The sequence below is a fragment of the Lepidochelys kempii genome, chromosome 2, assembly GCF_965140285.1.
Source record: "Lepidochelys kempii isolate rLepKem1 chromosome 2, rLepKem1.hap1, whole genome shotgun sequence".
NCBI classification, from domain to species: Eukaryota; Metazoa; Chordata; order Testudines; family Cheloniidae; genus Lepidochelys; species Lepidochelys kempii.
The window spans coordinates 1882511-2445281 of NC_136381.1; the positions used below are offsets into that span (position 1 = coordinate 1882511).

At 54.4% G+C, this 562771-nt stretch overlaps 10 protein-coding genes and 1 long non-coding RNA gene across 26 annotated transcripts in view; 6 read left to right on the forward strand and 5 right to left on the reverse strand.

Annotated features, from left to right (window-relative positions):
* Positions 1–28373: 28373 nt before the first annotated feature.
* On the forward strand, positions 28374–32895 carry HGH1 (HGH1 cochaperone). The gene is made up of 6 exons (XM_073329836.2): positions 28374–29422; positions 29758–29858; positions 30281–30379; positions 30635–30726; positions 31147–31269; positions 31559–32895. The coding sequence occupies exons 1-6, from the start codon at positions 28893–28895 to the stop codon at positions 31736–31738; spliced, it is 1125 nt and encodes a 374-aa protein (XP_073185937.2). The 5' UTR covers positions 28374–28892; the 3' UTR covers positions 31739–32895.
* Positions 32896–33813: 918 nt separating this feature from the next.
* LOC140907957 (testis-specific serine/threonine-protein kinase 5) lies at positions 33814–43082 on the reverse strand. Its single transcript, XM_073335045.1, has 8 exons — positions 42879–43082; positions 41275–41382; positions 39908–40110; positions 39005–39060; positions 36378–36510; positions 35805–35920; positions 35202–35381; positions 33814–34277 (listed from the first exon to the last, which is right to left on the reverse strand). The coding sequence occupies exons 1-8, from the start codon at positions 43080–43082 to the stop codon at positions 33814–33816; spliced, it is 1464 nt and encodes a 487-aa protein (XP_073191146.1).
* A 9863-nt stretch (positions 43083–52945) lies between these two features.
* Positions 52946–164556, forward strand: MROH1 (maestro heat like repeat family member 1). 7 transcript variants are annotated; one of them, XM_073329839.2, is made up of 43 exons: positions 52946–53029; positions 59038–59480; positions 72221–72366; positions 72842–72973; positions 74497–74659; positions 78586–78684; positions 83649–83800; positions 84544–84684; positions 85817–85909; positions 91064–91142; positions 93095–93208; positions 94318–94391; positions 95189–95308; positions 102218–102328; positions 105801–105945; positions 106085–106125; positions 106850–106991; positions 108041–108093; positions 108994–109101; positions 110318–110437; positions 111754–111876; positions 113770–113916; positions 114095–114121; positions 116580–116702; positions 117171–117250; positions 117785–117920; positions 119185–119280; positions 119901–120005; positions 121210–121345; positions 122669–122781; positions 125416–125568; positions 127143–127297; positions 128260–128425; positions 129280–129476; positions 141014–141151; positions 142948–143062; positions 146656–146802; positions 149617–149805; positions 152424–152579; positions 152829–152963; positions 154499–154601; positions 157110–157175; positions 163500–164556. In XM_073329839.2, exons 2-43 carry the CDS (start codon positions 59459–59461, stop codon positions 163583–163585), a joined length of 4947 nt encoding a protein of 1648 aa, XP_073185940.1. In that variant the 5' UTR covers positions 52946–53029; positions 59038–59458; the 3' UTR covers positions 163586–164556. The 7 variants fall into 7 exon arrangements, with proteins under 7 accessions (XP_073185940.1, XP_073185939.1, XP_073185944.1 ...); XM_073329838.2 differs by lacking the exons at positions 157110–157175; positions 163500–164556 and adding exons at positions 54532–54603; positions 156929–157103; XM_073329843.2 differs by lacking the exon at positions 114095–114121.
* Positions 164557–171172: 6616 nt separating this feature from the next.
* On the reverse strand, positions 171173–274929 carry BOP1 (BOP1 ribosomal biogenesis factor). 2 transcript variants are annotated; one of them, XM_073329845.1, is made up of 16 exons: positions 274787–274929; positions 271127–271318; positions 252772–252897; positions 181788–181942; positions 180801–180918; positions 180292–180393; positions 179978–180190; positions 178980–179141; positions 178521–178601; positions 176855–176924; positions 175547–175679; positions 174661–174841; positions 173266–173554; positions 172721–172805; positions 171827–171934; positions 171173–171555 (listed from the first exon to the last, which is right to left on the reverse strand). In XM_073329845.1, exons 1-16 carry the CDS (start codon positions 274919–274921, stop codon positions 171402–171404), a joined length of 2304 nt encoding a protein of 767 aa, XP_073185946.1. In that variant the 5' UTR covers positions 274922–274929; the 3' UTR covers positions 171173–171401. The 2 variants fall into 2 exon arrangements, with proteins under 2 accessions (XP_073185946.1, XP_073185947.1); XM_073329846.2 differs by lacking the exon at positions 274787–274929 and adding an exon at positions 274445–274703.
* On the forward strand, positions 195511–206334 carry SCX (scleraxis bHLH transcription factor). The gene is made up of 2 exons (XM_073329322.2): positions 195511–196302; positions 205681–206334. The coding sequence occupies exons 1-2, from the start codon at positions 195781–195783 to the stop codon at positions 205717–205719; spliced, it is 561 nt and encodes a 186-aa protein (XP_073185423.1). The 5' UTR covers positions 195511–195780; the 3' UTR covers positions 205720–206334.
* A 217-nt stretch (positions 274930–275146) lies between the features above and the next one.
* Positions 275147–369974, forward strand: HSF1 (heat shock transcription factor 1). 3 transcript variants are annotated; one of them, XM_078851386.1, is made up of 14 exons: positions 275149–275329; positions 289055–289163; positions 303290–303426; positions 307599–307723; positions 341311–341386; positions 341820–341881; positions 343142–343238; positions 347849–347985; positions 350494–350718; positions 356696–356782; positions 364408–364513; positions 364658–364723; positions 367159–367228; positions 368239–369974. In XM_078851386.1, exons 1-14 carry the CDS (start codon positions 275198–275200, stop codon positions 368442–368444), a joined length of 1635 nt encoding a protein of 544 aa, XP_078707512.1. In that variant the 5' UTR covers positions 275149–275197; the 3' UTR covers positions 368445–369974. The 3 variants fall into 3 exon arrangements, with proteins under 3 accessions (XP_078707513.1, XP_078707512.1, XP_078707514.1); XM_078851388.1 differs by lacking the exon at positions 275149–275329 and adding an exon at positions 302368–302423 and having other exon boundaries at positions 289074–289163; XM_078851387.1 differs by lacking the exon at positions 356696–356782 and having other exon boundaries at positions 275147–275329.
* Positions 369975–383507: 13533 nt separating this feature from the next.
* On the reverse strand, positions 383508–391234 carry LOC144930188 (uncharacterized). Its single transcript, XM_078851389.1, has 7 exons — positions 391128–391234; positions 389122–389177; positions 388324–388374; positions 386028–386174; positions 385656–385700; positions 385108–385152; positions 383508–384704 (listed from the first exon to the last, which is right to left on the reverse strand). The coding sequence occupies exons 1-6, from the start codon at positions 391142–391144 to the stop codon at positions 385109–385111; spliced, it is 360 nt and encodes a 119-aa protein (XP_078707515.1). The 5' UTR covers positions 391145–391234; the 3' UTR covers positions 383508–384704; position 385108.
* A 27867-nt stretch (positions 391235–419101) lies between these two features.
* LOC140906251 (uncharacterized) lies at positions 419102–424954 on the reverse strand. The gene is made up of 2 exons (XR_012157051.1): positions 424922–424954; positions 419102–419665 (listed from the first exon to the last, which is right to left on the reverse strand). It is a non-coding gene; the product is annotated as an uncharacterized LOC140906251 (long non-coding RNA).
* A 59-nt stretch (positions 424955–425013) lies between these two features.
* On the forward strand, positions 425014–491106 carry LOC140906250 (casein kinase II subunit alpha). 6 transcript variants are annotated; one of them, XM_073329850.2, is made up of 14 exons: positions 425015–425199; positions 428713–428968; positions 460937–461072; positions 466103–466214; positions 467437–467538; positions 469318–469368; positions 473473–473532; positions 480707–480790; positions 483558–483668; positions 484386–484487; positions 486751–486851; positions 489116–489264; positions 490206–490295; positions 490568–491106. In XM_073329850.2, the coding sequence occupies exons 3-14, from the start codon at positions 460972–460974 to the stop codon at positions 490681–490683; spliced, it is 1179 nt and encodes a 392-aa protein (XP_073185951.1). In that variant the 5' UTR covers positions 425015–425199; positions 428713–428968; positions 460937–460971; the 3' UTR covers positions 490684–491106. The 6 variants fall into 6 exon arrangements, with proteins under 6 accessions (XP_073185957.1, XP_073185951.1, XP_073185956.1 ...); XM_073329852.2 differs by lacking the exon at positions 425015–425199 and adding an exon at positions 426799–427210; XM_073329851.2 differs by lacking the exon at positions 425015–425199 and adding an exon at positions 428207–428404.
* A 6958-nt stretch (positions 491107–498064) lies between these two features.
* On the reverse strand, positions 498065–525046 carry DGAT1 (diacylglycerol O-acyltransferase 1). The gene is made up of 17 exons (XM_073329857.2): positions 524804–525046; positions 515079–515166; positions 510676–510716; positions 508546–508631; positions 507205–507257; positions 506045–506150; positions 505593–505712; positions 505115–505189; positions 504468–504571; positions 503749–503787; positions 503157–503198; positions 502548–502592; positions 502164–502276; positions 500850–500915; positions 500453–500540; positions 499878–499940; positions 498065–499469 (listed from the first exon to the last, which is right to left on the reverse strand). The coding sequence occupies exons 1-17, from the start codon at positions 524977–524979 to the stop codon at positions 499323–499325; spliced, it is 1452 nt and encodes a 483-aa protein (XP_073185958.1). The 5' UTR covers positions 524980–525046; the 3' UTR covers positions 498065–499322.
* A 20162-nt stretch (positions 525047–545208) lies between these two features.
* Positions 545209–562771, forward strand: part of LOC140906253 (TBC1 domain family member 20) — a 26300-nt gene continuing 8737 nt past the window's right edge. The window contains exons 1-5 of one of the 2 annotated variants that reach the window (XM_073329859.2): positions 545216–545305; positions 550182–550327; positions 554150–554338; positions 556074–556154; positions 557800–557986. In XM_073329859.2, the coding sequence (XP_073185960.1) occupies positions 554203–554338; positions 556074–556154; positions 557800–557986 (404 nt within the window). In that variant the 5' untranslated portion in view covers positions 545216–545305; positions 550182–550327; positions 554150–554202. Of the gene's footprint in view, positions 545306–550181; positions 550328–554149; positions 554339–556073; positions 556155–557799; positions 557987–562771 lie in introns of both variants that reach the window. The other variant, XM_073329858.2, reaches the window with a different exon arrangement.

The following is a 562771-nucleotide window of genomic DNA, read 5'->3' on the forward strand; positions in this document are numbered from 1 at the left end:
CCTGCTCAAAGCAGGACCAATCCCCAGCGAAATCATCCCAGCCAGGGCTTTGCCAAGCCTGACCGTAAAAATATGTAAGGAAGGAGATTCCACCACCTCCCTAGGTAACCCGTTCCAGTGCTTCACCACCCTCTTAGTGAAAAAGTTTTTCCTAATATCCAACCTAAATCTCCCCCACTGCAACTTGAGACCATTACTCCTTGTTCTGTCATCTGCTACCACTGAGAACAGTCTAGAGCCATCCTCTTTGGAACCCCCTTTCAGGTAGTTGAAAGCAGCTATCAAATCCCCCCTCATTCTTCTCTTCCGCAGACTAAACATCCCCAGTTCCCTCAGCCTCTCCTCATAACTCCTGTGTTCCAGTCCCCTAATCATTTTTGTTGCCCTCCGCTGGACTCTTTCCAATTTTTCCACATCCTTCTTGTAGTGTGGGGCCCAAAACTGGACACAGTACTCCAGATGAGGCCTCACCAATGTCAAACAGAGGGGAACGATCACGTCCCTCGATCTGCTGGCAGTGCCCCTACTTATACATCCCAAAATGCCATTGGCCTTCTTGGCAACAAGGGCACACTGCTGACTCCTATCCAGCTTCTCGTCCACTGTCACCCCTAGGTCCTTTTCTGCAGAACTGCTGCTGAGTCATTCGGTCCCTAGTCTGTAGCGGTGCATTGGATTCTTCTGTCTTAAGTGCAGGACTCTGCACTTGTCCTTGTTGAACCTCCATCAGATTTCTTTTGGCCCAATCCTCTCATTTGTCTAGGTCCCTCTGTATCCTATCCCTCCCCTCCAGCGTATCTACCTCTCCTCCCAGTTTAGTGTCCTCTGCAAACTTGCTGAGGGTGCAATCCACACCATCCTCCAGATCATTTATGAAGATATTGAACAAAACCTGCCCGAGGACCGACCCTTGGGGCACTCCACTTGATACTGGCTGCCAACTAGACATGGAGCCATTGATCACTACCCATTGAGCCCTACAATCTAGCCAACTTTCTATCCACCTTATAGTCCATTCATCCAGCCCATACTTCTTTAACTTGCTGGCAAGAATACTGTGGGAGACCGTGTCAAAAGCTTTGCTAAAGTCAAGGAACAACACGTCCACTGCTTTCCCCTCATCCACAGAGCCAGTTATCTCGTCATAGAAGGCAATTAGATTAGTCAGGCATGACTTGCCCTTGGTGAATCCATGCTGACTGTTCCTGATCACTTTCCTTTCCTCAAAGTGCTTCAGAATTGATTCCTTGAGGACCTGTGCTCCATAATTTTTCCAGGGACTGAGGTGAGGCTGGCTGGCCTGTAGTTCCCAGGATCCTCCTACATCCCTTTTTAAAAGATGGGCACTACATTAGCCTTTTTCCAGTTGTCTGGGACTTCCCCGGATCGCCATGAGTTTTCAAAGATAATAGCCAATGGCTCTGCAATCACATCCGCCAACTCCTTTAGCACCCTGGGATGCAGCGCATCCGGCCCCATGGACTTGTGCACGTCCAGCTTTTCTAAATAGTCCCGAACCACTTCTTTCTCCACAGCGGGCTGGTCACCTCCTCCCCATGCTGTGCTGCCCAGTGCAGCAGTCTGGGAGCTGACCTTGTTCGTGAAGACAGAGGCAAAAAAGCATTGAGTACATTAGCTTTTTCCACATCCTCTGTCACTAGGTTGCCTCCCTCATTCAGTAAGGGGCCCACACTTTCCTTGGCTTTCTTCTTGTTGCTAACATACCTGAAGAAACCCTTCTTGTTACTCTTAACATCTCTTGCTAGCTGCAGCTCCAGGTGTGATTTGTCCTTCCTGATTTCACTCCTGCTTCCCCGAGCAATATTTTTATACTCTTCCCTGGTCATTTGTCCAGTCTTCCACTTCTTGAAGCTGCTTTTTTGTGTTCAAGATCAGCAAGGATTTCACTGTTAAGCCAAGCTGGTCGCCTGCCATATTTACTATACTTTCTACACATCGGGATGGTTTGTCCCTGTAATCTCAGTAAGGATTCTTTAAAATACAGCCAGCTCTCCTGGACTCCTTTCCCCCTCATGTTATTCTCCCAGGGGATCCTGCCCATCAGTTCCCGGAGGGAGTCAAAGTCTGCTTTTCTGAAGTCCAGGATCTGTACTCTGCTGCTCTCCTTTCTTCCCTGTGTCAGGATCCTGAACTCGACCATCTCATGGTCACTGCCTCCCAGATTCCCATCCACTTTTGCTTCCCCCACTAATTCTTCCCGGTTTGTGAGCAGCAGGTCAAGAAGAGTTCTGCCCCTAGTTGCTTCCTCCAGCACTTGCACCAGGAAATTGTCCCCTACACATGCAGATGACCTGGCTGGCAGCAGGGAGGAGCGGCTAGGCTCAGGATACCTGCCTGCCTGTAACCAGACCCCTGGGGCTGGGTGTGAGAGAGAGATGCTCCCTGCCCCCCTGCACACCGGAGAGGGGGCTTACGCTGGCTCTGAAGCTGTAAGGAGAGCAGCGAGCTCGCTGCCTACCCCACTGGGACAGCAAGGGCAGCGCTGAGCAAGGGGGGAGATAAGACCCCAGCTGAATGGGGGGACCCACAGGCAGGGCATGACGGCTGCCAACCAGGTTTGCCTGGTCCAGAGGCGCTGCTGGAAAGTCATCCCACAGCAGGGAGGGAGCGACCAGGGACAGGGCTCAGTGGGACTGTGACCCCAGGCCCAGCCCACGAGAGGGAGCAGTCCCACTCCCTCCCCCAGCAGCTGAATTGCAGACCGAGCCGCAGAAGGATCCCTCCTTGGAGGAGCTGAGAGGACTTGCTGGCCACAGCGCTGCAAACCCCTTGGGGAAGGTTGCAGGGACAGATCCCTGTGGGAGAAGGGGTTCCTGTACTGGGAAGGGGCTCCCCCAGGGGAAGTAGAACTGTGGGGGATCAGGAGGCAGCTGGGGTTGCCCCAGAAGTACCCCCGCAGGCTGTCGTACCTGGCCCACGATGTCCCCCTCTCGGGACACCAGGGGATCCAGGCCCCAGGCAGTGGCTGCTGCAGAACCGTGACTGGCCCGGAGCCTGGGACGCGGCCCAGTGGCACGGCAGGTCCTGCGACCCCGGACAGCGGGTGGGGAAGGCTGGGATAAGGGTGAAGCTCCCTTGAGACCCCTGCCCATCACAGACGAACCTTTCCAGAAGGGGGCTATGGACATAGTGGGGCCCCTCAGCAAGGCGACCCGGTCGGGGAACAAATACGTCCTGGGGGTGGTGGATCTCACCACCCGTTACCCAGGGGCGGGGGCTCTGTCCTCCACCGAGGCAGACACCAGGGCAGACGCGCTGCTGACCATCTTCAGCAGAGCGGGGTCCTTACAGACCAGGGGTCCAATGTCCTGTCAGCCCGGCTCCAGGGCTGGTGGGAGAAATGGGGGGGTCTGGCCCACCTGGGCCTCTACAGGTGACCCTCCATCCCACGGGCTGGTGGAGAGAGTCTATGGGGCCCTGGGGATGGTGCTGAGGATTTTTATGAATCAGCATCCGCAGGACGGGGACAGGCACCTGCCCCACTTGTGGTATGGGGACATGCCCCAGGAATCCACCGGGTTCTTCCCTTTGAGCTGCTGTGTGGGAGGAGAGTGAGGGGACCCCTGGACCTGGTAAGGGACGGTTGGGAGGTGAAGGGGGGAGACCCCCAGGTGGATCTCTTCCCTGAGGTGGGAGCCAGTCCTCCCATCAGGTGTCCCCCCTTCAGAGTCACTGGGAAAACAGCCCAGAGCCTGCAGAGAGAGGTCAAGGACATGCTGGCTTTAGAGATGATCCAGCCATTCAACAGCCCGCAAGCCTCACCCGTGGGGTGGGTCCCCAAGGAAGACGGGTCGATCTGGTTCTGTGGGGACTATTGAAAGCTTAAAGCCATCACCATGTCTGATGCCTACCCCAGGCCTAGGCCTGGTAAGATACTAGACAAGCTGAGGGGGTGGAGAACTTGGCCCTGGCGTACATTGATGATACCTGTGTCTCTAGCCAGACCTGGGAGGAACACGTGTCCCAGGTGAAGAGGGGGCTGGGTTGCCTGAAGCAGGCCGGACTGACAGTAAAAGCTGGAAGGTGTAAGGTGGGGATGGCAGAGGTGTCATACCTGGGTCACAAGGTGGGGAGTGGCTGCCCAAGCCTAGAGCTGGCCAAGGTCAAGATGAGGGCTCTTAACCAAGAGAGCCCGAATTGCAGCCCTCCAGGCTGGAGCGCTGGGAGAAGACCCGATCTCAGTTTGAATCCCAAGGGTATTTGGGTGGCAAAAGGGCACAGGCCCCATAAGCCTTCCCACATGTGGCCTGTAAGTGCCATCGAGCACACCCAACCTAAGGGAGGACGTGAAACAGGAAGAGTGTAAAACTGGAAGGGCCTGGTGTAACTCCCACCAAGGAGTTGCTGGGGCATCCATGGGAACGTTGGTGGGTTCAAACTTCCCCAGGTCACCAGCTAAAGTGACCCTGCTCAGTTTGGTCTCGAAGGGGAGAGAGATGTGACAAAGTGGAGCTGTTCTTAATGTGTCCTCTGAATACGGTAGGGGTGCCTGCATTTCTTAAGTCTCTAGGGGGTGGGATAAGGGGGTGTAATTGTTGCAGAGCAAAGGGCCAGGATACATAAATGGCCGACACTCTGTCTCCTGGGGCCAGGCAGGTGTCTCAGCACCCAGCACCCCTGTGCCCGCCCTAGGCTGGAAGGGTTGGCAGGCATCAGCGGCGAGCGAAACCTCCCCAAATCTTTTCCTGCGGAGAGCTTAGTGACACTCCCAGGAGTGTGTACGTGTGTGTGTGCGTGCGTCTGCCACACGTGAGTCTGTGCTTATACATGTGCATCTGTGTGCGGGTGTGTCTGCGTGCACACGCGTCTGCCTGTACGTGTGGGTGTGTCTGCGTGTGCACATGGGTGTGGGTGTGTTTCTGCCTGCGTACGTGTGGGTGTGTGTGTCTCTTTTTACGAATTACACCTGGTAGGACACGCACACCAGGGCTGCGAATTACACCTGGGAGGACACGCACAGTTCGAATCTAGGCTGAGGCACAGAAACAAAGTCCACAACTGCAGAGTTCCCAAAAAAACACCAAGTTTATTACGCTCTCGAGCGTGGTGCCCCCCTGCTAGCCAGGAGAGGACCCCGAATACAGATTATACAAAGGTTATAGACCTCTTAGCAAAGCATGTTGCCCTCGTGCATCGGAAACCTTAGCCAATAAACAAACCCTTGTCTTATCTACCACCTATTCCTGCTTGGTGCATTCCTCGTGCTAAACCAGTATGTTAATGACACAGCATGGTCCTAAAGCCATGCATCAGTAACTTTTATTATCAGGATGGGAGGCCTCACATCAAAGGCCAGGAGACAGGGAGTTAGAGACTGACAAAGAACAGAAACTGGGAGTCAAGGCAGGCTGGAGACAAGGAGGAGGATTTTCACAGGGATTCAGTATCTAAGGATCACTCCTCCTGGTGTATGATGTGCTGGCATTTACACAACGGTGGGCCCCAAACCAAAATGGAGTCACATGTGCTAACTTTTCCTTAACACTCTGTGGGGGGGGGACTGGCTGGATGACAGCCGACTGTGCGAGGTTGTGCTGAATGGTGGGGGGGGCTGCATGGCAGCAGCAAGTCCCTTGTGGGAGGTCCGTGGGGGGCAGGGGGCCTGTTTATTTCAGCCTCTGGGTGAGTGAAACCAGCAAAGGCCCAGCTCCAGCTCCTCCCTCCCCTGGCTGCAGTGGGGCGGACACCGGCCCCAGTCGCGGTGACCCTGCCTAGGTGGCCCCCACGCTCTGCCAGGTCTTCTCCGATCAAGGGGAGGGGGGGCAGTTCCCAGGCAGACAAACAGATAGGGGACGGGAGCTGCCAGGGCAGACAGACAGACGGCCATTGGGGGTGCAGCTGCCAGGGCAGACAGACGGACAGACAGGCGTGGGGGGGGGCTACCAGGGCAGACAGACAGATGGGTGTTGGTGGGGCGGCTGCCAGGGCAGACAGACAGGCATGGGGGGGGGGGGGGCTGCCAGGGCAGACAGATGGGCGTTGGGCGGGACTGCCAGGGCAGACAGACAGACAGGCATTGGGGGGGCGGCTGCTAGGGCAGGCAGACAGATGGGTGTCGGGGGGGGGAGTGGCTGCCAGGGCAGACAGACAGACAGGCATTGGGGGTGCAGCTGCCAGGGCAGGCAGACAGACAGATGGGCATGGGGGGCCTGCTACGGCAGACAGACAGATGGGCGTTGGGGGGGGGTGGCTGCCAGGACAGAAAGACTGATTGGTGTTGGTGGGGCGGCTGCCAGGGCAGACAGACAGATGGGCATGGGGGGGGCTGCCAGGGCAGACAGACAGATGGGCGTTGGGGGTGCAGCTGCCAGGGCAGGCAGACAGACAGATGGGCATGGGGGGGGCTGCCAGGGCAGACAGACAGATGGGCGTCGGGGGGGTGGCTGCCAGGGCAGAGAGACAGACGGGCGTGGGGGGGCTGCCAGGGCAGATAGACAGATGGGCATGGGGGGGGTGGCTGCCAGGGCAGAGAGACAGACAGACGGGCGTGGGGGGGCTGCCAGGGCAGATGGGCGTTGGGTGTGGCCTGCATGGAAGCAGGCGCAGGAGGACTTTGGCGGCAGCCTGGCACAGGGAGGTTCGGCTAATGCAGTGTTTGCCCGGGGGCAGAAAGGGGCGCTGGGACCGGGGGGGCCTGCGGTGGAGACAGCTCAGCTGTACAGGGACCTGACCGACCGAAACTGGTGTCAGATAGCGCCACTGGGTGAGCAATGGGACGGGGGGCACTGGGGGGCAGAGCTGTGGGGGGCAGGGGAAGGGCGGGGGGCAGGGGAGGGGCTGGGATAACACAGATGGGGGTGACCGGGCCAGCTCAGCTGCAGGGAAGCTCTGTGTGGGGCAGCAGCCTCTGGGGGCTGCAAGGCGGGGGGCTGGCGGGATGGAAAGGGCTGGATCTTGGAGGTACTGAGGGAAGCAGCAGCCGGAGTGTGAGACCAGCGAGAGGAGGAGTCCACGAAACCCCTGATTCTGGGCTGGGGGAAACCAGACCCCCCGACAGGTGCATGGCCCCCGAACCCCCCAATCCCAGCAGGGCTCCCTGAGTCCTGGCTGCCGAGGCTGAGAAAACCCCGCTAGGTCCAGCTGCTGCCCATGCGGGCCGGGCTGGATTGTGTCATACCCACACAGCCTGGCATGGCGGTACCGGTGCCCAGGTGCCCACAGGCTGGCATGAGATCCCGCCCGGGCAGCGTTTCCCTGCCAGGGGCCAGGCTCTAGGGGGCATGTGCCCATCCCTAGCGAACACTCCAGGGAGCCACACGGCACTGGGGTCAGGAGGACCACCCCACATCTGCCCCTGAGCCCCTTGCTCCCAGCTCCCCCTGCCCTCAACTGCCCCAGGGCCTCCTGCCTGCCTCCGTCCTCGATTCCCCAGCCCCCGGGGCCACCCACCCGCCTCCGTCCCTGATTCCCCAGCCCCCGGGGCCACCCACCCGCCTCCGTCCCCGATTCCCAGCCCCCGGGGCCACCCACCCGCCTCCGTCCCCGATTCCCAGCCCCCGGGGCCACCCACCCGCCTCCGTCCTCGATTCCCCAGCCCCCGGGGCCACCCACCCGCCTCCGTCCCTGATTCCCCAGCCCCCGGGGCCACCCACCCGCCTCCGTCCCCGATTCCCAGCCCCTGGGGGCCACCCACCCGCCTCCGTCCCTGATTCCCCAGCCCCCGGGGCCACCCACCCGCCTCCGTCCTCGATTCCCAAGCACCCTGGGGCCACCCACCCGCCTCCGTCCTCGATTCCCTAGCCCCCTGGGGCCACCCACCCGCCTCCGTCCCCGATTCCCAGCCCCTGGGGGCCACCCACCCGCCTCCGTCCCTGATTCCCCAGCCCCCGGGGCCACCCACCCGCCTCCGTCCTCGATTCCCTAGCCCCCGGGGGCCACCCACCCGCCTCCATCCCCGATTCCCCAGCCCCCGGGGCCACCCACCCACCTCCGTCCCCGATTCCCAGCCCCTGGGGGCCACCCACCCGCCTCCGTCCCCGATTCCCCAGCTCCCGGGGCCACCCACCCGCCTCCGTCCCTGATTCCCCAGCCCCCGGGGCCACCCACCCACCTCCGTCCCCAAGCCACCAGCCCCCAGGGCCACCCACCCGCCTCCATCCCCAATTCCCAGCCCCTGGGGGCCACCCCCCCGCCTCCGTCCCCGAGCCACCAGCCCCTGGGGCCACCCACCCGCCTCCGTCCCCGATTCCCAGCCCCTGGGGGCCACCCCCCCGCCTCCATCCCTGAGCCACCAGCCCCCGGGGCCACCCACCCGCCTCCATCCCTGATTCCCCAGCCCCCAGGGCCACCCACCCGCCTCCGTCCCCGATTCCCAGCCCCTGGGGGCCACCCACCCGCCTCCGTCCCCGAGCCACCAGCCCCTGGGGTCCACCCACCCGCCTCAGTCCACGATTCCCAGCCCCTGGGGGCCACCCACCCGCCTCCGTCCCCGAGCCACCAGCCCCTGGGGGCCACCCACCCGCCTCCGTCCCGGATTCCCCAGCCCCTGGGGGCCACCCACCCGCCTCCGTCCCCGAGCCACCAGCCCCTGGGGTCCACCCACCCGCCTCAGTCCACGATTCCCAGCCCCTGGGGCCACCCACCCGCCTCAGTCCACGATTCCCAGCCCCTGGGGGCCACCCACCCGCCTCCGTCCCCGAGCCACCAGCCCCTGGGGCCACCCACCCGCCTCCGTCCCCGAGCCACCAGCCCCTGGGGGCCCCCCACCCGCCTCCGTCCACGATTCCCAGCCCCTGGGGACCACCCACCCGCCTCCGTCCCCGAGCCACCAGCCCCTGGGGTCCACCCACCCGCCTCCGTCCCTGATTCCCCAGCCCCCGGGGCCACCCACCCGCCTCCGTCCCCGAGCCACCAGCCCCCAGGGCCACCCACCCGCCTCCATCCCCAATTCCCAGCCCCTGGGGGCCACCCCCCCGCCTCCGTCCCCGAGCCACCAGCCCCCAGGGCCACCCACCCGCCTCCATCCCCAATTCCCAGCCCCTGGGGCCACCCACCCGCCTCCGTCCCCGAGCCACCAGCCCCTGGGGGCCACCCACCCGCCTCCGTCCACGATTCCCAGCCCCTGGGGACCACCCACCCGCCTCCGTCCCCGAGCCACCAGCCCCTGGGGTCCACCCACCCGCCTCCGTCCCTGATTCCCCAGCCCCCGGGGCCACCCACCCGCCTCCGTCCCCGAGCCACCAGCCCCCAGGGCCACCCACCCGCCTCCATCCCCAATTCCCAGCCCCTGGGGGCCACCCCCCCGCCTCCGTCCCCGAGCCACCAGCCCCTGGGGCCACCCACCCGCCTCCGTCCCCGATTCCCAGCCCCTGGGGGCCACCCCCCCGCCTCCATCCCTGAGCCACCAGCCCCCGGGGCCACCCACCCGCCTCCATCCCTGATTCCCCAGCCCCCAGGGCCACCCACCCGCCTCCGTCCCCGATTCCCAGCCCCTGGGGGCCACCCACCCGCCTCCGTCCCCGAGCCACCAGCCCCTGGGGTCCACCCACCCGCCTCAGTCCACGATTCCCAGCCCCTGGGGGCCACCCACCCGCCTCCGTCCCCGAGCCACCAGCCCCTGGGGGCCACCCACCCGCCTCCGTCCCGGATTCCCCAGCCCCTGGGGGCCACCCACCCGCCTCCGTCCCCGAGCCACCAGCCCCTGGGGTCCACCCACCCGCCTCAGTCCACGATTCCCAGCCCCTGGGGCCACCCACCCGCCTCAGTCCACGATTCCCAGCCCCTGGGGGCCACCCACCCGCCTCCGTCCCCGAGCCACCAGCCCCTGGGGCCACCCACCCGCCTCCGTCCCCGAGCCACCAGCCCCTGGGGGCCACCCACCCGCCTCCGTCCACGATTCCCAGCCCCTGGGGACCACCCACCCGCCTCCGTCCCCGAGCCACCAGCCCCTGGGGTCCACCCACCCGCCTCCGTCCACGATTCCCAGCCCCTGGGGGCCACCCACCCGCCTCCGTCCCCGATTCCCCAGCCCCTGGGGGCCACCCACCCGCCTCTGTCCCCAAGCCACCAGCCCCTGGGGCCACCCACCCGCCTCCGTCCATGATTCCCAGCCCCTGGGGGCCACCCCCCCGCCTCCATCCCCGAGCCACCAGCTCCCGGGGCCACCCACCCACCTCCGTCCCTGAGCCACCAGCTCCTGGGGCCACCCACCTGCCTCTGTCCCCGAGCCACCAGCCCCCAGGGCCACCCACCCGCCTCCATCCCCAACTCTCCAGCTCCCGGGGCCACCCACCCGCCTCCGTCCCTGAGGCACCAGCCCCCGGGGCCACCCACCCGCCTCCGTCCCCGAGCCACCAGCCCCTGGGGTCCACCCACCCGCCTCAGTCCACGATTCCCAGCCCCTGGGGGCCACCCACCCGCCTCCATCCCCGATTCCCTAGCTCCCGGGGCCACCCACCTGCCTCTGTCCCCGAGCCACCAGCCCCCAGGGCCACCCACCCGCCTCCATCTCCAATTCTCCAGCTCCTGGGGCCACCCACCCGCCTCCGTCCCCGAGCCACCAGCCACAGGGGCCACCCACCCGCTTCTGCCCCCAATTCCCCAGCCCCCGGGACCACCCACCCGCCTCCATTCCCCAGCCCCCGATGCTACCTGTCTGCATCCACCCTCTCCCAGCCCCCAGTGTCACCTGCCCTCATCCACACCCCCCACCCCGCAGCTTGTGCCGTCTGCCCACCTCCCACCCCAGTGCACCCGCCGGCATCTGTGCCTGAGCCCCCCTGCCGGTTTCTGTGCTTTTACAGCCACATTTCCCACTCTGTCCCCCTGCCCCGTTGTGTCTCCGGGACGGAGGGTCCGTCCCGTTAGCAGCCTGAGCCTTCGAGCTTAGCACCCCTCTGCTCACCTGGCACAGGTCTCATCCTGCCCCTGCCCCTGCTACCTCCCCTGGTGCTGAGCTGTGGGCAGCCGGGGCCGGCGCTGAGCCGGACGGGGTCATGTCCAGGGCACTGAGGCTGTGGGCAGCCGGGGCCGGTGCTGAGCCAGGCAGGGTCCCTTGTACTAAGAGACCATTCGAAGCCCTAGGTCCCGCCCAGGTGCTGTCTCTGGCTGCTCTGCCCAGCGACTTAAGTGTCTGAGCAGAGAAATGGAAACTTATATTTCCTGCCCTGGTGCCCTCTGGGTCCTAATACAGGTCACCATCCGGCCCTGGGCTTGGCGGCGTGAGCGAGGGTCTAGCCTTGCTGGGTTGGGCGTCTGCGCCAGGCCAGCCGGTCCCCCCATGCCCAGCTGGGAGGAGCTGGTATGGATTGGTCAGGAACCAAAGGCGATGGCCTGGCGAGGGGCAGGGGCCGCCCATGCCCCGCTCCCTCCAGCGAGCAGGGGCAGCAGGGCACTGCCCTGGAGCTGGGGGGTGAGCGACACGGGCGGGGTGGGGACCATTTGCTGACCCATGTCGGGGGCATTTTATTTTGTAGGCACTGATGGTTTGGGCCTGGCTCCCTCGCGGGCCCAGCCCTGGCCTCCCGTCGGGCTGAGGAAACTGGTGGCACCAGGCGCTTGAGTGGACGTGTTGCCGAGTCGGCGATGCCCCTGCGGTATTTCCTGAGCCGGCGTCGCGGGATGTGGTATTTGGGACCTGTTTGCTCATAGTCAGCTACATTGGGACTGCTTAGATTTAAATCCATGAAAAAAATAGAACTCGCTGTAATTCAAACCCTGGGCCCGCAAGCCCTGGGGGCGGTGGTCCAGCACACGTGGATGCCGGGGCCCGGTTGGCGGGGGCGAGGGGCCATGCTGTGTCCGGGTCTCTCCCAAGGGTGCTGGGCTGTCCACCGGCTTCCCGGTGCAGGGCCTGAGTTGCTGCCTCTTCCCCCTGGGGGGCTCCATGTCTGTGTCCCAGGCCGAACGGCCTGGTTCGGGGCCCTCGACCGGTGAATGCCGAGGAGAACGGGTGGGGAACGGGTTCTGCGGGTGCATGTGGGGGCGACCGGGCCCCTCACTGTTCTGCTCCCCTCTCTCCTTTCGATGGCCTTGCGACCAGCAGAGGAGCCCTGGCTTGGACTCCCTGTGGGGACCCTGTGGCCCGTGGCCCCAGACCTGTGCACGCTGCACAGCTCACTGCTCTGTGCTGCCCGGCAGCAGGCCTGGGGGACCCTGGGGATCTCCGTTAACCCCGCCTTCCCCTGCAATACGGCCATCTTGTGCCTCCGCGAGCCCCAGGGCTGGCTCTGAGATTTCCTTCCTGGCACTAAGAGCCAAATTCTTCCCCAGCTCGTTCTGTTGGGAGTTGCAGACACGTGTCTCACAGCCACATTTGGCCTTAAGTCTCTTAGCGCAAGAGTCGCCGTTCTTCCCACAGCTGGCCATTGCTGCTGACTATCTGTAGATGACTATTCAAAAATACATTACAGCCTCATTGGCTTGCAGTGCCCTTTCCCGAACCCCCGGTGGCTCTCCCCAGTTCATAACGGCACTGAGGGCTGTGGAGGGGGTGGACTTGTTATTGTTTGCGCTTGATCGGGGCTTTTAGTGGAGATTCTGTTCCCACTTGCTGAGCGGGCTGCTCGGTGAGCGGTGGCGTGTAGTGCTGGACTGGTGTCCACTTTCCGGGGAAGTCAGGGGATCAGCTCAGTTTTGCTCTATAGCTCAGAGTGCTTTACAGACACTACAATTTTCAACCCCTCCTGTAGCTGAGAAGCCCATTTTACAGATGGGATTACTGAAGCAGTGATACTGTACATTTCTAGTCTTTTAAAAGAAAATCATTCCAGTTTTTGACAGAGCAGAATCTTTGGAATTTGTTAAGATTTTTTCACGTCTTCTGCAAGGGTATTTCTGCTTTGTTGGAAAAGAGACGATGAAGGGGGGTATGATAGAGGTCTATAAAATCACGAGTGGTGTGGAGAAAGTGAATAGGGAAAAGTTATTTACTTGTCCCCATAACACAAGAACTAGGGGCCACCAAGTGAAATTAATGGGCAGCAGGTTTAAAAGAAATAAAAGGAAGTTCTTCTTCACTCAGCACACAGTCAACCTGTGGGACTCCTTGCCTGAGGAGGTTGTGAAGGCGAGGACTATAACAGGGTTTAAAAGAGAACTGGATAAATTCATGGAGGTTAAGTCCATTAATGACTATTAGCCAGGATGGGGAAGGAATGGTGTCCCTAGTCTCTGTTTATCAGAGGGTGGAGGTGGATGGCAGGAGAGAGATCACTCGATCATCACCCGTTAGGTTCACTCCCTCTGGGGCACCTCGCATTGGCCACTGTCGGTAGACGGACACTGGGCTGGCTGGACCTTTGGTCTGACCCAGTCTGGCCGTTCTTATATCCATAATGGTCTCCCCAGCAAGGTAGAAATGAATGTACAGGAGCGGTAGACACTGACAGCACTGTGACACAAAGTACAGTCCAACGCATAAAACAAACTGAAAAAGAAAAACAGACACTTTTTTTCCTGTCTGTCAGTTGTAGACCTCTTAGGTGTAACAACCAACTGTGCAGGGTTGTCTCTGTCGACGTGCAGGGCCGCACTACGAGTCATTGAATTGAAACTGAGAGAGCAAGTCAGCAATCGAAACTGAGAGACCTGGTGCCCTGCACTTTGTGATCATCAGTAGATGTACTGGTATGTTGTGTATATTTGGGGAAGCGGCCAGACATACCTCCTAGTGTGTACCATATCCCTGGGTTAGCGCAGATGTACTTCCTTTCCCAATGGAGCGTGGAACAAGAAGCAATTGACTAGCTGGAATATTTGGCCTGGGGGCTGTCATATAAAACTGTGATTTGGCTGAGGGAAACAATAGCCAGCCTGTTAAACACATTTGTCACCAGAGGGAGAGACTCTTCAAATTTCCTAACAAATTTATCGCAAAGGAGGGAGTTGTCCTCTCCTCCATATGAATGCGACGGCTCTTTCTAGCTCTCCTCCACTATGTTAGTGATCACAGTGTGGGTAGAATCATAGAATCAGGGAAGTGTAGGACTGGCAGGGACTCGAGAGGTCGTCTAGACCAGTTCCCTGCACTCGTGGCAGGACTAAGTATTCTCTAGCCCATCCCTGACAGGGGTTTGTCCAACCTGCCCTTAAACACCCCCAAGGACGGAGACTCCACAACCTCCCTGGGCAATTTATTCCAGTGCTTATCCACCCTGACAGTTAGGAAGTTTTTCCTAAAGTCCAACCTAAACTTCCCTCGCTGCAATTTTAAGCCCATTGCTTCTTGTCCAATCCTCCGAGGTTAAAGGAAAACAATTTTTCTCCCTCCTCGTAACAACCTTTTATGTACTTGAAAACTGTTATGTCCCCTCTCAGTCTTCTCTTCTCCAGACTAAACAAGCCCAGTGTTTTCAATCTTCCCCCATAGCTCATATTTTCTAGACCTTTCGTCAATTTTGTTGCTTTTTTCTGGACTCTCTTAAATTTCTCCACATCTTTCTTGAAATGTGGCACCCAGAACTGGACATAATACTCCAGTTGAGGCCTAATCAGCACAGAGTAGAGTGGAAGAATTACTTCTTGTGTCTTGTTTACAACACTCCTACTAATAGAGACCAGAATGATGTTTGCTTTTTTTGCAACATTGTTACACTGTTGACTCATATTTATTTAGCCTGTGATCCATATGACCGCCAGATCCCTTTCCACAGTACTCCTTCCTAGGCAGTCATTTCCCATTTTGTATGTGTGCAACTGATTGTTCCTTCCTAAGTGAAGTACTTTGCATTTGTCCTTATTGAATTTCATCCTATTTACTTCAGACCATTTCTCCAGTCTGTCCAGATATTTTGAATTTTAATACTGTCCTCCAAAGCACTTGCAACCCCTCCCAGCTTGGTATCATCTGCAAGCTTTATAAGTGTACTCTCTATGCCATTATCTAAATCATTGATGAAGATATTGAACAGAACCGGACCCAGAACCGATCCCTGCGGGAGCCCACTTGTTAGGCCCTTCCAGCATGACTGTGAACCACTGATAACTACTCTCTGGGAATGGTTTTCCAACCAGTTATGCACCCACCTTATAGTAGCTCCATCTAGGTTGCATTTCCCTAGTTTGTTTACAGGGATTACATACTTTATGTAATCCCTGTAATACATACATACAGTGATTTTAAAAGGTCGTGTAACAAAAGGACAGTAACAAAAGCTTTACTAAAGTCAAGATATACCACATCTACCACTTCCCCCCTATCCACAAGGCTTGTTACCCTGTCACAGAAAGCTATCAGCTTGGTTTGACACAATTTGTTCTTGACAAATCCATGCTGACTGTTTCTTATCACCTTATTATCTTCTAGGTGTTCGCACATTGATTGCTTAATTATTTGCTCCATTATCTTTCCGGGCACAGAAGTTAAGCTGACTGGTCTGTAATTCCCTGGGTTGTCCTTATTCCCCTTTTTATAGATGGGCACCATATTTGCTCTTTTCCTATCTTCCGGAACATCTCCCATCTTCCAGGACTTTTTGAAGATAATTGCTAATGGCTCAGATATCTCCTCAGTCAGATCCTTGAGTATTCTCAGATGTATTTCATCAGGCCCTGGTGACTTGCAGACATCTAACTTGTCTAAGTAATTTTTAATTTGATTTTAGCAATATGTCCACTTTAGGGAACTGTAGAGATACAGTGGACAGGGCTCAACGGGTTAGCTATTAGCTATCATATACAAATTTTTGACTGAGTATGGGATTGCTGCAGCCCTTCATTCTACTTCTTTTTGGTGGAGGAGTGGTTTCAGCTGAATATTAAATGTGTTGTGATCTTCGTATACATGCAGTATTCGAGAGTTTGGAGGAAGGGAAGGGGAAAGGATCATGCTTTTTACAAGAAAGCCTTTGGAGCGTTGGGTTAACATTTGTCACTGATTCCTGTGCTTCTGAGCCACTCAGAGCCAGGCGGAAAGGAAGTAGAGACTGTAACTATGCTGCCTCTGGCGGGACACAACTGAGAGTATCAATTCAGGACAAATTGCTTAGAGCGGGGCAGTCACAGCCCAAGGCTGGGTTTCCTTTACTATTAAGGCAAACCAAACCAGCCAAACAGAGAGGACTTCGGTCTCACCCCACTGGCTAACCACAAGTCATACAAGCAATTCCCTTAGACACTCCAGTTTCCCAGTATCATCACCAGCACCGCTCCTTATGGGGGCGAATGGTTGTGAAAACCAATACCCCAGTAAAAGAACAAAGGTTCCCTCGATCCCAAAGGACCAAGCCCCAGACCCAGGTCAATATACAAATCAGATCTTACCCACAAATCACGCTGTTGCCAATCCTTTCGAATCTAAAATCTAAAGGAAAGGAGGACTTGTGGCACCTTAGAGACTAACAAATTTATTTGAGCATAAGCTTTCGTGAGCTACAGCTCTAAAGGTTTACTCATAAAAAGAAAGAAATATAGATGAGAGCTAAAACTGGTTAAATGGAATCAATTACATACAGCAATGGCCAAGTTCTTGGTTCAGGCTTGCAGCAGTGACAGAATAAACTGCAGGTTCAAATCAAGTCTCTGGAGAACATCCACATCTGGGATGGGTCATTCAGTCCTTTGTTCAGAGCTTCAGTTTGTAGCAAAGTCCTCCAGAGGTAAGAAGCAGGACTGAAGACAAAATGGAGATGATGCAGCTGCCTTTTATAGTCTCTTGCCATGTGGCCTGGGCTCCCTTTGTTCCAATCACAAGCCACCCATCCCATGGCCTGGAAAAACCTCAGAGTTCTGTCCACAGGCATGTCCCTGCCTGCCTGGCTGAGTCCCCAGGGGTGTCTGCCTTCTCTCAATGGGTCACTTGTGTAGCTGATGGTCCTCAATGGGCCATCAAGCAGGCTAGGCAGAGCTGATGCCACGTTGTCTGGGATTGCATAGCACAAGTTTGGACCAAACTGTATAGCACAAGTTTAAAATACAGACAGTCTAGAGCCAATACTTATAACTTTAAATACAAAAATGATGCATGCAAACAGATAGCATAATCATAACCTTGTCATAGACATCTTACTTAACCTCCTTTGTACAAAATTTGGTGCCACTATATGACCTTGGTTGCAATAATCTATACAGTCACAGTTCATGTCAACAACATCACAGAGACACAGCTGCACACAATACATGGGAAGTAGGTTTAAAGCATTTTCAGGTTTGGTATCTGCCAACTTCATTCATCCTGTTTTGTCCGAACCATCTGCCAACCCTCAAATGGGATACAAGTACCAGTGTCGGGGGGTTGGTTTGACATGCGATTGTCATCTTACAGAGTAAGACTTTTTTATTCAGAACATTTAAAACCCTGGTTTGTATTAATGCATATTGAACTATGAACTTATTTAACTAATAAATCTTTGTTCCAATTGTTTAATGCTCTTCCCTCTTCAAGTAATGGCTGACAAAGCTCCCAATCCATCTGTATCCTAAAAGGAGACCTCCAGCAAAAACAGAGGTAAAATCTGATATTTCGCAATTAAAACACAAACTCCTGCTGGGGGCCTGTAGCTGTTTTAAAAAAAAAATCAAATCTGTGCTAGGTATCTAGTGAAATCTCCTGTTTGTTCTTCCATGTACGGACCACAGTGTTCATAACAAAAGTTTGTTTAAATAAACAGCTTGGGTTACTTTGGGGCTAGTGTTTAAGTGACTTTGTCCAGATTTCTCCTTCATTAAAATAGCCCACCCCCTCATGGGGGCCCCCGAGGCAGGCAAATGCCTTTACCTCAGCCTAGACTTGTTGCTCCCCAGATTTCTCTGCCCCTAGAGGGACGGAGCAGGGAGCTTCCCGTGGGATGGTCTGTGGCTCTTGGTCCAGCTCTAGTCCTGTCTATAATTTGTCTAAGGGAGGGCCCCAGGGTACAGGGCCCGTCTCCGCAACAGTGGAATAAAGTGAACAGACTCGGTGTGCAGCTTGGCATTTACCAGCAGCTCCTGCCGCCGTGTTAGCACTGCGGGAGGAGCCCTAACCTGGCCACTGCCGGACTTGGTGGGGTGACATTCCTCCCTGAACTGGCTCTCGGGTCGGGCTGGCTTTGGGGGTGTCATAAATATAAAGGGAAGGGTAAACCCCTTTGAAATCCCTCCTGGCCAGGGGAAAGCTCCTCTCACCTGTAAAGGGTTAAGAAGCTAAAGGTAACCTCGCTGGCACCTGACCAAAATGACCAATGAGGAGACAAGATACTTTCAAAAGCTGGGAGGAGGGAGAGAAACAAAGGGTCTGTGTCTGTCTGTATGCTGGGTCTTTGCCGGGGATAGACCAGGAATGGAGTCTTAGAACTTTTAGTAAGTAATCTAGCTAGGTATGTGTTAGATTATGATTTCTTTAAATGGCTGAGAAAAGAATTGTGCTGAATAGAATAACTATTTCTGTCTGTGTATCTTTTTTGTAACTTAAGGTTTTGCCTAGAGGGGTTCTCTATGTTTTTGAATCTAATTACCCTGTAAGATATCTACCATCCTGATTTTACAGGGGGGATTTCTTTATTTCTATTTACTTCTATTTTTTATTAAAAGTCTTCTTGTAAAAAACTGAATGCTTTTTCATTGTTCTCAGATCCAAGGGTTTGGGTCTGTGGTCACCTATGCAAATTGGTGAGGCTTTTTATCCAACATTTCCCAGGAAAGGGGGGGTGCAAGTGTTGGGAGGATTGTTCATTGTTCTTAAGATCCAAGGGTCTGGGTCTGTAGTCACCTAGGCAAATTGGTGAGGCTTTTTACCAAACCTTGTCCAGGAAGTGGGGTGCAAGGTTTTGGGAAGTATTTTGGGGGGAAGGACGTGTCCAAACAGCTCTTCCCCAGTAACCAGTATTAGTTTGGTGGTGGTAGCGGCCAGTCCAAGGACAACGGGTGGAATATTTGTACCTTGGGGAAGTTTTGACCTAAGCTGGTAAAGATAAGCTTAGGAGGTTTTTCATGCAGGTCCCCACATCTGTACCCTAGAGTTCAGAGTGGGGGAGGAACCTTGACATGGTGGCATAGTGGTGGGATTAACCTGAAATCATTTTGAGATCCAGTTGAGATTTTTTGAACTAGAAATACAGATTTTAAAAAGGAAATTTTTTTTTCCTTTGGAAAGGAAGTCCAGAAAGCAGCTGAAACTGAAAGCAGCTTGGTTTTTCTCTGCTTTGTGGCCAAGCAGAGACAAAAGGGGATTATCTTTGTGAATTGCAGGTTTTCTTTGCCTGGAGGCAGGGTACTTAACTCCTGCAGGGAAATTCACAGTCTTCCAACCCAGAGTTTTGGTTTTTTTTCTTTTCTTCCTAAAAGTAAATAGGGGGTGTGTGTTCTACCCATTTGCCTGGAGACAAAAGTGGCAGGGATTTTTTTTTAGGATTTTGATTTTTTTGTTTTACAAGGAGCACAGGTTTGAAAAGGATTTTTTTTTTCCTTTGGGCTGCTGGTAAGCAGGTTTCCAAGTAGTTGGAGGTTTTTTGCTTTGATTTGGGCCCAGAGCAGAGACAAGGGAATTGTCTTTTTCTGTAGGCTGACAATCACTATCAGAGAATAGGTATTCTATTCCAGCACAGCAAAATTTTACAGCCAAGTTTTGTTTATTTCTAAACCTTGGGTGTAAAGTTAGTTAAAAACAGAGAGGTTAGAATGACAAAATCCACGGCTCGCCAAAAGCTGGAATTAGCCAGATTTCAGGCTGCGGAAAAACAAAGGGAACATGAAAGACAGATAGAACTCATGCGGCTGAAAATGGAAGCAAGGGACAAAGAAATGGAAGCAAGGGCCAAAGAACTGGAGGAGAAGGAAAAAGAGAGGAAGCATGTGGAGGAGATGGAGAAGATAAAGGCTCAGCGGAATATCCCAACAAACCCTAGCAATCCTTCTCCAAGTACCACTTCCCATCCCAGAAAGTTCCCCACCTACAAGGCAGGTGATGATACTGAGGCCTTCTTAGAAAACTTCGAAAGGGCCTGCCTTGGGTACAACATCTCTACTGACCAATACATGGTAGAGCTGAGGCCGCAGCTCAGTGGACCCTTAGCTGAGGTGGCAGCTGAAATGCCTAAAGAACACATGAACAAGTATGAACTGTTTAAATCCAAGGCGAGAGTCAGAATGGGGATAACACCCGAGCAGTCTCGTCGGAGGTTCAGAGCCCTAAGGTGGAAACCAGACATGTCATTTACCCGACATGCCTACCACATTGGGATGCCTGGATATCAGGAGCAAGTGTTGACTCTCCAGTAAATTTGCCCTTCCTAATGCAAATGGAACAATTCTTAGAGGGTGTTCCTGAGGAAATAGAAAGATACATCCTAGATGGGAAACCCAAAACTGTAATTGAGGCAGGAGAGATTGGAGCCAGATGGGTGGAGGTGGCAGAGAAGAAGAAAACTGGTCGCAGTTGGAGCGGAGACCAGAAGGGACCACCCCAGACCACACCCTATTACCGGGGGCCGCCCAAAGCCCCACCTATCTCCCAAAGAACTCTCCAGACCCCTTATCGTCCCACCACCCCGTTCTCCAGCAACCCTCCTCGCCCCAGTGACCCGTCAGCTGGACAATGTTTTAAATGTAACGAGCTGGGGCATGTAAAGGCCAACTGCCCCAAGAACCCCAACAGATTACAGTTCATTGCACCGGAATCACACCAGAGGTCCACAGGCCCAGATACCTCCCAGATACCCTTGGAGCGGAGGGAAACTGTGAGTGTGGGCGGGAAGAAGGTCACCGCGTGGAGGGACACCGGAGCACAAGTGTCAGCTATCCATGCTTCCTTAGTGGACCCCAATTTAATCAACCCAGAGATCCAAGTGACGATTCAACCCTTCAAGTCCAACTCTTTCAATTTGCCTACAGCCAAGTTGCCTGTCCAGTACAAGGGCTGGTCAGGAATGTGGACTTTTGCAGTCTATGATGATTATCCCATCCCCATGCTGTTGGGGGAAGACTTGGCCAATCATGTGAAGCAGGCCAAGAGGGTGGGAATGGTCACCCGCAGCCAGGCTAAACAAGCCGTGAGGCCTAGCTCTGTTCCGGAAACTTCTATCAGGACCTGGTCAGAGGTGATGGACCTGGACCCCAGGCCAATGTCTGCAACAGCAGTAGTGGATCCAGTCCCAGAGACCCAGATGGAACCAGTCCCAGAACCGGAACCAGCCGAACAACCAACACCAGACCCCGTGTCAGCACTGAATCCAGTACTTGCAACCTCAACACCAGAGGGCCCCACCGAACCTGAACTGGCAGCAGCCGATAACCCTACACAAGAGGCTCAGCCGGAGCCTGAATCCCAACATAGTGCACCAGCGGAGAGCGGTTCACAGTCAACAGAAACAGCTCCATCCCCTATATCGCTTCCAGAGGGACCAAGCCTAGGTCCACAATCCCATGAGGAACTGATGTCTCCAGCATCAAGGGAACAGTTCCAGACCGAACAGGAAGCGGATGAAAGCCTCCAGAGAGCTTGGACGGCGGCACGGAGCAACCCACCGCCTCTCAGCTCTTCTAATCGATCCAGGTTTGTTATAGAAAGAGGACTTTTATACAAGGAAACTCTTTCTGGGGGACACCAGGAAGACTGGCATCCTCAGAGACAGTTGGTAGTTCCAACTAAATACCAGGCCAAGCTCTTGAGCTTAGCCCATGATCACCTTAGTGGCCATGCTGGGGTGAACAGGACCAAAGACCGTTTGGGGGGGTCATTCCACTGGGAGGGAATGGGCAAGGATGTTTCTACCTATGTCCAGTCTTGTGAGGTGTGCCAAAGAGTGGGAAAACCCCAAGACCAGGTCAAAGCCCCTCTACAACCACTCCCCATCATTGAAGTTCCATTTCAGCGAGTAGCTGTGGATATTCTGGGTCCTTTTCCGAAAAAGACACCCAGAGGAAAGCAGTACATACTGACTTTCATGGATTTTGCCACCCGATGGCCGGAAGCAGTAGCTCTAAGCAACACCAGGGCTAAAAGTGTGTGCCAGGCACGAGCAGACATTTTTGCCAGGGTAGGTTGGCCCTCCGACATCCTCACAGATGCAGGGACTAATTTCCTGGCAGGAACTATGAAAAACCTTTGGGAAGCTCATGGGGTAAATCACTTGGTTGCCACTCCTTACCATCATCAAACAAATGGCATGGTGGAGAAATTTAATGGAACTTTGGGGGCCATGATACGTAAATTCGTAAATGAGCACTCCAATGATTGGGACCTAGTATTGCAGCAGTTGCTCTTTGCCTACAGAGCTGTACCACATCCCAGTTTAGGGTTTTCCCCATTTGAACTTGTATATGGCCGTGAGATTAAGGGGCCATTGCAGTTGGTGAAGCAGCAATGGGAGGGATTTACACCTTCTCCAGGAACTAACATTCTGGACTTTGTAACCAACCTACAAAACACCCTCCGAACCTCTTTAGCCCTTGCTAGAGAAAACTTACAGGATGCTTAAAAAGAGCAAAAAGCCTGGTATGATAAACATGCCAGAGAGCGTTCCTTCAAAGTAGGGGACCAGGTCATGGTCTTAAAGGCGCTCCAGGCCCATAAAATGGAAGCATCGTGGGAAGGGCCATTCATGGTCCAGGAGCGCCTGGGAGCTGTTAATTATCTCATAGCATTCCCCACCTCCAACCGAAAGCCTAAGGTGTACCATATTAATTCTCTAAAGCCCTTTTATTCCAGAGAATTAAAGGTTTGTCAGTTTACAGCCCAGGGAGGAGACGACGCTGAGTGGCCTGAAGGTGTCTATTACGAAGGGAAATGTGCTGGTGGTGTGGAAGAGGTGAACCTCTCCATGACCCTTGGGCGTATGCAGCGACAGCAGATCCAGGAGCTGTGCACTAGCTACGCGCCAACGTTCTCAGCCACCCCAGGACTGACTGAACGGGCATACCACTCCATTGACACAGGTAATGCTCACCCAATTAGGGTCCAACCTTACCGGGTGTCTCCTCAAGCTAAAACTGCCATAGAACGGGAGATCCAGGATATGTTACAGATGGGTGTAATCCGCCCCTCTGAAAGTGCATGGGCATCTCCAGTGGTTCTAGTTCCCAAACCAGATGGGGAAATACGTTTTTGCATGGACTACCGTAAGCTAAATGCTGTAACTCGCCCAGACAACTATCCAATGCCACGCACAGATGAACTATTAGAGAAACTGGGACGGGCCCAGTTCATCTCTACCTTGGACTTAACCAAGGGGTACTGGCAGGTACCGCTAGATGAATCTGCCAAGGAAAGGTCAGCCTTCATCACGCATCTCGGGCTGTATGAATTTAATGTGCACCCTTTCGGGCTGCGAAATGCACCCGCCACTTTCCAAAGACTTGTAGATGGTCTCCTAGCGGGATTAGGAGAATATGCAGTCGCCTACCTTGACGACGTGGCCATATTTTCGGATTCCTGGGCAGACCACCTGGAACATCTACAAAAAGTCCTTGAGCGCATAAGGGAGGCAGGACTAACTGTTAAGGCTAAGAAGTGTCAAATAGGCCTAAACAGAGTGACTTACCTTGGACACCAGGTGGGTCAAGGAACTATCAGCCCCCTACAGGCCAAAGTGGATGCTATCCAAGAGTGGCCTGTCCCAAAGTCAAAGAAACAGGTTCAATCCTTCTTAGGCTTGGCCGGTTATTACAGACGATTTGTACCGCACTACAGCCAAATCGCTGCCCCACTGACAGATCTAACCAAAAAGAAACAGCCAAATGCCGTTCAGTGGACCGAAAAGTGTCAGAAGGCCTTTAACAAGCTTAAAGCGACACTCATGTCTGACCCTGTACTAAGGGCCCCAGACTTTGACAAACCGTTCCTAGTAACCACAGATGCGTCCGAGCGTGGTGTGGGAGCAGTTTTAATGCAGAAAGGACCTGATCAAGAATTCCACCCTGTAGTGTTTCTCAGCAAAAAACTGTCTGAGAGGGAAAGCAACTGGTCAGTCACTGAAAAAGAATGTTACGCCATTGTCTATGCTCTGGAAAAGCTACGCCCATATGTTTGGGGACAGCGTTTCCAACTGCAAACCGACCATGCTGCACTGAAGTGGCCTCACACTGTCAAGGAAACTAACAAAAAACTTCTTCGGTGGAGTTTAGCTCTCCAAGATTTTGATTTCGACATCCAACACATCTCAGGAGCTTCTAACAAAGTGGCTGATGCACTCTCCTGTGAAAGTTTCCCAGAATCAACTGGTTAAAATCGTCCTTGAGATGTGGAAAATATTGTTAGTCTTTATGTACTTGGTAGTATATTTAGAGATGCATGTGTCTTATTAACTCTGTTTTTCCTAGAGCTCCAGGAAGAAATCCCAGCCAGTGTTTCACCCTAGCTGAGATTTGGGGGGCGTGTCATAAATATAAAGGGAAGGGTAAACCCCTTTGAAATCCCTCCTGGCCAGGGGAAAGCTCCTCTCACCTGTAAAGGGTTAAGAAGCTAAAGGTAACCTCGCTGGCACCTGACCAAAATGACCAATGAGGAGACAAGATACTTTCAAAAGCTGGGAGGAGGGAGAGAAAGAAAGGGTCTGTGTCTGTCTGTATGCTAGGTTTCAGAGTAACAGCCGTGTTAGTCTGTATTCGCAAAAAGAAAAGGAGTACTTGTGGCACCTTAGAGACTAACCAATTTATTCGAGCATAAGCTTTCGTGAGCTACAGCTCACTTCATCAGATGCATATCGTGGAAACTGCAGCAGACTTTATATACACACAGAGAATATGAACCAATACCTCCTCCCACCCCACTGTCCTGCTGGTAATAGCTTATCTAAAGTGATCATCAGGTGGGCCATTTCCAGCACAAATCCAGGTTTTCTCACCCTCCACCCCCTCACACAAATTCACTCTCCTGCTGGTGATAGCCCATCCAAAGTGACAACTCTTTACACAATGTGCATGACAATCAAGTTGGGCTATTTCCTGCACAAATCCAGGTTTTCTCACATCCCCCCCACCCCCATACACACACAAACTCACTCTCCTGCTGGTAATAGCTCATCCAAACTGACCACTCTCCAAGTTTAAATCCAAGTTAAACCAGAACATCTGGGGGGGGGGGGTAGGAAAAAACAAGAGGAAACAGGCTACCTTGCATAATGACTTAGCCACTCCAAGTCTCTATTTAAGCCTAAATTAATAGTATCCAATTTGCAAATGAATTCCAATTCAGCAGTTTCTTGCTGGAGCCTGGCTGGGTCTTTGCCGGGGATAGACCAGGAATGGAGTCTTAGAACTTTTAGTAAGTAATCTAGCTAGGTATGTGTTAGATTATGATTTCTTTAAATGGCTGAGAAAAGAATTGTGCTGAATAGAATAACTATTTCTGTCTGTGTATCTTTTTTGTAACTTAAGGTTTTGCCTAGAGGGGTTCTCTATGTTTTTGAATCTAATTACCCTGTAAGATATCTACCATCCTGATTTTACAGGGGGGATTTCTTTATTTCTATTTTTTATTAAAAGTCTTCTTGTAAAAAAATGAATGCTTTTTCATTGTTCTCAGATCCAAGGGTCTGGGTCTGTAGTCACCTAGGCAAATTGGTGAGGCTTTTTACCAAACCTTGTCCAGGAAGTGGGGTGCAAGGTTTTGGGAAGTATTTTGGGGGGAAGGACGCGTCCAAACAGCTCTTCCCCAGTAACCAGTATTAGTTTGGTGGTGGTAGCGGCCAGTCCAAGGACAACGGGTGGAATATTTGTACCTTGGGGAAGTTTTGACCTAAGCTGGTAAAGATAAGCTTAGGAGGTTTTTCATGCAGGTCCCCACATCTGTACCCTAGAGTTCAGAGTGGTGGAGGAACCTTGACAGGAGGTGAGGCTTTTCCCATGTACTTCCCTTGTTTTGAAAACAAGAGGGACAATGAAAGTCGAGGCAGCAGCTGTGGAGGTGTAGGGCCGTGGTGCTGGGCACTGCACAAAGGCAGGACTGCAGGGAACTCGGTGGCTGGGTGAGACGTGCTGCAGAGCAGAACTGGGCTCTGTCCCTGCCCTGGTGGGCTGCAGTTCGGTTTTTGCTCCCGCTGGCATCAGCCATTAACTACTGTGGACTCAACCCCCTGATTTCACAGCAGGCTGGGGAATGTGGCGGAGCTGGCCTGCAGCAGTAGCTCTGACAGGACTGAGCTGCCCGGCTCATCCCCGGGGCCAGGGGGTTTGCTGCTGTTTGCACGGCAGTAGTACCTAGAAGCCACAACCCAGACCAGGGCCCCGCTGTGCACAGACACCAGGAGAGTCCGTCCCTGCCCCAGAGTGCTCACAGCCTGAGACAAGAGAGACATGGGACAGGAGGGGAAACTGAGGCATGGGCATGGCACGCCCGGGGCAGCCTGCAGGACAGGGGCAGAGTCTGGAAGAAGGGGCAGCGTGGTGCCCTCACAGGGCGCTGCCTCACAGCAGGTCACAGCCAGCCCTTCCCTGGTTGCACTGACCTAGCCGCTGCCAGCAGGTGCTGTGGAGCAAGGCAGCCTCAGGCCCCAAGCCTGCTGGGCCCCCTGAGCCCCCCACAGCCCTGCCCCGTCTCTGCAGTGCCCGAGTCGGCGCCCCCCGGCCCAGCTCAGCCGCAGGGGTCTCCCGGGAGAGGGTCTGTGTGGAGCACGGGCTCGGACCAGGGCACTAGGACCCCGCGGACGCCGGCCGGGGAGGGAACAAGCGGGCGCTAGAACCCCGCGGGCGCCGGCTGGGCGGTGCTAGGGCGGGCACTAGGACCCCGCGGGCGCCGGCCCGATCGCTCCGTTGCCTGAAATCGAAACCGATCGCTAGGAGCCCGGCCGGAGGCGGGGCTCTGAGGGGGCGTGGGCGGGGCCTCCGGCTTGGCATGCGCAGAAGCATCCCCGTGTGACTACAACCCCCAGAATCCCCTCCGCCGCGATGCCGTCCGAGGCGCCGCTGATTGGGCCCCAGCCTCCGGGTACTCGCCTCTTGCCCGCCCCCTTGGGTCACCGCAGCCAGCGATTGGCCAGAGAGCGCGTCAGTCCGGCGAGCAGCGGAGCGGACCCCCCGTGCCCGGAGAAGGCCCACGCGGCGGCGGCGGCGGCGGCGGCGGCAGGCAAGGGGGGGGGGCGGCAGGCCCTCGTCTCGGCTCGGCTCGGCTCGGCTCGGCTCGGCCCGGCCCGGCCCGGCCCGGCCCGGCCCCGGGCCCGGCCCTCGCGCTGGCCTCTGGGTGACGCGCAGCGGGGCCGCGAGCCAGGACTCCTGGGTCCCGGGGGGGCCGGGCCCTTGCAGGTGCCGCTTGGGGGGGGGGGGCTTTCCTGCCCCCCCCCACCCCGAGCCCTCCCCGCCCCCCCGCTCTGGCGCAGGGGCGCCCCCAGGGGGCTCTGCCCCGCCCCGCGCAGGCGGCTCAAAGCGCGGGCAGCCTATTCAGGAGGGAGCGGGGTTTCCGCCAGCCAGCGGGACCCGGGGGCAGGAAAAACCCCCCCCGAGCCCCGCCCCGGCCCGGCCGCCCCGAGCCCCGCCCCGAGCCCCGGCCCGGCCGCCCCGAGCCCCGCCCCGAGCCCCGGCCCGGCCCCCCCGGCCCCGGCCGCCCCGAGCCCCAGCCCCGGCCCGGCCCCCCCGGCCCCGGCCGCCCCGAGCCCCAGCCCCGGCCCGGCCCCCCCGGCCCCGGCCGCCCCGAGCCCCAGCCCCGGCCCGGCCCCCCCGGCCGCCCCGAGCCCCGGCCCCGGCCCCGGCCGCCCCGAGCCCCGGCCCCGGCCGCCCCGAGCCCCGAGCCCCGGCCCCGGCCCCCCCGAGCCCCGAGCCCCGGCCCCGGCCCCGGCCGCCCCGAGCCCCGGCCCCGGCCCCGGCCGCCCCGAGCCCCGAGCCCCGGCCCCGGCCCCGGCCCCGGCCCCGGCCCCGGCCCCGGCCCCGGCCCCGGCCCCGGCCGCCCCGAGCCCCGAGCCCCGGCCCCGGCCCCGGCCGCCCCGAGCCCCGGCCCCGGCCCCGGCCGCCCCGAGCCCCGGCCCCGGCCCCCCCGAGCCCCGAGCCCCGGCCCCGGCCCCCCCGAGCCCCGAGCCCCGGCCCCGGCCCCCCCGAGCCCCGAGCCCCGAGCCCCGGCCCCCCCGAGCCCCGGCCCCGGCCCCCCCGAGCCCCGGCCCCGGCCCCCCCGAGCCCCGGCCCCGGCCCCCCCGAGCCCCGAGCCCCGGCCCCGGCCCCCCCGAGCCCCGAGCCCCGGCCCCGGCCCCCCCGAGCCCCGGCCCCGGCCCCCCCGAGCCCCGGCCCCGGCCCCCCCGAGCCCCGAGCCCCGGCCCCCCCGAGCCCCGAGCCCCGGCCCCCCCGAGCCCCGAGCCCCGGCCCCCCCGAGCCCCGGCCCCGGCCCCCCCGAGCCCCGAGCCCCGGCCCCGGCCCCCCCGAGCCCCGGCCGCCCCGAGCCCCGGCCCCGGCCCCGGCCGCCCCGAGCCCCGGCCCCGGCCCCGGCCGCCCCGAGCCCCGGCCCCGGCCCCGGCCGCCCCGAGCCCCGGCCCCGGCCCCGGCCGCCCCGAGCCCCGGCCCCGGCCCGGCCGCCCCGAGCCCCGGCCCCGGCCCGGCCGCCCCGAGCCCCGGCCCCGGCCCGGCCGCCCCGAGCCCCAGCCCGGCCGCTGCTCTGCCTCCAGCTCCCTGGGCTGCGCTTCTGGCCCCTCTGGCCGGCCCGGCTCTGCTCCCAGCACGGATCCGCTGCCTGGGCTGGTTCTCTCTGGCTAGCCCCGCTCTGCTCCCCAGCCCAGCTCAGGCTCCTGCTCCCTCCTTCCCTGGCTTGCTCTGCTGTGGTCCAGGCAATTTCAGCTCACAGGGAAGATGGGGACCCCCTGACCCCCTCCTCAGCCTGCCCGCCCTGTCAGTCAGGCTGACCTGAAGCTTTGGCCTCTCCCCGTTGTTCCTGGGGGCTGTCAGTCTCAGGGTCCTGATTTCCCATCCACCCTTCCCCTTTCCTCTGGCCCTGGGAGCTAGCAACCAAAACCCCCACTGAGTGTTAATGAGGGGCCCACGGTCTCCTTACACCCACCTGACAGGTCCCTCTGTCTGCAGGGTGGTGCCTCCAGGCCTCCTGCCCCAGCATGGACGAGGGGCAGGCCAGAGAGCTGCTGGGGTTCCTCCACCTGGACACCCGGCCTGATATAAAGGGCCAGGCCACAGGCTACATCCTGGGGCTGACGGGCAGCGTGGAGGGGCGGATGCTGCTGGCGGGCAGGCCGGATTTCCTGGAGGCTCTGCTGCTGCTGACGGGCGACCGCTCCTTGGCCGTGGTGAAGGACAGTTACCACTCGCTCATCAACCTGTCTGTGGCTGCGGCCACCCACGGGGCCCTGGCCAAGGGGCTGCCAGCGCTGCTGCATCGCCTGCTGGACCCGGGCTACGCCTTCGCCGACCAGGTCTGCACCCTCCTCTCCAACCTGTCCCGGGAGGAGGCCACCTGCCGCCAGGTTTTCCGGGCCGTGCAGGAGGAGGGGCTGGGGCTGGCCCAGGTCCTGGAGGCGTTCTGCACCGAAGGCTACAACAAGAAGGCAGCCCTGCACTACCTGGGCCCCCTGCTCTCCAATCTGAGTCAGCTGCCGGAGACCCGGGAGTTCCTGCTGGACAGATCCAGGTAGGTGCTGGCCTGCGAGCTGGGAACGTGGTGGTGGGCGGGAGAATCGTGGGGTCAGGGCTGCCCCAGGTCGGACTGTTAGTCCATTGGTGTAATGGAGACAAGGTTGGAGGGAGGTCGTGTCTTCTGCTGGCGAGAAGCTCTGGGTAGCTCGAAAGCGGGGCTCTCTCCCCAGCAGAAGCTGGCCCAGTTGAAGATATTCCCTCCCCCACCTCGTCTCTCTAATGTCCTGGGACTGAGGTGGCTACCGCAGCTCTGCAGTGCCCCAGGGCATGCATGCGCCAGGGCCCAGCGTGTGCCGGCCCATCTCTGACAAGAGCCCCTCCTCTGCCCAGGTGCGTGGTGCAGCGGCTGCTGCCCTACACGCAGTACGAGGCCTCCGCCATCCGCCGAGGGGGGGTGATTGGGACGCTCAGGAACTGCTGCTTCGAGTACAGTAAGTGTTTTACATTTGGGGGAGCACTTAGTGTCCCTCGCTCCTGGGATCCTGCTGGCTTCGTTGCCTCGGCCGAGCCCTGAGGGGACTTCTTGGTATCAGCTGGTTCCTGAACCAGCCTGTGCCCTAGAGTTCAGGGCTCTGCCCCACCATGTGGACCTCTGGCTTCAGTGCCCAGGCCTGGCCTCTGGCTCCCCAGCACAAACAGGCCCCAGTCATGGTTTGCCTGTCCCTTCCCTCCCCAGAGGAACTGGCGGGGTGTTTTGTGCTTTTGCTCACCAGCGCCCCCGTGTGGCCCATGAAGTTTCCTGTCTGGCTCTTGCCAGGCAGTCTGGTGGGTTCACTGTAGAGCCCCCCTGTTACTCCCCACCTCCTGGTGATTTCTTCCCCCTCTTCTAATCCCAACCTGTGTCTGTTCCCAGAATACCATGAGTGGCTACTAGGCGCTGAGGTGGACCTGCTCCCCTTTCTCCTGCTGCCGTTGGCGGGCCCTGAGGAATTCCCTGAAGCGGAAATGGAAAGTGAGGAGGGGGGATGCTGGGAGGGGGGCTCTGGGGACTACTATTTGGGCGGGGGGTCTAGCAGTGGCAGAGTTGTGCAGCCAGGAACAAAGAATTTCGTTGTTTTCTGCTCTCATTTCCCCTCTGCTGTGGGGTGGTAAAGTGACTGGGGGGGGGGGGGGGGGTTGCTGCAATTTTCTGGCAGGAGCCTGTAGATCCGTGTGCCCTGTTAAATCCCCTGTCCTGTTCTAACGCCCCTGCCTGGCTCTGCCCCAGGGCTGCCCGTGGACCTGCAGTACCTGCCGCAGGACAAGCAGCGGGAGAAGGACCCCGACATCCGGAAGATGCTGCTGGAGGCAGTCTTGCTGGTGGGTCCCTCCCTGTGTCGCTGTAGAACACTGGGGGAGGGGAGCACGGGGCGGGGGGACAAGAGGCTGGGGCAGAGAGGGTTGCTTTGCAGATGCCCCCTTTCCTGCAGCAGGGCCCCCCACACCCCCTCCCACCTGCTGCTGCCCCCTATCTGTGCAACCCTCCCTGCTCTGAGGATCCCCAGCCTCACTTACACTGGAGGGTTAGGACCCCTGCTCTTGCAGGGCAGCAGCCGACCACTCTCTGATGGGGCTAGGAAGAGGCTTCCCCACAACTGCCCACTACAGGGTGGGCCTGGCCTCCCTCTGAAACAGCTGGGGCTGGCCTGGCCTATGCTGCTCCTCCTGTGCTGCCCACGCTGGCTGTGGCTGGGTCTGATCCGTGGCCTGGCCCCTCCCCCTGGCTTGCTTCCCACGCAGCTCACAGCCACCAAGGCCGGCCGGCAGCTGGTGAAGGAGAAGGGCACCTACCTGGTCGTGCGGGAGCTCCACCAGTGGGAGACGGAGCCCGATGTCCTGGCTGCCTGCGAGAAGCTGATCCAGGTAGGGGCAGAGGCCCATCGTGTCCATGTGGCTCAGCATCTGGAGGGCAGGGGGCTTGGGCAAATGGGTCCCACCCAGGTTGGGGTCTTTGGGGGCTCCCCCTCTATTAAACTCCAGGGTGGGGTCCGGTCTCTGCCGGGCAAATGCAGACAAGCAGGGGCTCGATGCTGCTGCCTGGTGGTGCAGTCATACTGCACAGTGAGTTCTGCCCGGCGGAGAGGGGGGTCAGTGTGGGTAGGGAGCAGTGGCTTGTTTCCCCTCTGAAGCCCTGATGCTGTGCCCTGGGCAGGTGCTGATTGGGGATGAGCCTGAGGCCGGAATGGAGAACCTGCTGGAGGTGAAGATCCCCGAGGACGTGGAGGAGCAACTGCAGCGCCTGGATCGGGAGGAGGAGCGGCAGCAAAGGCAGCAGGAGATGCAGAGTGAGGGGCCTGGGGCGCAGATGGGCTCCCAGGGGCTGTCGAGGTGACTTGCTGACCTGGTTGCCCTGCCCCGGCAGCAGGGGCCGCTCGGACTCTGCCCAGCTGAGGGCTGCGACCTGCCAGCTGTCGTGGGAGCCACGCCCAGCCGGACCAAACGGACCCGGATGCAGCCACCCTTGCGAGCCCTGTAGAGACGGCAGCTCCCAGCTCAGCCTGGTGGCTCTGGAGCAGCAAGAGGGGACTGGGACTGGGAGCTCCTTCCCTTGAGGTTTCTTGCTTCGCTCCAGCCCACATCAGTTGCCACTGCCTGACCCAGGCAAGATGAATCGGGGGGGTCTCAGCCAGGCTCGGGAGGGCCAGGGCTCCCCCTTGCACAGTGCAGCAATGCTGGCAAAGAGGGGCTGCTCGGCAGGGCAGGGCTGGGGCTCAGTGGGAGGTGGTGGTGCGCACACAAAGTGATGCTGCTCCCCGGCTGTGGGGCTGCCCCCTGCCATCAGCGTGGCTCAGAGGAATGGTGGCGGGCGGCTGCCTGGGCTGTGGCCTGAGATTCTCGCCTGCACCCAGCTTTGTGCCAGCCCCCCATCCTGAACGGGCAGGTGCACATGCTGAGCGGTGTCCACACAGCCTCTGGGAGGCTGCTTCCAGCCCTGCCTGGGCACGGGCTGTGTCTCTAGCGAGGGGGAGATGGACGCTGAGCCCACGGAACAGCATTTAATTCCAGATGAGGGGAGGATGGGGAGGCAGAGCCAGGCGCTGGGAGGCAGGAGCTGGACAGTGGCTTTGGGCTGGGTCCTGTTCTTAGCTGTTAAATATACTTGAGAGGCCGGACACCCTAACTGCCCCACGTGTGTTGTCTCCTGCCTGAAAGACCCTGGTGTGACGCAGCAGGGCGGGGGGAGTGTTGACCTGGGAATGTGGCAGGGGAGTTTCGCTGGGGATGGGAGACCTGAGAGCCTGTCACCTGAGCCAGGAGGGGGAGGTAACACCTCTGCCCGGGAAACTGGACAAAGGCTGCAGGAGAGAGCCTGCTTGGGGGTGGGGGTGGTTTGGTTTCAGTTTGGTGCTGGGTGGTGGAATGCGGGGAACCCCAGGGCTGGGGTCTAAGCTCCCTGCCCCACAGAAGGACTTGACTGGGGGGTCCTGGTTGTACCCACAAGCTCTGTTTTGGACTGTGTTCCTATTGTCCAATAAACCTTCCGTTTTACTGGGTGGCTGAGAGTCGCAGTGAATCCCAGGAAGAGGGGGCAGGCCCCGGACTCCCCTGCACTCCGTGACACCTAGCACAGCGGCTCTGTGTCCCCCAGCGTCCGGGCATGGCCCTGGGGCCTGCAGCCAGCTGGCTGGAAGTCAGCGCTGCCTTGAGCCTGCCCCTGAGGTTGGGGGGGCTGTAAAGGGGACATGAACCACCCCATCTCGCTCCAGCCTCAAGTGGAGCTTGGGGGGGTATGGAGGGGTGGGCCCCGGCTCAGTGGTCTGGCCTGTGAATGGGAGGAGCTGCAGGACTCTCCAGCCCCCCATAAGACTGGCGAGGCCTAGTGCGTCACTGCTTCTGTCTCGGTGCTGGCAGGGCCCACGCCTCCCTCTGGGGCCGCCTCCCTCTGCCCCAGCAGGGTGTTTTCCTCGGCACCACCTTCACGGCAGCAGGTCCCCCGGAGTCCCGTTCCAGGGTGCCCATCACCAAGGGGTCCAGGCCCTGTGGCTGGGTTCCTCTCCCCAAGTTCTCACCCCTCTGCTCTGTGTATATGGCCTGAGCTGCTCCCTGCGCAGACTGTGCCGAGGGTGCCAGCCTGTGGCTCCCGGAGAGGGACCGGTGGGGAGGGTGGCTGGAGAAGAAAGGCCCCGGTGGGGATGGGAGGAGAGAGGCTGTGTGTAGCCATGGCTGGGAGAGGCAGGGGCGCATAGAGGAACGAGGAGTCAGGCCTGTGGGACACGGGTCTGGGGCAAGCTGGGACCCGGCTGCTGCCGAGTACGGGGCCTAGAGGGAGCCCAGAGGGGGACAGCTGAGAGCCCGCGACTGAATAACATTTAATAGTGCGTGCTGCACCCGTCCCTACGGGCTTTGTTTCTGTCAGGGTAGGGCCAAGCGGTGGCGGCTCTGGTCTGGCCCTGGGCGAGGCCCCCTCTAGTTGGTGATGGGCTCTGACGGGGGCTTCCGGATCATGGACATGGAGTGGAGGGAGATGACTGGCTTGGAGGAGCTGCTGCCCACCGCTGCTGCCACAGCGGGGCTCTTCTCGCCCAGCCGCCGGCTGGCTACGTAGGCGCTGGCCGAGGTGGCTGAGCCGGGCTTGCGGAAGTTGGGGAGGTGGTGGAAGGGCCGGAGGCTGGAGAGCAGGCAGGGCCGGTACAGGGAGAATCGGGGAGGGCGCTCAGCCTGGCACGGCGACGGCAGCTGAAGGAGGCAGCCGGCAGAGATCAGCTCGGGGGCCTTGGCTTCCATCTCGGCTCGGCCAGGGAAGGAGTCCTGAGCAGAGGAGGCGCGAGGGCCTGCTGGGGCTTTGGTTCCCTTGGCGGCTCCCTCGGGAAGCTTGGCCGAGCTCTCCAGGTCTGGCAGCAAAGAGACAGAGACGGAGCCTCCGCTCTCACCTGCAAAGGAAGTGGCAGGGATAGAGGGGCTGGTGCCATGTTCCCCCGGACGTGGGGCTATGTCCTGTGGGGTGCCCAAGGGAGGGATGGGGCCTGGTGCTGTGTTTCCCTGGCCGTGGGGCTATGTCCTGTGGAGGGCCACTGTCACATTCCCCAGGCTACCGGGCAAGGTCCTGCAGGGTGCAGAGGGGCAGGGGGCCGGTGTCACATTCCCCAGGCTACCGGGCAAGGTCCTGCGGGGTGCAGAGGGGCAGGGGGCTGGTGTCACGTTCCCCCAGCTGCCAGGCGAGGTCCTGCGGGGTGCCCAAGGGGAGGGATAGGGGGCTGGTGCCATGTTCCCCTGGCTGCTAGGTGAGGTCCGGTGGGGTGGGGTGCGGAGGGGAGGGGAAGGGGGCTGGTGTCACATTTCCCCAGCTGTGGGGCTATGTTCAGTGGGGTGCCCGGGGAGGACTGGGGGCTGGTGCTGTGTTCCCCCAGCCGTGGGGTGCCCAGGGGAGGGGCTGATGCCATGTTTCCCCAGCTGGGGGGCAAGGTCCTGCAGGGTACCCAAGGGAGGGGGGCCAGGGCCATGTTCCCCCAGCGGTGGGGTGAGGTCCTGCGGGGTTCCCAGGGAAAGGGTGACCGGGGTACTCCTGGTGCTTCTAGCTGAGGGGCTGTTCAGGGGGGCAGCTCTTTTCTTTGGGGCAGGGACACCGCTGGGCAGCAGTGCTCAGTTCAGATGTGGGGCTGGGGTGCTGCTGGCTCCTGGAGGTGGGGGCTGAGCCCCCAAGGGGAGCTACTCCTGGCCTGGGGCTCCTTGGCTCGTCCCAGAGCCAGACCTGGCACGGGCGAGGCCACTCCCTGCTGTGCTCAGCCCAGCGCTCCCCCCGGGCCCTCAGCTGTGGGGTGCCCTGAAGGCAGAGCTGGGGCTGGGCGCGCACGTACCTTGGGCGGACGGCTTCTCCAGGGCTGGGCCGAGCTCCGGGGGCCTGCCTGTGGCGTTCAGCGCCTGGTGGAAGATGGCCGAGGTGGCGGGCAGCATCCAGCAGTGCGTGGCCACCTGCCGCAAGCCCAGCCGGGCCCCAGGCTTCAGCTGCAGCAGGCCTTGGATCAGGTTCTGGCACTCTGGCAGCAAAGAGAGGGGCTGAAGACTGACGGCCGGACCTGCCCCGCGGCTTGGCAGGGCGGCCTCCCAGCCGGCGTGGGGCAGGATCACTGGTGCCCTCTGCAGAGTGCTGGGCTCCGTGGGCCCTCAGCCAACCCCGCGCGCGCTGGCTGGCTTTTCCCTCCCTGCTCTCCAGGCCGGTGGGGCTGGAGTCGGCCTGGGGCAGGGCTTGCGGGGGGCGGCCCTCGCTCCTCAGTGCAAAGCAGGCGCCGTGGGGCAAAGGGGGGCTCGGCCCGTTCCTTGCCCCGGCTCTGGCTGATTCTCCACAAAGCCTGACGCTTGGCCGCCACGCTGCTCTCGTCCCCTTCCCCGCCCGGCTGCTCGGGGACCCCGCGCGGGGGCAGCAGGGCTTGCGGCTCTCCGGGGGCAGGCGCGGGGGTTACCTGGGGAGACGGGCTGCCGGAAGCAGAGGCCCTGTTTTATCATGTGGATCATCTTGTGAGGCTGGCGCTCTTTGAAGGGCAGCTTCCCGGTCACCATGGCGTACAGGATCACACCGCTGCGGGAGGAGGCTGGGGGTCAGGACACCAGGCCCAGCCTCCCCAGGGACAGAGCGTGGGCTGCATGGCCCACGGCAGCTCCCAGCAGCCGGTCCTCACGGGGCAGCCTGCGCTGCCCTCCCCGTAGCGTACCGGTGAGCGTGGCTTGGGCCCGTCTGCGCCCATCCGCAGAGAACAGCAGCTGGCACGGCCCTGGCTACGGAGCCTTCCAGCAGCTCCCCCGGTTCAGACCCCAGGGTGTTGGCCAGCGGGGCCCCTGGTGCTCTCACCCCCCTGCGGGCAGCCCCCTCGTCCCCCACTACACAGTGCTAACGGACCCCACGGTGCAGCCGGCTCCACCCCGCCCCTCCCTCGTGGTACTCGCAGTGCCAGGAAGTGACTGACTCCTCTCCCTGCTCCCTCCAGGCCGGAGTTCCCGCAGGCCATGTCCCTCCCCGCAGGGGACGTGGCGCTCACAGGCTCCACAGGTCAGCCAGCTCTCCGTTGTACTTCTTGCTCATGAGGATTTCGGGGGCCGTGTAGGCCACAGAGCCGCAGAACGTGCTCATCAGGGAATTCTTCAAGGAGTAGCGGTTGGCAAACCCAAAATCTGTAATGCAACGACCCACCGGTGAGATGCCTGCTCAGTGCTCCGTGGCATGGCCCCTGGAGCGATGGGGGCTGTATGGGAACCGAGGGGGCCGTGGCATTCCTCTCTCTCCACCGTCCGCCAACCGCCCAGGCCAGCAGTCTGACCCCGCAGTCCAGGGCTCTCACACAGCTCTGCCCATGTCCAGCCTGGGCTGTCCAGGCTTGGGGCTCTGGGGGAAGTGGCTGATTCACATTAGCCAGTGTGGTAGGAGGTGTAGGGATCAGGCCCCCAAACTCAGTTTCGGCAGTGACCTAATGGCTGATTTGAATCCAGCCGAAGGACAATAAGCCTTCCCCCCACCCCCGGCCTTCCACCCCCCCCTTTCTTAGGCCCAGATCCTCAAAGGTATTTAGGCCCCTAACTTGCATTGAGAAAAGGAGGACTTGTGGCACCTTAGAGACTAACCAATTTATTTGAGCATGAGCTTTCGTGAGCTACAGCTCACTTCATCGGATGCATAAAGTGGATCTTCTGCAGTTTCCACAGTATACATCCGATGAAGTGAGCTGCAGCTCACGAAAGCTCATGCTCAGATAAATTGGTTAGTCTCTAAGGTGCCACAAGTACTCCTTTTCTTTTTGCGAACACAGACTAACACGGCTGTTACTCTGAAACCTAACTTGCATTGATTTCAGAGTCACCCGGTAAAGCTGCACCCAGAGGAGCAGGTGACTCGAGGGATTGCTCCTGGGCACCAGAGCCTTTCACCTCTCGGTACCTGTCTGGAACCCAGCCCAGACTGGCAGTGAGGAAAAGGCCCTGCTGTCTGATGGCCGCTCAGTGGCCCAGGTGGAATGAGTTCAGTCCCGTTCCCAGTGGCACATCACAGAACCATGACTGCAGCTGTTGCCAGCGTGCACCCTCAGAGGTGGTCTTGGAGGGGAGTCCAGGAGCTGACTGGGCCTGGAGCCTGGATTCCCCTTGAGGGAGACCATGCCTTACAGTCCAATGGAGCCATGAAACTGCCAGGTGAGCGGGGGAGGCACATGAGTGTAGGAAACAGAGCCTTCCCCAGAGATGGACCTAGACTCTGGACCTCCCTGCCAAAGAAACACAAGACCCGGGGCCATGCCGCCCCAGGGCAAAATGCACTGATGTGGCCGCTTCTCTGCACTAAATGCTGATACTGCATTGACGCAGGTAGGGCCGGTTCCCAGTGGACCCCACAGCTCAGGGGGTTACTCAAGCTGGGGGTTACTTGGCTGAGTCTTTGTGGGGTGGGGGCTGATGGGCCATGTGACCATTAAATGAACATTAAAGGGAGGCTGTCAATGGTCACTGAACAACTTGTGTTTCACACCCCCAAATGCCAGGTCGCACACCTAGGAAGAAAGAACGTAGGTCACACTTGTGGGATGGGGGCTGTGTCCTGGAAGGCAGTGGCAGTGAATAGGACTTAGGGGACCCAGTCCCAGTCCAATGCTGTATCTGAGAGAGGGAACGTGGTCCTCGGATGGCTGAGCAGGAGAAGGGGGACTGGGAGCAGGGAGGGGAGTTGCCTCTGCGGACAGCATGAGTGAGCCCATCCCTGGACGCTCACTTGAACACAGACTTTGACAAATGGGGAAGGGTTTGGAGAAGAGCTACAAGGATGAGTCGAGGGCTGGAAAACCGGCCTTAGAGTGAGAGCATGAAGGAGCTCAGTCTAGCGAGTTCATCCCCGAGACGGTTAGGAGGTGACTTGAGTACAGCCTGTGGGTTTCTATGAGCGGAAGAGATGTCTGAGAGCAGACATCTCTTTAATCTCACAGACAGAGGCAGGCCACGGTTTAATGGCTAGAAGATGAAGCGACACATTCAGACTAGAAATGAGGTGCACCGTGATGATATTAACCATTGGATCATGGTGGGTTTGCCATTACTTAGTTAGACTCGGAAGATTGCTCTAGCTCCCACAGAAGCTATAGGCTGGATTCGGGGATCACGAGGGGAGGGTCTCTTGCCTTTGTTACACAAAGCTAGATGATCTGAGGGGCCTTTTTGCCTGTGAAACCTGAAATCTAATTGGTTAAGACCCTGAGTTCAAAGCAGTCTGAGGTTCCCCGCAGTCCCCAGCTGATTTCTGTGGCTTTGCCACAAGGTCCTAGTTCTTCCCTGTTTGTCTCTCCCTGTTGTGGTGGGAGAGTGGCTGACTCAACACGAAGAGTGATGCTGGCTCTGCTCTGAGAGCTGGCAAATGCACAAAGGAGACACGCTGAACGGAGGGAGAAAGAGCCGGGTGAAACCTCGGCAGGGAGGAGCTGAATGGAAGCTGGCTTCCCGTTTGGAGCTGGGCTCCGCCCGGTGTCACAAGCAAAGTCACCGCAGGCAAAAGTAACCTAAATGCAATGGCTCCTCTTCCCTTGCGCCCAGGCTGAGCTTCCCAGCATGGAGCGCTGAGCGGCTCCCGCACCCCTAGCCAGGGCTGGCTGAAGGGAAACAATTCCTGCCGCTGGGAATGGGCCGCACTCACCTGTCAGCTTAATGAAGCCTCGCTCATCCAGCAGGATATTCTCACATTTCAGGTCTCTGCAGGGAACACAAAGCAGGAGCAGCGGGGTCACTGGGATCCCCTGTCCCACGCACACCTCCACACATGTATATCCCTGGCAATAGGCTGCTGGGGCCAGGTACCAGCCATGCTAAGCGTGCACAGCAGGAAGGCGGCTCTATCAGCCCTGATCCTGCGGCCAGCGGGGGATTCAATGGCCCTAACCATACTGTAGAGCAGCCTAAGGGCTGAACTAAGTTACACTGGCTGCAGTGGTCCCAGAGGGGCTGCTTCACCGGGTGAAGCACTGCGGGCTCCAGGCCTGCCCCCTCTTGCGCTTGGTCTGGCCCCCCACTCCCAGTGTGCCCCCCATGCTGGGAGGGGGCATATGGTGTGAAACTGACCATGGCAGCTTCACACCTGCCGAGGCTCCCCTGGGCGGGGGCAGGCAGGGACCTGGTGGGGCCGTGAGCTGGCCAGGGCCCCTGCCCAGCAGCTCTTACAGTCTCTGGGTTTTTAAAGATGTTCGTGCTGGAGTGGCGATGGCAGCCCCAGCCCCAGCCTTGGGACAGTAACGCTGAGCCTGACAAGGCTGGGGCTCAGGAGCTAGCCCGCCCTCGACCCTGGGGCACCAGCTGGATGGAGCTCTGCAGGTCTTCCCCCCCTCCCCACCCCACAGCACACCAGCCATATGGGACAGGGCGTGTCCAGAGGCCGGCGCAGGGGGGTGAGCGCTGGGACTCCTGGGTTCTCCAGATGCGGGCGGGTGGTGATGAACACCAGGCGTTGCCCGGTCAAGCTGCTGCCGCAGCCTTTGGCAGGGCCCCTGCGGGTTTGGGCTCCCCGTGCTGGAGTGATGGCACGGGCCCCAGCAGCCCCTCCCACCTGTGCACGATGCCCACGTTGTGGCAGTGCGCCACGGCGCTGACGATCTGGCGGAAGAGCCTTCGCACCTCCTCCTCCTCCAGCCCGGGGCACTCCCTGCGGTCAGAGGCGGCGTTGATGTGCTCCAGCAGGTCGCCCCGGGAGGCCAGCTCCAGCACTAGGTAGGTGCGCCTGCTGGTCCGGTACATCTCGTAGAGCTGGATCTGCCGAGGCCCCAGGGCAATGAGAGACGCGCCCGTTCCTGGACAGAGAGCCCCTCCAGTGGCGTGGGGCAGCGTCTCTCGGGGGCACCAATGGCCCCAGGGCAATGAGAGACGCGCCCGTTCCTGGACAGAGAGCCCCTCCAGCGGCGTGGGGCAGCGTCTCTCCGGGGCACCAATGGCCCCAGGGCAATGAGAGACGCGCCCGTTCCTGGACAGAGAGCCCCTCCAGCGGCGTGGGGCAGCGTCTCTCTGGGGCACCAATGGCCCCAGGGCAATGAGAGACGCGCCCGTTCCTGGACAGAGAGCCCCTCCTCCAGCGGCGTGGGGCAGCGTCTCTCCGGGGGCACCAATGGCCCCAGGGCAATGAGAGACGCGCCCGTTCCTGGACAGAGAGCCCCTCCTCCAGCGGCGTGGGGCAGCGTCTCTCCGGGGGCACCAATGGCCCCAGGGCAATGAGAGACGCGCCCGTTCCTGGACAGAGAGCCCCTCCAGCGGCGTGGGGCAGCGTCTCTCCGGGGCACCAATGTCCCCAGGCCAACGTGATGGCCGAGGTGGACGGGACCAGATTCCCTGGAGGCCAGACAATCCCAGTCCCGTCCAGAGGGGTTGCTGTCAGCCCAGGACAGGAGGCTGGGTCGGGGAAGGGCACCCGGGTCTCCAGCAGGGCAGCATACGGCCCTGGCTCCTAGGCAGCCAGGCAGGCTTGCTTAGCGACAGCCCAGGCCTCGGAACCAGACCCAGGTCTCCTGCAAGGAGCTGGGAGGCGCGAGGCCCCAGGGTACCCGTGGAGGAAGCATTGCCTGGGCTGGTGCTTTAAGGGCGGCCCCAAAACCTTAGAGGAGCTGGGAGAAGACGAGACGCAGTGGCTGAGCCCCTAGGCTGAGATTTCCAAGCCTGACAAGGGGGTTAGGAGACACAGCTCTACAATTTATTCCCCTAGGAACGGTGTGTCTAACCCCCCTAATCTGTGCTGGGCTTTGCCTGCTTGAGACTCAGAATCGCTGCAATCTCTGCAGGCTGCCCCTCCGAAGGAAAGCCCATGAGCATCCCTGGAGTGTGGCCTTCGCCCAGTGCAGTTTGGGTGCCCTATTGACACCGCTCTGGTAGGCACAACAAAAGGCCGAGGTAGCCAGGGTGGGGAAGGGGGAAGCAGCTGGGACTCACCACATTGATGTGCTTGTAGGTTGCATTAAGGGAGTAGATTTCTCTCGGGAGGAATTTTCTGGAATATTCCAAGGGGGCTTTGGCTGTGGATATGATCTTTATGGCCACCTGAGAGAGGAGAGGGCGGCTGCTGAGCTGCACGCAGGAGACTGGGAAGCTCCTGTTAGTTTTGCTGACGTTGAGCCCTCCTGGCCCTTGGAGAGAGAGCGGCTCCTTCTGTGCCAGTCCAGTGTTGGCCTGAAGGAGACGCTGGCGGGCCCAGCAGAGGAGCAGGCTGGAGGGAGGCCAGGTGGGGAAAGGACTGGTGGGGGTGATCAGATGTATGGCACCGTGTGGAGTGAAATATCGTCCGCCTGAGCCAGCAGGGGCAGGCGAGTCTGGGAAACCCAAGTGAAGGTGGGGCAGGGGGCTGTTTGGGTGTCGCTTGGGCACATCACTTGGGAATGAGTGTCTATGTGCATCCTCTGCCCATCTGAGTTCTTCACTGGCCTTGTAGGAAGCTCAGCACCCCCCAGAAACCCTCAGTAGCTGCCAGGGCCCGTCTGTCACCCGCCTGCTTTACCCAACCCGTGAGGAGAGACAGGGCAAGAACCAATCAACCCAGAAAGGCGGGGGTTAAGTCTAAAGAAACCAGAAATGGGGCCAGGTTATAGAGGATCCCTGAAAGCAGCCAGAAGTGGCTGTTCTTTACTGTTCTGGGTCTGACCCAGCAGCCCTAGTCACGGACCGGGACCCCAGTGCGCTAGGTGCTGGCTGGGGGCAAACAGCAGAAAAGGCTTGGGAGATAAAGGCAAATCATTAGCAGCCTAGAAAACCCTCAGGTGAATCTGAGCAAACGAGTGGGACAAAGTGGGAATTCAGAAATACAACTACAGCCAGAGACATGGCCGGGGAACAACAGCGAACCCCACCACGAGTGCTTAGTAACAATCCCACTGACAACATTCTGCACAGAAAGAGAACAACCCATCCAGGGTAAAATCCTGACCAGGGAGCATGAGGCTCGCCAACACCACCCCCCACCAGCACGGCCAGCGCAGCAAGGGACAGGGCTTGGGACAGGACGTGGGACTCGGCCCAGCTCAGAGAGCTGATATGTGGGGCTGGGATTTGCCCAGGGCATCCAGGGGACGCAGTCTCCCAGCTGCCATTCCAGGCACCAGACTCCCTTTGGCTCCTTTGAGCCTAAGAAACAGACAGAACTATCTGGACACATGCCAGCCACCACCCAGCCGGCTTGGTGTGTAAGTTATAGCCCCAGCTTCCCAGGGGCTGGCCCCCTGCATGCCCCTGCCAATAGCCCACCCTCCAGGAGCACAGCACTCCTTGCTATCCAGGACCCGGGATTCTCCTGGGCAACCAGACGGGCTGGTCACATCCCATGGATCAGTGCCTAGGAGGGCTAGGATGAGAGCCCCCAAACTCACTGCACCTCTGAGCTGAGAGCAGGACTGGAGAGGTGCCTTATCCTGCAGAGCCCCCAGGGGTGTTGTACCCTCAGTGACTGAGCTCCTTTTCCCGCTGGTTCGCTGGCGTCTCCCCTTAGGCTTTCCCAGCCAAGGAGTCTGAGTGAGACTTGTGCCTCCAGGCCCTGCTGTCCTCACCATGGAGTGCCGCTTGCTCCGAAGGTCTGCAGCCAGCTTGTAGTTCTGTCTTAGCTTCTCTTGCGTGGCGTAGCCCAGGTAGACTTTGGAGAAGGCCCCAGAGCCAATCTTCCTGGAGGAGAGGAGGTAGCCATTCTCCTTGCTCTCCCGCACCTGTTCCATGAAAGTCTTCCTGTCGGCCTCTCGCTTAGCGCAGCTTTTCATGGCGCCCAATGGGCATTCTTGGCTCCACCCAGGCTCGCGAAAGAAAGGGCAGCAGAGCGATCCTGCTGGAGTGGGTGTGGGGACGGTGATTGCACTGGGGCTGGAGGGAATGCCACAGGAACCAGAGTCCAAATATGACCATTAGCTCCCCATGAGGGTGAAGGACACAGGAGAAACTCAAAGCACTGGGTTCTTCTAGCTCGTTGCCCTCCCCATCTTTCAATTTGGGCCCCGAGGGCTCGGTGGTGCAGGGCAAGGCCACGGGCTCCTCGCTGCTGTCTAGAGGGAGATGTTTCCACAGAGATGGGAGAAGGATGAGTGTTCTGGAGGCAGCATTCTAGAACTGACGTGTAACAAGCTGTTTTAGAACGCTGCCTGGGCTCCAGAGCATCGTGTCCCTTCTAGAGCAATCATCCCTCCCTGGGTGGGTCTGGAGATGGCCAGGAATCCCTCCCCTATGGAAATGCAGCCACCTCGGCGCTGGAGCACTGCAGCCAGGTGGGTGATTGGCACAGCTGGGGAGGGGAAGGGATATTTTGGCCAAGAACTCCGGAATGAATCCCAGGGGATTTTTAATAGCCACATAGAGCCCTCACCTCAGAGAGTTCACACAGGAATGCGCATGGAACTGAATGTATCTGCGACCAGGGAGTTTAAGGCAAACCTGATGCTTAACCACTTGTTGCCGGCACCCAGTGCCAGAGGCGAGCAACAGCAGGGGGTTTGTTGCCCAGTATGCGTTACTTAATAATTACAACGGGGTGGAGAAGCAGAAAAGTTTATTTGAAGCTTTAAAGAAGGTACAGGGAGATTAGAGTGGCCATGCCCAGTGTCCCCAACACACTCATCACTCAGTGAGAAGCGTCTGGAAGGAGTACAGGGCTCGGACCCAGGGTACCCCTTAGCTGGAGCAAAGGACAACTAGTAGAGTTCATTACTTCTTTTTCTGGCTCTCTTATAGACTTGATCTGTGGCCTTGGGCAAGTCCCTGCCTCCATTTCTGCCTCAAATTCCCCATCTGCACAGTGGGAGTGATGATTCTGACCAGCCTGCTGTGAGGCAGCAGGGAGGGGGGAGTGTTGACCTGGGAATGTGGCAGGGGAGTTTCACTGGGGATGAGAGACCTGAGAGCCTGTAACCTGAGCCAGGATGGGGAGGGAGAGGTAACACCTCTGCCCGGGAAACTGGACAAAGGCTGCAGGAGAGAGCCTGCTGGGGGGGGTGGTTTGGTTTCAGTTTGGTGCTGGGTGGTGGAACGCAGGGAACCCCAGGGCTGGGGTCTAAGCTCCCTGCCCCCCAGAAGGACTTGACTGAGGCGTCCTGGTTGTACCCACAAGCTCTGTTTTAGACTGTGTTCCTGTTGTCCAATAAACCTTCTGTGTTACTGGGTGGCTGAGAGTCACAGTGAATCCCAGGAAGAGGGGTGCAGGCCCCGGACTCCCCCACACTCCATGACACCTGCATCACAGGACTGTGAGAATTACTGCGTTTGCAAAGTGCTTGGGCTGGATTTCCACCAGTGACCAGAAGGTGGAGGGCTCTGGGCTTCCACGTCATCGAGAAACCTTAAATACTTTGCTCCTGTGGCCTACGAGCCTATTGCATAGGAGTTGACCATAACCCTAAATAACACAATGGGAACTGGATGAGCAAATGAACTAACTGGCTACATCCAAGGGCTAGTTCTGAAATAACTCGGGCGCAAGCTTCAGGGATGTATTCCCAAGTAGCCTGTGGACATATACGGGAGGGAACTGAGGATATACTGTTGCACAAATGCCAACAAAGTGGCCCCCCCCAGGGAGTTTGCACTCTGGAAGACAAACAAAAAGGCAAAAAGCACTTGGAAACCTGGAAGAAGGAATCAGATCTATTTATTTTGTCCCCTTTTCAACCTAAGTGGCTACTCAACGTTCAGGGCCCCAGGCCGGGATGTTCCAGTTGGAAGTAGAAATTGGTGAAGTCTGGTATTTTCTTCAATGCAGTCTTGTTTCTTAACAAGGAATATGCAAAGTTCTGCTTCTCTGAATGCAGAAGGAAGCAAGAACAAAAGGAGCAGTTTCTCCCTAGCTTTTTCCAAGGTCACGCTGTGCTCACAGTCTGCTGCTCAGCATTCTTGCTTTCTGCCTCTCCCCCATTCTTGCCTGGTCTCCATTTCTGTGTGTTCACTCATGCACACACCTGGTCAAAATCAGGCGTGACGGACGCGCCCTAAAAGTGCGAGGGCCACTGGCGCTCAAACCTTGGCCCCGCCCCCCACATTGCCCTTGCCCCCCAACCCTCTGCCCCCGTGCCGCCCCTTTAGAGTGACCAGATGTCCCGATTTTATAGGGAAGTCCCGATATTTGGGGCTTTTTCTTATATAGGCTCCTATTACCCCCCACCCTGTCCCGATTTTTCATACTTGCTGTCTGGTTACCCTACACCCCTTCCCCCTGAGCCCCTGCCCTCGCATTGCCCCTTCCCCCAAAACCCCGTCCCCCCTCGCTTCTCTGTGCCCCACATCACTTGTCCTTATGGTCGGTAAAAAGTGATGGGACCATCGCCCCCTGGCCCCCCCGTCCCAGCGCCCCTGGTCACACTACCCAGTGGAGTCCCCTGTCCGCATGGTGCTATTTTCTGGACAGACTCAAAAAGGCCCTGTGTTAGGTGTGGCCCTGTGATGATGTGACGCAGCAGGGAGGGGGGAGTGTTGACCTGGGAATGTGCCCTGGGGATGGGAGACCTGAGAGCCTGTCACCTGAGCCAGGAGGGGGACGGGGAGGTGACACCTCTGCCCAGGAATGTGAACAGAGGCTGAGAAGGGAGCCTGCTGCGGGGGTTTAGTTTCAGTTTGGGGCAGGGTGGAGGAACACAGGGAACCCCAGGGCTGGGGTCTAAGCTCCCTGCTCCCCCAGAAGGACTTGACTGAGGGGTCCTGGTTGTACCCACAAGCTCTGTTTTGGACTGTGTTCCTGTTGTCCAATAAACCTTCTGTTTTACTGGCTGGCTGAGAGTCTCAGTGAATCCCAGGAAGAGGGGTGCAGGGCCTGGACTCCCCCACGCTCCAGGACAGGCCCCTTAACTCTCTCTCCCAACTCTTTGAAATGAAGGGCATATTCACACATCCGTTTGAATGAGGCTTTAACTCAGCCCTTAACAAGGTTTTACCCAGCTCCTGCAGCCTCCATCACCCTTGTTACATTTTCAGACAAGCCTCTTTGTGCTTTCTCCTGTGCTGCCCCTCATACTTGGGAGGAGCACCCCATAAACATCTGCAAAAGTACCTCATTATCCTACCTCAACCCCCCCAAAAACTCCCCTTTGCTGCGGAGCTTACAGGAAGCTGGAGGCTGGCTTGGCTGCTGGTGTGCTCAGATCACTGCCTGCCCGGCTGACAATGTCGGCTCAGGGTTTCCTCGTGCTCCCCCCCAGGTCGCTCTGTACTCAACTGTTGTCTCTTGTCTTATCCTTCCATGTAAGCTCTTTTGGGCAGGGACTGTCCTTTTGTTCTATATTTGTAAACCATCGTGCACAGTGGGGGTCTGGTCCATACCTGGGGCTCCTAGGTGCTATGGGAATACAAATCCTAGGCATTCATCATCATACTAGCTATCATCTTCTTATCGGGGTCACCCTGCATTTTGGAGCCTTGCAGAGGACGTGGATCTTTGCCCTTCTCAGAAGAATGCGTCCGTTAACCTCCCAACAGTGGGGCAGACGATAACGTGACCGGTGTTCCTCCATCTCCAGTGTGGGTCTGGAGCCTATTTGTGGGGAGAGGGGAAGTCTCCTCTGTGCAGCGAGGGGAAGGCTGTCTAGGTTTCTCCAGCAGGTGGCACAGATGCATTTCTCTCACCTATTTGTAACGAGGCTTCTGTGCATCCCCGGTTTATTGCAGTATTTCCCAGCCCTGTCGCTCCTGCGGTGCTGGACCAGGCAGGATGACCAATGCAGTTGGGATTTCTCTCTTCTTCCTCCCATCCTCCCGCTCAGGAGTTGCTCAAGACCCAAACAAACTGATGGCAAGAAATGGGAGCTAGCAAAGGAGCATCTTCTTGCAGCTGGTGAGTTCGAGCTGTCCCTTACCTCCATCCTCTGTCCCAATACACAGCGAAGCCAAGCCGCTGTTCTCTATGCTGCAGGGCTGGCCAGGAAGCGGTCAGCAGGAACCGATTTAGTTGGGATAGCAAAGTTCACCAAGAGTCAGTGATGGGGAAACCGGAACACAACATTACATGTAATCTGCAGGTTACTAGCCAGTAATGCCCCGTCAGGATGGAGCCCACTGCTTAATGCACCCCGTGTTCCGTTCAGCCGCTTGTCCGTCTGGAGGCTCACAGGCGGCACTGGTGCCGTCTCTCCCTTTCTCTCACAGCACTGAAGGCCTGGCCGTGCACATGCAGTCAGGGAGCGTGCTCACAGGGAGCTGGCTGCTGCGAAGGGGACAGCGAGTGTTAGGAGCATCTCAGCGAGGGGCTGCGGGTGCTCTGGTGGGTGGAATCTGGGTGGACACCACATGTCACGGCCAAGATTTTGAAGTGACTTGGGGGATCCAAATTGAGATTCCTTAAAAGGGCCTGATTTTCAGAGAGAGGGTGCTCAGCGCTGTATAAAACCAGGCCTTGAGTTGGGCACCCAAACCCCGAGGCACAGATAATCGATCTTCGCCGGTACCTGGGTTAGACTGACCTCCACACCACATCTGACGTGCGACTCAGTCAGCCTGGCATAGTGAGAAAGGCAGATGGGAGAGGCAGTCTGGGACGCAGCAGGGGAACATGCTGATGTAGAGCGGGGAGGAAATGGGAAGTTTGATTTACATTGGGCTGGCAGGGAAGTGATAGGGAAGAAGGAGAGATTTGGGGCCAGCAGCCCTAGGGAGAACTTGCTACTGCTAGATGAATAAATTATATTTCTCCTAAGCGGGTTTAGATTCTCCTGGATACCGGAAACTGCTTCCTTCTCCGTTCTAGCCCTCTAACATGGGTGGCGTGGCAGCGCTTCCCACAGGTGGCTTTGGATCGCTGTGGAGGCTTTGCGCGTCTGGTGCTATCAGCCTCGTCTACTAACGGGCACAGCAACGAATGACTTTGTGGTGTTATGCCAGGGCCAGCCCTAGGCCCAGACAACTGCCCGGTGCCCAGTGCTCTGAAGGCACCTGCAGAGCTGCATGGACGCTGTGACTCGGGGTCCAGCCTAATTTCCCTTCTCCAGGATCTGGGAGAAGATTCCCCCTTCAAGCAGCTGGACAGGATGGAGAGGAGAATGGCTTCACTGGGCAACTCAGGGCACTGCCTCAAACAGCCAGGCCAGCCTGTATCCCTGAACACATAGGGCTCCAGGCTGTTGACTGCTGGGACAGCCATCCTCCTGGCACCTGTGATACGGGGCAGAGGCTTTCATGTGCAAAGCCAGATGCTGGAGACACAGTCACACCAGTTTATTTATTAATGTATGGAGTGATGATCTCATAACACCAGAATAACCCTTTGCCTTGCCACAGCACTTGCCATCCACGGAGCGCAGTCTGCCTCACTAATGTTAACCAGGGCAGCCTCCTAGTTCGCCGTGTGGGAGGCCATATTCCACAGCGGCAGAGGGCGGGGGACAGAGGGGAAAGTGACTGGCTTGGGGCTGAGCTGGGAACTCAGGTCTCCTGACTCCCAGTCCTGTGGCTTAACCACAGGGTCAACCTCCCTCAAGAGGACATGTTCTTTCCCTTAACCAGTGACCCAACCTCCCAGGTCGTTCTCTGAGGGCTGCATGGCTCCCACTGGCTCAGTGCCCTTCGTAGCAGATCTTTCTCACCTCCCAGTCACCACCCTGCTTTGCAGAGCTCGCTCACTCGCAAGCAAACCTCAAGATGACAAATGAATCATAGAATCATAGAATATCAGGGTTGGAAGGGACCCCAGAAGGTCATCTAGTCCAACCCCCTGCTCGAAGCAGGACCAATTCCCAGTTAAATCATCCCAGCCAGGGCTTTGTCAAGCCTGACCTTAAAAACCTCTAAGGAAGGAGATTCTACCACCTCCCTAGGTAACGCATTCCAGTGTTTCACCACCCTCTTAGTGAAAAAGTTTTTCCTAATATCCAATCTAAACCTCCCCCACTGCAACTTGAGACCATTACTCCTCGTTCTGTCATCTGCTACCATTGAGAACAGTCTAGAGCCATCCTCTTTGGAACCCCCTTTCAGGTAGTTGAAAGCAGCTATCAAATCCCCCCTCATTCTTCTCTTCTGCAGGCTAAACAATCCCAGCTCCCTCAGCCTCTCCTCATAACTCATGTGTTCCAGTCCCCTAATCATTTTTGTTGCCCTTCGCTGGACTCTCTCCAATTTATCCACATCCTTCTTGAAGTGTGGGGCCCAAAACTGGACACAGTACTCCAGATGAGGCCTCACCAATGTCGAATAGAGGGGAACGATCACGTCCCTCGATCTGCTCGCTATGCCCCTACTTATACATCCCAAAATGCCATTGGCCTTCTTGGCAACAAGGGCACACTGCTGACTCATATCCAGCTTCTTGTCCACTGTCACCCCTAGGTCCTTTTCCGCAGAACTGCTGCCTAGCCATTCGGTCCCTAGTCTGTAGCGGTGCATTGGATTCTTCCATCCTAAGTGCAGGACCCTGCACTTATCCTTATTGAACCTCATCAGATTTCTTTTGGCCCAATCCTCCAATTTGTCTAGGTCCTTCTGTATCCTATCCCTCCCCTCCAGCGTATCTACCACTCCTCCCAGTTTAGTATCATCCGCAAATTTGCTGAGAGTGCAATCCACACCATCCTCCAGATCATTTATGAAGATATTGAACAAAACCGGCCCCAGGACCAACCCCTGGGGCACTCCACTTGACACCGGCTGCCAACTAGACATGGAGCCATTGATCACTACCCGTTGAGCCCGACAATCTAGCCAGCTTTCTATCCACCTTATAGTGCATTCATCCAGCCCATACTTCCTTAACTTGCTGACAAGAATACTGTGATGAACAGACACTGCTCTTTGAAAAGGAGATTTGATCTTTAAATATTCCCCATTTGACCCTTATTAAAGCTGCTACAGTACACACCGGTGATGGGCCAGACTCCTGCAGCTGGGACACCACAGTGTGCTGGGCTGGTACTGTAGAACATGGTGCAGCTCTCAGAGGTTGCTGGCCTGGCCTAAGTGGCAGAGTCCAGCACTGTGACCTACGAATGCTTGAGCTTTAGTTCTGGCTCTAGGCTTGGGCAAGTCATTTCCCCTTTCTGTGCCTCAGTTTGCTGCTCTGTGTAATGGGGCTGATGACACTTACAGACCTGCCCCTTTGAGGCTATGCTAGGAGGGTTGCTTGTCAGTTTAATGGCTGGCAATGAGCTCTGTGGTTGTGAAGGACTGGCCAGGAAGAGCTGACTGTATACTTTTTACAGAGATACTTTTTCTTCAGACTCCCATTTATTAGGAATGGCAAATTAAGCTACACCAAACAACATCCACCTTTCCCATTGGGCTCCCGCCACAGCACTGCCCTCCCTTCCCCCAGGGAGCGCTGTCTCCCCCACAGCCAGCGTGCCCCAGCTGGCTCCCCTTAAAAGCAGACTCTGCAGCCAGCCCAGCTGCTAAATCAGTTCCTGCAGGTGGAGCCTGTGGAAGAAGCAGTGCTGGGGGAAAGGTAAGCATGCAGTCCCTTTGCTGCAGGGTGTTGAGGGCCTGTGGGGTTGCCAGCAGGAAGACTTAAGGGGTGATTAGAGGATGCAATCCCCAATGTGGGGGCTTGGAGCCCTGGTGGGGATTATCCCTCTGGAGCCTTTTTCCAAGGGTCCTGCCTTCCTCCTCCTGCTAATACTCAAGGGTAGCAAACAGCCTTAGCGCTTTCTGTTCCCCTGAGACCTTTACAGGCCTTGGCTACGTGGGCTGGAACCTCCCTATCACACACATCTGTGGCCCCCCCTCTCAGAAGCGTATGGCGTTATCTGTATAATGCCTTTCTTCCCCCCTCCCCACAAATGGGGAAAATCCCCAAAAGAATACATGGCATCCCTCATGCCTGAATTCCCCCTTCCTGCTCTCCCTGAGCGCAGGGCTATCTCCTTTCCCCAGTGCCCCTTTGGAACAGCGCCCACAGCCCTGCAAAGCTGGCGTGTCTTTGAGCCCATGGCATGCTGTGATGAGGCAGGACCTTGCTGCGTAATGGCTGAGATCCTCGCCCATGTGCCATCCAGCTTGTGTCCGCCTGGCTTTGGCGATTGATCGGGGGCTTCCTGGGCTGGTCTCGCTGCCCCTCGTGCCGTGCTATGGGTAAGATGGTGGCTGTGGGGACCAGGGCCATTCAGGCCAGGCTGTGGCAAGGCTGGATTCCAGGCAGCAGCAGCCGGACTCCGTGAGGCGGAGGTGTTAGATTAGCTGCTGGTAATGCTCCGTGGGAAAGAAAACTCCTGCCATGTTCGCTGGGGACTGCTGCGCTGAGCCCTGTGCTGGTGGGTGTGGGGGGAAGGAGATGTGTGTCTCGGGGTGAAGGGTGGCCTTGCCTGCTCTGACTGGGCACCAGGCTTCCCTCTGAGCGTGGCTGGGAGGTGAGGGCAGGGGAAGAGGGGCACAGAGGCCGGGGGGCCCAGGCGCAGTGCCTGTCGAGCAGCCCCAGCCTCCACGCGTGTTCGGCGGCGTGACAGACGTGCGCCGTCCAGGGCGTGACGTGGCTCTACCGAGCTGCACTGCTGGGGGGGGGCGTCCGCTGTGGGTGGAGCCGCCGGTGCGAGCCCTGTTCCCCCCGGGGCTGGGTGTGGGGGGCACCTTCTTGGGGTGTCTCCCCCAGAGCATAGTGGGCTGGGTGGGGAGAGAGCCCCAGTGTGGGGGAGGGGGTCTCCTGCAGGGGTTTGAGAGGTGGGGGTCTCTTGCGGGGAGAGAGGCCCCCTGCATGGGAGGGGTGTGTGTGTGTGTGGGGGGGGGTCTCTTGTGGGGGGTGGGGAGAGAGCCCCCCTGCATGGGAGGGGTGTGTGTGGGGGTCTCTTGTGGGGGGTGGGGAGAGAGGCCCCCTGCATGGGAGGGGGTGTGTGTGTGTGGGGGGGTCTCTTGTGGGGGGTGGGGAGAGAGGCCCCCTGGATGGGAGGGGTGTGTGTGTGTGTGTGGGTCTCTTGTGGGGGGTGGGGAGAGAGGCCCCCTGGATGGGAGGGGTGTGTGTGTGTGTGGGGGGGGTCTCTTGTGGGGGGTGGGGAGAGAGGCCCCCTGCATGGGAGGGGTGTGTGTGTGTGTGTGTGTGGGGGGGGTCTCTTGTGGGGGGTGGGGAGAGAGGCCCCCTGCATGGGAGGGGTGTGTGTGTGTGTGGGGGTCTCTTGTGGGGGGTGGGGAGAGAGGCCCCCTGGATGGGAGGGGTGTGTGTGTGGGTCTCTTGTGGGGGGTGGGGAGAGAGGCCCCCTGCATGGGAGGGGTGTGTGTGTGTGGGGGGGTCTCTTGTGGGGGGTGGGGAGAGAGGCCCCCTGCATGGGAGGGGGTGTGTGTGTGTGTGTGGGGGGGTCTCTTGTGGGGGGTGGGGAGAGAGGCCCCCTGCATGGGAGGGGGTGTGTGTGTGTGTGGGGGGGGGGTCTCTTGTGGGGGGTGGGGAGAGAGGCCCCCTGCATGGGAGGTGGGAGGGGGTCTCTTGCGGGGGGGGCAGGGCTGCCACACCAGATGGGGGAGGGGCGTCTCGGGGGAGGGGCCTGACGCTGCCACGCCCCGAGAGGGTGGGGCTCCCCTCCCCCGCGGGTGTGACCAGACCCCGCCCTCGGTCAGTCGCGGGGGGGCGGGGCTGCTCTCAGCTCAGGCGCATGCGCATGACAGTGTTTGGGTGCCTCGGTACCAACGGCCGGCCGAACTGGCGGGGTCACGTGAGGGGGCGGGCGGGGCGAGGAGTCCCCGCCCCTCGCGCAGGTGGGGGCGGGGCCAGGCTGTCCCGGAAGCAGCCGGAGCAGCAGCGTCCGGGCCGCCGAGCGGGAGGGGGCAGGTACGGCCGCCGCCGGGGTGCGGGCGGGGGCGCCGCGCGGCCGGGCTCCTTCGCCCAGTGCGGCCGCGGCTGCGTGGGGCCCCGCGACCCGTCAGGGGCGGGATGGAACCCAGGCGTCCGGGCTCCCAGCGGCCCCCCCCCCTCCCGCTCTACCCACTAGACCCCACTCCCCTCCCAGAGCCGGGGATGGAACCCAGGCGTCCGGGCTCCCAGCGGCCCCCCCCCCTCCCGCTCTACCCACTAGTCCCCACTCCCCTCCCAGAGCCGGGGATGGAACCCAGGCGTCCGGGCTCCCAGCGGCCCCCCCCGCTCTACCCACTAGTCCCCACTCCCCTCCCAGAGCCAGGGATGGAACCCAGGCGTCCGGGCTCCCAGCGGCCCCCCCCGCTCTACCCACTAGTCCCCACTCCCCTCCCAGAGCCGGGGATGGAACCCAGGCGTCCGGGCTCCCAGCGGCCCCCCTGCTCTACCCACTAGTCCCCACTCCCCTCCCAGAACCGGGGAGAAAACCCAGGCGTCCGGGCTCCCAGCGGCCCCCCCCGCTCTACCCACTAGTCCCCACTCCCCTCCCAGAGCCGGGGATGGAAACCAGGCGTCCGGGCTCCCAGCGGCCCCCCTGCTCTACCCACTAGACCCCACTCCCCTCCCAGAACCGGGGAGAAAACCCAGGCGTCCGGGCTCCCAGCGGCCCCCCCCGCTCTACCCACTAGTCCCCACTCCCCTCCCAGAGCCGGGGATGGAACCCAGGCGTCCGGGCTCCCAGCGGCCCCCCTGCTCTACCCACTAGACCCCACTCCTCTCCCAGAACCGGGGAGAAAACCCAGGCGTCCGGGCTCCCAGCGGCCCCCCCCGCTCTACCCACTAGTCCCCACTCCCCTCCCAGAACCGGGGATGGAACCCAGGCGTCCGGGCTCCCAGCGGCCCCCCTGCTCTACCCACTAGTCCCCACTCCCCTCCCAGAACCGGGGATGGAACCCAGGTGTCCGGGCTCCCAGCAGCCCCCCTGCTCTACCCACTAGACCCCACTCCCCTCCCAGAACCGGGGAGAAAACCCAGGCGTCCGGGCTCCCAGCGGCCCCCCCCGCTCTACCCACTAGACCCCACTCCCCTCCCAGAGCTGGAGAGAGAACCCAGGCGTCCGGGCTCCCAGCGCCCCCCTGTTCTACCCACTAGACCCCATGCCCCTCCCAGAACCGGGGAGAGAACCCAGGCGTCCGGGCTCCCAGCGCCCCCCTGTTCTACCCACTAGACCCCATGCCCCTCCCAGAGCTGGAGAGAGAACCCAGATGTCCAGGCTTCCTGCTGCCTTCCTTGGTCCAGCAGCCTGTGACCTGCTGTCTCCTCCCGGCCCTGGGGAGCAGTGCCAGGCTCACTTGTCATCACTAAGCATCCTGGCTCTGGGATGGGGCTTTTGGGAATGTCCCCAGCACTTCAGCTCCTGGGCTGTGGTCCTAGTTTGGGGTCTGGGGCTTTTGCCTCAGAGAAATGGCGATGTGTTGCAGGACTGGGCTAGAGAGAACCTGGATCGGTTCACACACGTGCACCGAACAGGGAGCAAGAGCAAAACTTACGGGGTATGTGTGGGGGGGGAATTCTGTGCTGGATGTTTGTGGCTTCTGTCTTGCAGGGCTTTCCTCACCCACAGGCTGTCCTTAAAGCTCTGCTTCAGCAGGGCAGCAGCACATCCCATGGGCTGGGCTCCTTTCATGGCAGTTTGGGTGCCTGATTGTTCCTAGCTCAGTGACCCCCTTATGGGACTGCTGAGTGCTTTATGCAATCTCCACCTTACAGGAAACTGGCCACTGGATGTACTTGCTTGCTGTGGGAAGGCTGACCGGGAATGATCTTCCTTTGCCGTTCTGTAGCTTATCGCTGTTGTTAATGGGGTCATTAGCCAGTTGCATCTTTAAAAAATGCTGATTCATGATAGGAAACAGTTTTCATAAGTAGCTTATCCTGAAATAAATCCTCAGGAGATCACCTCTCCATACCACGCTGCTGCTGGTGAATGCTTATTGCTGCTCCTGTGAATGGCATTGTAGCTGTCTGTAGGAGTAGCTTCCCTAGTTAACATCTGTCTACTCCCAGCTATGTGGCTTACTCGCACTGTAAGCTCTTCAGTGCTGGGTCAGGGTCTGCATCTGTTCGGGCCTGTGTTAGTGAATGCCACTCCAGTCAGGTGGCTGTAAGGACTGGCCTCTGACAGTCTGGCTGATAGCTAGATGGGAAGGCTGGTTTAGCCTCAGTTATTTGTACTGAACCGGTTACTTGTCCTATGGCTAGCTGCGTTGCATGCAACTTTGGAAATGACAAAGCTTCTCTGGGTCCATGCTGCTAGTCTAGTTCTTGTTTGCGTGCACTTCAGGAGGCGTTGGGAGCACTGGTCTGTTTCCTCTCTCACCTGCATCTCTGTCACCTGTGGATCTGCAGTTTTCTCTTGATACAGAACTGAAATCCCAGGATCAGAGATGTTTCAGAGTAACAGCCGTGTTAGTCTGTATTCGCAAAAAGAAAAGGAGTACTTGTGGCACCTTAGAGACTAACCAATTTATTTGAGCATGAGCTTTCGTGAGCTACAGCTCACTTCATCGGATGCATACCGTGGAAACTGCAGCAGACTTTATATATACACACAGAGATCATGAAACAATACCTCCTCCCACCCCACTGTCCTGCTGGTAATAGCTTATCTAAAGTGATCATCAAGTTGGGCCATTTCCAGCACAAATCCAGGTTCTCTCACCCTCCACCCCCCCACACACAAACTCACTCTCCTGCTGGTAATAGCCCATCCAAAGTGACAGCTCTCTATACAATGTGCATGATAATCAAGGTGGGCCATTTCCTGCACAAATCCAGGTTTTCTCAGCAGGATAGTGAGTTTGTGTGTGTGTGTTTTTTGGAGGGGGGTGAGAGAACCTGGATTTGTGCAGGAAATGGACCACCTTGATTATCATGCACATTGTGTAGAGAGCTGTCACTTTGGATGGGCTATTACCAGCAGGAGAGTGAGTTTGTGTGTGTGTGGGGGGGGGGGGGGGTGGAGGGTGAGAACCTGGATTTGTGCTGGAAATGGCCCAACTTGAAGATCACTTTAGATAAGCTATTACCAGCAGGACAGTGGGGTGGGAGGAGGTATTGTTTCATGATCTCTGTGTGTATATAAAGTCTGCTGCAGTTTCCACGGTATGCATCCGATGAAGTGAGCTGTAGCTCATGAAAGCTCATGCTCAAATAAATTCCTTAGTCTCTAAGGATCAGAGATGTAGCTTTGTCCAGCTGTCTGAGCCTTGTAACTATGCACTGCTGCCCTCTGGCTTGCAGGTTGGCCAGACCCAATCTGGTGCACTGAGTTTCCAAGGGTTTAACAACATGGCTTCATGCTGGGCTGGACTTTCTCTGTTAATGTTACATTTTTCTTAAGGCTTGATGGCTCTTGCATGAGTACCAGCTTTTTGCTGTATCAGGAGTATCTGGATTCATCCCTGCTGCAGGGACTCTGCAGTATTGTGCTCCCTTTAGACCCATTCCTCTGCCTTCACCAGCATGGGTCGCAGTGGCCAGATTCCTACCTCCTGAGCAGTGTCTAGTCTGATGACACTCAGGAAACAGGTGAATGAGTGCTGGCTACAGCTCCGGTACTCTGCTTAGTGGGGTGCATTGTTACTAGAGGCAGATGGAGGAGCCTCTCTCGTTAATTAGTTGGTTAGTGAACTGAGCAGAGGGCCAGGTGCTCCAGCTCTGCCACAGGCTTGCTGTGATAACTTGGGGCAAGTCACTGCCCCTCTTGGCCACATCTTAAAACAGGCCTAATAATTGGGGACTCTAAGGACTAATAGGTCATGTGTAAACCAAACGCAAAGGCCCTTGTATGATTTGATTCATCTGATGATGTGACCCGTTAACGGATGTAAAACACCCACTTGTGGGGAGTAGGTGTTTGCTAGATGTTTCGAAATGCCAAAATAGATTAAAAAAAAGAGTACTTGTGGCACCTTAGAGACTAACCAATTTATTTGAGCATGAGCTTTTGTGAGCTACAGCTCACTTCATCGGATGCATACTGTGGAAAGTGTAGAAGATCTTTTTATACACACAACGCATGAAAAAATACCTCCCCCCCACCCCACTCTCCTGCTGGTAATAGCTTATCTAAAGTGATCACTCTCCTTACAATGTGTATGATCAAGGTGGGCCATTTCCAGCACAAATCCAGGGTTTAACAAGAATGTCTGGGGAGGGGGGGTAGGAAAAAACAAGGGGAAATAGGTTACCTTGCATAATGACTTAGCCACTCCAAGTCTCTATTCAAGCCTAAGTTAATTGTATCCAATTTGCAAATGAATTCCAGTTCAACAGTTTCTCGCTGGAGTCTGGATTTGAATTTTTTTGTTGTAATATCGCAACTTTCATGTCGGTGATTGCGTGACCAGAGAGATTGAAGTGTTCTCTGACTGGTTTATGAATGTTATAATTCTTGACATCTGATTTGTGTCCATTTATTCTTTTACGTAGAGACTGTCCAGTTTGACCAATGTACATGGCAGAGGGGCATTGCTGGCACATGATGCCATGTACATTGGTCAAACTGGACAGTCTCTACGTAAAAGAATAAATGGACACAAATCAGATGTCAAGAATTATAACATTCATAAACCAGTCGGAGAACACTTCAATCTCTCTGGTCACGCGATTACAGTACTCCTTTTTCTTTTTGCGAATACAGACTAACACGGCTGTTACTCTGAAACCTGTCAAAATAGATAAGTTGCCCTAGGCAGTAAGATAGTGAATGTTAAACTTCCACTTCCTAAACACAAGTGAGATTGTGGTCACTCCCTTGTGCTGCTGTTTCCTTCTTGACCAGATTATCTGCATTGAGATGAGTATCACTATACAGAGGTGGGGAGAAGAATCAATTCTTTAACATGTGCTGGGGTAGGAGAGAAGCTGAGTGTTCTGCTCACTAGAGGTAAACCTGGTCAGACAAACTTGGTGGTGGTAGAGAAATAGCAAGCCAATGGCTGAGGGAACTGGGGTTATTTAGTCTGCAAAAGAGAAGAGTGAGGGGGGGATTTGATAGCAGCCTTCAACTACCTGAAGGGGGGTTCCAAAGCAGATGGAGCTCGGCTGTTCTCAGTGGTGGCAGATGACAGAACCAGGAGCAATGGTCTCAAGTTGCAGTGGGGGAGGTCTAGGTTGGGTATTCGGAAACACTATTTCACTAGGAGGGTGGTGAAGCACTGGAATGCGTTACCTTCGAGGTTTTTAAGGCCCTGCTTGACAAAGCCCTGTCTCGGATGATTTAGTTGGGGTTGGTCCTGCTTTGAGCAGGGGATTGGACTAGATGACCTCCTGAGGTCTTTCCAACTCTGATGTTCTATGATTCTGTGTTTTAGAAACTCTTAACCGTTCCTTAATGGTTAAGGAGGCTTCAGAGTGAGCGTGACTGGTGTTCTGTTCTGACCCAGTTGAAGAGAAGGGATCAAAGCTACAATATGTATTTTTAGAAACAATCAATGTGTGCTGTGGCACCTACATGTATATATACACCCTGCTACTTTGTACAAAGGCAAGCCTGGACTTTGATTCTCCACATTTATGTATCTTAAACTTGTTTTAAGCCCTGCTGTTGCCACTTGCTGTATACAAGCAGGGCAAAGCGGTTCTATTTAAAGGCAGAGATCCGGAAAACTTCCCCTGAACAGGGGCCTCTGGACTGCTGATATCTGTCGCTTCCATCCTCATGGTCCCTTCAGAGGCAGGTCACTTAAATGAGTACAGCCTAGGCCTTTCTGAAGTAGTCATGCTTTCTGCAGCCATACTGGCTGATAGTATGATAGTGGACAGGCTTGTTATCGCTGGCCAAAAAAGAAATGCGGGGACTCTGGAAATCAAGGCATAGAAGCAGTTGCTGGATGGGAACACACAGTACTGAATGTTATAGGTAAATAAATGTATGTCAAGTCTGTTGTAAGTCATGTTGTGAAATGTCTCTGTCTTTGCAGGCCTAGAAGAAGGAAGCTGTAGGGAACAGTACTTCACATGCTCTCCCTCCGGCCTCGCCCTCTCAAGGCTTTTCATTTGGAACTATGATGGCATTGGAGAGTGCATTGATTACCCACCATCAGGAAACTGCCAGAGGTTCAGAAACCTGGAGAGATCAGGCAGCTGGAGATTGTTAGCTGCCCACAAGAAACTGAAGAGACTGTCTTATTTCCCTGTGACTGGACTAGTATCCTATGCTTCACGGTGTGAAACGCTCCTGACTTACAAACCTCTAGTCCAAGAGACTCTTAAAAGAGAAACTGATCTCTAGAGGAGCAAAGACAGACCGTAAAAATAGGTTCCCCAGGAGCTTCCCTGTTTGAGAAGGAGCAAGAAGTTTCAAATTACTCTCTGTGGGCAGGAAAGCTCAAAACGAGGAGCATGACGGAGTTGCGGGTGAAAAGTAAGTGCCGGGTTACTCCCGCTGCTCTGCTTTGTGGAAGTCAGGCTAAGAAACCTGGATTGAATTGGGTAGATACTTACACCAAAATGGGCACTTCCAATGAGGGTATTGTACAGTTCAGGTGACACGCTCCCTGTTAGCTGGCAGGACTCCTTGTTTGTGTCACTGACCGTGACTATCTTCTGAGAGGGGAGGGGAAATTCATCTTTTCAGGGACTTGTAGTAAAGGGACATAGAGTAATGGAGAGAAGCAAAGGCAATTCCAATGATGTTGAGTTGTTCTGAGCTCTGCTAGTGTGAACACCTTAGCGAGGAAGAGCAAGGCTGAATAACACATCGCCAGTTTGCTCAAATATCTCGCTGCATCTAAAATCAGATAATTAGGCAGCTGCATGCACCCTGTGTAGGAGGTAATAGCTATATTCCAGGCTGTCAAACACTGGTGTTGATTTTGTTTAGCTCAAGGTATGGCTCTCTTGCTTGGGAATCTGAGGCTGTTCTGAAGTGTAACTCCTGTCCTTACTATATACTGGTCCTCTTTCATTCCCCCATGCTCAGACTGTCCCCCTTGCTCCAAGAACTGCTACCGGGATACGTGGCAGCCACCCTGCTGAGGGCTGTTTCGTGGTCCGCTCCCCTATAGTAAAAAGAAAAGGAGTACTTGTGGCACCTTAGAGACTAACCAATTTATTGGAGCATAAGCTTTCGTGAGCTACAGCTCACTTCATCGGATCCCCTATAGTAACCTCTCACTCTTCCAGAGCCAGGAGATCCATGGCACTTCCTTTAGCTTTTAAATCAGAGCTAATGTTCCAGGTGCAGATGGTATTGAGCATCTCAATACCAGACTGCAACAGTGGGGAAAGATTACAAAGGAGAGAGGGGTGTGGGGTCTCTGGTGGTGGAGGGGAGGCTCAGAGTAAGGAGCAGCAGCAGAGGAAATCAGCCCAGCTCTTTGTGGACAATGAGTATGAGCAGGGTAGCAAAAGAATGGCTGGACCCACAACTATAATTGGCCCATAGGTGGACTGGCCAAGACCATCCACTGCAGTACAGTTGAAATCAAGTTGCTAACTACAGTGGGTATCCAGAGCCCCCTGCTCGTGGTGGCAGCTGTCTGGCTGCAGAATGACTGACTCTTGTTGTGACACCAGCATTAATTTTGTGCTCTTATGTTTTTTCACCTTGAATCATTTCCCTCCCTTCCCTCCTCTGGCTTCCTACTGTAAGCCCTATAAACTAAGATCTCATCTAGCCTGTCCCTTGGAGGTCAGGGCAGGATTGTTCCTTGTAGTAGGAGTCTGTACCTTGTCCAGTCTTGTTTTAAATGGCCCATCTGATGGCCCTTCCACCACTTCCCTAGGGAGACTATTCCACAGTCTAATCTGCATGTCAGGAAGCAGTTCCAAATGGGACTAAACTTGACTGTCTGGGCTCCCTTGAGAGCCCATTGGCACTGTATCATCATTGTCTGTGGTCTCGCGAGTGACTTGCAAGAGATATAATAGCATCAAACTGTAATATATTGCTCATGGCTCTAAGTTAATTTTTTGATAGCCTCTGGAGAAGTGTGTACACCTGGCAGGGCTGAGTGGAGGTGGCAAGTCTCCTTTGCACTTAACTCTTCTATTTAGAAATGAATCTTTGGCCTTCTCTATATTGCAAACTGCACCAATTTAACCAAAATCAGTTATTGAATGTCTGAAATTGTGAGCACATTTTTTTAGGTGGATGCAAACATGGCTTGGTTTGATCGACTGAAGTCCGTGGAGAAGTGACTTGCTGATTTACGTAAACTCTGATATTTGTGCAGTTTAAAAAAAAAAACAGTTTAAGACTTCTCTTGTGGAAAAAAGAACAGGAAGACTTGTAGCACCTTAGACTAACAAATTTGGAAAATTACAAGTTAGAAAAAGTGCAACTTGTAATATAACCAAGTCCTTACCTGCTCCTTTCGAAATCCTGATCTCCACCTGGAATGTTTCTAACAGCATAATGTACCATTATGTTAATAGCCACTCATGTGGGTTATTCACAACAGGTCTGTCTTGTTGGGTGCATGTTGCTTTGATCCAGCAGTAGACAAGTGCCTGCTGCCGGCATGCTAGAACCAGGAGGTATAAAGCTGTCGGATGTGGGGGAATAACTGCTTTGACTTGCATTGGGATCTGACTTGCATTGGGATCTGCATATTTTCAACAGTCCTTGTTCTTGGGATGCACAAACAAACATTCCTTAGGCTCTTTTCAGATAGTAGGAACACAGTCCTCTCTAATACTTGTGTTAAGGAGGTTATCCCTGCAGTGGCTTTCAGGGAGTCTCATTTATTTCAGTGCCTTTTGTCTTTTAGGGACTCCCATGTATTTCCTTGCCTTTACACAAGGCATAATAAGCCTGTCCCTGATGGCCCTACCTGGCTTCACCCTGGGTGTAAATGGGGTATGACTCCCATGTGCTCTCTGGCTGACATTCCTGTCCTGAGAATCCTGTCCTAACCTCAAGGAACACAGTCTAAGAGGGGAGGAGCCAGAGGACTAATTCCCCTCTGAAGAAGAAAATGTGATCCTGACAATTGGCTAGTGACTCTAGACAAACATGTGGAAATAGAATCTTTCAGCATCAAAAAGAGGAAGCCAAGAGTTGTGGTAGATGGCAACTCTCCTTTAAATGATTCAACATTGCCATTTACCTGTGCGCACAGCTGCTCCTGCTACAGATTCTGACTACAGCCAGAGTGACTGCTTCACAACATCAAATAAAAATCTTTAGCATTATAAGCACACATGCTGTGCTCTTTAATTATATACAACATGGGTGTCTGATGGGAGTGCAGGATAATGAAAGGTCTAGAATTAAAGCAGTTGATAAAGATCTAGAGCTCCTGGAACATTCAAGCTGGCTTGGACTGAAAATTTCTGTAGGACCATAAGAGTGTTACAGTAAACAGCAGTATATTGAGTTAATGAGGTCTGGCTCTGTTTAACTTGACAGCCTTGTTGGCTATCACAGAATAATAGGACTGGAAGGGACCTTGAGAGGAGACAAATGATTCCTAAAATTGAGTGACTGAAGACTGAGCTGTTACAATCACCTGAGAAGGGGGGAAAGCAACATGCACATTCCTACCTCTTTCTCAGCTCTCAAAGTGAGGGGACATGTGTTCCCTCTGCCTCATGGCAATAGATGGAGTGGGGCATCTGATCTGCTTCAGTGGGACATAGACACGGGCTGTAGCAAAGCTCAGGGAGAGGGCTGTATGCTTGCTGTGATTATGCAATACAATGTGCTAACAATAAAATCCAGTAATATGGAGCTGCATAGACAATCTGCAAACTTGTCCACAAAAGTGGTTAAAGGAGAGCTGGTGCCTAAAACCAATTTAAAAGCCTCCTGGCAAAGGTCCTCACAAGAAGCATCAAAGAAATGAAAAGGAGTACTTGTGGCACCTTAGAGACTAACCAATTTATTTGAGCATGAGCTTTCGTGAGCTACAGCTCACTTCATCAGATGTTTACCGTGGAAACTGCAGCAGACTTTATATACACACAGAAATCATGAAACAATACCTCCTCCCACCCCACTGTCCTGCTGGTAATAGCTTATCTAAAGTGATCAACAGGTGGGCCATTTCCAGCACAAATCCAGGTTTTCTCACCCTCCACCCCCCCACACAAATTCACTCTCCTGCTGGTGCTAGCCCATCCAAAGTGACAACTCTTTACACAATCAAGTCGGGCTATTTCCTGCATAGATCAAGGTTTTCTCACATCCCCCCCACCCCCATACACACACAAACTCACTCTCCTGCTGGTAATAGCTCATCTAAACTGACCATTCTCCAGGTTTAAATCCAAGTTAAACCAGAACATCTGGGGGGGGGGGGGGGGTAGGAAAAAACAAGAGGAAACAGGCTACCTTGCATAATGACTTAGCCACTCCCAGTCTCTATTTAAGCCTAAATTAATAGTATCCAATTTGCAAATGAATTCCAATTCAGCAGTTTCTCGCTGGAGTCTGGATTTGAAGTTTTTTTGTTTTAAGATAGCGACCTTCATGTCTGTGATTGCGTGACCAGAGAGATTGAAGTGTTCTCCGACTGGTTTATGAATGTTATAATTCTTGACATCTGATTTGTGTCCATTTATTCTTTTACGTAGAGACTGTCCAGTTTGACCAATGTACATGGCAGAGGGGCATTGCTGGCACATGATGGCATAGATCACATTGGTGGATGTGCAGGTGAACAAGCCTCTGATAGTGTGGCTGATGTTATTAGGCCCTGTGATGGTGTCCCCTGAATAGATATGTGGGCACAATTGGCAACGGGCTTTGTTGCAAGGATAAGTTCCTGGGTTAGTGGTTCTGTTGTGTGGTATGTGGTTGTTGGTGAGTATTTGCTTCAGGTTGCGGGGCTGTCTGTAGGCAAGGACTGGCCTGTCTCCCAAGACTTGTGAGAGTGTTGGGTCATCCTTTAGGATAGGTTGTAGATCCTTAATAATGCGTTGGAGGGGTTTTAGTTGGGGGCTGAAGGTGACGGCTAGTGGCGTTCTGTTATTTTCTTTGTTAGGCCTGTCCTGTAGTAGGTAACTTCTGGGAACTCTTCAACATTCCACACAAAGATGGACTACAAGCCGTCAAGAACACTATCCCCGATAATGTCACGGCTAACCTGGTGGCTGAACTTTGTGACTTTGTCCTTACCCATAACTATTTCACATTTGGGGACAATGTATACCTTCAGATCAGCGGCACTGCTATGGGTACCCGCATGGCCCCACAGTATGCCAACATTTTTATGGCTGATTTAGAACAACGCTTCCTCAGCTCTCGTCCCCTAAAGCCCCTACTCTACTTGCGCTATATTGATGACATCTTCATCATCTGGACCCATGGAAAAGAAGCCCTTGAGGAATTCCACCATGATTTCAACAATTTCCATCCCACCACCAACCTCAGCCTGGTCCAGTCCACACAAGAGATCCACTTCCTGGACACTACAGTGCTAATAAACAATGGCCACATAAACACCACCCTATACCGTAAACCTACTGACCGCTATTCCTACCTGCATGCCTCCAGCTTTCACCCTGACCACACCACACGATCCATCGTCTACAGCCAAGCTCTGCGATACAACCGCATTTGCTCCAACCCCTCAGACAGAGACAAACACCTACAAGATCTCTGTCAAGCTTTCTTACAACTACAATACCCACCTGCAGAAGTAAAGAAACAGATTGATAGAGCCAGAAGAGTTCCCAGAAGTTACCTACTACAGGACAGGCCTAACAAAGAAAATAACAGAACGCCACTAGCCGTCACCTTCAGCCCCCAACTAAAACCCCTCCAACGCATTATTAAGGATCTACAACCTATCCTAAAGGATGACCCAACACTCTCACAAGTCTTGGGAGACAGGCCAGTCCTTGCCTACAGACAGCCCCGCAACCTGAAGCAAATACTCACCAACAACCACATACCACACAACAGAACCACTAACCCAGGAACTTATCCTTGCAACAAAGCCCGTTGCCAACTGTGCCCACATATCTATTCAGGGGACACCATCATAGGGCCTAATCACATCAGCCACACTATCAGAGGCTCGTTCACCTGCACATCCACCAATGTGATCTATGCCATCATGTGCCAGCAATGCCCCTCTGCCATGTACATTGGTCAAACTGGACAGTCTCTACGTAAAAGAATAAATGGACACAAATCAGATGTCAAGAATTATAACATTCATAAACCAGTCGGAGAACACTTCAATCTCTCTGGTCACGCAATCACAGACATGAAGGTCGCTATCTTAAAACAAAAAAACTTCAAATCCAGACTCCAGCGAGAAACTGCTGAATTGGAATTCATTTGCAAATTGGATACTATTAATTTAGGCTTAAATAGAGACTGGGAGTGGCTAAGTCATTATGCAAGGTAGCCTGTTTCCTCTTGTTTTTTCCTACCCCCCCCCCCCCCAGATGTTCTGGTTTAACTTGGATTTAAACCTGGAGAATGGTCAGTTTAGATGAGCTATTACCAGCAGGAGAGTGAGTTTGTGTGTGTATGGGGGTGGGGGGGATGTGAGAAAACCTTGATCTATGCAGGAAATAGCCCGACTTGATTATGTAAAGAGTTGTCACTTTGGATGGGCTAGCACCAGCAGGAGAGTGAATTTGTGTGGGGGGGTGGAGGGTGAGAAAACCTGGATTTGTGCTGGAAATGGCCCACCTGTTGATCACTTTAGATAAGCTATTACCAGCAGGACAGTGGGGTGGGAGGAGGTATTGTTTCATGATTTCTGTGTGTATATAAAGTCTGCTGCAGTTTCCACGGTAAACATCTGATGAAGTGAGCTGTAGCTCACGAAAGCTCATGCTCAAATAAATTGGTTAGTCTCTAAGGTGCCACAAGTACTCCTTTTCTTTTTGCGAATACAGACTAACACGGCTGTTCCTCTGAAACCTGTCAAAGAAATGAAGTCATTGTGCGGTGAGCGTTTAAGTGCTGATGTGGACTAGAAACTGGCCAAGACACAGAGAGGCTGGATCACCTGCTTGGTTACTTCTCCCACAAACATGGTTGTACTTTACCCATCTGTAAGACTGTATGAGAGTGAAATTCCCTGACATTGGTCATAAAGCCACCACCATATCCTCTTCAATCACACACACCTCTGCTCTGGTGCCAGTAAATCACCCCATCTGAGCTTGGCTGGGCTGGTGGCCACCTATGATTAGTTTGGGGAGCAGATCTGTCTGCACTGTTACCTTGTTACCCCTCTGCCGCACATGTCTCTCTCGCCTGTTGCATCTTATCACCACACGAGCTGCTGAAGTCTCCAGCCCAGGCACGGTCTGCTTCATGCTTGCAAAATGCTGAGTACGGTGGGGCGCTGATCCCTGGCTAGGGCCATGTAGGCCCTGCATTGCTAGATGCAGTGCTGCAGATAAATGGCAGGAGTCTAACAGTCCACCCCTGGGTGTTTAGTATTGAGCAGGATACAGGAGTGGACCATGAGGTAGTGTAAACCTGTAGATGTTGTTGGTTATGGTGGTTAATTAATTAGGTCTAGAGAAACTTGAGGGAGTTGGCAAGGCACATTCTTGGACGGCAAGGGTAGCTCACTACTGGAACACCTTGCCAAGGGGAGTGGTAGATCGTCAGGCTCTTGACACTTTCAATTACAGATTGGCTGTTTTGCTCTAAAACAGGGGTGGGCAAACTTTTTGGCCTGAGGGCCACATCAGGGTGTGAAACTGTATGGAGGGCCAGGTAGGGAAGGCTGTGCCCCCCAAACAGCCTGGCCTCTGCTCCCTATTTGCCCCCTCCCACTTCCTGTCCACTGACTGTCCCCCTCTGAACACCTGACTCATACAACTCCCCCTGCTCCTTGTCCCCTGACTGCCCCAACCTATCCACACCCCTGCCCCCTAACAGGCCCCCCAGGACTCCCACACCCTATCCAATCCCCCCCACCACCCAGAACCTCCACCCCATCCAACTGCCCCCGGGGACCCCCTACCCGACCCCCCCCCCCCCCCCACTGTGCATGCGTGCCGCTCCCTGCCCCCAACTGTGCTGCTCAGAGCGGCAGGAGCTCGCAGCCCCGCTGCCTGCGCGGGAGGGGGAACAGTGGGGGAGGGGCAGGGGGCGAGCCTCCCGGGCCAGGAGCTCGGGCAGGACAGTCCTACGGGCTGGATGTGACCTGCAGGCCGTAGTTTGCTCACCTCTGCTCTAAAAGATATTCTAGTCTAGCTCAACCAGAAACCATGGGCTTGATAGAAGAATTACTGGGTGGAGTTTGATGGCCTCTTAAGTAGGATACTAGAGTCCAGTGGATCTCAAACTCTGAGTCAGGACCCCAGGGTGAGTCTCAACCCCAGGGTGGGGTCACCAGGGCTGTCATTAGACTTACTGGGGCCCAGGGCGTTGGCCCTTGATGGTGGGGCTCAGGTTACAGGCCCCTGGGCTCAGCCTGAAGCCCTTGAGCTTTGGCCTCCCCACCCAAGGCACTGGAGCTCGAGCGGGCTCAGGCTTCAGTCCCCCCTCCTGGGATCATGTAGTAGTTTGTGTTGTAAAAAGCGGATCGTGGTGCAATGAAGTTTGAGAACCCCTGGACTAGATGATCACGATAGTCCCTTCTGGTCTTAATCTGTGACCCAAATCTAGGCAAGAGGGGCGCCCAGGGGCAGATAGAATTCAGTGTTAATAGAGGGAAGGCAATGCATGCTGGGAGGAATACTCTGGACGAGTAGTACACACTGCTGGGTTCGACCAGAACAATTTCCACTCTGGAGAAAGAGCGGCCTGCCCTAGTGGCTGTCCACTAGGCACAAGGCCAGCAAGATAGTGTGCCTAGTTAGAGAGTCTGACAGCCAGGATGGTGGCATTTTTCCAAATCTGGTAGCTACCGGTTTGCTCCTGTTTGCTACCGGTTTGTATCTCACTAACCCAGCGTCCTTGGCCCACCTGCGCAGAGCCATCTAAGTCAAACTATAGGATGTCCTCCCTTCCCAGCCCTTGCTGCTTGTGCCCCACTCCCAAGTCCTCAGGGCCTGGATTGCCCTCCTGCTGTGCAGCCCCAGCGCCGCTGGAATGTGCTGTTGGGCTACAGAGAAGACGGACGGTGGTTTCGTCCTCAACTGAGGGTAGAGCAAAAACGCCTCTGCTGGCTCCAAGCAGAAGGGCCTGGAGTTCCGACCTGCACCTTCTGCTGGGCGGCACAAAGAGCCTCCCTAGACTCCCTGTTGTCCTGGTGTATTTTGAGCACCTCTTTTCAGGTATCTGAGAAGATGCCTATGGGCTACCTCAGAACAGGCTTCGTATGGCTGATTCAATGTTTAAAACAGCGTGGGCAGTAGGGAATGTTACCTGGTTCTCTGCAGTGAGCAAACCTTGTGTGGTTTCTGTTATCCTAGTCTAGCCCTATCTGATTCACACTGATTTGCTCTGGGAGCAGGATCCAGATAATCTGCTTTATGTTCTTGCGTGCTAAACTTGGCAAAGCTTCTATATGCAAAATTGAGTACGGGGCAGACTTGCTAATCTGGAGACAGTTGGTGCAAGACCAAGAAGCTAGAAAAATGCCTCCTTTTTAGAAACCAGGGGAAATGTAGGTAATAGAGACTGAGTCAAGGCAAAATGCCTCATGTTTGAGCTCTCTGAGAGGCAAGCAAGAGAAGCTGACTGTCAAGGTTGGACCTGGCCAGCTGATGGGTATTAAATATCTGAGTCTGAGCTTCAGTGAGTCCTATTTTGTACCTCTGTGTGAATTGCACTCTGGACAGTGCTTAAAGAGAACTACATAATAGACCCCCATGTAACTGTAAACGGAGCTTTGAGTGGGTGAGTTTCTAGTGGGGTTCCCCAGGGATCAGTTCTTGGCCCAAGGCTACTTAACTTCTTTTCATCAGTGACCTGGAAGAAAACAATCGTCACTGGTAAAGATTGCTGATATGGCGCACATTGTGGGAGTGGTAAATGAAGAAGCCAGGTCACTGATACAACCTGATGTGGGTCGTTTGGTAAGCTGGGCACAAGCAAACAATATGCATTTGAATATGGCTAAATGTAACCACCTAGGAACAGAGATTGCAGGCCATGCTTACAGGATGGGGTGTTCTGTCCTGGGAAGCAGTGACTCTGAAAAGGATTTGGTGCGGATGGTAGGCAGAAGGACCTAGACCAATTGGAAGATTGGGCCAAAAGGAATCTGATGAGGTTCAATAAGGATAAGTGCAGGGTCCTGCACTTAGGACGGAAGAACCCAATGCACAGCTACAGACTAGGGACCGAATGGCTAGGCAGCAGTTCTGCAGAAAAGGACCTAGGGGTGACAGTGGACGAGAAGCTGGATATGAGTCAGCAGTGTGCCCTTGTTGCCAAGAAGGCCAATGGCATTTTGGGATGTATAAGTAGGGGCATAGCGAGCAGATCGAGGGACGTGATCGTTCCCCTCTATTCGACATTGGTGAGGCCTCATCTGGAGTACTGTGTCCAGTTTTGGGCCCCAGACTTCAAGAAGGATGTGGATAAATTGGAGAGAGTCCAGCGAAGGGCAACAAAAATGATTAGGGGACTGGAACACATGAGTTATGAGGAGAGGCTGAGGGAGCTGGGATTGTTTAGCCTGCAGAAGAGAAGAATGAGGGGGGATTTGATAGCTGCTTTCAACTACCTGAAAGGGGGTTCCAAAGAGGATGGCTCTAGACTGTTCTCAATGGTAGCAGATGACAGAACGAGGAGTAATGGTCTCAAGTTGCAGTGGGGGAGGTTTAGATTGGATATTAGGAAAAACTTTTTCACTAAGAGGGTGGTGAAACACTGGAATGCGTTACCTAGGGAGGTGGTAGAATCTCCTTCCTTAGAGGTTTTTAAGGTCAGGCTTGACAAAGCCCTGGCTGGGATGATTTAACTGGGAATTGGTCCTGCTTTGAGCAGGGGGTTGGACTAGATGACCTTCTGGGGTCCCTTCCAACCCTGATATTCTGTGATTCTATGATTCTAATCAGTTTAACTTGAGTTCCCATTGTGATGCTATGGCCAGAAGGACTAACGCAATCTTGGGATGGACAAACAGGGGAATCTCAGGTAGGAGTAGAGGTTATTTTACTGTGTATTTGGCACTGTTGTGATCACTCCTGGAGTACTGTGTCCAGTTCTGGCATCAACAATTCAAGAAGGATGTTGATAAACTGGAGAGGGCTCAGAGAAGAGTCATGAGAATAAGCTTTGTAAAAATGTTCAAAAGTGCTAGATTGACTCCTATGAGTCTATTTAGCTTAAAGAAGAGCAGGTTAAGGGTGATGTGTTCAGTCTGTAAATACCTGCATGGGGAACAAATATTTGATATTCTAGCAGAGAAAGGTCTAACGCAATCCAATGACTAGAAGTTGAAGCTAGACAAATTAGTCTGGATTTTTAACAATGAGAGTAATTAACCATAGAACTTCTTCTGTAATCTTCCGTTCTGCCCACCCTGGTGTCTACAGATTTAATTCCATAGACATTCCTATCGACTGGCTCTAAAGGTTAGCAGCCATCCTTCCTGGTCTGTGACTGAGCTGCTGGCTTCATGCAGGATGCTTGCAGGGAGGCTGCTGCTGTACATCTGATCTTATTAACATCACTGACCTTTCAAAGCCTTTGCCAATGAATAATCTTTGGATTAATTCAGTTTGATGAGAAATACACTGCTTCTCCTCAAACTACAGTTAACCTCTTTGGTGTTGAACGTCTGCATGCTTCTGGTGCTGCGTGCCATTGCTGGGGGAATGCTGGTCACAAGCCATAAAGGTAGTAACAAGTGTACCTGCTTGGCTGAAGTAGGAATCTCTAGCTGGTGCCCTCTCCCTGAGCCCAATCTTCAGACCATCCTTGAGATGGGGCCTGAGGAGCCCTAATGGGACCTTCTGCAGTAAATAACTCTTTATAAAATGCCCTCTAGGTGGTGGATTTCTGCTCTCCAAAGCAGGGTGCTGCAGCCTACCTTTCAGCTCCTGAACTGGCTTTTTGGGCATGTTGGTCCCAGGTCTGTTGCCCCTGCAGCTATGGATGTCCTTCCATTCTTGCCAGCTGCCAGAGCATTGACTTGGACTCCTTGCACTTCCAGACAGGGCTAATCAAAGGGGATATCAGCAGGTTAAGAAGACTTGGGCATCACAGAAGTTTAGGGACAGAAAAGTCCTCCTTGATCCCCTCAGCTCATCCCTTGAGAGCCAGTGTAGGTTTCTTTCCTGAGAGCTTCTTGTGCAGCCTGATTCTAAGCTCCTCCAGTGCTACAGATGGCTCAACCCTTACAGCCTTGGGAGCTAAAGCTAAGCAGCCTGATAGTGAAGTCCATATTGAGAAGGGGATTCTCTGACGGATTTTGCAGCGGGAACTCACAAATGGTATCTGAAAACTGGAGAGGGTTCTGAGAAGGGCTATGGAACCTGTTTTGCAAAGAGACTTGGTGTTTGATCCATTAAGGCTCTGTCTACACTGAGGGCTGCATGTGGAAGACGGCCAGTGCATGTGTTGCCACATGCCTTGGTGAAAGGCAGAGGCTGCCTAAAAATAGGAGCGTAGGTGTGGGAGACCCTGCTTGGGTGTGTCGAGAGCCTGCCCGTAGGATGTGTATGCTGGGGGTTTGAGTGTGTCAGGCACGTTGCTCATCTAAGCTGTGCTGTTCGTACCCATGCAGTGTCTGTACTCTGCACTTGGCTGTAACCACATACGTAGCCTTCTCAAAAAGCAAAGTTAAACTAAGAGGTGAGTGAGGAGCCAGCTGTGTTGAAAGCTGCCTTAAGACAAAATAGGAGCTGAGAGCTCTCTAATTGGAGAGAATGTAGGTCGCTGAACCACCAGGAGAAGTGGAGCCTCAGCACTGGATAAAGGGGGCTTAACTGGGAACTGTCAAACATATATGGGGATGCTGGGGGAACTGTGTTTCTGGACCCTGCTCAGGTGAGGGAGGGGTCAGGTGTGGGGTTTTTTAGAAGGGGTGGAGGTGAGCGATTCACCCCAGAGGAGTTGAAGGTTGGGAGGCAGGTGCTGTGGCAGGGATGTTCCATCAGAGCCATGGCCTCTTGTGGACCAGAGGAAAGGAAAGCTGGGAGTCCTGGCTTGCCACTTGCTCGTGGGAGAACAGATGTGCCTGTGGTAGGGGCAGCAGTGGCTTTTCCCTCTCTCCTAGGAAGAGAGGTTCCTGTGTTGGTGTTGGAAAGCATGTTTCATGCTTAGGGTATCTTTCTCAGAACTTGCCGTAACACTGATGGATGCCACTACTGATAAGGACCCATTAGTCCAAGAACAGATCTACAATGCTCTGTGCTACTTGGGAGAGAGCGAGCCTGAAGAGATCCTAAACTCCTGTGATGAATATCTGCGGCAGCATGAAAAGGTATGGCTTTGCTCTCTGCCTTTAGGGCCGGGATGCAGAAAGAATCCCGTCCGTCTGCAGTACCAATCAGGAGATTTGTCAGTAACCTGAGCGGACGGCTGGGGGGAGTGCAGGAGCAATGCCTAAAGGGATATGGGTTACTATCATTGGGACTCTAAAAAAAATCTCTGTCAAAGCTGCTCCCAAGAGTCTATTCAAGAAACTAACTGGTCTAAGAGGTGCTAACAGAGAGGTAAGGACTGTCGCGTATCAGAAACAGGCAGAGAAGAGTAGGACTAGTCAGCTTTTCAGCATGGCCAAAGCTAACCGGGGGTGCCCCCAAGGCTCTCTGCTGAGGCCAATGTGTGCACTGCAGACCCCTCGTACAGGCTGAAACTGTTCAAAGGGTGGTGAGCGCTTTGTTCGGGTGGAGATCTAGCTGATGGTCTGACTTGTGTTTAGCGTTGGGACTTGTGTGTGGCTCTGTCTTCCTCAGATGGCTTATCCCCACCGTACAATAATCCTGAAGGCAATGGAAGCGGTCGTGAAGAATAACATTGCTTATCTGGACAAAAGCACGGCCAAAATCGTTATCTTTCTGGCATCCAATGAAATGACCAAGTCAAAGGTATGAGCTGGAAGCTGTAGGTAGTTCTGTTACAGTAACTCCTCACTTAACGTCGTCCCGGTTAACTTGTTCTGTAACTGATTAGCAATGGAACATGCTCGTTTAAAGTTGCACAATGCTCCCTTATAACATTGTTTGGCAGCTGCCTGCTTTGTCCACTGCTGGCAGAAAGAGCAGCCCTTTGGAGCTAGCTGGTGGGGGCTTGGAACCAGGGTGGACCGGCAGCCCCCTATCAGCTCCCCGCTCCCCTAAGTTCCCTAAAACAACGAGGAGTCCGGTGGCACCGTAAAGACTAACAGGTTTATTTGGGCATAAGCTTTCGTGGGTAAAAAAACCACTTCTTCAGGTGCATGGAGTGAAAATTGCAGATACAAGCATAAATATACTGGCACGCGAAGAGAGTTAACTTACAAGTGGAGAACGAGTGCTGACAAGCCCATTCCCTCCCTCCATTCAGGCTGCCTTGTAACATGTGAGGCTACATTAACCACAACCCTTGAGGGCTCAGCAGAGTGCTAGTTCATCATTCAGCAGTAGGGCATTCCCTGGGAAATATCCCACCCTCTTCCACGCTCTGACTCCACCACCTCAACCAGGCTTCACAATCATTGCAGTGTACAGGATTAAATTGTTTGTTTAAAACTTTGTGTGTGTGTGTGTGTGTATATATATATATATATGTGTGTGTGTGTGTATATATATATATAAAAATCTTTTGTCTGTCAAAAAATTTTTTCCTGGAACCTAACCCCCCCCTTTACATTTAATTTTTATGGGGAAATTGGATTCGCTTAACATTGTTTCGCTTACAGTAGCATTTTTCAAGATCAGAACTACAACATTAAGCGAGGAGTTACTGTATTTTTTATCTGTCTGACTCATTCCATGATGCTTCCCACCATTTCTCCTCCTATATTGTCTCCTTACCGTATCCATTTCTGATCTGGAGTTAGGAGCTGCAAGGGTTCTGACCCGTTCCTCGTTCTTTCCCCTCTCTCCTCCCTGCGTCACGTCAGTTGCTGCCACTCCCCTTCTGGATGTGGTGGGCCTGTCTCTCTCCTTTGGCATCCCTTTAGCCTTGCTTAAGTGACCACAGCTGAGTGGCAGAAGGGGCTCTAGGTGCTCAGGAAAAGCCTGGGATTGTCGGTCTTCTAGTCTTGCACAGACTTGCATATCTGGGTAGATGTTTAGTTTTGTGTGTGTAAATCTTAATTGGCTTGTTAATTGTTTGTATGCACACTGTAATGAGCATGACAGGCAGCTGCTATTCCAGGGGGTGTCATGTAAATGCCCAGGTAGGCATGCATTCTGCCTGGGGACTGACTTTTTTTTCCAGTGCCCTCCTGCCCCCAAATCTGCCATTTTTCTGTATATGTGGTCTGTCCTGCAAACTTTGAGTTGACCAGGCAGCATGGGAAAGTGCATATGCTCTCCTTTGATAATAGGAACTATTGTGCGGAGAACATCTTGCAGGAGTGATCTGTAACTGTTTGTTGAATGTGGTCTTGTTCTGTTTGATGTAGGAAATCATTTATGACTGGCAGCAAGCAGCAAGCAATGTCCTGGTTGCTGCGGGGAGGCGTTTTATCAACAAAGTGATGGAGGAGGTGCTGACCAAATTTCAGCCAGGGATCCTGCCTCATTATTTCATCATGCAGACTTTTGCAAACCTCTCTGTGTCAAACGGTAGGTTATCTGCCCTATCTGCAGCTAACCTTTTTGTTAGGAAGAGGACGACTGGAGATGCAGGTGATTCCATGGGCTGGGGGTAAATGTGGAGATACCGCTTGTTTGTGGGAAGAGTTGTTCTGAGAGCAGTTCAGCTGGTATAGTCCCAGGATAAACTATGCCACCTCCATGGTGTGGTGAACTTCTGCAAAGAAGTTTAATGCAGTTGGCATACTTCCTATTTTAAAAAAAAAAAAACTACCACACTGGATTTCACTCAAAACTGGGTTTTGTACAGCCAGAGGGTTTGGAAAGTCTGTGCTAGGAAGAGGCACTGCAGGTTCAACCCTCTAATCCGAAGGGGGGAATATTTACTTGTTTGCTATACAGTAGCTTACCGTGCCTCTCCTGCCTCCAGATGGGCTGAGGAGACCATGCCTGGAGCCCGTGGTGGTGGTGCTTTCCAGAACTTGTCCTGCCTGGCTGTTTGTTTTAGTCCATGGTGGCTGAAAGCCAGGCCCTTGGTAAATTAAAGGCCAGACAGCCCCATTTTGAGAAGTTGAGGCTGCTGCACAAGGATTCCGATTGAGTGGAGCTGGAGGCAGACATTGCACCAGCTTTTTGTGGGTCTGCCTTGCAGCAGTTCGGGGTGTGGTCCAGAGTGTCCTTGAAAGTTAGGGATTCTCCAGTTCTTGCTGGAGCACGGCAGCGAAGTCACTAGCTCAGTGTGGCTGGAGCGAGAGCCTGGGAGTCCGATCTGGGTTCTACTTCTGATTCTGCCACTGACCTGCTGTGACCCTGGGCAGGACACGTAACCGCTTTGCCTTCAGTTTCCCCCTCTGTATCCTGGAGGTTTACTTGCCCAAGAGGATGTACGGCCACACAAGGCACCAGTGAGACTATGCAAGTACTTGGAAGTGCCCTGTACGCGGTCTCTAATTCCGGTGGTCAGGCACAGCTGCTCCTCTTCTGAAACCGAAGAATTGGATGACCCTTTTCTGCCTCTGGGAGTCTCTCCAACCCCCTTTTTGGGCCTCTGTCTAGTGCTCTGAGCACTGAGCTTTCACTGAGTAGCAGGTAGCCACCTTCCACACTCAGCATCCATATCGTGCAAATCCAGGTTAATATGTGGAATTCACAAGTGACACTAAATCATGATGTGCGCTCTTACGACCTGTCACTGCTTGTGGGCAAAGTAGTCATGAAAGTCGAGCAGTGTCTATTAGTATTGTGCTGCTGTCTCCAGCCATTCCTTACAGGCTACCTGGTGATCAGCTAGAAACCATATCTCTAGGGCAGGGCATCACTAGTGGAGAGGGCAGACCTAGACTCAGAAATGTGGGGCTGGAAGGGATCTTGAGAGGTCGTCTAGTCCAGTCCCCTGCACTGAGACAGGACCAAGTAAACAGAGACCATCCTGACAGGTGTTTGTCCAGCCTGTTCTTAACCTCCAGCAATGGGGATCCCACAACCTTCCTTAGACTAGTCTAGAGCTTAACTCCCCCTAGAGTTAGATATTAAAAGCTTTCTAACCTGAATCGCCCTTACTGTAGATTAAGCCCAATACTACTTCCCACCACCAGTGGACATGGAGAACAGTTGTTCTGTCCTCTTTTTAGAACAGCCCTCAGCACATACAGCTGAGGGGGCACTGGATAAGTAGTCTTTTCCCAACACTAAACTTATCAAGTTTTTAAACCTTTCCTCCTAGGTCAGGTTTTCTAAACCTTTTATCATTTTTGTTGCTCCCTCTGGATTTTCCAGTTTGCCCACATCTTTCCTAAGGTGTGGGGCCCAGAACTGGACACAGTCCTGCAGCTGAGACCTCCCCAGTACTGAGTAGAGTGGGACAGTGACCTCTTATCTTACATAGACACTCCTGTTAATACATCCCAGAATATTCATGTGATGCAATGGCAAGAAAGGCTTGACTCCTAGTTTGTGATCCACTATAACCCCCATGTTTCCCTTTTCAGCAGTGTTACCACCTAGCCACAGTTATTCCCTATTTTATAGCTATTCATTTGATTCCCCCCCACCTTCCTAAATGTAGTACTTTGCACTTGTCTTTATTGAATTTAATCTTGTTGATTTCAGACCAGTTCTCTAATTTGCCAAGATCCTCTCTAATTCTAATCCTGTTCTCCAAAGTGCTTGCAACCCCCCCCCAGCTTGTATAATTCAAAAACTTTATAAGTGTACTCTCCACTCCATTATCCAAGTCATTAACGGAAATATTGAGGAGTACTGGTCCCACAGGGTCTGTTCGGGACCCGTTAGATATGCCCTCCTAGTCTGACAGTGAGCCACTGATAACTACTCTTTGAGCTTGAGCTTTGAACCAATTGTTCACACATCTTGCCCATCTTGACTAATAACCATTGATGGACCTATCCTCCAGGAACTTATCTAGTTCTTTTTTTGAACCCTGTTAGTCTTGGCCTTCACAATATCCTCTGGCAAGGAGATCCACAGGTTGACTATGCATTGTGTAGAAAAAAATACTTCCTTTTCTTTGGTTTTTAAACCTCCCTGAAGTATTTTTTTTTCCACACAACCCACAGTTAACCTGTGGAACTCCTTGCCAAAGGATGTTGTGAAGACCAAGACTAACAGGGTTAAAAAAAAAAAACTAGATAAGTTCCTGGAGGATAGGTCCATCAATGGCTATTAGCCAGGATGGGCAGGGATAGAGTTTGTCAGAACCATTTAATCAAGGTGCAAACTGAAGAGTTTGCAAAGAACATGAACTTACACTGAAGAACCTCTGCACTTTTTGGCATGGCTGGTCACACTGCCCCCACCCCACTGATAGAAGCACTGAGATTATTTCACTGAAGTGTCCCTAGCCTCTGTTTGCCAGAAGCTGGGAATGGGCGATGGGATGGATCACTTGATTCCCTGTTCTGTTCTGGGCACCTGGCATTGGCCGCTGTCAGAAGACAGGATACTGGGCTAGATGGACCATTGGTCTGACCAGGTATGGCAGTTATGTTCTTATCTTCTGGTACAATGGATCTGGGGGTATGCAGAGGTCTCCCAGGGGATACATCAACTCATCTAGATGTTCGCTAGTGCTTTTTATGTAGCCTGTTGTAAAACTAGGCAAAGTCAAGACAAACTCAAATTTCGTAGACAATGTCTTGTTTATACTGCTCTATAGACTATACACTGAAATGTAAGTGCGATATTTGTATTCCAGTTGATTTTATTTTATAATTAGTGGTAAAAAGGAGAGAGTCCGCCATTGTTCAGTGCTAGTGTGTTGTGACACTTTTGTATGTTTGATTCTGCAGGAACTTGGGGTAGGCAAGACAAATCAGCCTCCTGAAAGGGGCACAGTGGTCTGGGAAGCTTGAGATCCACCATTCTAGTAATCTAATCTCAACCCAGTTCCCTAATTTTTTATGGGCATGTCCCATAGGACTGTGTTGAAAGCCTCACTAAAACCAAGCCTGCTGTTGGGCTACACAGATTCCAAAGCCCCTGCCTATCTGCTGTTTTCCAAATTGATCTGCTGGCTAATGAAATGTCTGGCAGTAAGTGGCTCTTGACTGGTCAGAAGCCTGCATCTTGGGGGCAGTCTAAACTGATACAACTCCAGGCACTTGAGGGGCTGCTAGCTGCTGAAACTCCATTTATAACTTTGGGGTTGTAGGCTCTGTACCTGAGCTCTTGAAATCAGCAGCTTCCTTTTTATCACCAAATTGCCCTTTTTGTGCTTCAGAACAAGCATGCAAACCCCATTAGATTGTCAAGGCTGCAGAGTCGGGGGCTCCAATGTTAGATGCCAAAGCGAGTTGCTTGCTCAATCTTCATTTGATCAGCTCCACATATGCGTTCTTAGGCAGTCTTCAACTACATGTTTACATATCCTTCTTCCACAGGATCCCGGCCTCAACTCACCTTGCTCCACTATATCTTTCTCTCTTCTTCCCTTGCAGTGTTTGGGATGGTGCCTTTCTTAAATTCCATCCTTGGGACCATGCTGCCAATGTTGGGAATGGCCAAACAGGACCACATGAAGTCTGTGTTTTGCTATGGTAAGGTGGCTTGTTCCTTTTTACTGAGGCTGTGATGGCTTCTGAAGGGTTGTTTTTGGGAGCTGTATCTCCCTTAGCTTTCACTATAAAGGAACTTACTTCATCCTATGAAGGAAAGACTCGGCCCGAAGGCCGGGAAGGTTGTTTCAGAGCAGAACTGCAGTATTTTAAACGACTTGGCTTTGGGAGATGGCTGTCTCAGGGGTAGGATACTGAGCCTTTCATTTCTAGGGCACTGGCTTGAATCTAACCCAGGTCCATTCCGCCCTCTTGCCTGCTCAGTGCCCTATAGAATGGGTGAGGAGGAAGCAGTGGGATCTTTGGTTCGGGATGTGGTCTCTGTGTTGCAGTTGGTGGACTGAGGGCAGTGGACAAGGAGTCTGAACTCTCTCCTAGCTGAGGGCAGCGTGGAGACGTGTTGGGCAAGGATGTGAGTGGTGGAGGGGTGACGAATTTTGGGGGGGCAAGCCGCACAGGACTAAAATGGCTCTTTGTAGGGGGTGAGGAATGTCCCCTTTTGCCAACTGAGGTGGGAGAACTTGAATGAAAGCTTGACGGATCAGTCCTAATCTCAAAATTATGGCAGCACCATTGCTGCATTTTCTCCCCCAAATCTACTTCCAACAGGCCTAGGAACCCTCCTCTTTCTCCCCATCCCTCAAGGAGGTGAACTAAACTTATGCCTTTACCTAGTCACAGTTCTGAACAAAGTAATCACTGGGCCGGGATTTCCCGGCTCTTCCTTTCTGCCGATTATCTCTGCACCTAAAATGGGCAAAGTACTTCAGAAAACTTGAGTCCTGCCCCAAAGAGCTTTATTAACTGTTTTCTGGAGTGGGGGGGCTTGTACTGTGAGCTCACTGGTCTCAAAACTGCTCTCCGAGGCAGGAGACCAAGTGTTCTTGGCTTTCAGTGAGGTTTTTGCCTCAGTGAAATTTACTGAAGATGTATAGAATTGAACATCCCTGGGAGTTCGCCAACAGCCTCCGCTCAGTGACACTTCATGTGAAGTGGGGGGGCCAGAGTGGAAAACATGAGCCTACAGCTGGGGTGGGGTGTGGGGGTCAGAGCGTCTGGGTCTGGCCAACAGATGAGCTGAGCTTTTCGTGCTTGTCGGCTGTAGCTGACGCCGATGCTGGGTCTTCCTTTTGACGCCAGCTGGAGCTGCCCACAGAGCTGAGAGCAGGCTTTGGGCCTGCGTTCTGTTGGCAATCTTGCACATTGGGTCAAGTTTGATGTGGTTCTTGGTGTGTCTGGCTGGTGGGTTACGTCTGCATCTTTGTTCAGTTGCTTTGTAACCACCTGCCCCGTTAGGCTTTTCTGGGCTATTGTGTTACTGTCTTACGGCCCAAGACAGAGTCCCGTAGTCATCACAGGAACCTGGAGGTGAAACTGTAGTCTCAAATATCCCAGTAGAGGATGCTTCAAACTTGTGGCTTCCTTCATCAGCCAGCTGAAAAGAGAAGGGCAGGTCTGTGCGAGCACTGATCTATTCTCAAAGGCTTTGCCAGATGCAGCAGCTTTGCTCTCAACTCTGCTGGGCGAGCAGCCTCTTTGGCCACCGCAGCATCCCCCACTCACTGATGTGTGAGCGCAGGGGCCTCAGTGCTGGGGCAGCTCTGCATTGGGAACAAATGGATTCAGGCAGAACCTTTGAATGGCCCTCAGGCTGCAGGGGGGAGATCTGTGACCCCGCTCTGCAGCACAGCTAGTCTTGGAAACTAGCTCTTGTTGCTGGAATAACACAGTGATATGGAGAGACTCTGAGTTTGCTAGAATGCAGTAATCAAAATCTCTCTCCGGTGCTGACTAACGCAGTCCAGTGGGCTCCTTGAAAGTGAATGCTGATGCACTGAACAGTTTGAAGCATAATGGAAATTGCCAAACAGCGTTCATGCATCCTTGCAGGTTTCCCAAGGAGTTAGGGTAAAGCTGCTGTGAGGAGGAAAAATATTTGAAGCTGTGAGTGAAGCTCCTTTAAATATCCCTCTTGTGCCTCACTCAGCCAGCGATTTGGTGCTTGAGTCAGTGCTGTTGATAGAATTGCAAGGTCGCAGTTCCTGGCTAGTCACCACTGAGTCCACCAGGAGGAAGTTGGTTATAATGCAGGTGACTTGTCTTTCCAGTATAATGAAGCTCTCTCGTCTAGTGCTGCCATTTAGCACTAAGTGCTAAATATCTTCAGCGTCTTGCAAATCATCAATGCTCCCCCTCTTTGCAAAAGGTCATTCAGTCTCCCCCTGTTTCCTCAGGGAAGCTGCAGCACCCAGGGGCAGTGACTGGGCAAAGGTCAGCGAGTTGGTATCAAGGCATGGAGCACCCCTTGGGCATTCTTGATCCCCAGTCCTGTGCTCATTCCTCAGAGAACACAGCCTTTGTCATACACAAGGTGCTGAGGTCTCCCAAGGGCTGCGGGCTCTCGCATGGTCCAGCAAAGCACTTAGGAACGTGCTTGACTTGAAGCCTGTGCTTGCCCCATTGACTTAGTGGAATTACATGATTCATGGTGTGTACTCTACCATAGCACCTTCATCAGGGCTTGAGGACTCCAGGGTGCTAGGTGCTGTACAAACAGAAGAGAAATGGCCCTTGCCCGAAAGAGCATACAGTGGCAGTGTAAAACACCAGAGGTACTCCCATCTCGGCCTGGATCCAAGGAGACCGTACTGGCCAGCATGGCATTGCAGAAGCCTCTGTGCACCAGAGGCCTAACCCTTGTCACGGTTTTTGTAGCCATCAAGGGCAAGGTAGCGTTTTAGATATTTGTGGAGAGGGGCAGCATGGGAGAGAGGGCTTTGCCCTGGGTCAGGGCTGGAAGGCCCAGCACGCTGGGGGGCTGATGCCTAGCAATGGAGCTAAAAGCTAAACAACTGGGAACCAAAGGTCAGGTGACTAATGTGAAGAGATTTGGGATTGCTAATGTCCAGGGGTAACTGGTTGTGGGTCGCCTCCCTGCCAATTGCCTAGTGAGTAGTGATGGGAAGGAGGCCGCAGGGAACAGAGCCCGGGCAGCTGTAGATGCATCTTCCTATCTTCAACCTGCTAAAGCCCACGGAGCTGTTAGTGGCTGCAGACCCCTGCATGCAGCTCTGGGTGGAACAAGACCTGGCAGCCCACGAATGCCCTATCCTTACAAGGTCCCTCCAGCTGAGACCCCTTCCACAGCCAGGATCCTTCATATTCCCTTTTCCTGAATCCCAGAAAAAGCTCGCCCAGTCTCTGCCATGGAGAAACGGCTATCACTTCCCTAGTGAACCAGACCTTGTCTTTGCATGTCCGTTTCCATCTCTCCTCTGGGTGTGGCAGCACTGCACTGAAAACCCGGGTCTCTGGCTTGTGGACTTGACGTTCCCAAGCCCGCACTTGAGCGTCCGCACTGCGTTGTAACCCTGGGCTTATGCTTGTTGGACCAGGGTCTCCCAGCCGTGCTTCTGCATCAGTGCTGCATTGTGCAGCCCTTCGGACTTGGTCTGTGGCTCGAGCTGCAGTGTGACAGGGCTTGGCCCAGGGTCACAGTGAGACTCTGGCTCTGACCCTCTCCCCAGCAGGGTCCCAGGACTCTGGTCCTGTGCGCCTGCCGACCTGAGTCGGACAGACTTGTGAGTGGATGGAAGGGGGGTTGGGCTCAAATCAGTCGGTCTGCGCCGAGTGGGCAGTGTAGACATACCCTGTGTGCCAGGGCAAGCTGGCTCTGTGGACCTTAGTTCTGTAAGAAAGGAAACTTCCAGGTACCTGCAGATCAATCTTCCTGGGCTTCAGCGTGCCAGGGCCTCAGCTGTGTTACAGGGACTCTGGCAGCAGCGTGCCCCAGGGTGGGAAGCATGTTCTTCCTTTAACTCAAATGATGAATTTGGGATGTTCGTGTTGGTTTTGGGTGCGTAAAAGGATATGAAGGCAGCAAGTGCAAGCCCTCAAAATTCACCAAACTCTTCACACTGGCACTGATTAAAATGCCTGAATGGCTCCCATTTGGCAGAAGTCTCCTCTGCTGCAGGGCCCAGGGGAAGCTGGAGGGGACACTAAATACGGGCACCCAAAGTGAGGTGTGGGAAGGGTAGCCCTGCATCCCACGCTGGAGATGCGCTCCTGGAAATCCCACATGAAGGGTCTAGGCCCTTCTCTGGGGTTACCTGAAAAGTCCTGATTTTTCCTGACAATAGCAAGGTGGGACTTGAGAAAACTACATGGCTGGCCCAAGGAGTAAACAAATCAGCTGGGTGAGAACCTGTACCAGCCTGGTCACTGCATCTCAAAGGAAGGAGGAGGTTGGGGGCCACGGCTACTGTAGTAGCCAGTCAGTCTGGCTAGCATGGTTAATTTTAATGTTTAAAAACAGAACCCCTCTTTTCCTTCCTGTCTTTCCCCTGTTCTCCTTCCCATCCTAAACCCAGGTGTGCTTCTCCCACGCCATCACCTGCCTTGTGTGTGTTCTCGCCTCTCTTCTCTGCACAATGCTTCCTGCCCACCCCTTGTGTATTTGATTAGGAAACTTTACCAGACACCTACTGGTCAGACCTATTGATTAGTCAAAGCCTGATACAAAGATGAGGAGGATCCACCCTCCAGGGGACCCCTCTGGGTTGGGTTCTGCACTGAGCCTGAACACCAGGTCTCCTCTTTGCTTTCCAAATGGACTAAGTCAAGACATCGGCCCCGCTTCGACCTCTAAATGGCTGTTGTCAGGAGCCGTTGCACCAAAATGGGGACTAAAGGGCTTAAATACAGGCCTTCGAGCACAGGAGTAGGCCAGTAAAAGGATCTTGTCAACCTGTGACAGCCGCAGACCTCTCCTGCGGGCTGCACCTTCAGTGCTGGAGGTCTGTGGTGTTAAAGTGGGATTGTTCCAGCACCAGGATGCTGGATGTTGCTCAAACAGCAGCATCTCAGACCTCAGTCAAAAGCCTACTGTTAACTTTAACCCTGGGTGTGTAGCATCTAAATGTAAGTAAACCTGTGTCTTGTAGCTCTGCAGCATTTCAGTGAGAGCATCCAGGAATACCTGGCAAACTTGGATAAAGCGCCTGACCCCACTGTAAGGAAAGACACCTTCTCCAATGAGATCTTCAGTGCCTATGATGTGCTCTTCAACATCTGGCTGCAGAGCCGGGAGGCCAAGGTGCGGCTGTGCCATTTGCTAGTGCTATTAGCTTGTGAGGCTTGGGTGTGGCAGTGGGTTTCTACCTTCCCCCTAAATCTCCACTATTGGACTGGGCCTCCTACTGCTCATGCAGGGGAGTCTGCCTTTCTCCACCATCCCACCCTAAAGACTCTAGTCTGGTGGCTGAAGAAGCACCTGTCTTGCTCTCTAATGCCATGCTAGTGTTTGCCCTCTGGGACAGCTGTAGTTGTCACTCCGTCCCGAAGTTATGCAGCTTGGAGTGGGAGAATCTTGTGCGTGTACCCCTTGCTACCATCAGTGTGTCAGCTGAGTCTAAGGGAGAGGGGGAAACTTCCAAATCCTATCCATGAAGAAACTGGGCGTGCTCCACCTATCTGGATTTGGGAGTGACGGAAGGTGGCCTGGCTATGCCATCCACCCTCTCTCTCAGCACCTGATGCCAATGGCTCCTTTGAATGCATAGTGAGACCCAGCGCCCCTTGCCCTTGGGTTGGTGGAGCACTGTGGGCAAACTTACACTGCCACTGTACCTTTCAGTGGGTCCTTGGAGCAGGCTCGGGCTGCGTGGTGGTTAGCCTGAGACCCCCTCCTGGCGCCAGAGGGGCACAAACCAACCCCCTCTGACCGTCATGTCGCTGTGGGGGGCAGTATTGGAGCCAGTCTAGCAGTGTGATCCAGCCTACAGGGCTAGGGCTGGCTGGGAAGCCTGTGACTCTTGCCGGTGGCTTCTGTCCCTGCAGCTGAGACTCGCTGTCGTGAAGGCTCTTGGGCCCATGAGTCACCTGCTGCCCAGCGAAAAGCTCGAGGAGCAGCTCCCGAAATTGGTCCCGGGAATTCTCGCACTCTACAAGAAGCATACAGAGGCTTTCTATGTGACCAAGGTAAACTGCTCCGCGCACTGCTCCCGTGAGACAGAGGGACACCCTCTTGTGTGTCCCCACAGCTACCTGTAATCCATGGAGCATTGAATAGGGTGCTCCCAGCGGGGGGGTGGGACGGGTGGGACAGGAGCACAGACTGCCTGTAAGATAGGCTCCCCATGTGTGTGCACATGCTCTGTACAAGCCGGGTGCCCCTCGCAGATCCACAGTCCTGTCGCTTCTTTCCCTGCTCGGTCTTCTCGCCTGCCCGGCGCAGTCAGACTGAGATCCAGGCTTTGGCAGCAAAGGAGCATTCGAAGGCTCCTCTTCATACCACAGGCCGGGTCATGTGCCCAGACCCATGCGGTGCGGCACGGCACGGTGACAAATCCTGCCTTCTCTAAACGCTCTGGCTTGGCTGGAATCACACCAGGGATGGCACCACTGAGGCTGGCCAGTGTGGCATTGGCAGGTTCTGATACCTCTTCCGCAAAGGCTGAACCTGCCATTGGCAGGGACCAGGCTAGTTCTGCCATGTGCCTCTTTGTCGGGGAGGGGCAAACTTACTGCTACTGAGCCAGAGTATAGCAACCTCTCTGGTGGGCTGGGAGTCCCCTCCAGATGACCTATCAGGCTGATCTCTCTACCACTCCCTCCACCCCATGCCCTACTCCGTTGCTGGGACCACTGTATTTCCTTCTGTCTTGGATTCCTCTTGCTCTGCTTCTTGGCTCCCACTGCCTGTAAGGGGAGGCCTTCCAGTAGAGCCCCCTAAGACAGAGTGCTGTTAGCAGAGAAATAATGGCTGGGTTGGAAGTCTGCTGACCTACATGGCTGGCTGCAGCAGCTAGTATGCGGAGGTGCTGCTCTGTGGCTGGCTGCAGCAGGAGAATGGCGGGAGATGGTGAGTTCCAGAAACCACCTCAGTGCTTTACCCACAGCAGCTGGATTATGCTCCCACTTGGAGGTGACTGTTTTACAGCCCCGTCCCCTTAGCTTAGTGTGCACTGGGATAGCGTCTCCTATGTTCGGATCCCTGTCACGGAGTCTTTCTGCTTCCTGATCACCAAGTCTTTGCCCTTCCATTTCCAGTGGAGTGGCCATTCTTTTTCCTAGTGCTAATCACAGCATTGCAATGTCTCTTTCTGAGCAGAGCTTGTGCCAGATTCTTGAGGCTTCTGTCAACGTTGGCAGCCGCACTCTGGATGCGCAGCTTGATGCCCTTCTGAGCAACCTGCATCCCCAGGTAAGGATCGAGATGGGTCAGCAGGGCTGGGAGGCCTATTCTGGGGCTGGGTGCTGGTGAGACCCGACATTCATAAGAACTTCCTGAAAGGGGTCTCAGGAAATGGCACACGGGATCCAGAGCCTGGCGCTGGAGTTCCCATCCAAGCATTACAGCCACCTGTGTCAAGCCGAGAACTGGGTGTGTTAGGGGCCTCATATCCTCTTCCCCATCTTGCAGAGGGAACTTCCCAGTCTAGAAAGCCCCAGGCTCCAGTTTGGAATGAGGAAGGAGAAATGTCTCTAAGTGGAGACCATATTTCTGTTTTGAGGGCAGGGGCCAGGTTGGCCAGCCTGTGCATGTCCCAGAAGGGGCGGGATGTATTTGGAAGGAGTAGCTGCAGCTACCAGCACAGGTAAGGGTGAGCTGCTGAGGAACATAGAGCATGTCTCTCTGCTAGAGAGAGAGAGTTGGCTTGGTGCCTCCTAGCTGCCCTGAGGTGCTCCTGCTAGCAGAGAGCTCCTTCTCAGATGGCCTGACCCTGGCAGGGGAGAGGAGAAGCCAGTCCCTTGCTAGCAGGATCAGAAGCTGTTTGCTCTTCTGCTCCAGCTGTCTTGAACAAGGGTCACACCCCTCTCAGTGAAGCAGTAAAGGCAGAATTCTCAAACAAATGTGGAGGGAAAAAAAAAACCCTTGAAAGGTTGAAAACTAGGAGCAAGCAACATCTAGTACTGCTAACAATCCAGGGAGCTAGATGGACATATCATGGAGCATCTTATTCACATGGGAGCCCTACAGTGGTGGTCTGGCATCAACCTTTAGATTAATCCTGTAACTGTTAAGCACCAGTTGTCCATGGTTCCTGTATATGCTACTGAGAAACTGAGGTTTCACCTTCATCCTGGTAGGGCAGGACTGTTGGCTCCATCTTGTGTGTGTGGTGTCTTTGGGATCTTTCTGGGTGGGTTGCCGGACCTTGGAAGGTGGGGAAGTGGTGCATTTGTTTTGAGGTCGGAAAGGTGGGAGGTGGCTAGCTGCCTGTGGTGGAGGTCTGTAACTGGCTGGGAGTGTTCCTTGTTGGATGCACCTCGGGGTAGGTTTGAATTGCCTGGGATGTCCAGACTGCCCACCTCTTGGACAGCTCTCATGGACTTGGTTGAAGAGTCCAAGTGCTTTCCCACCAACAACCAGTTTTCTATTGTAGGCTCCTAAATAAGCTTTTTAATGCCCTCGAGTATCTAATCTCTCCAAATGCTCCCTGCCCTCCAAGCTCTTAGCACAGGGGAGGGCAAACTGTGGCCCATAGGCTGGATCCAGCCCGTTGGGGCTGGCAATCCCATAGGCCAGATTGAAAGCCTCATGGCACCACGGGGTTAAGACCGGCTACCTGCCTGCCCTGGCCCCCCACTGCTCCCGGAACCGGCCGGCACCACGTCCCTGCGGCTGCAGGGGGAGGCAGAGGGCTTCCTGCGCTGCCCTCGCCTGCAGGCACCGCCCCCACTCAGTTCTCATTCCCCAGGAAGGGGGAAGCACAGCCAATGGGAGCTTCTGGGGCGTTACCCACAGGCGAGAGCAGCCTGCCCCACCCCACCCTCAGGAGCCACTGCCGGACATGCTGACCACTGCCGGGAGTGGTGCGGGGCCAGGGCAGGCAGGGAGCCTGCCTTAGCCCTGCTGTGCACCACTGCCACCCCAGAGCCACTCCAGGTAAGTGGTGCTGGGCTGGAGCCTGCACCCTAACCCCCCTGCCCTGAGCTCACTCTTGAGCCCCCCCGCTCCCCGCCACACCCCACACTCCTGTACCCAGGCCCCAGCCCTACATTCATGTCTCTCCATACAATTTCCCCACCCAGATGTGGCCCCCAGGCCAAAAAGTGTGCCCACCCCTGCCCTAGCTGGAGAGGGTGCTCTTGGGCTGCTTCTGCTGCACTCGGGCTGCATAACCTAGAGTCGATCAGTGTCCAGCTCTCCCACGGGGAGTGTTAGCCCATGGACTGCGCATGCCTCGGCATGCAGCCAAGCCTTCTCTTGAATCCGGTGCTAGGAGCAGGCCCTGATCTGTGCTAACAACCTGGCCCTATGAGCAGGTACTCTGTTAACGCCGAGGTTGCTCATGGCACCAAGTGTTTATAACTTTAGGGGAAAAAGCACTAAACCCTCTTCCATTGCTGTGCATCCCTCCTTCAGCGTCTAGCTCCGAGACTCTGCCCCTGAGGCAGGGACTTCCTGTCTGGACGTTGGCACTAAGTAAATGGTCCTGGGCTGCACTTGGTCACCCTGTCTGGTGCTTGGACTGGAAGAGTTCTGTCTGATGCTGTCCCCACGTGTCATGGTCCTTTCTAAAAGCACAGACCCTCTTTCACTCTCTCTGGAGACTCGGCCCGAGAGCTAAATGATGTGGCCTGGAGAGAACTGCTTGAAATGAGCCGGGTGGGAGGTGCTACCAAAGTCCTGAAGGACAAGCGATGGCTGTGGAGCGGAGCCAGGTGCTCTAGAGAAGTCTGGGTCCAGTGATTCTCCGAACCAGCTGGAGGAGTGTTCGTGCTGCCCTAATGGAGGGGGCTCTGCAGGAATAACCATGTGCAAAGTGCAGACAGCCCTTTGTTTGAATTGCTTTTCTACTCGAGCAAACCACTCTGGTGCTGTTGAGTGGATTGACAGAACCGCTGGTCTCCAATGGGGTAATGCTGTTGTAGTGCTGGGAAGTACATGTACGGCTCAGCTTTGTGAAGGAGGCCGGCTCGCCTGGAAAAGAACTGCGATTCTCGGTTTGAATCCAGCCGCTTGCACAGACTTACTCTAACTCCAGGCCTGGTCACTGGGTCAAAAGCAGAAACTTCAGTGAATCCCTAGAGCTGCTTCTGCTCAGTTGTCAGAGGGGGTGCACTCAGCCTTCCTGTGTGGCCCCCCAGGATGTCCGGGGGCTGACTTGTGATTTGTTTGTGGTACAACACCTGGGGAAGGCCCACTTTTAAAGATTAGGCACTGCTGGGACGACCTGCTCCCCAGCCCACTTCTGGCTATGGGTGCCTGAATCTACAGGAGCTGAGGGATAACCCCACATTCCTCTTCAGCCTGGCCTGGGCTCGGTTGGGCCAGCCTGTGGCTGCTGACTCCATATGCCAAACCGAACATGGGGGAGGGAGTTGATCCCCCTTGATCAGATGGCCTCCGTCTATAGGGTGGCACCCTTTTAAATCACGTTAATATATTTTTAAGCTAATATTTAATTTTTTTTCCCTTTGGGGCCCGAAAGATCAGGAGCCCTGGGCTCCACATGGCTGGGGGATGGGCAATATGCAAGGCATTGACGTGTGCTCTTCAGTGCCCTTCCTCCACTACTGCTTTGCCCAGGCTCCTGGCTTCCCACTCTCCCGGCTGGAGTTTCTGATAGGAGAGCCCGTCACACTGATAAATGCACACGTCTAACGCTAGCTGCGCTAGCATGTCTGGTAAAACTGGTCTTTGTAAGTGCCTTAGTCAGCCAGCAGGCCTGTGGCTATGGCAGAGGAACTGAAGGTGGTGAGAACTGTTTAAAAAGTTTGTGTTTTACACAAAGACAAAATAAGACCATAAGGTAATGGCTGCCAACCCTGTGCAGACTGTGTGCTAATGAAATAGTACTCTAGGTACACCTGTACATATACAATGATGGGGTCTGAATTAGCTGCTGTGACTCAGGAAAGAGATCTGAGTCATTGTGGAGAGTTCTCTGAAAACATCCCCTCACTGTGCAGCAGCAGCCAAAAAACAAACAATGTTAAAAATCCTCAGGAAAGGGCTAGAGAACCTGACTGAAAATATCCTATTGCCTCTCTCTAAATCCATGGTACGCCAACAGCTTGAATACTGCGTGCCAATGTGGTCGCCCCATCTCAAAAAAGATCTATTGGAAAAGAGACAGAGAAGGGCAACAATGATTAGGGTATGGAACAGCTGCTGTATGAAGAGATTAATAAGACTGGGACTTTTCAGCTTGGAAAAGAGACAAGCAAGGGGGGATATGATCGAGGTCTATAGTGAGTAAGGAAGTATTTACTCCTTCTCATAACACAAGAACTAGGGGTCACCCAATGAAATTAATAGACAGCAGGTCTAAAACAAATATTTCTTCACAATATCCCCAGTAATGACTTCCACAGCTTGACTGTGTGTTGTGTGAAGGCCAAAACTATAACTGGGTTTTAAAAAAAGGACCTGTCCTCCAGGAACTTATCTAGTTCTATCAGTGGCTATTAGCCAGGATGGGTAGGGGTGTAACACGTGGTCTGAGTGTCCAGCCTCTGTTTGCCAGAAGCTGGAAGTGGATGACAGGGGAGGGATCACTTGATTACCTGCTCTGTTCATTCCCTCTGGGGCACCTGGCACCAGCCACTGCTGGAAGACCGGATACTGGTTTAGATAGACCATTGGTCTGACCCAGCATGGCTGCTCACAAGAGCTTGTTCTCAGGATCAGAAGTGGAGAGTGGAGTCACTGATTTTAACCAATACAGTTATGCAGTAGCATTAGCCAAAAAGACCTGAACAGCCAGGAACTTTCTGGCATAAGTACAGACAATGAGCAGCTTGCTTTGGATGCCAGTAAGAAATATGTCCTGTCTGCAAGCTGGAGAGGGAGCAGATGGGGAGGGGGTCCCCAGATAAACTGCATATTAGAGCAGTCTGCAGAGAGCGATTTTTAGTATTTAAAAGAAGGGAGTCTGCAATGACTTGCAAAGGAAATAGATTGTGCTCTGATCATGTTAAACTGCACATGAAATGGAAATGTGTAGCAGCTCCAAACCAAACCCACAAGCTAGCTGATCCCATATGCCAAGGCCACTGCACACCGCTTTCCACCCCCCCAGCTTGTTGAATGAGCCTTGTCTGTGGAACCTACGCTCTCTGCTAGCACTGAATGACTGAAGAGTGCGAAGGTCTGTGCTAGCAGGTACACGCAGCTTCTCCAGGCTACTTCGCAATGATCAAATGTTTAAAGTGCTCTGGGAGCATCACGTGCAGCATATGGCCTGGATTCCAGGACTGTGAAATGCTGGGCTCTTCCATTGGCCGTGTCCAGCTGCAAGTGTGGATTCGGTGCCTGCGAATGTACCTCAAGCTGAAAGGGTTTGGTGTGGGGCTTAATGCCAAGTGCTGCCCAGCTCTCATTGATTTGACTCTTTTCCCCCAACAGATTTGTGCCCCAGTGGAGCCCTCTGTCCCCCTGAGTTTAAAGAACCACAACGAGGTCCTTCGATGCTTCACTGTCCTTGGTAAGGGTGCAGGGGGCTGAGGGGTGAAGGCCGAGTCCCCTGTGGACTCTTGCTGTGACTTACCTCCTGCCTGTCTATGGCATTGTGTGTGGGTTTGAAATCTGCAGAGATTCTCTGCCTCCCTGTGGAAATGCCGATCATAACCGCAAACTCTCGTGGTCAGTGTTCAGCATTTGTGGGAAAGGGGTTTTCCTGACCCCCTCTGAGCCAGTCTCCTGGCACGTTCAGGAAGGTTTGAGCTCCACCTGAGATCTGGCTGCATCAGGGGGAAGGCAGAAAACCAGTTTCTCGCCTTGTCTGGGTGTCCAGTTGGGTTTGGCAGACTTCAGTTCTGGGAGGGGGATGGGGAAATGGGACAGACAGACTGACCAGATTCTTGTTTCGACTGTCCCCCCTGGCTTCAGGCTTGGTGAAAGCAATTGCTCACATCCCGTGTGGGGACTGTGCCAAAAGCAGGCAGATTACAGGGCACCACTTGCTTAACTGAGGGGTTTGCTGAGATCTGGCCATTTAAAACTTGGCCTTGGACTGACTTGGCTCGAGTATGAAGGTTTGCTGGTGTGGCATGTCTCAGGGATGCTGAGGATTCCAACCTCTGTGGCGAATTCATCGCTCTCCGAAGGCATCTGGTTTCACTGCTCACGTTCCTGAGGGCCATTTAGCAGAGTAACTTCCGATGATTCTGCTGCCTCTTCAGACAAATAGAGGCTAGTAACGCAGCACATGCCAGTTAGCCCTCTAGCTTAGCCGGGTATGCTGGAAGGGATAACGGGGACAGAGACTGGCTTTGTATGTACCCTGACGGTTTTTGCTTTACCCTCTTTTTGCTTAAAGCAGCAGATGGCAGCAGCCAGACTAGGTGGCAGGATTCCAGGGAGCCCCTCAGGGCAGAACTCCACTCTGATGTGTAGCGCACAGGTTGTCTGCTAGCCTCTGGATGAAAGCTCTGTGGAAGGACTGAGCTAGTTGAATTATGTCTCTGGCTACTAGAGTCCTGCATAAAACAGAGCCCTGGTGTGATTTCTAGCACTGCTTGTAGCCCTGCCTCCTGTATGTGGGAGCCTTTATGGACTGAGTCCTGTAGCCCCCAGCTCTGGCAAGCTTCCCTTTAGAATGATTCATACTTTAAGGGAAGCTTGTGGAATTGCCACTAAAGCAGCAGTAGTTTGATTAGGATCCTGCCAGACGTCTGCCTAGTCACTGTCAGATGACTTCCCTCTGTCCTTAGCCCTTGTGCTTGAAAGCCTGACAGCTGAGCCGCACTTCCAACTGGTTTTATGCAAAGTAGCAACACTAGTTCTGAGATGTCTAGAGTAGTTCTGATTCCTTTCTTTTCTTATGATGAGTTTGACTTATGCCAGTGCACCTTGCTTCAGCTGGGTCTCCTGGGACTGAGCCTGAAATCAGCCAATGCATCCGTGATAAATGCAAGGTGTTAGATGTTGGAAGGTGTAACCTGACCTCCTCCTGCACGGTCCTGGGTTCTAAACCACCGGCTTGCTTGGTGGTTTGGGAAGAAGAGGATGTGCTTGTCCACTTGTGGACAACTCTGCTGAATGTTCAGCAAAGGTCGCTAAGATGCATAACCAGTGGGGGAGACGTGCTGAAAATACTGCAGAGGCATCACACAGATCAGCAGACAGCTTCCACTGGAGTATTGGCCATGTGAGCCAAGATAGCAGAAATAGAGGGTATACTAATGACTTTTGAAATACAAACTGCAAAGCCACAGCCTTCAGTTGCGGAGGGGCCTGTCCCAGCATGCAGCGCACCAAATTGAGGAGAATACCCCTTGCTCATGCCGAGAGGCAGCATTGCTTCCTGGGACCTGTAGTCTCTGGGCTGCAGGCCTGTCAGACTAAGGTGACTGCCGGCCGCGTTTGGCCTGAGGTCTTTCTGCTGGCTGCTCCTGAGCTAAGAGTGTCCATAATGGTGGCCTTGTTCTTCTGCAGCCTGTACATTTCCTGATCGCTTGCTTGGCTTCCTACTCCCAAAGCTGGAGAACCACAATGAGAGAATACGTGTGGGGACACTGATAATCATGAGGCAAATCATCAACTGTGCCTGTAAGTACCAAAAGGATCAGCTCCCTCCAGCGGCCCTGTCGTATCCATGCAGGGTGCTAGCACCCAGGTGGGAATTTCTGCTCGGTGCTAGGCCATGTGCTTGGGTAGCTAGACCTGGGGGCTGGGATTTCAGAGGACTGACCTCATTCTGGCAGACAGTCCCTGACTTCTTGGTCATGTCCCTTTGGGGCAAGAGGAGACCATGTGATCATCTAGTCCGGCTCTCTGTATAGTGCAGGCCAGAGAACTTCCTAGCACATCTCTTAGACAAACACCCTTCACGGCCTTGTGCCCCAGACAAGCCCTTATGCCAAAATTGTGATATTTAGTATGCACACCACTGTTACCCGCTGTAGAGCATCACAAAGCAGGAACCTTGGGGCCACCCTGCAGGATGTGGCTTGGGATTTAAGCTCTGTTCCTTACTCCCATCCCATTGTGGGCAGACAACACTGAGAAAATAATGCTCGCTCTTTCTGGGGGGGTGGAGGGAGCCAGGGATCCTTAGGCCTGGGAGCCCCCAGGCAGATGGGCAGCTTGTGAGTAGTCCAGATGCTTCCTCTGAGCAGACCTGGCCTAGGGTAATCCGCTACACAATGCCTTTCCCTTAGTAGCCAAAATGCCTCAGGCCAACTCAACCCTTTATTGCTGCGTTTACTAATGGGTGATCTCCACTTCCACCACATGGGAATGTTCTCCTGGTGCCGGATGGCAAGCCTGCTCTGGCCTCATCCATGCCTCTTGGAATAGAACTGTTCCCTTCCCAAAGCCAAGGCGTGTAACTGTTGGCTAGTCTGGGTGGAGTTGCTAAATGTTAGCTTGGACGTTCTGCTGGCACAATGCTGCCCCAACCCTCTTGGCCTCTAAATTCCACTCCTGCTCAGTGTGAAGAACCTGCATGGAGACTGCAGCGTGGCTTTGTATCCAGTTGCTTGTTAGGTGGAAAACAAGCATCTTTCCCACTCAGTGGCCCTTCCAAGAGGGGAAAGGAGAGAAGCACACATCTGGCCAGGGAGGGTGGTCAGTGCTGGATGCTCTCTGGGGCCAGGCCCTGTGGTCCTGTCAGTCTGGGCAGGGATGAGTTGCTGAGCCTTTGTTCTTTCTTCCAGCCTCTCAGATGGAGATTAAAAAGTCCTTTATTCTTTCTTCTATGAAACTTCCTCTGCAGGACAACAGTAATAAGGTAACTGGAAACTCCCCCGTCTATCCTTAACTCCCGGCTGGTCATGTGGTGAATTAGGCTTTTCTGGGACTTGGCTCCCCTTCAGGGCCCTGTGGCACTCTGCAGGTGCCCCATGCTGTAGGAGCCCAGCTCGCCTGGGGGCTCCCTGTAGCTCTGCCCCTCTTCTCATACTAGCCCCTATGCCTGGAACATGCCCCCTGGGTCCTCTGAGGTCACCTTCTCTCTCTCCTTCAGCTCCCTCCTCTGAGCACTCATGACTCCCATGCTGACCTCTCCAGTGGGTTCCTCTTTTAAGACTAAGAATTACAATAAGCCTCTCTCATGACCAGCTGTTGTGATCCTTGTCCTCTGTCCCCCTTCCCTTTGTCAGTGGAACAAAGGGAGGTGTCTGGTTTAGACCCAAGCTGGCTGGGGGCAGCTCTCTGCCGCGTCTCTCTCAAGCCCTGGGTGTGAGAAGAGTTCCTGTAGCTAATCTGGCTCTGTAGGGTGTGGTACTGCTTGCAAAGCACCAGAGTTTGGTTTTCAATCTAAATGCCTGGCCTCTAGAGCAGTGACTTGTGCAGCCTTGGGAGGCTCTTAAATGGCTTAAGAATCCCCTCTGGTGTGCATGGCTGCATAGCCAGCAGCTGGGTTGTGTTCGTGTAGGCCTTTCCTGGAACAGATGGGTGCCAGGGATTGGGGCGGAGGTCAAGGACGATTACTCGTTCCCGCCTGCTCCAGCCAAGGAGGATACTGGCCTCTGCTTTGCTCGAGGGGCTGCCACTGTGGAGTGCACTGCTCACCCTCTGTTCCTCTAGGTGAAACGGGCCGTGGTCCAGGTGATCAGCGCGATGGCTCACCATGGCTATCTGGAACAAGCAGGCGGGGAAGTCATGATTGAGTACATCGTCCACCAGTGCGCCCTTCCTCCTGACACGGTAAAACTGCCATGATACAGCCAGTTCTTACGATTACCCTTGCCTTGTCCTTCTGGATCAGGGCACGCGACTCTGTGAGGACTGGCTCTGCACCCTCAGGCTGCTGGCCTGGGTGTAAAGTTCATTTGTCTAGCCTGGCGGTAGTAGGCTCTCTCAGCGGGGCCTGTGTGGTCTCTTGGGCCCATGTGAGAGCAAATCTTGGTTTTAATTCTAGCCAGCACATCAAGGACATTGGAGCCTTCCCAAAAGTGGTGGGGTTGGGGGCCACAGGCACCTCCCCAGGCACTGTCTCCACTCCTTCTCTCTTCTCCCCCTCCCTCCCCAAAGCCAGAGCAAGGCAGGTAGAGGGACCTACTCCCCACAGCTCTCCTTGACCCGGCTCAGCCACAGCCTGGCCATGGTAAAAGTTGCTCAGGCAACTGTGGGGAGCTGCGGTGGACCCTCTACCTGTCCACGGTGAGGGTGGGGCTGAGGACAGCAGCCCCCAGCCTGTGTCCCCACCCCCCAGACTCCCACCCAGGACAGGTAGAGGGTCCACGCCGTGGCTCCCACAGCTTCCCGCATGGCTCTTACCATGCCGGGCTGCAGCTCAGAGGACCCACCTGTCTGGGTAAGAGCGGTGGAGAGCCCAGGGGGTAGGGGCAGGGCCGGGGGCTCCTTTCTGGGTCCATGCGGCTCCCACCACTGCCCGGGCTCCCCAGCTGGCCTCCACACTTCAAAAAGTGGGAGGTCTATGGCCCCCCTGCCCAGGGGTGATACGAATGGCCAAAGAGATTGGGCCAGGAGCTCAGTGGCCAAACCAAAGGTGCATGAGATGGAGCAGACGGCAGCCGCTCTTGCCTGGGGAGCGGAGGTGGGGCTGTGGAGATCCAAGTCCAGCAAAGTGTGGCCAGCCCAGTTGGATGAAGATGGTGGCCTTGCCTGGCAGGGACCTCTCCTCTCTGCTGAAGAGAAGAGTGGCCGCAGACTGGACTGTGGAGTTCTGCAGGCAGGCCTGGGAGTCTGGAAACTGGGTTTCTGTTGCTGCTTGCACCACAGAACTGCCTACTTTGGGGCTGTTGAGCCTGAGAAGCTGGCACGTTTCTAGACGTGGTCCCAAGGTGGGCAATCCACTGCACCCCCGCTCCTCCCATCTGTCAGTTCTCCACCCGCGCATTATTCTTGTACCCCATGAACTCTGTCCCTGCCAGTCCTTTCTGGTTTCTTCGGTCTTCACCCTCACACAGTCCCTCGATCACAGGCTGAAGCATCTTGCTTTGCAATTGCTGGAATTTCCTCCTTCCTCAATGGCTCCTCCAGGCTCCTCCCCAACTGCTTCCACAGGAAAAGGGAATAACTGAGGTAGACTGGCAGGGGAAGCAGGGGTGGGGGTCTTGGCAACTGATAATCCCCTCCTTAGCTTCTAGCCAAAAGCTGGGGGGGAAAGCTTGAGCACCCAGCTAAAAGGCCAGGTTTAGGCCTTGCCTGCCTCTCATGGGCTTCATGGGCCTAGTCATCTGGGCCCAAATTCTCAAGTGTCCACTTGAGACGTGGTGCCAGGCTGGCTGCCTACAGCCCCAAGGCATCGGTTGGAATGGGGAGTGCTTGCATCTGGGAAAGCCGAAGGTGTCAAGACTGGCACCCAAAATTCACAGTGGCCTGAATATCTATATCTTAACACTCTCACCCCCTTTTTCTTTTGGGATCCTCCTGTCCAGGTATCCCTGGAAAAGCATAAGACATATGGTGAAATAAGACATTTCCTGATAGGGCCAGGCATCAAGGTGGAAGGTGTCAATATTCAGTTTGTCCCACTGCCCCTGTGTAATATAGTGCCCTGCACCTTCTCTCACACGGGCATACCACACCTATTCCAATTAGTGTTCCAGACTTCCCATTACAGTGGGCCTGAGAAGGTTGGGTCCGGGTTGTCTAGTACACTGTAGGGTGTGGAGGGCTTACTACATTACTTATAGGTTATAATTAGTGGCTGTTTTCTAGGGGGTTGTGTCCCCCTTAATCATTTCCATATGCAACATAACATACAAATACTGTTAACAATACAGCAGCTGCTATGATGATTTACAGCAACACCGAGAGTTCTGACCACTGAGGTATGGTCCAATATCCTGGCCACCACCAAAACACTGTCTCTCCTCCTTCGACAGGGTCAAGATCTTATTGTGTCCAGTTGCAAAACCTGCAGGGGCAGCTTGTTGCATGCTTTTGTCCATATCATAAGTCCATTGAATGTTCACAGAGAAATGGGATATTGCCCAAACCAGCTTAACGACTTGGTATGGAATCAGGCCGTATGCCCTGGTTTGATTATTTACAGCAATAAGATTCACAGATCCATTTGTGCACCAAAGTCCAGATAGCAGCGTGTAGATGGGTGTTGTTTGGTTATGGGCTGGTGTAATTCCCACCAAAACCCCTCATACACAGTACACGCAATTGTCTACCCCTTGCCATAGGCCACTGATCCTGCTCCTCCATAGTCATAGGAGAGGGGCACATCCAAATATCTTCTCTTGCTGTACACTATTGTACACACCCCTCTACTGATTCCCAGTGAGCTCCTCCCCTTCTCATTATTCCCATAGGGCTTGTGGGGACCACCTTAACTGCTGTTCAGTAGCTATTACACAGGTGCTGGCCTCCTAGTTGAGCATTTTGCATTCCCATACACCTCTTCCCCTCCCCCCACTCCACCCCCACCAAGGTTAGCCTTTTGAAGCCATCCCCCACCCATGTCATTAGGTTTTTTGTTCATTGAAACACAACAATGCTAGCAATGAGACAAACACCACAGACAAACACAAAACATAGATCCATGGTATTGTGGGTTATTCTTTCGCTGGTGCCAGCTTGCTTGTAGAGTGTCTGGAAAAACAAAAGAAACAATTTCCACCATTCGCTAGTGGGGACAAATTATTGCTTAATAATAATACCACTTCCTTTTACAAATCTTCTTGCTAATTGCAGGAAAAACAGAAGAATTACCTCCAGGCTGTCCTATTTTGTTATATAATCAGGCTAGTAAATTACCCCACTCACTGGTCATTCATGAGGTGGTGTACCTCAGTTTCCCCTCTTGTACAAGAGGCCAGGTTTGCAATAGTTTCTCTATTGTACCAAGCTTTATGTTTATTCTCAGGTAATGGAGACACAGCTTTAGATTTTAGCAGTGCACACCCCCACCACCCCCTTAGGGTTAACCTGTTCCCCTTGTTTGTTTTCACCTCCCTTTCCTGGAGGGCCATAATCTGAGTCTTCTAGTAGCTTCAAGAAAAGGAGTACTTATGGCACCTTAAAGACTAACCAATTTATTTGAGCACAAGCTTTCGTGAAGTGAGCTGTAGCTTGTGAAAGCTTATGTTCTGATAAATTTGTTAATCTCTAAGGTGCCACAAGTACTCCTTTTCTTTTTGCGGTTACAGACTAACACGGCTGCTACTCTGAAACCTATTTACACAGAGGCTTTCTGGCTTGCTTTTGGATCCAAAGCTATTAACAGCTCAGACTGTCTTAAAAGGGACACATTCTACTTCCACCAGAGTTCTGATTACTTTCCACTTTCATCTCCTGCTCCAAAACACACACAGATCTGAAAAAGAAAGCACAACCTATTGTGGTTCCTTTTGGAGCCCTAATAGGATTTTAATTAAGTACCATCTTTTGTTTGCGTGGTGTTTTTTTTAACCCCTTCTCCAATATACACTGCACACGTCCTGGGAAAATGCACATTCCTTCCATAGTTTAACCTCCACAACATATTAGCCATATTAATTTTACACAAGGGATAACTGCATCGCCCGTGCCCACAGAGTTTTTATGCACACCCACCAAAGTGACAATCTGATCCCCCAGAGCTACCCCAAGGCTCAGTGTTCCTATCATTCCTCCCCTTTTCCTTTTCCTGTGCGCACATAAAATTCTCTTTTGCCTAACATCCCTTGCGCTGTGATTATTCTTTTTTACACAAGTGTACCCCGATTACACTCCCATCTTGTACAACTAGACACAACCAGGGGCAGCCAAGTTAAATTCCAATAGAAACCCCTTACATCCTTTAGTGATTTTGGTTACATTACCCAATAGTCAAATAATTTTGATCAGATTCTCTCTACTCCTGCTGCCGGTAGCAGTCCCTTTATAGACCATTTCTGCGGGAAAAGGGCCCGTTTTCCCTCAAAATTGCTGTAAAGGCTTCTGGGGACAGAAGCCTAGTGGTGGTGGTAACCACTCTACCTGACCCCCTGGGATAACTTAATTACCAAGCTTCCATCCAATGTGACTGCACAGAGTTGCACACACAGTTACATTGATATAACTGGGTTTGATCATTAAACAAAAACTTCCTTCTTGTAACACCACAACTGTCACTCTTTTAACGTCTTCACAACAGTTACCTTTTACCATTTCCCCAACTCCCAAATGTTTATTTTCCCCCAAACCCTGTATCATCAATTTTTGCAAAAGCTATTTCTAACCTTTCACTCACTTACTCCTACATTCAGTTCTTTAAGGTGGTGCAATTTGTCTGTAACAACTCAGCCACCAAGTACAATTATTGCCACACAGCTGCCTTAACCTGTGCTGTCTTCGCCTTGAGACTGTTCAAAGAGGCAGTAAAACATTTGTCTCCATGGATGCCCATGGATCTTTTTTTTTTTTTTTTTTTGGAGTAAAATTCCAGTGGAATATAGCAGAACTCCCTCATGCTTTGTCCAAAAAACCCCCCAAAAATCTCACATAAGTATCCAAAGTACCCTTCATTAAAACTTCAGAAGAACAAAAGTGTGGAAAGGCCGGGGTGGGGAGAGGAGGGGGAAGAGATGGCAAGAAACCAATTAAGCCTGTCAGGTCAGTTTAAAGTATAGGCTACCAGCAGCAAATTAAGTAAACCGAGAGAAAAGAAAAGGACATCGTTAGCTCTGAGCCAAGGGTAGGTTCCCTGGGTTGAAACAGTTGCAAACCCTTATCCCCAGGTTCTCATCCTGGCTCTGGGAGAAGAGTGGGGGTTGTTACCTGCTCCTGCAAATCCTGCCATTCTGCACTTTTGAAACTCCCTCCCCCCTCCACTCCCCCAGGACCTAGTCCCGCTCCAGTCTCTAAGGGAGTCTGTTAACTCTTCTTTGGACTCTAAACCCTGTTGTGCCAAATCACGTGTAACAACCCCTAACTAATTTACAACCCTTCAGCAGCCCTTGCTGGAGCAGTAACAAACTTGAAAGATTCCTGGCAGCTTCCCATAATGCTGCCCTTACTTCAAACCGCTCACAAGGGGACTGAAGTGCCTCCTTTCCCTAGAAGGCATCCAGTCCCCTTGGGAAGGGACCTTCTTCCACTACCCGTATACCAAAGGAGGGTGGGCTCCTCAGCCGCCTCCCATCCCTCTGGGTCCCCTAACACTGCCTCCATTTCCTTTTTAATCTCATCCCAGGATGACCCCTGCACCTGGTAGGGGCCCTGGTTCTTCCTTACCCATTTATCCAAAAAATCCTTTACCCTGGCTTGCCAGAACCTGCAACTACCATCAGGAGAGTTCGCAATACCCCCTCCAAGCAGCTGCCCGGACTGTTGGGGAGGGGGACTTACAGGCTGCCACTCACCTATCCGATGCATCCAAGTCACGGCACCAAGATGTTAGGGGGCTTATTCCTTCACCCACTTACTTCCCTGGTCGTCCTCGCATGAACAGAGAGCAACAATACCCAAAGTCCAAAGGTACAAACAATTTGATGTTTATTGGGGTGAACTTCCAGCAAGCATGATTCCAGTTTCCTTCCTTCGTGTCCCCCTTCCCAGCTCTGACACCACAGAGCCTTACCTGTGTCCCTGTTCCCATTCCCTCCTTAGCAAAACATGATTCCAATTTCCCCACTCCCATTTCCCATCCCCCCACTTCCTGATTGACTGCAGACTATATAGTAAAACGTGTTCTGCTTAGCTATACCTTAACCAATCATTTTCCTGAAATTTAACTAACCAATCCTAACATATTGTAACATGATTATGTAACCAATTATATCCCACCACCTTAATTAATTTACACCCAGCAAAATTAGTTACACAGCAGACAGAAACAAACAATCACAGAACCAGACAGATTGTACAGACAAACAATAGGGAAATGGGGACCACAATGATAGAACAACACAGAAATGAGGATTTCACATCCCACCTATTGATAAGTGAGTTATTGCCAGACAGGATGGTCTCAAACTGTTTCCTTTTACATCTTCTAAGCACTTCCCTTTCTTTGGAGGCCACAGGCATTATCAGGACAGGATTGTATTCCTAACAGCCCAATAGCACATTATTTCAATGTGAGGAGGTGACCGGTCACTTCCCAGCTTATGGCTGCCTCTGTTACTTAGCCAAAGATCTTAGCCTAAGAACAGGGCCTCAGACTATCACAGTAAGAGAAGGACCTTACACCAGCAGACAGTAATTTTGATTCTTTTATACCTCTATAACTTGCCAAGTGATAAGAATACTCCTAAATTCTTAGAGTACAGGCCTTTACAGACAGGCCTGAATTTCTATATCCTAACACACAGATGCTTAAAAATAAACAAAAAGGCCGTACACTCAGTGCTTCCTTCCCCATCAGTAAAATGGGTGCAATCTGGCAGGAGGGCAGCCTGCACCTCCTTCCAGAGACAAGGTGACTGATGTGCAAGGAGTCAAAATAGCATGGGGCAGGGAAGGCAGAGGCCTGTCATGATCCCAGAGTAACTCTGCTGTCTGCTGAGCATGCTGTGTTGATGGTTTGGAAAATGTGAGCCTGTGTAGGTGTGGGGAGGGGGTGATGGTACAGCCCCAGGGGAGAGGGAGCTGGCCTCTGTTGCCTGCCCGCTGTCTCCTGGGCCTGATCACAGCTGTGCTCCTCTCTTAACCTGCGTTCGTGCTCCCTTACAGCAACCCAGGAAGCAGACGCCAGAAGCTGATGACTTAACTAGTGACAGCGTCCAGAACATCAGCATCAATACTCTCTTTCTCATCAGCACCACTGTCGACAGGATGGACGAGGTGAGTCTGTGGAGTACTGTCGCTCCCTGCTTGGGGCTGAACTCGGTCCGTACCCTGTACTGCCTGCCTTACCAAGTGCGTGAGTTGGGAATTGCCAGTGTTAATGCACTTGGTAAGAGCTGGCCGGGGGGTGCTGTTTGGCCTGCACAATCTGCTGTCAGGCCTGCTTTTAGGCAAGTCCAGACTGCTGCAGTTCCAAAGCCAGGGACAGATCTCCCTGCTCTCTCGTCGGAGAAGAGAACAAATAGGCTCTTCACTGAATCGTTTGGTGACAGAGTCCAGTTTCTCTTTCCTCTAAGCTGAGGGCACCTGGATTTGTAAACTCTGAACAAGGAACTGTCTCAGGTGAGTTTGTGAAGTGGTGGAAGATGAGAAGGCCTTGATGTCCATTAGCATCCGGGTTCAGAGCAGGTGTACAAGGTGCCAGCCAACTTGAAGGGCTCTGTCCTTCCTGAAAAGAGAGCTGGTGGGTCAGAGGAGGGGAATGTTCAGACAGTTAGTTATTCTTCCACCTCTGATGCCACATGGATGGTGTCCCTCAATGGAAACCCCCCCTCCTCTTCCCGTCCAGCCAATCCCTGTGGTCAGGCATTTCTCATGGGGCTATCGGAGTCCTTTCAATTCAGTGCCTTGGGCAGGGATCTTATCACACTCCTGTGAAGCATGAATGGTGCTAGACCAGAGGTGGGCAAACTATGGGCCACGTCCGGCCTGCGGGACTGTCCTGCCCAGCCCCTGAGCTCCTGGCCTGGGAGGCTGTCATCCCTCCCCCGCAGCCTCAGCTCACTGCGGCAGGGCGGCAGACCCCGGCTGACCCGGTGCTCTGTGCTGCGCGGCTGCCTGTCCTGGTGCAGCTGCGCTGCCAGCCACCGGCGCTCCAGGCAGCGCGGTAACGGGGCAGGGAGTGGGGGGGATTGGATAGAGGGCAGGGGAGTTCAGAGGGTGGATAGGGGTCGGGGCTGTTGGAGGGTGGGGAACAGTGGGGTTGAATGGGGGCAGTCAGGAAGGAGAAGGGGGGTTGGATGGGGGGGTGGGGGGGGCAGTTAGGGGCTAGGGATCCAGGGGTGGTCAGGGAGAAGGGGTGGTTAGAATCATGGAATATCAAGGTTGGAAGGGACCTCAGGAGGTCATCTAATCCAACCCCCTGCTCAAAGCAGGACCAATCCCTGACTAAATCATCCCAGCCAGGGCTTTGTCAAGCCTGACCTTAAAAACTTCTAAGGAAGGAGATTCCACCACCTCCCTAAGGAACCCATTCCAATGCTTCACCACCCTCCTAGTGAAAGTTTTTCCTAATATCCAACCTAAACCTCCCCCACTGCAACTTGAGACCATTACTCTTCCTTCTGTCATCTGCTACCACTGAGAACAGTCTAGAGCAATCCTCTTTGGAACCCCCTTTCAGGTAGTTGAAAGCAGCTATCAAATCCCCCCCTCATTCTTCTCTTCCGCAGACTAAACAATCCCAGTTCCCTCAGCCTCTCCTCATAAGTCATGTGCTCCAGTCCCCTAATCATTTTTGTTACCCTCCGCTGGACACTTTCAAATTTTTTCACATCCTTCTTGTAGTGTGGGGCCCAAAACTGGACACAGTACTCCAGATGAGGCCTCACCAGTGTCGAATAGAGGGGAAGGATCACATCCCTCTATCTGCTGGCAGTGCCCCTACTTATACATCCCAAAATACCATTAGCCTTCTTGGCAACAAGGGCACACTGTTGACTCCTATCCAGCTTCTCGTCCACTGTAACCCCTAGGTCCTTTTCTGCAGAACTGCTGCCTAGCCATTCGGTCCGTAGGCTGTAGCAGTGCATGGGATTCTTCCATCCTAAGTGCAGAACTCTGCACTTGTCCTTGTTGAACCTCCATCAGATTTCTTTTGGCCCAATCCTCTAATTTGTCTAGGTCCCTCTGTATCCTATCCCTACCCTCCAGCGTATCTACCTCTCCTCCCAGTTTCGTGTCATCTGCAAACTTGCTGAGGGTGCAATCCACACCATCCTCCAGATCATTAATGAAGATACTGAATAAAACCGGCCCCAGGACCGACCCTTGGGGCACTCCACTTGATACCGGCTGCCAACTAGACATGGAGCCATTGATCACTACCCGTTGAGCCCGACAATCTAGCCAGCTTTCTGTCCACCTCATAGTCCATTCTTCCAGCCCATATTTCTTTAACTTCCTGTGGGAGACTATCAAATGCTTTGCTAAAGTCAAGGAATAACATGTCCACTACTTTCCCCTCATCCACAGAGCCAGTTATCTCGTCATAGAAGGCAATTAGATTAGTCAGGCATGACTTGCCCTTGGTGAATCCATGCTGACTGTTCCTGATCACTTTCCTCTAAGTGTTTCAGAATTGATTCCTTGAGGACCTGCTCCATGATTTTTCAGGGGACTGAGGTGAGGCTGACTGGCCTGTAGTTTCCCCGGAGCCACCGCCTTCCCTTTTTTAAAGATGGGCACTACATTAACCTTTTTCCAGTCATCCGGGGCCTCCCCCAATCACCATGAATTTTCAAAGATAATGGCCAATGGCTCTGCAATCACATCCGCCACTCCTTTAGCACCCTCGGTTGCAGCGCGTCCGGCCCCAAGGACTTGTGCTCATCCAGCTTTTCTAAATAGTCCCGAACCATTTCTTTCTCCACAGAGAGCTAGTCACCTCCTCCCCATGTTGTGCTATCCAGTGCAACAGTCTGGGAGCTGACCTTGTTCGTGAAAACAGAGGCAAAAAAAGCATTGAGTACATTTAGCTTTATCCACATCCTCTGTCACTAGGTTGCCTCCCTCATTCAGTAAGGGGCCCACACTTTCCTTGACTTTCTTCTTGTTGCTAACATACCTGAAGAAACCCTTCTTGTTACTCTTAACATCTCTTGCTAGCTGCAACTCCGGGTGTGATTTGGCCTTCCTGATTTCACTCCTGCATGCCCGAGCAATATGTTTATACTCTTCCCTGGTCATTTGTCCCATCTTCCACTTCTTGTAAGCTGCTTTTTTGAGTTTTAAGATCAGTAAGGATTTCACTGTTAAGTCAAGCTGGTTGCCTGCCATATTTACTATTCTTTCTACACATCAGGATGGTTTGTTCCTGCAACCTCAATAAGGAGTCTTTAAAATCCTTGGAGGGGGTTGGATAGGGTGGTAGGGGGCAGTTAGGGGTGGGGGTTCTGGGGGTGGTCAGGGGACTGAGAGCAGGGGCAGTGGATGTGGCAGGGGTCCATGGGGGGGCCATCAGGGAACAAGGAGGGTTGGATGGGGCAGGAGTCAGAGGGGGGCCATCAGGGGGCGAGAAGTGAGGGGGGGGCAGATAGGGGGTGGGGGCTAGGCCATGCCTGGCTGTTTGGGGAGGCACAGCCTCCCTTAACCGGCCCTCCATACAATTTCAGAAACCCAATGCGGCCCTCAGTCCAAAAAGTTAGCCCGCTCCTGTGCTAGACAAACATGATTGACTTGTTCTCCGCAGGTTCTCTGGCCGTATCTCTTGGAGTTCGTGACCCCCATACAGTTCACCGGTGCCCTGACCCCCCTATGCAGGAGCTTAATGCACCTGGCTACAAAGAAACAAGAGGAGGGAGAGAATGCCGTCCTCATCCACTACGACACACATGGTTTGTATCGGCAGCTGCTCTCCTGGGCAGATTCTGTGCCTGCTTCAGCAGGAAGCATTGAGCATCCAGAGCGTCTAGTCTTGTGCTCAAGCTCTAGGTGAGCAAGTTTCCCATCTGACACTTGTTTCTGTATTTGTAGCAAACCTGCCATCGCCGTGTGCTCTAATGGCGAGGCTGCTGGTGAGTGAGGTTGGGGCTGGTCTGTCTGGGTTCTCTTTGTACTGAAAGAAGGCGGCATTTTCTTCCCTGGAGGGGGTGGGAAGACCAGGCTGAGAATGGTCTGCCCTGGTACTAGTGCCCCCCGACTACCCAGGCCCTGGTGCCTCCAAGCCAGGGGTGCTGTAAAAGCCTGAATAATCATTCCTATGGCCTTACCGCTCTTGTCATCACTGTAATCTGAGATGGACGTGCTGTGATCCAGGGAGCAGCAGCTGGGTCCTTTCTACTGATAGAGTTCTCTGTAGTCTGTCGGCCCTTTTATGAGCAAGGGGAAATACTTTCAGAAACGTCCCGTTTTCATAAGTGACTTAGGCACTTCGGGTTCCATGTGCCTACATCATCTGTGAAAACGGGACTTGGGCACTCTTGGAAATATTACCCAGGAGCTTCTTTAAAACCAGGCCCCCCTACTCTTTGATATTGGGAACTTTCTAGCGTGTCTCAGGAAACAGGATTTGCCCCCACGTCCTTGGCAAAACATCCTGTCTCCCCTCTGTCAGCTGCATGCTTGTGTCCTGGCTGCTGGTGTTTCCATGATGGCTAAAGCAATTGTGCTGGGTTCGGGGAGGGGAGCGAAGCTATACTTAACCTCCACATCTTTCTGTAGCCTTCCAGTGCTTACAGGAATTATATACACAACTGTGAATTCACCTGCTGTAATTCTCTTCTGCCCCATTTCCCCCAGACTGTGTCTTCACAGCCATATTTAGGAGACGGTCGGGGGGCAGCTGCCCTGCGTCTACTGAATGTATTGCACCTTAATATCCATCCCATGCTGGGCCAGCTGTGGAATAAGAAGATTCCCCCCTTAGTAGAGCACTTGGAAGGTAAGGCATTAATGGGGCCACAAGCGAAAGTCTTATTCAGAGGCCTGTGATATCTAAAGGCTGCTGTTGAGGTGCGCTGTTGCACTCGGATACTGTGGGGATGAGCAGCAGTCTGGAACTACTCAGCATTAAACTGTAACTATTCAAACATGAAGAGGCCATGCAGATCACTGTAAACAACCCACGAGCTGCTCTGGCTGGCTGTCTCCCACCTCTGACAGCATCCTCGATGTGCAGCTTCCAGGAGGCAGCCCTCCTGCCCTGTCACACGGGGCTGGTGTGCAGTGCTGTGTCCCGGAAAAGCCTGCCTTCAGGCATCAGGAGGCCAGCCACACCTTGAAGCCTGTGGAGCTTTGAGGAGCAAAGTCTAGAAAACCACAGAAGAGAAACACTTGGCCAATTAAGGCTACACACATCCTCTGATCCCTGCTGCTTCTGCAAGGCCAATGCCATTCCTGCATTTAGCTAATCCTTCCATTTATCTAATGGCTGTACTGGGTCAGACCAAAGGTCCATCCAGCCCAGTGTCCGGTCTTCCAACAGTGGCCAATGTCAGGGGCCCCAAAGGGAATGAACAGAACAGGGAATCAAGTGATCCATCCCATTGCCCATTCCCATCTTCTGGCAAACAGAGGCTAGGGACACTTCAGTGAAATAATCTCAGTGCTCCCACCAGTGGGGTGGGGGCAGTGTGACCAGCCATGCCAAAAAGCGCAGAGGTTCTTTGGTGTAAGTTCATGTTCTTTGCAAACTCTTCAGTTGGCACCTTGATTTAATGACCCTTATTGCCACTGTAACTGATAACTGGACTCCATTTAGGTCTCCCAAAATATTGCACTTAAACTGTGTGTTAAATCAAAGGTAACTGGGTTCCTCTCCACACTGCATTTACACACCAGCCTCCTTGTGAGACCTAGTAACGTGTCCATGGCTGTGTTTGGAGCGTTGGCTCCGATCCCCAGGAGAGCCTGTTTTGCCTGCTGCGCTCTGTGCTTTGTAGGGTGCTGATCAGAAACCGGCACACACGAAGGGTTTGGTTTTTCTTGTAGCAAATACGGAGAAATCCCTGTCCCCGAAGGAGTGGGAAGACAAGTTGCTTTTGGTAAGTGTGTTCAAAGGGGTGTAATAGCCTGTATTGTTAATGGGGTGTGTGGGGGTGCACGCGTGGGGGGCAGGGTCGGGGGGTCCCAAATGCAGCCTGGAGCACTTGGCGACACTGTGTCTGCTCAAGAGGCCGTTGAGCCTCCTCTGAGGGTCAGTGCGGCAGAGGGAGCGTGCCTTTACGCCATGTGCAAGGCTGTAGGCCTAGAACCCGGACCTCTGCCCCCACTGCAAGGCAGCTGTGTGTCCCCAGTCGCCACGGACGGCTCTGAAGAGACCTCTTGGCTCGGACAAATGACGGGGCTCAGGTTAGCGTAGCTGCTGATGGGTTCAGGCAGGGCCTGGTAGGGGAAGTACCCGAGCCGTCTCCTCTCTAGGCTTCCTGGGTCGCCAGAGGGCACGAATCCCAGAACAGTGTGTGCGCAGGGGATTTGTTAAAGTTTAAAATAAGGCCTGGAGCAATCAAGGAACTAGTGCAGGGGTTCCTCCTGCTCCGGGAAGAGGCAGCACGCTGTCCTCCAGGAAGAACTCCTCCTCCTCCTCCCTCAGACTCCTTCCAAGGCAGCACCAGTGTTCGTGCTGAGAGCTGGAAGGAAATAGCTGAGAGGCAGAGTAGAGTTAGCTGGGCCGGCCTCGGATAATGACAGTCACTAACCTCTGGGGCCCTGCCTCCATTCAGCAGAGTGGAGCCTGCATGCGTCCCCATGCTCTGAATGCCTGTCTTAGCAGTGCCTCTCGGGAGTCTCCATCTCTGCGTGTGTGTTGAATTCAGACACTCTAGGCTCTGAGCTTTAAATAGAGGCTTAAACACGCCCAGCACTTGGGCAGGGGCTCTCTCTTCTCCTCGCACGCCGGGAGGCTCTGAATAGAAATCCGTTCTCTCCATTTCTCTCCCCTGCAGTTCCTCCGGGAGACGCTGATGGCGATTTCTGACGACGCCTGGATTTGTCAGTTCAGCATGGAAATGTGCAAACAGCTGAGCAGCTACAATGGCTTTCCCTCCGAGAAGGTCTGTCGTCGCCGTCCTCCTGGGCTTGTATCCCTGGGGAGGCGGCTGGGGTGCAGGGGCTGGGTACTCTGGCATTCAGAGGGAAGCATCTGCTCCCAGCCAGGCCCAGCTGGAGGGGATGGGGAAGCCTGGGGCTGATCTTGGTCAGCTGCCGCATACAGCCAACGACGTGGATTCTAGGCGCCGTTGGAAGAAGTGGCGGCCGCGGTGTCACCACGGTAGTGCCTTGCAGTGCGCCGCCTCTGAGGGGCGTTCGGGCCCCTGAGTCAAGGAATCGCCCAACATTTCAGTTACTCTAGTTGTGGCGAATTGGTCCATGTTTGCGTGAGCGAGCCAGGGTCTCATGGGTGCAGCCAGGGAGGAGTGGGTGGCTTTGGCGATATTTTGGAGAAGAACAGAGCAGGATTTAGGGTCTGCCTCAGTGCGGTGTTGAGGGTCACCGAGGTTCTGGCCCTCCTGGGCAGCGAAGAGCACGAAGGAAAGAAATGTCGTGGGAGGAGAGACGTGAGGTGAGGCTGTGGAAGTGAGGGGTGCCAAGGCTGACGTGAGTCTCCTGCGTACATGTGGTAGCGGAAGCCTAGAGCCGCCAAGGGGGGGTTAATGAATTGCACCAGTTGTCTCTGCTGTGGTCCTAGTGTGCTGAAGCAGGGCTGGCCGAGTTTGGGGTTTTCGAGAGCGGTGCGTGCGCGGGCCCGTCCCCCCAAGAGCGGCAGCCGAATGGCAGGCGTGGGTTGGAGTGTGCATGGAGTGGCTAGACGTGCCATGGGCTAGCTGCAGTGGGAGCAGCTGGTTCTAGCGTCTGGACTGTTTGAGCTAAAAACTTAACTTGCAGCTTCCCTGCTGTAGCCTAAGCTCGCTGCTGCTTCCTGCCTGACCCCTACCCTGCAACGCCTTCCCTTCCGGCGCCAGTGAACCCTGGGTTCTTGTGTCCTGTCCTATTCTGTCCCTGTGCAGGGTCCCATCCTGTCCTCCCCTTGTGCCTGGGAATGCTCTATTGCAAGAGTAAAACTGGCCAGTTGGAGTCTCGGGTGCTGAGAGGGGTCAGAGCAATGTGTGCACTTGGGCCGTACAGTCAATACATGATCTCCTGAGCTGTGGCTTGCATTGCAGGGTAGCTGGAGGCTGAGTGGAAGGCCATGGGTGATGTCTGCTCTCCCAAGGGCTCTGCTGGTGTTTTGGTTCTATAGAACACAATGCTCCTCTTCTTGTCTTCCAGAACTTCCTGTATAAGTGCATTGGAACAGCTCTTGGGGTCTGTTCGAACAAGGATGTGGTGCAAAAGCAGCTTCAAGAGCTGCTTGAAACAGCCAGGTACCAGGAGGAAGCAGAAAGGGAGGTGAGGAGACAGCATGTGGGCCAGCACCACCATGTCCTCTAGTGAGAAGGGGGCTTCCCCACTGCATGCCCCTCCTCCTTCTGTGTGTCACACACCCACTGAATGACAGACTAGTGCGGGCTCCAGCCCTCTGCCCCCCTAGGCACTTCTATAACCAGCTTATTCCACCTCTTCATGTCTCCCTCTGGGTTTGGCCCAAGACTCAATGGCCAGGCAGATGTGGCCTGGAGATAAAGCTGCTTCCTACCCTTTCCCCAGTGCCACACTAACGATCCCTTCTTAGCGCATGGCCTCGTTTGAGACCTAAAGCTGTCTCCCTACCCACTCTAGCTAGTGTCTGGGGGGGAGTGGTGCTTGCCAGACTACATAAAGAAGCGAAGTTCGGAACAGGCTGGCTCAGTACAGGGGGATCCAAGGAATATGGGGTACCGCGGGAAGAGGTTGAACTCCCAAGAGGTACGCTCTCTGGGTCAGTCACAGAGTAATACCTTAAACCATGTTAGCGCCTGGCTGCTAGTGCCGCAGTGTTCTGGGTGAGAGAGGAAACCAGCCCTGGGGTGCCTGCCTCTAGTGGTCTCTTTCCCTGGTGATTACATGGGCTCCCTGAAGTTCCCCTGAGCTGTCACCCAGGTACAGGATTCTCTGTCGCTATCGTAAGCTGCCATGTAGCGTTACTTTGCACTGTTCAGATGTATCGGGGTGAGTGTTACCCCTGCATCTAGTCATGTTTAAGGGCAGCACAGACATAAGTTAATGGTGACTGGCTCTGATCCAGTAAGGGCCAGTTTTTAATAAACGGTTTATGGAGTTTCAGCCCAACTTGCTGGACTACCTGGTGTGGGGAGTTATGATGCGGAAGGCAACCTGCTAAAGTTGCTTTTGATTCCCAGTAGATTTGGACTCCCTTGAATTTGCTCCTGTCTGTCTGCTGGGGAAGCAAAACTCATGTGACTTCTGGAGAACATAGTATAGCTGGCTTGTTTATACTGACAGATGTGGCTAGCCTGGGTGGCCAGGTGTGTCATGACCCACTAGGGTCTGCTAGGCAGGCCAAAGCTTCACTCCTCTAGTAATTTAGACTACATGAGAGACTCCACTTTGCTCTGAGTGGCTTGGCTGTATGCAAAGATTAGAGCCTTTCACAAGCTGCGTCCCCATATGAAGATATCTGAGCCGCTGCTCTGTGGAGAGCGTAAACTGCCAAGCCCGCTGTCAGCTGAGCACGCTTTGAAAGCCTGGTGTTAAACCACCAAGAATTGTGTTTTGAACAGGCCAGTCAGGGCTGGTGAATTAATAGCTCTCTCCCCATCCTCCAGGGACTTGCCTCCAGCTTTGGGATCTGTGCAATAAATCACCTGGACGAAACCCTGGCCAAACTAGAAGACTTTGTCAAATCCGACATCTTCAAAAAATCAGTGGGACTGTTCAGTATCTTCAAGGTAAAAGGGCCAAGTAACCTGGAGTGGGGTGATGGGGGTAGGTGCTTCCAGAGCCCCAACACAGTCAGATCTCCACACCTGAGCAGCTCTTCACTAAACAGGCCTAGTCCCCTGTGTCTCAAGGGAATGTTACGGGGGCTGCCCAGTCCCCTTGCTCTCACAGGAGTGTCATTGGCTGCAGGGAGGAGTGGAATGAGCAGAGGGTTGGGAACTGGGACCTCCTATGAACTCCAGTCCCAGCTCTGCCTCTTCCTTGCTGGGAGGCCTTGGAGAAGCCACAGCTTCAGTGTCTGTATCTGCCAAATAGGGAGTCTCCTGAGAGGTCGAGGCTGGATGGTGAATAACACCAGTGCGTTACCTGTTCAGAGCCATGTGTGGGCCGTAGCCTCGCACGTCCCCAAAGGGGAGCTATTGACTAGGGAGTGCACAAGAGCTGGCAGCCAGAGCCTGCCCTTAAATGCATTTGCACTGTCCCTGTCTCTGGTGGGAGTCCGATGCACAGGGATGTGCAGAGTGGACTTGGCCTGGGCTTGCCCCCCTTGACAAGGTCTGGTTAATGTCTAAGTCCTGAGAGGTGTGGTGGCTGCCGATGGAAGGTGGCAGAATAGTCTCCTGCCCTCGCCCCCACTGTGCTTTGTGCCCCTTGGGCCCAAATTATGGGCCCTTCACATGCAACAGACGGACCCAGGCTAGGGGTCAATAGTCTGATTCTGGTCAAAGGTGCACACAGTATAATGGGTATGAGGTTGGGGGGAGGAACCCATCTTGAGGCAGGAGGGCCGTGTCCTGGCGGGGGCCAAGCCGCTCTGCGGAGACGCAGAAGCTCTTCCGCTCGTAAAGAGCAGCCTGTGAAGGGTCACTGCTCTTCCACGCTGGGAGGGGGAACTTGCAATGCTTTCACTCCAGGGGCCCAGCTGTGCTGGGGAGTCGACCCTCCAAGGTTACTCTGAGCTGACCGCCCTCTAGAACAGTGGCTCTCCTGACCACCTTGTGTAAGGCCCATCACCCCAGCCCCCACATCCTACTGTGAAACCTCTTGAATCATAGAATATCATAGACTATCAGGGTTGGAAGGGACCTCAGGAGGTCATCTTGAGAAAGGAGCCCCCTAGGAAACAAACCAGTCTGAGAACTGTTGCTTCAGACCATTGACTCAGCCCACTATGGCAAACCAAGAATTTGCACTTATTGGGAGGGCAGTAGATTGCTCTCCATGGAGTGACCGACATACCCACCTGTGGCAGGCTATCAGTGTGTGCCACCTAATGGCAATCACCAGAAACTACAGTTGTCAAATATTTACCTTGCGTGCATGTAACAGCAGAGCAAAGTGAGGGCAGTACATGGCGGAAGTGTTCGCAAAGGAAGCAAGAGAATAGCTTTCTAGTTTGGTATGGGGCATGCAAAGTGCCAGCAGCTGGAAAGAATTCTCTGGCTAACCCACCCTGCTGACTGTAATTCTAGTGCACAGAACCCGAACTCTCATAGGCAGCCTGTCTCTCACATGGATACTCTCAAGTTGGGTTCATGTGCTCTGCAAACTGGTGGCTATTTAGCATCACTCCATTTATGGTCCTGCACAGGATGGCGCTGGAGGCAATCTAGGGAATGCCACAGACCTCTCTTGGCCCATGTCTGGTAACCACGTTACTCCGGCAGAGGCATGTAAACAGCATGGTAATGAAATCTGCAGGGGAGCTGCAAACAGCAGCATGGACAGGAAAATAATACAAAGGGAACCAGGAGTCTGAGCCCCACCCCCTGTGTGGAGGTCCCATCCCAGGACCACAGACAGACTGGCCAAGGGGACCAGTCCTGCCTTATCATGGAGAGGGACTGGGTGGCCCAACAGGTCATTTCCTTCTTTAGCTTCTTTCCTATCTCTTGTCTCAGGACCGCAACGATAATGAAGCGGAGAAGATAAAGAGCACCCTGATCTTATGCTATGGCTACGTAGCTAGGTATGCCCCCAAAGAACTCGTGCTGTCCAGAATTGAAGCAGACATTCTTAGGAACATCTTCCATTACTTTGACACCAAGGTAGGTGACCTGCCTGTGTGCATGTGAACGAGTGAGAACAGCCTAGCTGGGTGTGCAAATACTGCATCTGAAAGGGCCCATGCCAACCCCTGGAGGGGCTCATGCCGTGTCTTGGGAGGAGGCAGCTCACTTCAGTGTTTGCTAACCTTGCTAACATGTTTTTCTTTTACTTGTTCAGGTTCTGGGAATAAAGGTAGAAACCAAGGTACAGTGTGAGGCATTAAATCTGACCTACTCTCTGCTCTGCCTGCCTCTCTCTGTCTCTCTGTTTGATCACTCTAGAGAGGAGACTATTAGCTTACTAAATACCAGTGCTCGTGATTGGGGTCTCTGTGCAGTGCTCTCAGCAGGGAAGTCTGGCATTGGGGAGGAATGAGACCATCACAGGGTGAACAGCAGAGTTGCCCTGTGGCCGAGTGCTTGTTATCGGAGGGGCTGAGAGCCGAAAGCATGATTCTGGTCTGGAAGAGACTAAAATGGCACTCCGCTCTCCAGGTCGGCTGGCTGTAGTCACTAAAGCCCCGCAGAGTCAGCAGGAGGGAGCTGGAGTGTCTTCCTTCCTTTGTGTGCCTTCAGCAGGTTTCCTCTCGCACTCAGTTTTTGTGCAAACTCACTGAAAGCTACAGGGCTGCATAGATGTCCTGGACAGCCTCCTTTGCCTTGCAGAACCTCTCACTGGCGACTGCGTGAAAAGGAGACCCTCAGCTTGGCTCTCAGACCGCAGGCAGTGTGGTCGGGTCTGTCAGCCTCACGTGTTCAAATTGTGCTGCAAAAATGGGAGAATAACCCCAGAGCCCAGGTGCCACTCCGGCACTGCTGCTTCCCAGAGCACAGTTGCCCCTTAGACCTTGGTGTGCCATTTCTCCCCCGCCCCAGCTCATTTGAGCAGCACTGATGTAACTAGGTGGGGAAGCTTAATGACCCCTGAGGTCTAGCCACAGTTCACAGCTCGGCTAAAAGTCCCTACCCACCCAGAACAGGTGTTCAGTGGCCAGATACCCAGGTCACTGTCTGGGGAGGGGAAGGCAGCTGCGTTCTGCTACTATAAAAGACTGAGGAACAAAACGTGGCATTTGTCAAGCTCAAGTTAAAATCTCAGGCCAGAACACCTCCTTCTCCAGACTCACTAATGTCTTTTTCCTTCTGGTTTCTTGTTGGCACTAACCACTTCTGTACCATGGCTTTCTGGGCACGCTCTGAGCAGTCGGGATGCTCCCTGGCAAACACGCTGCTGGCTCCACAGCCATCTCCATAGGGTCCACGGGGAGAGGGGTGGTGAAGGGGGGGCACTAGGACTATGCCTTCATTTGGGGAGCTGTGGCTGGAGTAGAGCAGTGTCTCAACTTGCATGTACCCAGGAGAAGAACCAGGCCTTAGTCCTTTTATCGCATACCCTAGATCTAAAGGGATCGGGGCCCTCTACATTAATCCCTGCGGCAGTCCCTTTTTTGGTGCTGCAAGGGATTGACTGCTGTCTCATGGGGTGACGGGCAAAGCCACGGGCAGTGCGAGGAACGTTCCCACCTGCTGTGGGCCTGGGGGTTAGCCTGGCTCTTTACAGCAGAGTAAGTAGTAATGGACAGGGACACATTTGTCTGCTGGTGAGGCATGTGTCTCGGCCCTGCTGCTGGATGGCTCCATGGTATTTCCTCGGGAGGCTCGGAGGCCTTGTCCGAAGTGCAGATTCCCGAGCTCTTCGTTTTAAAAACACTGGGCTTGGAGCAAGGCTCCCTTTAAGGTGGCAGCTTCTGCACTTTGAATCTCCAGCACGTGCACCTTGTCCTTGGGTGCCACCTCGTCAGGTGGGAGGTGCAAGGCGTCTCTTCGGGCGCACTGCTGGCTGGGTGGAGGCTGCGTTTGGATCAGGAGCTCACGGGCTGGAAAGCCCTCGGGGGCTGGGATGCGTGCTAGCTGGGGAGATGTCCATGCTACAGGGACAGCATTGTCACTGTGCCGCTCTAGCGTCCTTGTGCAGACGCTTCCTACGCTGACAGGAAAGCCCCTTCGGTCGATGCAGGTCATCCGCCTCTGACAGGCGGAAGCCAGGCTGACGAAGAATCCTTTTGTCAACCTTGTCACATCTACACCTAAAACCAAGGGCAGGTCTACACTACAGCCGGGATCCACGCTCTGAGATCGATCTAGTAAAGACCTGCCATATTGACTGCAGATAGCTCTCCCGTCGACCCCTGTACTCTACCCCCTCACCCCCCGAGGGGAAAAGTAAGGTAAGTCGCCGGGAGACTTTCTCCCGTAGACCCTGCGGTAACTCGACCTAAGGCACGTGGACGCCAGCTACGTTCTCCACGTAGCTGGAGTTGCAGCACGTAGGTCGACTTCCCTCGGCAGCGTGGGCACAGCCTGAGTTGACCTAGGTACTGTTCTGAGGGTACTAAAGCTTTCCCAGTGCTGGCTGGCCTCGTAGATCGACCTGTATTTTAGGTGTAGACCAGCCTCAGCGGCTGTAACCTGGACGAGAGGCAGAGCTGGCGGAGCCCACAGCAGAGCAACTGGAATAGAGGCAGGCGAGGAAAGAGCTGCTGTGCTCACCTTTTGACGGGTGGCTGAGCCTGCCAGCCCAGTGCACCCCGGTCAGTGTGTGGGTAGATGCCGCTGGGTTTAGACCTGCACCTCACTGCTCGTCCTGTGCTCTCTACACTTAGGATTTGACGTTGAAGCTGAGCCTCATTCGGAGCATTTGCATGATCAGCCAGGCCGTTTATAACAGCGTGCAGTCCGGTGCCTTCCTCTTCTCCCACAAAGCAGAGCTCCTAGCTCAGATGATGGTAAGAGGAAATTCTGGGCTACTTCTCTTGAGACCTAGGTCAGGACTGGGGGGCTGGGTTAGATAGACACAACTCTGCCTCAGCCAGGGATTCTGGGGGAGGTTCTTGGGTGTCTGTCCCCTTTCCTGGGGCCAGGGAGGGAGTTAGTGCAGGCGGGGAACGAGGCGTGCGGAGACTGGAAGTGGAGGACGGTTGCATGGTTTGCAGACTCTCAAATGAGCAGGCTGAACGTGGGAAGAAGGTGTGGTGACTGTCCAGGTCAGTGGTGGTCTGCGTGGGAGGCGGTGTGTGGAGATTGGCTGGAAGGCAGGGTTCATGGCTGTTCGCATGGCTGTTCTGTGGAGGTGGAGTTGTTCCAGGACCTTGTGTGGCCTATCTTCTGGGTCCAAACGTTTGTGGTTTGCTCAGGGCGAGCTGTCTTTGAGATGGTGATGGATTTCTGCTAACCTCTCTCCCTTTGCATGCTAGGAGTTTATCAAAACAGAACCACTGGACTTGCTGAGAACTCCTATTCGCCAGAGAGCCATGATCTCCTGCACGTACCTGGTGTATCCTTTCCCTGTACTCCCACCTCCATGGAAATAACGAGAAACCACCTGCCGAGGCAGCTTGAGCTGCCGTCTCACGTGAGTGGTATGAAAACCAAGTACAAATCTGCAGTGCCTGGCCAGTGCGTGTCCCATTCCATATGTGCACCCCAGGAGTTTAGATTGAGACAATTCTTGCAGAAAACTTCTCGCTAGTACCCACCCCCGCTCCCCACCTGCGTTATGCACTTGGTTGTCTTGCTCAGGCTCTGCACTGAAATCTCTTCATGCAAAATAGAAAGCCAAGGGCCTCACTCTTCATCTTAAACTCTGCGAGAGAGAGAGAGAGAGAGAGAGAGAGAGTTTGTTTCTGAGCTAGAGTTAAACATCCTGCAGCACGTGTCCGTCCCTGACACAGATGTGGAGAACAGCTCTGCCACTGGCCGCGCAGCGAGATCAGCAAGAATGCAAATTAAAATGGTGGCTGGTATGGAGGTAGCTCCCTTTAGCGAATGGCATGTGTCTGCTCACTTGCTCCCTTAACTCATCTGTCAGCATACTGGAGCCTCCGCTTAGCGAGCCTGAGCACAGGGAACTGATTGATACCTGCCTGAGCAGCTTGCTGGCCCTTCCTCCGCTGGACATCCTGAAGGAAAGAGATGGGCACGTGCCAGACGCCTTGCACAAGGAGGTAGAGAATTGAACTGCCAGCAGGCTGAGGTGGGAAGGGAACTGTCTGAGCTAGACAGTCTGTGTGGTGTTTGGGGCCCTCTCTGCTCCTAGCTAGTTCTGGCAGTGCACCAATGGGATTCAGAGCTGGTGTCCGGTCATGTCTGTTCTGAAGAACAGCATTGAGATGGTGCCAGTCACTGATCTCAGCTGGACTGGAACTGATGCCTCACTGGTGGAAAGTTGTGTGTGCCAGGCCAGACCCATGAGCCACTTAGTTCTTTGTCATTGGTGCCTTTCCGGTGTGTAATACGCGCTTCAATTCTCCTTCACTTGACTAGTGCAGCACCTGTTGGGGAAACCTGGCCCGTAAACTCCTACACACAAAACATGAGTAAGAAAACACTGATTCACTGATAAGCCTCCAAAAACTCCAGGTGTATTAACACCACGTTCCCAGAGCCAAATCAGAACAACCCAGGCACCCAGCAAACTGTCTGTTTGGTGGAAAAGGCATCTTTCTCTGAGCAGCCTTTGAAAGCCCATAGGGCTGAAGCAATGGGGTTTTGTTCGAAGATCTACATACGGCTGAGCAGTAACAAATAACAACCTGGTTGTTTGCCACCCAGCCATTGCAACATGCCGCTAAAGAGTAGCCCCTAAAGTTCCATATTGCAGTTAGAGGGCAGCTTTCACATGAACTGCAAAGAAGGAATTGAAGCTGTCTCTGGGCTTGTCCCATTAACCAGAGGTCAGGGGCAGGCAGCTCAAACCAGCTTTTAATAAAGCTCCTAAAACTTTCCCTCAAGAGTCTGAAACCCTCTGTGTTTTCTGGGATCCCTTCTGTGAACCAGAATGCACCATGTGGGGCCCGAAGGTGCTCCTGGGACTTGGGAGAAAGGCTAGTGAGCCAGGAAGTTCTGGATTTCAGAAAGGGGAGGGTCTTTACAGCCTAGCAAACTTCTTTCCAGCCCCTAGCTAGCAGGTGCCATGCAGTCTAAGCTAGAGCCATTCGTTTCTGAGAGTTCCACCCCACAGGGTCACTAGACCATGTGGCCAAGCAGTTCCAGTTACGGGGAGGCCTCGCTTGCTGGGCCTTGTGTCTCTGAGAGCTGCACCTTTGTGCCCAAGAGGAAGGCAGCTGCTGCTGCTCTGTTATGCCATGCAGCAAGCAGCTAGCACAGGCCTCACGCAAAGCTTGGTGCCCTTCTGTGGCCAGACCGACTCCACTGGGACAGATCTGAGCGGTCACCTGGTGGTAATGTTGTGCCTTTTCCTCCTCATAGACTCTCTACTATGACACCATCAGTGCCCTTAAGGAACTGCTGAAGAGCATGCTGCAGAAGGACCTGACTCCCCATGGACTACAGAGCATGTTCGAGGTGGGTGGCCCCAGAGTCTGGGCGGGGGGAAGAGTGGGAAGGCTCCTGGCTACCACCTAGCTGGCTGCTCACCACCCTAATGCTGAGCAAAGGGAGGAAGATAATGTGGGTTTCTGGTCACTCTCTCAACATTAGTCTCTGGTATTTGGGGCCTAAAGTGAGGTGCCCATATCTCAGCCACCTCTGGTACTCACTAGCCACACAATGGCTAGCTGTGCTGCCCGTGCCTGCTCAGCCCTACACAGCAGCACCCCTAGTCTCAGGGCCCAATACTCTCCTCATTCAACAGAACAGACTGGGAGTTCAGTTGGGCAGTCTGTGGACCAAAGGACACGTGTGCCATAGAGAGATGGAAGGTGGCAACATCTGCCCTTGGCAGATTTGTTCCTGGGAGTTGCTTGAACCCAGAGTAGTGAGAATTGGCCCATCCCTCAGACTGCAGTTATCTTCCTGAGCATAACCGTGTGTCCTGTGTAGGCTGTCACTCTAACCCTGATAAACCCCAGCACGCAATGCTCTGTAGATGCCATAGGCCCTGGGCTGTGTCGTAGAACTCCATGGTCTAGGGGCAAGCCTTCAGCCACCTCTCTGAGTTCTTGTCTTTGGGTCTGCCTCTACAGCATCTAGGCCCATGGATCAGGTCGAACAAAGAGCACGAGCGTGAGCGAGCAGTGGAGGTCAGTGCCACACTGCTGGAGTTCTACCGGGACAAACTGAATGTTAGTGTAAGTAAATGCAGTGTAAAGACATGCCCATCCCACCCAGTAATGGGGATCCTGCACCACGTCGCTCACAATATGGGGTGCGGAGAGCAGGAAACTCAATCCCCTGTTGCACTGGTCCATAGAACCACAGGACTGGCAGGGACCTTGAGAGGTCGTCTAGTCCAGTCCCCTGCACTCACTGCAGGATTTAGTATTATCTAGCCCATCCCTGACAGGTGTTTGTCCAACCTGCTCTTAAACATCTCCAATGACAGAGATTCCACAACCTCCCTGGGCAATTTATTCCAGTGCTTAACTCCTTAACAGGAAGTTTTTCCTAATGTCCAACCTAAACTGCCCTTGCTGCAATTTAAGCCCATTGCTGCTTGTCCTGGCCTCCGAGGTTCAGGAGAATAATTTTTCTCCCTCCTTTTATGTACTTCAAAACTGTTATGTCCTCCCTTAGTCTTCTCATCTCTAGACTAAACAAACCCTGTGTTTTCAATTGTCCCTAGGCCATGTTTTCTAGCCCTTTTTATCTTTTTATTTTTTTTTAAACTCTTCTCTGGACTCTCTCCAATTTGTCCACATCTTTTCTGAAATGTGGTACCCAGAACTGGACACAATCCTCCAGTTAAGGCCTAATCAGCACGGAAGAGAGTGGAAGAATTACTTCTCGTGTCTTGCTTACGACACTCCAGCTAATACATCCCAAGATGATGTTCATTTTTGTTTGTTTTTTATTTTTCATTTTCCAGCAACGTTACGCTGACTCGTATTTAGCTTGTGATCCACTATGACCCCAGATCCCTTTCCGCAATACTCCTTCCTAGGCGGTCATTTCCCATTTTGTATGTGTGCAACTGATTGTTCCTTCCTAAGTGGAGCACTTTGCATTTATCCTTATTGAATTTCATCCTGTTTACTTCAGACCATTTCTCCAGGCTGTCAGATCATTTTGAATTATAATCCTGTCTTCCAAAGCACTCTCAACCCCTCCCAGCTTGGTATTGCCCGCAGACTTTTTAATAAGTGTACTCTCTGTGCCATGATCTAAATCATTGATGAAGATATTGGACACAACCGGGCCCAGAGCTGATCCCAGAGGGACCCCACTTGTATACCCTCCCTTAGTAACTCCTGACCTGTTCCACTTGCCCTGCTATGCTGCATACCAAGGACATGCCATTCATTAACACCCATGTGTTTCCTCTCTCCTGGTCAGACTGTGGTGCCCTTTTATAACCTCGGGGTGCTGGTTGCACTGTTCTCCCCCCGGTGTTCAGACTCCCTTGCCAGCATTCGCCTGTGTGCTGTGGACTGTGCCTACTATCTGCTCTACATACAGCTATGTTATGAAGGTAAATGAATGGGATGGGGAGGGAGAGCGGTGTCGCTACCTAAGACTGTCTGCACCAGCTAGTACCAAAGGAGCCCTCTTCCCTGTTGCCTGGCAGACAGTGGGGAGGGAAATCCCCCTTTCGCAGTCACTGCCTGGTACCAGGGAGTGCTTGGAAACTAGATGCTGATGCTTTCTTCTGAGTGGGATGTGGGACATGCTCAGAAAAGGAAAGGAATAGCCCTCTTCCCTCTTGAAGACATTGAATATCTGACCTGTAAGCTTCAGGTTTCAAATGTCCTAATAATCACTTCAATATCCTCTGTGCTGCGATGAGCGGGGTTAGGCCCAGAGCTTGCAGGGGAGGGTGGGGATCCCTTTCCACACACAATTGTCCCAAATCAGGATGAAACACCAAAAATATGAAATGTTTCCTCTGAGATTTAAAGAGCTTCTGTTCCGGGAGAACCACAGTGGAATTTTTCAGCTTCCCACCTTCCCTGTGCCCCTCCCCCCGAAAGTGAAATTGACAAGCGCCTCCCAGGCTGGTGCTCAGCCTGACCCCACAGCTCCAGGTAGCAGCGAGGCAGACAGTCCTCGCTTCCTGCCTCCCCACCTCCTGGAGCTAGCCCACAGGTCAAGAGTGAAATTGACAAGAGCCTTCCAGATGGGGAGCCAGGAAGTAGTCATTTTGATCTCACACACACACACACACAGGAAAATTGATTTATTTTTCGCAAAACTGAAATTTTCTTGCAGAAAATCTTTTTGGGGAAAAATGCATTTTATTTTTTTGGTCAACTCTATGGATGTTTCTTGGTGGTGGTGTACGAACGGAAGTAGTACAACTGGGCCCTGGTCTGTGACTGGAGCTGTCTGACGCTGTGCAGCACAAATAATGCAATAGCCATGATCCTGGAGTTGAGGAGAAAATTCTCTGTCCAGGAGAGGGCGCTCCTCCACTGGGAAGGAGTTCGTGGAGCTGTGGGATGCTGCAGAGGAAAAGCAGGCTGTATATGACATAAGGGGTTTCTGTTTTCCCCTTCTTTTTTGGTTAGCAAACATGACTCGACCACAGAGCTGGGAGTTCAGACTCTGGGTTTAGTCCTGGCTTGCAGGGGGCTTTTTGGAGTGAGTCACTTCAGCTTTAGAGCCCCCCTTTCAGGTGGGGAAGATAAGGTGCCAATTCCCGGGGGAGGGCAGGCAGCCAAGAGGCGTAATGATCCTGTTGGGGGACCTCCGACCACTTCAGAGGTGCTGTGTTGGTGCCAGGTATAAAGCATGTGGTGAAGTCACTGCTGAGGAGCAGTTCTGCTAAGTCTGCTGCTGCTTGTCTCGCATGTAGGATTCGCCCATGATTATAGAGATGAGATGGTTGAGAGGCTGAAAGACCTGAAGAAAGGCCTGGAGGACCCTGACTTCACCATTCTCTTCAATACGTGCTACAACATTGCCATGGTAAGGCTGAGAGCCCTGCGCCTGTCACTGAATCCTGGTCTCTTCAGGGTAAATGTCGCGTTCTGGGGCTGGAGCCCACGAAGGCTCCAGTCCCCTTGTCTGTGACCTGGAGGCGTCTGCGCCCTGAAATCTGCTCTTCCCACCTGTGGGCTATTGACGGCACATGTTGGGTTTGGATGACTGAGAGAGGGGGCTGCTCGGAGCCTGGAGCACTCGGTGACAGAAGTGCTCTGAACACTGGTGTCCAGAACTGCCAGGCCATGGCATGTGAGGGGCTTTGCTTTTGAACCCTGTGACGGCCTTTGGGCACCTGTTTTATAAACTGCAAATCCAGAGCTCCAAACAGGAGTGCCTGTCCGTGTGTCCTGTACATGCTTGTGTCAGTGGACCGGGGGACCTGGCTTCTGTCCCCAAGTGCGCTAACCAGCTTGGTCCAAGTGAATTTTTACCCCCTAAGGAGAAGGGTTCTTATCCTGGAAATGGTGCCCTACCTCTCATTGTGGGAGTTCATAGGAGACACCCACAGGGGAGAGTGGGAACACCTGGCTTCTTTCAAGCCTGCCCCCGTGAGCTCCTTCCCCTCGTTCCAAACTCCTTAGCCTTCACCTCTGTGTGAATAAGCAAAATACCTGGGCTCAGGTAAGTAACCCAACCTGCCTAAGGGGAGCTGACTGCTCCTTGTGGCTGGTGGTGTGCCCTGGCCCTAGACGCTGGCTGAGGGGGGTGAAGCTATTGGTGTGGAAATAGCAGATGTCCTGATCTGACGGCTGAGGGTGTAACCAGAAGCCTTTCCAGTTGCCGAGCTGTACCCTGGAGTGCCCCAGGAAGCTGTGGGAGAGCACAGTGGGCCGAGGATGGTCCATCAGCAAGCTGTCACTCCTGGGTTAGCCACTGAGGTGTCTAGATTTTGGGAGTCCCTCCCTGCCCACTTCCTCGTCTGTGCAGTGGTACAATGTTCTTGCCTTCCTGCATGGGGGTTGTGGGCATAAGGACTGATCATGCCCTCTCCGCCAGTAGGATCCGATGTGCTCGTAGGCCCAGCTGACCCTGGCCAGGTACGTTTGCTAGCGAGAGCAGACCTGCTGCAGGGTCAGTCTCTGCACTTGGCGGTTAAAACATGCACGTCTGGGCCCGTGGGAGCCGCTCTCCTGGTGAGGGGGGTGGGCAGCCGGAGCAGGGCCAATCGCTCGCCTGTCTCCTGTCCCTGCCCCTCTGACTCCAGTACTAACCTGACCCTACCCCCCAAAGAAACGGGTCCACACCTGAGACTAAACGTATACAATGGGCCGGGGGTCTGCCTCCTACCCAAATGGTAACGGGACTGGACCACTGGCCCGGAGCTCCCAGCCTGTCTTGTGTGCCCCCCAGTGAGCACATCTGTTCTCACAAAGGGTCAGCAGCCTGCACTTCCTGCTGGGAAGTAGCAGGAAAATGGCAGCTGTCCTGCAGTGCCCCAGAGCTGTCCGTGCCATGGGGATCCTGAAGAGGGTCCTGATGTGCTGTCATGGGAGTGACCATCAACCCATCGCTGTGGCCGCTTTTGATAGCGGCCATGAACATAGGAGCAGGGGAGTTGTGAGCTCTCGGGGTCCTTGTACCCGGCCTGGGAGCACAGGTGCCCGTTGCGGGGTGGAGGAGCTGCCCCAGCGGGTGAGGTGAACAGAACTCTCCGGCAGTGTGAGCACTGAAGTGTCTGGATTCTGCTGGGGCCACATCTCTCCCAGTAGCATGGCTGCCACACCCCCTCACCAGCCCCATGGCATACGTCAGGTTCTTGGTGCCGCATCTGAGTGTGGAGTGGACAGTTCTAAATGCCCAGTTTTGCCTCAGTTTCCCTTTGTGAAGTGTCCAGTTCTAATGGAATGAAAGCTCTGGACACTGACGTCCTTGGCTTAGTCACAGAGCAGCTAACTCCAGAGCAGAAGTAGTGTCCATGCTGCCCAGTGCAGTCCCCGCTCCTTTCGAAGAGCAAGCAGCTCGTGAGGGTCAGCCCGAAGCTGCTCCGAGATTGCACCTCTGGCTGTCTCAAAGTTCGTCTAAGCTAGACCGTCAGCTCCTTGGCTGGGGAACTGCTCCTCCTTTTCTCAGTCTCACCCCCTAGAGCATAGCGAGGGTGGCACTAGCCCCACAGGTCACACGGTGGTTGGGCCAGACTTGATTTTTAAAGAACACGGAGATCCCCGTGGCAAAGGCCTGGAGCCGTGAGCCTGTTGTCTCAGCCGGACAGCTGTAATCCATGGCACACCCAGGTGTTCCTTTGGGGTCTTTTCTCTGTCGGTAGGGAACCAGGCCCGCAGTGGGAGGTTGGGGCTACTGTCTTTCAGCTGGGGTGGGGTGGCAATCAAACCAGGGGCCTGAGCCTTTCCAGTCTCTCTCTATTCTGAGACCCTTTCTATGGCATGTGACCGACTGTATTCTGGCCAAATTCCAACTCTTGCGTTCTGCCTCCTTGTACGGTAGCCAGGCGTAAGGCTTTTTATTCCGACTGTGAGTTGTGCAGCACTGCTGTGTGTGTTGCTGTGTCTCGCCCCAGGTGTGTCTGCATTTCAGTGACCTTCAAGTACGTTGGGTTAAAGGTGCTCTAATCCCCAGCATGTTAGATTTAACATCTCTTCCTCCCTTCTCCCTTGCTAGGTGATTGGGAAGCGCCTCCCACCTGACCAGCTGATGAGCCTTCTGCTCACGATGTTTGAAGGGCTGGCAGATCCTGATCAGAACTGCTCTCGAGCTGCTGCTGTCATGATCAACGCCCTCCTGAAGGAGCGTGGAGGGGTGTTACTGGAAAAGGTAAAGCCCTAGGTTCTCTCCTGGCCTTTGTTTTCCCTCGGTTACCTTTGGATTCCAGGGCAAAAAGAGACCTCCTTTAGAGAGCTGGCTCTTGGATTCTGCTATGCCGTGCTCTCCCCTGCTGCCGGGTCTGAGCAGGGCATTGGTCCCTACCAGTTCTAGCAGCCCCCACTCTGGGGAAGGGCTTGGTGTCTGGGTGCTACTGCCAGATGAAGGGTGCAGTCAGGTTATGGAATATGCTCTGCAGGGCAGGAACTTGGCACGTTTGTGCACCGGCTGAGGGGAAATGGGGCAGGTTCTGAGCTAGGTGACACGCCATGGTCCTGCCCTGAAGAGCTCTGGCTGTAAATATGGTGGCAGCAGGACGAGGCCGCAAAGAACTTTGGGCAGAGGAATGTCTGTGCCTCTGCCCCATCAGTGCTGCTCTTTAGTCAGTGGCCATCACTCAGCATCCTCGTCTTGCTCCCCAGCCTGGCCGAGCGACTCTGGAACAGGAGCTGCAGCCCTGGAACTGGAGTCACCTGCTGGCGGGTGTGGGGAAGCTGCCACCTGCCAGGCCTGCTCCCTGGGTTCATCAGCCATTCTGGCCTCTGGTGCTTTACTGGGGCTCCCTGTGAGATCCTTGGGGGGCCTTGCCAGGCAGGAGGGCTGGAAGCCCAGGGGGGTGAGAGGTTCTGGATGTGAGGCTTCTTTCATCTGATTCCTCTACCTTCTGGGCCAAGCTTTTTTCCCCCTTTTCCCCCTCTTGGAAAAAGCAGTTCTCCCTCTGCACTCCTTGGGCTGTTCTCTCCCTGTTAGCCTCTATCCTGCTTGGGGCTGCTCCAGCTTATGTGCTTCATCTCTTGGTCAGAGCTGTCCAGCCCAGCGTCTGAAATCCAAACTGGTGCGAAGCCTCTGAGTCCAGGGCCAAACCTGAGCACCGCTTGGGACAGAGCACCCTGCCGCTCTGCACTTCCTGTCTGGAGTATGCTGCCAGGCCTGCTCTGTGCGTGACCGCCCTGTTTGACTGCATTGTGCGGCTCGCTCCCACCATTCGGCCTGCAGGCTTCTTTCTAGGAGCTGGGCCTATGACTGGGTCAATGTGATTAGCGTACGTAGCTGGCAGCCTGTCTGTGGCACTGGGCTCTATGCAGAGGGCGTGGTACAGGAGCTGAGCTTTCATCCTGTCCCTCTGGGAGCTGCTCAGGGCCTGGGGGTGCTTGGAGGGCTGGGGAGTCGTGTTCATGGGCTTCAGATGCAGCCCCCTCCATCCTTCTACCCAGAGAATTGCTGCTGGACGCAGCAAAGGAAAAGCAGGGCTGGGGGGCTCGTATGGAGTGGACTGCTGGCTAACGTTTGTTTTTGTTGCCTCTCCCCTTCCTCGGGACCCCAGAGGGCTAAGGGCCCTGCCCCAGATCACTGCCGGCCCCCAGCACAGCAGGATGTAAGATGTACCATAGACTGTAGCTTAGCCAGCTAATATGACCTCCTCTGCTGGCAGCCTGCCTGGAGGGCCCCATGCCCTGCCACCCTGGGTCTGAGCAGCATGCCGGGAACCCATCCCGGCTCTTCTCTACATGTCTCTCGTCCTCCAGGTGCCTGTGATCATGGCTCTGATTCACAGCAAGCTGCAGGAGGTGGATGAGGAGCACTTAAGGAAGGCAGCTCAGCAGACGGTTTACATCCTGGCCTCCCAGCATAAGACAGCGGTTGTGTCCAGCCTGCTGGGCAGCTCCCTGCCCTTTGACAGGTACTCGGCTCGCGCCATTGCCTTGGCTGGTGCGCTGCATGCTCTCGCTCTCCTTCTCGGAGGAGCTGGGCTTCGGAGAAGCTTTCACTTAAGCTGCAGCTAATCTTCTGGCTCCTGCCCCTGGTAATCGGACCCTGCTGGAATGCCCTTCCTGTGCTCGGGGATCAGCACGTCCACTTGTCGGGAGAGCTGCCTTTAAAAAGGGCCTGGAATTGCTTAGTGCGGTAGCCTGCATTAGTGAGTCTGTTATGGCTTAGGCCACCCACCCGGAGTCATCCAGCCCTGGCCCTGGGGTTGCCCTCACACCTCTATTGCACGTGTCCCCCTCCCTGCATGTGACCCCCACTGTGACCCTGCTGGAGCAGGGGTGCTAGCGGCATAGGAATTAAGGGAATGGGGAAAGCAAAGGCCCCGCCAGCTGATCATGGCCTGAGGAAGGGGAAAACCCCGTAATGCACCTTGCCATCCTTAGGGTGTCATGCAGAGGGAGTGTTTCATCCAACTGCAGCTGGGTGGCCCCCAGCCCCTCCCTTTGGAGGGGAGTGCGCAGCGGGAGCTACTGGGTTGCCCGGAGGCTTCATCTGATGTCAATCCTGAACATCCCTCTTCTCTTCTCATGGCTCTGTCCTACCCCCCATGTCACAGACCAATTCCCTCCATCCATGGGGATCTTCACAGGCTTGTCTCCTGCCTCTCATCTGGCAGGATTCTGGATGTCCTAGCTAGGCTGCAAGTACGGCTACAGAGCCAGGCAGAAAGCCCCAGGATGGTAGGTAGCCCTTTCACTCTATTTCTGGACTGCAGGCCAGGAGAGGAGACCCATGTCTGTCCCCAAGTTGGGAGCTGTGCAGTGTCGTGCCGGGACACTCGCAGGCTTGCTGCTGCTCAAAGCTAGGAGCCAGTACCAAACTAACGGGGGCAGCTTGGGTACAAAACTAACCCTCCTGTTTGTCAAAACCTAGTCACACCTGTGCTATGTGGAAGGCGCTGGCCACGGAGCCAACCCTCACACCGCAGATCTTGGAGCTGCTCCTGGACAAGGTGAATCGGGATGTGCCATACAAAGAGAACAAATCCTTCCTGTTGGGGGGCACCTATGAGCGCATCGCAACTCCCCTCCCTTTTGCTGTAAGTATCCTGCCACTCCCATGCCTTGCCACCCTTCCCCCGGCACAAAGGGGCCATACTTTCTGTTAGCTGGGCTCCTAGCCCCCAGGGAAGATGGCATTCCAGACCCCCCCCCCACCTGGCCTGCTTTGTTCATTTCCTCAGCTCAGGTGTTTGGGCCAGGCCTGGACTCTGGAAATAACGCATCACTGTATAATGCCTATTAGAGCTAATCCACGGGCTCATAAAAAACCTCTCAGGTGTTCATCCTCTAGGGAGATCACTTTGCGTTTTATCCTGTCAAAAACCTAATCCCTGCTTGGCAGCTTTTTAAGGAGTAAAGCAGCTGTGACAATTTCCTCCTCCTCCTCCTCCTCACCAAGTGCAGATGGTACAGAATCCGTCATGCTGAAAGCAAACACTCCTTCCCTCCCCACCTCCCCTCTTTACAGCCCTGTGTATTCTGGGCCATGTAATTACAGCTCTTTAAATCAGCCGGAGCAGGGCTCTGCAAGCTGTGTGTGTGATGTGCACACACTCTTCCTGCCTGAAAACTCCAGCTATGAGATCTCCTGTGCTCTCCCTGCCAGGTGCCGATCTCAGACCCCGATTTAGAAACATGCAAGTTTCAAATCCAACTGTTCTAATGGTGGCTTTTCTGCTCTGTTTCCAGCTCTGACTACAGCAGAGCCATGTCTGGGCTGCTGAACAATGGGCTGGTTGCTGGGGTCTTGTTGGCCTCTGAACTGGAGGAGGGGATTCGCAGCTCTCCTTGCTGTAGTTGATAACCTATCGAATATCGTTAACAGGTCTTAGTGGGGAGTAGACGATTTCTCTCTTCCACCCCGGCCCTTCCTAATCCTCTTTCTTCTCAGGCCACATGTGCTCTGCATGAGATCATGTCTGCTCCAGAGTCTGGGGCAGCCGTGCTGGGGCTCTACCCACACTTGTTTGTGGCTCTCCTGTTGCGAGTCAGCTGCACTGTGGGTGTCCAGCTACCAAAGAACCTGCAGTCCAAGGAGAGGAAGAGCGCCAGCCGGAGCCAAGGGACCAGAAACCTGGACCCCTGCAGGTAAAGAGCAGAGGGTGCTGGGGGCTTGGAGGCAGCTGGTTTTACCTGCCTTGTGGAACTGATCTTTGTTGTTCACAAACACACACATGCTGCCTGCGTGTAATCGGATGGCTGGCGAATCACAGGAAGCCCGTAGCCGGTTCTGGATGAAGGCCTGAGCCACAGGCTGGCTAGAGCTCGGCTTTCCACAGAACAGGATCAATCTCCAGCCACGCTTGTGCTTGTGACATTGTTCCCTATGTGCTGAGGTGGAGGGCGCCGTGCCCTGGCCTACTGCTACTTCCAGGGCATGGTGTCCCCGACCTAGCCCTGCAGCTCTTCCCCATGTCCTCCGGGCAGCCACCCCCTCTGCCAAACTGCCTGTATACGCACGCTCCTTTTGGAAACTGGGCCCGGGGGAAACCGGGGTACAAACTGCTCCGTCTCCTGCAGACCCAAACGTTGGCACATTTTAATCGCTGACTGACGCACTGGAATGGGGAGTCGCGTTCCCCATTTCCCCTCAGGGTGGGCTGCTGCAGAGGGGGCAGCGCAGCCCCCTCATGAGACGTTTTGTCCTGAGTGCTCTGGCTGCCAACCTGCAGGGAGGGGGTCAGGCTGGGAAAGTGGCCAAAGTCCCTGGACTTCTGACTCGGTGATCTGCGTACGCTGTGGCAGAGCTCTGACCTGTCCCTTCTAGGTACCGCCCATCGCCTCCAACACCCTCCCAGCACCCAGCCGCTGGTCCTCGGCTCCCTGTGACCGTGCTGGCAGACTGCTCTCCTGACTCTCTGGGCTTAGCCTGCCGATGACCATCCCTTCCTGCGTTACTGGGGAACGCCTGCTTTTGGCAGTACTCATGGCTCTGGTGCATGGAGGATATTCCAAGCTCTGTGTCTTCAGCCTTTCTAGTCTCCTCCGGTCACCAGACTACTCTTCTGCAGTGCCTTGGGCCAAAGGGCTTCTGTTGCCCTCACGAGGAAAGTTGGATTTGTGGGTGGACACTGACCTGGCTTCTGTTCCTGTCTGATCTTGTGCTGCCCTCCTGACTCCTCTGCCTCATTCCCTGCTCGTTCAGTGGGGCTGGGGATGGGGGGCTTGGGTACGACTGGTGAGCATCACGGAAAAGCCGCTGCTCTCTCCGTGCGTACCCTGAACCTGCATGGCAGTGCCTTCGTGAAGATCACTGCATGGTAATGGCTGTCTTGCAAACTCCCCTTTCTAGGCCTGGTTTCCAAAAGCTGGTTGGTCATTGGGTGACCTACCACCCCATCAGCAGTCTGAAGAGGGCCGCCTCCAGGGACAGCAGCAATGGTCAGGTAGACCCACAAGCGTTGCCTCTTGTCTTACTGGGCATCCCCCAAAGCTTTTTCTTCCCTTGCCCTCAAGCACGTGATCCACTTACTCAGCAGTTCTCTCTCCCGTCTCTAGCCAAGGTTTGTATCCAGCGGCAATACGTAGATCCCTGCACAATCTGTAACTCCGCAGTTCCCAACTGAAAGGACTTAGTTGTATTTGTAGAGTAGGTTAGAGGCTGGCTGTGCAGAATAGTAACCCAGCCCCCAAGCTGTCGGTGCTGCTGGAGAACACACTTGTGTGCTGCTCTAGACAAAAGTCCTTGGAGCCGTTAGAGGTTCCCCCCTTCAGGCAGCTAGTGGCCTGCACATGCTCAGGTCTGATCTGCACACCCTTCTCCCATGGACAGGACAGCTGGAGGCTGAATCTTTCTTTGGGCTTATGTTGTTCATGGGCCAGAAAATTTATACCACTGTTGCAAACAGAAGAGACTTCTTTAAGGAGCTTTGTCCCTTGCCATTTAGTAAAGGGCAAGGATTACGGGTGCGGTTTGTAGGTGATTGTGTGCTTTTGCCTCACACCACTGGCTCAGGTGCTTTGACAGCAGGAGTTACAGGATATTAATCCACACTCTCCAGCTGCCCAAGAGGTGAGACTGGCCTGTCCAGACCCGTTCTCGCTAGTAGCATTAAGCCACCTCTTCAGGAAGTCTTGTGCCTAAATGAGTGACATGTTGAGTTGCTTCTGCTTGTGATATGTCTACTCCGACCTTGGTTCTTGATCATCTTGTGTGCACATACAGGATCGTTCATGTGTGACTGAGAGTCGGGCCCTTCATGCTCCAGTTCATCTGGATCCCTCCGTTCAGTCTGGTCATGGTTTGTGGCCCCTCTGAGTGAGTTAATTGTATGGCTAGTTCCCTTCAAGCTTGACTCAGATCCCTCCTCCACCAGATCTTCCCCAGTTCTTGCTCGGGTTCCACACCTTTGTCTCTCCTTCCGGGTTGCACAGTGACATTTCTTTTATTGTCCGTGAAGCCGAAATGGGGCTACGTGCTAAGGTACTTTCTGACTGGCTCCCTGCAATGCTGGAGCTGCTTCCCATGTGGCTACTGATGAGTAGGTTGCTTGCAAGTGTCTTCTGTGCGCTGTGTTTATAAATGAAATATTCTGGCAGAGTTTGGGAAACTGGGGGAAAGCCTAATGCATTCGTGATCCTCAGGGCTCATCTGCACAGGACAGCTATTTTGGAATAAGTTAGGACATGAATTTAAAGCAGAATTGCTATTCCAGAGCAATTGCACATGTGGACAAGCCCTGAACTTGGATTTCAGTGGGCAGAGTTCCTCGTCTAACGTGATCAGTCCTGAGTTCTTTGTCAAATGTCTTGGTCAATAACAAATGTAGATCCAAGCATTGATTCCTCCTACAGGGCACCGAGTGTTTGATGGCTGGGAGAGAACATGTCCGAGGGAGGGCACCCTCTGGTAGGGTGATCCGTCAGACAAGAGCCAGTCAGGTTGCGGTGTGTATGAGATGGCTCTTGCTGACTGGCAGGCAGGTTTCTGGGACTTTAGTGTCATGTGCCCCGAGGCCGCTCCTGAGCATATTAAACTTGCACCATTTTTGGCCGGATTGTGTGGCCTGGAAAATGCTTTATGGTTCTGCTCATCAGGGCTCTGCTGCCTCTGGCACCAATACGGCTTCCTTGGCACTGCCAATCCTGGCCTGGCGCTCTTCCTCATCCACCAGCTTCCTGGATGGATTGTGACTTCCAGCAGGAAGCCCAGCATGCAGTGTGGGCTAGTCCATCTCCCCCCTCCCCCAGAACTGGAGGCGCAAACCACAAATTCGGTGGGATGTGGCTGATGAGCACAGTGGCGCTGGCCACAGTCAAACCTGCTGAAGAGACTTGCTGGCTGATGCAGTGGCCTCAAACTCCCGTGACTGCTGGTATCCCCGCTGCCATGCGGTGTGTATGGGGCTGGCTGTATCTCCCAGCTGTGTCTGAGCATGTGTTGAGGGAGCCCAGCCCTGTGCCCTGCTGATCATGGGGCGGCTGGAAGCTGAGGGATGGTGCAACTTCACTGACTGCATCTACACCCAGCACATGTGCCTCACAGCAAAGCCTCATCAGTCCTGGCATTCCCGTTGGCTACTGGCCAGCTCCAGTCAGGACATGCTGCTGGCTTGTGTCTAGGGTTCGAGGGACACAAGCCATCTTTCTGATCTTACCTCTGGGGGTCGCAGGCAGGACGAAGGGCCAGCAGTGTTCAAAAAGGAGTTTGGGTAACTTCAGATTCTGTCCCTGCTCCCAAGTCACTCCTCTGGGTCTGGGCTCTTACAATGTCCCTTCCCTGTTGAGCGCTGTCCCCTCCCTTGTTGCCGTGTGAAAGACCTGCACAAGCACCATATGCTTTCAAACCCCTCTTCCCTCCCAAGCAGGTGGGATTCTGTAAACTCTCCTCTTTGGCACTGAGGGGCAAAACTTGGGGCCGATGTGATCTTGAAGAGGAGCCTGATTGGCTGTTCCCCAGGCAGATGCTGGACAATGCCCACGTTAGGTGGCACTGAACCAGGATTGCTGTGCCCAGCACCCCCTCACCTACTGGCATGAAGGAAACAAAACTCACGCTCTTCATTGCATCCCGAGCAGCGCTGCTTTCATTGCCTGGGGAGAGGCGACAGGCAGTTCTCTATTGGTACCAATAGATGGCGCTGGTTTGACTAGGATGCTGGAGGCTGCAGGTTTCAGCCGTGCCCACAAGCTGTCTGAATTCAGTCCGTTCAAATGACCTTGAGGCTCTGACTGATGCACCCAGTGGCAGCAAAGCAAAGCTGTGTCCTGCTGCACCCTTAACACTCCTGGGGAGATCGCTGCTATGGGGCACCCGTCTTCAAAACCGCATGGGGAGCACGCCAGCGAACCAGGAAAACTAGGCGGTAAACGTGCATCTTCTTACCAAATTCCATGCCTTGGCAACCCCTCTTCAAGCCTTGCCTCCGTGATCCATTGCAGTCACTAGCGGTGGTCACAGGCCCAGGGCGGCTACAGCAAAACGTGCAGAATCTGATTGGGGGGAAAACCCCTCCTTTGCCCTCGGACTGTAAGATTTGCATAGCTGCTGTGTGCTGGATCGTGTGTGTGAGGCACGTGCTGCACTTGATGTTTGGAGATTCCTGCCCCACTTTTACCAGGCAAGGGGAAGCTATGCCAGACTCCCCTTGGCCTGGGGGGGCGGTTTGCAGATTTTACTGTGGCTCTTTGTGGCCTCTTACTCGGGGAAATCCGACTTGCATGGGGAAGGCTGCATGGACCCAGAACTGGGACTTGTAGCCACTTTAGGGGAGTCAAGCTCCATTCATCAGTTTGTGCTGGGACGATGGCAAGGAAAAGCTGTGCTCTGTCTGCTGGGGGCGGAGAGACAGAGTCTGAATTAGTGGCTGCCCATGACACACTTTAAAGTGATGCAAACTGCATCTGACGAAGCCTGATAGGCCCTGTGTTCAGCCTGGAAAGCTGCCACTAATTCCTCTGGTAGCTTTTCCAGCCCAAAGTTGTAATGAATGGAAACAGGTTGTTACGCTGGCTAGCAAAGCTGCTCTCTGATTAGTGTTTTATTTAGACCATATGTTAAAACAAAATTTAAAAGAAAATCTGCTCAAGTGGCTCAAGCTAAAGTTGAGCTTGCTCCACACGGCTGCTGTTTCCTCCTCCTGGCTGCGTCCTCCACTCTCCAGCCCAGCTCTGGGAGGGTTCTGTTCTCTGGGATCTGCTCGCAGGAGCCTTGACAGCCACCCTATTTGTGAACCCTGACCGAAATTCTCACCATTCCTTAAGTCACTTGCACTCTTTGTGGCTTTGGCCGTGTGCACCCAGAACTGTCTGTTCTCTCAAATCGCTCTTCCTCCTCCTTAATTACTTCTGGAAAAGATGCACAGTGAGAGATCTCAGCCAGACCCCAGACCACCATAACATGAGGAACACTTAAAGGAACTTGGAGCAATTGGTTGCCTCCCAGGGAGGGAGATGCAGGAGCCAGAAACTACAGATCTTCCTCCAAAAAACTGACTCTTGGAACAGTTGGGGCAAGAATCCAAATACAGTGGGACTGCTGCTGTCCTGTCTGAGAGTGCCACTGGCCACAGATTGGATCAAGCATTAAAATGCTTCCTCCCGAGTGCCTCCCTTTAGCAGTACGGGAACTGGCCTCTCTGATCCCTTGTCAGGCAGAGCAAAGGCCAGACCTGTTGAAGAGAATGTCAGGTTGCAAGAAGACCCAGTTCTGCTGAGTGGGAACTGGTTATTCTTCCCTGCAACATGCTGGCTGCAAAAGGGATAGGGAGTCCCTGAATTATCCTGAAGTCTTCAGAGCTGAAGGTGGAAGAGAGCAGATGGGTCACTATTGCATTGCAGCTCCCAGAGGGGGGGGGGGGGGGCTCTCCAGGGTTCTCTCTGGTTCAGGTAGTTAGGAGTGGACTGTGAGGCACTCATACCTTCCCTGGGGGGCGGCGCTATTCCAACTCTGTTAGCAAACGTTCCCAAAGAGCACCTAGCAGAATGGCATGGGGTGCAGTGGAGACTGAAGGCGAGTGGCGGGACTGGAAAGGGTTCCAATACAGGGTTAAGTAGGTCAATAGCAGGCATGTGACGAAAGCTCCCTGAAGACTGTCTTGAGTGTGGCCTTTGTGCTCAAGTGAAAAGGTGGCTTTTTCTGGGGATCTAGAGATTTGGCTACCAACCGGAAGAAACCCGACATAGGCAAGGCCAAGTGCTCTCTGGTCTCTGCTGAATTTTGCAGGTGTTACTCCAGAGCCACAGCAGTGCTGCAGGGCGGGAAGCTGCGGTGATATCGGTTGATCAAATGGCTACATTTGGGGAGGTGGGGGGAGGGTCTCTTACCAACCACATCCAGACTTGCCTGGCCCTTGACGCTGACAGCAGAACGTCCCAGTCCCTGGGGTTTGGTTCTGCTCTTACTGCATTGGGTGCAAACAGGGGAACTTTGGCTCTACATCTGAAGTCATTGCTGATTAATGCGGGGAAAATTGCTTTTGTCCCAGGTACAGGAAAAATGCAGAGATGTGAAATTCCAGGCTGCTCCCAGGAGCTGGTTGCAATATTCATAATTTCCTGTACACGTTTTGAATTCTAAGTCTTGCTGATATTTAAATGCCAAAGAGCTGGTCAAGGTGAATACGATAGCTTGGCAGGAAAAGGCTTTGGAGGAGATGGGCTTTTGTTGGGAAGCCAGGAAGTGGCTATAGGACACTGGAAAAAGCAAACCTAGCGAACGACTGACTTTAACCAGCTGCCTTTCGAGGCTATTGATGTGGCTCACTGGCTTTGTGTCTTGCTTCAGTTTAACCATCCCTGTCACAGGATAGGGGGATTCTTGAGCTGAGACTCTTCTGTGCACAATTACCTGCCCTCTGCTTTCTGTAGGGCCAGCGAGCACCTTAATATCCATGGCTTGTCAAACTGGGCAGGGGCTGCATTCTTAACTGTTCATCTGAGGGGTCATGGCTTATGGCCTGCTCACAAAGTCTACAGTTTCCAGGACAGCTTCAGAACACTGTCTCCTTCACCTAGTTCATCGGGCAGGCCTCCAGCAGGTCCTTGCCTGGGCTCCGTGGAATCCATTCCCTTGAGGTAGCTGCTGTGTGGGGACTGAGTTATTTGGAGACTGATGCAGAAAAACACACAATTGAACATACCAGGATCTCTCCTTGCTGTACCCTGATCAGAATGCTGTTAATTATACCGCAAGTCTGGCCACAGTGCAGCTGTTTGACTTCCTGCTAGTCCCCTCAAACCACAGCCCTCCCCATACCTCTTGTGATGCAGCCAGGAACATTTACTGGCCATCCAGGGTTACGCTATGGTGTGGCCAGCTCTTCCTGACTGGGTGCCCTCAGCTATAGAGTGCCATTCCTAAACACTCCTGTCTTCCTTACTGACCAGCAGTCTGTCCCCGCTGGGCACCATGAGGAACAAACCCCTCTCCCAGCTCATGCAGTACCTTGGATGTGCTGGTCAGATCTCGCCAGTCCCCAAGTCAGACTTACCAGCTGTCGGGACTTCCTCCCTGTGGGGCCTTTGATAACCAAAAACTGAGTGGGGAAAGCAGCTCCCTTGTTAACTGGATACACAGCCCCTGTGGGCTGGGGTGGGCTGGGCTGGGCTGGCAGCTTACAGAGAAGTGGATCTGGACTAACTTTTCATACCACGCTAGGAAAAGGTGTATGAAAACACTTTTCTAAACAAAAAGGTCAGCACAGTCCCTAAAATGCAGCATTACGTCTATATGCAAAATAGCTTCTGTAACTTGCTGCTGGAACCCTTGTATGGAATGGCCAGAAAGTTACTGTCCCACCACCCAAAGCCATGCATATCTTATTTATTTTTTTATGCTAATTTCCTTGTGCACCAAGAAAATCACTACTTAAAGTCCCTGGGTTCTACTTGGCCCAGGCTGCTGCTTGCACTGAATGCAGCTGGAAAAGTTCAGAGGCTTCTGTAGAGCTGGAATGCTGATCAGCAGAAAGGTTACAGGTCACCCTGACATCGGGATGGTGAGAGAGGGGTGCTCTTGGTATTACAGCCGGGTTCAGGACGCACTAGCTGCTGTGTTAACACACTGGGCAGATATAGCCTCTTCCAAAGGCAGTTCAGCATTTGGCATGACCGATGTAGCTAAGACTGGCTATTGCAGACAAGTCTGAAGAACACTGACATGAAACACTTGGGATTCAGTATTGAGTGGAATGTACAGAACATGTAAATAAGGTGACTTTGTTCTCCTTATTCAACAGCTGCCCCTGGGAGCTGGGTGACTGGATACATTGCCCCAGTCAAAGGGCGTTGACATCCAAGTTGTGGATAGCTGGTGTACGCTTCTCCTGTGGATGTTGAAGTGGAGAGCTGTTCTGTGTATATATGAAGCTGGTATCCCAAGTAACCTAGCATGCTAGATCACCTGCTCTCCCATTCTTCCACTTACAGCTAAAACCATTTTCAGCCATCGTGAAAGAGAAGGCATGGGAATTAGTTGCATATATTGTGCCGTTCATTTTCTGAAACTAATTTTCTGGAGGCTTCAGCTGCAAGGAGGCTGAAGCTGGTGCTGGATATGAGCAGTACCTGTATCTGGATGCAGTCATGTAGTACAGCGACAAAGAAGGGAACAGCTTGGGTCACCTTAAATTCAAGGGATCTCCTATCCCAAGATGGGTGTGGTCAGTCGCTGCGTGAAGTGTGTGGTGGTGTCCCGTGCGGTTCGATGTTGTCCAAGGTTGGTGGTGGTCTCCTGCCCAGCACCTACACATGCCAGACAAAGGGTCCCTTGACTCTACGTAGAGACTAATGCCTGATAGATCCATGATCTCAAATACAGGAGGTGGATTTGGAGTCTAAGATCAGAAGGGACCATTAGATCATCATGTCTGACCCCGGTGAGCTCAGGCCGCGACCCATGCACTAAACCCAGCCACAGAAATCGGACCCAACTGTTGCAGCCCCCCAGGAGACTAGACTGTTCCGTGCCCCAGGTAGAGAATAGGAGGCACTGGGGTGCCCCGGTGCTTGAGGCTCCTGCAATGGTAGGGAAACTATTAAATGGTCCTCTTGTAGGAGTGTGTGTGTGTGTGTCTCTTTTGAAAGATGCCAAAAAAATTGGAGAGGGTTCAGAGAAGAGCCACAAAAATTATGAAAGGATTAGAAGCCCTTCCCTAGAGTGATGGAGCTCCATCCATGCACCCGACCCAAGAGAAGGCTAAAGGCAGACTTGATCACTATGTAAGTACCGACATGAGGAACAACTATTGACGATGGGCTCTTTGATCTAGCAGAGAGGACTACCAGGATCCAATGGCTGGAAGTAGAAGGTAGACCCATTCAGATTGGAAATGAGGCCTAGTGAGGGTAACGATTCCAATGGTTAATTTAACAGGGTGTGGTGGATTTGCCAGCACTGATCATTTGTAAATGCAGGCCAACTGCTTTTTTCTGAAAGCTGCTGTAGGAGGTTATTGATGGCAGTTGTAAGGCTCTAAAGAGCATTTTACCCCCAGAATTCAGTCCCTAAAGTTAATGCAAACTAGTTCTGTAGGAAAAACATTTGTGATGGAAAAAGTAGAGAACGGCAGCATTTGATGGGCCAGATTATACACGGGGTCCAAAATGGAGGCCAGGATTGCCAAATGAGGTAGGCTTGTGCCAGTAGCCAGTTAAAACATGCTTGACGGCCTGTTTGGGAAACTCCTGCCCATGGCAGATGTCCAGGATTGGTTTGGTTCTTGTTCCTAGCTACTCTTTTCTGTATGGATTGCTCAGAACCCTCTGCAGCTGATCCATGCCTCCCTGTGTTTGTGGGAGGACATGGCTAGTCCACTGGGGCACCTCCAAGAAGTGGGAAGCTGCAGGCAACAAGCCGCATGGTCTGTCCTGCACCCATGGAGTGGAAACACTCTCTGGGTGAGAAAGGGCAACTTAGTGCAGAGCAGCTGCACCCCTTGTTTTTTAGTTAGTCTCCTTACTCACCCATCCTAGGAGCACGCTCAGCAGCTGCCCCACGCGGGTGATCAAGAGTTTGCCTATAAAAGGGGATGTCTCAAAAAGAGGCTAACCCAGCAGCTGCCGTTAGTTTAGTGCCGCGTGCATGCAGAGGTTTTTCCATGTATACAGCTCGTGTTATTAACGCACCCTGTGTGTGCGCTGGGGCGGAGAGAGCTAGATAAAAGGACACAAATAAAAACAAGGCTGAAGAAATATTTCTTTAGCAGTCATGTGTATCCATTTTAATTTCCATGTGTACAATGGTTCATTCTATATTTTCCGTCATTAGTCTGGATTCTGGACAATGCTGGAGAAAAGATTATATACTGTCACTAAGGAGAGCCAGGATCTTTTGGGGTTTTTTGCAGTTACACAACTTTGCTGCAGAACATGGCGAGTGCATTTACAGCAGCAGAAGAGAACTTTCAGCGCTCACGAATTCTGCGCACACGCGGGTCTTTCTGCAGCCAGTCCCTCCAAACCTGCTGAGCCTCCGTCACCGCGGTTTAGGCTTTTTTTCATAGATTCATAGATATTTAGGTCAGAAGGGACCATTATGATCATCTAGTCTGACCTCCTTCACAACACAGGCCACAGAATTTCACCCACCACTCCTGCAAAAAACCTCTCACCTATGTCTGTGCTATTGAAGTCCTCAAATCATGGTTTAAAGACTTCAAGGAGCGGAGAATCCTCCAGCAAGTGACCCATGCCCCATACTACAGAGGAAGGCGAAAAACCTCCAGGGCCTCTTCCAATCTGCCCTGGAGGAAGATTCCTTCCCAACCCCAAATATGGCGATCAGCTAAACCCTGAGCATATGGGCAAGATTAATCAGCCAGATACTACAGAAAATTCTTTCCTGGGTAATTTGGATCCCACCCCATCTAATATCCCATCACAGGCCATTGGGCCTATATACCATGAATATTTAATTACCAAAACCATGTTATGCCATCATACCATCTCCTCCATAAACTTATCGAGTTTAATCTTAAAGCCAGATAAATCTTTTGCCCCCACTGCTTCACTTGGAAGGCTATTCCAAAACTTCACTCCTCTGATGGTTAGAAACCTTCATCTAATTTCTAGTCTAAATTTCCTGGTGGCCAGTTTATATTCATTTGTTCTCCAGGCAAAGCGAATAGCGTGAGCATGGCAGTCTTGGGTTAAAAGTCCCTGACACTGAGCTGTTCTTTCTCCGGGATTTTGTTTTCTTTACATGTGTGGTAAACACAGTCCTCTTTCTTGTATAGAAGCCTAAGATTTAGTCATTACTAATATTTGTTTTGTTCTGACAGGATAATGTATGTTTCCCATATGTTGCTCTCTGCTTGCAACAAAATAATCCCTACCAATAAAATATTAATGCAAAAAAAAAACCTCCTTATAGTAGCTCTGGACTTCTTCACTTTTCAGTCCGTTGTCTTGGATCACTTTAACGGCAAATGTCCTGGTGGAAATGGAGGTAGCCGTGAGTTATGGATTTGTCTCACTCCAACTAAAGCCTTCACATAACTCATTCAGTCCTCAGGTACCCTCGCGCCTCTGAATAACCCCATGCGCCACTGTGCAGAATTCTCTAATGTACTGTGGTGTGTGTTGGCCAGCACTCCCCGTTGGCTGGCACCCCTGTTCGCTGCACTACGAACAAGTTGCATGCAGGCTTCATAAAAGAATCAATCTCTCTCTCTCTCTCGGTCCAGCTGTGCGGTGGAAGCCCTGAGAGCCATGCTGACCCAAGGGGGCAGTGACGAGGTGGTGAAGTCTGTGGAGAGTGCAGGAGGCTGGGAGCTGATGAAAAGCTCTGATAGGCACCATGATGGCATTATGCTGCTTGCAAGGTAAGAGGGGAGTTCTTCAGGCAGCGTGTCCCCCTGCAGCCTGGGATCAGCAGCAGAGTGCACGGGCTGGGTGAGATCTGCTGGAGTAGGGCAGCCCCCAGGAAATGGGGAGCGATGCAGGACAAAGGGGAAGCTGGGAAGGGCGCCGTGGCACAGCAGATCTCAGTGCTTCCAGACCTACGTCGCTCCTTTAGATCTGGAGCGAAATCATCTAGCGCCCAGCTCCATCCGGGGCGGGGGGGAGTGGCTGACTGGAGTGGACAGGACTCAGCCCTTTCTCTGCAGACACCTACACGGTGAGGTATCGAAAACTGAGCCTCGGCCCGTCGCCTTCTCTCTGTACCCCGCCCCTCTCCAGCGTCCAGCAATAGGCGAATGGTCAGGTGGAGGCGGGGCGAAGGAAGGCTCCGGGCACAGGGCTATACCTTGGTTCAGCGTGTGCTGCACAGAGCCCCCCGGCGCCTGTTGACCAGGTGTGCAGCGGGCAGTTGGGACAAAGGGCAAATGCACTAAGGCAGCTGTGGCTGCAGAGCTCCCACTGGGGGCAATGGTGGATCGGTGTGTTAGGGCCAGGGCTTGGAAGCACTGGGCTCCAGGCTTGTGAAGCTACCCGCAGCTTCCCTGCTCCCAGTGACAGCTGGCTACCCTTGTGGGCAGCCTGGCAGCACCGGGCCAAGAGAAGGGAGGGCGCTGCAGGCTGAGAGCACTGGGGTTCGCATGGCTAATGGATGCAGCACCAAAGAGGCGGGATGGGGTCTGTGGGAATATGAAGATCAAAGCTACTCATGACTGAAAGGCAAGGACAGGCGCTTGACCTGAATGCAGTGGAGGAGGGGAGCCAGTGGAGCAAGACTCTTGGCAGCTTGTTCCCTCTGGATTGGAGGGCAGAGGAGGCGGGTTCGGGGGACCCAGTTAAGGGCCAGCAGGAGAGATTTCTGTGCTGACAGAGGACACGGGTCAGAGCTCAGATGTCTCCTGGGTTTGTATTTGAGGGCTGGGAGACCTCCAGGCTGTAGGCTCTGGCCACCAGGAGCAAGGGCCGCCCAGGCTGAGGGTGGGAGGAGTCCCTGCACTGTAGGTGATTGGCCCTTGTTAGGAGGGTGTCCAGGGCTTGGACTGGAGCTCCTGAGCATGGGGGGAGGGGCAGTCAGTCAGGGAGGGGCTCTGCTGGAGGCCTCTTCTTGCCAAGACACATGTTCCAGCTGCCTGTCCTGTGTGTAAAGGGCTAGGCAGCCCTGAGCCGGCGTTCCCCGGGGTGTCCACGCAGCTCCTTGTGGCTGGAGGTGCTCACCTGGAGCTCAGACACATGGTCATGGAGGTTGGAGGGGGGTGGGGTATTGGTGTTACTCTCTCTTTGTTGTCAAAATAAAGCAAACTTCCTACCAAGCTTGATGTGGGCTAGGGAGAAGCAAGTGAAACTGTCCGGTGGCTCCTGGCACTTCAGCCTGAGCTTTGGAGGAGGCCAGGAGACCCCATGGCTGTAATCTCCCTGTCAGAGCTGCCACTGTCAGGGTTCTGCGCCACCGAAGGTGGGATGTGCCGGCGTTTTGGCTGGGCCTCTGCCCAGGACAGATATCCTCTGCCCTGGCTCTGGTTGCCCAGGTCAGATATCCTGGATGGCTGCTTATACTGCCTAGAACTGGCTTTTCCAATGGGCTCAGACTGGCTACTGTGCCCTTAACGCTGGCCTCTGGAGAGCTAGGGGATTACTTTGATTCTTGTGCTACTGAGTTAAAAAGGCAAATGCCGCCAGCCAGCCTGCCCTGTATGCCGTGTAATGGGGTGTTCTCTTCCAGGGCAATGGCTAAACACGCTGGCCCCAAGCTCCCTTTGATTGTGAAGAATCTCTTCCCGATGCTCAACAGTGTGTATGACCGCCAGAGGATCACCACCACCGCCTTCTTCGCTGAGGTGAGCAGGGCCGGGGCGCCCCACTTGGCTCCTGGGCACCGGGGCGAGGGGTTAGCAGAGCCCAGAGGCAGTGCTGAGTCCAGCAGGCTGGTGCTGCTGATCAGTCCCCTTCAGCTTCCCTGGCCCTCCGTTAAAGGGAATGGCATAGACGTGCTCCTAGGAGTCCAGCTCTTACCACATCGGGGCCAGGAGCCAGCAAGACATAACCTTACCCTTCCTTACATACCACCGTAAAGAATGAGGTGACTCAGGCCATTCCTGCTACAAGGCCAGCCGACCGTAATGCGCTCTTATAACACTGGGCTGCTGCCGTGGTCTATGTTCCCTAGAGCAGCGCGGCCTGCCATCCTCAGAGCTCCAGCCCTGCTTCTAACCACCTCGTAAATGCTCAGTGGTTCGAGCAGCCTGGGCTTCGGGCCCTGTTTTTATTTTCTGTGTGGCTGGGGGGGGGGCTGATGGCCCTGCTCTTGGCTGCCGCCCCACAATCTGCTTCAGCTTTCGAGTGCGCTTGGCTCTCGGGCCTTGCAGGGTTTAAAATAGCAGTTTCTGCCTCGCCCTCGAGCTTGTGGGGAAGGAAGCAGCCGCCTGTGTCTCTCCCTCTCGGAAAGCTGATGAGGTGAGAGCTGCTGTCCCTTCCTTGCCAGGGGCTGACCTGACCAAGCGGCAGTCGGGAGGTGTGGGCTGGCCCCCAAGCAGCTGGGGCATGGTGTGTCGCCGGGCGTGGTAGAGCTGTGCTGCCAGACCTGCCTGGGCATCTGCCGCTGGCTCTCGCCCTTCCCTGTCCCTCTTGCAGTGCGAAGGCCTGGTCCCTCTCCCTCTCCAGACCCAGCAGTGCTAGGGGAGGGTTTATGGTGTTGCACCAATGGAACGAGATCCAAGGTGTGCGTGGTGGCCCTGGCCTCGCCTCTTCTCAAAGCCACAACCTTGCTTTGGGGCGCTCGGTCTCTGTTGGAGTTAGTCATGAGGACCAGTGCTCTGCCTGGATCTCCAACGCTCCACGGGTCTGACCCAGCAAAACAGCTGCCAAAGGCCCAAGGGAGCTAGTCCACCCTCCAAAAGTTCGCTTGCCTGGCCGGTATCCAGCCTGGGGATGAGTGGGGGAGGGGAACCCACCTAGACACCAACCTGGGGCTGGGTCCCAAATCTGCAGTGGCTTAATTGCCCCAGAGCAGTTTCAGGGCGTGGGGGAGATTCTGAAGTCGGTGGCCTTGCTGGCCCAAGCTGCAGCTCGTACTAAGGCTTCCCCTGAGCCCTCAGGCCTCTCCTGCGTGTGCGATCGTGGTGCAGGGTGTAAAGGATGGACGCTTTCCCTGAGGCCCCTGCAAGCCTGGCCGAGAGTAGCACCTCTCCCTGGGCAGAGTGGTCTGCGGTCACTGGTGAGTGCAGCTCAAGCCAGAGATGCAGTCAGTGTCATCGTCCCGTCCGTCTCCCCACCCCCACCCCCGCAAGGCGGCTGCCTGGGATCTCCTTGGCCACCAGTTGTGATTGGGTCCATAGATCACCATACAAACCCCTGGGGACTCGGGTTCAAAGGTGTGTTAACCTCTCTGCTGATTCCCTGTTATGTTACCTGTGTACTGAGCCCTGGCGTGACCACTGCGAGGATACAGTGTCCAGTTCTGTTGTCCAGTTTTTTTCAGCATCCTTCTTCAGTTGTGGGGAGGGGTCAGAGAAGAGCCACCAGAATGAGTAAAGGGTTAGAAAACCTGCCGTACTGCAAGAGGCTCCAGGAGCTCGGTCTATTTAGCTGAGGTTAAGGGGTGACAGGATCACAGTCTGTAAGTACCTAGGTGGGGAGCACACTTTTGATAATGGGCTTTTCAATCTAGCCGAGAGAGGTCTGACGCAATCCAGTGGCTGGAAGTTGAAGCTAGACAAATTCAGACTGGAAACCGGGCCTAGACTTTTAACAGCGAGGGCCATTAACTGTTGGGCCAGTTTCCCCAGAGTGGTGGTGGATTCTCCGTCACTGGCCATTGTCAGTCCCTGCAAAGCTTCTGTTCTCGGGAGATTTTAGGGCGGTTCTGTGACCTGTTACACAGGAGGCCGGACTGCTGATCACAGTGGTCCCTTCTGGCCCTGGAATGCGACTCAAACTGTCCTCTGAGCTCCATGTCGCAGGGCGGACACCACCGCTGGCCTGTATCTTTTATATGAGCTGATGGGCAGGGGTGGTGCTTCCTCCTGGCACACGCTCCCCCAGGACCTAGAGGTCTCCAGGATCTCTGTTGTGGGGTGTCTAGCTGCTCCTGGCAGTGCGTTCCTCTCAAGTACACAGCATCACCCTCAAGTTGAGGGGGTGGGCCTGGAGCCCACTGAGAGAGCGGCCCTGTGATCTCCATTTAGCTAGGTCTCCTCCGACTTCCCGCTCGCTAGCCTCCCGGGCGTGGGGTGCTGAGTGCTGACAGCCCTTGCGTGGAGGAACTGCTTGCCCGTAACTAGCTCTGGTCTGCTCGATTCAGCTTTGCTCTCCAGCCCCTCTCTTCATGTAAGTGGGAAGGAAACCGTGAAGAGCTGGGTCAATAGCTGCTAATCCCTGACGCCAAACGTTCATTGGCGTTAAACCGGAGGGGGCCCTTGTCCTCCAATCTGGCGCTTTGCGCACCCAGCCCTGGGCCTTTCGCCCGGTATTTGCCGTCTGAAGCCCACCAGATCTTGCTGAGCTAACACAGGGTTTTAAAGGCTCCCAGTGGCCGAGGAGCCACTAGATCCTTTGGTAAATTCAGTGGCTAATTACCCTCACTTCAACTTGTCCCTTATTCCCGCTCTCAGTTCGTCTCACTTTGGTTTCCAGCCCCGGGGATGCATAAGGGAGCGAGAGGCATTTGCAGGCCCCCTTGCGCAGGGTCTCATTCCAGGACCCCTCCTGAGAATTAACCTTTCCTTTTCCAGGAAGGAACTAGGGCTGCCCCCGGGACAGAGGTACTCTGCCCTTCTCAGCACCTTCCATCTAAGGATCTAAAAGCCCTTCACTGCCCTCCTGTGGGTGGGTCAGTGTAACGTCTGCCTTGGTGTCCCCTCTCTCTTGGGGAGAGAAGGGACACAGGCAGCTTTGGGCAGAGGTGAGGGTGGAAGCAAGGCTGGGTCGCTGTCTTGTAAACGTCTGCTGTGAGTAAAGGTGTGTGTGTGTGATACCAAGCCGCTCTGCTGGGGAACCTTTCCTGTCGCCCCTAGGCTAGCTGGCCCCTTGCACCACTCATGGGTGGGCATGCCACAGATCCGCCAGCTGGAGGCAGAGGGCAGCTCTTCTCCACTGGGCTAAGGTGCATTAGCAAGGCCATGGGCCTGGGGCGCCCTCCTGCCCCAGCCAGCCAGGGCATGGATGAGAGCTCCCTGGAGAGGAAAGCAGCTGTGTGGTTACTGAGCTGTGCAGGTTGGTATATGGCTGGGGACATCTCTGGGGTTACTGGTCACTGAGCGAGGCTCTCTGGCCTCTCTGCAAGGGAGCCGGAAGGTCAGGAGTCCATTTTACACTGTGTAGGGCCAGGAACTTCTAAGCACTGGACATGACCTTGCCCCTGATGTGGCCTGGCTGGGGAAGGTCGCTGCGGAGCCTGGCAGTGCCTCACACCAAGGCTGTCTGTCCGTTCTAGCTTCTGAACAGCAGCGTGGTGAGTGACCTGATCCTCCTGGAGTCCATGATGGATAACATGACGGGCAGGCAGAAGGACCCCTGTACCTTGGTGCGCATGCTGGCTCTCCGGGGGCTGGGCAACATCTCCTCTGGGTCGCCGGACAAGGTGAGAGCGGCTGGTGCACTAGTGCACCACCAAGAAATCCCCCTGACGCAGAGCTGCAGCCTGGATGCTGACTGGAAAGGAGCCCAGGGCTTTGAGCGAATGGTCCTGCTTGGCTCCAGGCTCTCTTCGCTAGAGCCAGGGTACTTCTGTCTGGCCCCAGACTAAAGCGTGTTCCTGCCTGCTGCCCCGGGGTGGTGTCTGACCTGTACTAGGTGGAGGTGTCGGGGGAGGGGCAGGAGTACTGCCCAAATTGGGGAAGGACCCTTGCTTTCCCAGGTTCCACCCATTCATGCAACTAGCACCGTGCAGCTCTTCGGACAGCACCGTCCTCCGGGACCTGCTTTGATCGGCAGCAAAGGGAGATGCCAGCACTGTTGGCTCTGACCCCTGATTGCTGACACCCTAGGGAGATGAATGGGGCGGTTAAAACACCCCCCACCCCCAACTATTGTCTCTGGCTCTTTGCAGAGACTCAGGCAGGCACTGATTGATTTGACTCCCATTTTTTGAAGGTTTCTTAACTTAAAACATGAGCCCAGATTCTGGAGCTCAGGCTACAGCCTCCTGGGAAGTCCCGAGTTCGCTGGGCCCTGGTCAGGCGCCAGCTGAAGGAGGCTGTGCAAAGGAAAGCCAGCACGCCACTGGGAGAAGTGCTCAGACTTGTCTCCATTGGTTACTGGCGATTCCTGCTCTACTCTGTCCGCCAGTGGATACCTCCGTTGACAGCCAGGGATGCTTATCATGGGAATCCGGAGAGCCCCACCTTAGCACGGTGTCTGCCCCTCTCGAGGCCTGCGGTCAGACTTGTCTGTTCTCTCCCGACTCCGACATCTCCTCTGATGCAGCCGGTTGCAGGGGTGGCTGGCTGCTGTTCCCAGCAACTACAGCGTGTGAGATCTCGGTTGCTGGGAGAGTGAGGAGTTGCCGCTTGTTTCCAGTTACACCTGCAGTGGGAAATGACTGTTTTAAAACCGTTGTTTCCTGTCTGAGAGGCCGCCCTGGAATCTGCATCGCAGCCCATTGTAAGCAGAGGAGCCCAGCCCTGCTGACTGTCACGTGGCCCTGAACTGCCTGCACGCACTCTTCGGGTTTCTGTACCTGCTGTCTGATCTTCGGCAGCACAGTGACTTGGCAAGCGCTGTTCCTACACTCAGGCTTGTGCCAAACCCCAAGAAGAGGTCATGGACAGGTCACCCCTAAGACAGACAATAAGCTACTGTGACTTGACACTAAAATATAAGTAGCTACTAAAAATACCATTCTGCTGGCGTAGCCATAGTCAGTCCCTTCTGTAACAGCATCCAGCTCCTCCGCCTTCTCCTGCCGGGAGCAGAGCAAAGTGCTCCCCGGGCAAGCAGGGACTGAATGAACTTCCCCAGCCGAGAGAGTGGCTGCATGTGCTTACACCTGCTCTGCATGCCCAGAGCAGCACGCCCACCATCTGCCCAGCACACGGCTGTGTTGGCACCAGGCCAGGAGCCGGGGGCGGGGTGTGTGTGCTGCATTTAATGCCAATAAAATGGAGCACATGGCAGTGACCATGTCTTTTTTATAAGGTCGGGTGCCCTGTGGAAGCTACGAGTTGATCCAAGGGCTGGCCTGACCTGGGTTGCACAGAGGTGGTGAACTAGAAGTAAAAGGCCCTGTATCCATTTACAACTGCAGAGGGGCATCCGGTCCTCCAGGGCGCATGTGGCCAGATGGCCACAGTGTTCCGAAAGCTTTGCCCCAGGCTTGTATTACTACATCCGTTACACCGCAGGTGGTTAGGTTGCAAAAGTCAAGCCCCCAGAAGGTAGGAGTGGTCAGGATGGAGTCTTTTGGTGCAAACGTAATTCGGCTTCCTTGTTCCTATACATTATCACACGGGCTTTAGTTATGTCCTCACATAGGATTGTTCCACAACACAGATGTCCACTTCTTGCACTGATGGAGTAACTGGTAGCCGTAGTAGGCTGGTCTCCTCTGTGGATCAGTAACTACAGGGGATGATGTGCTTTGCCAGTGGCTTTCTCAGCTATCTGCAGACAGCAGAGAAATGGGGAGACTCAGGGTCCCTGGGTTCAGCTCCAGGCTCTGGAGTGAGCTGTGCTCTGTCCCACCCCTCACATGTTCTCCTGCAGGCTGTCTGCCCCATCCCTGTGTGTTCAAACCACATTGCTGATCACCAGCAGGGGGCACTGAGAGCACAAGTCTCCCGGCTCTGTTCCTGTATCTGGACCCGCAGCAGCCCGGTCATGGAGAGGAGCAATTCCAGGGAAGTCCTACAGCTCTGGGCTGGAGCATGCTCAGTGCAGATAGAATCTTCAGAGAATTTAGCAGCTGAACAAGTCTCTCTACTGAGCATGTGCAAACTGACTTTTCTTATCCCTGGGCCACGTTTGGGCAGATTTTCATGGAGATGGCAAAAGGCACATCCGTGATGCCAGGGTGACCCTGCCAAATTTCACATCCCTGTGCCAAAGCATTGGAGGGGACGGCAGGGCAGGAGAAAATGTTGTGGGTTTTTTCTTTTTTCCCTAACCTCATTCAGCCATTTTTCAGAACTGTTTTAGCTGAAACTGTCAGGCGTGAAAAGAAACAAGCTCCGTTCTTAGTCTGGCAAAGTTACAGGCCCCTGTTGTTGGTTCTTCGTAATAGAAAGTGCTAGTGACGTTTGCTTAGAGATGATGCTACAAGCTCCACCTAGGAGAAATCCTTCCATGTGGCAGTGACATCATGACCTCCCTGAGGGTGCCACTTGGATCCCACCCACATATCCTGGCATGTGTCCCACAGCAGGGAGTGCTTCTAATGTGCCACTTCCTTCTGCAGGTGAGGAAACACGGGGCCCAGCTCCTGGCTTCCATGGTCAATGGCATGGACGACAAGGATGATCCCGACAACGTGGTCGCTCTGGAGGCCATGTCTAGCCTGTCCAAACTCCTGGACCACGTGGAGGAGAGGGACATCCGCTCCATGCTTCTCCATATTGCCATCCGCATCCGCCCCTTCTTTGACAACGTAAGGCAGAACCGTGACTGTTTTTGGGGTCAGGGGAGCGTGAGCCGTTAGCCAGGGTGCAAAGGGCTTGGGGGCTGTAATGAGAAGAGGTACCTGCTCTGAAATGGGGGGTCAGCCTTCTCCAGCATCTCGGAGAACAGAGCTGCTGATTCAGCACGATGCTGGGAGTTAGGGCTGAGGGGGCGCACAGAGCTTTAGACCACAAGCTAGTGTAGTCCTGGCAGGTTGTCCTACCCAGGAGAGATCTGGGCTGCTTCGTAGCTAAGCAGGGATCATCTGAGGCTAAGTTACAACATAAGAACGGCCAGACTGAGTCAGACCAAAGGTCCATCTAGCCCAGTATCCTGTCCTCTGACAGTGGCCAATGCCAGGTGCCTCAGAGGGAATGAATGGAATGGAATCAAGTGATCCATCCCATTGCCCATTCCCAGTAAATAGGTGGCATCCTAAGCTAGACAGTAGATGCCATTGTGGGCTCACCTCTTGGCCACAGGGAGGAGTGGGGAAGGTGAGGATGGCCTTGCTGGTACCAGTGTGCGGGAGTTGCTTGGTTCAGCATAGTGGGGCATTGGTGTGCAGCAGGCCAGCGGTGTTAACCATGGGAAGGGAGTCGGTCTAGCTTGGCCTCCTAGGAGGACGTGCTTAGTGCTCCAGGATAGAGAGGCTGGAGGAGCAGGTCAATACTTCAAGGTTACAATTCCTCTGAGAAGGGAGTAGGCCAGGCCAGTGGTTCTGTGGGCGGCAATGTACCTGTCCTGGGAACGGCAAAGCAGGGAAAGAACAAAGCTAGAGAAGAGTACCTGAAGGCCTGAGTGGTGGAGATGAGCAGCATGTAGCTGGAGCAAGTTAACGAAGAGCATGAGGCACTCGAGTGCACAGGGCCTGCCCCCAGGAAGTGGTGAGACCAATGACCTTGCTCTCTGCACCAGATCCTCCTGACTCCTTCAGAGAGAGGATTGCGAGTCTGCTGAGCTCTCCCAGTCTCTGCCCTTCTCTGCACCTGCCTTGTGATCCCTTCCCTCGCCTCATCGGGTTGTTCTGTTCCTTCCCCTTCTGAGAAACTTGCTCCCTCCCTGCAGTGCTCCTGCCTTTCCAAAGATCTCACTCCCTCCCCTCCCCCTACACTTCACCTCTCCAAAGTATTGACAGGCACCGATTTCTCTCTTCCTGCTCTGGCTTGTGCTTGACTCTCCGGTCTTGAACGACCTCTTCATGGCCACGGTTAAGGGCCTCGGCTCTGTCCTGCGCATCCGTCTCCAGAACACCCTGTGCCCACTGGGCCACCCGGACACTGCCTCTCCTGCCTCTGGCTGCTCTTTCTGCATCCTCCCTTCTCCTGCTCTGCACTCGGCCCTGGGGGACTTTCTGCTGATGGCTCGCAGAGCTCACTCTGCCACCAACCTCTCTTCCATCCCGCCTGTTTGACACCCCCTCTAGGGACAGCTTGCCCTCCCGAACTGTCCATGGCCCAAAACCAGCTCCCGCCTTCTCCCTTTGCCTGACGCTGTCACCGACGCCACCCGCCTCCCCAGCACTCAGGCCTGCAACTCCTCCCTTGTGTCAAACCATAGCTCGATCCCCTGCTCCCTCCGCCTTGGTGCTCAGATCCTCGTTCTGCCCCCCCTGCGCTGGCCTCCCAGCACGTGCTGCCGCTGAACTCCAGCATGCCCCGGTGGAATCGGGTCACGCCCCTCTTGCAGTCTCCGCGAGTCACTGCCTCCAGAGCCCTGCTCGCCCCGCACCGCTGCTCCCAGCCTCAGCTACCCGTCCGTCAGGTGGCCATGCAATGGGTTCTTGTGCTCCTCCGGAGCCCAGCTCTGTCTGCCCGCACTGAAGTCCCTCTCAGACCCACTAGTGCTGGAGGCTTCGCAACTTCCCTACCGTTCCCTTGGTCCTTCCCCTGCCTCTGCCCGCCAGCTGGGAGCAGGGTCCTTCATGCGTGAGAAGCCTGGTGCCTCGTGGGCGTGACTGCGAGGCCCTGGTGTGCTAGCACACCTGTGTAAAGAGAAGTGGGAGCTGGGGGTGGGTGAGAGGGAACAACCCTGGCATGCTGGCTGTGGCTTACGGGGGCTGGGAGAGGAACGCTCTGTGCCCATGGGCAGGAAGGAAAGACCCACCAAGATGGCAGAGCAGGAGCAGGTGACGTACTGTGGGAGACGTAGCAGCTGAGTCTGTAGCAGGGCCAGGTGACTGTTTCTCTGTGCTAAAGTAATGTCCATCCAGGGGACTCCCAGCACGGTCCAGACAGCCGGCGGATCTCTGCCCCGGGCGGCTGTTAGCCCCATTCTACGGAGGAGGGAACCAAGGCAGGGGAGGTTGAAACCTCATCCCTGCTCTCTGCTTTTCACCCAATCCCCAAGAAGCCAGTGGATCGTGAGAAAGCTCCAGCATCTGCTGTCTGTTTGCTCAGAACTGGAGACGGCCAGCAGGTTGGGGGGCTGGGTGGGAAGGAACCAGTGAACGAGGAGGGAACAATTCCTGTGCTCCCTCATGCTAGGGTGTCCCCAGGAGCAAGCAGCTGGAGTGGGGCTGTACCGATCACTGAGACGGTGCCTGCTGTGATCCTCTTGTGCTTCTCCATCACAGCGACACTCGCCTTGTGTGCCCTTTGCCTGCAGGAAAACCACGAACTGCGCACGTCTTCCATCGTTCTGTTCGGGAACCTGACCAAGTTCAGTGCTGGGAACTGTGAAGACGTCTTTTTTGAGCAGATCTTGAATGGGCTGGTGACGCTGCTGCTTCACCTCCAAGATCCAAAGCCAGAGGTCATCAAAGTGAGTGCCTTGCTGCTAGACTGGGGCCAGCAGGCGTTTGGCTGGTGTCTCAAGCGCAGCTGCCATGCTGGCCTGCGAGCTCAGCCAGGACAGTGTTCTGCTAAGCACTCCTATGGCTGGGAGCCCGTAACCAGGGCTTTTGGTCCCTGGGCATGGAATGTTCTGCCAGGGTGGAAGGAGACTTGCGGGCTGGTGAGTTTCTAGTGACTAACATGGTATTGCGGTCTCCTCATCTGCCCTGTCCTGCAGGCCTGTAAATTTGCTCTGCGCATGTGTGGCCCCAACATGGGCTGCGAGGGGCTCTGTGACATGTTTCTGAACCACCTGCATGAAGACCGAAGCCTGCATTACGGAGAGTTCATGAACGATGTCTGCAAACACCTGGTGAGTGAGACTCTGGCTTCACAGTGGGTGGAGTGAGTGGCTGACAGCCCTGCGAGCAGTCGCTGCTGGGGCGAAACTAACCTGCTCCAGCCCGCCCCACTCTGACCCTTGCTGACAGCCAGCACTGCAATGCCCTGGGGCTAGCCAGAGAGCAGCACTTCCAGCCTAGTGAGCTGGAGGACCCAGAGCAAAGCCCCTCTGGGACATCAGGAAGACGCTGACGCTCCCCGGCAGTAGTGGCGCTAGCATGACAGCGGCTTGGTCCCCCCCTTGAAAGGGGGGGGGTCTTTCGAGAGTCCCTGGAGTTGGCCCTTTTCTGATGCCCCAACGGAGTGAACAGAAGTGCTGGCCCAGGTGCAGAGGTCAGGGCTGCCTGGCTCAAGCTGCAGCATTGCATGCTGTCCATCTGGCCTTGGACTCTGTGACCCCGTGGACCTCCTGTCACCACTCCCTTTGCAGCCTGGGGGGGGACAGACAGTCTGCACTGCCCTTGACCTGTTCATCTGACTCTCTCATGCTCCAGTGTTTCAACCAGTCACGTGCAGGGGTCAGGAAAGAATCTTTCCCTTCCTCTGAAGCCCCAGCAGGAGATGGGACCCTGGTGCTCTGAGCTGGTGCAGGGAACCCTCTCTCACATGCCTGGCTGGTGGGTCTTGCGGTGGGTCTGATGGCCAGACATAGGGGCTGCGAAGGGGTTTCTCCCAGCTCAGACTGGCAGCGTGGGGCCTTCTGCCTTTTTTGCCTTCTGCAGCGTGGGGCATAGATCTGCCTGCAGGATCATCTGGGCACACGTCACCTCTTCGGTTCCCGGGGCACTGGGCGTTTTGCTGGCCCCTTGGTTTCTCCTCTCTGCCGTGGCACACATCAGCGTAGTGTCCTGAGCACTGACGTGCTTTAGTTTCACCGAGTCCTCGGGCTGCCCGTGGGGGTGAAACGTCTGGCCAGGGATCTACCAGAGGGCAGAGGAGATGCCTTGCGGCCAGAAGGGACCGTTACACTCTCTGAACCTTGCTGAGCAGACTAGTCGCTCTTCTGTCAACCCGGCAGGCTGCACCCTGGTCCACTTCTGACTCAGGCTCCCGGCTCTGATGCCACAGGAGGCATGTGCCCTGGCACAGAGCTGCCTGGAAGGGTGCCCAGAGTAGCCGGGTAGCTCCCGGAACGCCCCAGCCAGTCACTGCCATGCCCATAGGCACATTCTGCTTTCCAAAGGGAGCAGCCGAGTGCCCACAGGGCCCATTCTCTACTCTCCCGGCCAGGCTAATGACCTCCTGGATCCTTCCCTCCCATTTCTCTTTTGCCTTAACGTGGTCACTTGCCTCAGGAGCCTTGGCACATTCATACGAACCTGACCGAGCCCATTGGGGGTGCGACTTGGCACAGCAGAGGTCTGTGCTGGGGCTGGGATGGCGGGGACCCTGTGGGGGCTGGAATGCCTTAGCCCTGGGGATGCCCTGCACGGCTGCCCCTTTCCGCAGGAAGCAGGGTGCCCCTGGGAGCCCAGCTCGTTCTCATTACCTTGGTTTTCCCTTTAGATGCAGAACTACCCAGAGATGCTGAATCGTTTGATTTCAACCAACCTCTTCTACTTCAAGAGCAACTGGGTTGACATTCGAGCAGCAGCACCCATGTTTATAGGTAAGGTTGCCTTGGCACTGTTTCCACATCAGCCCTACTCCCGCTGGCTGGGACTGGCAGAGGGGTTTGAAAGTCACTGGGGTTTGGGTGCTTAACTCTGTATCTGTAATGTGTTGGGCGGGGGGCAGATTATGGGGGCTTCTCTCTGAGTGGCACATGCTGGAGGTCTCATGCTGCCAATATGGAAACAGCCTTGGAATTTCTAAACCTGCTCGATGACAATTGCCTAACTCGAAGTGTTGCAGCCAACCTGTGGAATTCTTTATTAGATCTTGTGCTGACAGAGAAGGAGGGACTGATCCTAGGACTAGAACTTCCTGGGAGCTCAGGTGCAGGTGACCATGGCCTGATCCAGCCAGGTAAAGTCCAGACCAGTAAAACATAGACATGGTGCTTTACTAAGGCCAATTTCACAAGGATGAAAACAAGTGAGAGCCAGGCCAGCAGGGAGGAGGAATTTAATCAGAAAGATGTGAATGATGATTGGGAATGGTTTAAGAACCCTTCATCAGCTGCACAGCACCCCACAGCTGAGGAAGAAGGCTGTATTGGTGAAAAGACTGACCCAGTTCACTGGGGGAGTGAAGGCAGCTCTGTTTTTTGGAGGAAATCTGGGGCTAGCAGAGTTAGACAAGGAGGAGTTTTTAAGTGTGTGCAGACAGAATGCTGCCAGTGGTCTCGGTCCATTACTAGATGGAAATGGTGGTAGAATTCCTGCAAAGCAGGAGTTGTTCAATACACACTTGTTCTGTACTTGGGAATAAAACCGGTGAGATGTCATGTCCTACGATGATTCTCTCTCTCCAGTCCACTCTCCAGTCTCTCAGAGTAACAGCAGCTACTAAAGTTAGACATTTTTAAATCTGCAGATTTGGATAACTTGCATCCAAGAGTCTTAAAAGAGCTGGCTGGATGGCTAATGTTGATTTTTCAGTAAGTCTTGGAACGCCAGGGAAGTTCTAAAAGACGAGAAGAAAGCTAATATTGTGCTGGTGTTGGAAAAGGGCACACAGGCTGGCTCAGGTAATGAGAAGCCTGTCAGTTTGACATCAGTTGTGGGCAGGATGATGGAGTGGCCGATACAGGACTTGATTGACATTAGTCGTCGTCCTTTAATTCTCTTTCAGCCTGGGTTTACGGGGACACTAGATCCTGTCAAACTGTTTGTTTGCTGTGATGACCAGTCTGGCTGCTAACCATGGTCATGAGGAGTAAAGATCTTACGCTTCTGTTCAGCGCTGACTTGGTACCACACAAGTTTGAAGAAACTAGATCAACTTAAAATCATCAGGGCACACGTTACCTGGGTTAAAAACTGGCCGATAGGGCTGGGAACGAGGAGTCCTTGAGCAGGCATGTTTCTAGTGTGGTCCCGCAGGGATGGGTTCTTGGCCCTATGCTAGTGAACATTACTTACTTTTTAATCCATGAGCTGGAAGAAAACATAAAAAAAATTGTCCCTGAAGTTTGCAGAGGATATAAAAATTGGAGTGGTAAATCAAGAGGGCAGGTCACTGATCAAGATTGCTTGCCCGCAGCTTACCCAGAGATACAGTGCAAACATGCGTTTTAATGTGGCTCGGTGTAAATGGACCATCTAGGGACAAAGGCTGTCGACCAAACTTAGCTGGGGCCTCTATCCATCAGGACCCCCGCATCTTTCAAAGTCGCTGCTTCCCAGGATAATCAGCTGCACTTCAGCTCCCAGTGTAATGCGGTGGCCAGAGAGCTAATGGGATCCTTGGATGCATAAATGGGGGAATCTCGAGTAGGAGTAGAGGTTATTTTATCTCTGTGGCCCTGGTGTGAGCACTGCTGGAATCATGGGTCCAGTTCTGGTGTTCACAGTTGAAGAAGGATGTTGATAACTTGGGGAGGGGTCAGAGATGAGTCACGAGAACGATTCCAGGGTTAGAAACCTGCCTTAGAGTGAGAGACTTGAGGAGCTTGGTCTCTTGAGCTTAACAAAGAGATATCTAAGGGGTGAGTTGGATCAGTCTATAAATACCTGCACGGGGAACAAATATTGGATAATGGGCTCCTCAGTCTAGCAGACAAAGGTCTAACACGATCCGGTGGCTGGAAATTTGAAGTCGGACCAATTCAGACTGGAAATAAGGCATACGTTTTTAACTGTGAGTGATTAGCCCGTGGGCCAGTTACCAAGGGTCGTGGTGCAGTTCCCATCACTGACAAGTCTTGGATCAAGGCTGGATTTAGGGATGATGTTAGGGCGGGTCTCTGGCTAGGCAGGTCAGACTGGATAATCTCTCGGGTCCCTTCTGGCCTTGGAATCTGCGACATTCCCCAGCCTTCTCCCCTCGCAGATCAGCGCTGTGCGGATGCCGGCGACGCTCGGGGAGGGTGCTCTGGTGCCTCTGCACTGACGTGCTGCAGCTGCTGCTCTGCAGAACACCCGAATTCTGGTGTGACCTGGCCAGGTGAAGCAAGGCCTCAAAACCCTGTGCTGCAAACTCCGCCGTAACTTTCCATCTCTTCTGACTCCAGGCTTCCTCGTTCTGCACGTGGATGAAGAGCACTGTAAGCAAGTGGACCTGGACCAACTCCTTTCCTGTGAGTAAGAGCGTCCCTTAGCGCTGTGCTGCTGTGGGCTGGGCACCGGTGGGTGCTGTGGGAGCCCTGTCACTGGCCTGTGCCGAGGCTGGAAGCTGCGGGTGCAGAGCCCCAGGAGCCTGCGTGTGAAATGGGAGGGAGATTGCAGTGCGGGAAGGCAGGGCTGGGAGCCCGTCATTGGTGAGGTTCTTGGCGGGCCTCAGGCTTTGCAGCGGTTCCCAGTGAGGTTACCGCATCGGGCAGGAGGGGGTTAATGGGCCTGGAGCCGGAGCAGCTTCACCTTCCAGTTCATTTCTGGCACTTTGCTGCTTGCTGCCACCAAGTCAGGGTCACGCCGCACCTCTGCTCTGTCCTTCGTACAGGGCTATAAACCCCTGTGCTGGCAGGGGCTTCCCCAGGGTGCACGTGCCCCCGAGGGCTGGGCTGGGTACTGGGCTAAGGGACAGTTGGTCTTGGCTTGAGTCGAGGCCACTGGCCCCCCCTGACTTCAGAGTCCAAGGTCGTTCTCCTGAGCAGCAGCAAAACCCCCTGCTGGGGGGCATCTCTTCCCTTGCCAGGCCCGCCTGCAATAGCAAACGTTCCTCTTGGGTTCCCTAGTGCCTGTTCCGGTGCCCCCGGGCCATGCTCTGGAGCTGCTCCCTACGAAGCCAGGCAGGACTCTGGGGAAGTCTCCGCTCTGGGAGCAGACTGTTCCCAGGGCAAGAAGCTCACACGGCTTCCACCTTCCTGGGTCTGACCTGGGAGCATTCAGCATCCTCTGCCCCTCCGTGCGCTTCCCACAGTGAAGTCTGCCCAGGCGGGGTCCTGGGGAAGCCAGAGGGTCCTGCCCCCCAACTCCACAGTCAGACGTGACTCTCAGCCAGCCAGGAAAACAGACCATGTTCCTGTCATCTAATAAACCTTCTAACACAGAGCTTGTAGGTACAGAGACCAGGACCCCTCAGTCAGTCCATTTTGTGGGGGCAGGGAGGCCAGACCATCTGGGCCTCCCTCCATTTCCCCAGCCAGCTCCAAACTGAAACTCCCCAGCCCTTCCTCTGGCCTTTCTCTTTCCCGGGCCAGGAGGCCACCTGATCTTTGTTCTCCAACACCTTTAGTCGGCACCTTTGCAGGGGAGGGGCCCAGGCCATCAGTTGCCAGGAGACAGGGTGTCGGCCATTCTCTGTGTAGATACCATCACACTGGCCCCCTAGGGCTCTGCAACAATCACACCCCGTTATCCCCTCACCTGGATACTTAAGAAAGGCATAGAGGGAAACTGAGGCACCTACGCAGTATGTGGAGAAAATCTTAAGAACATTCCCACTTCGTCACAGTGCCAGCTTGTACCCGGTGCAGGGCACGAGATGTGTGCTCGGTCCTTGCCTGGTGCTCAGTTGAGAGGTCCAGCAGGCATGGTGCTGCACAGGCTGGAGGGGGCCCTTGATGCTCCCTGCAGAACAGATCCCAGCTCCCTTCTCCCAGCTGGTATCCCATGGCCCTTTCCCTTCCATTCACTCTGGGAACACTGCCCTGGGGCTCTTGGTGCTGCAGGGCTCTGCTCCCTGGGTTCGGGGCCCGGGGGGTAGATGTTAGCACGGCACAGTCCTGTTAAACACGAGCCTGGCTGAACGAGGGCCTGCGAGGGCTCTCACCAATGCTTCAGGCCTTGAGGCAGGGGACTCCAGTGCTGGGGAGGGAGCCGGCGACAAGCTGCTCCCTGTGGGTTGTTGCCAGGGCTGTGCAGCCTGGTGTGCTGGCAGCTCTTGTCACAGGCCCATCTTGTGCTGTGGGATGACCTGGGTAGACAGGCACTGATCACTGGCTTCTGGCTGGCCTGGCTTGAAATGAGTGGGGGCTGGAGCTCATTAGTTAACTAATCAGTTTGTATTACTGGAGTGCCTAGCAGCCCTAGGCATGGCCCAGGGGCTTGCTGCGCCAGGCGCTGTACATGCACAGATTGAAATTTCAAAGTTCCAGGCAGATTGGAGAGGCTGCAGAAGCAGGGAGATGGGGCTGGTCAGCGTGGCAGGCGGTGGTCTCAGCCCCCAGGGCTTAACTCCTCGGGGTTTTGTTGGTGTCACCGTAAGGGAGTGTTTAAAGGAGGGTGGGTGGGGCGGGGGAGCTCCTGCCAAGGCTGAGGGGCAGCAGCCGAGGAAGCATGAAGAGGTTTGTTTATAGACTCATAAGTGGCAGTGGAGGCTGGTGCCATGGGCAGGGAGTGAGCGCTTTGCCCGTGAACAAGATGACCGGCTGCTGCGGGAGGGGGAATAGCTCGGGGAAGGCCATGGAAGTGAGGTCAAGTAGCTCCTGTCTGGTGGAGCCAGGGCAGGGGACCAGGCTAGGAGCGGGATCTTGGCAGCAGCATTGGGAGTGAGCGTGGGCAGAAGGCTGCGTTTGTCCAGGCTAGGGGGAAGGGTTTGCAGCAATCGAGGTGTGACCTGGCGGCTGGCCAGGGCAGGCTGCGGTGTGGATGTAAGGACCTATCCAGGGGCCAGTGTCTGGGCCTGCATGCCAGGCTGGCCCTAGTGACTGAGGAGATGGCTCGCTTTCAGCCTTGTTGTGTTGGAGCTGGTGACGAGAGGCCCTGAGGAGACCTCGGAGAGCGGTGCAGACACCAGTTTGGGCAGGAGGAGGCTGGCGTAGAGAGCTGGAGCTGGGCACGGTCACAGAGACAGGAGCCGAGTTCGTGTTGTGGATGAGATTAGAGGGGACCAAGGACAGAGTCTGGGGAACCCTCACAAACAGCAGGGGCTGGTCAACACTAGACACTAGCTCAACCTGGCTACGTGTGAAAAATCCCCACCGCCACCCCTCCAAGCGATTTCAGCCAAGCCAGCCTAAGGGCCTGTGTACACAGCACTGGTTCCATCAGCCTGGCTCCTGCCTCGACTGGATTACCGGGGGGGAGCCCCCCGGCGGCCTGGGCAGTGTCTGGGCTGCCAAGCAGCAGCATCCCGGCATAGACGAGCCCTACTCTCTGTGCAGCACGTTGCGGCCAAGGCTGGCTAGACTGTGGTGGTGGGAGGATACTGCAGAACGATGAGACTGAGCTGCTAACGAGTGACCCCAAGCCACAGACTTGCCTAGGCAATCCGAGCGGGGGCAGGGACTGTTGTCTTGAGAGGGCTGCTACAGGCTGAACCCTGTAGATCACTGATCGGATGAGACTTGCATCACCGCTAGATCGACTGGCGGGAGCTCTGTCTGGTGCTCGACTGCCCCAGGAGCAATGTAATGTGGCCGGGCAGATGGTCCCTTTTCTGCCAAGGACAATCGTCCCTCTCCTGGACTGTCTGCACGGTCCTGGGTGAAGACCTGGGGGAGTAACTTTGGCAGATTCCAAAGAGCTTTAGACAAAGTCCCTCGAGGCTCCTGGGCCTGCACCCTGTGGCCTCCTCTGGCATGTTACCGATGGAGCTGGTGCGTAAGTCTCCGATGTTGGCTTGGACATTTATAGCCCGTTTCACAGCAGAGGTGGGTGTCTTCGGGAGTTGGGGAACGAGTCACTGAAAAGTCCCTGCCGGGAGCATGTGCTGTGTCAACGTACGCAAGAGCGTGGTGTAGGCGCTGGCCGGTGCGGCCCAGGGGGGTTGGAGAACAAGCCAACCCTGCAGCATCGGCTCCTGCCCCACAGGCTGGTCCCCGCTCCTGGCACACATGGTCACAGCCCGACTCTGGGTTTGCCCGGCCTCCCCTCTGGAGATGGAAACAGAGGGGTGGATGGGCCAATCCAGAGTGTGCCCTGCTGCAAGGTCACTCATCTTCACGGACTTTATTCGCAGGCCTGGTTTCCTTGAACTCTGAGCATCAGAGTCGACTGTGCGTGCCAGGATCCTAGCAAGCTGCCCGTGCAGGGCTTGCTTGGCCACTGCCTGGCAGCCTCTCTCTCTTGCAAGTGAGGGGCAGGGCACATTGTGCTAGTGACTTAGTGGGGTTGTGACATTCAGTCCCCCAGTGGCTCGGCTCCCTTTCACTTAGCTGGGGACAGGGCTTGGATCAGCAAGTGAGGGTTTGCTTCGCCCGGGAGACCCAGCCCGAGAGCTCTGTGATGGTCGTGGCAGCGTGCATTGTGACTAACCCCCGCCCTGGCTGCTGCCGGTGCTGGGCTCCGGAGGAGCCTGACCCACGGAAACTGCTCCAAGCACAGAGCCGAGCATGGCCCGGCGCTGGCGAAGCGGCCCGAGGCGGAAATTCCGGCTCCTGCCTGCGGCATCGCGGGCTGCAGCTCGGGCATCTGCTCAGAGCATGGGTGGCATTTGCAACGTTGGCGCGTAAGGAAATTCCGGGTTTGTTTGTAACGTGTTACCCGTTAAAAGGCCCAGCTACAGCTCATTAGAAAGGACTCATAAAAAGTCCAATTGAAGCTGGTGGCATTTTGGAGCCGAGTTAAGTAATTTTCCTGGATTTCAGGGATTTTTTCCCTGTCACTAGTGACCTCATAGTGTATAGTAATGCATGGAAACTCTTGGATTGTTCCAAGAGAGCTTAAAAAACACTAAAAAAGGAAAAACTATCTTTCCGTTGGCTCCCGGAGCCCTTCCAGCAGAGAGAGGCCTGTCTGTTTGAAACAAGTGAAAGAGAAGACGTGTGTCTGTGAGTAATAGCTGGAGTTAGCAGCCTTGGATCGGGTTGCTCTAGCTTCCCGTATTGAGTGGATTAGCTGACTGGGGTCCGGGGACAGCTCTGGGCTCTGATTTACAGCCCAGCCCCGGGGGCACCCCTGCACTAGCCCAGGCTAATCACCAGGACGGCTGCAACAGGAAGCGAGTCGGCACATAAATCAGGGACCTCATCCAGGCTCATGGCAGAGGGGAGCTGGAGGGATGGGGGGCGCCCAGCTTTGTAAACAAGCTACTGGAAAATATTATAACTTCCCTGCAAGGAAACCCTACCTGGCTGGGCCTAGGCGAGGCGCTGTGAACACCGGCGGGGTCACGTCGCCCCCTGCCCTGTCCATGGGCACCCAGTAGTCTGGCAGGCTGAGTGCGGCCCAGCTCGGGGGCCCATCGGCGCTAGCAGGGGAGAGTCCGGCGGGGCGACGCTGGCGAGCAGAAGGCCAAAGACCCGCTCCCAACTTCAGGCGAGTGCCGCAGCACAGTCTGTGCAGCCCAACGGTTCCTGCTGCTGTCTGGGGGAACCAGGCCACTGTCCTGCCCTGGGTTCCTGATCTGCCCGCCCCCCCCCGGGAGCACGTGGAGCTGAGGGTCTGCTCAGCGGCCGGGGACCAGCCTGGAATCCGACCCCCAGCCCAGCGTGGAGGCTGCAGCGAAAGGGCTTTGCTGCCTTGCTTCCTTGTCTTCGCAGGATTCTCCTCCGGGGCCCAACCACCCCCCTTAGTGCTGGGGCGGGGCATGAAGTAACCAGCGCCCCCCCTGGCATCTCCAAGCCCCTGCCAGGCTGCTTGTGGGTGTCCCTTAGCACAGCTGGGCTGCTGCTGCTGTATACCCAGAGCACCCCCTGCCCTGCCAAGCTCAGGGTGGGTCCTGGGGAACGGGCAGAGTGCAGGGGCTGGGCACACAGCTTCCCGTGGGGCTCCCGCTTCTCCGCTGGCGAGCCGGGCTTTGCTGCAGCTGCCCTATGTGACCCGGGGCCAGTCACGCAGCCTCTGTGCTTCATTTCCCCCTCTAAGGTGGTGAGCCCTGCCCTACCTCCTGGGGCCGAGGGTAAACACGGGTGAGCGCTAGGGGTCAGTCCCCCATGATGGGGCCAGCCAGATCAGTGCATGGGGGGGTGGGGGGTTCCTATTGCCCTGCCTGGCTCCCTGTCACAGGCTGCAGGGGTTGGGGTGGCCTGTGTGGAGGCTCTAGGAGAAGCCGGTGCCAAGGCTGGTCCTGCTGCCCCATTGGCCCCCCCTGCTCGTTTTGGGTAATGGATGTTGTGTTCCAGAGGGGGCTTTGCCAGGGCCATGGCAGCTCCTCTCCATGCAGGGCTGAGGCAGCTCCTGCTGGGGAGGAGCACTGCCCTGTGGGGTGGAGGGGGGGGGCAAGCCTTGATTGTGCCTGGGGCCCTGGTTTGGGGAGCAGAGGTGGAGGTTGGGAGGCGCTGCCCCTGGCTGGTCAGGCTCAATGCCTGGCTGTGCGGACCAGGGCTGGAGCCCGGGGCTAGAGCCCGGGCCTGGGGCAGTGCCCCAATCTCCTATCTGATGGGAGGGGGAGCTGACCTCCAGTGCAGGGAGGGGCTGGCCCTGCTGCAGAGTGGGGCACGGCTTGGCCTGCCCTCGCTGGGGCAGGACTGTAGCAGCTCCAGGGCTGTTGGAATGAGACTGGTTCCGTGGGCGCCGGTCCCCGGGCTCGCGGCTGCGTGTTCAGTCAGGGCTGCCCGAGTCATGTGCTCTCGTTCCAGCTCTCAACGTGCTGCTGAAGGACCCGGCTCCTGTCGTCCGCATGAAGGTGGCTGAGGCTCTGGGCCGCCTGGTCCGGGTTGTGTGAGCGGCAGATGGGACCTGCGGGCGCCCGGGCTCCGTGACGGCGGTCAGCTGGATGGATGCTCCTTGCCCCGGAGATGCCACGGCTTCCAGGGCCCGGAACCGGTGCCTTGGGCTCTGCTCAGCCGGCCCTGCTGCAGAGCAGCCCGTGCTATGCTCACTCCCATGCCCACTGCCTGGAGCAGGGGCCTTGTGTGGATGCTCTCTACTGCAGCCTGGGGCACCCGCCCCACTGGGCCAGGACTCCGCCCTTCCCTCTGCTCTGGCTGCTGGCTCAAGCGTCCCGGTCCCAGCTCTCCACCAGCCTTTCCCGCGATCTGCACGCCTCACAGGCATCCCCGAGCGAATAAACTGGGCCATAGGACATGGAACTGTTCTGGGGTGTGCACAGGGTCCGTCCCAATGAGTGCAGCCCCTCTGGCTTTCCTGGGTCACTGCCCTGGCACGAGAGGGGCAGGTACCAGCCCTGCTGAGGCCCCTTGTCACTGCATGTTTCAGGGCTGGTCGTCTCGCACAGATCGCTCCCATCCAGTCACTGGGACGTGTGATTGTTACAATCTGACTCTGGTTAGCATTAGCCTGGGCACTGCACAGCCTGGGGCCAGTGCCCTGTGTGGGGTCTGGAGGTTGGATGGGGCACCCTGCCCTGATGGGGATCCCTGCAGGGCCCTGGATGGCCTCTGAGGACCTTCCCCTCCACCCCCACCCGATGTCCTAGGATGGTGAGAAACCTTGGCCATCGCTGCACGTGCACCTTCCTTCCACTATTGTTCCACGAGTGAGGCCAGTGAGCTGTCCCCGGGGTCCTTGGCACTGCCTGGTACTTTCCCCTGGCCCCCCCAGCACAGCAGAGTCCCTGATGGCAGCGGTGCGCTCCAGATTCTCTGCTGGCTGAGTCAAGCTGTCCCCTCCATGTGGAACCTGTATAGAAACCAGACTGGACTTATTTTTTAATAAAGCTGTTTCCTTCTTGTAGAGGGGCTGGTGCTGGAGTCTCATTGCCAGGTGGAGCCTGCCCTGGCTCGGCTGGGTGCTGCTAAGGGCAGGTCGGGGGTCGGGGGCCTTGGAGCCTGGCCTGCAGTGACTGGCTGCTCTGGGGGGGAGTGCTGGCCTTAGAGATCGCCGGGGGGCCCTCTTGGCAGCGATTTGCCCCCTTCAAATGACTCCCTGGGTGGAGAAAGGGGCTGCAGGCTAGCGCCTGAAAGGCAGGTGCCCCAGGCCCTCGGTTGCACAAACACCTGCACCTGCTTCAGCGCCGGGGGCCAGGGCAGAGCTGGGGTGGGTGAGAACGCGGCTGTCCCAGCATGGATCCTGCCACCTCCTCGCCCAAGCCTGGCATAGCGGGAGCGGGGCTCCAGCCAGCCTTGTGGAGGGGGGGAAGTGGTAGACGTGGTAATCTTGACTTTAGTGAGGCGCTTGATACGGTCTCGCACGACCTTCTCCTAAACAAACTAGGGAAACGCAACCTAGACGGAGCTACAAGGTGGGTGCAAAACGGGTTGGAAAATCCTTCCCCGAGAGGAGAGATCAGTGGTTCAGTCATGGTGGAAGGGCCTAACGAGTGGGGTCCCGCAGGGATCGGTTCTGTTCAACAACTTCATCAGTGATTTAGCTTATGGCACAGAGTGCAGTTGTGCAGTCTGCGGGCGCTGCCAAGCTGGGAGGGGCTGCAAGTGCTTTGGAGGACAGGATTAAAATTCAAAATGATCTGACAGACTGGAGAAATGGTCTGAAGTAAACAGGATGAAATTCAATAAGGATAAATGCAAAGTGCTCCACTTAGGAAGGAGCAATCAGTTGCACACATACAAAATGGGAAACGACTGCCTAGGAAGGAGCACTGCGGAAAGGGATTTGGGGTCATAGTGGACCAGAAGCTAAATCAGAGTCAACCCTGTAGCAAAAAAAAAGCAAACATCACTCTGGGCTCTATTAGCAGGAGTGTTGTAAGCAAGTGATTCTTCTGCTCTGCTTTGATAGATCCTCAACGGGAGCATTGTGTCCAGTTCTAGGCACCCATTTCAGGAAAGATGGGGACAAATTGGAGAAAGTGCAGAGAAGAGCAACAAAAATGATGAAAGGGCTAGAAAACATGAGCTCTGAGGGAAAATTGAAAACATGGGGTTTGTTTAGTTACAAAGAGGAGGCAGAAAAATTATTGTTCTTAACCTGTGAGGCTAGGACAAGAAGCAATGGGCTTAAATTGCAGCAAGGGAGGGTTTAGGTTGGACATTAGGAAAAACTTCCTAACTGTCAGGGTGGTTAAGTACTGGAATAAATTGCCCAGGGAGGTTGTGGAATCTCTGTCCTTGGAGATGTTTTAAGAGCAGGTTGGACAAACACTGGTCCGGGATGGGCTAGATAAGACTTAATCCTGCCATGAGTGCAGGGCCTGGACTAGACGATGTCTCAAGGCCCTTTCCAGCCCTGTGATCACCCAGGGCCCTGGGTCTTGAGGCGACAGCCCAGGGAGCCCTCTTCAGTCAGTAACACAAGACTTGGATGCCTGGTGTGGCCAGATCTGGGCCCCTGTGCAGGGCTGGTCACAGCTTCGGAGAGGGGTGATGAGATAGATCAAAGGCCTGGGGAAAGCTTGTGAAAGGGCTGGGCTGGCCCTCGGGGCTGCTGCTCTGAGCACCTAGGCCCAGGGCGGGCAAACTTTGGCCTGAGGGCCACACTGGGTTTCAGAAATTGTATGGAGGGCCGGGTAGGGGAGGCTGTGCGTCCCCAGATAGCTGGGCGTAGCCCCACCCCTGGCAGGGTTCCTTCCCCACTCTGAACTCTAGGGTGCAGATGTGGGGACCTGCATGAAAGACCCCCCCAAGCTGATTCTTACCAAGCTTTGCCTTGTCCTTGAACCCTATGCTGCCACCACCAAGCGTGTTAAACAAAGAACAGGGAAAGAGCCCACTTGGAGACGTCTTCCCCCAAAATATCCCCCCAAGCCCTACATCCCCTTTCCTGGGGAAGGCTTGATGATAATCCTCACCAACTGGTACAGGTGAACACAGACCCAAACCCTTGGATCTTAAGAACAATGAAAAATCAATCAGGTTCTTAAAAGGAGAATTTTAATGAAAGAAAAGGTAAAAGAATCACCTCTGTAAAATCAGGATGGAAAATACTTTACAGGGTAATCCAATTCAAAACACAGAGGATCCCCCTCTGGGCAAAACAAAGTTACAGAAAAGGGGAATAAACCACCTTAACGCAGGGAAAATTCCCATAAAACAAAAGATAAACTAACCCGCCTTGCCTGACTTACCTCTACTGGTTTCAATATTGGAGACTTGGATTAGGATGGGTTGGGGAAGATGGATTCCTGTCTGGCCTCTCTTGGGCCCAAGAGAGAACAACCATTTGAACAAACAGCACAAACAAAAGCCTCCCCCCCCCAGATTTGAAAGGTTTCAGAGTAACAGCCGTGTTAGTCTGTATTCGCAAAAAGAACAGGAGGACTTGAGGCACCTTAGAGACTAACCCATTTATTTGAGCATGAGCTTTCGTGAGCTACAGCTCACTTCATCGGATGCATTCAGTGGAAAATACAGTGAGGAGATTTATATACACACAGACCATGAAACAATGGGTGTTACCGTACACACTGTAACCAGCGTGATGGGGTAAGGTGAGCTATTCCCAGCAGGAGAGCGAGGGTGGGGGTGGGGGGAAACCAGTCGGAGAACACGTCAATCTCTCTGGTCACGCGATTACAGACCTAAAAGTGGCAATTCTTCAACAAAAGAACTTGAAAAACAGACTCCAACAGGAGACTGCTGAATTGGAATTAATTTGCAAACTGGATACAATTAACTGAGACTTGAATAGAGACTGGGAGTGGATGGGTCATTACACAAAGTAAAACTATTTCCCCATGTTTATTCCCCCCCACCCCCTGTTCCTCAGACGTTCTTGTCAACTGCTGGAAATGGCCCACCTTGATCATCACTACAGAAGGTGGTTACCCGTCCCTTTATATTTATGACACCCTCCCTCCCGCTTCTCACCCCCTGACAGCCCCCCTGGGACTCCTTCCCCCATCCAACCTCCTCCGTTCCCTGACAGCCCCCTGGGTACCCCTGCCCCATCCACCCCCACTGCTCTTGGTCCACTGACTGCCCCCAGACCCCTAACTGCGCCCCACCATTCCATCCAACCCCCGTTCCCTGCCCTGACCCCTATCCACACCCCTGAACTCCCCTGCCCTCTATCCAACCCCACCTGTTACTGCGCTGCCTGGAGCACCAGGACAGGCAGCCACGCAGCACAGAGCCCTGGGCCAGGCTGGGGTCTGCCGCCCAGAGCATTGTGCCAACAGCGAGGTGAGGCTGCGGGGACAGCGGGGGACTAGTCTCCCAGGCCAGGAGCCGGGCAGGACGGTCCCATGGGCTGGATGTGGCCTGCCGTTTGCCCATCTCTGACCTAGGCTGTCTCTTGACACAGAAGAGGGACGTCTGATGAAATGGAGGATTTGAAACCACGCTGAGGAAATACTTGTTCATGCCATGGGTAATTCGACTGTGGACCTCATGGCCACCGGACATTGTTGAGGCCAAGATCCTTACGATCATGACTCACCTGAGGCCACAGAGCTGGGACCCTTCCAGCTTCTCTCTCATATAGGAAAAAGGCTGTTGCCGGTGTTGGTCCCTGCAGGTGGGCTGTGGCCTGGCATGGTGCCCTGTGCCCACCATGCTGGGTGAGGGGCTGGGCATGGCGACCTCTCCCCAGCAAGCTGTGGCCAGGCAGTGGCAGACAGGGCCTGGCTGCTGGTCTGGTGCTAGGCCAAGCTGGCCCATGCATGGCCGGTGGAGCTGAGCTGGGCCCCTGGCCGGGTAGCAGAGGGCCTGCTGTTATGGCCTGGCTATAAACTGCGTGCTGTGAGACCCAATCTCTGGGTGAGTCTCACTGCCCCCCCACCCGCACCCCTTATGGGAAACGGGCCTCAGCCCCCATCACCGCTCTGCTGGCATTTCCCAGGCTGGGTCTGGCCTGAAGAAGGGCTGGATGATTTCTGGGGCAGGGCCTACAGCTCTGCCCAGTTGTGCTGGGCCCCCTGAATGACAGAATTAACCATCCTGCATTGCCAGTAGGCTTCAGAGTGAACAGCCCAATGCAGTGAATGGCAGCAGCTCCGGAGCCAGACGTTGGAGCAGCCAGAGCCGGCTTTCCTGGCAGGGTGTGAGGCAAGGCTGGCGTGTGAGCTGGGCAGAGCCCTGCTGTGGAGAGGAGCCGGCGCGAGCAGGCTGGCTGGGGCCTTTGCACACTTGCCCGTGTTCCTGCCACTGCCTGACCTGCTTTTTCCATCCCGGCAGCTGCCACTACCTGTTCCGCCTCCTCCCCGTCAGCCGCTCGGCAGCCAAACCGGATTCCTCAGATGGCTTCACGTGGGCCCTAGCCTGGGGGCCGGCCCTTTCCCTGGCCAGCCGGGAAGACTCCGTCTTTTTCCACTTGTTAAAGTTCTTGCCCGAGGGTCGGGCGCTTTATTGCTTTCGTCTGGCTCTGGGGGTTGGGCGGCATTTCCTGATGCTCCCCCAGGCAGGCCCAGGGGGCCCTGCTCCTGCTCCTAGCAGTGCCCAGCATTGAGGCCAAGCCCTGGCCCTGCGGCTATGGGTGCATTGGAGCTGGGTTCAGAGGCCGGCCTGCAGCAAGGCCCACAGCCTGGAGGGGTGTGTGTGTGTGGGGGGGGTGGTGATGGTAAAGCAGTCCTGCCTCCCGAGCTGCAGTGTGCAGGGGGGGTGAGTACGGCTGCCTGCCCTGTGCCGACCTCGCAGGGCTCAGGCTCGGCTGGTCAGTGTCCCCAGCTCAGGCTGTTCCTGCAGCCGTGGGGACAAGGCTGCTGCGGGGGGCTAGTGCCCACTGGCACCAGGTACGGGTACCTGCCAGCATAGGAGTGCGGGAGAGAGAGCTGAGGGCCTCGGTCCAGGCAGGTGCTTTCGAGGGAGGCAAGGTCCTGGGGTGCATGGAAGGGGAGGCAGGGCCCTGGCCAGGATGGGTGCCAGAGGATAGCTGAGGCTGGAAAAACACGGAGGGAGTGGGGGGGGGGGGGCAGAGGGAAGTACCTGGACTGGGTTTGTGCTGGGGGGCCCCCCCCCCCATCTCCTGGCCAGAGGGGCAGAAACCTGGGGCCTCTCAGCCATTGAACATTTCCCTCTGCTCTGGAGCTGGAGCCCATAGGAAGGGACTGGCCCAGGCAGGGGCAAGTAAGGCAATGCCCCCCCCCCACCCCCACCCCCACCAAGCTGCAGCCCAGCACTGGTGGGGAAGGGTGGCCTGAGGCCCAGTTTGTGCAGCAGGCTCAGGTATCAATTCCCCCCCGGCTCGGGCCTCTGACCACTGTGAAAAGCTGCCCTGCTGGCCCCCCGGTTCCACCCGGCCAGGGGGGCTGGGTTTGCCCGGCTGCCTCGTGACTACCGCTGGGGGGTTTCGGTACCTTGGGCTGGGAGCAAGAAGTGGTTCCTGGGGCCACCCTGGGCCCTGCCAGACCCACCTCACCAGGTGGCCTGGGCTGGCAGCTAAGCTGGGGGGGGGGGGGGGCAGCACAAGCCCCCGCCTGGCCCCTTGTCATTTCAATAACTGCAAAGGGCAGGGGGGCTCTGAGCTCACTGCCCCGGCCCAAGGCCCTGCCCGTGCAGCAAGGGATGGTGAGGGAACAAGCCTGACCTGGGCAGGATGCTGCCTCCCCCAGCCTGGCTCCAGCAGGGGGGCTCCCCAGAGCCCGAGTGGGGCACTGCACTGCCCGGGGGCTGGGCCGACCCAGGCTCCTGGGTGCTCACCGGCTCTCCCCCGGCCAGCTGAACCGCGAAGCGAGGCCCAGGGCACGGCCCACAGAGCACAGTGAAGGCACCGGTGCCTCTGGCCCAGCGCTGCTTGGGCTACGGCCGCTGAGTGCGGGCCGGGGGCTCAGGGCAGGGATCCTGCTCCAGCCTTCAGCTGAGTTACTGGGGGGCAGCTGCTCTGCCCTATGGTACAAGCGTGTGTGTGCAGGGAGCCAGGGCTGGGGGATCAGGGCCCTGGCAGAGCAGGGTGGGGGAGGATGGGAATGTGGGACCTGCAGGGGAGTGGAGCCCAGGGCTGGGGAGCAGGGGGGCTGGCCTTGGCCCAGCAGGGTAGGGGAGGGGGCACTGGCAGAGTGGGGGGGATGTAGGACAGGAGCAGGGCTGCTGGGGAGCCCAGGGCTGCAGAGAAATCCACTGGGCCGCAGGCAGCTTTGCCACCCAGGTCACAGCTCTGGGGCTTTTAAACCCTCCTGCCGCCGGGCTGTCAGCACCGAGCCCTGCCCCCCAGGCAGCGAGGGTGGCTTGCAGAAAGCTCCCGGCGGGGTTACTGCTAGGGCCAGGGCAGCCGGCCTGGCGGTTAGCTGCCCTTGGCAGTGGATCTGCGGAGCTGTGTCGGGGAGCTGATGTGACCTCAGCCCAGCTCCCTGTCTGCCAGCGCTGGGGTGAGGGCTGGCAGCACTAAGGGGCCCTGCTGGAGGACCCCCCAGGGCAGGAGGGAGGTTCTGCAAGGACCACCTGTGTCTGGAGCTGGCCCCCAGGGGAGGTGGGCCCTTGCCCAGGCCCCAGCCCACACAGGACAGTACCGCAGCCCGTTTGTGTCCAGAGGAGTTTAATGAGAGACCCCGTGCGTCCCGGTGTGGAGCCCAGGGCATGGCTCCCAAGGCAGGCAGCCTGCTCCAGCCCCGGCTTGGGCTCCGTCCCTGCCCCTCCTGGGCAGGGCAGGGCAGGGACGGGTGAAGAGAAGCCCGCGGTGCCGCTCGCAGTCCCCAGGCTGGCCTGGCGAAGCCCCGGTGCCATGCAGGGCCGGTGGCCGCGCTGGGGTTACGCAAAGAGGCGGATGGAGGCGTCGGCGCCCGAGGAGAAGAGCCAGGGCTGGGTGGGATGGAAGAGGACGTCCAGCACGCCCAGGTCCCGGGCCGGCGCGTGGCCCTTCAGCACCTTCACGGGCACGATCAGCGGGTTCTGCAGCAGGTCACTAGGACAAAGGGGACGGGGTAAGGGGGGGCTGTGACCCCGAGACGCGCTCGGGCACTTGGCTGCCCACCCCACACACCCTGCCCAGGGACGTGGGTTGCTCCAGCCCACAGAGGGCCCAGAGATGCCCAGGGTCCGTGCCCATGGGTGGCAATGCTGGCTGCTTGACTGCCCTCGCCCTCTGGCACTGGGGGCTGCCCCCTGTCTCCCCCTCCCCACGTCTGGTCGCACCGTGGCGCCAAGCCCTTCCTCCCCCCCGGGCCCGCGCATACTTGTAGACCATGCCGTGGCAGACGATGACGCTCCCGTCGTCCGAGCCCGAGGCGAAGAGTGGGTAGTGCCTGTGGAAGGCCACGCTTCTCAGCGCCTTCTTGTGGTGTCTGCAAGAGACCCCCGCAAGCGCCGGTCAGTGCCAGGACCCGCGGGGTCCCCCTCAGCACCCTGCGACGGGCCCCTGCGTGGCTGGGCAGTGCCTAGGGGCCCTGCAGCAACCAGCCGCTGAGCCACCTGGGACAGAGCGACGCCAGCCTGGGCGTGAGGGGGAGATGGGGTCTGACAATCCTGCTCGTGGGTTGGGGCAGCCAGGGGGGTGAGAACTGCCTTGGGGCTCCCCAAAGGGGGCAAGGAGCAGCTGATCCAGCTGAGGGAATCCGGTGCTGGGCCAGGTGAGCAGTGAGATGGCAATTGGTGGGGGGGCACGCAGCAGGGAGAGACGCCTCGTCCCTACAGTGCTCTGGGGAGACCCCCAGAACGCCCCCACGCCAGAGGGGGTGACGGCAGAGCTGGGCCTTCCCTGGAGCCTGGGCAGGGTGCCAGCCCCCGAAGGGCAGGGAGCAGCCTGGGCGCAGGAGCCCGGGGGCAGGACCAAGAGGCTGCACTGGGCCAGGGAGTGGAGGGAGGGGTGGCGGGGCAGGTGAGCTTGAGCCCAGCTGCACTGGGCTGTGGGGAAGGCGGAGAGGGGAGGTTGGGGGGAATGTGGGCGTGCGGGGCAGGCGGGAGGGGGTGGCTGTGGGTAGGTGGAGAGGGGAGGCTGGGGGGAATGCGGGGCAGGCGGGGAGGCTGGGGGGAATGCAGCTGGAGGCCGGGTGGAGAGGTGAGGCTGGGGGGAATGCGGGCGGGGGGGGCAGCCGGGCAGGTGAGCTCGGGCCCAGCCGCGGCACGCTCACCTCAGCACGCGGTAGGGCTTGGTGGACAGGTCCAGGTCGAACCAGGCCAGCTTGCTGTCGTAGCTCCCACAGATCAGGTTGTCTCCTGCCCGAGGGAAGGGGAGTGAGCTGGGCACTGCCAGCAGCCACGGCCCCTGCAGGGGTGTCGCACGCACCGGGGTCCCCGGCTGCAGAGGTCAGACCCCCCCCGACAATGTCCCCCTGCGGCAGCAACTCGCCCCCACCCAACACCGGGAACCCCCCCAACATTGCACCCCTCGCCCCACCACCAGGCCCCCCCCGCAGCAGCATCGTGCCCTTCTGACACCAGCCCACCCCCTGCGGCAATGTGCCCCCCCCACCCCGACTGTGCCCACGTGGCTGAGGGGACAGGATCCTCCTGCCACCCCCCGTCCTACAGGAGCTCCCCCACCTCCCTCCGCAGCCTGGCCGGGGCTGGGCAAAGGAGCGCGCGTCGGCCTGGTGGCTGGGCCCCATCCCCAGGACGCCCCCCGCCAAGGGACGGCGGGGCAGCGCCCAGGGCAGCTGCCGGGGGCCCCACGTACCTGCGGGGTGGACGGCCATGCTGGACACCCACTTGCAGTTGGTCAGCAGCTTCTTGGCGAGCTCCTGCTTGAGCAGGTTGTAGAGGCGGACGCAGCGCTGGGTGGCCACGAAGAAGAAGGGCCGCAGCGGGTGGAAGAGGACGCACTGCACCTGCCCCTTGCTCCGGCGGAAGGGGCTCTGGCTCCAGCGCTTGCTGGCCTGGTGGATCAGCACCTGCGTGTGGCCGTCGGCAGCCAGGACGCTGGCCAGGTAGTCGCCTCGGGGGTGCCAGGTCACCTGCTTCACGGGCTGCGGAGCGGCACGGCCAGATGTCAGCTGCGGCCTGGGGCCACGGGGAGCCGCGCAGCCGGGCTGGGAGACAGGGCCCCCACGGCAGCGGCGGGGCCAGGGCTGTTTGCATGGCTCAGTCCCTGGGGCGCTCCGGGCACAGGCGCTCGGACCCCCCGGGAACCTGGCTCAGTCCCTGGGGCGCTCGGACCCCCCCGGGAACCTGGCTCAGTCCCTGGGGCGCTCGGACCCCCCGGGAACCTGGCTTGGAGCGCTCTGGGCACGGGCGCTCGGACCCCCCGGGAACATGGCTCAGTCCCTGGGGCGCTCGGACCCCCCCGGGAACGTGGCTCAGTCCCTGGGGCGCTCGGACCCCCCGGGAACGTGGCTCAGTCCCTGGGGCGCTCGGACCCCCCGGGAACGTGGCTCAGTCCCTGGGGCGCTCGGACCCCCCTGGGAACCTGGCTCAGTCCCTGGGGCGCTCGGACCCCCCTGGGAACGTGGCTCAGTCCCTGGGGCGCTCGGACCCCCCTGGGAACGTGGCTCAGTCCCTGGGGCGCTCGGACCCCCCGGGAACGTGGCTCAGTCCCTGGGGCGCTCGGACCCCCCGGGAACGTGGCTCAGTCCCTGGGGCGCTCGGAGCCCCCGGAAATGTGGCTCAATCCCTGGGGCGCTCGGACCCCCCGGGAACCTGGCTCAGTCCCTGGGGCGCTCGGAACCCCCGGGAACCTGGCTCAGTCCCTGGGGCGCTCGGAGCCCCCGGGAACGTGGCTCAATCCCTGGGGCGCTCGGAACCCCCGGGAACCTGGCTCAGTCCCTGGGGCGCTCCGGGCACGGGCGCTTGGACCCCCCGGGAACCTGGCTCAGTCTCTAGGGCGCTCGGACCCCCCGGGAACCTGGCTCAGTCCCTGGGATGCTCCGGACACGGGTGCTCAGACTCCCCGGGAACCTGGCTCAGTCCCTGGGGCGCTCGGACCCCCTGGGAACGTGGCCGCTGGCAGAACCCGAGCAGGCCAGGCGAGGTGACATGGGCCCAGCATGTGGGGACAACACTCACCCTCCCACGAAGCGCTGGGAAGAGTTCCCCACCCCGCTCCAGGCCCCCCGCGCCCCAGCCCCCCCCGTACCTTCCCGTGCTGGATGATCAGACGGACACCTCTGCCGTGCTCCGCGCCGGCCGCCACGGCCCAGGTGACGGGCTGCAGCCGCTCCTCCTCCGGCGGCACGTAGCCCTCGATCAGTTGGTCCGTGGCCGCGTACAGCAGCTTGTCCCCGAGGCAGGGGTTCACCAGCAGGACAGACTGCTCCCTGCGCGGGGCACTGCGGGTCAGAGCCGGGGACAGGGCCTCGCCCTGCCTCCTTGCCCTGCGTGCTCACGACAGCCTCGGCCAAGGCCTATGGGAAGGGGAACCAGTGCTGGGCCCCAGGGGGCCTGCCAGTGTCCCACCTCTGCCCCAAGAGCTCTGAAATCCAGCTGCACGCTGGGGGCCAGCACTGGCAGAGAGCAGGGGAAGGGGGCAAGTGATGCCTCGGGAGGGCACACAGAGAGGAGATGTGGGCTGAGGGTGGCCAGTGACCTGGAGATGAGAGGGGGCTTGGAGTGGGGGGGGGGTCATCGGGCTGAGGCGGGTCACACAGAGATGAGATGGGATGTGGGGGGTCACAGGGCTGGGGAGGGGCTGGGGGGTGTCACACAGAGAGGAGATCGTGTGACCCCCCACCCCAAGATGAGATGGGCTGGGGGGGTCACAGGGCTGGGGAGGGGCTGGGGGTCGCAGCGGGGGGGGTCACATGGAGATAAGATGGGGGAGGGGGTCACAGGGCTGGGGGGTGTCAAACTGAGATGGGACGGGAGGGTCACAGGGCTGGGGGTCGCAGCGGGGGGGTCACACAGTGATAAGATGGGATGGGGAGGTCACAGGGCTGGGGGGGGTCACACGGCGATGAGATGGGATGGGGAGGTCACAGGGCTGGGGGGGTCACAGAGAGAAGATGGGGCGGAGGGTCACTCACACAGCCACGGCCACCAGGCAGACGGCGGGGTTGGGGTTCCAGGCGACGCTCTTCACCACGCCCTCCACCGGGAGGGTTTTCATGCAGCGGGCGCTGCTCACCTCCCAGAACCGCACCGTGCCGTCATCGGAGCCTGCAGGACAGGCCAGCGGGTGGGTCCCCGAACAGGCAGGGGCCAGGCCCCGTCCCGTGCCCCCCGGCCAAGGCAGGCAGCGGGAGAGCGCCATGTCTGGCCCCGAGGGCACTAGCAGCAGAGCAGGGATGGGAAGGGCTCCGCGGGGCGCCAGGGAGCCCGCTTCCGCTCACAGCGGCAAGGACCTACCGGGCTGGGCTGTGGCCAGAACATGGTGAGCTCCCAACAAGGCCTTGGCCCCAGCTCTGGGCAGGGCCATTTACAGCCGCTCGAGGGGCAGCTCAGCAGCCCGGGCTCCCTGAAGGGGAAGTGGGTCGGCATGGAGCCAGGACGAGCGCCCCTGCTGAGCCGCCCCCCGGCAGCACCGGGCTCCTGGCGCCGCACTGGGGCCCTGAACTGGCCTGGCTGTGAGCCCCCTGGGGCAGCTGCTGCCTAGGCTGGTTTGCTCCGGGCCCCTGCAGAGACCCAGAGCCGGGGCTGGGTGTGAAGGGAGAGGGGCAATCCCCTCCCACGCTCGCCGCTTAACGCCTGATCTCACCCACTTTCCAAGCCCGTGGCCAGGAATCCAGCGGTTGTGAAACTCCCGACGGCGCGCAGGCCACCCCACGGGAGCCGCCAGCCCGGAACCGCTGGAGCTCGATGTGCCGTTAACCTGCCCTCTGCTCCCAATGCCCTGCGTGCCAGCCCGCTCCCCACGCGGCCCAGCCACGCAGGAGACGCAGCCTCGGCCTGGGGCGCCGGAAGTGGATGGGAAATCCCATGGAATCAGGGATTGCCACGAGCGTGCGCTGGGACGGGCGATGGTCCTATCACTGGCACCTGCCTCGTGCCCAGTGGAACTCAGCGCCCCGGAAGCGAGGCACGGGGCCAGCCAGAGCGGCCGGGGGCCGCACGGGCAAGGGCTGGGATCAAATCTCCCCTTGCCCTGGGAGCCAGCTCCAGGCCTCTCCTTCCTTCACATCCCCTTTCAACCAGCTGGCCCCTGCCCGCTGCAGTGCCACGGGAGAGCCCGGCGGGCCGGGAGGTGGCTGCTCCTCGGCTACACACACAGTTGTGACAGACACATGCGGAGGAGCCCAGGCTGCTGGGTGCCGCCCCTCGCCCCTCGCCACCACTGAGGGGTTTGCGAGGCTCCGGGCCGGCCGGGCGCCACCCCCTGGGCACAGAGAACTTACCTGACACCAGCCACTGCCCGCTGGGGGAGATGCTGAGGCAGCGCACAAGGCTGGTGTGCCCACGGTAGACCTGGGGGAGACAATGAGAAGGGTGAGGAGCCGCCAGTGCCACTCTCTAGCGTTCAGCTCGCCCGGGACGCCCCTGCGCACGCAGCAACGAGCCCTGGCCTGGCGGCTGGGGCTCCAGGTGCCCTTCTCCCCCGGCTAACGGGCTCGGGCAGCTCTGGAGGCACTGGGACGCTGACGCCAGGGCTAGCAGCTCCGCGCAGCCCGAGCTCAGTCTGCTCCAGCATCCGTCCCCAGCTCAGGCCTGCGCCTGCCAATGGCCACAGCTGCCTCCAGCCCTGGGGCAGAGATGGGCCCGGACCATGGGGGAGGCTGGAGAGCGACGGACAGGCCCACGTGGGGTTTGAGAGCTGTGACTGCTGCTGGCCACACGCGATGTGAAGCTGCTGTACCCCCCTCTCCCGCTGGGGCCAGCTCCATGCCAGCTCTGGGACTGGTCTGGCCACCCACGGCGTCTGGTCCTGGCAACGGCACGTCCTTTCTCTTGCTCAGAGGACGATGCCCCAGGCCACACTCAACCTCTGGACAGGGGTGGGTCCACAAGAACATCAGACTGGCCAGACGAGGCCCTACCAAGGGTCCCGCTAGCCCGGGGTCCCATCTTCTGACTGGGGCTGGTGCCAGAGCACCAGAGGGAATGAACAGACCAGGGCAATTACCAAGGGACGCCCGGTCCCAGCTTCTGGCAGTCAGAAGTTTAGGGACACCCAAAGCAGGGGGTTGTGTTCCTGCCCATCCCGGCTAATAGCCACCGATGGGTCTATCCCCCAGGAACTTTTCTTTTTGGAATCCAGTTATACTTTGGGCCTTCACAACATCCCCTGGCAGCGAGTCCCACAGGCTGACTGTGTTGTGTGAAGAAATACTTCCTCTGGTTTGTTTTAAACCTGCTGCCTATTAAATTTATTGGGTGACCCCTGGGCTCTTTTGTTACGTGAAGGGGTAAATAACACTTCCTCATTCACTTTCTCCACCCGTCATGATTTTATAGACCTCTAGCATATCCCCCCTTAGATGTCTCTTTTCCAAGCTGAACAAGTCCCAGTCTTATTATCCCTCCTCATACGGCAGCCGTTCCAGACCCCTCATCTCTGCTTTTCTTAATTCTAACGTATCTCTTTTAAGGTGGGGGGACCAGACCTGCACCCAGTACTCACGGTATGGGCAGACCAGAGACTGAGATGGGACATTATGATACTTGCTGTCTTACTATCTGTCCCATTCCTAATGGGACTGGTTCATGTCCCGGATGAGGAGCCTTCGTTACCCCTTATCACAGCTTCAAATGTCAGGAGTCAAGGTTATTCTCCCCTATATGCCTAGTGACGGGGTGTCTGGGTGGCCTCCTGCAGCAGGGAGTTCTGCAGCTGCCCTGCTCCCTATGTGCCCCCTTAAGCCCTGTGTTCTGGGATGGGGAAGGAGGCTCCCATCATTGCTCACTGCCCCCTTCTGAGCTTTTCTTTCCAGCCTAACTAATCCCCCTCTTCCAGACTCCTCAGCCTCCTTCACTCCCAGCCCCACCCTGGTCTCTGTTCTCCTCTGTGTGCCCCCTCCCCTCGCTCGCGGCAGCCCTGAACACCACAGGGCCGCACGGCATTACCAGGGCCTGCGTGGTGGGGAATGGCTGCAGGTCCCGCGGCTTTGGCAGCTTGGGGATCAGGTCTTCCGGGTCCACGTTCACCTGCAAGAGAACCAAGCCCATGTAGCGCACAGGGGGCTCAGTCTGCCCCCCACAGGGTCGCCCCACTTGGGGGTGCCGGGCAGCAGGCTACTGGCCAGGGGACACTGCTGCATCCCACTCTGTAAAGGGGCAGCAAGCAGGAGCCATAAGGCAGAGCTCGTGAGTTGTGTGTGTGTGTGGGGCGGGGGGGGGTTGTTTGCCTTCAGCTGGCCCCTCGCTGCTCCAAGCCAGCCCCCGGAGTCACTGCCTCCCCAGTCCCTGGCGTGCGAGGTGGGTGTCCTGCCCTTGGCTCTGCTGCTGCGGGAGCGACCGGGCCCTGGCTCCGAGCTCTGCTGGGCCAGTGGCCCAGGCCGCCCGAGCCAGCGCCCCCCGGCTCACCCTCATCTTCCTCTGGCGCGGGCACAGGTAGAGGTCGAGGCAGCGCTCGAAGCGCTCGTGGATGAAGCGGGCGTAGGCTGGCACTGCACGCAGGCACCGGTGCTGCTGGGGCAGGACGTTCAGCTTCCGCTCCGCCGCCTCCTGCTGCTCCCAGGCCAGCTTCTGCGGGGCAAAGGGCAAAGGTCAACAGCTGGCCCCCAAACCAGGCCCCTCTCCTAGGACCTGCTTTCCGTCCCCTCCCCAGGGGGGCCTCAGGCGCCCAGAGCCCGGCTGCCTGGGGCAGAGGGAGTGTCAGAGCCTGGGAACCAAGCCCATGGCAGCGCCGAGGGGCCCGGCCCAGAGAACTGCTCCCCTGCACTGGCCACAGACTCACAGAAACATGGGGCTGGAAGGGACCTCGAGGGGCCATGGACTCCAGCCCCCTGCGCTGGGGCAGGGCCGAGGAACCCGAGTTTGTCCAGCCAAGGACGGGGACCCCACAGCCTCCCTGGGCCGGCTGTTCCAGAGCTTAACTCCCCAGCCTGTTCCTAATCTCTGACCTAACGCTCCCTTGCTGCAAGTTGAGCCCGTTACTTCCTGTCCGGCCCTCAGTGGCCCCGGAGCACAGCCGGGCTCAGGCCTGTGGTAGAGGCTGGGGATCAGGGCTGAGCAGAGCAGGACAGTGACCTCTCGTGTGTGCACCCTGGAAGGACATTAGCCCTTTTCGCAGCTGCACCCCACTGCTGGGTCATGCTCAGCATGGGAGCCGTTGTCACCCCGGCCCCTTCTCAGTGCCGCAGCCTCGCCACGGGGTCCCCACTGGGTAGCTGTACCTTTGCACTTGTCTGTATTGAATTTCACCCATGCCGAACCTGCCTGCAGCACCCTCGGGAGCTCCCCGCACACAGAGTGCAGCCTCCATAGCCCCATGAGCCCCTCAATACCCACACACAGCCCCCCCCCCCTCGTGGAACACCCCCCCACATACACAGACAGAGCACCCCCTCCTCGCCCCTCACCTCCTCCTCGCTGAGCAGGTACTCGGGCGGGGGGTTGTACGACTCCTCGTGGCCCGGCAGCCGCAGCTTTGGGGCTGGCACGTGCATCTTGTGGCGCCCCAGGATGGAGTTGGGGTCCTCCTGGGCCCAGAGGTCATAGTAGGTGGGCGTGTCCTCCTTGGGCTTGCGAGGTTTGATCCAGCCCATCTTGATGGCATGGACCAGCTTGGAGACCTGCCGAGCAGGGAGAGGCCACAGACGGGTCAGCGCCAGGATTGAGGGGGGCCTGGCTGGGGGCCCAGCTCCGGGGGCAGCTGGCGCTGACAGGCTCTTACCTTCTCCTTCTCCAGGAGGGAGGGAATGAAGCTGCGCTTGTCGGCTGGGCGGTTCGTCACCGGGTGGATCATCACCTGGCTGCTGAAGAAGTCAATGGCTGGCTGGGAAGGGAGAGCAAGGGGTCACTCCGGCTGCCCCGGCCCGCTGAGCAGGGATCAGCCCGGCTCCTTCCCTCGGCCCACTGGGTCCCCGCCCAGCCTGGGAAGGCAGGAGGGCGACGGGCTGCAGGAAGTGGCGTCCCTGGGGGGAGGGGAGGGAGCCCCCCTGGAGATGGTGTCCCTGGGTGGAGGAGGGGAAGGAGAGGGAGCCCCACACAGGCCCACCCCAGAGGGGGTGGCCATGAGGGGCGGAGATGAGGCCCAGCCCAGGGAGGCTGCGAGGGAGATGCACGGAATGACCAACCCCAGGGGGGAGGGGAGGGAGCCCCGGAGGTGGTGGCCGTGCGGGAGGGGAAGAGGAGGGAGCCCCCGACAGGCCCAGCCCCGGAGGCGGCAGCAGGGTCCCCTACCTCATAGGGGTTGACGTGCACGTCTCCGAATTGCCCTTTCTGCAGACGCTGTGCCAGCTCCACCTGCTCGTCCGTCAGCCTCAGGTCCGCCCCCGTCTGCTTGTCCTGCACTGTCCGCCTGCGGGAAAGCGGCACGTGAGGGGCGAGGGCCAGGCTGCCGCACGGTCTATCCCCGTGGGGCCCATCAGGAGGGTGCTCCGCTCCCAAAGCCCATCTCGGCGCTGTCCTGCAGGAGGCAAGCCCCCTTCCCGCGTCCTCGAACCGGCCCCGACCGGCAGTCCCCTCCTCCCAGAGCCGGCTCCTCCAGGGCAGGGGCAGGACGCGAGGCTGCAGACCTGGCCCCTTCGCCAGCCCTGCGTTGGCTGGGAGTGAGTGGGAGGTGGCTGGGCCCGGGTGGGCGATGGCGGGACTATGGCTCGGCTCCCGCCCCCCACAAGTGCACAGAGGGCTCTGCAGGGTGCAGGCAGAGGGACGGGGGGAACTCATTCTCCAGGCTGTGCCGCTCTGTCCACCGGCCCGCAGGGGGAGAGCTGCCGGAAAGCCACGGCAGAGAGCCCAGGGTCCCAGCCCCCGGCCAGCACGGGGCGCGTGAGAGTCTGCTCTGGGTTCACTGCTGTGCAGAGAGTGGCACAGAGGGTGCCTGGGCTCTGCTCCCCCCACCACGGGGCACAGGGGCAGCAGCAGGCGAGGGGAGCACCCCGGATCCCGTGCCTGGGGAGGAGACACACAGGAGCCAGCCGAAAGCTGAAGGGTTGCCCCGTGGGCTCCGAACACGGCAGTGCGTTGAGCTTTCCCCGGGGCAGCAGGCTTCAGACACCAGGCAGGTGGAGGTACATGCTGGGGCTGCCCAGGCTTTGGAGAGGGGGACGCGCACCCCTTTAGCCTGCCTGGGAGCGTGACCCCAGGCTGGGGCGGTGGGAGCGCTTATGCCCCTGGCCTGGAACTCAGGGCGTTCCTGGGGGAAGCAGCAGGACCCCAGCCCCTCACCAGTAATCGGGGTTCTCCATCTTGTCCAGGAACTTGTCCAGCTCATCCTTGGTTCGGACCGGCTTGTAGATCCTCTTGCCGTCCAGGTCGTAGCCGATGTGCGGGTAGTCCTGGTACCACTCCATGGGGATGTTGCCCACTGTGTTACGCACATCCTGCAGTGGGACAGACAGCGGGAGGTGAGTTCGCACGGTGCTCCTCCCTGGTGGGTCTCAGAGGGGATCAGTCTGACCTCCCGTCTAGGCCAGAGACTCGCCCCCAGACCACTCCTAGAGCAGAGCTGTTAGAAACAGCCCGTCTGACTGAAACTCTGCCAGCGATGGATAATTCACCCCCCCTTGGTAAGGCGTTCCAAGGGTTAATTACGCTATTCAAAATATAGGCCTTCCGTCTAGTGTGAACGTGTCTAGCGTCAGCTTCCAGCCACGGGATCAGGGCAGACCTCTCTTCGCTAGCGTGAAGAGCCCACGATTAAATGTGTGCTCCCCATGTAGGTACTTACAGACTGTGAGCAACTCACCCCTTAACCAGCTCCTAGTTAAGCAAAACAGACGGCGCTCCTGGAGTCTCTCGCTCGAAGGCAGGCTTTCTAACCAGTTAATCATTCCTGACTCTTCTCTGCACCCCCTCTCCCATTTATCACCCTCCTTGTACCATGGGCACCAGAACTGGACCCAGGATCCCAGCAGCGCTTGCACCAGGGCCAGATACAGAGGTACAATAACCTCTCTGCTCCTCCTCGAGATTCCCATTTATGCATTCAAGGATCCCAGTAGCCCTTTTGGCCATAGAGTTGCACTGGGAGCTGATTATCCATCCCCAAATCTTTCAGTCACTGCTTCCCAGGACAGTGCCCTCCATCCTGGAAGTACGGCCTGCTCTGTCCCCAGAGGGCTACGCTGACATTAGCCAGATGAAAACACGTTTTGTTTGCCTGCGCCCAGTTCACCAAGCGAGCCCAAGTGCTGGGTCAGCGGCCTGGCCTCTTCGTTATCTGCCACTCCCCCACGTTTCCGAGTCATCGGCAACCGGAACCAGGGATGGTTTGATGTTTTCTTCCAGGTCACGGATCGAAGTGTTAACTAGCGCAGGGCCAAACATCGATCCCTGGGGGAGCCCTCCAGAAGCTCACGCACGCGGGGAGCATTCCCTGCGTATGGTTGTACTTGGAGAGCGTGTGTAATGCCATCCCGCCGTCTGAGCACATCACAGCACCACCGTCACCTCCTCCCCCTTCGGTCCACGTGCTACTGCACCCGTGTGCCCGCCCCGCCTCCCCCCAGGAACCTGGACGGCTGGCAGCCCTCGCTCCCCACCCACCCCTCCGGCTGGCTGCAGGTCAGCGTTCTGCTCTGCTCGGCCTGGGCAGAGACCCAGGTTCGCTTCTCTCCTTTTGCCGGGCCTGCCTTGAGAAACCCTGGTCAAGATGGCGCAAGGCCCACGGGGACCTATCGGCTTGACTGGCTGCAGGGTCCCAAAGTTGGCTGTGACTGTGTTCGACAGCCCAGGGAGCGCCAGGAGCTTTCTTGGGAGCCCCGGTGCACGCGTAGGAGACAGCCGGCCGCAGCGTCAGCACCCTCTCTGCAGAAACTTCTGCAGCCAACACAAGTGCAGATGGGGATGAGCCCCCTAGGAAAGGCTCCCGCCTGCGGGCCTCACCCCTCAGCAGGTCAGCTGCAAACACCCAGGGCATCATTTCCCCGGCAGCTGGCATGCCGTCCGGCTCCACTCTCCCCAGCCAGTCCCCACCCTTTCGCCCCAGCTGGCCTGCCCTGCAGGGGAATGGGCATGGAGAAGGGTCCTGCGCCCAGCTGAGACACTCTCTCCAGAAACTGAAGCCATTCTGTGCCCTCCCAGCGGACGTGCAGCAAATCCCAGCTGTGACCCACCGGTGCGCCTGGCTCCCCCATGCCGTGCTCCATGGCTGCCGCGTTCGTTCCAGCACACCGCCGGCAGCACGCAGAGCCCTGGGCGGGGGAACGGAGCCACAGGTCCCTGCAGTGGGGGGGAGACTGACAGCCCCAGAGCTGCCAGCAGCCAAGCCAGGACTCCAAAGCATGCCAAAGGCCCTGGGCAGATGCTGGGCATGTGGTGCCCTCCCCCAGGGCTCTGCGGGCTGCAGATGGCTCCGGGGGCTCCCATCCTGCCCTGGGTCATTAGCAGCGCAGAGCAATCCCTGCTCACTACGGATGTAAAGGGAACAAAAGAGCCCTGGGGGCGATATGCCTGCAACCCCCCCTCGGCCAGCAGAGCGTTCCCAGCCTTCCGCTGCCTGCCGGGGAAACAACATCAAGGTAAGCACCTGGCACGCCTCACTGACCCCACCAGGGAGAGTTTAAAGGCCTCTAACGGCTTCCTGATTGGAACCATGGCCAGGCTGCAGCTGAGGGCAGAGCGCTCATTACCCGCAGCACAGGGAGGTCCCCCATTGGCCTTCGCAGGCTTGTTAAACACACGGGCAGGGGCTGGTCAGCCGCGCACGTTCCAGCACCAGTCCCTCACACCGGAGCGTGCCTCATTTCCCAGGCCTCAGCCGCCAGGCCCGCTCCCCCGCGCCTGCACAGACAGACACACGCGGGCAGACATGCCCAGAGACAGAGCGACCACGGCCGTGCCCCTGGGTGACACACACGTGCACGCCCGCACACGGCCGCCCAGAGACAGAGCGACCACGGCCGTGCCCCTGGGTGACACACACGTGTACGCCCGCACACGGCCGCCCAGAGACAGAGCGACCACGGCCGTGCCCCTGGGTGACACACACGTGTACGCCCGCACACGGCCGCCCAGAGACAGAGCGACCACGGCCGTGCCCCTGGGTGACACACACGTGTACGCCCGCACACGGCCGCCCAGAGACAGAGCGACCACGGCCGTGCCCCTGGGTGACACACACGTGCACGCCCGCACACGGCCGCCCAGAGACAGAGCGACCACGGCCGTGCCACTGGGTGACACACACGTGCACGCCCGCACACGGCCGCCCACAGACAGAGCGACCACGGCCGTGCCGCTGGGTGACACACACGTGCACGCCCTCACACGGCCGCCCAGAGACAGAGCGACCACGGCCATGCTGCTGGGTTACACACACACGTGTACGCCCGCACACGGCCGCCCACAGACAGAGCGACCACGGCCGTGCCGCTGGGTGACACACACGTGCACGGCTGCACACGGCCGCCCAGAGACAGAGCGACCACGGCCGTGCCACTGGGTGACACACACGTGCACGCCCGCACACGGCCGCCCACAGACAGAGCGACCACGGCCGTGCCGCTGGGTGACGCACACGTGCACGCGCGCACACGGCCGCCCAGAGACAGAGCGACCACGGCCGTGCCACTGGGTGACACACACGTGCACGCCCTCACACGGCCGCCCAGAGACAGAGCGACCACGGCCATGCTGCTGGGTTACACACACACGTGTACGCCCGCACACGGCCGCCCAGAGACAGAGCGACCACGGCCGTGCCGCTGGGTGACACACACGTGCACGGCTGCACACGGCCGCCCAGAGACAGACCGACCACAGCCGTGCCACTGGGTGACACACACGTGCACACCCACACACGGCCGCCCACAGACAGAGCGACCATGGCCGTGCCGCTGGGTGACACACACGTGCACGCCCGCACACGGCCGCCCAGAGACAGACCGACCACGGCCGTGCTGCTGGGTTACACACACGTGCACGGCCGCACACGGCCGCCCAGAGACAGAGCGACCACGGCCGTGCCGCTGGGTGACACACACGTGCACGCCCGCACACGGCCGCCCACAGACAGACCGACCACGGCCGTGCTGCTGGGTTACACACACGTGCACGCCCGCATACGGCTGCACAGAGACAGACCGACCACGGCCGTGCCGCTGGGTGACACACACGTGCACGCCCGCACACGGCCGCCCACAGACAGAGCGACCACGGCCGTGCCGCTGGGTTACACACACGTGCACGCCCGCCCACGGCCGCCCACAGACAGAGCGACCACGGCCGTGCCGCTGGGTGACACACACGTGCACGCCCGCACACGGCCGCCCATAGACAGAGCGACCACGGCCGTGCCGCTGGGTTACACACACACGCACGCAGTGCGGGGAGAGTCGCACGTCTGCTCCAGTGGGGCTCCTGCACCTTCCTCTGCAGCCCTGGGGCTGGCCCCCATCAGAGCCTGGAGCCCGGGCTAGCTGGACCTCGGCTCTGATCCCACCTGGCAGTTCCTCTGAACACACACAATTAACCGTACCGAGAACACGGACAGCCCCCTCCTCCCAGCCGCACCGGGGTTTGCAGCACACCCTCGTTCACTCAGCCCAGCGCAGCCCATGGGACCCGCGGCCGGCACAGACCGCAGGTCCCAGCATGCCATGCAGCTGCGCGGCTCGGTCAAGGCAGCACTGCATGCTGGGACCCGGCTGGGACTATCTGAAGGAGAGGGCAGCGGGGGGATGTGGGTGGTGCCCTGTCATTGCAGGGAGCTCAGGACAGCACCCCATTGCATTCAATAGGCCAATGGCTGTGACCTGCCTCCAACCCACCCATTGGCTCTCTGCACTGGGCCAGGCGCGGGGCCAGCGGTGGCTCCCGCTCGCCCCCTCTGGAGGCGCCTGGCGGGCCCGGGGTTGAGCATAGCCAGCCCCCAATTAGCAGCTTCTGGGGCAGGAAGTGAAGCAGGGGTGTTTAAGGACCAAGCCCCCCGGTGGTGCAGGGCACAGGCTCTATGGGGCACAGGCTGCCCAGTGAGGAGGGGGCCAGTGAGCTGGGCTGAGGAGCAGACTCCGTGGCTCCCCCTGTCGCACCCCCCCGGGGAGGAAGGTGCGAACGTGACCTGCGCCCCACACTCTGCAGTCAGGGGCAACGCTCACTCGGCTGCACCATCTGGTCCCCATAAACACGTGCAGCACAACAGAGCCTCCCCAGGAAAGAGGCCAGGGGCCCCGCGGAGGCAGAGCAGCAGCCTCTGGGGCCACATCCATCACGCTCCAAGCACACGTCAGCACCGGACGTGCTCCGGCCCCGCTGGGACTCGGCCAGGAATTTCCCACTCAGGAACGGCTGGGCCACGGGACCCGCCTGCTGCACACGCAGGAAGAAACAACGGCTCGAGGGGAGCAGAGACCGTGGGTGTTACGCTGCCCGCCCCCGTGCTCCGGGGTACCTGGGCTGGGGCGGGTGAGAGGAGACGGGCACAGAGCGAGCCGCGGCAGATCCAGCTTGCCACCCGGCACTGTCCTCTTCAGCAGCCTGGCCATGCAGCTTGCAGACAGTGATGAGGGGACCAGGGTGCCCTGTGCCCATTCTGGCTTCCCCTGGCCTCTGGTGATGGGGGGTCCCAGAGCAAAGGGCCCTGGACCAACGACACAGCAGCAGCTCCCGGGGAAGGTCCTCGGACCCCGACTCCAACGCCAGAACCAAACCAACGGCGGGGAGCCGGGGGCTGTCGTTCCTTGGCCGAGGCAGGCAGGAGGCCGTCGCTGGCTGTTTCCTGGTGGGGGGGATGAGCTGGGCAATGTGCCCTGCAGCTGGTGCAGTGAGGCCCAGACGATCCCAGGGTGGGGCACACGCGCAGGTATCTGCCCCGGGGAGGAGATCTCACGGGCCTACCTGCACTGGAGGTAGCAGCCAGGCAGGGCAGCATGGCCACGGCAGGGCTCCAGTGCTCGGCGCGTTCGAAGGAGCTGCAGACGCGACGGTGACATGCCCCGTCGATGGCTGACCATGGTCTTGGCTCGCAGGCTCCTGGGGAGCGGCTGGGCGGGCCAAGGAGAGCGCCGAACCCAGGTGGATTCGTGTCCTCTCAAAGGACGAGCTTACAGAGGTGCCAGCACACGGCACTGTGAGGTGCCGGGGCAAAGCCAGCTACTCTCCGCAGAGCAAGAGATGGGAATCTGGGAGCCCATCTGATCCTGGGCAGCAGCTGAAATCAGGGGGGCTGAGATGCAGGCAGAGAGCTTGCTGGACCCGTGTCTGCCTCAGAGCAGGCAGGGAGGACCCAAAAGGGCCCAAGGTGGCCTCAGCAAAGAGCAAAACTGAAGACCTGTGGAGGGTGCGGTGGAGCCGAGATGCAAGGAGCTTCTCTGGGCCCTGCAGGCTGGAGAATGGAGCCAGGGCAAGCAGCGACCCTGATCTCATCCAGTCACAAGAGACTTGGAGCTCAGTCTGTTTAGCTTATCCCAGAGAAGGCTGAGAGGTGACGTGATCGTGGTCCACAAGCACCGACTTGGAAGAGATTTCCACCAACAGGTGGCTCCTTAGCCTGGCAGGAAATCCAGGGGCTGGACGCTGAAGGTAAAAAACTCAGACTGGAAACAAGATGCAGATTTGTAACAGCGAGGGCCACTGAAACAGCTCACCTAGGGCCCGGTGGATTCTCTACCACTTGGAGTTTGTAAATCCACCCTGGGCATCTCTTCCTAGACTATCTGCTCTAGTCCAGCCAGGAGCGATGGACAGGCTGAAGGCAGGAGACACGGGGAGTTCTCTGGACAGCAGATCAGACAAGATCGTAATGGTCCCTTTGAACGTTAACATCTATGTATCGGGAGTTCCTCCCCTCCCAAGACAAGCCCTATGGTCCCAGTGTTCTCCTGGCCCCACAGACGAGTGAGGGGTTTCACAGACCAGCCCCAGTGTGTGTCCTTGTTGACCTGCAGCCCTGTCCTAGCCCACAGCCCCCTATACCGCCCCTAAGCTTCACGCTGGCCCATTCTGGGACCACTTCCCCTCTCCCAAAGCGTTAGGGGGTGCATGGTGCTTATGGCTCACAGACCGGACCGGCCGGGATCAGGCTGCGCTGGGAGGATCTCTGCCCTGGGCGTGGAGGTGGGTAACAGACTGGAGGGGCCGCAGCATGGCCCCAAGTGCCACAATGCAGCCTTCTTCTCCTGGCTAAAGAGGCGATGCCCCTGGGAGGAAAGGGGCCAGCCAGACATGCTGCACCTTGAGCCCTGTGAGACCCGGCGCTTCAGACCCGGCGCACGGGGCAGAGCTGCAGGCAGAGACAGGCACTCGTGGGGGTGCCGAGGAGTTGGCTCCCGGGATGCAGCCAAGCTGCGACCCCGCAGCTGCGTGTCGCTAACCGTTCTAAGCCCCATTCAGCACTAGCCGAGTGGGTCTGCCCCGGCACACATCCCTCTAGCGAGCAGGCCCGGCAGCCAGCAGTAGCAAACGCTCGCTCTCAGACGGCCTCGGCCGCGCCCTGTGTAGTTAACACATCCCCGAGCGAGCGAGCGGGCGGGCGGCGCGGCCGGCAGCCCCCGCGTGAGGCTGCTGTCACTCAGCCTCACGGCTGGAAGTTGTTCTTGGGCGGGCCCAGGCATTCCTAGGCGCACATTCCTGGCAGCTGGAAAGCGTCCTAGGAAAGATTCTTTCCCCAGCATTCTCTTGAAAATATCCGGTCCACGTGGAGGAGAGGGGACGGGGCGAGCGCTCTGAGCCACGGACAGCCCACAGGCCTGGCTCAGTGCTGGCACTCAGGGCTGCAGGGCCAGACAGACGAGAGGAAAACAGGATCCAGGGAGGGGGCTGAGCGGGCCCTGCCCTTCAGAACGACGCTCGGTAGCGGGGCAAGAAGGGGGTTAGATAGAACTGGCGGCTGCCCAACAGGAGGGGGTGCTGGCTGGGGTAACAGCCATCCATCCATGCTCCCTGCCACCCAGGGAGGGACTGCAGCTCCTGGGCCCCTCACTCCTGCCTGGGTGTGAGGAAAGGCTCAGACACTGGGGAGCGCTCTCAGAACCCTGGTCCCATTTGTGCTTTCCGAGGAAGCAATCCAAGCTGCCCCCTGGGGGACTGTCCCCAAGCACCCCTCCAGCCAGAGAGGCAGCCCGAAAGGCATCGCCCCACACAGCAGCTAAAACCTGGGGCAGGGGAGGGATCCCAGCAGGGAGTTTCCGGACTCCACCAGACACTGCTGCACAGCCGCTGCCTCCCGTGGAGAAGGTCCCACACCAGGCCCCGGGTGGGACGCAGACTCCCACGCCCTCTGAGTGGTCAGGTTGCCAAGCGACTAGCGAAGGGCCAGGAAGAGTGTCTGGTCACGAACACACAGGGAACCCGGATCCCTGCTGGGAACCCAAGAGCTGCACTTCGTTTGCGTGGCTGATCAGACAGCAGCGACCCCCTGCTTTCCGGGAGTGGCAACAGTACACGCCGGGCCTCGCTAACTCTACGGCAAAGGCGGAGGGCACAGCCGGCACTGCAGGGCCTTGCTAGGCCACGCCAGTCTCCAGAGGAGCATGTAAAAGGCACAGACTCGCCTGATATTTGGAATCAGGGGGATGGTAAGACAGTTGCTTGAAGCGTGCAGGATGGTGTCAGGGGGACGGGGTGCTGTGAGGGACCCGTCCTGGCATCTATGCTTGTTAAAGAGGCAGAGTTTCTGGAAATCAGTGGTTAGCTCCAGCTCCTGGCCTGATTCCAGCGCTGGTAATCGGACGCCAGCCTCTTTAAATCCACCTGCGCGTAGGGCTGCTGCATGGCTCACATACAGCGGCAGCATTCACCCCAGAGGGAGCTGCATTTCTGTGATCTTCAAAGTGTGACCACCCTGGCCTTCTTTTGGGCAGTTTCGACAATCTCCATGTTGGGCTGGGGGGCATGACCTGCCCCAGGCACCGCGGCTCATGGGACAGGGTGGGGGGCCGGGGTACCCTGAGCTGGGGGAGCCACGGACAGAGATTCCAACGGTGTGGGTAGTAAAGGGGCCGGAGACCCCCCCAGTCCGTTATCAGCACTGGGGTGGGGGCGCCCCTTGGGCCAACCGAGCACTGGGCCGGAGCCAGACGGGCGTCTCCCTCTGCCCCAAGAGTAAGGGCCGTAGCTGGAGTCTCATGTGGAGAGTCCTACCAGGCCCTCTGGACCAGCAACGATCCCACAGCACCTGGGTGCACCTGGGAGAAGCACGAAAGGGCTTGTTTGAAAATGTAAGCCGTGGGCGCCGGAGGCTGGCAGCCTGGACTGAACGGCACCGAATGAGGTGACAGGTCGGGCGAGGCTGGGCCGTGACGGTGCAGGAGAGTCGCTCGTGTCTGACGTGGCAGAGCAGGGGAGCCGGCAGCGGGAGGCGAAGCGAGGGGTGACCCGGTCCAAGCAGCAGGCCGGGAGAAGGAGCTCTGCAGCAGCATTGCCGGGCAGGGCCGGGCTGCGTTTGTCCAGGCCAGAGAGCCGGAGGTTGCACTAATCGAGACGTGAGCTGGTGAGAGCCTGGAGGAGCGTTTTAGCTGCATGGACGGAGGGGAGAGGCCGGATCCCAGAGATGCTCCACAGAAAGAACTGGCAAGACTCAGACACAACCTGGCTGTGAGGCCTCGAGACGCCCCGGTTCCAGGCTGGCGTGACGGGCAGGACGGTGGGGTAGACGGGAGGCTGCGGGGAGGACAGGCGATGAAGAGCTCTGTCTGAGCCCTGCTGAGGGGGGTGATGGCTGGACATCCATGAGGAAAGAGAGATGGGCTGAGACGGAAGCTGGCAGGTCTGGGGCAGAGGCAGCTCTGTGAGTCCCAGCACAGAGCTGGATGGTGTGAGTGTGAGTAGGAGACAGGAGAGACGGGGACCAAGGACGGAGCCCTGTGGGCTGCAGGGGGGTGAGGAGGAGCCTCCGAGGGACACGCTGAAGGAGTGTCAGAGAGGCAGGAGAACCAGGAGAGGACAGAGCTGTGGAAACCAAGGGGGGAACCGACTTCCAGGAGACGAGCATGGTCGATGCTGCGCCAGGTGACTGAAGCTCGAACGTCAGTTCCGAGCTTTGGCCAGGACGAAGTCACTAGAGAGAAGCCAGCCCGGGGCCGATCAGGGAGGGAGACCCAGAGAAAAAAGCACGCCCACAGCACCGGCCCCTCTCCCAAAGGGGCCAGCCCGGCCAGCAGCAGGGGAGGTCTCTCCCCAGCCATCAGCCACTACACGGTGCCCCACCTGGCAGGCTCTGAGCCCTAGAGACAGGAGAGGCCAGAGCAACCCTGGGCTGAGCTGCAGACAGACCCCAGAGGGCACCCATCTCTCACCCCTGCCTGGTGTCAGACAAGAGCCCGCACTGGAGACAGGGAAACCAGGGTGCAGAGCCGCGCTGGGACAGCTCACAGGCCCCATCCCCACACCTGGAAATCCACTCTACTCTCCGCATCGCTGTCTTACCCCTTCCTTGCCAGAGTTTACTCATCTCTGGCTGGGACCACCTTCTGGGGCAGCTCTGGCGGAGCCCATGAGATGAGCTGGGAAGACTGGGCTTGGGCCCCGAGCCCTCCAGACTGGAGCGTGCTGGGGGGCTCTGCCTTTCCTGCAGGGAGGAGGCAGAGTTCCGGGGGTGTGCTTGGCTTTCCCAGCCTGCACGGCTGCTCTGCATCTGCCCCCGTTTTGCTGTCAGGCTGAGCCCGAGGTGCGGCCCCTGCCACCCGGTCACCACAATGCCTGTCGCTAGCTTCTCGACGCAGGCTAGCCGTCTGTCCCGGCGTCCCCGGGCGATGCTCTGGAACTGCTGCCTATGAAGCCAGGCAGGACTCTGGTGAGGTCTCCTCTCTGCGAGCAGCCTGTCTTCAGGACACACAGTTCACACGGCTTCCACCTTCCTGGGTCTGACCTCGGAGCATTCAGCATCCTCTGCCCCTCCGTGCGCTTCCCACAACAAGTCTGCCCAGGCTGGGTCCTGGGGAAGCCAGAGGGTCCTGCCCCACAACTCCGCAGTCAGATGGGACTCTCAGCCAGCCAGGAAAACAGACGGTTTATTAGATGACAGGAACATGAGCTAACACAGAGCTTGTAGGTACAGAGAACAGGACCCCTCAGCCGGGTCCATTTTGGGGGGCAGTGAGCCAGACAACCCCATCTGCCCTTCACTCCTTGTCCCCAGCCAGCCCCAAACTGAAACTCTCCCCAGCCCCCCCTCCTCTGGGCTTTGTCCCTTTCCCAGGCCAGGAGGTCACCTGATTCCTTTGTTCTCCAACCCTTTAGCTCTCACCTTGCAGGGGGGAAAGGCCCAGGCCATCAGCTGCCAGGAGACAGCGTGTGGGCCATTTATGTACCCTGGCCTTTTGCTCTGCAACAATTACACCCCCTTATCCCACCACCTAGAGACTTAAGAAATGCCTATGGGAAACTGAGGCACTCCTACAGTATTCAGAGGAAACATTAAGAACCGTGCCACTTCATCACACCGTCTATTTCCAAGCACTTGTTCAGCTCGTCATGGATTTACGTTTTCCCAGTTGAGCAAGGGAAGTGGGGTTCAGATGGGGGGCCCGGGGGAGTCAGATAATAGTTATGTCCTGGCAGCAGACATGGCGACTGTCAGCCTCACATGCAAACCACACCCAGCCATCAGCGAGCTCTCCGGCAGCCCTGCTCCTCTACCTCGCTGGGCCTGGTGCCGGTGGGGGTGCGCCCAGTGAAGTCTGGGATTATCGACATTTACCAGTAAACATCTGGTCCTTGCAAGCCAGGTCCGGCCCAGGAGCTCTGGGCACCCCCCATCCCTAGCGATATCCCAGCATCCCGCGAGCCCCCGCGGCTGCCCCAAGCTCTCTGTACAGGCCCCAGGCACCGTAAAAGGGCTCTCCCTTTCGGAAGGCCACGCACAGGTTAACCCCAGCCTGGGAACTCATTAAGCGGCCCTGGCCTTCAGGCAGAGTCACTGCAGACGGGAGCCAGGGCCCTGCAGCACACGCAGAGACACGGCCCCGCAGGGGGGAATCTACTGCCTCAGCCTCCAGTGCCTGGCTTGAGCCCAAGGGACGGGCTGGCTCCCAGCCACTGCAGAGAGAAATCCCCTTGCCCGCCAGACGTGATCCCCACCCAGTCCAGCGTCTCCGGTGGGAGCAGGTGCAGGCTGAGCAGCGCGGGGCCTAGCCAGGCATCTGCAGAGAGGGGGTCCAGCATGGTCTCTGGCTTTCCCCAACTTGCCTGTAGTCTCTGGCCTTTTCCTCTGGAGATGCCGGTCACAGCAAGACTTGAACCCCAAGTCAGCAAGGCGGGGTCCTCCCCTGTTGTCTGCACCCTCCTCCCCGCACAACTCCCACTGCGACCCCCAGCAGTGGGGCAGGTCCATGGGGAGGTGCACACTTGGAGCCCTGGCAGACTCCCCACAGGGAGCCTGGCCCACTGCTCCGGCTTCTCCTCCCTTCCCAGGGTCAGCGGTGGATTCCTGTATGGGCCAACAGTGCCCGTGTCCAGGGGCCCCTGCCAATTAGCGGGCCCCCAGAAAAATGGACACGCCCACACCCCGACTGCCCGGTGCTCCTGCCGTGGAACAGGGGAAACCCCTGCACCGTGACCCCATTTCCCTGGCAGGTGCGCGGGGTGGACTGAAGGCCAAAGGGGTGGGGAGGGGCCCCTACTTGCTCTGGCCCCTAATCCACCTCTGCCTGGGGTCGATCCCAGGGGTTGGCTTTGACCTGCTCAGCTCCTGCCTCTCCTTCCCCTCCAGCTGAGGAGCCTTTACTGTGGGCCCAGCACACCCCCAGGCAGGCTGGGAAGGCCCCTCTGCTGCCCCAGGGGTGGTGGGTGTGTGCGAGGGGGAGTCACACTGGCACATTTTAACTGCTCCGTGGCTGCTCAGGACCCTGCAACCAGGACACAGCCCCCCGCCGGCGGCAGCGAGGTGGAGAGCACCCACCCCCCTGGAGCGAGGCAGGGCCTGGGGCTCACCAGAGCTCGTCCGCAAGCTCCCTGAGGATGCGACCGAGTCCTGGCGCCCAGCTGAGGCTCTCTCTGATCCCTGCCGCAGGGACCCCGGTGTCCCTGGCACACCGTGGCGTGCGCACCGTGCTGACGTGTGCTGCAAGTCTGGTGCACAGAAGGAAGCAGCGGGTTAGCCTCCGAGGTCTGCTCCTTTAACAGGTGTTCCTGGCCCGTGTCCCCAGGACAGGAGGGGGCTCCAGGCCCGCAGGCAGGCGTCTAGCCAGCTGATGGAGACATAAAGGCCAAGCTCTGCATCGAGGGAGAAACTTAAAGGGGCCAGCGTGCACTGAGCAGGAGCCCTCTGCACAGCCCTTGCTGGTGGCTGGCTCCTCGAGGGTTAACGCTCCCTCTCTGCCCCATTAGCAGCAGCAGGACTGATCTGGTCACACTGCAGGGAGCAGGGGGAGCCTCTGCGGGGTCGGTTCCCCAGCAATCAGAGCCCCTCTCCCCGAGAGCTCCCAGCCCACCCCCCCCTCCACACTCAGGGGGAACCCCCTTCCCTTCACGAGCCCCCACAGGCTGCTGTATGGCACCCCCCCCACCCAGCCGCCACCTCCGGGGGGGGGAGGCTATGTTTGGACCCCCGCGAGGGCTCCCCGAGGACAGACGGGGCCTCACATCGGACACGGGGGTATCGGGATGTGCCAGATTCCCCAGGGGAGAGAGGCAGAGTGCGTTCGCACGCACCCACGGTTCTATGGGCACACGTGTCCGTCTCCACGAAGCAGACCCACACGTGTGCCCGCTCGCCAAGCGGAGTCGAGGCCGGGAGCCAAGGCGTGAAATCCACAGACCTGCTGGGCCGAGCGCTCAGCGCCCCGGGGCCGCCCCCCGCCCAGCCCGTGCTCTCAGGGTTAACGCTCCCCAGCCCCAGCCGGAGGCAGCTCAGGTAGGCGTGAATGTGCGGGGATCCGGTTCTGCCTGCGCGGAGCAGGAGGAGGGGCCTGGCTGACCACTGGCTGGTGCTATAAAGCTCCCGGCTCCTGCCACACTCAGCGCTTTCAGCTGCACATGTGTGCAGAAAGGGAACGCCAGCTGTTACCGTGAGGGGACTTAACCCCTTCTGGGCCGCCCAGGCTGGAGGCGCGGAGGGGAAGGAATCCCGTTGCTGCGAAGCCGGATCTTGCTCTGAAAGCCAGCGGAGGAGCTCCAGGCTTCGGGGGCAGGCGGCAGCTCGCCTGCGTCGGGGCTCCAGCGCTTTCAGGGACGGAGGCAGCATGAGTGAGTGGAGCTGAGCTGTTCTGGTACCGGAGGAACTTTGGGGAGCCCGTTCCCGGCGGAGCTGCCTCGCCGTTGCCCTTGCCAGGTGCGCCCCGAGATGTCCTTTGCCATGCTGCGCTCGGCCCCCAGCCGGTACCTCTACCCCGAGATCAGCATGCTGTCCGAGGACGAGGAGAACGGGAGCGAGAGCTCCGGCTCCGAGGAGAAGCCCTACCACCTGGACGCCGGCACCTACGGCCTCAAGGGCGGGAAGCGCCGGAGCGGCAAGAAACCCAACCGGATCAACCGGGAGCCCCGGCAGCGGCACACGGCCAACGCGCGGGAGCGCGACCGCACCAACAGCGTCAACACCGCCTTCACCGCCCTACGGACGCTCATCCCCACCGAGCCGGCCGACAGGAAGCTCTCCAAGATCGAGACGCTGCGGCTGGCCTCCAGCTACATCTCCCACCTGGGCAACGTGCTGCTGCTCGGGGAGGCCTGCGGGGACGGGCAGCCCTGCCACACCACCCCAGCCTTCTACCACCACAGCAGCAGCAGCAGCCCCCCGCTGCGGGAGAGCGAGAACTCGCAGCCCAAACAGATCTGCACTTTCTGCCTCAGCAACCAGAGGAAGCTGGTAAGTGGCTGCTCGGCCTTTCTTTCTGCGCCTTCGGGCGGCGCGCCGGGGTGCTCAGCCAGGCAGGGCGGGGGAGCAGCGAGAGCCCAACACGGAGCGGACCCTGCCCCTCCGCCCGCCCGGGGACGCTCGGCGCCTCCAGCTAGAACTAGCTCAGCGCCGTTGCCGTCGATCGGCGCTCAAGAGCGTGGGGGAGACGGCAGGGCCAGAGCGGGAACGTAGCCAGCAGGAGGAAATCCCCGTGACGCTGGGAACTGCCCTGACTCTAGCTGGGGAGATCTTGCAATCCAGACCCCTCGGGCAAGGCAGAAAGAGACACAGCCAATCCCGCTGCCTCCCCCGGCATACCTAGCTTCTCTCCAAAGCCCCCGCCGGTGGCTGCTAACTCCTGCCCTTACTAGCTGGATGCGGGAGCGAGACGGGGAGACTATCTGGGGGCTAGAGATTAATTTTAGGAGCTCACATACTCAGGGGACGGCTGAGGATAAAGAGCTTAAATCCAGAGAGTGTCTGCAGAGGGAGGTCTCCTCATTAGCACTGCACAGGCAGACGCCAGGAGGCGAACTCGCCCGGTCTCCGCTACGGACCATCTCTAGGGCTTTAAGCATTTCAGCCACAGGCTCCCTTCTGCCCCACCCACTCGAGGGAGCCGAGGGCCCCTGCTAGCCAGCTCCAGCCCCTGGAGAGCTCAGTGCCTGCCTGCCGAGTGTGGCGTTTTGGGGAGCTGGACAGACACCTGATGGGGGGGGGAAGCACTTGGAACAGCTCATACCAAGCCAATGCCCCCCAAATGCTCCTGAGACGCCCCACTCTGGCGCGCCCCTCTTCGCTGCTCAGGGACCCACGTCCCTGCAGAAAGAGCAGCCATGCCAACCGGCCTGGACCACGCTGCTCCCTGGCACGCAGCGCCCAGGCCCGGCTAAGTCAGCTCCAGTGTGTGGGTGCGGTTCTCCTCTGGTCTCCCAGGTCAGGTCTCCGGTGTGGCGGGTATGCAGCTCCCCAGGCAGGGCAGAACACTTGAGGGAACGTGGCCTCTGCCTGGTACCTGCCCTCTGCCAGTGATTTCACATGCCTGGCACTCACCTGCTGCCCCCGGAGTCGGGCTGCTAGCTGCTGGCTGGGATGCACAGCCCAGGATCAGGGGCAGGATGGCGAGGCCTCTGCTCCTCCGGAGAAGGGGGAAGGCAGAGATGAGAAGGCCCCAGACTCGCTGGACTAGGCACACGCGCCCACAACAGCTGCTCAGCCGGGACTCCCCGAGGAGCTGGAGCGGCCCCGCACCCGAGCCCATCAGCTTGCAGGGAGACATGGTGTGGGGCCAGCTGCCCCCCGGCTCTCCCAGCAGACGTGGGAGCTCCCCCCTAGCATAGCAGAGAGAGAGGCAGGACCTGAAGGACAGCTCTGACCCCTGAGAGCCCTGGGGCTGGGGCACACCCCAGTCAGAGGGGCAGGGAGGGGAGCGGATCTGCAGAGGACGCAGTTATGTCCAGCCTCCAGGGAGAGGTTTTTTTAAAAGGGTCCTGCCCAGGTTGCCCCAAGGTGCTCGAGCCCTGGAAGGGAGCAGGTGGGAAGTTCTCGCTCCTCGTCATTAACGTAAGTCCAGGACTTGCCTGCCAGGGTGGCCTGGGGCCCCAGGGGAGCGAGTGATGGGCTGAGAAAGTCAGCCCGGAGTCGGGCAGGAGAAGGGGCAGTCCCAGCACCCGGTCACCCCAGGGAGCCTGCAGCGGGGGTGGCTACAGAGCAGCCTAGCTCAGGGGCTGGAGGCTGCAGCACGGCAGGTCAAGAGTGAAACCCGAGGGACAAACAGGCAGGAAACCCCAGGCAGATCTGTCCTGCTTGGCAACCGGGGGGGTTTGAAACCCCCCCACCAAGCAGACACACTCCAGAGGGGCTTCAGGGGCGGCTCCCTACCCAATCCGACCAGGGCAGGGGACCCATACGGAGCCTCTGGGGACCCAGAAAACGGTGGCGACAGGGAAGGGAGATTCATGAGCAACTGGGGGGGCCTTGGAGAGAGCCCACAAACATCCCTCCTGTTACCATAAACGAGTGGGGGGTGGACACGACAGCAAGGGACCACTTCCATTCAGTCCTCAGAGAGAGGCCCCCCCCCAGCAGTGACTCAGGTCACAGAGACGGACTCTCAGCAGCACAGCACAGGTATAAAGCACCATGCTTTGAGGGTAATCAGTCCACCCCTCGCTGCCCACCTCAAGCGCCCTGCGGCCACGGATCTCAGAGCACAGCCACACACTTCCAGCCTCCTAGCCCAGCCCCCGAGGCAGGTTGGCAAGATCCCATTGTAGAGTGGGAAGCCTGGTACCCAGCAGAGCCGCGACGGACCCTCCTTCTGACGACTAGCCCTGTGCTTTGTGTACCACCGCCCGTCCTCATGCCGCGCTAAGTTCCCCCTCTTGCTGACACTAGCCCGTCACCTCGATTCCTATAAACCACGGCCCATTAGAGCCGCCCGCCTTGAGGCAAACCCCGCGCTGGGCATGCCTAGCCACCCCATGCCCAGAGGCACGGAAAAGCACAGCTATGCCCGAGCCCTGATCGGAGAGCGGCAGCCTCATTTGACCTTTAGCTTTTCGAGACAGTTCTCTAAGATTTGGCCATTGGCTGGATTCTCACGTAGGCTGGAGAAAGGTGTGTTTGCCATAGCAAGGTAGCTATCCCGCTGGTGGACGCGAGGGGAACCCTGCGTGAGGGCAGAGTGCTGATCTTGCCTGGTCTCCACGGCAAATTTTCCCGCAGGAGAACTCTCTGGGCTTGTTATCTTGCTCTAAAAATTCCCCACCGCTTTCAGCAGCAAAGACCAAGTCTTCAGTCACAGGGTTTTCAGCACATAGCAAGGAAGTGAAATTAATCTTCTCAGCAGTTGTAAAGACAGCATCCTGGGGACCTGCCTGCCTTCTTGACACTAAGTGGAAGGGACCTCTCTTGGCTGCTGAGTGCTAGAAAGATGACGCTATCCACATTCTGGAGAAATCAGCTCCCTATAAACCCACTTTCCATGCACTCTAAAAACCAGAGCCGCTGCCCGGGCACATGCCAGGGATCAGACACGGGCAGGAAGAGCTCAGAGATTATGACGTAGAAAACGTTTCTCATTCACACATGAGTTCCTCTCATCGCAGAGCCCACCGGGAGGGGAATTTGCCCATGTGCCCGCGTACACAGACCTTTACATTTATTTTATTGGTACATGCCAAGTACAAAATCCCCCCTGTAAACGGCTACACGTAGAGCTGCCACTGGCGGCTCTGTGAGGCAGGCGGGGAGGCAGTGAGCCCACCAGGACAGGAGCTGCGGGAGCTGGATGCAAGGCGCAGGGAGGGCCCAGGCCCTGGCTAGCTTTGCCCTCACTCCTCCAAGCACCCTCACCCCAAACGAAGAGGGAGCAGCTTGGCACGTAGGGCTGGGGCTGCAGGCAACCAGCAGGCTTGGCTCCAGGCTGGGGCGGGGGAGGAGAGCGCGGCACACAGAGCAGAGACCCTGGCTAGCTGGCAGGAGTCACACAGTGAAGCCTGGGAGGAGCTCAGGCAGGGTAACCCACCCCGGTCTAGGGTCCCGAACAGCTGCAAATACCCCCGGGGGCTGGGACTTGGCACAAACCAGCTGACGCTCCTGCCGCGTCTTCACCACAGGCGTGATGAACGGCGCAACCGACAAAGGGGTGACGTGGCTTCCCACGGGGGCGCTCAGACTCTCACTTCAGCATCCAGTGCAGGAGACGTTCCCGTACTGCAAAGATCCTCCGTTAACCCCCACCCCCAAAAGGCGAGGCCCCGCTCAGCTACACCGCCTCACGCAGGCCTGGGCGACCCAGGCCACTCTCTAAACAGATCTAGCTGCAGGGGTAGGACAGGGCCGTACGCTGCACTGGGACTGAGCCTCCAATGTGCAGGAGGCCAGGGCCGAAGCGGGAGGCGTGCTGGCTCTTTCTCGGTGCTTCCCCGACCTGCCCACCCCAACACATGGCTGCAGCTCCCACTTCTTTAATGGGGCAGGGGTCTGGGAAGGAGGGTCTGGCTTTGCGACCTGCTCACGGCTTGTGCCAGATTGCCCCCCCTTTGCTGCCTGGCGCACATGCAGAGCTAAGGGAATGCGCAGAGCAGGAGGGAGCGATGGGAAAACACGAGGCATGGCATTCCTACTTGTCTGGGTCTTGTGCACACAGCACAAGGAGAGGGAAACCAGGGCTCAGCTCTCGGTAAAGAACGCACCTCCTTCGCGCCTCCACGCACACGCTGCACCTGCTCTGGGGGCTGCAGCCCCCATCACACAATAAGTATGGGTCACTAAATGAAATTAACAGGCAGCAGGTTTAAAACAAACAAAAGGAATATTTCTTCACACAATGGACAGTCAACCTGTGGAACTCCTTGCCTGAGGATGTTGTGAAGCCAAAACTATAACTAGGTTCAATAAAGAACTAGATAAGGTCCTGGAGGATAGGTCCATCAATGGCTAGTAGCCAGGATGGGCAGGGATGGTGTCCCCAGCCTCTGTTTGCCAGAAGCGAGGAACGGGCGACAGGATGGATCACTTGATGATTCCCTGTTCTGTTCATTCTCTCTGGGGCACCCGGCCTTGGCCACTGTCAGAAGACAGGACACTGCGCTAGAAGGACCTTTGGTCTGACCCAGCGTGGCTTACAGGCCCCTGCTCTCCCAGGGAGCCGCCCTACCACGGCGTCGGGGACATGGGAATTCCTAGGGCTCACTGCACTGTGGTACACGAGCAAACCCCGAAGAGCTGAAGGGAAATGGCTCTGAGCACCCGAGGACAAGCAGGGGAAGCAGTGTTACAGGTTCCTCGGCTGGTTTATTAGGGACTTAGAAAGGGATGCTGCCAACACTCCGTCCTCAGGTCCCGGCGGAGTGACGGCAGAGCTGGCTGGCGTGTCCCCACCAAACCTTGGGACCGTCTGTGCTGCTCGGAGCTGAGCCAGTGACAGGCCATTTCCCTTCGCTTCTGGCCAGCGCTGCACCGTTGGGCTGCAGCCACCCAGGGCGGGGCAAGGCGATTCCTGCTGGGCCTGATTTGCGGGCAGATTTGACCTGTACAGAACCGCAGCTCCCTGCCGGGCCCCTGGCTGAAGGCGCCTGCCTGGCTCTGCCACCAGGAAAGAAGCTGCTCCTGGGAAGGCCCCGTGCCCCAGGCCCAGCAAGATCCCAGCCACACGCCAGCATGGCCAAGAGCGCCGGCAGGGACAGGTCCTGGGGCAGGCAAGCCCCAGGCTCTCCTCGGAGCCAGTCAGTGCAGCACCACGGCCTCTGCGGTCCGGGGGAGAGTCACCATCTGCTCTGGGAAGATGGAGCAGGGGGCGCATGCAGAGTTTACAGCCAGGAAAGCGAGGTCTCGGGGCACCACTCCAGGGAGCATGGAGATCCTGGGAACTGAGCAGCCTCTAAAGGCCGCTGGGGAGCAGGAAAGGCCGGGAGCAAGAATAAGGCCTGGAAAACCCGCTTCAGGGGGTGAAGAGGCACTCTGCGCCCCCGCCCCCTGTAACCTTCTCCACTGGCTGGAAAACAACCTTCACCCTGGGAACCTAGCTTGAGAGAGGCCTGGCCCCGGGCAGCAAAGCCCCACCGAGCCCCTGGGGCGACTGGGGAAACCACTCTGCCATCTGCTTCCACGCCTCCTAGAGCATCAGAGCCAGGCGTCCCGCTCTGCCAGGCCCCTCTGCCCTCCCAAGGTGGGAAAGCACAGCTCACTGGGGGGGCTGCTCCGCCGGCAGGGCTCTATGCCAGTGGGCCATGTCCTCACAAGCGAGGCCCCCTTACTCTGGAACAAGCATGTCCACACAGGGAGTTACTTACGAAAAGCAGTTTCTGACTGGCTCTGTGTTTAGCTAAGCCCTTGGGAGGGACATGGGAAGACCGAAGAGACACCCCTACCCCCCGATGCACCATGGACCCCAAGTCAGTCCACAGGTGCGATTGGATGGGCCATATCTGACCGAACAGACAGATGGGGGCTCAGCTGACGGCTCTGGAAACCATTAGGAATGGCATGCAAGTCGGCGCTCTTTCCACACTGCCCAGGACGGGCACCACGCCCCCCGTTCACAGCAGGGGGGCTCCTAGCCAGGCTCAGGGGGACGGGCCTCAGCAGCAGCTGGCATGGGCAGCTGCTTGTGGGTTCTAGCCGTGTGGGGCTCCATGATGCTGATTTGCCACTGAGGGCGGGTGGGGTTGGGCGAGCCCGGTCAGATGCAGATGCACTGCGTGTAAGCCCAGACCCAGCAACGTGACCAGAAAGTGCACAGGCCCTGGGCGAGCGGAGAAGGGGCCAGAGATGGGTCACATCCAAGCCTTCCCATGGCCAGTCCTCACACCACAGCCGGGACAGAATCATAGACTATCCGGGTTGGAAGGGACCTCAGGTCATCTAGTCCAACCCCCTGCTCAAAGCAGGACCAATCCCCCACCAAATCAGGCTATCACTTAGCTCCCAGCCCATCAGTCCCCTGCTCAGGACAGGGCAAAGGGCTGGGATGTGGAAGACCAGCGGAGCTGCCATGGGCCCTGCATCTGTCAGGGTAACTGGACAGCGACAGCCGCTATTAGGAACTGATGGGCTGGGATGCAGAGAGAGGCCAGCTCTGCCTAGCACCCCGGCACCGAGACCGGCAGAGGCCGTCACAAAGCACCCATCGCGGGTACACAGCCATTACGACGGCATCCCCTCGGACGAGAGGGGCACTGACCCGGCACCGCAAGAGAAACAAGAGACAGCACAAAGGGGTTCTGTATCTGCAGCTCGGCTGGCCCAGAAAGCTCCACCCCAGAGCTGCTGGGTCTCTAGGAGCAGCCACATGGGGGCCGCAGCTCGGCAGGAGGTTAAGTGGCACAGAAAGCTGAGGAACCAGCCTCACCCCCTGAAGAGCTGGGGGCACAAACGAGAGGAGTTTCTGAGCAAAAGTGGGGCGCTTTGTTCTGACCCAGCTTCCCCGTGCAGGGCCATCGGGCGAGTTGGGGCAGAAGGAGGAAGAGACCAGGAAGGGGACAGCCGGACAGGACTGAGGTGACTGGCAGAGTCGGCCTGGACCTTACCCCCCTGCCACTCTGTCAGCGGCACCCCTCTGAAGAGGGGTAGACAAACTGGAGGAGGGGAAATGATTAACCCTGGAACTGCCCCAGCCTGGGGTGCCCAGAACAGACCTAGTCAGCCGGGCGTTGGCCTCCCCGCTGGTACCTGTGGCCCGGAGACTCCTAGAGGAGGGAGGCCCCTTCCTCAGGGCACCTGCGCCTTGAGCCAGAGCTGCAGGACGACCTGGGCGGCCCGAAGAGCAGATGCCCTGGAACCTACAACCTGTGATGGGCCCAGAGAGCTTGGCAGCCCCTTGGAAGGCACTGGGGTGGGTAGGGGGGCACAGAGCCCTGCACATTACCGGTGACAACACCCCATTGCCCTTGCAATGCCAGAGAACCCCTGCCTCATCCCAGCCGGACGGTGCTGGAGAGACCCTGGCTAGGAACGCGCTGGCTCCAGGCTGAATGACCCTTCCAGCAGCCAGAGCTGGTTACCGCCCCCCATCTGTGGTGGGGGCACCCCTGAGCGCCAGCTCAGCGGCCAGTGGGTATTTTACCCACCTCCCCCAACTCCAGAGTCAGAGGCGGGAAGGCTGACCATTCCCCCGGACAGGGCTGGGACCTGCCCATCCAGAACAGCTTCGGCACCCTCCCCATCACGGCGCGGTGTAGGTGGATTCACAGCCAACAGACCTGGGGAGACTGGGAAGGGTTTGGGGGTAACCAGCGTGAAGGAGAACTCACAGGTGCCGTGCTGAGAAGCGATTTGCTGCTATTCTCTGGGTAACACAAACACAGGCCATGGCCCCCGCAGCCCCGTACGGGAAACCCACACTCTGCGAAGCTGGCATTGGAGAGCTGGGACCTGGCAGACACTCCCCAGCAGGCATTAAATCACTTGCTGAGCCCTGGCACCTGATGATGACCCAGCTGCTGGGGGTGGGGAGTGAATCCAAATAGCTGGCTAGCCCACAGTGTCCTGAGAGAGCCGTGGGCTGGGACAGTGCTGGGCTTGTGGCTTGTGTGACCAATGGCCCAGCAGCTGGGCTATGGCTGACTGCAGAGGCCTCCTGCAGGTGGCGGCCTGGACTCGCCAATGCCCAGTGGGGTAGCCAGAGCCCGGAGTCAGCCGGCGCCCCTTCCTGGTGCATGGCGGCCGGATGCCTTTTCCTCCCCCCAGGATTTGCAAGATGGGCCAGCTCCTCAAGCCTGTAATTTACTGTTCCTGCTGCACTTAATGGCAGCGGAAAGGCAAGGTGATAGGGGAGGAAATATGAGGCGGGATTTTCCGAATCCCCATTTCCTCTCCAGACAGCACAAGAACTCCTGGGGCCTGAACATCTGGGAAATTTAATTTGGCCATTTTGGAGCTGAACGCCCCCCTTCCTCCTCCCCCATCCCCTGGCGGAACAGAGGCTGCATGTGCAGTACCCGGGGTGCCTCGGCGGTGCAGCAAACCCTGCCGAAAGCTGGAGGACATGGGAGAATCCCGCAGCTGGCAGAGCCAAGATGTAGAACTGCCACCTGACTCCCCACCCCCGGGGCACGGCCCCTGGCGGGGAGACCCACCCAAGGTGCACACGCTCCCCGCGGCGAAGTGCAGCGGTAGAGTAGAGCGAGCACTCGCTGAGCTGCCTGCCCCGGCCAGTGGTTCGCTCGCCCTCTATTACTCGCTGGCCACCCCCAGGGAAGGGAAGGAGGGGCCGTGCCTGGGCCAGTTTTGTGACTGCGTGCAAGGTGCTTTATGGACAAACCAAGGGCCAGAGCTGTGCCCTAAGGAGCGCAGCGTCAGGGCCTGACCCAGCTGCCCCACGTGCCCCAGCAGACATCAATGGGCACCAGAATGCAGGGAAGGATGCGGGGGGGGAAGGGGGGACGGTCTGGGTCCCGAGAGGGGCTCTGTCAGCCCCACAGTTTGCTGTAGGGTTGGCGGAGTAACCGCACTGCGTTTGCTCTTGGACTTGGGGGAGCGCTCAGGAGGGGAGGTGGACAGCAGGGCAGCCAAAGACAGGGACATGATGCAGAGACACGGGGCAGGGATGTGAGTCCGGGCATCGGGGGCAGAGTGAGACCAGACAGGGGAACAGGGCGAATTGGGCTGTCAGAGCACTTCCTACAAGCCGGGAAGGGGATGGTCTGCGTAACCAGGTGATGCCTTTAAATGTCCAGCATGGCAACCAGGGCAAAAGCAATGAGAGCCATTCCACGGCTTCTCTAGGGAGAGCAGACCCCCCGGGGGCAAAGGCGGCCAATGCCTGCTGGAGGAGGGGTGCTGGCTAGGCTCCTAGACCAGGTGTGTTTTTCTAACTCGGCCTCTCCCCCCACCCCTTTGCAGAGTAAAGACCGAGACAGGAAGACGGCGATTCGGAGCTAGACAGATTCGGAAAGGAGGAGCGGAAGGAGGAGGGATGGAAAAGCCACACACACCAAACAAAGACACAGACATTCCTGCCTTCCCCCTGCTGCCCATGGAGAGCTGCACCGGGGGAACGCGCCGACCCCGGACACACCGAACATCTTCCTGGCCAGGCTGTGGTGGCAAATGGCAGACAGGGACCTGGGAGCTCCAGGAGGCTTCATAGATGGCAGGACTTCGAAGGACCATGCCCGGCGGCATCGGGACACGGCTGCGACGGCGAAGACCATGCCTGCTCCAGCCCAGTGAACCAGAGGGGCTGGAAAAGATGATCTATAGACTCCCTGGATGGGACCCCTGCCCTGATGTTGGGGAATGACCCAGGACCGCTCCTGCGGAGGGAGTGAGGACACTGCCCTTCACCGGGTTTTGTTGAGCAGCACTAGAAAAAACTATGTACAAAATACCCCGCTCCTCCACCCTGCCCCGTACCCTGAGTCCCAGGTGCTGCGCTTGATCAATACATGCTGGTGGTTCATGTCATTGATACAATAATATAAAGCCGGAGTAATTTGTAAAATTAAAACAAATATGGTTGAGAGATGAGGCACAAGCTCCCTTCCTTCCAAGCCCTGTCCAGTACCACAATAAACCTTTAGCTTCCCTGCACCAGTGTCTGCTTGCAGCCTTCCCCCCATCCCTGGGCTCACACAGCTCTAAGGCCCCAGCCAGCCCCAGGCTCCGGCCACAGAGGCATTGCTGCTCTAGGGAAGCAAGGAGCCACAGTACAGGACCGGAAGCCAGCAGGGCCTTCAGCGCAGACCCGTGGCGTGGCCCAGGGCGAGTTGTTTGGTCCCCATATGGCCCAGTTAAATGCAGCTGGAGACCAAGGTAAAAAGCAGGGACTCAGTGAAAACCAGATGCTGCAGCTGAGCTGAGTTTCCTGGGGAAATAAATTACACACGTAGGCTGCGGCAGGATCAGTTCAAAGCGCCAGGCAGAGCAAAAGCTGCAGTGGGAGACTGTGCTCTAAGCCTCCTCGGCAGCAGGTGAGGGGCTCTGGGTTTTCTGCTGGTCTGCAAAGCTACCCCTGGCCCCCCTTGGCTCTGAGAGGCTGGAGGGAAGCACCCCTGGAGCCAGGGGGCCGCAGAAAGTGCTGGGCTCCCACTCACGTCACCAGCAGAACCGCAAAGCCGACAGCACCGGGGTGTATCTGAATCCCGGGGGCTAATCCATGCGTAGTCAGCCGGAATGTACTTTACCCAGAGCACTCATGGCCCCCACCTTTCTCTGCAAGGCTCCAGGCTGGCAAAGACGGAGCCTCTCGTGGGAGCCATTCAAAGCACGAGTGGCCCCGCTGCCCAGAGCCAGGCTCTGCCGGGGGCGACTGGCCAGGAGGAGGAGGACAGGCAGGTAGGCGTAGGAAGGAAAGCGAGAGGCCGGAAATGAGAAGGTGAGGCCACAGGGGAGCAGCAGCACACAACACGGGGGGTGGTCGTGGGGGAGGACAGGAGCTGGGCTGGGCCAGGGCACCCAGTACCCACCCCAGGCAGGAAAGCATTCCCTGCCCCAAGAGGGGATGGGGCTGAAGGTCTTGGCGCCAAAGCCCTGGCCTCACCAGAGGTGCATGGCTAAAGCTGGCAGGTCTGCTTCTCTGCTAGCAAGTCCGGGCCCTGGCTTGCAGCCAGGGAGAGAGAGGGACACTGTGCCGGGACTGCCACCCTACCCAAGCGTAACCTCGGTGCCAGCATGTCACGGTGTGCCCCGCTCACTGCCAGCACGCATCAGCCACCAGCGGGAACACAGACAAGCCCAGGCCGCGAGCCTCCGCAGCACAGACCTCCCGCTAGCTCGCAGGGTCCGTACGTCAGAATGGAAAGGGGGAGAAGGGGCGTCTAACGAGACTCCAGCCCAGGCTGCGACATACCCAGGAGGAGCCTGGTGATTCCCACCCCTGGTCCCATTCTGGCACAGGGCAGAAGAGACGAGGCCCGTAAATATAAAGGAAGCAACCACCACAGCTATTCACCCACCCAGCAGGGCTCCCGCTCCCCAGGGCTGCTCTCCGAGAGCCGACGCGCTCCAGGGCGACTGCCAAGGAAACAGACACCCTGTGAGCTCGGGACAGTCCCACGTGGGGGCGAGGAGCCAGGCAGAGCATCGGAGGGGAAAAACCCACGCCACGGCAAGTGAGAGTGGGAGGTAAACACATTCGCCGGCCAGGAACGCTCAGCGCTGGGACGCAGGCGGGCCAGGCAGGGGAGGACATTTTGCTGGCTTCCCTCCCCCAGTAAATCAGTGCAGAGGAAGATGGGATTTGGGATTTCTGCTCCTGGCAAGCCAGGGCCAGAAAGCAGGTTGGGCTCACCTGGCATGGCCTTTCCCTGGCACAGGAGGCCGTTGCAGGCTGAGCCAGGCTCTGGCCTTGCAGCTGCAAAGACAGGCTGGTCCTTGAGAGGGGGGAAGCGCATTCTCCCTGCCAGTCTGTGGGGCCGCTAGCTACAAAGCCAGTGCAGACAAGCCGTCCGAGCTGAGCGGGGACGTGGCACGAGCCCGCTCCCCCAGCAGTCACGCAGCAGGCAGAGCCAGTCCTGTTTCAGGCCTAACGTGTCCGAGGACTGGGGGGTGCCTGAGCCTGACACATCGAACGTGCCCATCCCTTCCAGGGACCGGGGCTGGGGGGTTCAGGTCGGCATTGGGAACCGCTCAGCTTTACAGAGCTGGAGACTTATTCTGTGCGTTCCTGTTCACGGTGGCAGGGCTGGAGAGAGGGGTTAGGAATGACTCTCGGCCTCCAGCGTGGAGCCTGGCAGAGGCGGCTGCAGGCAGCTCACGCTATCGTTAAAAACAAGTGGGGAGGGGGAGACTCTTTCAGGGCAGCGTTTTTAGATCCTTCAGATGAAGTCCTCACGCTCAGCGCGTAAAGGGCATTTCCCCATGCCAGCAGACGGTACCGGCTGACTCCCTGCACCCGCCAGGGTCAAGGGATGCCGTTTTACAGACGGGACAGAGCCTTGGCCAAGGCCACACAGGCAGGATTAGAACCTGGGCCCACAGACACAGCAGAGTCCCTAGACCGTGCTGCCGCGAGAACACACTAGTTACGGCTGGAAGGGGATTTCTAATGCAACCTCCTCCGTTCACAAGCTCCCAAAAGCATTCCGTGGGGGGTGCAAGGTCACGAGCCCGAACAGCGAGGAGTGCGCGGAAGACACGATCAAACGTGTGGGCCTTCCCCTCGTGCGTGTGCCCCTCTCCTGCCCCCAGAGGTCCCGCTAGCCACTTCCACAAGAATGTGCCAAGAACTTCACGCCAGGTGAACGTCACAGGTGCGAACCTGGGGGCAGGGCTGGCCCTCCAACGAGGAAGCAGAAGCAGATGCAGCAGTGAGGAAGTCATTGGGGTCATTCTCCTGCTGCAGAGAGAATTGGGGGGTCCGAGTGGCGTGGGAGTTGGGCCCAGCGCTGAGCCGATAGCGGGGATCTCAGCTGCACTCAGCGCTGGGCTCCCACACCACCGCCAGGGGCCCGTATGGGCAGCAGCTGCAGTGTGTCCAGCCGTTTGATCCAACGCAGGCCTGTTCTGCGCCTGTGTTTTGCTGCCACTCTGCCCCGCCCCCCACGGCGCAATGCAAAGGCGGGCGGGCGGGCGGCTGGCACAGGGCTGGGACCAGCGGGGGGGTGGGGGGGATTCAGCACAGGGTGTTTGGGAGGGAAATGTTTGCAGACACACCCAGAGGATGGGGCTTCCCCCTCTGGCTGACCACACGCGAGATCCGTCAGAGGCCAAGCCTGCCCGTGGCCCCGCACTAGACACTGGGCAGATGTTAGTGAACACGTTGCCTTTCGGTCCCACCTGGTAGCTCCTGGATGACAGACAGATCGACCCGCCATGCAGAACGGCTGAGCGCGCCCACATAACTTAGCCACCCTTCCTGGTGCACTGCCCGCGTACTCCCAGCCCAGCAGAGGCCAGTGCCCAAGGACACGCTCCCAGGTTTAGCAGGCCAGAAGAGTATTTCCTGCCCTAGAGGTCATTTCCGTTCCCCTGCCAGCACCAGGCAGACAAGTGGACATCTGTGCGGAGCTGAGAAGCAATTGTCCTCAGCTGCAGGGCAGCTCTGCACCAGGCCAGCCCCTGGCTTCCATCCCATATTTGCTTGGTGATGGCGCAGGTAGGTCCAGGACTCTCCTATCCACAGCTCAGGTGGACAGAGGAATAAACAGCAGCTCAAACTGGGTGACTGGTCCTCCCTTTCGCCCAGCAAGTTCTTCCTCCTGCTCTGAAAATGAACCTGCTGCAAGATCGGAGGGGGCTGCTGGCAGCCCGAGGGGCAGGGCAGTCCCTGGAGCCAAGCTCCAGAGGCGACAGGCCGTTGAACCCGTCCCTCAGCTTAGGGTTATCCTTGGGTGCACAGATGGTTGCTGCATTTTGGCCTGACAGTGGGATGGCGAGTGCTCGTTCCTAGACCCTGGCAAAAGCCGCTCCGCAGCTACGGACTGGCTCCCTGCAGCCACTTGGCAGCGGCACCCATGGTCCTGGGGTTCCTGGTCCCAGAGGGAGACTCACTAAGCTGCTGGATTCCCCTCTTTTCCTCTGGAGTTTGTTCCATAGGTGCGCTCCCCTGGGGGACGCTTTGTCCCAAGCACTCCCCGAGGAGCGCAGCGACCTCAGCTAGTCACAGATCAACGTTCAGCTTCAAAGCAGCTGGGGGCTGAGCCATTAACTAGGGGGATGATTAAGACCAAAGCCTCAGACTGGGATCAGAAGCCGACCGGGGCCAAGTGAGGCACTGGATTATGTGCCTGATGTGCTCATGGCAGCTGGGACGGTGGACAAGGCAGGCAGCCTCATTCTGTACCAGCCACAGCCTCTGCCTGACCCTCCCATTCAGCTTCAGCGAGAGGCCGGTTCAAGGCATTTCTCTGTGCAGAGCAGCATGGCTCCGGCCTTGGCTGGGCTCTGCTGGAGCCAGCTGCTCCTCCTCTGGGAGCAGATTTCTCGCAGGCAAGCTGGCACTGTGGGCGTGGCTGCATCAACGAGAACAAGATCGATAACTGAGTGCCCCTGGCCTGCTGCAGGCAGCTGACCCCGCCTCCCACATGGGCTCATGTCGACCCTGATGAGACACGGGGATGGCACGAATCCCTGTCGGTGCCTGGACAGGGGGCGCAGTTACCGACCCCCACTCCCCGAGTTATGCTGGAGAGGAACCACTGGAGCAAGTGCTGTGCCGGGCCAGCGACTGCTGCCGGTAAGTGCCCACCGCTCTGCAAAGGCACCAGGTAACCCATGGCAGAGGTGGAAAGACGGTGGGGTGAGGGGACTGATTCATATTGAACCAAAACCAAATGTTTTTAGCTCTAAGCTGTCTCCCTCTCCTCCCTCTCTCCCCCTTTAGCACAGGCCTTGGAAACTCTTTGGGGCAGGGACCGTGGTGTGTGTGAGAGCGCTCTGCCTACCACGCAGTGGGCACTACGGGCGGATAATAAATGAGCAGTCTCACTTCACGATGCTCCATCTGGAGCCGGGTGCTGCAGATTCTGAAGGGCAGCTGCATTTGGCCTAATGTCACCAGTTAGCCAGTCCTGCTTTTTGAGGGTCCAATCCTGCAAGGGGCTCAGCGCCTCCCTGGACCAAGGCCTTGGCACCGGCAAGGGAAAGCAAATGCCCAGAGTGTCCGGGCTGCTAGGTGGGCATTAGTTCAGCGTGACACGGCCAGGACAAGAGGACAGCCTTCCGCAAGTCAAGGGCTGTAGCCTTGGCTCCTCGGCCTGGCCTCCTCTGGCTCCTTGGTGCCATGCTCTGCACTGATGAGCAGCAGCCGCGGCGGTAACCATCAACAGCTCCGATCTGGTGTGAATTAGGGACACCCGAGCACCAGTAGCAACCCGAGCCGAAGCCGTCGCCGATTCTGCTGCCTGAGGTTTCCGTCTGTGTCGCACCCCCCACACACATGCGCTGACCCCCTCTGCTCCCCAGCGTGGCTGGGATGTCTCAGGAGCAATCTTGAAACCAACAGCAGAGACAGCGGGCCTGCCGCCAGCCATGCAGCTTTATGGCACTTTCATACTTGTTAGCCAGACGATCGCCCAGGGATCATTCTCCTGCCAGCGGCCGCTCCGAGCAGCCACTGCTCGGCTCCGCTCGCTGCTCAGCTCCCCCCAGCCCTCCTTGATCTTTGTCCCCCCCAACCTCCCAATCACAGCCCGGAATCCGCCCCCACTGCCACACAGGGCGGATGGTAACTAAACATTCACCACCAGCGGGTTGGGGGCCTGGACGCGGGGAAACGGGCACACCCAGCACTCTCTTGACCCCCCCATCAGAGCCCCCCCTAAAAAGCCAGCTGCGTTTAAAGCGGAAAGTCCTGGGGCTGCTGGAGGCATTGGATCAAATCTGCTCCCAATCACTTCCATGCATGCTTCCCTCCCCCGTCCTGCCAGCTGCCTTCCCTGCCACAGGGCACAACACAGGTAACAATTACAGATTAGCCACCAAAGCCTTGGAAAGGTCTCTGAGAAGAAAGGGAAAAGCCTCTTTCAAGGCACCTTTCTGGCGGCTGCCGACATGCTGCCCTCGGGGCCCTGCAGCCCTGTGTGCTAGTCACGGTCACGGTCGCTACAGAACGGAGGGGCCGCAGAACCCCTCCCACACACAAGTTCAGGAATCTTTTCCTTCTTGCTACAGGTTTCCACTCCCTCAGTAGGTAACACAATCACATCACCTTCACGCTCTCCTTGTGCCCTGGCTAGGATCTCACCCTGATTAGACAGAGTTGCTGCACCCTTTCCAACAACACACTAGCAACAGGCAAAATACAAGCACCAGAATTGTCTGGTCTCTGGGATTTTACATAGACACTAACTGGATGCGACCTAGTTACAAGGCCATTCTCCTGAGCAGACACAAACTTAGGACCCTTCCCTTCCTGGGCTTTAGCTGAATCCAGAACCAGCTCTGAGACAACTGCACGACCCTCAACCATCACAGGCTGAAAGGCCCTTTCTGTCTGCTCCACAGACAAAGAGCCGGACACACTTTCTCCTTTATCAGACACACAGCTTGGGATCTCTTTCCCCTTGTCCCAGCACACAAGGCTGGTCACAGACAACTGCTTGGAGTCCAGGGTAGCTCCCTCCATAGGCAAGTCAATACCCCTGACAGACACAGGCACGTTTCCTTAAACTATCTAAACTACTACATGCCACAAGGGGCCATGACAGTGGTTCCCTTAACCCACCCAGCAATATTGTTAATCTATCCAACTATACGCTTAGCCCACAGAAGAATCTGTCCTATCTTGGGGCCTTCTGCCCCTCCACCCCCCCGAACATGATACATTTCTGTGGTGACCTAGAATCCTATTTTCGACGTCTCCGACTCAAGGAATATTTCCAACACACCTCTGAACAACATACTAACCCACAGAATCCTTCCTACGAACACTGCAAAAAGAAGGATTCTGGGTGGACTGCTCCTGAAGGTCAAAACAACAGACTGGACTTCTACATAGAGTGCTTCCACCGACGTGCATGGGCTGAAATTGTGGAAAAGCAGCATCACTTGCCCCATAACCTCAGCCGTGCGGAACACAATGCCATCCACAGCCTCAGAAACAACTGACATCATAATCAAAAAGGCTGACAAAGGAGGTGCTGTCGTCATCATGAATAAGTCGGAATATGAACAAGAGGCTGCTCGGCAGCTCCCCAACACCACTTTCTACAAGCCATTACCCTCTGATCCCACTGAGGGTTTCCAAAAGAAACTACAGCATTTGCTCAAGAAACTCCCCGAAAAAGCACAAGATCAAATCCGCACAGACACACCCCTGGAACCCCGACCTGGGGTATTCTATCTGCTACCCAAGATCCATAAACCTGGAAATCCTGGGCGCCCCATCATCTCAGGCATTGGCACCCTGACAGCAGGATTGTCTGGCTATGGAGACTCCCTCCTCAGGCCCTACGCTACCAGCACTCCCAGCTACCTTCGAGACACCACTGACTTCCTGAGGAAACTACAATCCATCGGTGATCTTCCTGAAAACACCATCCTGGCCACTATGGATGTAGAAGCCCTCTACACCAACATTCCACACAAAGATAGACTACAAGCCATCAGGAACAGTATCCCCGATAATGTCACGGCTAACCTGGTGGCTGAACTTTGTCCTCACCCATAACTATTTCACGTTTGGGGACAATGTATACCTTCAAATCAGCGGCACTGCTATGGGTACCCGCATGGCCCCACAGTATGCCAACATTTTTATGGCTGACTTAGAACAACGCTTCCTCAGCTCTTGTCCCCTAACGCCCCTACTCTACTTGCGCTACATTGATGACATCTTCATCATCTGGACCCATGGAAAAGGAAGCCCTTGAGGAATTCCACCATGATTTCAACAATTTCCATCCCACCATCAACTTCAGCCTGGACCAGTCCACACAAGAGATCCACTTCCTGGACACTTTGGTGCTAATAAGCAATGGTCACATAAACAGCACCCTATACCGAAAACCTTCTGACCGCTATTCCTACCTACATGCCTCCAGCTTTCATCCAGACCACACCACACGATCCATTGTCTACAGCCAAGCTCTGCGATACAACCGCATTTGCTCCAACCCCTCAGACAGAGACAAACACCTACAAGATCTCTATCAAGCATTCTTACAACTACAATACCCACCTGCTGAAGTGAAGAAACAGGTTGACAGAGCCAGAAGAGTACCCAGAAGTCACCTACTACAGGACAGGCCCAACAAAGAAAATAACAGAACGCCACTAGCCGTCACTTTCAGCCCCCAACTAAAACCTCTCCAACGCATCATCAAGGATCTACAACCTATCCTGAAGGATGACCCATCACTCTCTCAGATCTTGGCAGACAGGCCAGTTCTTGCTTACAGACAGCCACCCAACCTGAAGCAAATACTCACCAGCAACCACACACCACACAACAGAACCACTAACCCAGGAACCTATCCTTGCAACAAAGCCCATTGCCAACTGTGCCCACATATCTATTCAGGGGACACCACCACAGGGCCTAATCACATCAGCCACGCTATCAGAGGCTCGTTCACCTGCACATCTACCAATGTGATATGTGCCATCATGTTTCTGTTTCTTGACTTCATCTGTTTCTTGACTTTAGCAAAGCTTTTGACACGGTCTCCCATAGTATTCTTGTCAGCAAGTTAAGGAAGTATGGGCTGGATGAATGCACTATAAGGTGGGTAGAAAGCTGGCTAAATTGTCGGGCTCAACGGGTAGTGATCAATGGCTCCATGTCTAGTTGGCAGCCGGTGTCAAGTGGAGTGCCCCAAGGGTCGGTCCTGGGGCCGGTTTTATTCAATATCTTCATAAATGATCTGGAGGATGGTGTGGATTGCACTCTCAGCAAATTTGCGGATGATACTAAACTGGGAGGAGTGGTAGATACGCTGGAGGGGAGGGATAGGATACAGAAGGACCTAGACCAATTGGAAGATTGGGCCAAAAGGAATCTGATGAGGTTCAATAAGGATAAGTGCAGGGTCCTGCACTTAGGACGGAAGAACCCAATGCACAGCTACAGACTAGGGACCGAATGGCTAGGCAGCAGTTCTGCAGAAAAGGACCTAGGGGTGACAGTGGACGAGAAGCTGGATATGAGTCAGCAGTGTGCCCTTGTTGCCAAGAAGGCCAATGGCATTTTGGGATGTATAAGTAGGGGCATAGCGAGCAGATCGAGGGACGTGATCGTTCCCCTCTATTCGACATTGGTGAGGCCTCATCTGGAGTACTGTGTGCAGTTTTGGGCCCCACACTTCAAGAAGGATGTGGATAAATTGGAGAGAGTCCAGCGAAGGGCAACAAAAATGATTAGGGGTCTGGAACACATGAGTTATGAGGAGAGGCTGAGGGAGCTGGGATTGTTTAGCCTGCAGAAGAGAAGAATGAGGGGGGATTTGATAGCTGCTTTCAACTACCTGGAAGGGGGTTCCAAAGAGGATGGCTCTAGACTGTTCTCAATGGTAGCAGATGACAGAACGAGGAGTAATGGTCTCAAGTTGCAGTGGGGGAGGTTTAGATTGGATATTAGGAAAAACTTTTTCACTAAGAGGGTGGTGAAACACTGGAATGCGTTACCTAGGGAGGTGGTAGAATCTCCTTCCTTAGAGGTTTTTAAGGTCAGGCTTGACAAAGCCCTGGCTGGGATGATTTAACTGGGAATTGGTCCTGCTTCGAGCAGGGGGTTGGACTAGATGACCTTCTGGGGTCCCTTCCAACCCTGATATTCTATGATTCTATGATTCTATGTGCCAGCAATGCCCCTCTGCCACGTACATTGGTCAAACTGGACAGTCTCTACGCAAAAGAATAAATGGACCCAAATCAGACGTCAAGAATTATAACATTCAAAAACCAGTGGGAGAACACTTCAATCTCTCTGGTCACTCGATTACAGACCTAAAAGTTGCAATTCTTCAACAAAAGAACTTCAAAACCAGACTCCAACGAGAGACTGCTGAATTGGAATTAATTTGCAAACTGGATACAATTAACTTAGGCTTGAATAGAGACTGGGAGTGGATGGGTCATTACACAAAGTAAAACTATCTCCCCATGTTTATTCCCCCCCACCCCCTGTTCCTCAGAAGTTCTTGTCAACTGCTGGAAATGGCCCACCTTGATCATCACTACAAAAGGTTTTCTCCCCCCCCCCACCCCCCGCTCTCCTGCTGGTAATAGCTCACCTTAAGTGATAACTCTCCTTACAGTGTGTACGGTAACACCCATTGTTTCATGTTCTCTATGTATATAAATCTCCCCACTGTATTTTCCACTGCGTGCATCCGATGAAGTGAGCTGTAGCTCACAAAAGCTCATGCTCAAATAAATTGGTTAGTCTCTAAGGTGCCACAAGTACTCCTTTTCTTTTTGCGGATACAGACTAACACGGCTGCTACTCTGAAACGTTTCCTTCACTGTCACACTTCTCCACCTAGCTAACAGGTAAGGTCCAGGGACACTCATCTTCCACTCTCCTGGCCTTCCCACACTGCTGACTAGACACAGCCATCAGCTCACAAGGCTGCCTAGGCTCATCCAGACTTTCCTTACCAAGCACCTTGCCACTCCCCACAGATCCCCTGCCCTGCCTGTGTCTCCCCCCACTCAGCTGGGGTCTCAGCTCCCACTGTGCTCAGCGCTGCCCTTGCTGTTCCAGTGGCTCTCTGCTCTCCTTACAGCATCAGAGCCAGCATGAGCCCTGTCGTAAATATAAAGGGAAGGGTAAACACCTTTAAATCCCCCCTGGCCAGAGGAAAAACCCTTTCACCTGTAAAGGGTTAAGAAGCTAAGACAACCTCGCTGCCACCTGACCAAAATGACCAATGAGGTGACAAGATATTTTCAAAGCTGGAGGCAGGGGGAGAAAACAAAGGGTTCTCTCTGTCTGTCTGGATTGTTTTTGCCAGGACCAGAGCAGGAATGCAGGTCAGAACTCCTGTAAGGGCTAATAAGTAATCTAGTTAGATATGCGTTAGATTCTGTTTTGTTTAAATGGCTGATAAAATAAGTTGTACTGGAGGGAATGTATATTCCTGTTTTTGTCTCTTTTTGTAACTTAAGGTTTTGCCGAGAGGGATTCTCTATGTTTTGAATCTGATTACCCTGTAAGGTATTTACCATCCTGATTTTACAGAGGTGATTCTTTTACTTTTTCTTCTATTAAAATTCTTCTTTTAAGAACCTGATTGCTTTTCATTGTTCTTAAGATCCAAGGGTTTGGGTCTGTGCTCACCTATGCAAATTGGTGAGGATTTTTATCAAGCCTTCCCCAGGAAAGGGGGTGTAGGGTTTGGGAGGATTTTGGGGGGAAAGACGTTTCCAAGTGGGCTCTTTCCCTGTTATATATTAGTTAGACGCTTGGTGGTGGCAGCAGTAAAGTCCAAGGGCAAAAGGTAAAATAGTTTGTACCTTGGGAAAGTTTTAACCTAAGCTGGTAAAAATAAGCTTAGGGGGGTTTTCATGAAGGTCCCCACATCTGTACCCTAGAGTTCAGAGTCAGGAAGGAACTTTGACAAGTCCCTTCTCTGGTGTGCAAGGGGGCAGGGAGCATCTTTCTGTCCCACCCAGGCCCAGGGGGCTGGTTACAGGCAGGCAGGCAGCCTGAGCCTAGCAGCTCCTCCCCGCTGTCAGCCAGGTCATCTGCATTTTCACTGACCATTTCCCTCTCTGCCAACTGGTTCCCTGGATTCAAATTCAAACCCTTGGCCGTTACAGGAGCAGGGCCTGGATCCTGTCCCAAAGAGACACAGTCACTCCCCAACAGGGTCTCTCAGCTGATATCCTGGAGAACCTCAACGACCAGCCAGCCTGACCCCTTCTGTGTCTGCACAGGGATCTGGGTCATAGGCAGGGCAAGGGGCTTAATCCCTGGGACCAGCTTACACAGCCCTTTAGCATCTGGTGAGCCTGCACCACCCGGGGCCTGACAACAGTTCTCTCTGTCCCAGGATCTCGCCACCCCAGGAATGTCTCCCTATTGACCTTCACCTTCCACTCCCACTGGGGGTCCGAGGGGCCTGACCCCAGGAAACTCCACACAGACATATAGGTTGGGGTCAGGAGTGGGAGCCTGTCCACCTCTCCATCCATCTGGCTGACGGAGTCTATGGCCTTGGGACCCAGCAAGGGAGCTAGACACCGGGGCTTTCCCAAAGAGTCCACCTGATTCAAATCTCCAGCCTGCTCAAAGGCAGAGAGGTGGGCATCCACATCCCCCCCGCCGGCCCTTAACCAGGGCAGCAATTTAGTCTCGAGGTTCCCTGTGGAACTGGCCCCCCAGGGTCTATCCCTATTCTCCCCAGAGAGGTCCCCTAGGCCTCTCCACCCCACCACTGCCAGTTCATGCTGCTGCTGCTTCTGCAGCTCTTTCTCGGGCTCTCGTTGTCTCTCACAGTCCTCTTGCTCTCTAGGACTCAGCTCCAATCCCGTCCGTCTCCAATCCCCAGATGGGGAACCCGATCGTGAAGACCCCCGTCTGGTCGGGGACAGGAGTCTTGGGGATGTCTGGCTACCAGTCCAGCTGCTCCCAGATCCTGCTATAGCCCCATTTGGGTCAGGAATCTGTTCCTTAGAGCGGTCATCCTCCTCCAGCTGCACGATTAACTGTGCTTTGGTGAACTTCCCAATGCTCAACCCTCTCTTTCTGCACAGGGTTACAATGTCCTTCTTAAGGAGATGGTGATGGGCCATCACTCTGCTCTTCCCAAGGTGTTGTGGACTCACAGGCCTGTGTGCTCTCAGCTCCCCACGGTTTCCAGGGAGAACCCCTAGTGTGCCAGCCCTTCTCGAGGTCATCACCTCTTTGCCAGGATCAAGCTGCAGACTCCTCCGCCCCTTGGACCGCTCGCTGCAATCCCCAGGGGAACCCTGTTACTGTAAAAGTCCTTCTCTCTCCCAAGGCCAAGCCGCTGGCTCCTCCGCCCCCGAGACTGCTCACCGCAGTCCCCAGGGGGACCCCATTACTGCACAGTCCTTCTCGCTGGTCACATATTCCCGGGGTTAACCGCCCCCCCGAAACCACTCCTCTCTGAGCCTTCAGCACGCCTGGTCCTCATCAATCCCCCTTCGTTTTGCTCCCCATTCACTTATGGCAGGGAGTGCCATCCATGGGGAGCAGTACATCCCACCTCTGCCACCAGTTGTCCCGGCGTCCCTGGGCGATGATCTGGAACTGCTCCCCATGAAGTCAGGGAGGACTCTGGGGCACTCTCCTTTCTGTGAGCAGACTGTCTGCAGGACACACAGCTTCCACCTTCCTGGGTCTGACCTCGGAGCATTCAGCATCCTCTGCCCCTCCGTACGCTTCCCACAGCGAGTCCACTCAGGTGGAGCTCCTGGGGAAGCCAGAGGGTCCTGCCCCCCAACTTCGCACTCAGACGGGACTCTCAGCCAGCCAGTAAAACAGAAGGTTTATTAGACCACAGGAACATGGTCTAAAACAGAGCTTGTAGGTGCAGAGAACAGGACCCCTCAAGCTGGGTCCATTTTGGGGGGCAGTGAGCCAGACAACCACGTCTGCACTTCACTCCATGTCCCCAGCCAGCCCCAAACTGACTCCCCCTCCAGCCCCCCCTCCTCTCGGCTTTGTCCCTTTCCCGGGCCAGGAGGGCACCTGATTCCTTTGTTCTCCAACCCTTTAGCTCTCACCTTGCAGGGGGGAAGGGCCCAGGCCATCAGTTGCCAGGAAACAGGGTGTTGGCCATTCTCTGTGTCCAGACCCCTGCACACCCCTGCCCTCCAGGGCTTTGCAATGACCATACACCCTCATCACCTAAGAACTGCATAGGGGAAACTGAAGCACCCCCACAATATTCAGAGGAAACATTAAGAAGAGTCCCGCTTCGTCACAATAAGGCAACTCCCATCTTTTCATGTGCTGTATATTTATACCTGCCTACTGTATTTTTCATGCATCTGATGAAGTGGGTTTTAGCCCACGAAAGCTCATGCCCAAATACATTGGTTAGTCTCTAAAGTGCCACAAGGACTTCTCGTTGTTTTTGCTGATACAGACTAACACGGCTATGACTCTGAAAAAAGAACAGCGGGGAACACCCCAGCCAGGGATTGCCGGCCTTGGCTCTGTAACCATCTCCTCCAGGACTGCTGCAGCCCTGTGCTGGAGGAGAGAGCTAATCTGATAAGACAGCTGCAAGAGAAACGTCTGTATAGCTCCTATGCTTCCAGTTCCCACACCTTTTCCCTTGCTGCACTCTGGGGCTGGAAGGGACGGGGTGCACACCTAGAAACGTGTCACAGACTTACCAAGGGCTCAGCTCTGGGGAGGAGGGAGCAGGTGTGTGGGAAAGTATAGAACAGCTAATATTCAAAACAAAAAACCTTGCATGCCACATTCAAACTGCAGAGTCAACAGGAAGGCGCCTAGCTGCCAACACCCCCTAATTCAGCAGGGCTGCACACCCTGCACACATTGTGGTAGGGACTGAACGACAGGTGGCAGGATATAACAGGACAGTCTGCAACCCTCAGCGGTAACAGAGCTTTGGGATCTTGTCCCCTAAGTGGGAGACAGGGAACAACAGGAAATGCCCTCACTTGTCTTTGCCAGCGGATCACCGACTGGCTGGGGAGTGACTGGTGAGGAAGATACGGCCCCCTCGGCTTCCCACTCAGCTCCAACCCACGGTTTCGAACACCCCTCCATGTCTACATTTCAGACTCACGTTTCTCCAACCAGCAGGGACAGGAGTTCTCTCTGGGCCCGCCTGAACCCCCCAGCCTTGCCCCGCTCAGGTGCGTGCCCAACAAATCCTGCTGGAGCAGCTGTTCCTTCTCCCCCCGCACTGAACGCGAGAAACGCGACCGGCGGTTCTGAGTGAGCAGAGAACGGAAACGGTCTGGAGACGTGAGCGCTCACCATGCCCGCCGTCTGGACAACGGGCACGCGCCCCCCGCTGGTGGCAGCTGTCGCAGCCGCCGGGCGCAGACCCAGCGTGGCAAGAAGAACGTCTGCACCTTGCCCACCGTACAGCTTCTGCCTCAGCTACCATAGGTGGAGCTGCCCCAGGGCTGAATCGGGCCGTTCGCTGGGGAAGACCAGGCCTACGCCGGCTCTCTGCCCGGCGCCGTGCACCCACGGGCCACACCGCACACGCAGGGCGAAAGCGGGGCTCACCGCCCACCTCAGGCGGCCGCAGCTGGGGACGAACGGCTGGGCCCGGTCTCGGTGAGGAGCCCCATCAGAGCTGCCCAGCGGGAACAGCCCGCAGTCCATTCACCCGAGGAAGGGTCTTTCCCCAACAATCTCAGCGTTACCGATGGGAACTGGCTGCGGGCCGGACGTACAGCATGGGAAAGCAATCGGGGAGGGCCAGGCCTGCAAAGCCCAGGTCAGGGACAGCCGGGCTCCTCCGCTACTGGGGAGCGCGCTCAGCAGCACTGTGGTTTTGTACAGCCACACACGGCAGCCCTGCCATCTGTTGCAGCACAGCATTCTGCGACTTCAGAGCACCGACCCCACCGCGCTGGCCATCACTAACCTGTTTTTTTTAATGTCAAGGTCACCGGCTGCCAAGGAAGCGCTGAGCGATGGGCTGATCCCCAGGGTAAACCACGAGGGCTTGTTTCAGGCTACAGCCGTTTGGGAAATGTCCGGAATAACCTCTGCAAGCATGTTAACTGCCCTGAGTTACCATCGAGGGAGAACTCCAGCGCGGACAGTCCCCGGTGGCCAGCCGCACTGCTCACGCAGGGCTCTGGGGTAGTTCCCAAATGGAGCTCGGCACACTGGGCCAGTGGGGGCAGCCCCGTGGCTTCCAGTGCAAACAGCACCAGCAGCATGGCCGGTTCAGCTGGCATCGCCAGCTCCAGGCATTCTCTGCAACGGTGGAGACAGGGCCTGGCCGAACCGCCAGGCACCTAGACAGCCCTGGCTGCCTGCAAGCAAGCGGTCAGGAGGAGAGCACCCGCATGTAGGTTGCAGGGCAAGGGAAGGAGGTGAGAGAAATGCAAAGGTGCACACCTGGCTCCAAACACAGCCGTTCTGCAGCAGGGACTGCAACCCTTGAACACACGGGTTTACACAAATGGAGTCAGCCCGGCTAGAGGGTCTGGGTAGCGCCACCCACAGTCGCCAAACGGGGAGCCTCACGGCGAGAACGGGAAGGACCCCCCGCCCGCTCTCAGATGACACTTCAACTTCTCACTGACTGGAGCCCGTGCCCTACTCGCCCACCTGCCTGGTCATTCACTATGCCGCCAGCACCGCCAGGCGCGGCCCATGCAGAGGGCCCCAGGACAGGCGGATGGAAGTGGGAGCCCATCAGAACAGCAGCAGCGACCACGCCTGGGGTGACAGACCCTTTCTCCCTTCCGCCCGGACCCCCTCAGGCCCCAGCCGGGAAGGGGGAAGCTGCACTGCAGACTCCCGGCGGCGGGGTGTTCTCCCAGGCAAACGCATGCACTAACCAAGATCTCAGTTTACAAGCGCTCAGCCCCTGCTCCCACGGGGCGAGTGAAACACTCAAAAGAAAAAACAAGAAAACCCAACACAGAACGGCAGCAGCACCAGTCCAGGCTCCAGCTCTGCTCCAGGGATCAATTTCCCCCAACCCTTGCACAAGGCTGCGGGGCTCCAGGGAGCTCTGAGAACAGGAAGCCAGTGGTGTAATTTTGAAGGAAATTCTCAAAGCCAAGCCATTAAGGGCTAAAAAGGAGGCTGCATCCAATCCTATCGGAACAGAACAAAATAAAACACACCATAATGGCAGGTTCAATATTGAGAGTAACCCAATTCCAGATTTCCTCCTCTTAATCCTCCAGGAACCCGCAGATGGCTGGGGAAGGGGGGCTGTGCCCAGCCAGTTGAACAGGGGCTGTCTCTCTGCCATTCCCCCACCTTCCCCCCACGCTCTGAAACAAGGCTAGCCCCCGGGAAGCACCACGGGAAGAGGGAGGTGCGGATGACTGCTAAGTGGGGGCAGGACTGGACACAGGAACACAGGCAGGACTGCTCCCTCAGGCCACCAGGGAACTCCATCTGAAACGGCCATGGCATATTGATTTCCTCCATCTCTGCTTTCGGTAGCTCTCCGGCTCCACACTGAGCACCCTGGGGCCCTACACGGATGCAACATTCATCTTGCTGGTTAAGAGGAAATCCACCACCACATACATCTCTTCTGGTCTCAGATGCATTGGGATCAAACACGCCATATGGCCCATGCCTCCAACCCTCTTCTTCAAATCCCAAACCCAGCACACGGGGATGGACCCGCTTACACCCTACCATGTTTCACTATATTCTTTGCGGCTTTCTGACCTCTCCACTTCCCTGTACAGTTGGTTACGCTGTGCATGCAGGGAGGTTTGCGGGGCAGGAGTTGCAGTAGGGCCTGACTGATTCTAGTCACCAGGCTCTGGGTTTGAATGCAACATGGACAGGTCAAACAAACCCCACTGTCAGCCTGTGGAGCTCTTCCATAAAGCAACCTTTGGAGGGAGGTCAGCGTTGATTCTCCTCCCCAGGACTCAATGCACCTTTCCTAGAGACCCTTGTGTCACACCCACCACCCCCCTCTGGCCAAGAACTGCCCAGCATCCTCTGGCCCGGGGTCACGGAGTCCCCGGGTGATGCCCTGGAACTGCTCCCTACGAAGCCAGGCAGGACACTGGTGAGGTCTCCTCTCTGGGAGCAGCCTCAGGGCAAACAGCTCACACGGCTTCCACCTTCCTGGGTCTGACCTCGGAGCATTCAGCATCCTCTGCCCCTCCGTGCGCTTCCCACAGTGAGTCCGCCCAGGCCGGGGTCCTGGGGAAGGTAGAGGGTCCTGTCCCACAACTTTGCAGTCAGACGGGACTCTCAGCCAGCCAGCAAAACAGAAGGTTTATTAGACGACAGGAACACAGTCTAATACAGAGCTTGTAGGTGCAGAGAACAGGACCCCTCAGCCGGGTCCATTTTGGGGGGCAGTGAGCCAGACAACCATGTCCGCACTTCACTCCACGACCCCAGCCAGCCCCCAACTGACTCATTCTTCAGCCCCTTTAGCTCTCACCTTGCAGGGGAGAAGGGCCCCGGCCATCAGTTGCCAGGAGACAGTGTCAGCCATTTATGTACACTGGCCCTTTGCTCTCCAACAATTACCCCCCTTTATCGCACCACCTAGAGACTTAAGAAATGCATTGGGGAAACTGAGGCACCCCTACAGTATTCAGAGGAAACATTAAGAACAGTCCCACTTTGTCACACCCGAGGTCACAGGAGTGGCAGCAGGTAACTTGGAAAGGGCTTGGGAAGACCAGAGCACTGGCTCTTGGCCCCTGCCACCCAAAGCTGCAAGCCTAGATCTGCTGGCCACAGCTTTTAGAAAACTGCCGTTTCCTCTGAAATCACTGAGCCGGAACCTGGGGAAGCATCGTCCTGGAGAGAATGGCCACAGAGCTGGAGTTTCTCCCCTGAAGTACCGTAGGCCCAGCAAGCAGCGGTGGGCACCTGCAGACAGCTGTGCCGCGAGCCATACGGGCAGAATCAGAGAACCCCAGGGACCGCAAGGGTCAGCAGGGCTAACCCTGCCTCAGTGCAGGTACCGTGGGGGAAGGAAGGTGTAAAGAAAACGCTAAAGAGAAGCCAGAGGGAAGCCCTTGGACTGTCTGTGAATGTCACCCTCCCCGTGGAGTCGGGAAGAGCCTGCACGGGCAGGCCTAGCTCCAGCAGCCCGAAAGGATGTATTCCAACAGCACTCCTGGCTAAGGCATGCAGAGCGCGTCTGGCCCAGCAGCCCCCAAGAGTTCAGCCGGGCTGGAGGCTCCAAGCTCTCGGTCTCCACGCACTGCGTGCAGCCCACGTGGGGGCCGCGTGTGGAACAGGGAAGGGAGCGAAGCTGTGTGAGCTGGCTGCCTGTGGGGAGCAGAGGGACAAGCCAGCCACGCACCACCTTGATGGGGCTGTCGCTCCTCCACCGCTCTTGTGCAATTGCACGGCGGACGGGGGTGTCGACATGTAGCAGACCGTCTCCACAGAGTGGCTAACAGCTGCGTGGTGCAATCTGCCATGTCAGGGGTAGGCCCCGCTGCTGCCCCAGCCCCGCCCACTCCCGGAGCTGGCCTGCCCAGCCTGACAGGGTACCTAGGCCCAGCCACGGAAAGTCTGCCCCAGCCAGGCCCTCCGCTGTGGACTACCTGTCCCCACGCATCAGGGAACGAGCTGCCGCGCTCACCACATGATCCATCACACGGCGCTCTGCCGGCATCCCTGCTCCGCACCTGCCAGGCTGCCAGGAAACACATGTGACCCTGCTGGGGCGAGCGCTCAGCAGCCCTTTCTTCCCCTGATTTAGCTGCTGCTAGGTGTTTTCCTCCCCTGCCTTGCCTCACCCCACTGCCGGGCTCGCACACTCAATGCCGGCCAGGTGGGACTCCCCAGCGCCAACACCAGCAGCCCTGGCTCCGGGGCCGAGAGACCAACACAGGCACAGGCTGCCCCTTCCCTGGGCTGAAAGAAAGGAGCCCGTCAGACCCAGCACCAGGCTCAGACGACACCTTTGAGGGAGCACAGGGTGCCCGGGGGATGCCCCCCTTCCGCCCCACATTGCATTTGCCTGCTTTAATCCTATTGTTTAGAAAGCAGGCCTCTCCCCTCGACAGCAGCAATCGCTTCTGGCTTGGGCTGTGCGGTTTCCCTCCAGTGCCCGAGCACCCCCCCTCCCCGCCTCCATCTCCTCCCCTTCCCCCTTCCAAAGCAGCTCCAGCTGTCAATGGCTCAGATTGGAAGTGCAGGTACGGGGCTGGCTCGCTGCCCGGCTCCCTTGTGTCTGTCTGGTGAAAGAGGAAGCCAGTCCACCTCTGGAATTCTTCACTCTCTCCTCATTCCTACTCCCCACTTCTCTCCTGGGGCCGCGGGGTCAGTCTCTCTCTCTCGGTCTCTCTTTTTTCCCTTGCCCCTATCGGATTACAATGCAGGCAGTGTTCACTCCAAATCCCCCACTGCACGTTAATTCTGCTCCTCTGTCTCGAACTACCAAACTGCCTTCCTGTGCCTCCTGTCTTTCCAGGCCTTCTCCGCTATTTTTTATCTCTGACAAATAGTGCACGTCAGCTCCAACTGGAGCGAGCGGGACGGGGAAGGGGCTGGGGGAGCAGCCGGCATCCCAGGAGGAGAGCGAGCATGCAGACATGCGGACCAGGAGCCAGGGGTCAGCTGGACAGCACAATGAGTCCCGAGAGCTCAGAACAGACACCCTGGCCCCTCCCCAAGCCCTTGGCTGGTGTGTTAAAACCAATATCGATTCCAGAGTCCAAAGGGGAGGCATCGGAGTCCAGTGCTTGGAGCAGGACTCCTGGGATCCCTTCCCAGCTTTGACACGGACTCTCTGGGTGACCTAGGGCAGATTACTTTGCCCCCATGCCACAGTTTCCCTCTCTGTAAAAGGGGATCTTACCAGCTGGCCTCACAAGGTGGCATTATGAGGCAGGGCTGTACAACGCTCTAGTGGTAAGTAGGAGGAGCACACCGGGGGGACAGACTCCTGGGGCGACTGCTCAGGGGGCAGGCCTTGCCCCCAGATCAAAGTTGTGTGGGATCCCACGGCAGGGGTGCAGCAGGAGAGTACTCACCGGGCCCCAACTTGGAAGGAGACCTTCCACAGACACCGGACAGGCCACGGATGACAGCGCAGGAAGGGACCGGGCGCAGGACTCTGGACCCCTCCACGGGGTGAAGCAGGCCTCGGCTTTGCCTTACCTGGGCCAATGGCTTCCCTCTGCAGGAAGAGGATGCAGCCCTTGCCGGCCTGCTGGGCAGCCGAGCCAGACCGCAGCTGTCTGGTCTGGTTGCAGGCAGCCTTCTTCCCCATGGGCTGATCAGTACGTGACTCCCACAGCCCCGTAAGTAACAAACCTCTGGACGTGCAAGCTGCCCCCCAGCTGCTAACGGGCTGTCCTCAGAACGCACCTGGCTGACAACCACAGGAGTCACTTTCCTGAGCACGCTTGGTTGCTGGCTCTGCTCCCTGGAGACAGGGGGGAAGGGGCAGCAGGTCTGTGTCCTGGAGACCCCAGCACAAATGAGCTTTTCACAGCCAGTGGCCACCCCCCTCCGCTTCACCCCTCTTCCTGGCCCTGTCACAGCCACAAGGACCAGGCGGCAAAGGCAGAGAGTGGATAGCATAGGGCCCACTCAGCACTAGCATGGGAGGACAGCCTGCAAGGCGCCTGTGACCTCCTGCGGGTGCCCATCAGCAGGGCTGGCCCCCTGATGGCTATCTGCTCCCCCTTGGCCAGGCTGAGCCGAGTCCGGGCATCGCCAATGGCAGCTTCCCCAGCAGCATTCAGGAAGCTGTGCCCCCAGAGTGGCAATCTCACCGTAACACGAGAACGGCCACACCGGGCCAGACCAATGGTCCACCTAGCCCGGCAGACGCAGCGGCTGGGGGCCAGGGCTTCACAGGGAGTGAACAGAACAAGGGGATTACCGCGTGACTCATCCCCCATCGTCCCCTCCCAGCTACTGGCGGTCGGAGGTTTAGGAACACCCAGGGCATGGGGCTGCGGCACAGCTCCGGGTCCCCGAGCCTGGCAGCAGAGCAGGACCTGGGGCAAATGCTGTTCCCTTGCATTGGCACAAGAGCAAGGGGGAGCAGTCCTGCAGCCCAAGAGGCTGGTCCCTGGCTCTACGCCCTGAGCTGCACCTAGGTCCCGGCCACCACCTCTCCCCACACCCCAGCCCTGGCTTGGACTGAGACAGAGCCCTGCTCCCCCACCGCTAAGGCTGGCAAGCGGGGTCCCCATGCCACGAAACCGGGGGTGTGTGTGTGTGGCAGTGGGGGTGGCAGAGCATCTCCTGGCAAAGAGGCACGATCAGCTGGGTTCCCCCACCACACACAGGAAGCTTTAAGGCAGTTAATGAGGGGGAAAGCGCTCACTTGCTTCCTCTCCTCCCAGACCATGGTGGGGACGGCAGAGGCTGCCTTGGTGCTCTCCCCCAGCCGCAGCCAGGCCTGATTTATGGAGGGTTGTTTTCTTTAGCAAAGCCAGCTGTCAGCGGCTTTCCTGTCGGTGCGTCTCACCCTGCACCTGGAAGGGCCGTGGGCCTCGGGGCCAGACCTCCTCTTCCCAACGGGCTCGGAGCGAGAGCGAGCGGCAGGCACACACGTGGGCTCTGGGCAGAAAGCTGCCCTCCCACCCCACGCTGGGCAGCACCCAAACGTGGGGTCCCCCCTCAGGCCAGCCCCCCACTGAGCTGCAGCCCCCTTGCGCTAGGCCATCTACGGGCCTCTGACCGTGCTCTTTTCAGGCCAGTGTGATGTAGCCAGGACGCCCGCACCGCTATCCCCCCATGGTGCAGCCCCAGAGACAGGGCCACCGAGCAAGGCACAGCAAAGCAACCGAGGCAGATGCTGCTTAGCCACAAGCCAAGGGGCCTTCCCGACCCCAGCCTCCACCCACGCCCCACAGCACTGCCCCTGCTCCCCAGATGCCGGCAGCCGGTGCACGAGCCTGTCAATGGCTCCCCCCCAACCCCCGGCTGACTTACTGCCCGCAGCAGAAAGTTTCCCTCTCCCCAGCCAAGATTCCTCCGTTTTGGCTTCTGCTCCCACAAGCCCAAATCAAGTGTTAATGTTGGCAGGTTCCACTTTCTGCTTTGACGCTGCTTGGACTTTTCCGTTCTCGACACCTTGGGAGCTGCTCCCAAAGGGGACGCAGACCCCCGCATGCCCCACGGCACTCTGCCGTCCTCGCTAGAGCCCGGAGCCTGGCAGGTGTCTCTGGGACTTCGCCATAGACACAGGGACACCGCCTCAATGGCCGAGGCTGTTCATCCACCACGCGTCTACCCCGCCGGGCACACACCAGCAAGCGGGGGCTTGGAGAGGCAGGGCTGCACCCACACAGCTGCAGGGAACAGCCCGGTCCCATCGCTGTAGAGGAAGGTTGTGGTAAGGGACGACCACAGAGAATTTACACCAGGGCCAGAGGTGGAGACACCCCCCCCACCGGCCACCCCCCGAAGTTTCCCCACTGCTCTGAGCCGGACACGGGTTGCTTCACGGTGCAGGGGGAAAGGGGACGCAGCTTTCCACAGGCCGTATGGGAGGTTCACCACTACAGCCCTGCTCAGCACTTTGGGCCAGCCCAGCTCGGAAGCTGCTCCAAGTGGCTGCACTGCTGGGAAAGACCCCTTTGGGGAGGGGATATCTCCATTCCCCCAACCCTCACCCTACAGGGCCCCCTCCATGGCTCTTGGGGCAGCAGGCCGAACCCCACAGTTCAAGGCAGGACAGCTAATGAGGCATGGGCCAAAGGGGAGGCCAGTGAACACTGCACGGGAGGGATGTTCGGGGTCCTCTAGCAGGGGGGGGAGGGGGAACCCACACAAGACAGTTACTTGATTTTAGGGTGGGGACTGGATCCAAATCGACAGGGGAGCTGCCAGCACCAGCCGACAGCCTGAGCTGGCTGCAGCCAGCACCCAGGGCTGTGCCCAGACACCGAGTGTCAATCTGATCTGAATACGACCAGTAACTCCTCTTCGGGGCACTGCCTGCACCCACGGGGCTGCCTTGCTTGCAGCCTGGATGCCAGAACCCCCTGCTGGCCTCCCCTGTAAAGCAACTGCCAGCATCTTGCTTCTCTGCAGAGCAGGCCCAGCTCGTTAAAGATTATGAGAGGCGAAGGCTGAGCACAGCTCCTCTGCTGGCTCTGAGAACAGGCCAGGGAGGGGGAAGAGCGGGAAGGGGCCCTGTGCAGGTGGGTGGCAGCCCAGGGCACAAGCCACCGGACAGCGGCCTGTAGGACACTGCTTGGGGCCAGTGGACACAGGAGGGCTGGCCAGCTTTCCCGGCCCCGGGGCAGGAACAGTTCCAGCAGCACCAGCTAACGCCTGCCCAGGGCCTCTGCTCTGCTCGGGACTCAGGCGGGGGACCCTCTTTCTGGGCGAGCTCAGAGATGCTTCTGCCCCTCACTCCCACAGAGAGCCAGCCACATGCTGGCTCTAACCAGGCCCCGCACAACCCCGGGGGACCCTCCTCTCTCAGCCAGCTGGGTGCAGAGCTAGAGCGGGAGGAAAGGCAGTGGGATTAAATCCCTGCCGTCAGATGATGGGTTCAACGGGTACCACAGCCCCCCCCGCAGGTTCTATATGCACCTGCATCTTTCCCCCCCGCCAGCCTGGCTCCACCACGCTAGGCAGGACCAGGCGGCATGGTGAGCGCAGCCCACAACCCAGCAGAGCAGCTCCCAGGGACCTGCCAACAAGAACCAGCCCCAGTCTTCTGTGTCAACGTTCCCGCTGCTCGGAAAACAGCCCCTGCCCCAGCACAGCCCATTGAAGAGACATTTCCTGCCAGTGCGGGGAGAGAGCAGAGGAGGGCCCAGGGCGCATCCAGGACGACAGCCCCTTCAGAGCCATCCTTCAGGATGGGAGCCCAGGACAATGCTCTGCACCGGGCTCACAGCCCCGCTCCGGAGAGACGGCAAGTGCCACGCGCAGAGAGTGTCCAGCTGTACCTCAAATTGGCACTCCGCCAGCACCCCTCAGTCCTGAGTCACAGCACCCCAACACCCAGCCCTGGGCTTCTCCCCAGCTCCGCCAGCGCCCCTCAGTCCTGAGTCACAGCACCCCGACACCCAGCCCTGGGCTTCTCCCCAGCTCTGCCAGCGCCCCTCAATCCTGAGTCACAGCACCCCGACACCCAGCCCTGGGCTTCTCCCCAGCTCCGCCAGCGCCCCTCAGTCCTGAGTCACAGCACCCCGACACCCAGCCCTGGGCTTCTCCCCAGCTCCGCCAGCGCCCCTCAGTCCTGAGTCACAGCACCCCGACACCCAGCCCTGGGCTTCTCCCCAGCTCTGCCAGCGCCCCTCAATCCTGAGTCACAGCACCCCGACACCCAGCCCTGGGCTTCTCCCCAGCTCTGCCAGCGCCCCTCAATCCTGAGTCACAGCACCCCGACACCTAACTCTGGGCTTCTCCCCAGCTCTGCCAGCGCCCCTCAATCTTGAGTCACAGCACCCCGACACCCAGCCCTGGGCTTCCCCCCAGCTCTGCCAGCGCCCCTCAATCCTGAGTCACAGCACCCCGACACCTAACTCTGGGCTTCTCCCCAGCTCTGCCAGCACCCCTCAATCCTGAGTCACAGCACCCCGACACCTAGCCCTGGGCTTCTCCCCAGCTCTGCCAGCGCCCCTCAATCCTGAGTCACAGCACCCCGACACCCAGCCCTGGGCTTCTCCCCAGCTCTGCGCTTCTCCCCAGCTCTGCCAGCACCCCTCAATCCTGAGTCACAGCACCCCGACACCCAGCCCTGGGCTTCCCCCCAGCTCTGCCAGCGCCCCTCAGTCCTGACCCGTGGCAGTTCACTACTATTCCAGGCTTTCCAAAAAGAACACATAGGAACGGCTGCACTGGGTCCATCCAGCCCAGTGCCTTCCGAAAGCGGCCAGTGCCAGATGCTTCAGATGGAGCCCATTGAACGGGGGATTTCCAATGCCTGTCACCAGTGCCAGCATCAGGCAGTCAGGGACATCTGGAGCAACCATCTCCCACTTCCCAGAACAGCTTTGCCAGTACAGACCTAGACTTTGCCGAAGTGCCATTCGTGCAGCAGACACATGCCCACCAGAGACCGGGCCGAGAGAATGCCATGGCGCATTCAGAAATGGGCACCGATCCCTAACGGAGAGGCGGCTAACTCGGCCTTATTTACATAAGAACGGCCGCACTCGGCCAGTGCCATGGCCCACCTAGCCCAGGGTCCTGTCTTCTGACTGCTCAGTGCCAGGTGCTTCAGAGAGAATGAACAGAACAGGGCAATTTATCGAGAGATCCATCCCCTGTCGTCCAGTCCCAGCTTCTGGCTGTCAGAGGTTTAGGGACACCCAGAGCATGGGATTGTGTCTCTGTCCATCCTGGCTAACAGCCGATGATGGCCCTAGCCTCCAGAAACGTGTATCATTCTTTTTGGAACCCAGTTACAGTTCTGGCCTTCACCACATCCTCTGGCAAGAAGTTCCACAGGTTGACTCTGCATTGTGTGAAGAAACACTTCCTTATGCTTCTTTTAAATCTGCTGCCGATTAATTTCATTGGGTGACCCCTGGGTCTTGTTATGTGAAGGGGTAAATAACACTTCCCTAGTCACTTTCTCCACACCTGTCATGATTTTATAGATCTCAGTCATATCCCCCCTTCGTCTCTTTTTTAAGCTGAACCGTCTGTCTTTTTTAATCTCTCCACATATGGAAGCTGTTCCACAACCCTAATAATTTTCACTGCCCTTCTCTCTACCTTTTCCAATTCCAATATATCTTTTTGAGATGAGTTGACCAGAAATGCACGCAGTATTCAAGGTGTGGGCGTACTATGGATTTATAGAGAGGCATTATATTTTCTGTCTTCTTATCTATTCATTTCCTAATGGTTCTTAACATTTAACCAGCTTTTTTGACTGCCACTGCACATTCAGCAGATATTTTCAGACGACTCCAAGATCTTTCTTGAGGGGGTAACAGCTAATTAAGATTCCGTCATTTTGAATGGAGAGTTGGGATGATGTTTTCCAATGTGCATTAATTTGCATTTATCAACATTGAAGAGTTACAAAGGGTTCTCACTAAAATGGGTGACTAGGCAACAAAATGGCAGCTGAAATTCATAGTCAGCTTTAGAACTATCTTGTCTACTTTTGTATTGTCGGCAAATTTTGCCAACTCACTGTTTACCCCTTTTCCCAGATCATTTATGAATATGTTGAATAGGATTGGCCCCAGTACAGACCCCTGGGGGACACCACTATTTACCTCTCTCCATTGTAAAAACTGACCATTTAGTCCTACCCTTTCTTTCCTGTCTTTTAACCACGAGAGGACCTTCCCTCTCATCCCATGACAGCTTGCTTTGCTTAAGAGCCTTTGGCGAGGGACCTTGTCAGAGGCCTTCTGAAAATCTAAGTGCACTCTACTCACTGGCTCCCCCTTGTCCACATGCCTGTCGACCCCCTCAAAGAGTCTAGTAGATTGGGGAGGCAGGGTTTCCCTTTACACAAACCGTGTTGACTCTTCCCCAAGAAATGGTGTCCATCTCTGCGTCTGGTCACTCTGGCCTTTACCGGTGCGGGCCAGTGAGCCCAACGACAGTAATTTCCAGGGTTGCCTCTGGAGCCTGTTTTTTAAAAATCATTGTTATATTAGCTGCCCTCCAGCCACCTGGTGCAGAAGCTGATTTAAGCAAGAGTTAGTAGTTCTGCAGTTTCACACTTGAGACCCTCCAGAACTCTCGGGTGGCGCCGTCTGGCCTGGTGACTTATTCCGGTTCAGTGTGTCAGTTTGTTCCAAAGCCTCCTCCACTGACACCTCAATCGGGGACAGTTCCTCAGATTTGTCACCGGAAAAGAAGGGCTCAGGTAGAGGGATCTCCCCCGCCTCCTCTCCAACAAAGACCGATGCAAAGAATTCATGCAGCTTCTCTGCAACGGCCTTGTCATCCTTGAGTGCTGCTTTAGCACCTCGGTCGTCCAGTGGCCCCACTTACGTTTGGCAGGCTTCCTGCTTCTGAGGTACTTAAAAAAGGTTTGCTGTTAATTTGTGTGTCCTTAGCTAGTTGCTGTTGAAATTCTTTCTTGGCCGGCCTGCCTTATACTTTCACACTTGACTTGACAGAGTTTATGCTCCTATTTTCCTTAGTAGATCTGACTTCCAATTTTTAAAGGATGCCTTTTTGCCTCTAACTGCCTCACAGTTTAGCCATGGTAACTTTTTTTGGTCCTCCTCCTATTTGTTTTATATGGTATATACATTTAGTTTGAGCCTTTATTACTGTATTTTTAAATAGTCCGTGCACTTTGCTGCCATTTCACTCTTGTGATTGTTCCTTTTCATTTCCATTTAACTAGCTTCCTTATTTGCATTCAGTTCCCCTCTGTGAAGTTAAATGCTGCTGGGCACTACCCCTACTTCCATAACACCAAAGGCCTGAACGAGGCCTGGGACCCCACCACGCTACTCTGACAGGTGTGGCAACTGGCCAAGATAAACCTGCACCTGATCACCCTCTGGCTCGTGCCTACACCAGATTGGGCCCTAACCCACTGTTAGCCTTGGCTAGGTCTGTTGTAAAAACACAGGAGAGCGGAAGTTAACTCTGCCATGGACCAGGCCCCACTGGGCTAGGTGCTGGACAAACCCAGAACCAAAGAAACTTCCAGCCCCCAAGAGATGGCAAACACACAGCAGCGCCAACCCTGGCTGCTCCAAGGACCTACACCTGTTCATGTCTTTTCTACGGCACATATCAGTCCCACTGCCCTAGTATCTAAGCACAGGACGGTCCTTAGTGTCCTCAAGTTGGGCAGTGCTGTAATCCACATTTTGCTGACAGGAAACTGAGCCACACAGAGGCCAAGTCCTGAGTTTTAACTGCTTATTATATTTAAAATACAAGGGCCACCATGAAGTTAGAATTGTGATCCAAAGCTGCCCCTGCGTTACTGAGAACCCCCAGGGGACAATGAGCAACACAACGGTCAAAGCCCCATTGCTGTGTCTGGCCGCTTGGTTTCCCTCGGCATCCCCTCAGCTCGGGCAGCTGGCCCTTCCCCAGCCAGATTCTTAGTGCCAGGGGTTAGCATTTCCAATGGTGCACGCACAGGTCTGGCCATTCTGCTTTCACTGTCGTGCTGCTGGGAGAAGCCGTGCGTTCGTGGGTGGGCCCAGTTTCTCTTTGTAACATAGCCTTAGGCAAGGATTTCCATTCCCCACTTCTTTTGGGTAAAGTACCAAACCTAGCAAGGCCTGCAGATCAGTGCCCGGGCCCTTATAGGGCTCATGAGGGGCATCCAGCCTGAGCTCGTCCCTCCCTACCAGGGCAACCCTTTGAACCACTACAGAGAAGAGAAGAAACGAGGGCTGTGCCATGCCAGGCCATCGCCCCCTCAGGAGAACCAGCCAGCCTCCCCAGGAGCACCCCCCACTCCTGGCAGGTGCCCACATGGCAAAGGGCTGTTTTTGGGGGGAACAGACACCTGTCCTGGCACCAGAGCCCTGCAGGTGCTTTGTCATCTTCCAGCCCAGGATGTATTTTCCAGCCCTTTAGTCCTCGAATGGCTCGGACTCGGCAGACACGCCATTCCCCTCCAGGCGGAGGCCAGGCCCAGGAGAATGCCAGCAGAGGGGGGGGTTACAACCCAGAAGGGATTAGGATGAACTCCAGCTGGAGCCTTGTGCGCCTTCTCTACTGCGGGGAGCTGGGCAGCGGCTCCCAGGGCACCATCAGTCCCCTCTCCTGAGCCACGGGAGCAGCCTCCTTCTATGGGAAGCTGACAGGCAGGGGGGCGTGGCTCTCCCACACCTGGCTCAGGATGGGCTGGCCAAACCCTACTGGAGACAAGACGGAGGGACACTGGCTGGCCAAGAGACAGCCAGGGTGGGTGCCGTACAAACCTGCTCCCTGTACAGAAGGGTTTCCTCAGTGAAGGAAGCCGTCTGGGGCTGCAACTGGAGGATCGGAAAGTGGGGGTGGCCTCATGGCCAGGAGATGGCAACCTCTACAGAGGAACTCCAGCCTTACCTGCTCCTCAAGCCCCCTTGCTGCTACTTTAAACAACCAGAGTGGCCACAAGAAAGTCAGAAGCGAGCAAAGGGACCTCATAACCCCCTCCCACGCAGCTAAAGGGAGCCAGAGGAGACTCTTCCCTAGCCCCATGCCAAGCCTGGAAAGTTTCAGCCCAAAGGAGAGTGAACAGACAGAGTCCATCTCTCGCCGAAATGCACCATGCCTACTCAGTGTCGCCCTGTTATGAGCACGGGCATAACAAGACAGGTGATGCACTGAACCCCTGGGCAAGAGGTGACAAGGCAGACCAAGAAGAACCCAGAGCTGCAAGCTATCAGAAGGACATGGGAGGAAGCTAAGCCTGCAGCAGGAGACTGGTGAAAAAGACAGGCAATGGTGAAGGCCCTATGGACGAGAGAGGCAGAAGCCAGATGAGCAGGGGACAACGGGGGTCCTGGTAAGCTCCTCAGGGCCTGCCCAGGCCCCAATGCTAGGCTAGCTGGAGTCATTCCAGTCAGGTTCCTGTAGCAATCTCCTCACTATGGCCTGCCAGCTCCTACAGGGACCTTTGCAAACGCTAGCCCCACACTCCCCAGTGGGGTGATCTCCCTGCTTTACACATAGGGAAAAGGAAACCCGGGGCGGGAGGAAGTGACTTGCCCAGGCCACCAAGCGAGTCCGTCAGAGCAGGGATTAAAGGGCCTCTGCCATTTACCAAAGGAAAGTGAGGTTCTAGTCATCCCCATGTCCCTTGTGTGCCGCCTCCCCGTCTTGCCATCCGGCTCCCGCTCCGGAAGGAGGCCAGGCTTTCAGCAGCAGCCATCCAAGGGAAAGGAAGCTCTTCTCTTTAACGCAGATGGACTTGCTTTGCTATAAAATCCAGGGCCTGACTGTCACCCACCTCCACTGCGCCGAGTAACACGTAATGAAAAAACCGGCTGTGGTAGGAAAACCTGACTGGAGAAGAGGAAAGAAACAAGACAGACCAGTGCGGGGGCAGCTGGACAGAAAGGGGGTTTGGGGCAGACACCCCAGCCTGGGAAGGAGGGGAAGCTGCGGAGACGGGAACTCAACCCTTCCCGCCAAGGTGAGAGGGTGAAGCGGTGGCGGTGGTGGGGGCGTTCGAGAGCCGGGGACGTGAATGGTTTTCAAGATGCGGCTGGAATCGGGAGACCCACTTTCCCAAACAAAGAGGACTTGCTCTAGAGTTCATGAAACATGAGAAAGCACCCCCTCTGCCAGAGGGCAGACTGGGAGCTAGCCTAGCAGCTGGGGGTGGGACACCGAGGGACGGGGGACACTCAGGGAGCAGGGGCAGCGGCCAACCCTCCAGGCAGCTGTCAGTTCAGTAGCCAGCAGAAGCCAGTAACAGCGCTTGGCTGCAGAGCAAAGCAAAGCACGGCTCCCGGGCGTGCACTCGGCAGAGGCTCCGTGCGCTCTAGAGTTACAGCCAAGCCCCGGGGGCGAGTGCAGGCTGCACGGCTACTGCGGCTACTGCGGGGGCTGGAACCCAGAGCGCACCGGCTCTAGCAGGCATGCAGCCACCCGGAGAAGCCAGTTCAGCAGCAGGGACCCTCCTCGACTCCCAGCCTGTGCAGAGAGACGGCTGCGCTCAGCGACTGGACGTAGGGCTCGTTGACGCCGCAAACCGGGGGCTGAATGAGCAGCATGCCACCTTGCCCCACGGACCCTGCTCCAGTGCGGCGAGATGTCCCGGGGCGCAGCCTGGCACCTGCCCTTCGAAGGAGTCATATGCCAAACGGCACTCCTGGACTTTCCCAGCGCCGGAGCAGTGGCCGCTCCTGCCCAGCAGGCTGGTGTGGTGCAGTCACCCCTGGCTGCTGCGCAGCGGCCTGCCATGTAGACAGCTGCCGAGGGAAATCCCTACAGCTCCCCTGACACCTGGGAGCGGGAGGGCTCCCTGCAGTGCGTTTCTGAGCAGGGCAGGGCACAATGCTGCACGACTGTGAACCCACCAGGAACCCCTGGACAAGGCTCCCAGGATTCCTCCTGCTCCCCACAGCTGTACAGAGATGAGAGTCTGGTCCCAGAGCTGGGCAGGTGCTAACACCCCCGAGCACCCCAGGCGATGTGCCCCTGCTAACACAGACCCCTTCCCTGAGCCTGCCTTACATAAATAAACCCCCCCAGACCTGCAGGTGGGAATTCATCAGAGCGCCCCAGTCCCACTCTCCTGCTAAACCTCCCCCTCTATTCCCGCTCCACAAGAGGGGCCTGCCTGCACAGAGCCGCTCCTCCATGGGGCCGGGTGCCTGTGCTTTGCTCGCGTGAGCCCAGAGCCTCTCCTGTAGCAGAGCCCGGGGCTGCCGAATTCCCACCACGAAACTAGCGTGGCCAAGGAGCCGCTTTCCTTTCTGGTGAAATAAATCTTTCCCAATCTCTCTTCGTTACAGCTCAGTTAAGTAGCCAAGCTCCGTAACCTTATCCCCGCTTCCCAGAAAAATAAAATACTTCATGCTGGGATTAAATGAAAACCAATGGAGCAGCAGCAGCAGCAGCAGGAAAAGACACAGGACAGAATGACGTGGGGTTTAAAAACAGCAGCGAGCGGCGCCGGAGCCAAGGCATTCCTGAGCGTGGTGAGGAGCGAGCGAGTGCTCTCGCCTCTGCCAGCCAAGCCGCCGTGCTGGACGGGCGCGGCCATACACACACACACGTGGACCGGGGCGGGCATCAGATCTTTGTCCCAAAGGGATCGCCTGTTGCGGGAATTACCTCAGCACATTTGCATTTCACCCTTCAGGTTCCCTCTCCTGCCTCCAGCCCCAACAGAGCGGGAGAGTGGGGAGAATGCTGGGAGTGGCTGGGTCTCTCTCCCAGCCTCCGGGGGCAGATCCGTTAGGACTGCTGGCGATGAGCGAGACCTTGGAGAGATTCTGGTCCAGGATTCTCCTTTCCCCTCCCCACGCCCTTTCAACGTGAAGTGTTCCCACCGTGGCAATACCAGAGCCTCTGTGTAGGCCGACCAGAGGCACAAGGGTCCCTCCATGGCCTGCGCAGCCAGTCAGCTGTTCACCTTCGCCCCTCGCGCTCGCTCTCAGCCATTGCTGCCACCAGGTTTCTCCCTGAGCCTGGCAGCTCTCCCCAGTTCAGTGCTCTCTGTCCTGTCTACTCCCTTCTCCCAGATCACTAGTGACCCTCATGAAGATCAGACCTAACACGGAGCCTGTCACGGAGTCCCTGGGCGATGCTCTGGAACTGCTCCCTACGAAGCCAGGCAGGACTCTGGGGAAGTCTCCTTTCTGTGAGCAGCCTGTCTGCAGGACACACAGCTCACACAGCTTCCACCTTCCTGGGTCTGACCTCGGAGCATTCAGCCTCCTCTGCCCCTCCATGCGCTTCCCACAGCAAGTCTGCCCAGGCAGGGTCCTGGGGAAGCCAGAGGGTCCTGCCCCCAACTCCGCAGTCAGATGTGACTCTCAGCCAGCCAGTAAAACAGAAGGTTTATTAGACGACAGGAATATGGTCTAACACAGAGCTTGTAGGTGCAGAGAACAGGACCCCTCAGCCAGGTCCATTTTGGGAGGCCGTGAGCCAGACAACCATGTCTGCACTTCACTCCATGTCCCCAGCCAGCCCCAAACTGAAACTCTCTCCAGCCCCTCCTCCTCTGGGCTTTGTCCCTTTCCCGGGCCAGGTGGTCACCTGATCTCTTTGTCTTCAACCCTTTAGCTCTCACCTTGCAAGGGGGGAAGGGCCAAGGCCATCAATTGCCAGGAAATAGGTTGTCAGCCATTCTCCGTGTCCAGACCCCTGCACACACCTGCCCTCTAGGGCTCTGCAGTGATCATACACCCTTACTCCACCACCTAGATACTTAAGAACTGCCTAGGGGAAACTGAGGCACCCCCACACTATTCAGAGGAAACATTAAGAACAGTCCCGCTTCATCACAGAGCCCCACGCCCCACAATGCAATAGGACAAGTTACCCTTGGGCCAATTCCCAAGCCACATGAAAGCGGCAGCAGAGCCCGTTTGCATTCTGAGAAATACTGTAGCAAAATCTTCACTGGAAGCCAAGGTACAGAGACTCCTGGCCCTATGGGAGAAGCGGCTTCTCCCCCGGAACGAGCAGAACTGGCTAGCTAGAGGCAGAACATTATTACAATAGCGTCTCAACGGAGATCAGGGCCCATGCGTGACAGGTGCTGTGCCCAGATACTGAGAGCCCCCTCCAGAAGAGCAAAGCCAAAGAGATAAGAGCCTGGTGGGGAAAAGCAAGGGTCAGCCCCATGCCACTGAGGAAGGGAGGGATTACGGGCTTATCTTCCACGGATGCGTGAGGGCTCATCTACACCTAAAAAGCAGCAGCAACAGGGCTGTACGTCATGGGAAGAGTTCTCCCCATGGCCTGGCTAATCCGCCTCCCTGAGGCGAATTCTTCCGTCGACCTGGCACTGGCCGCACAGGGACGTGGGTCGGCTTGACTATGCTGCTCAGGAGCTTGGATTGTTCACACCCTGGCCTGACCTAGTTTTACAGTGTAGACCAGGCTTTCGTACAGGGATTACTGCCCTCAGGCCAGCCTAGCCCAAGTGGCCATACTTCAATAGGACACTTGAGTTATCCAGAGTGATGTGAGCAGCTGAATGAACAGAGTAGCTGATGGTGAATCACTGTAACTTGAGATGTTGCACTAGAGACTCAACCTGCTCCCTGCTCCCATGGGCCCGCTAGCTCCAGCTTAAAGCGCCACTTGGCTGGAGGTAGATGTGTGCATGGGGACTGGAAGGCAGCTCCCGGTGTTGTGAAGGACATGCCCGACGTGACTTCACCAGGTCACATGGAGGGCCTGGGCCAGAGCTGGGAATGGACCCCACGTCCCAGTCACAGTCCAGTGCGCCTCTGCTTGGTGATCAGTTCTTAGCTCTGGAACATGCTTTCGCTCCTCTGGCTGCCAGAGCTCAGGTCTGGCCCATGCAGGGCATATGTATTTCCTTCCCAGGGAACCAATGGGAATTTGGAAATCGGCGACACTGATTCACTGAGTGGATTTTTAACCCAAAAAAACAACCAACCAAGCAGGGCTGTGCAGTGCCCAGCACAGAGGGGCACAATTCTGTATTCCAGCTGGGACCCCGTTTATTTCCAACACACCTCCCACTGCTGCTTACTACCTACAGGAGCGTCACCTTCTGGGTAATCTGAGCATCCTGAGGTCGTTCCTTCTGTGCACAGCAGGGAGTGAACTTTGCTCACCAGCTAGCAAGAGCCAGGATGACGTCAGTACACACACGTTTCTCTTTTCTCCTATCCCCTCCCCAGACTTCCCGGGGTGAAATCCTGGCCCCACTGAAATTGACAGGGTCAGGCCTTCACCCTGTCACTTCTCAGGTAACTGCCCGTGCTCCCTACGGCCCAGCTCAGCCACCAGCTCCTCTCTGTATTCCTCTCACGGCCACAGAGCCAGCAGCTAGTTTGTGAAAGTTTACCTGGTGCTCCGTAGTTCAAGCTTTTTACTTGCCCTGTTAAAGAGCCTGTCGAAAAGGAGTTCAGGAGCTCAGATGGGTCCAATGAGTTTATTTCACACCTCTCCTTCACCCGCAAAGCCGCCAGCTCTCCAAGCCCCCGGCCACACCAACCTGTACTCCCCTTAAGCAAAGGGCAGCCCAGCTTGCTGCCCTTTCCCCAGCAGCCCTGCCTGGCTGCAGCTGGCCAGGGAGAGACAGCGGCTATCCTAGCTCCTGCTTTTGGGGACACCCAGCTGACCGCAGGCCCCGCTCAGGAACCCTAGTCTGGTCCAGGCTGCTCAGCGGCACTGCAGGCTCCACAGGGAGCTGGGCAAACCAGCTTCAAGTCCGGCCCTGAAATGCCACTGTGCCGGGAGCCTTCAGAGCACAGGCCCAGCCGGCCCAGGGGCTGGGTGCGGCCATGGCAGACACAGAATGTCTCCCAAGCAGCCCCTGGCCACGCTCATGGAGTACGAAGCCAAACCATGGGTCAGATCACAGCACATCAGTTCCTTCCCTGCACCAGCCTGAGATCAGAAACCATCCCTGTCCGGCTTTCCCGGCGCAGCTCCTGGAGCCACAGACTCAACGGCCAGCCACTGCCTTGCCTGAGCGACAGAGCTTGGCCCAGACATCGCGGGGGCTGGTTGATTAGCCCTGCACCTGGCTTTACAGAGCCACTTCAGGTCCTGGATTCGACCGAAGCAGCCTCCTGCCTCCTCCCCCCACCCCCAGCTCTTCCTCTCACTCGTGAAACGGAACCAAGGCTGACGAGGCGGGATGCTGGAACTGGGGCCAGCAATTCACGGGGAGAGCCACCTCCCTCACAGGTTCATTCTGAATGAGCTCCTCTCTTGGGAGGAGAGAGCAGTGTTGATGTGCAGCGCCCCCGATCCGCTAAGCCAGCCCCCCATGCTCAGATGCTGATTCTGGGGAAGGGCCCTTCAGGCCACCACCTACAGCAGGGTGACAGCATGACTTTCTGAGCCCATGTAATCTCTGGAGGGGCCGCGCAGAGGCCCGCGATAGCTGCCTGGAGGCTTGGGCAGGCTTGGAGCAGAGACCCATCATTCCTTTAGAAGGGGAGGTCATGGGCTGGATCTCTGGCTTCCCAGGCCAGCGCTCTGCCCATGACATTAGGGAAGCCGCTCCAGGCACTCCAAGCAGGGGGAGTGCTCCACACTTCCCTGTGGCCCTTGTGCCTTGGAAAGATGGTGGAGAGGCTGGCATGCACCTTCACCTGTACCATGGCGGGGACCACAGCCATTGCAGGGGGAGCAACGTCTGCCACAGGGGCTATGAGTGATCCCTGCCCTGCCTGGGGGCTAGGGGAACGTTCAGACTGTTCTCAGCTCCTCTGTGCCAGGCCTACAGACGTGCAATGGTTACACTGCCCTGGCCTTCGCTGAAGAGCCCTTTGGGTACACTGCAAACCGGGAACGACATGCAATACCTTGGCCTCACTGGGCCGCCACAGGGGAATACAGACCCAACGTTAGGCGTCACGGGAGAACCACCCACAATTCTACAGTGGCGAGCCTGGCTCCAGAACCGAGCATGCCGCGCTGCCTACATTCGGGGGACTGCGGTACGCTCTGCAATCAGCAACAATTTGTACAGCTCAGGCACAGCCTTTGGACCTCTGGCCAACAAGAGCCCTGGCTGGATAAAGCCTGGGCAACCTGCGTGACCGATAAAGTGCAGACAGGGGAGGATCTAATGGGGTTAGTTCTTCAGTGTAAACCCTGCGCCTTCTCCTTTCAGCAGACACGATGCCGGTGAGTTTCCAGCAGCGGGAACGAGATCTCAGCAGGTTTGCTTGGGAGGAGGAGATTTGCTTCAAAAGGGACGAGCTGAAAACTGAGCCGGAGCAGAGCATGCAGACCTCGCACACAGAGGGGGAAAATAAATGGAAAAAAGTTTCCGCTCCTCAGCTGAAAGTTGTTGTGGGTTTCTCTCTCTCTCTCTCTCTCTTTTTGGGTCAGAGACCTGATTGTTTCAGTGTAATTCACTGATGTAATTCCTTCCAGAGTAAGAAAGTCTTTCCTGTCCCGATTGAGCTGCTGTGCGAACACTTTAAATATCAAGTCTGGGGCAGCCAGAAAATAGAGTCATTGAGTTCCTCTTTTTTATGATTGTATCAGCACCAGTTAATTGGTTTCTTTTCCTTACGCCACACACCAGCCCCGCTTGGGCCTCGTGCTCTGCTCAGGGTAGCTCTCTGCAGAGCAAGCCTGAAGCAGAAGGGTTACTGCACTTTCGCCCAGTGCCAACAGGCGGCACAGAGCCAGCCTGAGTTTCCATTTGGAAATGCCAGCCTGGCCCAGACAGAACCCAGCTGGGACGGCGTGCAGGAGGAGGTAGTCTCGCAGCGCCGACCTATCCTGGGGTGGCAGCGTGCAGAACAAGTCTGCCTCGATGCTATCAAATCCCTGCAGCTCCAACACCCCGATTGCCCCCGCCCCCGAAACACAGGCGCGGCGCAGGGAGAAACTTTCCACTCTGGCTGCAGGACCTGGAGGCCGAGCCTTCGCCAGCCTCTTGCAGCTGCTGAGGCTGCCCCACTCAGGCGAGCCCCAGCCACTCTACCATCCTCCCAACGGCCCAGAGTCCAGCCTGAGACGCCGAGGGCAGGGGAACGCCTTGGTGCTAGATCCCTCCAAACCCCTTAATAGGGAGCAACGAACTAAGGGACAGAGCTCAGACCCCTCCCGCCCCATCCAGGGTGGGTAAGCCAGGGCGTGCGGAAAGCTGGGAAGCGTAGCAGCTGGGCTGGGCGGCCCTTTGCCCAGACCCAGGCTTTCCGCCCTCCGAAGAAAGCTCCAGAGCGCCTCAAGCCAAGACCATCAGGAGAGGCAGCATCTGAGGGCCCAGCCGCACGCGGAGAGGTTCACCACCTGGCTGCCTCTGCTGTCCCCAGCCAGACAGTCAGGTGTAGCACCTCCTGCAAAGGCAAAGTGGGAACAAGCAACCTACAGAGAGAGCCCATGGACCCGCCCAGCACCCCCAGCAGGGGACAAGAGCTGCTCCAGGCTGCACCGGGCCCTTGGCCTCCTGTTACGCTGCCACAGGGGCACATGGCTCTTTGCTCAGGCCTCACAACCAAAGACAAACAGGGGAGGACGAACCGCTGCGCCGAATCGGACCATGTGAGGGGATGCCTACCCCACACAGCCCCTGAGGGGGTTCATCTGGGCATGAGAGGCCAGTTAACGCACCAGGCAGCACTGGGGGGAGAGCAAGCCAGGCTAAACTGAGACTGAAGCCCAGCTGGGGAGGGGCTGGATGGTGACTAGAGAGCCAGGAGGTTTGTAGAAGAAAAGGGCTGCAGGACAAGTGTCTGCTGTCACTCTCCAAGGCACACAAGAGGTAGGAAGCCGTCTGGGGAGACGGCAAGGAGCCTGAGCGAGCAGACCCTGGCTGCCAGCTCCAGGGTCCCGGGGCTGGAACCGGAGTAAAGTGAGAGCCTGGGTTCCCCTACCGGCCACGGAGAAAGGTAGGGCGAAATCCCTTGAAGTTAGGGGTGTGGGGACCATGGAGCCCAGAGACCGATGGAAATCCCACTGCAAGGTCATTGGACTATCACGGAGTTGGACTCCCTGCAGCAGGAGGGACCACCGCAGCAACAGAACGACTGTTGGCAGAGGGCACCATATGGGGAAACGGCCACTACGCCACACCTGGCCATGAGGAGGCGCTCCCGCAGTGAGCCAGCCCCTTTGCAGACCAGGAGCCCATCTAGCCTGGTATCCTGTCTCTGACAGCGGCCAAGACCAGGTGCTTCAGAGGAAGGCAGAATTCACTCCAAAGTGGACAATTATGAAATAGCAAAACACAGGGAGAAACTTCAGTCCGTGGCTGGCTTACACCCTGATGCAGGCATGATTAAAGCCCTTACACTTTTATTGTCGCTAAACAGAACTCTGGTGCTCTCATAATCCATGGGAATGCCTAGCATTCGTTACTTTTGCAAAGCATTTGGCATCAATATCTTGTGGCAATGAATTCCACAGGCTAATTGTGTGTTAAACCCTTTACATTATGTGTGGGAAGAGGGGTGAATAAATCAGTTTTAAATTTGTGCCTTTTCCATCTCATTGATTATCCCTTTACTCCTGTAGCCGAGATGGTGGCAGGACTGCCCAATTTACCTTACCCATACTCTGTTATTTTACAGACACCGATAGAGTGTCCCCTTAGATCCCATTTCCTCTCTAAACTAAACCACCTCAGTCTTTTAAACCCCTCTGCGTACATAAGGTCGTGTCAGGTCTTGGACTGCTCCCCTTGGCCCGCTCTGGAGCACTCCCCCCATTTCTGCGGTATCCTTTCAAGATGAGGAGATCAGAAGTGAGCACATGATTCCACAGATGGACACCACATTGATTCATAGATGATTTTCTGAATATCTCCCCATCCCATGTCTTACGCACCCTGACTTGGTGGGCTGCTCTCTCTGCTGCTGGGCACCAAGCCCAGGCTTTCATGGCCTTGTCCTCCGACAGCCCTTGGATGTGTGAGAAGAGCTCACGCTATTCCTCGCAACAGGCGCTACTGATGAACATGCTGCCCATTCACCTAGCCTAGCAGGGTCTGAAGTCCCTCCCACGCTTCTCTAGCCCTGGATTGAAATGAACGAGGGTCTCTAATGTTTCCGGGATGGGAGCAGAAAGGAATGGGCATGTTTTGGAGGAGAAGGTAGCAAAATCATGACGTATTTTCCTCAGCTGCATCAACGAGCAGGGGGCGGGAGAGAAGAGACCCCAAAGAGATGTGTGAGCGGGGCTGTGCACGAACTGGCCCTCAGCCTGGCACAAACAGAGCAGGACTCCTGCTGGCTCTGAGCGGGAAGGATGGGGCCAGCTGCCCACCAGCCCTGGGCCGAGGCGCACTTCTCTGGAGAACACACTGCTCCTTAGACCACGCAGGGCGGCAGAGTGCGGCAGATGCGTGGAGCGGGCAGAGCGAACTTGGAGCCTACATACGCAGGAGAAGAGCGAGGCTGGCTGGCCTGTTACACCAGGCTCGCAAACTGCAGCACCCCTAAGCGCAGGTGTCCGCACCGCTCCCCCCGCAGTCAAACCAGCTCTCACAGAGCCAGCACGAGCCTTGTCATCCGCAGGGGGCAGGTCAGGAGCCTCCGGGCCTCCTCCTCCAAGGAGACCATGCACTTGGCTCCAAGATGCTCCCAGCCAGGGAGACGAGGCGTTCCACCCCATCCCATCACTGCTGAACGAGACAGTCACCACGGCGGTGAAAAGGACTGAATGCCCCTGCCATGCAGCCCATGGGTCGGCACGTGGGGGAGGTGTGCCCTGATGCCCCAGTCCTGGGGCAGGGGAGAGGACGGGCAGTCCGGCCAGCACCTGTCCCCAGGGTTAAGTAGCGAGGGTGTAGACAAGCAATCCCTGGCCTTATGGCCGTATGGCTAATTACGGCCTCTCGGCTGCCTTACCTCACACCCCTCTGAGGCCACTGTGTGGGGCTAAGGGCTGGCACCTCTCCAACGAGATGTGCTAAGTGTTTAATACGGTCTGGAAGTGGGAAGCCCCAGGCATCTGCTACAGCTAGCCGGTCAGGAAGCACGCACACACACACGCACCCGCAGTGATGAGTTTAAGAAGCTGTCTGCCAGCAGTACATTCTGAAGGGTTTTTTCCCTCTCTTGGCTAATCAGCTACTGAAAGAAGAGCTCCCTCAGCCCCGCCAGCCACGGCACTCTCCCCCAGCCCGGGTCAGCTGCGCTGCGGAGGAGGGAAGTGGGCTTGGAACGGCCGGCGGCTCACTGAGGAGCACTCAACGCACCTTCATTCATTATCCACTGACATATGGAATAGTCATTGCGGGAGGAAACAGAACCAAACAAAAGCCCCAAACTGCTTCCTCCCAGCGAGGCCTGACAGCCCCTGCAGCCATTCATCTCAGCCCCGTGGAGAGGAAGAGACACTTGGACGGGACGACAAGTGTTGAAGTGGCTGTGGGGCCTGGAGGTGGGGAACGGCCCCCCCAAAGGGAGCTGCCTTAATTGCCAACCTGCCCAGGGAAACGTTTACACATCCTGTGCTTTCATGTCCTTCACCACGCGGGACCTGAGCACTGACAACCAAGAGCGGGTGCGAAGGGAGAGGGCCCTGCGGGCGATGCGGAGTTCCCGTGCCCGAGAGCGCCCGGCCAGGAAACCAAGTTATTTTGTTGTGTCTCTTCTCAGAGCACACAGTGGAGTGTGATTTGGGCGCCTGGCCAGCCCAGGCGCTGACGCCTGCCAAGCGAGCGGGAGCTCAGGGAGAGGAAATTTAGTCTGCGTTAAGCACGGGGGCACTGTGGGTCACAGCTCGGATTCTTTAGGACAGAGCTCCGAAACCCACGCACCCACAGCGGCAGAGCCAGCCAGCCCAACGGCAGCCCGAGTCACAGCCCACGCCCGGGGACGCCACCACGCAGCGCCCCACTTCCCAACTATCCAAGTGTCATCTCACCACTGGAGGCCGGGGGCTGTTACAGGCGACATGGGACCGGCTTCGTGCTATGCACAAAACACCCCTCCGCAGGTCATCGGCTCGGCACAGAAACCCGCCAGGAAACAGGCAAAGGAGCTCCCAGGGGGCAGCCAGCACAGCACCAGCCACGGGCAGCCCTGGGGGCTCGGCAGCCGACATTACCCAGCATGCCATGCAGGCTGCTCACTCAGACCTCCACTGCAGGGGCTGGACCTTTCTGTGCAGAGCAGGAACATCCAGAGCTCTGGTTAATTAGGGGTATTAAACCTCCTGCTGTAGGGGTTTCAGACAATGGATCAGACACCTGGGGAGGGGGCAGATGACCCTGCTGAGTGTCCAGTTTCTCACACCTTCCTATGAAGCACCTGGTGCCAGCCAGGGTCAGTGACAGGAGACTGGGTTAGATGGCCTGGGGTCTGACCCAGTCAGGCCATTGCTATGCTGGTGGAGCGGGAGGACTGGCTCTCAGTCCTGTCAGCTGTGCAGACTGCTCTCTCCTATAGAAGGTGAAGGTAGTTGCAACCTGTCCCTCTCTCTTAGCAAAGCCTGGATGCCCCTGGTTTGACAGGGACCAGCAGCTCTGAGGGCTGAAATCCACTGCCAGCAGCAGCCAGCCTGGGCGAGCCCCACTCCGATTTCCTGGGTACAGCTTGTGAGGATCCGGGGACTAGAACCCGGGTCTGCAGAGCCTGGGTCAGCTGATGTTCCCACAGCGCCACCAGGAGACCATGCAGAGGTACAGCCAGGGAGCACCATGGAGACCACCCAAGAGACCCAGACTGACGGTACCCTACAGCCCTCTGATTGGCCAAGCACCCGATTTATCCTCAGGGGTTGCCCCTGGAAGTTGTCCAGGTAACCACACAGATTTTGGCCCTTTGCTTGAGCTCCAGCCTCCCGACTCCAGCCCGGTACCAGCTCTGAGCTCCGGCCTCCCAACCCTGGCCTGACTCTGAACCCGACTCTTGCTTACGGGACCTGGCTATTGCAATTCCTCCAACTCCAGCTTGGTGATTACTGCCCTTGGGCAGACCTCAGCCCAGCTGTGACCGCTGGGCAACACCACCTACAGCCCAGGCCCTTACACAGCCTGGGCTGGTTCACTTGACTAACTGCACAGTTGTGCTGAGGAACACCCAGCTGGACTCAATGACCTTTGCAGAGAGGAAAGGTTTGAACCCTCCCCCAGGAACAATCACAAATCTAGAAGGTTTTGAAGTCCAGGATCTCACAGCAAGCACGGCAATATGCCCTCCCAACAGAAATGGGGGAGGCAGCCTGCCCAGAGGCAGTGCCCTGGGCAAGTCCAGTGCAGGCGGGAAGAGGCAGCAGGAGCAGAGATCTCGCTGAGCCCCTTCCGAGAAGAGAGCCGCAACCTGCAGTGCAATTCTGCAGAAAGGCCCCCTCCTTCCCCTCCACACGCACAGCCCAACCCACCAGACCGCAGCCTTACGGTCGGGGGATGAGTGAGACCGTAGCCAGGTGACTCCTTCAACGATCCAACTGGCTCAGTAGCTTCCACAGTGGCTGGGCAAAAGGAAGCCCCAGGTTGTGGGGTGAGTGCCCAGTACCTGCTGGTGGGACTGGAGTCGGGAGGCTGGCTGCTCCCCACAGCACCTAGTGGCAATAACTCACCAGATGTGGGGAGGGGGCATTAGTGTCTCTAAACAAATCCTCCTAAACAGACTTCAAAAGAGCTTCTAATTCACCCTGGAGGGCGAGGCCACACCTAGAGCGTCAGCTGGAGTCAAGGCTCAGTGAGAAACTGGCGCCCTGTTGGGGGAAACATGGCTGGCCCCGAGGGGGGCTGGCTCCACGCTCTCTTAGGGGGAAGGGGTGGCTGGGCCCCAAGCCCTCAGCCAGCTATAGGCAAGCGAGGGCTCTCAGCAGAGGCAAACACAAAGCATACAGTGTGCGCATCACAGCCGCAGGAAGCGGAAGCCTCCGGGCTCTTATGGAAGAGAGATAAATACAATCACAGAAAGGGGGTTGGGGGCAGGGGGAGGGAAGTCAGGAACAAAACCACTGAAAGTTGTTCTGATGTCAGCAGGTTCTGAATCAGTGCTTCCCCCACTGGGGCCCTGAAATAGGACCAGCTGGGGAGACAGACCTTGAATTCCTGCATGAAAGGGTTTTTCCCTGGGTTATGCTGCAGCCATTACACAAGTGTACATTTTCTAAAGTCGTATATTTCACTTCTCTCTAAATCTCTATTCCAGATCTGGGGGCAGGGACAGCCCTGGCCCAGGTGGGCCTCAAGCCCGCTAACATCTAACCTCCAGGGCCTTCACGGGACCAGACAGGCAAGCAGGCTCCCAAGCCCCCTCCTCTCAAAGCAGACTTAACACGAAGGTCCTGACCTCTTGCAATTGCTGCGTGTCTTATGAGAGCTGGGGTGTCCGCCCCGCGGCCCAGCCAGCCCCTGCTCGGGTAATTCCATCCCGGCTCTCGGAACAGCAGCCTGTAGCTCCGGACACCCCGCCAGCCTCGGCGGTGCGGCCCCGGGAGGCAGAGCACTGCACCGTCTCCTCATCCCACGCTCTGGGCCGAGCGAGCTCTTACCCTTGGGTTCACAGCCTCAGACCCAACCGCTGCCCCAAAACAGGCAGGCTGAAGACGATTAAGCAGTCTTGGGGGACTGCAAACTAACGATCACAGAACCAAGAGCGACGAGCCCCATTGCGATTCCAGCTACGCAATCCCCAGAAAGCTACAGCAGCCTTCTCTCCCAGCCTAACCCAAGAGGCAAAGCACTCCAGTGCCTATTGCCTTATGAGCCTAGGGTGGGTCCTTGGCTCTCTCCTGCCCACGTATCTTGCCTCTCTGGGCCTCTGTATCCCCTCTGTCCTGGCACTGGACTAGAGGCTTTACCGGAATCCAATGTATCCCATTTACTCCATTCCCTTTGGTCACTGATTGGGCAGCTAAAAAACAGAATCAAGTTTGCAAAAAGAAAAGGAGTACTTGTGGCACCTTAGAGACTAACCAATTTATCTGAGCATGAGCTTTCGTGAGCTACAGCTCACTTCATCGGATGCATACCGTGGAAACGTGCATACGGTTTCCACGGTATGCATCCGATGAAGTGAGCTGTAGCTCACGAAAGCTCATGCTCAAATAAATTCCTTAGTCTCTAAGGTGCCACAAGTCCTCCTGTTCTTTTTGCGAATACAGACTAACACGGCTGTTACTCTAAAAGAATCAAGTTTGTCCAGCAAGACCAATGTTTCACCTTCCCTCCGGGTTAAGCTGCTTACCGCTGATGGCTCCATTATCCTCTAGAACATAAGAACAGCCACATTGGGTCAGACCAGCGATCCCTCTAACCCTGCATCCAGTCCACTCACAGTGGCCAGTGCCAGGTGCCCCAGAGGGAATGAACAGAACAGGGAATCATCAAGTCATCCATCCTGTCGCCCGTTCCCAGCTTCTGGCACACAGAGGTTTAGGGACACCCAGAGCATGGGGTTGCATCCCCTGCTCATCCTGGCTAATAGCCATTGTTGGCCTAGCCTTCATGAACTTATCTAGTTCTTTTCTGAACTCTGTTATAGTCTTGGCCTTCACAGCATCCTCTGGAAACAAGTTCCACAGACTGACTGTGCGCCGTGTGAAGAAATACTTCCGTTTGTTTTAAACCTGCTGCCTATTCATTTCACTGGGTGACCTCTGGTTCCTGTGTTATGAGGAGTAAACAACACTTCCCTAGGCACTCTCTCCACACCAGTCCTGATTTTATAGACCTCAGTCATATCCCCCCTTTGTCGTCTCTTTTCCCGGCTGAACAGTTCCAGGCTTTTTAATCTCTCCCCACGCAAAAGCTCTTCCAGACCCCTGACCATTTTTGTTGCTGTTCTCTGTTCCTTTCCCACTTCTAGTGTCCGTTTTGAGCTGGGGCGACCAGACCCGCCGTAATCACAGAGCGGGCGTACGATGGATGGACGGACGTGAACACTGGCTCTCAACCTTCATCCCCTTATTTTACCAGGGTCCGAAGCAGACTGAGAGCGATTGCCAGGCTCACCGCTCCTTGCGAACGTTTCCAGTGCACACTGGCTTTTCAGTGCAATTCTCTGTGGCACTCGACAGGCATTAGCCAGCAGCCTCAGCACTGCACGGGGCCTGCCCTCCAGACAGCAGCATCTTCCCTTGCCACGCATGGCTTTCCCCACAGCTAAGTGCACCAGGCGCTTTCACGGGCTTGGCTCACTCACCGTAGGGGTCTTGTGGAGGGTAAGTTCAAAGCAGTTTGGGTACCAATTTCCCAGACACACAATGGAACTGGTGAAATGGCATGTATGCCCCCCCCCCGCCCCAGCCCACAGAGCAGCCAGCGTGGGGGAAATTCTCCCCTTCACCCCAAAGGCGAGCCAAGAAAGCCTCCCTGTTGATCTCGTCCCATCCTGCTGCCTGTTTTGACCGAGCACTTAGTCTCAATTCCCTTTCCTTTGGCCTTCCTGAGCACCAGCTTGCCACACGCCAACATGCCAGATCTTCCGACGCACTATGGAGGGGGACTACAGCACCGCTTTCTCCAGCATGGCCCCTAGCTCCCGCTCCGTTTGGGACACTGCTGAGGATTTCCCTCCTTGCCCTGAAAACACTCCATACAGATCAGACGTCACAGGCCTGAAGCTAAGTTTTCCAGGCTGTGGACCCCACAATGAATTACTCAAGGTATACGAGAGCAAACTGCACATGCAAAAAAAAAAAAAAAAATCCCACTGCTTCCCAGGTAGTATCAGCCGCCTCCCCATTCCTTCCTGCTGCCAAGAACTACTTCCCGGCCTCTTGACTCTCCCTTGGCTTCCCAGTCTCCGCAGAAGAGTTCTTTTCGCCTTGCCCCAGCCCTTGGAGACCGGCAGGCTCTATAGCAAGCAGGGACCAACTCCACAGCCTTACCACTCACCATGAACAGCACTTTGCAATGGGCCCGAGGAAACGCCCAGCTCACAAAGCCATGCCTGGCTGACCAAGCCCATCATGTCTCAACCACAGCAGAGCTTATGCCACTTCAACCTGGGTCCTACCTCTTCGTCTGAGCTGTCCTCCTCGTATTCACCCTTCAGAGGCAGTTCCTGCTGGGCGCTGGGCTTTGAGTCGGTCTCCAAGCTCTGGCACTGCACTTGTTCCTTCTTCTGGGAAGCCATCCTGGCCTGCAAGGCAATGAGAAGACAGACTCGGTTCAGTGTGACCCCATTACACCGACTGTGCGTGACATGACCACTTGTTTGACTCGGTAACCTCCCCCATTTGGGAATTTCAATGAAGCTCCCAGAGTGCCCGTCAGCTGCAGAGCATCACAGAAGCCAGGACCTACTGAACTCCCAAGTTTTTCCCCCCACCACCCAAGCCCTTACCCTCAGGATCCTGGGTAGACCAGGGTCACCATATTACCCAAGGAAGGAATTAGTTTATTAGACTAGGTGATTCTAAAAAAGGAACAGCCCACCCTTACAGCCCCCAGGAACAGCTCACCCTTACAGCCCCCAGGGCTGTGAAGAGAAAAAGGAATTAGCCCAACCTCCTGGGGGCTAGCCATTGGGGCAATCTTCTAGGCAGCTGTACTGCCTTCCCCAGCCACAGAGGAGAACACCCTCTAACTTGACTGACTTTTTCTCCCCCCTGCAGCTTCTGCTGGCCGGTCACCTTCTGCTAAATCCCCCAGCCAAGGGTCAAACCACAGGCACCTGCCCCACACAGCCCATGGCATAACCCCCTCTGGGAGGACACTCGCTCATTCCACGCCCAGACAAGGCTACTGCAGAGATGGGGCGCCAGACAGGACATGGGGATGGGGACGGGGAAGGCATGCTCTGGTTAGCCCAGCCCTGCCCCGCCCCAGGAACAGCGGAGAGGGATGTGTGCAGGCTCCTCAGACCCTGGAGGGGGCTAGCAGCTCGGGAGATAAACGTCTGGCTATTCAGAGCACACAGGCCTGGGCAGCCCCTGCAGGCCACATCACACATTCCCAGAGCAAGCCGGACCCAGCTCTGCATTCAGCATCCCCTTCCCTGCAAACCAGCAGCCTCAGGATTTCTGATGCTCGCCCCACATGTCCCTACAGACTCCCCACCCACAGCCCGTTTAACTATGGCAACCAAGATTTAGAACCGTAGGACTAGCAGGGACTCGAGAGGTCGTCTAGACCAGTCCCCTGCACTCGTGGCAGGACTAAGTATTCTCTAGCCCATCCCTGACAGGGGTTTGTCCAACCTGCTCTTAAATATCCCCAAGGACGGAGACTCCACAACCTCCCTGGGCAATTTATTCCAGTGCTTATCCACCCTGACAGGAGGATTTTTCTAATGTCCAACCTAAACCTGATGAAATACATCCGAGAATGCTCAAGGAGCTGACTGAGGAGATATCTGAGCCATTAGTGATCATCTTCAACAAGTCCTGAAAGACGGGAGATTCCATAGGATAGGAAGAGGACAAATACAGTGCCCATCTGCAAAAGCGGGAATAAGGACAACCCAGGGAATTATAGGCCAGTCAGCTTAATTTCTGTGCCCAGAAAGATAATGGAGCAAATAATTAAGCCATCAATTTGCAAACATCTAGAGGATAATAAGGTGATAAGTAACAGTGGGTATGGATTTGTCAAGAACAAATCGAGTCACACCAACCTAATAGCTTTCTGTGACAGGGTAACAACCCTTGTGGGTAGGGGGGAAGCAGTAGACGTGGTATATCTTGACGTTAGTAAGGTCCAGAGTGATGGGAGAAAGTCTCAGGCTAAGGCCACTGCAGGTGCTGGCACCCCAGATTCACACTGGGGTGTCTAAAGCCGATGGACAATGTATTTGAGACACGGGCTGAGCAGCAGATGGGCCTTTGCTCGGTCTGATGCCCTCTGGTACAGCCAGCCCCCAAAGCGTCCCTGCAAGGTGTGGGCTCGCTGATGACACCCAAGGGTGCTGCCATTTCGTAACCACAAGTTTTTCTTTGTGCCCAAGGCAATTCTAGCAAAGAATGGGCCAGGCACAAGGCTGCACTCACAGCCCTCTGCTAACTGTGCACCTCCCAGCAGCTCAGGGTACCCCGGGCAGCGCTCCAGAGCGACGCGCACCTGCATCTCCACGGTACCTAGGGGTGCCCACAGCATATCCAGCCATGGGTCCCCCTGACCGCTTGTCAGAAGCGATGGGATCAGATCGGATCTGCCTGAAATGGAGCCCAACACAGCTTCCAGCACAGCACAGGGCAGCCTGGCAAGGCCCCCGGTGTCCGCACACCCTGCATGTTGAGTCAGAGAGCTGCATGCTGGGATGTGTGGCGTGCGGGACTGCCCCCATGGCATTCCAGGCATTAGCCACCCTGTGCAGCCCGGGCAGGGCTCAGCCTCACTCCGACATGGGTAACCAGACAACACCACGTTGCAGAATGCGCCCACTCGTTGACCTGCAGACCCGGCCCTGGAAAAGAGATTCTCCCCCAGCCCCCCTCGGGGGACCCAGGCTGGATCGGGTTTACCAGAGGAGTCAATGAAATAATCAGAAAAACAGCCCCAGAACACCCCCCTCAGGGGAGCAGTAAAATCCACACAGCGTGCGATCACCTTCGACTGTACACAACACCAACGCCGCTCCCGCCGAGCCGCAGGGAGCCGGGTGGGAGAGAGCCTGGAAAATACAGGGCCAGCAAGGGGATGAGATTACTGCAAAAACAAAAGGCTTTATTAAATTTTTTTAAGAAGGAGATTGGAGATAAGTTTTTCTCCAGGCTTTTGGCGCTCAGATGGCTTTGGACCGGAGTTTCCATCTCCCCCCCCACTCACTTCCCCTCTCCCCCCGCCACCACGGTGAGCTTTGGAGAAAGAGCTCGCACTGCCAAACCGGGTCACTGGCGCTGCAGGCTGCCTCTGACAGCCAGTGGCACACCATCCTCCGCCCTCAGTGCCGGCCCCTTCCTAGAGCCCTCGGGCTGCATAGCCCACCGACACCCTCAGCAGTGACCTAGCCAGCAAAGAGGAGACAAGCTGTGCGCTCCCTGAGAGCGGAGATCAAACCACGGTCTCTGGGCTGCTTAAGCAGAGCCCTTGCGTAAAATCCGTCCCAAGTCACCCTCTAGCACATCTGGGATGCAGGCAGGATTCTAGTGCTTAGCGATTAACCACATCTCCGGGCATTAACCAGCTGCGGAGAACTCTCCCTAGCAAAGCAACGGTCCCCAAAAGCCACGAGGAAGTCCACAGACAGGGCAGCATTCGAGCACAGACTGGCAGAGACCCTGCCCTGCTCTTGACCAAAGGCTTTCTGGGGAGCTGCTTTCTCGACGTCTACAGGTGCCCGGAAGCTAGGCAGGCCTTTGCGCTGATAGGAGACTCAGGACTCGTCGGGGGAAGCCAGCTCACCCCTGCAGAGATGATCCAGGTGGCTGGGTACATGCCGAGTGCACTCACAGGTCATTCCTTTATCAAGGGCTGATTGGAAAACCCTTCGGTGCATTTCGCAGGTCGGTTGGTTTTGGTGCTTGGAAGAGCTCTGCTAGGAATCAGTGCGACGGGGCTCAGCTCACCCAGGGGGCAGCAGTGCAACCATTTAGTAGATTAGGGCCCTTTAACTTCTGCTTGAACTAATCGGGAGTGGTGGGTAACCCGGGGGCTTTGCTCGGCGATCAAACCAACAAAGAGCGCCTCTAATAGGCCCAGCTGCTGGGACACTGCAGTCCACTAGAGGGCAGCACGCAGCGCTGAAAGCTAACAGGGGCAAGCTAACAATTGTCCCTGGGGCAGCCCCCCACTATTGCAGACCTGCACACCCCACATCCAGCTCTGCTGATGCCCTTCAATCCTGGACTGCAGTCGGAGACGTGGGACAAGATCAGGGAAGGGAGGAAAAAGAACGAACGAGAAGGGAAAATACTGAACGGAAAGCGAGGAAGAAGGAAGGAGACGGACGGCAGAACAAACTTCGAGACGCATATTAAAAAGAGCCAGAGAACAATAAAGCACAACGAAGCACAGCCGTAGGATGCTACATTTGAAAAACATAATGAGAGCGACTGCCAAGAAGTTACACGGAAATCCAGGCGCCCCATGTCCCATCTGACATGCAGCCTGGCATTCAGCCCCGTAACCCCCTCGTCTGCTGGACCAGAGCAAGCAGCCAGCTTTCCTGGCAAAGTCCAGCCAGCACCAGCCACTGTTGCATCCTCTCACCTGGCACGGAGAGAGCCCCGAGCCCACGTGGCCGTGAAAAAGGTGAACGAAGCATGGCCTATGCTGCAGCTGAGTGGGGCGAGAGCGGCTGCTGCGGTTACACTCGAGGGCCGGGGGGGGGGTGGGTGAGTGCCATTCACTGCCTCAGCTCAGCAGTAGCTCCTGGGCCTGGCCACAGGGGTAGGTCTAAACGCAGGGCTGGCCCGGGTCAGCTGACTCAGGCTCACGGGTCTCTGGGCTGTTTAACTGCAGCACAGATGTGCAGGCTGGGGCCAGGGTCTGGGCCTCCACGAGGGTCCTGGAGCCCGGACTCCAGCCCAAGCCCGAACGTCTACACAGCCGTGGTAGGGCTCTGCAGCCCGAGCCAGCTGATGCAGGCCAGCCCTGGGGCTTTAACTGCGGCATAGACACACCCAAGGAGACTGAGCAAAACTCAGCGGCTTCGCTGGGCTCCTCACTCCCCAGCCCAGGCCTGCTCTCTCCTCACCCCCCCCCGCCGACTTAGACCAGCACCAGAGAACTCCCCTCTCGCCTGAACAGGCTGGAAAATACCTGGCTCATTATCCTCCATTAGGGAGGGACCAACGACTGCACCCCCCACCCCTCCAGGAGCCCCCCTTCCAAAAGGAGGAGGGGTGAAGGTGAATCTCTGGTCTGCTGGCAGGCCTGGGGAAGAGGTGCTGCGGATGCAAGACGTCTGGGGAAGGGGCTGCTGCCGAGAGAGGAGAAGGGATGGATTTGGGGTGACTGGTGACAGCACTGGAGGGGGGGGGGCAGGGAAGAGGAGGAATGGGAGCAGCGAGCCAGGTGCGGGATTAGTGGCAGGTGGGGTGGGTGTCCAGGGCAGGAGAAAGCAGCATGAAGTGTGCACAGGAGTCCAGTGTGATGTGCGAATGCGAGAGAGAGTCCAGGAGTGCGTGAGTGGGACGGTGGGCCCGTGGCTGGGAGCAGCGGGGGCTGCACTCGCTGGTGTTTATGGCAGAGGCCTGCTGGGAGAGCTGTGTCTGGACTGCTGGGTTTCCTTCGCAGTTCTGCCAGGCTGGGACATGCCCACGGCTGAATGGAAAGGGCTGGGATCGGGTCTATGCTCCTCTCTGCAGCCTGCAAATGACCAGGGAAGCCTTGACCTGGGAAAGGTGAAAACTCAAGTCCAACCTGCCGATCACATGGGTGTAGGTGTCTGTGTGTTGGGAACGGTGCCCCCACAGGGGTGGGTGTGTGCGCGCGAGTGTGAGACTTTACAAACTGTTACCCTATTTCTCTTGGCAGCCCTTCTGGGAGGCAGACCAGCCAGACACCCCGTCACCCACAGAGAATTGGTACAAGGATGGGAGGATTACCAGAGGGAGGCAGGAGAAGGCCAGAATTAGGACTTGCAAATTCCTGGTTCTGAGCCTGCGCCCCACAGCTCTCCCACTGCACTTCTCTGCTGACCTGCAGCAGCCCCTCCCAGTCTGGGGCGGGCCCCCTGCTGACCAGTTGTGTGGGCCTGGCCAAACAGCATGGTAGCTTTGTGATATGCCTTAGGAGGAAACCGCAGAAGCCCCTTTCATTAGTGAGTCACGTCCGCGTTTGGGCCTCAGTCGCCAGCACACTCGGGATCTGTCTACATCAGAGGACTGTCTTGCCCGGCCCCCGAGGTCCTGGCCCAGGAGGCTAGCCCCCGGCCCCTCCCGTCCCCCCTCCCCTGCAGCCACTCTGCCATGCAGGCAGCGCTCCGGGGCTGCCTGCTCACGCAGGGCAGCTTCTCTGGCTCCAACCGGGCGACACGGCAGCCAGACATGCTGCTCTGAGCGGCATGGTAAGGGGGCTGGGGCCGGGGGGCTGGATAAGGGGCAGAGAGTCCCAGGAGGCAGACAGGGAGCAGGGGGCGATTGGATGGGATGGAGGTTTGGGGGGCAGTCGGGGGGAAGGGGGGTGTCCCGGGAGGGGGCAGTCAGGGGACGAGAAGTGGGAGGGGGATAGGGGCCAGAGGCCAGGCTGTTTTGGGGGCACAGCCTTCCCTACCCGGCCCTCCATACAGTTTTGCACCCCGATGTGGCCCTCGGGCCAAAACGTTTGCCCGCCCCGGTCTACATGGCAGTAAAACCCGCGGCTGGCCCGGGACGCTGCCTCAGGCTCGCAGGGCTCAGGCTAAGGGGCTGTTTCATTGCAGTGCAGACTTTCAGGCTCAGGCTGGAGCCCAGGCTCTGGGACCCCGCGAGGTGGGAGGGCCGGCCGTGGGGCTCTCCTTGCAGGGCAGACATACCCGCAGAGGCATGCAGGAGTTCAAGTCTCTACAGCAGCTCTGTGAGCCCAGACGCGAGCGGGCCCGAACCAATCCCCCATATTATACAGAAACAGCAGCTGGAACGGCCATGTCTGCCAGCTCAGAGCAAAGCCCCTTGCCGAGAGCCTGGACCGGCCAGGACTGTGCTCTCCGAACAGCGGGAGAGTTCGGGCACGTCGGTCATCGCAGTTCAGAGAATTTGCTTGCATGGGTCTGAAACTTTCACTGATGTTAAAGAGCAGACAGACGCTGAAGATCTAGTCTGCTGACCTGCCTAGCCTGGCCCAGAGCCCTCATGCTGGGGGCTCCAGCTGTAGATGGAGGCGAACGGCCCCCCCACTCCCCCCAGAGGGCGGACGGCTCATCTTCCTGGCTGCAGCTGCCCCAGCCTCTTCCCACCAGCCCCAGCCTCCCTCCCAGTAGCTGTGTGAAAGCCACCAGACATCCAGCAGCGTCTCAGGCCAGCCTGATCGGGGTCTTACTGGGTTGGGCCTCCAGGAGGCAAAGGAGGGATAACGGGACAATTAGCCTCGGGAGTCTTGGCCTCTCTCAGGAGCCTGAAGGGCTACTGAGGTTAGCTCTGACCAGCTGTTATTAGGGCAGCTCTCCCCAGCTCACGGCCCTGTACGTGCACCAGAACTAGACCTCTAGGCTCCCCATTGCTACCGAAACGGGGAGTCTCTGTGCTGCTGCTCCCCCGCATCCAGCTGCCCCCACTGCCCTGGAACATCCAGCAACGGGGTTTGCAGCAGCCCACGGCCCACCAGTGCAGTGAATTCGCAGGCAGCGTGTACCGACTGGTGCAGCCCAGGTCTGATGAGGAGGATAGCTGCTAAAGAAGTTTCTGAGCCCTAGGCGTGGTGGAGATGCCGAGCCCGGAGAGGCTCCGGCCCAGCACGGAGGCCAGGACGTGGCACAAGAGAAAGCTGTGCAGACACCCCCCCAAAGAAGCATTGCCTGCTGCTTTCCTGACCGGGCTTGACAAAGCAACCGCCACGCCAAGCTAAGCACCCGAGAGAACCAAAAGGAGGATGGAAGAGGCAGGTCCTTCAGCTCCAGGGGTTGGGGAGAGGGTCTCTCCTTTGGAGGAGCCGACACCTCAGCTTCACCTGTTTCCTGGGGGAAGTGAGTCAAAGGGTGGGGGTCTGCAGCCGCTGCTGATCAGTCACGAAAACAAAGCGAAGCTAGTAAGGCTGTTAACCAGCCTGGGGCTAACTCACCCCGAGCTGCTCTAGCCTCGCGGCCAGCTGCGTGGGCCAGGTGTTGCAGACACCACGCTAGCTTCCCAGGCCAAAGCCCTGCCTTGCCAGCAGCACCATGCTGCTGGGATCAGCTGCGGGGAGACACCCCTGAGCGCACTGGCTGAGACGCCCGCGGACAAAAACAGCAGCAGCCATCGAGTGCCACAAACCAGCCTAGGGTTCGTAAGCATGGCAGGCAAGGCCTTCGGTCAGGGAGAAAGCAGCGCCTGCCTCTGGGAACGCATGGGGTGTCCCAGGGCCAGGAAGGCCTCGCAAGTGCTGACAGACCAACCTGATAGCTCTGGGCCTTTGACCACCTCAGTGCTGCACTGCACGGGGCGGAGGGAAGAGAAGCAGCGACTGGGCAGCATAGAGGGGAACGTACTGCGGCCTCACTCGTCGCAGGGGGTGCCCCGAATCCTTTAGAAACAGAGCATCCGATCAGACCTCCCTGCTGAACCGTGGAGTGTGACATCAAGCTCTCGGGGGGCCCCTCGGGACAGCAGGGTCCTACTGCCAGTCTTGGCACAAGCTCTGCATGGATAGCGTCCCAGGGCTGCCTATCCCCAGCGTGGCACAGACGGATTCCGGACTCTTTCACGGTGCCCCAGAGAGACCGGCAGAGCCGAGGGGGCTTCCTGGATTATAAAAGCAGCCAATAAACAACTCAGCATGGCCTTCAACGGCAGGCAGCTGGGCTCCCCCGGAATCAGGCCGCTCTGCTCCGCACAGGGGCTGCCCGGGAGGAAAGCATGGCCTGTCACGTGCTGGAAGCCCTCAGCAGGAAATCTAACCTGATGGCAACGGCCTAACTACTGCACAGTCCTGTAACCTAGGCAGGCGCGAAGGACAGAGGCCTCGAGCCTGCCAACAGGCGGGGCAGTGGCCCTTTGGCTCTGGGCCCCCGAAGGGAACGGGGCGGCTCAACTCCGTCCAGCGCCTCCCCACTCAGACTGGATCCTGGCTTATCAACGGACTCAAGTGGCTGTTGCTGTCCGGGAGGTGCCCAACGAGAGCCAGGGCAGCGAGACAGCAGGGGGCTAGGGATGGAAGTTTGTTGCATGGCTCCTGAACAGGAGAGCTTTGCTTCCCAGCTGCTTCCGTCTAGTCACCTCCCAGAAGCGTCCTCCCCCACCACGGTGGATAAGCAGGATGCCCCGGCACTGTGTGTTCTGCTCCATTGCAAGAGCTTCCGGGCCTTGCCAGTGCGGGAGAACAAGCTCAGAGCTTTAATGCCATGTGTGCAGGAGAGCCTTCTCCTCTGCCACTCTGGCCATTCAGAACACCCTCCTGGCCACGCTGGCTACTCTCTCTCTACATCGCAGCCTAAGCCCCTCTCCTGCGTCCAGGCACCCTAGTTTCACCCCTATCCCCCCATTAGATAGCTGAACGAGGAACTACTGTGCATAACAGACACTAGCTGTGGGTATGGAAGGAGACAGCCCCTACGCCTGGCAGCTGTCGCAGCACACGCTGATTTCCCTTTCACAAGACGACAGGCCAATCCTGTTGGTGTACACTCCCAGAGCATTCAAAGAGTCTTCGCTTACCCCTGCCACAGGACAAAGCTCTCCACAAGCGGTCTCCTTCCTGGCATTTAGTGCCCTAGACTTGCAAAGCACTCCTGCCCCGAGTGAAACGTCCAGGTCATGATTTACGGAGAAATACAGGTGTCAGACACCAACAGTGCTTAGTCACTTTGACTCAGAATTCAGTACGTCTTTCGTACACTTCCATCCCCTACACGCATGACCAAAGCGGGTAGGTTTCTGAAGCACCAACTCTCTCAAAACTTCTTGTCTCACAGCATCGAACCAGAGGAGCACATGACCATAGGCAACCACCAGAGATCAACAGAAGGCCTATGGAACACACAACCCCAAAACCAGAGAGCTGTTCTCCCAGGCTTTCACTACAGAAGCCAACAGCCCCCCCGGCCCACTCTCACTTCAGCTTGCTTTCTACATGGAAACCAGGGATTCTCAAATGCTGGGTTGGGACCCCAAAGTGGGTCATGACTGTGCTCTAATGGGGTCACCGGGGCTGACGTTAGACTTGTTGGGTGGTGTCGCTCAGTTTCCACCCCCACAAAACCAACCCAGATTATTTTGCATTTCAGTGTCCTGACCGTTTATATTGCACCATTGCTCCTGGATCTGGTCCCTACTCTACTAGCCATGAAGTCAGAAGGACGCCCCGTGAGACAAAGATACAAAGCTCTGGCAAAAGAGATGGCCAAGCTCTAAGGGCTAGACATGCGTTAAGAGGCTGCCAAGACAGTTGAGCTCTCGGACATCCACACGCTGACTGTAAAGGAGTCCTGGCCTACCAGTTCCACCCCCTCGCTGCATGCAGGCAGAAAGCAGAACGGCAGACGGTCGGCAATGGAGAGTGTCAGTTTTATGCTCAAAGCTAAATCGCCCTCAAACTGCCCCACTGTTGGTTCAAGTGCATGTAGGTCAAAAGTTTGGCAAAAGACGTGGTGGACCAAAACAGATGGATTTACTCATCAGGACACCGAGTCGCCCTGAAACTTTCCCTGCAAGGTAGAATACCAGCATCATTCCCGCCCCGTTCGTAAGGCGTCAGAGTCCATAAAACTGCCCAGGAGCCTCTGAGAATCCACAAGACCTCAGGGCGGTGAGGCACTCATCCTGGGCCTGCCTCCCTGAAGCTTCCACAATCCGGGGGGTGGGGCACATTTCTCTTCACAGCCTCTCCCCACCTTTACTGCTCTCCTTCCTTGACCCATGCCCAAAATGGCAACCCACCCCTACCCTGCTCCCCAACAGCTGCGACATTGCTCTGACAGGACCCAATCCCCTTCCTAGTTCAGACTCAAGATGCAGTCTAGGCGTCTTATTCCTTCTGCGTGGACCAGAGAACAACTCTGGCCTGATGATAGAGGTCCCTGGGAGTGTCTGGGGATCTCCGGTGCTTGGTTAGCTGAAGAAGCTACTACAGAAGGGCTTTAATGCAGGAGAGGGGAAGAGAAGCCGGCACCTCAGGTCACCGTACGTTGCCTGATATTGGGACTTCCTTTCAGGGACAGAAGCTAGAAAGCTACCCAGATCAGGCAGCACCAGGGTCCATGCAAACCCCAAGAGGGTCCTGTGCCCCGCCAGGCCCCAGAGTGCGGACCCATGGGTCTGTACCAAACCAACAACCTCCACACCAGCAGTTACTGATCATTGCTGGGCCCGTCTCCCTCTCAGGCACCAACAGCAGACCCCCGGCAAAGCACTTGAGCAAAAGAACAAGGAGAAGAGCAGGCTGTTCCGAAGTTGGACGAGGGAAGGCAGGTATGAGCGCAGTTCAAGGGAGTCTACATTGCCACCGAGGGCCATGGAGAGGCATCCTGGAGATTACACGTCCCACCCGGGGCAAAACAGCCAGGTTTAAATGAGCGGTCTCCAACACTGGCGTGGGTGAGGTGCCCTGCTCTAGCCCCATCCGGTTAGTTCGTTCTGACAGGCCAGGCCTGTTTTCTGAGTTGAGTGCTATTTCCAGGGCAAAGGCCAAACTCTTCAGCCACATGGGAGGGTGCCCAAGAGCAGCAGTATTTGACACAGTGTACACCGCAGACCAGGCCCTACGCCCAGCATCCTACGCCTCCACACTAACTGATCTGCTTCTTTGACACCGCCCATGGGCTGCTGGACAGGTTAGCAGCACAGCTCGCACCGTAGCGAAGCCTGGACACACCCGTACAGCCACGAGCCAGAGGAGAGGGCAGCCGAGACCGGACACGCAGGCTCCATCTATGCTAGCTGCGTTTGGCACCCACCATCAAACACAGCTCCCAACATAGAATCATAGAATATCAGGGTTGGAAGGGACCTCAGGAGGTCATCTAGTCCAACCCCCTGCTCAAAGCAGGACCAAGCCCCAATTAAATCATCCCAGCCAGGGCTTTGTCAAGCCTGACCTTAAAAACTTCTAAGGAAGGAGATTCTACCACCTCCCTAGGTAACCCATTCCAGTGTTTTACCACCCTCCTAGTGAAGAAATTTTTACTAATATCCAACCTAAACCTCCCCCACTGCAACTTGAGACCATTACTCCTTGTCCTGTCCTCTGCTACCACGGAGGATAGTCTAGAACCATCCTCTCTGGAACCACCTCTCAGGTAGTTGAAAGCAGCTATCAAATCCCCCCTCATTCTTCTCTTCTGCAGACTAAACAATCCCAGTTCCCTCAGCCTCTCCTCATAAGTCATGTGTTCCAGACCCCTTATCATTTTTGTTGCCCTTCGCTGGACTCTCTCCAATTTATCCACATCCTTCTTGAAGTGTGGGGCACAAAACTGGACACAGTACTCCAGATGAGGCCTCACCAATGTCGAATAGAGGGGAACGATCACGTCCCTCGATCTGCTCGCTATGCCCCTACTTATACATCCCAAAATGCCATTGGCCTTCTTGGCAACAAGGGCACACTGCTGACTCCTATCCAGCTTCTCGTCCACTGTCACCCCAGGTCCTTTTCCGCAGAACTGCTGCCTAGCCATTCGGTCCCTATAGCGGTGCATTGGGTTCTTCCGTCCTAAGTGCAGGACCCTGCACTTATCCTTATTGAACCTCATCAGATTTCTTTTGGCCCAATCCTCCAATTTGTCTAGGTCCCTCTGTATCCTATCCCTGCCCTCCAGCGTATCAACCACTCCTCCCAGTTTAGTATCATCCACAAATCTGCTGAGAGTGCAATCCACACCATCCTCCAGATCATTTATGAAGATATTGAACAAAACCGGCCCCAGGACCGACCCTTGGGGCACTCCACTTGATACCGGCTGCCAACTAGACATGGAGCCATTGATCACTACCCGTTGAGCCCGACAATCTAGCCAACTTTCTACCCACCTTATAGTGCAGTCATCCAGCCCGTACTTCTTTAACTTGCTGACAAGAATACTGTGGGAGACCGTGTCAAAAGCTTTGCTAAAGTCAAGAAACAATACATCCACTGCTTTCCCTTCATCCACAGAACCAGTAGTCTCATCATAGAAGGCGATTAGATTAGTCAGGCATGACCTTCCCTTGGTGAATCCATGCTGACTGTTCCTGATCACTTTCCTCTCATGTAAGTGTTTCAGGATTGATTCCTTGAGGACCTGCTCCATGATTTTTCCGGGGACTGAGGTGAGGCTGACTGGCCTGTAGTTCCCAGGATCCTCCTTCTTCCCTTTTTTAAAGATTGGCACTACATTAGCCTTTTTCCAGTCATCCGGGACTTCCCCCGTTCGCCACGAGTTTTCAAAGATAATGGCCAATGACTCTGCAATCACAGCTGCCAATTCCTTTAGCACTCTCGGATGCAACTCGTCCGGCCCCATGGATTTGTGCACGTCCAGCTTTTCTAAATAGTCCCTAACCACCTCTTTCTCCACAGAGGTCTGGCCATCTACTCCCCATGTTGTGATGCCCAGCACAGCAGTCTGGGAGCTGACCTTGTTAGTGAAGACAGAGGCAAAAAAAGCATTGAGCACATTAGCTTTTTCCACATCCTCTGTCGCTAGGTTGCCTCCCTCAGTCAGTAAGGGGCCCACACTTTTCTTGGCTTTCTTCTCATTGCCAACATACCTCAAGAAACCCTTCTTGTTACTCTTGACATCTCTTGCTAGCTGCAGCTCCAGGTGCGATTTGGCCCTCCTGATTTCATTCCTACATGCCCGAGCAATATTTTTATACTCTTTCCTGGTCATATGTCCAACCTTCCACTTCTTGTGAGCTTCTTTTTTATGCTTAAGATCCGCTAGGATTTCACCGTTAAGCCAAGCTGGTCGCCTGCCATATTTACTATTCTTTCGACTCATCGGGATGGTTTGTCCCTGTAACCTCAACAGGGATTCCTTGAAATACAGCCAGCTCTCCTGGACTCCTTTCCCCTTCATGTTAGTCCCCCAGGGGATCCTACCCATCCATTCCCTGAGGGAGTCGAAGTCTGCTTTCCTAAAGTCCAGGGTCCGTATCCTGCTGCTTACCTTTCTTGTCAGGATCCTGAACTCAACCAACTCATGGGACCGAATGGCTAGGCAGCAGTTCTGCAGAAAAGGACCTAGGGGTGACAGTGGACGAGAAGCTGGATATGAGTCAGCAGTGTGCCCTTGTTGCCAAGAAGGCCAATGGCATTTTGGGATGTATAAGTAGGGGCATAGCGAGCAGATCGAGGGACGTGATCGTTCCCCTCTATTCGACATTGGTGAGGCCTCATCTGGAGTACTGTGTCCAGTTTTGGGCCCCACACTTCAAGAAGGATGTGGATAAATTGGAGAGAGTCCAGCGAAGGGCAACAAAAATGATTAGGGGACTGGAACACATGAGTTATGAGGAGAGGCTGAGGGAGCTGGGATTGTTTAGCCTGCAGAAGAGAAGAATGAGGGGGGATTTGATAGCTGCTTTCAACTACCTGAAAGGGGGTTCCAAAGAGGATGGCTCTAGACTGTTCTCAATGGTAGCAGATGACAGAACGAGGAGTAATGGTCTCAAGTTGCAGTGGGGGAGGTTTAGATTGGATATTAGGAAAAACTTTTTCACTAAGAGGGTGGTGAAACACTGGAATGCGTTACCTAGGGAGGTGGTAGAATCTCCTTCCTTAGAGGTTTTTAAGGTCAGGCTTGACAAAGCCCTGGCTGGGATGATTTAACTGGGAATTGGTCCTGCTTTGAGCAGGGGGTTGGACTAGATGACCTTCTGGGGTCCCTTCCAACCCTGATATTCTATGATTCTATGATTCTATGATTCTATGGTCACTGCCTCCCAGATTCTCATCCACTTTTGCTTCCCCCACTAATTCTTCCCTGTTTGTGAGCAGCAGGTCAAGAAAAGCTCCCCCCTTAGTTGGCTCCTCTAGCACTTGCGCCAGGAAATTGTCCCCTATGCTTTCCAAAAACTTCCTGGATTTTCTATGCACCACTGTACTGCTCTCCCAGCAGATATAAGGAAGATTAAAGTCACCCATGAGAACCAGGGCGTGCGATCTAGTAGCTTCTGCGAGTTGCCGGAAGAAAGCCTCATCCACCTCATCCCCCTGGTCCGGTGGATGAGGCTTTCTTCCGGCAACTCGCAAAAGCCAGCATTCAACAGCCACTGCAGAAAGGGCGAGCAGCCCGTTGTCATGAACTACCAGGCTGGTTTAGAACAGGGCACCAAATCCAGCCAACGTTTTCAAATATTCATTTTAACCTTGGAACTTGGGAAAGCGTCTACAAAATGAAGCCTTTCTACCCAGTGCCAGTAAGCTGTGGTTCCTTTTACACCTATGTCAGACTGTGTCTGACTGCAGCTCTCTGCCTCACACCCACTCCTGCATCAAAGTCAGAAGTCCATTTTCAGCCTGACACAGGGAAGCCTCAGTGCAAATACACATGAGGATCCGGTCCGTTGCCCTGTATTGGGAGCCTGTCACATCTCCTACGCTAAGCAGGGTCAGGTTAGTGTTTGGATAAGAGACCAAGGCATGCAGAGGTGCAGTGGAGAATCTGATAGGTGTTGCTCTTCCTTTGGGCCTTGCTCCCCTCAGGTTTCCTACCCTTGCTATAATTTAGGCAACTCTGGTAGCAACAGAGGGGCGCTCTGGTAGGCCAGCTGGTAGCATCCAAACCACCACCTCATAACTGCACTAGCAGCAGGGCTAGGGGGTACTGTGGTTAAGATACCGGCTGTTGCTGGCTCCTTGTCTACACTGGACCAGTGGTAATGGCCAGGGGACATTTCAGGGGGAAAGGCCAGTCTTCCTGAGTCGGCACCAAACCCGTGCCCCAGCAGAGTCACTACGAAGTGCAGCGCTGCTGGAGGTGGCATCCTTCGCATGGGACACAACCAGCTCTGTTTGTTTATTTACTAACTTCTTGCCGTTATTAAAGACCCCGTCTCCCTCTGGAGATTTCTACATTAGTGATTTCATTCTGCCTCCCTAAATGCCCCTTAATGCTACACAGGGTCCTCAATTACACAAGGTTGTCATGTGCTGTTAGACAGCTGCTCTGTTCCACTCTACAGATGGCTGCATTCATCTTCGTGTATGGGCTCTGTCCACAAAGTGCTTGGGGATCGGCAAGCTGCTGGAGGAATGCAAGACCTCTCACCATTTACTGTCTGTTCCACATCGGTTGCGAATGATAAATCACGTATTGTGACTTCACTGCAGAATTGGGGAGAGGACAGGAGAGGAGGCTCTTGTTTAACACACACTGGAAAATTCCTGTGACTGTGGTAAGGAGTTTTGTTTTAAACATGAAATCAAAAAGTAATCGGATTCCCGGCCAAGTCTGACATGTCTGATCGCTTTTCCTTGTGTGGAACCCCTCGGCTGCTTAAACTGGATTTCAACACTCCCAGCCTACCGTGCCACAGAACCCTCTGCGTGAGCCGACCTGCAACGCATAGGCATCCCGTATACCAGAAGCAGGCCCCCGACAGGCCCACGGGCTGGAAGCAGGCCCCCGACAGGGCCCTCCTATTCCCATGTCTCCAGTCACCACAAAATGCCCAATGGGGGCTGTTCCTGGCGCCAGGGCAGTGGTGGGCGTAGACGCACAGAGTACGAAGTGAGGTGCAGGACAGGGAGGGGAAACAGCTCTTGCCTTGGTAAAATGCCGCTGCAGCCACCCAGTTACTCCTGCTTCGTAACAGGAGGGAGGCGAAAGAGGGGACACAGCCAGGAGCCCTATGCAAGGCCATGTGTCCTCAGACGTGCCCGTTCCCTGCTCTGACTCCAGCCCATTCACTGGCTGTGCTGATGAGGAAAGAAGGCAGCACAAAGGGCGCTCGAGACGCCGCCGTGCACAGGATGACGCTGGGGTTGACTTTAAGCAGTACCCTCACGGCTTTGCTTCCCAGCTGCCTGCCACGCAAGCTCCTAAAGGACAGCAGCGCTACCCAGCGTGGAGTCGAACCCAAGAGGAGTAAATTCCAGCACAGCTGAGGGGCAACAGAAACACTGAGGAGAGGTCAAGAACTCGGGCTGCATCCAGCCGGGAGCCAAGCTGTGGCTTTCAGTCAGGCAGATGCTGAATTCACAATCCTACCCAGCAATCCTCAGTTACTGAAGGCACTCTGCTCACCTCCACCCCTGCACACCAGCTGCTCTTTGTGTGGTTAGCACCTAGACACAGCTACAGGTCTAGGAGAAGAACAGGGAACAGTCTGGTTCACGGGTAAGGCTACGATTTAATCACAGGTATTTTTAGTAAAAGTCATGGTCCGGTCACAGGGAACAAACAAAATTTCACAGCCCATGACCTGTCCATGACCTTTACTATAAATACTCCTGACTAAATCATAGCTGGGGGGCCCCAGGGCACCGCTTCTCTGGGGGGCCTCCGGGGCACTGCTGCTCGGGTGGTCCCCGGGGCCAGCTGCCCAAGCAGCGGCTGGCGTGGCAGTCCCTGGAGAAGCCTGAGCAGCTGGCCCCGAGGCGAGCTGATCGAGCAGCCCTGGAGTCAGCCACACTGGCCTCTGCAGAAGTCATGGAGCTCGAGGAAAGTCGCAGAATCCGTGACTTCCATGACGGACATGGAGCCTTACTCATGGGACATGCTCCAAGGCCAGAACCCTGGTTCTACTTCTGCCTCTGCCACTGGCTGTGTGAGCTTTTTGTAAATCACTTCCCTTCTTGGGCCAAGCCAAGGCAAGGAAAACAAGCCATTAAACCTCACCCTTCAGGGGTTAAACTAATCTCACCACAAGGAGTTAGAAAGAGACTGAATGTGGAGGCAGGATTATCCCACCGCTGCCTATGTGGGGTGCTTACACCTTCCTCCAAAGCACCTGTCAGAGACCAGACCTGTGTTCCGCCCTGGCCAGCAAGGCAATCCCAGAGCTGCTCTTTCAGGGCGTTAGCATGCACAGGGGTTTCACTGTTATATAAACACTGACTATATTAGTGTTTAAAAATGTGGCAGTTACAAAATTTTAACTTGCTCATTGTAAATTACTTGTTTTCTTTCTCTGGACGTGATCTTGCGCTTCAGTTTCCTAATCTGTGACACAGGAATCACAGCAGCAGCTCACAGGAGCTGTACCCAGGTTAGTATTTGCATTCAGCTGGAAGGCGGTGCAGGAGAGTGGAGGATCTCACTCTAGAAATGGCAGGAGACCTAGACGTCCTTTAGTTATTAACACGCAAGGAACACTCCAGCTTCCTCTACCATCTCGCTGCAGTAAACGCACATCTCCTCTGCCAGAACTGCTGCTCCCCAAACCTCGGTTCTCAAGCTATTTTTGCACGGCAGCTGAATGATACAATCATAGAATATCAGGGTTGGAAGACACCTCAGGAGGTCATCTAGTCCAATCCCAACTAATTCATCCCAGCCAGGAATCTGAGAAGCATGTCCTATGTTGTCACCACACAGAATAATAAACCACACACTTAATAAGCGCCCCCACAATAATAAGAAATTCGTCCGCATGAGCTGTGTCTCATTATCCTGGGTCACATGCATACAAACCACCTCCCTTTCTTCCCCTACCACCAAGGCCTGCAAACTGAAGCCATGAGGCTTTCTCATTGAGGAGTCTCCCTACCTGGCAAATCCTTTGGCATGTGACTCACATAAACTGTTGACAGGAGAGGGTGGGGGGAGAGCACTGATTTCTTGGGCATGGAATTGTCTTTCTAGGCAAAGTTACATTTTAAGAGAGAACTCGGGGCACAGCTACAAGGCACCAGTATTATACGGCCACGTTCTGACATTTCACACTTACTTGTGCCTTCTTTGAGAGCGAATTGCCTTTCCGCTTCCCCTCATCATTGCTGTCCTGGTCCTCCGCCTCCTCCTCTGTGCTGCTGTCACTTCCAGAATCCTCCAGCCCAGAGTAGACGCTCTCTTCGCTGTCTGTCAGGTCATCACTTTCCTGGGCTTGCTCCTCCAGCACTTGGGTACTGAGAATGGACAGCTGAAAGGAAAGCGCAAACATCACTGCACAGAACCCTCAACGGTCTGCACCCAAAGAGATCATATCCTCACAGTTAGCCACAGTCTAAGGCCTTGTCGACCCTCGGAGGATTTGGCTAGTACAGTTATACCAGCAAACCCTCCTGTGTGCACAGTTACACCAGTGTAAATGAGTTACACCGGTTCAGGGAACTGGCAATAGAACTTGTGTAGAACTATGCTAGGGCTTTTATTGCCATAGCTACAGCAGTACATTGCTATGCTGGTAAAACTTATCTGCCAAGACCAGGCCTAAGAGGGACACGAGTAAGGGTCACAAACTTGATGGCTTCCCAGAAATGCTGCTGTTAGTTACTTAAATTTGATGATGCCCCTCCCTGCTAGGAGAAGTCTCCAGAGGGCCTGCTTCACCCGTACAAGCGAGACACGGTTCACCTGCATGCCAATTCCCTTAACTGTAGAAACACAGAAGTGCAAGGGATTTCAGGAGGTTGGCTAGTCCAGCCCCCTGTGCTGAGGCAGGGCCAAGAACACAGAGACCTTCCCTGACAGCTGTTTGTCCAACCTGTTCTTACAAGCCTCCCAGGACGGAATTCCACAACTTCCCTTGGAAGCCTGTTCTAGTATTTAAGTAGTTAGAAAGTTTTTCCTAATGTCTAACTTAAATCTCCCTTGATGCAGACTAAGGCCATTGCTACTTCTCCTACCTTCAGCGGCCATGGAGAACAATTGATCATCATCCTCTTTATAACAGCCCTTAACATACTTGAAGACTGATCAGATCTCTCCCCAGTCTGCTTTACTCAAGGCTAGACACGCCTAGGGCTTTTTAACCTCTCCTCATGGGTCAGGTTTTCTAAACCTTTTATTATTTTTGTTGCTCTCTTCTGGACTCTAGCCAATTTTTCCACATCTTTCCTAAAGTGTGGTGCCCAAAGCGGACACATTACCCTTGGCCGAGGCCTCACCAGCACCAAGTAGAATGGGACAGTTACCTCCAGTGTCTTACATATGAAGGCCCCGTTAATACACCGCAGAATGATATTAGCCTTTTTCACAACTGCTTCAGGATATTGACTCATATTCATTTTAAGACCCACTATAACTCTCAGATCCTTTTCAGCAGTACTACTGCCTAGCCAGTTATTCCTCATTTTGTACTTGTGCATTTGACTTTTCCTTCCTAGGTATAGCACTTATGAAATCAGCAAGATGAAATTCAAGACCCATTCTCCAATATGTCACCGTCATTTTGAATTCTAATCCTGCTCTCCAAAGTGTTTGCAACCCCTCCTAAGCACACCCGGGGCTGACCTCTGCAAAACCACACTAGATACATTCCCCCAGATTGACAGTAAACCATGGATACCTACGCTTTGAGCATGATCTTTCAACCATTTGTGTACCCACCCTATAGTAATTTAATCAAGACGACATTTCCCTAGTTTGTTTATGAGATTGTCATGTGGGCCCGCCACAAAAGTCTTACCAAAAAAAAAAATCAAGATATATTATGTCTACTGCTTCCCCTCATGCTCTAGGAAATTAGGGTGGTTTTGCATGAGAAATCCATATTAACTATTATTTATCACCTTATTATTCTCTAGGTGTTTAATAGTTTATTCCAGTACATTTTCAGGTATCAAAGTTGGGCTCACTGGTCTACTATTTCCCAGGTCCTCTTTGTTCTCCCTTTTAATGTAGGTGCAATGTTTGTCCTTCTCTAGTCCTCCGGGACCTCACCTGTCCTCCATGAGCTCTTAAAGAGGACCACGAATGGATCCAGATTTTCAGCTGGTTCTTTAAGCACCCTAGGGCAAATAATGTCAGATCCTGCTAACTTGAATACATCTAGCTTATTTAGATATCTTTTAACCTGTCCTTCCCTCCCCACCCCCCAGCCATTATGGCTGTGTTCCCCCCCCCTTGTTATTAATATTGTGTTAACCATTCGGGCACTATTAACCTGTTTAGCGAAGACTGAACCAAAGTAGGAATTAAACACCTCAGCCTTCTTGGTGCTGCTCGTTATTAGCTGTTATTCTCCACTAAGTAGTGGGCCTACACTTGCCTTCATCTTTCTCTTGCACCTAATGTATTTATTTTCCTAGCTAGGGCACAGCTTTGCCACTGAACCATTTTCCAATCCCAGCTCTGGCTCCTGGAATCTACCCTTTGCATTGCCTCCCTCTGGGCTCTAGTGACCCCTCTTTTGGAAACTTTCAGCCACTCAGTGCTGCCTATTGGTTGCCCAGGAGTGGCCAATTCCCTACCTCTGGGTCTCCTGTGGACCTGCCTCCCACTGATTCCCCTCGGAAACGTCCTCCCAGAGAGTCCCTTCACATACACATCCCCACCCTCAGATAAAAAGCCTTTCATAGCCCATGAGCCAGTCACTGGTCCCAGCTCCACCCCTGTGCAGCTAGGGCAGTAAAGGGAGTTCACGCAACGCTGGATTTTGTAATATGGGAACTGTGAGCTAGCCTCGCTTACTGCAAAGGGCCACCCTAAGCGGTTACCTCTGAAACCCTGGATAAACATCAGTTTCCTCACCGATGTGCTGCTAATTCTGTTAATGAAGGGGGGGGGAGCAGCAGCCGCTCTCAGCAGTGCATCGCGAACACCCCACCCGCGCGCGCCGTCCCGCCTGAAGTTGCGCAACCCTGTAACTCTCACAAGCACCAGCGAGGACAAACAGGTCCCCCCAAAGTTACAAGGGGAGAGTGACTCAGCTTCGCCAGTGCCATTCAGCAGAAAATTCTCGCTCCCCACCTTGGAAACAGAAAAAGGGAGCGCGTACGCAAGAGACGCGGAGAGACCGTAAAGGTCCCAGCCCCGGAGAGAGAGCTGCCTTTGAATGTCCGGCTTCCGCGGTGGGCCTAGGAATCTCTCCCCATCCCCCAGCTACGGGCGGCAGGCCCCCTCCCCTGGTCCCAGGAAATAGACTGGGACGCTCAGGAAGGAAGAGACCTGGCTCAAGGGCAGGGGCCGGAGCGAGGGGGGGGTGTGCAGCGCCGAGCACATGCTGGCATGACTGGGAGCAGAACGCGATCCCTCCCCCCGCCGCCGCCGCCGCCTCGGGGCCCCTGCGCCCGCGCCCCTCCCCCCGCCACGGGCCCCGCCTCACCCGGCGGCTCCCCCCCGCCGGCTCCATGGCTCCTTCCCGGCAGGGCAGCTCCTCCAGCGGCGGCTCCCCGAGTCCCGCGTGCGCCGCGCTGCTCCGCCCCCTCGCCCCACGTGCGGGGGTCAGAGGTCACGGTGCTCCGCCCCCCCCTCGCGCGGTACTCGGGAATATTTCCCGGTTCCTCCCCAGAGGAGCGGCCTATCCCGGGACAGGCCGTTCTGCACCGCACGGCTGGGATAAGCGTTCCGGTCCCAAGTGGACTGGGGTCAAGGGGTCAAAGGTCAGAGGAGCCAGTGGCTCCAGCGCATGCGCTTTCTATCATTCCCACCCCCCCCGCGCATTTACCTGGGCGCTCCGTGCGCAGGCGCCCCACTCCAGCCCGTGCTTCGGATGGGGGAAGAGCGCACGAGGCAGACAGCGCAAGCGCAGAGCTCGGGGCCTGTCGGGGAGGGGGTGGAGACAGTGGGGTGGGCTGCGCATGCGCCCCGCTGGCTCAGAAGGGGGCTTGGCCGCCACCGTGAGGCGTCCCAAGATGGCGGCGGCCATGCTGGGCTCCGGGGGGTTCCGTGCGCAGGCCGCGGCCGGGCCCCGCCGCGGCGGGAGGCGGCGCTAGCGACCCTCGGCGAGCCGGGCCCCTCGCCTCTGTCTCGGCGGCTGGGCCCCGCGGCCCCCTGCGGCGCTCCTGGGCCCCGGCGAGCCCCGGCCTCTCGTGGGCCCGCGGCCGGGCCCCGCGCGCTGAGCCCCGGCCCCGCGGGGATGGAGGGCCTGGGGGCGGCTGGGGTGGGCGCGGGCCCCGGCGGCGGCGGCAGCAACGTCCCCGCCTTCCTCACCAAGCTGTGGACCCTGGTGGAGGATCCCGACACCGACCCGCTCATCTGCTGGAGCCCGGTGAGTGGCGGGGCCCGGGCCTTGTCCCGCGGGGCTGGGCCCCTGGCCGGGGGGCTCTCGCCAGGGCAGCCGCCCTCCGGCCGCGGCCTTCGCCCCCGGGGGAGCCCCACGCTGCGCCCCGGGCGGGCAGCCGCCCCGGGAGGCGTTGGGCCCGGGGAGTCCCGGGGCGGCCCTTCGTGGTGTGAACTCCGAGCACTGGCTGGCGAGAGCCAGTGGCGGGTACGTGGGGCGGCTCGGAGCGGGGAGGCCGGGAAGCAGTTTGCGGGGCGAGCAGGGAGCAGGCAACACACCCGCTCGCCGAGCGCCCAGAGCAGCATAGTTTAAGGCCATAGTTTAAGGCCCAAGGTGCATCTTTCAGGATGTTCCCCGGGGAGTAATTGCCTGTTCCAGTTGATATCGCTGAACTACCTAACAAACTGAGCACGTGGTTTTGATTAGCGGATTTGATCTTCCCCAACTTTCTCTTAGAGGTTGATTAAACGAGAAAGTTGCACTGGTTTAATTGAAGGTTTGAGTTGAACGGACTCTTTTTTAAAACGTAAGAGAGGCTGCGTAGGCACTCTTACTGAGTTTAAACCAAAATCGTCCACTCTTAAACAGCTACAAGAATGGATATACAGGAATTTCTACTGGCTTAAAAAGAATACTTTAACTGAAACTGATGCAACTCTTTTGCTTAGAAAAGACCCTGCACTCTTTGTACCTGTGAAAAGACCACACAGGTGATATTTAATCATGAGACCCTGGGACTGTCTAAACAGTTTTTAAACCAGTATAACTATTCTGTTATCATAGACTATCCGGGTTGGAAGGGACCTCAGGGGGTCATCTAGTCCAACCCCCTGCTCAAAGCAGGACCAATCCCCAATTTTTGCCCCACATCCCTAAATGGCCCCCTCAAGGATTGAACTCACAATCCTGGGTGTAGCAGGCCAATGCTCAAACCACTGAGCTATCCCTCCCCCCTTTGGGGGGTAATTTTTGTAATTTAAATAATTATATCCATACAACTCCAAGTGTGCTGATGCAGTTGTAAGGATGCCTTATACTGGGGTACGTTATTCCCCTTCTTTTATGGGAGTAAGTATAAGCACCAACATATGGGTATAATTTAGTGGTTCTCAAACTGGGGGTTGGGACCCCATTTTAATGGGTCACCAGGGCTGGTGTTAGACATGCTGGGGCCCGGGGCTGAAGCCTGAGCCCCACTGCCCAGGATCGAAGCCTGAGCCCCACTGCCTGGGGCCCACCCCAAGGGCTTCAGCCTAGGCTGTGTGACTCAGGCTTTGGCATCAGCCCTGAGTAGCAGGGCTCAGGTTACAGCCCACCCCCGCTGAAGCCATTGAACTTCTGCTTTGGCCCCTGGGATAGTGGGACTCGGACTTTGACTTTGGTCCCCCACCTGGGGTGGCAGGGTTTGGGCAGACTCAGGCTTTGGTCCCTGCTTCTGGGGTCATGTAGTAATTTTTGTTGTCAGAAGAGGGTCACGGTTCAATGAAGTTTGAGAACCCCGGTATAACTCTGTGCAGGCTATACCAGTATAGTTAAATTGGTACAACTTTTGTGTGTAGACAAACCATTGTAGAACTGTATCTCCTGAACAGTAGTAGGAGTAGAGAGGTTATTTTACTTCTGTATATGGCATTGGTTTGACTGCTGCTGCTATAATACTGTGCCCAGGACTGGTGTCCTCAATTCAAGAGGGATGTTGATAAATTGGAGAGGGGTCAGAGAAGAGATGTGAGAGTAACTAAAGGATTAGAAAACATGCCTTATAGTAATACTCAAGGAGTTCAGTCTGTTTTGATTAACAAAGAAGTTTAAAGGGTGACTTGATTACCATCTATAAATATCTATACGGGGAACAAATATTTAATGGTGGGCTCTTCAGTCTAGCAGAGAACGGTCCAACACGATCCAATGGCTGGAAGTTGAAGCTAGACAAATTCAGACTGGTAGTAAGGTATACATTTTTAACAGTGAGGCCATGTCTACACTAGCAAGCTTACAGTGGCACAGGTGTACCAATGCTGCTGTGCCACTGTAAGATTGCTCAAGTAGCTGCTTTCTGCTGGCTGGAGAGAGTTCTCCCGTCGACATAATAAAACCACCCCACGAGTGGCGGTAGCTGTGTTGGTGGGAGAAGCTTTTCCGCCAACCTAGTGCTGACCACACCAGCGCTTCTGTCAGTTTAATTTATGTTGCTCAGAGCGGTGTTTTTTCACACCTCTGAGTGACATAACTTATACCAACAAAAAGTAGTAGTGTAGACATGGCCTGAGAATAATTAAGCATTGAAATGTATTACCAAGGGTCCTGGTGGATTCCCCATCGTCACTGCTAATTTTTTGCTGTTTTTTTTCCTAAAATTTCTGCTCTAGGAATTATTTTGGGAACTTCTCTGGCCTGTTGTCAAGGTTCCTTCCCCACTCTGAACTCTAGGGCACAGATGTGGGGACCTGCATGAAAAACCCTCTAAGCTTATTTTTACCAGCTTAGGTTAAAACTTCCCCAAGGTACAAACTATTTTACCTTTTACCCCTGGACTTTATTGCTGCCACCACCAAGCGTCTAACAGGGAAAGAGCCCGCTTGAAAACGTCTTTCCCCCCAAAATCCTCCCAAACCTACACCCCCTTTCCTGGGGAAGGCTTGATAAAAATAGTCACCAATTTGCTTAGGTGAGCACAGACCCAAACCCTTGGATCTTAAGAACAATGAAAAAGCAATCAGGTTCTTAAAAGAAGAATTTTAATTGAAGAAAAAGTAAAAGAATCACCTCTGTAAAATCGGGATGGTAAATACCTTACAGGGTAATCTGATTCAAAACATAGAGAATCCCTCTCGGCCAAACCTTAAGTTACAAAAAGACACAAAAACAGGAATATACATTCCATTCAGCACAACTTATTTTATCAGCCATTTAAACAAAACAGAATCTAACGCATATCTAACTAGATTACTTATTAGCCCTTTACAGGAGTTCTGACCTGCATTCCTGCTCTGGTCCTGGCAAAAGCAACACACAGACAGAGAGAACCCTTTGTTTCTCCCCACTCCAGCTTTGAAAGTATCTTGTCTCCTCATTGGTCATTTTGGTCAGGTGCCAGCGAGGTTATCTTTAGCTTCTTAACCCTTTACAGGTGAAAGGGTTTTTTCTTCTGGCCTGAAGGGATTTAAAGGTGGTTAGCCTTCCCTTTATATTTATGACCCTGTGTTATACAGGAGGTCAGATTAGGTGATCAGGGTGGTCCCTTCTGGCTTTGTAATCTATGAAACAGGTGCGATAGGTCCAGCGTATTGAGTACTCATCATGAACCTGGGCTTCCATGAGAATGAGAGTTGCAGTTGTGCAACGTCGTATCCCCCTGCATTCTGCCAAGCTGAGGAAACTTCAGTTTTTATAAGAAAAGTGACAGTGTCAGGGACTGATGCAGTAAAGTCTTTCAAAAAAGAAATTCTGTTGCAGCCAACACGTGTTTCTGAGTTCAAAGGAAAGATGCTTCCTCATTCTTGGTTCTTAATTTCACAGAATGAGCAAGCACAAAAGTTTCTTGAATGTTTCTGTAAGTTAAATGCTCAGTGTTTCATTCATAAACTCAATGTGTAAACTGCAGTATTGTATCTGTGGTCTTATTTTGAAATGAAATCATAAAACTCTGATGTTAATATTGACAAATGTCATACAGAAGATTGACTTCACGTGAGGAATAGACAGCTTGTACGGGTGGAGCTGCTCTCTACCAGCTCCTGTTTAACTGTCTAGTACCATGCGATGTTACATGTTCTTGAATCTAGTTGCCAGTATGTTGTTTCCAATAGATACACATCCTAACTTCAGAAGTGATAACTTTCAGAAACAAGTCACTTGTTTCCTCTATAAATCAATGAAAGTTCAGCGTTTGGGTATGGAACTTGTTTACATTCCTGTCTGAGGCGGTGTTATGCTGTCAGGACTGAAGCAATAACCTGAGAAACATGAATCAGTGCCTTTTTGGAAGTGGTTAACTGTATGGATTGGCCAATCATGTTGTTTAATGAGGCACTCTCAAGTCAAGCTTCTACTGCCAGAAATAAGTAATACATCCACCTGCCACCAACACACAGTTGATTCTAGTTCCTAGTGTCACCTAAGCTGCCCACTGGCAGTGGGATGTTTTGGTTATGTTGACAGCTAAACCAGGTTACCTACTTCTTTTTAAACTTCTCTTGGCTTGAAAGACTGTTAAAGTAGAGGACCTAGGAGGAAATTTAAACTATAAATGCAAAAACAGTGTGTTAACATTTGAGCTTTAAGAGTCTTGCTCTTCTCTTTTTGGCACCGATAAAGTTTTTAAAATCTTGGTCCAAACACAAGTTGTAAGTTAAGAAAATTATGTCTGTCAGTCATCCTTTCATATTGTTGAGTCCTTTGTCTTAGCCCTCATTGTCTTCTGACAGCAATTAATTGTGTTTTCTTTCCTCTGGTATCAACCCTTCTCCACTACAGCCCAACTCATTCCAATTAATAGAAAACAGCCCCATTGCCTTGCGCTATGATCTGATATCTTGAAAACTCAGAGTTTGACTTGATCGTTATTGGATACGATGTAAAACCAAGGCTCATAACTTTAACCTTTCAATGATCATTTTCTTGAGAGAGTGAGCGTTAATCCTGGTGTCTTTAACTCCAACTCATTCAAAACTGTAAATCACCCTCTAGTTTTACTTGGATACAGTAGTCTTAATTTCCAAGCTCAAATAGTTGTCATTACTCTTTGCTGTTAAATAGCTGCTATGTTCCATTCCAGAACTGGTTCCATTTCATAGCTGCGTGAACTGAGCCCTCTTCATTCATATGAAAGCTTTTGAGTAGAAAGAAAGTACAGTATATAAATTTAAGGTGATGGTTATTAGACGGGGGGAGGGTTCCATGTATACAGCCCAGTAAAAATTTTGCATGGCACTTCAGTCTGTTTTGGAAACACTTTAAATATACCTTTGTCTTGTATGGCTGCTTTAGAGTTGCTTCCAAAAGTAGATTCAGCGTTTGTAGTGAAAGTTAAGACTGACCCACATATGTTGCAGGACATCTAAGGCCTAGTCAACATTAGAAACTTTTGCCAGTATAATAATCTCACTTAGATGTTATTTATTTTTTATTTTTTAAGTTTTTTATATGGGCAAAAGATCTAGTGGACCAGCAAAAGCACTCTGTATCTACACTAGGAAGATATAAGCTGTATCTATACAAGGAGGGTTTACCAATACAAACCTTCTAGTGTAGACAGGCCTAAGAGCACATGGTTTGGAGACCGATTTAGTTCATTTTGCATGAAATGTATGCATAGATTCAGCAGGTATCATTCCAGAAACGTGGTAGGTCTGCCTTTGTAGAGTGAGGATACAAAGCTGGTATCCGAGTTCCCTGTTATGCCTAGTGTTGAATGTAAATATTTTACACATTTATGGAGCGCTGTGTTTATGTTTGTCCTGTGTGAAGACATGGCGAAAGAAAGATATGATCCCTACCACACAGAACTTTTGTTCTTAAATACACGGACAGTGCAACTAAGAAACAATATAGCAAGTTACCTTGAAATGATCTCAAAGGAGGGCGGAGTTTTGATATTGTACTCTATGCTTTATAGCCCAGGAACCAAGCATATTAACCCCGCAAAATAATCCATATGCTGCAGTGCCCTTTGTTGGGGTGTAAAGCCATTGTGTACTGTTTGACAATAGCAGTCCAATTCAGTATATAACAATCAGGTTTTTAGGTAACTTAGAATTTGCCATTCCTCAATCTTCTGATACTTTTTCCTTTCATCACTTAACTTTATTTCCCGTAAAATGTCATGGTGTATCTTGCCCTGATTTGTCTTCAATGCTCATTTCCTTTTTTTTCTCTAAACTTCAATGCTTTTTTATACCTTTCTGTTTCCCTGTGTTTTCACTGCCTTGTTTCTTCATCTGCTTCACTCAACAAACAGGTAGAAAAAGAGTTATATGCCACATATCACTTTAAGGACTGAGACCTCAATGCACATTCCTGGATCCTTCAAGAAAGGCTCTAGCAAGAGGGAAGCCAGGTCTTGTCTGTGTTTGTGCAGGAAAGGGAGCAGATTGGGTAAAAAGCAGGAAAAGAAATGTTTTTCCTCCCCCTCCCCCCCCAAAAAAACAACAAAAAAACAAAAAACGAGGAGTACTTGTGACACCTTAGAGACTAACAATTTTATTTGGGTATAAGTTTTTGTGGGCTAAAACCCACTTCGTCGGATGCATGCAGTGGAAAAGAGTTAAGGAAGCAAGAATGGCACAAACCCACTCTTCCCTTGCAGATCGCTTTTAAATTACGGCTCTACTTTGAAAAGTAACTCAGTCAAATGGGATTGTGAGATTTTTATGACTCTTTTCTCAGTGAGTTCCATATAGACTTTGCTCATCTTACAAGTAGTAACTTTTGTTTGCCAACTTCCACCCTGCAGATTCATCCCAGAATCTGAAAAATCACACTGGCTTCTTTCCTTCACACTTTACCATCAAAGATTTTGCAGGCTATACTCTACCCTCACACAACCATGACTCTCTGTTGTTTTCAAATTAAGCTATTACATCTGTATAAACCCATGTTTTTCAATAGGTTTCCACAGATGAATGCTCATTAGCACTGTAATATAGACTAAGTAAACAATTATGTTGCAGAAGAAGGAAGAATCCAGTTTTCTATCCACAGATCTGACTTGGAGTATATGCAAGGATCGGGTCTGCTGAGTAAGAAGGTACCACTTTTACATAGTCACATTTCAGAGTAGAATCCCACCAACAAAGCCTTTTTAATGAGGAGGGAAGCAGAGTGTTCATGAAGTAACTTAATCAGCAATTTGTTATGCTTGCAGCTCATAAATACTTTCTGCACTGTTGGCCAAATTCCAGGCCAGTCCTCAATAGACAGGTCAGCATGGAGGTCCTTCTCTACACTAGAAAAAGTACCCTTTGCTGAAAATGTCCAAAACCCTTCTCAGCTGATGTACAAAATGATTTAACAAAAAATTACCTTTTTCCCCCAATAATGAAGAGGAGAGGTCACTGATACAGAGTGATCTGGATCACTTGGTAAGCTAGGTGGGTGTAAGCATGCTGTATCATTGTAATATAGCTAAACATATACCTCTAGGAATGAAGGATGTAGGTCATACTTAAAGGATGGGGGACTACATCCTGGGAATCAGTGACTGAAAAAAATTTGGCCATGGTGGATAACAAGCTGAACGTGAGCTCCCAGTGCAATGTTGTAGCCAAAAGGGCTAATTCACGTCCCTGGATTCAGTCTTTGTCCTCATTGTCTTGACGATGGCTGAAAATTGAAGCTAGACAAATTCAGACTGGAAATAGGGTGTACATTTTTAATGGTGAGAATAATTAATCCATTGAAACAATTTACCAAGGGTCACAGTGGATTCTCCATCACTGACCATTTTTAAATAGAGATTGGATATTTTTCTAAAAGCTCTGCTCTAGGAATTATTATGGGGCAGTTCTCTGGCCTGTGTTGTACAGGAGGTCAGATTGGATGATCCCAATGGTCCAAAAACCTTCTAGTGTAGATGGGACAACACTTTTTTGTGCCACTGTAGAATTGTGGTGGTAACCTGGTGGAACATGTTCTCATCACTTGCTTTGTATAATTATTTAATTTTTCCAAACAACCATTCTTAAAATACAGTTGGAAGAGGGAGAAATGCGCAGAAAGATATTCTGGTACTGTACCATACCAATGCAGCTTACAAATAGTTACAATTTATGATCTGTGAAAGTTAACATAAAAGCTAGGAATCTGGAAGAGGAAGATAATTAACAGATAATATCTGCAAAATAATTAACAAGAGTAATACAGGGTTCCATCTTATGCTTTATCTTCACCCATATACGTAGATAGTAGCAAAATATTCATAGTCTTGTGGAGTAAGTGATCCAGTGTAGTGATCAAGATTGAGAGTCTTGTAAACGTAAGCCATGCTGCAAAACTTTTTCACAAGAAAAACATTAGTTGGGCTTAAACATAGAATCATAGAACTGTAGAGCTGGAAGATATCTTGAGAGGTCATCAAGTTCAGCACCCTGCATTGGGACAGGACGAAGTAACCCTACGCCATTCCAAAACCTTCAATAATGGGGATTCCACAACCTCCCTTGAAAGCTATACCGGAGCTTAGCTCCCCTTAGAGTTAGAAATCTTTTCCTAGTAGCTAATGTAAATCTCCCTTGCTGCAGAGTAAGTCCATTACTTCTTGTCCTGCCTTCGGTGGATGTGGAGAACAATTGATCCCCATCATCTTTATAACAGCCCTTAATATATTTGAAGACTTATCAAGCCATGTCTCCTCTTCTTCCCCCCCCCCCCTTCTTTTCTCAAGATGAAATGTGCCCAGATTTTTTTAACCCTCCTCATAGGTCAGGTTTTCTAAACCTTTTATCATTTTTGTTGCTCTCCTCTGGACTCCCTCCACTTTGTTCACCTCTTTCCTAAAGAGTGGCGCCCAAAACTGGACACGCTACTCTAGCTGAGGCCTCACCAGTGCCAAGTAGAGTGGGACAGTGACTTCCCATGTTTCATATGACACCCTGGAATGATATTAGCCTTTTTGCAACTGCATCACATTGCTGATTCATATTCGATTTGGAGTCTCCTATAACCCTCAGATGCTTTTCAGCAGTACCTCTGCCTAGCCAGTTATTCCTCCATTTTGCAGTTGTGCATTTGATTTTTTTCTTTGCTAAGTATAGTACTTTGCTTTTATCTTTATTGAATTTCATCTTACTGAGTTCAGTCTAATTCTCCAATTTATCAAGGTCATTTTGATTTCTAATAGTTTCCTCCAAAGTGCTTGCAGCCCCTCCCAGTTTGGTATCATCTGCAAATTTTATACGCATACTCTCCATTCTGTTATCCATGTCATGAATGAAAATATTGAGTAGTACCAGATCCAGAAATGACCACTGTGGGACCCCACTAGATACATGTTTGCAGTTTAATAGCAAATCATTGATAAGTACTCTGAGTGATCTTTCAAACCGTTGTGCACTTGCCTTATAGTAATATCATTTAGACCACGTTTCCCTAGTTGTTTATGAGAGTGTCTTGTAGGAATGTATCCAAATTCCTACTAAAATCAAAATGAATTAATTCATGTTAAGTTTTCACTTTTTCTGAATTTGTGGTTACCAATGCAAATATGTTGACCACAAAGTAAGGCATAATTTTTTGACAGTGAGGATAACAATTGTTACAACTTATGGAGGCGGGGGGGAAGGGAGGTCTCAATCATTTGAAGTCTTTAAGTCAAGACCAGAAGTCTTTCAAAGAATTCAAAATAAGAGTATGACTAATTAATGGATCAAGTCAAAGCTCCATTAAAAATCAAATTTCAGTCTATGAACAGCCGTTTCTCCTGGGCAGTGCAGATCAGAAAGCTCAGGACAAAGTGCAGGAAAGCTGGGGACAAAGCTTTCTTTATCAAGGGGACCCAGGTAGGGAACAAACTCCCAGAGGAGATCCGGCAAACCCAGAGTCTGTCTTTGGTAAATGCTACCAAACTTTCTTCTCAAAAAAACCTTTCCACTGTAAGAATGATACTTGCAACACTGACATCCCTTTTACCCAATACGCTCCTGCCAGCCCCAAAATAGAAAATCAAATCTTAAAGAATTAAAAATAAAATCCTCTCCGAAGCAGAGTTTCATTTACTCTGAAAAGGGAGATGTCATCCCTAGTGGACTCCATGGAGTCTGTCTGCACTGCAATTAGGTTGACTGCAGCTGTCTATGTGCCCTAGTCAGCTGGCACTGGCTGGTTGCAGGTGTCTAACTGCAGTGTAAACATACCCTAAGGACTTCACTAATGATACTGATTTTGTGTGGAAGGTACTCAATACTACAGTGCTGGGCAGCAGTATAAAACTCTTTGGATGGATTTCACACTGTGAATGCTTCTTGAATATCATTTGGAATTGAGGGCAATGCCCTATGTGTCCATCTGAGAACACAGCCCCCATGTGGATCTTCTTGATGGAGGACATGGGAGGTCATTCAAAAGCTACTCTCTGCAACAGGTGTCTCGCTTCTTGAGTCAGGTTCATTTGGCTCAAAGTGAGAAGTAATCAGATATGGAATAAAGCTAGTTCCATTGCATTCTACCTTCTTCCTATTTTTAACAATCCTCCATTGTAGTTGACAGTCTTTTCTAACTACCTTCTGAGTCCATCTCAATCTTTTTCTCCTCTAAGTTGTAAAAGATAAGGAGGACTTGTGGCACCTTAGAGACTATGCATCCGATGAAGTGAGCTGTGGCTCATGAAAGCTTCTGCTCAAATAGATTGGTTAGTCTCTAAGGTGCCACTAGTCCTCCTTTTCTTTTTGTGGATACAGACTAACATGGCTGCTACTCTGACACTTGTAAAAGGTGTTACTGTATCTTGTGTGGACATTTTTAGGATGTGGGGAGAACCATGTCTTAATTGTGTAATCTTTAAATTGTACATTTCAATTTGTTTCCTCTTTGGATCTAGTGACTTCTGTTTTCATAAGTTATATCTTCAGACCAATTAGATAACTACACTTGGTCATTCTTAGTTTTTTATATGAGAGCTGGCTGTCTGGGCTTAAAGGTTGTCTGATTCTTTAAAAAAAATGTTAAAATGGCACATCTTAAGGCATAGACCAGCTGCCTGTGTGTATTGCAGATCTCATCTGCTTGCTTTGGCAAATTACTATAGTAAAAGCTGCAGTTTGAGACAATACATCTGTGGGAGAATGAATTATATTACAGCAGAGCAGGTGTTCTGCTATAAAGTTAGGTCACTTACCATTAAAAAGACAACAATTCTAGTTACTCAGATTTACATGTTCACTTGAATCGACTTGAAACCTCATGGGAGTATGGGGTAAGGTTATTGATCTATGTTTCTTTAGTTTGAATTTCATGGTTTTCAGAGGTTTCTCTTTAGCCACTGAGAAGTGTGAGGCACCACAGAGGAACCTTAGCTCCTCGTTAGCAAAGTCTTAGGGCATTTAATTATTTTCTGTCTTGTGTATCAACAGTGGTAGTGAGGTAGAAGCCAGAAAGCTCTGTTGGATTTTTGGATCCCAGATAATATGTTTAGGACTACCAATTACAAAGTCATTTTTACTTATAAATTGGTCAGATTTAGGCTGAAAATTAATAAAACAAATGTGGGACCTCCTGATGTGAGAACATAACCAAACTTAAAGCTTTTTTAAAATAAAATTTTAATAGCCTCATGCCATTTTCAAATGACTGTCATGGTTGATCAACTTCCCTTTTGTTCAGATCAAGTTTAAGTGCTTGATGTGATTCATAAAAGGTAGTGATGTTTGTTAAAATTGTGTGCTCATTCAATTTTGCTGTTGTCCACATCTGTGTGACTTCACCACCATGGGCTAATCTTAATATAGTAACATTTACATGGTACAATTCAGAGTGGAAACACAAAAAATGGCCAGTTGGTGTTACTTCACAGCTGCAAATAATTTTAAAAAAATCAAATTTTTAATTAGAGCTGTCACCTTTTTCCTAGATTTTGACTTTTCATGCTCATCTGTTTCATGGGGTGACTAATAATCTCATAGACTGAAAGACCAGAATCTAAAGGATGTTTCTCATAAACCAGTGCAAAAAAAATTGCAAATCTCCCAGTACAATAATAGATGACCTAGATTCTGCAGAGCAGCAGTACTTCTCAAGCTAAAACTAGGCTATTGTTTCAATAACCATGGGCTACAAAGCTTTCTGCTCCACCTTGATACTTGGGCATAGCATCTTTTGGCTCTCTCCCTGGTTCTCGTTGTTTTTGCAGAATGCCTTTATGCCAGGCGGACTATTGAGGCTTCCAATGTACAACGTTAAACACAACTTATTATGCTTGGAGGCACTCAGCCAGACCTTTGTTTGTAACCAGGGCCTGCATGCTAATTAACGTAAGGGTGTAAAACTGCTGGCTCACTTGGTGTACTTGTCCATTCCCCCAGGGCTGATTCAGATTATGTTGAATTCCAAGTTTTCATTTTAAAATGTTTCTGATCCAAAATGTGACAACAATGTAACTTTGTTTTAACCTGAAATATCTCTAAGAAATGCCTAATATGTATGTGCACTTTCTGAATTATGCATGCATATTGAATAATATATGTAATTGACCAAGTAAACCAGGGGTAGAAATAGCACTGGTCTTAAATGCCCTACGTGATTTCTTCCTTGCTGAGCAATGCTGAATGCAATAGTAACTTCTAACGTAGTTTTAGCAACTACAGAAAGGTCATTTTATATTTGATTTTTGTGGAAACCACAGACTATCGGGTAGGAAGATATCCACTCTGGATCAAGGGTAGTGTTTGCCCCCAAATTTGTAATACAGGCCCACGAACCATAATTAAAAACCTAATTTGGGCTACTCTACAGAATAACAGGTTTCAGAGGAGCAGCTGTGTTAGTCTGTATCCACAAAAAGGTGCCACAAGTCCTCCTTTTCTTTTTGCGGATACAGATGAACATGGCTGCTCCTCTGACAGCTGTCTATGTGCACAGAGAACAGGAGACCATGGGTGTGACCATACACACTGTAACCAGAGTGATCGGGTAAGGTGAGTTATTACCAGGAGGAGAGAAAAAAAACCTTTTGTAGTGATGATCAAGGTGGGCCATTTCCAGCAGTTGACAAGAAAGTCTGAGGAACAGTGGCGGGGGGGAATAAACATGGGGAAATAGTTTTACTTTGTGTAATGACCCATATACTCCCAGTCTCTATTCAAGCCTAATGTAATGGTGTCCAGTTTGCAAATTAATTCCAAGTCAGCAGTCTCTTGTTGGAGTCTATTTTTGAAGTTTTTTTGTTGAAGAATTGCCACTTTTAGGTCTGTAATCGAGTGGCCAAAGAGACTGAAGTGTTCTCCGACTGGTTTTTGAATGTTACCATTCCTGACATCTGATTTGTGTCCATTATTCTTTTACGTAGAGACTGTCCGGTTTGGCCAATGTACATGGCAGAGGGGCATTGCTGGCACATGATGGCATATATCACATTGGTAGATGTGCTGGTGAACGAGCCTCTGATAGTGTAGCTGATGTGATTAGGCCCTATGATGGTGTCCCCGAATAGATATGTGGAACATATCCTTGCAACAAAGCCCGTTGCCAACTGTGCCCACATATCTATTCAGGGGACACCATCTGGTCATCTCCTTGTTTCCAACTACTAAATTAGTGAATAGCTAAAAATATGTTAAATATAAAGCTAATGTTACTCTTCCCCATAAGCAACTGTGGTTGCCACAAGGATCTGTTCTGTAAGAGGAGACGGTCTGTGTTATCGTAACTTGGAAGGGAGGCCATCCATGAGAATGTGAAGATACGGTCCAGCGTGTGAAAGTTTGAGAATTGCTGGCTTAGATGACTTATACTCCTCGCTACTTTGCGACTCTTCTTGTCACTACCACCTCATGCATTACTATTGAGTAATTTTGAAGCACTGCTTCTGTAGCATGCTCATCTCCAGTCAATCCACAGAGTGAGCCTGATCAGAAGGAGCCACCATGTACTGTGTGACAGAGAAGAAAATTGCCATGGGACCAGCCTGTAGCATTTAAATTGAAAAAGAGTAACTTGAGGGAAGCTCTAGTCAGTGATGCTATGCAGTTCATAACAAGTCACTTTCATTTTGTGTTTTGACAGAGTGGAAACAGCTTCCATGTGTTTGACCAAGGCCAGTTTGCCAAGGAGGTGCTTCCAAAGTACTTCAAACATAACAACATGGCCAGCTTCGTACGTCAGCTCAACATGTGTAAGTACCTCTTAGGCAGTTCAAGAAACCAGATCATGAGGCATATGCCTTTCTGCAGTGTTCACCTCCTCTCCTGCCTCTTTATTTAACTGGAAGGGCAGTATAGGAACATTCTGGATTGGTTGGGTTGGAAGCATGTTAGCTTTGAAGCTTCTCATTATCAGATTTGGTGGGAGGGGAGGGGATCTGAGTGCAGTCATAAGGTTAGCCTCTGCTGAGAAGAAAGAACCTCACTAGGACAATAATCTAATGCCTTAGAAAAGAGGAGCTTTCATCGCAAAGTTTTCCAGGTGAAGCAGCCTCTAACTGGCTTCTCTCAATAGCCCTCATTCACATTTTGATATTCCTTGGCTCTTAGAACAAGAGCCCTGCACACTTTCCTTGTTTCACCTTTCACTAGCGTTTCAGTGCAGACACCCATCTTTGCCTTGGGCATGTACACCCTGTAGCCAAGAGGGATCCCATCTGGAATTCTCCCAAACCTCACTTCCTTTCAGTTAGACTGAGCTCAACATATTTGACAGGCTCACTGATTTCTTGTCAATTTCCTTAGGAGGCAGCTGCTGTGTAGGTCACTTTAAGACACTGACCAAACCTGACCTGTTTAAAATAACTTCAGCTAGATTTGGAGTCTCTCCACATCTCGTACTTGCTCTTTTCCATGGCTCTGTCCCCTCCCTCGCTTATGATCTAATGCGGGAAGGACAATGGGAGGCAGCAGTGCCCTGAAAAAGGGAGGTAAGAGCTCCTTGTGGAGAGTTCCCTGTCCCCTCCCAAAGAGAAGCATCACCAAAGAAATCCAAGCCTGCCATAGGGATGAAGAGCTCATAGAGTTGGTTACATTGGAGAATTGGACTCCTGTGCAACGACTTACCTCTACTCTTCTCCCTGGTCTGCTGTTGAAAGTGGAGCGGCCCGTCCCCTCCTCAGGAAGCAGAGCCAAGCTCCTGTCCTCTGCTGGCAGGCAGGGGACTGGAGGTTGTGAGGCCATTTTTGCGAGAGAAGGCAGGCTCATCCATCTGGCCAATGCGGGAGGAGGATGCAACTTTCTTTTTGTGGGGTGGCCACAAATACAGGATCATTTTGGAATAGGATTGACCTAAGCATCGGTGTGTATTAAGGCAAGTGCTGCCTCCTCCGCTTATGCTGTCAGAACCAGGGGGAAGTGAAGATATGGAAATGTTAGGGAAGCCTCATCTAATTATCTCCATGTTAAATTACATGGGTTAGGCATTCACCCAGTTGTCAGTTCCCTCCTTTTTCACAGTGGCAGGAAACAGTTGGGACAGAATCCAGGACTAGCGTGGCTTGTGACAGTGGGAATATTTTGTAATATTTGAGGCCTGTTTGTGCCTTAGTTTCTCCTGTATGCTGCATTGTTGCCCAGTGGGTGGGAAAGGACTGTTTTCTCTGAGCAAGCCAAAACACACAAGCTTGGGTATCATCTTGTTGTCTGGGCATTAGACTGCATATCAGTGGAGCATTTTAGAAGACAATGGCAAATCCAATTGCCCGGACATTGACGCTTTGAAACCAACACCCCCGAGGGATGCTTATTTCCCCACCTCTCCAGCTGGGGAACAGTGCCCGGCTTCCCTGTGGAGTACAGAAGACTGGGGGGGTTAAGTGTTGGCTGCTGGAAGGAGTTGGGCCTCTCACCTGGTGTCTGACCAAGGAGGTCAGATGGAGAGACAGAGCCTGAACCAAGGCGTTCACTACAGCTTGACTGGGCTCTGGGCTGACAGGAATGGACTATGCTGTAACCTTCAGTTCTCCAGACTACCCTAAGGACTTACTGTATTGGGTTCCAGTTAACTAATAAACCCACTGTTTTGATACTGTGGGAGTGTCCCTGCCAATGCTGGGCAAGGTGCAGTAATCCCTGCAGAGTGGACAAGCCTCCATGAGGAATCTGTCTCAGTGGGACTTGCTGGATGGAGCTCACCGTGTGAAGCAGGAGTGCTGAAGGCCCAGAGGTCCAGTCTAAGAGGGCACTGGAGCCACATGGCTTACCTGGAGGAAGAGTGAAACCCGTAGCAGGTCTGGCACCCTGAAGGGGTTCCTCTGAGAGTCTGTTCCAAAGCTAGAGGCATAGCACCAATTGTGTGGCTCTGTGACATGGGTATGTTATTAAAAGTCAACAAATAGCATGTTCTAAGCTTCAATAGCTTTCACTCCCGAACTGTAACTCAAGCCTGGTCTGTGTAAACAAACTGTGCTACAAACGGTACCAGTATAGTTAAAGCCATACAGCTCCCCTAGTGAGAATGCAATGTTAGCAGTATAAAGGTTCCTTCCTTCTGTAGGGAAGGGGAATGTGCTTTTTACTGATAATACTTTGCCCATACCAGAGGTTTCACCATTTATCTATTTCGGGTAGAAAAATTGCACCTATAACTCGAATCCATAAATGGTACAAACATTGTATGTAGAGCATTGGGGCCTTAAAGTGGAATAGAAGAAAAGCAAAGAAAAAGGATACTCTGAAAGACCAACCACAGTCAACTAAGAGCTTTCCATCCCCACTGCCAACAGAATTTTTTCTGGCTTTCATACTTGCATAGTCCATGAAAGCTACCTAATCTGTTATAGCAACTCCAGAGTCCAGTGGTCTTAACCCAAACAATATTACCCCATAAGCAGAGCAACCTTGAAAAGTCTCAGAAGATAATGAGTCCAGTTCTCAAAACCAAGTTCACAGCATGCATCAGATGGTTCTTAGGCTAAGTGGATTTTTTTTTTTTTTAATACCATTTCCAGAGTTCCAAGGTAAAAAGTCCATAGGCCTGAAATCCACACCCCTTTTGTGTAGCAAGCTCATGTCGTGTCAGGTAGTTGTAATGCCAGGTTAGCTAGTCACTACATTTTGTCTTTAGGATGAGGATTGGACATTCTTGCTTTTACTGAGATGTATAATAATCTTCCTGAGATGCACTGCCTGGGAAATCATTCTTACTGTGAAACATCTGTACAATAGAAGTATTTTTCTAATGCACTGGGACTGTACTCACAACTCTGTTCCAAAAATAAGCTAGCGCTCGAATGGCCTTCCTTGTAAATTCATCTACGTTTTTGGGTGCTGTCCCTTGATATGATGATGGAAAGTCAGGGGGTGAATAGGTCCCAGGGAGATAAGCCTTGACAAGGCTTTAAATACACAGTGCTCTTCCTGAAAACAGTCTCTTGCCAGAATCCCTCTCACAACAGAGCTGAGAACAGGTGCAAACAATAACTTCTTGCTTTAGATGGGGAAAAATGTGTCCTAGTTAATTGTTAAAACTACAGCTCTTGCTACCATTGGCATGTAGGTAACTGAAGGGCCAGCCAAAACATTCTTAAAGACTGTATTTTTAATGACCGGTTTCAGGGTAGCAGCTGAGTCTGTATCTGTACGAGTTTTTTCATGAAGTTGATGGATTTAATATTGCTCTTGTTCTTCCTTCTCTCTGTTGCAACAGGAATTGATTTATCTGGGGGGTTTTGGGATTGTGGTAGGTGGCTGTTAAGTTTTTAAATTTATTTTAGCTAGGAGCGAAGTTAAAGAATTTGGACAAATCCAGACTGAAAGGTGATTTCAGAGTGTCCCAGACCAACTAGTCCAGTTTGCTGGAAGAAAAGTTGAGTTCGTTGGTTCCTGGATTAAAATTGTTGATTAGCGGAGGGTGTTCAGTGAGTTTATTGGAATCTGCTTGTTTGGTTTTCATATTATAGTAATGTGGCTATTGCAGTAGTATCTTTCTTGACTTGTTCAATGCTTATTTAGTAGAATTTTGCAATTCTATAATCTTGTGTTTCTCCCAAGTAACGTTTCAGTATAAAAATATTATATTGGCCCACAGTGCAACTTGGTAAATTTGGAGTTCTCCTGGTTAGTGGCTAATCTGATTAGTTCATTGGGTCATGGTAACATGACTAGTTTGGATTCTCTATCTGGCATTAGGACAGTAAATCTAGTTATAGTGTTGCAAGTAATCTACCATAAACATTCTAAGGGAAATATGGGGAAGCCTCCTCTTTTCGGTGCTAGCTGCTGTCCTGGGACATGGAGTTTTTGTGGAAATACTCCAGAGTAGGAGCTAGCGTTCTGGGATGCAGGAGTGGGGAGTACATTCTGTTCAAAACTTGAAAACCATTTACTCTGTTCTCAAGAAATCTGTCTGTCCCTATGTTAATGCTAGTTCAATGGTCTCTGCAAATGCATTGTGCTGTCTCTTCTGGGGTCTAAGCTTGTGTTGCTTAGTGCTCCTTTTACTCTGAGAACATGCAGGGAAGTGCAGAACTGACGTGTGTGTGTACTGTAGCACTTCTTAAAGATCTCTAGGTCAGGAGTTCTCAACCTTATTCTTTCTGACACTCCCCCCAACAGGCTATAAAAACTCCACAGCCCACCAGTACCCCAGCAACTGTTTTTCTGCATATGAAAGCCAGGGCCAGCATTCAAGAGTAGCAAGCAGGGCAATTGCCTGGGGCTCCATGCCACAGGGGACTCTGCAAAGCGAAGTTACTTTGGCTTCGGCCCAGGGTGGCGGGGCTCAGGGCCCTGGGCTACAGCCCTGCACAGCAGCGCTTCGGCTTTCTGTCCTGGGCCCCAGCGAGTCTAACATTGGTCCTGCTCGCGGCCCCCTGGCGGGCCCCGGATCCCTGGTTGAGAACAGCTGCTGTAGGTGACTTTGTCTACTCTTCCCTGCCAGGCCAGCAAAGCAGGAATACGCTGGGATTAGCCTAGAGACACTGCTTCAGGGCAGTCTGCTCAGCTTCCTCTCAGCACACACATACCTATATTTACCTTTTGGCTTTAAATTCTTGTGATAGGCTGCGACATAAAGGATGCCTTTCATATACCCCTCACCTGGAGGCTATATCAAGGATTAGCTTTAATGCTCCAGATGTGGGCTTTAGAAAGTATTCCAGTGTTGTTAGAAATGATGACAGTTTCATTACCTTTCAACACTAGTCCTTTGAATAACTATGGGCCATGATGTCTCCATGGTTCATGACCAAGGTCTTTGGTTTCTAAGGATCACTTGAATAACAGAGAAACTGGCTAATGTCACTACAGTAATGTACAATTTCTCTAAATCATTTACTTGCTGCTGCAGTGCAGGAAGTTCTTTTCAACCACAGCTGTGGTCTAACTTAAATAATACTTCAGAGCCACCGTTCTTGATTTATCCTAGTGGTTTACAAAATTGGCATATTCCAAAAAAAAAATTTGCAGTGGACTTGTATGCTCTTGAGAGTGGTTTTTAGATGTTCTGAGTGTGTTTGAAGTTTTGAGTATATCACTGTTACCTCAGCTGCTCAGAAAGCACTTTTCAGCATGTCATTTCTTTCCCTCTCCCACCAAGTAGTAGAATTGCAATGTCACTTTTTTACCAGCAGGTCATATAACATCCATATCAAAAGTTACCCTTATAACACATCAGTTGTAACAAACCACTCAAAGCCAGGAAGTTCCTAGTTGAGGGCTCAACATTTTAAACGAACAGTATAGACCAAGTTGGTATGCTTGTTTATGGTTATTTTAATCCTCCTGTTTTGCAGGGGTGGGGAGGGATTGAAGCAAAATCCATTTCTGAGTTCAGTACAAAAGACTATCTAATATTTGTAGCTTTCTGCTGAAATGTCAAGATCATCCAGGTGTTTAAACCTCTCCTCATTAATCCTCACTGAATATGCTGTTTACATTTGCTGCCTGGAGTTCCTTCCTAGATCCTCTTCAGTCCAGCTTCTGTCTGTTACACTCCACTAAAAGCACTCTCGCCAAAGTCTTTTCTTCCTAGCCAAAGCTCAGAATCTGTATCCCATCCTCAGCCTGTCGGCCACCATTCACATCACTGACCATGCACTGCTTCTTGAAATCTTGTACTCCCTTGGCTTCCATGACTCTGTCCTCTCCTGGGTCTCCTCCTTCCTCCACAATGGCTTCTTCAGCATGTCCTTTGGAGGATCCTTCCTATCCTCCCTCCAGTTGTCTGTGAAGGTTCCACAGAACTCCATCCTTGGTCCCCTTCTCTTCTCCCTCTACACCTTATCTCCGAGTAGCCTCATCTGCAAACATCAATTAAACTACTAGCTGTTTACTTCTCTCCTTCTTGTCGCACTATTGAGTGGCTCACGACCATGAGTGCCTACCTCAGGAAAGTCTGTCAAAAACAGGGCAGACACCCCAAACTGGTGGTGTGTTCTATATTAGATTTCACCAAACCAGTAACAAATGTGACCCCTGGACCCCTATAACAATCTTACCATGGAGTCACAAACAGTCCCCCTAGACTCTCCAGTCTATCTTGCCACTAGGGTGACCAGACGGTAAATGTGAAATCAGGACGGGGGTGGGGGGTAATAAGAGTCTATTTAAGAAAAAGACCCCAAAATCGGGACTGTTCCTATAAAATTGGGACATCTGGTCACCCTACTTGCCATCCGGACAAGCCGGGCTTAGTGATAAATGGCCACACACCAAAAATCATGCCACATTCAGGTTGCTTCTAGTCCTGAGACCAGTCACTTACCCCAGAGCAACTGGTACTCTAGATTCTACACCAAAGGCAGGAAAAAGGAACAAATTATTTACAGGTTAAAACAAGCAAACATAGTAACTCATTGGTGTGTCTAAATTCTAACAGTGTCAGAGTTGTAGTGATCTGTCTATTCAAAGAGTCTTTCAGGGCAGCCCCAGGAGGCAGCCCCTGGGGATCTCTGGCTTCAGTTTTGAGTCTCTGGCCCTTCAGAGTTCAAACAGCCAAAAAGATGTGGTTTCTTCTTGTCATGATTTTTGTTCCCTTCCCCCAGAGTTCAAGATGATGGGACGAGTTCATGTGCAGGTCTCCTCTTCTTGGGTGCCGGGAGGAGGAAGGGAGGGAGAAGGGGAGAAGCAATCAACAAAGTCCACATTGGTTTGTGTGGTGTCTATGGGCCCTCTTTTGTTGGGCAGGAGATAACACCTCCTATAGCAAACTAGTATTTCACACTGGGTAATGTTTCTCTCCAGGCTGGTGGGGGGCCTGGCTTTACAGTTTCAGACCAAACACTTAAATATTACCTTATAACATGGGATGTAGACATTATAAGTGAGATTAATACATGCAGCAACTTACAAGCATTTCATAGAGTCTAAACATGAAATCAGGAGTGGGCAAACTATGGCCCGCGGGCCAAGCCATTTTAAGTGGCCTGTGAGCCGCACCATGCGGCTCTGCCAGGGCGCTGGGTCGGGGGCCTCACCAGGTGACTCAGCCCCGCTCCGGTGCTCCAGCCGGGTTACTGGGTCGAGGGCCGCACCATGTGGCTTGGCCCCGCTCCAGCCAGGGCGCAGGGTCGGGGCCTGCAAAACACTGCTCCTGGAAGCCATGGCATGGTCCTGCTTTGGCTCCTACGTGCTCCAATAGGAGCTGCAGGGGCAGTGCCTGCAGATGGGGCAGCATGCAGAACTGCCTGGCTGTGCCTCTGTGTAGGAGCTGGAGAAGGGACATGCTGCTGCTTCCGGGAGCCGCTTGAGGTAAGGGCCACTTTGAGCCTGCACCCCCTGAGCCAGGCGTGGCTCCGCTCTCAGCCTGGGAACGGAGTTGTGGATGAGGCTGGAGGTGGGAGTGGAGCTGTGCCAAGGCTGGGGGCAGGGATGGGAGATACGGGTGTGGCTGGAGGCAGGAATGGAGCAGAGCTGGCAGAGAGTTTGGGTGGCATTCCCTCCTCCCCCCCGTGGGGGCTGGCATGGTCCCCGCTGTGTCCCTCCCCGGAACTTCCTCCATGCCCCCCTACAGTTTTTTGACCTCTGCTCTAGGACCTCACATCCAGGCTACATCTAAGTCTTGCACGTTCTGCATGAATAATCTCTCTAACATCCTGCCTCTCCTTTCCCTCTACACAGCTAAGACCCTCTCATCCCAATTCCTGCAGCGTCTTTTCTCTGGCCTGGCCAAATGCAGACTTGCCCCACTCCTGTCCGTTCAGAATGCTGCTGCAGAGATCAACCTCCCCGGTCCGTCACTTGGACCCTGTCACCTCTCTCTTTGCACCCCTTCGCTGGCTACCTCTGCTGTCATATTAAACAAACTTATCTTCACTTTCAAGGCCCTTCAGGGCCTATCCCCACCCAACCTATCACTTCTCATTCAGTGTTGAAAGGCTGATCATGTCTTCCGATCATGTCTTCCAATCAGCCCATGATGCCAGCCTCCGTTGCCTGCTTGTTAAATTGTCAAACACTTTTCTGCCTTTTTCCGAGGTTTCCCCACGTGCGTGGGAGGAGCTTCCTGTAAACAGTCTCAAAACTACCTCCTGTTCCTCCCCCAAACTCTCCTTTGCTGTCATGCCTCCAAAAAACTTGACGATAGTCCCACTGCGGATGTGCTGAGGCCACTGCTTGCCATGCTGACCAGTATTATCCCATTGTTTCCCTGTTGTTTGTTCTGTGTCCAGCTGTTGAGCTCTCTGGGGCAGAGATTTTTTTGTTCTGTGTTTTGTGCAGCTCCCAGCACAATGGGGGCCTGGTCCATGACTGGGGCACCTAGGAGCTACACCAATACAAATAATAATCTTCCCCACAACCCCAGGCTAATACTCAGTTACCAGACTGCCTCTTCAGGGTGGTATTTCTGCAGCACAGCATGTGTGTCAGTTATGGGCCTCCTGTTTTCACCAGTCTCTGTGTAACAGCTGTGCCTCCAGCAGGAACAAAGTACATATCTGAAACTTAAGGATCTAAATGTAACAGGGATATGAGTGTTTGGCTATTTAAAAAAGTCAGTCTGGCATTTAAATCAGAGACAGCATGGGCTGTATTTACTCTTGTGGCATCTGCATAGGGACTGTGGAATTTTAATCTTCCCTCCTCTACTGACTCACTGTGTGGTCTTCGGCAAGTCACTTATCCTCTGAGCCTCGGGTTCCCCGTACCTGTGAGGAATGTTATGGATTGTCTGTCTGGAATGTGTAATATCAAGTTCAGGGCCACATGTCTCAGACAGGAGCCTTGCAAGGTGCAGCAGGCTATGCTCTTCAGAGGAAGGGTGACTTGTGGTTGAGGCACTGGCCTGGGGGATCAGAGTTCTGTTCCCTGCTTTGCCACAGACTTTCCGCATGATCTTGGACAAATTACTTACGTCACGTCTGCATGCAAGCCGTGGTCTGCACACGGTATGTCGGCATACAGCCACCAACGTTTGTATACTGCTCAGGCGTGTGCCTGCTGGTATCGGTGCTGTGCGTACTCGCCATGGGTGCGGGTGTCGATGTGAGGAAGGTATCCCAGTGTGCCATGTGCTGCTGTTCTGTGCAGTGCCTCTTGGGAAACTTCCACAGAAGTGACTGGCCCAGAGTTCTCTGGGAACGACGGCATATAATGGTCTCCATCTCACAACACCATCCATATCTCCTCATTTTCACTCCTCTTTTTAACAAAAAAACAAAAATTCCCATGGATCCATGCAGCACTTTTGAGTGTCTGCCATCTCAGACAAACATGGAGCCCACAAAGCTCTGAGCTAGTCTCATGAACGCCGCAAGCACAGGATGCATGATTCTTCCGTGTTTGCAGACTTGCAGGATATCCTGGAATAACAGGGACATAACTGTTTCTTCAAGGACAGTTTGAGGGACATACGGAACGAACAATTGAAGTGTGCTGGTATTCATGGAGCAGAGCTCCATTTCTGGGCCCAAGAAACAAGCACTGATTGGGGGGATTGCATCGTAATGTGGCTTTGGAATGAACAGCAGTGGCTACAGAATGCATGCAGAAGGCCATGTTCCTGGATCGTGCATGGACACCAGAATGAGTTGCACTGACAGTTAAGACGCAAGTGACGATCACACTCTGAAAGCTTACACAGCTGTATTGCTGTCTACCCGGGGAAATGATTTTGAAGCTGGAAAATCCACAGTTAATTGTCTCCTGCTCTGCAAAATTGTGACTCGCCACAACATGCAGGACATAGTGGATGCATTGCAGCAGTGAGGTTTCCAAACAGCGGTGGGGCAGTAGACCACATGCATATTCCTATTATGGCTCGAGCTCACCTTGCCAAAAAGGCTTCTTTTCAATGGTTAGGCAAGTGTTGGAGGATGACTGGGAATGCTTTGCTGTTATCAACGAGGGCTGGTCAGGGAAGGTGCGTGACACGTGCATTTTTAAGAATTCAGGATTGTTCAGAAAGCTGCAGGCAGGGTTATTCTTTTCCCAACTGGCAGATTGCGACTGATGTGGAAATGCCAACAGTGATTCTGGGCGACCCAGCCTACCCTTTGATCCCCTAGCTCATGAAGTCGTACACTGGTTACCTTGACAGCACCAAGGGAAGGTTCAGCTACTGGCCCAGCAGGTGCAGAGTGACAGTTGAATGTACTTTTGGTAGATTGAAGTGACACTGGTGGTGATTACTCACTAGGTTGGATCTCAGTGAGGAAAATATCCAGTGGTTATAGCCACCTAATATGTGTGAGGCAAAGGGGGAAAGCTGCTCTCAGAGTGGAGGACGGGGGTGGAGCGACTGTCTGCTGCCGCAGCTGAGGGAGGTTTGGAGAGACCACTGTAATGGCCACAGAGCGGTTCTGAGCCAAGAGCTCTCTGGGCCTGCAGCTTGGGATGCTGCTCTGAATTGTGTAGTGCTTGCTCCACATTTATAAATACGGCTGGTATTTTCCTGAAGCTATAAATTGTGGCGCTCAGTATGCGTCTATAAGTACTGTTTGTTTTGACTACTGCTGCGCATTCTGCAATATTTGTTGTGAACTAAAAGATAATTTGATTCTCCAAAGTGAAACTTTGTGTTGAAAAAACACTGCAGAAAATCAATGTGCAAAAAACCCCACAGGCAATATTATACAAATTTTTAACACAACAAGGTGAAAATCTGAAGGAGAAAGGAAGTAAATGTGTCCCTTTGAGCGCACAGGCGTTACACATATTAACCCATGAGAACCACTGTTGGTGTATATCAATCTGCTGTGTGGCGTGGTGGGAGTACAGATGCGCCCTGTTGTGCCACATGACATGGTTAGGGACATAATGTGAAGCAGCCGTGAAGTTCTCCAAGGACTGCAAAGGTTGAAAATCTGGAATTTTGACCTGTAGGTCAAACAAGGTCTGCAGCATTTGTTTGACCCATTATTTCCTAGTGCATGTTCCTCTTCTTGTCCTGTGGGGACTCCTGGGCCTTTTTCCTGTCCTCTTTCCCTATGCCGTTAGTCATATTTGCCCTCCATGCCCTCTGTTCATGGTCCGATGTAGCACTGGCTTTACAGGATCTTGCGGAACGTCCTCCTGCATCCCCTTCTTTCTCTCTCTCTTCGGGGTCAGGGATCTGTGAGTGCAGAGGGGGGCAGCCCTGAAGGCCACCACTCCAGAAGCTGCTGATAAAAACAGATGTACTGTTGGTTTTACAATCACAGTGGAAAAGGAGGAGTTTCAGAACTCCTTTCCCTTACTGACGCTTCCATGTTAGAACACCTCAGCACAGCGCTCTAGCCCCAGCTATGGTGGGTGTGGTAGTTTTCTGCTCCATGGATCTATAAGATTTTGGTGCCTATTCTATGGGTCTGAGCACAGGGCAATATCAGTGAGTGCAGGAACTCTTTTTTTGTCCACAGGTGGTGGGGATTTTAGCTATCTCACTCCTGAGGGTCGCAAAGGCACAGAGAATGTGTCCCGAAGCCACTTGGGCCCGTATGCCACTAGCCTGCTCACTGCAATGGTGCCAGCCAAACTGATTGCAGAGTGGCATAGGAAAATGTCCTACTGTGGAGGAAGAAATAAGACTGCCATCCCTAGAAACCTGGAGGAGAGGATTGCAGAGTATCTCCAATAGTGTGTCATTGAGCTCTCTCAGGCAGGTACAAGGGACATCCCTGTGCACATAAACAGAGCGCTCTGCATCCATCCCTTCTCCCACTGCCTAACCCAACAGGGGAATGAAAGATGCCAGCTCTCCCTCTGTTTGCTATACTGCTTCCCCTTCTCATATGAGTAAAACAAGGAACGGTCGATACCTTTGTCTTGTTAACTTGGGGACAGGCTGGGCATCATTTTTACATGTAAACGTTGTAAGGAGAAATGCATGCACACACCTGAGTTCCCTTCCCCTTCATCAGGCTCATTCGCACTCACCTGGCAAGACTGGGGCAGAGTCTCAAGCAGGTCCTGGTTGATGGCATGGCTGGAGTCCCCCGCCACATCTTCCAACCCCTTCCTCCTCTTCTCTGTTCACAGCTAGGGTCTTTGTCCCAGTCTCCTCCGAGGTATCCACAGTGGTCTGTGGGGCACTGGTGCAGTCTTCACCAAGTATGGTTTGCAGCTCCTTGTACAAGCAGCAGGTCTGTGGCGAAGCCCTACATCAATTGTTGCACTCCCTGGTCTCGTGCTGTCCCTTTCACATGGCACTGCTGCTGATCCCTGTCCTACCTTTTTGCCTGCATCCCCCCCTACAGTCTGCTCAGAGATGTCCACATTTCTACAGCTGGTCCGTAACTGTGTGCGCGCAGCCTCTTCTTCCCACTGGCTCGGGAGATCAGTATTTCCTGTCTGCAGCAGGCAGGAGTGCATCTACTGCATGGAGCCGGCCTGGCTGGCTGGGTGGTTGCATGCAGTAAGGGTGAGTTGCTAGGTGTGTTCACCAGGTGAGTAATCAGGAAGAGGCATTTCAAAAACACACTAGGAGTTTTAACAAGTGGGGGAGGGTGGCCTTCAGGTTTCTGTGACCCCAGGCCATTTTAAAATTGTGACCAAAGCACTGTGGGACAGCTGCTAGAGGACTCTCTTTTTAGAGTCTACACCGGTCATTCAGTTTCTACTTTCACACAGTGTTGATCTCAGTATGCCAACCCTGGCTCTATGCCATTCGGGTAGGTGCTTTTACTGTGGTGCTATAATAGGGCACTTCCATTGGCCAGAGACAAATTTGGGGGTAGTCACATGCACACATGTCATCGCAAGAAGACTTATGTCAGCCTGTGTAGTGGAGCATACCCAAGCCTAGGTTCTTCATCTCACAAATGGGGATACTTCCCTTCCTCATAGTGGTGCTGTGAAATACTCAGATGCTACAAAGAATACTAAACAAATGCTAAATAAAACCAGAAGGGAGCTCATCCATCTGTGTAGATCAGTACCTCCCCCAGTGAAGCATTAGTAGTGATAGGAGCACAACACCCCTGTCTTTTTGGCGAGATGCAAAACCGAGATTCTGATCACTTTGCTTCATTACAGATTCCATGGCACTCTTGAGGTGTTAACCCCAATGTCTCGGCCAAATTCCAACTCTGGTAATTACATTCTGCCTCCTTAAATTCCCATCACAGTTTCAGTTAGACATGTAATGTTCACTTCCTGCTCTAATGATTATTGTAGTATTGCTGGGTGGTGGTAAACAGCGACAGGGAATCATCACAAAGGTGTTGGTGTTTCAGTCGTGGATGAAGTGACAGGTCAGGTGTTTGTGGGTCCTGCGCAGTGCTGAGTGTATCAATCGGAGGCCGTCTTCTCTCCCAAACTGGATACATTGCAACCCCTTTGGTGTCATGAGAATTGCCTGTATTTGTTTCAAGTTTCTCTTTTTGGCATTACTCTTAAAGAAAAATTTATTGCTAATGAATCTTTCCTTCTGATGCCCTGTACTGAACAGGCAAGTTAGGTTATTGCCTGATCCCCAGATGTTTAATGCCGTTAGGGCTTCCTGTTTCTAAGAGGTGCTGTGCTGGGTTTGTCACTGGGACATGTAGCAAGGCTGGGGCTCTTGTCTGAGATGAACCCCAAAGACTCCAGTTCCCCTTCCCCTCCACTGCCCTGCACCCTTGGGAGGGAGCTGGCATGTGGAAAATGAAGCGGTCTAGCTGAGGAGGCACTCACCACCTTTGCTGTCAGCCTAGCAGAAGGGTAGGGTAGGCAGAGTTGGAATGTCTGCTGCTGGGGGAGGAGTTGGGTTGGGTTTCATACACTGGCAAGGGGCTGGAGGAGGGGGCATAGGAGGCAGAGGACATCCCCTCAAAGGGTTAATGATCCCAAAGACTGTTGAACTAGTAGGGCACTCTGTGTCTGTCCTTGGCGAACAATGATAGATTTGTGCTTGCAGTGACGTTCTCAGTCTTTAGATTGCCCTGCGTTTCTCTAATTATCCATCTTTGACTTTTAGATGGCTTTCGGAAGGTTGTCCACATTGAGCAGGGTGGCTTGGTGAAGCCAGAGAAGGACGATACTGAATTTCAACATCCGTACTTCATCCGAGGCCAGGAGCAGCTCCTGGAGAATATCAAGAGGAAAGTAACCAGCGTAAGTGTACATAACGGATATTTCAGGCCAACCAGTGAGTAAACCCCTGTGACACTAAGGAGGTTACTGTCTCTTTTTTAGTCAGAAAAGCAGCCACATGCTCTGGGTATCAAGGGGATTCTGGCACTGTAGTTTTCATTCTCTGCCAAGTGGTTTTCTAGTTGACTCCTGCATCACATTTCATTCAGTCACAAGCTGCAGTGCCAATCAGTTTGTGGGAGATATTTAGTGTGCCAATTTCTCCAATTGCTCTCTTAGCATCTGGCTTGATTATGACGCTGCTTGGGATACCCTGGAGACAACTGAGAATTTGGCCTGTAACATGGAAGCCAAATTCACTTTGACTTGGCAAATTGGGAGCCAGCTTCACCTCCAGATTTATTTCCTTTTCTTTTAAAGTACTGTCTATGTAGGTTTGGCCTAATGGAGGTTATGGCAAACTTTCCTCTCCCAGAGGGAGATGTCAGAGGGCAATTGAACCTTTGCTGTAGAACGGGAAGGAGCAACGCAGTTATTGGCTGAAATGCAGTCTTCATTTGGAGTGTTACGTAAGAACGGCCATACTGAGTCAGACCAAAGGTCCATCTAGCCCAGTATCCTGTCTTCCAACAGTAGCCAATGCCAAGTGGCCCAGAAGGAATGAACATATCAGGGAATCATCAAGTGATCCATCCCCTGTCTCCCATTCCCAGCTTCAGGCAAACAGAGGCGAGGGACATCATCCCTGTTCATCCTGGCTAATAGGGCCATTGATGGCTATCTTCCAGGAACTTACCTAGTTCTTTTTTGAACCCTGTTATAGTCTTGGCCTTGACAACATCCTCTGGCAAGGAATTACGCAGGTAGACTGTGCATTGTGAGGAAAAAATACTTCCTTTTGTTTGTTTTAAACCTGCTGCCTATTAATTTCATTTGGTGACCCCTAGTTCTTGTGTTATGACGAGTAAATAACGCTTCCTTATTTACCTTCTCCACACCAGTCATGATTTTATAGACCTCTATCATATCTCCCCTCAGTTGGCTCTTTTCCAAGCTGAAAAGTCCCAGTCTTATTAACCACTCCTCCTATGGCAGCCGTTCAATAACCCTCATAGTTTTTGTTGTCCTTTTCTGAACTTTTTCCAATTCCAATATATTTTTTTTTGAGATGGGGCGACCACATCCGCACCCAGTATTAAAGATGTGGGCGTCCCATGGATTTATATGGAGGCAATAGGATATTTTCTGTCTTATCTATCCCTTTCTTAATGATTCCCAACATTCTATTCACTTTTTCGACTGCCGCTGCACATTGAGTGGATGTTTTCAGAGAACTATCCACAATGACTCCAAGATCTTTCTTGAGTGGGAACAGCTAATTTAGACCCCGTCATTTTAGATGTATAGTTGGGATGATGTTTTCCAGTGTGCATTACTTTGCATTTATCACTATTGAATTTCATCTACCATTATGTTGCCCAGTCACCCAGTTTTGTGAGATCCCTTTGCAGCTCTTCGCAATCTGCTTGGGACTTAACTATCCTGAGTAGTTTTGTGTCATCTGCAAATTTTGCCACCTCACTGTTTACCCCTTTTTCCAGATCATTTATGAATATGTTGAATAGGACTGGTCCAAAACAGAAAACAAATTGTTATAAGGCCTTTGAAGATGGCTCCATATGTTTCTGGGAGTAATGGGAGCAGCAAGAAACACGGGTGTTTAACACACACTAGAACATTATTTTAAACTTGTTAACCTCCACAGGGAGTCCCAGATACTAACTGCTTCACTTTTCCTTTAAACTAGGGTAAACCCACACCCCAAAATGCAGCTCACAACTGCCTTCATTTTTCATAGCTGTATGACCAGGCTAGGGTAGGGCTCTCCACACACGCTACTCAGTTCTGATCGGAGCAGACCCAACCCCCTCGCACAGTGGAACGTTCCATGCTAGGATGTGGGTTCTGCACAAGTCAAATCTATTCAAGATAAAGGCAACCGTGGCCTGAACTGGACTTGTGGGCTGCACTTTGGCACCCGCTGTGCTGCCAGGTATAAAATTGTATTCCTGTCTCATTGGTGGATATGAGGAATCCTATTCAGAAACTTTGTGTCCTTAGATCTTTTCAAGTCCTGCCTTTTGCGTTTGCTACATAATTGTCGTCTTGGGAGTGGATTTAGTTCGGTCTCAATAAAAAAGCATTTTATAGAAGCATTTTGATATTTTAGGTGCCAAGCGTTTCTCATGAACTATTAGACTACTCCATTAGCTCTGCAATGTGGGTGGAAGATGCAGCCAGTCAGGTTTTCAGTGATCCTTTTCCAAAAATCCTTCCAGGCCACCCAGACACGGCAGCACCCTGTGCTGCATGATAGTCCCAGTGCACTCTGCAATAACTTTAGCAATAATTAGGTGCCACTTTCGCCGAGCAGCATTTAGTACCTCCACAGCACTGCACGGTCAGCGAAGGATATACCACATTGTGAGGTGCAGATCCCAAAGGGCCTTCTAGCTAGTAAAGGTGGGAGGGAGCTGCTGTTGGAATAAGTGAAATGTATTAACCCCTGTAATTGCTGGCAGGTTCAGAGAGCTCTCGCATGTTAAAGCCTTTGCGATTCATACCAGGGTGCTGTTCCCCATGAGATGTTTGTCAGGAAAATGAAACTGGCTCCTCAGAAGCTTCCCTTCAGCCCTTTAAGTACTTGCTATGGGAATGATGAGGCTGGCTGAGTCTGACTGCTGCTCAGGAAGCACTGGAAAAGGCTCCCCATCCTGTCTCCATGTCTTTGCTCTCGTCTTGGCCTTTCCTGGTACTGAAGACTGAGCTCTGTCTGATCCAATATGATGGGAGCTAATTTAGCTACAGCTAATCAGGAGAAAGTTCTTGGAGTCATCGTGGATAGTTCTCTGAAGAAGTCCATGCAGTGTGCAGCGGCACTCAAAAAAGCAAACAGGATGTTAGGTATCATTAAGAAAGGGATAGAGAATAAGACTGAGAATATCTTATTGCCCTTATATAAATCCATGGTATGCCCACATCTTGAATACTGCGCATAGATGTGGTCCCCTCGTCTCACAAAAGTATACGGGCATTAGAAAAGGTTCAGAAAAGGGCAACTAAAATGATGAGGGGGTTGGAACGGGTCCCATATGAGGAGAGATTAAAGATGCCAGGACTTTCCAGCTTGGAAAAGAGGAGACGAAGGGGGGATATGATAGAGGTATATAAAATCATGAGTGGTGCAGATAAAGTGAATAGGGAAAAGTTCTTTACTTGTTCCCATAATATAAGAACTAGGGGCCACCAAGTGAAATTAATGGGCAGCAGGTTTAAAAGAGATAAAAGGAAGTTCTTCTTCACTCAGCGCACAGTCAACCTGTGGGACTCCTTGCCTGAGGAGGTTGTGAAGGCTAGGACTATAACAGGTTTAAAAGAGAACTGGATAAATTCATGGAGGTTAAGTCCATTAATGGCTATTAGCCAGGATGGGTAAGGAATGGTGTCCCTAGCCTCTGTTTGTCAGAGGGTGGAGATGGATGGCAGGAGAGAGATCACTTGATCATTACCTGTTCTGTTCGCTCCCTCTGGGGCACCTGGCATTGGCCACTGTCGGTAGACAGATTACTGGGCTGGCTGGACCTTTGGTCTGACCCAGTCTGGCCAGTCTTATATTCTTATGATCTTTGAGTTACTAAAGTGCAGTAGCTCGAGTTACTCCTCAGGTGCTAATCTAATCTCACTGTGTAGTTGGAGTGTTTCACAGAGTGGTCACTTTCACTCTGCCCTCACTCCAGTGGGCTAGCTTGTTAGTACAGGAGTTAACTGTTGCAGTGAAGAGACACCCTTAGAATGTTACTTTCAAATTAGGTAGCTGTTGGTGCAATGGAAGACTGTGGAATTAATCAGAAAGTCAGTACAATGCTGACAGCTGTTTTCCAAGGTTCCAGTGCAGCTGTAGCATTTGCATTTCTGACCCAAAAGGATTCTGCTCCTTCAGGGAAGGGTCTGTAAACGATGGCCTTGTAGAAAAGTTATATAATAGGTGGCCAATCTGCGCCTGTCTGATTCGTTATATAATTAGGCCAGTGAGGATGGGGAAAGAGGATAGTTAATCTGCATTGCCATCTTTGATGCTTAGAGAACAATTTTATAGGGTGAAACCTCACTGTCCTCTTCCTTTCTGTCTCCAGGTCTCCAGTATAAAGAATGAGGATATAAAGGTTCGTCAAGATAATGTAACCAAGTTACTGACTGACGTCCAGATGATGAAAGGAAAGCAAGAGAGCATGGATTCCAAACTGATAGCGATGAAACAGTATGTATATGGGCAGGCCAGGAGATGTGGAATAACGTGCTCAATCTGACTTCCCTCTGAAAGTATTGTGTTCAAGACCACCTCTGGGCAGAGTCTAACTGCTTTGCATTGCTCTCTGCTTTCTTATATTTGCCAGAATCCCAGTGGTCTCAGGAGTGTAACCTTTGCTTTAAGAGGCTCTCTCCCCAGGGGAAGGAGGAGCTGGGGTTTGGGAGGGCTTCTGAACACCTCTAAATCCTCATAAAGACCTTGGTATCGTAGTGACCAACGCTGCAATCCTAGACAGAGTAAGGCTGTAATAATTTCCTTCTGGAATCCAGCATGGCCTTAGATGTCAGCTGGAGGGACGGCTAAGAACAGAGTGGTGTCTACCTCCTAGATTGTGTCACAACCAGACGTCTGATTCTCTGCATGGGGCTGGGTTCTGTCTCTTGATTCTCTTCCATCAAAATGTGGACATTCTGTTCTCCATGTTCTTACACCAAGACCATCACCTTGGTGTTCAAGTGACGGAATAATTCTTACCCCTTTGTGCTAATACTCCAGTCGTCTTTGAGCCCATTTTACGTGCACAATTTAAATTTCCACTTTGTTGCCAGCAACCCAGTACTTTTCCTTTGGTTGGGAGCATAGGGCATGTGATCTTGTCCAGTCACCATTAACACTCTTTGGTAAGTCAACCTTTGGGGGTCATCACAGAGCACTGTTGATCACCCCTTTACTGAGATTAAGCCAGCCTCCTGACCCACACAGGTCAGATTAGAATTCAGAAGTATGTAACCTATGCATGTTGGCGTCTGTAATCCATACAGCAACGGCTGGTTTTCCTGCCCAATGGCCGGATTTATTTTAAAGTTATGTTCTGCCAGTTAGACTTAAGATGAGATTTTTTCAAAGCCACCTATGGGATTTAGAGACCCAATTTCCATTAATTTTAGTGGGAAATGAACATCCAGATGCCTTAGGAAGATTTGCAAATCTCGGCTGGGTGGAATAAGTCATCTCCCACAGGAGATTTGCCTCAAGATGAGCGATAGCAAATGTCCAAGGTTTTGCCTTTGTTATGGAGAACCCTCCACCAGTGTTCCTAGGGACTGACCTGCTGTGGCTTACGAACTGGGGAGGATGCTGTCAAGTGCAGCGCTAGCCTTCAGCTCGCTGGCTGAACAGAGCAGGCCGGCCCAATGGGTACCTGGACGTGTGCATGCCCAATGGAGAGCACATCTTCCACACTGCCTTCGGAGAGCTCCCTTCTCCTGGATTTTATTGCTACCCCTTGTACTTACAGGTCACTTCTGCAGTGCTGGCCACATGCATGGGCGTGGAAGAGAACCTGCTTTGTCTCCAGGTTCTAAGTCAGGGTTCTCCAAACTACGGCCCAGCCCGCGGCTACATTTTTTCCGGCCCCCCAACCAATATCACATTGGGCGGCAGAAGCCCGTGGCGGGAATCCCAGAGCAGCAGCGGGCTGTGCAGCTCAGCCCGCCGTCACTCTGGGGTTCCCGCTGTGGGCTCCTCCCAACCCCTGCTCTGGGGTTCCCACCGCAGGCTCCTGCCAGCCGGGATCTCAGCCCGCTGCCAGCCTGGGTTCCTTCACCCAGGCCAGCAGCGGGCGCTGGGTGGGGCCAGCAGCGGAAACCCCCGAGTAGCCATGGCAGATCTTCATGACGTCACTGCGTTCCTGCGAGGGTCGCAGAGCTGATGAGCACAGTAGACAGGTTAGTAGCCGCAGAAGGAACAGGACATGTGATGAGTCGTTTCCCTTGGTTTTTGTCTTAGCGCGTATGTCAAACTAGTGACAAACATATATTCGTTGTGTTTAAGTCCATTGCTATTGGGGCAGTTATGTCGGGAAAAGGACAGGAGAGAGGTTGATTCTGAATGTTGCTTGTTTAAAGAACAATGGAGTGTGGCCTGTTTCGTTGTTGAATCAGGTAGTACAGCATTGTGTTTAGTATGTAACGAAACTATGGCAGTGCTAAAAGAATACAACATTCGTAGACATTATATAACCAAGCACTTGTTGAACTACTCTCAATTTACAGGAAAGCTACATTCAGATAAATTAGAATCCATGAAACGTGGCTTATCGTCACAACAGTTTATATTTAAGAAAAAGAAAATCGAGAACGAAGCTGCAACAAGAGCTAGCTTCTGAGTGGCACACCCGTTAGCAAAACGAGGAAAACCATTTACTGATGGCGAGCTAGTTAAAATATGTATGATTCAAGCAGCCAAAGAAATATACCCAGAAAAAGTAGATTTATTTAAGACAATTAGTCTTTCAGTGAACACAGTTGCTCACAGAATCGAGGACATTGGCAGTAATATAATTTTCCAGCTGAATGAAAAGGTTAAGAAGTTTGAGTGGTTTTCCCTCGCACTTAACGAGTCAACCGATGTTTCCGATACTTCACAGCTGCTGTTGTTTGTTCGCGGGGTCGACAGTAATTTTGAAGTTACGGAAGAACTAGCTTCTGTGCATAGTATGCATGGAACAACCACAGGTGAAGAGATTTTTTTCAAAGACGTTGAAAAGTCACTTCTCAATACAACCTGCAATGGAAACAACTGAAGTACGTTACAACCGATGAAGGTAGAAACGTGTGATTCAAAAAAAGGTTTGGTTGGACAAATCTACAAAGCTTGTGAAAGTGCGGGCTGTCCCAAGCCTAGTCTTCATTGCATTCTTCATCAGCAAGCATTGTGCGGGAAATATTTGGATTTATCATGTGTTATGAAACCTGTAGTTTCAACCGTGAATTTCATTCGCTCACATGGACTTAATCATCGTCAGTTCCAAGCATTTCTGGTGGAAATAGAATCAGAATATCATGATTTGCCCTACCGCACTTCAGTTCCATAGCTTAGCTGTGGAAAGGTTTTGTCACGATTTTTCTAGCTTAGAACTGAAATTGAAATGTTTTAAATTAAAAAAAAAAAAAAAGACGTCTACCTTTACTCACAAACAGTGAATGGCTTTGGAAATTAGCTTTTTTCGTAGACTTGACCAAGCACATGAATGACTTCAGTCTTAGACTACAGGGGGAAAACGGGTTTATCTGTGACATGTACACCCAGGTGAAAGCATTCAGGCAAAAACTAGTTCTTTTCAAGTCCCAGATGATGAGGGACTGCTTTGCTCATTTTACATGTTGTGAAAAGTTCAACCAAGAAACTGAATCACGATTCCCAACTAGGTTTGCACAAGAAATCATTTCTGATCCGAAGCTACAGTTCCAGGAGCGTTTCTCTGACCTTGATGTGAATGCAGGAGAAATACAGATCTTCCAAAGCCATTTGATTGCAATCTCAAAAAACTGCCACCTGAACTTCAAATGGAAGCGATTGACCTGCAATCCAATGACTTGTTAAAGGACAAATATAAGGAAGGAAATCTGGTAGAGTTCTCTGAATGCCTGTCAAGTGATCAATATGCTCATGTGTAAAACTTTGTCCGTGGATTAATGTCAGTGTTTGGCACTACTTATGTGAGTGTGAAAAACATTTTCAGTGATGAAATACGTGAAATCCAACCACAGATCGACCTTGTCTGATGAACACGTACAATCAATTCTGATAATAGGGAACACAAACTTTAAACCACAGCTAAATGCAATTTTGTCAGAAATTACCATACTTGTCAGTATCGTACTTCTCACTAATCCTAAAATACTATTTCTTTAACGATTTTGCGTATATTTAATTTTTTCACAGTTGCTTCGGCCCGCAAAGCCCCTTCAAAAATCTAATATGGCCATCATCTCATAAAGTTTGGAGACCCCTGTTCTAGTGATTCTCTTGATCTTTTGCCTGCCCCTGGGTCAGAGTGCCCAGCCCCAGCTGTATGAAATGCAGTTCTCCTCAGGCTCTTCCTTGCCAGTGAGGAAGAAAAGTAGTTCTTCCTTTCCTTTCCAGTAAGCAAAGGTGTCATGTAAAATACTCCTCATCATGCAGGGGTATATCTGCTTTTCCTATGCTCTGGTAGGTGGCAGAGCAATTGTTTCCTTTTGCCTTCAGGCAAGCAAAGTGATTCGTCCAGCACCACTCTGAATGAAAAGCTCTGTTCTGCAGTAAGAGTTTAAGATGACCAAGAGTTACCTTGATACAGCACATTGCAGCAAGTTTGTAGCCTGCTAGGGAGGTTTATGTTCGTTAGAGAGGACGTCTTTGACATTAATCTAAAACATACATGTTCTAGCTGATGACTTGTCAGTAATGGAACCTGTGTTAAATCTGTTCGAGTATATACCTGTGTTTCTGGGATGGGAGTTAATTTTTTATCCTGCTTTTCCTGGGAAATTAGTCAGCTGCCTAAAATGATCTAAGGCTGCTGCTTGCTCTGATGCAGCCTGGGACTTTTCAGCTTGGAAAAGAGACGACTAAGGTGAGATATGATAGAGGTCTATACAATCATGACTGGAGTGGAGAAAGTAAATAAGTGGTGTTGACTTTTTCTCATAACACACGAACTAGGGGTCACCAAGTGATTTTAATGGGCAGCAGGTTTAAAACAAACAAAAGGAAGTATTTCTTCACACAGTCAACCTGTGGAACTCCTTGTCAGAGGATGATGTGAATGCCAGGACTATAACAGGGTTCAAAAAAGAACTGGATAAGTTCCTGGAGGATGGGCAGGGATGGTGTCCCTATCCTCTGTTTGCCATAAGCTGGGAATGGGCGACGGGATGGATCACTTGATGATTCTGTTAATTCCCTCTGGGGCACCTGGCGTTGGCCACTGTCGGAAGACAGGATATTGGGCTAGATGAACCTTTGGTCTGACCCAGTATCGCCATGCTTATGTTCCTGGCAGCTCTAGACCCAGCTGCTCTGTGTCACTCTGCTCAGGTAGAAAGCACTGTCCTTCTAGCACCCCTGCTGCACAGTTGATTCGTTTTTACCCTGTATGTAGGGAATACAGAGCTTGAGAGCTTACAGCAGCCAACCTGGATCCCATTGGTCAGTCTTTGTCCTTCATTGCTTCTAAGATGTATTTCTGTCACTCCTATTTATTCATACACACAGCCACTGATGACTTGCTGATGTGACAGTAACAGAAACTTAAACCTGAAGAAGAGCCCAGTGTAAGCTCAAAAGCTGGTGTCTCTAACCAACAGAAGCTGGTCCAATAAAAGATATTACCCCCTACACCTTTTCTTAGCAATAGAAACTGGCATCTTGCTTCATGAGAAAAGCAGCAGCCCCAGTGCCATCTCTTTGGCAGATGACGGGTACTGTCCAAACAGGTAACCTGTCTGTACAGTGTCTAGTGTAACTGGGCCCCAGTCAAATTGAGGAGTTTGTAGGTGCTACTGTAACTACAAGTAACTCTTCCCCGGGAGCCAAAAGGCACATCTAATTTGCATACGAGTAATTTGCTGCAGAGTTTATCTTTACTAGATAGTAACAGCCCAGAGAGACTAGAGATCCCAGCATGCAGTGCTTATCTCTCTGTGGCTACTTCTTGGATCAAATGCAGTGACTTAATGTCTGGGACCATACTTGTATATTAAAGATAAATACATTGAAGTGGAATTGTAGATCTCTGTAGGCTGTACTCTGACTGCACTACCCTGTGGGAATAGAATGAACATCATCGACTGTGAACTGCGTGCCTGTGTAAGCCACTAGGTGGAGTGCATACAGCAGTGTTCTGGAGAGAAGATGCTGCCAGGTTCACGTTCTTGGCACTAGGGTTCAGAGCAGCATTGTCTCCCTGCAAATAGGAAGAGAATTATTGACCCAGAAATACAAAATTGTATGTTGCACTTCGTGTAATAAACTAGCAAGGCGCCTCTCACAGAACTAAGTTTTTTTCAGACAAGCACTTAAGCGTTAAATAGAGAAATGGTACAAATGCTTTGACAGGCCGTGGTCCCTGTGGAGGAGTATGCTCCATGGCCTTCAAGTTAGAACGTATACCTATTCAGATGAAGGCTATCTATAGGCCACGTCTCCGTGACAAGGGACTCTTGTGATGACTTTTCCAACCACCTTACCCCTGTCCAAATTCTAGATCTTCCCAGCCTCTTGCAGGTTCCCTGTCTGTGATCAATACAGCTGCATGCCTCTGCTCTTACCTCCCTTTAGCACCTACTCATCATTATACTTGGATTGCCACCCTTTCATCCTGTCTCCAGCTTCCCTTTCCTTAGCAGGGTTCTGAAGAAAATAATCTCCTCTTACTTTTCTGCACATCCCTCCCAGAGCATACTTAATGTTAATCTCAGTACTGTGGCTGCTGATCTGCATCTGGCCTCTGAACCCAACTCGGTTCTCATCCTAGCTGGTGTCTGTGTAGCTTTTGCTATTCTTGATCACTCTGTTTTAATGTTTTCTCCAGCCCTCTCTCCTGGTTTGAACCCTAACTCTTACCGCTCCTTTTTCATTCAGGTGGTCACTTTACATCTTCTTATCTCCTCTGCTGTGGGATCTCTCTAGACTCTGTCCTTGCTCTTATTCTCCCTCTGTCTCTGAGATGTCTATTGCAAGTTTCACTTCTAAAACTTGATATAGAGCTTATGTACATTTTAAGGTCTTTCAGTTGTTCCTACTACTGTTCCCTTTAGTCACTACAGGGGCTGTTACAGACAACAGTCAGGTCTTTATTCAAGTGTTGGAATCCTGCCTTAGCAGGACCAGAGGATGAGCAGAGAATTGTATTGATGTGCAGGAATAATGGGGTTTAATCTTTGTATGCAAGCGTAAAATGTAGCTAGAATATGCAGGAGACTGGGACCACTATGTATTTGTGGGGTGAAGGAAACCAGCCACCTGAAGAAATGAAAGGTGAAAAGATAAATGAGCAGACACGGCATGGACAGTAGAGGAATTCTCAGCATTCTGGGACATGCTGATAATGCCTCTAAATAGGCCTCCCCCATTATTATGTATGAGCCAGTCATCTCGGGGCTCCTACTGCAAAGCTTTTAGTCACCCAGGCTGCTTCACTTGGCAGATAAGATTACTAGACCAGTGATGGCTTCCTATTGTGGTGCTACAGAAATAATCTGAAAGAACTAGTGTGCATGGGCGTGGGAGAAGACCATGCCTTACTCTGCAACATCTTGGCTCATTCTGGCTAAAGATGAGTGTGACGGGTTCCCCCTGTGGTGCCACCTGGAACTGGGGCACCACTGAGCCCACCAGCCTGGGCTCCTTTTACACTGTATGGCTGTGACAAACTCTCTCCAGGCTCCAACCTGCTTTTTCACCAGCACCCAGGCAGGCAGGGACACACCCAGCTGCAGTTACATGCAGATGCTGTGATCAGCCCTGCATGGGAAGGCTTCAGCTCATGAAATTCGCCCCCTCCCTAAATGTAGAGAGGAATATACAGCAGCTTTCTGCCACAAATTATGACTTCCACATTCACAAAGCAAAAATAAGTTTATTAACTACAAAAGATAGATTTTGTGATAAGATTCTTCTAAGGCATATTGTTTTCTCTAATGGCCCCTTCCACACCCAGCTTTTCAGAATAAAAGCCTCTTGTCTAGTGGGCGTTTCCCAGGTGTAAACACATTTGTAATACAGATATATAGTCAATATTCCTAACTTCAGGTACAGAAATGATACATGCATACAAATAGGATAATTGTATTCAGTAAATCAGAACCTTTCCAATGATATCTCACATGACCCATCTTGCATAAAATACATCATAATTATGCCATAATCATATAACACTCTCTATGAAGAATATGGGGTGTAGAACGCAGTAAGATTTTCTATGCTCTTTTCATGTACTGATAGCATAGACTACTTTAGAGAGTTTGCAGAAAAAAAGAGATATTCCTGAACTCCAGTGGTGCGTGAGGAGGTATAGCCAGAAGCTAAGAATCAGAGTAAAGAAGAGGTTATTGTGACCAAAAGGAAGACTGGTCAGTTTTGTGGGAAGAAGTTTCATGAAAAGTGCCCCAAAGCTCCCCTGTAAAGAGTTCCAATTTGGCCCCTGAATTTCTCAGCAAAAATTTCTTCTTCCATGTCCCCATTGCTGTAAATAGATAAGCTCATATCAAAGAGGCTTGTGAAACATACTTCTTCTAAAACATGCATTTCGGTACTGCGAAATGCAAGGTCATATGTCTATAGACAAAGAATGTAGGCCATATTTACAGGATCCTAGGAACCAGTGATTCTGAAAGACTTCAGCTAATTATCCATGACCCTGAACGAGTTTCTAGTGCGACACTGGCCAGAAGGACTAATGGGTATATAAACGGGGGGCTCACAATTAGAAGGATTGTTTTACCTCTCCGTTTGGCACTAGTGTGACCATTCTTGGAGTACCGTGTCCAGTTCTGGTGTCTGCTTCAAGAAGGATATTGAAAAATTGGGGAGTTCAGGGAAGAGACACACGAGCGATGAAAAGATTCTAAAACATGCCTCATAATGAGATACTCCAGGAGCTCAGTCTAGTTAGCTTATCAAAGAGAAAGTGCGGCAGGACTGGATCAGCGTAAATACCTACGTAGGGAAAAGAAATTTGATAGACAGCTCTTCAATTTAGTGTACGTGACAAGTTCCAGTAGCTGTAAGTTGAAGCTAGACAGACTAAAAGTAAGGTGCAAATTTAACAGTGAGGGTAATTAACCATTAGAGCAATTCACCAAGGTCAGTAGTGGATTCTCAATCACTGGAAACTTTTAAAATCAAGATTAGATGTTTTTCTAAGAGATGCTTTAGTTCAACCACGCCTATTGGGGTTGAAACATGAGTTGATTCAGGGAAGTCCAATGGTCTGCGATATACAGATCAGACTAGATGATCACAATAGTTCATGGTCCTTTCTGACCTTAAAATCTCTGAATCTATAAAACAATATCTGGTATGAAAGTTGAGTTTCTAATGCTCAACGTGACATCCTGTCAATATTTTCCCCCGCCCTTAAAGCTTACCTGTCCCTGCTTCTGACTGGATTTCAGGCAGTGCAGTCCCCTGGTCCCCTCTTTGAAGTAAGGACATTATCATCATAGCAGGTCAAGATGCCCTCACCCAGCAGGAATTGCAAGAGATGAGAATGTATACAAATGCTGCTTACCCATTTTGCTACACATTGGCCTCTGATCTGACTGAATCAGCTGCTCAGCGATGCACTTTTCAGCTATTCTGTAACAGTTTAGGAGTCACTTGTGCAAAATTGGAATGATTTGTATAGAATTGTAACAATACTAAGTTATCTAATGTTTTCCTGTCCAAAATGTTTAACAGCCATTATCTAAATCCTCAAACTCTGTGGGAAATTGGCAAGTCTTATCCTCCTTGTACAGATCTGGAGAGAAGTGGTGAGTCTTGCACTATTCAACCACATCTCTCTCAACAAAACGCTCAGGTCCGTGTTACTCAGGTAGAGTTCAGTCTGCCCAATGCGTGCTGGTGGAGCAGAGCATGGTCATTCCTAGGAATTTATGTGAAACCGAATGCGTTTGTATTTGTTGTAAAGCACCTTTTGCTGAAGTGTGGTAAGTAGCCTCTGTTGGACCACAAGCTTGAAGCCATGTTCTCAGAGCCTAGTACACTATATTCTTCTTTCTTTTTGTATCTAAAGGTTTGGTTTGAGTTTTTTCACTCATCTTAAAAACACCAGATGCAATTTATATCAGACCCTTTTGTCGACATTAAAGAGAGTTTATGGTCACAGCTTGTCTCCTGTTGAGAGTAAGATCTCTGTAGCCTATTGAAAGTGCATGTGGCTTGGAGCCAGCAAAGAGAAGACTGGCGGTTTTATTGGGTTTGACTTGGACATCATCTCGGGCAAATCCAATATAATGCTCATTGTAACTATCTCTTTATTGCACCACTGTGAACAGACTTCCTCAAGTCTTTGCATGTTGACTTGTTTAGCTCATACAGTCTGCCTGAAAAACTGGGGAATGCAATTAAGCACAAGTTCACCAGCTCATGACTGGATAGTTTGCTACTAGTCTTTAGCATTGGCATCCATGATAGAAAGTAGACGACACACTGAACTTTGGTGTATGAAAATATTTATCCATCCTTGTCAGCAGCTCATTCAGCAGGAATGGATAGTGCTCCACAGCGGCGGAGAGAGTTTGCAGGCTAGGACATGACTTCCCTGGAGTACAACAGACTCCCACCTGCTCCAGTTCTGAGCTCAGCTCGTGTACTCTTAGTGTCAGACAAGCAAATGTACTGACCCCTCCCCCTCAGGAAGAGGGGGGTTCCTATCTTTTTCTTCCCTTTCCTTTCTGGGGCTCTGGGGAATCAGAAATGCCTTGGGTGACACTGCCTGGAATGGCAGCATCCACTAAGAAAGGGTCCGCTGCTCAGTCAGCTCCTTGCCGGCTCGGTAGAGTTCAAGGCCGCATCACTTCAGGATTTTTCTCCTTAAGTTACATTGCACAGACCAAGCAACTCATTATGTTTCCCAGAAAGCATAAACACTCCCTTGGCCTCTTGCTAAAGGAGTCATCTTTATTCTGGCACTCTGGCAGCAGCACCCTTTTCAGATGCTTTCATACTCTAGCTGGCTGCAGTGATATTTCAGAGTTAAGGTTGCAAGAGCATCACGAACACAATTTACAAACTGACCAGTCAACCACATGCCTCATTTGGAACCGGAAGAACATAATCCGGCAGCAGCAGAGAACCGTGCATGTGTACCTTACATCAGCACAGGTGAGCCGCTATAGCTGTGCCACTTTAAGGTCTCCCATATAGCCGCTCTTTGCTGGCAGGAGAGAGCTCTCCTGCTGGCAAAATAAAACCGTCCCCAACGAGTGGTGGTAGCTTTGTCAGCAGGAGAGAGTCTCCCGCCAGCAAAGCACTGTCCATCCTGGCATTTTCTGTCTGTAAAACTTTTGTCCGTCAGGAGGGCACACCCCGGCCAACAGAAATGCAATGTAGACATAGCCTAAAACTGTAGTTGCTTTTTTGTGCCCTAACTCAGATGGTTCACTTTAAAGTGTCAGATTTATCCTCATCGAGGACTAAAATCCATGCATGACCTTTCAAGAAATGTAGTTAGAAATAACTGTTCAAAACTGCCATGCTGACGTGTGGGGGTCCTATGTGTGACATCGCACTAGTAGTTTGTTGTCTTGGTGATTACACAGACCAACAAAAACAGTCCATGGATTTGAACAATTAATATTTCCGAGCAAAGACCAACCTGTTAACTCAGAGTTATTGGAGCCCCTCGACTTCTGTGATTATCTACAGCCACATGCTTATCACTTGAAAAAGGAGGACTTGTGGCACCTAAGAGACTGAGCATAAGCTTTTGTGAGCTACAGCTCACTTCATGTGGTAACACCTATTCTTTCATGTTCTCTGTGTATATAAATCTCCCCACTGTATTTTCCACTGCGTGCATCCGATGAAGTGAGCTGTAGCTCACAAAAGCTCATGCTCAAATAAATTGGTTAGTCTCTAAGGTGCCACAAGTCCTCCTTTTCTTTTTGCAGGTACAGACTAACACGGCTGCTATTCTGAAACCTATGCTTGTCACTTTTGTGTAATTGCCCCCTCTCCTCTCGGTTCTGTGTGTCCAGTTCAAGCTTTGATGGCTGACTCACCTTCCCTAATCAGTCACACAGCTTGTTTGTGCAGTGCATTGAACACCACTCTACTTCCCCTTCTTCACCTCTGGTTCCTTACTGCACCTCCTCTCGCCAGCCTGTTGCAGTGTTTCCTTTGCTCTAACAGCCCTGCATGGATTTGTACTCGCCAGTTATTTCATCGTCTGACCTGTGCTTAAAATAGTAAATTGTGTTCACTTTGATAGCTTTACCTAGAAAATCTTAGGAATCTGCTGGGGGGGAAAGGGCACATATTTTAACTCGGGCTGTCAAGCGATTAAAAAAATTAATAATGTAATTTAAAAAATTAATTGTGATTAATTGCACTGTTAATAGAATACCATTTATTTAAATAGTTTTTGATGTTTTCTACGTTTTCAAATATATTGATTTCAATTACCATACTAGAATACAAAATGTACAGTGCTCACTTCATATTTATTACAAATACTTGCACAGTAAAAAACAAAAAATTTTCAGTTAATGTAATACAAATGTAGTGCAATTTACAAATGTAGATTTTTTTGTTACATAATTTCACTCAAAAAACAAAATCTAAAACTTTAGAGCTTACATGTCCACTCACTCCTAGTGCTTGTTCAGCCAGTCGCTCAGACAAGTGTGTTTACATTTGAAGGAGATAATGTTCCCCGCTTCTTGTTTACAGTGTCACCTGAAAGTGACAACAGGTATTTGCATGTCACTGTTATAGCTGGTGTGTCAAGATATTTATGTACTAGATGCGCTAAACATTCATATGTCCCTTCATGCTTCAACTACCATCCCAGAGGACAAGAGTCCATGCCGATGACATGTTCTGTTCAATAATGAGCCAAAGCAGTGCTGACTGACGCATGTTCATTTTCATTATCTGAGTCGGGTGCCACCAGCAGAAGGTTGATTTTCTTTTTTGGTGATTCAGTTCTGTAGTTTCCGCATCAGAGTGTTGCTCTCTTAAGACCTCTTAAAGTATGTTCCACACCTCATCCCTCTCAGATTTTGGAAGGGCACTTCAGATTCTTAAACCTTGGGTTGAGTGATGTAGCTATCTTTAGAAATGTCACATCAGTCCCTTCTTCGCATTTTGTCAAATCAGCAGTGAAAGCGTTCTTAAAATGAACAATGTGCTGGGTCATCATTCGAGATTGCTGTGACATGAAATATATGGCAGAATGCGGGTAGAACAGAGCAGGAAACATACAATTCTTCCCCAAGGAGTTCAGTCACAAATTTAATTAATGCATTTTTTTTAATAAGCATCATCAGTATGGAAGCAAGTTCTCTGGAATGGAAGCTGAAGCATGAAGGGGCATATGAATCTCTAGCGCATCTGGCACGTAAATACCTTGCAATGCCACTACAACAGTACCATGCAAACGCCTGTTCTCACTTTCAGGTGACATTGTAAATAAGAAGTGGGCAGCTTCATGTCCCGTAAATGTAAACAAACTTGTTTGTCTTAGTGATTGGCTGAACCAGGAGAAGGACTGAGTGGACTTGTAGGCTCTAAAGGTTTACATTGTTCTATTTTTTGAGTGCAGTTTATGTAACAAAGAAATCTACATTTGTAAGTTGCACTTTCACAATAAAGAGATTGCACTACAGTACTTGTATGAGGTGAACTGAAAATACAACTTCTTTTATCATTTTTACAGTGCAAATACTTGTAATCGGAAATAATATGAAGTGAGCACTGTACATTTTGTATTCTGTGTTGTGATTGATTGAAATCAATATATTTGAAAATGTAGAAAAACATCAAAGTATTTAATACATTTCAATTGGTATTCTATTGTTTAACAGTGCAAGTGTGATTAATCGCGATTAATTTTTTTTAGTTAATCATGTGAGTTAACTGCGATTAATTGACAGCCCTAGTTTTAACCCTATCCCTGTGGCTAGGTTGTTATCTTGAGGTATTTCAAATTAGGCTAATGAGTGACCAATACATAAACTAAAATTAGACAAAGTGGCTAGTGTTGAATTGCTCCAGTTTCTATTGGCCTCCATTCCTCCTCCCTCTGTTTTTGTTTCTCCTGGATCCTTAGTTCCAGTTTTAGAAGGTTTTGCAAGCCAAAATCTTTCTTCTGGGATCTTTAGGCTGGAACTTGTTTTGGTTTTACATTGACAGCTAAAATTAAAAAGCTGCTGGCTCTTACAAAGTGCCATACGCAGCCTGGGGTTGAAGTGTTCCTCATCTGAAAATGTTCCTTCCTGGCTCCAGACCAGCTAGTGTCTCAAACAACAAACAATTCTGTAACACAGGAGTGTATGTAGGAGTTATCAGCAGGCCTCTAAAGAAAGTGGCTGTAAAGAAGGTGTCATTATTTTGTAACTTCTTACCCTGGCCACAGTCATGCACGGGAACACCTTTTCATTTGTATGCATGCTCCCTCTGTAGACTAGGGTGATGTATAATTGGCATCTGGTCAGCAGCTGTTTTGGAAAAGAAGATACTGAAACGGTTTCACATTAATGCTACAACCCTGACAAACAAAGTTTGATTGTTGATTTAGTAGGAGCAGCGTGGAGAAGCAAACCCAGCAGTCTTGAGTTAGGAATGGAGAAATCCTCCCTGGATCTTGTGATTGTTCTTGCTGACAGGCTCCTTTGCTGGGAGGAAGGGGAAGGGCCATACCTGAGGACTAGTACCAGTCTCCCTCTCCTAGGCATGGGCCATGCTCAGACCGTACCCCACACACACTCTCTCCAGTTTGCTTTACTAAGTGCTACTACCCTCATGCAAAACACAAAGCAGGAAGGTGAGGCAGAGAAGTTGTCACTTCCTAGTGATTCATTGGCTCTGCTTTTGTCCAGTGGGAGCTGAAGTGTATCCAAAAGTTTAATTATAAACAGATTGTTGAAAGCAATGGGCTAGCCATGGTGTCTGCACCTGTTTTTATCGGCTTCCCCCTGCATCCTTCAGGGACTGCATTTGCTTTGGCTTGGCGCGTGAAGCTTTGCCATGGAACGCTGAGAGCACTTCCTGCTGACCAGACTCTGTTTACAAGGCCTGCCACTTTTACAAGGCCCCAGTTGCTAACAGAATTTAAAAGTTAAAATTTCTCTTGATAAAAATAAATCTACTCAGACACCAGAACTTGGCCTTTGCTGTATGATTCCTCTTCACCAGAATTCGTTTACCATATGCAAAACCGCCAGTAAATCATACCAGATAATTTTGACCCGCGTAACTTTCTTTATCATTTCAGGTTTCCAAAAGCAACATAATATATATTATTATTTGACATGGCCCTAAGAGGATAGTTTTGCATTAGAACATTTGTTGAAAAGATTGAATCCATCAGTGTTAGGTGAGAGAAAAGCTGAGGCAGGACATAATGAAGCCAACTAGGTGATAGCCAAGCTTTTAGTCAGTCTAAGAAAACCTCGTTCATGGAAGCCTTCCACTTTCTGGCACTAAGCTGCTTGAAATCTTTTGGGAGTTGAGTAGCTGAGCAACTTTCCTAGTTCTAAATTTAAAATTAGAGTAAAAGGTAGAACTTTATAACCCTGTTTTCTCTCTACCACTCCTGAGTAGTTCTTAGAGAAACAGTTTTGCTCTGAATATCGGCTTAATAGGAATGGGGAAAAATGAAGCCCAGTCTATCTAGCAAAGGCATAAAATCTGGAAGAGGATCTTGTGTGAACTTTCTGGCTAGATATTTTCCGTGTTTTACACTATACTTTATGAGCTTGTAATCTTGTGCCCATTCCTGAGGATTGGGCAAAAGGTCTGTCTAGGACCAGTGGGTCAGTGGTTAACCAACACCTCTTTCCAGTGAGATGGGCATGGTGTCTTAAACTGAAGCCCCTCCATTTGTAAACTGGTGGTAGGAGTAAAAAATGGGTTTATACCTATAAAAAAATCCCCTCCCACCCCCCCTATCCTTGTACTGCTATTTTGAACCCATTTCCATTTAATTGTGTTGAAATCCAACTGGAACTTGCTCTGTTTTTCTGAGCAGCAGACCTGGGGGGAGGAGGACTTTTTTTATTATTTGCAAACAAATCCTGTGCAAGCACCCTAATCTTTTATTTTACAGTGTTCGTCAATGGATTGGGTTCTTCACAGAAGGCACACGTGATCTCTGCCCCAAAAAGTGTCTGTCAGCTAGTGGGGAGAGGAAGGATGAGGGTAACAGTGATGGGACCATGCCAGTATTCAATTAAGGCATGTGCACACCTTGTTGTGTTTCCCTTCCTGCTTATGTATAAAAGGAAATCTCCAGGGAAGAGAGGAATGAGCGTGATTACTGACTCACTGCAGGTATCACGGGAGTAGTGAGTGTTTTCATGAGGAACTTGCAGCAGGAGAGGGTGGTGAATGGGAGGAGGAGAGTGTTCTATGTGTAGAGGAGCATAGAAAGAGGAGAAGGTGCTTATGGGACAAACAAATGAGTAGGGCACACAGCTGGCGTCATGGACAGAGCAGACTGTGGGCTGTGCGCTAGTTAATTTGCAATGTACAAATCCTGGGTTATCGGTCTGGGTCATTGTACAGCACTTTTTGTCACGGTATCAGAGTGCCCGTCATGAATGGAAGCTGCTTTTGCCATGTTAGAAATGTCAGAGTGAAAACCCTGGAGATCAGGACTTTCTGGGCCATTTCATTAGAAATCCAGCCTTCTGTAGTGAAAGTAGGGCCGATTTTCAAGAAGTATCTGCTTTTCTCCCCTTCTGCTCCCTGTTTTGTGCTGCAAGGATCAAGAGAGCAGTTTTCAACAAGGAATTCCACTGCCCCAAAGCACAGACCTGGGCCTCATGCAAACCTCTTCCACATGTTGCTGCACAAAGAGACTATGATCAGTACTTGTTAGCCAGGTTGCTGTAGGTCCACGCAGTACTAACTTAGGGGTGCCGGTAGTGTAGTAATGCTAAGTACAAGCCAAGCACGGTTAAGTTGACCTTGCCCTTGGGGAATAATAGTAAAGATGGGCCCTCACCCCAGCTCCTTGGTAGGGGTTTCCCAAGGCAGTAATGAGGAAGCTGACCAAAGAGGGCTCTGTTTCCAGGATACACTTTTGATAGCTTTTATTTACTCTTGGTACTTGAACAGATGCAAGTAGCTTCAGGAAGTAACCCAGATTCCTCCTTGCCTGCCTGTGGCCCTGCTGGAAAGCTGGAACAGCAGCTCCTGAAAGCCAGTTCTCTATTACAAAACATGAACCCCTCATGAGTTAAACCAAACACATTGGATGCTTCCTCTGCTGCCTGCAGGCAACTCTGGAGTGAGGCATTGCTGTCTACAAGTCAATTAATCCTATTCCAGCTTTTGCTGTCTGCAGTCAGGGTGGCCAGAGTGCAGTCTTTTGCTTATAATGCAGAGGTGTGGGGCCTATGGGGACTGAAGCAGCCTGCATTATCTGTCATGAGCCAGCAGCCTGCCTGGATCAAGTAGAGAATTAAATGCAGGAGCCTCTAGTCTCCACAGGCCTCCCCTTCATACTGCAGGAGAGTAGCTTTAATCTGCCAGTCAAATGGAACTCTTACCTCCTGCCCTTGCAAATATCTCGCAATTGGTCAAAACCTATTCAAATGATGTTCCTGTAAGCCTATATTGCCCAGCTCTGACAGGGGAGATTCTGGCCCACTGCTGCATCTGTGGAGAGATCTGCCTGTTTTCCATTTTACCTTCAGTTTCCAAATTGCTTTTATTTAACAGATGTGACAATGCAACAAAGGAGTTAAATCAGTATGTGTATACGGCTATGGTCTGGAAATAAGACATCACTGTCTTGTTTCTGGAAGAGGCACAGTAAATTTTGAAGCACGTGGTTCTCTTGGTTTCATTATGCAGCAGAGGGTCCCCATGCTGCAAAGGACCGCAAGAGCTAGCGTTTGAGCATACTTGTGTGGATGACGCTGTCTTTCTTGCCTACCAGCTGCATTCCATTAGCAGGGATTCCATCCTCCATTTCTTCATGTGCTGAGGTAATCTGAGCACAACTGCATCACTGCTGGCATCAGCCTCTCCAGAGCCCCTTTTCCCAGGTTGCGCATGAAGCGAGGCCCATCTGTTATCACAAGATATCCCCCAGCCCTGGCTGGTGCGGAGAGGTGGAGGTGATGGTATTACCCAGGTGATTGCCCAGCCTGTTCCCCCCTTCCCTCCCCTCATCCTTTCTAGGTTTCATTGGGAACTAAATTAAAGCCTGCCTAATGCAGATACGCTGTCAGCATCATTAGTTGGGACATCCGCCGTTTCAGAGAATGGGCAGCTAAAGTTTTCTGTGAACAGGAAAAGGGGTTCCCCCAGTTAGCGCTAAGTCCAGTTTTATGCACATGCATGGTTATCTTCTCTTCCCACAAGCTGGGTGGGAGGAGATCTGCATGTGTGGAAGCTGCTCACCTCTCAGGTTTGCATGGTGGCAGAAAAAGGGGATTTGGTTTCCTCCCCCAGTCGCTGTGGTGCACAGTGTGGTTCTCGAGTAGTCTTAATTGCAGGCATGGGGTTTGTATGTGCTCTCTTAACTACTCCAGTCTTCTTGGCTGGACTCTGGCTAGTCTAGCCTGATGCTAGGACTGTGGTCCATGCTTTCATGACCTCCAAATTAGACAACTGTAATGTGTTTTATGGCCTCCCTGTGCGAGTGCTGCATAGGATCCAGCTGTTCCAGCCGCTGGGGCCAAAACATTAATTCTCTCACCATGGCCTCTGCATGTCAGTCCAGTCTTGAGGGAGCTACGTTGGCTCAGAGTCAAACATCAGCTTGATTTTTAAAATTGCTTTGATGGCGTATAACACTGTGTATAATGTGGGATCTGTGTATTATCTGCACTGCTGCTTTTTATGAGCTTAGTCACTGCTTGAGATCATCTGAAGTCAGTTTTATTGGCCGTTCCAAACTACAGGTTAAAGACCTGTGGAGTACTTGTTTTTAGAGTGCGGTGATCTGAACCTGAAATTAGTTACCACCTGTGGCCTGATACTGATGTTAAAATAACTAAACCCAACTGACATCTTTTTACTTCGGCTTGTAGCGTGAGCAATTTTCTATCCTTTTGTGCAACTTCCTCCTTTGCACTGGAAGTTCTTGATCGTGGGTGTGTCGCAGACGCACTTCCTGATCTGGGGTGGGCCGCATTGGGTGCAGGGTGCAAGCTACCTCCAAGCTGCCCTCTTGTACTGAGGCTCATCCTATTTCACTCGTTCCCTTCGCTGATTCACATTTCAGACTGTTCTGGAGCAGGGGCTGACCTGAGTGTTTATCAGTGATCATACCTTGGGCTTTCCTCCTGGCCTGGCTGGAATTTCCAGAGTTGCAAACTTGTTCTCTTGTGGAGTGTACTTCATGTTGCTCTGCAGCATCCTTCTGCTCAGGTGAGGAACAGTGAGTAGGTGTGGCCAGGTACCACATCCAGCCCTGTTTAGTCACCTCTGATCCTCCATTTTTCCCACTATGCTGCCCATATCTTTTAAGAAACCAAATCCAATCTCATTGGAATACAGTCTTCCAGATCTGAAATACTGTCTACCACCATGCTGAGTGTAACCTGCTGCTCCATTAGAACTGCCAAAGGAACTCTCTATTCCTGCTCACTAGAATGGACTGCTTTAGATGCTTATCTTAATTACACATGCTGTACAACTGCCTGAGGCCTTGTTAGCAGGCCCCTAGTACATAGTGCTGCCAAAGCCTCTGACATTGTAGTGAAAAGGAGGATACAATACACCACTGTTCTTCAGATTCAGTTGTTGGGCTGTTGCTTTTATATAAACCAGCTTTCATCAGTGAGCCACTCTGTGATTCAGTCAGGGTAGCAGGAGGCTGAAGGCTCTAAGCCTGTGTAGTCAGAGCAGTGGTAATCTTCCCTTGCTGCCAGTCCTGGTACAGAACAGAACAACAGAGTCAGTTGCTGACTTTCAGTTAGAATGGCAGGAATTATGGCTTCAGCTATTGATGCGTAGGTCCCCCTGCTGCTGATCAATGAGTGGCAACCTTGAGCAGTGTCCTGTTCAAATTAACACTGCCCCCTAACAGTCCCTCATTTGCTTAGTTGAATCATACTGTGTCCATGCAAACTCATAGTCAAAACTCAAGTTACTGGGCTCAAAACAGGAGTAAGGAGGTGAAATGTAATGGCCTTTCTGGTTTTAAATTCTATGAATCAAAGATTGAGGCCTGAAGGGGCTAGGAAGGTGAGTGAGTCTGAATGCCTTCAGAACCAGAGCCAGAGCACTGGCGCAAACAGAGATTTGTACTAGAACCGGAACCTTGATTTAGCCCTACCCAGGGACCTGGAAGTGACCTGAAGAAAACATGAGTTCCCAGTTAAAAGAAAGGTTCAGTATTTTTTAAGCTCAATATTTTAAACTACTGTGACCTTATTTTCCTCATAAAGCAAGGCAACGCAGTAACAAGTAAGCATATGACTGCTGTCAGGCCTGCCCTAGTATAATGCGAATAGAAGGGAGGCCGGCCCACAAAAGTAGGGCAGGAGAGGGGAAGCTTCGCAGCTGCCTACACCCCCCATGAGGCAGCAGGGGCCCCCAGAGACAGATGAGACATTTCTGAGATCCATGGGGGAGAAGGTAGAATGCTCCCTGGTCTCAGAAGTTAACAACTCTTCAACCTGCAGCAGAAAGATAATGGCTCCACAATCTTTCTCCCTATTAGACAGGTCTCTGCCACCCATCCCCAACCCCTGGGTAGCTCCTCCCTCCAGTTGCCCCACGTGAGGCAGGGCCAATGCGCCAAATTCAAATTTATCCTTTCACTTGGTTCAATATGAGGGGGCCCATATTAGAAGATGGTATTGTAGTGCACTCAGACAAATTGTTCATAAAATAGTTTGTTTTACAACATACGCACACTAGGAAAAGTCATGTGAAGTTAGTTAAATGGTCAAAAATCAAAAGTTTCAAGTGAGTTTGTTTTATTGAATTTACTTCCACTAAGATGGAAGTTTGATTTGAATTGGCTCGACCCACTAACCCAACTGCGTGGGTTGGTTGGTTTGTTTTTTGGTGGCTTAAACCAACACTGAACTCAAACACACTGAGTGCAACTGAATCAGAACCAAACCACAATAAATACTGGTTCTGTTCCTTGTGCCATACACAGGCCCAAGAACGTCACCCATAACTTTTTTGTATCAAGCCCTTAACTTCTGATTTGTGTTTCTCAATCTCTTAACAAGAGATCAGTCGTGCTTTAAAGACTTCAAGCGATGGAGAATCCACCAGGTCACTAGGGATATGCCTACACTTAAAGCACTGCAGCTAAATACATGGGGCAAGTTAAAATTCTTGGTGTAGTGCTTCAGTGCAGACACTACTTACCCCAACAGGAGAGCTTTTCCTATTGCTGTAGTTAATCTACCTCCTTAAGAGCCAGGAGCTAGTTTGGTGGAAGAATTCTTCCGTTGATCTAGTGCTGTCTACAGCCTGGGTTAGGTCAGCAGAGGTGTGTGGCTCAGGGCTCTAGATTTTCACACCTTCAGACTTAGCTATGCTGATGTCAGTTCCCAATGTAGACCAGCCCTAGGGTGAGTTCTAGGGGTGAATGAAACCTCATTGTTAACTGACAATGTGAACTATAGCTATAAAAGCTTACCTTAGTGTTAAGCTAAACGGGTTAATTAAGAACAGAACCTTTCCTCTTATATTAAAATAGATGAAAAGAAAAGGTATTTCTACTATCTAACAGGATGCGCTGTGCCTACCTGAAGCTTCTGGAGACACATGTCTTAAAGATGAATCAATTCAGCATCATTACAATCACCCTGAAGGAGACCTGTTCAGCAGAGAAAACAAATTCAGCTTATCTCGGTGGGCCAGAAACTCTCTCAAACTGAAAAGGGCCATTGCTTGAATCGGTTCTGAAGAACTACAAACTTTCAGTGTTTGTAGCTCCAATTGGGCTGCTGCCTCAAGGGGCTGGGACACGTGTTTCACCCTAGCTTGCGGGTGGGTAGAAGCAATAAGGAGGGGAGAGTTACACCACTCTCTGAAGTCTTCCTACAACCAAGATCTTCCTGGACAATTTCTAGAACATGAGACCGGCCAGACTGAGTCAGACCCGTGGTCCATCCAGCCCAGTCTCCTGTCTGCCAACAGTGGCCAGTGCCAGGGGCCCCAGAGAGAATGAACAGAACAGGGAATCATGAAGTGATCCTTCCCCTGTTGCCCATTCCCAGCTTCTGGCAAACAGAGGCTAGGGACACCATCCCTGCCCATCCTGGCTAATCGCCATTGATGGACTTATCCTCCATAAGCTTATCTAGTTCAGCCCATGGTTCTTCCAAGGGATCTTGCCACAGCAGTCTGAGCAAAAACTTTGTTTTCTCTCTGGAACAGATCATTTTAGCTTTCTCCCAAAAATCCTTCCCACACTCCCTCATTGAATTAATAGCTAATATCTGGCTTTCTTTCATCATATGATAAGTAACATAAGTTACTGTTAATATTTCTGAGAATTCTAACTTGCCACATGTATTTAGTGAGTGAGTGGTATAAAATGCTTATGAGGGGAAGGGGGCTTTGTATCTGTCCAAATTAGTAGCTCATTGCTTAAGCTTCCAATATTTCATTTCTAAGGAGGTTAGGTAATGACTGAGTTGAATATAAAAATTTCCTTTAATTCCTTCACTACACTTTCCCTCTACTACGGGATTGTGATCTTTAGAGAGAGGTCTCTACACCCACTGGCACATACTTACTGTCACTCAGTTCTCCCATGTTGTAATCTTCAGATATTGCTCCGATGAAGGGGTTGCTTCGGCAGTAGCAGTGTGAAAGCTGACCTATAAAAATGGGCTTGTTTTATTTATGCTATAACAGAGGCCTGACTCACTGCTTTAACAAAAATGAATACCGCTTGCTTTTTGTGTTTGAATCTCAGGTAGAATTTTTCAAAAGTGCCTGAGTGACTTAGGAGTCTGCATAGCTGCTTATGTCCAAAAATGTTATTACCCCTTGTTTCCCAGAGAGCATTCTATGGATGACTGGAGAACCTGAAGTCGTATGAATGCTGAAGAAGTGAAACCTTAATGAAAAAGGGGAGGGATTTATATTTAGACCATTGAATATGTTTAAATACCTGTTTCACAAACACACTTGCATGAAAACCTCTCTTTGTTAACCTTCTAATAGACAATCTGACTTATACAGGAAGTCCACCATCACAAAAAGAAAATAAGACTTGCCCCATATTTCTGAATGGAAAAAAACAACGAGCACAAACTGTTGGAGTTTGCCGGGGGGGGGGGGGGGCTTTTCAGGCCACCTTTACACATCATAGACAAGGACACAACCTTATTTTTTCTACCTGTGCAGGTTACTGATAGTGAAGATAAGTTTCTAGCTGCAGATAACACTCATCTGTTATCCCTTCAGCTACTGACCATGGAATCTACCCTCTAGGTGACTAAGTAAGGTCTCTCACAAATTTATGTGGCAGGTTGTATTAACATTCTAGGAAATCTTTATATTGGGATAGCACCCAGGACTGTGCACTATGTACAAATGTGTACTATGTGGGCACTATGTACAAATTTGAGGTATGTGGGAGAAAGGAAAAGAATACAGAAGTAAGGGCTAGTGTTTCCTGGTGGGAGAACCATGTCCCCTTTCTTGTAAGCTCCTGTATTTTCACTTCTCCTCCTCCTTCCCCTCCCCCCCATGGGTGCTTATTTCTGTGCTTGGTTCATTGTTGTTTTAATGGATGTGTGTTTACCATTCACTTAAAGGAAGCAGATTTGAGTCTTAGTCAACACATGTCGTAGAATGAGACTTGATAAGGTGCCTGTATCTGCCCAATAGATTAGTCCCTCAGCCTCATATCCCCTTTCTGCATGCTAGTCTAGACAGTGCTAAGTGTCAAAAAACCTTCTCCTGGGGTAGGTGCACTACCGGCAGCACTGCTGAAGCTGATCAGTCTTTTGGGAATCCTGTCATGCTGGGACGTTTCATAATGCTGCTTCCTGAACTGCTGCTGGACCTGTGACAAATGGCATTTGTCTTGCATCCTCAGCTATTTCTCCTGCACTCTGCCTACTAATCTATCTTGTTCAGGGCAGTCACTAACATTCCAAACCTCAACTTTAATAAAACAAAACAAAAAAAGCCATTCGCAGCCATTCCTTTTTCCTCCAAGTAAGGACTTTCCCCCCAAAATGATATTGGCATGAGCTTAAGGATTGGCAGCTTTAAGGTCCAGAAACATGAACCAGTTTAGGTCTCAGAAATAAATGCTTCCTGGTGCTAAAGGAGCTGGGCTTCCCCCGAGCTTGGGAGGAGACTCTGAAATAAGAAATCTCTGTAAGGAGCTTGGCTTGCATGATTATGCCCTCCAGCCTTCCTTCTCCTTCAGTATAGAAGCTGGACCTGCAGAGTACCTGCCGTGCAGTCAGAGGAGGGTGACTTGAGCGGCTGTCACCTCTGTTTTTCCGTAGGCAGAGAGATCTGGAGAGGAGTGGTCCCACCCATTATGACATATTGAGCTCTGATAAGTGTTCGCTGCAGTACAGAACATGGCAGACAATACAGTCCCTGGCCCAATGAGAAGCTTGCAGTCTAAGTTGGATACAATCTTATGTCCTACTGACATAAGACATGCAAGGTACATTGTCTGAGGCTCTAACCTGAACGTAAAGTATAGTTTGTGTTTTAATGATTATACTGTCTGAGCAAGGCATGGTGATGGGTGCAGTATAAAGACCTTGAAGAATGGAGGAAGGATTTAAATGCAGGGGAAGTCAGATGGTTATCAAGCAACGGAGAGAGAGTTCCACATTTTGTCACCCATGAGCAATACAGCCATCCCAAACTTGTACCGATAAACGCAAACCACGAGTGGGTATATAGATTGTACGTGCACACACATTGCGACACGGGAGTCATTTCCCGAACTACTGCTATGTGGCTGCATAACAGCACGCAGCAGTAGGACAGCTTGGGAGGAGCACTGGCTCTAAATGAAGCCGCTGGGAGTATTTAGGTAGGAAAAACGTGGTTACCCAAGTCGGAATTGGGCCAGGACGCTGGCAGTCATCAGTTTAACACTGCCCCTGCACGTACCCATTATGGTTAGGATCTTCCTCGGGGTCAAGCAGCTGTGGACAATGTGGCATACTATCCGACAACCGATAGACTATACGAATATGAAGGAGGTATGCTCTTCTACAATTGTAGGTGTATGTTCCAGGTGCACTTTAGTACTGCGTGTCTGTTCTGTGACCTTATAATGAGATGAAATATCACTGAAATACTCACGAGAACATAGTTAACAATGCTGTGACAACACCCTCAATTCTGATTTACGATTTGCATAATAAAAATCTCAATATTATTTTTGAATTTAGTGTAATGTGCTGGCTAATACTATTGTATGTCTCTGCACCCAGTCTGTGAGAATTTTATTCCTTGTTACATTTGCATATAAGATTCCAACGTGCATCCTGAAAAAGTTATTTACATGGAGAGGGGTTGTCAAAAGATAGAAAAAGAACACAGCAGAGACTAAAATATAAACCCTGCAGGGTAAACCACACCAGGATATGGTCCCAGCCACATGTCACCATTGAAAATGGTGTTTTCAGTATTGCGATCCCCAAGTGTTCTACAGCTCCAAATCCAGGGGTTTTGAAAAAGAATACAGATTAGGTTCTTTTTCTTTGCCTTCTGGTTTTTGACCATTTAGAGTTGAATTTTTCAAGCTTTTCTGTGCAACCAAGAGGGATTAGAACCTTCCTTTTAAAATAATAAAAATGAAAGCTGAGGTTCTCATCTAATCACCTGTCTCCAGAAGCTGGGCTTTATGAAAAACACCGGAATTGAGGAGAGTCATGATAAAAGTGTGAGTTGGCAACACTGCATTTTGTTTAAAAAAACATATTTGATGGGAAATGTCAGTTATGGGTTAATTAATTCAAGTAATTGCTAGCCATAAAGCTAATCTTAGGGTTTTTTTACCCAAAGCAGTTTTAACTGAAGGAAGGATAAATGAATCATTGTCCCAAATGCATCCTGATAATTAAAATTGCACTAGGAAGACTTCAAATAGGAGGGACTGTTCTCCTGAGGATCCTTGTGAGCCCTTAATAACAAATGACTGCCTCCTCTGGCTGCAAGAGATAACAAACATCATTGGCCGTGACTGGCTGAGGTCTCGCTTGGAAGATGATCACAGGCCTCTTGAGGCATGTCTACTCTGCAGCTGGGAGAGCTAGCATGCCAAAAATAGCTGTGTGAATGTTGCAGCATGGGCGGAGACTTGTGCTGGCCACAGGGTTGGCTGTGTTCTTGGCTACCCTGAAACTCCTCTGGTGCTGTACTAGCCACACTGCTATTTTTAGCACACCAGCTCAAGTTCTGCCAACACAGGTCTGCCTGCCTGGGCTGGGAGGCTTGCTCCCAGCTGCAGTGTAGACGTATCCTTGGAGGGGCTGGAGAGCTGGGCTTCTGTATAAAGATGCCAAGTTTTTCTGACTAGACGTGCATGTCTGTCTCTATGCTATGACCATCAGATCTCTGTGAGATGGGAGTAAGCCCAAGCACAAACATATGGGAAGAGAATCTGTTTCTGGGGGGAATTGGTTCTCAGACCCGCTGTGTAAAAATCTGTGTGTGTCTCAGGGTTTTGTTCTGGTGCCCATCACCATCATATCTGATCCCCTTATGTGGCACCAGTTTACACACACTGCACTTTCCTTCCAGCTGAGAAGGGCTGATGTGTTTGTGGACATTATATGTTCTTTTTGAGGAAGACCCAGATAATTCTAGCCAGCTTCTCTGAATGCGAACATGTTTCACGTTACTTGTTCATTGGCTGCAGTAGCTCCTGCCTTTAGACATAGAGGGTACACAAGGGACAAGCAGTTCAGTTTGGTAAAAGAGCTAGAGAGTTGCTTATTCTTCAAGTAGTGTCCCTAAGTGTGCTCCACTGTAGGTCTGTGTGTGTGTGCCCCCACGCTGCTGATCAGAGAATTTCAATAGCAGTCTGTCCCACCTGCACATGCGTGGCTCCCTGCCTGCGATGGGGCTAGGCATTCCCTCCTCAGTTCCTTCTCAGGTTTCGCTGTAGCTCACGAAAGCTTATGCGCAAATAAATTGGTTAGTCTCTAAGGTGCCACAAGTACTCCTTTTCTTTTTGCAAATTCCTTCTCAGTTGCCCCAGCTAGAGACTCTGTTCACAGATCATTAACTCCCTATAGTTTTGCAAATTTTAGCTCTATTTGAAGCCTTTTTTTCTTTTTTGTACTATGTTTTAGTTGGCCGTGCCAAAAAAGAAAAGAGAAGAAGGGGTTTGCCTTTCTCCAACCCCACTGTGGGGGGACCTGGACAAGGGTATGCCTGGCTCTCCAGGCTTCAAAAAATGCCTTAACTGCAAAGAATCCATCCTAGTGATGGAGGGACATTCACAGTGCATTCGCTGCCTGGGGGGGAAAGCTCAATCCACAGAAGTGTGGTTGGTCCCAGCAGTTAAAACCCATGTCCAGGAAGGACAGAGAGAATTCCTGCTCATGGAATCAGCCCTTCAACCTCCTGAGTCCCAGCGAGAGCTGTCACCGCAACCTTCTATGTTGAAGGCAGGTGATCCCAAGAAGACGAGCCACTCACTCAAGACCGCTAAGAAAAGGGCTGTGAGACCCCATAGAGAGCCACAATCAAGCTGTAAACGATCTCCTGCTCTGTGGGTGTCATTGGTACTGATGGTGCCAAAGCTTCTGGAGTTGGTACCCAAGGCATGTGACGTACCGAGCTGACAGAGCAAGTCGCTCTGCCCAAAGACTTGATGGGTACAGGCAAAGAAGTACCGGTACCTCAGGGGCATGAAAAGCATAGAAGATCCGTCCCGGGGAAGGCTACATCAACCTGGTCATGGGCACCAGCACCGACGGACCACATGACTAGGTCTGCGTCTCCAATTCCATCAGTACCAGCCTCTCAGCACCGACAGCCACTGGCACAGATGGAAATCAGCCAGTGCAGACGACAGTGCGCAACGGTTCTCTCCGTATCCGACGCACCAGACTCGCCCCTATTCAGTACCGGGGTTCCGGTGCCAAGTTCTCCCAGAGCATTAGACTCAGTGACATCTCCATGCCACATACCACGTTTCTCCTCATCAGAGTCAGATAGTGCACGAGAGGACTTGGGTTCCCACCGTTCATCCTACCCACCATATGGGTCCCAATTTCACCATGGACTCCAGGTGTACCACCTGCCCACCCCTTAACCTCCATGGTTTGGGCAGCCATGGTACCAGCCACCAGCCTCCAACCCTCAATGGCCGTACTGGGACCTATGGCAGGCCCAAAGGCAACAAGCTTCCCAGCCCCGTGGTGTGGCATACCAACAGGCAAGGAGGCAGCCTCCTTCATCTGCAGTGTCAAAGGTGTCGGAACCTCCTGAGCTATTGGGGAAATGGAAACTGAGGCAGAGAAGGAAGACACTTCTCATGCCCATCTTTCATCGCCCTCATCTGATGAGGCGGTGATGTCCCCTCTGCCATCCATGGCGGATGATTTTAAGTCATTCCAGGACTTAGCTCAGGGGGTGGCAGAAGCCCTGCAAATACAGCTGCACCAAGTGACTGAGCCGCACCACATACTGGTGGACATTCTACACTCTTTCACCTCTGCCAGAGTGGCCCTCCCAGTTAGTGAGGCACTCCTGGATCCTGCCAGAGTTATGTGGCAGACCCCTGCGTCCATTCCACTGAAATGCAAGCAGGTGGATAAAAAGTATTATGTGCTGGCAAAGGGCAAAGAATTCTTACTTTCCCGCCTACCTACAAATTCCATCCTTGTGGATGCGGTTAATTCTAGGAGCTGCCAATACCAGTTTAAATCCACCCCGTGTGACTGAGACAGGAAACATTTGGACCTGTTTGGCAGAAAAGCATATTCATCAGCCACTCTTCAGTTCTGGGTAGCAAATTACCAGGCCTTGTTAGCCAAATATAACTACCAGAACTATGTGAAACTAGGTTCTTTTATTGATCAGCTCCTGAACTCCCACAAAGACCAATTTAGGGCCATAATTAAGAGGGCCAGCTGATGGCAAAAAGTCTCTCCAATCCTCATGAGACGCAGCAGACATGGTGGCATGTTCAATTTCTATGGCTGTGATTGAGAAGGGCTTTGCGACTGCATTTGTCTGGCTTCCCTAAAGAGGTCCAAACCACGGTGGCAGACCTTTCCTTTGAGGGAACAAAGCTGTTCGCCAAAAAGAAAGACCCGTCCCTGCACATGTTGAAGGATTTTGGGGCGACTCTTCAATCCCTAGGGATATACACGGTGGCCTACAAGAGAAAATACAGCCCTCCGCCACAGTTTAAGCCCCGGTCATTGCAGTACACCTCTCAGTACTCATCATAGAGATCTTATGAGCTACAGAGAAAGAAATCTAAGTTCCCCAAGCGAAAGCAATCAGGACCGCAACTGACTTCGTTTCAGCCCTCAATCTCGAAGTGGCAGTTTTGATGGGTTGGTCAAGGTGCCGCTCTCCTTGCTACCTTACACTGGGAAACCCCACTCCCCCCTTTAGAGACTGCCTTACCCAATTCCGCATCACCTGGCGATAGATAACCTCCGACAAGTGGGTGTTGAAAATGATCTAGAATGGATATGCCATCCACTTCTTCTCCCATCCCCCTCCCAAACACCCTTCCCCATCCCTCATCAGCGACCCTTCTCACAATAGTCTACTATGTCAAGAGGTAACCATCTCAGCATAGGAACTATAGAGCCGGTGCTGGTACATCGCAGAGGCAAAGGCTTCTACTCTTTACTTTTTGATACCAAAGAAAAACGAAGGTTGGAGACCCATATTGGACCTCAGAGTGCTCAACAAAGTGCAAAAATTCAAGATGGTCACCCTATCAACGATCATCCCTGCAATAGAAGAAAGAGATTTGTTCTCGGCCCTCAACCTTCAGGACATACTTCCGCACTTCTATCATACCAAGTCACAGGCATTACCTCAGATTCACGCTGGGCCAGGACCACTACCAGTACAGAGCACTCCTTTTTGGCCTCTCATCGGCCCCCAGGGTGTTCTCCAAGGTCCTCTCGGTAATATCAGCCCACTTATGCTCTCAGGGCATAATGATTTATCCTTACCTAAACAATTGCCTTCTCACAGCACGGTCCTTCAAAGAGGCTCAACGGGTCACTCAGAAATGGGACCTGTTTCTGAATCTGGGTCTACAGATCAACGAACAAAAATTGACCTTAATACCGGTGCAGAGACTAGAATTCATAGGAGCTGACCTCAACTCAGGCAAAGGCACTCCTCCCACATCACAGATTTCTCAATCTTTCCATGTTGATAGAGACAAGTGCAAGCCAGCCCCCAAACTTCGGCCAAGCATTGCATCCAGCTTCTGGGACACATGGCTGTGGGCCCATCTGTTATTCCTCGTGCCAGATTATGCATGAGATGCCTTCAAGCATGGTTACATTCAGTATACAAGCCAAACAGAGACAAGCGGGTCTCTCTGTTAGCTCACTGAAGGTTCATTTAGCAACAGTCGCAACCTTCCACCAACAGGTAGATGGCTACTCAGTCTTTTCCCACACAACTATGAAGAGGTTTCTTACAGGCATAGCAAACCTCTTCCCACAACCCAGGCCCCCACTCTCCAATGGGACCTCAATCTAAGGTTTAAAAGGTTGACTAGACCACCATTTGAACCCATGGCCACTTGTTCACTAACTTACCTTTCCATGAAGGCGCCATTCCACTTCACCATCACTTCAGCCAGAAGGGTAGGGCAGATGGCAGCCTTGATGGCACATCCCCCTTTTATTGTGTTCTTCCTTGACAAGGTCACACTCAGACCGCATCTGAAGTTTGGCCCTAAAGTGACTTCTGCATTTCACATGAATCAACTTATTGAGCTTCCCACAGTTTATCCCAAACCTCGTGAGCACAACAGGGAGGCCATCCTCCGTACGCTCCACGTGAGAAGAGCCTTGGCCTTATATTTGGATAGAACAAAGAAAGGCCTTTAGAAAATCTCTGAGACTCTTCCTCTCTGTTGCAGATAGATTGAAAGATGCAGCGATCTCAGCACAGTGGCTCTCCAGCTGGGTCTCTGGCTGTATTAAACTCTGCTGCCAACTCCATGCAGTAGCACCCTCATCTTTGATATGCATGCATTCCACGAGATCAGTCTCCTTACCAATTGCCTTCTCCAAGGGTATTTCTATAACTGAGCTCTGCAGAGCAGCTACCTGGGCATCTGTGCATACCTTTTCAGAACACAATGCCATTCTGGGGGATTCGGCTACAGACACCCAATTCAGTGCCACAGTACTGTCCTCTACATCAGACTTGAGTCAGACGTCCCAGCCTCCAGTGGTCAGCACTGCTCGGGAGTCACCGACAGTGGAGCCACCCATAGGGACAGGAAGAAGAAGAAGAAGTTACTCACCTTGTGCCCAAATGATGGTTCTTAGAGATGTGTGTCCCTATGGGTGCTCCATGACCCACCCTCCTCCCCTCTTCTTTGGAGTTCCACTGTTGGAGTCTTCAGTTGAGAAGGAACTGAGGTGGGAATGCCTTCACATGCTGGCTAGCCTTGTGGCAGGCGGGGAACCATGCGGGCGGGACAGGCTGCTATTGAAATTCTCCAGTCAGCAGCGTGGGGGCGCACGCACACCAACAGTGGAGCCCCCGTAGGGACACACGTCTCTAAGAACCATTGTTACTGCGCACAGTAACTTCCTCCCTTTGTAAAGGTCCGGATGGCACCGCTCTGTCTAACTCTGTCATGGAGCTGAGTCACAACTCCCTTGTACAGATAGCCCTGGGACACGCAAGCCGTCCTTGAATTCGAAATGCTACCCCTGAGCTCCTTACCCAGTGGTCTTAAATACAAAGCATGTGACCCAAGGCTGGAGTGCTCCCCGGGGAGCAGTGTTTTAAAAGTTCCAGGTGCAGAGAGGGGCTGAGTTTATGTAGTTCTATAAAATATTGTAGAAATAAAACACTTCTAAGATCTTTTAATAACCCCTGAAATGAAATGTTTAAAACTGGCCCTTATAAACTCTTCACCAGGATTTAATTGCCTCATAAAAGACTGTGCTAAAGAAAGGATTAAAGCACTTTCTCCTGCTTTCAAATCATTTTAACTGTTTGTGAGCCTTTCTCTAGCTGTTTCTCACTCTTTTCCCCCATCTTTCATTATTTCTCACTAGTTTTGGCCTGTAGGACCTTAGCCTTCATTGCATTGCTTAGATGTGTCTCAGGCATTGTGGGCAGGAACCATTCCTGGAATGTGTCCTTGGTTCAAGCTGTCTGAACATTTGAAGCTCAGCACTCAAAGTGGGATTGCAGGTTCTTCCCTTGACTTTCAGGCTCCGAGAATAGGAAAGATGCCAATGCTAAGAGCTGAGCAAACCCCAGAAGCTGCTTCCTGCGCGGGTTTGGGTCTAGCTGCCACAGTCAGATTATTCCCTGTGTTTTCACCCCCTCAAATGTGCTGTGTCAAGGAAAATGTGGGCTCTTTACAGACCCTTTCCAGAAGCTGTTCACAGACGCTCTGTGGGTAAGTCAACACTGCGATTAAAAAAAAACCCAGCACCAAGTCTGAGAGCCCTGGTCAGCTGACTTGGGCTTGGGCTCTGGGGCTAAAAACTGCATTGTAGGTATTCGGGCTCAGGCTGGAGTCCAGGCTCTGAGATCTTCTGCAGCAGGCGCAGCTGTGCCCTGGGTCTTTTATTGCAGTGTAGACGTATTGGGGGCCTGGACTGGAGGGCTCCTGCACTAAAGGTCTGACAATTCCAGCACACAGCTGACCCGTACCTGAAAGACCTGCAACTGCTCCACTGGCAAGGGAAGTTTAATGTGACAGGCAGCAGCCATTCCTGGGTCAGTCACCCTGATCACCCCACCCCGAACACATAGAGTCTCCTCACATACTGAGAGAATGAGCTCCTTAGACTTCTGAACTGCATTTTAGGTCACACTGTGTTTGCTGGAAATGTTGTGTTCTCCTGACTTTAGTTCTAAGAGAAGCTGTTATGTGCTGTGTAATAGGTTTAAGTCCCTTGTCCTGGCCTCGAAGCCTGTACAGATTTAATTAACTGTCTGATAAAACTGGGTCTGTTCTCGTTACCTGTGTACTGTAAAATGTCTAATCCTTCGGTAAATCTTACTAAGCTCCTTGCCTCTGAGATAGTTTGTGGCATTGAGTTGCACAAGCTGTGTGATACAAGTAGTATGTTCCTCTTATCAGTGTTATATTTGCCATCTTTCAATTTCACTGAGTCCCTTTGTTCTTGTATTACAGTAAAGTACAAATAGGAGCCCATGATTTACCTTCCCTATCTCCCTCAATTTTCTATAGAGCTTTATTGTGTCCCCCCCTTATTCCTGTCCTTCCCAAAGTCTCCCAGTCTTTCTATGGTCTCTTTGGCTATATCTGCACTACACAGCTTTTAGTGGCATGACTGTCGCCAGAACCGGGCCACTAAAAGTCACGCAGTGTAACCACTGTTTGTCAGCTCTGCTGCTGACAAAATACTTCTACCCCCAACGAGTGGCGTTTGTGTTGTTGGCAGGAGATCACTCCTGCTGCCAATGCACTGTTTACACTGGCACTTGTCGCGGCAAAACTTTTGTCTTTCGGGGCGGGAGGGTTAACACCTCTGAAAGACAAAAGTTTTGTCCTTCAGTTACCAGTGTAGACATAGCCTTTGTGTGTAAGTCTCTTTAGGCCTCTGATTGCTTATATCACCCGTTTGTGAACCCTTCTGTTTCCACTGCTTCTTTTTTGAGATGAGCACATGCTACAGGGATGGGAACAGCTAAACAAAAAGTGCAGACATTTTAAAATACGAATATATCTATTTGCCCACATGTGCGAGTCTAGCGTCACTGTAGTTTCACTGCAAGTAACAAATGGCAGAGCAAAATTAGTGAAGAAAAAAAAGTTCCTCCCATGTCCCCAAGAGCTTGTAAATGAGCTGGTATCTGGAGATACCTGCAGTCCTGCTACAGCTTTCCCAGCACTTCCCCAGGATCAGCTTGTTCTGCCCCAAAAGCAGCGCTTTGCAGTCTGATGGCTTTCTCCTTCCTTGCAGTGAGAATGAGGCATTGTGGAGGGAAGTGGCCAGCTTGAGGCAGAAACATGCCCAGCAGCAGAAAGTCGTCAATAAGGTAAATCTAGCCAGCTCCCCGCTCCCTGAAAACACAGAAGGACCCGAGCTACCCTCAGCAGTAGGGTTGCCTGGTGTTGCAGTGGGCTGTCTCGGGGCCAGAGAAGGGAACTGGAACAGCAGAGGTACTAGTTCTAGTTCGGACGAGTAGATTCTGAGGCACCATGAATATCAGCAGCCCGTGACCAGAAGACAAGTCCTTGCCTGGCATGTTATAAAGTGGAATTGAATTGACTGCTGGTGTATTTTCCCCTGCAACCCCAGTGTCATTCTACAGACCATCACAAGTACTCAGCAGTCTGCCCCATTTCCAGCTTGTCCTCTTCTGACACTGCTTTGAACCCCTTGGCAAGGGATCTTAGCTATTGATTTTATCGTCTTTCGCAGGCTACTGTATGCATTGTGATAACAGGAGTTCTTTTTTCTCCCCACAGCTTATCCAGTTCTTGATTTCATTGGTGCAGTCAAACCGTATCCTCGGGGTGAAGAGAAAGATGTAAGTCTATGTTCAGACATTGAGATACAGATTCCCTGTGGGAAAGGCAGGAGAGTGCTTCAGAACAGTGACTGGGAAGGGATTCCTCCGTGATCCCACCCCTCTGTCACTTCTGGAGCATGTTTCCCAGTGTGGTAGAACTGGACAAGAGTCCCTGGCATCGAGTCAGCATCCAGCCACACTTCACAGCTAGAGGGCAGCTCACAATGCCACCCACCCCAGGGAGCTAACCAAGCCTCTGCTACTAATCCAGCGGGGTTTGCAAACCAAGCCACACAGAATCCCTCCTGAACCCGTTTCACTCATCAACTGCTGTAACCAATGAGGCTGCAAAGTAAAAAGCTGATAACGGCTGTGGTCTTACAAGCCTCAAATGATGATTCTTTATTCAGCAGTAGTGCCCAAGGTACGCTGAGTGCTTTCTGACCACGCAGGGAGAGCCCCAAGGAGCTCACGCTCTGAGAGGATACGAAGTGCCGGCAGAAGTGAACAGGGTGGTGGGTGGCACCAGTTGAGCTGTCCTAGGAGCAGTAGGACGGTGGAACGGAGCTGAAGCAGAGCAGGGCGCCAGCGTTGCTGATGTGAGACTCCATGAAGATGTGTTCAGAAGCTGCAAGGGTGTGCTCAGAGGGCAGGGTGCTTTGAAGCTTTGCCCAGCAGGCCTGGGTGAAGGAAACTAGCGAGGGCCCCTGCGACATGGTGTTCATTTGCAAAGCATTTCACTCCTTATGTTCTGAATTGTACACGTGACTTTTCCCAGCTAGATTTGGAGCTGCAGAGAGGCCCAGTTCCCCTTACAGCATCACTGCTCCCAAAGTAGAGCTGAAGGGGCTGTGCATGCTCCCCAGTGCTCCTCCGTACTCGCTTGGAGGTGTTGCTGTTTATGGTCATCTAAAGAGGGTAAAGTCTTACCACAGGCACACAAATCGGGACCTCTCGGCGTATAAGGTGCTAGCTACCCTGAGGACTCAGAGAGCGGCATTCAGAAGACTGATAATAATGGCAAACCACTTGCTTTGCTATTTGTGGAGAGCCACCGTGTGATGCATTGGATTTGCTGCATGCCCTTATCTTCCCTGCTCTGCAGTACTGTACTTAGGCCCCACACTCCACTGCCAGTCACAGGGTTTCCATGCCCAGGGCAGCCAGATGTATGCTGGGTCCGTGGGTCACCTGGCTAATGTCTGACCCTGTGTTCTCAGGGAGATGCAGCACCTGGAGTCCTGTAATGCTCTTATGGGTGTTGGGTTTCTCTTGCAGCCCCCTGATGTTGAACGACAGCGGTTCAGCACATTCCATGCCTAAATACAGTCGACAGTACTCTTTGGAGCATGTCCACGGTTCATCCCCATACGCAGTAAGTGCTCTGTGCGCACCTGGTCCTGGAGAGAGGGGACGAGGGCAGAGCTGTGTGGGGAAGGAGGGGTCATCTGTGGCGCCTCCAGCTGGCCTCTTCTTTACGCTGCAGTTTGCTCAGGAGATTTTTGTGTTATTTGGCAGGAGAGCAAAGTGACGGGTGTGCTTTGTAGCCTACCGAGAGGGGGTTTTAGTCTGTAGCTAACTCAGAAGCAGAACATGGCAGGAGTGAACATGTGCCGTGCAAACTGACACCAACCGAGTTCATCAACACCTAGCGGTGGGTTGCCTCGTTCATCTCTGCTGACCTGGGTTCACCTTTGTTTTTTGTCACAAACTAAGTGCATTTGGTATCAAACAATTCCCTGCTGAATGTTTGCTCCCATTTCCAACTCGTCACGCACTCGCATAGCTGGGGTTTGTCCTCTGGACACCAGCCGTCAGGATTGAGAGCATTGTAGAGCCTTGGTGACGACCAGGCCTGGAATAGGGGGGTTCCATGGGTCAGAACTGAGGCGTTCATGAGGGGGGCCGCAGGGGTGACCTGGACTGGAGTGTGAGGAGTGGAGCAAAAGCAGTAGGCAGCTGTGCTCAGTCCCTGGTACTCGATCAGTAGGGCTATATGATATTAAACCCTTTCGATCCCAGAGCATGCAGTAACCTTTCCAAAGGGACCTCAGGAGGTCATCTAGTCCAACCCCCTGCTCAAAGCAGGACCAATCCCCAACTAAATCATCCCAGCCAGGACTTTATCAAGCCTGATCTTAAAAACTTCAAAGGAAGGAGATTCCACCACCTCCCTAAGGAAGCCATTCCAGTGCTTTACCACCCTCCTAGTGAAAAAGTTTTTCCTGATATCCAACCTAAATCTCCCCCACTGCCACTTGAGACCATTACTCCTTGTTCTGTCATCTGCTACCACTGAGAACAGTCTAGATCCATCCTCTTTGGAACTCCCTTTCAGGTAGTTGAAAGCAGCTATCAAATCCCCCCTCAGTCTTCTCTTCCGCAGACTAAACAATCCCAGTTCCCTCAGCCTCTCCTCATAAGTCATGTGTTCCAGTCCCCTAATCATTTTTGTTGCCCTCCGCTGGATGTTTTCCAATTTTTCCACATCCTTCTTGTAGTGTGGGGCCCAAAACTGGACACAGTACTCCAGATGAGGCCTCACCAATGTCAAATAGAGGGGAACGATTACATCCCTCGATCTCCTCGTTCCGGTGTGAGAGGGGAATGTCACCCATCCAAAGCCCACACAGGTAGCTTTCAACACAGGACACTTGTTTCAGGCCTTGACTTCTGTTGCTGAGTTTGGATGCCAGGCGCTTTGGCCAGCTACCTGGCTCCATGGTGCACCGCAGGCAGGTCCCCCAGAGGGACCCATCAGGAGCCAGCACATGGGAAGCTTCGTCATTGCTTATTTTCTGGATGGGCCTTTAATTTGCTGTTGGATTCCTGAAAGTCCCTAATTCTTGTCTCTCCTTTCCCATCCACTTTTCATCCATCCATCCCTTTGATGTCCTGCTTTCCATCTATCATCCTCTGGCCAAGGCGTACTGGACAGGGTTCTCTTCAGTGGACTTGCATACCCATAAAGAAAAGGAGTACTAGTGGCACCTTAGAGACTAACCAGTTTATTTGAGCATGAGTTTTCGTGAGCTACAGCTCACTTCATCGGATGCATTCAGCTGTAGCTCACGAAAGCTTATGCTCAAATAAATTGGTTAGTCTCTAAGGTGCCACTAGTCCTCCTTTTCTTTTTGTGAATACTGACTAACACGGCTGCTACTCTGAAACTTGCCTACCCATGTTACTGCGGGGTAAGCAGGGTATGGCTCTCCAGCATACCAGCTTGCCATGCAGTAACATCCCAAATCCACCAATCATGGTCCTTAATTCTCTTTTGAATGGGCAGTGCCCCCACCCCCATCATTCCCTTCTTTCCAGGCCTAGAGCTATGTACATTGCTTCTGCTGCAGCCCCCCCTCCCACCCCAGCCAGAGAAAGAGAGACAGGATCCTGTGTATTTGGATTCCCCTTTTAGCCTATTCACATTCACACATGATTGACACCTAATTGGTATGACAGTGCACTGAATTTCTGAGCGTAATTAACTGCCCTTTGTCCTGGAGTGCAGGGTCTCATTAAACGTGTGGTGGGGTTGGGCTCTATGTGGGAATTAGAGGTTTCCTCCTGTCTGTTCGCAGCTGAAGAGCCCTAATCAAGTTCATTTGCTGATAGAGTTAATTGGCTTCGGTGTTGATTGCTTTTCCGGGGAGCTGTGATAAAACTCAATCACCTTGTGCCTTTGATTGCTTCTGGGATAGTGTAATTAGTTAAATCGGTGCATCCCCTGGTGCGGCCACTCTTGATTCCAGAGGTGCCCTGTTTCAGTTTGTTTTAAATCAGAGTGCCCACACCATGGGGTTTGCCCTAATTATGCTCAGGGCCTGTGTCTGGGCCCCACCTGTCTAGCATGAGGGAGCCAAATGGCAAACATCCTTTGGGCAAAACTGCCAGGCAGCATTTACGACCAGCCCACTTCTTGGTACTGTGCTGTGAACATTGTACTGCTGGAAGGGAGGGTTACAGCCGTGGTTAGAGACTAGCATCAGTTTCCAACAGCTCCGCTACCCCATAGTCCTGCCCCTGCCACCCTCCACAGGATTGAGTCCCATTCATTCTTTCCTGTTGTTAAAGCAAAATAAAAGGTGTCCGAGAAGCTGAATAATAATGTATGTCCTGCAGCATTATGGGGACAGCAGACTGAACACCAGGCTCGTGTCACTGAACAACCCAAGGGCCCAGAGGGGAAAGTTATTGCACTAACTTCGTGTGTGTGCACGCAGCCACTCAGACTCACGCAGCTCTCCTTGTAGCTTGTTACCTGACCCAGTTTTCCACCCCAGAACCAAAAACATAGCCCTATTCAAAATTCTACCCTGCACTTAGACCCTCCCGTGGGGAGTTTGTGTGTTCCCATTCCAACCCCCTCCTAGCCCTGTACCCTGCAGTTCGACACCCCGCCCCCCACCCTCCCCATGGGGAGTTTCTGTGTTCTCATTCCCACCTCCTCCTAGCCCTGTTACCGCCTTTGAAATGTGTCCGTATTCTTACATTCAGCAAACACTTAAGCAAAGCCAGCAGGAGCTGTTCCAAGCGTTACAGGATTGGCCCAATTATGAGAAACACAGCTGGCCATCTTCTCTCAAGCTCAAGTGTTTATGACTTTCTACTCAAAGCAGAAGTGATGGGTGAGCAGCTCTTCTGAGCCACCTGTACCGTGCACTCAGGTTCCGAGTGGCAATGCCCTCACTCACACTGTTCCCATCCACACTGTGGCTTGCTCATTGACCATCGCCAAGTCGGGAGGCATATGCACACAAACCTCTCGCATGGTCCAAGGACTGCCCGGGGCAGTTCCTGGGGCAGAGGGTCTGCAGAATACCTGCTCCACGTGATTCTCTCTAACACTTCCACAGCTCCCACCAACACAGAGGCATCTGAGCACCTAATAAGGAGGCCACCAGAATGACAAGCTGTTGTTTGATATTCATATTATGAGGGTGTCGAGAAGCCCTGACCAGAGCTGGGACCCCATTGAACTAGACACCGTATGAACACACGTCGAGGTGACACTGGTTCCAAACAGGTTACGGTCTAAGAAGACAAGTGGGAGAGGGAGAAAGCTGAATAGGCTTGGGTTTTTATACATCTGGGTTATTTTAATTAAATACCCTCATGATAAATAATGACTCCTGGTCCTTCCCAACTGCCCGCAGCCTAGCCACCATGCAGTGGCTGATTTCTTTGGGGTCTCAAGAAGGGATATGAAGGAGGAGAGTTAGTGGGCTCATGGGTCATCTCAGGGTAGGTGTGGTAAGCGCCAGAGCTGTTGAATTAGGACACAAGCCGCAGATCCCCCTCTGCCTGCCAGTTTTTTGGGGTGTGCCTGTGTGCACCAGGCAGCTAGAATTTGGTCCATCATTTGATCCGGAGTTTATTTAGCAGCTGAAAAGGTGCCTTAAGTAAAAAGCCCCTACATCCTTACTCCCTGGCTGAGACTCCTGCACTTGCGAGGGGATCCAGGTTCACTCAGTCTCCTCACTAGTAAATCCCTCCTTCCATGGGATTGCCTTTCAGTGTTGCTATCTCACAGTTTGGTGGCAAGACTCACAATAGTTGATATTTCTTAAAGCCCCAACTCCCTGAGGCAGGTGAATATGTGAGAATCTCAGCTGGCATCGAAACATAAAAGGAAGCTTTTAGCTCTCTCGGCTGCAGAGAAAAACTGGAAAATGTGTGAACTCTAAAGGCCCAAACTCCAGAAGGAACCCAACATGTTGTGTGCATCAAAGATCTCGTGATTTTTAAGTCAGTTTAATGATTTTTAGGGCAACGTCCTGATTTTTTAATGCTGGAGACTGCCAGCACGGGCTTTTATTGAGATAGGACCCCCGCCTTGGTCTTCACAATCGGCTGTGAGCTCTCTGTACTCTTACACACAGTGGCAATTCTTGCACCTCCCTCTCACAGGCTGCGTGCCTGGTAATGGGACTATTCATGTGTGCCTGTCACATGACTTCACTAATGCTCTGATTGTTATTTCAGGCTTCTTCCCCGGCATACAGCGGCTCCAATCTGTACTCCCCGGATTCTTCAGCCAACTCTGGTCCCATTATCTCCGATGTGACGGAACTAGCCCAGTCCAGCCCCTCAGCTTCCCCCAGTGGCAGTCTCGATGAAAGGTATCTGTGTGAAGAGCATGAGTTTGGATTGTGGAACACCAGCTCGGGTGTGGGTCTCTCGCAGTAGGGAGTTGCAGCAAGAAACCGGTGTCACCCTTGGAGCTGCTGTGTTAGGGAGGCATTCCCTTCGAGCCTGTTCCCACTGACCCTGCTGGGAGTTGGACCAGGTGCTTCGGGCCTTTCTTACTCAGGACACTGCTTGCCCCACAGATTCTTGTTTTAGTTTCAGTCTTTTGTTTGATTAATGGAAGATGCCAAAGTCACTCCTGTTTCCTTGATCTAATCAGAGTCCTGGTCCACACTTCAAATTTATGCTGGCAAAGCTGTGTCGGACCAGGGTGGGAAAAACCACAACCTCTAGCACTGCAGCTGTGTTGGCGAATCCGCCAGCGCAGACGCCGCTGTGGCGACAGAAGAGTGCTTCTGCCGGCATAGCTAACGTTGTCTGGGGAGGTGGTGTTCCTCCACTGGCAGGAGAGCTCCAGGTGTCGCTCTACGCAGCAGCTCTGCGAGGGGGCTAGGCCAGCATAAGCTCTGCAGTGTCGATGCAGCCTGAACCCTGCTGTTCTGGAACAGTTATCGGGCTGTCCTCTCAGGCCTCTGGGAAGCACTGACGTGCTTGCTCAGTGACTAGAGTGCACGAATCAGCAGCACTCCTTGTGACGGTGTGACGCAGCAGGGAGGGGGGAGTGTTGACCTGGGAATGTGCCCTGGAGATGGGAGACCTGAGAGCCTGTCACCTGAGCCAGGAGGGGGAGGGGGAGGGGGAGGTAACACCTCTGCCCAGGAATGTGGACAGAGGCTGCAGGAGAGAGCCTGCTGGGTGGGTTTAGTTTCAGTTTGGGGCTGGGGAGAGGAACGCAGGGAACCCCAGGGCTGGGGTCTAAGCTCCCTGCTCCCCCAGAAGGACGTGATTGAGGAGTCCTGGTTGTACCCACAAGCTCTGTTGTGGACTGTGTTCCTGTTGTCCAATAAACCTTCTGTTTTACTGGCTGGCTGAGAGTCTCAGTGAATCCCAGGAAGAGGGGGGCAGGGCCTGGACTCCCCCACACTCCGTGACACTCCTGACTATGGGGACAGGGTAAAGACTCACCTTGGCAGTCCAAGCCCCCAGCGTAGGAGGGCGTGGGTTAAAAAGCAGTTGCCTTTCTTCCCAAGTTACTCCTCCTCCTCGGAGAGACAGTGGCTGGGTCATCACCATACAGGAGGACAGGGAGGCTGAGAACCTGAAGCAAATGTATCTGACCTTGGACAGCAAGAAGCTTCCAGCCGGTCCCAGCCCAGAAAAGTCAGGCTGTCTCCTGCCACAAGGCACACAAGAGTCATCCTGGATACTCAGCCAAATCCCGACCTGAGCTCTGTGTGTATGATGCTCCCTGATTCCACTGAGCGCTGCCTGCAGGTGTCCGAGGCAGCTCTTAGTCCTGTATGCCTCCATGCCTGTTCCCTTGTAGCTCAGCCTCTAAGCTGCTATTCCCTGCCACCCCTGCCCAGTGAGATGTCAGGGGCCTGAGCTTCCCCAGCAAGAAATGTCCTCCGTGCTTTAGCACCTGTTCCTCTGCTGACTCCTTTGTTCATCTCTTGTATTCTTGGTGCTGGCACCTCCCCTGCAGTGCTGAATCGCACAGAAATGTTATTTATAGTCTCGCATACACCTCCGCCGAGGGTGACCAGACAGCAAGTGTGAAAAATCAGGACGGCGGTGGGGGGTAGTAGGTACCTATATAAGAAAAAGCCCCAAAATCGGGACTGTCCCTATAAAATCGGGACATCTGGTCACCCTGCCTCCGCCAGGAGCGCTCACCCTTAAATATAGACCATATGTTTGCCTAATTGGCCTTTTATTTGTTCTTTTCTCGCTGCTGTTCCTTCCAGAGCGGCCACTTGAACCACTCACACCCTAATTCAGTCAGTGAGGGAAAGGGATTTCCAGCTGCGGAATTAGGGCTGGTCAGAGAAGCCATCATCCCTCGCGTAAAAACACAGAATCCAAGAAGCAACGACAGTGCTGTTAGGGAGAGAGTGGATCTCAAGCCTTGGCTACACATACCACTACGATCCCTATAGCTTACTCCCAGAGGGAAGGAGAATAAACCGTTCTGGTATATGGCACCTTTATACTGGTGTAACTCCATATGTGCTCGGGGTCGTACCAATGAAACTATTTATGAAAATAATCACAGCCCTAACCAAAATAATTATTCTGCGACTAAATCTGTTTAGGCCTGGTCTTAGACTGGTACACTTACCAGAGGCACAGCTGTAGGGGTTGGAAAGAGAGCACCTGGCAGCCTGTGGCACTGATGCCCAGGGCTTTGCTCTAGGGCACAACCAGCGGAAAACACTTTGCCTTAGTTCACCACCCTAGTTCTGGCTAATCCTGTTTCAGGGACCAGCTCTCTGAGGGAGGCAGTGTCTGGCCCTGGGACTCCTCTGCATGCCATGCGGAGAGCAGAGACTGGCAGACCATTGCTGCCTTGGTGACCATTCTCTTTCTCTTTCTCCAAGGAGCAGCCCTCTGGTTCGTATCAAAGAAGAGCCCCCCAGTCCCACCCCCAGCCCCCAGATAGAGGAGGCCAGCCCTGGGAACCCTCCTGCTGTTGAAACCCCTCTGTCTCCCTCCACCTTCATTGACTCCATCCTCCAGGAGAACGAACCCAGCACCGCTGCCAGCGACAGCATCACGCAGCCTCAGCCCCCAGAAAAGTGCCTCAGCGTTGCCTGCCTCGACAAGTAAGTACCGTTCCAGGACTCCGGCGGGTGCCTGGGCCCAGCTGGCCACATCACAGCTCCACTCGTGAAGTGTTTAAATTGCTAGTCACCGGCTTCCTGAAAACCAGCAGTGCCATGTCTCTGAGCGCCCTGCAGATCCCATTGCTGTCCTGGGTGCAAATAGCCAACGTGGAGTTTATTTTTCTTTCCTATTGCCGCTCTTCTAGGGGCAGTGAGTTCAGGCCGTCACCTGGCCCCACACAGTGATTTAACCCCCAGTGCAGGCGACGTGACCCCTGGCAGGCAGGGGGTACAAGTACCAGGAACGCCAGAGAAAAAGGGGTAGAGTTATTTAGCTAAATAAAATCATTTTGTTCAGATTGCCCATTCCGACAGGGTACAAGTCAGCCACTGTAAAGCCAGCAGGGCTCAGACGACCCAGCATAGGGCCGCAGGACCTCAGCTGCAGAGAACCAGGTAGATCGCAGCTCCCACTTCCTCTTGGGAGCCTGCTGAGGCACGCAGGGCGAGCTTCCTGCCACTCAGCTCAAGATGGAGAAGTGCATGGTGGGAACTGAAGTCTCTCTGGGCTTTACCTCCATATAAAGAGGAGAGCCGCTGTGCGCAGTGGGCTGCCCTGTGGCACCTGCTGCTGTGGTACCCTGTGCTCCTGCCTTTGCTTGTCACAACTCCGCTTTGTGTGGCTAGAGGAAGGAGCCTTGCATAGCCACTCAGGATTGCTCCTCTTGCTCCATGCGTGGCCAGTTCTAGCCCCTCACTCAGCCTCATTACCACGCCTGGATTCAGGTTGCCACTAGACACGCTGGGCTCGGTGGCAGATGGATCATTGCTAGGCAAGAGTTCGCTGGGCTTTGGGGTCCCCTGCCTGCATTACCAAGCAGAGTTCACAAACTTAACACCGGTTTCAGAGTAGCGGCCGTGTTAGTCTGTATTCACAAAAAGAAAAGGAGGACTTGTGGCACCTTAGAGACTAACCAATTTATTTGAGCATGAGCTTTCGTGAGCTACAGCTCACTTCATCGGATGCATACCGTGGAAACCGTCGTTTCCACGGCATGCATCCGATGAAGTGAGCTGTAGCTCACGAAGCTCATGCTCAGATAAATTGGTTAGTCTCTAAGGTGCCACAAGTCCTCCTTTTCTTTTTGCGAATACAGACTAACACGGCTGTTACTCTGAAACCTGCAATTTTGAAAAAGTAAATTTGGTTTCAGAGCACCAGAGGGTGGTAGAGAGCTCTCAGTCCAGGTCTGTCATGGGGACTCACTCTCCTGAGGTGAGACATCATTTCTAGTCACCTGATGAGCTCTGGGTTCTTCAGTGCTTTCAAGTCTTCAGTGTATTTTAGATCCACATGAGGGAGGCCCAAAAAAGAAACCTTAAAGAATCTGATTGTTGTTGTAAAGGTGTATGTGGAGTGCAGAGGTAGCACGGAAGCTGTAATCACTTCCCCAGCAGGTTGTGAACCTGCAACCTTCCTACTTGTCCAGCCATTCTTTGAACATGCCCAGGTCTCCTGTTCCTCCAGGCATTGTTCTGCCAGCACATACTGATGGGCCAGCTAAGCAACAAAAGAGTAATGTTATCCAGAGCAGGAGATCGGAAGTTCTGAGTCTTTATCTCACAGAGTTCAACCCAAATTCAGTGTACCCTATACACTGGAAATTATGAAGACTTCTGTCCTGCTGTCTGCTTGAAGCACAAGGCCATACAGGTTGTTCGTATACATATCACTTCTTGTCAGGGTTCATACAAGAGACACATGGGTTTCTGTAATCATTTTCTGACACTGCTAAACGTTTCCCTGTGAATCTGGTTCCTGCTGTGTCTTCTGAAACTGGCAATCTTGATGTCATTCTGACTGGTGTCAACTTGGGCAGGTGTCAGGCAGTTCAAGGCCAAATCAATCAAATGTTCTGCTTTCATTAGTAATAATTACTCCCCACCAAGAAAATGTTAGCTTAGAGTTAAGGCTGCTGATTCCAGTGATTTAAATAAATATTTTCTTATTCTCACAGTTCAGATCTTGGTTAACAACTGTATTAACAAGTCCCAATAACAACTTTAATTTTGACCTGCAAACATACTTACAAACTCTCCAATGTATGCATCACTAATTTGAGTCTGTCTTGGTCTGTGAATGGTAAAGCCTTAGCAATGGATGTCTGGTAAGAGGAAGAGTTTGTAATTTCGCTTAGATCGGTGTCTCCTGGAAGTCTGAACTGTGACATGAAGTCGTTTATAAGTGGGAGGGATCCAAAACAGGGTCAAAACCAGCTTTACGGGTTTTTAAACGGTTAGTTTATAAGTGATTCAAGCCCCTAAACTACAGAACTGATTCACTTCAAGCTTTCGCAGAACATGTTCCTGGCCCCAAGAGTGAGCGGGGATCACATTTCTTTTCATGTTCACTCGTAGCAGATTAAAATGCAACTTCCACTGAAACATCAAACTCAGCCTTACATTATGGAGTGCCTACAGATGCCTCAGTAATGTATAATGCTTTCTGTGGGCTCTTCCATCTTTGGACAGGACAGGAGCAGCCATATTTTGCCCAGTTGAGGATCACATTGGCCACTTGCCAGGAGTCTAAGGGCTGCACTTAACTTGTGTGAATTGGAACTGGTTGCAGCCACGCTCTGTAATGGAGAGGGGATGTCAGGAGATGAGCATCCCCAGCATCCAGTGTCCTGTCCTAGTAGTAGTGGAAAGCTGCTGAACTCAAGATGTAGCATTGTGTGTTGGGCTCTGTAGTCCCTCAAGGCTGCCTCACCTTTCCCCCCCGCCCCATAATAAGGACGTAGGGGCTCTTAGCTGCATTGTGGAACTCTGAGGCCCATGTTCAGACCATCTGCATCGCAAGGAGTCAGAAAACGCAGGCTTTCCCCCACTTCTTGGCCTGAGGGCAGACTTGTCGCTAGGGAGCACTAGGTTAGAATCCTTGTTGGGACTCAGCAACCCGTTTAGGCACAAAAGAGAACGGGCAGTTCCAGCTGTCTTCAAGCACAGACAGGTGGCTCAACAGAAGCTGTAAATGACCATTTAAAAGAGCTAGACATGCAGTGAGATTGACAGCTGCTGAGTGCTTCTGACTCATTGAGACTTGGCTGCAGGCTCTGAAGGGGCAGGCAAAGAACACAGAGCATCTCTGAACTCTGCCTCAGTGGCAAGTGAGACACGCAGCCGTCCTAGGGTTATTTGAGTGAGGAACACGTGCTGCCTCTTCCTCTAGGCCTCTCCCTTTCTGACTTGTTATTAACCTGCAGGTAACGCTTGGCTCACCTCATCTGTTTGCATCTGGGAAGCTCCATTAGGGAGCATGACAAAATGAAGGAATCTGGCCAGTAAGAGTTCCCAGCCAGTGAAGAATCCCAGAGCACCCCATCACTCAGAACTCGTCTGTCATGTTCGTTTTTTAAGATGATAATACTCTTACTATTATTACCAAGATAATAATACTGTCTCTCATGCAATAACGTGGCAGTGCCCTAGGCCAGTGCCCCATTGTGCTGGACACAGATAAATAGAGACGGTCTGTCCCAAAGAGCCAACAAGCTACATATAAATAATTAAAGGGGAGGGCCATTTATTTTGCAGTCCCCACACGTATCTGGGTTTGGATGGCATTTGCCTTTGCTCCCATGCCTCCCTGCACCCTGTATGCGTTTGAGTTCCTCTGCGTAAGTAGACACCTCATCTGCTGTTATTTCGGAGCTATATAACCTCAGACAGATGAGTTTTCTTCCGAGACCAAGACCTGAGCCTCATTTTCCCTAGTACCAGAATTACACACAAGCCCCCGCCAGGCTGTGTGAGCAGAGTCTCAGTAGGGTTCCAGCAAATGGCCAGGATGCCCAGCGGGAAGGTGTTGAAGCCAGTGCCCGAGTCAGGTTGAGATTCTGAATAGAAACGGGTGAGCTGCTAACTCAAATGTTGGGAATGGGCTGCATTAAATGGGCCACACGATGTTTAGCATGTCCCCAGGGGGAGGTCAGACCCTACTTCAGAGTCTGCTCAATATGCTGTGCTAAGTGACGCCATCTCTCCTGGAGTCCTGTCCTGTGGGCAGAGTTCACCATTCCGTGCTCACTCCTCAGCCTGAGAGACCAAAACAGCTGCATGCACGAGTGAAACGCCTGCATTATACCAAGGGTAGGCAGTAGCTCAGCACCCTTTCCATGAGGCTTCTCTTAAGCTCCCAAGAGTTCGCATGTTGTACTGAGATGCATGTGTCAAGGCAAAGGTGCAGTGATGATAGGAGACCTTAATGTACAGCAGGGGTGTTCAGACTCCTGCATTGAATAAGGCAGTGGCAGCTTACCAGGAATCCTACAGCAGCAGCTAGTTTCTGTTTCATGGAGCAAGTTTCATTTGCCCTCATCTTTAGTAGAGAGGTGCAGCCCACAAGACTGTAGGTCCCAGCATGCGATGCCTCTTCTTGATACAGGCAACCCACGAGAGATCACACTTGTAGAAATCTGCAGGTCACCCCAGAGAACAAGAATGTCACATCTCCATGTTTCAGCTGCCGGTGACTACGCTGCGATGCATGTTATAAAGAGAAAGCTGAGAGTGAAGTTCAGCCCAAACTTAGCCCAGCTGAGGGCCACAAAAGCAACTTCTCCAGAGCAAAGCCTTTTGAATGGAGAAAGATGCTGCCATGTGTATCATTAATGTAGAGCAGGGGTGGGCAAACTACGGCCCACAGACCGGATCCGGCCCCTCAGGGCTTTGGATCCGGCCCGCGGGATTGCACCACTGTCAGAAACAGCTGGTACCACATCCCTGGGGCCCCGGGGGCGGGGAGCAGGGGGGCAGAGGGCTCCGTGCGTTGTCCCCCCCTCCCCCACAGCTCCCATTGGCCAGGAACAGGGAACTGTGGCCAATGGGAGCTTTGGGGGAGGTGCCTGGAGGTGTGGCAAGGGCAGCGCGCAGAGCCCTGTTCCGTGCGCCTTCCCCTCCCCCTTCTCCCCGCCAGGGTCGTGGTGCTGGCCACTTCCCGGCGTTGCGTGGGGCCAGGGCAGGCATGCAGAGATCCTGCCCTGGCCCCGGTGCGTACTGCTGCCGCCCCAGAGCCGCTTTAGGTAAGCAGTGCCGGGCCGGAGCCTGCACCCCGCCCCCCAACTCCCTGCCCTGAGCCCCCTGCTGCACCCTGCACCCCCGTGCACTCCAACCCCCTGCCCTAAGCCCCCTGCTGCACACTGCACCCCCATGCACCCCAACTCCCTGCCCTGAGCCCCCTGTCGTACCCCGCACCCCTCCTGCACCCCAACTCCCTTCCCTGAGCCCCCTCATACACCCCGCACCCCTCCTCTGCCCCAATCCCTTGCCCTGAGCCTGTTCCTGCACACCGCACCCCGCTCCCGCACACCACACTCCCTCCCGTACCCCTGCCCCAGCCCTGCATACAATTTCCCCACCCAGATGTGGCCCTCGGCCCAAAAAGTTTGCCCACCCCGATGTCGAGCTATATCCCAGGGAGGCTACAGCCCATCTTGGCCCAAGCAACCATCCATTCAGATTAAAATGGAGCATCACACGCTGGGCCCTGTGTTCTCAGGGTTGTTGCAGGTCCATCTGAAAGATGGCAAACGCTGTGATCCATGCGTTAGAATTCCCCACTTCAGCCCTTAGCCACCCCTAAGGTACAGCAAACCCACTTCAGAAGTAGTTGTCTGACTGAGAGCCTTCTAACTGAGCATGGCTGTGATGGAATTGTGCTGTCCTCTGGCTTTCTTTTGCGGGGAATGTTCATATTTGTTTTTTATCATCAATAACAGTTTTGTCTCAGCCTTGGAGTTGCTGGGCTGCTCGGGAAAGCCCTGCGATAACTTGGGTGCATGCCACTTTAGCTAAAGCACTAGAGCATGGTTGATTAACTGTTCTGGTCTTTGAAAGTAACAAATGTTTCATTCCTGAAAGTGTCTGATTCTGAGTCTTTTGAATCTAGCATTCCTCTTCTCTTTGTATTTTTCAGTTTGACTCGCACCCCGCAGATGTCAGAAGTCACTCGTCTTTTCCCCAGTTCTTCCTCTTCCTCACTTCATTGCAGATCACAGCAAGGGTTAGCATTTCAATAGCCTGATGTCCCTAGGCATTGCAATTCTGGGCAAGAAAGCAGGGGAACACCGTGCTAAACAGAGAGCTGTCCTTGCTTTGAGGTCAGCTTTCCCTGTAACTAGCTTTTAAGCAGTTCTTTGGAGTCCATATCACAAAAAAACACTACCAAACTTGGCACTAAATGGCAGCCTTGTTGGCCAGCTCATCATAGAGCCTAAGTATTGAATGGGCCGTGGAGACTAACCCCCCTCCTCATCCCTCTGGGTGGTCTTGGCAGGTTGGTGCGGGGAAGCCTGTACTGATGTTGCTGATGCCCTTACCTCTTCGTGGATGACAGAGACAGCCTTAAGGGCTGCTCTTGGGGCCTGGGACATGGGTGGTCGTTCCTTGGGGTTGGAGCAGTCATCGGTACCCAGGAATAGGAACCCAAGGTCGGAGCAGAAGTGGGAGGTCAGGTGCCAGAGTCAAGGCTCTTAGGAAGTTAGGAATGGGGGCCTAGAGTCAGAGCCAGGTTACCTGGAGTGAGGCAAGACAGCAGCAAGGTTGGGTCCAAGCCAGGAGTGATGGCTGGAAACAAGCAGGCATGGCGGTATCGCAGCCATGAGCAAATGCTTTGAGCAGCTGCCAAACTGGTGCTGCTGCTGGGCTTAAGAGCTGGTCTGCTGACTCTTCCCACCAATCGGGCAGCCTGGTATAGCTCGAACGTGCTTGTTAGAGTGCCCAGAGTCTGGCTCTGCTGCAGGACCTGATTCCTGACAGCTGCCAAGCTGGCATCTCTTGCCTGTGTGAAACTCAGTCATACAAAGAATGAATCATTTCACTGGAATCCAGTGTGAGCCCAGGGCTTGAATGATTTCATATAATAGTGAAGGAACAATGAAACTCTCCGCTGCAGCCATCACCATGTACCAAGGTGCGTTGTTAGTGAGACCGTAGGGTAGATGCAAGAGAGATACAGTCTCCTTGGTGTGACGTTAGACAGATTGCCACAGTCTGTCCTGTCTTACTGCGAGCGGAACATCTGCGAGGGAAATTGTTGTAGTGACCAGAAGTAATGCAGATATTTTTCTCTTGGTTCTTAAGTTCAAAGCATTGGAGATACCAGCCTGTATTGAAATGTGCAGTGCCCAAACAGAGTCTTACTTTTAAGCTATTAACAATAAAATATATGTAGATGACAGCTTGTAATTAGTAGAATTAAAGTTTGGAAGGAGGCAAATGTCTAAAGGTGAAGCTAAGATTTGGCTCCTGGCTTTAAGAGCTGCTCATTGCTAAAGCAGTATGTGTTAGCTGTGGTTTACGGAGAACCTAGGCACCAGGCATTGAAGCTTTACAGCTCCACTAGAAAGCCTTGCTATGGTTAGCAAATGTGTTCCCATTACTACAGTAGACTACACAACTTAAAGGAAACAGTGGCAGTAAACAGTGTCTTGTCTTGTGGCAGACACAAGCAAATTAGGGACCTGCTCGTTGAGCACAACACATATAAAAGTCTAGGTGTAGTGCAAAAAAAGAGTGATCATGATGCTGTCATAATGGGCTGACATGTTTAATTGTCTCCCAGGGATGTCCATATCCAAACTTGCTCAGTTTACAAGTCAAAAAAGGTTTTTTCTCCCTGCCAGCCCTGCAAACTCACCGTGGGGACTGAGTCAAGCTGCGTTCTGTCTGCTTCCTACATCAGTAGCAAGACAGACGACTCTATAATCTGACAGTGCATGAGGCAGAACATAAACCCAACTTGCTCTCCTATAGTATGTAGAACAGGGATTGGCAAACTTTTTGGCCCAAGGGTCATATCTGGGTGGGGAAATTGCATGCAGGTCCATGAATGTAGGGCTGGGGCAGGAGGTTGGTGTGCGGGAGGGAGTGCAGGGTGTGGGAGGGGGTGCGGAGTGCGGGAGGGAGCTCAGGGCAGGAGGGCAGGGAGGGGTGCAGAGTACAGGAGGGGGCTCAGAGCAGGGGGTTGGGGTGCAGGAGGGGTGCTGCAGGGGTTTGGGGTGCAAGCTCCCGTCCGGTGCCGCTTACCTGGAGCGGCTCCGGGGTGGCAGCGATGCATAACAGGGCTAAGGTGGGCTCCCTGCCTGCCCTCTGCCCCCCTTCCCCAGGGGCTGCATGGACATGGTGCCAGCCACTTCCAGGAGCGGCGCAGGGCCAGGGCAGGCAGGGAGCCCGTCTTAGCCCTGTGGTGCCATGGGGCTGGCAATCCTGTGGGCCGGATCCAGCCCGCAGGTTGTAGTTTGTAGAACCACCAGCATCAATGCGCGTACCTGCCCACAGAGGGCAGATCTGTTGAATAAGAAGGTGCTATTTTTACATAGCTACTTCTCAGACTATAAGGCAGCCCACACAAAGAGAGACCACACTGCATGCGCTAACCCACATCGCTTCCTCAGATGGAAAATCAGACAGCCAGGGTCTCTCATGAGAGCATGTGTTCTATCTGCCAGGCTGCCCCTGGGAGCCAAGGAGCTGGCGCTGCAGTGAGGTGTGGTATACAGCAAAGGTTTGTTATTCTTATGAGAGAGTTGGCAGTCAGAACAGAAAGAGACAAGAGACTCCTAGCAGTGGTTCCAGTGAAGATGCACTGTTTTATAAAGTGTGTGTGAATGGAGAATGTGACTGGTGAAGCATATCCAGAGCTTTCATTCAAGAAACCTCTGATGGTTCATTTAAGCTTATAAATCTGTATCACTGAAATCATTCCCCTTCTTCTTTACATTAGCTTTTAACTGCTTTCTCTGCACAGTGATTCATGTACCTGGGGACAGACAAACCTACTGTATATTAGTCTGGTTCATTCTCCAAAAATGCAGCTGTTGTTTCATAGCTCTTACTACTGGGTCAGATGGCCTCCAGCCTGAGCCTCCAGGGTGTTCTGCCTCATGTCAGAATTCCCTGTCTCCACTCAGCAATCCTGCAGTTCCAGGCACTCAGCGCTCGCGGTGATGACAGATGCTGTGTCTCACAGCTACTTCTGGCTTTCAGTTTCCAGGAAGAGTGCACACTGCTCTTTTTGCCAGGTGTGTGGATCAGGAACCCTCTTTGCCAGAGGATCCGACATGAACAGGAACTAGTCCCATTTCAGCACTGTCAAAGGAGTCTTCTGACCTTCCTCCCATACTCAGAGGTCAGCATGTGTCTCTCTCCCTTGCCTCTTTTGAGTTCCCTCAGACCATCCCTCTCGAGTTGGCAAGATACAGAGACACCAGGGCAAACCTTACTAGACTTTTAAAGCTCCATCCTTCTCAGGGCCACATACGCAGCCCTCCCTCTGATCTTCCTTGGAGGCAAGCGTCGTCATGGACTCCTCTTACTCCCACCCAGAGTACATTGAAGAAGAGTATGAGTGCATTGCGCATTATCCCTCCCTGCCCCGGAGCATTTGGCGGCAGAGACAGCTTGAGAGTGTAGTTCAGCGACCTTAGAGCCTGAGTTCAGGAAGAGGGGTTTACCTGTCAGCAATGTTAGGAACCAGGCAGTATCACCAAGGTTAGAAAACACTGGGCCAGAATTCCTTTCTCTCCTCCAAGAGCTGCAGGGAGGTTTTAAGAAGCTGCTTTGGAAGGGTTTGGAAATTGTTTGAAACTCCTGAATATTCTAATCCTAGCTTTGCCACTGACTTGTTGTGTGATCGTGGTCAACTCCTTGCTCTGTGTGTCTGCCCTCCAAGACCCCTGGCAGTAAAGAGACTAGCTGTGTTCAAATGTCATAGTTAGCTTCATTCCATCCTCACTTTGTGACTCTTGGCATCCCCAGTCCATGCTAGTCAAAGCTGCTTTCCAACTGGGGTTGCTGGAAATACCTCAAATCCTGCAGTACTTTCCCGGTACTACGTACTGAAGGTCTCAGGACTGGGCTGGAAATCTGTGCAGAGTACGATCTTTGGGGAACATACACAGGTAAGTGACTTATCTGTGGAGCATTTGCAGAGCCTGGGCCTTGGAAGAACTGCAAAATCTCTTTGCGACTCCTGGTTGTATACACAGGGAAACTAAGAGAGGAATGTGTTCTTGGTCCTTGTCTGTGCCCTGCTTTTCCTGCGTCCCCTCGCAGTGTTCCTACAGTCAGTGCCTGTGGTTATTCTGACAGCATAATCATTTCTGCAGGTAGATTTTCTTAGCTGGGTTATTTGGGTTAGTCTGTATCAGCAGAAAGAATGAGGAGTACTTGTGGCACCTTAGAGACTAACAAATTTATTTGAGCATAAGAGCTTTCGTGGGCTAAAGCCCACTTCATCAGATGCATGCAGTGGAAAATACAGTAGGAAGATATAGATATATCTATATAGATATATACAGAGAACGTGAAAAAATGGGTGTTGCCATACCAACTCTTAATTAGACCAATCGATTAAGGTGGGTTATTATCAGCAGGAGAAAAAAAATGTTTGTAGTGATAATCAGGATGGCCCATTTCAAACAGTTGACAAGAAGGTGTGAGTAACAGTAGGGGGGAAATTAGCCTGTCGAAGTGAAGAAACAGATTGACAGAGCCAGAAGAGTACCCAGAAGTCATCTACTACAGGACAGGCCCAACAAAGAAAGTAACAGAATGCCACTAGCCATCACCTTCGCCCCCAACTGAAATCTCTCCAGCGCATCATCAAGGATCTATAACCTATCCTGAAGGACGACCCATCACTCTCACAGATCTTGGGAGCCAGGCCAGTCCTTGCTTACAGACAGCCCCCAACCTGAAGCAAATACTCACCAGCAACCACACAACAAAAACACTAACCCAGGAACCTATCCTTGCAACAAAGCCCGTTGCCAGCTCTGTCCACATATCTATTCAAGGGACACCATCATAGGACCTAATCACATCAGCCACGTTCAGAAGCTTGTTCACCTGCACATCTACCAATGTAATATATGCCAGCAATGCCCCTCTGCCATGTACATTGGCCAAACCGGACTGTCTCTGTGCAAAAGAATAAATGGACACAAATCAGACGTCAAGAATTATAACGTTCAAAAACCAGTCGGAGAACACTTCAGCCTCCCTGGACACTCAATTACAGACCTGAAAGTCACAATTATTCAAGAACAAAACTTCAGAAACAGACTCCAACGAGAAACAGCAGAACTGGAATTAATCTGCAAACTGGACACCATTAAATTAGGCTTGAATAAAGACTGGGAGTGGATGAGTTATTACACTAACTAAAAACTATTTCCCCATGCTAATTTTCCCCCTACTGTTACTCACACCTTCTTGTCAACTGTTTGAAATGGACCATCCTGATTATCACTAGAAAAGTTTTTTTTCTCCTGCTGATAATAGCCCACTTTAATCGATTGGTCTCGTTAAGAGTTGGTATGGCAACACCCATTTTTTCTCGTTCTCTGTGTGTGTGTGTGTGTGTGTATATATATCTATCTATCTTCCTCCTGTATTTCCCACTGCATGCATCTGATGAAGTGGGCTTTAGCCCACGAAAGCTTGTGCTCAAATAAATTTGTTAGTCTCTGAGGTGCCACAAGTCCTCCTCAGTCTTGGTTCTGTGGTTTGTGTCACCATTCTTTGCAAGCAGGTGATACTCTAGCTGCAAGAGCTTTGAAGCATTATTTTCCTTGAAGGGAGGTAATTGTAAAGATATTAGGAGTGGACAAGGAGGTATTCTGTTCTGCAGCACACTCCTGGGCACAGGAGTTGGAGAAACAAACCCTAGCCAGGTGTAGGTTTCCAGAGAGAAGGGAGAAGTAGCTGTTGTGTAGTTTTTCGCTCTCTTTTCCGTGGCATTTACAGCATCATGCTGCCGACACAGGCACTGTGGAGCAGGTGACTGATGACTGCTCCTTCTGAGTTTGCTTTGCACTATCCCAATATATATGTGTTCCTCTGCTGTCTTCCTCTTCATTCACCAGGAGTGCATCTCCTTAGATGAGCTCCAGACAAGCACTGGCTCCATGTTGTCAGAACCCCTGGGCTAAAGACACCTGAAAGTTTAATGACCCACCACACATTTTCAGTCCTCGTCCGTCACCATCTCCAGGAACTGGTGAGATTCCTCACAGGACGAAAGAGACTGCGGTGCTCATTGAACCTGGAGCCACATGTTCAAGTCTGCTTCCGGCATGCTAGAGCTGAGACTTCCCTTGCAGACTTTTGGAGGGCTCTCCTGAACAGGCAGGCCTTGCTTTTCTTGGGTTCCAAGCAGCGTGTGGCTAGGAATCAACCCAAAATACAGCTACTTGGTGCAAGGAGCCGTAATAGCACCATGCGTCCCTCCCAACATGGAGTGCCGTCCACTTGGGAAGGAAGCTCACGCTCTGGGTTTCTGTGGCCCACAGATGAAGATACGATGGGCCACATCTACTGCTGTTGAACTCCACTAACTTCAGTGGGCTTTTGCACAGCCCAGTGTTCCCAAGGCACAAGCCCTGAGAAGAGGAGTCAGGTTGCGGATTGTCTCGTTTGTGAGTATTTCTTAGAGACGGTGATCCCAGTCTGCACCCAGGCGTCTGGGAAACATTCAGATTTATGCCATCTGTTTGCTCCGGCTGCTCTAGAACACCAGGAACATCAATGATAGGAACATCAAGGAACAAGAATAAGAAGCCGCCCCAGGAGATGTTCAGGAATTGAAGCCAGCTCCCCTACTCCTTTGTTCCCAGTTTAGCTTTGATTATTATCTTTTTGCTATCCAGGTAACGATCAGCAAAATCTACCAGACCCAGGTCTGTGTCAGTTCAACTCTAGTCCTCCCAGGACAACCTACCTCCTAGGAGTGACTTGGGCCCCCCAAGTCAGGGCCCAGAGAGTCAGCCATGTTTGTCACTCAGTCCGCCTGGCCTGGTTGGCACTGAGCGGTTATCCTGAGCTGTTGCTGTTAGCTTATGATCCTGGTATGGTTTCAGTGGTAACCTTGTGCTGAACACATTGTACGTATACATCCATCCCTACCTGCCTGGTAGCCATGCAGAGGTGCACACAGGCTGAGACATTTGCTTTCCCAGATGAGTGGGAATGACTCCAGTTACCTTCAGTGTCATGGGGCAAATAAGTAGCTTTTGTGATGATGGAATGAGACTTTTCCAGAGGCCGTTCCGCGGTCAGGGCTTTTATCGGACCGGTAGAGGGCTCTTGGAACCACTTTCCCCCAGATTGATGTCAGCAGTGGTTTTACCCTCGACTTGCCCCATATCAGCTATGGCAGGACTCTGACAATACTGAGGTACCTGGGCCAAAGAACGAGTCCAAAGCATGCGTCTGTAGAGGTGCCGAGTATAGTGAGGCCCTGTCCTAAATGGTGTTAGGAGTCCTGGTGCATTCTGGGAATATTAACCATATGTGTTGTCATAAGACACCCACTGTTTCTTCCTCATCCCAGTTGCTGACCCGTACCCCTCTCAGCAGGAACAGGCCTGGTGACATCTCAAGGTTCAGGCAAGATGGTTGAATGAGAGAGGGGGAGAGCCTTGTTCCGGTGGTGTATCAGCTAGCTCACTGGCCAGGACAGAATTGGAGGCTGGCACATGTGTGTAATTAGCCAGGAGTCCAAACTCTGCTTTCCTGCTCAGTTTTCATAGAGTTTTTGTTTCTGGGGTGAGAGAGTCCCCTGTGTGAGCCCAGAAGAAGTCTGCTAACCTTGACCTGGTCTGTGTTCTCCTTTCTGTGACGCAGGAATGAGCTAAATGACCATCTGGATACCATTGATTCCAACCTGGATAACCTCCAAACCATGCTGACCACGCACGGCTTCAGTGTAGACACTAGTGCTCTGCTGGATGTGAGTATCTCAAACCCTCCCTCCCGGAGCAGGGACCGAGCTGTGGGCCGCGGTACCATGTGCGTCAGGGCAGCAGCCACGGAATTTCCACAGCATGTCTGGGGTGTTTTCCTTCCCTGCACTAATCATTCTTTCCTTTGGCAGCTGTTTAGCCCTTCAATGACGGTTACAGACATGAACCTTCCTGACCTGGACAGCAGCCTTGCGAGTGTGAGTAGCTGTTAAACATCCCTCCATGCACACACAGCTGCCAGAACAAAGTGCCTCAGGCTGTTCAGCAGCAGCCCCTGCACCTGGTGAAAGGAAGGCCCTGAGAGGCTCTGAAGGGAGTCCAGGCCAGCTCCAGCGTGGAGGGGCCACAATGTGGGGGAGAGTCTCTCTCAGCCCTGGGAGGGCTTGCGGCGCCACCAGGCGGAAATCATCCCGTTAGCACCAAGGCTGCCTCTGAATAATTCATTCAGGGAGCAGATCTGCCTCATCATTCATGCTGCGCTAAGTAGGTGCTGAGATTTCATCTCTCATGCAGGCCCTGCTCCCTCAGCACGGAGTTGCACTGAAGCCTATAGAACGGCATGTGGTTTCCATAAACCCTCCTTTCTTCTTTGTAAACCTTCAGAAGAGGTTTCCTTGAAAGGCAAACTCCAGTGATTTCCACGACATATTGTATTATTTATTATTGTATGTACTTGCCCAGCACCAGCAATGTGTCCGTGCTGGAGAAGAGCTCTGTGCAGCTCGAAGGCATGTCTCTCTCCCCAGTAGAAGCTGGTCCACTAGAAGATAGTTCCCCCAGCCCCTTGTCTCAGTGTGGAACAGGCCGGTCCCAGCCCTGAGATGCTCACAGGCCCAATGCTGCTATAGAGACGCTGACCCGGATGTAATGGGCCAGTGGTAGCCACTCCATAGTTCAGACTGATCCCAACTTAGAACTATAAGATCCGTTTTTAACTTTCTGGCAACTTCCCCAAAAAATGCCCAGATCCCCTGAGCTCTTCTAGGCCAGGTAGAATTTGTCTGGGAGGTTTGGTAACCTTCAGAAAAGGGGTTTTGCAATTAAGGTATTTCACAAATATCCATCATTCACTCTCTGAACATTTTCCTAGTTTCCTACCCCCAAAATGGCTTGACCCCAAACACCAGGTGTCTGGCTGATTCGGACCGGGGCCCCTGGGTGTTACTGGGGGAGAGTTGCAGGATTACAAAGACCTGGGTCATGTTTATAACATTGATGCTGTAAATTATTTAAACGGACCTTGTGTTGAGTCCTGCCTCTGCTGCAAGGACTGCTATGCAGAGAAAGAGGTGGGGGCCTGGATCGGGTGGGATCAGAGGCCAGGGCAGCATGTGGCTAGGATTCTTGGGGGCAGGGCAAGTCAGGCAGGATGGTGAGGAATTATATGGCTGTGGGGTTGGATCCCTGAACTGTTCATTTCCAGGCTGTCCAGCCTTTCGGTTTTTAGGGAAGCTGTCGCGTATTTGTAAGTGAGATTTTTTGATGGGCTTTTAACTGGGCTCCTCTAAAATTTACAGCGTAACTCTTCAGCTAACGAAGTGGTTCGGATTGATGTGCAGTGTGTATGTCATAGTTCTCTCTTCTCTGACGCGGGGATGGACATTTGATTTGCTCCTGTCCTCACTTTGCCTTAACACTGCTCTACATCTCTGTGCTGCGGACAGACTCAGCTGCACAGGTTCCCAAAGTGTGGTGGGATTGAGTCCAGAGAGCTGGGTGTGTGCACATGGGGCCAGCTTCTTCTGGCTGCCAGCTGCCAGATAGAGTTAAAAGAAGCTAAATATACATTTAAGCTAAGGTGGCTTTTCCATGGAAGCAGTTGCTGCAGTCATGACAGGCACATGAGGCAGTCCCTGCATTCACCAGTTTTCCACACTGTGAAAAAGCTGAAGAACCCCTGATCCAAACACAGCAGCCTGTCTGGTCCTGGGATTAGTAGTGATTCCCCCCCAGAGAACGTGTCAAGCCTTAGAATGACCCAGTTTTCTTTACCACCCTGGGGCAGTTACTTGAACGTTTGGGACCATCGAGGGCGTTCTGCCATCTCCCACGGCTTTCTCTCCTGTTGTTACAACCCTACAAATCTTCTCCTCCTTCCCAGTCCAGTCTGGTTCTTATTGCAGGGCAGGTGTCCAAAGGCCGCACTGACCATTAGCCAGCAACATGAGGAGTGCTCTTGCCTTTCGTACTGGTAACAATAAGACTTTGCATAAAACATGTTCTGTTGCAAGCATGTTCTGAGGGCTGCCCCTGGAGACTACAGATCCCAGCATGCAATGTGGCTCCCTGCTCAGACCCAGGGGAGCACTGCAGCACCACACCTGTATGAAAAGCAGAGCTGGTCCTTGCAGTTCTACAAGGCAGCCTTGGTCATCAGGAGACTGGAGCAGGCTGAACAGACTCCACCAGAGCCTGCAGTAGCTCCCTGATGATATTCCCTAGGTCCCCGGTGTATTTTAGTCTTCTGAATGCTGATGCCCGTCTCCCGCCTGCTGGCACTTCCGGATTACAAACCACAGCTGTTTGTGCATTTATCCTGAGGTAGCCAGGGGCCCCTTCCCTCTCCCGGCTCCCTGTGCAAAGGAGTTTGACTTGTGCGGTGCACTTAGCAGCCCAACTTGTCTCCCTACAGATCCAGGATCTCCTCTCGTCCCAGGAACAGCAGAAACCTGCTGAGACAGAAGCCAGCACAACAGACATGGGTAAGAAGGCCCCTCCCATTAGTGACCTGTGAGCAGAGGGCTCAAGGCCCCGTGGCAGGATCTCTCCAGGCAGCAGCAATTCTCTTTCTTCTCTCAAAGAAACACTGATGATTAAATCTAGGTGTGCATATTGTCACTGCGCGGCTTGGGATTCTTGGTGGGGGCCCCAGACATCTAGGCGGGGGCTCTCCCTTGATTCTCCGTATTCCCCAGGGGCCTGTGCCCCCAAGACGGTAACTCTTAGTGCTTTTGGCTCTCCTCTCACCACCACCACCCCAGCTGGGCATGCAGCCTCTGGTGGTAACCTGTGCATCCCCCTTCCCTTTCCCAAGCTGGGCCAGGGGATGTTTCCCTGGAGGTGTGTACCCTTCAGCTGAAAACCTGTGGGTTCTGAGGGGGCATCAAGGAGTTTTCACCAACCAGTTCCCATCTCTCTCCCCATTTTAAATCTTGCAGGTGACTCTTGTCCTGTGACTGCAGGGCTGCTTCCTTCTGAGCTTGCCATGTGCACCCTTTCCTTTCCCCAGAAGCTGGAGCTCTCCTCTCCTGGCCTCTGATGGCACAAGCGAGACAGGTCCTGGCTCGCTACCTGCTGACACGCCAGCCCCACCGGCATTCCCCTCTGTGTGCTGCTCACACTGCTGAAAGGCGAGGCCCATGAGCCCCCTGTGTTCTGGGAGATGCTTGGCATGCCTACTCCCCAGTCCAGAGACAGCATGCTCTAGGGTCTGAGCTGGGAACCAGGCCCTCCTCCACATTAATTCACACTCGGCCAGAGACGTGCTGAGTGGCCGTGTGCCCGGGTCCCAGCTGTAACAGGGGGGTGTCCCTGAGCTGCCTCTTGGGGGACTGTTGGTAAAGCCCATTCATGCTGTGCTCCCGGTGCTCAGCTCTTTGCTAAGAGGCTACTAGAATGTCTCCTCCCCCACAGTGTTTGGCCTTGGGCCTGCAAGTCCCTCCTCCCTCCCGCCCTGAGATCCCCCCTCCTAACGCTAGCCGTCTTCTTGCAGGAAAGCAGCTGGTGCATTACACAGCTCAGCCCCTCTTTCTGGTGGACTCGAGCGCTGTCGACATGGGGAGCGGAGACCTGCCCATCTTCTTTGAGCTGGGGGAAGGGCCATATTTCACCGATGGCGAGGAGTACTCCGAAGACCCCACCATCCCTCTCCTGTCGGGGACTGAGCAGTCCAAACCTAAGGACCCTGCTGTGTCCTAAGGCTGAGTTCAAGAACATGCTGCAAAGGGAAATCCAGCCACCAGCCTCCTTGCTTTGCACAGACATTGAAAGCTCTAACCACCCTTCGGTCCATGTTTGCTTCCCCCGACACTGTGAGGATTTCATTTGTGTGTGTGCTTAATGAGGTGTTTTGAAATCTGCTTTAGATTCTAGCCACCCAGTATAGTGCTCCTCCAGGTTGGCAGCCTTCGGGGGCTGAGCAGTGTCGACCCCTGTGCTGTGGTTGTCATCCGACCGGCCAGAGAGGCTAGACTGGCACCAGGGCTTGGAAGTGCAGGCAGGAGATCTGGGTGGTCACAGAATAGCTAGTCACTAAGTGAGATTGTGTTTCGTTCTGCACCCCAGGCGAGGGGGGCAGCCATGCCCTGCACAAGGTCCTAACAGTCTGCGAAGGTCAACAGGTGCTTCGCCCTTGCCATGGCGACGGGGCAGGGCGGCAGGGCTGCACGATGCTCCCAGGAACAGGTGGCTCGCTCGGCAGGTAGAAGGGATTGTGGTTTTGCGGCGGGGAATACCCCCTCGCCCCAGTGAGGTGGACTTGGTGTTTTTTAAAGAGAAATACAAGTTTCCCAAACTGGCGCTGATGGGCTGGGTCCCTTGGTGGTCTCTGCCATGCAGTTCGCTCCTGCTGCTCTGTGTGTGCGTGGCAGGGCCCCTCGGCGCCCCCAACCCAGCCACGGAGAAGCCGAACTTTCTCTTTTCCTTTCTCTTGCTCCGTGTGTGTTTCTTTTCTTTGTGTTGTTTTTTGGTTTGGTTTGGTTGTTTTTGCTTAGCAGTAAAAATTTGTACATTTACACTTCAGATTGTTAATAGTAAAAACTGTATTTTGGATTTTTACATGAGAGAAGAAGCGCCCACTTCTATCTATCTATCTCTGTATATATAAATATCTATATATATACATACAAATATCTATAAAACAAATGGCCTCTCACCTGGCGGCTCTTCTGTGGTTGGAAGCTTTATTTTTGTCCTCTCTGTGTTGGGGGAGTAAAGCTAGCGGAGCAGGTCCTAGGCCCTAGCCATAGCCCCGAGAGCTGCACAGCCTCCACTGTAACTGCCCTCGCAGCCCTGGACACTGACGCGTGGGACCTGGCTCCAGGTGTCGTGTGCTCTGCCTTTAGAGCAGTAGCTTGAGCTGTTACCACCTGTGTCCATAAGAGCCGACATTCCTGCTTCCAGCTTCTGCAAAAGAAAACAGCAGATGCCAAAATCGTTTTCTCTGGCACATATCAGCAGAGCAGGGGATGGCTCCAGGTTTGGGTGATAGACGATCTGGGGTTTATTTTTTGGGGGGGTGTGTCTTTAAATTCCGTGTTGTGGTTTCCCTGCTGAAATCCCACCCCAGGTTTAGGGGCTGAATTTTCAAGGATGTTTCTGTTTTAGAGCCCATTGGGGGTGAGTGTGGAGCTCAGCCCATGTCGATGTGCCAGACGTGTGTTGGACACTTGCACGCCTCTGAGGAGTGCTTTTTTAATAAGAACAATAAAAGAAAAATTGCATTGTTAAGTTGAGTGTGTTCAAAACTTCCCTCCCTCTCTGTCCTCTGTCGGTAGTTGATGTTGTGGTTAATCGTAGGTGGTACTTGTATCTCTGTTGCTTGCACAGAAGATGCTGTGACTGCTTTAACTCGTGGGACTTTGGCAGGCAGCAGCTCATACACAGGGTTTTCCTGGCTGACATCAGACCAAGGGCTGCATACACTAAGTGAACGAGTGTTGCAAGAAACCAGTGCTTCAGACCCCTGGAGTTGTAACAGGCACAAGGCCTGGAGCCAACCTGCCGCTGGTGTTCTTCAGGCCTGGGTGATGATGAGTGGTTACGACATCTGCTAGCTGGTGTGTGTCAGGTCCAGAGCTGGTACCATGTACGATCATTGCTTCCCACAGGGACTGCTCTGCACTGAGTTCGCCAGTCCTTTGGACCCATCCCAAAATGCAGTGCCTCACCATTGGGAATTGTCCGGTGCCCAGTAACACAGTTGAGAATTATGGGGTAGGTGCTGTAGAGTCCCAGAATGCACTGGGGTTAGCAGTCCAGTGTATGCACTGCACCAGGCTCTTTCAGTGTCTCTGGGTGAGGGACCCAGGGATGAATGAGGGGCAGCCATTGGATGCAGGCGAGGTCCCTGCAGGGCTCTCCTGGGTTAGCAGAGATGCAGGCCAAAGCGTAGAGCTCACTGTCCACTTGCCACATCCCCTGTGACCTCCCTGGGAGCCATGCAATGGGAGTTGTGCTCAGTGCAGTGGGCCTGGTCCAATTCCCATTGGCGCTGCCAGTAAAAAGAGCAGAGTGACGTGTATCAGAGCCCTGCATCCCAAGGAGCGTCATGTTCTCGTTGGGTACGTCTACACTGCAAGTAGCCACCCGCAGCTGGCCGTGCCAGCTCACCTGGCCTAAGGGGCTCTGTAACTGCAGAGAAGAGGTTTGGGCTGGAGTCGGGGCCGTAGGACCCTGCAAGGTGGGAGGGTCCCAGAGCTCGGGCTGCAGTCCAGGCCCGAAAGTCCACACCACAGTTAAACAGCCCCTGGGCCTGAGCCCCACAAGCCCAAGGAAGCTGGTACGGGCCAGCCACAGGGGTCTCATTGCAGGGCAGACAGACCCTTTGTGTCTCTGGAGCTCCTCAAGCCCGCAGCTGAGTGTTACCTGACTACCTGCATATTCCGTCCGCTTCCCTCTCCAACAGCCTGCTCCTGTGTATTCCCAGCGAGCTGGTTTATGGTGACACTGGCTCTCCTGGGTAAGCAGAGGGCCAGTCTTGAGGGGCTGGCAGCCTTCCCCTGTGCAGTGTTACCAACTTGCTCCCTCATTTGGGTTCGAGTTGCATTGCTCGTGCATGGCACGTGCTCCCCACCCAGTGTGTCTCTAGCAGGGCATCGCTATTGTCCTTTTCCACTCAGTGGATGGGTACGCTTCCCACTCACAGACTTGTCTGATCTCAGCCGTGCCTCTCCACCAGAGTCGCCCCTTCCCTTCTCCCAAGAATGCCAGGCTCCATGTCCCTTGTTCCCCATGTAATTTATGGCAGGTCTTTGCTTCCCCCGCTTGGCAGGAAGTCATTCTGGCGCTGTTTCCTACTTTCTTGATTTTCTTCTCCCAAGTTTTGGATCCCATCTCCGATGTGAGAAATCCCAACGTCCACGGCAGGGTTTCCAGCAGTCCTTAGGCATGTGTCTGTCCCCCTCCCAGCTGTGCTGTCTGTGATGTGAAAAGAGGAGCTCTGTGTGTCGGAAGCAGAAAGAATTGTCCGGATGAAGTGAAATTACCATAATGAGTCAGGCAAAAGAAGAATGCTGGTGTTGTAGGGAACGTCACGCAGGCCCTCCCCAGTCCAGCTTTGTGTGGGTTTGAGTGAGAACACATGAATTCAGAGTCCTTTGTACTATAAATACTACACATGTGACTGCAGAGGGCCCCGCCCTGCTGAGCTGTTTGTGTTGAGGGGTGTGACAAAGGAATGATCATCCTCACTGGGAAAGAACAGTCCCCTTTGGATTGGACTCTGTTACTTGATGTGTCGGTGCTCCCCACTCTCCTCCAGCACTGGTCACCTGGCATCTTGTGAGTTTGTAGGCTGTGATGGGAAGACGGCAACTTCATCTCTGCCATACAAAATCAAAATGGTTTAGAACAATGCAGAAAAGAAAGAAGATTTCAACAGATAGTTCTGTTCTACATTTGGAGAGAAGCAGGATGCTGTATTCAGGTCACATGAGGATGATGAAGTGTTTTCCAATCCATTAGTGACTTAGGAGGATGACAAGCGACATCTGCTAGCAATGAACACTGTTTAATCAGCAGGATAACTTGCACCCAAGAGTCCTAAAGGAACTGGCTAAGGAGATCTCTGGCCAGCTAATGTTCATTTTGGGGGTAGCAGGGAAATTGCAGGAGACAGGAAGAGTACTAATGTGCCAATAGTCAAAAAGGGCAAGCAGGATGACCTGGGTAATTAGAGGCCAGTTAGCCTGGCATCAATCCTGGGCAGAATAATGGATCAGCTGATACAGGATTTAATCAATAAAGAATTAAAGGATAGGAATATAATTAATGCCAGTCAACAAGGTTTTATAGAAAACAGATCTTGTCAAACAACCCTGCTTTCATTGTTTGATGTGATTACAAGGTTGGTTGATAAAGGTAACTGTAGTTGTAATAGATTTAAGAGTTTTTTGTAAGGCCTTTGACTTAGTACCCACACGACATTCTGCTTAAAAAATGAGCACGATACAACATCAATAAAGGACACACGAAACAGATTAAGAACTGGCTAGCTGATAGGTCTCAAAAGTAGTTGTCAATGGGGAATCATCACATGGAGCTGTTTCTACTGGATTCCACAGGGACTGGTTCTAGGACTGATGCAGTTCAATGCTGTCATCAGTGACCTGGGAGAAAATCTAAAGTCACTGTGTATAAAATCCGTGGATGGCAAAGCTTGGCAGAGAGGTAAATAAGGATGAGGACAGGACAGTCATACAGCGCAATCTGGATTGCCTGGCAAGCTGGGCCCATTCAGACCCATGTGTTTATTGTCAAATGCGAAGTTATACATCTAGGATCACAGGATGCAGGCCTGACCTGCGGGGGGGGGGTGCTGTATTCTGGGAAGCAACGACTCTGCACAGGATCTAGGGTCACAGTGGACAAAACTCAATATGAGGTCCCAGTGCAATGCTGTGTCAAAAAAGGGCTCAAAAAAGAACTAGATAAATTCATGGAGGGTAGGTCCATCAATGGCTATTAGCCAGGATGGGCAGGGGTGGCGTCCCAAGCCTCTGTTTGCCAGAAGCTGGGATTGGGTGACAGGGGAGGGATCACTTGATGATTCCCTGCTCTGGTCATTGCCTCTGGGGCCCCTGGCATTGGCCACTGTCGGCAGACAGGACGCTGGGCTAGGTGGACCTGTGCTCTGACCCAGTCTGGCTGTTCTTATGTGATCCTTGGATGCACGGACAGGGAATTCGTGAGCAGCAGGGAGGTGATTTTGTGTACGATATTGGTGAGACTAATACTAAAATCCTGCTTCGGGTTCTGGGCTCCATTTTATAAAGAATGTTGAAAAATAGGAGAGGGAACAAATGAGCCACAAGAATTATTTGAGGGCTGGCGAAAATGCCCGACAGCGAGAGACTTACAGCTGGATCTGTTTAGCTCCTCCAAGAGAAGGCTGAGAAGTGACTGGATTATTACAATGTATAAGTATCTTCAGGTACTAACAGGCTCTTTTCTCTGAGGGAAAGAGGCCTAACAAATTACACTGCAGTCCAAGAGGTGAGACCCGAGCGGATTCAGACGGGAAATGAGGCGTGCATGTCTGGGTGCCGTGTTGTTCACAGGGTATTAGAGACGAGGCGGGTGAGCTCATCTCTTTTATTGGACCCACTTCTGTTTTTGTGAGAGCAGCTTAAGAGTGGCGTGCAGCGTCTCTCTCACCGACAGAAGTGGGTCCAATAAAAGATCTGACCTCACCCACACGTCTCGCATACATTTCTGACAGGGAGTGGGATGAACCACTGGAGCAAGCTCCCAAGAGAAGTGGTGGATTTGCCATCGCTTAATGTCTTCCCAGCCAGCCTGGCTGCCTGTCCAGACAGTGCTGTTGCCAAACCCAAGTTACTGGGTCATACGGGGGTAACGGTGGAATTCTTTGGCCTGGGCTCTACAGGAGGTCAGACTAGATCAGCGGTTCTCAAAGTGTGGGGTCGGGACCCCATTTTAACGGGGTCGCCAGGGCCAGTTAGGCTTGCTGGGGCCTGGGGCTGAAGCCAAAGCCTGAGGACTTGAGCCTGGGGTGGCAGGGCTCTGCCCCCTCGCCCTGCCCCCCCCAACACACACACACACACTCCTCACACAGGAGCGGTGCTCGTGTTCTGCCCCCCCCGCCCCCCCCCCCACACCTCACACTGGAGCGGTGCTCGTGTTCTGCCCCCCGCCCCCCCCCCCCCGCACACCTCACACAGGAGAGGTGCTCAGGCTCTGCCCCCCCCCCCCCGCTCCCCTCCACCCCCACACACACCTCACACAGGAGTGGTGTTCGTGTTCTGCCCCCCCCGCTTCCCCCCACACACACACCTCACATGGGAGCGGTGCTTGGACTCTGCCCCCCTGCCCCACACACACACACCCCCCCCACCCAGGGCAGCGGTGTTCGGGCTCTGCCCCCCTCCCGCCCGGGGTCACGTAGTAATTTTTCAAAAAGAAAAGGAGGACTTGTGGCACCTTAGAGACTAACCAATTTATTTGAGCATGAGCTTTCGTGAGCTCACGAAAGCTCATGCTCAAATAAATTGGTTAGTCTCTAAGGTGCCACAAGTCCTCCTTTTCTTTTTGCGAATACAGACTAACACGGCTGTTCCTCTGAAACCTGTAGTAATTTTTGTTGTCAGAAGGGGGTTGTGGTGCTCTGAAGTTTGAGACCTGCTGGACTAGATGATCGAATGGTCCCTTTTGGCCTTAAACTCTGACTGTCCCAGGCCTTGTATCTCTAGTGACACGTGACGGGGCCCCGTGAGCGGCTGGATCGTGTTTCTTCTGGACATTCTGTGCCGCCTTGTTCCGCCTAAGGCCCGAGCGCTGCGGTGGGAAGCCATTTTGGGGGGGGAAACCGTATTTTCTCTGTTCTTCCAGTGTGTTTCGCCCGGTGCATTTGACAGTGCTTTGGGGGAAACTCACCCCTGCGCAGAGGGGCTGGCGGGGGCCTGGTGGGGCTTTGCAGCAGCTCTCCACACAGCGCTGTCGCCTTCGGGTCCCCAGCGGGGAAGCAGAAGAGCGAATGACAATTTAAAAAAAAAAAAGATTAAAGAGAGAGCCGGGGCCAGATGCCCAGCTGGAAAAAACAGGAGTCACCCCATCGCAGCCCCTGGGCCCCGTGTCTCTCTACAGCAGATGACGCTCTGGCCTCCTGGTCACAAGGGAGCTGTATGTAAAGCTGGAGCGGACAGGGACCCTCATGTCTCCTGTGCGGATCAGTATGTCAGATACACTCTAGGCAAGGAGAGTGAGTTCCTCGCAATGGGGCCAGCTAGCCCCTCGGTGGTTTCCACTGCAAGGCACCCTGTCAGCTCCTTGCTCCGTGTCTCTGTCAGTCAGAAAGACAGCTCCTCCGGTTCCCCCAGCGTTGCTTCTGAGCCGGCAGAAGAGTAAATGGGCTGGCCTCAGGGCCACCAGCCCCAGCTCGTGGCGGGACACGTCGGTGGCACACGAAGGACGTCAGGACCAAGCCACGCAGCCTGGCCCCGGGGATGAGGACGGGACAATCTCCACAGTCCTTGTCTCTCGGATGAAAAGTGCCCGTGGCTGGTGCTGCTGGGCTGAGCTTTGGCTGGCCCTGGCTGTCACGGTGCGTCTCAGGCGAGGCCCTTCCGCAGCCCTGCCTTGCTGGGAAGTCGGACCGTGGCTGGCAGGGCTGCGCCGTCTGCAGGCGCTCGCTGGGGACAGAACGCGGGGTGAGGGGCAGGGCAGAGCCTGAGCTCATTCACAGCTCCCTTGGAGGGGGCAACGGGTGCTGTTCCCTTCTATGTGAGTGGGGAGTCTGCTAACTCCTCCGCTGTCAGGCTGCAGGATCTCCAGCCCTCCCTTTACCCCTCCGGTGCCAGGGGACGTGCTGCCGTGGGACGCTGGCATGTGGGGGACATGGTCAGGAGGGGCCTCGCAGGCCAACTCCAGACCTGTTCGTGTTTGCAGGTTTCCAGCCCCCGCGGTCTGTGCTGATGCCAGGAGGGTTTCAGCGTTACAGGCCTTCTCTCCTGGCCACTTGTATTGCCGGGTGGGGGTCCCCCCCGGCAGGCAGGTGAGGGGGCGTCTGTATGTTAGGGCGGAGGCACCTTGCTCGGCATTTTCCTAGGAAGCTGTTGGCTCCGTTCCCTAGTGGCAGACGTGGCGGCAGCCAGGAAGGATGAGCCCGTGGTTAAAGCACCAACCTAGGACTTGGGAGACCTGGATTCAGTTCCCCCAGACTTCCTGTGTGCCCTTGGGTCTCTGGGCGCCGTGCCCAGGGGGATAACAGCGCAGCCCCTGGGGTGGGAGGATAAACCCATTACGGACGGTGAGGGGCTCGGGGACAACAAGGGTGGGGCCAGGTGAGTGCTCAGACAGGCGGGTAGCTTCAGGGCGCACAGTGCCCTTGGCAGCTCTCCTTTCAGGGCTTGGACCCAGATCCCAGGGCTCCCCCCCGCCCCCGGGTTCTGTGCTTCATCAGGGAAAAGCACCAGCAGCGCTCAGCCATCCATGTGGTGACCCAGCCAGGCCAGGATCTCCCAGCACACAGGCCCCTGACCTGCGTCCACCAGAGAAATCCTGAGAATCCAGCTGCCGTTCCGTTTATCATCCTACACTGGGGAAGAGCAGCCCGCAGCCAGCCCGCTGCCCGGGCTAGTCACGCCTGGGCTGTGGGGGACGACAAGTGCTGCTTCTCTGGCTAGCACGTGTCAGCACTAGGCCAGCGAAAGACAAGTGATGCAGTTTGACCCCAGGTCCCCGGGCAGGGTCTAGGCGGTGCCCGGCGAGGGGCAGCAGCCAACGCTCTCAGATGCGCTTGCAGCCCCTAGGCCTGAGCCAGCCGGTCTCCGCGCTACTGGCAGAAATGCCAGCAGGGGCCCAGCCCTCACGCTGCCATGGGAGAGCCCGACGCCGGGTGTAATCTGCCCACGGAGCAAGGAGCGAAAGGGCCCCTGGATGCGCTGGGCGCACCGATAACGATCACACTAATGGTGTGTGACACACGGGCCGGCCTGCCATGATCTCATCCCGGCTAATGAGGTCAGTGTCTGGCCAGAGTCCAGCACAATCATGGAAACTTCCCCCTCTGTGATTTATCACATCACAGAGCAACGTCTGCGTTTCTCCGCTGCGCACCCACGGGAGCCCGGCGGTAACGGGATCTGTCAAGGCGCGTTCCCCAGGAATGCCAAGGAGGGAGGGGGCTGGCTGATGAGGTGCAGCCGATACGGGGAGAGAGGGGTCTCCGTGGCAGTGAGCTGGGGCCTGAGACTCCAGCTTCTTACCCGAGGTTGCTAAGGTGATGAGGGGGTTCCCGGGAGAGCTGGCGGCTCCCCAAGTCTGACACTGGAGAACTTAATGTCCAATAAAGCAGCTCCGCAGGCATTTGAAATCTGGAAACTCGACTCAGTGGTTAACATTGGTCAGGAGAAAACAACGGAGAGGCCCTGCCAGGGCCGGGTTAATAATATTTCTGGGATAGTGTCAGGAAGCTCCCGGGAGATAGAAACCGTCTGAGTGGCAAACGCAGCCGATCTCATTTCCAAAGGGGCCTAGAGAAATCTGGGGAACGTGACGAGCCCAGGCCTACGGGCGTGCCCAGCCCTTTACAGCCTGCGGGGGGGCAGCACGTCAGCAGCTCCTGCCGCGTGTCCCTGTGATGAAGTGGGACTGTTCTTAATGTTTCCTCTGAATAGTGTGGGGGTGCCTCAGTTTCCCCTAGGCAGTTCTTAAGTATCTAGGGGGTGGGGTAAGGGTGTATGATCATTGCAGAGCTCTAGAGGGCAGGTGTGTGCAGGGGTCTGGACACAGAGAATGGCCGACACCCTGTTTCCTGGCAACTGATGGCCTGGGCCCTTCCCCCCTGCAAGGTGAGAGCTAAAGGGTTGGAGAACAAAGGAATCCGGTGACCTGCTGGCCTGGGAAAGGGACAAAGCCCAGAGGAGGGGGGGCTGGAGGGAGTTTCAGTTTGGGGCTGGCTGGGGACATGGAGTGAAGTGCAGACGTGGTTGTCTGGCTCACTGCCCCCCAAAATGGACCCAGCTGAGGGGGCCTGTTCTCTGCACCTGCAAGTTCTGTTTTAGACCATATTCCTGTAGTCTAATAAACCTTCTGCTTTACTGGCTGGCTGAAAGTCACGTCTGACTGCAGAGTTGGGAGGCAGGACCCTCTGGCTTCCCCAGGACTCCGCCTGAGCGGACTTGCTGTGGGAAGCGCACGGAGGGGCAGAGGAGGCTGAATGCTCTGAGGTCAGACCCAGGAAGGTGGAAGCTGTGTGAGCTGTGTGCCCTGGAGACAGGCTGCTCACAGAAAGGAGACTTCACCAGAGTCCTGCCTGGCTTCATGGGGAGCAGTTCCAGAGCATCGCCCATGGATGCCGGGAGAACTGGTGGCAGCGGTGGGATGTACTGCATCCCATGGATGGCACTTCCTGCAGTAAGTGACTGGGGAGCAGTAAAACGAAGGGGGATTGATGAGGACCAGGCGTGCTGAAGGCTCAGAGAGCAGCGGTTTTGGGGGGCGGTTAACCCCTAGGAGTGTGTGACCAGTGAGAAGGACTGAGCAGTAATGAGGTCCCCCTGGGGACTGCGATGAGCAGTCTCGGGGCGGAGGAGCCTGTGGCTTGGCCCTGGGAGAGAGAAGGACTTTTGCAGTAATAGGGTTTCCCTGGGGATTGCAGCGAGCAGTCCAAGGGGCGGAGGAGTCTGCACCTCGACCCTGGCAAAGAGGTGGTGACCTCGAGAAGGGCTGGCACACTAGGGGTTCTCCCTGGAAACCGTGGGGAGCTGAGAGCACACAGGCCTGTGAGTCCACAACAACTTGGGAAGAGCGGAGTGATGGCCTGTCACCGTCTCCTTAAGAAGGACACTGTAACCCTGTGCAGAAAGAGAGGGTTGAGCATTGGGAAGTTCACCAAAGCACAGTTCATTGTGCAGCTGGAGGAGGATGACCGCTCTAAGGAACAGATTCCTGACCCCCAATGGGGCTATAGCAGGATCTGGGAGCAGCTGGAGTGGTAGCCAGGCATCGCCAAGACTCCTGTCCCCAACCAGACGAGGGTCTTCACGATCGGGTTCCCCATCGGGGGATCGCAGACGGACGGGATTGGAGCTGAGTCCGAGAGAGCAAGAGGACCGTGGGAGACAGCGAGAGCCCGAGAAAGAGCTGCAGAAGCAGCAGCAGCATGAACTGGCGGTGGGGGAGCGGATAGACATAGGGGACCCCCCAGGGGTGAGTGGGGATAGACCCCGGGGGGCCAGTTCCGCAGGGAACCTCGAGACTAAATTGCTGCCCCTGGTTAAGGAGGGGGGGATGTGGATGCCACCTCACTGCCTTTGAGCAGGCTGGAGATTTGAACCAGGCGGACCCTGCGGAAAAGCCCCGGTGTCTAGCTCCCTTGCTGGGTCCCAGGGCCATAGACTCCGTCAGCCAGATGGGTGGGGAGGTGGACAGGCTCCCACTCCTGACCCCAACCTATATGTCTGTGTGGAGTTTCCTGGGGCCAGGCCCCTCGGACCCCCAGTGGGAGCAGAAGGTGATGGTCAATGGGGAGACATTCCTGGGGTGGTGAGATCCTGGGACAGAGAGAACTGGTGTCAGGCCCTGGGTGGTGCAGCCTCAGATGCTGAGGGGCTGGGTGAGCTGGGGGAGGGTCCCAGGGACGAAGCCCCTCGCCCTGCCTATGGCCCAGATCCCTGTGCAGACCCAGGAGGGGTGGGGCTGGCTGGTTGTTGGGGTTCTCCAGGACACCAGCTGCGAGACCCCATTGTGCGGTGACTGTGTCTCTTTGGGACAGGATCCAGGCCCTGCTCCGGTAACTGCCGAAGGTTTGAATTTGAATCCAGGGAACCAATCGGTGGAGAGGGAAATGGTCAGTGAAAATGCAGGTGACCTGGCTGGCAGCAGGGAGGAGCAGCTAGGCTCAGGCTACCTGCCCGCCTGTATCCAGATCCCTGGGGCTGGGTGGGACAGAGAGATGATTCCCGTCCCCCTTGCACACCGGAGAGGGGGCTCACGCTGGCTCTGATGCCGTGAGGAAAGCAGCAAGCTCCCCGCCTGCCCCCACTGGGACAGCAAGGGCAGCGCTGAGCACAGTGGGAGCTGAGACCCCAGCTGAGTGGGGGGAGACACAGGCAGGGCAGGGGATCTGTGGGGAGTGGCAAGGTGCTGGGTAAGGAAAGTCTGGATGAGCCTAGGCAGCCTTGTGATCTGATGGCTGTGTCTAGTCAGCAGGATGGGAAGGCGAGGAGAGTGGAAGATGAGAGTCCCGGGACCTTACCTGTTAGCTGGGTGGAGAATTGGGACAGTGAAGGAAACGTGCCTGTGTCTGTCAGGGGTATTGACTTGCCTATGGAGGGAGCTACCCTGGTCTCCAAGCAGTTGTCTGTGACCAGCCCTGTGTGCTGGGACAAGGGGAATGAGATCCCAAGCTGGGTGTCTGGGAAAGGAGAAAGTGTGTCTGGCTCTTCTGTGTCCGTGGAGCAGACAGAAGGGGCCTTTCAGCCTGTGATGGTTGAGGGTCGTGCAGTTGTCTTAGAGCTGGTTCTGGATTCAGCTAAAGCCCAGGAAGGGAAGGGTCCTAAGTTTGGGTCTGCTCGGGAGAATGGCCCTGTAACTAGGTCGCATCCAGTTAGTGTCTATGTAAAATCCCAGAGACCAGACAATTCTGGTGCTTGTATTTTGCCTGTTGCTAGTGTGTTGTTGGAAAGGGTGCAGCAACTCTGTCTAATCAGGGTGAGATCCTAGCCAGGGCACAAGGAGAGCATGAAGGTGATGTGATTGTGTTACCTACTGAGGGAGTGGAAACCTATAGCAAGAAGGAAAAGATTCCTGAACTTGTGTGTGGCAAAGGGAAGGAGAATGCTTCTGACCTTTTATCTAGGGAGTCTGTCAGTTTGCCTGAAAGGGGATTGTGTAGGAATCCGCCGGATGGCCAGAGGTAATTCTGGATGTAAGGGAGACCCAGAAAGAGTCTGTTGTTGCTCAGGAAAGTGTTCCTCTAGAGCAAGCCCTCGGTAAAGAGGATAAGAGCAGAACTTCTGTGAGGGGTGAACTGTTGCATAGAAAAGCCCTAGGGAAAGGAATCCTCATGGAGTCTTTGCAAGCAGTTTACTGCAACTGAAGGAGAGTGTGAAAGTGATTTAATCAAGAAAGTTTCAGTTCCTAACAGCCCGAAATTTTCTGTTGTGAATGGATCCACTGACTGTCCTGTTGAAAGATCCAGTGTGGATAGCTTTGAGAAGGTCTCAGATGAAGTGAAAGCTGTTAAGAAAGTTAAACAGTCCGAAAACCAAGTGGCTGTGTTTGGCCAGCTTGTTGGGGAGAAGACCCAATCCCAGTTTGACCCCCTGGGGTTTTGGGGTGGCCAAAGAGCACGGGCCTCATAAACCTTCCCACATGTGGCCTGTGAGTGCTATCGACCACCCCTGACCTAAGGGAGGGCGTGAAACTGGAAGGGCCTGGTGAAACTCCCACCAAGGAATGGGAGAGATGCTGGGGCATTCATGGGAAAATTGGTGGCTTTGAACTTCCCCAGGTCACTGTGACGAAGTGGGACTGTTCTTTATGTTTCCTCTGAATAGTGTGGGGGTGCCTCAGTTTCCCCTAGGCAGTTCTTAAGTATCTAGGTGGTGGGGTAAGGGTGTATGATCATTGCAGAGCCCTAGAGGGCAGGTGTGTGCAGGAGTCTGGACACAGAGAATGGCCGACACCCTGTTTCCTGGCAACTGATGGCCTGGGTCCTTCCCCCCTGCAAGGTGAGAGCTAAAGGGTTGGAGAACAAAGGAATCAGGTGCCCTCCTGGCCCGGGACAGGGAGAAAGTGCAGAGGAGGAGAGGCTGGAGGGAGTTTCAGTTTGGGGCTCGCTGGGACATGGAGTGAAGGGCAGACGTGGTTGTCTGGCTCACTGCCCCGCAAAATGGACCCAGCTGAGGGGTCCTGTTCTCTGCACCTACGAACTCTGTTTTAGACCATGTTCCTGTCGTCTAATAAACCTTCTGTTTTACTGGCTGGCTGAGAGTCACGTCTGACTGCGGAGTTGTGGGGCAGGACCCTCTGGCTTCCCCAGGACCCCGTCTGGGTGGACTCGCTGTGGGAAGCGCACGGAGGGGCAGAGGATGCTGAATGCTCCGAGGTCAGACCCAGGAAGGGGGAAGCCGGGTGAGCTGTGTGCCCTGCAGACAGGCTGCTCCCAGAGAGGAGACTTCGCCAGAGTCCTGCCTGGCTTCATGGGGAGCAGTTCCAAAGCATTGCCCAGCGACTCCATGACAGCCCCACAGCTCAGCGTCTGGGAACCTTACACTGAGCTTGGGGCAAAGAGCAGACAGCGGCTCTGCCCCTAGGTGCTGTAGGAGTCCCTAGCCACGCCGGGACTGGCTGTGCCTCTCGTCGTGTGAGCCCAGCCAGCCCCAGAGCTCATGCTGGTCATGTGAAAAGAGCCCAGTGGGTGAGACTGGCTCCCCCAGGGACCTCCGCTCAGCCCCACGCCCTCGGCGTAATCTCTGGGCACTGGAACCAGGCAGTCTCCCCAGCGCACACCAGGTGTTTGGCCAGGGGCTGCAGCTGCCCCCGGCAGGTCCCCCGGCAGCAAGCCCCATGCCAGCTCTAGAGTGTGGGACGGCTGAAGGCACAGGGCCGGCCTGCCCGGGGCCTGGAGCTACTGACCCACCCAGCCAGGCCTTGGCTTGGACAATGTGCTGCTCCAAACAAGCCTGCGCCCCACCCAGCCCCCCACACATCACAGGGCTGCTGGACCCTGTTAATGCTCCCAGGCCCCATGGAGCTGCTCCATGCCCCGGCCCGCTCAGCCCCAGAGCTTTCGGCTGCCTCCTCCCTTCCCGCTCCGGTCTGATGTCTGCCTAGCCTGGGGGGCGGGGGTCAGAGCACTGTAGAAATGGGGGGCTGGAAGGGCCCTTGAGAGGTCATCAAATCCAGCCCCTCCCTCTTTGGCACTCCTGGTGAAGATGCCTTGACAGACCCAAACCTGGAACAAGCCTGGACAGGGGGCTGGCAAAACCTGGTCTTAAAAAGCCAGTGACAGGGACCCCACAGCCTCCCTGGAAGCCTGGTCCGGCGCTCAGGGCTCAGCTCCCCTTCGCGTTAAAACTGTTCTCCTCCCTGGCCACAGGTTCAGCCCGTTACTTCCTGTGGCCCCGAAGAGCAGCTGATCCCCCCCCCGCCCTGGCCCAGCTCCCCACTCCGGGGGCTTTTCTCCAGACGAAACGTGCCCAGGTTTTAACCTGGCCCCGCAGGCCGGGTTCTCTACCCCTTTGACCATGGGGGAGGGAGCCCTTCCGCCCGTCTCCCGGCCGGGACACACACACGGTTGCTGAAGGGTTTTATTGGCAGGGGAAGCATGGCAGGGATACAGGGGACGCGCAGTGCTGGGAGCTCTCCCAGGGGCAGCAGCAGAGCGGCCAGAGCGGTTAGCAGCTCCAGCCTGGGGGTCCACGCGGCTGGGGCCAGCAGGTGCCTCTCCTGCAGGCTGTCACGGGCCGGGCCAGCACCCCGCGAAGCCCAGACAACAAGGTCTCCTGCCCCTCGCCAAGCAGATGTAGGAGGTGCCCCTTCTCCAGGAGGGCCAGAGAGCAGCAGGACAGTTCCAGGTCTCCCCGGGGCACTAGGTGAGGCCCCTGGCAGTGTCCACAATTTCTCCCCAGGGCCTGGCCAGTGCCCATCTCTATGATAACGCCAGGCAGCCAGCTTCCTGCCAGGGGCCCCGGCCGGATCCATGGTGGGAAGTCACTTGCTGGGGCTCACCAGCACCCGACTGGCACCTTCAGTAGAGGGGCACCCCCTGGCGCCCCAGGGATTCCTGCTGGGAGAGGCTGGGCCGTGGGACTGCCGTGGCTGGGCGCTCCTGCAGAGCCAGCACCTCCCCGGGGAGCGTCGGGGGCTGGAGCAGATGAGCTGCCTGGAGCCCGTGCGCTTGCCCTGCCCGCCGCAGCCGCAATGCCTTGGCCACGGTGCCGCCCCGCTGGGACCCGGCGTTCGGCCCCGGGGCGCTGCTGGCTGAGGCTGGCTGTGTGTGGGCGGGGCGGGGCAGGCAGGCTGGGTGCTGAGCCGCACCCCGCGCTGGGCTGATCTCGCTGCCCGTGGCTGCTCAGCCGGGCACAGGCCTAGGAGCAGCTCTTGGAGAGCGGGAGCTGCAGGCTGGGCCAAGAGGGGGTCTCAGGCCCTTCTCCCGGCTTGGGGGCTGGGTCAGACCCCCAGCAGGGGTTGCTCCGTGCGGCTTGCGGGGCGTCAGGGCTGGTTTCCCCCAGCCGAGGGGCTGCACGGTGGGGCGTGGGGGGCAGGAGGGGAAGCAGCCTTGTTCTAAGCAGCCTTGAGAGCCCCAGGACATGCGAAGGCTCCCGGCTGGAGCTGTAACAGCAGCCAGGACAGCGGGGCAGGGGCAGAGCGATACCCAGGCAGTGCCGTGGCTGGGGGGCGGGGGACGAGAAAGCTTGGCGGAAGGCAGGAAGCTGCTGTCCATCGGGGCTCCATCGCAGCTCCAGCGTGGGACCCCCGCGCCTCACATCCCTGGGGAGACACAAGCCCGGGTGACCCGTCAGCGCCAGGCCCGGACCGCGGCTCTCAGCCCAGCCCAGCCCCAGGGGAGCTTTACGGCCCCTGCTGGTGGCCGCAGGACACGCGACCTGCTGCTCCCGCCACGGTTCTGTCACGTGGCACAGGCAGAGCCACGTCGCCCGCTCCTCCCGCAGCAGCCAGGTCGGCTGCGTCTCCCCCAGCACGCGCCCCCCTGGAGCTGGGCGATCCCCAGGATGGGGGGCACTGGCCGTGCCGTAACAGGGGCTGCAGCCTCTGCCCCGGCCGTGCTCAGAAACCCCTGGCTTCGGGCTCACGAGCGAGCGCAGGGCCTGGCCCCTCCCTGTGCCTGGCCAGAGGGTTCGCCCCCCCTCACCCCCCCCGCTTCTCCTGGTACCTTAAGATGCAACAGCCTCCTCCGAGTCGGTGTCGTGGTCCACACCTGGAAACGATGGGAAACACGCAGGGTTAGCCCAGGCCCCGGGGGCCGTCCCGGAGCATGTGCCCCGAGCCCCCTGACCCGAGCCACGCGGGCCGGAAGCAGCAGCCCGGGGCACTCGCTCAGCTGCAGGATCCCTCCCCTCTCCCCAGGGCTCCCCTGACGGGACCAGGGTCCCCCCTCCTTGCCCCTCCCCCTCTCCCCTGGGCTCCCCCGCTGGGGCCCGGCTGTCTCCTGCTCTCCTGGATGCTGGAGCAAACCTGCCCTGTGTGTTGTGCCCAGCCACCGCGCCCAGCCCCAGGGGAACCTGCCCACAGCAGATCAGGGGCCACTTTTGCGGCCGACGGGTCCGGCAGCTCCTGGGCTGCTCGGTGCAGCACGGGCCACTTAGTGATTTGTTACTGAGTGTGCGGGGGGCGAGCGTCTGGCCGTGGGGCACGCTCTGCTCAGGGGCTCAGCCAGGCCGGGGCTGGCTCGCGGGAGGGGAGGCCTTTTGGGGCTCTTACTCTCTTGCGACTCGTTGGACTGGGCAGGCAGGTCCCCCGCAGGACCTGAAAGGAGGAAAAGAAAAGCAACACGTCAGAGCTGGCCTGGCCAGGCCTCGGGCCAAATCCCAAAGGCCTCCAGGTGCCCATGGCTGAACCCACCAGCCCAGCCCCAGCCTCCCCTGCTGGGAGGGAATCGGGGCGTGGGCTTGTGGGGGCCATCTGCCCTGCCAGCGCTGGCCATTGGGACAGCCCACCCAGTAGCCCACCCCCTGCCAGGGCCAGTGGCCAGCACCTGATGCTTCCCCATAATGCCCTTGGCCCATTGGACATTGCCAGGGCCAGGGGGCTCCGGGCCACCCCTGGCAGCCTCGCGCGGGGCGGGCATGTTACCGCTTTGGGCGTCCCCAGCCAAGGGGTCCAGGTTAAAGGTCCCGCTGTTGAGGGCGTCGAGGCTGGCAGAGTCCCCGTCCAGGCCGCCTGGGTGCGCGTCGTCAGTGAGCAACCGCTCGGCTCCCCCGAGGCTTACCAGGGTCACCCCTGCGAGGATGGAGAGGTGAGGGCAGTGCTCAGCGGGCAGGGGAATGGGGCAAAGCCAGAGGAAGCTCCCCGGGGAACGTCTCTCACGGTGGCGGGAGGGGATGGAGACGGGCAGTCACCCCCAAGGCTGGCAGCCTCCTGTCACCAGTGACACAGTCTCTGTGGAGCCCCGGGGCACAACACAGACCCACCCCACAGGGCACCCAGACCCGCAGCTTCTGCCCAGGGGGGACAGAGGTCGGGGCTGTGGGGCGGGAGTGAGAGGCACTGGCAGGGATGTGGGGAGCCCAGGGCTGGAAGGGCAGGGGGCTGCGGGTTGGAACTGAGGGGCACCGGAAGGGCTCGGGGGGAGGAGTGAAGCTGGGAGCCACAAGGGCAAAGCCTGCAGCAGGCTGGGCATTTTCCCCATTTCAGGGCTCATGGACGCTGTGGCCGGCAGGGTTCCCACCTCGGTTCCTTAGGGTGGACGTGTGAAGACAGATGAGCCCCTGATGTCCAGAGAGGCCAAGCCCAGAACCCCCCATTGCAGTCCCCCGCCCCCTGATGGGGGTAGGGGCTTGGCTTCAGTCACCACATTTGACCTTTTTGGTTTAAATTACTTGCCCAAGGCTGCGTCATGAACCAGTGGCAGAGCTGAAAAAAGAACCCTGGTGTCCTGACCCCCAGCCCCGCCCCTGGTCTAACCCCAGCCCCACTCCCCTTCTGGGGGTAGGAGTAGAACCCAGGAAGCCTGAGTCCAGTCCCCCTGCATCCTGCCCGGAGCTGGGAACAGAGCGCGGGTCTCTCTGCCCAGGAGCCTGAGCTCCAGCCTGCGTGCGCCCCTGGGGTCCCCAGGCCCTACCTCAGAGGGGTGCTGAGCTCACCTGCAATGGGGAGAGATGGGAGGGGTGAGGGGGGCCCTCTGCAGAGCCAGGGCCGTGGGCGGCTCCCTCTGCGCTGACCCTGCTGCCCACGAGGCCCCTGCAGCAGCTGGTGCTGGGTGTCCCCGTGTGGACGGGAGCTGGGCCTGGCATCTCAGTGGGGCAGACCCCAAAAGGGGCTCCGGGAGAGAGCCCCAGGGCAGGGGCTGGAGAGGCCTGTGGGGCAGGGTCTCAGCAGAAATATGTGCCCTGGGGCTGCAGGGCCCTTGGCCTTTCACTTGCCCTCCATCCCATTGCTGCCCCCAGAGGGGCCTCAAGGCTCCTTGCAGCTGGGGGGAGCCAGGGCTGTTCTCGGCTTCCTCTGGGGTTTCGGCCTGTCGCTCGCAGCCCCACAGGCCTTGGGGAAGGGCCCACCCACTCTGAGCCCTCAGGGGTCCACTTGTAGCCTTGGGGCTAGTGAGATAAATGCCAAGGGGGCCCTGCTGGGCACCCCGGGGCTTTGTAGCTGGTGCCCCTGCTGTTAGCCCCTTGGCCCAGCCCTGAGCAGGCCAGGGAGCCCGGGGCTCAGAGCTGGCCTGTACCAGCCCTGCGGCGCTGGGTCCGGAGCAGGGATCAGGAAGCCGGGCGAGGTCCCATTGCCAGGACAGGGCCCGGCTCCCAGCAGACCTGGGCTGAGCCGTGGGGGCACTGGAGGCTTGGGGGCTGGGCACAAGCACCCCAGGGCCCCCCTCAAAACAGCCCGGCCACCTCGTGCCCTCAAGCCTGGGGCGAGCCCTGCCCAGTTCCCACTCTCAGGGCCGGGCAAGGACCTCTCCTGCCAGCGGCATCCCCTGAGCCCCGGCCCAGCGGGGAGCCAGCCGGGGGGGCCTTTGCTTACTGTCTCCCAGCACCTCCAGTTTGCCATGGCTGACAGGCTCTGGAAGAGTCAAGAAGGGAGCAAGGTCGGCGCCCGGCCCCCACCCGCCCCAGCCCCACCCGCCCCAGGGCTGTAGAGGGGGAAACTGAGGCACAGAGGGGGCAGGAATGGGCCCCAGGGCAGAGAGTGAGCTGGGGCACTGCCAGGAGTTGGACCCAGGATCGCGTGCCAGCACTTCCTGGCTTGAGTGCCAGAGCCCAGTGCCATCTGGTGCCCTGCCCTGGAGGGTTCCCAGTACAGCCCCTTGGCACCCATGCCCAGCCAGCCCACTACCATTCATCCCGCCCCCTGCCCCCAGCTGCCGGCAGCCTCTACAGTGCCCTCCATGCCCCAGAGCCGGCAGCGGTGCCCCGCATTCCCCACCCCGCCGTACCTGGTTCCTGGCCATCGGCAGGGGGCGTTGTGTCTGGAGAGCTGGTGGGCTCTTCGGGGCCCGCGGGGAGGAGAGGGGGGGTGGCGGGAGACACAGAGACGTCACTGAAACCTCCTTTGTGCATGGAGGGAAATCCAGGGAGCTGCAGCCGGACCCCAAGACTGCCCCTGCCCCTGCCCCTGGCCCTCCCCTCCAGACTGTCAGAAGTGCCAGGGACACAGACCCGGCAGGGATGGGTGAGCCCTAAGGAAACGCCAGGGGCTGCAGGCAGCAGGGTGGTGGGGGGGCTCAGTAGGGGTACTCTCCCCTCTCAGTGCTGACCTGTGGGGGGCGCCAGGGGCTGCAGGCAGCAGGGCAGGGGCTCAGCGCTCCCCATGCCGTCGGGGCTGGCTCGGAAGCATGGTGCCGGGCACGGTGCCGCGGGAGGTGCTCACGGAGAAGTGCCGTCACGCAGACAGGGTCGTGAGCGCTAAGGGCCCCTGGCCTGTCCCCGAAGGGTGGGGGGCTAGTCTCTGGGGAGGACGATGCCACCCTGGCCCCTGCGGGCAGGGTCCTCGGCACTGCGGTGTGGGCACCGCCCGGCTGCCCTGTCCCGCTGCACGGGGCTCGTGGTGCATGAGGGGTCCCTGCAGGGAGGGTTGTGGGTGCCCTCAGGACACGGGGCGCTAGAGAGCTGGGGGATGGGGCGGGCGCTGGCCCCAGAGCCCCACCGGGGCCTTCCCCAGCCCCAGGCTGGACGGTTGCAGCTGGGCCCAATGTGTTACAGCGGGGGCCCTCAGCACCCCCCTCCCCACTTACCATCAGCAGCCACAATGGCCAGGAGCAGCACCACGGCCCCAGCGACAGCCAGCACCCTGCAATGGGAGAACGGGGTCACCCCCTTAGACGGGCCTCCTCCCCCACCCGCAGGTGCCAGGCAGGGGAAGGGGGCAGAGACCTGTGGGAGCAGGAGGGGAGCGTCCCGCCTGGGCAGGGATAACCTGCAAACCCTGGAACTTAGTAAGGAATCAGCATTTTAAATAGTGCAGCGCCCCCCACCCCGCACCCTCCGCCAGCTCCTCGGCACCCTCCCCCCACAGTGCTCCCCTCCCCCTGCAATGCCAGCTCCTCAGCCCCCCTCCCCACAGCCAATCGGTCACCTCCACCAGCCAAAAAATTCCCCCTCCTCCCCCCAACCAGTCACACACACCCCTGTTTGGCCACCCCAGGTCCCAGCACTTTACACTCTGGCAGGTGCAGGGTCCTGCTGCCATCATCCCCCCTCCTCCATGCTGCCCCCCCATTCCGGGCACTCCTACAAGACCACATGGAAAATCTGTGGACCCCAGCCTGTCCTGGAGCCCATTCCCTGCTCCCCGCACCCTGCCCTTGCCCCGAGTCGGCCCCTCTGGCTGCTGTCGGCGCAAGACCCTTCTCCTCTGCAGCTCCTGCTCACCGAGCCGTGTGCGTCTCCCCAGTGAGGCGAGCACGGAGCCCAGAGCTGCCAGGCTCGAGGCCTGGCCCCTGCTGCTCCCACGCCGCCCCAGGGCAGGAGGCTGGTGCTTCTCCCGTGTGGCTGGCACTCAGAGGCTGTTCTGATGCCAGAGCGCCCCGAGGCTCGCTGGGCTGCCCCCCACCCCCATTAGCTCCTCACCCCGCTCAGGGCAGAGGCTGGCAGTGACCATGGGAGACTCCATCATGCCTGCCCCAGCAACGTGCCAGCTGGGCAGGGGATTGGGTCCCAGGGCAGAGGAAGTGGGGAGGCCAAGGAGTCTGCCCCAGGAGGCTGGCCAGACACCGACTGCCCAGCCTGCTCCAGGGCACCCCAAGCCCAGCCAGACCCCTGCTCTAGACTAGAGTCTGCCCGTGGGTCAAGAAGGGGGCAGAGGCTGCAGGGCCCCAGCCGAGGGCTGAGATGGGAGGGCCCTGGAGCCGCCAGCTGCAGGGCCTACCCTGCCCTGGGACAGGCCTGCAAAGCGAGGAGCTTCAGGGAGTCGGGGAAGCATCAAGGCCTGGGGCTGGGACACGACAGGACCCTGCCCCGACCTCTGGCAGACAGGCTGGCTGGTGGCTCCCCTCCGTCTCCAGACCCCAGGGCTGGATGCCCTGCAGCTCCGCGGGTGCCTGCCCGTGAGCCACCGGTCGGCGCCCCTGCAGCACTCCGCCTCCAGCACCCCGATGCCTCCGCAGGTCCCAGCTGGGTGAAGGGAGGCATCTCCTGGTGGGAACGACCACTCCTCCAGCCCCCACCCGGACCCTGCTCACAGACCCACTCCAAGGCCTGGCAAACTGAGCCTCAGCAGCAGGGAGTTCCACAGGCAAATCTATGCTGCGGGGACCGGGATTTCCTCATGGCCGTTCTCTGCCCGCTGCCCTCTCAGCTCCCCGAGCAGCCCCTTGTTCCCGAGCTGCACCGTGAGACCCTCTCGCCTCACACTGCTGCCGGAACAAGGGGGCAAACTCTCCCCTCCCTGCAGCCGCTGACCAGCCTGGGAGGCTGGCTGCCCCTCCAAGGCAGCAATTCTTTTGGGAGCTGGAAATGGGCAAAAGCTGGTGATAAGCTCTGGCCACGAGGGGAGCCTAGTGTGTCCTGGCCAACCTGCTGGGTGTGTGTGTTGGGGGGAGTGTCTGAGCCGCCCCCCGGGGCTGGTGTCAGGGGAGTCCAAGATGGCAGGCATGCCAGGGTGAAGCGGTGTCGCTGTCCAGGGGGCGATTACCGGTGAGACGTGCCCAGCAGTTTGTCCCCAGGCAGAGCCCCGGGGCACCCCCTGCACTGCCTCCCAGCTCTCCACGGCCCTGGCGCAGCGAAGGAAGGGGCCACTCACCTGCAAAGCGGCTGCATGTTTCCCCACGGCGTGGCGGTGGGCTGGTGAGGGACCCTTGGGGATCACAGGAGGATCTGCAGGAGCCTCGGACACCAACACCCACCGACCTGCATGGAAGGCGACAGACGGGCCATTATAAGGGCCTGGCGCTGGGAGGAGCCAGCTGGCTGCCGGCCAGCCAATCCCCGCATCACGGTCTTACATTGCAGCTCCTGGGGGCGGGCAGGGGGGGCTGGGGCATCACCTGAGCTGCTGCTTTGCCCCTGCCCCGGCCCGCCTGTGCTCAGGGTTGCAGGGATGGGCAGGACCTGGCAGAGGGCACCGGACTGCACAGAGGGCTCCCTGCCCCGTCCCCCTGGCTCTGAGACTCCCGGCGAGCTGCTCTCCTGCCTGGCCTGGCACAGAGCGCCCTGCCCCGGTGCTGCGGGGGGGGGGGGGGGGGGCCTCAGCGGGGTGCCAGACACAGCCAGGGCATCCCTGCAGGCACGGCGGGGTTAAAGAAGGGGGTGTGGGGCTCAGCACGACGACTCAGCCAGCTAGCCTCAGAACAGGGGCCCAGCCAGTGCGCAGAGCCGGTGCCCCTGTCCGGCGGGCACCACAGACCTTTCTGCCGGGCTCCTTTTCCCTGGATGGGCCGGGGGGGTCGGGGGGTTCAGGTTTCCCAGGGTGCAGTGGGCTATTCCGTTGTATGCTAAGGGGCTGGGGGGGGCGTGGGATGAAAAATCCTGGAGCACCTCCCTGTGGGAGCAGGCGTGGGGCACTGGTGCACAAGGCAGGCAGAGGCCCCCCCCGCCCCACCCCCCCAGCTGAGGTGACAGACCATTCGTGGCTCCCTGATCAGTGGCGGGCTTTGATCACGGCTTGCTCCCCACAGCACAGCCCGCAAGGGAGCAATGCCCCATCAACACCAAGGGGCCAGGGCAGCCTCTCGTCCCAGACTCCGAGGGGCTGGTGTCTGAGGGCAGCTGCCCCATGGTGCGATCCAGTCCTGCCTCAGGGCCGGACCCCTCTCCTCCCCTGTCTGGGGTCTCTCGCATGCCCCGTCCTCTCCCCGCAGCAGTGCCCGGAGCCCACCTGCGCCCAGGGTCACAGCGGGGGGCTGGGCGCTCGTTGGCGGAGGGCAGCAGGGACAAAGGCTACAGCACTGCAGACACTAACCCTGGGTGCAGAAAATACCCCCCACCCCTCCCTGTTCCAAAAGGAAAGCTGGGGCAAGGGGGGCAGTCAGAGAGAGGCCTGAGGGGGGGCCACTGGGGCGATGAGATAGCAGCCACTGCCAGGGTGGGAGCAGGTGCCCTGGAGGGAAAGGGTCCTAGGGCCTGGTGCCTACTCACTAAGCCGGGCAGTTCCCGCCCCCAAGCACCCCCGCTCCCCCAGGGAAATGACCCAGACGCTGCTCCCTGGGGCGCCCGGTTGGCTTTCCCTAGCTCAGCGCGGCTGGGCGAGGGATGGGGCCATGTGCACGGCTCGGCGGGGGGGGGGGGGGCAGGCACACAGCCTGGGCACAGACCGACTGGCAGAGCCTGGGACGGACACAGGAAGCCAGGCGCGGGCGTCGGGGAGCTGGCCAGAGCGATGGCAGCAGGAGGGCTGCAGCCCCTGGGCTCGCTAGCCTGGATGCCCCCCCCTGCCGCTGCTGGCCCTTGTGAGCAGAAGGTGCTGCGGGAGGAACAAAGGCTCCTTCATGGCTGGACAGCAGCTCAATGGGCCATTGTTCCCCGTGAGCCCCTGGATTAGAGAGTCCCAGCAGGGAGTGACTCAGGGGGATGTGCCAGGGCCCTCTGGAGATTGCAGCTCCTTGAATATCACCTGGCCTCTGTGAGCCCTTTGTTCCTCTAGGGCTGGCCCTTTTCCAGGCCACCCTGCCCCTCCATGCCCCCTCCCTGCACTGGCCTGGGCATGAAGCTGCTGAGGACACCCCAGGTCGGGCCTACATGCAGCCAGTGTGCGAGGCTCCGTTCCATCCCCCCCTTTCCCAGCCCCCCATGCATGGCCTCTGTTCTGCCCCCCAGCCCTGTGACTAGCCTCAGGTCCCGTCAGCTGCCCCCCCAGGACTCCCTCCAGGCTGGCCTCTCCCTCCCCCAAAGCCGTGGAGAGCCAGCGAGCCTGGCAGGGGCCCGTAGCTCAGCAAATCCAGGCTCTGGCAAGACGAGTTACAGAGCCATCACCGAGACCCCCTGAACCCCTCCTGACTAGCCCGGAGCTGCTGACACGGGTTCCTCTCAGGAGGGTCCCTGCTGCAACCCCACATGGGAGATGTAGGGCCCAACCCAGCTAGGGATTCCTAGGTCCAAACCTGCCCCAGAAACTCCCCTTGGAAATGGCCTGGCAGCCAGGCAGACCCCCCGGTGCAGGGCTGAGGCCTCGTGCCAGGACCTGCCCCTTCACACACGGCTGCTGTGCGCTGGCTAGCGGCGCTGATTGGCTGGGCCAGCCCCGGGGAGTGGGCCCAGCAGTGACCCGACCTCCAGGTGACAAGGGTGCGTATTGCTGCGGTGAAGGCTGAGTCCGGCTGAGACACACGCGACCTCCTCACCGAGCACAGACAGTGACAAGGCACTTGGCAACCTCTGGTCCCTGGGAACCCTGGAGCAGCCAGGGAGCTCCCCAGGCTGCAACCCCGAGGGCCCAGCGCTGGCCGCACCCCATTGAGAGGGGCTAGGAGAATTTCTGCCATCTCCCTCCTCGTCGCCCGCTTGTCGGGGCCGTGTCTCGGCCAGGTAGCCTGGCTCTGCGGGACACTGGCACATCCTGTCCCCTAACCAGGCTGATGGATGCCACCTGATGTACTGGGGTTTCACTGAGCCTGCCTGCTCCGCTAGCCTGGGCTCCCTCTCCCAGTTTTGCTGAATTAAGCTCTCCGGCCTCTGGCAGCTCACACACACACACACACACGCACACACACAGAGGTAGGGACGCACCAGCTGTAGAATCACACAGCGTCTGCAAGCAGCTCTCTACGAGAAGACTCAGCGAGGAAATGGCCCAACGCTCAAGTGAAGCTCCCCTCTGAAAAGTCCACCCAAAATACTATTTGTCACAGAGTCCCTGGGCGATGCTCTGGAACTGCTCCCCATGAAGACAGTCAGGACTCTGGGGTAGTCGCCTTTCTGTGAGCAGCCTGTCTTCAGGACACACAGCTCACACAGCTTCCACCTTCCTGGGTCTGACCTCGGAGCATTCAGCATCCTCTGCCCCTCCGTGCGCTTCCCCCCAGCGAGTCCACTCAGGTGGGGCTCCTGGGGAAGCCAGAGGGTCCTGCACCCCAACTCCGCAGTCAGACGTGACTCTCAGCCAGCCAGTAAAACAGAAGGTTTATTAGACGACAGGAACATGGTCTAAAACAGAGCTTGCAGGTGCAGAGAACGGGACCCCTCAGCTGGGTCCATTTTGGGGGGCAGTGAGCCAGACAACCACGTCTGCACTTCACTCCATGTCCCAGCCAGCCCCAAACTGAAACTCCCTCCAGCCCCTCCTCCTCTGGGCTTTGTTCCTTTCCCGGGCCAGGTGGTCACCTGATTCCTTTGTTCTCTAACCCTTTAGCTCTCACCTCCCAGGGGGGAAGGGCCCAGGCCATCAGTTGCCAGGAAACAGGGTGTCGGCCATTCTCTGTGTCCAGACCCCTGCCCACACCTGCCCTCTAGGGCTCTGCAATGATCATACACCCTTACCCCACCACCTAGATACTTAAGAACTGCCTAGGGGAAACTGAGGCACCCCCATACTATTCAGAGGAAACATTAAGAAGAGTCCCACTTCGTCACATCTCTCCCCCCTTCGAGATCGAACTGAGCGGGGTCACTTTAGCCGGTGACCTGGGGAAGTTCGAAGCCACCAACGTTCCCATGGATGCCCCAGCCTTCCTTGGTAGGAGTTACACCAGGCCCTTCCAGTTTCACGCCCTCCCTTAGGTCGGGGGTGGTCGATAGCACTCGCAGGCCGCATGTGGGAAGGTTTATGCAGCCCATGCCCTTTGGCCACCCCAAGAATGTCTCCCCATTGACCATCACCTTCCGCTCCCACTGGGGGTCCGAGGGGCCTGGCCCCAGGAAACTCCACACAGACATATAGGTTGGGACCAGGAGTCCACATCCCCAACCATCTGGCTGACGGAGTCTATGGCCTTGGGATCCAGCAAGGGAGCTAGACACCGGGGCTTTTCCACAGGGTCCCCTTGGTTCAAATCGCCAGCCTGCTCAAAGGCAGTGAGGTGGCATCCACCCCCCCCCTCCTTAACCAGGGGCAGCAATTTAGTCTCGAGGTTCCCTGCGGAACTGGCCCCCCGGGGTCTATCCCCACTCACCCCGGGGGGGTCCCCTAGGCCTCTCCGCTCCCCCAACGCCAGTTCATGCTGCTGCTGCTTCTGCAGCTCTTTCTCGGGCTCTCGCTGTCTCTCACAGTCCTCTGGCTCTCTAGGACTCAGCTCCAATCCCATCCGTCTCCGATCCACCGATGGGGAACCCGATCGTGAAGACCCCCGTCTGGTCGGGGACAGGAGTCTTGGGGATGCCTGGCTGCCACTCCAGCAGCTCCCAGATCCTGCTGTAGCCCCATTTGGGGTCAGGAATCTGTTCCTTCGAGCGGTCATCCTCCTCCAGCTGCACGATTAACTGTGCTTTGGTGAACTTTCCAACGCTCAACCCTCTCTTTCTGCACAGGGTTACAATGTCCTTCTTAAGGAGACGGTGACAGACCATCACTCCGCTCCTCCCAAGTTGTTGTGGACTCACAGGCCCGTGTGTTCTCAGCTCCCCACGGTTTCCAGGGAGAACCCCTAGTGTGCCAGCCCTTCTCGAGGTCACCACCTCTTTGCCAGGGTCGAGCTGCAGACTCCTCCGCCCCTTGGACTGCTCACTGCAATCCCCAGGGGAACCCTGTTACTGCAAAAGTCCTTCTCTCTCCCCGGGCCAAGCTGCAGGCTCCTCCGCCCCTGAGACTGCTCACTGCAGTCCCCAGGGGGACCCCATTACTGCACAGTCCTTCTCACTGGTCACACACTCCCAGGGGTTAACCGCCCCCCGAAACCGCTCCTCTCCGAGCCTTCAGCAGGCCTGGTCCTCGGCAATCCCCCTTCGTGTTACTGCTCCCCAGTCACTTACTGCAGGAAGTGCCATCCACGGGGTGCAGTACATCCCACCGCTGCCACCAGTTGTCACAGAGTCCCTGGGCGATGCTCTGGAACTGCTCCCCATGAAGACAGTCAGGACTCTGGGGTAGTCGCCTTTCTGTGAGCAGCCTGTCTTCAGGACACACAGCTCACACAGCTTCCACCTTCCTGGGTCTGACCTCGGAGCATTCAGCATCCTCTGCCCCTCCGTGCGCTTCCCCCCAGCGAGTCCACTCAGGTGGGGCTCCTGGGGAAGCCAGAGGGTCCTGCACCCCAACTCCGCAGTCAGACGTGACTCTCAGCCAGCCAGTAAAACAGAAGGTTTATTAGACGACAGGAACATGGTCTAAAACAGAGCTTGCAGGTGCAGAGAACGGGACCCCTCAGCTGGGTCCATTTTGGGGGGCAGTGAGCCAGACAACCACGTCTGCACTTCACTCCATGTCCCAGCCAGCCCCAAACTGAAACTCCCTCCAGCCCCTCCTCCTCTGGGCTTTGTTCCTTTCCCGGGCCAGGTGGTCACCTGATTCCTTTGTTCTCTAACCCTTTAGCTCTCACCTCCCAGGGGGGAAGGGCCCAGGCCATCAGTTGCCAGGAAACAGGGTGTCGGCCATTCTCTGTGTCCAGACCCCTGCCCACACCTGCCCTCTAGGGCTCTGCAATGATCATACACCCTTACCCCACCACCTAGATACTTAAGAACTGCCTAGGGGAAACTGAGGCACCCCCATACTATTCAGAGGAAACATTAAGAAGAGTCCCACTTCGTCACACTATTGTCTTGCGCTGTGGAGAAATCTATACAACGTAAGCTCATAAATTCACTCCCCCTCTCAATAGGGAGGAAGACATGCACAAGTTCTTGCCCCCCCCCCCAGTTATAAATTGCACAAACTGGGTTTTATAATAAACAAAAACAAATGTATTAACGACAAAAGGCAGATTTTAAGTGATTATAAGGGATAGCAAACAGAACAAAGCAGATTACTGAGCAAATAAAACAAAACACGCAAACTATACTTAATACACTCAAGCAACAGGTTACAAAAAGAAAAGGAGGACTTGTGGCACCTTAGAGACTAACCAATTTATTTGAGCATGAGCTTTCGTGAGCTACAGCTGAATGCATCCGATGAAGTGAGCTGTAGCTCACGAAAGCTCATGTTCAAATAAATTGGTTAGTCTCTAAGGTGCCACAAGTCCTCCTTTTCTTTTTGCGAATATGGACTAACACGGCTGCTACTCTGAAACCTGAGGTTACAAAATGTAATTTCTCACCCTCAGTGTTGTTTTAGGCAAGTTGCAGAGTTTCTGTCGCTTACAGTTCCAGTTATTTCTCTCTACAGACTGGACCCCTGTCTCAGCCTGGACTCAACACTGCCTTTTGGTCCAGGTGTTTTTAGCAATCTCCCTTCCTGGGCAGCAATGGAGAAGAGTTAAGATTAAGCCCCTGGCTATCCCCTCACAGGGGAAAAGTACCAGCAAGTTAAGACATTGTCCAGTACCAGGTGACAGTCACCTGGCCCCACTGTGTCAATGCAGCATCCCAGTAAACTTCTCAGGAAGGAGTGCGATCAGCATTTTCAAAGTTCTGTTGTTCTCCTCCTAATGGCCCATCAAGGCTGATGGCCTGCTGTCTGTTTCCAAAGTAGACACAGTCAAAATTGTTACATAGTCCATATTCCTAACTTTAGATACAGAAATGACACATGCATACAAATTGGACAATCACATTCAGTAAATCGTAACCTTTCCAATGATACCTCACATGACCCATCTTCCATAAAACATATCTTAGTTATGTCATATTCATACCATAGCGATATTTCTATGAAGAGTATGGAGCGTAATGTCACACCCACATTCCAGCCCAAGTCCAGGACTCTTGTGACCTGTGTGAATGCACCAAGATACCCCGCGTCAAGCCTCTTGGCACTCTAACACTTGTGGAGACCCCATCTAGACCCTGGGCCTCGATCCCCCTGGATTTCATAGTCAAACTCCCTGTGGTCTTGACTGTTGTAGACTAACTGACCAAAATGGTGCAATTCACCCTCTGGGACTGCCTGCTCTCTGCTGAAACAACGGTTCATTTCCTCATGCTCCATGTTATCCATCTTCACGGGCTTCCGGACTGTATCACCTCAGACAAGGGGCCTAGATTTTGTCTCACACATTTGGCATGAAATGATCCAGTTACTGAATGTTTGTGCTTTTTTCTTCCTCCGCATACCACCCCCAGAGGCGTGGGCAGACCGAGCGGGTGACCCAAGCGCTAGAGCAATACCTAGGGTACTTTGTCAATTACCACCAAGAGAGCTGGCTCGCTCTGCTGCCTGAGGCTGAGTTCTCATACCACAACGCTGGCCATGCTTCCACGGGGCAGAGCCCCTTTTTGGAAAATTAGAGGTTCCACCTGGCCTCGCCAGCAGCCTCCCTGAACCCAGCAGCCACCTACTGGATCCAATGGAGTCGTTACATCCAGGAGAAGCTTACGGACCACCTTGAAGACATGAACAAGGACTACAAGTGGACCCACCAGTTCCTTGGACCATTCTGGATTTGTCAGCAAAACAACCCTGTTGACTTCACACTGCAGGTCCCTCGATTCCTTTAGATACATCCTGTTTTCCATGTATCCCTCCTGAAGCCTTACCCGGAGGACCCCTTCCAGCTGCCCCCGCCCGCCCAGGTTCACAGGCATGAGGAATATATAGCCCCCACTATCCTCGACTCTAAGCTGCAGAGGGGGAGGCTGCACTTTAGGGCTATGGCCCCGACAAGGGCTCCGGGGAACCTGCTGCCCACGGCCTGGTAAAAAGGTCTCATTGAGACTATCCAGGCCCAGCAGCCGCCTGGGGGAAGGGCACCCTCGGAGCGGGCAGTGGAGTGAGAACCTAGGTCTGTAGGGCAACTGCCAGACGCACTTCAGCACCGGGGAGCCATGCCCAAGGAGCGCTCTGAAGATTAGGCACTACAGGACGTACCGCCCACAGGGACCAGAGTCACAGCACCCTGCCCCCGGCCGATTGGCCCATGCTCAAGGTTTAACCCTGGAGCAGGACCCAGGTAGTTGTCTGGCCATCCATGTGGACTTCTGGCCTGCCTGGAGCTTGCCTCACTTTCTGCTCTCCAGCCTGCCCCTGGCTCCGACTCCAGCCCGGTAGTGACCACTGGTTCCGACCCCGGTCTGATGCTGACCCTGCCTCTGGCCCATCAATCCCAGCTCTAGCCATGACTCTGGCCTCTGATCGCTGACCACCGCCGCGTGGCCACCCTTGACGGGTGACCGCTGTGACCGCTAGGCCAGACGGCCTATGTCCCGCTCCCTTACACTGATAGATCCAAAAGGAGACGCGTACACCCCTGAGCTTCAGCCATTGCTGGGAGCCCATCAGCCACTCCCCCCAGTGGCGTGTGAGCCTGTAACCGGGTGGGCTGGGATCAGGGAGACGGGAGGGCTGCTCAGACCCCGGGGATCGTTCTGCCGCACCCTTCTCAATGACCCTCCCCATGGGGAGGGGACCCCTGCCCGGCTCCACGCAGCTTGCCCAGGGGAGGGGACTCCCAGCGGTGGCCTGGCCGGCTCAGCACCGCTCTCTGGCCAGGGAGGAGCCCTGGCAGGGCCCGCTTTGCTGAGGGAGGCTCCTTGCTGGCTGAGGAGGCTGGCTGGAGGTGGGGCTAAGGCTTGGCAGCTCGCGAGGTGATTGCAAGGGGGTCCCCCCTGGAACGACTCTTCCCAGACTGGGGCTCTCCAGGGGCTGCCGCTGAGCCCTGCGAACGCAGCAGGACGGGAGCTGGACCTGCTCCTCTGTTCCTGCTCCTCTGTTCCTGCCCCACTCCCGTTTAAGGGGGAAAGCAGGCGTTGGTGCAGAACAGCCCATGTCATGTGGCTGGGACAATGTGGCCTTTCATTGGGCTATCTCCAGTCAGCTCAGCTTTGTCTGGGCCCCACGGTGCTGAGCACAAGCCACCCCTTGAGCGCTGCAGAGGTGGCCTGGCTCCATTCCCAGCCGGCAGAGACTTTACAGCCGGACAGCTCCATGATGATGATCTAGGCTGGCCCCCTGCAGATCACAGGCCCGTCACTCCTCCCCGTCTCTCCCCGGCGCTGTCTGGCTCAGTACACAGCCATCCACCTGCTGCATTTCGTTTCCAAGTTTCTGCTGCAGCCTGACTTGCAGGGGACATTGGCTAGACTGGGGCAAGCCCCAGGGTCCCTCTGGCCCGCTGTCCTGCCTCTGAGTGGGGCAGCAGCAGGCGCTGCAGATTAAGAACCCCCTGGAGGACAGACAGGTTAATTGGCCCCACCAAAGTCTCTCCTTCCAAACCGCAATGTCAGCCAGGAAGCACGAGGTTTGATCTCCCTGTGTTTTTGAATGAACTCTGACCACTCGGCAGTGAGCTCTGCCGTCTGTGCAGGAAATTGCTTCCTTTGGTCGGCTTTGGGTGGCAGGCCTTTTAGTTCCATCGACCGTCCCTTGTCAGTATGCTCTAGGCTATCATCATGGCTCCTCTGTGCAGCTCCTTTGTACGGTAACTATCCCAGTCTTCTTCTTAGGACTTCCCCGTAGCTGTTATGGGAGCACCTAGAAACCACAGCCCAGGTGGCTAGGTGTTAGGGGCTGCACAAACATAGAATCATAGAACCGTAGGACTGGAAGGGACCTTGAGAGATTGTCTAGACCAGTCCCCAGGACTCACAGCAGGACTAAGTATTATCTAGCCCATCCCTGACACGTTTGTCTAACCTGTTCTTAAACATCTCCAATGACTGAGATTCCACAACCTCCCTGGGCAATTTATTCCAGTGCTTAACCACCCTGACAGTTAGGAAGTTTTTCCTAATGTCCAACCTAACCCTCCCTTGCTGCAATTTAAGCCCACTGCTGCTTGTCCCAGCCTCCGAGGTGAAGAGAACAATTTTTCTCCCTCCTCCTTGTAACAACCTTTTCTGTACTTGAATGCTAGCCCCACCCCAAGGACCTCAGCGATTCAAATCTTTTCAATCTCTCTCCATAGGAGAGTGTTTCCAGAGCCATACTCATTCTCGCTGCCCCTCTCTGAGCCCCCTCTAGTTCTATGTGAGACCAGCCCGGAGCCCGGCTACCAGGGGAGGGGGACCCATCAACGTGTAATGGGGTTGGACCATTCTCCAGCCTGTTCCTTAGCACTCGGACATGTTGTTGTTGTTTATTATTAGGGCTGTCGAGTGATTAAAAAAATTAATTGAGCTGTTAAACAACAATAGAATAATATTTATTTTAAATATTTTGGATGTTTTCTACATTTTCAAATATATTAATTTCAGTTACAACCAGAATACAAAGTGCACAGTGCTCACTTTATATTTATTTTTATTACAAATATTTGCACTGTAAAAATAAAAAAATAGTATTTTTCAATTAATCTAATACAAGTATTGCAGTACAATCTCTTTATCATGAAAGTTGAACTTACAAATGTACAATTATGTACAAAAAATGCTTTCAAAAACGAAACAATGTAAAACTTTAGAGCCTGCAAGTCCTCTCAGTCCTACTTCTTGGGCAGCCAATCGCTCAGACAAACAAGGTTGGTTACATTTGCAGGAGATAATGCTGCCCGCTTCTTGTTTACAGTGTCACCTGAAAGTGCGAACAGGCGTTTGCATGGCACTTTTGTAGCCGGCGTCACAAGATATTTATGTGCCAGATGCGCTAAAGATTCATATGTCCTTCCATGCTTCAACCACCATTCTAGGGGACATGCGTCCATGCTGACGACGGGTTCTGCTCGATAACGATCCAAAGCAGCAGACCAACACATGTTCATTTTCATCATCTGAGTCAGATCCCACCAGCAGAAAGCTGGTTTTCTTTTTTGGTGGTTCCGGGTTCTGTAGTTTCCGCATCAGACTGTTGCTTTTTTAAGACTTCTGAAAGCATGCTCCACACTCCATCCCTCTCAGATTCTGGACGGCGCTTCAGATTCTTAAACCTTGTGTTGAGTGCTGTAGCTATTTTTAGAAATCTAAAATTGGTACCTTCTTTGCGTTTTGTGAAATCTGCTGTGAAAGTGTTCTCAAAACAAACATGTGCCAGGTCATCATCTGAGACTGCTAGAACATGAAATCTATGACAGAATGAGGGCAAAAATAATAAAAATAATATGAAGTGAGCACTGGACACTTTGTATTCTGTGTTGTGATTGACTGAAATCAATATTGAAGAATGTAGAAAAACATCCACAAATATTTAATACATTTCAGTTGGTATCCTGTCGTAATAAGTGAGATTAATCGCAATTCATTTTTTGGAGCTAATCGCGTGAGTTAACTGCGATTAATTGACAGCCCTATTTATTATTAATCGTGTGTGTTACAGTTGTGCCTATGGGGAGAGAATAGGCCCCATCGTGCAAAGCGCTGTACAGACAAGATAACAGGCCGGCCATACACACCGGCACAGTGAACAATGCCGGGGCAGCAAACTGCATGGGAGTTCCTTGATGTTGTGGGGGTGGGGGATCAGATAAAGGGGAAGAAAAGGAAGGGGAATGCAGCAGAGAAGAGGGTCAGAGAGGCAGTCCCTGCTTTGGCTACTGCTTGTCAGCTCTCTTGACCGCAGCTGCACCCCGAGCAGGGGTCATGGAGCTGCCCCCTGTGGCACCCAGGACCCTGTCCTGAGCGATCGCAGTGAATTGGAGCCCAGCGTGTTCCTTCCAACGTGCCTTTATGCCTGGCTACCCCTTTCTCAGGGGGGAGGCCCAGGAGCACGGCTCTCCAAAGGGAGGGAGGGAATAAAATCCCCTGCGGTGACATCTCCCATCTCCCAGACAGGCAGTGCCAGCCCCCCCATGAAGAAGGATCTTTGCTCAGCACCTCAGTGCTGTGCGTGAGCCCCAGGGAGACAATGAATGCATCCTCAGAGCCTGCTGGCGGGGGGTCAGGACCCATCACCCCACTTTACGGGGGAAACTGAGGCAGGAGGAGGGGAGTCTGTGCAGGTGCACAAGGGGAGAGCACAGGCTCCAGCCACAATCCTAGCAGGGGGTGCAAGCAGTGCCCTAGTCTCCCGGTAGCCAAAGGCAGGGCCACTCCCCTCACCCCAGCCAGTGGCTGTGAGCCGCTTGGGGGAGTCAGAGCTCCCAGTCCTGCCTGTGCCTCCTCAAAGGGGGTCAGGCTCAGTCAGCCCCACTCTCCCCAGGCACTGTTGCTGCTTCACAGCCCCTCTCCGTGGGCTCAGAGCCACTAATCCAGGTCCACGAGCCTCACCCATGGTCACGCAGCAACTCGGGGGTAGAGCTGGGAACTGAATCCAGGAGTCCTGGCACCCCGCCGCTGTCCGCCAGCCACAGAGCATCCTTCCGCCCACGTGTCCCAGAGTGACTTCACCCCAAAATCCTTGCCCAGGGCCCAAGCCCGCAGGGTAGGCGGGGGCTGAGGCTGCGGGTGCGGGGAGTGGGGCCCTGGTCTCCTGGTCCCAGCTCTGCTTTGCCACTCCCGGCTGCGGCAGCTACAGTCCCAGGGCCCAGCCAGATGGCTGGGTTCCCAGTGCCCTGGGCTGTCCGCCCCCATCGCCCTGGGAGCTGCCTGCAGGACCCCTCCCCTACCCATGGGGTGGGGGCTGGCAGGGCCCTGGCCCCATGACTCACAGCCCCAGTCTCTCTGCAGGGTGCTTTCCAACAGGCAGCAGAGCCGGCGTCATCGGGGCCTGGCTTGTAACAGATAAAAGGCAGCCGGGCTCCCCGCCTGGCTCATAAACCTTTCCCGAGCATCAGCTCTCGCCTCTGGCCATGTGCGCAGGGAGCTGGGGGATTGGCACACAGGGTCACCGCAGGCCTGGCCCATGGGGGACAAGGAGGCCGACGGGCGTCTGGCTCGCCTCACACCATGTGCAGTGCTAGCAGGCTGCCTGCACCCTGGGAGGGAGCAGGAGAGGATGCGGGGGCGGGGGTGGTGGAAGGAGCAAATCCTCCCCCCCCGAAACCTTGGGTTGGCCACTCCTGCCTGCATGGTGCTGCCCCATCAATCCTCGATGTACCCTGTGGGTGCACTTGTGGCCAAGCCTCACCCAACGCCAGCAGCACGGCCCTTCCCATCTCAGCGGGCCTGCCAGCATTTCCCTGCCCAGCACGCCCAGCAGAGCCCAGCTCCCTCCCTCCTGCCTATTGCACAAACACTGCGGTCCATTCCCAGCTCTAGGCAGGGAGTGGTGGGATCTCTGCTTAGAGTAGGGGCTGGGAGTAAGGACTCTTGGGTTCTGTTCCCAGCCGTGCAGTCACAGGCAAATCTCTTCCCTGCTCTTTGCCTCAGTTTCCCCACCTGCAAGATGGGGATAACCCCAACCCAGCACCCTCAGCTCTTTCCAAAGGAAGTGGAACAGCTGCTTCTGGGGCCTGGCCTCTCCTCCTGGATCACAGAGTCCTGCCTGTGGGATGGGGCCAGTGTCCCCTTCAAAGCAGGGCAGCATAGAAACCTCCATCGCTAGCCAGAGCCCTCCTGAGAAGGGCTGCGTATCTGGCAGCTGCAGAGAGACCCGTGGGTAGCTCACTGCCGGCTTCTGCACCTGGCTTGAGCCGGCTCAGAGGCCACCTGGCTGCCTCGCCCACCTCCACTCCAGCCCCTCCCTAAGCCTGGAGAAGGAGGGTCCCAAGATGGACATTGGGACCGGGATAAGAGACTGGCACATGCTTCCCTCTTCCTGGAATTTCTCGCCTGCCCAGCCCAGCCCCCACATCTCCCCTCTGCTGGTGTGGCCAGAGGGGGGAGTGGCACCAGTTGAGGGCGCCCCACAGCAGTGCTATGCACCCTCCAGACGGACCCACCGTGGGCCCCTTATGGCTCGCCCAGGGCCTGGGTTTCCACATTTCCCAGCCTGCCCTGGCATCACGCAGGGCCAATGGGTCAGAAACCAAGGGGAGAGCACTGCTGCCTGCTGCACGTGGCCTTTCTTGCGGTGTCGCAGCCGAGTATGGGGTGGGCCTCGCCCGGCTTGGCCAGGGGCGCCGGTGACCTCCCGGGGGCTGGCCTGGCGCTGGCTGCACTGATCCGTGGATCGCTCTAGTGCGGCTGTTTGGGCGTCACACGAACGTCCTTCCTCCCTGCAGAGGGTGGGGGGGCTTCGGCGTCCCGAGGCCTGGGTTCAAGGCCCAGCTCTGCCCTTGTCTCACGGCGTGAGCTTCCCTCGTCTGCCTGGCTTCCCCCTCAGGGCAGCGGGGAGGGAAACGGCTGCAGGGGGCAGGCAGCCGATAGTCTAAGAGCAGGGAGCCTGATTAAAAAGGCAGAGCCACCTGATTGTTGGCTGAGCTGGCAGGTGCAGCTTGACAGCACCTTGGCAACGTCCCCGCGTGAGATCGACAGCCCTGCACTTAGCGACATTCCTCCCCTGGGGCTGGGGCTGGCAGAACAAGGGGCTCTTTGCCACGGGGCCGCAGTCGCTCAATGGGCCATTGTTCTGGGGAAGGATCCTGCTGGGGAATGACTCAGGAGATTGTGGAGCCGGATTGGGTTCCAGGGGGCCTCTTGGCCCTGGGCGGAGGCAGAGTAGCAATCCAGATGTGTCCTGCAGCTCCCCTTCCCCTGATTCAACCCCCTCGGAGCGGTGGGGCTCCCGAGCCAGGCAACCCCCAAGAGCTCTGAGTGAGGGCAACGCGAGAAAGGCAGAGAAACTCCCCGGGTTACTGAGCCCCGCAGAGAGACGAGCCAGGGAGGTAGCAATGGGGGAATACCGGGGCTATATAAACAGGCATCATTTGCCAAGCCAGCGCCCAGCACACCCCTCTTTCCCGTACACAGACAGACACTAGTGAGGGGACTGGCCCTTCCGCCTGCTGGGAGCCAGTCAGGGGGCTGCTGGGGCAGCCTGGCAGGTGGGCAGCATCTTTGGAGATTGCCGTCTTGTGCTCCAGCATCTCAGCTTGCGTTAAAGACATTCAGGTGGCCAACCCTCGTGCCGCGCGGCTGGAGCAGGTCCGAGAGGGGAAGCTGCTCCTGGGGGCTGTGAACTCAGCTGCCCAGTGATGGTGGTTTAAGTGGCAGGGTTGTTACCTGGGTCACTGCTGAGTGAAGCAAGAGAGGAAGGCGAGGGAGGGTTACATACCTGTGAGTTGGGGGATCCTCTCACACACACCTGTGAGCCAGGGGCTGGCCCCGCTGTTGTGGGGAACTTTCCTGGCTCCTGCAGTGCCCTGATGGAATCGGCTGGCAAAAGGCACTGAGTCCTCGCTCCCACTCCTTTCACCCGGAGGCCTACCTGACCTCGAGGACTCTCCCGGGTGGGGTCCTTGTAACCCTGACAAGGCTGGGTCCAGGATTCCTGGGGGGCTGGACCCCCCAGGCTTGTCGGGGGTCACTTGGGACAGGGGGTCCCCGCTCCGGGGTCCTCTCTCTGCACTGGCCGCTTCCTTTACCCATTGATCTTGGCATTAAGTTCAAACCAGCAACAGTCAGAAAAATAAGGAAAGACGGGAAAGGTTGAAGAAACAATGCGGGCAACGGGACACCGCGACCAGCCAGCTCCAGGATGTAAGAAGAGTTTGCAGGCTGTTCCTCACCCGTCCCAGGCCCCTGCCCAGGCCCTGGCTGTGCTGATACCGAGGGTCGGACACCTGCCCTGGTGGTGGCCGCACACCCTCAGGCGCTGGGGGGTAGGGCCCTTCTCCCCAGCATCAGCCCCCCGTCGGGGTCACATCCCCCCTCCGCGTCCGGCTGCAAGGTGTCTTGTTTGTCGACGTCTCCCTGGGCAGGGCCCTCTGCCCAGGGCCCCCTCGTCTCCCCGGCCGCTCACTGTGCTTGGCACAGCCGGCATCCGCTACCCCGGCTCTGAGCCCACAGCTTGCTTTGCTTAAGGAAAAGGCAGAGGTTTTAGGGGATTGCCACTTGCCCATCTGTCTCCCCGGGGGCACCGTTTTATTAGCGCTGGATACTTCCTGTCGGTGCAGCTGCCCCAGCTCCTGGCTCCTCCCCCTGGCCACCTCCTCTGGCTCAGCGCTGCGGCTCTGCCCCCTTCTCGGCTGCTTCTTGCACCCCTCTGGTTCCAGCCGCGGCTGCTGCTCTGCCTCCTGCCCAGCTCAGCTGCTGCTTTCCCCTTAGCTCTGCCCTCCTCTGGCTCACATGGGGGACAGGCCCCCGGGCTCCAGGCTCCCTCATTGGCTTGCCTGCCCTGTCAGTTGCACTGACCTGTAGCATTGTCCTCTCCCTATTGGCCCTGGGGACTGTCAGTCTCAGGATCCTGCTTTCTCTTTGGCCCTCCCCCTTCTGTTATTATGGGGAGAGAGCCAACCCCAAACCCCACTGAGAGCCAACCCCAAACCCCAGCAGCCCCCAGACAGTAGGGAGCCCTGCCCAATCTCCTGTGAGGAGCATGAGGGTGGCGCTTGGGAAGGCATCGCCCCACTCTCTCCCTGCCCCCTTTGCTGGGCACCCGTAGGGCAGAAGGGAGGAGCAGAGTGCAGTAGGACCTGAGCCCCCACGTGGGAGCCCAGCAGAGCCCGACTCTCCAAGGACCCTCTCCCCAGCTTCCCGGGCTCCCTCTGGCCAGGAGGGACTCGGGGCTGCTGCTCGTCCTTGGGGCACCTTTCGGGGCTCATGCTGCGTCAGAGCTGGGGTGTCCCAGGTGCGGGCATCCCGCTGACCTACCAGATGTGCTCGCTGGGGGGTCCCTTCCCGCCTGCCTGGGGAGTTCCTGCGGCCCTGGCAGTGCTGAGAGCTGCGCAGGAACCCACCTCCCCCTGCCGGCCAGTGTGAGGACACAGGGTGCATTCGTGGGGTGCCGAGGCCTGACCCTGGGGGCAGGGCGGGAGCGGGCTCCCCACTGCGCAGATGCCTTTCCCCTGAGCCCCCTGCCAGCCAGTTCCTCCCTGCGCTCTGCCTTCTGCCCTGGCTCCGCTCCCCAGCCCCTAGGTCAGTCACTGGGCAGCACCGCTGGGATTTCGTGCTGGGTCCCGGCAGCCCTTCCCAGCCACTGGGGAACACTCCCTTGCTGGAGTCCAGCCAGCCTGGGGGGAAAGGGGAGCAGTGGGGCTGGGCATGGGAGGGAGGCAAGGGCAAGAGGGGGAGCCTGTCCCATCCCTGCCCTCCCCCTCTCCTGGAAACAAGCCCCCAGGCTCCCTGCCCCACAGCCGGCCCCTGCTCCCCTCCAGTGCTCTTGCTCTGCACTGGCTTCCCCAGGCTCTGCAGCACTCATGTCTCTGCCCAGCCCTTGTGGCTTCTCCGGGAGGCGAGGGGTGGGCGTCTCTCTCTCGCTGCCCAGACATCGCCGCCAGACGGCTGAGCCCCCAGGCCCTCCCAGCTGGCAGCCTAGTGTAAGTAAACGTTATTCATGGGCTCTTTTTTTCTATTTGTTTATTTATTTTCGAGCTGTGCACCCTGCAGGCGGGAGCTCAGGCCTGGGGCCAATAGGTAGGGGGAGCTCCCGGGGGGCAGCTGGGACCGAGCCCCGCTCTCTCCCTGTGCACCCTGTGCAGTGCATGCCCCATCCAGCTCTGGGGCAGCTGAGCCTGGGTCCAGCTCTCGCCTGTCCCTGTGGACACCGGCTCTCCCCAGAAGCCCAAGGCAGCGGATTCATGAGGCCTCACCCGCCTCGTTGCCAGCAGAAGCCAAGGGACAGTGGCCCCCCTGGGCCCCAGCAGCACAGCACAGGTCCCCGGGGGCTCTGGGCAAGTGAGGCCAGGCCAGGCTCCAGGCGGTGGAGTGAAGGACAGGAAGGACTCCTGGGGTCACCACTGACTCAGCCCTGGGCTTGATCCGGCTCCCACCACTTCCTGGGGCTGGATTGGGCCCGATTGGTGCTGCCTATCCCCAGCAACCTCTGCAGGGCGGCTGAGTCTGAATGGGGCTGGGGCCAGGCCAGCGCCTCATACCCCAGGTGCCCTCCCCTCCCATAGCCTCCAACAGGGCTGGGGGGAGCGGGCACTGCCTGGCTCAGGACAGAGAGGCCCTGGGCTGGCAGCATCTCCCAGCAGCACTAAAGTCCCCGCAAGACAGTGGCGCTGAGCAGTGACATTAACCCTGTCTGCTTCCCTCCACATGTGTCACCATCCCAGCCCCTTCCACCAACTTGCCATACTCAGATCCACCTGGCTATAGCGACGGGCTCACCTCAGCATGGGCCTTGTGCGGTCCTGAGCTGGGTGAAGCTGACGGTTCAGTGTTCGTCCAACAAATTAAGCACAAATCAACCATGGGGAAAAAATATCCGCGCTAATAAAACAGTGCCCCCGGGGAGACAGATGGGCAAGCGGCAACCCCCTAAAACCTCTGCCTTTTCCTCCTGCTCCCAGCAGCCGGCAGTACAGGAGACAGACGCGAGATTAAAACAGCCGTGTGACGAGTCACCGGAATACGCTGGCTCGCCTGTTTGAAAGAGACCCGTGCGCTCTCCGCATCACCACACTGTAACTCCCATGTTGACCGGCAAACCCTGAGGCCGTGTCCTGTAGACAGGCGGAGTGGAGACAAGAGGACGCTGTCACTGTCGTAATTCACTGACTTTCGTTTAGTTTACGAATTGGTTACAATTTAAAGTAACTCTGTTCTTGCTGGTTTGGCGGCACTGCTGGCTCTGTGCTTCTAAGTACATTTACCGCAGATTCCCGCCGAATCTATTTTTTGTCGACTGAAAACATGGTCAGAAGATGTACGGGCGCCTCTAGCTAATGTATTCGGCGGCTAATTGGTTTAACGCACTCACAATAGAAATCGGTGGCCGGGACGACAGAACTTTGGTCATTGCCCGTCCGCCATAAATCGGGGTCCACCCAGATTTCCGTCCCTAGCTACGCCGCCGCGTCCCACCGGGCGCTGCACAAACCTGGGCCGCCCTGAATCCTGTCCCCAAGCCATGGGCTGACTCGCCCTTCCCTGCACAGATGTCAGCCTTCAACCCGCCCGCCCATGCGGTGGGCCGATCCCAGCCGAGCCATGGGGCTGGCCCCGCTGTGTCTGCAGAGGATCCGGCCTGAGCGAGCTAAGCCCAGCCCAGCCCCGCTCCTGGAACCCAAACCTGTCGCCCGGGCTCTAATGGCTCAGTCCTGCTGTTGTGCTGCCCTCTGCAGGCTGTATATTGCACTGCACATTTCAAAGCCTGGCTGGCAATGGACTTTATTGGCATGGCAAACTCTACAAGAGAACGGCCAGACTGGGTCAGACCCAAGGTCCATCTAGCCCAGCGTCCTGTCTTCCGACAGCGGCCAGTGCCAGGGGCCCCAGAGGGAGTGAACAGAACAGGTCATCATCAAGTGATCCATCCCCTGTCATCCATTCCCAGCTTCTGGCAAACAGAGGCCAGGGACACCATTCCTGCCCATCCTGGCTAATAACCATTGATGGACCTATCCTCCATGAACTTATCTAGTTCCTTCTTGAACGCTATGAGTGTCTTGGCCTTCACAACATCCTCTGGCAAGGAGTTCCACAGGTTGACTGTGCGTTGGGTGGAGAAATACTGTATTTTTTTCCTTTTAAACCTGCTGCCTATTAATTTCATTTGGTGATCCCTAGTTCTTGTTATGAGGAGGAGTAAATAACACTTCCTTATTTACTTTCTCTACATCACTCGTGATTTTATAGACCTCTAGCATATCCCCCCTTATTCGCCTCTTTTCCAAGCTGAAAATCCCAGTCTTATTAATCTCTCCTCATATGGCAGCCGTTCCATACCCCTCATCATTTTTGTTGCCATTTTCTGAACCTTTTCCAATTCCAACGTATCTTTTTTGAGATGGGGCGACCACATCTGCATGCAGTATTCAAGATATGGGTGTACTATGGATTTATACAGAGGCAATAGGATATTCTCTGTCTTATTATTTATCCCTTTCCTAATGGTTCCCAACAGTCTGTTTGTTTTTTGGCTGCCACTGCACAGTGAGTGGATGTTTTCAGAGAACTATCCACAATGACTCCAAGATCTTTCTTGAGGGGTAACAGCTAATTTAGACCCCATCATTTTGTATAAAGAACAGGAGTACTTGTGGCACCTTAGAGACTAACCAATTTATTTGAGAATAAGCTTTTATGAGCTACAGCTCATTGGTTAGTCTCTAAGGTGCCACAAGTCCTCCTTTTCTTTTTGCGAATACAGACTAACACGGCTGCTACTCTGAAACCTATCATTTTGTATGCATAGTTGGGATGATGTTTTCCAATGTGCATTACTTTACATTTATCAGCATTGAATTTCATCTGCCATTTGGTTGCCCAGTCACCCAGTTTTGTGAGATCCCCTTGTAGCTCTTCCCAGTCTGCGTGGGACTTAACTATCTTGAGTAGTTTTGTATCATCTGTAAATTTTGCCACCTCACTGTTTACCCCTTTTTCCAAATAATTTATGAATATGTTGAATAGGACTGGTCCCAGTACAGCCCCTGGGGGACACCACTATTTACCTCTCTCCATTCTGAAAACTGACCATTTATTCCTACTCTTTGCTTCCTATCTTTTAACCAGTAACTGATCCCTGAGAGGACCTTCCCTCTTATCCCATGACAGCTTACTTTGCTTAAGAGCCTTTGGTGAGGGACCTTGTCAAAGGCTTTCTGAAAATCTAAGTACACTATATCCACTGGATCCCCCTTGTCCACATGCTTGTTGACCCCATCAAAGAATTCTAGTAGATTGGGGAGGCAGGATTTCCCTTTACAAATACCATGTTGACTCTTCCCCAACAAATCATGTTTATCTATGCATCTGACAATTCTGTTCTTAACTATCATTTCAACCAGCTTGCCTGGTACTGAAGTCAGGCTCACCGGCCTGTAATTGCTGGGGTCACCTCTGGAGCCTTTTTAAAAATTGGTGTCACATTAGCTCTCCTCCAGCCATTTGGTACAGAAGCTGTTTTAAATGATGAGTTACAGACTACAGTGTTGCCACTAAAGGTGTTGCCAATGTGTAAAAGATTCCTCAGGGGTCTCTAAGATCTGCCCATGGTCTGGCTATGGGGAGCAGGTACAGGTCTGATCCCTTGTTCGTTTGTCATCACTGCTCATTCCTAACCTAGTGATAGATTGCTCCATTGTGCGATGTCACTGTTCTCCCATGTCAGACACAGTTTTCCCTTGTTGCTTGTTGATGAGAGGCGCTTTCTGATCCCTGATAATTTGAGGTACTCTCCTGCGCATCCCCTAATGTCTGGGACGTTGGAGTAGAGAGGGTATAAAGCTCTTCTCTGCCCTACTGGCCGCACGGTCACTGCTCTCTGGGTTCAGACTATGTTTTGTGCCTCCCACGTCTGTAATCACTGATTCTGTATCTGATGGGAGTCTGCCTTTGGTTTTGCTGTCACTGTGGTGAGCAGAGCTGTCCCCAGCAATTCTGGGGCCCTATGCAGCCCCCCCACGGGAGGTGTGTGTGGGGCCCCAGGCCTCTGCGGGGGGGGGGTGGTGGTTGTGCGGCGGGGGACTTGCTCCAGGCCTCTGTGGAGGGGTGGGGCTGGCTTGGGGACAGGGGGAACCACCCTGCAGCACTCACCAGTGGCGTGGCTGGGGCCGGGTCGCTGCACTTCCCACTGCTGGTGAGTACAGGTCCAGCCCTGCTGCAGAGCTCAGGGGAGTGGGGGCGGGGCTGGGGCAGCACGCAGTTGCACAGGGCACCAGGAAATTTGTAAGTAATAGACTAAGTCTTATCTAGCCCATCCCTGACCGGTGTTTGTCCAACCTGCTCTTAAACATCTCCAATGATGGAGATTCCACAACCTCCCTGGGCAATTTACTCCCGTGCTTAACCACCCTGAGAGTTAGGAAGTAATGGCAGGTTTAGCTGAGATTCTTCAAGTTACTCAGCTTGTTAGCTGCACCAGCTCAAATCACTGGAAGGCTTGGGGGGGGGGAGGGAGGTTGAGGGGTTGGAGGCTAGTCCAGTGGTTAAAGCAGGAATCTGGAAGTCCTGGTTTCTATTCCTGGCCCTTGTTACCCTTTCTGGAAAATGCAGAGAATGACTTCGTCGCTGGCAATTCTTTTAGATCCTCTGATGAAAAGCACTAGAGAAAAGCAAAGCACCATTCCTATTCGACGCAGATCTCACTGGCAGTTTGCTGTAAGTGTCGGATTCCCAGGGTGTTTGGAAATGAAAAATGAGTGTCTGACATCGGAGCTAGACCTGGTTCTGCTCCCTGTGTTCAGCACCCAGGGGTGCTTGGAAAAGAGCTTAGCTGCCACGTGGCTTTGACAGTGCCTTGAGCACCCAAGTGAGCTTTGTACCTGCCCAGCTACTTTCATCTGCAAAAGGTTTTGAAAATTCCAGCCCTACTTCGTGAGATACGTAAAGATACAGCAACACTGTGTACGGTTATAGCTGTGTGGGAAAATCTTGTGTCTAGCAAAACTTGGAGTGAAAGACCAGTGTATAAAAGAGAGAGGCTGTTCTGCCTAAATAAGATAGGGACGATATCAAGATAACCAGAGCACAATGGGCCACAAACGAAGTCCCTTAAGCTTCACTTCATTTCATTCAGTCATGGAGGATGCGCTGGTCTCGTCTGTTGAAACAAACAGCTCTGATGCCAGGAGCTACAAATGAACGTCAGAAAGTGAAAACCCACTTCAGTCTTGGGAGCTCTCAGAACAGATCCCTGCGTAGAGAAACTCTGATTCCTGAACCTGCTGTGCCTTGCTGAGAAGAAAGGAGGGCACAGCGCTGGGCTCCGGGGGTGTTACCTCTAGATAAGGAAATCCCTCAGCAGCGGCTCTCTTTAGCGCACGCTGTAAGGATTTGGCAGAGCGCTTGTCCTCTCGTTTCCAGCAGCACCAAGGTTCTTATTTCCACGGGGTCGTGTATGTGGCTGATGCTTCACAGGCAGATGAAAAAGTAACCCCTGTCTTTTCCAAAACGTAGCAGAGGATGGGGGTGCTTCTGGGCATGATACAGGATACACAGCTGGGTAGTTCACCTTCTTTTAGGATGCCTTATGCAGCTTTTAGGTGGTAATATATCGGCTGGAGGAAGTTGAGTCTGGGAAGAGGGCAGTGGACTGGAGAGTTGGTCACTGTTGGAAGGAATCGGTCCAGAGGGGGGACTGGAAGGAGTGAAGTTGGATGGCATGCAAGACCGGGGCGGCGGTGCCAGCAAATGAATGTGAGCTCCCCCACCCCATTACCCCGGTCTTTGGAAGGTCAGTTACCTGCCGGGCTTAGATGGGCTCTGAGCTCACCCCGCACTGAGCCCCAAGGAGCAAGAGAGATTCATAAATTCCGAGGCCAGAAGGGACCGTTGTGATCACGCAGTCTGATCTCCTGTGTAGCACAGGCCAGGGACCGGCCCAGAGCAATCCCTAGAGCAGAGCTGTTAGAGACATCTCGAATCTTTGTATAAAAGGTGCCCGTGATGAAGAACCCACCATGACCCCAGCAAGTTGTTCTAATGGTTCATCGTCCCCAACATCAGAATTGCACCCCCCCCCATGTCCCAAGATGGGCTATAGAGGGCTGTGCGCTCACAGAGGTGTGGGGGGAGTTTAGATGGGGCAGGTGCCCAGGTCTGTGCTTCAGCTCAGCATTTGCTCTTCTCCTTGATGGCTACACTAGGGCTGACTGGACTCCCTGTTGTGGGCGTCATGGCAGAAGGAGTTTTCTTGAGCTGTTTACTGACTTGGTGGACCACATTATGGAGCGCACGCAGTGCACAGGGAACAGGAATTAGTACATTTGCAAACTGCTTTTGTCTTTTCCAGCAAGGCCAATAGACTGTGGTGGTGATTCGGAAACTCAGAGGACATAAACTCAGAGGACATGCCAGTGGCCGCACACGCTGTTGCCAAGGAAAATGGCTCAGATGATGAAGCCAGAGCACAGAACTTGATCACTTTGAGCAGCCTAGCAACTGCCTTTTACCACTATTTCTTCAGCTACGCAAGAGGAAACTTTTTGTTCCTGAAAACCCATGGAATGACAATGAGCTTTACTTCCTGTGACCATGTCCTCCAGCTGGACTAGCTCCAGATGCGATGGGCACCTCCCCATGCTGCTCCAGAGGATAGATACAGAAAGATACTGTGGAGAAAAACCAAACCTCCTCCCACACCAACCAGTGTTTCTGATGCAGCAAATGGTACTTTTTTGTTTAGAGTTCCATATCTTGATATTTTTAACTCAATCTGTTTGTCACTGCAAGAAAATTAAAATAAAATCCTTCTGTGACGGGTTCTCTCCGGGGTGCCCCCTGGAACTGCGTACCACTGAGCCCCCCGACCCACCAGCCTGGGCTCCTTTTACACTGTACTGCTGTGACAAGCTCTCAAGCCCCTCCAGCACCCATACAGGCAGGGACACACCCAGCTGCAGCTACATAAAGACACTGTGATCAGCCCTGCATGGGAAGGCTTCAGCTAAGGAACTTCCCAGCTCCTCAGGCACACACACCCCTTTGGAGTGTAAACCCAAAATTATACCGAACAGGGAACTGTACAGTGTAAGCTCATGAAATTCTCCCCCTCCCTCAATGTGGAGAGGAATATACAACAGCTTTCTGCCCCGAGTTATGACTCCCCCCCACACAGGTTTTTGACAAAGCAAAAACAAATTAACTACAAAAGATAGATTTTAAGTGATTATTAGGGAGAGCAAACAGATCAAAGCAGATGACCTAGCAAATAAAAAAATGCAGTCTAAGCTTAATATACTAAAGAGATTGGCTATGAATAGCAGATCCTCACCCTAAATGATACCGGCAGGCTGCACGTTCTTAAGGGGCAAGCCACGCGGACTCACAGCTTGGAATCCCCAGGTGTTCCAGTCACAGGCTTAAAATCCCTCTGGCCTGGGTCCAGCTTCCCCCCAGCTCAGTCTTTGTTCCTCAGCTGTTTCCAGGAGTCTCTTTGGGTGGGGAGTCAGTGAAGAACCATGATGATGTCACTCCCCTGCCTTATGTAGCTTTTGCATATGGCGGGAACTCTTTATTTCAAAGCTTGGTGCCCACACCAGCCAGTGGAAAAACACTGGTATCCCAAGATGGAGACCAGCACCAGGTGACCTGATCACATGTCCCTGTAGTCATAGCAGCCATGAGTCAGAGGCCGTCAGTAGCATCCTCAGGAAGGCTACCCCGCCCCCCATGGGCAATAATCTTCCAAGGCCTATTGTTCTCCCAAACGGTTCATTAATTTGAATGGGTCCTTCCCAGCCAGCCATCTAGACTGAGAGCCTTTTGCCTAGTGGGCGTTCCCCAGGTGTAAACACATTTTGTGATACAGATTCATAGTCAATATTCCTAACTTCAGATACAGAAACGATACATGCACACAAATAGGATACTCATATTTGGTAAATCATAATCTTTCCAACGATCTCTGACATGACCTATCCTGCATAAAATACATCATAATTATCCCAGACTCGTATCGTAATATCTCTGTGAAGAATATGGGGTGCGTTGTCACACCTTCATTTCAGGCTGTGTTGAGTAAATGCTTGGGAATATTGACGGCATGTGGCCAGAAGTCAGGGCAGTGCCCTCAGAGGTGTAACAGTGCAGGGTGAGACCTGGAAGGCAGAGCTTGTTGGCTAAAAATCATGGCTGTGGTCATCTGGTCTGACCTCCTGCATAACACAGGCCCACTTCAATCCCCACCACCTCCAGAACCGGGGCGCAGGCCCCTCCCCCATTGCAATCCCCCCCACCTCCAGGACTGGGGCGCAGGCCCCTCCCCCATTGCAATCCCCCCCACCTCCAGGACTGGGGCGCAGGCCCCTCCCCCATTGCAATCCCCCCCACCTCCAGGACTGGGGTGCAGGCACCTCCCCCACTTCAATCCCCCCACCTCCGGGACTGGGGCGCAGGCCCCTCCCCCATTGCAATCCCCCCCACCTCCAGGACTGGGGTGCAGGCCCCTCCCCCACTGCAATCCCCCCCCACCTCCAGGACTGGGGTGCAGGCCCCTCCCCCATTGCAATCCCTCCACCTCCAGGACTGGGGTGCAGGCCCCTCCCCCACTTCAATCCCCCCCACCTCTGGGACTGGGGCGCAGGCACCTCCCCCACTTCAATCCCCCCACCTCCGGGACTGGGGCGCAGGCCCCTCCCCCATTGCAATCCCCCCCCACCTCCGGGACTGGGGCGCAAGCACCTCCCCCACTTCAATCCCCCCACCTCCGGGACTGGGGCGCAGGCCCCTCCCCCACTGCAATCCCCCCCACCTCCGGGACTGGGGCGCAGGCCCCTCCCCCACTGCAATCCCCCCCACCTCCGGGACTGGGGCGCAGGCCCCTCCCCCACTGCAATCCCCCCCACCTCCGGGACTGGGGCGCAGGCCCCTCCCCCACTGCAATCCCCCCCACCTCCGGGACTGGGGCGCAGGCCCCTCCCCCACTGCAATCCCCCCCACCTCCGGGACTGGGGCGCAGGCCCCTCCCCCACTGCAATCCCCCCCACCTCCGGGACTGGGGCGCAGGCCCCTCCCCCACTGCAATCCCCCCCACCTCCGGGACTGGGGCGCAGGCCCCTCCCCCACTGCAATCCCCCCCACCTCCGGGACTGGGGCGCAGGCCCCTCCCCCACTGCAATCCCCCCCACCTCCGGGACTGGGGCGCAGGCCCCTCCCCCACTGCAATCCCCCCCACCTCCGGGACTGGGGCGCAGGCCCCTCCCCCACCTCAGGACTTGTAGAATCAATTTCTCCTCCTAACAGAAGCAGCCTGGCAAAGTCCTGGATATTCATAGAATCATAGAAGATCAGGGTTGGAAGGGACCTCAGGAGGTCATCTAGTCCAACCCCCTGCTCGAAGCAGGACCAATCCCCAACTAAATCATCCCAGCCAGGGCTTTGTCAAGCCTGACCTTAAAAAATAGCTAAGGAAGGAGATTCCACCACGTCCCTAGGTAACCCATTCCAGAGTTTCACCACCTTCCTAGTGAAAAAGTTTTTCCTAATATCCAACCTAAACCGCCCCCACTGCAACTTGAGACCATTATTCCTCCTTCTGTCATCTGCTACCACTGAGAACAGTCTAGAGCCATCCTCTTTGGAACCCCCTTTCAGGGAGTTGAAAGCAGCTATCAAATCCCCCCGCACTCTTCTCTTCCGCAGACTAAACAATCCCAGTTCCCTCAGACTCTCCTCATAAGTCATGTGTTCCAGCCCCCTAATCATTTTTGTTGCCCTCAGCTGGACTCTTTCCAATTTTTCCACATCCTTCTTGTAGTGTGGGGCCCAAAACTGGACACAGGGGGCTGCTTGGGCAGGAAGGGGGCCAGCGTTGCTTTGGTCACAGCCGCAGCTGCACGTTGGCCGGGTATTTGCACTGAGCCGTCACCCCTGCTGCTCAGAACTCTTTCCTGAGCAGCTTCGGTTGAATGTAGAACCCAGCAACGTGCACGAAGAGTTTGGATTTTCCTGCCCCGTGTGCATTGCCCGTTGCCCTCACGGTGAGGGCGCCGTGTGGAATCTCACCCAAGAGGCAGAACTGCGGAGTTTTAATTTTGTTCCTCAGAAACCGGACAGTTGTATGGGATTCCAGCCTCGGTGCGAGCGAGCAGAGTGCGCGCAGCATTGCGCGGAGCACGGAGAAAGGCAGCAGCTCTTAGTACGTGCCAGGCAGACAGAGCCAGGCCGGGGAAAATCCACTGGCTGGGACAAGTCCAGCCCAAGTCTCAAGATGCTGCTGGCCTGTTTATCCGAAGAGGCTGTTCGCTGTTTTGTGAGGATTCAGCGCTGGGCTGCAGTCACATCTCAGGGCTTCGTAAAAGAAGCCAGTTTAATGGGGTGGAGTCCTGGTTTCTGGCACATGCAGGGTGCAGGAGGAGAACGGCCTTTGGGTTTGGTCCCTGCTCCAGACCCTCTCTCCTTGGCCTTGGCTCAGGTCCGCGCTCCCCGGGGCATTGCCCGGCGCCTCTCTCCCTGAAGTCTGTTTCCCCAATATTTGCGTTGGATATTTCTATTTTTTCAGCACCTGCCCTCTCCACTCCATCAGGACTGGAGCATAGACACCTCTGCCTCCCTGCAACACTGGGATTAAGGGGCCTTCCACTCCATCAATTTTGCAGCTACTCTCCTCTCTCACTGCCACTGCCCAAAGGGGCTTCCCATTGGTTAATGGAAGTTAAGGATGAAAAGGTCCTACTAGGTCCCAGCCCATCCGCAGAGACAGGGTACAACTGTACTGCCCCCGATTGTACATTTTCTACCACTATTTCCGTTCTAGTTTTAAATGTCTCACCTGATGGGACTCTTGCCTGGCCCCTTGGGAGCCTGCTCCAAAGCTGAGTTCATATCCCTGGCCGCATTTCCTGCTATTCAGCCTACATTTCCCATCCTAGGATGTGTTTTGCTGTTGGATGCAGTTCAGTGCCAGAAAAGACTCTTGCCCCAAGTCTAGAGGTCTTCTCCTTGTGTGGGAATCCTTCCTAGTACTGGAGACCCTTTCGATCTGCAGGGGGAAAACCCCTCCATCTCTGGTTCAAAGTGTAAACTTCTTTGGCACCAGGAGACTCTTGGCTGCAGGAGGACCGTCCCTTAGACCTGCATTTTCAAAAATGTTCACTTATTTGGTGGGTGCTCAGCACCTCTGAAAACTAGGTCCATGGTATCTCAAGCTGGGCTCCCAAAAACCGAGGTCCATCAATTTGTGAACCCCTTTGAAAATGTGAACCCCTTTATTCACACTGCTGCTGTCTTGGTGCAAGGGGGAGCTGAGGCAGCAACAGAAGCACTAAACTCCCACATCTGACCTGCATTCCCTAGCCTCTGCCCCCACCTCCCCAGATTTCCCATATTCCCCCACACTCCAGTCATCACCCTGCTCCCAGGGGGACAGCACAGTGGGGAGAGCTTGGGAGGTGTGTGTGAGGCTATAGGGTGCCTGGGGGTGGGGAAAATGGCTCTAGGGGGATCCAGAAGGGAGAACAGCCATGGAAGAGTACAGGGAGATTAGCAGGGGAGAGTGGTTGTTTGGCTATGTGGGGATATCATGGGGTGGGTGGCCAGTACGTCTGCAGGGAGGCATTGGTCTGTCACATGGGGGAAGTAGTGCAGTGAGGAGCCCTCCAGGCACCAGCGCCCAGACACTCCGCTTCCCTTCATCATTGCTATCACGACAGCAGCACTGGAGGAGCCAGCATGGGCACTTCAAGAGCTCCCCATCGTCCTGCTGCTTCAGTCCGGTGGGGAATCAAGGCAGCAGGGCCAGCCAAGCCTGTTGAGTCCTGAGACCGCAGCGCAGAGCTGTTGTGCTCTCCCGCATCCCAGGCCTCCCTCACAACCCTGCTCTACCTGACCCCAGACCTCCTGCATAGCTTCAGTCTCCTGCCCCCTCCCACTTCACCGGCCTGCATATCCCAGCTCAAACCCCTGGCTCACTTGGTCTGCTCCCTCCTCCCCCAGTTCCCTGAAACACCATCAGGTGTGTCAAATCTGATTTATGGTTTGTGTCCCAGTCTATTTGTGTTGTCCATCCCAGTCTGCCATTTTGTAAAGGGTGCATCTAAACTTGTGCATTTCTTGCCAAACCTGTGAAGATTTACTTCCCTCATTTTCATTTTCTCCCACCCTCATAGGTGCAGAAGGAATCTGAGCCTTTATGGAATTCCTGCTGGATTATGACCAAGTGAAGGGAGAAGCCCGCTGAACTCAAGAGAAGAGGATATCAAAATATGTTTTAATCCCCAGATTTACATAGTTTCACACTGAATTTATGGAGCGCTTGTTGTTCTTCTAGTTGTGATCTAATTTAAGGGGTTATCATAATTCTAAACCAATTCCAGGTTGGATTATAAAGGATTATTATTTATACTGTGTAAAACACGTTATCACAGTTAGCATACGGCCATCTAGGACTGGGTGCACTGCACACCCACAGGAAGTCACAGATGGAGTCTGCTCAAAACAGCTTACAGCCTGACTTGAAACAAGACAGAAAAAGTGAGCATAACAAACAAGAGGAGGGAATGATCTGGAGAAAGGGGTAAACAGTGAGGTGGCAAAGTTTGCAGATGATACTAAACTGCTCAAGATAGTGAAGACCAAAGCAGACTGTGGAGAACTTCAAAAAGATCTCACAAAACTAAGTGATTGGGCAACAAAATGGCAAATGAAATTTAAAGTGGATAAATGTAAATTAATGCACACTGGAAAAAATAACCCCAACTACACATACAATATGATGAAGGCTAATTTAGCTACAACTAATCAAGAGAAAGATCTTGGAGTCATCGTGGATAGTTCTCTGAAGACATCCACGCACTGTGCAGCAGCAGTCAAAAAAGCAAATGGGATGTTAGAAATCATTAAAAAAGGGATAGAGAATAAGATGGAGAATATCTTATTGCCCTTATATAAATTTATGGTACGCCCACATCTTGAATACTGAATACAGATGTGGACCCCTCATCTCAAACAAGATATACTGGCATTAGAAAAGGTTCAAAGAAGGGCAACTAAAATGATGAGGGGTTTGGAACAGGTCCCATATGAAGAGAGATTAAAGAGGCTAGGACTTTTCAGCTTGGAAAAGAGGAGACTAAGGGGGGATACGTTAGAGGTATATAAAATTATGAGTGGTGCGGAGAAAGCGAATACGGAAAAGCTATTTACTTTCCCATAACACAAGAACTAAGGGCCACCAAATGAAATTAATGGGCAGCAAGTTTAAAACAAATAAAAGGAAGTTCTTCACACAGCTCAATCTGTGGAACTCCTTGCCTGAGGAGATTTTGAAGGGGAAAGCGGTTCAGTAGGGGGCAGCCCCCTCAGTCAGGGCTGACCCCATGCCCCAGCCCAGCACTAGGGAGCAGTGGGAGGATGGAGTTCAGTAGGGGCACCCCCTCATTGAGGGCTGACCCAATGCCCCCGCCCGGCACTAGGGAGCAGTGGGGGGAAGGGGGTTCAGGAGGGGGCACCCCCCTCATTGGGGGCTGACCCAGTGCCCCCGCCCGGCGCTAGGGAGCAGTGGGAGGAAGGGGGTTCAGTAGGGGGCACCCCCCTCATTGGGGGCTGACCCAGTGCCCCCGCCCGGCACTAGGGAGCAGTGGGAGGAAGGGGGTTCAGTAGGGGGCACCCCCCTCATTGGGGGCTGACCCAGTGCCCCAGCCCAGCAAAAGGGAGCAGTGGGAGGAAGGGGGTTCAGTAGGGGGCACCCCCCTCATTGGGGGCTGACCCAGTGCCCCCGCCCAGCAGAAGGGAGCAGTGGGAGGAAGGGGGTTCAGGAGGGGGCACCCCCCTCATTGGGGGCTGACCCAGTGCCCCCGCCCGGCACTAGGGAGCAGTGGGGGGAAGGGGGTTCAGGAGGGGGCACCCCCCTCATTGGGGGCTGACCCAGTGCCCCCGCCCGACACTAGGGAGCAGTGGGGGGATGGGGGTTCAGTAGGGGGCACCCCCCTCATTGGGGGCTGACCCAGTGCCCCCGCCCGGCACTAGGGAGCAGTGGGAGGAAGGGGGTTCAGTAGGGGGCACCCCCCTCATTGGGGGCTGACCCAGTGCCCCCGCCCGGCACTAGGGAGCAGTGGGGGGATGGGGGTTCAGTAGGGGGCACCCCCCTCATTGGGGGCTGACCCAGTGCCCCCGCCCGGCACTAGGGAGCAGTGGGGGGATGGGGTTCAGGAGGGGGCACCCCCCTCATTGGGGGCTGACCCAGTGCCCCCGCCCGGCACTAGGGAGCAGTGGGAGGAAGGGGGTTCAGGAGGGGGCACCCCCCTCATTGAGGGCTGACCCAATGCCCCAGCCCGGCACTAGGGAGCAGTGGGAGGAAGGGGGTTCAGTAGGGGGCACCCCCCTCATTGGGGGCTGACCCAGTGCCCCCGCCCGGCACTAGGGAGCAGTGGGAGGAAGGGGGTTCAGTAGGGGGCACCCCCCTCATTGGGGGCTGACCCAGTGCCCCCGCCCGGCACTAGGGAGCAGTGGGGGGAAGGGGGTTCAGTAGGGGGCACCCCCCTCATTGGGGGCTGACCCAGTGCCCCCGCCCGGCACTAGGGAGCAGTGGGGGGAAGGGGGTTCAGTAGGGGGCACCCCCCTCATTGGGGGCTGACCCAGTGCCCCCGCCCGGCACTAGGGAGCAGTGGGAGGAAGGGGGTTCAGGAGGGGGCACCCCCCTCATTGGGGGCTGACCCAGTGCCCCCGCCCGGCACTAGGGAGCAGTGGGAGGAAGGGGGTTCAGTAGGGGGCACCCCCCTCATTGGGGGCTGACCCAGTGCCCCCGCCCGGCACTAGGGAGCAGTGGGGGGAAGGGGGTTCAGTAGGGGGCACCCCCCTCATTGGGGGCTGACCCAGTGCCCCCGCCCGGCACTAGGGAGCAGTGGGAGGAAGGGGGTTCAGTAGGGGGCACCCCCCTCATTGCGGGCTGACCCAGTGCCCCCGCCCGGCACTAGGGAGCAGTGGGGGGAAGGGGGTTCAGTAGGGGGCACCCCCCTCATTGGGGGCTGACCCAGTGCCCCCGCCCGGCACTAGGGAGCAGTGGGAGGAAGGGGGTTCAGGAGGGGGCACCCCCCTCATTGGGGGCTGACCCAGTGCCCCCGCCCGGCACTAGGGAGCAGTGGGAGGAAGGGGGTTCAGTAGGGGGCACCCCCCTCATTGGGGGCTGACCCAGTGCCCCCGCCCGGCACTAGGGAGCAGTGGGGGGAAGGGGGTTCAGTAGGGGGCACCCCCCTCATTGGGGGCTGACCCAGTGCCCCCGCCCGGCACTAGGGAGCAGTGGGAGGAAGGGGGTTCAGGAGGGGGCACCCCCCTCATTGGGGGCTGACCCAGTGCCCCCGCCCGGCACTAGGGAGCAGTGGGAGGAAGGGGGTTCAGTAGGGGGCACCCCCCTCATTGCGGGCTGACCCAGTGCCCCCGCCCGGCACTAGGGAGCAGTGGGGGGAAGGGGGTTCAGGAGGGGGCACCCCCCTCATTGGGGGCTGACCCAGTGCCCCCGCCCGGCGCTAGGGAGCAGTGGGGGGAAGGGGGTTCAGTAGGGGGCACCCCCCTCATTGGGGGCTGACCCAGTGCCCCCGCCCGGCGCTAGGGAGCAGTGGGGGGATGGGGTTCAGGAGGGGGCACCCCCCTCATTGGGGGCTGACCCAGTGCCCCCGCCCGGCACTAGGGAGCAGTGGGGGGATGGGGTTCAGGAGGGGGCACCCCCCTCATTGGGGGCTGACCCAGTGCCCCCGCCCGGCACTAGGGAGCAGTGGGGGAAGGGGGTTCAGTAGGGGGCACCCCCCTCATTGGGGGCTGACCCAGTGCCCCCGCCCGGCACTAGGGAGCAGTGGGGGGAAGGGGGTTCAGTAGGGGGCACCCCCCTCATTGGGGGCTGACCCAGTGCCCCCGCCCGGCGCTAGGGAGCAGTGGGGGGAAGGGGGTTCAGTAGGGGGCACCCCCCTCATTGGGGGCTAACCCAGTGCCCCCGCCCGGCGCTAGGGAGCAGTGGGGGGAAGGGGGTTCAGGAGGGGGCACCCCCCTCATTGGGGGCTGACCCAGTGCCCCCGCCCGGCGCTAGGGAGCAGTGGGGGGAAGGGGGTTCAGTAGGGGGCACCCCCCCTCATTGGGGGCTGACCCAGTGCCCCCGCCCGGCGCTAGGGAGCAGTGGGGGGAAGGGGGTTCAGTAGGGGGCACCCCCCTCATTGGGGGCTGACCCAGTGCCCCCGCCCGGCGCTAGGGAGCAGTGGGGGGAAGGGGGTTCAGGAGGGGGCACCCCCCTCATTGGGGGCTGACCCAGTGCCCCCGCCCGGCACTAGGGAGCAGTGGGGGGGCGCCCCTGACAGCGGCGGGCGCGGGGCCCGCGGCCCAACGCTCTATGGTCCCATGACGTACCAGGCGGCCGCGGCCCGGCGCCGTCTCTCCCCCGCTCTCTATGGTGCGGGCCGGCGGGATGCGGAAGTGGCCGCGAGCGAGGCCCTAGCGCCCTCTGGCGGCCCGGCCCGGCCCGGCAGCTGCTGCTCCCGTCCCGCTCCGACGGCGCCGCTGCCCGGGAGCGCCGGCCGCCATATTGTCACCCCCAGCGGGCCGGGGTCGGGCAGCCCCCCCCCCGCGACAGGAGCGGGGAGAGACCCCCCCGCGCCGCCCCCCGCCGCCTCCCGCCGCCCGGCCAGGTGAGGAGCCGGCTGCGGCCTCCGCCCGGAGCGCGGGGAACCCACCGGGGGTCCCCCCTGGTCCTGCCCCCCGGGGAGTGGGGGGCGGGAGGGGAGGTTCCCCCCCCGGATCTGCCCCCGGGGTGTGGGGGGGGAGGTTCCCCCTCCGGATCTGCCCCCGGGGTGTGTGTGGGGAGGTTCCCCCCCAGATCTGCCCCTGGGGCTGTGGGGGGCGGGAGGGGAGGTTCCCCCCCCCGGATCTGCCCCCGGGGTGCGGGGGGGCAGAGGGGAGGCCCCCCCCATATCTGCCCCCGGGGAGTGGGGGGCAGGAGGGGAGGTCCCCCCCCGGATCTGCCCCTGGGGCTGTGGGGGGCGGGAGGGGAGGTTCCCCCCCGGATCTGCCCCCGGGGTGTGGGGGGGCAGGGGGGGAGGTCCCCCCCCAGATCTGCCCCTGGGGCTGTGGGGGGGAAGGGGGGGGAGGTTCCCCCCCCGGATCTGCCCCCGGGGTGTGGGGGGGAAGGGGGGGAGGTTCCCCCCCCGGATCTGCCCCAGGGGTGTGGGGGGGCAAGGGGGGAGGTTTCCCCCCCGGATCTGCCCCTGGGGCTGTGGGGGGCGGGAGGGGAGGTTCCCCCGGATCTGCCCCCGGGGCTGTGGGGGGCGGGAGGGGAGGTTCCCCCCAGATCTGCCTATGATGCTGTTGGAGGAGGGGCAGCATTGAGTGTGGTTCCCCCCATTTCTCCAGTGCTGTGGAGGGAGGGTGCAGTGTGAGGGGAGGTTTCTGCCGTCACCCCAGTGCCATAGGGGTGGTAACCAGAGTGTGGGGAACCCCCACCCCGATCCTCCCTGGTGCTATGGGGTGCTGATCTAGTGTGGAGAAAGTTTTCCCAGGCTGTATTACCCACTGGTGCTGTGAGGAAGAGGGGCAGCGTGAGGGGAGCTCCCCTCTGTATACCCCCACTTCCCACCCTCAGGGCAAGGGTTTGTGTGGGGGGGTGTCCCCTGCCCCAGTCCTCCTGGTGCTGGTGTGGGAAGGGGGTGGTTTGAACTGGGCGTATCCGCCTGGTGGTTGTGGGGAAGGCGGTTGATGAGAGTGGAGAGGTGAGATAGTGTTGGGGCAGATTCCCGTCTCCCTGTGTTCCCTGCCACACTCCACACCCCACCACCCCCCGACACCAGAGGGAAGATCTTGTTTGCCCTTCCTTCCTGCCGCTGTTGTGGAAGGTGGTCAGTGTTCGAGAACATCCTCTCCACCCATGCCTCTCTTCTGTTGGTGCTGCTGGGATAGTGGGGGGGATCTCCGCTCTGGCCTTGCTGGAAGGGGCTTTCATGATCTCAAGGGACTGGCCTAGTTTTTCATGGAGGACACATTTCCCAGCTCTACCCGTGACTCCTACCATCATACGGCCTCATTCCCAGCTGTCAGTCCCAGGCAAGCCCGCTTGGTAGCCGGGGTTTTAATCAGAATCCAAAAGCGTCACTCATGTGCTAAGTGAGGCCCCAAGCAGCAGCCCTTGGATGCTATAGCTCCCAGCATGCTGTGCTCCATCTTGATACGAGTGTTCCAGGCCTCGCTGTGTGCTCGGGCTTTCAGGCTCCACGGGCTTCTTTGTTTTACTGCAGGCCTGTTGGACTCTTGGGCCTCTGGCGAGTGGCTATTGCAGCTTGAGAATGTGTGACGTTTGGCTACCCCCTGTCGTTAAAAGTAGACATGGACATTTGTGGATGACACCGAAATGGGAGGGGTTGCAAACACTTTGGAGGACAAGATTAGTATTCAAAATGACCTTGACAAAGTGGAGATGGTCTGAAATCAACAAGATGAAATTCAGCAAAGACAAGTGCAAAGTACTGCACTCAGGAAGGAAAAATCAAATGCACAACTACAAAACGGGGACTGACTGTCTAGGCAGTAGTACTGCTGAAAAGCATCTGGCAGTTCTACTGGATCACAAAACGAATATGAGTGGTCAATGGGATGCAATTGCAAAAAAGGCTAATACCGTTCTGGGGCTTAATGACAGGAGTGTCATAGGTAAGATGTGGGGAGTAATTGTCCTGATCTACTCGGTACTGAGGAAGGCCTCCACTGAAGTACTGTATCCAGTTCTGGGCACCAGATGTGAATAAAGTGGAGAGTGCAGAGAAGAGCAACAACAATGATCAAAGGTTTAGAAAACCTGACCTGTGAGGAAAGGTTAAAAACTGGGCATGTTTAGTCTTGAGAGAGGAAGACTCAGCGGGACCTGATGAGTCTTCAAATATGTTAAGGGTTGCTGTAAAGAGGATGGTGATCAGTTGTTTTCCATGGTCACTGAAGGAAAGATAAGAAGTAATGGTTTTAATCTGCAGCAAGGGAGATTTAGATTAGATATTAGGAAAAACTTTCTAACTAGAAGGGCAGCTAAGTTCTGGAATAGGCTTCCAAGGGAAATTGAGGAATCCCAATCATTTAAGAACAGGCTGGACAAACACCTGTCAGGGATGGTCTAGGTTTACTTGGTCCTGCCTCAGTGCAGGACGTGGATGTAATGACCTCTCAAGATCTTTTCCAGCCTGACATTTCTGTGATTCTATGGACAGAATAAACAAAGCTTAATTCCAGTGTAGTGAAAGAATACTGGCTCAGTGGATTTCTGCTCTGGGGCTCAGAGTTTTCCCTCTCTAGTTTATCATGGATTGTGTTGTATTAGATGGGTCTATTGCTGGATTATTTCTCTAGTCCTGTAAGTGTGCAAGGCATTTATGGGTGTGTGACTTTGGACATCTAAAGCCTACAGGCTTTCTAGCTGTAACGTCACCTGTCGCTTCCCCTACTCTATTAATGTTTGTCTTAAGCAGACTTGCTTTCAGTGAAATCTGCTTTCTGAGCGCTTGAAACCACTCCAACACATTTGCTCCTGCAAGCAAAGGAGAGTCCGGCCTGATCAGTGCTTGGAATGGAGATCTCCGAGAAACATCTAGGTGGTGCCAGAGGTGGTGTTGGTAATGGAGAAGGTTCTCTCAAAAGGGGTTCTCTTTCTTCCTCTAGTCAGGAATAACGTTCATACCCCATTGTGGTACTACGGGATGTTATGCTGCAGGGAGGGGCTGTGTGACTCAGCAGAGGATGCTCTATTCCAAGTCAGGATTGACCCCAACGCCTAGTGAAGATTTAGGAGGCTGATGGAAGTGCTAGCTTGTGGATAAGGTGTCAAATCAAGGACTTGACCATTTGTGGATATTAAAGGTATGATGGTACTTTCCTCAGAAACCCAGCTTATTCACCTCAGTATCACCTGCAAAATTCAATTTAAGTAATTTAATTTTGCCTCCCTAAAATTTCCCCTCTGATTTCAACTGGTTATGGAATTCTCCTTTACTATCTGTTGTAAATTGCTGGGCACTGTTGCTATGTGCTGCTAAACAGCTGCCGTGTCCCGCTGGCGAGGTAGCTGCATGTCAGGGCTGCTCTGATTCCTGTGTATGTGTTTGCCCCGCCCTTGGGGATTGCTGGTGGAGGGTGCTATGGAAATGCCTGTTGCTGCTGTTTTTTAGGAACAGGGCAATGCTGTGAGCCCCTGGCTCTTGGGAGGCCCTGCAGCCCATCACTTTTCTCTGTGCCGACGGATGGAAACCACGGATAGCTGCGACGTGGAAGCACTTTCCCTTTCTTCTTGAGCGGATTGCTGCAGCGAGCTCTGCCCGGCCCAGCTGGCCTCCCCACCTGTCTGGAATGCAGCTCACGCCTTTCTCTGCCTCTCCCAGGACAGCTCAAGGCAGTATCTGGGCTATAGATTAACCAAGGTTCAAGGTAATAACTTTCTGTTCCTGGAGAATATGAAATCAATGTCAATGACCTGGGCCATGTTCTACCAGCGTCCTTTCAAAGGGAAAGTGAGTCTGAGACTGTGACCTGTCTGACCTGGAGTGGAGAGTTGATACTGTTACAGGTTGTAATATGTATGGAAGTGTTTTGCCAGTCCTGGGATGCTCCCCCAGGTGTGCCAAGTATCTCACTCCTTACCTGCAGTCCCCCTGCTATCCCTGTCCTGGGACCCCTACACGATTTGCTTATGCGCTGTTCCTGAGTTGCTCCCATCTCCTTCTCCCTAACATGGCTGCTTCTCTCCAGGTGTGAGGGGAGCAGCCAAGAAGTGGAATACTTAGGCAGCTTCACCTTGTTCTTCTGCTCACACAAGAAGTGCGAGTGCACTGTGACCAACATGCTGTTGTCCCTGCACTGCAGCGGCCTGTCCCCCTTTGGGCTGTGCCCTGCAGTCAGGCTGTGACTTTGGACAGGTGTTTCAGTCTCTCTCTGCCTCAGTCACTGTAGCTGGGAAACATAGTCAGTCCCCAGCCCCGTCACTGAAGATGAGACGTGGGTCAGTGTAGATGCAGCCCGAATACCATAGTGAATGTGTGATGGATAAGAAGCCAAAGAGGAAGGCATAGCTTTCCTGAGGAAATAGAGAGAGGGTATGTGAAGGAGCAGATCCTGCTGAACTTCTCTCGTCTGCACTTGTCTGTGTCACAGGCTTGCGCCACAAGTTTGTTTTCCCTTTTATAATTAATTATGCCTCATATCAAAAGGCTGTTCCCATGGAACCAGTTGGGCTTCTTGCTGCTGAATGGCAACGGCTGCTACTTAATCAGGGCCATAGTTGCAAAGCTTTCACTTAAGAAGGACACCTATGGCGAGTCATGCTAGATGATGCATCAACGGGAATTTTGAGTGTGAGCAGAGAGGTTATTTTACCTCTGTATTTGGCCCTGGTGTGACCGCTGCAGGAATCCTGAGTCCAGGTCTGGTGCCCACAGTTTAAGAAGGATTATGATAAACTGGAGGGGGTCAGAGAAGAGCCCCGAGAATGATTAAAAGATTAGAAAACTTGCCTTACAGTGATAAACTCAACATGCTCAATCTATTTAGCTTAACAAAGAGAAGGTTAAAGGATGGCTTGATTACACTCTGTAAGCACCTACCTGGGAAACAAATATTTAACAATGGGCTCTTCAGTCTAGCAGAGAAAGGTCTAACATCCAATGGCTGGAAGTTGAAGCTAGACAAATTCAGACTGGAAATAAGGTGTAAATTTTTGACAGGGTAATTAATCATTGGACCAACTTACCAAGAGTCATGGTGGATTCTCTGTCACTAGCCATTTTTAAATCAAGATTGGATGGTTTTTCTAAAAGATCTGCTATTGGAATTTTTTGGGGGAAGTTCTATGGTCTGTGATATACAGGAGGTCAGACTACATGATCACAATGGTTCCTCTGGCCTTGGAATCATAGAATATCAGGGTTGGAAGGGACCTCAGGAGGTCATCTAGTCCAATCCCCTGCTCAAAGCAGGACCAAGCCCCAACTAAATCATCCCAACCAGAGCTTTGTCAAGCCTGACCTTAAAAATATCTATGGAAGGAGATTCCACCACCTCCCTAGGGAACCCATTCCAGTGCTTCACCACCCTCCTAGTGAAAAAGTTTTTCCTAATATCCAACCTAAACCTCCCCCACTGCCACTTGAGACCATTACTCCTCGTTCTGTCATCTGCTACCACTGAGAACAGCCGAGCTCCATCCTCTTTGGAACCCCCTTTCAGGTAGCTGAAAGCAGCTATCAAATCCCCCCTCATTCTTCTCTTCTGCAGACTAAACAATCCCAGTTCCCTCAGCCTCTCCTCATAAGTCATGTGTTCCAGTCCCCTAATCATTTTTGTTGCCCTCTGCTGGACGTTTTCCAATTTTTCCACATCCTTCTTGTAGCATGGGGCCCAAAACTGGACACAGTACTCCAGATGAGGCCTCACCAATGTCGAATAGAGGGGAACGATCACGTCCCTCGATCTGCAGGCAATGCCCCTACATATACATCCCAAAATGCCATTGGCCTTCTTGGCAACAAGGGCACACTGTTGACTCCTATCCAGCTTCTCGTCCACTGTAACCCCTAGGTTCTTTTCTGCAGAACTGCTGCCAAGCCATTCGGTCCCTAGTCTGTAGCTGTGCATTGGGTTCTTCCGTCCTAAGTGCAGGATTCTGCACTTGTCCTTGTTGTACCTCATCCGATTTCTTTTGGCCCAATCCTCTAATTTGTCTAGGTCCCTCTGTATCCTATCCCTGCCCTCCAGTGTATCTACCTCTCCTCCCAGTTTTGTGTCATCTGCAAACTTGCTGAGGGTGCAATCCACACCATCCTCCAGATCATTTATGAAGATATTGAACAAATCCGGCCCGAGGACCGACCCTTGGGGCACTCCACTTGATACCGGCTGCCAACTAGACATGGAGCCATTGATCACTACCCGTTGAGCCCGACAATCTAGCCAGCTTTCTATCCACCTTATAGTCCATTCATCCAGCCCATACCTCTTTAACTTGCTGGCAAGAATACTGTGGGAGACAGTGTCAGAAGCTTTGCTAAAGTCAAGGAACAACATGTCCACCACTTTCCCCTCATCCACAGAGCCAGTTATCTCATCATAGAAGGCAATCAGGTTAGTCAGGCATGACTCGCCCTTGGTGAATCCATGCTGACTGTTCCTGATCACTTTCCTCTCCTCAAAGTGCTTCAGAGTTGATTCCTTGAGGACATGCTCCATGATTTTTCCAGGGACTGAGGTGAGGCTGACTGCTCTGTAGTTCCCCGGATCCTCCTCCTTTCCTTTTTTAAAGGTGGGCACTACATTAGCCTTTTCCAGTCGTCCGGGACTTCCCTGGATTGCCATGAGTTTTCAAAGATAATGGCCAATGGCTCTGCAATCACAGCCGCCAATTCCTTTAGCACTCTCGGATGCAGCGCATCAGGCCCCATGGACTTGTGCACGTCCAGCTTTTCTAAATAGTCCCAAACCACTTCTTTCTCCACAGAGGGCTGGTCACCTCCTCCCCATGCTGTGCTGCCCAGTGCAGCAGTCTGGGAGCTGACCTTGTTCGTGAAAACAGAGGCAAAAAAAGCATTGAGTACATTAGCTTTTTCCACATCCTCTGTCACTAGGTTGCCTCCCTCATTCAGTAAGGGGCCCACACTTTCCTTAACTTTCTTCTTGTTGCTAACATCTCTGAATCTGTGTGTAACAGGACTTGACATAGGTGGGAGATTCTGAATTCCAGGGCTATAAAATATCAATTTGATTATTATACCTGAATTTAGGGTAAACAGTGAGGTGAAAAAATTTGCAGATGATACAAAAGTACTCAAGATACTTAAGTCCCAGGCAGCCTGCGAAGAGCTGCAAAGGGATCTCACAAAACTGGGTGATTGGGCAACCAAATGGCAGATGAAATTCAATGTTGATAAATGCAAAGTAATGCACATTGGAAAGCATCATCCCAACTATACATATACAATGATGGGGTCTAAATTAGCTGTTACCACTCAAGAAAGAGATCTTGGAGTCATTGTGGATAGTTCTCTGAAAACATCCATTCAATGGGCAGCGGCAGTCAAAAAATGAACTGTTGGGACTCATTAAGAAAGGGATAGGTAAGAAGACAGAAAATATCCTATTGCCTCTATATAAATCCATGGTACACCCACACCTTGAATACTGCGTGCTGATGTGGTTGCCCCATCTCAAAAAAAGATGTACTGGAATTGGAAAAGGTTCAGAAAATGGCAACAGAAATGATTAGGGGTCTGGAACAGCTTCCATACGAGGGGAGATTAATAAGACTGGGACTTTTCAGCTTGGAGAAGAGGCGAATAAGGGGGGATATGCTAGAGGTCTATAAAATCATAAGTGGTGTAGAGAAAGTAAATAAGGAAGTGTTATTTACTTCTTCTCATAACACAAGAACTAGGGGTCACCCAATAAAATTAATAGGCAGCAGGTTTAAAAGAAAAAAAGGAAGTATTTCTTCACACAACCCGTGGAACTCCTTGCCAGAGGATGTTGTGAAGGCCAAAACGGTAACAGCATTCAAAAAAGAGCTAGCTACATTCACGGGGGATAGGTCCATTAATGGCTATTAGCTAGGATGGGCAGGGATTGTGTCCCTAGGCTCTGTTTGTCAGAAGCTGGGAATGGGCGACGGAATGGATCACTTGATGATTCCCTGTTCTGTCCATTCTTTCTGGGACACCTGGCATTGGCCACTGTCGGAAGACAGGATACCTGACTAGATGGACCTTTGGTCTGACCCAGTCTGGTTGTTCTTATGTTCTTATTTATCTTTAATATTTATTGTGGCAAGTGGAGTGTCCTTGGTTGAAATCTCAATTAAAGGTGGCCACTCAACTGGGCTTTCATAATGTGTAGAGAATGCCTGAAAGGGTTTTTAAAAATGTTTTTCTAGGGTTTGTTTTTTTTTAACGTTAGAAATATCTGGAATGTCCAAGTGTTTTGATACCTAGTTCTTCTGGCGGACTTTTGGGGCTGTTGAATCTTTAACAAAGCCAAGCGTTGAGAGAGGAGCTTATTAATCGGTGTTAACGTAGATGGACAAAGGGGCAGAGCTTGAGGCAGCACTGAATAAAAATCACTTCCCCATTCAGGTTTAACTGGATGGCCTCGCTGGTGTAATTTTATCAGTTTCCTAGACCTTCACAGAATCTTCTAGGGCAGTGGTTCTCAAACTTTTTCTTTTGCGGACCATTTGAAAATTGCTCAGCGGACCACTTAATGATCTTTCCAAATGTTGTTTGTACCATGAGCTAACTATTGTAAAGCGCTTTGGATGAAAGTGCTATATTAAAAAACCTTAATAATAATTAACTTTTTTTGTTCTAGAGATACAAGCACACAACTACTTTAATATCCGTAGCCCTACCTTTCTAATGCAACGGATGTGCCCTCTCTCCCCTGCCGCAGCAGCCCCTGGGCTGGGGCTGGGAAGGAGGGCTTTTTCTCCCTGGTAGCCGCAACCCTGGAGCAGGGGAAAGTCGTCTCTTTGGCCCCCAACCCCTCTTCTCACCCCACTGCCCCTGCCCGCCCCACCAATCCCCCCAAGGCCACCATCTCACCTTACATGTGCGTCTTCTCCGGGGTGCAGGCACCTAATTAGTGGAGCCAGGCCTTCGCAGCTCCACTAATTAGGTGGGTGGCCCACCATTCTCTCGTGTGCAGCTGCCCAGATGTGCACCTTAGATGGAACTATCCGTGAACCACCTGAATGGAGCTTGTGGCCCACTGGTGATCCATGGAGCACAGTTTGAGAACCTCTGCTCTAAGGGGAAAGGGGCAGATGAGACATGAATTTCCAGTGGAAAATAACAAGCGGAAAAAATATGCAGCATTGACTTTCGTTTCTTCTTTGTGGATCATAAAGGGCACAAGTCATTTTACTTTCTGTGCAGCCCCCCGAAGAGGATTGTACTGCAACATTACTCCAGGTTGATACCTGTCTTCGTTGCTCTGTCTGAGCACCGCGCCTAGCACTGTAAGCCCTGATCCCTGAGGGAGGCTTTTCGGCTCTGCACCAGTTACAACTGTAAATCATAATCTATATTCATTTCTGTGCAGGGTCTCAAACTCCTTTGCAAACATTCCCTTGTGACTGGTTAAAACATCTCTGTGAGGTTGGTAACTATCATTATCCCCATTTTACAGATGAGGAAACTGAGGCATCCGAGGTCACAGTTGGAGTTGGTGGCAGAGCTAGGAATGCCTTTAGGAATCCTGACTTGAGCTACCAGTCCAAACTCCCGTGTTGCGGTACTTTCCCCTACAGCTACTGGCTCTCAATGCCTCAGCATGGTGTAGGAGGTGCTGTATCGTTGGGTTCTGTGCCCACCAGAGCTCTGTCTGTGGGCATCGCAGTGCAGAATCAGGGCCCTTGATTGCCACCACTGCCCCTTTATAAGGCTGATTTTGATCCCCCTTGTAATCTCCCCCACAAGAACCATAGAATTCCTCAAGCTTTCAAAGACTTACAGTGAAGTCTCATTGCCACCATGACTGTTTTCTGAACATCTTGAATCAATTAAGGACTTGTTGAGATTAAAATACTTACAAATATTTCAAAAGGGAGATATTGTATATGTCTCACTGTCTGATGTCTTTGTCTGTGCGCTCAGTGAAATCACATTATACCACAACGTGTGAACTGTAGCAAGGTTTTGACATTAGCTCACCCAAGAGGCAGTTTTCAAAGGGAGGAATACTAAAATGTTTAAACTGCAATTATTTGAAATCTAAGTATGATTCCTTGTTGGTGGAGCTGAAATAAGAAAAAAAAACAGGGCTTCAGAGAATATTTTTCTTGGTGACTTAAAACTATCCAGAGCTACTTCTCCAAAAGTGAAAGAAAACTTCATTGTTAAGAATCTCAGATAGTCTTGAGTCTCTTTCACTAGCCAAGGGCATGGGTTACAGTGGCAGCTCATGGTTTGGGTTCTTTTATAGTGGTTTCAAGGTTTCAGTTGTGTAAATGGGCTGAGTTCAGAGAAGAAAAGTGTTGTTGTCAGGCCTGTGTCTATTGTTTGGGTCTTGGTGTTCTGAGAGGCTGTTCTGGATACAAGTGACTCTCTGAGAAGTAGGTTGGTAGCTGTATTGTTTGAGAGGGGTGAGGTTCTGGAGCTGACTGGAAGCATTCTGGTTTTATACGGTGATTCACAGTCCAGAATAGTTCCAGTAATGATTTAAATTCTAACCCTTTGATTTGGCATCTCTCAGCTGTGAACTGTGGAGGACTGGCCAGTTGAGAGGCAGCTGGCCAGGGCGAAAAAATGTGTAAGGTTCACAGCACTTGTACTGGTTAGTGTTGCCCAACAATCTAGAAATTATGAACAATGCTTGAGTCTTCTGTCGCCCTGGTGTTGGGGCCCAGAAGGAATCCGGTGTCACCGTTAGAGAACTTGTTTGACGATTGATGCTAGGTCACCAGAAGATCATCACCCTTTGTTGACCTTCAAGGCAGAGAGGATGAAGTTTACAACTGCATATATGCTCATCAGATGCAGGTATCAGTCTGTGTATGTTGCAGCCCCTTTTCCCAGGGCATTCCACATCCTGCTAAGCTTGACCTGCTGCTTGAAGGAGAGAAAATAAACATGAGGACCCCCCCCCGCCCCACCCCATCCCAACAGGCTCTTTTGTAGCAGTAGTCCTGAGAGATGGGGTTCTCAAAGTTCAGGGAAAAGGACTCCTAAAGGACTCCTCTTACCTCTACCCCTGTGCACTTCAGCCTTTCTACTCCTTGCTCTTTGAAACCTGTTCCCTCTGATTAGCAGCATGGGAGAACCTGCAGAGGTCTTGGGATTGGAAACATTGATTTGGGGAAAGACACTGATTAATTACACTATAGGGAGCAATCCGGCATGAGTTCCTGGTGGAGGATAGACTACTCTGGGTCTGACAGAGCATGTATCCTCAGTGAAATACAACTCCAGCTTTCTTGGCTATCTTATACCACCACACTGTCCATTTGCTAAGCTCACGGAAGGCCAGCATTAGGATTTCAGTCCCACCATCTCAGTGAGGGTCTCTTAAATTTCTCCTTCCCCTTATAGTTTGAATGGGAGTAGCTCATGCCCCAATGGTGTACGGCTCATTTTCTCAATGAGTTAAGCTGCTGCAGTTTTGCTCAGCATCTGAGTCTTGCCAGGCCCCTCTTGCACTTGATGGTGCTTCCAATCCGGTCATCTGGTGGGCTCAGTCTCCTGGCAAAAGACCAAGAGGTAGGCCATCCCCCACCCCCTCTTCTTGTAGTTTAACTCTATACAACAGGGAAGACAGAGTGCGAGAACATGGAATCTTCTTACGTGACATGGGAGATCCAGTTACACCCTTATATAAGGGGTAGTACTTGCTGGTCCCCATGGACCTGAGGTTAATTTGAAATGTGAGGGAAGCTAACCTGCGACTCTGGAGACCTGGGTTCAGTTTCCGGACTTCCTCTGTGATCTTGGGCAAGTCACTTAGTTTTTCTGTGCCTCAGTTTTCTATTTGTAAAATGTGAGTGTTAGCCCTGCCCTGTCTAACAGGGTGTGTGTGAGAATAAATATGTTCATGTGTGTGAGGCGCTTAGATACTATGATAATCGGGGCCATATAAGTACCTAAGATTAATGAATGTGAGGGAAACTGTGGCTGCACTGTAGAAGTTGGTGAGGTCTTTTTGACCATGCATCTTAATGATAACTAAGAATTATAACCTTCCCCTTGCCTTGTCAGCCCTTCCTCTGAGGAGCCTCTGGCTTACACAGGAAGCTGGTCTGCTCTGTTTTCACACAAGAGAACATTCTTGTAAAGTTTATGGACCAAGTGCCTTCAGTTCATGAGCCTTAAATTGGAATTGTACATGCTGTCCAGCAACGTCCAACCCAAGTTCCCCTAGTACGACGCTCCTGGCATACCAACGAGTAGAAAGACACCTTTGTTTCCCTTTGTTTTTCTGGTTGGAGCAGATGGTCCCAGCAGAATTCATTGTACTCGTAGAAATCAGAAAGGGAGAAGTCTGTAGGGTCCCGTGCAGTCTTATCCCCTTAGGCCAGGGAAGTACTGTTCTGTGTAATCTATTCTGTAGTGCTTTGTTCAGTCTAGGGCTTCCCTCCCTTCCCTGGAGAGAGGATTCTGCTGCACTAATATATCTCAGGGTCATAGAATCATAGAATATCAGGGTTGGAAGGGACCTCAGGAGGTCATCTAGTCCAATCCCCTGCTCAAAGCAGGACCCATCCCCAATTAAATCATCCCAGCCAGGGCTTTGTCAAGCCTGACTTTAAAAATATCTAAGGAAGGAGATTCCACCACCTCCCTAGGGAACCCATTCCAGTGTTTCACCACCCTCCTAGTGAAAAAGATTTTCCTAATATCCAACCTAAACCTCCCCCACTGCAGCTTGAGACCATTACTCCTCGTTCTGTCATCTGCTACCACTGAGAACAGTCTAGGTCCATCCTCTTTGGAACCCCCTTGCAGGTAGTTGAAAGCAGCTATCAAATCCCCCCTCATTCTTCTCTTCCGCAGACTAAACAATCCCAGTTCCCTCAGCCTCTCCTCATAAGTCATGTGTTCCAGTCCCCTAATCATTTTTGTTGCCCTCTGCTGGACGTTTTCCAATTTTTCCACATCCTTCTTGTAGCATGGGGCCCAAAACTGGACACAGTACTCCAGATGAGGCCTCACCAACGTCGAATAGAGGGGAACGATCACGTCCCTCGATCTGCTGGTAATGCCCTTACTTATACATCCCAAAATGCCATTGGCCTTCTTGGCAACAAGGGCACACTGTTGACTCCTATCCAGCTTCTCATCCACTGTAACCCCTAGGTCCTTTTCTGCAGAACGGCTGCCAAGCCATTCGGTCCCTAGTCTGTAGCGGTGCATTGGATTCTTCTGTCCGACTCTGCACTTGTCCTTGTTGAACCTCATCCAATTTCTTTTGGCCTGGTCCTCTAATTTGTCTAGGTCCCTCTGTATCCTATCCCTGCCCTCCAGCGTATCTACCTTTCCTCCCAGTTTGGTGTCATCTGCAAACTTGCTGAGGGTGCAATCCACGCCATCCTTCAGATCATTAATGAAAATATTGAACAAAACCGGCCCGAGGACCGACCCTTTGGGCACTCTGCTTGATACCAGCTACAAACTAGACATGGAGCCATTGATCACTACCCATTGAGCCCGACAATCTAGCCAGCTTTCTATCCACCTTATAGTCCATTCATCCAGCCCATACCTCTTTAACTTGCTGGCAAGAATACTGTGGGAGATCGTGTCAAAGGCTTTGCTAAGGTCAAGGAGCAAGATAACTGCTTTCCCCTCATCCACGGAGCCAGTTATCTTGTCACAGAAGGCAATTAGATTAGTCAGGCATGACTTTCCCTTGGTGAAAGTCCATGCTGTCTGTTCCTGATCACTTTCCTCTCCTCAAAGTGCTTCAGAATTGATTCCTTGAGGACATGCTCCATGATTTTTCCAGGGACTGAGGTGAGGCTGACTGCTCTGTAGTTCCCCGGATCCTCCTCCTTCCCTTTTTTAAAGATGGGCACTACATTTTCCTTTTTCCAGTCGTCCGGGACCTCCCCCGATCGCCATGAGTTTTCAAAGATAATGGCCAATGGCTCTGCAATCACATCCGCCAACTGCTTTAGCACTCTCGGATGCAGCACATCCGGCCCCATGGACTTGTGCTTGTCCAGTTTTTCTAAATAGTCCCGAACCACTTCTTTCTTCACAGAGGGCTGGTCACCTCCTCCCCATGCTGTGCTGCCCAGTGCAGCAGTCTGGGAGCTGACCTTGTTCGTGAAGACAGAGGCAAAAAAAGCATTGAGTACATTAGCTTTTTCCACATCCTCTGTCACTAGGTTGCCTCCCTCATTCAGTAAGGGGTCCACACTTTCCTTGACTTTCTTCTTGTTGCTAACATACCTGAAGAAACCCTTCTTGTTACTCTCAACATCTCTTGCTAGCTGCAACTTCAGATGTGATTTGGCCTTCCTGATTTCACTCCTGCATGCCCAAGCAATATTTTTATACTCTTCCCTGGTCATTTGTCCAACTTCCACTTCTTGTAAGCTGCTTTTTTGTGTTTCAGATCAGCAAGGATTTCACTGTTAAGCCAAGCTGGTCGCCTGCCATATTTACTATTCTTTCTACACATCGGGATGGTTTGTCCCTGTAACCTCAATAAGGATTCATTAAAATACAGCCAGCTCTCCTGGACTCCTTTCCCCCTCATGTTATTCTCATGAGTTGTCAGGAGAGTTGTCCTGATATTTTGCTTATATTTCCCTTCATTCCCGTCCATTTTGCCTCCATGCTACCCTAAATAATTCAGTTACAAATGGGAATTGTACGGCCAAAAAAACTCCGTTACTGCCACATTATGAGATTTTAATTGCACAAAAGTCAGGAGCTGAGAGTTAATGTTCACACCTCAGCCTTAACCATGTCTCCTCACTTGGCTGCGGTTGGGTCATTTCAGTGAGTGCATCACAGTTGTTACTCTGAAAGTTGTCAATCTGACGTCCTATTTTGCCGTGAATCAGACTTAAAGGAACTACCTTTCCTTTCACGTGGGTTGAATCTTATCTTGCTCCTTAAGCTCTCGTGTGGAATTTTAGTACTTGCACCTCCCATCATTGTTTTGAAGAACAAATGTGTGCTGTTAATTTACATGTGAGCCTCCCCTTTGGTATCATCTCAAATGGTTGCATATGTAGCTCTTGCTACACAGGCACCATCTCCTCCTCATTTTCACCCGCGCCATGGACATGGGAGAGTCAGGAAGCCAGAGGAGTCAGCATCTATAGGGGAGGCAGGATCACTCCTAGGGCCATGGCTCTGGGATGCAGATTCCATATTTCAGGCAAAACGCACCTCATGAACCTGTGCAGATTGTTGCTTGGTTAAATGTGGATGTAAAGTTGAAGTGCTTTCAGGCTGGTGACCTTACCCTGTCTTATATGGTAAGATCTCTGGGGCAGGGCCATCTTTTTGTTCTGGCTGTACATTATGTACCTGGCATAGTAGGGTTCTGGTCCCTGACTAAGGCTCCTAGGCACTACTGCAATACAATTCAGAAATAATCGAAGATGGTCTGCCCCCATTCCTCAAGGTGGCGGGAAGCCCTGGGATCCTGTTTGGCTCCTCACTATGTTTGGATAACCAGGTTGTGTGTGTAAAATGTCTTCCTTCTCCTCCATCTTGCTAGGAAACTTTGTCCCTTCCTCCAGGCCAGGGCCTGCCCGCGGTGATTTGTACATTTATCACTTCCAGGCTGGATCACTGTGATTCACTGCATCTGAAGCTGAATGTAAAGATAGTGCATGAGCTCTGGCTGGTACAGAATGAGGCTGCCTGCCTCTTCCATTGTCTGAGATGCCATGAGCACATCAGGCTCGTGCTCAAATCCTTCCTCTGGCTCCCAGTCATCTTCTGATCTCAGTTTCCTAATCTTCAAAGGAATTAATGGATCAAGCCTCAGCTACATTAAAGACAGAATTTTCATCTATGAACCACTGCGACAGCTGCTCCTCTAGGACCATGCTGGTCACAAAGCCTAGGGTGAAGCACGTGAGTGCTGGGGACAAAGTGTTCAGTCAAGGGACACTGGCTATGCAATGAACTTCCAGAGCAGATTAGGGGAGCCAGAGTCAGACTGTCTCTGTGAAACACTGCAAAGCCTTCTCTTTGCAAAAGCCGTTCCACCATCAGAATGACTCAGAACATCGACAGTCCCACCTACCCAAACAAAACTTGTTACAAACAAATCAACCAGGCAAAACAAAAGTATTACCCCAAGCAGAGCTCTGACCTCAGTGAGAGAGAAGTGCCAGATACTCCATGGAGTCTACTGGGGACTTCACTATTGCTGTTGGTTTCACATGGAAGTGCTGGAATCCTTCCATGACGGGTGACAGTGAAGAACCCTAAGATAGACAGATCTCATCCATCTCTTACCTCAGGGGTTTATCTAAGATTGAGACATGGGAATGAGAAGCACACGTGCTTCTCCAATGTCAGTCCTGGGTCCCACAGTGTGGGGAGGAATTGTAACAGAATTTCTTAGAGGGGGCTGGGGACACCTTCTTCTTCCTGCCTGGGGAGATACTTAGGCCAATCCTGTGCCAGAAAGGAAATAATTCCCAACAGGGTTTGGGGCTCCAGGGCTGACACAGCTGTGTAGATGACCCTTTAAAGAATGGATGCCTACAAGGCTGCAGTGATTCGGAACTGTGCTGAGTCACTTCCGGCTGAGTACAGGCTTGCTTTTGGGGTCACTGGAGAGAGCCACTGCCTCTGGACCCCCCCAGAGTTTGACTCTTGGTTGCAGTAACAAGCCCACCCAGCAGACACACCGAACATGAGGGAAATAGGGCAGACCACTGCCCTCCTCATGCCTGCAGGTCCCAGCGTTCAGTGTCTCGATCTGGGTAGCTGGGCTACATTGCAGGCTGGGAGCAATGATGTTCATGGACTACATCAAAGGTGAGGGCAGGTGTCACTTGTTTGAGATCTCTCAAATTTAGTGCAATTCTCAGTTGCAATAGGGCTCCCTGGGCGGGGCAGCATTCTGGTGCTGCAGTCTCATTCCTCAGAGAAGGGCAGCTGAATTGAGTTTGCCCCTGTAGGTCTTTTTGCTACACAGAAGTTGGGGGGGAAGCCCTCCTGGGTCCCACCATGCAGTTAATTCGGAGGTGGTTGCAGAGAGCTGGGCTCTGGGAAGAGTGCCCTCAGGCTACAGGCATTTGTTGGAAAATGCTCCTCCCTCATCTCTTAGGAAATCCTTCCCCACCCCCTGCTTCTGGATGGAGCCTAACCAGGGCTTGGGTGGGTCTGGCTGGCAGAGCTCTGCTGCTCCAGCCTGGTGCTGTGTTTGCTGAATGGGAAAGCAGAGATAAGCGAGTGCTGAGCGCAGGCTTTTCATTCCTGCTTCTTAGCTACGCTCCTTTGAACTAAGCAAACTGCGTTCTTTCTGTTCAGAGTCCAGGCTTTGAAGCCACACGTGGAGCAGTTAATAAGCAGCTTCCTGCCTCCTTGGGTGATGGCTCAGGGTAGGGCACTGAGGCCCATTGCAGTCCTCTTGGTTTCTGACTGCACCCACTCGACCAATTCTGAAGCACTTAGAGGAGAGGAAAGTGATCAGGAACAGTCAGCATGGATTCACCAAGGGCGAGTCATGCCTGACTAATCTAATTGCCTTCTATGACGAGATAACTGGCTCTTTGGATGAAGGAAAGCAGTGGATGTGTTGTTCCTTGACTTTAGCAAAGCTTTTGACACCGTCTCCCACAGTATTCTTGCCAGCAAGTTAAAGAGGTATGGGCTGGATGAAGGGACTGTAAGGTGGATAGAAAGCTGGCTAGATTGTCGGGCTCAACGGGTAGTGATCAATGGCTCCATGTCTAGTTGGCAGCCGGTATCAAGTGGAGTGCCCCAAGGGTCGGTCCTCGGGCCGGATTTGTTCAATATCTTCATAAATGATCTGGAGGATGGTGTGGATTGCACCCTCAGCAAGTTTGCAGATGACACTAAACTGGGAGGAGAGGTAGATTCGCTGGAGGGTAGGGATAGGATACAGAGGGACCTAGACAAATTAGAGGACTGGGCCAAAAGAAATCGGATGAGGTTCAACAAGGACAAGTGCAGAGTCCTGCACTTAGGACGGAAGAATCCAATGCACCGCTACAGACTAGGGACTGAATGGCTTGGCAGCAGTTCTGCAGAAAAGGACCTAGGGGTTACAGTGGACAAGAAGCTGGATAGGAGTCAACAGTGTGCCCTTGTTGCCAAGAAGGTCAATGGCATTTTGGGATGTATACGTAGGGGCATTGCCAGCAGATCGAGGGACGTGATCGTTCCCCTCTATTCGACACTGGTAAGGCCTCATCTGGAGTACTGTGTCCAGTTTTGGGCCCCATGCTACAAGAAGGATGTGGAAAAATTGGAAAACGTCCAGCAGAGGGCAACAAAAATGATTAGGGGACTGGAACACATGACTTATGAGGAGAGGCTGAGGGAACTGGGATTGTTTAGTCTGCGGAAGAGAAGAATGAGGGGGGATTTGATAGCTGCTTTCAACTACCTGCAAGGGGGTTCCAAAGAGGATGGAGCTCGGCTGTTCTCAGTGGTAGCAGATGACAGAACGAGGAGTAATGGTCTCAAGTGGCAGTGGGGGAGGTTTAGGTTGGATATTAGGAAAATCTTTTTCACTAGGAGGGTGGTGAAACACTGGAATGGGTTCCCTAGGGAGGTGGTGGAATCTCCTTCCTTAGATATTTTTAAAGTCAGGCTTGACAAAGCCCTGGCTGGGATGATTTAATTGGGGATGGGTCCTGCTTTGAGCAGGGGGTTGGACTGGATGACCTCCTGAGGTCCCTTCCAACCCTGATATTCTATGATGATTCTATGATACCACACTGCTAGAATCACTGTGGTTCGCTGTCTGGTGCTGAGGATTGGGACAGGAATCTCTCCCGCTCTCCTTCTGTGTCTCTGAGGATGGTTTGTGCGTTATCACCCTATTTATCTGCACACAAGAGTTGTGGTTGTTGCATATTTACATAGTGCCATTAAAGGCACGTTGCGCTTTACAAAACTCAGGAGGTGTGGTCCTGGCCCTGAAGAGTTTGCAGGATAACTGCACAAAAGATCTAGAGAACCGGGGTTCAGGTGCAGATCCAGTCCTGTGGTGGAGATCAGCAAGGATTCGCTCAGGGGCCGGCTTGAAGGAGGCTGGCGTGGCCACTTTGCACATGGAAAGTGAGGGGACTAGAGACATCACTGCAGCTTTTTGCTCCCACCCTCCGCACCCTCTGGACACACTCGTGTGTTAAGCGTGGAGGCTGCGGCAGTGTAATGCTGTAGGAGTGCAGGACAGAACGTGTATGGAAATACTCAGACCTGCCCAGTTTTGTGCTGTGCCTCTCGCTTGTCAGATGCTGAGGCCAGTGGTATGTTGATCTCTGCACAGAATGGCAGTGGGTCAGATTGGGCATTGAAGTGCTTCCTCCCCAGGGTTTGGAGTAGCCAGTTGGAGGCGGGTGGGTATTGTGGGGATAGGACGGTGGAGATGTGGGGGGGGGGGGGAGCGGTTCTGCCTACCAGTGTAGTCCTGAGGCCTTGTTCAGCCAGACATGGTTTAGTGCTGAAACACTCCCTCGTGCATGAAAAGCAAGTGCTTGTGCTAATGTCTGTCTGCACAAGTGGAGTTGGAATTGAAGGAGGCAGTGACAGTTCTCTCCCTCCTGATCTCTGGGTAGCAGTCCAGAGAGAGGTGATTTATTGCAGAGGGCAGCTCAGGCTGGATGCTGTTGAATGCATGTGAATAAGACAGAGGGGTGGTGTCCAAACTTTGGGCGGCTGAGGTGCATTTGTTAACTACTAGAGGAGTCAAGGGCTGCACTGAATTTCTATAAAATGGAGCAGATTGCAGCTGCCTTTATCTTTCATATGGAAGTGTAGCTCCTGGAGAGTACAGAACAAGGCCAGGACATTAGAATCCAGATGGAGGATTGCTTGTAGGACCTCTACTCTCCACAGGCCACATCTTGGTTAAACAGGAGGGCTGCCCTTGGCCAGATTTTGGCTGCCCCTAGAGTAAGGGATTTTCCTCCATCAAGGTTGAGCCTTCTGGGTCTGATATCGCTTACCTTGGAAACAAATATGCATCATAAATTCCTGCTTGTGGCACTGGTGCAGATCTTATGGGAAGGGAAGCAGAGTGTCATGTTTCCAGGGACTGTTGCTGATTGGGCCATCCAGATGAGAGGAGAAGGGGTTTCTGCTGTCAGTGCGCTGTGGGTGTGGGCCCCTTTCAGAGAGGAAGGTCCAGGGTGGTTGAAGAGGCTGGTATTTTGGCCAGACTCCAGCAGATGGTGGTTGAATTGGTGGCCAGCAGAGGGTCTGGGATCCCTCCACATTGGCACTTTTCAGATAAAACTCTGGACATTTCTGCAGTGAGGAAGGGGTATTGGAGGATACTAGAAAAAAACAGGGTGGATTTTATTTAAATCATGATTTGAATCACTAGCCAGGAAGACTCAATTTAATCATGGATTTCTACGTAAAAGTGCCTTCTTGTTGGTTGTTATAACCATATTCTTAACAACTCAGAGATAGATGTCGGTTTCACTTTTAGAAGGTACACACTATACATTTTTAAAGTGATTTATTTTGAAAACTTTTCAGATTAGTTTTACAGCTATATCAGAAAATGAATGATTGTTTGGTTATTTCATTTACCAAAGGTAATTGAGGCAGATATTTATGAAGTCACTGGAAGGTGAACTATCTCCAATTCAACAGGTTAATCATTAATATTTGGAGGATTTTCTTACCATGCTGTATTAGGAGAAGAACATCACCAGACAGACATTTAAATTGTTTTATTTAACTAAAACAACAGTGTTATGTATTCTGGATTTTTTTTCTTCAACAGCAAAGATATAATATTTTAACAAAACAAGCATATGAATTTTTGAATTTAGTTAAACATTCACGTTTTTGTTAAAATTGTTTTTAAGTAAAATAGTTAAATGAAATATTTAAAAAAAACGCAAAAATTAAACCGACTATGTCAGCCAGGTCAACATAAGAAACTTAAAATATTGGCTTCGGCAGCTAACTCAGTCACCTTCATTTTCCTGTTTGTTCATAATCTGGAAAAGAAAACCAAGCTTTCTTGCTTCTTCAGGTCCCAAATGACTTTTCAATTTGGAATGAATTAGTCCAAAGGAAGAAAAATATTCTTTTTACACTGGCAGAAGAAGCTACTGCTGGTAAAAGTGAGATGATCACTTCAACAGTCTCTGAATCCAAGTGCTTCAGTCACGTCCACCAGTTCACTGCTGTGACTTTCTTTAAAACATCATCAGCAAACATATATTTCTTGAATGGTTCACCATTAGCTCTGAAGTTTATTATAGTGGCATTATGGAGGGGTGATTGCTGGATGTCCATGTCGTCGCCAGCGCCTTTTCTTCAGCAGTTAAGATTTGACACTGGTACCGAGTATTGAGAATATTTGGAAGAAAATGAGCTGGAGACGGTGCTTGTCCCATTTGTTTTTTTAATGCTTGTAATTTAACTCTGTCATTGCATATTTCTCTATTTTAAGATCTTGCTCGGTTCCTTCCAGATTTCATCAGCGTCAGCCATAAAACAGCGATTTCCCTGCATTTTGTTCAAGGCCCCGGAAACAGGCTTCAGGGTGCTCAGCATGTATTCAATGTTTCTCTTAAGCCCAATGTTGAGAACTTTGGCTATGACAGGGCCATCTATTTTTTCACGATTTTTTTCACAAACTGTCATCCGATTAGGCCAGTTCTTGTTACAGTGCTCAGAACAGTCCACGACTGAGTTCCATCTCACGTCTTGTGGGAGAGTGAGCTTGGTTCCTCCCACTCTTTTCAGAGCAGCTGCTGCAAAGTGGTTGTTATGGAAGTATTTTACAATTTCTACAACAGTAGCCTTTTGTGACATTATTGACTTGAAGGTCCTGTAGTGGCACCAAATCTTATATAAAGGGGGTCAAATGAGGTGTCTAAGATAAGGTTATGGTTTGCTGATTATGATTATGCTATCTGTCTATGTGTATCATTTTTATAGTTGAAGTTATGAATATTGGCTCTATACTGTCTGTATTTCAAACTTATGCTATGCTTCTGGGTGACTCCCCAGACAAGTTGGGGTCAGCTCTGCCTAGCCTGTTGGATGGCCCATTAAGGACCATCAGCAATACAACTGACCCATTGAGAGAAGGCAGACACCCCTTGGGACTCAGCAAGGTATGCAGGGACCTGCCTATGGACAGAACTCTGAGGTTTTTCCAGGCCATGGGATGGACAGCTTGTCTTTGGGACAAAGAAAGACAGACCACATGGCAAGAGAATATAAAAAGCTGCTGCAGCTCCTCCATCTGGTCTTCAATCCTGCTTCTTAACTCTGGAGGACTTTGCTACACTGAAGCTTTGAACCAAGGACTGAAGGACCCACCCCAGCTGGGGATGTTCTCCAGAGGCTTGATTTGAACCTGCAGTTTATTCTATCACTGCTGCAAGCCTGAACCAAGAACTTGGCCATTACTGGATGTCATTGATTCCATTTAACCCATTCTAGCTCTCATCTATATCTTGTTCCTTTTATGAATAAACCTTTAGATTTTAGATTCTAAAGGATTGGTAACAGCATGACTTGTGGGTAAGATCTGATTTGTATATTGACCTGGGTCCGGGGCTTGGTCCTTTGGGATCAGGAGAACCTTTTTTCTTTTACTGAGGTATTGGTTTTCACAACCATTTGTCCCCATAATGAGTGGCACTGGTGTGATACTGGGAAACTGGAGTGTCTAAGGGAATTGCTTGTGTGACTTGTGGTTAGCCAATAGGGTAAAACCAAAGTCCTCTGTCTGGCTGGTTTGGTTTGCCTTGGTGTGCACAGAAACCCCAGCCTTGGGCTGTAACTGCCCTGCTTGAAGCAATTTGACCTGAACTGGCACTCGCAGTTGGGTCCCACCAGAAATAAAAATCTTAAATGAATCCACATGTTCCATAGAATCTCTACGGATAGTTATTCTATGCTCTACTAAGAATATAACAGTAGGGATCTATTATCGACCACCTGACCAGGACAGTGATAGTGACAATGAAACGCTAAGGGAGATGAGAGAGGCTATCAAAATAAAGAACTCAATAATAGTGGGGAATTTCAATTATCCCCATATGGACTGGGTACATGTCACCTCAGGACGAAATGCAGAGACAAAATGTCTCGATACTTTAAATGACTGCTTCTTGGAGCAGCTGGTACGGGAACCCACAAGGGGAGAGGCAACTCTCGATCTAGTCCTGAGTGGAGTGCAGGATCTGGTCCAAGAGGTAACTATAACAGGACTGCTTGGAAATAGTGTCCATAATATAATAACATTTAACATTCCTATGGTGGGAAGAACACCTCAACAGCCCGACACTATGGCATTTAATTTCAGAAAGGGGAGCTATGCAAAAATGCGGAGGTTAGTTAAACAGAAATTAAAAGGTACAGTGACTAGAGTGAAATCCCTGCAAGCTGCATGGACACTTTTCAAAGACACCATAATAGAGGCTCAACTTAAATGAATACCCCAAATTAAAAAACAGAGTAAAAGAACTAAAAAAGAGCCACCGTGGCTTAACAACCATGTAAAAGAAGCAGTGAGAGATAAAAAGGCATCTTTTAAAAAGTGGAAGTCAAATCCTAGTGAGGTAAATAGAAAGGAGCATAAACATTGCCAAATTAAATGTAAAAATGTAATAAGAAAAGCCAAAAAGGAGTTTGAAGAACAGTTAGCCAAAAACTCAAAAAGTAACAACAAAATGTTTTTTAAGTACATCAGAAGCCTGCTAAACAACCAGTGGGGCCCCTAGAAGATCGAGATACAAAAGGAGCACTTAAGGACGATAAAGTAATCGCAGAGAAACTAAATGAATTCTTTGCTTCAGTCTTGATTCTATGATTCTTCATGGCTGAGGATGTTAGGGAGATTCCCAAACCTGAGCCGTCTTTTGTAGGTGACAAATCTGAGGAATTATCATAGATTGAAGTGTCACTAGACGATGTTTTGGAATTAATTGAGAAACTTAACAGTAACAAGTCACCGGGACCAGATGGCATTCACCCACGAGTTCTGAAAGAACTCAGATGTGAAATTGTGAAACTATTAACTGTGGTTTGTAACCTGTCCTTTAAATCAGCTACTGTACCCAATGACTGGAAGATAGTTAATGTAATGCCAATATTTAAGAAGGGCTCTAGAGGTGATCCCAGCAATGACAGACCGGTAAGTCTAACGTCGGTACCAGGCAAATTAGTTGAAACAACAGTAAAGAATAAAATTGTCAGACACATAGAAGAACATAAATTGTTGCGCAAAAGTCAGCATGGTTTCTGCAAAGGGAAATCATGTCTTACTAATCTATTAGCGTTCTTTGATGGGGTCAACAAACATGTGGACAAGGGGGATCCAGTGGACATAGTGTACTTAGATTTCCAGAAAGCCTTTGAGAAGGTCCCTCACCAAAGGCTCTTATGTAAATTAAGTTGTCATGGGATAAGAGAGAAGATCCTTTCATGGACTGAGAACTGGTTAAAAGACAGGGAACAAAGGGTAGGGATAAATGGTAACATTTCAGAAAGGAGAGGGGTAACTAGTGGTGTTCCCCAAGGGTAAGTCCGAGGACCAATCCTATTCAATTTATTCATAAATGATCTGGAGAAAGGGATAAACAGTGAGGTGGCAAAGTTTGCAGATGATACTAAACTGCTCAAGAAAGTGAAGACCAAAGCAGACTGTGAAGAACTTCAAAAAGATCTCACAAAACTAAGTCATTAGGCAACAAAATGGCAAATGAAATTTAAAGTGGATAAATGTAAAGTAATGCACAGTGGAAAAAATAACCCCAACCATACATACAATATGATGAGGGCTAATTTAGCTACAACTAATCAGGAGAAAGATCTTGGAGTCATCGTGGATAGTTCTCTGAAGACATCCACGCAGTGTGCAGTCGCAGTCAAAAAAGCAAATGGGATGTTAGGAATCTTTAAAAAAGGGATAGAGAATAAGATGAAGAATATATTATTGCCCTTATATAAATCCATGGTATGCCCACATCTTGAATACTGCGTACAGATGTGGTCCCCTCATCTCAAACAAGATATACTGGCATTAGAAAAGGTTCAGAGAAGGGCAACTAAAATGATGAGGGCTTTGGAACGGGTCTCATATGAGGAGAGATTAAAGAGGCTAGGACTTTTCAGCTTGGAACAGAGGAGGCGAAGGGGGGATATGATAGAGGTCTATAAAATCATGAGTGGTGAGGAGAAAGTGAATAGGGAAAAGTTATTTACTTGCTCCCATAATAGAAGAACTAGGGGCCACCAAATGAAATTAGTGGGCAGCAGCTTTAAAACAAATACAAGGAAGTTCTTCTTCAGTCAGTGCACAGTCAACCTGTGGAACTCCTTGCCTGAGGAGGTTTTGAAGGTTAGGACTATAATAGGGTTTAAAAAAGAACTGGATAAATTTGTGGAGGTTAAGTCCATTAATGGCTATTAGCCAGGATGGGCAAGGAATGGTGTCCCTAGTCTGTGTTTGTCAGAGGGTGGAGATAGATGGCAGGAAAGAGATCACTTAATCATTACCTGTTAGGTTCACTCCCTCTGGGGCACCTGGCATTGGCCACTGTCGGTAGACAGGATACTGGGCTCCATGGACCTTTGGTCTGACCCAGTTTGGCCATTTTATGTTCTTATATATGTGTGTATCATTTTTGTATTTGAAGTTATGAATATTGGCTATGTACTTGTATCTCAATGTGTTTGATTCTAAGTAGCACCAGTGAAGCATTTGGCCAGTTTGTTGAGGGGAGTCTTCAGATTAAGTGCCCAGTCAAGAAACACTTAACTGGCAATGGACTTTGGGAGACTCCAATCCACATGTGAGAGTCTTCCTGGGAACGTTCAAGGTAGCATGTGAGCAATGGTTGCTCTACCTGTAAAGAACTGAGTCTTGCATGGACTTGTGACTTGCCCATGTGACTCCAAACTCCACCTTGCTGCTGTGATTTTCCAAAGGCAGAACAAAGGGGTTTTCTTCCACATGGCAGAGGATATAAAAGGCCCAGGAAACCCCTCCATTTTGTCTTCAATCCCGCTTCTTACCTCTGGAGGACTTTGCTACACTGAAGCTCTGAACAAAGGACTGAATGACCCATCCCAGCGGTGGATGTACTCCAGAGTCTTGATTTGAACCTGCAGTTTATTCCATCACGGCTACAAGCCTGAACCAAGAACTTTGCCATTACTGTCTGTCATTGATTCCATTTCACCAATTTTAGTTCTCATCTATATTTCTTTCTTTTTATGAATAAACCTTTAGATTTTAGATTCTAAAGGATTGGGAACAGCGTGATTTGTGGGTAAGATCTGACTGGTATATTGATTTGGGTCTGGGCCTTGGTCCTTGGGGATCGGGAGAACCTTTTTTCTTTTACTGAGGTATTGGTTTTCATAACCATTCGTCCCTACAGGGAGTGACACTGGTACTGGAAAACTGGAGTGTCTCAGGCAACTGCTTGTATGACTTGTATGTGGGGTGAGACCGAAGTTCTCTCTGTGTGGCTGGTTTCGTGTGTCTGAATAGTGAAGAAACCCCAGCCTTGGGCTGTGACTGCCCTGCTCTAAGCAATCTGTCCTGAATTGATACTCTCAGTAGTGTCCCGCCAGAGGCTGCATCATTATACACAGCCAAAGTTCTCAACATTGGGCTTAAGAGAAACGTTGAACACGTGCTGAGCACCCTGAAGCCTGTTTCCGGGGCCTTGAACAAAATGCAGGGAAATCGCTGTTTTATGGCTGACGCTGTTGAAATCTGGAAGGAACCGAGCAAGATCTTAAAATACAGAAATATGCAATGACAGAGTTAAATTACAAGCATTAAAAAAACAGATGGGACAAGCACCATCGCCAGCTCATTTTCTTGCAAATAGTCTCAATACTGGGTACCAGGGTCAAATCTTAACTGCTAAAGAAGAGGAGTTGGCGATGACATGGACATCCAGCAATCATCCCTCCATAATGCCAATTATAATAAACTTCAAAGCTAAGGGTGAACCATTCAAGAAATATATGTTTGCTGATGATGTTTTAAAGAAAGTCACAGCAGGGAACTGGTGGACGTCATTTAAGCACTTGGATTCAGAGACTGTTGAAGTGATCATCTCACTTTTACCAGCAGTAGCTTCTTCTGCCGGTGTAGAAAGAATATTTTCTTCCTTTTGGACTAATTCATTCCAAATTGAGAAGTCGTTTGGGCCTGAAGAAGCAGGAAAGCTTGGTTTTCTTTTCCAGATTATGAACAGACAGGAAAATGAAGGTGAAGACGACTGAGTCAGCTGCCGAAGCCAATATTTTAAGTTTCTCATGTTGACCTGGCTGACATAGTCGAGTTAATTTTTTAAAAAAATATTTCATTGAACTATTTTAGTTAAAAACAATTTTAACAAAAATAAATCTGATTTTAAAAAACTTGAATGTTTAACTAAATTCAAAAATTCATATGCTTGTTTTGTTAAAATATTATGTTTTTGCTGGTGAAGAAAAAAATCCAGAATACATAACATTGTAGTTTTAGTTAAATAAAATAATTTAAATGTCTGTCTGGTGATGTTCTCCTCGTAATACTGCACGGCAAGAAAATCTGCCAAATATTAATGATTAACCTGTTGAATAGGAGATAGTTCACCTCCCAATGACTTCATAACTGTCTGCCTCAATTACCTTCGGTAAATGAAATAACCAAACAATCTTTTTCTGATATAGCTGTAAAACTCATCTGAAAAGTTTTCAAAATAAATCCCTTCTAAAAATGAAATGTACATCTATCTCCAAGTTGTGAAGAATATGTATTAAGGTTATAACAAACAATAAGAATGCATTTTTATGTAGAAATCCATGATTAAACCAAGTCCACCCTGGTGCCAAGCTTCTGTACTGAATACGAAGACAATGACAATAACGAGTCACGCTGTAAGTCATATTAGGCCACGTATGTTCCATGGAGCCATTCGTACTAGGAGCTTGTACATACACAGCTGGAGAAGGGCTCAAAGAGACACTATTGTCCAAGTGCTTAGCACTGCAGAACACTCATAGGCTACAGAAACCATATACATACTCATTGAAGGAGGACAAGGCAGGATGGCCTGTCCCACCTCTGATTGGACATGTATCTGTCAGCCCTTGACATTTATGTTTCCTTATTTTGAACTCAGCTGCTGTGTTGGTAGGCTTCTAACAACTGTCCTGATCTCCCAGCCCAACAGGAAACTAGCAAAAACTTCACAGCCAGCACAGATTATGTTTTAGAAAAATATATTCTTTAACACACAAAATCCTGGGCTCTATTCCTCTAGGAAATCCAATCGTCAAATCAACTACAAGAAATTCCGTGGCACATCTCAAAGGCGTCTGTCCACCCAAAGGTGACAGAAAGCACAAACACACAGCATTTATATAATGCTTTTCCATTTGCAGTACCCTGGGCAAACACTAAACCTCACAAGCCGCACATGAAGTAGTTATTAGGTATTACCCTGTTTGGGAAACCGAGGCACACAAAGGTAAAGCAACTTGTCCAGGATCACAGAGTGAGACAGGAGCAGAGCTGGGATTACTAGAATCAGAGTTTCTGGGTCTCCATGATATGCTCAGACCACTAGACCAGGGGTGGGCAAACTACGGCCCAGGGGCCAAATCTGGCCCTCCAGACGTTTTAATCCAGCCCTCGAGATCCCACTGGGGAGCGGGGTCGGGAGTCTGCGCGGATCCCGGAAGCAGCAGCATGTCCCTCCTCCAGCTCCTACACATAGGGGTAGCCATGGGGCTCTGCATCCTGCCCCCACCCCAAGCACCGCCCCCGCAGCTCCCATTGGCCAATGGGAGCTGCAGGGGGTGGCGCCTGTAGACGGAGCAGCACACAGAGCCACCTGGCCATGCCTCTGTGAGGGGGGACATGCTGCTGCTTCTGGGAACTGCTTGAGATAAGCGCCCCCCAGAGCCTGCACCCCTGACCCCCTCCCGTGCCCCTGGCCCAGCTCTGATCCCCCTCCTGCCCTCTGAACCCCTCAGTCCCGGCCTGAAGCACCCTCCTGCACCCACAACCCCTTATCCCCAGCCCCACCCCAGAGCCTGCACCGCCAGCCGGAGCCCTCACCCCCACTGCACCCCAACCCCCAATTTCGTGAGCATTCATGGCCTGCCATACAATTTCCATACCCAGATGTGGCCCTCGAGCCAAAAAGTTTGCCCACCCCTGCACTAGATCATATTGCCTTTCATCTTTACAAAGAGCCAATTAAGGAGATTCAAAATAAGACATGGAAAAATCTTATTAGTTCGCATCCGTAACTACTCACGAAAAAGATATTTCTGGGGGGAGAGTATACAAAATGTTAGGCTCTACAAAGAATCAGATGGGAAATACTGAGATCATCCTGCCATTCAATAAACCAGTGAGGCCTCCTCTGCTAGGATACTGTGTTCAGTTCTGTTCATCACATCTCAGAAAGGACATAGCAGAATCAGTGGGAGGCCAGGATGGACAGGGGAGACTGAGACTGTTGACTTTAGAGAGGAAATGACAAAGGTGTATAAAATAACAAATAGTGTAGAAAAGGTAAATTGGGTACTCCTATTTACTCTCTCAAATAATACAAAAACAGGCCCATAGTCAATGAAACTGAAAGGCAGCAAATTGATAAAAGTGAATACACATGATAAACCTGTAGAACTCATGGTCACAAAATATCTCTGAGGCCAAGAGCCTAGCAGGATTAAACCTGGGGTTGTGACCACTCTTGGCTAGACTGGAACGGGGTTCCAATATTGGTTTCTATTGTAATGGACTCAAAATATGGGAAAAGCTGAAAACCACGAGCTTAGACGTTACTATGGAGAACAACTACAGTTACAACAGACAGGGAGGAAAAAAATAGAGGAGGGACATAAATCCTCCTTCAAGGAATAAGCCAACCACTTACTACCTAGGGTTCGGACAAAACTACCCCAAGGGGCAGGTTATTCCATAACTGTCCACCTTCCTCTGAAGCATCTGGTACCGGCCACTGGGAGAGACAGGATACTGAACAAGATGTTTCCCTGGTCTGATACAATATAACAATGCCTGTGTTTCTGTATGCTCCAACCTCTAGCCAAGTAGGCTCAATTCCTGCAGCATGTTGTCAAGTGCTTTAGGCTTCACACGCGAGTCTAGTGAAATAAACAAGAAATCCCAACACCCCATCCCAGTTATTAATTTTTTTTTAAACTAACAGCTTGAAAAGAAATCTGTTATTAATTTTAGCTATTTTATTACTTACTTTTAAAGGCCCCAACAAACATGGCCCTCTCCAGGGGAACTTCTAATGTCACATATCCTGGGTTTCCAACCCCTCCATTGAGATCAGGTTTGACAGGCCTTTTGGTTTATCCAAGTTTAACTTAAAAATTCTGGCAGCAGCTGGTTGCTAACCAAGCTCCCCGACAATGAAATTCGCTCCCAATTTCAACTTCGAGGCTCAAATGTGTGGTGGATTTTTAAACTAAAATAACAAACATATGTGGGCTATGGCATTTTGTCTTCTAATGTTGGTGTTCTGAATATTTTTTATCAGGGTGGATAAAAATCAACAGTTTAAAAAAATTTTAAATCAGATTTTTTTTATTTATATCAGATTTTTTTGATAAAATGCTTTTTGAGAGAAAAAAACCTATCTAAAGATAGTTTTAATTAAGATACATTATAGTTCAAAGACATCTCATCATGGAATAGGGATTATAAATTCTAATTGTGTAGTATGAGACAATATATTCATGTAATGTTTAAGAAAAGTTTTGTAAATGAGTTCCAATAGTTCATGGATTAGGCACCCAATCTGATGCGGTTCCAGGGGCTTCTGTATAGATTATTTAGGGTAAATCTTTCTATCTACCCAATGGGATTCAATGCTTAGTCGAGAAGATACCATCAGAGATGCTTAGTTTAGCAGTTCTCAAACTGTGGATTTGTGTCTCCAGAGATAACATGCTTGTTAACAGCAAAAATGTTTTAAATAAATAAATAATATATAGAGGTGAGAAATAACAGGCCTCAACCCTATTGTCCCTCTGCAAATTTGTGTACACAGAGTCAATCCCTTACATCTCTCTAAAAGTGCAAAGTTTCAAAAAGTACAATGAATAGAAGACTGTTGGGGGTGGAATAGATCTGGAGAAGGAGAAAAAGTCCTGAGATAAATATGAGAAGGGAGGGACAGGCAGTAGAAACAAAATTGAAACTGTTTTGAGCAGCATATTCCAGAAGTCTCGAGGTCTTTCTGAGTGTAGCCTTCATTGATTTGATGTCTACCATACCATTCTCTCACTAGAAGGGAAAACCTATAATGGCATCAGGCTGTAAAAGAGACCCAGTTTGGGAATATTTGAATGAAGTTCCTCTACCTGTGGATAAGACAGGCATGCGTGCAAAATGCAAACAGTGCAACAAGGAAATGCAAGGCCTGGTTGCCCGAATGAAACATCAGGAGAAGTTTCAGGAGAAATGTTTCTTCTCAGGAGGAAGCTGCATTGAAGATGATGAAAGGAGCATGTCGGAACATGCAGGATCTTCAGGTTGGTAAACTTTTTTATTTCATACTTCTTTCTTTAGGACTGCCTGTCTTTCTTCTGGACTATTCTTGAATTCTCATATTTGAGCAAAAAATACAGTTGTTACTCTATGGTACTGTCATTTAGATGCAGTTGTGATAAAAAATGAAGAGCTGAAATAGGCAGATCTTCCTTTTACAATTTCACATTTACAGTAGTGCTGAGTGTCAGCGAATGCAATGAGAAAAGGAGTACTTGTGACACCTTAGAGACTAACCAATTTATTTGAGCATAAGCTTTCGTGAGCTACAGCTCACTTCATCGGATGCATGCATGCATCCGATGAAGTCATGCATCCGATGAAGTGAGCTGTAGCTCACAAAAGCTTCTGCTCAAATAAATTGGTTAGTCTCTAAGGTGCCACAAGTCCTCCTTTTCTTTTTGCGAATACAGACTAACACGGCTGTTACTCTGAAACCTGTCCGAATGCAATGAGTAACACTAAATGAACAGTATGGTAATAATTAAATAACTGCATTGACTTATTTTGTTTAGGAGAATCCATCCTCAACATACAGGATTCTGAAGACTCTCCACCTTCAAGATCACCATCATTTTCTATAGTTTCAGAGTTCTCTGCCAACGACAGTGTTTCAGTCACATCATGCATGTCTCACAGCTACAGTATAGCACCTGTAGCAAAGAGAAAAAAAACCTCCATCGTCCAGAAACAACCATAGGTAAAGTTAGTGATAAGAACCAGCAGATTACAAAAAGAGGTAATTAATGAAAAAAGTGCCCAATTTGTTTATGTGACAAAGTCTCCTTTCCGTATCATTGAGAACCCATACTTCATTAACATGGTTAAGTCATTAAGACCAGGATACAGTCTACACAACAGAGCAGATGTCGCAGGCAAATTGCTGGATAAAGTGTATGAAAGAAACTGAGCAGTGTGCAAAAGACCTAGATGGTGAAATTGTTAACCTGAATCTTGATGGGTGGAGCAATGTCCACAATGATCCTGTTGTATGTACTTGTGTGAAAACAGAAGAAGGGAATGTCTTCCTTACAGAAACAATTGATCCATCAGGAAATGCTCACACAGCAGAATACTTACAAGAAGTAGCAGTAAAAGCTATAACAAACTGTGAAAAAAAAATTCAAATGTCTACTACACAGCTTGGTCACAGACAATGCTGCAAATGTATCCAAGATGAGAAGAAATTATGTAGAAGAGAGAAGAAGAGGAGATGGCGATGACATGGACATCCAGCAATCATCCCTCCATAATGCCACTATAATAAACTTCAGAGCTAACGGTGAACCATTCAATAAATATGTTTGCTGATGATGTTTTAAAGAAAGTCACAGCAGAGAACTGGTGGATGTGACTTAAGCACTTGGATTCAGAGACTGTTGAAGTGATCATCTCACTTTTACCAGCAGTAGCTTCTTCTGCCAGTGTAAAAAGAATATTTTTCTTCCTTTGGACTAACTCATTCCAAATTGAGAAGTCGTTTGGGACCTGAAGAAGCAGGAAGGCTTGGTTTTCTTTTCCAGATTATGAACAAACAGGAAAATGAAGGTGAAGACGACTGAGTCAGCTGCCGAAGCCAATATTTTAAGTTTCTCATGTTAACCTGGCTGACATAGTCGAGTTAATTTTTTAAAAAAAATATTTCATTGAACTATTTTAGTTAAAAACAGTTTTAAGAAAAACAAACCTGATTTTAAAAAACTTGAATGTTTAACTAAATTCAAAAATTCATATGCTTGTTTTGTTAAAATATTATGTTTTTGCTGGTGAAGAAAAAAATCCAGAATACATAACATTGTAGTTTTAGTTAAATAAAATAATTTAAATGTCTGTCTGGTGATGTTCTCCTCGTAATACTGCATGGCAAGAAAATCTGCCAAATATTAATGATTAACCTGTTGAATTGGAGATAGTTCACCTCCCAATGACTTCATAACTGTCTGCCTCAATTACCTTCGGTAAATGAAATAATCGAACAATCATTCATTTTCTGATATAGCTGTAAAACTAATCTGAAAAGTTTTCAAAATAAATCATTTTAAAAATGTGTACCTTCTAAAAATGAAACCTACATCTATCTCTGAGTTGTGAAGGATATGTATTAAGGGTATAATCAACAAGAATGCACTTTTATGTAGAAATCCATGATTAAATAGTCTTCCTAAACTAGTGATTTAAATCCTGATTTAAATAAATTTGATTTAAATCAAATCCATCCTACCTCTATATTTTATTTATTTATTTTCAAACATTTTTGCTGTTAACAAGCATGTTATCTCTGGAGACACAAATCCACAGTTTGAGAACTGCAAAACTAAGCATCTCTGATGGTATCTTCTTGACTGAGCACTGCGTCCCATTGGGTAGATAGAAAGATTTACGCTAAATAATCTATACAGAAGCCCCTGGAACCGCATCAGATTGGGTCCCTCATCCATGAACTATTGGAACTCATTTACAAAACTTTTCTTAAACATGACATGAATATATTGTCTCATACTACACAATTAGAATTTATAATCTCTATTCCATGATGAAATATCTTTGAACTATAATGTATCTTAATTAAAACTATCTTTAGATAGGTTTTTCCTCAAAAAGCATTTTATCAAAAAAATCCAATTTAAATTAAAAAGTCAGATTAAAAAAAAATCATTGATTTTTATCCACTTTGCTTGGCAGGATCAGAGACTGCAGTTCTCATCATGTAGAGTTCAGTCTTCATCTTTTGGGTGCTGGGAACTGTAGTTTCCTTGGTCACTGTATCCCTGTTTATAGATGTTTCCATTTTATGCAATTTCAGTAGGGGCTGTGAGCTCCTGGCAACTTGCCAGTGGAGTCCCTAGTATGGCAAAGTTTGGGTACCCCACTCTGTTAGATTCTGGTGACTCTCTGAGTCCATTTGTGAGTTCTGAAAGAATATTACCTGTCGTCCCTACTAATTGCCCAGAGCTATGGTTCTGCCCCTTTCAGGGTCATGATGGTTACTGTGTTTCACTGAAGCCCCTTGTTTCTGGGTCTTGAGCCAGTGGACACCTTAATTATTCCTGGTCGTGCTGGATGTTCAGCACACAGGTGCAGTGTACGGAGGATGCATTTAAACCAGATGTGACCTGGCTCAGCAGGCCTGGGGAGAGTCAAGGAACTGCTCGCCCTGACCCTGAGGAAAGAGTGTGGTTACCTGCCCTGAGGCCATTCTTGCTTTTCTTCCTGTCCAGAGAAGGGACCAGTTACCATATGATGCCTGAGCAGGAAGGTAGGCTCCTTGATGGAGGATCACTCAAACTAATCAGAGTGAGGAGATATGAGAATTTGTCAGCCAGTACGTCATTTGGGTTGCTGTGGCTGTAATGGAGCATTATGTGGGGTTCGTCTCTGCAGGCTGTCCTCCTGACAGACAGGGTGGATAGCTGTGACCTGCTGTACTTTAGGCTCAGAAGATGTGGCCTTTGCCAGTAGTGCTCTGGGTTGGGTGGTTTGGGAGCTGCCCTGACGTAAACCCTCCAGTCTTGAGACAGATCTGAGTGTTGCCTCTGCTTGTGGTCTATATCCTGGTTCGGTACTGACAGCTAGAAAAAGGAAGAGCCTAGAAAAAGCTTTCTCCTTTGGGGAAGCAGCTTTCCAGACGGCAGCTAACTGGTTCAGTGAGGATTTGGTGGCGCTTGTTCTTAATTGCTGTGGAGCTCTTGAAACTGGAGACCCGTGGAGGGAGGTTTGTGCTGTTCACTTAATTGGCCCCCTGGGTGGATAGTGAGTGTGCTTGGGACAGGGGGGAGGGAGCGTGTGTGCTGCCAGAGGCTAAAAGGGCTGTCAGTTCTGCACACCCGAGGTCTTGTCACCGGGAGGAGGCCAGAATCTGGCCAGCAGTGGGAGTGTGGGCTTCCTTCGTTCTCTTGCACACATGCTGCAGTGCTGCTGACCTGAGCGGGTGATGTTTCAGGGGGGTGAGAGGCCGGTTCTTCCCAGTGCTGGAGCAGAAGTAGAGCACAGTGCCACTGGCAGCTGGGTACGTGTCTAGCCTCTGGCCTGGAAATACAAGCCACTGCCAGTTCTGTGTGATGTCCTTTTTCCATAGACCCCTTCCTGTTCATGCATGCTTATCCTCCTCTTTCCTTATGCTGGTGAGTTTGATTCTCATTCCAATTGGTTTGTATTTATATTTTTTAGGGTGATTGAGGTGCTGACCCTCTGTCTGTGGAAGCATGTCGGGCCCAGTGCCGAGTCGAGCAAGGGTCTATGCGGATGTGAACACTCAGAGACCCCGCGAGTACTGGGACTACGAGTCACACGTCGTGGAATGGGGGTATGACTGGTGTCAAGGGAATCCCCAGGGACTTCTTGAGCCATGTGCTCAAAACTTATTTACCAGATTACTTGCGAACTGGCTTGTGGTATTTCTAGGTTTCTTAACACCATAATATCAATGGCCCATATTTTCAAATGGGGCCTAAAGTTAGGCTTCTGAGATATATATTTAAGTACCTTAATAATAATGATACCTAGCTCTTACCTAGCACTTTTCATCACTAGATCTCAAAGCACTTTAGAAAGGAGGAATCGTGTATTGTTATTATCCCCAATTTACAGATGGGGAAACTGAGGCACAGAGAAAGGCTTTGGCTTGCCGAAGTAGCAAGCAAGTGGCAAAGCAGGGTGAAGAACCCAGGTCTCCAGAGTCCTGGTCCAGTGTACACTCTACTAGGTCACACTGCCTAGTGGATAGAACACTAGCAATAAGTGGCTTAACTTTTAGAGGTGCTGAGCACCTGCCATTCGAAGTCCCCAGCACCTCTGAAAATTCAGCCATTTTCATTTTGGTGTCCAGCTTTAAGCACCGTGCATTTGCAAACACTGGCCCAAGTGCCTAATGCTGTGATTAGGATTTGCAGAGCATAGTCAATAGGGGGAGTTACTGAGGATTCTGGCTTTGGTAGGTTTTTATAATTTAAAAGAAGATTAAAATCAAGTTATAGTAACAAATTTTGAAGCCCCTATTGCTCTGAGCTGGTCTCTTCAGCTCTGTCTGCGCTTTGGATACTTTCTCATCATTGCTAACACCTGTGGAGCTGGACTGTCTGTTAGCTTTATGTATAGATAGGCATCCGGTGGCTTCTCTCATTTTCAGCACTGTAAGCGTGCGGGACTCACCCCAGGGGCACCACCTGCTGGTGTCCTGGGAATTAGCTCTACTTCCAGCTTTGAAGTGCCCTCTGCAGGCCGGTGTCCCGCTTATGCCGGGCCCCCGTGTCCCTCCCAGACCCGGTGCCCCTTGTACACCAGGGTGCTGCCCCCTGGCAGTAACCCCTCACTTGCAGGGTCTCCCCTCCCCGGGGAACCCCTACCCCCTATCTCTACCTCACCTCAGTCGTAGGCTCCTGCCAGTTATCAGCTAGCCCCCACGCCCTGGGGCAGACTGCAGCGTAAGCCACTCATCACAGGCAAGGTTGGGTTTGGACCTGCTGCCTCGGTCTGACCTTGGGCTGTCCCCTGCAACCCCAGTACCTGTGGGCCTAATGCTAGGCCGCAGCCTGGGGCTTTCCTGACTGGAGCTCCCCAGCTCCTCAGGCCCTTCCCCAGCCCTGCTCCAGTCTAGGTACTCTGCTTAGGTCCCTGCAGCCAGGTCCCTCCCCCTCAGAAGCTAGGGAGAGTCTCCTGAGCTTCAGCCCAGCAGCCCCTTTATAGGGTCAGCGGAGTCTGTTTGGGGCGTGGGCACAGCTGAGCCTGCCTCCCAATCAGCCCAGCCTAAGGCTCCCAGCCCCGGCCCTCTCCCAGGGCTCTTTTGAGCCCTTCCAGGCAGGAGTGGGTGGCCACCCCGTTACAAGCACCAAGTCCTGTCACTCCACTCAGAGCAGATCTAAATGACACAGCACTGAAAATGCTCTTGGTAGCCAGCAATGCCCCTATAGCAGGGTTCCCAGGGCTCCTAGCATCAGTGGAGCTGGTGGTAAGCTTGAAAAATGACCCTCGTCTGGAGAGTCTGGAGAGATAAGCTATTACCAGCAGGACAGTGGGGTGGGAGGAGGTATTGTTTCATATTCTCTGTGTATATATAAAGTCTGCTGCAGTTTCCACGGTATGCATCCGATGAAGTGAGCTGTAGCTCACGAAAGCTCATGCTCAAATAAATTGGTTAGTCTCCAAGGTGCCACAAGTACTCCTTTTCTTTTTGCGAATACAGACTAACACGGCTGTTACTCTGAAACTTAGCCACTCTTGTGAGTGGCTGGTTTGGAGTATGGGAATTCTCACCGCTGGGGAAGTGGGCTGCTCTTTGAGTGCTAATGACTATAGGTAAATCTGTAAAATAAGTTTTAGCTTTTAACTTAAACTTCATGTGAGCTAGTACCAGGCCTGCTCTGCTGTGCTGGGACTGGCAACAGTCAGTGCTAACTGCAGTGTTGGGTTTGTTCTGTCCACTGGGAACGGGACTGAGATATACCGCACTCCCCGCCCCGTTTCATATGCCGGCCGCTGAACAGCCTGGACTGGGACCAGTGACCTGGAGAGGAAAGGTTCCTTGTCCAATTCCTAAGCTCCTGAGCCAGCCAGCCCCCGGGGAGCGTAATCCAAAACCTCGCGTCTCTCCAGTGACAATAATTCTACGTCCTTCCTTGGCAGCTTGTTCTGCCACTCAGACTGTTCCTAGAATGAACCTTTTCCTAGTACTGACCTGGACCTTCCCTGTGCTTGTTTCCCATTGAACAAGAACTGATCCCTGCTGTCTCTCACACACAACCCACTATGTTTCCTTCATTTGCTGAGCCTGACATGGTTGGTTTGTGTGTCCATGCTGTCCACTTGTCTCCCCGTGTTTTACTCTGTTGAGAGATCAGTTCCTTTTATTGACTCTGGTAATTTGCAATGTATGAAGTCAAACTCTCTGCCTCTTGTTCCTTTTCTTTCCCCATCTTGTTTACTCTTATCAGATCTTTGGAGGCTTTATGCGTTTCCTCCCTGACTTACCAGAAATAATTGCCAATGCTTTGCTAGTTCCTTTAGTCCTCTCAGGTGAATTTCATGAAGCCCTGATGATTTAGCTTAAATGCAGGTTCTCTGGGTGGTATTTATCCTATTATTTCCTGATTCCCCCTTGTTAAGATTATTTTTACAGTGCTCCACACGTGCATGACCCTTTATAGATCAATAGAAATGGACAGGTCCCTGCACAGAGGAGGGCAGCATTGCATTGCAAGTACTATGTAAATCTTTGCCCTCCTTTAGTGCCTTCCATCGGTCGATGTTGGAGTTTGGAATGAATTAATCCTCACAGCCCACAACTGTCCATTTGTAGATGGCAAAACTGAGGCACAAAGAGGGGACGTATTGCTCAGGGCTACTCAGTAGCTGGGGGGCGGAGCTGGCAATAGACTCAAGGAGCCCTGACTCCATCTGCTTCTCAAAGGGAAGAGTGCCAAGTTTTTGAATTGCCAAAACCATCTTCTTCAGCATGGAAGTGTTTACCCTCAGGGTTCTGGGTAGCTGCATTCTTCCAGCAATAATCTGCGCACACACTTGTGAACTTACACTCTGTTAAGCAGCTGTGTCACGGAGTCACCAGGCGATGCTCTGGAACTGCTCCCTACGAAGCCAGTCAGGACTCTGGGGGAGCCTCCTCTCTGTGAGCAGACTGTCTCCAGGGCAAGAAGCTTACACAGCTTCGACCTTCCTGGGCTTGACCTCAGAGCATTCAGCATCCCCTTCTCACACTGTGCGCTTCCCGCAGCGAGTCTGCACAGATGGGGCTCCTGGGGAAGCCAGTGGGTCCTGCACCCCAACTCTGCAGTCAGACATGACTCTCAGCCAGCCAGTAAAACAGAAGGTTTATTAGACGACAGGAACATGGTCTAACACAGAGCTTGTAGGTACAGAGACCAGGACCCCACAGTCAGGTCCATCTTGGGGCGGTGGGGCAGCGGCAGGGAGGCCAGATGCCCGTCTGGGCTTCCCTGCAATTCCCCAGCCACTCCAAACTGACTCACTCTCCAGCCCTTCCTCCTCTGGGCTTTGTCCCTTTCCCGGGCCAGGAGGTCACCGGATTCCTTTGTTCTCCAACACCTTTAGGTTTCAGACTAACAGCCGTGTTAGTCTGTATTCGCAAAAAGAAAAGGAGTACTTGTGGCACCTTAGAGACTAACCAATTTATTAGAGCATAAGCTTTCGTGAGCTACAGCTCACTTCATCAGATGCATATCGTGGAAACTGCAGCAGACTTTATATATACACAGAGAATATGAAACAATACCTCCTCCCACCCCACTGTCCTGCTGGTAATAGCTTATCTAAAGTGATCATCAGGTGGGCCATTTCCAGCACAAATCCAGGTTTTCTCACCCTCCACCCCCCCACACAAATTCACTCTCCTGCTGGTGATAGCCCATCCAAAGTGACAACTCTTTACACAATGTGCATGACAATCAAGTTGGGCTATTTCCTGCACAAATCCAGGTTTTCTCACATCCCCCCCACCCCCATACACACACAAACTCACTCTCCTGCTGGTAATAGCTCATCCAAACTGACCACTCTTCAAGTTTAAATCCAAGTTAAACGAGAACATCTGGGGGGGGTAGGAAAAAACAAGAGGAAACAGGCTACCTTGCATAATGACTTAGCCACTCCCAGTCTCTATTTAAGCCTAAATTAATAGTATCCAATTTGCAAATGAATTCCAATTCAGCAGTTTCTCGCTGGAGTCTGGATTTGAAGTTTTTTTGTTTTAAGATAACGACCTTCATGTCTGTGATTGCGTGACCAGAGAGATTGAAGTGTTCTCCGACTGGTTTATGAATGTTATAATTCTTGACATCTGATTTGTCACCTTTAGCTATCACCTTGCAGCGGGGAAGAGTCCAGGCCATCAGTTGCCAGGAGACAGAGTGTCGGCCATTTATGTACACTGGCCCTTTGCTCTGCAACAATTACACCCCCTTATCCCACCCCCTAGAGACTTAAGAAATGCATAGGGGAAACTGAGGCACCCCTACAGTATTCAGAGGAAACATTAAGAACAGTCCCACTTCGTCACAAGCTGTTGTGTCCCATCCCAGAGAAGGTTGTATTTCAGTGGGTGAGTGAAGTGTTCTCTGTTAGTATCTAATCATAAAGCCCTCTGAGTCCTTTTGAGGTACACAAGAGAGCAGTATTCCTTTGCAATGGCAGCTGCTTTTCACCAGGTCTAGGATTTGTGGGTACATTTGTGAAGCCCTATATGCTATAGAACAGCTCCCAGTTCTCTTGCCCTCACCAGAATCTTTGGGAGAACTGCTCTCTGAAAATGACCCAGTGTTTGGTTCTGACCTGGGTTCTCCTCCTTCATCTTCTCTTTTTGTACAGCAACCAAGATGACTACCAGCTTGTGCGGAAACTTGGCCGTGGCAAATACAGTGAAGTCTTTGAAGCCATCAACATCACGAACAATGAAAAAGTTGTGGTGAAAATCCTTAAGGTGGGTATGTTGGGCAGGGGGCCTTGAACCCCATCCTGTTCCCCACCTGGTGCTTCTTGTTCACCCTTTCCCTGTGTATTTGAGGTCTGTGCTATTGATCTTTGGGTGATGGATCCTTTGCTGAGGAAGGCTGTAGTTATGAGACAGGAAGGGAGAACTTTTCTTTGTCTGTCCTGTCCTCCTCTCTCTACCCGCAGCTCAGAGAGCTGATGTGATGAAGAGTCCATGGGAGAGGCAGGAAGATCAGCGCACATTCCCCGGTGACTGAAGGGAAATTCTGTGCTCCTCCTCATATTTAAACCCCACATGTGCCCTCTTTGCCTCTCTTCTCCACCATCCACTTACCTGGCACTCACTGACATAGCTTCTGAGGTTGGGCGGGGTGTCTATTAACATGTGCCAGTCTCTGCCCCACTTGGAGGTGCTACGGGACACACACACTCACTCTCACTCACTCCCAGATGCACCAGGCCTTGTTGTTGCTGTGATCTAAAACTAAAGTAGCAGCAGAGGTTGGCCATGACTAGAGCAGGGTTCAAAGAAGAACGAGGTGAGCTCAGGGAGGGCAGGGCCGTCAATGGCTGTTAGCCAGGATGGGCAGGGATGGTGTCCCTGGCCTCTGTTTGCCAGAAGCTGGGAATGAGCGACAGGGGAGGGATCACTGGAGGATTCCCTGTTCTGTCCATTCCCTCTGGGGCCCCTGGCCCTGGCACCTTTGGTCTGACCCAGTATGGCCGTTCTTATGTTCTTATGATATACTTGGCCGAAACGTCTGCTCCCCTCCCCCGAGATGGCTGCATCTCAGTGGTGCTGTGTGTGGAGTTCATGAATGCTGTGGCGGGTGAGCACTGAGGCTCCTCAGTTGCCATCTCAGTACGTCACAGCAGCCCTGACAATCCAGGACTAAATTCACAAGCTGAGACCAGTGCAGCTACCCACCGCCCAGAGGAGAAACAGTAACTGTGTCCTCACTCCCAGGACGATGAAACCTGATTGCAGCTCATTGTTTCAATGGCTCCACACCACACACAATGTGTTACGGCAGCTCCCTTCTCCGTGGGGAGGAGTGCAGACTGAACAGCACTTCAGAGACTGGATGGGGTCTGCTGTCTTCAGCCCATATCCTCCATGTAGGTTTTCCCTGCTGTCTACCCAAGTCATTGTGGCAAACAGGTCCAGTGAGGTCTGTCTGGTGGTAACCCTCTTATTTTCTCTTTTGTAGCCAGTAAAAAAGAAGAAAATCAAGCGTGAGATTAAGATCCTGGAGAATCTCCGAGGAGGCCCCAATATTATCAGTCTGCTAGATATAGTCAAAGACCCCGTGGTAAGGAGCATGGGCTGGAAGGGAAGGGGTTGAAGATGAGAAGGAATCCTAGTGGCCTAGTCTGCGGTGACAAATGCCGGCCGTGGTTTCACCCAGTGATTCCTACATCAAGCCCAGTGACTTGTGGCTGAGCTGGAACATGTTTCTTGGCCTTGTGGCAGCAGCATACCTCCCATACAGGGAGTTATGGGCAGGGAGAGCTGTCAGGGCCATATGTTCAGCCCTCTAGTCATGGGTGGTGGGGGAAGACTCTTCCACTGCTGCAGTGATCCCTCTGGCTGTTTCAGGAGCCTTGGGGGTAACAGGTGGGGCCTCTGTGCAGCCCTCTAGCACCCAGGTAAAGGAGGTTTTGTGTCCGGGGGGGAGTGAGTATCCCCAGGTCACCTTATATTAGCTGAGATGTTTACCCTTTGGAGCATCTGCTCTCTTGCCCCATTTTGTGGGTCTCTGGTGGGCGACTCTGCCTTGCCCACTAACCTGCAGGTCAATAACAAGCTGATTTTGAAGGTGCCCCCTTGGGAGCCCTTCTAGTTTGTTAACGGGCAAGTGAGGCTGCAGGATACTGCACCCCAGTGCTTCTGTCTGTGCTTTAGGTGGCACTTCCCACGCTTGGCATGGGCTGCGCTGACGGCTTCGCGGGGGATGGCGGAGAAACAGGCCTGTTCAGGCTCTGGCTCTGGATGGTTCTATAGACGGGCTGGTTGTCTTGAACTGGACACTTGCTCCTGGACTGACACCTTTAATGTAGCACGTTACAATAAGGGAACAGATGTGATCTTTGTAGCATGGCATGCTCTTGCTGACCCCTTGCAAAGAGGGGTTCGTGTTGGAAGCACTGGCTGGGCTTAAAGTGAGGTTACGATCAGAAAAGTGACAACAGAATAACTGTTCACTTCTTATGCCCCATGGCAGCCTCCTTTGTCTGTCACACCTGCCTCTGGTACTGGCCAAAGGAGCATTTACTCCCCCCGTCCCCACCGAGCCAGGGCAACTCTGGGAGTCAGCAGGGTTCCATTCTGCCCTGTGCGTCAACAGCAGACTTGCCAGCTCGGTTCCTGCTGCAGGCGCCTTAGTCCCAGTGGTGATGTGGGAAACAGGAGGAGTCTGGCTGGCGTTGGAGAGTCGAAGGGAAATGTGTGCTTCTGGCAACCAAACAGTTGTTTTTTCATGTGAAAGCTGAGCATGCAGGATCTGGAAGCTGCCAAAAGAGGGCAAAGCTGGGAGTCACCAGGTGGCGTCTCGGAGCAGAGCTGTACACTGACCGCAGCAGTGCTGGTGGGCACCGCTGGGATAAATCAGACCTCAGTTGGATGCAGCGTTTTCCTTCATGCCTGCCCTAAACTGCTTTGTAGTATTGCTGTTAAGTACTTGCTGCATCTCACCCCAGAGGTGGCTGCATTTCATTGGCTGGTGAAGTGATTAATATCTATGTGTGCATGTGCGTTTTTGTGTTATGGTGTGTGGAATACCTTAACGCTGGGCACTAGACACACAACTGGAGATGATCCTGGCGCAGGTGGCTTTCCAGTCCAGTTCTCTAGTGTAGCTGTGTGCAGTGTAACGCTGCGCGTGAAGCTCCTCAGGACCCTTTGAGAGGGAGAGCACTACTGAGATGGGAGCACACTGTGGCTAGTGAAGGGCTCTGGGCCCTAAACAGGGCAAGAGACCTGCTTCTTGTATCTGCCTTGCTAAACCCCTGGCTGGCTCTGTTGTCTGTGTGCAGGACTAAACCACTTTCTTTTCTTTCTCTGCCTTGGAATGGCTGGTGCTGCCTCACAGTCTCGCACGCCTGCCCTGGTCTTTGAACATGTCAACAACACAGACTTCAAGGTAAGTGACCTCCAGCCACTTGCAGATGTTCCCTGTAATATCAGGTCATGCTCGGATTCCTGCCCAGTACATAACTTCTGTGCCCAGCCCCTCATTGCCTCATGCAGGGGAGGGGAAGGCCTCGAGCGGGCCTCTGCTTCCGAGCCCAACAAGGCCACAGAAATGGTTACTGTCACCCTTCAGTGCAGGTGGGTTGAGAAATGCTGACTCTGTGACCTGGAGTCATCACCGACCCCCTCAGGGATGTGCTCTTGCTGTTGACTGAAGGGGCTTAAAATCTGGGGGAGGAACCCAGGAGCTTGATGCATGGGATAGGAATTGCTGCACTGGATTGATCTTGCTGGTATCCCTCCAGCTCTGTTACACTGTTCAGAGGGGTAGCCTACCTCTGCCCTGTGTCCTGTCTCTGGCAGGGGCCTGTATGTGATGCTTTGAGGAAGCTGACAGGCACCTAATGCAGTTGGCCAAATGAGCATTATTTTATTCGGACCCGGGGACAAGGCCTCCAACGGGTTCAAAATGGAAAAACAAGTGTGTCTGACCAGAGGGTGGGACTAGATGACCACCTGAGGTCTCTTCCAGTCATAATCGTCTATGATTCTATTATTAGTATGTGTTGTGAGAGTGACGTAGTGGTTAGGCCCCTCTCTGTCCCCATTGGTGTTATTTTCAGTGGGAAGTGTCCTTTAACCCCAGTGTCTCCTTGATGTTACAGTCAGACCCCCTCTCTTTAGATAGAGGCGGTTAGGGACTATTTAGAAAAGCTGGACGTGCACAAGTCCATGGGGCCGGACGAGTTGCATCCGAGAGTGCTGAAGGAATTGGCGGCTGTGATTGCAGAGCCACTGGCCATTATCTTTGAAAACTCGTGGCGAACCGGGGAAGTCCCGGATGACTGGAAAAAGGCTAATGTAGTGCCAATCTTTAAAAAAGGGAAGAAGGAAGATCCTGGGAACTACAGGCCAGTCAGCCTCACCTCAGTCCCTGGAAAAATCATGGAGCAGGTCCTCAAAGAATCAATCCTGAAGCACTTGCATGAGAGGAAAGTGATCAGGAACAGCCAGCATGGATTCACCAAGGGAAGGTCATGCCTGACTAATCTAATCGCCTTTTATGATGAGATTACTGGTTCTGTGGATGAAGGGAAAGCAGTGGATGTATTGTTTCTTGACTTTAGCAAAGCTTTTGACACGGTCTCCCATAGTATTCTTGTCAGCAAGTTAAGGAAGTATGGGCTGGATGAATGCACTATAAGGTGGGTAGAAAGCTGGCTAGATTGTCGGGCTCAACGGGTAGTGATCAATGGCTCCATGTCTAGTTGGCAGCCGGTGTCAAGTGGAGTGCCCCAAGGGTCGGTCCTGGGGCCGGTTTTATTCAATATCTTCATAAATGATCTGGAGGATGGTGTGGATTGCACTCTCAGCAAATTTGCGGATGATACTAAACTGGGAGGAGTGGTAGATACGCTGGAGGGGAGGGATAGGATACAGAAGGACCTAGACCAATTGGAAGATTGGGCCAAAAGGAATCTGATGAGGTTCAATAAGGATAAGTGCAGGGTCCTGCACTTAGGACGGAAGAACCCAATGCACAGCTACAGACTAGGGACCGAATGGCTAGGCAGCAGTTCTGCGGAAAAGGACCTAGGGGTGACAGTGGACGAGAAGCTGGATATGAGTCAGCAGTGTGCCCTTGTTGCCAAGAAGGCCAATGGCATTTTGGGATGTATAAGTAGGGGCATAGCGAGCAGATCGAGGGACGTGATCGTTCCCCTCTATTCGACATTGGTGAGGCCTCATCTGGAGTACTGTGTCCAGTTTTGGGCCCCACACTTCAAGAAGGATGTGGATAAATTGGAGAGAGTCCAGCGAAGGGCAACAAAAATGATTAGGGGACTGGAACACATGAGTTATGAGGAGAGGCTGAGGGAGCTGGGATTGTTTAGCCTGCAGAAGAGAAGAATGAGGGGGGATTTGATAGCTGCTTTCAACTACCTGAAAGGGGGTTCCAAAGAGGATGGCTCTAGACTGTTCTCAATGGTAGCAGATGACAGAACAAGGAGTAATGGTCTCAAGTTGCAGTGGGGGAGGTTTAGATTGGATATTAGGAAAAACTTTTTCACTAGGAGGGTGGTGAAACACTGGAATGCGTTACCTAGGGAGGTGGTAGAATCTCCTTCCTTAGAGGTTTTTAAGGTCAGGCTTGACAAAGCCCTGGCTGGGATGATTTAACTGGGAATTGGTCCTGCTTTGAGCAGGGGGTTGGACTAGATGACCTTCTGGGGTCCCTTCCAACCCTGATATTCTATGATTCTATGATTCTTTCCTGTGTGCCAAGGGGCTCATCTCTGACCTGTCTCAGACAGGTGCCATCTGCCCTCTGTGGGTTGTTTCAGCACAGTCGTGCATTCTTTTTCCATCCTGGTTCTTCTACCTCAGGGGTTCTCAAACTGTGAGTCGGGACGCCAAAGTGGGTCACGACCCCATTTTAATGGGGTTGCCAAGGCTGACGTTAGACTTGCTGGGGTCCAGGGCCCAAGCCCCACTGCCCAGGGCTGAAGCCGAAGCTTGAGCCCCACTGCCCAGGGCTAAGGTTACATGCTCCCCGCCCAAGGCAGAAGCCCTTGGGCTTCAGCTTTGCCCCCCATCCCCCATGGGCTTTGGTCCCCCCTCCTGGGGTCGTGTAGTAATTTTTGTTGTCAGAAGGGGGTCATGGTGCAGGGCAGTTTGAGAAGTGATGTTCTCACTCCATCCTCAGTGCCAGGATCTAGTAGGACCAAGTTTTCCCTGTTCCTAGGCCTAGGACAGGAGCATCTTGGGCCATCTGCTCTACCTCCATTTCACGATCTGGGAGTAGTGGAGTGCGGATGAAGGCATCCATGGAATGTGAGGTTGACCAGTTTGTGGGTTCAGTTCCTCTTCTGTTGGTATTGATGAGGGGTCTCAAACATGTGGGCTGCATGTGGCCTGCAGAGTTATTTCCTGCGGCCCGCCATATGCGCAACTCTACTGGCAGCCAAGCTCCCCCCCAACCCAACCCCCTGAGTGCACCGCGTCCCCGCTCCTCTGCCTACTTCCCAGCATTTCCTGCAGCCAAACAGCTGTTTGGCATTGTTTAGGACTTTTCAGGAGGTGGGGAGGAGCGGGGACGCAGCACACTTGGGGAGGAGGCAGAGAAGAGGCGGGGCTGGGGCCGGGATTTGGGGAAGGGGTTGGAGTTGGGGCGGGGACTTTGGGGAAGGAGTTGGAAGAAGCGGGGCAGGGGCGGGGCCTCATGGACTAGACAAGCAGTCTGAGGTATGAAGTTCAGCATGTATGATTCTTTGCTGTGCGTAGTTGGGAAGAATGTTTGTTAAAAGTGGCAGTGTATTTTGTATGGATAGTTACTTTTAAAAGTTCCTGCCATTACAGCGATGTTGATAGACTGTTAGTGTGGATCATCATCAGTGTTACTGACCGCATAAGGAATAGTTACAGGTGTTTATATTTTATTAAAACCCCTCTTCGCATTACAGTTTTTAAAAAGTTAATACATTGACTTTTAATAGCACGCTATATTACTCTTCATTGTTTTCATTTTTGACTATACTTTTGTATCGTTGTATGAAAAGGTTTCAGTGATGAGGCCCTCAGGCCAATGTACTAGTCCTCATGTGGCCCTTGTGTTGATTTGAGTTTGAGATCCCTGGTATTGATCATTCCTGGTTGTAACAGTTGGGGCACGAAGCAGGCCCTGTGGGCTGTGCACTAGAGACCTACCAGGGTGAGGGTTACCATCTTAAGAGCCCAGAATGGCCTGAGTCCGGACCCAGTCCTTCGAGATTGCTTCTCTCCCTGGGCCCCATCCAGGAGCATTCCCAGTTGGTTGGCCAGGCCTGGAGTTTCAGGGCCTGAGGTCTGGGCATGAAAGTTCTCCTCTGTGTGTGCAATTCCTGCGGTTGTGCAGGGGGCTAGCGAGCCCCTGACTTGCTACGTGGTGTGCAGTGGTGCTGTCATGCCAATAGACGTGCATGTCACTGCCCCAGAGCTCTTACAGGAGACGACAAGATGCTGTGCACAAGCGTGGGGGCGTTTCAGTAACTGCTCTCCCATTCCTTGCTTGCAGCAATTGTATCAGACACTATCTGACTTCGACATTCGATTCTACATGTATGAAATCCTAAAGGTGAGTGCCCCGAGACAGAGGAACTCCTGCAGCAGGGCAGGGACCTCGCCTATCTTCCTGGAGACGCACCCTAACTTCCTAAGGTGATGGGGGGTGCTCTATATCGGAAGTGATCTGGGGTGAGGTGCTACGTCTCCTCCCTGTAGTCAGAATGCAAAGGCAGGGAACAGCAGCCACTTAGCTGGTGCCTGCTAGCCACACATGATGGCTTCTTGAGCAGCAACACAAGGCGCTCACAGGTAAATCCCAGCCCGGGCAGATAAAGCAGGCTGTAGAGTTTGTTGGTGAGTGGGACTATGTCTCAGGATGTGGAGGTCCCAAAGTCACTGACTCGTTGAGGTCCTGTGACCCTGAGAAGCCATCCATCCTCCTTCCCCGCTTCAGGCCCAGTATCAGGGTTGGTGTTAGATGCAAGCAGCCAGCATGGGGCTTTCTAAGCTGACTGGCCAGTGTGAAGGGGGGGTGTCAGCGCTTTATCTAGGTGTCACCTGGTCCCGCATTGCCGCCATTGACTGGCTGGAATCCCGTTGCGCAGCTCCTTGGTCACAGGAGGCCCCTGTGAAGGGATATCTGAATGCGTGGGCTTGAGAAGCAAGAGAGAAATGAAACCTAGGTCTCACCCTTGGCACTGGGCTGGGCCAGTGAGAGTCTGGGACTGAGAATTGAACCAGGGAGTTTTGCACGGTGCTGCAGAGCACTAACCCCTGGGCCAAAGGTGTCCCGGAGTGTGGGGGAGTCCAGGCCCTGCACCCCTCTTCCTGGGATTCACTGAGACTCTCAGCCAGCCAGTAAAACAGAAGGTTTATTGGACAACAGGAACACAGTCCAAAACAGAGCTTGTGGGTATACCCTGGACCCCTCAGTCAAGTCCTTCTGGGGGAGCAGGGAGCTTAGACCCCAGCCCTGGGGTTCCCTGTGTTCCTCCACCCAGCCCCAAACTGAAACTAAACCCCCCCAGCAGGCTCCCTTCTGCAGCCTGTCTTCACATTCCTGGGCAGAGGTGTTACCTCCCCCTCCCCCTCCCGGCTCAGGTGACAGGCTCTCAGGTCTCCCATCCCCAGGGCACATTCCCAGGTCAACACTCCCCCCTCTCTGCTGCGTCACATCTCTCCCCCCTTTGAGACTGAACTGAGCGGGGTCACGCTGACCAGTGACCTAGGGAAGTTCGGGGCCCCCTCTCCGGGACAGCGCATCCGCTATCAGGTTGGCACTTCCCTTCACGTGGACCACGTCCATGTCGTAATCCTGCAGGAGCAGGCTCCATCTCAGGAGCTTGGCGTTGGCTCCTTACATCTGGTGCAGCCAGGTCAGGGGAGAGTGGTCGGTGTAGACGGTGAAGTGTCGCCCGAAGAGATAGGGCTCTAGTTTCTTGAGGGCCCACACCATGGCCAGGCACTCCTTCTCGATGGCTGCGTAGTGTTGCTCCCGGGGTAGCAACTTCTTGCTCAGGTACACGATGGGGTGTCTCTCCCCCTTTTCATCCTCCTGCATTAACACCTCCCCCAGTCCCGTGTCTGAGGCGTTGGTGAACACCACAAAGGGCTTGTCAAAGTCTGGGTTTGCCAGAACTGGGCCACTGACCAGAGCCTCCTTCAGCGCCCGGAAAGCCTCCTGGCACTGCTCGGTCCAGACCACCTTGTCTGGCTTCCCCTTCTTGCATAGCTCAGTGATGGGGGTGGCTATGGCGCTAAAGTGGGGCACAAATCTTCAGTAGTATCCTGCCGTCCCAATAAAGGCTTGGACCTGCTTTTTGGTGTGGGGAGCGGGCCAGTCTCTGATCACCTCCACCTTGGCTGGTTCCGGCTTTAGGCGGCCGCTCCCCACCCAATGGCCCAGGTAAGATACTTCAGCTATCCCCACCTTGCACTTCTCCGCTTTTACAGTCAGCCCAGCCCCCTGGAGTCGGTCCAGCACTTGTCTAACCTGGGACACGTGGTCCTCCCAGGTCTGGCTAAAGACACAGATGTCATCAATATACGCAACGGCAAAACTCTCCATCCCCCTCAGTAGCTGGTCCACTAGGCGCTGGAAGGTGGCCGGCGCTCCCTTGAGGCCGAAAGGCAGGGTCAGGAACTCCTAGAGCCCCAGAGGGGTGATAAAGGCCGATTTCAGCCGGGCATCTGCATCCAGCGGCACTTGCCAGTAGCCCTTTGTAAGGTCCATGGTGGTAAGGTACCAAGCTCCCCCCAGCTTGTCTAGGAGCTCGTCCAGCCTGGGCATGGGGTAGGCATCAGATACAGTGATGGCATTGAGCTTCCGATAGTCCACACAGAACCAGACTGACCCATCTTTTTTGGGGACCAGCACCACCGGCGAGGCCCAAGGGCTGGGTGATGTCTGGATCACCCCCAAAGCCAGCATGTCCTGGACCTCTCTTTCCAGGTCCTGAGCAGTTTTCCCTGTGACTCGGAAGGGGGAGCATCTTATCGGCGGGTGCGACCCTGTCAGCACCCGGTGGACAGTCAGATTAGTGCGTCCAGGCTGGTTGGAAAACAGCTGTCGGTAGGGATGCAGCACCCCCCTGACCTCAGCTTGCTGGGCAGGGGTTAGCTGATCCGAGAGGGGAATTGTTTCCAGGGGGGCACCAGCTCTGGTCCCAGGGAATAGATCTACTAAAGGGTCATCTCCCTGCTCCTCCCAATGTCCACACACAGCCAACACCACAGTCCCCCTGGCATAATATGGCTTCATCATATTCACATGGTACACGCGGCGGTGGTGCGCTCGGTTCGACAGCTCCACCACATAGTTTACCTCATTGAGCTGCTTGACGACCTTGAAAGGGCCCTCCCAGGCGGCCTGTAGTTTGTTCTTTGTCACGGGGATGAGAACCATCACCTGATCCCCGGTGGCGTAGGCAGGGTCCCACGCCATGCGGTCATACCAGACCTTCTGCTTCCTCTGGGCTCTGGCCAGATTCTCCCTGGCCAGGCCCATGAGTTCAGCCAGTCTCTCTCGGAAGATCAGGACATACTCCACCACTGACTCTCCATCGGGAGTGGCCTTCCCCTCCCACTCGTCTCTCATCAGGTCCAGGGGGCCCCTCACCCTCCTTCCATATAACAGTTCGAAAGGCGAAAATCCAGTAGATTCCTGGGGTACCTCCCTGTACACGAACAGCAGGTGCGGTAAGTACTTGTCCCAGTCCTGCGGGTGCTGGTTCATAAAGGTTTTCAGCATCATCTTTAGCGTCCCATTGAACCTCTCCACCAGCCCATTGGTCTGGGGGTGATACGCTGAGGCCCAGTCGTGCCGGACCCCACATTTCTCCCACAAGCACCGGAGCAGGGCCGACATGAAGTTGGAGCCTTGGTCTGTCAAGACTTTCTTAGGGAACCCCACTCGGCTGAAAATGGTCAGGAGCGCATCGGCCACGGTGTCTGCTTCAATGGAAGCTAAGGGCACTGCCTCAGGGTAGCGGGTGGCAAAATCTACCACCACCAGAATGTATTTCTTCCCCGACGGGGTCGTCCTGCTGAGAGGCCCCACGATGTCCATGGCCACCTTCTGGAAAGGCTCCTCTATGATGGGGAAAGGTCTCAAAGCCGCTTTCCCCTTGTCCCGGGCCTTCCCCACCCTCTGACAGGGGTCACAGGATCGGCAATACTGCCAGACCGTGGTAAAGACCCCGGGCCAGTAAAAGTTCTGTAGCAACCTCTGCCGGGTGCGCCGGATTCCCTGGTGCCCTGCGAGGGGGATGTCATGGGCCAGGGACAGGAGCTTGCGGCGATACTTCTGGGGGACCACCAGCTGCCTCCTGATCCCACAGGACTCTACTTCCCTTGTGGGAGCCCATTCTCGGTACAGGAACCCCTTCTCCCACAGGAACCTCTCCTGGCAGCCTCTCCTCATGGTCCGTACCACCCTGAGGTCGGCCAGGTCCCTGAGCTTCCGCAAAGAGGGATCTTTCCTCAACTCGGCCTGGAACTCAGCGGCTGGGGAAGGGATGGGGCCCGGTTCCCCCTCAGTGGCCAGTTCTGAGGCCTCAGCTTCTCTGAGCCGTGCCCCTCGGCGCTCCCTCCCGACCAGGGAAGGGTCCTGCACCTCCGGTGTGGTACCCTCCCCAAGGTCAGGGTGCAGTGCCCCTCGCCAGCTCTGGCTACGGGTCACAACCAGGGCAGTCTGGGGGTTGCTTGGCCAGTCCTCTAGGTCTCCCCCCATCAAAACTTCAGTGGGCAAATGGTGGTGTACCCCCACATCCTTGGGGCCCTCGGCCCCCCATTTCAGGTGTACCCTTGCCACGGGCACCTTAAATGGGGTCCTGCCCACCCCTGTCAGGGTCAGGTAGGTGTTGGGCACCACCCAATCTGGGGCCACCACCTCGGGCCGGGCCAGCGTCACCTCTGCGCCCGTATCCCAGTATCCATTGACCTTCCTCCCATCCACCTCCAGGGGAACAAGGCACTCTCTCCGGAGGGACAGCCCCGCGCCCACCCTGTAAACCGAGCACCCTGAGTCCAGAGCCTCCAGCCCTCTGGCGGAGCTGGCCTGGGGTACTCTTCCCTCCGGAGCAGGTGGTAAACTGGCAGCCCCCCTTGCCTGAGCCATCTGCCCCTCGTCCAGCTGGGTCCCTACCCAGTTAACCCTGGGTAGGTTGGGTCTTCTCAGTTTGTCCCTGAGCCCGGGGCACTGGGTCCGTACGTGGCCTCTCTGGCCACAGTGATAGCAGCTCAGGTCACGTTGGTCCCCTCGAGCGGGTCGGAGGGGCCCGATGCCATGCGTTCCCCTTTGGAGGGGGTTCTCCCTATTTCCCCACTGGGAGGCCCCATGGTGACTCTCTCTCTGCATCGGGGGGGGGGGGGGCCTGTCCTTTTGGGACTCCTCCCGGCTACCCCCTGACCGACTGTTCACAAACTCGTCGGCCAGCTGCCCTGCGTGCTGGGGGTTCTCGAGCTTTTTGTCCACCAACCACAGCCTCAGGTCGGATGGGCACTGATCATACAGTTGCTCCAGTACGATTAGGTCAAGCAGGTCCTCTTTAGCTTGGGCCCCAGCTGTCCACTTGCGGGCATATCCCTGCATCCGGTTGACCAGTTGTAGGTAGGTGACCTCAGGCGTTTTACACTGACTCTGGAACCTTCTCCGGTACATCTCGGGGGTCAGCCCAAACTCATGGAGCAGGGCCTGTTTGAACAGTTCATAGTCCCCTGCCTCCGGCCCTGTCATCCGGCTGTATACCTCCACGGCCTTGGGGTCCAGTAAGGGGGTGAGGAACTGGAGCCTGTCTGCAGGATCAACCCTGTGCATCTCACAGGCATTCTCAAAGGCCGTCAGGAAGCTATCTATGTCCTCCCCCTCCTTCCGCTGGGCCAGGAAGCACTTATCAAAGCTCCTTGCAGTCTTGGGTCCCCCCGCACTCACCGCAGCCGGGACCCCACTGCTCCTCAGCCTGGCCAGCTCCAGTTCATGCTGTCTTTGTTTCTCCTTCTCCTGACGCTCCCTCTCCTTCTCCTGACGCTCCCTCTCCTTCTCCTTCTCCTCATGTTTACATTGTTTCTCCTCATGTTGACGTTGTTTTTCATGATCCTCCAGCTCCCTCATTTTCATCTCCCTCTCCCATTCCAGCCGCATCCGCTCCAGGGATGGGGAGCTCCGCCGGGAGGATCCCCTGCTGGCTGCTGGGGTCAGGGTGCCCTCGGTATTTGCTGGGCTTCCCCCAACCCCTCCCCCAGGCATAGGTAGGAAGGGTCTCAGGAGGTCCTGGACAGCAGTCTGACCCCTCCCAGCCTGGTCAGGCCGCAGGGCCCATGCTGCGTCCACCGGGCGGCTTCCCTCAGGGACAGGGATCGGGTCATCCAAGTGATCCCTCTCCTCCAACTGGGCAATCAGCTGTTCCTTGGTGGACCTCCCGATGCGCAGCCCCCTCTGCCTGCACAGCTCCACCAGGTCGCTCTTAAGGCGTTTAGCGTACATCTCCCTGCCGTTTCCAAGGAGAACCCCTCGTGTGCCAGTCCTTCTTGAGGTCACCACCTCTTTGCCAGGGTCGAGCTGCAGACTCCTCCGCCCCTGGGACTGCTCGCTGTGATCCCCCGGGGGACCCTGTTACTGCAAAAGTCCTTCTCTCTGGTCACACACTCCCAGGGGTTAACCGCCCCCTGAAACCGTCTCTCTCTGACTCTTCAGCATGCCCGGTCCCCGTCATTCCCCCTTCGTTTTACTGTTCCCCAGTCACTTACTGCAGGAAGTGCCGTTCACGGGGTGCAGTGCATCCCACTGCTGCTACCAGTTGTCCCGGAGTGTGGGGGAGTCCAGGCCCTGCACCCCTCTTCCTGGGATTCACTGAGACTCTCAGCCAGCCAGTAAAACAGAAGGTTTATTGGACATCAGGAACACAGTCCAAAACAGAGCTTGTGGGTACACCATGGACCCCTCAGTCAAGTCCTTCTGGGGGAGCAGGGAGCTTAGACCCCAGCCCTGGGGTTCCCTGTGTTCCTCCACCCAGCCCCAAACTGAAACTAAACCCCCCCAGCAGGCTCCCTTCTGCAGCCTGTCTTCACATTCCTGGGCAGAGGTGTTACCTCCCCGTCCCCCTCCTGGCTCAGGTGACAGGCTCTCAGGTCTCCCATCCCCAGGGCACATTCCCAGGTCAACACTCTCCCCTCCCTGCTGGGTCACATCGTCACAAAGGGTCAGCTTGGGAACCCGAGATCAGGGCTGGGGTGGAACTGGCAACAGTGCAGCAGGGGCAGCCAAAGTGCAGACCACTTTATAGTCTTTAATGCCATCTGTGGCGACTGGGATGTTTCATAGAGCATCCTGGCAGAGCCCACCTCTGAGTGACTTCGATAACAAAGGACTGTTGTTTTCTTCCTGCAGGAATGCAGAGAGGATGGTTGTGTTTTGGAAGCAAGAGATGGGAGTGTATTGGTTGGGTGATCAATCCTATGGGCTTATCTGGGGCAGTAAAAGGGCTTACTCCTGAACAGAGCCCAGAGACTGTGTGGAGCTCAGATCTCGGGGTTCATGTCAGTGAAACGGTGATGGCTCTTCCTGCTGCCTGGGTGTTCAGCCCATGAAGTTCCTGAGGTTGCATGGCTAATTCCCAGCACAGCCCGTGAATCTCTCCCTGCTGCCAAACCTTAAACTTGGTATCTCTGTGCACTTACTGTGTCTAGGTATGCAGAGGGATTTGCTAGTCAGTGACGTGACACCTCCTCTGTTGTTGTGTTCCCAGGCACTGGATTACTGTCACAGTATGGGGGTCATGCATCGAGATGTCAAGCCACACAATGTCATGATAGACCATGAGCACAGAAAGGTAAGATGGGGCCTGCCACAGGCTGGCTTGACTGCTGGCCCACAAAAATCCCGCAGTTGAACTGTACCTTTCTTTCCCTAGCCTCTGCGCTAGGGTGGGTGAGCGAGACGCTGCTGAGCAGCACCGGATAGCTCAGTTGTGTGTGTTTGATGTAGTGTGATGAGGAAAGAAGCGGCTGCTGATCTGACCTTTCTAGGCCCACCCACGGTATCTGATGCAGCAGTGAGCAGAGACCATTAGCTTTGTCTTCCAAACTCGGCTTCCAAGTCCCAGTAAAGAAACCTCCTGAAAATAGCAGAGCAAACAGTCCTCCTCTTGCACACTCGTGTGCATATTTGCTCGTGCTTCTGCTTTGTGCTCCCTCAGGCTCATTTACTCACCTTGCCTATCCTGATCATAAACTTAGCGGCAGTTTGCTCAGCTGTGGTTTTCATACCGTTGCTTCCCTTGGAGGAGGCGGTTGAGTTCGTGCTGCTCTGAGACACCACCCCCTTGGAGCTAATGTGCTCACAGCCCTGTCCCGGTGCTATGTTCCAGTCTCTCGCCGTGTTTTACATCAGGCTCCCACTTCCTATAGTGAGGGACATGGCAGCAGTGGGAAAACGGGGGCTGGTGGTATGCAGGCAGCGAGTGGGTTTGAGTGGAGTCTTGCCTGGGTGGAGACTGACCAGCCCTTGATGTAGCTAGTCTCCAGCAGGCTCCAGCCTGGGGTGATGAATGTGCAGCTGTGCCGCAACACCCCTGTTTGTCTGGGGATACAGGTGCCCATAAAAACGACACCTGTATCTAGTAAACTTTGTTTTATTTGCCACCTGTTTGTGAGTAACTTGGGCTTGTAAATGTAACTTTAGATTGCTTCCAGAGCCTTTGTAGTGAGCTGCCATCTGGGACCTTGGAAAAAACCCTGGACTTCAAAGGGAAGTTGCTCAGAGAGCCGTGCTGGTCATTCTCGAGTGGTGTGTGTCAAGGGCAAAACCACCTATTGCCAGCAAACTCCTGTGATCATTAGCAGGGAAAGAATGTTCTCTCTCTACCCGACCTCTCAGGGACCGTGCTTTTCCACTTCCTTCTGCTGGGGAGGTGAGGCCACCTGCTCCGGGTCACTTTGTTACTGGTCAGCTTCCCTTCAGTTTATCCATAGCACCTTCCCAGCTCTGCCTCTGACTTACTGCAGGGCTTTGGGCAAGTTATTTCCCCACTGGGGCTGATATTGACTTATTTCAAGGGGCTGTTTGTGAAGCTTGTTAGGAATTTGTTCACATTTAGAAAGTGCTTTGAGATCCTCAGATGTGTTTTGTTAATTCAGATGGAATAAATAGGCCCAAAGAGTCAAAGGTGTAACATGACCCTGAAACTGTCCAACTCTAAACAGTGTTAAACAAGGTTTGGGGTTTGGTATGCAGAGAGCTGCCTGCTTAGTCCCGTGGCAAATACCCCACTGATGTGCTTTTTAACCTTTCATGAAGGATACAGAAAAAAAGGAAAACCATTTGAAGCATTTGAAATGTCAGGTGTTAGGTAAAGCTTTCATTTTAATAATATCCCTTGTTCCCTTTCCCTTTAGCTGGACAGAGATTTTTTAGAAGGAAAATGCCCCTGGTCTGACAGCCTCTTAGCTGGTGTTAAGATCGTAATGACTGTTCTTTTGGGGAAGAGAGAAGTCAGTAGAGATGGGCTGGAGCTGCTGCTGCTAAAGTCCAATTCCATTTCGTGAAAGATAAATGAAGACAAACACACACGCAAGGGGAATGAAAAGAGCAGTAAAGATAGCAAATGCAGCTTCTGTCTCTGATGTTGACTCTGACTTGCAACCTCGTGGCTGGAAAACACAAGCACAGCATACGGTTTGATCAGCTGCTCCGAGACTTGACAAACTTTGTAGCAGCATCGGGCTGTTCAGGGCATTGCATTTAGCTGCCCTTCTGGTCACAAAATATTCAGTCTTGTCTGACTAGGTTAGACTCTTATTAGACAGAAGGCAAAAGGAGAGGGCTAGGAAAGAGAAGAAATAAGGCAGGGAAGGAAAAGGACATGTCGGGGTAGAGGGGGAGATGAAGTGTTCAGGATTTAGCGAGAGTCTGTGGAGGTGGTGATGTCATCAGTTTCCCTGTGGCCTGGCCTGGCCTGGTCAGGACATCTCTCTGGGTTAGGATGAAGGCGAGTGGGGTCCCAGTAGCCTGTGGGGGCAGCAGCCATGATGGTAAAGCTTCGTTTTCCCCTCCTCTCGTCTTGCAGTCAGCGTCACAGAGGTCAGCTTTTCCCCAAAAAGTCTCCTTTTGAGGACCCCAAAAGGGAGAAATGGGTGGAAAACCCCACTCCACCCTTCCCCTCCCTTCCCCTCCTTATTTTGTTCACCAATTAGGCCTAATTTCTGACATTCCAATTTTGTTCACTGATTTCGGGTCCCACCCTTCTCCTGGTTACCAGGCATGATCTTAACACAGTCCTTGAGTTATATCCAGGGGCCCTTTTTGTTTGTGCTAATTCAGTTTTTGTCTCCATTTGCGCCTTTTCCCATCAGCATTTGTGGTTCTAAGTTACTGTGACTCTTCATAAACTTTCTCACAGGTTTGACAGGTATACTCACAAGTCGGGTACATTTGTAGGCCCAATTATCACAGCAGATGAAAAAGCAAAGTTTCTGGTTTTCTGCTGCAGTTCCAGAGTCTCCCTGGCCTTGGGATCCCGCTGGGGAAGGGCAGAGTGCTGGGTATACAGGATGCTCAAGGCCTGGCCCGGTAATGGCGTTGTCTCTTTCCCACTACAGCTGCGACTGATAGACTGGGGGCTGGCTGAGTTCTATCATCCTGGGCAGGAGTACAATGTTCGCGTGGCCTCGAGGTATTTCAAGGGACCGGAGCTCTTGGTAGACTACCAGGTACGTTAAGAAGCCCAGCAGGTGAACAGTGCCGGCTGCTGGCCGTGTCAGTCCTTGCAGTGATTGTGCACCCTTTGTACAGCACAGGGCTCCTGTTCCTCTGAGTCTCCTTGTGGGGAGTGGACACACACACTTGCAGAAGGTGGGGCTGCAGAGGGTCCAGTGCAGCTGTTCTGTCCCCCCGGACACACCATGCAGGGCTGAGCGCTGGCTGGGCAGCTTCCCCCTAGGAAGGGGTGTTGCAGGTTAAGAGATTGGGGCTGATTCTCAGAGAGAAGAGAGACTGTGGCACCAAACTGGAATCTGTCCAAGGGGTGAAAGGGCTACCATGAATGGAGGGGAGGGGACCTGGCCAGGATGAGGCCATGCTGAGCGGGTGAGTGAGTGGGGAAGGCAAGTGAAGCAATGAATATAAACGAGTGCAACACCGCCGGGTGGGCTCCTCTGGGAGGAGAAAGGAAGGTGGTAGAAGAGAGAACATGAAATGCAGGTGAAACCCAGGCCTGTGAAGAAGAGACTGAGCTCCCTGGGCTAATGGCATCTTGGAACTGGAGCTGTCAGCCAAGCTGACAGCCCCTGTCCTCTGCCAGAGGCTGATCTCCTTGGGGTTTGTGGTGCTGCAGGGCGGGGCATGATCGCTCTCTGGAGCCGGGGTAGCTGGCTGGGAGTGCCTGGAGCTGCTGCTGCCTCCCACCTCTCTCCCCTTGGCTTTTCCAGATGTATGACTACAGCTTGGACATGTGGAGTTTGGGCTGCATGTTGGCCAGTATGATCTTCCGGAAGGAGCCCTTCTTCCACGGCCATGATAACTATGACCAGGTGAGCTGAGGGTGTCAGGGCGCAGGAGCCCACACAGTCCCTCCTTTCCCCTCTAGCTGTCTTTCTGTACAAACCAGGTGGGACTCTGTGGATGAGAGAGGGGCCTAAAGAAATGCTTCAGTGCTCTGTTCTCTAAAATATCTGCTCCAGCAGCCCTGCACTTGCAAGCAACCCTAGAGCAGACCCGCTGCCATACAGACCAGCCACCAGTTCTCCGGAGCAATCCGAGGACAGCAGACCGGCCCTCCAGAGAACCAGGGCAATAACCACCTGCCCAAGCAGCCCTACAGTATCCACCCAGTGCGTGCAGCCTCGTGTGTGCAAGTCGCCCGAGGATAACTAGGGGATGCACCCAGTGCTTCGTTTGTAATGAAGCGGGGGCCAGGGCTCAAGCAATTGTTTTATTTTCATACATGAAGCCACAAGCCCAGTGGTGCCGGGGCTCAGAGGTGCCAGGGCTCAGCCCTGGCACAAATTAAGCCCTGGTTACACCCTTTGTTGCTTCGGTGGGCTGAGCTCCTTGCACGTAGCAGGGGCTTGTTGAATCCCTCCATCCCCCCCATAAGCTCCCTGTGTACCACCCTCCCATACCCCGTGTATTTCAGTGACTCCCTCCAGCCCAGCCCCTCCCCTCCAGCATGCCAGGGGCCGTGTGTGTACCCACTTCTCCCACCACTGTAGTTTCTCTTGGGAGATGAACGTGTTGACACACTGAACGACTTTGTCGGAAGGATGGGCGAGGCTGAGGTGGGAGTGTTAACGGCAGCCATCGCCTGGCTCTTTGAGCGATAGACAACTGCCAAGGTGCTCGAGACTGTGGCTCTGTTAAACAGGTGGCAGAGGCTCTGTGTCCCCCCATCTTCCCCCACGCCGCTCGAGCTGTGCCCGTTGAAGCCGAGAGCGCTCCCTGAAATGGCCTGGAGAAGGCATTCAGAAGTTACTGCTCTCGCTGAACAGGCGGAGAGGCGCCGTCCGGTTGAGCGAAGGGCCGGGCAGTCTTGGCTGACAAACCCCAGTGTCAAGTCTAAACGGCAAACTTGCACTGGTGGAGCTGCCCGCGGTAGCCTGTCTGGCGAAGATGCGCTAAGCCGGCGGGAGGCAGCTCTCCACCAGCTCGGCTCCACCTCGGTAGCTGTGTTGATGGGAGACGCTCTGCCGCCCGCAGCGCTGTGTACGGGGGGCTAGGTCGGTGTAACCGCGTCGCTCGGGGGGTGGATTTTTCACACCCCTCAGTGATGTAGTTACCCCCAGGTAAGTGTGTGGCGTACTCCTGGCCTTGGTGTATCCTGGCACGGCTGTGATATAACCCCTGCCCTGGCGCCAGAGCTGTGCTGCCAACCCACCAGCTGTGCCGACAAGGGCAGCCCTGGCGACAGATGAGAGTGGCTGTCGGCATAGCTAGCGCTGCTCCGGGGGGTGGGGTTCCTACGCCGGCTGGAAGTCTCTTCCTGTCGGTGTCCAGGCTGGGGGGCTCTTCTGGCATCAGCTCTGTAGTGTAGACATAGCTGAAATCATAGTGCCCTTTCAAACCTTGCTGTCAGCCAGGCCCTGGGACCTCCCCTGCACCCCGTACCTTGTATCCCTTGACTTGTCTCAGCTGGCCGGTCACCTCTGCTGTCAGCAGCAGCTGAGCAGAGACCCCTCACTGCTCTCTGCAGATACCCCGCAGGTCCAGGTTCCTTCGTGGGCCCTCAGGAAGCCTACGCTGGGCTCCCCTCTCCTCTGAGTGAGGGGGAGCAGCAGTAAACATGGGTGTGCTGGCATTAGTGATGCTAATGGTCCGTCTCTGTTGAATGCTGACCGAAGGCCTTGTAACCCACCCTCTTAACCTCTGAAAGCAGGAGCCTGGTGTATGGCACCTCACTGGGGTGCCTTAAATCTGCCATTAGTGGGCAGCCCCCAGAGGAATGTTGGGAAGGGTGGGGTGATCCCTACAGATGTGCTCTGTTTCCAAGGCAGAGCAGCCCCCCCCCCCCCCCCGCACCGTGTGCATTGTCTCTGTGTTGGCCCTGCAGTGCTTAGCACGGAGGTTCCCAGGGTCAGGCAGTCAAGTGGTGCAAGGCCAGCCTGCAGGGATGGGAGGTCTGGACTGCAGATAGGCCTCGCTTTCTGTCTCTGTGCTCTGCCGCTGGGTCGCAGATGCTGGGCTTGGTATGCAAAATCATGTACTGCCCAGATGTGGCCCGGTGACCCTGGCTGCACGGGTTGGATTTGCATACAGGCCGTTGGATTTAGTGGTTCTTCTTTCTCTCCCCTCCCACAGCTTGTGCGGATCGCGAAAGTGCTGGGAACGGAGGATCTGTACGACTACATTGACAAGTACAACATCGAGCTGGATCCCCGTTTTAATGACATCCTAGGCAGGTGGGTGCCCAGGGCCGCGGGGGCTGGCTGCAGTGCCATGGTAGCTGGAGTTCCTGTCTCCTGCTCTCCTTCCCTCCCTGAATCTCCCTAAGGATTTCCCGACCCAGCTGTGCCCCAGTGCAGGTAACTCGCAGTCTCACTGTACTGGCCATGCTTGACCCCAGGGGCCTTTTCTCCAGCAGGTGAGGCGAGGCAAGGCGAGCTTTACACTGGCCTCTTAATCTGTGGCCTTTAGCTATTGCTGCAGGGAGTGATGATGATTAAAGTGAAGATTTAGTCACAGGTATTTTTAGTAAAAGTCATGGACGGGTCACGGGCAGTAAACAAAAATTCACGGCCCACGACCTGTCCATGACTTGTACTATATGCCCCTGACTGAATCTTGGGGAGAGGTGTTCCAGGGCAGCGAGCAGCCCGGGGCCACCGCTGGTGCTCGATGGTGGGGGTGGGGTGGGGTGGGGGGTGCATGGCCTGGGACCGCAGCTGGTGGCATGCCGCTGGTGCTCAGGAGTGGGGGGTGGCACGGTGGCCTGAGATTGCCCCAGCAGCAGTCAGTGCAGCTGGCCCAGGGACTGCCCGGGCAGCCCTGGAGTCAGTCGCACTGGCTGCTGCAGAAGTCACGGAAGTCCTGGAAAGTCACTGAATCCATGACAGACTCGCAGCCTTAGTGGTGATGTCCCACCCTGTGTCAAGATCCAAAAAGATAAACTGAGGCTGGCTTCCCCCACAAATATAGGGGGGGTGCAGGAAGGGGTAAGGGTGACTCAGTGGGGGACTCTTCCCTCTGAGTGTGTACCATCCCCCAGTGTGGTGCTGGGGTGCCGGCTGTTTTCTCGGGAGACGTAAAAGTGAGGCCCTGGGGTTTGGATTTCATTGGTAAACTTTCATTACGTTAGACAAAGCTGAAACATTGTCTAGGACAAATACAGGGAATCTCCCTATCCACGCGACTTAGAGACATCTCTCAGAGAGAAGGCAGGTCAGATACATGGGGGGCGGGAGAGGCTATAATCGGTGTATCTAATACCCTGCAGTTTGGAAGCTCCATTCCCATGATTCCAGGTGGCTGTTGCAGCAGGGTTCACAGAAGAACTCGTTTAGTAATAAAACCGAGACACTAAAGCTCTCAGGACACAGAGATGATGGGGTAGCCCTTGTGCCTGGCCAAATTCTGACTCAGGGCAGCATCTGTGTTCAGGGGAGTTAAGGGATTTGTGTGGCCTGAGTTCTGGGTTCTCTCTAGCCCCTCAGATGAGACCTCAGCTCCCTGCGGAAATGAAGCTGAGATAACCACATCCCTGCACCTCCAGAACAGTTTCCTGCCCCCTGGTGGCTGACTGTGTAGAGCCACCCGGAGGGAGAACAGAAGCAGGAGTTGATGACCAAAAGTGTGTGCTCTTTGGGATTAAGCAGAGCAGTAAGGCTGGCTGGTTCCTCCATCTCGGGGAGTTAGGGTTTCTGACTGGGTGCTGCGCTGAAGGTGGTGTCTCAGCTGCGGGGAAAGCAGAGTATTGCACAGTTCACGGGGGTGTCACCATGCTGGGGAGGGTGCAAGCCGTATGGGTCGGGCCCTACAAAATCCCGGTCCATTTTGGTCAATTTCATGGTCATAGAATTTTTAAAATCATAAATGTTATGATTTCAGTTGTTTAAATCTGAAATTCCAGGGTGTTGTAATTGTAGGGGTCCTGACCCAAAAAGGAGTGGGGGGGGGTGTTGCAAAGTTATTGTGGGGCGGGAGGAGGGGGGTTGCCATACTGCTACCCTTCTGCACTGCAGCGGCTGCTGGCCGGGAGCCCAGCTCTGAAGGCAGAGCCGCCATCAGCAGCAGCGCAGAAGGGAGGGTGGCCTGGTCTGGTGCGGCTGCTGGCGGGGCGCTGCCTTCAGAGCTGGGTGCCCGGCCAGCAGCCGCCGCCCTTCAGCCCCCCAGCACTGAAGGCAGGGTGGCAATACCCCAACCCCCCCTAAAATAACCTTGGGCCCCCCCTCGTAACTCCCTTTTGGGTCAGGACCCCCAGCGCTGGTCTCCCCCGTGAAATCTTTATAGAATAGGGTAAAAGCACACACAAGAGCAGATTTCACGGTCTGTGACATGTTTTTCATGACTGTGAATTTGGTAGGGCCCTGTGTATGGGGCTGCAGAGAGCCTGGGGTGCGTTGCAGCCCTGCTGGGATGGCTGGGGCGTGCGTTAGTGTGGGGGGAGCTCCAGGGGCATGGGCTAGGGTGCAGCAGCAGGGTTCCAGGCTGTCTGTCTCCCTTGCAGACATTCCCGCAAGCGGTGGGAACGCTTCGTGCACAGTGAGAACCAGCACCTCGTGAGCACAGAGGCACTCGACTTCCTGGACAAGCTCCTGCGCTACGACCACCAGACGCGGCTCACTGCCCGGGAGGCCATGGAGCACCCGTACTTCTGTGCGTAGGAGAAATGCCAGCACTGCCTTCTCTCCTCCCGCCGTTCTGTCCTGGCTGCCTCCCTTCCCTCTCCCAGCCCTCGGATCTCAGTCCTTGCCCCACCCTCGAGCTGTGCACTGCCGGGGCCTCCCCGGTCTCCTGGGCAAGTGTCACTGTGGCCACAGCGTGGCCAGCGCCTTCCCGTGTGCGGGCAGCAGCCTCCTTGGTGCCACCTGCTTGGCAGCCCACTCCGCCCTGGTCCTGCTCGACTGCTGAGCAGCGTCTCTTGGCCCCTCTGGCAGCCCCCATGGTTCAGTTCTTGATCCTCTGCCCTTCTCTCTTCCTGCTCAGCCATCTTCACTCTCCTTTCTCCCCACCCCCTGCTCGAGCGTTGCCCGTTTCTACCCAGGCACCACGCCCATAAAACAACCATTATCCATCGGTATCGGGTGAAGCAAATTGCCTTAGACATGCTGCTCCCTGTGTCAGGAGCTGGACTCCCTCCCCTTTGCTGACACTGCTGTGTTGTCAGTGTCCGATGGAAAAGATAAACTCCCCAGGGCAGGGCGTGAGTCACCTCCTGTCTCGTGCCCCAGGCACGCTACTGCTGTAGGAATGAGTCTGTCCTGTTCTCTTTCGTGGCTGCTGATATCCAGCGTTCCTGGGGGCACCCGACAAAGTGAGTGTGTGGTCCCCGTCTCATGGAAGGGCTGCTCTTACGGGAGTGGAGCATCCCAGATTTCCTACTTGCCTCCCCCACCTTGGGTGTAGCTTCACCTTTGTATCCTGGGTGTGGCTTCTCTCCTGTCTGTGGCCACCTGCCAGCATCCCCCATTGGCCTGCTGTGTGGCCAGGCTATCCAGGACAGTGAGGGAGACCCTCCGAAAGCACCCAGCTCTCTCCATGGGTTTGGAGTCTCTTGTGAGCGTGGATGCTCGTCTCATTCACCCTTTCCCTTGCAGATCCCATAGCGAAAGATCCAGCCAGGATGGGCCCCTCAGCTGGACTGTCAGCCAGTAACACACCTGTCAGCTCCTCCAGTATGTTGGCAGGTAGGGTCCTGTGTTCTGGAGCCCTGTGGTACTCGAATGAAAGGCTCTGAGGAGGAGTGACTCCGGTCAGGGAAGATGGGAAGGACTGCCTTTCCTACACCACCCACCTGACTGCCTCTCCAGGGAGCTGGATTGGCATTCTGGGGGACCTTGCCTTTGCTCTAGAGTGGGGTAGGGAGGGCCATGAGGAGCAGCCTCTGGCCTGTTCCCTCCCTGCCATTGTTCCTTTGCTGTCTTTGCTGGCCTGACTCTCTGCCCTCTCCCTGGCACAGGTCTTACCTCAATGTCTGCATCCCAGCCCATTGGCAGCTTGGCCGCATCGCCCATCATCTCCTCTCCAAATGCTCTGGGGTCGCCAGTTCCTGCTGCAGCTGGAGTGCAGCCCTGAACTCAGTTCTCAGCCTCTGGCTTCGAGCCCCACCAAGGCTGTGCTTGCCTCGTACGCTCCTGCCCTATTCCTCCAAGCGCTGACCCGCTCTGCCACCTGCGAGCCGCAGCTTTCCAGAGGGCAGGAACCGGGGGGGCTCTCTGGAATTTTATTCGTATTTCTGTTGAGTATGAAAAAAGAGCAAAACCATAGGTTCCTTTTTCCCTCTGTGCGGTAACGATATCAAACTCTCTGGCTATGGCCAAAGGCTGATCTTGTTGTCTGTCGGGGTAAAGAGTTAGCTGCATTCTTCTCATGAGGATCATGGTTAGTGATGCAACTACAATGTAGAAATTTAAAATGGATAATAAAATTTATTTTCTATGTCCCTAACAGGACAGCATGGCCAGTGGCTTGGTCTGGGGCCAGGGACTTGAGCAAAAACCTCTGTGTGGCTTGGTGTATCCTGGGCAGGGAGTGTGTCTTGGGCGGTGACCACTAGGAAGGGTTGAGCATAGTCATGCTTCTTCTGGGAGAACTCGGATTTTAAGGCCAGAAGAGGGACTGTTCTGATCACCTAGTCTGGCCTCCTGCATAGAACAGGCCTGAGCAACACCCTGGTGGTTCCTGCATCCAGCCCTGTAACTTGTAGCTGATCCTGTGCCAGTGTGGCTCCCACTCTTGGGAACCTTCCAGCTGGTAGGGCCCATGAGGACTGGGCACACACCTGCCCCCACATTGTTAGACATCTGACCCCCAACTATCCTTCATTCCCTCTGTTGTCATAGGCAGTGAGCTGGAATCCCCTGGCGTGTCCCCTCGCTCACTCACCTCCATCGGAACGTACCGATTGGTTAGTATTTATCTGCTTTCTAGGCTGTGCCAAGGGAGCTGAGCGCGTAGTGTTCGCACTGGGCATCGTCCCATTTGTCCCTCTTCCCTTGCGGGGTCCCAGAGCTCGGGCTCCAGCCCCAGCCCAAACATCTGCAGAGCAGTTTTACAGCCTGAGCCCTGGCCAGCTGTGTCCCGATGGCTGTGCCTCCTCAGAATCCAAGGCCGGGAGGAAGCACCGGTCCAGGGACCAGGCAGCAGTCGCTTCCAGCTGGTGTCCCAATGCCGTGCTGCAGCACTGATAGGGCCTTGCTGCTTTTTGGCTTTGGAATCTGAAACACCTGCTCTGGCAAACTCATTGGTTGAACAGCTAGAGGGGAGCTGTTGCTATAAAGTGAAGCCTTCTTCAACCCCGTGTCTTCTCAGGGAACCTTCCCCTGCGAGCTGTTCCAGAGTTTGGGGCTGGAGACACTGGTGAGCAGCGGAGGTCTCAGCGTTGAGAGTTTTCAGAGGTGACCTCTCTGCCACTAGTGATAGTGAGCCTGAGGTGCAAAAAGCCTCTGGTCCAGGACCCCTCTCAGCAGCCGGGCACTTTGTAATCTCCTCAGCGCAGGTAGATCCACCCAGAACACCTTAGTCGGCTCACAGAGCCCACTACGTTCATGCCTCCCAGGGCAGGGAGGGAGCTGCCCCCTGTGACCTCTGTCCAGGGAAGATTTTTGGGGTGACGGTGCAGAGCAGTGAGACCTGCTGAGGCTGTTGCCACTTGCTGTCTTCTCCAATCGATGGCTGCCACAGTTTCCTGGCACTTCTAGGAAGGACTGTGGATGCCTTGGACTTAATTTGTTCGGGGGAAGGCTGCCAACTTTTTGCTAAATTTTTTTAGCTGAGGCAGGTGGTCCGGGTTGCCCTCTCAAACAAGCAGGCATAGTCTCAAGTCCTCCTGTGGAGCTTCAGGGGCAGTAATAGAGTTTGAGTGCATTGTGTTATCTAGTCTGATCTGCATAGACAGGCTATAGAATTTCACCCCGTAATTCCTGCCTCAAGCCCCAGCGTTTGGTGGAAGAAGAGCATTTTCTTTAGACATGTCCAGTCTCGATTAAAATGCCAAGCAATGGTGGATTCTCTGTGTCCTCAGGTCAGTTGTTCCAATAGATACTTACTTTCCCTTTGGAAATTTTGCACCTTATTCCTAGTCTGAAGTTGTCTAACTTCATTTTCTACCCGTGGGTTCTTGTTCTGACTTTGCCAGATTAAAGAACTCTCAGCTATAAGAAGTCTTCTACCCACTATAGACCATGCTCAAGTCACCTCTTAATCCTCTCTGCGATAGGATTCAGCTTCTCAGTTGTCTCTCTAAAGCAGCTTTTCCAGCCCTCGAACCATCCCTGTAGCTCTTTGCTGAACCCCCAAGACAGAGGGAGAGCAGGTGTCCCAGCGGTAGAGGGGCAAGAATTAGCTGATGCTATCTTAACGGTCAGCAGTAGGAAGGGTAAATGCTGGTCCCATGGCCTGTGTGTGTCCCCCTGGCAGGGCAAAGAGTCTTTAACGCTGGTGTCCCACACAGGGTGGAACCTGCTTACCACAGGGATTTGAAACCCCGTGCCGGCTGTGTGACCTGCAGCCGGTTTGCTTCCGAACTGTGCCAAGGGCACATCTGTACACGCTCATGCTCCATACTCTCCATTTCCTCATCCTCGTGTCCTGCCCTGACACTAAGTGGTGGGGTCTGTTGAGGGTGAGGAACCCCGGTGGGCCGGCCTATATTCCACCTTGATGCCACGGCCCACCAGGGATATTAGTTGGCGGCTCCTTCCCAGAGCAGTGAGCATGGGCATGTACCTGGCGCGGTTCGCCTGTCCCCGACGCCTGTCCGTTTTCTGGCCTGAGGGAGACCCTGGCACATGCCTACCTTGAGTGGGCTGGGTTGCAGCCCCTATTTTGGCTTGCGCCTGCCCACTTGTCAGAATCCAACAGGACCACTGGGGTTTGAAACGTCCCACAGGGCCGAGGCTGTGGTCTGTCCTCCCCTCTGAGGTGGTATTAATGGCCCTGTGGTTCTTTTACTCCTGTTGTTCTTTCAGGAATTCCCCCTAGTGCTGCCTGTGTGAGGAGAGAGGAGGGGGCCCCAGCCCAGTCCGCTGGGTGTATGTCGTTGGTTTCTGCCTCCGCTGCCCCCTCCATTAGTTACTCCCGGGGGAATTCTGTGCCAAAAAATAAAAAATTCTGCACACGCTATTTTCAAATTCTGCATATTTTATTTGCCAAACTAACACCCGTCCCGTTATTGCTGGTCATTCATTTAAAAATACCTGTCAGGAAGCGTGGCTGTAATGATACAGGCGACAACAAAGATTCAGGAAATGTTTTTTGACAAATAGATTCCTTACTAGGTGTATTAACACAGAACTCTGGTAACGATGCATTTAAACACAGAACCGTATCTCCCGTGCCCCCAGAAACTGTGCAAAGACGGGGGGAGTTGGGGTAACGGAGGGGCAGAGGAAGAGGGAAGTAACTGCTGGGAAGGAGCCTGAGTGAGAACTTGGGGGGTTGTTGGGTGTGGGTGGGAAAAGTCTGGAATGGGTTTTTTTGGGGGGCAGCAGAGAGGGACTGTTAGGGAGCTTCTCCCATGCAGGCCCTGGGATGACCCCTAGCCTCTCCTGTTCAGTCAGGCACATCTGCCCCTATCCCCATGTGTCTTTGCACCCCGTGTCCACATGTCCCACTCAGCCACCCACTTCTCCCATTGCCATGTGGCTCTGTACCCCCTCCCTGCCCCCATGCAGCCAACCTTGTGTCCCTGTACCCTGTCCCTCTGTCCCCATAGCTCTGTGCTTCCACTCAGTCACCCTCTGTCCCCATGTAGTTCTGCACCCCGGCGCCTCCACCCCCATTCAGCCCCTGCCCCAGTCTGTCCGCCCCACTAGCCCTACTGAGCCCCTGTCTCCCCCCAGCCCCCTGCGCTGTCCGTCTCCCCATAGCCCCTCTCCTGACACGGCCCAGCATGTGCCAAAGATGGCTCCTGCTGCGCCCAAGGGATGGGGGCCTTGGAGGCAGCTGGTCGGGGGAGAACTCTTGCTGCACTATAATGAAGGGGCTGGCAGGTGCTGACTGGGTCCCTCAGGCACGTGTACAATGGTTTCGAAGGCACTAATGCCCCCTGAGAGCAGCTGGTCTGTGTGCCCCGGCCCAGGTGGGGTCAGCACCCATCCTCTGGCTGGTGCAGCTGTGGCCCTAGTGTTCTGCCCCCTTGGCTCCAGGGAAGGTGAGACCCCCCCATTCCACCCCCCATGCCTGCTGCCAGCGTGGGGCTATTGTACCTTACACGAGCAAGTCCCCCACTCAGCGCACGCCAGGCTGTTGCCCACAACAAAGGCTTGCTACGTGCTGGGTCGCTGGGCAGGGCCAGTGGCTACGCGGGGACTAGCTCTGGAAGAGCAGCACCCCCAGTTCCCTCGAGCCGTGGTTTTCAAACGGCGGGTCGTGGCCCAGTACAGGTCACTGGGTCACACTGGTCAGCCCTGCCGACCCGGCCGTTAAAAGTCCCATCCGTGGTGCTGCCCGAGGCAGGTGAGTCCCGACCTGTTCTGACACCGCGCTGTGCCCCAGAAGTGGCCAGCAGCAGGTCCGGCTCCTAGGCATGGGGGCCACGGGGCTCCACTTTGCCCCTGCCCCAAGCACCAGCTGGGAGCTGACCAATGGGGGCTGGGGGGCGGTGCCTACAGGGGAGAGCCAAGGGGAGCTGCTTGCATGCCTCCACTGAGGAGTGGGACCTGCAGCTGGACCTGCCTTAGCACCCCCACTGTGACGCTGACTGAGGTTAGCCCATGCCCCAGCCCTGAGCCCCCCTAAACCTGGAGCCCCTTCCTGCACCACAAATCTCTCCTCTGCAGCCCCACCCCAGAACCTGCACCCCCAGCCCTAAGTCCTTCCAAACTGAGCCCCCCTGACCCCCTCCCACACCCCAACCCTTGCCCCAGTCCTCCAAAACTGAGCCCCCTCCCACACCCTCATTTCCAGCCTCATCTCCACACCCCATCCCTGAGCCCCTCCCACACCCCAAACCCCTCATCCCCAGCTCCCTTAGGTCACAGGCATCAACGATTTTTTTCAACTGGGTTGCCAGAAATAAAGTTTGAAAACCACTGCTCAAGCCTGGGCCCAGGACAGCTGCCCCTGCCCTGAAATGCTCAGGGCTCCTTGTGCTCTTCCCTTCTGCTCCCACCCACCCCCAGCATCGCTTGGAGGCTCTTGCAGTGAAAAGCTTAATTGCTCTGCAGATTCCTGCTTGTCAGTCACTGATAAGGGCTCCTCCCCAGTTCTGCTGGCAGCTCACCCCCTCTGTCTTACTTGGCCTAGGTAGCCTAGGGCCAGGTTCTCATCTACCACCCTCTCCTTATCTGCACCAGCCTTGTGCCCCTTATACAGGGTGCAACCTCCCATGCTCCAGTCATGGGCAGGGGTTAGGGTTAACCCTCCAGGAGAGGGTTTGAGTACAAGTGGAAGCAGCTACTCATGGCATTGTTCGTCTATGAAATCAGCAATTTGTTAGGTAATTAGAGCAGAGTTTGGCCCTAGCTCCATACGAGTAGTAAACTGCTACCCCCATTCAGTTACTACAGGGCCAAGATGGACCCTGGTGGACCTTGAAGCTGGGGTTGGAGGGGCTTTCACATCTTCCATGCTAGCAGCTTGGCAGACACTTACTTTCCTGGTGACCAAGTGGTAAGGGGGTAGTATTAGTCCCCTTCAATAGGGCACCCCGCCTTGCCTTTCCACAGCAGGGATTAAAAGCCACAGGAGATAGAATCACAGCAGATTAGGAAGAGACCTCAGATCATCATCTAGTCCCATGCCCTGCTCAAAGCAGGACCCACCCCAACTAAATCATCCCAGCCAGGGCTTTGTCAAGCCTGACCTTAAAAACTTTTAAGGAAGGAGATTCCACCACCTCCCTAGGGAGCCCATTCCAGAGCTTCACCACCCTCCTAGTGAAATAGTGTTTCCCTGATATCCAACCTAGACCTCCCCCACTGCAACTTGAGACCATTACTCCTTGTTCTGTCATCTGCCACCACTGAGAACAGCCGAGCTCCATCCTCTTTGCATCTGGCCCCAGGGACTTGTGCTCATCCAGCTTTTCTAAATAGTCAAACTGTTCTTTCTCCACAGAGGGCTGGTCACCTCCTCCCCATGCTGTGCTGCTCAGTGCAGCAGTCTGGGAGCTGACCTTTATTGTGAAGACAGAGGCAAAAAAAAAAGCATTGAGTACATTAGCTTTCTCCACATCCCGTCACTAGGTTGCCTCCCTCATTCAGTAAGGGGCCCACACTTTCCCTGACCTTCCTCTTGTTGCTAACATACCTGTAGAAACTCTTGTTACCCTTCCCATCCCTTGCTAGCTGAAACTTCAACTGCGCTTTGGCCTTCCTGATTTCATCCCTGCATGCTCAAGCAATGTTTTTATACCTGGCCTTAGCCCTCTGTCCAAGTTTCCACTTCTTGTAAGCTTCCTTTTTGTATCTAAGCTCACACAAGATTTCTCTATTGAGCCAAGCTGGGCGCCTGCCATATTTGCTGTTCTTTCTGCACACCACTCATACTAGCCTCCCCAGGGATCCTGCCCACCAGTTCCCCAAGGGAGTCAAAGTCTGCGTCTCTGAACTCCAGGGTCCGTACTCTGGTGCTCTCCTTTCTTCCTTTTGTGAGGATCCTGAACTCGACCATCCCATGGTCACTGCTGCCCAGGTTGCCACCTGCTTCTACTTCCCCTCCCAATTCTTCCCTGTTTGCGAGCAGCAGGTCAAGAGGAGCACGGGCCCTAGGTGGTTCCTCCAGCATTTGCACCAGGAAGTTGTCCCCAACACTCTCCAAAAGCTACCTGGATTGCCTGTGCACTGCTGTATTGCTCTCCCAAGGGATGTCAGGGTGATTTAAGTCCCCCATGAGAGCCAGGGCCTGTGACCTGGAATGGAGGATAAGCATTTACTCAGAAGCCAGATGCAGCACCCCTGTTTCTCCTGCTGGTCATTGCCGTGGAGGAAGTCCGGGCTGGCAGGGATCTTTAGCCATGGCAGCAGCACAAGCCAGAGGCCTGTGGTTGAAGAGGCTGCCTTAGCTATGGGATCTTCTCCCTTCCTTCAGGCAGATGGAGCTAGAGACATTATGTGAGCTGTGTCTGCAACGCACCCCTGGATGGGGACCAGGGGGCTCTGGCTGATCAGATCCAGGGGTTAAATTATGTTTGTATTTACTACACTGAATGAAAACGTGGCCTTGGTACAGAGCTGCACCAAACAGCTCCCTCTTGCTACCCTGCCGTGGGGCATCAGCGTCTCCACTGTATCCGCACTTAGTTGTGACACGGAGGCAGATTGAACTAGCGAGAGCAGCCATGGGCCTGCACTGGTCCCAGCTCTGTGGAGAGGAGACAGCTGCTACTACCAGGGGAGGGAAGCAGCTGGGGCCTTCCCTGAGAAAAGCCCATCTCCATGGTAGGCACCAGGCCTGGTCACTTGAGCCAAGCTGCCTCCCTTCCTCCCACCCCAGCAAAAAGCCCATGGGACCGTTTTGGAAAAGATGCTTTATTCACGGTTTGGCAGATACAGACAGTGTCAGAAGTTGCAAGGGCAGGCAAGTTTTTTGGAGACAGGGGTAGCCCACACAGTACTATGGCCCCTGCATGGACAGGTCATGGCCCCCTGAAGGGGACATTCAACACAAATCCAGATTGCATCTGCCATCTCAGAGTCACACCTCCAAACAGCACAGCCATGGAGGGCCATGCAGCCACCTGGGAGGCTTCACCTAGCACTTGGAGTGCTTGAGGACGGACTACGGCAGCCTCCAAGAGGAGCCCAAGTGGAACCTGTGCACAGTACAGAAACCAGAGGCAACTGTCATGACTCCCCTACACAGGGAGCTTCACACAAGAGCAGGCAGCTCCTGGTTCCCCTTGGCTGAAGCAGGAAGTACTGATGCATGCCTGAGGAGCCCAGTGCCATCTGCTGGTCCTGCAGCCAGGGGCCAGCCCAAGGGAGAGGCTGTACCATGAAGGATTCCCAGGAGGGCTGCAGGATCAGCGTGAGGGGGAGACCCTTCTGCGAGAGCTGCCTTTTAAAGAGGAGGCAGCCAGAGCGTCTGGACATGGGATGGAATGGGAACAAACTTTGAGACTTCAGTGAAAGTCCTTTTAAAGTGCCCTAAACACAGCAGCTCCCAGCTGGCTGGCTGCCTCTCTGCACCGGTCAGAGCAAAGGAGCCACCACATTAAAGCTCTGACACCCTACATGGAGGCCCAGGCCTTGCTGCTGACCAGCCCCATCTCCTATTGCCAAGACTGAGGGAACAGTCTAGAGGCGGTCGGTGCAGAAGCACGTTCTGAAGGCTCAGCTTGCCAAGCTCTCCAGAGGGCCTCAGAAGATGTTGGCGCTGCCTTGGGCAGGCCCTAAACTCTGCCCTGAACACCCTGTTAAAGGAGCCTGGGAAATGCCCTCTCAACAATCTGATCCTGAGCGTTAACACCAGTGATGAGAGAGAAGGGGCCAGTGGCACCTGGAGGGCCCTTCCTCCTCTCTGGTGCTTCTCACGGGAGGATATTGCATTGATCCAACATTCAATTCACAAAAATAGTCATCCCCATTGATTACACACCCATATAAAAAGACAAGGCAGCTTCCTTAGACAGTGACATCTCCGCACACGTGCTGGTGTTACAGTCGGTCGCAGAGGCTTCCGGAGAGCAGCAGGAAGTGGGGGGTTCTGACCCCTGGTTGGCTCCTTGCCAACCACCGGAAGGAGAGGGAGGAACAGGGAGTCCACATGCATTACTGGCTGCCTTCATAGTTGAGCACGTAGTAGTCGTGAACGTACATCAGGACGGCTATCGGCTGCCCGATGATCAAGGAGATCCATACAGCTGCATTCCCATAGTTGCCTCTGAGGAACCTTCCCACAAGCCAGGCCAGCGGGATCTGGGGGGAGGAGCAGTCAGAGCTTGGACTCCAAGCCTCAAAGACAGGCTGTCACAACCCGAGTAAGTGGGCAGAACAGAGCACAAATACCATGTGAGGGGAGGTTTTAAAAAAACCAAAACAGACAGGCCCCATTATATGGCCCAGGGGTCCAAAGGTGGTGGTGGGTGCCAGAGCACTGGGAAGGAGCCACTGAATGAGGCAGCTACAGAAGACACATGGGCATTGTCAACTGCCTCGAGCCAACAGATTTACACTAGGCAGGTGTCTCCCTACGGTTCCATGCGGTTTGGTGCAGTGGAGAAGGCCCCTGGGCACGAGCTGTTTTCCAGCATGCCAGAATGGAGATTCCCTTGAAGGATCAGAAACCCAAGGAGGCAGGTGACCTCCCTACCTCCCAGGTCTTACCTGAGCCATCATCCCCATGAACGCCCACAGCCGGAACATCTTCAGGGGCACGCTCACCAAGTACTGGAGGAGAGAAGATTCTGCATCAAGCCCCACAAGGTGAGGAGCTGCTACTGCTCACCCTCCAGGATCCACCCCCACAGCTAGGGGTGGGGAGGGATGGTTGAGCCTGCTACCCGCAGTCCACCCGCCCCGTGTCCTCCCTTCCCCAGGATGGGTACCCAACTCAGCCCAGGAGATGGCAAAGCCAGAGCACTGCTCCAGCCTAGAACCAGCTGCCCAGAACGAGACCCCTGGAAGCAGTCCCTGTGGGGACAGCGCTGAGCAGAGTTTGCCTTGTCCGCAGCCCCCCCCTCTCCTCCCACGGACAGCACACAGACTGAGGTGCGGTTGCACCGAGGGCTCGCCCTGTGGCTGGTTGTCCCGCTGAGGGCAGGCTGGTGGGAAGGCTGCTGTTTGAGTTTTACCCTCCCCCCGGTCAGGCCATGAGCGTTCCTTTTATGCAACTCTTGAAACCGACAGCCGACGCAAAGAGTCCCCTCCCTCCCACGTAGGGAGCAAGCCAGGGTGCCAACCTCGTGGAAGAAAGCCGATGCCAGGAACACTGCAGTCTGGGCGGTCCACTTGCTGACCCCCCTCTTGATCATTGGTTTGTAGAAGTGCCTAGAACACAAGATCAGGAGTTACCGTGTGGGCCCTGCAGGGCTGGGAGCAGAGCAGTCGGGAAAGCCCAGGTTAGCAGCACTGGCTATTTAACTAGGCAGCAGCAGCTGATTATTGAGTTTTGGGAGCATCTCCCCGCCCGGTGAGAACAAGGAACTAGGTTCTCGGAGCTGCCCCTTTCCAGGAGCGTCCTCACACGCTGATCAGCCCTGCCGACTGCCCCAGCAGGAGCCTGCTGCTGCCGGGCCCAGCTCAGGGTGTTCTCTAGTCGGGCTGGGAGGCCCGCGCTGAGCCCATGGGGAGCCGTACCTGAGACACCACTTGTGGACCGGTATGTTCCAGTTCTGCCAGAAGTACGTCACGGACTCGGAGTTCCTGGGGGAGAGAACCGGCATCAACAACCTGCCAGCCGTGGGCACGCCGGAGACCTGGGAACAGCACAGCCCCGCTGCTCCCGACAGCCAGTCAGCTCCCGACAGCCTGTCATACGCCGTCAGGGCGGGGACTGTCACTACGTCAGCACCGTGGGGCCACGTAGGACTCCCCAGCGAGAGGCCCAGCAGCTGGGGCAGGTGAGTTTTCACAGGCCCCCCCACTCCCCTCTGCCCCCAGCTAGCCCCGAGGCGGGCTTTGGTCAAGAGCCCAGCTGCAGACCTTGCAGGCGTGTCTGTTTACGGCTGCGGACAGGTTCGGGAAGTGCATTTAACAGCAGCCCTGTCCCGGGAGACCCGGCTGGACCAGGCTGAGGGAAGGGCACCCCCTGCTGCCTGGCCAGTCATGTTCAGCCAGACGAGGGGAAGGGGCAGAGGGACCCCAAGTACAACCCTGATTGTCAGCTGCCGCTCAGACTAATACCCGCAGGGTTTGTCCAGCAGCTCCCATGCGCCTGGCTTCCCAGGCGGGTCTGGCTGCTCAAATAAATTGGTTAGTCTCTAAGGTGCCACAAGTCCTCCTTTTCTTAGTGCGGGCAGGGGGTCCCCGGGCAGGGACAACATGGTCCGCTGGGGTCAGACTGACCCTGAGTGACCCCCCATGACTGGGCTGTGGCCTCTGGCAGGATCTCAGAGGACAGCGACACGCAACCACCATCCTCCGGGGAGCCAGGCTATGACCACAGAACCCTTATGCTTCAGGGGGACCTGGTCAATGGCACAGTGGCACGAGGAGGCAGCTGGAGGTGGTTCCCCCCCCAACTTTGAGGTATTCAGCACAGACCATTGAGATGGGATGGTACCTCCTCCAGCCCAGGAGCTCCCCTTCCCTGCAGCACCCGCACATGCTCCTTGGAGGGCTCCCAGCCCAGCAGGAAGGCACTGGAAGTGTTATGTTAGCATCTTCCCAGGCTCAGGGGACTCAAGGGGGTGGGTAGCTGGACAGGGGCTACACAGTGAAACCACATGGCTTCTCTACATAGCTACATGCTTTAAACAGCCCCGCCTCCCATCAGGGATGAGACAGCAGCTAGAGTCTTCTGCCACCAGCTCCCTGCAGCTGGCCACAATAGCAAGTTGAGTCCAAGGAGATTTCCCACCCCCCTTGCAGGGGATATGGGCCTGGGGCCAGCTGTCTGGAGCTAAGCAACAGCTCCCCCATCATGGGCCCCCCGAATGGGTCACTGCTCACCACCAGTCCCTGTAGAACTCCCGGTCGCCAAACCGCATCACTTCAGCCAGGACGTTCAGGGAGGAATGGAAGAACCAGTAAAAGAAGATGAGCCAGATCAAATGATTGGGGACCTGCCCAGAGAAAGGAACAGACTGAACAGACCAAGCACATGCCCTTGGCGGACACCAAGAATCAGCTCATACCAGAGGCATTCCAGGGAATTCCCTGCTAGAGAGCTGAGCCAGCCGCCCCTTGGCATTGCTGCCAGCCACTGCCCATGAGAGGCCAGGGGGACAGAAGAGCAGGTTCTGCTGAGCCAGACCATGCTGGGAGCCGGTTTCAGGAAGGCTCCCATGTCCCCAGCCCCCGAGGTATGAGGCGAATTCTAGCGGCAGTACTCACAGCCAGCTTCAGGAGGCGCTCTATGATTCGCGAGTAGTCCATATCCTGAAAGGAGAGCTCCGCATCAGTCCCAGCTGGCCAGGACAAGTGGGCAGGGGGCGGAGAAGAGGCTGGTTTCAGGACTCCACCTGCCCCCTCCCAGATACAGGCGCCCACAGCCTGGTTCTGTCAGGGGCGAGGCCTGTGTAGGCACCAGACTGGTGGGAAGGGATGGGGTCCCTGCTGACCTGTCGCAAGCCTCAGTGCGCACACAGCAAAGGAAGCATGCACCCTCCGTGGGGCATGCCACGGGTCAGCCAGTGCACTGGCCACCAGCCGGGAGAGGGGCCTTCAAGCCCGGCCAGCTGAGGCCACCGCACAGCCGGCGGTACGGCATGAAGCTTCTCCACAGAGCTCTGAGGTGCCGCCCCTTGTGGGGCCCCACGTGAGCCCAGCTGTGGCCAGGAACCCCAGAGGGGGAAGACAGCTGCCTCCTGCCCACCGAGGGGTCATTCCCACGGCCCCGCAGGAGAGGAGAGATGCACAACAGGGATCTTGCAGGAGTTGAGGAGCTGCGGGGAGGGAGTCAGTAGCCTGGACCGGACAGTGAAAGGGAGGCAGGTCACTCACCCGGAAAGGTTTCATCGAGTTCTGGATCGTGGGGACCATCCACTGAAAGCAGAAGTTTAGCTCTAGACAGTCAGGCTGCTCCCGCCCAGAGCACCAAGCCCTCAAGCCTGCCCCTCACCCCAAGATCCGGGGCATCCCGCACGGTCAGCTGTGGTCACTACCTGCTTGGTAGGTCACCCACCAGACAGCGCCTGTCCCTGTCCCCGTTCAGCCCCGCTGCTTGGCCGATCCCAGCCTGCCCCATGGCATGCTCACCTGAAGTCCCACATGCCACCGGGGCCTATAGCCGACTTCGTTACTCTGAAACTGGCCACAGATGCTCATCAGGGAGCTTGTGTCTGCCCTTCTTTCCTAAGGGGTCCACCCCACCGCACCAGACACCAGCATCTGCTCAGTTCTTAACGAGTCCGTTCCCTGTGACGGTCACATGGTGCAGCGTCTGCGTGCTTCGATTCAGCCAGGAGAGCGCAGCCCGCTCTGCACCAGCCCCTCGGCACCGCGAGCTGCGTCAGCCGCAGGCTACGCCCGCCTGGCAATGGCGGGCGGCCGCGGGCTCCTGGCTACCACCTCACCTCCGTTTCCAGCCACGTACCTGCTGGATCAGCCCCACCAGCAGCTGGATAAAGAAGAGCTAGAGACAAAGAGGCAGCAGTGGTGAGATCAGCCAGGCCCCCTCCCCTGCACAGCACAGGCCCATGCAGGATGCCTGGCCGGTCAGATGCTGGAGGGATCTGGCAGACAGGCCCATGAGGCCTATGGGCCCCTCAGTGCCCACCCCACTGAACTGGCATGCCGGGCACCAGGCCACACTGGTCTGAGCCAGCCCCTGCTGCCTGTGTCCCACCATGGCAGCACACAGACCACGCCAGGAACCTGCTCTGGGAGATGGGCGTCCTGGAGCAACGCCGGGTTTGTTGAATCTGCTGAGCTAGAGGGGTGTGTCCTTCCCCAAAGCACGAAGGCCGTCCGCCCCCCAGTGGGCATGCTGCTGTCTACCAGCTAGGACAACGGGGTGTTTACAGCCACGGGCATTCCCCACCCACCCCCAGGGCCTGGTCAAGGGACCTCTGCTGAGACACCAGCCTTGAACCCGCCTCAGCCCACTCTCCAGAGCAGAGTCAGCGCTGTAGCAGCAGCCACCCGCTGCCAGCCCTCCCATCGGCCAGCTCTGTCCTGCTCTCCGAAGGAGAGCAGGGGCTGGGCCGGCCACGATCTGCGCCTGCCGAGCCAGGGGGACTGTCACTGGCCCAGCGCTCCGAGCAGGACGCAGCGCCCCCATCCAGGCCGGAGCTGGGCCCGAGGCTGCCTTACCATCTCGAAGAGCCGGCGGAGCAGGAAGCGCTTGCGTACCCGGGGCGAGCGAGGGAAGTTCAACTCGTAGCAGAGCGTGGGAGCAAACAGGAAGTAGTACATGTCTGAAACAGACCAGCAGCGTCACCCCGGGGACAGGCCCAGCGCCCCTGCAGAGAGTCACTGAGGTTCTCAACAAGCAGCATGGACACCGCCTGCCCAGAGCGACCACGGGTGAGGTGGGTACAGGGGGTCAGCAAGCTCCTGGGACAGCCCTATGGAGCAGGGCCACTGCCTTCAGGGACGCCCAGGCACTAAACCCTCAGCAGGGCTCTCCCAGCAGGTGAGGGAAGGCTGGCTGCGGATAGGGGCGAGCAGCCCGTCAACTGGGTCACTGTCCCACTGTGGCAGAGATGGGAGGTGACTCTTGTTAGCCCTGTGCTCCCCAGCCTGAATTGGCCTCCTGTGCTCCCGAGACGGAGATCTGGGCCCAGTTCCACACAGCCATCAGTGCCCATGGCCAGCTGGCACGCCCTGGGATTTCAGCAGGGTCTTACTGAAAAAGCCCTTGCTCTGGGAGAGAATTGAGAAGTCCAGGTGTGTTAGGCAAGAAACACCTCCCAGCCTACTGTCCCCACGCTGCAGGCCAGTTACCCAGGGCCAGTTACCTTTATAGGTCAGGTTAGCTGGATAGTACACCCCGCTCTGCGCCACCTCCCCATTGGCTTTCTTCGGCCCAGAAGCTGGAAGATGAGAGAAGAGCCATTAGCCTGAAGGCCAGGCAGCTGGCAGCAGGGCTGCGGTTGAGACTCACCAGCCCCACGCCCTGAGGAGGGCAGTCACATGGGAGGGAGCAGAGACCCCCATGCTGAGATGGCAGTCGCACTCAGGCAAAGCCAGCCGCCGTGCCAATCTCTGCAGAGCCATTTGTGGCCAGGTCTGTTCCCCTTCCTGGAACGGGCAAGCCCCGCGCTCGTGCATCGAGACAGAGAGACCTGGCGGTGAAGCCCGAGAGGGGGTCTTCACTAGCGTGCAATATAACCCTCCCGGCAAAGCGGAGGCCACAGCAGCATGTCACGCGGGGTAGCATAGCTCACAGCGTCAGCCACCGGCCCACCACCTGTGCCTCCCACTACCGGAGCTCACCTGAGCACGCGCGCCCAGCCTTTGCCCGGCCCCGGGCTCGGCACCACTTGTTCACATCCCGGAAGGAGAAAAGCTTGAGGAAGAGGATGGTGTAGATGGACAGAGTGAACACTGCGCCGACTGGGGAGAGACAAGGCCAGGAGCGTGAGCGACCCGGGAGGCATTGCTGCGGGGACGGCGTTCCCCAGGCAACTCTCCGGCCCTGCCCAGCCCCGCCCCACCCTGGTTAGTGAGTGTCTAACACAGTGGAGAGGAGAGACCCGGGTCAGCCTGTCCCTAGGGGCCCCCAGCCCCAGAGTCCACCAGAGTCGAGGTCAGAGCAGGCTGCTGCTGACCCTGCTCCTGCCTGGCGAGCCCAGAGACCCCAGTATCCCAGGGGTCCCTGCAGTGCGAGCCCATGTCCGAAGGCAGCCAGCGCTGACCGCCAGGGCCCAGGAGGGGCCACCACCTACCTGGAGTGATGGAGGAGACCATCAGAACCACCAGCGCTGGGAAACACAGGATGGTCAGGAGGTTGAATGCATGGAGGGCCGTGCCGACTTTCTCCGAGAGGGAGCCCTGCGGGGAGCCAGGAGACCCATGAGGCCAGTACAACAGCCCCGCACCCTCTGTCCTACCCTTCCTGTGCCCCCCCCCCCCCATGACGGACCAGCTCTCCCCTCTGCTTGCCCCAGGGGCACGGCACAGCTGGAAAAGGCAGCATGCACCCTCCGCCCGGTTGCTTTGCTGCAGGCCCCATTGTGGCTTCCGCCAGAGCTAGGTGCCGGGGCGGCCACCTGGGAACAGGAATCACAGCAGCCGCTCCCTCCCTGGGACATGCCCCACGGCCCCTCAGACAGGCCAGGCCCAGAACGCACTTGCAGCTTAGTGCGCCCCACAGTGCTGCTGACCCCCTAGCGGCTGCGGCCCTGGGCTCAGGCTTTGAGAAGGAGAGGTGCCCTGGTTCGATTTCTGCTCCCAAAGATCCCCTGGGGAGAGGTATTCCGAGCAGGGCCCAGCACAGACCACGCACTGCTCCCCGGGCCTGCGGGCAGTTGTGCTGGGAGATGCTGACACAGCAGCTGCTGGAGACCAGGCCAGGGAGTGGGGGCTTTGGGGCTGCAGCCTGAGGGCTTGTTCCACCTGTCAGGTTTAGCTTAACCCCCGCTCACTTCTCCCCAGGCTGCTCTCCCACCCCACAAGTAACAAGCATAAGGCTGCCACTGGATGCCCATAGGAGATGGAGCCAGGGCAGAGCATGGCTCCAGTCAGTGCTCCACAGACACTTACTGGTTTCAGGACTGAGGACAAAGCAGGGCACCCCCTTCATCTGGTGCAAAGGCCAGTCCAGAGCCTCCCTCCCTCCCAAGCGCTCCAGGGGATTCCCTCGGGGGCTCACTGGGCCCAGTTTGAGCCCCCCTAGTCTGGCCTGTCAGTGCCATGCCTGCAGCCTGGTGTCAGAGGACCAGTCTTGATCATCCTGCTCTTATCCTCAAGTCCCCTTCCACCCATGCATTTGCTTGGAGACTCCCATTTCCCCGGCCACAGGCTTGAGAGCAGCCCAGCAGCCGCAGCCACAGCGGATAAGTGTGACCCGTGCGTGGCCAAGAGAGCCCAGGAGGAAGGGGCTCACCGCTGCCAGGCGTCTCTCCGTGTGCAGAGCAGCCAGCACAAACACATTGGCCACTGTAAGCAAAGAGACAGTTAGCGCACCCAGTCCCGTCGCCCAGGGCACTGGAGACCTCTGATCACTGCCAGGCAAGGGCCTGCTGCCAGCAGCCGGGCCCAGGGGCAGGAGGAGACGGCCTCAAGTTCCCAGCTCGGCTGTGAAGAGCTGGCGATATGCTGCATCCAGCTCGGCTGCCTTGCTCCTTGCGGAGCCTCAGAGAGCAGGCTGAAGGATCAGCGCAGGGCAGCAGATAGGAAGCCAGTGCACAGGGTCAGGAAGGGCGACCCCGGCACGAGGGCAGTAGAGACTGGACAGGAGGCTCGGGGGAGCAGGAAGGCACTGGGAGATGCCATGAGAGAGGGGTTCACAGCGTCCCTGGAGTCCCACCGCCCCCAGAACAGGGGTCGTGGCTTGTCAGAGCGCTCAGCTCTACTCTCGGGGCGGAGAAGGGAGGGGGTTGAGCAAGGAGAGGGCAGAGGCTAGGAGCTGGCCCCCTGCATCGCTACTGCAGGCCGTTCTAGGGAGACCTCTTGCGCCCATCCTAGGCAACATTAGCTCCTTCTGGCTCAGGACCTTCCCTCGTGACAGCACTTGTGTCCCCGAAGGACCCCAGAGAGCACACCGGCAACCAGCCCAGTCCAGCCCTGCCAGCTCGAGACAGGTGATTGACAGCTAGCGACGGACTGGGAACGAAGAGAAGGCCAATGCAGCTGCCAGGAGCAGGTCCGAGATGGATGTGGTTAAAGGCGCATCTTGCCCAGACACCAGGCTGCCCCACACGAGCCAAGGATCTCATTCCCAGCAACGGAGCTTTCTGGCAGCATTTGTCCAAGCTCAGCACCAAGAGGCAGGTGGAGGAGACTGTCTGCAAGGTCAGGTGGGTTAACCGCAGAGGGCCCAGCCCTCGCGTGAACGCTTGCAATGGAAGGTGGACAAATCCTTTGGACCCCCCCGCTAGTGCTCTGGGCAGGAGAGGAGGGGACAGGATCTGGGCACCGATTGCTCCGTGGGAGCAGCAGCTGGTGAATGAAGGGCAGGCCTAGGGCTCGAGCAGGCTCAGCTAGGAGGAGGGCCTTCCTCATGGGTTTGTCAGGCTGTGACCCCCCTGGGGAGCAAGAGCCCCAACACTGGTGATGCTGAGGGGCTGGACAGAGCCCTCTGAAGGGCCCAACCCTGCCCTGGCCTGTTGGGGATGGGCTGGGGGGTCCCGCGGGCCTGTCCCATCTCCAGACTGCTCAGGGAGGAGGCAGCCAGCTCCCATGGGGCCCATCTCAGCTCACTGGGCAGGGATTCTTGCAGACTCACCAATGACAAGGCACAAGGAGGGCCAGCTGTAGGGGTCCTTCAGGAACAGGGAGACCACTTGGATTGGATCCACCAATATACCGTATCTGTAGGAGAAACGTGTCTCAGGTGAGCCAGAGGGAAGCACTGGTCTGACGTGCTGCTCGGGGCTCTGGTGCCCGGGTGGCTTCAGCCCATGTGGAAGAGCTGCGTCCGGTTATGCCAGGGATCTGTCAGCAGCAGGTCCCTGTATGGAGAGTGGTTCCACTCCTCCCACCAGCCACAGACATGGACCATTCAGCCCTGGCCCACGCCTGGCATACAACAGGCGGGAGCAACGCACTGCCGGCATCCCCAGAACATCCTCCACCAGGACCTCTGCCCCAGGGCTCGTTCCCTCAGCCGCCACCTGTTCCCTCCAGGTGGAGGCCTCCAGCCATTAACACAGCTACTTGTTAGCACTCAGGAGCCTTTGGAAAGCATTGAGCCTTCGGGAAGAGATTAGTGAGAAGTCTGGGCATGGGAAAGGGGCTCTCCCCCCTGCTCAGAGGGGCTGGCTTTTCTCCCAGAACTCCTCTTGGGTGTCAGGCCACCAGAACCCATCTCGGGGCTAGTCTGCAGTGGTCTCCCATACAGTCCTGATGGGCATGGGAACACGGAGCACTTTGCCAGGCCCAGCAACACCCAGAGGCTGTGGCTTTTGCTAGCCAGGCCCGGCCCAGTTCCAAAGCGGGACTCCAAGCCTGCACTCAGCCTGGGGGACTGGCCCAGCCCACGCAGCCGCTGGCTGTTAGTGACCCAGGATGAGAACTTACAGGCCGGAGTGGCGCTTGGGACGGTCCCAAGCTGCAGATGTAAGGAAAGCGCCATGATGTATTGTCAGAGCTCCCACTCCGGGGAGGGGGCAAGGGGCCTGGCCCTCCGACAGGTGAGAATGGGGAGCGGCTTTCAGAAGTTGCAGTACATGTTAGTACCACGTGGTGGCACCCGTGCCCTTAGCATGCGCATGGTGGCCCCGGCTACTGCAGGGGTAGGCTCCCAAGCCCCGGGGCAGCAGGCGGACGGGGCACTGGCAGAAGGGGACACTGCCTGGGCCCATGCCAGGTATCTGGGGGGACGCGGCCAGACCTCACTGTCCATGACCAGCACTACAGGGTCCAGGCCCTGGGGGCTGAAGGTCAAATCTCCTCAAGCTCAGCACCCAGCAGGCTGGGTTAGTTGTGCAGCCCCACGCCGGCAGGGAGCAGGTTGCCCCTCGGGCACCAATACCAACAGGTGCCAGCGTAGAGCCATGCGCTTGCCTCCGCCGGGTGCCAGGGCGGAGGAGGGCTGGCAAGCCAGCCCATGCTCCTAGGAGGCATGCAGACACTTGCCAATCCCTTGCCTGGCCTTGGTGCTTACCGAGACGTTTCCCGGGCACAGGAGTCAGGGCCCTTGGCCTGAGGCAGAGCTTAGCCAGGGCCGGGAGAAGGGTCCCATTGAGCAGGGTCACTGCTCGAGGCCCTGCCCTGAAAGCTTGGGCAGGGCACAGTGCTGTCTGGGCGCTCGAGCACCCAGAGATCGCTGCCGAGTGCGGAATGCACCCTGAGCACAGACCCTCTCCTCTAGGCCTTGGTACAGGGAGCTCCCAACTCCCCTCGGACCTTCCCACCTCGCTCCCAAGCCCTGTGGAGTGTGTAGGGGGACCAGCCACGACACACTCAGGGCGGCTCTGCAGCAGCTCGCCAGGAGCTCTGGAGTCTGCACCCTTAGTGTAGGCAGGACCCTGTCAAGCACCATCCGCTGGTCCGGGCCACCCCAGAGCAAGGCCCCGCTCCGAGCCTGCGCTCCAGCTTCATTCCCACACGGCGTCCAGAGCCGGTCCGGGGTGGCGCGCCCCATATGGCATGACTGCTCTGTCTGGTGTGCGGCTCAGGCGGGCAGGGAGAAGGGGTTTGGCAGGACCCAGGGCAGGGGGACTGATTTGTGGGTCACCTTTAGCTCGTGACAGAACTTGTGAGCAGCTGACTCAGCAGCCCCTGCTGCTCGTCCCATCAGTGATCGGGTCCCATCATGCTCTGCTGTGGGAGCGTGTCTGCAGCCAGCCCCTGCCCAGCCAGAGCACCCCCCGCAGCCTGGCCCTGGTGCAGAGCAGCAGGGGTCAGCACTTACTTGATGAGGTTTTCTAGGAAGAGCCGGGCGTTGCTCAAGACCTGGAAGAGAAGGAGCCAGGGTTACTCAGGGAGTGACTGGAACTCGGAGCCTGCGCACGGCTCCGGAAGGAAAGGGGGAGGATTCCACACAGGGCTCGGCTCAGCAGACAGGGCCTCCAGTAGGCTCGGATCCAGACTCCCAGTGGCAGGCTGGGGAGGGGCACGGGGGGTTAGACCCTGTTACTGCCCTTCAGAGAGACTCACCCCCGAGAAGCATCCCAGAGCAGCCTGCTGCTCTTGACTGCACCGGGCTCCCTTCTTCTCCCATCCTGCCCCCCAGAAGAGACAGGCCTTTGCCCCTGCAAGCTCAGTCGATGCCAGGCAGGACCTCAGCTGTCTGGCCACGGGTCTGTCCCTGGTGCCAATCAGGCCTCGCCGGTGCTGTGGAGTGCTGGGTGCTAGCTCCTTGGTAACAGGCCCCAATCCTTCAGTGGAGCCTCAGAGGCTGCTCCGCAGGGCATGGGGTCAGGCCCAAGGGAGCCCCACAATCCCCACTTACAGGGCAACAAGTTTAAGTAGCCAACAGGCCTCAGCGGGTCTCACTGCAAGCTTGGGGTGCAGCTATGCTGTGCCCAGCAGAGCCCGCCAGAATACGAGTCAAATCCCGCCCTGCCCCCTCGATGGAGGGCAGCAGAGCCCACACTGCAAGTCACAGACTGAAGTGACTGGCACCTTTGCTGGGTCCATGGGGTGCAAACCAGGCCATCCACGGTTCTCTGGGGGGCAGGGACCTGCCCCCTCCAGCGGCTTGGGAGACAGGCCCAGCGTTTGCTGGCTCCCAGGCAGGCAGCTGAGCGAGATCAGAGCCCCGAGGGGAGATGTGGCCCCAGAGTCAGGTTGGGGCATTTGAGCCCTGTGGAACCTGGCTGCCCAATATTGAGCAGCAGCTTGGCCGGTTTGCCAGTGCCCAAGACACGGCACTTCAGCCAGAGCCTGCTCCAGGACAGTACCTACCCCAGGAGTTCAGGAAGTTTTGAGCAAGCGCGTGTTTCTGCATTTCCTACACTCGGGCAGGGTGGCTGGGCACGGTCATATGCGGCCGGGTTCCTCCCCAAAGGCACCGAGTCCCCCCCTGCACAACTGGGAGTTCAGACTCTTCCCACACTTGCTCCCTGTTTGTTCTGACTTGGGAGAGGACAGCCACTTTCGACAGCCGACCTCGGAGCCACCCCCCAGCCCCTTCTGGCAGCCAGCCCCGGGAACCTGCACTGCAGCTCATTGCCTGGAGAGGCTTCCTCGGCTCTGAGCTCTCCCTTGTTTCCTAACCGCACGAAGGTGCCTTGCTGCACAGGGATTACCCTGCTGGAGCCAGTCACTTGCCAGCTCCAAGTCGGTTACGAATGCAGCCGCTCCAACGCCCTTCCAGCCCCACCCTGCTGCTGCTCAAGTTTCAGCTCGGCACTCACATAGCCAAAGGTCACCAGGCAGTGAAGCAACAGGGACGGGCGCCATGCCAGTAGCTTGAGGGCTGGTTACCGCAGCTGCTTGGGGAGCCACTGGGAACAAGCAGCCCTGGCACAAAGCACCCTGCTGCGGGCGAGCACGTACTGGCTAGGCACCAAGTTTCCTGCCACAGGGCACCTGTGAGGCAAGAAGGAGACAGGCAAACCCTGCAAGAGCTCGAGCCTCACCCCCCTTCACCAGGAGAGACCCCACAGGCTGTTCCACCTCTCCTCCCCACAACAGCGGGCTGTCAGGGGTCTCCCAGGCTACACTCCTGTCGTAGGATCAATACGGCTGCCCCGGCACGTTCCAGGCCACAGGGCTGGGTGATTGTACCCAGCCTCGCAGGGGTCAGTCAGGTCTAGGTGCAGCCCCCAGACTGGGGCTGGGGAGAATCCCAGCATAGGCAGGGGTTTGTGTAGAAGGGACTGGCCAGAAAGCCAGTCAGCTTCGTCCAGCACAGGGACATGGGTCTCTGGAGTCTGCCCTGGCTCTGCTTGGCTGGTCGGGTCTGGGGTGGGAAGCTACAGAACATGTTCTGTCCCCCACAGCCAGGAGACTTCACGTGCCTGAGGAACTGAGGGTTAACAGCCTCCACTGCTGGCCCTGCGCGGTCAGGAAGGCGTTTCTGTAACTGCTGCACGGTCATTTCCAGATCTGGCAAGAGTCTCTTCCCTCCTCCCCGCCTCCTGTTCCACGGTGGCCCAATCTAGACGGGCACGCTTGTATTGACTTCTCGCCCTGTGATGCAAGGGCTACTGCTCACACAGGATGCGAGTCATGAGCAAGATAAGGGGCCACAACATTACTGCAGATCCCGGCTTCTCCGCACTCCCCAGTCCCTTTTGGAAAGGGTCAGAGGCCTTCAGCCAGCAAGTGTTTCTTCTAGCAGCTCCTCAGGGGCTAGCAGGAGATCCCATCTATGCAGCTGCCAGGCTGGTTCAGGCACACAGTGGCAGGGATCAAAGTCCTGCTAGGCCACTGGGTGCAGTCATGGTCCTTGGATCCCAGCTGGGCCCAGGTTGAGTCAGAGGCCACTAGAGAAACCAGAGGCCCCAATGCAGGTGTCAGAGGCCATTGGCTGCTGGGGAAGAGGGGCAGTCGGGTGCTGAAGCAGGTGTAGACAGTTGTGCCCATTATGGAGCCCAGGGCCGTTCCACCAGGGAGGAGGAGATGCTGGGGCAGGGAGGGTGGCAGCAGGTCGGGGTGGAGTCAGATGCGGAGCACTCACTAGTTCACTGGGCCAGTAGGACATACAAGGCAGGGTCCCCTTCCCAGGGATGGGGCTGACCCTGGGGCCTGACAGCTCTGCCACTGTACACAGCAACGGGGAGTTTGCTCCATGCCACGAGCAAGTGTGAATTCTACGACAATAGAGAGCCACGTCTCTTCTGCTCCCTTTCCCAGGGGAATCAAATTAAACCCAGACTCTGGATTAACCAGGGCCCCAGTGCACCTGTCCTGGCTGCAGAGCTGCAGCCTGGGGGAAGGGGCGCTGGCCCTCACTTCCCCCGCCATGCTGTTTGCCTCAGCTGTGCTGCTCTGCCCAGGCCAGCCATGCCCCTGCTAGTGTGCCAAGCCGGGATCCCACAGGCCTAAGCCTGGTGTTCACCGGCTCTGCTGGCCTTTGGCCCTTCTTGCACAAGGATCCACTGACCCATGTTATGCAAGAGTCTAAGGATTAAGCTGTGGCTCCTTGCCAACATCACTGGCTCCTGGCCCCCATGCTGCACTCGCATAGAGCTGAACTGTAGTGGTGAGAGGTCCTTGGAGCTAGCTTTCCCCTATGGGCTAGGGGACAGCAGCCCTGTCCAGTGCTCCTCTGGATGCTCCATTTCATTGGCTAGATTAGTCCTTGACTGGGCCCCCTCCAGGTCCTCCCACCCCATCCCCAAGCCCTGGGGCTGAGCCGATAGTCAAATGCTGCCTCAGCACAGCTCCAGCCCTTGGCTTCTGTCACAGGGGCACCTTCAGTCCCAACACTCGACATGTGCACAGCCAGGGATGTGACCCCCAGGGGAGACCATGCGAGCTGAACTGTGTTGCAGACTTCAGCATTGTACTTGTGTGGGACGCCACGCAGCTGGCGTTCGGGGCCGTAGAGCCCCTACACGGACCGGGGGAGAGAACGTTCAAAGCAACGCGAGATTCCAGATAGTGTTCAGATGTGGCCCACGCACAGACCCGAGGCAGGATTGCACTGGCAGCTGTGTGTCAAACCCTTTCAGCATGGGTGGGTATTAACCCCCGTTGTCCAGATCACCAAGTGGAGGCAGAGGGGATGGGGCTTTCCCAGCGCCCAGCAAATCAGTGGTGGAACGGAGACTAGAGCCTAGTGGGGCCTGATTTAGTCCCTCGCTCTAGTCACAAGAGCTCGTGATCTCCCATGAGGCCAGCCAGGAACAGCCAGTAACTTGAAGAGCCTCAGCCGGACCTGCTGCGAGCTGTCACCTGTTCCTGACAGTCACACAACTCCCCGAACGAGCTCGGAAACCTGCCGGAGTGGGTCTGGGCTGCAGGAGATTACCTTCAGCTGCTGCACGGCTCCTCAGCAGTCCCCTGCGTGCAGACAGGCTCCATCACTGCACTGCTGCTGATACCCACTTGGGTGCAATTTGGTCGAGAATTGCCCTGCGCCGAGGGCTGGGCTAGGCTGTTACAGGTGCAGCGGCTAGCTGGCTCGTGGCCAGCTGCTCTGCTCCGTGAAAGCAGTCTCTTGCACAAGACAGGGGAGCCCCAGCCAGCATGTTTGGGCATTAGCACGCAGAGGAGCAGGTGCCAGAGAGCCAGGCTGGCCCCCAGGTGCCAAGCCAAGCCACCAGCCTTCAGCACTCTGGAGGAGTAACACCATGGCACGGTGGGGAGAAGCTGTCCCCCACCTCCCGCAGTGCGAACGGCCCAGATACGGCTCACACTCACCAGCATGACCACACACCAGTTCAGGATGCCTCGGTAGTTGCTGTACCCACTGGACGAGCTGAGCAGAGACTCCTGCGCCTTGTGACACCTGGAGGGAGAAGTCAGAGACCCTAGCAGATTATCCAAGCCCCAGTGACAGGCGAGGACCCCACCTTTCCCAAGGGAGCCCCTTCCCACTGCTGGCTCCAGCCCCCAGCAGCTGCAGGCATCCTTCAGCGTGTGTCACAGCACTCCAGCTTCCAATGCGGGCAAGCTACGTCCTACTGGGACATCACCCTCCCATTCCCAATCCCCCAGGCCAACCCGTGACCACGACAGCTACCGCTCATGTGCAGAGTGAGGGAGCTATTGCCCTCTCCTGGCATGGCCCAGCTGGTAACGAGAGCTGGCCACCACATAGCCCTGCAGGCCACTGGAACCTGCCCCAGGGACCACAGAGCTAGTCACACCCATGGGGAGCTTCATGGGCAGCTCCAGGAGTGGAGGACCAGGAAGCTAAAGGAATGGTCACAAGAGGTTTAGACTTTTCTGGGTCAGATTGAGGCCTGAAGCACCCACCAGGTATCTTGTGCGACCTGCACATTGGAGGCCACACGCTAACCCAACAGGTTGGAATCTGGACCACGCTGGGGCAGCCAGACAGCCGCCATCTCCGGAGAGCAGAACGAACTCCACCCCAAACTCCCCACCTTCTGCTCTAGGTGCTGCTCGGTCCAACCTCTGCTGACATACACAGCAGCAGAGACATCAAAATCTCTACCTGTGCAAGACCGCGCACGGCACGCGCTGCTCCCCAGCAGACGGGAGCGCACACAGCAGATCAGTCACCCCGCTAAGTACACCGCTGGAAAGTGCTCAGCTACTCCACAGAGCCGCGCTCGCGCCGGTCGCTGCAGGAGTTGCCAGAGATCTGAGCAAGCAGCACAGCAGGGTGCCGTTTCCTGCAGGTTCAGGGTGGCCAGTCCCCTGCAATGGGGCAGCGACCCATGGCCAAGCACCTCTCTCCCACCCCATACACAATCGGTCCCTTGCGTAACCCGTACAATGTCACCGACGCCCAGAGATTAAGCAAGGAGTCTGTTACTTTAACATTAATCACAACCTCTTAAGCTACTGGGTTAAGCCTCTTGGCCAGCCTCAGGAGCCATTCACTGGGCTGGAGCGGGGAGGGGAGCGTGCCACTAGCCAATAGGAAGCAGGAGCAAGACCCTTCCCGCTCACTGGCTGTCAGCCTGCTCCGGACCACAGAGAGCCCCATCCACATCAGTGATGGCTTGGGGATGCTTGTCCCTATCCCGTCCTGGGGACAGGCCAGCTGTCGGAGCCCTGCTTGGGCAGCAAGGCGGTGAGACAGAGCTCGCTATTCCCTCCCCTGGGAGCCCCACTCTACGTGCAAGCCCAGCCCTGGAGAGGAGTTTCACCAACAGTGTTAGTGAACCCCACGCACTGCTGTTAGTGCGGGCGCCAGGCGGCAAACCGGGGCAGGTCTGCACCACCCAAGGGAGCTGCTGCAGGGACCAGGATACACGGCCACACGCAGCACAGGCCCTACGGGAGTACGGTGGTACCCAGTCCCAACGTGCCGCGGTCACGGCTCTAGGGAAGCAGCCAGACCCCTCCTCCAGGCTGCACGTCAAACAGGTCCACGTAGCTGGAAGATGCCCAAGGTGGTATCGTGCTGATTCAAGGCCTCCCAGCCCCAGGAGGTTGCAAGGCTTGTTTGAGTCGTGTGGACAGGGCTTTCACAGGGGTGCAGTATTTAACGTGGGTAACCACTAGCCGAGCTGTAGCCTGTGGTGGGGGAATGGCCCCCTTTCCTCAGGGCGGGGCGTGCCTGCCATGGGGCTGGCACTCTGGGCCTGCACAGCATAGGCCATGGGACTGGTCGGCAGAGCCAGGACTTCCAAAGTGTCCTGCATAGCGAGAGTCACAGGTCAGACGAGAAGCAGCAGCTAGAGGCTCTTGTGCTTGCACAAGGAATCCGACTGGGGCCAGTGATTCCGCCTGCCCAGGGCACCCCAGTCTGCTGGAAACCCAGCTCATGGCAGCTACCTGGCCAGGGGCAAGGGTTTTAAGATCAGCTGGGGCCAGAATTTGGCATCAAGTCTCTGCCCAAGCCAGACTGGCAGGGAACTGACTTCTGTATCACCTTACCTAAAAGTACTTGAGCTGGGATTATCCCCAGGATTAAGGCAGGGATATCCCATCGAGTTTCGCCACTGCTAAGGGCCCTGCTGAGCCTCTTACTAGGAGCGAGAGAGACTGACAAGTGAGAGTCTGCCGGCTGCTGGGAGTTCAGACTCCGATTTGTGTGGTTCGATCCAGCTCACCCCTTTTCCTGGTCCAACACTCAGGAACTCTTCTGCGTTTGAACGCTATGCTGCTGCCTGCTCTCTCACCATCCAGGGCTCGGTGAAAGATGCACGCAGCCAGGGACTGTGGGAAGGCAGACAGCAGGCCCCTCTCTACACTGGTAGAGGCCAGATGAGGACTTGCCTTTCCATAACAGCCACACAGAGCCACCACTGCGGGTCTAGGACACAGCAGCGAGGAGCGGTAGCCAGTTTAGAGCCCTACAAGGTTTTTCCATTGAAATTAGATGTGGTTTGAACCAAATTTAGACACTCAACTTTCTCCTGCAGTGGCAGGCTAACCCATGTGAGCAAGAGCCGGGGCAGTAAAGGCTGCAGTGAGTGCAGGAGGAGGGAAGAGATTTACCTCTAGTCTGGGTAGTCACCCAACCAGGGAGAGGAGTGTCTGGCTGACTGTACAGAACGATACCTCTATTAGATGGCCAAACCGACCCCCTTGTGTGCACTCTGGTTGCTATTTTAGACACAATTCAGTCAGACTGAATTGACATTTCTAGAGCTGGTGTCTGCTCCTTAAGAGCCAAAGCCAGAGGCACAGAACTTGCTCCGAGTCAGTGCGTCTCCAGGGTTGAAGTGGAGCCCAGGCATCCTAGGACACAGACACGCCACCTTTAATCACCTGTGCCCATGTTCTGTGCGGCACGTGGGGTATGTCCCCAGGGAGCCATCGAAGGAGTATTCAGAGCCAGAAAGATACAATCAGGTGGGGACGGGATTAGGAATCCTGAACTACAGCGAGAGGCCTCTAAGTCCAGGGCTGGGACTCTTTTGGACTGTCCTGGTAAGACGATTAAGGATCCCACACTAGGCTAGAAAGTCAGTGGCCTTCCTCAGCACCGCAGCTTCCAGTAGGGTTTTGGACTCCTCTCCTGTTAGGTCCTTCCTGGCTGGGACTCGCTCTCCAGGGTGGAGGTTCCCCTGTAATCCTCGAACAGGCTCTGCACCCGCTGACCCAACCAACAGATGCTCTTTTGATCATGACACAGGTAAGTCTCTCTCCCGGCTGGACTACAGGCATCTGTGCCGCAGTCCGGTGCTTCTGGCATCACAGAGCAGATGCCCCAGGGCTCCTGTGAAGGCGGCTCTGCAGGAATGGCTCCTTCGTACCCGACACCCGTTCCCTGTTGCCCTTAGGCAGTGCCTGCCTTGCCAAGAGAAGTGAAGTCCGACCACCCATCAGCCTTTCACCGCCCAGGCCTCATGGAGCATGCTGGATTCGCCTCGCCTTGCGCAGCATTGTCAGCTGAGCCCACCAGCACTAGCCAGCCCCCACACGTTTAGCTCTGTTCCTGCCTAGGCCTACTTCTCCAGTGGCCAGCCTGAGGTTAGGCCTTACTACCCCCCAGACACCCACCTTCCTGCCCTATGCCCATATTTCTAGTCCCAGACAGGCAGAGACACTGAACAGCTGAAGAAATGGCCTTATCCCCCCAGAAGCAAAGGGCCCCCTGTGCTCTTCTCACTGGCTGCCTCTCTAGCCAGGCTTGTGGCACAAGGGGCTGACAGAAGACCCCAGCACGGCATATTTCAGTCACTTGGGCTTTGTTGCAGACATTTAGCTCCCCTTCTACCACTAACCTCAGCACCATTTAGTGCCAGGCTGCGACACTTGGAGTCTTGGCTGCTTCCCACCCCCTCTGGGGTCCTCCTCTGCACAGCACAGGGGTGAGGGCAAAGTCCTCAGGGCAGAGTCCCGGCCACTGCTCCCCCTCAGCAAAGCCAGGGGACACTGAATTGTCAGTTCTCAGCTCTGGTGATGGAGGAAATGACACTTCTCCCTGCAACCTTCCTCCACAGGTGGCCAGGAGCAGCACCTCCAGCAAGGGGGATCTATGTGCCCTGTTAGATTACGCTCAACCTTGCCCCCAGATGCTGCACGGGAGACTGCTCTAAAAGCTGGCTGCTCTCCAAACCTGATCAGAGCAGGAAGTGGCCAGCCAGCCACGAGGAGAGAACAGGTTATAGACCACGTGTTTGCGGAGCAGGTAAGGCAGTCAAGGCTGCGGCTTACAACAACTAACACTCGCACTGCTGCAAGCCCTGTGACACCGTGGCATTTAAGTGAGCCGTGGCCCGCAAGCGTCCCCCCTTGCGCTGCGATTCCATCTGCTCCTGAGCAGAGCGGCAGCTGGCTGCGGCTGTGCCGGATTGAACATCGAGAGCCGCCGGGGTGCAGGTGGGTGACTGCCAGCCAGCATCACAGCGGGTGTGCTCCGAACTGCTCGGCTAGCGCTGCCGTCTTTCAGATGAGAAAACGGCCGATCTGACCAGTCTCAAGAGACCCCACGGCAATCCGTAGGGAGTAGTGTTTCCCTGAATTCCCAGGGGAATGCCAACCCTGGTTACTCCCCCCACCCCTCACCCTTGCAGTGTCATTTGGACGCAAGATTCTTTACTGCGTGTTCCACTGTGCTGTTAAACACCATCGTGCAACACCCCAGAGAAGGCTGCATTTCAGTGGCAGATGAAGCAAGCCACATAGAATCACAGAAGTGTAGGGCTGGCAGGGCCCTCGAGAGGTCAGCTGGTCCCATTCCCTGCACTCAAGGCAGGACTACATAATAACCAGACCATTCCTGGCAACTGTCTGTCTAATCCATTGATTCCACAACACCACAACCATATGGGCTTCCAGCTGTTAAAGTGAGTGACAAGGGATGGCCCAGTGGTGCAGGCACAAGCCTAGGGCTACAGGTTCAATTTCCCTCTCCACCACAGGCCATGGGTGATCTTTGGCAAGTCCCCTACTCAAAGCCTCAGCTCTCCAGCTGCACACTGGGGTAACCGCCCAACCCTGACATACAGGGGGCAGGAGGAGAGACAGGAACGGTTGAGAGGTTCAGACACTGCAGTGATGGGGGCCAGGGGAGACGTGTTTTGGAATCCTCCAGAAGGCTAGCAGCAAGCTGTACACATGGCTAGTAACTATGCAGTCACTTGTCCTCCCTCCAGGAGGGACTCGCTTGTTCTCTCCAGGCCTAAGACCAGCCTGAGCTCAGAGCAGAGGCTGGCTGGTGCTGCCTTCACACAGGGCCTAAGACAGTGAGGCCCTGATCTGGGCTGCAGCCTCTTGGTACTACTGCCAGCAATTAGCTACAGAAATGCCACGGCGGTCTCCCGGTGAGACCGATCCTAGACGTTCAGCTCAGCTCCTGCACACAAGTCGGCCTGCTTGGGCCCAAGATGAAGCAGCAGATACAGTCATGCGCTTTTGTTCTCTGCGCTCCAGATTTGGCAGCAAGCCTCACAGCTGGGTTCTATTGTCAGCCTCCAGCAGGCAACTCACCTACATCAGCTGTACAGGCTCATGCTCCCTCTGTAAAATCTCTAACGCCCGTGGGGTCTGAGACTGCACCTCCCCACATTCCCTCCCTGACACTAACTGGGAAGAGACAGGGCCTTGGATCACTGCTGGCATTTCTGCTTTAGGGCAAGATTCACTCCCTCTGCCTCTCTGCTGGCTGAGAAAGGCATACGAGCCAAACTCCCCTCTCCCAGAAAGGGGGCGGGAGTAGATGATTCCTCCCATGCGGGGTGGGAGACAGGACTAAGACCAGCATGGAGGGTAAATGGACAGTAGCTGACATGTTGGGTCCCCACCCTAGGAAGGCCACCTATTGGTACCACTGTCCCAGGCCACAAGGTGGAGGAGAGATGCCCCAGTTTCCAGCACAGATTGGATCTGTACAGTTTGGAGAGAACTTCTGAAATCGCCGTTGACAGACCAGCTCGGGGAATCCTTGAGAAATTCAAGGGACAAATCAAGTCTTGTTGACACCTCCCAGGGTTCTGCTGTATCACCCAGCAAAGCCAGGAATGAGCGAGAGGCGGAGAGGAGAGGGCAGGCATGCCAGTTGTCAGAACTGAGACCACGCCGGGAGCCTTGCCCTTACTGTCATGGTCCGTCAGGCACAGCTACAGCCCCCATCGCTCTGGGGTCTCTACAGCATTTGGCAAGGGGGTCCTGCCATCAGCAGAGGGGGCCACAGCAATCCCTGGTGGGCAGAGGACACCCGTTTGCTCCACACCGCATGACCGCACACGCACTATGTTAGGAGGTCACACTGAGTGGAGGATGCCGTTTTGTAGAGCGAAAACTGGCATCATCCATGCTGTCTGGGGACCTGGGAAGAAACGGTTCATTTAAACAGGCTCGTGCCAACAGTTTGGGAACTCCTCCCCCCACCCACCACTAGTGAATTCACAGAACACCCTAGGGAGTCGGACTTCACACCCAGCAAGAGAAGAGAACAAAGTCACTTAACATCCAGAGACCAGCACCATGGGCACCCAGCACTATCAGGAGGGTTGAGAGGCTGAGTGTCAGGCCAGACAGGACCACCAGATCACCTAGTCTGACCTGCACATCACAGGCCACCCGCACCCTAAACCCAGCTATGGTGAGGAGACCCACAGCAGACTAGACTGGTGTGTGTCACAGGCAGAGAACAGCAGGGACCAAGGGGCACTGGTGCCCGAAGCTCCACAGTGGCAGGGAATGGATTCAGTGAGAGACACCCAGCTAATTCTGGCAAGTGACCCACACACTACAGGGAAGGCAACCCCCCACCCTGAGTTCCCTGCCAGTCTGACCAGGGGGGAAAGCAGAGAAGAGACACTCCCCTTCCCATGCCCACGTATAGATCAAGGAGACCCTGGCATGTGAGCAAGAACCAGCCAGGCAAGAACCTAAGAGAGGACACTTGGTGCCAGCTCAGATGCATCCGATGAAGTGAGCTGTAGCTCACGAAAGCTCATGCTCAAATAAATTGGTTAGTCTCTAAGGTGCCACAAGTCCTTTTCTTTTAGCTCCGAGCACTGGCTCACCCTGCCCAATGTCCCATCTCCTGCCATGGCCCTCCCTGAGGCTTCAGAGAAAGCAGATACACTCTCAGAATACACCAGGGCGGGGGTGTCACGGAGTCCCCGGGCAATGCTCTGGAACTGCTCCCTACAAAGCCAGGCAGGACTCTGGGAAAGTCTCCTTTCTGTGAGCAGACTGTCTGCAGGACACACAGCTTCCACCTTCCTGGGTCTGACCTCTGCCCCTCCATGCGCATCCCACAGTGAGTCTGTTCAGGCGGGGTCCTGGGGAAGCCAGAGGGTCCTGCCCCCCAACTCTGCAGTCAGATGTGACTCTCAGCCAGCCAGTAAAACAGAAGGTTTATTAGACAACAGGAACATGGTCTAACACAGAGCTTGCAGGTGCAGAGAACAGGACCCCTCAGATGGGTCCATTTTGGGGGGCAGTGAGCCAGACAACCATGTCTGCACTTCACTCCATGTCCCAGCCAGCCCCAAACTGACTCCCCCTCCAGCCCCTCCTCCTCTGGGCTTTGACCCTTTCCCCGAGCCAGGAGGTCACCAGATTCCTTTGTTCTCCAACCCTTTAGCTCTCACCTTGCAGGGGGGAAGGGCCCAGGCCATCAGTTGCCAGGAAACAGAGTGTCGGCCATTCTCTGTGTCCAGACCTCTGCACACACCGGCCCTCTAGGGCTCTGCAACGATCATACACCCTTACCCCACCCCCTAGATACTTAAGAACCGCATAGGAGAAACTGAGGCACCCCCACAATATTCAGAGGAAACATTAAGAACAGTCCTGCTTCATCACACAGGGGGGTGCGGTGAGAGAATCCCTTCCTGACCACTGCTGATGGCTGGCTGAAGCCCTGAAGCAGGAGCTTTAGGAATACAAGACATACACTGGTTTCAGAGTAGCAGCCGTGTTCGTCTGTATTCGCAAAAAGAAAAGGGGGACTTGTGGCACCTTAGAGACTAACCCATTTATTTGAGCATAAGCTTTCGTGAGCTACAGCTCACTTCATCGGATGCATACTTCATTGGAAGACATGCACTGGAAGTGAGCCCCAGGGTTGCGGAGCCCTGTCCCCCACCATCACAAGCAACCCAGTGATACAATCTCACTCAGTTGGTGCAGCCCCTGGAGAGGTTCCCTGATGACGAGCCGTGGAAAGCTGGCCAGTCAATGCTGATTTCTCCTCCCTGGTTACAAGTGCCAATTCGCAGGAGAGGAGGTTATAAATACACAGAAGAGGCTCTAAAAATGCCAGCATCACAGTATGGGAGCGTAGGTCTCCGGGTGTGGTCCCAAGAGACCAGCCCCGTACTAAGATGTGGGCCACGCTTTGCGGCCTGGGAACCCCTTACAGCAAAGGCCTCCTGCCTGACAAGTGGCATTACCTCCCACATGCTATCAAACCCAGCAGCGAGCAAGAGCAAGGTAGTAGCCCTGTTCCAGCAGCCCGGCTTTAGGGCAGCATTGGATACGATGTCAGGGAAGTTCAGGCAGGCTAGCCTGGATACAAGTGTTGCCATGTGGCCTGAAACTGGCAGAAAAAGGTAAACAAAGTGATGAATGGCAACATGTCCAGCTGGGGCGAGGCCGCAAGGGGTCTGATGGAGTCAGGGCCAGCCTCCCTCACAACGCTGATCCTTCACCCCTTATAAGGCCGACCCCCTTCCCCGCCTCTCACCACACTTTCCAGGCAGGAGCCTCGGTGCTCCCCTGTTGGGGCAGGCTGGGAAGGGAGCGGAGTACAGAGGACGCACACAGGACACGACACGAAGAGGAGCAGCCAAGGCAAGACCGAGATTAGAAAGCCGGGCATAAAACAAAGAGGGGAGACGCACTGCACAGTCAGACACCAACCCCGTGACCCAGTCAGAGCACGGGGACGAACCTACTCCGTGCAGAGGGACTTTTAATTAAGGGCCTTGAACCATGCTCGGGGCTTATCTGCCGGCACAGTTATCTGCTCCGGGGGCACAACCGCGTGAGTCAGACACACAGCGGCAGCGGCGACACGGCGCCGCCAGCCTCGGGCATCGTTCGGCTCAAGAGTGAACGCCCGGTCCCACCACCCTCACGTCAGGGTCACACACAGCCCCTCCGGGAGCCAGCGTTGGGCGGCTGGGAGCCCGACTTCGGGGTACGAGGCCTCACAGGACCACCGGCGCGGGGGGCCGCTAGGGACCGGGGGGGGCATGTGGGGGCCGCACGAGGTCTGTCCTATTGCTGGAAGGGAGGACAGACGTCACCCCAGCTGGAAGGGGTCACCGTGGGGGGGGACCCCAGGCACAGGGCCCCAAAGGCACACCGGGGGGTGGGGGGGGGCCTGGACCCACGCAAAGGGGAGTCGCGGAGGCCGTGGCCCGTGGGGAGGGGCCCCGTGGGGGCTCGGGCTACCGGGGGGGCAGACAATGGGGGCCCCATCGACCCCTCCCTAGTGCCCAGCCCCCCCGCGGGAGGCGAGCTACAGGAGCCCCATGGGGAGGGGCCCCGTGACCCCCCCGCGGGGGGAGGGGCCCGGGCTCTCGGCCCCCCCTTACCTGAAGTCCCCGCAGTTGTCGGGGTCGCTCTCCGCGGGGGGCTCCGCTGCCGGCTCCGGGCCCCCCCGGGGCGGCTCCGCCTCCCGCTCGGGCTCCCCCTCGGCCGGGCTGCCCGCGCTGGGCCGCCGGGGTCCGGACCGCCTGCGGCGGGAGCCGCCCGCGCCGCGCTCGCCCATGCCTGGCTCTGCGGGCCCCGCCGCGCCGGGAGCCGCGTCCCGCTGCTCGCCGCGCCCCGCCAGCGTGCCCCGCCTGCCGGCCGCCGTACCCGCCCCGCGGCACCACGGGATATGTAGTCCCGGCCCCGCCTGCCGGCCGCCGTACCCGCCCCGCGGCACCACGGGATATGTAGTCCCGGCCCCGCCTGCCGGCCGCCGTACCCGCCCCGCGGCACCACGGGATATGTAGTCCCGGCCCCGCCTGCCGGCCGCCGTACCCGCCCCGCGGCACCACGGGATATGTAGTCCCGGCCGCGCCCCAGCGAGGCTCCCCGGGCGGGGCATGCTGGGAGATGTAGTTCTATCGCCCAGCCCCCCTCGCTGCATCCCATCGCACCCCCCCCATCCCCCTCACTGAATCCCTCCCCCCCCCCCGCACCTCCCCCCCCCAGGACACTGCATCCCTCCCCGTTCCAATCCCCCCACACCCCATCCCCCTACTGCATCCCTCCCCCCCCCGCACCTCCACGCCCCCGGGCACTGCATCCCTTCCCCCCCACACCCCATCCCCCTCACTGAATCCCTCCCCCCCCCCCGCACCTCCCCCCCCAGGACACTGCATCCCTCCCCGTCCCAATCCCCCCACACCCCATCCCCCTACTGCATCCCTCCCCCCCGCACCTCCACTCCCCCGGGCACTGCATCCCTCCCCCCCACCCCCATCTCCCTCACTGCATCCCTCCCCCCCCGCACCTCCACCCCCCTGGACACTGCATCCCTCCCCATCCCAACCCCCCCATCCCCCTCACTGCATCCCTCCCCCCCCGCACCTCCACCCCCCTGGACACTGCATCCCTCCCCGTCCCAATCCCCCCACACCCCATCCCCCTCACTGCATCCCTCCCCCCCCGCACCTCCACCCCCCTGGACACTGCATCCCTCCCCGTCCCAACCCCCCCACACCCCATCCCCCTCACTGAATCCCTCCCCCCCCACACCTCCCCCCCCAGGACACTGCATCCCTCCCCGTCCCAATCCCCCCACACCCCATCCCCCTACTGCATCCCTCCCCCCCGCACCTCCACGCCCCCGGGCACTACATCCCTCCCCCCCCACCCCCATCTCCTCACTGCATCCCTCCCCCCCCGCACCTCCACCCCCCTGGACACTGCATCCCTCCCCGTCCCAACCCCCCCACCCCCATCCCCCTCACTGCATCCCTCCCCCCCGCACCTCCACCCCCCCGGACACTGCATCCCTCCCCGTCCCAACCCCCCCGCATCCCATCCCCCTTACTGCATCCCTCCCCCCCGCACCTCCACTCCCCCGGGCACTGCATCCCTCCGCCCCCCACCCCCCCACCCCCATCCCCCTCACTGCATCCCTCCCCCCCGCACCCGCATCCCCCTCACTGCATCCCTCCATGTCCCAACCCCCCTGCACCCTATCCCCTCACTGCATCCCTCCCCCCATACCTCCATCCCCCCGTCACTGCATCCCTCCAAGTCCCAACCCCCCTGCACCCTATCTCCCTCACTGCAGAAGGCTACAGGTGCCTGAGGATGTGGGGGGCACAGGGGTGTATAGGGACGTAATTTGGAGAGCAGCAGTGTACGGAGGTGAATGGGGTGCACGGCTGTGGGGGGTGAGGGACATGGGGGTAGCGGCTCTGGGAGGTGGAGAGGATGGGTGGGAGAGTGCTGTAAGAGGTACAGGGCTGGGATGGGTAGGTGTGGGGGGCAGGGTGAGATGGGATGGGGGAGGGATGCAGTGATGGAGGGGTGGGAATGGGGAGGGATGCAGTGACAGGGGATGGGAGTGCGGGGGGGTGGGAAAGGGGAGGGGAGGTAGTGACGGGGAATAGGGGTGCGGGGGGGGGGAACGGGGGGGATGCAGTGACAGTGGATGGGCGTGTGAGGATGTTGAGATGGGGTGGGATGCAGTGAGGGGGATGGGAGTTGTCATAAATATAAAGGGAAGGGTAAACCCCTTTGAAATCCCTCCTGGCCAGGGGAAAGCTCCTCTCACCTGTAAAGGGTTAAGAAGCTAAAGGTAACCTCGCTGGCACCTGACCAAAATGACCAATGAGGAGACAAGATACTTTCAAAAGCTGGGAGGAGGGAGAGAAACAAAGGGTCTGTGTCTGTCTATATGCTGGGTCTTTACAGGGGATAGACCAGGAATGGGGTCTTAGAACTTTTAGTAAGTAATCTAGCTAGGTATGTGTTAGATTATGATTTCTTTAAATGGCTGAGAAAAGAATTGTGCTGAATAGAATAACTATTTCTGTCTGTGTATCTTTTTTGTAACTTAAGGTTTTGCCTAGAGGGGTTCTCTATGTTTTTGAATCTAATTACCCTGTAAGATATCTACCATCCTGATTTTACAGGGGGGATTTCTTTATTTCTATTTACTTCTATTTTTTATTAAAAGTCTTCTTGTAAAACACTGAATGCTTTTTCATTGTTCTCAGATCCAAGGGTTTGGGTCTGTGGTCACCTATGCAAATTGGTGAGGCTTTTTATCCAACATTTCCCAGGAAAGGGGGAGTGCAAGTGTTGGGAGGATTGTTCATTGTTCTTAAGATCCAAGGGTCTGGGTCTGTAGTCACCTAGGCGAATTGGTGAGGCTTTTTACCAAACCTTGTCCAGGAAGTAGGGTGCAAGGTTTTGGGAAGTATTTTGGGGGGAAGGACGCGTCCAAACAGCTCTTTCCCAGTAACCAGTATTAGTTTGGTGGTGGTAGCGGCCAGTCCAAGGATAACGGGTGGAATATTTTGTACCTTGGGGAAGTTTTGACCTAAGCTGGTAAAGATAAGCTTAGGGGGTTTTTCATGCAGGTCCCCACATCTGTACCCTAGAGTTCAGAGTGGGGGAGGAACCTTGACAGGAGTGCAGGGGGTGGGAACGGGGAGGGATGCAGTGAGGGTGGATGGAGGTACAGGGGGTGGGAACGGGGAGGGATGAAGTGAGGGTGGATGGAGGTACAGGGGGTGGGAACGGGGAGGGATGCAGTGATGGGGGATGGGAGTGCAGGGGATGGGAACAGGGAGGGATGCAGTGAGGGGGGATGGGAGCACAGGGGGGTGGGAACGGGGAGGGAAGCAGTGAGAGGGGATGGGAACAGGGAGGGATGCAGTGAGGGGGGATGGGGTACAGGGGGGTGGGAACGGGGAGGGAAGCAGTGACAGGGAATGGGAACAGGGAGAGATGCAGTGAGGGGGGATGGGGTACAGGGGGGTGGGAACGGGGAGGGAAGCAGTGACGGGGGTGGGAACAGGGAGGGATGCAGTGAGGGTGGATGGGGTACAGGGGGGTGGGAACGGGGAGGGAAGCAGTGACAGGGAATGGGAACAGGGAGAGATGCAGTGAGGGGGGATGGGAGTACAGGGGGGTGGGAACGGGGAGGGAAGCAGTGACGGGGGTGGGAACAGGGAGGGATGCAGTGAGGGTGGATGGAGGTACAGGGGGTGGGAACGGGGAGGGATGAAGTGAGGGTGGATGGAGGTACAGGGGGTGGGAACGGGGAGGGATGCAGTGATGGGGGATGGGAGTGCAGGGGATGGGAACAGGGAGGGATGCAGTGAGGGGGGATGGGAGCACAGGGGGGTGGGAACGGGGAGGGAAGCAGTGAGAGGGGATGGGAACAGGGAGGGATGCAGTGAGGGGGGATGGGGTACAGGGGGGTGGGAACGGGGAGGGAAGCAGTGACAGGGAATGGGAACAGGGAGAGATGCAGTGAGGGGGGATGGGGTACAGGGGGGTGGGAACGGGGAGGGAAGCAGTGACGGGGTGGGAACAGGGAGAGATGCAGTGAGGGGGGATGGGAGTACAGGGGGGTGGGAACGGGGAGGGAAGCAGTGACGGGGGTGGGAACAGGGAGGGATGCAGTGAGGGGGGATGGGGTACAGGGGGGTGGGAACGGGGAGGGATGCAGTGAGAGGGGATGGGAACAGGGAGGGATGCAGTGAGGGGGGATGGGGTACAGGGGGGTGGGAACAGGGAGGGACGCAGTGAGGGGGGATGGGAGCACAGGGGGGTGGGAACGGGGAGGGAAGCAGTGACAGGGGGTGGGAACAGGGAGAGATGCAGTGAGGGGGGATGGGAGTACAGGGGGGTGGGAACAGGGAGGGATACAGTGATGGGGGTGGGAACAGGGAGGGATGCAGTGAGGGGGGATGGGAACAGGGAGGGATGTAGTGAGGGGGGATGGGGTACAGGGGGGTGGGAACGGGGAGGGAAGCAGTGACGGGGTGGGAACAGGGAGGGACGCAGTGAGGGGGGATGGGAGCACAGGGGGGTGGGAACAGGGAGGGAAGCAGTGACAGGGGGTGGGAACAGGGAGAGATGCAGTGAGGGGGGATGGGAGTACAGGGGGGTGGGAACGGGGAGGGATGCAGTGACGGGGGTGGGAACAGGGAGGGACGCAGTGAGGGGGGATGGGAGCACAGGGGGGTGGGAACGGGGAGGGAAGCAGTGACAGGGGGTGGGAACAGGGAGGGACGCAGTGAGGGGGGGATGGGGTACAGGGAGGTGGGAACGGGGAGGGAAGCAGTGAGAGGGGGTGGGAACAGGGAGGGACGCAGTGAGGGGGGATGGGGGTACAGGGGGGTGGGAACAGGGAGGGACGCAGTGAGGGGGGATGGGAGCACAGGGGGGTGGGAACAGGGAGGGAAGCAGTGACAGGGGGTGGGAACAGGGAGAGATGCAGTGAGGGGGGATGGGAGTACAGGGGGGTGGGAACGGGGAGGGATGCAGTGACGGGGGTGGGAACAGGGAGGGACGCAGTGAGGGGGGATGGGAGCACAGGGGGGTGGGAACGGGGAGGGAAGCAGTGACAGGGGGTGGGAACAGGGAGGGACGCAGTGAGGGGGGGATGGGGTACAGGGAGGTGGGAACGGGGAGGGAAGCAGTGAGAGGGGGTGGGAACAGGGAGGGACGCAGTGAGGGGGGATGGGGGTACAGGGGGGTGGGAACAGGGAGGGACGCAGTGAGGGGGGATGGGAGCACAGGGGGGTGGGAACGGGGAGGGAAGCAGTGACAGGGGGTGGGAACAGGGAGGGATGCAGTGAGGGGGGATGGGGTACAGGGGGGTGGGAACGGGGAGGGATGCAGTGAGAGGGGATGGGAACAGGGAGGGATGCAGTGAGGGGGGATGGGGGTACAGGGGGGTGGGAACAGGGAGGGACGCAGTGAGGGGGGATGGGGGTACAGGGGGGTGGGAACAGGGAGGGACGCAGTGAGGGGGGATGGGGTACAGGGAGGTGGGAACGGGGAGGGAAGCAGTGACAGGGAGTGGGAACAGGGAGGGACGCAGTGAGGGGGGGATGGGGTACAGGGAGGTGGGAACGGGGAGGGAAGCAGTGACAGGGGGTGGGAACAGGGAGGGACGCAGTGAGCGGGGATGGGAGCACAGGGGGGTGGGAACGGGGAGGGAAGCAGTGAGGGGGGGATGGGGTACAGGGAGGTGGGAACGGGGAGGGAAGCAGTGACAGGGGGTGGGAACAGGGAGGGACGCAGTGAGGGGGGGATGGGGTACAGGGAGGTGGGAACGGGGAGGGAAGCAGTGACAGGGGGTGGGAACAGGGAGGGACGCAGTGAGGGGGGGATGGGGTACAGGGAGGTGGGAACGGGGAGGGAAGCAGTGACAGGGGGTGGGAACAGGGAGGGACGCAGTGAGGGGGGGATGGGGTACAGGGAGGTGGGAACGGGGAGGGAAGCAGTGACAGGGGGTGGGAACAGGGAGGGACGCAGTGAGCGGGGATGGGAGCACAGGGGGGTGGGAACGGGGAGGGAAGCAGTGAGAGGGGATGGGAACAGGGAGGGACGCAGTGAGGGGGGGATGGGGTACAGGGAGGTGGGAACGGGGAGGGAAGCAGTGACAGGGGGTGGGAACAGGGAGGGACGCAGTGAGGGGGGGATGGGGTACAGGGAGGTGGGAACGGGGAGGGATGCAGTGAGGGGGGATGGGAACAGGGAGGGATGCAGTGAGGGGGGATGGGAACAGGGAGGGACGCAGTGAGGGGGGATGGGGGTGCAGCCCCATTCCCAGCACTCGGAGACGGGGATACACACACCTCCAACTCCTGGGAGCCGGCGATGGGATGACAGACAGACCACTGTTCACCGCAGGGCACATGCCGCAGCTGGAGCCTGGCCACACGAGGAGCGCGAGGAGAAAAGGGCCAGGGAACAACAGGAAGGGGCTCCACGCAACCCCTCAACAGCTGCCTGCTGAGTGCTGGAGTGCCACTCGTTCCTCCCCTGCCCTGCCCCAGCCGATGGGAGCTGCCCCTGGGGGCAGGGCAGTGCGCGAACACCCCTCCCCTCCCCCCGGCAGCCCCTAAGGCTACGAGCCAGACATGCCGGCTGCTTCGTGACCCGGGACCTGCACGGTCCGCAGCGCAGCGGCCAGCGGAGAGCTTGCCAGCCCCGGGAACCAGACATGCAACGGCCTGGTCAGCGATGTCCAAAACCGGACACCTGGTCACCCCATACCAAGGGGTCACGGCGGTGGGTCGCCGGGCAGTCCCTGGGATAGCCGGGAGGCTCTGCTGCAAAGGGGCAGTGAGAGAAACAGTGGATACAGTGATAGAAATGCAGGGCTGGAGGGGCCTGGAGAGGCCATGGACTTCATCGTCCCACGCTGGAGCAGGGCCGAGGAACCCGAGACCAGCCCTGGTTTGTCCAGCCTGTTCTTCCAGCCCTCCAGGGACAGGGACCCCACAGCCTCCCTGGGCAGCCTGTTCCAGAGCTTAACTCCCCAGCCTGTTCCTAATCTCTGACCTAACGCTCCCTTGCTGCAAGTTGAGCCTGTTGCTTCCTGTCCGGACCTCAGTGGCCCCGGAGCACAGCCGGTCCCCACCCCCAGCCCTTAACAGATCTGAAGACTGTTATCAGGTCCCCCCTCAGCCTCCCATTTTTCAAACTAAACGTACCCAGGTTTTTTAACCTTTCCTCGCAGGTCAGGTTTTCTAAACCTAACTGGAGAGTTTTGGAGGGAGTAGCTTGGAGGTAGCGGGATTTCATGGGCTGGTGCATGTCTGTGGGTTGTGTGTTTGACTGTTTGTTATTCTCTGTGTATGGGCTGCGTGACTGGGCCCTAGGCCCCTGAGCGAGCCTGGGAGCTTTGATCAGCACCGTAGTTAATCACTTCATGGGGGTGAGGGGCGGAGCTGAGCTGAACTAAGCAAGGGAGAGTTGGTATAGAGTACTTGCTAGGTGAACTTGAGAGCTGCAAACAGGGGAGCTTTGGAGAAAGTGTGAGGGGCTCAGTACTATGTGTGATATCAAGATGGCCAGCAATGGAACAGCGGTGGTAACCTGCAACGCATGTGCCATGTTCTCTTTCCTACCTCAGACCAGAAGGGATTTTCTGTGCATGAAGTGCATGTTGGTAACTGTGCTGGAGGAAAAGATTCTTGGACTGAAGAGGCAAGCTTATACTGTACTAAGAACCAGAGAAGCTGAGGAGTTCCTAGACCCGCAGGTTCGGGAAACACCAGTACCCCAGGTTCGAGGAAGAATGGAGCTGGCCACAAAGAAATTGATAAGAGAGAGAATCAGAGAGGAGGCCTGGCAGTTCGTAACCACCAGAGGCAGGAGGTCACGGCAGCATTCAACACAGGTGGAGACAGACAAGGCTAGATAGACTGTGGCCCCCAGAGAAAAGAGAAGCAGGAGGAATTTCACACTAGACGTTTCCAATCAATACCAGGTCCTCAATATGGGAACTATGGAATATACTTCTCAGAATCCAGCAGGTCCAAGGAAACGGAGAGGTGTACGGGACAACTGCAGATGGCAGCTCTTCCCAACCTATACGAAAACAGAGTTTATCCACAAAAAGTTCTGCAACCGTCCAAGGAAGGCAGATGATCCTTGTTGGAGATTCAATGCTCAAAAAAACCGAAAGAACATTCTGCAAGGGACAGGTGGACAATAGGATGGTGTGCTGGTTTCCCGGGGCCAGGATACAAGATGTCACTAAGATTAGATAAGCTTCTGAAGTTGACAGGCAAGGCTCCATGGGTGGTCGTCAAATCAGCATGAGGAACACTGCGTCACAGGATATCTCGCAGAGAGTAGATGACCTTAAGACACGCAGAGGCATGCAGAAGAAGAAGAATGTCCAAGCCGTCCTCTCTGAGACCCTTCCTGTCCCTCGAGCAAAGGAAGACTGAAGGCAGAAGATTCTGGCCGTGAATCACTGGCCAGATAAGTGCTGTAGGGTGGAGGGCTTTGGTTTTGTGGTGCATTGATCCACCTTCTATGGGGAGAGGGGACATTATAGGTGGATGGCCTTCACCTCAGCAGAATGGGGACCAATCGCCTCAGGAACAGGCTGGCTGGAGTGATCAGGAAGGGGTTAAACTAACAGCAAAAGGGGATGGTAAAAATAGGGAAGATAGGAGCACTCAACACAAAATCACGATGTGGAGAACAGAATGAACCAAGGAGCCAAAGGACACGAGGAGAGGAAATTCTTGAATTGGCTCTACACCAATGCTAGGAGCCCAGGTAACGAGCAAGAGAAATTGGAATTGCTCATTGATGAGTGTAAATGTGACCAAGTCGGTATTGCTGACAGCTGCTGGGCTGAGTCCCATGACTGGAGTGTTAAAGTTGATGGTTATGACCTATTTAGGAAGGACTGAGTGGGCCAAAGGGGAGGGGGAGTGGCACTCAATGTCAAAAATAGCATTACCTGTTTCTGAGTCACTGATAACTTGAAAGAAAATGATCTTGAATGCGTATGGATCAGTGTCCTAACAGATAAAGCACAAGGGGGGTACTAATTGGTGTCTCTTACAGACCACCCAATCACATTAGGAAACAGGATGATCACTTCCTTACCAGCTGATCTGTGCGCTCATGGGGAACTTCAATTTGAGTGACACATGCTGGAGGTCTCACGCTGCCAGTACGAAAACATCCTTGGAATTTCTAAGTGTTACAGGTGATAATTTTCTAACTTAAAAAGTGTTGTAACCAACACCGGGGAATTCTACATGAGAGCTTGTACTAAAGATAAGGAGGAACTGATCATGGAACTAAAAATTAAGAACATAAGAATGGCCATACTGGGTCAGACCAATTGTCCACCTAGCCTGGTATCCTGTCTTCTGACAATGGCCGGGGCCAGATGCCTTTGAAGGAGTGAAGAGAACAGGACAGTTTATCAAGTGAGCCATCCCCTGTTGTCAAGTCCCAGCTTCCGACAGTCAAAGATTTAGAGACGCCCAGAGCATGGGCTTGTGTCCTTGACCATCTTGGCCAATAACCATTGATGGACCTGTCCTCCATGAACTTATCTAGTTATTTTTTGAACCCTGTTATAGTCTTGGCCTTCACAACATCCCCTAACAGACAGTTCCACAGGTTGACTGTGTACTGTGTGAAGAAATACTTCCTTATCTTTCCAGTATTAGAGGGGTAGCCGTGTTAGTCTGGATCTGTAAAAGTGGCAAAGAGTCCCGTGACACCTTATAGACTAACAGATGTATTGGAGCGTAAGCTTTCGTGGGTGAATACCCACTTCGTTGGATGCGTGTAGTGGAAATTTCCAGAGGCAGGTATAAATATGCAAGCAATAATCAGGCTAGGGATAACGAGGTTAGTTCAATGCAAGCAAGAATCAGGCTAGGGATAACGAGGTTAGTTCAATCATGGAGGAAGGGCCTCATCCTCCCTGATTGAACTAACCTCATTATCCCTAGCCTGATTCTTGCTTGCATAATTATACCTGGCTCTGGAAATTTCCACTACATGCATCCGACGAAGTGGGTTTTCACCCACAAAAGCTTAAAGTTCAATACGTCTGTTAGTCTATAAGGTGCCACGGGACTCTTTGCCGCTGTTCCTTATCTTTATTTTCAACCCGCTACATATTAATTTCACTGGGTGACCCCTGGTTTGTGTATTATGTGAAGGGGCAAATAACACTTCCTTATTTACTTTCTCCACACCAGTCATGATTTTATAGACCTCTATCTTATCCCCCCTTATTCGTCTCTTTTCCAAGCTGAACAAGTCCCAGTCTTATTAATCTCTCCTCATACAGAAGCTGTTCCAGACCCCTCATCATTTTTAAAAAAAGAAAAGGAGGACTTGTGGCACCTTAGAGACTAAAATTTTTGTTGACCTTTTCTGAACCTTTTCCAGTTCCAGTATATCTTTTTTGAGATGGGGGCGACCACATCTTCGCACAATATTCAAGGTGTGGGCGTACCATGGATTTATATCAAGGCAATAGGATATTTTCTGTCCTGTCCCTTTCCTAACGGTTCCCAACATTCTGTTCACTTTTTTGACTGCTGCTGCCCATTGAGTGGATGATTTCAGAGAACTATCCACAGTGATGCCAAGATCTTTCTTGAGTGATAACAGCCAATTTAGACCCCATCATTGTATACGTATAGTTGGGATGATGTTTTCCAATGTGCATTACTTTGCATTTATCAACATTGAATTTCATCTGCCATTTTGTTGCCAGTTTTGAGAGATCCTTCTGTAGCTCTTCACAGTCTACTTTGGACTTAACTATCTTGAGTAGTTTTGTATCATCTGCAAATTTTGCCACCTCACTGTTTACCCCTTTTTCCAGATCATTTATGAATATGTTGAATAGGACTGGGCCCAGAACAGACCCCTGGGGGACACCACTATTTACCTCTCTCCATTCTGAAAACTGACCATTTATTCCTACCCTTTGTTTCCTAGCTTTTAAGCTTTCGTGAGCTACAGCTCACTTCATCGGATACATTTTAAAAAATTGGTGTCACATTAGCTCTCCTCCAGTCATTTGGTACAGAAGCAGATTGAAATGAGAGGTTGCATTCCAGTTAGTAGTTCTGCAATTTCACATTTGAAATTGAACTTTGGAACTCTTGGGTGATACCATCTGGTCCTGGTGTCTTATTATTGTTTAGTTTATAAACTTGTTCCAAAACCTCCTCTAAGAACACCTCAATCTGGGACAGTTCCTCAGATTTGTCACCTAGCAAGACTGGCTCAGGTGTGGGAATCTCCCTCACATCCTCAGCTGTGAAGACCAATGCAAAGAATTCATTTAGTTTCTCTGCAATGGCCTTATCGTCCTTGAGTGCTCCTTTGGCACCTCGATCGTCCAGTGGCCCCACTGGCTATTTGGCAGCTTCCTGCTTCTGATGTCTTTAAAAAAAACCTGCTGTTAGTTTTTTGTCTTTTGCTAGTTGCTCTTCACATTCTTTTTTGGCCGGCCTCATTCTGTTTTTACACTTGACTTGCCAGAGTTTATGCTCCTCTCTATTTTCCTCACTCGGATTTGACTTCCAACTTTTTAAAGGATGCCTTTTTGCCTCTCACTGTTTCTTTTCCTTTGTTGTTTGGCCATGGTGGCTCTCTTTTGGTTCTCTTACTGTGTTTTTTCATTTGGGGGATACATTTAAGTTGAGCCTCTATTATGGTGTGTTAAAAAGGTGTCCATGCAGCTTGCAGGGATTTCACTTTGGGCCCTGGACCTTTTAATGTCTGTTTCATTAACCTCCTCATTTTTGCGTAGTTCCCCCTTCTGAAATTAAATGCTACCGTGTTGAGCCGCTGTGGTGTTTTCCCCACCACAGCGATGCTACATTTAATTATATTATGGTCACTATTACCAAGCGGTCCAGCTATCGTCACTTCTTGGACCTGATCCTGTGCTCCACTGAGGACTAAATCAAGAATGATCTCTTCTCTTGTGGGTTCCAGGACCAGCTGCTCCAAGAAGCTGTCATTTAAGGTGTCAAGAAACTTTATCTCTGCATCCCGTCCTGAGGTGACACGTACCCAGTCATATGGGGATAGTTGAAATCTCCCATTGTTATGGAGTTTTTAATTTTCATAGCCTCTCTAATCTCCCTGAGCATTTCATAGTCACTAGCACCATCCTGGTCAGGTGGTCAGTAATAGATCCCTACCGCTATATTCTGATTAGCTGAGCATGGAATTACTATCCATAGAGATTCTATGGTACAGTTTGGTTCATTTAAGATTTTTACTTCATTTTATTCTATGCTGTCTTTCACATATAGTGCTCGTCCCTCACCAGCACGACCTGTCCTGTCCTTCCTCCTGAGGACTCTCTCCCATTTGTCCACAACTTTCCTACAGTGCGGTGCCCAGAACTGGACGCAGTACTTCAGCTGAGGCCTCCCCAGTGCCAAGCAGAGCGACACAATGACCTCTTGTCTCTTACCTACGATACCCCGTTAATACAACCCCGCTGGTATTCGCTTTTTTTGTAATGGCATCACATTGCTGACTCGTATGCAATTTGGGATCCACTAAAACCCCCAGATCCTTTTCTGCAGTGTAGCCACCTCGCTAGTCACTCCCCGTTTTGTAGTTGTGCATTTGATTTTTCCTTCCTGAGTGCAGTACTTTGCACTTGTCTTTGCTGAATTTCATCTTGTTGATTTCAGACCCATTCTCCAACTTGATAATAAATCATAGGTCCTGATCATTGCCCGTAATTGATATTTGCCCAGTTACAAAGCTCCCCTGCCACAAGCTATCTGAGGCTCTGAGCAACCATAAAACCAAGGTGACTTTCAGGCAGCTTGCTACGTCCGGTGGAGCACAGGTGTCCCAGGGCGCCCTTTTCTCCAAAAGGAGGCGTGAGAGCTGCGCTGGAAGGAGATGGCAGCATGGGGCAGCCCAGAGCGTCTGTGGCCGGAAGGCCCGTTCACGCTGTTTAACACGTGGCCTGAGAGCACTGGACACACAAGGAGACATGTTGCCAGCACTGACAGGCTGCTCCTACGATGGACTGGCGCTCGCTGGGCTGGCCGTCTCCCTGAGCTGCCCTTAGAGATGAGGGTGGCGGCAAAGGGCAGCTTTCAGGCTCCAGCTGTGTTATTGTACCTCCCTGTTAAAGTATCAAGCCGGGCTTGCCTAGAAATACCAGGCGCACAGGTTCAAATCCCACATTGGGAGCAGCTCGACCCTGTGCAGTTTGCTCTCTCTTTCAGACACTGATCCTCCATGTCTGCTCTGCTCGGATGTAAACGTTGCTTTGGTGCATTTCTGCAAAAGCCAGAGTTTCCCCCGGAACCCAGACCACAATATCTCCGTCACGCACCACGCCACCTACCTGCATGCCCCCCCTCGCCCCCCCAGGGAGCTGCATGCAAGTGAGTCTGTGTGTGTAGAGTCTGATGAACACCCTCAGACTGTTCTGACCTTCACATTTCTCCTCCAATAACCAGAGCCCTGCAGTGGCCTCAAGTGGCGGATGGCTGGTAACTGCAGATTAAGCTGGGCTGGGCAACCGTTTCCAAGCGAAGCTGGGTCTCGCTTCACACAAGGATGGGTCTGCCATGACCATGTGAATAAGGTGTCACTGGAAAGCATTTCCCACCCTGCAACCAGCCCTCCGGGATCAGGCTCGGGGAGGCAGAAGCAAGGAGAAGAACGACCCAGCTGTGCTGATTTCTAGCTTGGCGAAGAACCTGGGAAAGATGAAGAAATATTGGGGGTGACGTAAGACCAGCGAGAATCCTTAGCGGGGGTCCAGCACAATTTTGCAGCTGCTAGGGGAGTTTCACAAACAATGGAAATTAGAAATGAAAAAGGGTCTGGCACATCTGGGATCTCAGGGCCTCTGACTCTCAACCAGGAGAAATGGATACAGCCCTCCGGAAACATTTAATTCAACACCTAAGCTGTGATCACCTTGACTGCCTGATTCATCCGCAGGGCTTAAACCTGAGACTGTCCCCACCAAAGCACAGGTCTGTACTCCTGGCGCTCAGGAAGTAACTGCATGAGCCACTCTCCAGCGGTGGCAGGTTTTCTTCTTTGTGAGCCGATCTGCTGGGACAGGGGCAACGTGCACTTTGCAAGCATGTTACCTTATTTCCTGGGAACAGTTATTATGTATACAGGGCTGGTCACCACAGCCCAGCTGCTACCTACCTACCTACCTGGCTATCTTCCTCTTCTTTAACACTTCTATTGCAGTAGTGCCTAAAGGCCTCTATCCCGTTGGTCCCCATTGTGCTAGGGGCTGTACAAACATACAGTGCAAATTGCTTACAGCTTAACAGCTTCTGGTACATCCCCGTCTCTACTAGGCAAGCACTTGCTCAGAGCTCAGGAGGGGGCAAACAGGGAGATGGGGGTGGCAGTGCATTCCAGGATGCTGGGATGCCATGATCACTGTTAGGGCTGCAGGGGGGCGTGAAGTCAGGTGGGGAAACGCTGAGCAGCTGATTGGACTACAGGTCCTAGCTGACATGCCTACGAGGAGGAGGAGAGGAGTGGGAAGTTATTGGGAGAAGCTCAGACCCAGCAAGTGAAGAGATGCTGCTTCCCTCTGCCCAAAATGGGCAAGCTTTCCTACAGGCTAGATTCACCCTGTAAAGGAAGAAACATCACTGGGTCTTCTGCCCCAGAACAGGGAGGGGCACTTGGGGGGAAGGACTTTGTTCTGGGAACTCCAGTCCCCATGACAACAGGGTTTCTGTGAGGTAACCAGCCCAGGATTCAGCCTCTGATCTTATTCACTTCCTTTGTGGTGTTCACACGTCCTGCTTAAGGAGCTTGCAAATGGTCTCTTTATTCCATGTCTGATTCCAGCTGGCTGGGCATAACCACAGAGCTCCACAGACCCCACCCGGACTCTCTGTCTGGGAAGCTCAACCCTTAAAGGCACAGAGCCTCAAAGGCATTTAGGTCCCTATGTCCCACTGGGCATTTTCCATCAACGTATTGGGTTGGGGCTAATGGGGTCTGGCGGTTACATGTCTGAACCCAGACATCACTGCAAACTCCTGGCCCTAATCCATGGCCCCTTGTCCAACATCACCATAGCAGGGATGCCATGTCTTGCAAACATCACTGGTGTATGCACAATCACCTGGTTAGCTGTAGTATCTCCTAGCCAGGCTAGCTCAGGGAAGTGAGACCAATCGTCTAGAATGGATACATGGGTCTTTTCCCCCTAGACAACGTGAACAAATCCATGTCCACATTGTTCCAAGTTTTCCCTGGGCCACCAACCTGGGCTCTTGCACTTGGCTGGGTCTCTATTTCCGGCATATGCAACAAACCCTAACCCACCCTCACCATTGCTGTTCAGGGGAGGCCAGTGGAAAACGTCTCTTCGATTTGTCCATCCCTGAATGACCTTCATGGACCTTTGGGAAGGTTTGCAAACCCTACCTGGCCATGGCTGCTGCCGGGAGCCCAGTCAGTTCCGCCCATGGCGCTTGCAGTGGGTGCCGGGCTGGAAGGGAGGGGCTAAAAGGGACCCCCAGCTCCGCAGGGAGCTGGCTGGGAAGCACTGCGGAGTCGCAGTTCACAGGCAGGCTAGAAGGGTGGCTACAGCTGAGCCGGGCTGTTGCCTGCTTAAGCCTCCCTGGTGGGAAGGTAGGCCCTCACAGGGGCCCATTTGTTCGTCGCTGCGTGCTACCGATGGCCTTCTCCTCACCGCAGCAGAGGGTTCTCTGGTAGGAGGGGTGAGCTAAGGCCAGAGGGGTTGAGAGTGAAGCCCTGCAAAGACTCCTTTATTTCGTGCTTGGTTTGGACTGTGACCTTGGTCTCTACTGGGCTGGGAGGAGACTGAACTCTTCGGGTGGCCTGGGCTGGAACCATGGAAGATGTGAGGTTTTTCTGCAGCACCTTAGGACTCCCCGTCCTGGTGCCTTTAAACAAATCCCATCTAGTACTGAGAGTGAGTGATGATGGAGTTTAGGAATATGCTGTGCTGGCCACCCTGTGTGAATAGCCTGGATCACGGTTTGTAGGGTCTCATCCTGAGCAGTAGCTCTGGCAAGCACAGTCCCTATTTCATCTGACCCCGGACAGGGTTTCCATTCGATTGCCGTGCACAAAATCGAGCTCGGGACTTTGCTCCACTCCACAGCACTTTTATCAAAGGCTCTACAGCGTCTCCCCCAGGGCTGTATCCAAGTTACGAATGGTATCTCTGTGTTCCTGGGGGCAGCAGGTGGGGCTGGTCCCTTTTGGCGATGGCAATAACTGGTGTAGGGTCAGTCTCAGATAACTCAGCCTCCCAGAACTAAAGACATGAAACTTTTTATGCCCATGGTCTCAGGCCAAAGCCTCCTTCTCCCGTTGAGTGTATTGACGCTGGTTTTGTTAGTGTCCATGGTGCACAAACCGCTGCTCTCTGGTTTTGAGCCGAGTGTTGTAAAAGGACGACAATATTTCCCTACATAGTCAGCATTCCAAGGCATCTTTATACCCACCCCTGCATGTGGGGGCCGGCCTGGTGGTGATGGCCTCAGCCTAGCTGTGTTAACTTCTCTCCCTAATACATTATTTACCTGGAACCTTTTTTTACTCCTGGGAGTGTGTGGTGTCCAGGGATCACTCAGTGCACTACAGACTCCCAACAGCGACACAGAGGCTGCATTTCAGTCTCCTTCCCTAAGCTCTTGCAAGGTCATGCCGCTGACAGAAGAGCTCTGTAATGGAACAGAAAGCTGCGTTCCAGTCCATGGCAGGTGCACAGCCTGGTTTCCTCTCTCCCCCAGAGCTTGGCGAGGCCGTGTCCTGACACCTTCACTGTTCAACCCTGGCATGGGCTGGTTGATGGATGCACTTGAGGAGGCAGTTGTCAGTGGCCTTGAGCTGTTCGGCTTCCAGATCTCAAATACGGCGGTGACGTTGTCTTGTTGGCTCAGTTTGGGGAGCCGCAGCAGCTGACGGGCGATCTGGTCAGGCAAGAGGCCATGTGCATGGATTTGGCTATAATCCAGATAAAACTATGTCCCTGGCCATCCCGTCCAGCAGCCTCCAGCTCCAGATTACAACCAGATCAGTATTCACCTGTCCGCTGGGACACTGAGCAGGTGGCCACTGTCAATCCCTGGGCAGTGTCACAGACAAACCTGGAGGATGCCGAAAGATGAGGATGTGTGCGTAGCTGCAGCTGATGCTGTGTGTCGGGACCGTCCGTGGCCTCCGTGGGGATGTTGTCACATCAAGCCTGCCACGGAGCTGTGGCTCTACAGAACCACGATTATACCAACTCTTTTGTACGGAAGTGAGGCCTGGGTGCCAAGCGAGGCTGAAGAACACTCCTGGATTGATGTTTTTGAGTCTTGTCTTCATCAGCTGCTCCATATCAAGTGGCAGGACAAGATCAGAAATGAGGATATTCCAAGCCCAACCCAGCTCCTGCTGTGATCAGCGCTGGTTTGGATTTGATGGGTTTCGTGGTATTGTTAGAATGGAAGACCAACGAGTTCCAAAGCATGGCTACCAAGGAATGCTGCTACATGGTGGCAACCACATGGGCATCAAAAGCTTTGGGGAGCAACAAGATTGCCAATGACGGCTATAAACTGAAAATGGAACCAGACTACCTTCAGCACCTTGCTAGAAATCTGTCCAGGAGGTCTTCTGTTTCCCAGGAGGCCGTGTCCCCTGGGATTTGCCATCATCATGATGATGGTTTAAGTTCTTAGATGTGGGGGGTTGGATGACTCAGGAGAGTGATAATGGGATATAGTTTTTCACCTCCACTTCTATTGGAGCCAGGGACCTAAAGTCATGATCATCTGATAGCTTTTGGGAGATAAATGTCTTAGTCCAGCTTCTGCTGGGACAGGAGGTCACACAACTAAAGCCACCATGGCAGGTGTCACTAATTGGCCTTGGTTAGTGGCTTTGGGAAAGGACAAGGCTTGAAGGGGCTGCAGAGAGCAAATTCCCCTCTCATTTACCCTCTGTGCGATGCCCAAAGATGGGCAGGGTCATAGATTCCAAGGCCAGAATGGACCACTGTGATCGTCCAGTCTCACCTCTTGTAGAACACAGGCCAGAGACCTGCCCACAATAATTCCTAGAGCAGAGCTATTAGAAAAACATCCAATCTCAATTTAAAAATGGACAGCGATGGAGGATCCACCATGATCCTATGTAAGGTGCTCCAGCGGTTAATTACCCTCTTGGTTAAAAATTTACACTTTATTTCCAGTTTGAATTTCTCTAGCTTCAACTTCTAGTCGTTGGATCGTGTTAGACCTTCCTCTGCTAGATGGAAGAGCTCGTTATTAAATGTTTGTTCCTTGGGTAGATACTCGTAGACTGTGCTCAAGTCACCCTTTCCCTTGCTCTTTGTTCAGCTAAAGAGTTGGAGCTCCTGGAGTCTCTCACTCTAAGGCAGGTTTTCTAATCCTGTAATCATTCCTGTGGCTCTTTGTGGGACCCTCTTCAATTTATCACCATCCTTCTTGAACTGTGGGCACCAGAACTGGGCCCAGGATCCCGGCAGCGCTCGCACCAGGGCCACATATGAAGGTGACATAACCTCTCTGCTCCATCTTGCGAGTCCCTTGTTCACACATCCGAGGACTGAAATGGCTCTTCCCTGGAACAGAGATAAAATCCCTGCCCTGAAGATCGTCCGGGCTGGAGTGCAGCCAGGATTCAGCAAATGAGGATGAGACTAAGTAAGAGAGGATGGAGTGGATGGCCTGGTGGCTAAGCCATTAGACTAGGGCTTATAGAGACCTTGGTTCAAATTCCTGCTCTACCCAAGACTCCTTGGGTCACTGGCTTAATCTTAAAGCCCTCTGTTTCCCACCTGTCAAATGGAAATAACATTTCTTCCTTGGTCTGCCTGTATCAAAACGGGCAGCTTTCCAGTGCCTCCATCTGTCTGTACGCTGGGGCCCTGATCCAGGCTGTGTGGAGGCACTGCTAGACTATAACCACAATGGGGTGGAGTTGGATAGGGGCTGGCTGCCTGCAAGTGACTTTGTAAATGTATTATAATGTTGCCTCAGCTTGTTTGCAGGAAGCCTCTAGACCAAAGCTGAGGATCGTGATTGGCTGGGTATAGTCCCCCTGCTGCCGGGTATGCGGTGCTAGGGCGCTGGTGGGGTGACACACATGTGGTACCATATAAATAACACACCTGACCCCCAGCAGGGCAAGGGCACAAAACCTGCAGATGCATTTGTGGCCCAGAGAGGCTCAGTATGGCCAATGCCAGACATTACAGAATCCTGTCTCCCAAATCAGGGGATTAGCTTAAAAACCATGAGATCTTAAATATAAACTTTTTTTCTCTGCCTGCCGGGCATGAGCCCTTAGGGGTCATGGTTCCAAGTTTTTCTCCACAACGAGCAGGGCTAGAAACTGTTCTTTTTTAAAAATGAAAGCTGGGAGTCTCATGTAATCACATGACTCCAGGAGCTGGGGCTGCTGGAAAACACACTGAATCGTTTGAGCCTTGTGCTAACAGGATGAGAGTGGGCAGTACTTCAGGCACTGGGCCAGAATTGTTCAGATGTGCAGACGCCACAGAGGAACGTAGCAATGGCCAGATTAGAGCACGCCTGAGGTCCAGCTAGCCCAGTTTGCTGTCTCTGACAGGGCAGGGGCCAGCGCCCAACGCTGCGGCAGAAGGTGTAAGAAGCCTGCAGGAGCAGATGTGGACTGATCTGCCCCCTACATAACTCTCATCCTGGTCTCTGCTACCCAGAGACTGGTTTAAACCCTGAAGCAGGAGGTTGAAGAACTGCATGTTATGGATTTCTATAATTATAGGGGCCCTAAATCATTAAACCCAAACGTCAACCATAGGGAGCACCCCGAACAGACCCCCTCACCCATGAACCTGCCCCCTTCTTCTGCTCACTCACCCATGCCCCCACCCCATCTGTGCACCCTCTTCACCCCAGACCTTTTCACCACTCCACACACCTTCACCCCTGCAGACCCCCTCATGCCTGCAGACCACCTCACCTATGTACCCCCCACCCATGCATCCCCTCCCCTCATCCCCACACACGACCCCTCACCCCATGCCCCTCACCCCCACAGACCCCATCATCTGCACCATCACCCACGCAGGCCCCACCCTTAGCCTCGCAGACCCCCTCACCCATGCACCCCCCACCCTCATCCCCAGACACCCCACCCCTCCAGACCACCTTACACATGCACCTCCCACCCCTGCATCCCCCCCACCCCACACACCCTCCTCCCTGCACCCTCACCCTTGCATCCCCACCCTCACCCATGCAGACCCCCCCATGCCCATGCCCCCCACCCTTCTTTGACACAACCCAAGGCCCTCAGCTCCCCGTGAACTACATTTCCCAGCGCGCCTTGCGCCCCGCCTCCTCCCCCCACCCACTCCTGCGCCTGGAAATTGAGCGACGGCGATTCTGTCCAATGAGCAGCGGAGGCAGCGCCAATGGGGAGGTGGAAGCGGCGGGGGGGCGGGCTCTGTCGCCCGGCTGGGGGGGGGCTGTGAGTTGGCTCCGCGGCGATGAGTGGCGGCGGCCCGAGGCAGCGGGGGGGCGGCTCGGCCGAGCGGCCCCCCCCGGGCCTGCGGCGGGGAGGTGAGCGGGGGGCCCCCGTGCTCGGGGCGGGGGGAGGTGCTGGGGGGCACTGACCCCTGGGGGGCCCCCGTGCTCTGGGGCGGGGGGAGGTGCTGGGGGGCGCAGACCCCTGGGGGGCCCCCGTGCTGTGGGGTGGGGGGAGGTGCTGGGGGGCACTGACCCCTGGGGGGCCCCCGTGATCTGGGGCGGGGGGAGGTGCTGGGGGGCGCAGACCCCTGGGGGGCCCCCGTGCTGTGGGGTGGGGGGAGGTGCTGGGGGGCACTGACCCCTGGGGGGCCCCCGTGCTCTGGGGCGGGGGGAGGTGCTGGGGGGCACTGACCCCTGGGGGGCCCCCGTGCTCTGGGGCGGGGGGAGGTGCTGAGGGGCGCTGACCCCTGGGGGGCCCCGTGCTGTGGGGTGGGGGGAGGTGCTGGGGGGCACTGACCCCTGGGGGGCCCCCGTGCTCTGGGGCGGGGGGAGGTGCTGGGGGGCGCTGACCCCTGGGGGGCCCCTTGTGCTCTGGGGTGGGGGGAGGTGCTGGGGGGCGCTGACCCCTGGGGGGCCCCCGTGCTCTGGGGCGGGGGGAGGTGCTGAGGGGCGCTGACCCCTGGGGGCCCCCGTGCTGTGGGGTGGGGGGAGGTGCTGGGGGGCACTGACCCCTGGGGGGCCCCCGTGCTCTGGGGCGGGGGGAGGTGCTGGGGGGCGCTGACCCCTGGGGGGCCCCTTGTGCTCTGGGGCGGGGGGAGGTGCTGGGGGGCGCAGACCCCTGGGGGGCCCCCGTGCTGTGGGGCGGGGGGAGGTGCTGGGGGGCGCAGACCCCTGGGGGGCCCCCGTGCTGTGGGGTGGGGGGAGGTGCTGGGGGGCACTGACCCCTGGGGGGCCCCCGTGATCTGGGGCGGGGGGAGGTGCTGGGGGGCGCAGACCCCTGGGGGGCCCCCGTGCTCTGGGGCGGGTGGAGGTGCTGAGGGGCGCTGACCCCTGGGGGGCCCCGTGCTGTGGGGTGGGGGGAGGTGCTGGGGGGCGCTGACCCCTGGGGGGCCCCCGTGCTCTGGGGCGGGGGGAGGTGCTGGGGGGCGCTGACCCCTGGGGGGCCCCTTGTGCTCTGGGGTGGGGGGAGGTGCTGGGGGGCACTGACCCCTGGGGGGCCCCCGTGCTCTGGGGCGGGTGGAGGTGCTGAGGGGCGCTGACCCCTGGGGGCCCCCGTGCTGTGGGGTGGGGGGAGGTGCTGGGGGGCACTGACCCCTGGGGGGCCCCCGTGCTCTGGGGCGGGGGGAGGTGCTGGGGGGCGCTGACCCCTGGGGGGCCCCTTGTGCTCTGGGGCGGGGGGAGGTGCTGGGGGGCACTGACCCCTGGGGGGCCCCCGTGCTCTGGGGCGGGGGGAGGTGCTGAGGGGCGCTGACCCCTGGGGGGCCCCGTGCTGTGGGGTGGGGGGAGGTGCTGGGGGGCGCTGACCCCTGGGGGGCCCCCGTGCTCTGGGGCGGGGGGAGGTGCTGGGGGGCGCTGACCCCTGGGGGGCCCCTTGTGCTCTGGGGCGGGGGGAGGTGCTGGGGGGCACTGACCCCTGGGGGGCCCCTTGTGCTCTGGGGTGGGGGGAGGTGCTGGGGGGCACAGACCCCTGAGGGCCCCTTGTGCTCAGGGGTGAGGGGAGGTGCTGGGGGGTGCTGACCCCTCAGGGCGCTCTGGGGTGGGGGGGAGTTGCTGGGGGGCACTGACCCTTGGGGACCCCCATGCTCTGGGGGGGGGAGGGCAGAAGGGGATGCTGCTCTTTGACATGCTGCAGTGGATATAAACTGACCATCGGGAAGTTTAGATTTGAAATTAGACGAAAGTTTCCAACCATCAGAGGAGTGAAGTCCTGGAACAGCCTTCCAAGGGGAGCAGTGGCGGGAAAAGACCTATCTGGCTTCAAGACAAAGCTTGATAAGTTTATGGAGGGGATGGTGGGATGGGATAGCTTAATTCTGGTAATTAATTGATCTTTGACTACTAGCGGTAGATTTGCCCAATGGCCTGACGTGGGATATTCGGTGGGGTGGGATCTGAGTTACTACAGAGAATTCTTTCCTGGGTGTCTGGCTGGTGAGTCTTGCCCACATGCTCGGGGTTTAGCTGATCGCCATATTTGGGGTCAGGAAGGAATTTTCCCCCAGGGCAGATTGGCAGAGGCCCTGAGGGTTTTTCGCCTTCCTCTGCAGCGTGGGGCATGGGTCACTTGCTGGAGGAGTCTCTGCACCTTGAAGTCTATAAACCACGATTTGAGGACTTCAGTAGCTCAGACATAGGTGAGGGTTTGTTACAGGAGCGGGTGGGTGAGATTCTGTGGCCTGCGTTGTGCAGGGGGTCAGACTAGACGATCATAATGGTCCCTTCTGACCTTAAAGTCTATGGGTGGGTGTCGTAGGTGCAGCTCCGGCAGTGGGGCTGGGATGGTCCTGGCTGGATGCCCCACCCGTCCCTCTCCAGTGGGTCTGTCAGGGCTGTAGGGAGCTATAGACCCCTTCCCCCACGACAAGGCATGATTCAGTGCTAACTGGTGGGGGCTAGGGAGGCACTTCCCCTGGGACAGGCTATCCCGTGAGTGCCCGCTACTGGCTTCTTGTGTCCTCCTTGAGAGCCACTGCTGGCCTTGCTTGGGGACAGGGGACAGCCCTTGGGCAGGCCCAGGCTGGGGTTTCTAGCTCTGGTGACTGAGTGCTGTGTTTAGAGCGCAGCCCAGTGCTGGGCTGTCTGGTGACTGGCTGCCCTGTGCCGATGGGAAGCAAGGTGGCCTAGTGGGTAGGGCACCGGGCAGGGACTCAGGAGACTGGTTCAGTTCCTGACTCTGCCCCTGGCCTGCTGGGTGACCTGGGACAAGTCACTTCCTTGCTCCGTGCCTCAGTTTCCCCATCTGTGTAAACTGGACCCGGTGAAGCGCTGTGAGATCTGTGGATGATAGCTCTAGGAACTGGCATTCTATTATCTGCGGCTTCCCAAAGCTGCTGCAGAGCTAGCGTGTTGTGTCTGACCCCCCTGCCCTTGGATTGGGAAATGTGCTGCCCCCCGGTTTCGCTTCACCCTTCTGGCCTTGAGGCCTCTTCAGGGCAACTGTGCAGAGTGGCAAAGGGAGTCGCGAGGTCGCATGTGCCCTGCTCCCAGCCTGGCTGGCAGTTCACGATGCAGCTCCCTGGGACGTTCCAGCCAGGCTCTTGGGCAAGGGTGGGTCCGCGCTCTCTGCGTGGAGAGGAGGAGGGTTTGGGTGCTTGGGAGTTTCGGCCTCGTTGCTATGTCTCCTGAGGGAGCAGCCTCGTTCCCTACGTGGCTGCTCTGTGATGGGGTGGAAAGGCTGTGGCCAGGCAGTGCTGGCAGGACCCCGCCTGTCTCCTTGGGGCTCAGGCAGGAGCTGCAGGAAGAAAGGTGGGGGGCCGTGGCTCATCGGGCCGACGTGCCTGAGGCCTGTCCGTTTCACAGCCAGCGGCACACGGAGGCAATTGTGCCAGCATCACGTCCACTGCCTTTGACTGCCCCAGCCCGATGGACCGGGTACCCACTTCGCAGCTGGGTGAGCTGGAGGTGACCTTTCAGTGCGGCATGGAGCCGAACCGGCGACCCTCAGGGTTGCAGTTGGGCGCATTAACCCCTCGGCGCCAGAGGGGCGCTGCCTGGAATACGGGCCAGGGTTGTAATTTCACTGCTGGAAAAGAAACTAAGGGAGGTGCTTTGTGGAACAGCTGGGAGAACCCGTGATGGGAGGGAAGGAGAGCCAGGGTGCACCCAACAGAACGGTGGAGTGTGCTGAATTGCTGGCTTCTCTTTATAGAGCATTTCTGCTTCCTGTCTCTGCATCCCGTCGCGCCAGAGGATGCTCTAGACCTGCGCTTAGCTGGGCAAACATGTTGCTGCATAAACTGGTCCCTGAGCACTCGACCTCTTGGGGCTCCCTGGGAAGTGTCTGATGCGCTGTGAAGCTCAGGGCCTGACCCATGCAGGTGCTGGTGACGTGCGACTGGTGTCATAGCCTTGACGCGCCAGCCCTGAACATTCTGGTTTCTAGTGGTGATTTATGGGAGGCCGGTAATGGGGAAAACGGTGGGGAATGGCTTCCAAACCCGCTGCGCCTTTCTGCCACGTCTGTGTCTGAGTCTGCTCCCTCCCCTTGTTCCTGGAGCACTCAGTTGGAGGCGTCAGGGCTGAGGTGTGGGGTGACGTTCGCAATGATATCGGTGGTGATGCCATCGTGGGGAGAGGTCTCCAGCCTGGAGCAAGGAGGAGAGAGTCCCTGACGTGGCTTCTGGGGCTTCTGCTCCTGGAATAGTGCGTTCTGCGCTGGCCCCTAGAAAGCCAGCTGCGGGGAATTCGGAGAAGAGCTACAGAAATGCTCAGGGCCTGGAGAGCCAGAGCTGGATGGCCAGATTAAAAGCGCCCCATGCGTCTATCCCCACGAAGGCAGCCAACAAAGGGTGAAGGAGGGAGGGAGTGTGGGGAGGAGCAGGGTGGAGTCAGGAGGAAGGGGATGGAATGTAGGTAGGTGAGATGCATTGAGATGGGAAGTCCTTTCCCTGTGGGAAGGGCTGGGAGCCCCATCGCTGCCCTGCAGTGAGCTGGCTCAGGCTGTAGCGCCCCTCCCCACGCAGGGGAACCCCGTCACTTGGGGTGCCTCAGGCTAGAGGGGCTAAGAGTCTGGAAGGCATCCTCTAGGGAGCGATCCCTGAGCAGGGGATGGCATCCAGCTGCCCTGCTGGAGCCTTCCTGCTTGTGTTCACCCCCGTCCCGGCTTGTGGCCGCTGCCCGAGCGAGGGCTGCGCAGAAGGGCTGCTCCTGGGTCCTGTGGTGGGGTTAGTCGCGGGGCCAGGTGCACGGAGGGGAGGGTGACAGCTGCGGTGGGTGGATGTCCCAACATCTGCTTCTCCACCTCCCCCAGCCAGCCCGTCCTGTGAGCTGCTGATGCTGCTGGAGCCTGCCGGGAAGTCAGCATGCTTGTGAAACCCGCCAAGCTGGCTGCATGTGGGTGAGACAGCAGGCTTCACGCCAGCCCTGGGACACTGAAGGGAGCCAACCTGCCCCTCGGTAATACCCGGCACTCCCCTGCACCCTCCCCCACCCCTCTTTCTGCTACATCTCTAACATGGCTGGAGCTGCTCCAGAATCCCAGCGCAGGTTGCCCCATTGATTCACGCAGTGGCAGGGGGGTAGCCTCTGTACGATTCTTCACCCTGACGTTTTGTTTGTCTCTGGATTGCTGCTGCCCGTTGAGCCGGACCTTTGTTTCCTGTCCTGCGTGCTGCCCAGGCCCCTTGCCTGAGCCGCTCTGGTTCTGTTAGAGCGGCCCGAGGAGCTCAGGCTAGTCACTCCAAAGGGGCATCACTGCGCTTTGGTTACAAGTGAATCTGCTGGCCACGGCACTGCTTGGGTCAGTCTCGGAAGCTCCTCAGCCGTCTCCACTCTCAACAAACTAAAATAATTGTGTCTTCTGCAGACTTCCCCTCTCCCTTTCCCACGTCGTTCTGGGCAGGGCTCGGAGCATCCGCCGTTATTATGGATGCCTGACATTTCCCATGATAACACCCTGTTTTCAATTGCTTATAACTTTCCCAGTCTTTAATTGGCTGGGATAAAGCTTTTCAAGCCAGGTGTCTGCCTCAGGCTAATTATTATTATTATTTTATTTTGAAAATTTCAGCTACAGTGGGTCAGCCCATGTTACAGTCCTGGCAACCGTGCCTTTGAGAAGCTCTGGCACCTCTATGCTTTGGAGCAGGGACTCGAAATTGGGCGTGGGCCTGGACTTTGCGTTAGGGTGGTGCCTTTTGCCATCCCTGTGTCAATCTGTCCACAGTTGGCCAAGTAACAAGCCTTTGAGAAATTGTAGTTCACACATGCTCCATAGATTCCATCAGCTCTGAGCATGCTCCAGCCCTGAGGCTGGAGAGACCACAACTGGGAACAGGGGGACTGTCTCCCCTGTGCTCTCAGTGCCCCTACCCCCCGATTCAGTAAACAGGAGGGACCTGCTTTGGGGATGCAGTCAGGGCTGTGTCTTGAAGGCAGCTGCCTCATCTGTTGCAGAAGTTGGAAGGTGTGTAGTGAAGGAGGCAGGGGAATGCAGGCGGAGAGGCTGGTCTCATGGTTAAGGTGGGTGAATGCTGCCTTGGAGAACTGGATTCTATCCCTCCCTCTGCCACAGAGTTCCTGTGTGCTGCTGGGCAAGTCACTTAAACCAGGCTCTTTACAGGTGGGTGCTAACTGTGTGTGCACCATTTTCTGGGTGCCCGACTTGAGACCTGGGGGCTGGTTTGCAGAAGCACTGAGCACTCAACGGGAGCTGTGCTTTGAACATACAAAGTGCTGTTGATGTTAAGTACTCTGAAGAATCAGGTCCTAGGTGTCTCAGATTGGCCACCCCAAAATGAATCCCTTTGTGCCTCAGGGCTCCATCTGTAAAATGGGGTGATAACCGGTTTCCCAGGGGTGTTGCAAAGATAAATTGTTTGTGAAGCACTCGGATGCTATAGTGCTGAGGGCCTTAGAAAAGCCCAAGAGGAAATGAACAATAGTGTTGAAGAGCAGGGTTCAGATGCTGTGGGTGAATAAGGCCTGGGGCTGCACAGTGGTGGATGAGGATAAATGAGCATCATCCATCCTGTGAACTGAATGAGGCAGGAATCCTGGGGAACAAATAGTATCTGATCACATAATTAAGGACTGCATTGTAATGCAGATGCACAAAGGGGGCCGAATTAAGGCTTTTTGTAATTTTTGAGTGCTTGATTTGGCAACCTTAATAATGTTCTTTTTAATGTCGTTTTTTTCCCTGTGTAATGAATAATTAAATGCTGGTCCCAGTACAGAACCCAGAATCACCATTCAGGACCAGAGCCTCATTGGCATGGGGCTGCACAGGTCATAGAATCATAGAAGATCAGGGTTGGAAGAGACCTCAGGAGGTCACCTAGTCCGACCCCCTGCTCAAAGCAGGACCAATCCCCAACTAAATCATCCCAGCCAGGGCTTTGTCAAGCTGGGCCTTAAAAACTTCTAAGGACGGAGATTCCATCACCTCCCTAGGGAACCCATTCCAGTGCTTCCCACTAGTGAACTAGTGTTTCCTAATATCCAACCTAGACCTCCCCCCCTGCAACTTGAGACCATTGCTTCTTTTTCTGTCATCCGCCACTACTGAGAACAGCTGAGCTCCATCATCTTGGGTACCCCCCTTCAGGTAGTTCCGCTATCAAATCCCCCCTCACTCTTCTCTTCTGCAAACTAAACAAGCCCAGTTCCCTCAGCCTCTCCTCATAAGCCATGTGCTCCAGCCCCCAATCATTTTCCTCGGAGAGAGTCCAGCGGAGGGCAATATGTCCACATCCCTTCTGTAGTGGGGGACCAAAACTGGACACAGGACTCCAGATGTGACCTCACCGCTGCCGAATAGAGGGGAATACTCACGTCCCTTGATCTGCTGGCAATGCTCCTACTAATGCAGCCCAATATGCCGTTAGCCTTCTTGGCAACAAGAGCACGCTGCTGACTCATGTCCAGCTTTTTGTCCACTGTAATCCCCAGGTCCTTTTCTGCAGAAAAGGTCGTCCCTGCCCCAGAGAGCTCACGCACCCTTTGCCCACATACTCCTCCTCATCCTTGTTTTCAGCCTTGGCTAGTTTCTGATTCACCACAAGATTTTGTGTCTTCCCCTGTCTGCTTTGTTTTCATAACAACCTCCTGCGAGGGGCTTTGCCAAGGGCTCTCTGGTTCTCTGCTGTTGTGGCCATGCCTGGACAGCTCGATCAGAGGAGTGGGGCAGCTTTTCTCTTGCAGACCTGCTGGTGGGAACTTGTCCTGTCAGGATCACACAATGGGGTCACCTGCAATAGCAGGGGCTGGACTTGAGACCCCGGCGGTCCCATCTGGCCCATGTTCAGCTGGCACAGGGAGCAGGGCTGGCGAGCTTTGGGGTGACCCTTTGTCCCTGGGGCGGCCGTTGCATAGTCTGGATGGCCCCTGGGAAATCTCTGCCGCCTGATGGCAGAAAGGTCCCCTGGGGCCAGAGGACCGGCGCTATCCACGATGGACTCCATTCAGACTCCCCACTGCTAGGCCGTGCAGTACCTTGAGCTAGACTCTGTTCTCTGCGAGATCAGCGGAGGACGGGCCTGCTGCACTCGTGGTAGCCAGTGTCGCTGAGGAGACAAGCTGCAGCTTTCTGTGCTAGCTGGAGTGTCCCCTGGCCTTTTGGCCTCGCATCCACATCTCTGCCCCATGGCCCCACAGCTGTCGTTGAGCCAAGCCTTGCTCGTGTCAGACTCTCTCCAGTAAGGAGCCTCCAGTCACCCGTTTCTCTGAGTTCCTTCCAGTTTGTCGCTTTCTTTCTGGGCATGGGGTGGCTGGAACTGGGCGCAGTGCCCCAGGTGGGAGCTTCCCCTCCCTGCTCTGCGACTTGGTCCCTGTGCGTGCAGCGCCCACAGCTACGCTGGGCTGCTTGCTCTTGTGATGGGAGACGAAACCAAACTGGTACCTACTCGCTGCCTCTTCAGGAGCTCTGCCTACCTGCGCCCTTGGACTGTCTCCCCTTGAGCCGCTGGGAGTTCGCTTATTCGTTTGCCTTTATCCTCGTTGAATCTGGGGAAACTGGCTGCGCCGCTTTCTGTCTCTCCTCTCCCTGGGTGCATCCCACAGGTGGAGTCCCAGGCCCCTCCCTGAGGAGTCTGCAGGCCTAGGTAGGTGGCAGAGCTGAGCGTGTGCCCAGTGCCCCAAGCCCTGGGAGGATCACGCTGGGTGCTGCAGGGAGGGATTCGAGTGAAGGCTAAGCCAGGAGAAGGATACAGGTGGCGACGGCCAAGCGTGGGGAGCTGGGCAGGGCATAGACGGTGACCATCTCTCTCCTGTTGGCAGAGCTGCTCGGGTCGAAGAGGAAGCAGAAGCTGCTGTTAATCCACCAGGCCCTAATGAGTGACCCTGTGGCTGTGGAGACCCTCCGGGGGGCAGCTGTGAGCGAGGGGGGGCTGCTCACAGATGAGATCCGCAGGAAGGTCTGGCCGAAGCTGCTCAGCGTCAACGTGTACAACCTGCCTCCCAAGCCAGGTAGGGGGGCTCAGCTCCCTGGCGTACAGGGGCGTGTCTGTGCCCCAGGGCCTCGCTGCTGGGCTGGCCAGCACCTTAACGGGCTTCCGGACACCGGGGGAGAGTTCTGATTGACTGTCACATGAGCGGGAAGTGCTTGGGTCTCACTTGCATGGTTGGTTCTATGCAGGGACACTATAGGCTAGTGGTTAGAGCAGGGAACCTAGGAGCCAGGACTCCTGGGTTCTCTCTCTACCTCTGCTGCTGTCGCATCACTTTGCCCCTCTGTTCATCAGCATCCCCTGTGTAATGGGGATCGTATAGATCTCCGTGGGGTTAATTCATATTCGTAGCGTGCTTACATTTCATCCTGCTTGGATGCTGGGAGAGCAGTGCATGCTGGGGCTTGTAGTCCCCGTGGGTGGCACCTCATGATAGACATGGGAGGTTGTGGGCTGGTGTGTCCAGAAGGTGTTTAAATATGTGTGGCTGCCAAGGCTCCCCTCCCCGCCCCCCGCCCCCTCCCCAAGCAGGCTCCCTCCTGCAGCCTTTGTCCAGTTTCCTGGGCAGAGGTGTTACCTCCCCCTCCCGGCTCAGGTTACAGGCTCTCAGGTCTCCCATCCCCAGTGAAAAGAAAAGGAGCACTTGTGGCACCTTAGAGACTAACCAATTTATTTGAGCATGAGCTTTCGTGAGCTACAGCTCGCTTCATCGGATGCATGCCGTGGAAACTGCAGCAGACTTTATTTATACACAGAGAACATTTATACACAGAGAATGTTCTCTGTGTATAAATAAAGTCTGCTGCAGTTTCCACGGCATGCATCCGATGAAGCGAGCTGTAGCTCACGAAAGCTCATGCTCAAATAAATTGGTTAGTCTCTAAGGTGCCACAAGTACTCCTTTTCTTTTTGCGAATACAGACTGACACGGCTGTTACTCTGAAACCCATCCCCAGTGAAACTCCCCTGCCACATTCCCAGGTCAACACTTCCCCCTCCCTGCTGCCTCACAGTGGTTCATCGTCATTGTAGTGGGGATAGTGGACGAGAAGCTGCTGACTTCAGACACTGAGCCTGACTGGGGTGCTGACTAATTCTTGCCGCCCTAGGAGTGGAGCTGTGACCCCCTTCTGCATGCCCTGAGCCAGGAGATGGACTAATGCCTGAGGAACATGGGGACCGGGCCAGAGACTTGCCCAGGCTCCTGTTAGAGCTGGGGTTAATGTCTGCCTTGTTAGCTCCAGCTGTGTGCTCTGCCCACTAGCTGACTGCTCCTCATCTCCTTGGCATGCCCTGGGGCCAGGGTGATGGGCACAGAGCAGTCATTGCCACTGTGACACTGGAACTGCTGCCAGCTCCCTGCTCGCTAGCCCAGTGCTGTATGGGTACCAGCCCTCCAATGAGCTGTCAATCAGAGCTGTCTGGGGGGGCATTGAGCAGGGGCCATGTGACTGGCTGGACGTGCCTAACCCAGTGATCCTGTCCTAGAGGGCAAAGGCTCAGACGGGGTACCCAAGCTCTCACCTCTCCGATGCCAGGCTGAACCAGTCCTTCCAGCCAAGGAGGGATACAGGGCAGTGGGGAGGAGGGGCTGCCTCTGCTATTGTCCTGTTCTTGCAGCTCTTGGGTCTGAGTTGAGGTCCATGCTGCAGACCCCCATGTCAGCTGGGCAGCTCCTTGAGGAGGTATGTGGGACTGCCAGGATTGCTGCTAGCCCTGAGCATGCCCCTGACCCCACTGGTCTCTCCCCCCAGGCAGGGCTGTCCGCCGGAACCACAAGGACTACACCCAAGTGCAGCTAGACGTGAACCGCTCCACACGCCGCTTCCCCCAAGGTGAGACGTGCCCTGGTGCCGGGCGTGCCTGTGGGCAGCGAGGTTCCCGCAGGCCCTTCCTGGTTTGAAGTGGTGGCAGCTGGGGAGAGCTTTTCTGTCTGCTGGGATTGGGCATCGGTTAGTCCCAGGGGGCAGAGGCCTGATGGCCCCACCTCCCTCCCATGGGAGCTGTGGGGAAGGGTGGCTGGAGTTGCTGGGGGGCAGGAGGATTTGAGGGGAGAAGGGGTGTTTGTTTCCCCTCTCCCCAAAGGCTGCACTGCTGGGATGGAGACCCAAGGCCACCTCCTGCCCAGGGGTGTGTGAGGTGGGGCCAGGTAGCTTTGTAAGGGCGGGGTGGAGCGTTCCCAGAGGTCATGTCCTCATTCCTGCGTTGGGCTGTTGCTCTCAGCTCAGAGTGGCCAGGGAAGGGTTAAGTGCTTCCCCACTTCCCCATTGCAAGAGTCAGCGAGGGCCCAGGGCTCCCGACACCCCCGCAGATTCCTGAGGCTCATCCCGTGCATCCGCACGCATGGCTAGGCTCCACGGCACGTGCCCCTCCTCACCGGCAGAGCCCAGCCTGGGTCCAGTGCAGCGGGGAACATGCTGCAGGGGGGTCTCCCTGGTAACTGTGTTTTCTTTCTGTCCTGCCTGTTCCTGGCTCTGCCCTGCAGAGCTGGTGCCGGAGGGGAGCCCCCTGCCTCGGAAGGTACCTGTGCCCCTCGCTGGATCCTGTGGTCCTGCCTTAGAACATCCGCTAACCCAGCCCCGCACCCGAGCGTCTGGCTGTAGCAGCCCCCTGCCCACATCCCTTGCCTAGAGATTCATTCCCTCCTCTCCCTGTCGCTCCTCTGCTGTCTCTGAGGGTGAATCTGGCCAGCCAGGTGGTGGGATATTTGGGGGGGTTGGTGGGGCACCAGTCTCACCTGGCTTCATGGGGCCAGTGGGGGCCGCTCAGCTGAAAAAGGTGTGGTGAGGAAGCTCCGTGTGCGAGTCAGGCTGGAAGAGCGAAGGGTCCCTGTTCTTTGCTAACAGTTCTCTTCTCAGACCTGACCAACTCACAATACCAAACGCGGCGATCACGCTCCCGCCCCACGTGCGCCCTGCACTGGGGCTCGCTGGGCACTCCAGGCCTCTCTTCTTCTTCTCCATAAGCCCGGGCTTGGATGAGGGACTGGCTGGCTCAGCAGGATGGGGAGGGACGATACGGGGACCCCAGCTCCTAATTGCTGGTTCCAGTCTGCTGTGCTCCTGGCACTCTGGGGGCTGCTGGCTCATGGCCTTGGTGCTAATCCTCAAAGGAAGCAGGCCCAGCTGCAGCAGAGACCACATCTCCGCTTGGGACCCGCTGAGACAGCTGGGACAGGGCAGCTCGTGGAGCCCGGGTACCTGGGCCCGAGGCACAGCGCACTCGGTCAGGAGGACCTGGCTGGGACCAACGGCCAGAGGGGTTTAGAGGGGTCTGCAGTCAGCCCAAGGGCGACACCGCTGCAGGGGCCTCCTGTCTGACAGTCTTCCCACCACACCCCCTGCTCAAGCAGAGCCAGGGTGGGGGAGCTGGAGACTCCAGTGGGGGCCGGCTCTGAGGAGCTGGCAGGGTGGGAGGTGCTGGAGCAGGGTTTTTGCATTGCACGGTGCCCTGGGGCTCTGACCCTCCGTCTCTGCGCAGGCATGCGGCCCGAGCAGCGCCAGGTCCTGCAGGAGCAGCTCATCGACCTCATCCTGCACATCCTGAGGGCTCACCCCGAGCTGCACTACTACCAGGGTTACCATGACATCGCCGTCACGCTCCTGCTGGTGGCCGGCGAGCGCATGGGCAGCGCACTGCTGGAGAAACTCTCCACCCACCATCTCCGGTATCAGGCCAACAGGGCTGCCTTGGAGTGGGGTGGGACGTCCCCTCGGCCAGCCTGTGCCTTGGTCTGGGAGTCAGTGTGGCACTGCAGGGCACTGTGCCAGCCAGGGACCCCTGGGGCACCAGCCCTGTCCCCCGCGGTGTTCACTGCGGCCCTGGGGGGCTTTGAGCCTGAGTCTCCTGCATTGCAGTGCAGAGCATTAACCACTGGGGCATCAGTCTGGCTCTTGAGAGATCTGGACTGGAATCTCACAGGGTCTCCCTGGGACTAGCAGTGCCCCTTTCCCCACACCCGCCAGGCTGGGTTCCCAGAGACAGACTGCTCCAGCTCAGAAGGGGCATCCCCTGGGGATAGCTCATTGCAGGGAGGGGAGCTGCTGCCGCGGCGCTGGGTCCTCTGGCCCTTGTAGCCATGTCTGTCTAAGGGCTGTGAGGAAGTCTTGTCTGGGCCTGCTGGGGATCAGCTCCCCAAAACCACCAAGCACTGCCTGCCAGGCCTCCGCAGGCCCCGCTCCCTCCGCAGGGAGCGGTAGGCACACGCCCACCCCCGAGTCCTCAGAGCGTCCCTCTGGAGGGCCCAGCCCCGAGCCACTGGGCACTCACAGAGTGACCAGCCCTCCTGCGCACACAGAACTCACCAGCTGGTACGGCTCAGCTGAGGGCCAGCACTGTGCTTAGCCCGCAGCACCTGGGTGTATTTAGAGTGAAAACAAGAATAAGTTTATCATCAAAGACAGAGATTCAGGGGACAGCAAGTAAGAATATTGGAAACAAACGGTTGCATGAAAAACAGTATCACAGCACAGTTCCTAGAGACTGCACTTAGCGACCAGGTTACCCTGCGGTCTACAGCAGCTTATCTCGCCCAAGGTTCTCGCCAGCGTTTTCAGCCAGGCCTGGTTGAGACCCCACTGTCATGAAGCAAATCGCTGCCTGTTTACTTCCCAGGCAAAGGATGCCAGGATGTCGTCTTTGTCTCCCAAATGTCCTAGAGAGCAAAGCTTCGAGGTGCATTTTAAGATAAGAACAGCCAGACCGGGTCAGACCAAAGGTCCATAGACTCCTAGAATACCAGGGTTGGAAGGGACCTCAGGAGGTCAGCTAGTCCAACCCCCTGCTCAAAGCAGGACCGATCCCCAATTTTTGCCCCAGATCCCAAATGACCCCCTCAAGGATTGAACTCTCAACCCTGGGTTTAGCGGGCCAATGCTCAAACCACTGAGCTATCCCTTCCCCCAGCCATCTAGCCCTGTAGCTTGTCTTCCGACAGTGGCCAGTGCCAGGGGCTCCAGAGGGAATGAACATAGCTGCCACTTGCTTCCTCCTGTTACTTTTCTCTCTCTGACGGTTTCCCGATCCTGCATTAGCATTTGGCTCGGATCGATGAGGTTGTGAACCAGACGCTGCTTAAAGTACATGAAAACAGCCTGCTAGAGAAACATTCCTTGTCTGACCGAAAACCTGTTTTTCACCTCTGCCAGTGGCTCGTCTCTAGACACAGCCCTTAGGAGCGTACCCCGCACGCAGCATCTGTGCATGCGTTTTGCAAGGATATTGATATGAGTCAACAGTGTGCCCTTGTTGCCAAGAAGGCCAGTGGCATTTTGGGATGTATAAGTAGGAGCATTGCCAGCAGATCGAAGGACGTGATCGTTCCCCTCTATTCGACACTGGTGAGGCCTCATCTGGAGTACTGTGTTCAGTTTTGGGCCCCACGCTACAAGAACGATGTGAAAAAATTGGAAAGAGTCCAGCGGAGGGCAACAAAAATGATTAGGGGACTGGTACACATGACTTATGAGGAGAGGCTGAGGGAACTGGGATTGTTTAGTCTGCGGAAGAGAAGAATGAGGGGGGATTTGATAGCTGCTTTCAACTACCTAAAAGGGGGTTCCAAAGAGGATGGATGACAGAAGGAGGAGTAATGGTCTCAAGTTGCAGTGGGGGAGGTTTAGGTTGGATATTAGGAAAAACTTTTTCACTAGGAGGGTGGTGAAGCACTGGAATGCGTTACCTAGGGAGGTGGTGGAATCTCCTTCCTTAGAGGTTTTTAAAGGTCAGGCTTGACAAAGCCCTGGCTGGGATGATTTAGTTGGGGATTGGTCCTGCTTTGAGCAGGGGGTTGGACTAGATGACCTCCTGAGGTCCCTTCCAACCCTGATATTCTATGATTCTATGATGACTGGTGCAGCAGTGGCTTTTATTTGAGACCTCTGTGACCCGTAGCAAAGGGTCCCCTCTTCTTTCCAAAAAGTCTCTTCTCAGACCTGACAAACTTGCTATACCAAACACATGTCTTGCAGGGTATTTATCCGTGAGGGGTATTTGGCAAGCTTGTAACTTACCACATCTCATAATCCTTGTGAGGTGTATATACGAGTAATACTTAGGGACTAATGTAACTCTATTGACTGTGTGCTTTATGGGCTTGGAGAAGAAGTTACTCACCAGGGGATAATGTGTCTTGGTGACGGCCCACTCAAGCAGGAGGGAGTTGTCATTGCTCCCTAGTTAGCTGGTGATGTACTGCAAGGCTCAGTTGTCAGCCTTGGAATGGAGCAAGGCTAATCGATGGAAACCATCAGAGACAACTGCAAACAATCAACCACTTGGAGGTAAAAAAGGAACAGGATCGCCCTGTGTGAGTAAAGACAATAGACTGTCACTGTAACACGTAGTGCGGGAAGGGCCTCTGGATTAATTCACTGAGGAAACATCTTGTGGAGGTGGGGTGTTTTTTGAATGTTTGGATGCTGGTTCCCAGGAAGCCAGCTGTCTCTGTGAGGAGACTGAACTTTGGAGCATGGGAGCAGCCTATTGTGTTAGGCAGGAAAGGTAACTGTAACTAAGTGCAGACCCACATGCGTTTTGTGGTTTGGTTTTGTACAGTCATCGTTTGTTTCCATCACTTTCTCCTGTTCTTAGTTGAATCTCTGTTCTTTCCTAAATAAACTTTCGTTTGTTTCATTATAAGCAGGGTGGATTTGATTTAAATCAAATTGATTTATATCAAAAGTCAGGAAGACTCGATTTAATCATGGATTTCTACATAAATGTCCATTCTTATTGGTTGTTATAACCTTAATACATATTCTTCACAACTCAGAGAGAGAAGTAGGTTTCATTTTTAGAAGGTACACACTTTTAAAGTGATTTATTTTGAAAACTTTTCAGATGAGTTTTACAGCTATATCAGAAAATTAATAATTGTTTGGTTATTTCATTTACCAAAGGTAAATGAGGCTGATGTTTATGAAGTCATTGGGAGGTGAACTATCTCCAGTCCAACAGGTTAATCATTAATATTTGGAGGATTTTCTTGCCATGCTGTATTAGGAGGAGAACATCACCAGACAGACATTTAAATTGTTTTATTTCACTAAAACAACAGTGTTATGTATTCTGGATTTTTTTTCTTCAACCGCAAAGATATAATATTTTAACAAAACAAGTATATGAATTTTTGAATTTAGTTAAACCTTCACTTTTTTTTAAAATCAGGTTTGTTTTTAAGTAAAATAGTTCAATGAAATATTTAAAAAAAAAAAAACAACCCAAAAATTAACTCGACTGTGTCAGCCAGATCAACATGAGAAACTTAAAATATTGGCTTCGGCAGCTGACTCAGTCGTCTTCACCTTCATTTTCCTGTTTGTTCATAATCTGGAAAAGAAAACCAAGCTTTCCTGCTTCTTCAGGTCCCAAATAACTTCTCAATTTGGAATGAGTTAGTCCAAAGGAAGAAAAATATTCTTTCTACACCGGCAGAAGAAGCTACTGCTGGTAAAAGTGAGATGATCACTTCAACAGTCTCTGAATCCAAGTGCTTAAGTGACGTCTACCAGTTTCCTGCTGTGACTTTCTTTAAAACATCATCAGCAAACATATATTTCTTGAATGGTTCACCCTTAGCTCTGAAGTTTATTATAATTGGCATTATGGAGGGATGATTGCTGGATGTCCATGTCGTTGCCAACTCCTCTTCTTCAGCAGTTAAGGTTTGACTCTGGTACCCAGTATTGAGAATATTTGGAAGAAAATGAGCTGGAGATGGTGCTTGTCCCATCTGGTTTTTTTTAATGCTTGTAATTTAACTCTGTCATTGCATATTTCTGTATTTTAAGATCTTGCTCGGTTCCTTCCAGATTTCAACAGCGTCCGCAATAAAACAGCGATTTCCCTGCATTTTGTTCAAGGCCCCGGAAACAGGCTTCAGGGTGCTCAGCACGTGTTCAGCTTTTCTCTTAAGCCCAATGTTGAGAACTTAGGCTATGACAGGGCCATCTATTTTTTCACAATTTTTTTCACAAACTGTCATCCGATTAGGCCAGTTCTTGTTACAGTGCTCAGAACAGTCCACGACTGAGTTCCATCGCACGTCTTGTGGGAGAGTGAGCTTGGTTCCTCCCACTCTTTTCAGAGCAGCTGCTGCAAAGTGGTTGTTACGGAAGTATTTTGCAATTTCAACTTTTTATTTCTGGAACACTGACGTCTTTGGCTAGGAGGTGCATCAAACGAGCACTGCAGCCATATGCTATTAGCTTGGGACTCTCTCTTCTAAATAATTTCTTCTCATCTTGGATACATTTGCAGCATTGTCTGTGACCAAGCTGCGTAGTAGACATTTGAATGTTTTTTCATTTTGTTTTACTGCTACTTCTTGTAAGTATTCTGCTGTGTGAGCATTTCCTGATGGATCAATTGTTTCTGTAAGGAAGACATTCCCTTCTTCTGTTGTCACACAAGCACATACAACAGGATCGTTGTGGACATTGCTCCACCCATC

Coding starts and splice junctions, on each gene's coding strand:
- HGH1 (XM_073329836.2), top strand. CDS start 28,893: ATGGACGAGGGGCAGGCCAGAGAGCTGCTGGGGTTCCTCCACCTGGAC. Junction 30,727..31,146: donor TGCTGGAGGCAGTCTTGCTG/GTGGGTCCCTCC, acceptor CTTCCCACGCAG/CTCACAGCCACCAAGGCCGG. Junction 31,270..31,558: donor CCTGCGAGAAGCTGATCCAG/GTAGGGGCAGAG, acceptor TGCCCTGGGCAG/GTGCTGATTGGGGATGAGCC.
- LOC140907957 (XM_073335045.1), bottom strand. CDS start 43,082: ATGAAAAGCTGCGCTAAGCGAGAGGCCGACAGGAAGACTTTCATGGAA. Junction 40,111..41,274: donor CCTACAAGCACATCAATGTG/GTGAGTCCCAGC, acceptor GGGCCTCGGCAG/ATCCAGCTCTACGAGATGTA. Junction 35,921..36,377: donor CTGGCTGACCTGTGGAGCCT/GTGAGCGCCACG, acceptor CTCCTCCCGCAG/CGGTGTGATCCTGTACGCCA.
- MROH1 (XM_073329838.2), top strand. CDS start 59,459: ATGACGGAGTTGCGGGTGAAAA. Junction 72,974..74,496: donor ATGAAATGACCAAGTCAAAG/GTATGAGCTGGA, acceptor TGTTTGATGTAG/GAAATCATTTATGACTGGCA. Junction 113,917..114,094: donor TCCATTACTTTGACACCAAG/GTAGGTGACCTG, acceptor TTACTTGTTCAG/GTTCTGGGAATAAAGGTAGA.
- SCX (XM_073329322.2), top strand. CDS start 195,781: ATGTCCTTTGCCATGCTGCGCTCGGCCCCCAGCCGGTACCTCTACCCC. Junction 196,303..205,680: donor TCAGCAACCAGAGGAAGCTG/GTAAGTGGCTGC, acceptor ACCCCTTTGCAG/AGTAAAGACCGAGACAGGAA.
- BOP1 (XM_073329845.1), bottom strand. CDS start 274,921: ATGCGCAGCCCACCCCACTGTCTCCACCCCCTCCCCGACAGGCCCCGA. Junction 252,898..271,126: donor CGCTCTCAAAGAAGGCACAA/GTAAGTGTGAAA, acceptor ATTGCCTTGCAG/GCCAGGATGGCTTCCCAGAA. Junction 172,806..173,265: donor CATGGCCGTCCACCCCGCAG/GTACGTGGGGCC, acceptor TCCCTCGGGCAG/GAGACAACCTGATCTGTGGG.
- HSF1 (XM_078851386.1), top strand. CDS start 275,198: ATGGAGGGCCTGGGGGCGGCTGGGGTGGGCGCGGGCCCCGGCGGCGGC. Junction 303,427..307,598: donor TCAAGAGGAAAGTAACCAGC/GTAAGTGTACAT, acceptor TTCTGTCTCCAG/GTCTCCAGTATAAAGAATGA. Junction 356,783..364,407: donor CATTGCAGATCACAGCAAGG/GTTAGCATTTCA, acceptor TCTGTGACGCAG/GAATGAGCTAAATGACCATC.
- LOC144930188 (XM_078851389.1), bottom strand. Junction 385,701..386,027: donor GGCTGGGGACGCCCAAAGCG/GTAACATGCCCG, acceptor TCCTCCTTTCAG/GTCCTGCGGGGGACCTGCCT. Junction 385,153..385,655: donor GTCCAACGAGTCGCAAGAGA/GTAAGAGCCCCA, acceptor CATCGTTTCCAG/GTGTGGACCACGACACCGAC.
- LOC140906250 (XM_073329850.2), top strand. CDS start 460,972: ATGTCGGGCCCAGTGCCGAGTCGAGCAAGGGTCTATGCGGATGTGAAC. Junction 469,369..473,472: donor TCAACAACACAGACTTCAAG/GTAAGTGACCTC, acceptor CCTTGCTTGCAG/CAATTGTATCAGACACTATC. Junction 484,488..486,750: donor GCCATGATAACTATGACCAG/GTGAGCTGAGGG, acceptor CCCCTCCCACAG/CTTGTGCGGATCGCGAAAGT.
- DGAT1 (XM_073329857.2), bottom strand. CDS start 524,979: ATGGGCGAGCGCGGCGCGGGCGGCTCCCGCCGCAGGCGGTCCGGACCC. Junction 500,916..502,163: donor GAGTTCTACAGGGACTGGTG/GTGAGCAGTGAC, acceptor TCTCTCCCCCAG/GAACTCCGAGTCCGTGACGT. Junction 500,541..500,849: donor GTCCACAAGTGGTGTCTCAG/GTACGGCTCCCC, acceptor CTTGTGTTCTAG/GCACTTCTACAAACCAATGA.